This window comes from Manacus candei, unplaced genomic scaffold (assembly GCF_025592945.1).
Source record: "Manacus candei isolate 608988 ecotype Guabito, Panama unplaced genomic scaffold, ASM2559294v1 h1tg000038l, whole genome shotgun sequence".
Classification (NCBI taxonomy): domain Eukaryota; kingdom Metazoa; phylum Chordata; class Aves; order Passeriformes; family Pipridae; genus Manacus; species Manacus candei.
The window spans coordinates 48,059-550,000 of NW_026138086.1; the positions used below are offsets into that span (position 1 = coordinate 48,059).

The 501,942-nt window shown below is 52.6% G+C and overlaps 8 protein-coding genes across 20 annotated transcripts; 6 read left to right on the plus strand and 2 right to left on the minus strand.

Annotated features, from left to right (window-relative positions):
- Positions 1–105,062: 105,062 nt before the first annotated feature.
- On the plus strand, positions 105,063–350,318 carry CSMD2 (CUB and Sushi multiple domains 2). Its single transcript, XM_051794414.1, has 72 exons — positions 105,063–105,292; positions 106,207–106,472; positions 124,518–124,734; positions 137,165–137,277; positions 163,312–163,506; positions 168,850–169,057; positions 204,708–204,820; positions 211,529–211,606; positions 217,628–217,715; positions 218,732–218,856; positions 221,034–221,155; positions 226,082–226,185; positions 229,588–229,700; positions 236,797–236,979; positions 246,534–246,860; positions 248,904–249,098; positions 251,683–251,821; positions 252,451–252,638; positions 253,214–253,402; positions 253,580–253,696; positions 258,009–258,224; positions 261,038–261,226; positions 263,159–263,328; positions 264,608–264,764; positions 265,364–265,555; positions 266,732–266,858; positions 270,991–271,193; positions 273,638–273,829; positions 276,209–276,347; positions 276,805–276,992; positions 280,107–280,301; positions 281,086–281,202; positions 283,702–283,815; positions 283,939–284,034; positions 285,357–285,560; positions 286,372–286,496; positions 290,811–290,907; positions 291,692–291,796; positions 293,938–294,056; positions 294,144–294,213; positions 296,519–296,635; positions 297,028–297,237; positions 297,590–297,778; positions 300,368–300,545; positions 301,253–301,398; positions 303,758–303,838; positions 304,920–305,033; positions 306,893–307,081; positions 307,846–307,992; positions 309,128–309,316; positions 314,454–314,639; positions 315,375–315,569; positions 317,234–317,407; positions 317,939–318,112; positions 321,498–321,671; positions 322,761–322,949; positions 324,462–324,635; positions 327,198–327,380; positions 332,883–333,059; positions 334,424–334,603; positions 336,091–336,264; positions 337,265–337,438; positions 339,282–339,355; positions 340,096–340,207; positions 341,972–342,151; positions 342,641–342,706; positions 343,225–343,386; positions 343,518–343,630; positions 344,347–344,434; positions 345,184–345,322; positions 346,418–346,590; positions 347,433–350,318. The coding sequence occupies exons 1-71, from the start codon at positions 105,189–105,191 to the stop codon at positions 346,575–346,577; spliced, it is 11,007 nt and encodes a 3,668-aa protein (XP_051650374.1). The 5' UTR covers positions 105,063–105,188; the 3' UTR covers positions 346,578–346,590; positions 347,433–350,318.
- Positions 350,319–369,948: 19,630 nt separating this feature from the next.
- COL9A2 (collagen type IX alpha 2 chain) lies at positions 369,949–383,854 on the minus strand. The gene is made up of 32 exons (XM_051794415.1): positions 383,716–383,854; positions 381,765–381,839; positions 380,905–380,940; positions 380,751–380,813; positions 379,894–379,947; positions 379,645–379,680; positions 379,434–379,457; positions 379,237–379,290; positions 378,873–378,926; positions 378,659–378,709; positions 378,368–378,424; positions 377,858–377,911; positions 377,523–377,576; positions 376,846–376,899; positions 376,611–376,664; positions 376,478–376,531; positions 376,312–376,365; positions 376,019–376,072; positions 375,784–375,837; positions 375,591–375,635; positions 375,417–375,470; positions 375,008–375,061; positions 374,874–374,927; positions 374,197–374,268; positions 374,078–374,113; positions 373,863–373,907; positions 373,662–373,694; positions 372,978–373,124; positions 372,058–372,112; positions 371,293–371,481; positions 371,040–371,117; positions 369,949–370,385 (listed from the first exon to the last, which is right to left on the minus strand). Exons 1-32 carry the CDS (start codon positions 383,785–383,787, stop codon positions 370,180–370,182), a joined length of 2,076 nt encoding a protein of 691 aa, XP_051650375.1. The 5' UTR covers positions 383,788–383,854; the 3' UTR covers positions 369,949–370,179.
- Positions 383,855–385,532: 1,678 nt separating this feature from the next.
- On the plus strand, positions 385,533–404,175 carry SMAP2 (small ArfGAP2). The gene is made up of 10 exons (XM_051794416.1): positions 385,533–385,701; positions 396,408–396,541; positions 397,372–397,457; positions 398,520–398,598; positions 399,417–399,503; positions 399,982–400,060; positions 400,514–400,614; positions 400,955–401,120; positions 402,066–402,385; positions 403,072–404,175. Exons 1-10 carry the CDS (start codon positions 385,599–385,601, stop codon positions 403,195–403,197), a joined length of 1,281 nt encoding a protein of 426 aa, XP_051650376.1. The 5' UTR covers positions 385,533–385,598; the 3' UTR covers positions 403,198–404,175.
- Positions 404,176–412,752: 8,577 nt separating this feature from the next.
- Positions 412,753–426,680, minus strand: RIMS3 (regulating synaptic membrane exocytosis 3). 4 transcript variants are annotated; one of them, XM_051794427.1, is made up of 7 exons: positions 426,580–426,680; positions 415,817–416,157; positions 414,271–414,412; positions 414,051–414,163; positions 413,636–413,734; positions 413,401–413,540; positions 412,753–413,040 (listed from the first exon to the last, which is right to left on the minus strand). In XM_051794427.1, the coding sequence occupies exons 2-7, from the start codon at positions 416,106–416,108 to the stop codon at positions 412,828–412,830; spliced, it is 999 nt and encodes a 332-aa protein (XP_051650387.1). In that variant the 5' UTR covers positions 416,109–416,157; positions 426,580–426,680; the 3' UTR covers positions 412,753–412,827. The 4 variants fall into 4 exon arrangements, with proteins under 4 accessions (XP_051650387.1, XP_051650384.1, XP_051650386.1 ...); XM_051794424.1 differs by having other exon boundaries at positions 413,636–413,737; positions 426,580–426,677; XM_051794426.1 differs by lacking the exon at positions 426,580–426,680 and adding an exon at positions 425,409–425,429 and having other exon boundaries at positions 413,636–413,737.
- On the plus strand, positions 422,320–431,975 carry LOC127474050 (uncharacterized). 4 transcript variants are annotated; one of them, XM_051794428.1, is made up of 7 exons: positions 422,320–423,179; positions 423,301–423,920; positions 424,611–424,728; positions 427,499–427,594; positions 427,957–428,036; positions 428,828–428,884; positions 431,402–431,975. In XM_051794428.1, the coding sequence occupies exons 2-7, from the start codon at positions 423,631–423,633 to the stop codon at positions 431,424–431,426; spliced, it is 666 nt and encodes a 221-aa protein (XP_051650388.1). In that variant the 5' UTR covers positions 422,320–423,179; positions 423,301–423,630; the 3' UTR covers positions 431,427–431,975. The 4 variants fall into 4 exon arrangements, 3 of the variants coding, with proteins under 3 accessions (XP_051650388.1, XP_051650390.1, XP_051650389.1); XM_051794430.1 differs by having other exon boundaries at positions 422,320–423,920; XM_051794429.1 differs by lacking the exons at positions 422,320–423,179; positions 423,301–423,920 and having other exon boundaries at positions 424,466–424,728.
- A 128-nt stretch (positions 431,976–432,103) lies between these two features.
- Positions 432,104–463,727, plus strand: NFYC (nuclear transcription factor Y subunit gamma). Of its 6 annotated transcripts, none has more exons than XM_051794419.1 (11): positions 432,105–432,274; positions 442,798–442,959; positions 447,785–447,897; positions 451,395–451,466; positions 452,708–452,821; positions 453,470–453,565; positions 456,674–456,847; positions 457,802–457,960; positions 461,315–461,422; positions 462,082–462,141; positions 462,817–463,727. In XM_051794419.1, exons 3-11 carry the CDS (start codon positions 447,793–447,795, stop codon positions 462,934–462,936), a joined length of 1,008 nt encoding a protein of 335 aa, XP_051650379.1. In that variant the 5' UTR covers positions 432,105–432,274; positions 442,798–442,959; positions 447,785–447,792; the 3' UTR covers positions 462,937–463,727. The 6 variants fall into 6 exon arrangements, with proteins under 6 accessions (XP_051650382.1, XP_051650379.1, XP_051650380.1 ...); XM_051794420.1 differs by lacking the exon at positions 432,105–432,274 and adding an exon at positions 437,149–437,293 and having other exon boundaries at positions 442,821–442,959; XM_051794417.1 differs by lacking the exon at positions 432,105–432,274 and adding an exon at positions 437,163–437,293.
- Positions 463,728–468,211: 4,484 nt separating this feature from the next.
- On the plus strand, positions 468,212–487,238 carry KCNQ4 (potassium voltage-gated channel subfamily Q member 4). The gene is made up of 15 exons (XM_051794413.1): positions 468,212–468,228; positions 468,860–469,405; positions 477,571–477,661; positions 478,294–478,420; positions 479,213–479,388; positions 479,462–479,587; positions 479,699–479,809; positions 479,940–480,035; positions 480,262–480,350; positions 481,498–481,647; positions 484,222–484,439; positions 484,548–484,650; positions 484,777–484,908; positions 485,072–485,207; positions 485,336–487,238. Exons 1-15 carry the CDS (start codon positions 468,212–468,214, stop codon positions 485,552–485,554), a joined length of 2,337 nt encoding a protein of 778 aa, XP_051650373.1. The 3' UTR covers positions 485,555–487,238.
- Positions 487,239–490,052: 2,814 nt separating this feature from the next.
- On the plus strand, positions 490,053–498,422 carry TINAGL1 (tubulointerstitial nephritis antigen like 1). 2 transcript variants are annotated; one of them, XM_051794412.1, is made up of 12 exons: positions 490,053–490,074; positions 490,690–491,020; positions 491,764–491,827; positions 493,619–493,711; positions 493,806–493,920; positions 494,904–495,027; positions 495,146–495,296; positions 495,782–495,965; positions 496,243–496,288; positions 496,748–496,871; positions 497,300–497,345; positions 497,486–498,422. In XM_051794412.1, the coding sequence occupies exons 2-12, from the start codon at positions 490,708–490,710 to the stop codon at positions 497,624–497,626; spliced, it is 1,401 nt and encodes a 466-aa protein (XP_051650372.1). In that variant the 5' UTR covers positions 490,053–490,074; positions 490,690–490,707; the 3' UTR covers positions 497,627–498,422. The 2 variants fall into 2 exon arrangements, with proteins under 2 accessions (XP_051650372.1, XP_051650371.1); XM_051794411.1 differs by lacking the exon at positions 490,053–490,074 and adding an exon at positions 490,087–490,198.
- Positions 498,423–501,942: the final 3,520 nt, after the last annotated feature.

Here is a 501,942-nt window from a genome sequence, read left to right on the forward strand (position 1 = left end):
AAACTTCAACACCACAGCTCTGAAACGTGAGCAGTAAAACCAGCAGATGGAAGCCAGAGATCAAAGGGGCTGTGCTGGAGAGAGCTGCTTCCAGGAGAAGTTACTCAGCACCTTTGGCCGTGCAGAGCAGCTCCTTGTGGCAGAGGTGTTGGAGCAGAATCCCAGGATGGCTCAGGATGGGAGGGACCACAGTGGCTCAGCTGGTGCCACCTCCCTGCTCCTGCAGGGTCATGCCAGGGCACAGGACACAGGATTCTGGAATATCCCCAGGGAGGAGATTCCACCCCCTCTCTGGTCTCTGTTCAGGGCTCAATCACTGCCCAGCAAAGAAGTTCTTCCTCCTGTCCAGTGGAGCTTCCTGGGCACCAGTTCCTGCCCTGCTCCTGTGCCATTGCTGGGCCCCCCCAGCAGAGCCTGGTCCCTCCTGTGCCCCCTCCCTGCAGCCCCTGACACACCCTGGGGAGGGCCCCTCAGGGTCTGCTCTGGAGGCTGAACAGCCCCAGCTCCCTCAGCCTTTGCTGCTCCCAGAGATGCTCCAGCCCTTTGTACCCCTTCATCCCTCCCCTGTCTCTGCTGTGCTGAGGAGCCCAGACCTGGACACAGAGCCCCAAGGCCAGCACTGGCCAGGAGCTGGGACACTGCAGATGGAAATCCCAGGTGACCACCCCAGGGAGTTCAGCCCCTGCTGCTGTTCCCACTGCCCTCAGTCTTCCAGCCAACCCTGCTCCACCACAGGCAGCTCCTCCAGCCTCACTCACCCCTCCAGCCCCAGGCAGCAGCACCCAAACCAGGCTCCTGCCCACCCTGGAGAGGACAGCAGGGCTATTCATAGAAGAACTGATTGCATCTGGCTTTGTACCCCCCCTTCCCCGTGACATCACGTCTGGGGTTGATTTCAATCACAGCCCTATTTTCATGTACAGCCCCAGCTATTTTTAGGGCTAAGTAAGTAAATGGCTCATAAATAGCTCCTTGATTCCTACCAGTTTATATTGCCATTACATGCCCTGCTTCTCTCCCCTGAAACTTTTGTACCTGCCTGGTGTCAACGTGTCCCACCGAGCTGTGCCCTGAAGGGTTGTGTGAGGAGGGAAGGGGAGCTCAAGTGAGAGGGAGGGAGAAGAACCAGGTTCCTGTAACTGCCTCAGCAAACAGCCCAACATGCACTTAGACAGGAGCATTAGGGGTACTGTGTGACAGCCTAATTTCACACCAGTCATGATTAGACCTGGTAGGAAAATTGATTCCTCTCCCTGCGTTGCCCCCGTTCCAGCTCGGAACAAACCACCCAAACTTTTCACAGAGGAAAATTTATAGAGGGAAATTAATTTCCATTGACACAGCTTGGGTTTCCTTCAGTTAATCAAGAGCAGCCCCCTAATTAAAGCAGTATGTAAACAGGAGAGTGGAAATACAACTGCTGTCCTCTCTTGGTGCTTCCCACCTGGATGGATTTACTGCCCTGCTCAGCCTGGAGGAGGATGTTCTGCTCCATAAAAGGCTGTGGAATAACCTGCTGCAGGGTTCTGAGCAGAGAGCAGCACGGACAGGGGTGGGGGAAGGAAGGAGCTGTGTGACTTGTGCCCTTGAAAATGTGAATGAAAATCCCAAACCAACCCCTGGTGCCAGAGGTCGCCGTGAGGGCTGGCTGGGAACCACCACCCCTGGCACTGCACAGGTTTCCAGGAAAAAGGGACAAGCCCCTCCCAGCACCAACTTTCTAACCCAAGACCAAGAGCTCAGTGATCCCACTGCTTATTTTAAATCAACCTTCCCTAAAGAAATCCAGCCTGACCCCCAAAACAGGGCGAGAGCTGCCTCCTCCACCCTCGAGACCTTCAGGGGACCTGGAAAGCTTCAAACACTGCAAACCACCCCAAGCAGCAGCCAGGCCAGGAGCAGAGACTTATTAATAATGGTGACAGTAATAAACCTGCAGCATGATTGTGCTGCCACACGTTTGTCTGGAGTTAATCTTGTTTGCTTTCTGAGCGTTTCTCAGGCTTTCAATAAGTGGAACACGAAAGCAGTGACAGGTTCAGCAGGTGCCTCGTTCCAGCAGGGAAATCTTGGCCTGGAAAGAAGTGCTCAAACAGCAGGAATGTTTGGGGTAAACTCTCCAGCACGGGCTGTGCCCACCTCTGGAGGTGTTTTCATCCCATCCCTCACAGAGGGGTCCCTGGGGGTCACCTCGAGGTGCAGACAGGTGCTCTTAGAACTCATCTGAGCTCCCTGTCCCAGAAAAAGCCTATCAACAACTTTATTTGTATATTTATTCTTGAATACAGAGAGCTCTCCCAGAGAGGTGGCAAGTGACATTTGATGTGGCATCCTGCTTAAGCTGAGAAGGACTACTTGATGGTCTGCAACTTACTGTAGATGTTTGCTTGTCAGGGAGGGCTACAAACCTATTTTAATTAAAAGTGGAGCTGGGGACTGACGGCTCGGCTGAGCTGCTTTAAAAAGAAGTGCTTAGAAGAGTCTGGGGCGAGTTTTAAGTTTCTAAAATAGCCCCATGTTTTATATCAAAGGGAAAGAGGAACATCTTTCAATGGCATTTTACACAGTCACCGCAGGACAATGGGCTGAAAGCCGAGGGGTCAGGATAAGTCCCCTTGGAATTAACTCCCCCGGGATGTTTGTTTTATCAGGGAGGTGCTGAAGGCTCCTCACACTCACAAATCCCCTTCCTCCCCCCAACCTCCAGAACTGCAGTGCAGGGAGAGGCAGAAGAAAATCGGTTTGATTTGACACACTCAAACTGAATTTGGCACTTTAAGGAACAGCTGCTCTTTTCCATGGACAAGGGAAGCCCTGGGCTGCCCTGCACAGCATCCTGAGGGGGAAGGGAGGAATGTCACCCAGTGCTGCCCTTGCTGCACAACCCACTGACCCCCAAACCAGGGCTGTGGAGCACCCCCGACCCTGTGTCTGCCACAGCTTGGCCACAGCTGCTTCTACAAACCCATCTTGCACCAGCTCTCCAAGTCCCACCTAATTGAAACATAAAATCACACTTCAGGTTTTTTTTTATAGCATATACAAATACTGCTCCTCCTCCCGGAACAGCTGAACGCTCAGGAGGAGAGTGTGGATCAATAATTCTTCTATTAGATAATTGAAACATGCCTCCTGATTTACACTAATGCACTTGTTAAGCAATAAGTGAGCGGGGCTGTGGGCAGGTCTGCATTGCTGGGGCTGGGATTTGATTAATGGCCTGTGAGCAGGTGAGGGGCTGGCCCAGCTCAGCCCAGCTCTGGTTTTTGGGATGGCTTTACCCACCCCACAGCTGCCTGTACAGCAGGAGCCACCAGGGCTCCTCAGGGCAACAAGCCACTGGTACAACTGTTGGATTTAAGGGGTCATTCTCTCTATTTGATTTAGAAGCATCTCTTTGGAGCTCTGTCAGTGGCAGAGGACCCCAAAGGAGGCCCTTCAGGCAGCCCTGGTGCTGATCCCCCTTTCCCAGCTCCAGCTCTGCCTGCAGAGCAGGGCAGGTCCCACACTCAGTGGTGACACCTCAGCTCTGCAGCCCAGGAACCCCTGCCCGAGGTCCTCACCCAAAATCCAGAGCAGGACAGGGATTCCTGTGCCCAGCAGGAAGGAGAGCCCTGGGAAGATGCTCCCCTGCCACACACCAAGTGCTGCCAAGTCCCAGCGCCGAGCCAAGGAATTTGGTTCATCAAAGACAAACCCCTTGGCACTGATGGGAGGGGGACGAGGCTGGCAGTGCCAGGATCACCCCCACGTGTCCCCAGCTCTGCACCAGGGGACACTGCAGCACTGACTCTGTTCCAGCACAGCAGCTCAGCCCTGGCTCGGGGCTTGGGAGAGACCTCAGCGCAGTTCTCACTGACTGCATCACTCCTGGCTCCCACCCCACTGGAAAGTTCGGTTCAATTGTACTTTCTGGAAACTTAAAGCCATAATCGATGCATGAGCAGGCAGCCTGGTTGTGCTCCAGCACAGGCACGAGTCATTCCCCAGCGGGATGTGTCTGGCACTCATCAGCGCCTGACTCAGCTCCCCCGGGAGCAAACACCTCCCACAAACACCCCCAACACCTCGTGGGTCATCGCTGGGCAGAGCTGCCTGAAAAGTCACCCCCAGCGCCTCGGGGCGAGTCACAAACGCGGGACTTGTGCTGGCTGGAAGAGCTGCTCGGACACCTGATGCTCCCGGGGCTGCCCACCCCGGGGAACAAAACCTGCCAGCGAGGTCCCCCTGGAGCCCCCGGGGTGAATCACCCCCAGGGGAAGGGACCTGCACAGCCTGTGCCCAGAGGCAGGAACAGCTACACAAGGTTGTGAAGATCAGCTCCAAGAAGCCACTTGAGCCCTTTGCTTGGTTAACCTGCAGCTTCCCTGTCCTCAAATTGGGTAGTGGAGTAAATCCCTCCAGAGCACAGCCCCCAGCTCCTCCAGAGGACCCCAGCCCTGAATTCCCCCTGCACAGGGATGGCAGAGCACAGCTCAGTGCTGGGGGACAACGGGAGGACAATGACATTATTCTCCTGCCCTCTGACAACAAAGTGCAACGTGCTCAAGCATGAAGGTGAGCAGCCAGGGGAGGTGTAATTAATCCCTCGCTTATTAAAGCCTCTGGCACCTTAAAGACTGGCTCACAGCATTCCAGAAGCAGTCATTCCATGAGCATGAGTCACATCCCAGCCCCTCGTCACAGCTCACCCCATGGAGGAGGCACTGAAGTGTCTGAGCTGGGAGATTTTAATAAAAACAGGGTGGGTTTGGGACAGGTGGCAGAACTTTCATGTAACCCCAGCTCAGGGTCCATCCCTTCCACCTGAGAAAAAGGAATAAAAGCTGCATGCCTCAGATTTTTGGGCCCAGTCAGTAATTTGTGCCAGGCACAGGCTCCAGAGCCCGCTCTGCTCTCCCTGGGCCCCCATGCAGGAGTTCACAAAAACACCCCCAGGCATCCCACTTGCAGACAGAATTTGGTCTCCCTTTTTTTTTTTTTTCCTGGACTTCCCATGAGTGTCCCCTCCCTGTCACTTTGCTGGATCAGCTCCTGAAGTGATACTTACATGAGTTATCCATAAAATGAACAAGGGGTTTCGGAGTAGAACATGGAATTGCTTTTACCCACTGCTCCAAGTGACAGATCAGGCAGCAGCGTTGATGACTCCCTGTGAAAATCCACCTCTGGGAGGGCTCCACTAAGCTTCCTAATGCATTCAGGGAGAGCTGCTGAGAGGGAGGGAGGCAAGAGAGGGGTCAGGAAGAGCTGCCTGATCTCAAACATGCTCCAGAGCAAGTGTTCTCAGCTTGTTTGCTAATATCCCGTGACCGAGCGCTGAACCAAATCTCCCTTCCTGGACACAGAAGAAAGAAACAGAGAAGGGAAGGAAAAAACCAAAAAGGGCAACACTTCAGCAATAAATAGGATGTCAATTAAACACGGGAGCACAACCAGCTCAAGGAAGAGCCATTGATTCCTCCACCTGCCAGGCTGGACTCAATCAGCACACGCCTGGTTTGCTGTGATCCCCGGGGAGAGGAAGTGTCTGAAACCCTCAGCAAGCAAAGGACAGGTTTCACAGTGTGTGTGTGTGTGTGTGTGTCTCCTTTTAATTAATTATTTCTTATTATTCAGATAAATAAACAACGACTGTCACTGTGGCTTAAAAATGTGTTTGATGAGAAAAACCTGATGGGTGACTTAGTTAGAGACCAGATCCCAAACTTTGAGAGCTTTCCTAGGGGAGACTGGCAGAGCTTAAACGAAGACAAGGTGCTGGGCTGCAGACTGACTCTTGCTGGAACTGCCCAGAGTGACTGATGCCAGGCTCTGATCCGAGCTGTTGTTGTTGTTGCACCTTCATTCAGGACCAATAAAGCACTTTTGGGCAAGACTGTCCCTCCCTACGTGTCTGCAGCACTGAGCCCAGCACGTGTTGTCTCCCTGGGAGCACTGAGCTGACAGACAGGTGCTTGGTTAACATGCACGGATGGAAATTGGAGTCCTGGGCCAGTTCCAAAACACAGGTGGTGATTTCTGGACGCTGGATGTGTTATCTGCTGGAAAGCAGAAATTACAGTGATCAGGCAGAGAGGAGCATTATCATCCTTCCATCACCCCACCTCTGAAATTCTGAAGGGGTCAGCAACTCCCAGCCTGCCCTGAGCCAGCCCTGCAAACGCTGAAGAGGCTCCATGTCCCCCTCTGAGCCATTTGTCAAGTGCAGTGTGGCAGTTTTTAGTCCTTTTATTAGTTCTGCTAGTGAGAGAAATTCACTGGAAGCCAAAGCTTAACGCAGTGAGGCTGCAGTCCATATTTCTGTGGGAGACAGAGCTGTTAGCCAGCTGAGTGCAGGGGTGGGAAGGGGATTAACAAAGCCCTGAACTGGAAGAGAGAGGAACAGAGGGTGCCCCTTGCCTCATCCTGCTGTCCTGGACACACATTCCTTTCTGCTGCACTTCAGCCTCTGCCTGAAACCAGTAGAATTGGAGGAAAAAGAACTGTGGGTGTGTGGTGGAAGGAAACACAGAGTGAGGCCAGTGAGGCCAGCACAGCCTGTGTGAGCTGGACCTGCTGATTCATCCAGGAGAAATCCTGGAGGGAGAGAGAAGATACAAGGGTGCTGCCTAATGAGAGCCATGGGGCAGTGCCAGCAGAGTCACCTCAGTGAGCTGGATGCTGCACCCCAGGATGGGAGAGCCTCGGGCTCCAAGACCTCACAGACTGTCTATAATGAATCATCAAGGTTGGAAAAGATGTCCAGGATCATCAAGTCCAACCTCTGACCTAACACCACCATGCCCATATCAAACCACGGCATGAAGTGCCACGTCCCCCTGTCCCTGCAGTGTGGCTGTCCCCAGGGTTACACTCTAAACACAGTCCCAGAGCAGGAGCAGCTGTCCCCAAACCCCCTCTAACATGCTTCAGCCTGGAGAACTAAGGCACAGAGGGATGAAGAGAACTGCCCAGAGACCACACAGAGGAGTGCGTGTCAAATCTGGGAACCGAACTTCTATCTCCTGAAAACCTTTCTGGCTCAGTGACTTTGCACTGAGCCTTTTTCAGCTGCACAGCAGCTGCTGCAGGAGCCAGAGCTTTCCCCTGCCAGGCACTGCCACTGCAAAACCAGCACTTCCAGAACCCCCAAAATTGGTATTATTGGATGAATGGGGGGACAGGAGGAACCCAGGTGGGACACAGCCAGCCTGGGACTGCTCTCTGCTCCTTCCCCCTTTTCTGCTCTCATCATTTTCCAGCAAGGGCAGCTGTGTTTTCCTCTCTCTCTCTCTTGCCTGTCAGGACGAGCTGACATTTGAGTTGTGCTGATGAGACCTACCAGGGTGAGACACATGTTTGTGGTCGCTTTGGGCGAGCAGCTGCCAAGGCCTTTAACTGCTCTCTCTTGATCCCCCTCCAGTGCCAACCTCTGTTCCCTGGCAGTTTGAGTCACCCTGCCCCTGCTGCCTCCCAGGGATTTGTGCCTGAGCAGAGGCTGCTCCCACCTCAGCCAGGATTGTTCCCCTCTCAGCCAGGATTGTTCCCATCTCAGCCAGGATTGTTCCCATCTCAGCCAGGACTGTTCCCATCTCAGCCAGGATTGTTCCCATCTCAGCCAGGATTGTTCCCATCTCAGCCAGGACTGTTCCCATCTCAGCCAGGATTGTTCCCATCTCAGCCAGGATTGTTCCCACCTCAGCCAGGATTGTTCCCATCTCAGCCAGGATTGTTCCCATCTCAGCCAGGATTGTTCCCATCTCAGCCAGGACTGTTCCCATCTCAGCCAGGATTGTTCCCATCTCAGCCAGGATTGTTCCCATCTCAGCCAGGACTGTTCCCATCTCAGCCAGGATTGTTCCCATCTCAGCCAGGATTGTTCCCACCTCAGCCAGGATTGTTCCCATCTCAGCCAGGACTGTTCCCATCTCAGCCAGGATTGTTCCCACCTCAGCCAGGATTGTTCCCACCTCAGCCAGGATTGTTCCCACCTCAGCCAGGATTGTTCCCATCTCAGCCAGGACTGCTCCCACCTGGGAGAGGGGTGGCTGTGGGTGCCACTGCTCCGCTGGGTGACCTGCTGTCCTGCTGCACAGTGAATTTTTGGGAAGGACAGCCCAGCTCAGCTGGCTCTGGCCCAGCAGTCCCATCTCCAGCTGCGGAGCAATCCCGATTAACATCAGGCAGGGCTCTGGCCCCAAATCCCACTTTCTGACCTAAAGCACGGGAGAACATTGTCAGGATAAGCTCTGCACACAAAGCTGGGGCTGTGATGCCACTCCTGGGCACGAGGTCACTCCTCCACTCGCCCCAGCAGCACTTTCCCAGTGATGAACTGGCCGGTCCCGTGGGACTGCCCGGGCAGGGCAAAGGACACTGCACAGGAGCAAGGCTGCAAAAACCCCTGGCTCTGCTCCAGCACAGCCCTTGAACAGTGCTAGACATCAAACACTGTCTGAGCTGCCATCAATCACAAACCCCACAGCCCTTAAGCCACGTGTCCCACATCAGGGGAGTCGTGGTGGGGCTGCTGGGACAGGGATTCACAGCCACAAATGCTTTGGGCCTGGTTTAGTTCTGCTTTGCACATTCCCTGACAGTTTATATCAGTGCATAAATCAGAAATAAAGAAGAAATTCTCATTTAACTTTCATGCAAGTGTTTCATATTCATTTTGCAGGAGAATAAATGACAACACGGGGTGGAAGACGGAGGAAGTTTTATGAGAGTCCTTCAGGGAGAGATCCTGGATCATTTAATCCAGCAGACCCAGAGCCACTGTCTGTGCTGGAAGCATGACCAGGTGACATCTGTGTTGAAGGAAGGTCACAGACCTTGGGAGCCAAGAGAGAGGGGAATGTCCAAATGGAACAGATAAACCTCCAGCCTTTTGGGGAGCAGGAAGACCAGCAGCAGGCACACACCTAACACCCAGGGCACCCAAACCTTGCAGGGCTGACAGAGCTGGCAGCATCCAAAATGTTTGGAAACACACAGGATGTTCCCAGCCCAACCCTCTCCCCTGGCCAGCTCCAAAGCCCAGCACCCTCCACCTTCTGCCACCCCTTCCTCAGCTCATCCCTTCCCAGAGCTGGACAGAGCACCATCAACCCCCTGCTGTCGCCACAGAACATCCTCCTGATGTCCATCCAGCTCTGATATTCCCAGAAAATGCAAATAAATACAACAGTTACCCCCAGTGTGTGAACACTGAGTGTGTCACAGACTGAGGGCAGCTTCTTTCCCCCAACATAAAGCACCACTTGGAGCCTGTGAACGATTTCTGAACTGGAGTTGTTCTAATTAGGAGGAAACATTGAGGTCAATTAGAGCAGTGTGCTGGCTACTACAATTACTGTTATTAATTGTATTCGATTACACATTTGCAGCTATTAAATACAGTAGCTCTGGAGTACCTGTGTGGACTTTTAACTCAGCAGAAAACAAGGGGAAGTGTTTAACACAGAGGAGTGATGTGAGGCTAAATCCACCCCAGCCCTGAGCATCACTTATCTCCTCTCTGCGTGTGCCTGGCTGATCCAGCACATGAGACACTCAAAGGATTTGTTTTTCCTTCATCCTCTTTTCTCTCTGGTCCAAAGTCCTCTCTCCTCAGCTGTCCTGGACACGCTGAGGCTGCTCAGCTCCCCGTGCTCCCTGTTATCCCAGGCACATGGGCAGCCCCTCCAGAGGGCAGGACAGGGGGGATTATCCCTATCCCTGTGTCCAGAGAAGGAAAACGCTGCTTGGGGGAGGATCTGACCCCAGCCCCAAGGGCTCTTGCATCCCCTTCCCCACAGCCAGGGCTCTGCCACCACTTAAAAAAGAAATTCACTTTGAAGAAGTGTTTCTGTGTCCTACGATGTTAAACTGCTAATGGGAAAGGAAATGTATTCATGATTCACTGGCTGAGAGCAGCCTTGGAGGAATGCAGATTGTATTTTCCCCTCTGCAAACATTTGATCATCCCAATAAAAGAGCAGCCCCACCTTCTCCACCGGCTCCATAAATCACAGCAAATGGAAACAACAGGTTTATCGTTGTCATGATGGTCGTTACCCGAGGATTTTATGGTTCCTGGGGAGGGGGGGGGCCTGTTTATGGGCACAAGGTGCCTTCTGAAGGACTGAGGGACTCTCTAAAACTCAGCTTGCTGCTTAAGTCTCTGGTTTAAAATGGAAATGGTTCTTCTCCTGGCTCAGCCTCCCCCTCAGCTGTGATTGCATCCCCTGGGGCTCCAGCCCTCCCTTCCCTGCAGTCCTGCTCAGCCAGGCTGAGCCCATGGCAGGTCAGTGCCACCACTGCTGCACAGCCCTCCTGGCAACAATTCACCTGGTGAAGCACCTGCACACCTGAGCCACTCCACTGTGCAGCTCTGAGCTCTTTGTTGCCATTAATTAATTAACACCTTGGATCAGGACTGGGCTTCCAGCAAGGATCGAGCCCACGTTACACAACTGGTCATATTTAGAGTAGAAGGCAGCTGCAGTCCAGAAGTGGGTTTTATTCCCATGTGCCATTCCCTGGAGAGCTGGACAGTCATCTGCCATGGGCTCTGCATCCCAAGGAATCACAGAATGTCCTTAATTGAGAGGGACCCACCAGGATCATGGAAATCTAACCCCTGGGACCACCTGAGACACCAATAACCCTTTGGAAGGAGGTGACCTCTGAGCAGGCAGGTGCAGAGGGAGCTGGCAGTGCCCACCCCCTCACCTGTGCCTGCACATCCTGTGCCTGCAGTTCCCTCCCAGCTCCCAAACCTCCAGGGAGACACCGTCTGCTCCCCGGATTATAAATAGGGCCAGGAACTGCTGAGCCAGGACGTGTGGCAGGAATTCTGAGGGATGACTCTGAGGTCTAAATGCTCCTCCCAAAGCCTGGGCACCCCCTCAGACATCCTGACCCAACCCTGCCCACGGACAGCACCGGGGGGACGTGGCACAGGAGCATCTCTGGGATGAAGGAGCTCTGTGTTCCTCCACCAGAACAGCTTCTTCCCCTTCTCCACAGGGTTTCACCCTCTGGAATGGCTCTGTACAGTGAAATATCCGTATCTTCAACACTCGGAAATCATTTCATTTTATTGGAAGTCTCCTGGCTGTTTTATGGGCAGCTCTGCAGAGGAACTGACAATAAAGGAGGAGGAAGAGGAATGTTTGAGAGGTGCTGAGCAGCTCCATCTCCTGCCAACTCAGCTCTTCCCAAGGAAGCACTCAGCATCTGGCAGGATGGAGCTTTTGCATAATTTTTTTTTAAACTCTCCCCCTGCTTTCTTACAGTATAAATTAAGTTTAATAGCAGAGCCAGGGTGCAGTGCTGCTCAGGGCAGAGCGTGCTAATGAGCTGAGCATTGTGCTGCAGGAACAGCCTCCCTGTCCACATCTCCTCCTGCCTTTTTTTTGCATTTTAATACTTAATCTTTTCTAAAAATAGCCACAATTCTTAGTCCTTTTAATATGGACTTCATAAATAAAGTAGTTCTTAAAGATCTTTAAAAGCTTTGCTTTGGATTTAATAAGCTGCACAAAGTGGTCATCTCAGCAACTGGGGACAGAATCACCCAGCTCCTGGTGCAGGAGTGATCCCAGAGACTGAATTACAAACATGTCCTGGCTGCCTACAGGGTAATACCAAACACAGCTGCTTCAGTGAAATAATGAGGATAATAAATCAGGGGCCTATTTAGCACCTTTTTTCACAGTTGCTGTTCTCCATCTTCCACCAGAAAGGAAAGAAATAGGGGAGGAAAAATAAAAGACAGATGGAAGTTGAACTGGGACGGGGGAGCAGCGAAAACCACTTCAGCTCAAGGCATGTGAGGAGCTCTCTGCCTGCTCTCCCTGGGTTCAGCAGTGTCAGCTCTGCATTGGAAACGTGTTGCTGCACCTGAAATTTGGGGGCAAACACTACAACTGCTTCCTACGGGGTTTCAACCACAGCCAGGGGCCGTTCTGGGTTCTGTGACATTCCAGGCTGGGGAGATGTCCCAGGGCTGTTCCTGCTCCTGAGCCAGGATGCAGAATCAGGACAGGACCTGCCCCAAGCCCCTGCACTGTCCCTGAGCCCAGTTTAACAGCTCAGTGTTTGCAGGGGCTGTGTGTTCCTGCAGGTCACAAACCTGGAGCTGCAGGGGGAGCTCAGAGTGCCTGTGAGTGACTCAGACTCGTGGAAAGAAAGGCCTGGGAACAAAGGCTGGGAAAAGATTAATCTCTTTAACTTATCAGGAAGAAATTCAAAAGGTAATTTGATTATAGTGCACAAGCACTTTCACAGGAAGAAACTATCAGATACTGAGTGCTCTTTAATGTGGCAGAGATGAGCAGAGAGAGAATCTCTCAGTGGGAATTAAAGGCAGCCAAATTTGAATCCAAAACAATGTGTGGGGATTTTTTTAATGGGGTAATGAATCACTGAACAACCCAGGAGTGGCAGACTCTGTCAGCTGGTTTGGGGTCTCTTTGCAAGAGACTTTTTGTAGGGAGACACTCACAGCAATCAGAGCAGGGATCTCCAGTTGCCAACGGCAACAAGGAGGTCCTTCACCTATTTTGGACCCATCTGGTTCTATCTGGAGCAGATGAGATGTTCATACATTTATTTATGCTTGCAGAGCTGTGGGAAACTAATAAAGCTCAGGAATCTGCAGGCTGGGATGATGCTCATTCCAGAAGAGGAGAGAGAATGGAAAAAAAGGAGCCCACCCACCCAGCCCAGAGGTGACACATCATTCCAGGTGTCCTGTTAATGATGCTCCTACTTGGGAGGACCTGAGGCAGGAATGGAGGCACTTCAGAACCCATTCATTCTCTCCACAGCAAATTAGCAAGCCAGAGTTTGGATGTTCATTGACAGGAACATCTTCCCATCCTTTATGTACTCCCGGGTGGCCTCCCCTGAATCCAGATCTCACGGCATTTATTTAACTTAGAGAATAAAGTAATTAATACCAGGGAGTTCTGACTGCCTGGCAGGATATACTGTTACAGCTAACAAATTTTATGTCTTTAGGCTTCACAGCAGGATTTGATTTAATTTGTCCCAAGGTTAAGAAAGACGGGGAGGAAATTTGATGGCTCCAGATCACAAATTCACTGCAATTTATCACCTTCACCATGTGGCCTGGACAGACACCACTTCCAAGTCAAGATGGTGGAAGTTTACTCAATCATCTTTGCTTTAATCTTGCAGTCATCCATTATCTGACTCCACACATCCCAAACGTGCCCTGGCACAGGGAGCTGCATCCAGACACCCCCAGCACTGGCATCTTTCACACCTTTTAGGAAGAGGGTCCCCAGAATTTTGGAATTACCCAGTTCAGACAGACACAATCCCAAGGAAAGGTAGGGGAGCATCTTAACTACACTTTCCCCCTAAAAGTTCTGGTTTAATGGCTCTTTAAAAAGTCAGGAAATTCAACGGAATGTTTTGAACTATGGGGTGGTTTTTTTTTTTAGTTTGGGTGAAAGTGAGGAAAGGGAACATGTTGCACACGGGCTGTTCCTCATCCACATCCAGATTGCTGGGTAACACTTTTCTACGCTCGGGTTTCCTTCCTTAAATACCAAAAAAAAAAAAAAAAGGAATAATTTCTCTATTTCATTACAAGCTGATGTTTGCTATGCAGAAAATCCAGGCAGAGAGATGAGTTTCCCCCCAGTTCCCAGAGCCAGCACACCTCTGATCTCACCACAGCATCACCTTTAGGACCTGAACCTGCCCTTCCCTCCCTCAGCACTGCATTTGGCAGCAACAGGGCTTTTGGAGCCTCAAAGCCCAGCAGTGGCAGGATCTCCACCTGCCAGGATCTCCTGGAGCAAAGAGAAGGATCCAGGAGTTTTCCTCTCTGGGAGCTGCCCACCTGGCCAGGGGGTCATGCTCCATGTCCAGAGCAGGGGCTGCAACATCCCAGCAGCTTCCAGGGGGACGTGCACGAGGCTGTGGCTCGTGAGCAGCATCCCAGAGCAATTCTGGACCCAGAGAGCTCCCAGATGTGCAGGGAACGTGATAACAAAATGTCCCAGTTTATGGCATTTGCTCTCCCTCTCTCTCTCTCTCTCTTTTCTGTCATTGTCCTTTGGAAAGTGAACATGAGGAATAGAGTTCTAATTTTAGAAACTAGTCTAGGTCCAAAAAGCTGGAAAATTAGGCACAGAGATTTCCTGGGCATAAGGAGATCACACACTCCAGCCCAACTCAAGCCTCCCTGGTGGGACAGACCCACTCTCAGTGGGGCTGGGGCTGTTCCCATTGGAGCAGCACAGAGGTGAAATCCAGGGAAGTAAACAAGATGGGAATGAAGGCAGACCTTCCACAAGTTCACCTTCCCCTCTCCCTGGACTCTGAGAACCAAATTTGACTCTTATCTAGGTGACAAATGCCTAAATTAACCAAGTCACAGTGTCAGTCCTTCACAGAACACTTCCAAGGGTAGAAGGGACTTACTTGGGAGCTCTTCCTGAAGGTTAATCCCATTTTGAGGGCTGAGTTCTCCACTGGGTCTCCTCTGCAGTTTCCCCACACGTGAACCTCTGGGTCACACGGGGCATCTGTCAGTGCTCCAGGTCAGGAGGAAGCTGGGCAAGGAAACAAGAGGACACAACAGTCATATTTATGCCAAAGCCATGTGAAGTTGTCCAGGAAGAAGCTGGATTACAGAGATCACAGACTCTAATGGAAAATCCAGATTAATGTCACTACATCTTCTAAGACGTGGGGCTTCACTCCTGGAAAACTGTCTTGGACCACACCTGGATGCCCTCAGTGAGGAACCAAACCACCACAATTAAGTCCCCATCAGTCTTCTCCCAACCAGGCCACTCCAGATTTTCCAGCAGAAGAGTAAATTCCATGAGGAGGAGCAGCTCCTGACTCACAAAGCAGGCTGGAGCCAGCGAGGGCTCGTGTCCAGGATCTGACTCTAATTACTCACACTGCCCTGCTCAGGCAGCTCCTCACAGGATTCACCTTAAAGATGACACAAAATTATTAGTTCTGATCACTTAAAACAACTCTGGGAGCACCTGACAGGTTAAATCTAAGGGCACACAAGCGAGAGTGCAGGTCCTCAGTGAAACACAAGCCCCTGTTTGGTGGTTCTTTTGGCACACAATGGACCATTTGCTGGGGTTTCCTCCTTAAACCTTTGGGCAAGACTCCAGCAGGAACCTCTGTGCCACCTCCTGCATGCACAGGAACCTGCCCCAAACCTTGACTCATGTTTTTCCATCCCACACCAAGGCCAGTGCTCGTGGTGGCTGCTGGTGCTGTCCCCCATCAGCTCTTACACAAACCACCTCTCTGCTTCTTGGTCTTTTTATCTTACTTAGTTCTTGTCTCTCATAATATTTAGAGGCTCTTTGGGATACAAATAGAGTTGATTTGTATGTACAACCACCTGGAACAAGGAGGGCTCTGGTCCCCAGTCCAAATAATAAATAATAGTTAATATAGTTCAGACATGACTGGCCAGTTTCTACCTAAAAATGTCAATAAAGCAGGGCCATATTGATGCAAAGAGACATAAACTGTGAACTCCTTCAATACAGGCACTTATTTGTCTACGTTTGTGAGGCCAGGAAGGAAAGAGCTGTTAGCAGTGAATAGTATTTTATTAGCATCATAAACCCCAAGAGCAAAGTTTGTGTCACAGGGAACTGCACATGCATTTGAAGCCTTAATTTATGTGCCTGACTCCTCTTGGGTTTTTTCTTCTTTTTTTCTTCTCCAAACAGGGACATAATATAATTTAAAATAAAGACTGGTAGAGTCTGAAGACACCTTTGGGTGAAGGAAAACTAAACCAACATCCTATCGAAATCCTGTCAGAAAGAGTTCAGTGGAATTAGGACGTGAATCCGTTCTGCAGAGGCACATGGAAGCTTCAGAAAAAATACAGTTTCTTGAACATGAGGTTCTGAGCATCAGGAAAAGCCACAACCCCGGCAGGCAGAGCCCAGAGGGAAGAGCCAGATGGGGGTGAAGTGACTGGCTGAGGAGCTCCAACAAATCAGCAGTGGGGAAAAAAAGTGAGGGTGGAAAAGCAAGCGTGGATTTGCTGCCTTTCCATGAGCTGGAGCTCAGCAATAAGGCAGCAGATCTTCAGCTGGGGCAAAGCTGGCACACACTGAGCCCACCAGCTGCTGCCCCAGTGCCAAGACTCATCTCCACCAACACCAGCCAACACAGGGGGTTTAAAAACCCCTCCAGCTTCTGCTCGTTCTCCTGCACCTCTGAGAGCACCTTCCTTTCCTGTGGCCCCTCTGGAGCTGGGTCAGGATTCTGGTGATGCCTGGGATTCTGGTGGTGCCTGGGAGCAGATATTGCAACACAATCCCAACCAACCCCCCGTTAATCAGCAAATTACAGCTTTCCATACGTTCCAAAGATTTAACCACCAGCTGCTTCTCGTGGTGTATTTACACGGGAACGGTTCTGCAGAGCAAGTTCTGTGCCTATTACAGAGCTGTAAATATGGCTTTAATGACCACCAAGCATTTATTTCACATCCTGGAGGCCTGAAGGGAAATTAGACGTGGAAGTGAGTGCTGGAGGCACAGCACCAGAGCTTTTTATGACAAAAGAAATAGGCTGCACAAGCAGCTGTGAAAGAGCTGTTTGCAGGGCACAGGACAAAGGGAGCAGCGTGGGGCAGGTTTTTCCAGGAGGAAAGGGATTATTTGTGGCTCTGAACAGCAAGGTGAGGTAAATCTCATCTATGTCACGGCATAAACACAAAGGTTTGGGAGTTCAGGTAAAAATATTCCCATGCTCTTTGCTTGAGCAGGGTCTGTGAGCTCACCCACCACTCCAGCTCTGCATCCCAGGGGAGGGAGGGAGGGAAGGAAAGTGAGGAACGAGTCCTGTGGCAGTTCTGGGCCCCTCAACTCAGGAAGGACATGGAGGGGCTGGAGCATGTCCTGGGAAGGGGCTGGAGCAGCAGGAGGGGCTGAGGGAGCTGGGGGGGCTCAGCCTGGAGAAAAGGAGGCTCAGGGGGGACCTTCTGGCTCTGCAACCCCCTGACAGGAGGGGGGAGCCGGGGGGGGTCGGGCTCTGCTCCCAGGGAACAAGGGACAGGAGGAGAGGGAACGGCCTCAAGTTGTGCCAGAGGAGGGTCAAGTGGGACATCAGGAGGAATTTCTGCCTGGAAAGGGTGGTCAGGCCTTGGCAGGGGCTGCCCAGGGAGGTTTGGAGTGCCCAGCCCTGGAGGTGTCCCAGGAAGGGCTGGCTGTGGCACTGAGTGCTCTGGGCTGGGGGACAAGGTGGGGATGGATCACAGGGGGGATCCACGGGCTGGGAGGGCTTTTCCAACCTCAGGGATCCTGTGAACAAGATTTGGGGACTGACCCAACCCAACGTGACTGTCCTTGGGGTTTTCTAAGCACAGCCAAACCATCTACAGGGGCAAACCAACCCCCTGCACAACTGGCTGGAGCCCCTTCTAAGACTTCATGATATTCTTAATGACTTGCTTTGTGCTGGTGCCTTGGGAATCCCCTGCCCTTTCCATCAGGCTCCCAAATCCCACATGCTGGGCTGTTTGTGTACAGCCACCAGACAAACAGTGGCTGCTGCCAGGGGGATTTTGCTTTTTAGGGCAGCCCAGCCCACTTTCAAGACGTGATTTGCAGAACACCACAAAGGCCGATGGTTTATGTTTTCAAGGCACAGCAAGTCAAAGGATTTCCATGGCCACCAAGCCAGGCTGAAACAAAACCAGTGGGTTCACCAGTTCCCATCTGTCCTTCTGAAGGAGATAAGAGCAATTCCCTTGTCCTGGAATGGCTGCAGGAAAAGGAAATGAAAAAGGATCATTCCACTTGCCTTCCACCTTGAAACTGCAAATATTCCCCTGTATAAAACCACGCTGTAGAAAAGTATCTTTCTCCTGCCCCCTCTTTTTTCCAGTTTCAACTTTTTTTTTTTTTTTTCCTCTCTTTCACAGCTTTTAACCTTGCCCAGTTGTCCCTCTTAAACAATAATTAACTCCCTGCCTCAGCCTGGGAAGTGCTTTAAAGCTCCAGCAATTTTTATTTTCTATATGACACCGCGGGAGACGACGGGAGGGAAAAATTAAATCAGGGTTTCTCAAGAGTTGCCCCTCCAGAAGAACCATTAGTTGCCTCTCCCTGGTGGAAGGCGAGAGCTGCTGCCAGATCCGTGGAGCGATCTGACAGGAACCAGAAGTGTTTGCACAGTAATTAACTGGAAGACAGGGGGGAAGGAGTAAATAAACAAGCAGGCAAGGCTGTTGACTGCACTCTCCAAGAACTCCCTCTCCCAACAGAGCCATGCCTTGAGTTGTTGCTTCCACACAACAAAACGATGGCTGGCGCTGGGTGACCCAGAAAAATGAGCAGTAATGAGTTGCCTCCCTGGTGCTCTGGGGCTGGGCACGACCCAGGCAGCTCAGCAGCAGGACAGGGGTTGGCAAAACCCAAGAGCAAGTGAGACAGTGCTTATTTTAATTACAAACCGGACCCAATAAATTATAAATTCAATTACGGTGCCACTCGCCCGACGAGGAACTCAAAACACCCAGGCTATTAGTTGCACAAATTAACTGTAGGAGATAACAGGATTTGGGGGGAGCCACCCTGTGCCCTCGCTGTAATGGAAACATTGAGGTCTGAAGTGAGGCAGAGTGCTCTGGGTCCGGGCTGAGATGCTCCTCCTGCTCACTGAGCTCATGAGAACCAGCAAAACATTTATTCGGAGCGTTTTTCCCCATGGAAAGCTGCCCATTAAAACCCCTGGATTCTGGAAAAGGGAGACCTGCTCTATTTCTGTGGTCACAACAAGTATTGACAGCAAACAAAACAGCCACACCTTGAACAGCCCAGGAGCTGTGTCAGCACTCCAGGGAAGCTGGACCTGCCCAGTGACACAAACACATCCCCTGGGGATAAAAGGATGGCTCAGGTTGGGCAGGACTGAATTTAAGAGCGAGATCTGAGTTGCCCCTGGCTCCCAGCTCTCTGCCTGGGGGAGATAACCCCAGGAGCCACACATTATTAAACCTGCAGGGTCGATATCCCCCCATATCCCCCCTCTCCCTGCCCCAACCCAGCATGAATAATGCACCAGCTGCTGGGGGGGCAGTTGCTGGCTGGACCCCGGCCAGCCAAAGGGCTCCCTCTCAGCAGATCAAAAGCCAATCAAGTTCATTTCAATATTTATGTTTAATCCTTCCTTCTGAGACGATAAATATTTCATGCTATGCCCTGACAGGAAAGCAGAGCCCAGCAAAGCCCCGGTGCAGACAGACAGAGTCGTTGGTGCTCGTCCATGCCCAGGCAGCCACTGCTGCTCGTGTTCATTAAAACACCTCAATGAACAGGGATTAGTTAGTGGAGAGCCTGCAAGGACAGAGGGCAGAGCTGAGCAGCACGACAGGCACAGAGGCAGCTTTCACTCCTGGGGGCTCTTCACCCACGTTAAGTTTCCTGGCCCAGCACGAACGTCCTGGAGCAGTGTCGTGGCTCTGACAGTGCCCAAACCCCCTGAACCCCCCTCCTTCCCAGCCCTGGCCTCCCCCAGCTCCCCTCATCCCAACCCCCAGGCCCACCCAGCCCCTGGCTGTGCCCTCAGGTGGGAGGATTCCCAGCAGCTCCCTCCTGTCAGAGCCCTGCCACAGATTTCTGTGGCTTTGTAACTATTTGCCACCTTTCCACCTTCTTTGCTGATCATCCCCCCGGCCCCTGCCCGTTTTCCACACCCCTGAGGATGAGGGGTGGGAACGTGGATGCACAGGGATGCAGCCAACCATGGATGCACAGGGATGCAGCACCACAGGGCTGCACAGCCCTGTGGGTTTTTATTGGCAATCAAATCCTGCCTGCCTGGGAAGGAGAGGAGCAGAACACTGGATTAAAGGGATGGAAATGAGCTGAGGATGTGGGAGGCTGGACTGAAAGGTAACTGAGAGTTTTCTCAGAACCCACCTGCTGGCTTCCCTAATCAGGATTTGAAGACAGCACCCAAATCCTAACCAACAGTGTGAGGAACAAAGGCTTTTTGATGGGGATTCTGTTTTCCAGGGAGAACCATTTAATAAGTTTCACTCAGGAAGTCTCTGTTCCCAATAAAGACTTAACAAAGTTAATTAGACTAAACAGTAATTATCGTGTCTCTTCATTGTTCAATTATCTTGCTGAACTGGTGTTTCCTGATTAATTTTCTGATTAAAATGTATTAAATTGAAAAGCACTTGCAAACACGAGATGACAGGCCTCTCTCTCCCACACAGCAGGATTTCCGGAGGTCAGGAAGGCAGGGATGGGTGACACCACCCCCCAAAAACACCCAGACCCACACATTGCCCTGCCAGGACACAGCTCAGGGCACTCCTCACCACCACTCCTGCCCCAGGCTCTCCAGTTTGAGATCCACCTGCACATCACTGGTGAGTTCCTCCCCTTCCCATCTCCAGGTCACCTGTCCCAGCACTCCCTGCTCCTTCCCCTGGCACAGGCTGCCCAGAGAAGCTGTGGCTGCCCCATCCCTGGGAGTGCCCCAGCCCATGGCAGAGAGTGGGATGAGATGGGCTTTAAGGTCCCTTCCAACCCAAACCATTCTGGGATTCTGGAATTCTGGCATTCCTACTCCTCCCCCCTTTCACCTTTTCCCCGAGTTCCTTGTACACACACACAGTGCAACACAAGGAGTTACTGAGCATGAGCCCAGCTCTGCAGCACTGGAGGGAGGTCTCAGAGCCATGAAAGCCTGTTTCAAAGCCCAGTTCCTCCCTCCCAGTGGATCCCACAGTCTGGGCTCCCCAAGCACCCATCCAGCTCAGGCTGGTGCCTTCCATCTGCAGAGCACCACGGAGACACCCTCGGAGCTCTCCCACCTCCCACTCCTGACAGCAGCTGGCAGAGGAGGAATTCCCACAGCTTAGCTCACACATGGGATCTACCAAGCCAAGTTAACATCTTTGGGGCTGATCTTACACCTCCTGAGATGCTTCAAGCATCGTTCTGCACTTCTCTGGAGAGCTCAGCTCTCCTCTTACTCTCTTCAGCATCCCAGCCTAACCAAGGCCACCCCCTGCATCCCTCAGCCAAGTTCTTCTGGTGTGGGACCGATGTACATCCACAGGTGACCCCAGAACAAACTCCAGCCTGCAACATTTTTGCTGTCCAACAGCCAAGGCAGCTTCAGCAGTGGCCCCTGTGAGCCAGCACAGTACTGCTTTAATATTCACCCCCAGCAACCACGGGCATTCTGAGCAGCCCCCAGCACCATTTGCATATCTTTTTATAAGACAACTCAGAAAAGGGGATTAGTTTTCCTTTCTTCCCTTTAATATCACCTGTGGCGGGGAAGGAAACAAACCCCTGGCTCGGCTCCCTCCCCAAATCCCGCCGATTAGGTTATTGGAGCCCCAGACTTATTATAAATTATTGAAAGGACACAGCTGAGCCCAAATCCCACAGCGGGCTCTTTTTGTCTTCCATGAGGCTGGCAATTCCTGATTAACTCCCCATCCAGCACGAGGCAGGGAGGATGAGCAGCCTCTCAGACACTCCACGGTGAGTAACACCAGGGGCAGCTCCGCTCTGAGAGGGACTCACAGCTCCAGCAGGGCTGGGCAGGGAATCTGGGCTCCCAGCACACATCCTGGGAGCTACAAAGGAATTTTCTTCCCCTTCTGCTCGCCTTTTTGGAAATTCAGCACAAGCCTGGTGGCTGCTGCCGGGCCCAGCCCAGCACCCCAGAGGACGTGGGGGGCTGTGGGGGCTCTGAAAGGCAGAGAACAATGTCAGTTTGGATTCTCATCCCCACTTCCTCAGAGGAGCAGTCCATAGTTCCAGCTCCAGGAGAGTTGTTCCACACTCTCATCCATTCCATACTGCAATAACAGTGCTTCAGGTTTCTCCTTGTTTGGCTCTATTTTAAGTCCAACTGATAAGAGCAGAGCAGAGATTGAGATAAGGAGTTAACTTTGTTTGTGATGTACAGGAGCCTCCAAATGGAGCTGCAGCTCAGCTCAGAATAAGTCTCTATCTCCGAGCTGAGAGCTCACACCTCCAGATAAGATGCAGACAGAAACAGCATTTCCAACAGCTCCATCAAACACAGTTAAGCTGAACCTGTTCCTGCAAACATTTGTCACTGGTTTAGATTCATTCCAGAGGCCAAGACAAAAAAACCTGAACTCCAATAACCCGAGTAGTTCTGCTCTTTCTTTTATTTTTTTTTTCCCTGTAATAATCATACAATCATAAGCAGTGAATCAAAGTGCTTCCTGGCTCCTGAGCTATGATTTGGCCACAATTATAACCCCCAAAGCTAATGAGTGTTTTAGCATCACCCCGTGCTCGGAGCTCCCAGGAACCTTCTCCTGCACCAGGCTGAAAGGAGAAGTCTGTGGGGAGTTCGCTGTGAAACGTTTGATTTCAAAAGCCTGAGGCAAGTTGATTCATGTCTATTTAATTTTTCCAGGCAGTTTCACAGGAATGCTGTATATAAATCAAATCCAAGGCTAGCAGCAGAGCCGGACCAAGCTGTGGAAGTGCTGTATGATTTTAATTAAACTACACACACAAATCAGGCAGCAGTGAAGGTGGGAGAGGAGAGGGAGAGAGAATTCTATCACCAGGGATAAGCCAATATATTTGAGCAGGAAAACAAATAACCATTTACTGTGAAAAAGTCTGATTTCAAAAGCGGCGTTTTGTCATTGTGCTGATTCTCATAATCAATTTAAATCTGGAAGAAAGCAGGCTCGAGCACAGCAAACCACGAGCCCGAGCGGAAGTTAATTAGAGTGGATCAGCTCAGCCCTGCTCATCCCTTACTTACTGTCGAGCTTTATGGGCTCCATCAGGCAGAGCCTGCTGACAACCCTGCTGGAGAGGCAGCACAGGCAGCACATCCCTCAATCCCAGGATGGCTCAGGATGGGAGGGACCACAGTGGCTCAGCTGGTCCCACCTCCCTGCTCCTGCAGGGTCATGCCAGGGCACAGGACACAGGATTCTGGAATATCCCCAGGGAGGAGATTCCACCCCCTCTCTGGTCTCTGTTCAGGGCTCAATCACTGCCCAGCAAAGAAGTTCTTCCTCCTGTCCAGTGGAGCTTCCTGGGCACCAGTTCCTGCCCTGCTCCTGTGCCATTGCTGGGCCCCCCCAGCAGAGCCTGGTCCCTCCTGTGCCCCCTCCCTGCAGCCCCTGACACACCCTGGGGAGGGCCCCTCAGGCTCTGCTCTGGAGGCTGAACAGCCCCAGCTCCCTCAGCCTTTGCTGCTCCCAGAGATGCTCCATCCCTTTGTACCCCTTCATCCATCCTGTTCCTGCTGTGCTGAGATGCCCAGACCTGGAAAACTGAAGATCCCCCTTTGGAAAACTGATCCAGCCCCGGCCCCCTCTGCCTTTGGAGGCAGTCCCACTGCCCTTGGGGCAGCCAGGCTGGCAAATGGGAAAAGAACTGGGAAAAGAACAATGGGAAAAGAAATGGGAAAAGAAAGGCCATTCGGTGGCCCTTCTGAAGGGCTGGAGTTCTGGAAGGAAGCCCCAGGAAAGCTATTTCTTTTCTTTGTGGCCGTGGGACTGGCACCTCAGGATACAGTGATTCCAGACCAGGAGGAGGATGACCCAGGGACCAGAGGGCTCTGGAAGGAGCAGGAGTGTGGCTGCACCTTAAGCTCCTCATTGAGAAGCCCCTGAGCAGCCTCGGCAGTTCCTCTCCCCTCTCCCCACACCCTGCAAAGTGGAAAAACAACTGTGCTTAATAATCAATAGGCAGTGCAAGGGTAAACCCAGGAGGTACCGGGTTCTACCATAATGGAGCCTATAAATTCCCGGGATAGATAAGCAGGGAAACAGGAGAGTTGTCTGCTTTGAAAAACGAAGTGAAGCCCCAAACAGCATCCAGCAAGTGAATCATTGCCTTCAGCCGAGGAGCTGTGCTTGTACCGTGTCCCTGCTCAAACAGGTTACAACAATTCCTTTGTATTTCCACCCGAGTGTTGCAGAAAGCGCCGGGAGCAGAAATGTGTCAGGAAAACCCGTGTCCCACGGTGTGCAGGCAGCAGCCCCCACAGAACAGGAGCAAAGGGACGGCTGGTGTCACCTGGGGTCACACTGGAGCTCACTGGTGTCACCTGGGGTCACACTGGAGCTCTCTGGTGTCACCTGGGGGTCACACTTGGATCCCTCAGGGAATCGCAGCCATCCCACCCTCCACTCGAAAGACATCTCCTGAACAACAGGGACCCATTAGCTCCAATTAAAGCCGCGATATCCCCGCTCCCCGCGGGGGCTCTGTGGTGTTGAAGCAGTAATGAATTTTGCAGGGTTTTTCTCCTCCTTTCCCCACCTCAATCACTCTCAACTACAGGGCATGAATAATACAAAAAAAACCCGTGTTGCCTGGTGATTGCTGTTTGTGTTTTCCTTTACAAAACTCATCCAGGGGAGGAAGCAACCAGAAAGTGCCTGAAGGAACGGCTTGTTTAGAGACAGCTGCCAAGGGGCTCAAGTTGTGCAAACACAAGATGCTCCAGCTGCTGATTGCAGCCTGTCCCAGGAGTGAGTCCCTGTCCCAGGGCAGGACACTCTTCCCAACCCCAGGGCACGGCTCCCCCCGTCCTGCAGCCCTGGAGGGGAGCAGAGGGCTTGGCTGAGCCCAGCCTGTGGAGCTGTGCTGTGCCAGGTGCTGCCCCAGCTTCCACAGCAAAAACAAACAGGGCTGTAAAAAAGGAAGAGGCTCTCAGTAAAAAAACAACAGGATATTTGGAGCTGGAGGGCTGTTTTCCCGCTCCAGATGAAGCTCCCAGGAGGCTTCTAGATGGTGATATGGATGGGAATTGTGGTGTCAGGGGAGGGTTAGGTTGGGTATCAGGGACAGGTCCTTCCCCCAGAGGGTGGTTGGGCACTAAACAGGCCTTTAGATAATACAAATATCAGACCTAAACCCTCTCAGCAGGTGTTTACTCCTCCAGTTTACTCCTTCAAGGTGTTGAGTACCTGTTTGAGCATGATGGACTCAAATGTAGGTACTGGGACCCCCCTGAGCTGTGTGATCCTCCTGTGGGGAGGAAGGGAAAACCAGGACAAGCTGCACTAGTCCAGGTCCAGCCTGATCCCGAGCAGAGGAGTCATTAAGAACTGGAATACTTCAATAAAACCCAAAAACCTCAAGGCATAAATGTTCTGGGTGTGTTTAACGATGCACCAGCCTCCGGTGGATGTAAAGAGCAAGGCAATTAATAAGGTATATTTAGCATGCTAAGCTGAGGTGTGCAGCTCCCACAGCACTGAAATACAGCGATTTAAATTGCATTCCTCCTAAAGATCAGCCTGGCTGTGGCTGCAGCTGGGGAGGGATCTGCAGGCAGGCTGCTCTTCTCCCCCGGGGGCAGCTGGCACTGCTGGCACTTCCAGCTCAGGGCTCTGGTGGTGGCTGCAGCCCAGACAGGAGGGTTGAGGTGCTCTTGGGTCACTGAGACCTCCTGGGCCGTCACCTGGTTTGTGCAGAAAACAGGGAGGGAGCAGATGATGCTTTGCCCCCACTGCTCAGTCCCCAAAGAGAAGAGATGCCTTTTCAAAAGGAGAAGTCAGAGAAGAAGCAGAACTGAAGCTCTCCAGGCCTTAGGATGCCATGGAGGCAAAAGTTTGTGTGATCTCACAAATCAACTTGCTGAACTTGAGGCACAGAAGTCCTGCCAAGAACACAGACTGGATCCTAATTCAAGGCCAGGTACCTGGATAAAGGATAAAAAGCACAAAGCCCTTTGAGCAGCTGGGAAACACCCCCTTTAAATCCTTGTATTCCACACTAGCTGTGCCATGGCACCCCAGGAAACATCAGCCACCCTGCCCAGCAGACTGCTCTGGAATGCAAAGCTCTGCTCTCCAGTGGAATGTGACTTTTCAGAGCATAAATAATTTAAACGGTGTCGAATATTTGTGCAGAGAACAAGAACAGCCAGAGTTCAGATGAGACACGATATAAAAGTTTGGGATGGGACAGAAAACTCTGTATTTCAGTGATTAACAGGTGCTCTGATTGCAAAGGGGGAAAGCAAGACCTCCCTGAGTGAGTTACCCCCCCGCCCCTGAGCTGGGGTCAGGAGGGACACTCACATGAGCACCCTTCTCCCTGAAAAATCCCACTTTTTCCCTTGGAACAGCCATGCCAGTTGGCCCCCAGAGACAGAAAACACCCTGCTCTGAGTCAGGCAGAGATCCCACATCCATGGCATTCCCAGCACGTCCTGCCAGGGAGGGGACACAGCCACGCTCACCCCGAGCCACAGCCCTTCCAATGCTGTTTATGAACCACTGATTTTTTTTAACTTTTATTAATTAAATATCCTCAGTTTCTGTGATAGAAAACCCAGCAGCTGGGACTGCAGCTGGCTTTGAACAGATGAAATGGTTTTTACTGCCTTTGAACACGTTCACTGCCTATTCCCAGCCTGTGGCCACCCAGTTTGCCCCGAGGTGCCTGGCACTCGAGTCTCCAGGATAAAAGCAGCTGGTTAAGAATGAAATTAGTACCCTGCACTGAAGGCTCTGTTGGAAATGGAATCAAAGGAGGAAAGAAAGACCTGAGCTCAGCAAAATCCGTGGGCAGATAATTAGTTAAACTTCCAAGTCCTGACATTAAGCTTTCTGGAAGCAAAACATTTGGGAATCAAGCAGAGAGCCTGGCTCTGCAGCCAGACAGAGGTTTGGGAAACACTTCTGGTGTGGGGTTGTTTTATTACCATTTGAAAAGTGTCAGTGGACTGCAGGACCTTGGGTGGCACTGAGGGGTGACCTGTCCTTGGGTCAGCCCCTAAAGCGAAGGAGGGGGAGCTGCTCTTGATGGAGAAGGTGGAAATCTCCCAATATTCCTATTTTTCCTGCTGGCACCTGCACATCCCAGGGCTCCCAGCAGGCAGGGACTGGATCTGGTGAGCCTGGCGCCCAGTGACAGCCTCCAAACCACCACCCCCAGCGACCCAAAGGGAGCTGTGGTGCCACCAGCCAGTCTCTTTCTAAGAAACTTCTGGAAACAAACAGTTGTTGCTCTCAGGCTCCGTGAGCAGCCGACAGCAGGAGCTGCAGAGCCAGCCAGGTCCACAGCCAACACTCACAGAGGCTTCCCCCCAAGCCCTGGAAATGTTTTCCCAGCTCTCCCCTGCACTAACAAACAGTCCCTTTCCTCCTGATAAAATCAGTCCCCCAGCCCAGCTCCCTGCTGACCTCAGCCCTCTGCTCCCCAGGACCCCACAGAGCCAGGACAGCTCCTCAGAGTCTGCAGCAGAGCATCTGTTTCCTCTGGAGCAGCTGCCACTGGATGATCCAGCTGAGGCAGAGCTTTCCCGAGCGGAATGGGACCTGCCTGGGGACACTCAGCCTGTCCAGCCACGGCCAGAGGGACTCCTGGCACTGCCACAGCTCCTCACGGGACCTGCAGGCACCACAGAGCGGGAGTAGGTGCTGTCTGGAGTTGTGTGGGGCTGGGTTTCCCCTGGGAAGAGCCTGAGGATGCTCCAGGCTCCCTCTGGCACAGCTCAGTGCCACCCCAGGGTGGGGGGTGGTGGTGGCACCTCAGCAGGTGGATCCACCTCACTGCACCCCTTAATCCTGCTGCTCCCCAGATCCTGGGAGCCAGGCCCCAGCAGGATGTACCCCCTTCCCTGGAGGTGCCCTTGGAGCAACCTGGGCTGGTGGAAGGTGTCCCCACCCATGGCAGGGGCTGGAACAGATGATCTTTAGGATCCCTTCCAACCTAAACCATTCTGTGACTCTCTGTCCTCTCTGTGATGACTGATCAGCAGCAATGGGAGGGAGCAAAGAGACCATTTGGATTACAGGAATTAAAGTTTTAGAAAGGGGAAAGATAAGAAAAAGGAAAAAAAAAATTGAAAAGATATCGACTGGTCTAAAGCAAACAAAAGACTCCATAGATTAAACAAACAATGCATCCCAGACTCCTCTTTACAGTGCCCTGACAGATAAACAGCAGACTCAAATAATTAATTGTGTCCCACATGTGAGTGGTGACAAAACAACCTCTTTTTTGGGTGACAAATCGTGCAAATTGTCAACTCTGTCTAGAGCTGAGAACTGACACCTTTCACTCCTTCTCCTGCTCCCATAACAGAACTGACAGGCCTTGGGGGGACAGATCTGACAACATGGTCTGGAGCCACTGAAAATCCCTGGGACTGGCACAAACCTGGCAGGGCAGGACCTGCAGCAAGGACAGAACATCAGCCCAGCTCAATCCTTGTGCTGACCTTCTGATTCTTCACAGGCCTTGCATTTACTCATTTTCTTTTCCCTACAGATGTCCATTAATAACTGCACTTGAAATTGCTGGAGAAAAATGATAGAGCAAAGCCAAGGGAGCCTCCTGGAGATGGTCCAGCCTGGCAGAGCTGAGTTAAGATGCAAATGTAGAGTGACTCTTGTGGGGTTGGGCCAGACATAAATCCAGGATGGCTCTATTAAAGCTGCTCCTGGTTCACACCACAGGCAAGGGGATGTGCTCCAGTTCTGGGGCTGATCCTGAATTTTACCCAACTGAAGAGCAGACAGGCCCTTGGACAGCAGAGTCCTCCAAACCCTGGCACTCTGTCCCTTCCCACTCCCAGCCCTCCCCTCCTTTGCATTTTCCTTCCAAATGGAGGAAAACATCACTTGGGCAGCCAGTGATGCCCCTAAACCCCCGGGGTCCATCCCTCAGCCTCAGCCCAGGCAGGACCAGAGAGGAGGGAAGTGCTGGGGCTGGGAGGGTCCAGCTGCCCCCAGAGCCTCCTTGGCTGGAGGTGGTTTGGGGTCAGATGAACAGGCTGTCACTGTCCCCCAACGATCCCATCCACATTCCCAGGGCAGGTTTAATGGCCCCAGACTGTGATTCAGCAGTGCAGTCACTGTCTCTGTAATGAGTTCTTTCCAGCTCCCAGCCTCTTCCCTCCAGGAATCCCCCTCACACCTTTCCTTTCAAAGTGCCATAATCTGTTCTCCTTCTGCTGCCTCCTAAAGTTGATTTCCTCCTTGATGCTTTGCAGTTGTGACATTTTCCCTGCATTAGCTGTTCCCTTTGTTTGGTTCACTTTTGGATGAGGAGCCACAGGCCTCCACCTCTGCTCTGTTCCTCCCTCCCCTCAAGGTCCTTACATGGATTGCTTTCGAATTTTCTGCCTTTTCCCCAGCTCAAAGACACGGGAACTGCTGCCAGGGACTGGCACATTCCATCCATCCCAAGCATCATTGGAGTTTATGGCCTCACTGTACAAGAAGAAATTAGGTAATAATAAAAAATACACACCAAGAAGGCTCAGCTATAACAGAAATCGATGCTGCCCTATGGGAGATTTTAGTGCCTCATTATGGTCCCCAGACCTCACAGCAACGACTTCAACAGCAGCAGAATCTTTAAACAAACCAGTGGAGACTTACTGGCACCAGGACCAGGAATCCTGGTCTCCCCACCAACCTCCAGCCCAGTTCCCACACCATTCTAAGCAGCCCTTCCTTCTGCAAAAGGTGTTTCCCATCCCACAGGAACTCCCAAGATCAGGAAAACAAAATGTTTTCTTTGGTCCTTCTTTTGACAGGGTCAGGGAGAGGCTGACAGAAGGCAGAGCTGTGAATCCAGTGCAACTGGAAATGTTTAAACCTGATTTAGGAAGACAAAGGGATGGTTTCAGCTCCGGGAGGTGACGCAGTTTTATCCCGTTTGTTGTTAGTCCTTCCAGCCAGGTCACTCCAACCACAGCCCCTCTGGCACAGTCTCCTTGTCACATCTCTAAGGACAGTGTCTGCACAGGTAAAACATGAACTCTGGCTCTCCAGCCCTCCTCCCCAGCCCAGCTCCAGCTCCCCAGGCCTCTTGTTTGGCTCAGATAATCCGAGGTGCCCACTCCAGCTCTACACCTAACGTGGCATGTGTCTTCAGGAGATTATTTGAAGTGGTTATTTTTGTGCCTAGAACCTTCAAAGGCAGCGTTATTAAGTGTATTTAAAAGGAAGAACTGGTCCAGATAAAGCAGGGATGTAATTAGTTACAAGCTACTGTACTTTGATGACAAAGCAGCGTTGAGCTGTGGAGCAGCAGGCTCGGTGGGGTGTGCTAATTACTGATAGCAGTCACAGCCAGGGGAAGCCTGACACTCCTCTGATAAAGCAGAGCTGTCCAGAACACCACAGTTCGGGTTTAACTCTTGGTGTTTGACTCAGAGCCAGAGCTGGACTCTGGCACAAAGCTCCAAACAATTTGCGGCGAGTCCGAAAGCGCAGAGAGAGGAACGAACCCAAACTGGTCAAGTCGGTGGTGGGAGGGCAGTTTGCACCCCAAGTCGGTGGTGGGAGGGCAGTTTGCACCCCAGGATCCCTGAGGAGGCCCCCAAGATCATCAGAGGGATGGAACAACTCTCTTATGAGGAAACGCTGAGAGAATTGGGCTTGTTCAGCCTGGAGAAGAGAAGGCTCTGGGGTGACCTCATGGTGACCTTCCAGTGCCTCAAGGGAGATACAGGAAAAGTGGAGAGAGACTATTTCCAAGTGCCTGGAGTGACAGGACACAGGGAATGGCTTCCCACTGCCAGAGGGCAGGGTTAGATGGGATACTGGGAAGAAATCCTTCCCTGTTAGGGTGGGGAGGCCCTGGCACAGGTTGCCCAGAGAAGCTGTGGCTGCCCCATCCCTGGAAGTGTCCAAGGCCAGGTTGGAGCAACCTGGGATAGGGGAAAGTGTCCCTGCCCGTGGCAGGGGGATGGAATGAGATGAGCTTTAAGGCTCCTTCCAACCCAAACCATTGTGGGGTTCCCAAGGACCCTGCTCCTTTCCTGAGTGGCCCAGAGCAGTCCCCAGCTGAGCACTGCAGGGTCCCCACCAGCCCAGGAGTGACATCAGGGTTGACTCATCCTCCCTGATGGCAGGAAGAGGCTTTCAGAGACTTGAGATGGGTTTGGCTCTGTCCCCAAATCAAACCACGTTCCTTGGCCCACGAGAAGATCGATAATGAATCGTAGACAAGTGGGAAAGAGAGAAGGGCTGGATCTGTGAGGAGAGAGACGAGCTGCTGGCAGGAGGCACAGGAGGCTTTTGGGATGGGGGGAGGATTCACGAGCAAGCAATGAGGGTAATCTTTAAAAAAGGGTTTGGCTGACTGCAGAAGTGCTGGACAGCTGGGGACAGTGGGGTGGCTGGAGAGGGGAGCACGAGCTGAGAGCCACAGAGCAAAGGCAGTGACACCCTGGGGTGTCTCAGCTCTGCTCCTCCACCTCTGGGAAACACTGAAGGGAGCTGGGCAGCAGTGCCAGTGTCTGTCACCACGTCACCTGCCAGCCTGCAGCTCCCAGCAAAGGAACCCTCACCTTCCTCAGAGCCTTCCCAGCACAGGGCAGAGCCACCCCCAACCCTGGACCTGCAGGGGAGGCAGCACCAGCCAGAGACCCCAAAACCACAGGTGAGGTGACCCCAAGAAGGAAGAGAAGAACACACCCCCCTGAAGCCCTTTTGCTCACAGAGGGGCTGTGCAATCATCCCAAAATCCCGTGGGACAGAGCCACTGCTCACCCACAAGCCAGATGTGTGTGAGGTGGGAGGACAGCTGTGCCAGCTGCTTCAATGAAACAAGAAATAAAACCCCCCAAACTCCACTAAACCAAAAAATCAAACCAGCCCTGTCAGGACTGATGGGGTCACAGTGGCATCCCAGGCTCTATCTCTGCTCCCCGGGCCAATGACCCTGTGGTGATAAAATGAAATTATCTCTCTCTTCTGATGCTGGGGTGACTTTTAACACTTATCAAAGTGATGGGAATTCATTACATTTTTGATGGTTTGGACTTTGTTTGGTCCCTCTGGGAGGACCTGAGGGTCTGAGGCCTATCTTATAACTCAGTTTTATGTCTTCAGAGTGCACCTTCTTCCTGCCTTTCTCTCTCCAGGAGTTGCTCTCAATCTTAAGTCCAACCTCCAACACCAGCAGGCAGCATCTGGACAGACCTACCAGACTGGGAAAGTGATTTGCCCATAATGTCTTTTTGAGTTCCTTAAATCCAATTACCTCCTTCCAGACTCTGTTCCTAAAGATTCTGTATTGTTGCTACCACTGATGAATTAACTCACTGACCTGGAGAGGTGACCACAGATCCCTCCCATGGACAGGGCAGGATCTCTTCTTGCCACACCAGTGACGTGGTACCAGAACCCCCAATCTCAGCAGGGCCAGGGGAGACGAGGAACATGGAAACCATTTCCATATTTATTGACAAACTTAATTTACAATCTGGTTTCCACTTTGGGGAGAATACATATTTTCCCTGTGAATGTCTCAGTCTTTAGCAGTCACCCGGTGGTGATGATTCCTGTGCCTGCAGACACTTCTACACGGGGGACAGCGAATTTATATGTAACACTTTGGAAAGAAAATGCTATTAAAATTCCCCATTTAGGAGCAAGCTGTAAATTAGCTGTTAGGGAGCAGACAAGGGGGAGAAGCAAATGCTGTGTGTGTGTGTGTGTGGCTTCTCTGTGGTGCTGCTGGGCCAGCTGAGCCCCCTGTTCTCACTCAGAGCCTGACAAGCATTTGACTCACTCTCTCTCTCCTCGTGTTGAAGTGGGTGAGAAAAAAACAAGAGAGGAAGGTTCTAGCAGATTGCAGCTGACAATTTTAAGGCACTTGACAAACAGCAATTAATTCCAGGAAAACAGGAGTCGAGAGCAGCCCTGTGAACACACCAGTGCCCGGGGGGGGTTCCACCAACCCAGGTTGGGTCAGGGGGTGACAGACTGGGGGGAGAGGGAGAAGGGGCTGCCAGAGGAGTTCTCTCTGTGCCTTGTTCCCTAGGAAAATTTCTGCCCTGTGAGGGTGGGGAGGCCCTGGCACAGGTTGCCCAGAGGAGCTGTGGCTGCCCCATCCCTGGGAGTGCCCGAGGCCAGGTTGGAGCAACCTGAGGTAGTGGAAGGTGTCCCTGCCCGTGACCTGGATGAGCTTCAAGGTCCCTTCCAGCCCAAGGCATTCCATGAATCCACGAAAACACAACTCTGACCCTCGTGATGTGAAGCTTTTCCCAGAAAGCTTTTCCTCTCCACCTGCATTTGCACTCCCGAGGCAGAAAGTTTCTCTTGCCTTCGTGTTTACAAAGCAGACGTGGGAACAGAGCCCCTCAAGGCCAAAAAAAAATTAAAACAAAGGATCCCTTCGTTCATTTTAACTGCCTGGATGGTTGCTGGCCCCATGACTGCAGGACTGCTCTGCTGTGGGCTCGTTTTTTTTAATAGTTGGGCTGTGATGCCAACAAGGACACAGAACAAATGAGGTTTGTTTTTTTTTCTTAATATCATAGATGGGTCTTCGGCTGTATGAACTGGCACTGCTCCCCCGAGGCCTCAGAGCCAAATTACCCTTACTCAGGGGCTGGCCTTGGGACAAAAATATCTTTTTAATTTCCATCTTCCCTCGGGAAGAGCCTTAACAGTGCCCCTCTCTGCCCACACACCACAGCCCCAGCAGGACACCCACGGCCTCACTCCCAGCTCTGGCTGATGAGAGGTGGGGGCAGCACGGAGAATTTGGGGGTGAGCTGGAGAATTTGGGGGTATCCAGGGCACAACCAGGCCAAATGTGCCCTGCAGAAGCACAGCCTCTGTGACAGGAGGGCCATGGGGAACTGCTCATCTCCAGGCTCTGCACTCCCCTGGGGCTGGAGGGACCCACCCACGTGCCCAAACTGTTATTTCCTTTAACTGAGAGATCCAAACTGTTATTTCCTTTAACTGAGAGATGCATCATATACATTTTAGCAGGAAAACAATTATCAGGTAGCCCTGGAACCCACTATTTGTTGTGTCCCAGTGCTCATTTAGTTGTCGCTTTGATGACTGGCCATGCAGCAAATGGGAGAGGGGGAAACTTCAACCTACCAGGAGATTAATGGCAGGCTCCAGCAGAACAGATGTATATGAATAGCAAATTAGGCCACTGAAAGCTTCCCATAAAATGACAAGAGGCTTTTCTGCAGCAGGATGTACCGGCAGAGGCAGAAAGGCTGAGGGTTCCACCTCTGAGACCCTCGTCTCCATGTGGTGGGCTCTGCCCTGGAGCCAGCAAGGTTAAACAGGAGATCAGCTCCAAAATCTGCTGGAATCACAATCCCAGAACGGTTTGGGTTGGGAGGGAACTTAAAGATCATCTCATTCCAGGCGGGGACACCTTCCACTGGACCAGGTTGCTCCAAGCCCTGTCCAAACTTCCTCCCCAGCTCCAGCTCAGCCAGTGCAGCCCCTTCCTTGCTCCAGCCCAGGCCACCCTCGGGGCTGTCCCTGCAGGGCCATTCTCCAGCACCATCTGCTGGTTTCCTCGCTGTTCACAAGGCACTGACACCACGGCCACCCTTCCAGCCCATGCACAGGGGGCACGTGTGCCAACTGCACCAGCACCATGCAGGTGTTTTCCTGTGAAAAACAGCAGGTTTTTGTTAAATAAGACATTTTACCTGGGCCAATGTTGCTGCTTGCCTGTGTTTTTCCAGCGGGGGCTACTCCCATGTGAGAAGAAAATGTTAATTCTCACTGTATTTTTACTTTTGCTGCTGCTTGGGAGTTATAAGATGAATTATTTTTGTTATCTGGAAAAGCAGTAAAGGGAGAATTTTGTGTTTTCTGGTTTTTTTTTTTCCAGCAGAAACTGTTCGCTGAATCTGACCCAAATTCACAAACTGCTTTGCCTCCTCCACCAGAATCCGGGGAGTGAACTCTTTGTTACCCAAATTACCCAGGTCTGCTGCTGCCACTTTAACCACCCCCTTCAGGCAGGGCTCAGCCAGGCAAAACACAGGGTTTAATTTGGGATTAATTCCCTCGGAGCTGAGGGGGGGAGGAAGGGAAGGTTGCCTGCAGCTGAGCCTGGAGACAGACCTTGTGCTCCTTCCCCGAGGATCAGGGCTCTACCCCAGCCAAGGCACCACACAAACCCAGGTTCTCTCCCCTCAGCCCCTCTTAGTGGGTGAATCAAAACAAAAAGCCAGAATACAGCTGCTGAGCAGGAAGAGAAAATTCACTTTGCAGGTCAGTGGATGCTGCCAGAGGTGCCCCTGTGCCCAGGGTGCCCATCTCCAGTGGTTGGAGTGGAGGTAAAACACTGCAGCTGTCAGGATACTCAAGCACAGATATAAATCAGAGAGGAACAGCCCAGAGGCTGAGAATTGGGTAACAAACTCTCCCCACTTCTCTCCTGGGCAACATATTTTATTTACCATTTCGCCTTCACGTGGGCAGGTCCCACACTTTGCACAACAGGAGGGTTTTTAGGAATAGGTTAGACAGGGAACTATCCAGAATGACCTGTGATCTCTGGAGGAGCCTCCCTGGTCTGTGTCAGCCAGAGTTCCAGCTCTGAACCTCCACTCCCTGCCCAGGAACTGGAGCATCAATGTTTCACTCGCTCAGATGGCACTGAGCGACCAAGGGGACACCGAGGAGTAGGAAACCAGGTCAAGAGGCAGGACTCTGGACAAATAAAGTCACTCCATAGGAGGACACTTCAAAAGGAACCCTGGTGTGCTCTCACTGCAGGGCCCAGCCTCTCCAAGCACGGTGCCCATTCCTCCTCCCCTTTGTAGGGGCACAGGGAGCTCTGCCCAAAGAGAAGCCTCGCCTTTCATCTGAGGCCAAGCCAAGATCTTCACACAGCACAGGAGACTTCACGTACAATAGGGATGAACAAGGCACAAGAAAAAAGGAGATGGTCCTAAACAGATGGATTCTATATTGGCATTAAAAGTCAAACCTCGTTTTTCATCCAGTCCTCCCCGTAAAGCACTTCCGACAGAGCCCGTTAAACGGGAGCCGTTCCCGTTTTACCCAGGGTTAGTAAATCCTCCTTTGTGACAAGTGGAGATAGCAATCAGTAACCTCCCAGCTCCATTTTTCCTTCACAGACCACCTTTTTAGAGGGAATAAAGATGAGCTGGCAGGACCAGCAGAGAACTGGGTTGATGTATTTTGCCATTAAAGCGGAGCCCGGCTCGGGGTTCTGGCCAAAGCTGTTACCCAGGGAAAAGCACATCCCACTGCTCCATGTTTACAGCCACATCTCCCTGCTCCACACTTACAGCCACATCTCCCTACTCCACACTTACAGCCACATCTCCCTGCTCCACACTTACAGCCACATCTCACTGCCACATTTCCAACCACATCTCCCTACTCCACACTTACAGCCACATCTCACTGCTCCACACTTACAGCCACATCCCTCAACATCTCCCTGCTCCACACTTACAGCCACATCTCCCTGCTCCACGTTTACAGCCACATCTCCCTGCTCCATGTTTACAACCCCATTTCCCTGCTCCACATTTCCAGCCACATCTCCCTGCTCCACACTTACAGCCCCATCTCCCTGTTCCACATTTCCAGCCCCATCTCCCTGTTCCACATTTCCAGCCACATCTCCCTGCTCCACATTTCCAGCCCCATCTCCCTGTTCCTCATTTCCAGCCCCATCTCCCTGCTCCACGTTTCCAGCCCTGCCGGTGACGTGTCTCACGCCCGCTGAGTTGAAAAGTCAGAACAAGATTACCCTGTCCTAATTAATATTGATCACCTTACAAGGCCCTGTTTTAGAGTCCTTAATTAAACACAACACCCAACTTTGCCCGTTTCCCAGTAGAAGAGAATCGATATTTTATTGTTAATGCAGCAAAAAGCAAAGAGCCCCGTGAGCCGCTGCCGTAAACTGCCCTCCCTGGGCTGTGGCCCTGTGGCCTGTGATCCCCCTGTTCTCCAGGGGGTCTGACAAGCCTGGTGAGACCCAGACCCTGCTGTGCCACGGAGCTGGGCTTGCTCCAACCCAAGGAACAGCCCAAGGGCCACCACACGAGGCAGCTGCAGAGCCAGACCTGTGAGCGCCCGCTCTCGCCGCTGCACATTAATGAATCCCTCAGAGCTGCTCTGCTCAGCTCCCAGGGACACAGGGAGAAAGGCAGGCAGGCAGGGAGACTTTCCCAAAGCCCAGCCCTGCTCCTTCACTCCCAGAACAGGCCTGTGCAGTCACTTCACCCCCATTTGGTGGCTCTTTAGCCCCAGAAGGGATGCGGGGTCTGCCGGAGTGTTACAGGTGTTGTCATGGCAATGATTCATGCAGGAATTAGTCACTGCAGCACTTCTACAATAGACTGAAGAACAATAGGAAAAACCACACATTTCCAGGTTCCTGTGATACAGAGGCTCAGGGTTGGGGAAAAGAGATTAAATTCCTTTCACCCCCGTGATTCCGGCGGCGACATTTCAACAGCTCAGGGACAAGTCAGTGCCTGATGACAAGTGTTATTAATAACAATCTGACAATAACCCAAACTTCATATCAAACTCTGCAAGCAGTTGCAATTGTATATTCACTACTGGCCCATTTCTGAATTAGTCGGGGATTGAGTAACAACTGGAGCAGAGAAGGAATTATTACATTTGCATTGTTATATAATGAGGGAAGAATCAGAGTTTACTGGCAATGGGTGGTTTATCCCATGGGCCCCTCTGCTGTCAAAAGTTCTGCTGACTGTTTTAAGCCATGGAGCCATGGTGGGTTATATTAAGCTTCAGCAAAAGGCAAAAAAAAAAATAAAAAAATATCACCTAAAACTGTAAGAAAGAAAAAGGTTCAGAAAACAAGCACTCACAAGTTGGGAAACTCCAGTGCTGAATCTGAACCACTCAGTTCCCATTTTGCTCTCACTTATTAAAAGGATTTTTAATTGATGGATCACGTCCTGCTTCATCCAGATCTGAGTTTTGGCAAAGGCCTGGGGAAGGTCAAGCAGGGCTGTGACTTGGTTTCAATAAAAGGGAGAGCTTCTGCTTCTCACCATGATAAAGGGAATCATTCCTGTCTCCCATGTGCTGCTCCACCTCCATCCCCACCAGGGCTCCCTGAATTGCAGGGCAATTACCCTCATTGTTCCCATCTCCTCAGGATCAGCTCTGAGGCTGAACTGGCAGGGTCACAGCAGAACAAAACCTGATGAAAGAGATGAAAAGGTGATTTAGAGCCCAGTTTAAGTATCTGCACCTCCCAGGCTTTCTGGTCTCATTGTCTTGTCCTCTTAATACCTGGAGCCTCAAACACAGTTCTCCCATTCTCAGAGAAGCCCCTTTCCCTGGAAAATCTCCCATCTCCAGGCATTTCACACTTGCAAGAAGGGAAAAAAAAACATACAAACAACAAAACCAAAAGGATTTTGGAAGAAATATTTTGCTAGGTGGCACATGGAGATGTCAGCTTGGAAGAATTCAAAGCACTGAGCATCCCTGCATCCCACTGAGCATCCCTGCATCCATCACAGGCTTCTTGGACCTGGCACTTGGTTGGAATTTCCTATCAAACACATCTCTTGAGCATGTAAATTCTGCAGCTGCACCCAGCCTGCTGAGCTGTACAAACCCAGCACTGAGATCCCTGGGCAGCACCAAGGAATTCAGGAATTCCCGTTGGAGCTGGATTGGAGAACGACTCGTGCATTTAGCAGGGAAAATGTTCCTCCTCCAGCAAGGAACTGGAGCAGGCACTGCCATCCTGGGCAGCACCAGATGGGACTCCAGAGCTGGCAGCCAGAACCAGGAGCTCCCAGGCTTTCAGCAAGTGGAGCTGCTGGGCAGGAGCTCCGGCTCTGAAGCCGAACTGGGTAGGATAAAACTGCCAAGCAACTTGCCTTGGTTCCTCCAGAATCAAAATCCCACTGTTTCTGCAAACAAATTTGACAAATTGGCAAATTCTGAGGGAAAACAGAGCAAAGCTCCCTTGTCAGCCCAGGATCCAGCTGCTGTAACGACCCCACTCCAACCCCAAAGTCAAATTAGCAATCAAAACCCTGCAGGAAGAGCAGGCCAGGTTTCATTCAGTGGAAGGTCTAATTCTCCTGATGTCAGAAAAATGCTGTGCTGATTCCTGCCAGCTGAGATCCGACTGCCTGTGGTTTGCATTTTTTATGCACTTCATTTTGTCTCTGCATCCCAGCTTTTCCTGGCAGCACCTGCCTGCGAGCCCTGGGTGGGCAGAACTGCCAGCCTGACCCCGGGGGCAAACCTGTCTGGATGATCCTGGCATGGATCTGATGGGCCACACTAATTGCAGCTGATTGTCAGGCTGGATGTTCCCAGGTTTTCCCCTCCACTTGCTGTTTGACATCTTGCATTTGCTCTGGATGGGTTTTAGAATCACAGATTGGTTTGGGTTGGAAGGGAACTTAAAGACCATCCAGTTCCAACCTCCTGCCATGTGCAGGGACACTTAAATCCTAAGTAACTGCTTAAAGTAGTTACTTATGGAACGCTCTGGTTTGCTGCAGTTGTCATCCCTGCAGTCAGGATTTGTGGGAAAGGACTTTCTGAAGTCCCCCTGGCACAGAACAGCTTTTTGCTTGGCTGTGTCACTGCAAAGCCTGGCAGCCCAGGGGCTGGCTGATGGTCCACACCAGTACCAGTTCCATGCCCCAGCACAGCCCCTGCCCCAGTCCAGCCTTGCTCTGCCCTTCCTGCACTGCCCTGCCAGCTCTGTTCTGCACAGAGAAGGAAGCAGATGTTTGCTCCTGCATGTTCAGAGCCCTGTCTCGTGTGGCTGGACAGTTCCTCTCGTGACCTGCTCCAAAGTGTTTCCTGTTATGTTCCACTGATGGCTCTGCTCTTCCTCCTCTCCCTCTCCCAGACACTGTGACCTTTCCTTTATTGGAGTGGCTGCTGCCAGACCTGCAGGTCAAGGGCTTGTGTCAAGGTGCTCAGCACTCACTGATTGGCCATTTGCTCATCCAAACATCTTGGCTGGGTAGGTGAAGGATGAGCATCCAAGAAAAGTTCCCCAAATATTTGCCCAGAAATGAGGAACATGAAGACTTTAAAGTTAAGAAGTCTGGGCTATGGGTGTACGACTCCTGTTCTGAATCACTTCAGCACTCCTTCCCACTTCCCTTTTCCAAGAAAAATTATCTCTTTTTGCAGTTTATACCCTAACAAACAGTCCTTTTCCCCCCTCCACACACCCCCACTGACACAGCAATTGGCTGATGAGCTCCAAGCACAGCCCTCTGTGTTTCTCAGGAGGGAGCAAAGGCAGGATTTGCTCTCCCAGCCCAGTCCTGACCTTCCCAAAGCTGGCTCAGGCTGCAGGGCTGGCTCTGCCAGGGCACAGGGCACCATCTGACACACACAGCTGTGCCCAGCTGCAGCAGGGAGGGAGCTGCAGCTCTGCTTTCTGCCTCCTCCCGGTGCCCACGGAACCAGCTGTGCCAACATTTGTTCATCCACACGAACAACAAGGAGCCCAGCAGTGGGAAAGCAGCCTCTGGAAAGCAGGAGAAAAGCTTGGCTGGAAACCTTGCTGGCTGGCAGGGCTTTATCCTGAGCCTGGAAACCTGCAGTCCTGGACATGCCCGAGCACACAAAGGCAGCACGGCCGGCTGGGGAGACTCAGTGCACACAAATCAGGAGCTGGGAGCTTCTTTTTCCTGGGAATTTCGAGAGGAGGCTTTGTGGCAACATCTCCACGTGATAATGGTGATGAAAGAGGCAAAAGGAACTTGGCACAGAAACAGGATAAACTCAAATCCCTCAAAACAGGGAGCAGGGAGCTGCTGTCCCCTTCGCTTTGTCACTTGGACATTGTCATGCAGTGAGGATGTGACAGAGTGACAGCTGCAAAAAAGGGCAGCAGGAGAGCCCTCAGATGCAGTAATTTCCTGCTGGAGAGTGTGTCTCTGAATTACTGGTTAGTCAGAGCCAAAGTGACACGTGTCAAAGGCCAGGAGTGGCCAAAGGTTGTCCCCAGAGCTCAGGAGAGCTGGAGGTGTGGGCTCCTGCCTTGGGGGGTGAGTGACCTGGGGGTCACCCAGCACTGGGGAGTATCAAGTGCCACTCCTGGCCCTGCACAGGACACCCCCAGGATCCCCCCATGTGCCTGAGAGCGTTGTCCAAAAGCTCCTGGAGCTCAGCTGAGCCCCCCCAGGCTCACCATGCACTGGCACAGCACCCATGGCTGGTTCAGAGCTGGGGCTGGGACAGGGGGACACGAGGTCACCCTCCTGCCTCAGAGGGAAAGAAAAGCTGCTGGGGTGAAAAAACTGCATCTACTCCCAGGGGGGAAATGCATTTGCCTTTCCTTCTCCATGGGCAATGTCATCCAGGTAGGGGATTCCAAACTACACAGGCAATAAAGAGGTAATTACATCCCTACTAATGTCTTCAGCTTGGTCTGGCAACACATGTTGGCATCAGACCAGAGAGTTATAGCAGCAAGGTGATTAGGGACAGGTAACAGCTAAAAATATAGAGTGAGATTAATTAATAATTGATGGGGTAGGTAGAACACCGCTGAAAGTATAATTAATGCTGAACAAACTTGATATAACTCTGTCTTGTTAAAGGCCAATAAAATGTTTCAGTGCTCTTTGGGTTTTAAAAACTCCCGGGATCAGCCCATCCACTAATGGGAGTGACTGGAGTTGGCCAAAAGCAGCCTTTGGAATGAGAGAATCCGAGCCCTGAATCCTCACACGAGGGAGGAGCAGTCAGTGGCTGTAATTGCTGGATCCTGAGCAGCCAGAGCCTGTTCCCAGCCTCCTGCAGCAGCATTTGCAAACCTCACAGGGACCGAGGGGCACAAAAATTCTCCATTTGTCTGGGAACTTTCCAGGGCCAGGATTTCTCTTATCCCCGTGACACATCCAGGGCTGGTAATGCTGGTAACATCCTCAGCTGCAACAAATGCTACCTGAAAACAGCAGCAAAATCTAAGTCCCAGGAATCAGCATCATCCCATTTAGATCAAAGAGGCTGAGCTGTTTTCCAGGGATCACACAACGGAAGAAAAAAGACCATCTATGACTAACATCCAATATATGAAGTATTTATTCAACTACTAGACAAGGATTAAAACATTCAGGAGCTGCCACGATCAAGTAATAGCTGTGAAATATTCCCATTTCCATGTCCCACTCTGGTGGTGGAGAAGGTGACACAGAAGAACCAGGAGCAGAGAGATCCAGGCCACCCCCTCAACCCAGACAAGGAGCCTTCCCCTCCTGGTTTTAATTCTGTGATTGACTGATTGTCTGTGCCCAGGCTCCTTGCCTCCAAATCTTACTGAAAACAATTCCAGATCCCAAGTCTGGGCTTTTAAGAAGCTTCAAGGAAAGAGCCTGACAGGGCTATGAAGAGGCTTTAGAAAACTCAACAAACCAAGTTTCCAGCTCAGCCCCAGCCTGAGGCACAGGGTGGGACTGGGGGGGTGTGCAGGGCCAGGGGTTGGACTGGATGGTCCTGGTGGGTCCCTCCAAACTCAGGATGTGTCTGAGCTGATGACTCAGGGCTCTGCCTGGGGCTGTGAGCACTCCCTGACTCACTGCTGGACCCCAGAACACTGGCACACAGCACTCCTCAGTCCTCCCACTGATCTTGCTGTGCCCTTGAAGGGCACCAGTACCCCCCTCAGCCTGAGGATTAATGGGGTATTAGTTACAAAGTGCTTTGAACACGAAAACCTTGAGCTCCTGTGCCTGTTTACACATCTCTTAAGCACCGTAATACTGACCCTGGAGGGCTGACAGGAAGCTTATTTCTTTTTTGTTTGCAAAGCACTCCATGATCCTGGGTGAGAGAGGCTGCAGGAACATCGAGGGCTGTTGTTATTAGCCAGGCACACTCTAGAAACTTCTTGGCCAGCTGCAGATTCCGGGAATAAAGTGGGAACAAACCAAGGGCCAGCTGCTTTGTTCTGGCAGTGAGGAGGGAGTGAGGGATGAGCCTCGGTGCCAGGGGCTCTCTGATCCTCAGAGAAGGGTTCTCTTATCCTCAGAGAAGGGTTCTTTTATCCTTAGAGAAGGATTCCAGCCAATGGTGGCTGGGCATGGGATGGGTCACCTGGATGCCCTGGGATGGGTCACCCAGAAGCTGTAGCACCAAGGCTCTCTAAACCAGCCCCCACCCGTGTATTTTTTGCAGGGATCCCACCAAATAAAGCTTTTCTTTTTTTTTTTTTTTGATGGACATTCGTGGTAATTTCCTGCCTTATTTCCTGCACGAGAACCACGAGGCTTTATTTTAATCTAATGGATGTTCCAAGGTGTTTGCTTCCATCATGGGGCCCTGCCAGGTGCCTTCAAGCTCCCAAGGCAATCAGTGATGAAGGGAACGGCAGGAGGGCAGGGGCTGCCTCTTGTTCTTCCTCTGAAGAGAAAATGCATCTCCTTTCTGGAGGCATCTCCCCACCAAACCCTCCTGTGCTCAGCATAATGAGGGCATCACTCTTTGCAGGTAGTTTTTGAAGCAGCTAATTATGCTGTGCTGTGGGGAAGCTGCTGCACATTCCTCATGTTCTGGGTGATCCAAGAGAGTTTAACTAGGAATAATGGGACAGAAGTGTGCACAGAATATATTAAGCTGAGCATCAGGCAAAACCTCCAGCAGGGATGCAGATGCACGAGGTGGTGCCTGAGGAGGAACAGGGAAGGAACATTTTCTGCTGGGCAGCAGCAAGGGAACAGTCTCCCATGGGTGCAGGAGCTGTTACTGATCTCTTCTGGGACCTGATATGGGGACAGATCTTTCACTGAAGGAAAGCTGAGAGAATTAAGGAGACCTTCTTTACACCCCTAAAAATGTGCCCCCAGAGCACTGACCTGGGGGGAGGGAAAGGCAAACTGATCATGGAATGACAGCCTGGGATGGAAGAGCTTTAACCAGGCTTGGCCATGGAGGACAAGAAAGAGCCCACGTGTGAACTGAGCAAGGGCAGAGGATCAAGAAACAGCCTTTGCCTCCTCCTGCTCCAAAATCCCCAGAGGCAGAGGAGGAGCACATGGAAGAGCTTCTCCCAACTCTCCAGCTCGTGCTCCAGAGGGAGGGACCTCACTGAGAGGTCACAGGGCTCCTCTTCCCAATATGGGAAAGTCTTGCAACTGAGACTGACTGAGAACTGTGGGAAAGTGAGGGTAGTTTTTCCTGAAGACCTAACAATAACAAATAATTCTGAACAGGCTTTCTGGAATTCTCCCTCTTGCACAGACTTTTTGGAACATGGTTTTTCTGCCAAGCAGTTTTCAATGAATACCCTCAGTAAATAAAAAAGTTTATGTGTCGCGATATTTGGCCTTCCAAAGGATAAAATAAATTAAGCATCTTCCTTCTGAATAGAATGATTGTCCAGAGGTAACAACAACAACAGCAACAATGCAAATACAAATATTGATTCAAGGAGAATGTGTTACACAAAATTTCTGGGTTCTACATTCTGCCTTGAAACATTTTGGGACCCTCGATCAGTCTGGAACAAAAGATGTCACTTCAGCAAAGCAATATATGAGTAATAACATGCAAAAGACTGACCTACTTCTTGAAAAACTTGTGCAGAAAATTAAATCAACTGGGCTTGGAAAAGGCTCCAGAAGATCTTCACTTAAATCAAGAGCAAGTGAGGCAAACCCCCTGTCAGGTTACAGCAGGAGCAGACAGCAAAGGGTGCAGAGGAACCCAGGGGTTGGTGTGCAGGTTTTGTGCTGCACCCTCTGTCCACGGGCAGAATCACTGCACAACAAGGACAGAGGGAAAAGAACATTTATCTACCTGGTGCCATCTCTCTCCCATTCTCCAGATCATGTCTAGAAAGAAGAAATCCCTTTTATCCTGAACTTCCTTTCCCCCCTCCCACTGCATTTCACGGCACTTCTTTTATTCCTGTTTAAACACACAAAAGTGTCAGGAACACGTCAGTGTTTTAACTGCTAATAAACAGCAGCAAATATATTCTAACATAGCTGCTCTTTTCCCTTGCCTGCACTAACACTCCTGACAGGCTCTTTTACAACCTCTTAACACCACCCAGAGCAGAGCCAGGCTCAGACAGCTGACCTGGGCTTGTTTTCTGCAGGTCCTTCTGATCTGTGCTTGAATGCAAATGTATTTCAAGTCAGCCCTTCAAGTCTCAAAACACTGCAGTTCTCCAGGGGAGCCTACCAGATGCACTCTGATGGATTTTAGGATGAGATTCCAGCAGGGCTGGGTCTAATCAGCAAATCAGGGCTTTGCTTCCTGAGGCTTTTTGTTTGTCTGTTTGTTTAAGATGAAAGACAGAGCCAGCCCATTTGAATAACTCAGGATTAGCCAGGATGGACCTGACCAGCACATTTTAACAATCTCAGAGCCAGAAACCAGCATCAAAGCCTTGGTGAGCTCCAGGCAGGTGCTGCACCAGCAAAGCCTGGGGATTGCTGCCCATGGGCTGAGGATGCAGCAGGAAGAGGGATGGAGAAGCCCAAGAAAAAATGGGGAATCAGGATGGTTTGGGTTGGAAGGGACCTTAAAGCCCATCTTGTCCCACCCCCTGCCCTGGGCAGGGACACCTCCCACCAGCCCAGGGTGTTCCAAGCCCTGTCCAACCTGGGGAACCCTGGGCTCAGTTTGTACAGCTCCCCAGAGAGCTGTGCCACAGCAGTGCCCTGGCCCAGGGCCCCCCTCCCTGTGAGGCTGCTGTGCCCCCCAGGATTTGTGGCACCTGATCCCTTCACCACACTGGATGGTCCACAGGGGAAGGACACACTTCCAGGGTCACTCCAGCCCTGCTTCCCTTTGGAGCTGAGCTGAAGGCACGGGAGCACAGCCTGGAAAGTGCTCTGGGCAGTGGCCACTTCCCAAACCAGGCTCTGCCCCATCCCTTAAGAAACAACCCCAGCAGGAACAAAGACACAGCCCCAAAACCACTGAATCCCAGCACCCTGCAGCCCATGGGCCAGCTGGACCTGCTGGGTGGGAGCCCCCCCAGCCCTGCCCACCCATGAGGAGGGAGCTGTGAGGCTGTCAGGGAACACCAGAGGTTGTTTTCATGTTTGCTGTGTTGCAGGCTGTGCCTGAGGCACTCAGAGACAGCCTGCAAAGCTGTCTGCAGTCCCTGGGTGTTTGTCAGCAGCTGTCAGAGCCCGCTGAGTGGCAGTGGAATGAAGAGGAAGTGGAAGAGTGAATTCCAAAAACCCACCAAGCCCAACTGGGCAGGAAGGGTCCCAGCCCAGAGCTCACCCCACACAGGACTGGGCTTTGAACCCTCCTCCTCCTCCAGGGTGTCCTGGAGTGTCTGAGCCTGGGGAGGGGGGAAAAGGGGTCACAGGGGGCCCCAAAATATTCACACACCCCAAATACACCCCCCTGAACACGTCCTGGAGTGTTTGAAGCTGAAGAGTCACAGCCAGTCCCCTCTTCTCCAGCAGCCCCCAGATTTGCAAGAAGGCAGAAGTGTCAATTTTTGGCAGAGGAAGGATGAAGTAGGAGCCCTGCAGGTGCCTGCCCTCAGCTCTGCTGCCCACAGCCCCAGCTGCTCCCAGCAGGGAGAGGTCCCCTCTTAGACCAACAACTGCTGCAAGAGCAACGTGACTCCTCTGGAGAGGGAAAGAGCCACGTTTAACCCAGGAGAACAATCCCCCAGGACAGGGGCTTTGTCCTTGCCCTGTTAAATCCAACCACCCTGCTCTCTGGGGGGGGTTTCTGCTCCCAAAACCCTCCAGGGAAGGAGACAGCAGTGAACTGATCATCATCTTGTGTCACCTGAAGTGATATTTAGGTCCCCAAATGCCACCCCCAGGCTCATGCCATGCTCTGTGCCCACCGACCCCAGCCTTCACAGGCCCCTTTCCCAGAGGAATCTGAACCTGGGCACAGACCCCAACCCCAGGCTCTCCCTCCCCACGAGCCTCTGAGTGTGTTTCCAAGACACCACTTTGGATAAACTTCCTTGGACGAGACCGTAAATTCCACCCAAATAAAAATTAATGACACTAATAATGAAGAGAACCCACAAATCCTCGGTGAAGGCAGGGAGTATTTGGGGAGACAAATGACTCTGTTACTGAGGCTGTGGGAGAAGCCCTGAACCATGGCCACGGTGAGCACAAGGCAGTGCTGCTCCCTGGAGCCAGGGCATGGTGCCAGTTTGCTGCCCCAGAAGACCTGGTCCCTCTGGAGAGCTCCAAAAAAGCCCTTAATGGCTGTACATGGTCTGTGCTTGTCCCTGAGTCGTTATAAATAACAATAAGTAATCACCACCTTATCCCAGCCAAGGCTGGGTGATTTGCTTCGTACTGGACAATCAACAGGAGGAGGAAGGAAAAGGAAAAAACAAACAAACCCACGAAACCAAACTCAGAATTCAAACCTCCCCTGCAAGGCAGGTCTAGAGCTGGTCACCCCAACCCACCCCCTCGAGTCTCCACCAGGGACCAGGACCCTCACACAGCAACACCTTCCAGTCCAGCCCCACAACATCTGGCTGCAGCTGCAGGGGGTTGGAATGAGGGGATCTTTGGGTTCCCTTCCAACACAAACCACTCCACAATTCCATGGTCTCCATCAGGGAATGCACTGCAGCTCCAAGAGCCTCCTCTGCAGCGGGGGAAGGCAGAGGAAAGGAGAGGAGAGAGCAGGAGACATCCCCATCCCTTTCTCCTCCCTGCCCTAACTCTGCACCAGCTCACTGGGGTGACACATGGGACACAACAGCAATTGCCACCCTTACAGGTAAAATCTGCCCCTTCTGCAGTGTCCCAGTGAGTCAGTACATCAGGGGCCTCCCCTGCCTGCTTGAAATATTCCATGGAAATGGGGCTGTGGATACAGCCTGCCAGGCTCTGTTCCCTTCTGCCCAGAATGATGCAAAATAATGGCCTTTTGCAGAGACAGAGACCTGCCCCCCCTGGCTCCTGGCTGAGGTGAACCCTGGCTGTGCCACAGCTGCCAGGCTGGGGCCAGTGACTGCAGAGCCATTGAAGGCCTGTCCCCTCAGGGATGGAGGGATCAGGGAGCACCTCCAGCACCCTGAAGGGCTCTGCTGGCCAGCCTTCCCTCTCTCCCTGTCCGGGCACAGCCCCTCAGTGCCCAAAGAATTCTCACAGGAAGACAAGTGAAGAGCAAAACCCTGAAGCCTCATCACCCAGCAGGAGAGGGCAAGGAGCTCTCCCAGCATGGCAGAGCCAGGATGGGCTGTAAATGCACCACAGAATCCTCATGGAGTGGTCTGGGTTGGGAGGGACCTTAAGGATCATCCAGTGCCACCCCCTGCCATGGGCAGGGACACCTTCCACTGTCCCAGGCTGCTCCATCCTGGCCTTGGGCACTCCCAGGGATGGGGTAGCCCCAGCTGCTCTGGGCACACGTTATTTTCAGCAGGGGTTTGGCCACACTATTAAAAACATAAATGAAAATAACCCCTGAGCTCATCCCCTCCCAGCCCAGCTAATTTGTCCCCGAGGAGCGGCTGGAGGCGATGGGGGGAAGGGACCAGCACTCTCCTCCTGTTATAAAAATAACAAAAAGTGATGAATGACCCTCAGAGCTCAGGATGGGAAGCAGCAGCTTTTTTTCAGCCCGAGATAAATTACTCCTGTCAGCACAGGTAGAACAGTGATTTACCCACAATATACCCGGGCCAGTCCTCGGCGACCCGACCCTCCCAGCCCCGCTTATCTCATCTCCGAAGGTTTTGTCTTGTTTAAAATCAAAATGAGAGCAATTGGGGGACAAGAGGCGGGGCTGGATCCCCTCTGGATCATCCTGGCAGCCTCGGGCAGGACGGGCAGGGACGGCAGGAGATGCATGGGCAGCACCTCGTGCTTCTGGGAAGAACAAATGCGAGAGCTCATCAAAGAACGATGCTCGATGTTCGCCGCACACAAAGACGAGCGTCTCCATCACTCCCACGGAACCTGTTCCTGCCTCCGCGAATTCCCAAGCGCCATCTATTGGCATTTCTTCCCATTAACTTTCTCTAACCCGAACAACAGACAAGAAACATTCTCTTTACAGGCGCTAACGAGAAAACTGTGACTCAGATGGAAAAGCCAACGGCGCACAGGAGACAAGCCCAGCGCTCAGCAGAGGGCTGGCTGGGGTTTTATTCCCGGTTTTTTATGTGGAACACCCCTTATCTGCCAGGCATCTCACCCCCAGTTAATGGATTCATTTATTCAGGACGGGGAATTGATAGATTTAGTTTGATTTTCATTTCCTAAGCCTCCCTCCCCGAGCTACGTTTCTCTTTTCATTAATGTGCTGATGGAGGAATAAAGTTGAACTCCGAGGATCAGCCCTGTCAAACAGAATCTCCTCTTGCTGCCTGGGAAGGGAAGGGAGCTGGGCTGGAGGGGGCTCCCAGGCTGGCAGGTAACTTAGGAAAGGATGCTGAGCCCCATTCCCTTGGTTCTGCAGCCACATCTTCCATGGAAGTCTCAGACTCTCCTTTGCTGCCACATCAGAGCTGCCACATCCCTCCTGGGAGCAGGGATGTGTCCTGGGGGAGTGAGAGGACAGCCAGAGTGGGGAGAAAGGCATGGAAAAACAGAGATTCAGGCAAATAAATCCATGGGAGAGGAAAAGCCTGGGTCTGTGGGAAGAGAAATGGCAATGAAATTTAACTGAAGAGCTGCAAGTGGCTCTTCAGACACAGTTCATGGTTCCCCTGGACCTCTGAGCCTGCCCTCAGGAACTGGGCTCTGTCCCCACACCTTTGGGACTGGGTGAGCTTCCCTTGGGGCTTTTACACGTGAGCCACAAAAAGCAGAGTCCATATTCTCCCACTTTGCATAAAAGATAAAGAGTTTTCCCACTTTTATCCAACCACAGCCTCTGCTCGTGCAACATTCACTCCGCTTTCCTTCCAGTTTTCTCTGCATACCCACACACAGATCTGTGTTGTGCACACAGAACACATGGACACTGTTTCTAGACTCTTCTTACCCCAAACACACTTTGCAGATGAGGCACAAACCTACAGCTGATCTCTGAACTCGTTGCTCTCCCCCCTCTCTCTCCATCTTCCCCCAGGAGTCACCGCAGGAGTGAGAGATCCACAGCAAATCCCCCCTCAGCTCCCCCTGAGGACACAGCTCTTATCCCTCATCCCACTTTTTTGCTCCCCTTTCCCACCTTTAAGGCCAGATGATGAGCAGGGTGCAGGCAGGGGCCAGCCCAGCTCTGATCACCAGGATCAGACAGGAACAAAACCAGCCCTTTTTCTCTCTTCGGTTGAACTCTGGGCTTTCCCATGGCTGAGCTGGAAAGGGAAGGGATTCCAACCCCTCTCCTGAAGGACACAGGCTGGAGAGCACCTGCCACTGTAGTCTGGCTAATGAGAGCAGCACTGGGTTTATCCACACAGCCAGAAATCCCCCGAGAGTTTGGAGTTCAGTTCTGAGTCACAGCCACAAATCCAGGCAACTGATCCAAGGCTGAACCAAACTACTAAGAAAATGGGAATAAGTTGTGAGCTGGAGAGACTGTTCCTGCACAGGAGTTGTGAGACCCGAGGGGAGGAGGCAACAGAACTCCCCAGACCCTCAGGGAAGGACGAGCATGTGATTAAATCAATTTTCTTCTCTAGACAAATCCTTCTTAGCTGAGTGAAATGCGTGACAGCGAAGGTGTTAATTCCTCTGCAAATAGGGTGTGAAGTGCCACAACATCAGATGGGGTTTCTACTGCTTTGCTAATTATGTTCTCTGCTGATTTGCTCTTTATGTCACCTTTCCCTCTGCAGCACGAGGACAGGGCTCTGCTGCAGAAAGCAGCGCACACTTTTGAGATCCGAGTGGAAAATTTGCCAGAGAGCACGTTGTCAGAAGGGGGGAAAAAAAATATAACGTATGATCTACCACCATTACTGTAAGTAGTTATGTTTGTCACAGTCCTGAGTTATAAATCCCACTTGCAGCAATGAATTCCTTAACCTTCCCCACTGACTTCTGAGCCAGAACAGTCCCAGGAAGCAGGAGGGATGGGAGGATCCCACCTTTCCTGGCCCAGCCACCACAAAAAGCCTCGTCTGGAACTTCCCCAGCAGATCTCCTGCCCTTCCCAGGGCCTTCCAGGCTTCCCAAGGCAAGAGCTTTGTGTGCAGGGAGTAAATCTGCTCATTTAGAGGATGCTCTGCCCACCACAGCCCAGAGCCCTCTCTCCAGACTAAAGCCTGCCCAGACAAGAGCAGCCTGAGAAAATTATCTGAGCTTGATAGAAGAAGTTCTGCAGTCCCACAGAGTCCATTACAGTCCTTGGTCAGTCATTCTAGTCATTAATTACCCCCAGAAGCAAAAATATGGACCTCCCTTGGTTGGAATTTCTCTCAGCTGAGCTCCTTATCCCAGACTTGCTCCTGTTTTATCCCAGGAAAGCAGAAAGAAAATTAGCTTCATTGATTTACAGCAGGTTACTCTTCATTTATCCCAGGTATACACAAAGAGAAGCAGCCCCTCTGGAGCTACTGCTGATTTACAATAGGTGAGTAGGTACACAATTACTTGTGGTGATTTACAACCCAGTTACCTGGTATTTATTCCAGGTATTTAAGGGTATATCCACATGGGGGCCCTAAGGAAAATTAAACCAAATTAATTTTAAAGTAGATTAGTTAAACTGTGTGAGACCATGACACAAAACCCTCTTCCTCTGAATTAAAAGAGGCCTTTAATGCATTTTAGCTCATCTCAACTCCTTCCCCAGCCAGCAGCAGCTCAGCACACGACAGTCCAGCAACCCTGGGAAGGGATGGGATGGCCCAGGAAGGTCCCCTGCAGAAGGGATGAGGGACTTTGAGGATCAGCCTGACTGGTGCACCCAGATTTCCTGGTGGAGCCCTGTTCTCCAGGGAAAGGCCAGTCTCCCACTCCCATGCAGGAAAGGCAGTGCCACCCTAGGGATGGACTGAGGGATGAGACCTTAGGAGGGAGACCCTTCACTCCCAGCTGAGAGCCAGAACAGCACAGAGCTGCCCATGGAAAACCTTCATTCTCTTCCACCTTTCCCTTCCTCTTGCTCCCTCACTCCTTCTTGCTCCACATCCCCTCCCTCCCTCCTTTTCCCTCTCACCATGTTTTCTGTTTATCCCCCTCCTCCAGCTCAGCTCACACACTGTGCCAGGCAGTGAAATAATCTTTATTTCCCCTTCACTTGCTCCCTCTTCTCTCCCATCCCATCCTTCCTCCGTGACCTTTCCCTCCCCTCCTGCTCTCCCAGGCGTGTCCCCGGAGCCAGCCCAGCAGTGGGAAGAGTTTTCCAGCCAAAATACCTGCAATTCCCACCTGCAGAGCTGAGAGAGGGAGGGAGACAGGAATGCACAAACACAAACACCTCCCCAGCAAAACCAGTCACCACCAAACTGGGGAGGAACCTTTCCCAGAAGGAGGAGCAAAGTGTTTCTGGAAGCTTTTGGGATTTCTGAACTGCTCTATCAGTCACCAGGCTGGAGCTTGAGCCTGACTGGCTATTTACAGATGGCAAAAGCTTTCTCATGGCCTCTTCTTCCCTTGCTTTAATGAACAGGCACCTCCTGGACAAAGGGAGAAGGTTTCCTGCACTAATTCTGTCTGCAGGCACGTGAGCAGGGTGGCAAACTGGGCTGCACTGGGGCTACTGGTGATGGCCTGGTGTGCCCTACAAGAAGAGCCACCAGGGCTGGTCAGTCCTGATGGCCTGGGAGGGTCCCACAGACCCCCTGCAATGGGTTTGATAGTTTCAAAGGTGTGAATTCCAAATGCTCCCATACTAATTAAAATTTCCCCTTGGATTGCAGGGCAGGAATCTGGCAGGTCTGGGGAGGGAAGTGATGTGCCAAAGCCAGGGCAGCACCCACCTGTCTGAGCCAGACTCCACACTGCCCACCTGGCACAGGACTCAGGACAAAAAGAGGGGTTTAAAGACTGCAAGAGGGTTTTGCTGGTTGGTTTTTTTTTTGTTTCTCTTTGACAATAACCTGCAAGTGTGCATTCCTGTACATTCCTCACCAAGGGAGGGCAAGCCAAGCCCTGAGAGGTGTGTGGTTCTGAGGACACAGCAGTGCAACCTCTGCTGCAGATCAAAACCCATCAAGGCATTTTCCAGCTCTAACAGACTGTGCCAAGTTTGATCACATTAAATTCTTTCGCTTCCAGTTCCTGGCACAATGTTATTTTCTGAGACAGCCTTCAAAAGAAAAATTCTGCTTCCCATCCTCGGGCCTTTGAAGGGAGTCTTGGAAATGTGAGTCCAGTGTCAGTGCTCCAAATCCAGAGGGGGAGAGGAGAGGCCACAGGGGGAGGGAGCCTGACCTGCATTTAAAGGGTGCTGCTGCCTGGGACCAGCTCTAAACCTGAATTTAAGCTCAGCTCAAGCACTTGGGGTTCAAGGAGCTCCTCAGCTGCCCCCAAGTGCAGTTTGGGGTGTTTGGGAGTGGGACTGGATGAGCTTTGAGGTCCCTTCTAACCTAAAGCATTTTGTGACTCTGAGCAGACAAAAGGGATGCGTTGATGTTGCAAAGACCATGGAAAAAAGAAATAAGGGAAAATTGGACAAAACTTAGATTCTTGGTTGGCAGTGCTGAGCAGGGGGGAACTGCACCTTCAGTGAGTTACAGCAGAGCTGAACTGAGCTTTTTTTTTTTATTATTATTTAAAATACAAGCCAATTGCAGTGTAACTGCAGTGGAGCCCCGCAGCAGCAGAGCAGCCTGGCAGTCTCTCTCCACATTACCTGCTGGGTTATGAGCAGGGGAGATGTTTATTGCCCCATACATTCCTGGGATAATCACTTAACTGACTCATCCCATGCTCTGAACTTCCCAGATAATGGGCTGATGAGCCCAGAAGTACCTCGGGAGCAGCTCTGAGGCAGAGACAAGGAGTACATGGAGTCCTGCAGCCCCTCCATCCACAGGAGGAGGAAAAACTCCTTCCAGAGAAAGAATGCAAGGTTTTGCTTTTTTTTTTTTTTTCCAAGAGACACAAATGAGATTGGCAAGGCCCAGTTCCTGCTGGATTTTAATGAGACTTAAGCACTTAAGCTGCCAAGGAAATCCCTGCTGACAAGAAATGCACCGTGGGTTTCACATGTACCCAGTGGTTTGGATGGTTGGGAACCAGAAAAAGCAGCAGCTGCTCTGGCTCAACAAATCCTCTTTTCTCTCCCAGCCCAGTGTGCAGGCACCCAAAGGTCCTGGGGACTTGCTGAGTGCGACAGAAAGTTCCTGAGTCCCCACCAAAACTCCTGGATTTACCTTCTGCTCCATCCCCAGCCCGCCTGAGGTCTGGGTGAACCATTTTCACCACTCTAACCAGCTTTTTCCTTGAGGATGAACAGTCCAGTCCCCAAACCTGGCCACCCTCACGTGCCGTGTGAGCCTCCAAACCAGGCTCCTGCTCAGCTCTGCCTTCATCTCCCTGCCAGGGAAGGGGAGGCAGCCAGAACTGAGGGAAACAAGGATCTGTTTTCTCCAGAGTTTGCTGAGGGAACAAACCCTGTGAGAGGCCACAAGTGCTGCTGTTCCACCTGGGGCCGTCCCCCTGCTGTCACTGCCCTGGCAAAGCTGATGGCTCTTCAATGAAGAGAGCTCTGCTCTGCCACCACAATTGTTTATTTTCTCCAGGAGCTGAGTGATAAATCAGGCTGACACCTCCTCCCAGCCTCCACGAGGCCTCGGTGAGGTTCTGTCGGAGCTCTTGGATCGTTCCCAGCGTTTAACTCCCATTTGCAGCAGAGACCTGAGCCCGGGGAGATTGATGGGGGTGACAACACCAACATCTCCAGCCCCCTCCACAGCCACAGAGAGCCAGGAAATCCATCCTGAATCCAGCCTGGCTGTGCTGATCCAGCCCTCACACCACTTCTTCCAGGATCTCACCAATGCAAAATGGGTAATTTAGCTCTGAAATCCTGATTAAAAGTTTTTTGGGGAGTTTGGGTGACATTCCCAGAAGGGAAACTGCTCTGACTGGAGTCCAGAGAGAAATCCAGACCACTAAACCCCAGCTCCTGGTTCCTGCTTTGGCCAAGAGCTACGAGGGGACCACTCGTGCCCCACGAAGATAAAAGCAGAGCTCACACCAGGACACAAAGGCTGGCCAAGCTCTGGACCCTGCAACACCAGGAACTGCAGCTAAAAGGGTTTATCTACTTCATTTCTTATTGGATTTTCTTCCTTTAGAACATGGGAGGTGAAGTTAAAGCAGCCAGATTAATTTAAGCCACCCTAAATACACCCCGAGAACACAAAGAGACCAATCCACCCTTCAGAGCCCCAGAGATTATTTTGATGCCACTCCAAGAACCAAAAAGTTGTTGTATCATCATCACCCCTTGCTGAGACATCCCGAGTTCTCTCATTTTAAAATCTGGGACAGGCACAAGGTGGGAGTGTGTCCTCAGATAGGTGGTCCCACCTATGTGGTTCCATCTGTGGGCTTAAAAAGTACATATTTTCTCAGTAAATCAGCAGCTGAGTTTGCAGAATCCTTTAATCCCTGGGTGGAAGATCCCCATTATCTGCCCAGTACAAGACACATTATTAACGGATTACGGTTGCAGCAGGTAAAGGTCATTTTTAATGCTTTTAATGATTTAAAAATGGATTTTCCTTTCAGATTTACTATTTTTCAAGCAGCTTGGCTGTGAAAACCCTACCCAGCCAGTAACATGCTTTAAAAGGTAGGGATTCAACTTGTTCAGTTCTCCATAGCAGAGCCCAGAAGGGATGGATTGAAATGTGTGGTGGCCCAGTGGAGATTCAGGAGCCAGTCTGGGCAGAAAACACAGCCCAGATTTTCAAAGAACCTCCAGAATTAAAAGTTTACCTTGAAAAAGTGAGTTTATACCCGTTTGCTGTCCTCTGAGCGAGTAACAACTGGCTCTGGCTGGACAAACACCACCTTGGGCTGCACAAATGTCACAGGGGGTCAGTTATTTGGTCTCTTCTGCAGGAGCTTGGCTGTGAAGCACCAGCACCTCCCAGCCCAGCCTGGTGAGCTGGTACAGGGCTATTTGTTCATGCTGAGCCCAAGAGGTGGCTCTAAATAAAAGCAGAGGAGAGGCAATCACAGCTTTATTATCCTGCTCACGCAGCTCCCCCAAATCCCACTTGTTCTTTCAGGTGCCCCCAGTCCCTTCTCCCGCCCTGTGGAGCCTCCAGTGGGACAGCAGGATAATGAGGAGGAACCTCCTGCTCCTCAGGGATGCTGAGAAGCCAGGGAGGCCCAGGATGTGCAGCCAGACTGACCCAGCTCACCCTGACAAGGAACAACCACTTGTTCAGACTCGTAACACTGAGCTCTGTTCACCTCCTGTCACACCCACGCAGCAGAAACCTCTCAGCAGGGACTTGGTGCCTTCTGAGATCCAGCAATTCCCTCTTCCCAAGGAGTCAAAGCTTGCTGGGCCATCCCAGCCAGCCCTGGCACACCCAGAGCTCCAAACCCTGCCAGGAAATGCCACAGGCTGGGAGATCCTGCTCATCCATGGGGCTGCACACACACACACTTCCAGGCAAAGGCATTTTGGGAGGTCTCACTGATGCAAGGCACCGAGAAAAAACCCAGGGAAGCAACAGGTGTCTCCATGAAACTGGAAATGAGGGCTCAGCAAGCCCAGGAGCTCCAGGATTTCTGAGCTGGCACCCAGCTCTTCCCAGGACTGATCTGAGAGTTCACACCAAGAGAGCAACAACAGTTCCACTGATCCCTCCCCAGCTCTTGGAGCCTGAACAGGTGTAAGAATCACTGGTTTGGGGTGGGAGGAACCTGAACAGATCATCTTCAACAAGCCCCTGCCATGGACAGGGACACCTTCCACTATCCCTTCCCTTCCTCTCCCCTCCCCTCCCTTCTCCTTTCCCTTCTCCAACCTTCTCAAACCTTCCCTTCCTTCTGCCAGGGCTGCTCTGGGTCTGTCCATCTCAGTGTGTGCTTAACACAACCACTGCACCACCAATCCCTCCAGCCATTAATTCCATTAATTCCATTAATTCCAACCCCTTCCTAACAGCTCTGATAAGTGCTCTGGGATAAGGGAACTTCCAAAACATCAGCAAGTCCCATCTCACCGTTCACTTCTCATTTTCTGTTGCTCACAACAATCGCTGGGATTGGATGGAGCTGTGTGGTTTTTAAGTCAAAAGTGTTTTAAAGCAAGCAAAACCCTTCCATTTGTAATTTTTTCAAACAGCACATAAAAATATCATAATGCATCAGCTCTGCACAACTGTTCCATGGACTATTATGCACTTTAAACTACCCCTGAGATGAGGCATATTTAAACAAAAGGAGCTTTTAAAAATAAAATCATTTTTGCATCTAGATAACATCTTTCCCACTCTCCTGGTGCTTCACAAACTCGAATAACTTGCTGTAATCGTCCTTTTGATTGCCAAGTAAATGAAGAACGGGGGTTAATGACCACCAGGCTCGGGAGCACTGGGACTGTCTGCTGAGTGCAGCACAGCCAGGCAGGAAAATATTGCTCAAGAAGTTCTGAATTCCAAGCCAGGGACATCCACCTGCCCCGGGGCAGCCACACAGACACCTGGACAAGGTTCTCAAATAAAGCTGCTTTGGCCAAGAGCTACGAGGGGACCACTCGTGCCCCACGAAGATAAAAGCAGAGCTCACACCAGGACACAAAGGCTGGCCAAGCTCTGTGCCCTGCAACACCAGGAACTGCAGCTAACAGGGTTTATCTACTTCATTTCTTATTGGATTTTCTTCCTTTAGAACATGGGAGGTGAAGTCAAAGCAGCCAGATTAATTTAAGCCACCCTAAATACACCCCGAGAACACCAAGAGACCAATCCACCCTTCAGAGCCCCAGAGATTATTTTGATGCCACTCCAAGAACCAAAAAGTTGTTGTATCATCATCACCCCTTGCTGAGACATCCCGAGTTCTCTCATTTTAAAATCTGGGACAGGCACAAGGTGGGAGTGTGTCCTCAGATAGGTGGTCCCACCTCTGTGGTTCCATCTGTGAGCTGGGCAGAAGTTGGGTGTCTGTGGTGTTTGCAGCCAGAAATTCAGCCACAGGATGCAGAAATGACACCAAAAAGCCCCCAGTAATGCTGCTCAGAACCATTATCTGTCACTAATGAACGGGCCAGGGTGGTGGCTGCTCACACAGGTCCTAAGAGGACATTTGTGACTAATGCTGGTGGCTTTTCTGCCGTCCTGGCCCCGCAGCTCAGGGCATCACACACAGCAATTATTGAGCAGTTTGCTGGCACAATTTAACTTGTAATGGTAAATAAACATCAGCAGTGTTACAGGCCACATCAGAGTCACAGCTATTTACCCCCCAACCTCAGATTTCAGCCTCCTGAGTTTATTTACAGTGTCAACTGTGTCCTGGAACGAAGGAAAACCTCTCATTTCTGTGGGCACCTTCCCTGTCCCCAGTCCATTACTGCAGCCAGACAGCAGGAGTCAAAACCCATCACAGTCCCTGGCAAATGAAAAGTTACATAACAAAGTTTTTTATCCCCAACTCTGGCGTTTGGCAAACAAACCATCACTTTGTGGATCCCGGGAAAGGAGGGGAGAGGAGGGAGAGGGAGCCGAAGGGAGCTGAAAGGAAGATGGAGAGAGATTATTTGCAGGACAAGGGGAATGGCTTCTCCCTGCCAGAGGGCAGGGCTGGATGGGATACTGGGGAGAAATCCTCTCCCTCTGCTGTGCCAGTGCCACGACCCCTCCTGAAGGTGCCAGGATGATGTTCCTCTCCAATCCCACACCCCTGACACCACAAATCCTATTTTTACATTCCCTCCTGACTCGCAGAGGTGACTGTTTATCAAAGCCACGCGGGGAGATGAAATAATTTCATCATCTGCCTTTTGAAGAGCTGATTTTTTGAAGTTTTTTTGGGTTTTTTTTTGTCCTCCCCTCGAATCTCTCGGCAGTTTCCCACAGACTGCAAAATATTCTGTTGTTTCTGTCAAGTTTTGGAGGACAAACCTCTTGATTAACACCCCCCTCGAGCAATTCTCCCTCCTTTCTATTCCCACCCCCCCCTTTTATAGCATTTGCTGGAGGAAAGGCAAGTTATCAGTAACAGGGATTGCACATGATGGAACCTGATTGATAGGCTGTAATAAACGATATTCTAATTCAATGGCTCTGATAAGGTAATCTGATATATCACAGGTGCAAGACAGAGGAAATATCTGCACAAAATCGTTGTGGCTTTTGGCTCTATTGCTGTTTTCTTCCACACATCCAGCCCAGAGATGGGGCAGGGAACTGAGGGGTAAAGCTCTTCCAACCATCCATCACCCATCTGAGGGAGCTCAAGTGGTATTTTTAAGGAGATCCATCCCCACTGAGGTGAGAGCAGAGGCTGGAGGGCTCCTAAAGCTTGGGAAGGGGTGGGGATGCTCCCCAGCATCTGGGGGGCTGTTGAGGGGTCAGGGCACGGGGCTGTGCCAGGGTCACTCACTTTGGGGTGCAGCCCCTGGAGGAGGGATCCCCAACCACCTTTTTCTGCCAAAAAAAGCACAAATGAAAGCAAATCTCTCAGTGAACACACCTCAGCTGTAGTTCTCTGGGAGGTTTCTTGGGTGAATCTCCAAACCAAACAGCTCTGTACCCATGAATTCCCCTGCTGCTGTGGCTCTGCAAACAGAGCTCCCCTTCCAGGGAGCTGGATTTTCTCATCCTTTGATATTGTGCAGTCAAAGGCAGGGCTGGGCCATGGCTGCTGCTCCAGCACTCCCAGTTCCCTCCTCTCCCTGCAGTGCCAGGAGAATTTCACAGACAAACCCACCCCAACCCTTTGCAGGACCCCTGGAGCTCCATCAGGAGCCACCTTCTGGGAACAGACCAGGAGTGGCCTCGTTTTACAGGTGGAAAATGGGATATTTCCAAAGGGATTTTTGCCACATCCAACTCATAAATTCAGAAGTACATTAGAATTTAACCTGCTTTGAGCTGGACCACAAAGACACCTCAGTGAGATCCTTTCTGTGCTGGACACGAGGAGGAAGATGGGGCTGGATGTGTCTGAAGGATTCTGCTTCAAGCTGGGAGTCCATCTTCCCATGAGAGAATCCCATGGATGCTCTTATATACCTCAAATATGGGAAGGCAATAAATACCATGAGTGTTTCAAGGCTGGAGCCATCCAGGTCTGAACATTTGGGGTCACACTCAGGGTGTCCTGCAGTGCAGAATCCAACAGTGACAACCCAAAGGTGACAGTGCCAACAAGACCCAGGGCCAGCTGAGGAAACTCTCAGACCCTGAGAGGTTCTTCTGCTCATCTCTAGGAGAAAAAAAAGGAAGGTGAAAACTTGTGGCCCAGATGCAACATCTTAAAGAGAAAAATAGAGCTGTGCAGAACAGGATGGCAGCTCGAAAGACATCTGGTTTCTGAATGTGAAAAAGATCTTTATTTCTGCTTTAAAGTGCCCATAAAACCTTAAGGATCCATGAGAGGCTACAATAAATGCACCAGACCTTTCTATAGTGTGTGCAGAAAGATTTTCTTTTTAAAGTGCATTTTTAATTATTAAAGTCATGAAAGCAGCGTATTTATCACTGCAGCAGCATCCTCTCGCCCCAAGGATGTTTTTGGGGATGAAAAGGGGCCATTTTAGGTGCAACCTAATTTGATGAAGGTGTGTCCTTTCAATGAAAGGCAAGAAATTGCTCCAGTGAATCAGAGCTCTGTGGTGTGCAATTTAAAATGGGTTCCTGAGGGGTGAGTCAGGGCAGGGACAGACCCACACCAGCAACAACAGCAAAAAAAAACCCACCAGGCTTTTCCAGAAAAGGAAAAGGAGCCTTAAAGGAAGGGAGGGGAAATTACTGCCAGCACTCTGTGTCCCTGAGAAGGGACTGTGCAAGGACAAAGCAGCCCAGAGCACACCCAGTGCTGATGGAATTACTCAACTGGGGCTGGAGCCTCAATCAAAGGGAGCTGTTCCCAGCACAGAGGAAAAGCACAGCCTGTTTCTGCCTCATTTCCCCCAGTCCTCCCTCTGCAGGGACCACAGCTTACTGTCCAGGACACCTAAGCAAGCAAAACTCAGGGCTCTGGCTGGGCTGGGGCAGAGCTGGACACCCCTGGGGTCACCCCACTGGGCTGGGGTAGAGCTGGACACCCCTGGGGTCACCCCACTGGGCTGGGGTAGAGCTGGACACCCCTGGGGTCACCCCACTGGGCTGGAGCAGAGCTGGACACCCCTGGGTGCCACTGGTTCCACCCAGGCACAACTGTGCCAGGCCTGTGCCAGCTGAGAGTTGTTGCCTCTGCAACTTAATAAATCATTTCTCTCCAAACCAACAGTCCAGCTCTCTGTGACATGTGCTCAGACAGTGGCAAAGTCACCAAGAGGGTATTAAATGATCTTTAAGGTCTGCCCTGGGCTGGGAGGGGATGAGCACACACCTCCAGAGCAGGGACACATTCCTTGTTCTGCTCCTGTGACTCAGAGCCAAGTGCCAAATCAGTCCCAAAGCCAGGACAGGAGTCACAAGAGCCCTTCAGTTCTATTTCCTAGAACACACTTCCCTCCTCAGGGAGTTGTAACTGCTCAAACAAGGACAGTTATTTTTACATTTCCATTTGTCTTGGCACGTGTCTAAGCAAAGAAACACGAACAAAAGGAACCTGCCTTCAGCTGATCAGATTGCCATCAAATGAAAAGTTTGTGCTCTTTAAACAAGGCAGTGCCTGTCTCTGATGGAACATGGTTGGACAGGGAAATCTCGGAGCCTGTGAGCAGGAGGGGAGGTGGGAACCAGGGGCATCAAGAGGAGGGAAACAAGCAGCAAACTGATGAATGTGAAGGCTTTGACTTGGCTGAGTGGGCTGGGATTTGTCACCCTGCAAAGCATTGTTTTGGGATGGGAACAACGGGATGTTTCAAGGGTGCAGAGGTGCAGATCCCACCACCACTGACTGTGGGGTGCCACTGGACTCCTCAGGTGGCCACAAGAATTCCCTCTGGACTTGCTGACCTGTTCAACCTGTCCCTCAGCCAGCAAGAAGCACCACCAGCAAACTGCATCCCAAAGGCCTGGGAGAAGAGTGAGGAGGGAATAACTGTGGGAACAACTCAGTGCCTTGTCCTCACATGGGATCTCCCAACCACTGCTGGATGGGGCACCAGGCCCATCCTGGTTTGGGAACTGCTGAACCTCCCTGGCAGATGAGATGATCCTGCAGCTCATTCTGGCCCTAAAAAAAAAAATCTCAGACCCCCCCACCCCCTCAGATTCTTGCTTCCCAAAAATGCAGGTGCTAAAATTAGGCAAAAAAGGTGCTCTGACAGGAACTCACCCTCCAGGCAGGCTAATTTCAGAAACTGTAGCTACTTACTATGAAAACATTTTGAGGCTGGAAATCTTATGAGATTCCAAATGTCTTATGCATTTTGTTGCTGAATGGGCAAGAAATACAGACTTGTCCTTTTCATTTTATCAGCTCACGTTAAAAATGATGGAGAGCAGTGAGAGCTGTTGGCAGGGAGGCAGTTCCAGCTCTGCTGCAATTCTGGAAGTCTTGGGGTTCTCATCACTCCCCTGCCAGAGGTTTAAACCTGCTCTTATTTCAGCCCCACCAAGCTACACTTCTGCATTCCACAGTTCACTGGAATTGTGTCCCCTAATAAGAACAAGAGAAATAAATAAACCCAAGAGAGAGACACAAAATAAAAGTCACCTCAATGACGAGCACCCTTCCCTGGCAACAGCCTCATTTCCTCCTTCTCTCATTTATAAATTTTTTTTAATTGCAGCAGCACATTATAGAAGGGAAAATAAAAAGCTTTTTATGTTGCTGCTGAGCTCTGCTGCTGCCCACAGGGCTCCAAATTGAGAAAGAACCTGCAGATATCAGAACTGAGGGCACCAAGGACTCCCCCCAGCACATGGGGGGGTCACAGCAGCTCCTGCAGCTCTCTGGGCTCCCCAGAACCCAGGGACAGAAGGATTATGCCAATAAACCCCCAGGCTGGCTGGGGCTCTGTGCTCAGGTGATGCAAAACTGCAACGCCTGGAGAGGACTTTGAGACAGGACACGCCTCAAGTTGTGCCAGGGGAGGTTTAGATTGGATATTAGGGAGAAAAAATTTCCCAGAAGGGGTTGTAAAGCATTGGAAGGGGCTGCCCAGGGCAGTGGTGGAGTCACCACCCCTCGAGGTGCACAAAGAACACCCGGGTGTGGCACTTGAGGACTTGGCTTAGTGGTGAATGTGGTGCTGGTTGGACTTGGTGAACTCAGAGGTCTTTTCCAACCTTAACAATTCCCTGGTTTCATGCCCACTCTCCCAGGGTTTGCCAGGGCATCTCCCTGGAGCTCTTCTCCGGGAGAGCAACCCCCTGCCCACATCCCAGGGGGGAGAGCAGGGACACAGGGACTCCCACCCGTGTTCCCTGCCCAGCCCCCGGATCCAGGCTCCCAGCAGGAGCACAGCTCATTCCCAGGATACTCTGGAACTGGCCTGTCTCCCAGAGCAGTCCTGCTTCCTGCCTGCAACCCGAACGAGTTTGCTAAGAGGAAATGTGAGAAGAATTACCGGGGAGCATTCAGGAGAGATTTCCATCCCTAACGCACCTCTTTCACTCTCTGTCTGCCTCGTTAAGGAGCTTCAATGAGCTCCTTTCACAGCCGCAGCAGCACAAAAACAATGGAATGATTGCAGTTTGTGAGGCAGAGGGATGCAATCAGCCTCTGAACATCGGAACCTTCCCGCAGCTCCCCGAGCTCGGGGCTCTCTGTCTTTCTACATTCCTAAGGTTGGGGATTTTTGGAATTCTCTTCTAATTCCCACCCCTCAATTAAATCCAAGGTTCAGTCAACCAAAGACAGGTTGGGCAGGAGCTTGGAGCAAGCTGGGCTAGTGGGAGGTGTCCCTGCCCATGGCAGAGAATGGGACAAGATGAGCTTTAAGGTCCCTTCCAGCCCAAACCAATCTGAGATTCTGGGAAAAGCAGGAAAACTGTCCCAGGGAGTCATGCCAAGCAGCACAAACTCACCCTGGGTTATGCAGGATCACTGGCCACCACCCTGGGACACAGGGCACGGTGCAGGTACCAGCCAGAGCCCAGAGAGGTGAATAATAAATCATAACAGAGCCCCAGAACACTGTGCTCTGTCCAGCACAGAAACAGCTGATTGATTCTCCTGAAATGTGCTGGGGACAACAGCTCAGGGGGGGTTGATCTCCATTCCCTGGGACTGGCGACCTGCTGGGGCTGGCACAGAGGGGCTTTCCTGGGCAGGGGAGCGGGGACTGCACCCAGCCTGTCCCTGCAGCCCAGCCCCAATTATCCCCCAGCCTGTTATTTATCAGCTCATTAAAGAATCGATGGTTATCTTGTGAGGAGGTTCCTGTTTCCTCTCTCCATCTCATCCTGCACGATCCAAAGCAGGGGAGGACACTCCTTTTAGTCTCCTCTGGCACACGGGAAGCTTTAACTGGGGGCACAGCAGACTGAGATGCTGGGAAGTTAATAAACGTTTCCCTCCAGGCGCCCGCCTTCATTTCTCTGTTCTCTGCAAATTAAGAACATTTCTCCTGCCCTGCTCTCCACTTCCCCCGGTCCAGCCACTTAAGAGTCACTTAGATCCCCTCAGGTCAGGTTTAAACGTGGTGCAGCTACTCCCCCCCAGTGCCAGGACACGTTCCCTGTGGATTTACACGGGGATTTTAAAGCCAGTGTGGATTTACACGGGGATTTTAAAGCAAGTGCTTTACACACCTTCCCCCATCTCGAGAGCCCCCGTGTCCCACGAGCACAAACACCCACCACCATCCCATTTTGCTGTCAATAACTTCTCACTTCAGGCAAAGGAAACAACCCCCTTGCAGCCATCCAGCAGGTTTCAAATAAGGATTTTTTTTCGGTGTTAAAAACCACGGAGCTGAAACTCTAAAGCAACAATTCCGTTAATTAGCACCGGCAGCTAACACACACGGCTCTCACAAAGGCGAGCGGCTCCTCCTGCTCCCCGAGGGCTGCAGGGACAATCCACCTCGATGAGGAGGTGCTGAAAGCAATTCCAAGCCCACGCAGCCCTGAGGTGGCAGAGCTCTGGGTTCCAGCCTGGCACTGAGCTCACAACTGCTCCTGCTCTCAGCATCCCCAGCTCCTGCCCCTCTGGCTGCTGCTGGTGTTGGCACTGGCACCATCCTGGCCCAGCCCAAGGAGCCCCAGCAGTGCAACACCCTTAGAACAGGTACCAGGAGGTTTTCCAGGTGAACTTCCAGGGGGAGACGAGTCCTACAGCCACAGGAATGGGGGGTTCCCACGCTGTGCTGGGCTCCAGGGGCTCGGCTGTGACTGCCCTGAGTGACACCAGCTGAGGTGGTGCCCAGGGAAGGGCTGGCATCAGCCACATCTGCCACCCTGCCTCTGCACCGCTGCTGATGCCCAAAGCCCAACCTCCCTCGTGGAATTCCCACATTCCAGAGTGCAGGTCCCGTGTTAAAGGTGAGCACCCCCAGCTCACCTGAGCCAGGGGAGTGGCCACAGAACACGCTCCATGTTCTGGACATTTAGGAGAGACACGAGAAGTGACAGACACAGGGATGGATCCCACTTGGATCACGGCCCAGAGCCCAGCCAAGTGCAACAAAGAGCCCTCACACCCCAAAATAATCCATAATCCTCCACAGAACCAGGGCAAATATTCAGAATTCAGTTGTGGTTCTCTCCCTCCCTCCCCAAAGCCAATTCCAGAATTTGCCACGGGAGTTTCCTCGGAGCAAATCCCCCACTCCCAGCTTTTGGCACAGCCTTGGGATCACTGGCAGAGCAGGAGTTGTGGTGCTCCTGCCTTTGTGAGGCTTCTTTTATTGCTCTTTCTAAGCTCTGCTCTGGCAAAGAGCCAGCACTGTTTGCTTCTTGGGCAGAGGATATGGAATTACCGTAAATTATATTGAAAAATTAGATTTATTCACCGCTGTGATAATTGATCTCCCAATCTGTCTCCGAGAGTTAGCAGCTGGTAAGAAAATAAAATGCAATTTAAAATTTTTATTTATTTAAAAAAAAAAATACCCTCACTTTAATCCAACAAATCAGGGGGAGAGGAGAGAGCAAGCTGCTCATTTGCCAGTCCTGATATTAAATACTGGTGATAAGAAAGCAAAGCAAGAGGTGACTGCACAGGTATTTGAGGAATTCACAGCACACTGGCATTAAGCACCACGTGCACTGCAGGGGGGTTTTATACCCTTGCACATAATTGTGTGTAATTGCAGCTTTGTACAGGGGGATTATGGACAAGGACTGGAGCAGAATCTCTGCTGGGCTCACTCTGGTAGAGCTGCTGGCACTGAGGGTGGCAAAGCAGCATTCCAGGAGTGACTCCTGGAGTTCAGCTCCTCTGGCAGAGCCTCTAGAACTGGTCCCATCTCATTTTTGCCTGTGTTTGTTCAGCCCAGGCCCCTGGAGAGAAAGGAACCCACCCCAGAACCCAGCCCAGAACCTGCCCCTTGTTCTCACTGAGCCCCTCGTGTGTGAGCCCCTGCTCAGGTTCCATCCCACACCTTACAGATGGAGACAGCATTTGGATTTTTACACCCAGATTAGCTTTGAGGAAATGCATTTTTATCTGCTGGGAGCAGAGGGAAAGAACTCCATAACTCAGCACTAACCCAATCACTTACAGAGGGATCGGCCAGACGGGGGGTTGAAAAATCTCGTGCTGCCACGGGTAATAAAATAAGGCTGATAATCCTCCTCCCTGGATAAAGTGAACCAGCAGGAGCAAAGGAAAGGAGGCAGCAGCAGAAAGCCAAGCTAATGGTGCAAGGTGGATGGGAGGATGCTGGCTGGAGCCAGGCCAGTCTGGCAGCAGCATTTCAAAGCCACAGATGAGCACAGGGAGTTCCTGACAGCTCCCGACCCCTGAATCTGCAATGGGAGCATCTCTGACCTCATTTCAGAGTCACTGAGGTTGGAAAAGCCCTCCCAGCCCATGGAATCCACCTTGTCCCCCAGCCCAGGGCACTGAGTGCCACCTCCAGGGCTGGGGACCCCAAACCTCCCTGGGCAGCCCCTGCCAACCCCCCTCTGTCCCTCCTGGGAGGTTGGGGGCAATTTGGCACCCCAAGGAAGGTTTGGAAAGCTCCAGTTCTCCCCCCAGCACACAGAAGGCCTGACCCTGACCCTGAGCTCAGCAAGTCAGGCTGAAATATTGCCCCAATAACTCAGGGCTGTCTGGGGAGTACAACTCACCCTGGCTGCATCAGAGATCTGATCCATCATCAAACTAATTATTAGCTGGACTGGCCTTTTTTTTTTTTTTTTTCCTAATTGCAACAGCAAATGATATCATAGAAATAAAGAATACTGCAGGGAAACCCAACTGAGAGGTGTCATTAAAATCAAATGACAGCACAGGGTTTATCAGTCCCAGAATTCAAGATCATTTCCTTCTGTGCTGAGGCACTTGCACAGAATATCAGTGGGGTACAGCGACAAGAGCAGCTCACATTGCTTGTAAGATACATTATTTATATGTATTTATATATAAAATATATTAAAAAATAAAATACAATAAAATACAAGCACCCAGGCAGGCCAAGTGTATTTTTCTGCTCTCTACTAATTTTCACATCCCCCAGCTGCACTGCCACCTCCCTTGCATGATCTTCCCTCTCTGCCTCCAGCCTCGTTACTGCACTTGAGTAGGTTAAGAACACTTTTATTATTATTCCTTTTTATTATTATTATTCCCCCTATTTCTGATTTGATTTGCATGCTAATAGTTATCTGGGAGCTCAAATCTCAATTAGGAGCCCACACAGCCAAGAGATGCACAATTCATTGGGAGGTTGTAAATGTGGCAACGTTCTCAGACTCACAATGAAGGGCAACTCATCACATGGCACTAGATTTTAGTGTTATTAATTTGGTGTCATTCAAAGGCTTCATGGTGGTTGGTTAAGTTAATGCATGTTCCTGGGTACGTTCACTGCTTTTTATTGTTATGGATTTTATATTTCAAGCCCACAAAGTTGCCCAGGGCCCCGTAGTAGGGCCTTCTTCTCTTATGAAAACCAAGGAAAATTAAATAATGTTGGTCCATCAACACCTCTCCAACAAGGCTTTTCTTCACCATCACTTGGGATGGAACAAGCCCTGCAAAACTGCTCTGGAAAACTGAATTCATCGGGCCAGTCCTGGGCTAAATGGGAATTAATTACTGCCTGAACAGACTCACTCCCCCCTGCAACAACCCCAGCTCTCCACAGAAACCACACACCCCGAAAAGAAAGGGGAGTTTTCCCTGGGGAAGTACAGAACCAAGAGTGCAGCTGGTTCTGTCTGTTTATTTAATGTATTTTTTTTATTTTTTATTTATTTTATTTCTATTTATTTACTTTATTTATTTAATTTTATTTACTTAATTTATTTAATTTATCTTATTTAATTTATTTATTTATTTTATTTAATAAATTTAATAAATTTAATTAAATTTAATTAAATTTATTTTATTTAATTTTTATTTTATTTTTATTTTATTTATTTTTTATTTTTAATTTTTTTATTTCATCTATTTTTTATTTCATCTATTTTTTATTTTATTTTATTTTTATTTTATTTTTATTTTATTTTATTTTTATTTTATTTTTATTTTATTTTTATTTTATTTTTATTTTATTTTTATTTTATTTTATTTTTATTTTTATTTTATTTTATTTTTATTTTATTTTTATTTTATTTTATTTTATTTTTATTTTATTTTTATTTTATTTTATTTTTATTTTATTTTTATTTTATTTTTATTTTATTTTATTTTTATTTTATTTTATTTTTATTTTATTTTATTTTTATTTTATTTTTATTTTATTTTATTTTTATTTTATTTTTATTTTATTTTTATTTTATTTTATTTTTATTTTATTTTATTTATATTTTATTTTATTTTTATTTTATTTTTATTTTATTTTTATTTTATTTTTATTTTATTTATTTATTCTGCTTGTTTCATTAATGGTGTCGACAGGTTATTTGGCCACGATTTCAGTTCCCCCAGCACAGTGACACCTGAGCAGCATCTGACACACAGATTTCCCTCCCTCTCTCCCTGCACTCACAAGACCCTGCAGGTAATTACCCAGCAGGGTCAGAGCTCCAGGAGAATCCTTTCCTCCCTCTGTGGCTGCTGCGAGGCCCCGGGGTTAAACAAGTGATTCAACCTCCCCGGGAGCTCTTTTGCTCCTGTTTTTTCCCCTCGCAGACCCTCGAGGACGTTCGGGTTGTGTTTGGAAGGGGCTCGTTACACCCTGGGGAGCAATAAATTGGTGCCAGCACGAAGGCAGCTCCTTGTCGAGTGACAGAAGGGGGAGAGGTGGGGTAAGAAAGCTGTTAGAGGTGTGTCTGTAATAGTCACCGAGCAAAAAAAACAGGGTTTGGGTGAAATCACTGCAGTTTAACTCCAGGCTCCAACATGGGAAGAATTTAAACACCACTGTAACCTCCACAGGCACTGGAGTGAGTCCCACACCCAGGACAAGCTGGAAAACTCTGCTCTTTTCCACCAGGAACCTCTGAAGCACTTCAGAAATGCAGATTAACACCCCTGCACCCCCCGAGGGAAGCCAAGAGCAGGGACAGCTGGGCTGGGGCAGCAGAGCCACCCCAGAGCCACGGCTCCCCTGAGGGTTCTGGCTGCATTTTGGCACCTCCTGAGCTGTGAGCAAAGCAAACCCTGCCAGCACTGGGGTGCTCAGCAGCCCCTGCTGCTCATCAGCCCACGGTATTCAACGAGAGCTCCAAGAGGGGTTCTTTAATCATTGCTGATTACTATGGTAACACCAGGCAGGCAAAGGGAATTATTCAAGGTCCTGCCCGTGGCTGAGGGAGGGATCTCCTGCCACCGAGCACCTCCGAGCTCAACAGGCTCCCAGTGAGTCAGGGAGGGAGAGCAGAGGGGAAAATCCAGCCCTGGGGTTTGCCCATTAATTAGCGACTCGCCAATTAATATTGCAGAAGCACCTGGGAGCCCCTGGGTGCCACTGCCCCTGGGCCTGGCTCTGTCCAACCCCCAGGGCAGGGGGGGCAGCTGGAAACACAGCTGGGATTGCAAATCCAAAGGGTGAGGGGACTGGGAGTGCTCAGCCTGCAGAAGAACAGCTTTGGGGGGTCCTCACTGTGACCTTCCAGGACCTGAAGGGACCTCCAGGGAAGGGGGGGGTGGAAGGAGATGATCTCTGAGGTCCCTTCCAACCCAACCTGTTCTATCATTCTGTGATCACATCTTGCAGTTAAAAAAAACCAACCAACCAACCAACCAAATCAAAGTTTCTCATTCCTGCAATGAAAGAGAAGTTGCCCCAACCCCCCCATTTACACCTCTGGTTTCCACCCATGGAAACATTCCCTTCCAGCCCAGCCCTGGACAGGGCACTGGCCCTGGAGGGCACATTTGTGCCAGCACAGAATTGGGTCTAGTACTGGTATTTCTGGGCCTTGTTTCCACCACAGCTTCCAAACAGCACTTGTTGCATTACAGGGGGGGGAATAAAAATCCTTCTGCATCACTGCAAGAAAATGATTAGATAATTGCTCAGCAGCAAAGCAGAACATATAGGAAAGGGCTGTTCTCATCATCATTCCTTGAAGCATCTTGTCTATATTATTAGGAAATGATGTATTTGTGCCAGGCTAATTCATATGGATTGTAATTTCAGGACATAAATTACCCTGCCACGGGTACTCAGGATGGAGGAACAGCAGCAGAGGTGCTAAATGTTTAAACAATTTTTTTTTAACAGGCTTTTTGCCCCCCAATCTCCTGCCCCCCTTTTCAATCTGTTGCATCCCAAAGAGTTCCCAAGTGTGGCTATACATTTATATTTATTAGAAAGCTATGCCCTAAAACATTTGAGGTTACCCCTTGGAACTTAATCTGTCAGAGGCAGAATAGTTTAATGGGGCAAGAAATATGTGTATAAAAAGCTGTAGACATTCTGCTTTGCTGGTGACAGAGATTATGGTCCATCAAGTAAGTAAATTAATTTAGTGAGAGTGAAGGAGGACAGAAGCAAAGGAGAATTCCCCTTGTGAAGCTCAGTACCCAAGCACAAGCTCCTCTTTCCTTGCCTACCACCACTGTACAGCTTCCTAGAATTTCCCAGAGTGGCCAAAACATCCCCACCAAGTGTTCAGAAGGTTCTGGGAAGGATGGGACAGAACCTCTTCTCCCTCAAGAGAGGCAGAAGATGGTTTTTCTTCTTTTTCATGACCAACATGATTAACTGCAGGGACTTCTCCCCACACAAAAAAGACATCAGCTGCTGCATTCCTCCATCAGAACACTTCCCTCTCATGCCCTCAACACACAGGGAGGACAACCCTCCCTCTGAGCAGCCTTCTGGTGTCTTTGGAACGGGACACAACTTCCAAGAAGCACAGAGAGGGCAAAGAGGAGCATCTTTTAGCCAAACCCTGAGCAGTGACCCCGCTGCCTTTGGCATTTCTCAGCCCTGCTCTCCCTGTTAAACAGCAGCTCCTGGAACAGGGCATGACCATCAGTGGCTCTGCACAGCACAAACACCCTTTTACTCCAGCAGTGGGGGGAGGAATCTCTTTAGGAGAGCAGATAATCCACAAACCAGTGCTAATAAGTTATTGACTCTCCTACAGTTCCTGCAGCAGCAGCTGATGGTTCCCAGTAATCACTTCCCTTCCACCCTCCCAGGGTCCAGCTGTGCCTGCCCAGGAGCTCATTTATGGCAGCTTGTGAGAACGGGATATTTTAGCAATGTCAGCTTTTACACCAAGATATAAAAATCCACTGATTTATTGCCCCTTGCTCCCGGTGCAACAAAACAGGGAGAGACCCAGGAGGGTGGGAATGTGTCTCATCCAGCCCCTCTTCCCTGTCCTGCCTGTGCGGGTTGATCCCAAGCTCCCTGCCAGGTCAGGAGCAGTGTGAAAAGAGAGGACACACCTCCCAAACACAGCCCTGCTGACTGAGGCACATCCATCCCCACCCAGGAACTCCAGTCTCTTCCTGCCTTTGGTGCAGCTGATTTAGGAAAAAGACTTGTACATCAGTGCTCTCAATAAATTCTGACTAAATCACAGCTGGACCCTCCTGCCCTTAAAAGCTGGACATTTTCTGTGGTACAGAAGGAAGTTTCTTGATGTGCTGGTGGGAGGGAAAAGGGGGCAGGGGAGGTTTTCTGGGAGGAGAAAAGAAAAAAAATAAAAATCTGTATTTTTCCCCCTTAACTAAGGCAGCTTTTAGTGAAAAGCTGAAACACTGCAGGGCCTCCAGGGAACCAGATCCTGTCAGAGGTTTGCATTTCGTGGCTGATCTCTGAAAGGTGAGGGCAGCATTTGCTGGGAGATGGAATGATAACTTTGTCCTTCAGGCTGAAACAACAGAGCTGAACATATTTCCACTGAAACAAGAGCAGGATTTCCAGGATAAAGGGTAAGTGGGAGTGGATGTGTGTGCTGGAGGAGAAGCAGAACACAAAGTCCACGGAACAGCACTGGGAGGATCACAGGAGATTTTCTGTGCCCTGGGGAGGATGGGCTGTGTTTAACCTGCTGGGCTCCAAAAAGCTCCAGCAGGGAAGGGTGGAATTGGTTATCATGGAATAATCATGGAATAGAATGGGTTGGGTTGGAGGGACCTTAAATCTCATCCAGTTCCACCCCCTGCCATGGGCAGGGACACCTTCCACTAGCCCAGGTTGCTCCAAGCCCTGTCCAACCTGGCCTTGGACACTTCCAGGCTGGGACACTTTGAGAGCTGCAGTTCAGGGGAAGAGTGTCCAGAGTGTGCAGGAGAAGCTGGAGGAGGAGCTGATCTACCAAAAACCCTCCAGTCACTCCATCCCAGTGAGGAGAGCAGGGGAGGAATCAATAACCTGAGCAAGAAACTGTAATAACAACTGACATTTATACAGCATCAGCTATCCAGGTGTCCCCAAACACTTGACAGATATTACAGGGGCTGAACTGATTTACAAGCAGGGATCTGGCTCCTTGCAGAAATGTCCATTCCCACGCTGAGGCTTCTGTGGATTTTGTGGAAATCTCACACAATTTAGCACAGGAATTCCCCCCACCATGGACAGGGCAGCTCAGAGCCAGGGGAGGTGAATTTTAGTTTTGTATGGCCGGGCAAAAAGCATCTCAGTGTTGGGAGGGGAGGCTCAGGGGCACTGTGATAAATAATTGTGACTCGTGAAACAAACGGGTGATGACATCCAAACAAAACAAACGGATTGCAAGAGTTAATTACACCCCCATAAAGAAATAAAACAGACCCTTACAAGGTCAAGGGGCCCTAAAACCTCCCTACTATCCCAAGAATAAAATATGGCAGAACTTTAAATCTATTTGTCCAAGAATGACCAGGTGTAGAGATAACCATTTAGCTTTAGCTAAAAGAAAACCCATATATTAAATACTTAGCAAAAAACCTGTAAAATGTCTATGTATATGAGATAATTAATATGCACGAAGCAGCTAAGATAAATGCCAAATGTACACTGTAGTGTGTGTGCAGGTTTGGGAAACTTGTCCCCATTTCTGTCACCCAGCTGGCTGTGCTTGCTTTTACCAGATAATAAACTCCGATTCAAAAACTTCCACAGCACTCTGCTTTCCCTTAGTCAGGAAACTATTTCAGGCAGCCCCAGCCCCATCTTTGCCTTGGGCACAAGCAGCAGTGACACTGGGAACAAGGTGTTTCCTTGTCTCTGCCTCAGCTTTACATCTCCTTTACAAAGGGGAAGAAATGACAACAACGGGAGAGGAGAGAAGAGTGGCATTCAAAGGCTCAGCTACAGGGGAAACCAACCCCCAGCCTGGGAGCTGACAGGGAAAACACAGCTCTGATGGCTCTGGGAGCCCAAATTCCTGTCAGGCTCGAGGCTTTCAGCCCTGACAGCTCCACCTGGCACTGGTTGCCTGCAGCAGGGCAGCACTGGTCTGTGCTGGGTCCAACCAGGTCCAGCAACACCGAGGAAGGGCTAAACCCTTTGGAATTAGGTGTGAAGAGCAGGACAGAGCCAGGCTCAGTGGGAGGAGGAAAGGGCTGTTACTGAGGGGGCACATCTGCTTTGCATCTCACCTTGGGGGCCAATTCACCCCCCTGCAGGAGCTCAGAGGGCAGAGACACTGGGCCAGGGGCTGTTCCTCCACCCCAAGGAGCTCAGGGTGTGGAGCCCCAGGTCCCTCAGTCACTGCCTCCCCCCCTTCCCTCCCCTGCTCTGGAGAGGGACTTCAAAATCTGCCCCAGACACCCCACAGCCCCTCCTTCCCTTCAGTCCTGGAGCTGCTGCAACTGTTGGCTTCCAATAAACATATGGGGATTGATCATAATTATTATTAATTGAAAAGTCCCTGAGTTTTCCCTGTGTTCCCATCCCCTGTTTCCCTCCCCACACTGCACCACGGGCAGAGGAGGAAGCCAAGGAAGCTGCTTCCAGGAGCCAGCTGGGCTGTGAGTCCCAGAGTCACCCTCTGCTCTTGGGAACAGCACAGCTCTGCAACACAGTGAGGAAAAACACTCCTGGCTGCACCTTCTCCCTCCTCCTCCTGCCCCTGGATGGATCCAGGGCTGGATCCCCACGTTTGCCTCCCCCTCTGCCCCTGCAGACTCTGCCCAGCTGGAGCTGAAGTTGCCAGCTGTGGGGAGACTGAAAGAAAAGCAACATCACAACTTCTTCAAGGGCTTCCTGAATTCCCACTCCACGTTTCTCCCTCAGCACAGCAGTGCTGCTGCTTCTCTGCCACTCTGGGAGGTGTGACAGTCCCTCTGCTGTTTCCATGAGCCCTGGGAGAGGAGTGGAGGGTGGATTTGCATGGAACCACTGCAAAGTTTCTCAGCTCTCTCCTCAGCTTGAAATCACAAAAGAGAAGCTTGATGGGAAGTTGTTGAGATGGGTGAGAGAGAAAACACTCCTTTCAGGCAATAGATACCCTTCCAGGCCTTGGGTAGCTTCAAGGAAAGAGAAAACCTGTTCTAAACTCTTCAGGAATAGTTCCATCAGCACCAGTTCCAATCCATTAATCGATTTGTGTTTCCAGCTGCAACTCGCACAGTAAATCAAGACACTGGGAAAAAACCCCGAAGAAACAGGAGTAAGAAAATCCTCCTGCCAAGAAATCACCTCCCAGAGTGTTTGCATCTCACCCCCCAAAGCCTGAAGGAGATGAGAGTGAAGCTGCCCCAGCTCAGCTGATTGCTGCTCCTGTCCTTGCTGCACTTGAGCTCCTTCGGGACAAACAAACCTGGATTAAGTTTTCCAGTATCATAATCATAACTGGGGGAGGAAATTAAAACATCTCTGCTGTTTGTTCAGCGCTGCAGAAGTGCCTTTCTCAGGCCTAACGAGCCTCATTAGTTCCACTGAGAAGCTTTTTCAGTCCTGTGCAGGAACACTCAGGTCTTGGTTAAACACCTATGGAGAGGTTGTTTTTCCAGCTCAGATTTTTTGGCTGGGTGACTCAACAGGCTGTTCCCAATTTGCCAGTCACCAGTGGCAACCCTTAAACCCCCAAAAAGAGCACACAGGAGGATTTCTGGCAGCTGCCAGTACCTGGGGCAGGGTTGGGGTGAGGGCATGGGCTCTCCTCACATTAAAGGCTCTCAACACAGGGGATATTGTGAATTAAAAAAGCAAAGTGGAAGCTGAGGAGTGGCCAGAGGAGCTTGGATGGCAAGAATTACGTTCCAAAAGTTAATTTTATCAGTGTTGATTGCACGAGTCAGGGCTGAGGTGGTGTGTTTTGGCTGTTCCCACATCTGTGATGATGACTCAGTTCCTGGTACCCAAACCCAGGGCAGAACCTGCTCCCCTGTCCCTGTCCAAGGTCCTGTTTTAACAAGATTCCTTTTGGTACTTCCAATCTTCACCAGAAGCGTCCCCACAATCTCCCAAACACCTTTTGTTTCCCAAGCACATTTACACCTCATCCCTGTGCACAAGAGACCAGCTCTCCAAACTTAACACTGGCTCCAAATAACATCCTTCCTCCCTTTTCTCTCCCTGCTTTTCAATCCTCCCTTAACTCCACGCTAGGTTTCTTCCCTGCAAACACCCAATTTAGGCGGCATCAGGAGGTGCTAACAAAAAGTGCTTCGCTGTCTTGTCGGCAGATCACAGAAATCCAGCCTCATTCAAGTTTATCCAGTCGGAAACAGAAGTAATTGATGTGAACTTGAAAAAAAACATACGATTTGGAACAGGGGGGGTGGGGGAAGAAGCTTTTCCCGGCCCGGTTGTTCCAACCCAGCCCTCCCTCAGTCCATCACCCGGGGCTGGGTAATCACGAGCTCCATTATCACCTTCCCTGCCCGCCTTTCCCTCGGGCAGGAGGAGCTGAGATGAGGCCGAGGTGTGAATACACCCGTGCCCCGGGCTCCTTTGGCACCGGCGCCTGGAAATGAAGCTGCACTGAAGGGAAAACAGAGCCCTCCCTGAGGACAGGGGGATGGGGAGTGCTGGAGGGGATGGGATGCGGGTGGGGATGCAAGGGATGCAGGGAGGTCCCTGCTCCTCCTGCCCGGGGCACAGACCGACAGCCAGAGCTTCATTTCCAAAGGCAGGAGCAGCAGGGCAGCTGGATGTGCCACGGGCACCTCTGGTTAGGAATTGTTCGGGTTTAAAGGGACTTGAAGCTCATCCCATCCCACCCAGGACACCTCCCACTGTCCCAGGCTGCTCCAGCCTGGCTTGGAACATCCCCATTCCAGGGATGGGGCAGCCACAGCTTCTCTGGGCATCCTGTGCCAGGGCCTGCCCACCCTCCCAGGGAAGGATTTCTCCCCAACATCCAACCAAACCCTTCCCTCTCAGTTTAAAGCCATTCCCACCTGTCCTGCCATTCCAGGCACTTGTAAAAAGTTCAGGAGTGGTAAACTGAGACTCACCCCTGCCCCCTGATGCTCAGAGCTTGGAGCATTAAAAATAAAAATCTCTTTTTAGGGGTGTCCAGCCCCCAGCTCATCAAACATCCCAGGCAGAGATGGCACAAGAGGTCAAACACCGGGGTCCTGACATTCCCTGCAGGTCTCCCAGCTCAGACCCTGACTGAGCCACGGCAGCACAAGGGAGCACATTTGCTCAGGACACACCAGGTTCACACCCTGACACTGCCCTCGTGCAGCTACATGGGCTAATTAAACCCAAATTACTGCCCCATCCCCACTCCTCCCTCCACACAAACAACCAGCCCCAGCCCTCGAGGAGCAAAGCAAATCATTCCAAAGCAAATCATTCCAAAGCATCCTTTGAAGCCACTGTTATTTATATTTTGCACAGACCCCCCAGGTGAGAGTCCAGACAGAACAGGTGTTGCACACACTTTATTTCAATTAAATGCTGCAACAGGGAGACCAGCCCAAGGCTACAGGGAGCCAAATTAGAAAACTGCATGAAAAATACTAATAAAATACATCAGATTCAGTCAAGGGATGTTCACAGGAGCTTGGCTGGCTGGGCCTCTGGGCAGCTCTCTGTTTTTTAGGAATGAGGCAGCCTGTCCTCAGACACAGACCCTCCCACAGGGACATTCCCTGCTGCCACCATGGCCAGCCACGACCTTGGCTGGAGGGGAGGAACAAACCCTGGGGCTCTACCATCCCTCAAACCCTTGCAGGTTTGTCTGTGGCTGCAGAAGAGAACTGAATTCAAGTAGCTGCTCTTCAAGGAGAGGAATGTCCAAGTTGTCTGCCAGAGCAAACTGATGGGTCACACGGGGCCAGCAGCAGAAAGGCTTTGGCAGGGATATTTTCCCAGGAGATGATTAATTTTGGAGACTAAAAATGGACTAGACTAGAAGCTCTCTGCTGCCTGGCCAACACAACCACTGGACATGACCTTCCAAAGGCAGCTCACTTGGGAGTCCAGACAACCAGCCTCCTAAAACTCAGCAATAATTGGTTTTTTCCTCCCCTGCTCCACATTCTGGAGCATCAAATCAGATAAATAAAGCACCAAAACTCCACACTCACTCTGCCAATAAACTGGGATACTTTGCCTTGGGATGGAGCCATTCCAGAAGGGAAGCAGAAGCCACAAAAGATGACTCTGATTTCGGGAGAAATATATTTGGAACAGTGGAAGCAACACTAAAATCCACCTCTCCTTTCCTTTGGAATGAAAAACCCCACCACAACCCTTTCCTTCAGATTCCTCCCCCCCCCAAAGACAAAGCCAGTTTTTCAGTATCCCAATAAATATTCCAAAGCTCAGCGTTTCCTTAATTGGTGCCCATTATCACAGGATTAAAAGGTAAATGGAATTCCACCCTTTCCTTCTGTCACAGCTCTTCCACCTACCCACAAGCACCGGGATTTTTCCTTCAGGTCCCACCTCACTTCATGTTTTGCCTTTTCCTCATTGCAAGCAAAGCAAAGGCAGCCAGGAGAGCAGCCCTGGGCAGCTGCTGGGGCACTGCCCAGCCCAGGGGGGCACTGGCACCTCAGGCACTGGCACAGGGGGAGTTGGTGCTCAGCTCAAAGGCTCCCAGGGAATCCTGCGTGGCTGAAATGGGACTTTCTGCCCTTTCCATGGAGTAGGAAAACAAACCAAACCAGCTCCTGCCCGACCTTCCCACTTATTGCCACCCCCTCTAGCAGTGTGCTGGGAATGATTCCATGAATTGGGAAGGATTTCCTACCTCTGCCACCCCCTCTAGCAGTGTGCTGGGAATGATTCCATGAATTGGGAAGGATTTCCCACCTTTGCCCCCCCCTCTAGCAGTGTGCTGGGAATAATTCCATGAATTGGGAAGGATTTCCTACCTCTGCCACCCAGACTCGGGCGCTGAGTCCCTCAATGGGACTGTGGGTCTGTCCTGGGGTTGGCATCTCCTTTGGGAATGTTGGGAGTGCCCCCAGAGCTCACAATGAACACCCAGGTCTCTGAGCCAGGCCTGAGGGAGCTCCTGAAGTGATCCTGAGCTCAGCCCTCCCTCCCTCCCACACAGGGCTTTTGTTCTCTGGCTGTTTACAGCTTAAAATTATTGTCACCATAAACGTTGAATCATGAGGCTGGGACTGAAAGGAAGGATTCCTGCTTTGTTTGTGGCTCCCTCCTTTGTTGCACCCCCCTCTGCTTTGGTTGGGCACCTCATTCAGCTGATGTGACATGCTGAAAGTCTCAGAGGGGTGAGAGCTATGGCAACAGGAGTTGTGCATCTAATCCCTGCTGCAGAGTGCTCAAATCCTCTGTGCAGCAGCACCAGAACAGGAGGGGTTCCATTTGTGTTAAACTCAGGAAAAAAGTTACAGAAATTCAGAATAACAGGGGGAAACTCAGGGCAGCAGGTCCCAAGGGGTCAGGGCTGAAGCAGGTTCAAGGGGCAGGTGGAAATGGGGCTCTCCTGGAAGGAGGAACTGAGGCTGGAAACACAACAAGAAGTGGCAGAGCCTGTGGAAGGGTCTGGAAGTTGCTCCAGGACACTGCTCCTGCTTGTGGGCAGGGGTTGGTAACTCAGAATTGTTCACCTGCACAACACCAGCTAAACTTGAACACCTTCAGCTGGTCCCTGTCTGAGCAAGGAACTGCAGGGACAACCCCACAAACTGCTCCAGCTGGGGCTGGGACCCCCCCTGTTCCACAGCTCAGACCCAAGGGCTGGGTGGGCACTGACCCAGCCCCTCAGCACCACCAGGACAGGGCACAGACCCCACAGCCACTGGCACTGCTGGAAAACCTCTCTGCTCTCTTTCCACTTGCAAAGACACAAACAGTGGGGACCCTCCGTGCTGTGTTTGCTCCCCAGGACATCCAGGGGACACCCCAAAACACCCCAAACCCAGCCAACAGGGACCTGCTCTGACCAGGGCAGCCCAGCAGAAAACTAGGAATTTGAAGAGTGTTTAGAAATGCCTGAACACTGCACACACATCTCAGAAACCAAGGGAAGGAGCAGGGAAGCAAAACTCAGCCAACCCCTGGGAATGCAGCTAGGATTCCCAGCTCCCCAACATGGGCTGGAACCAGCTGCTTATGAACAAGGGTTTTTGCATCCTAAAAAACATATAAAGTCTCCTCCAGGACAAGTTCTACACAGGGACTATGTACAACAGCAGCAGAACCCAAAAAGAAGTGTAATGACTTACCTTTGCTGTCTTCTTCTGGAGGGGGAACATGAACAATCCCTGAGCTCCCAAAAATAAAGGACAGCCCCCCCCTTCCTGGGGGCCCTCCCCAGCCCCAGATAAAGGCTCTGGGGCCATCAGGATGATGCCAAACAGCTGTGGGGGTGCAGGACAGTTGGGGGGCTTCAGGTGCCCCTCGTTTGTAATCAGGGAGAGGTTGGGGCAGAGGGAACCAGAACTTGGAACAACCCCTAATTCACCTTCCAATTTACATTCCACAGTCTAGAGAGAGGGAGGGAAGGAAGGAAGGAAGGAAAGAAAGAAGGAAAGAAAGAAAGAAAGAAAAGCTTTTCTTTTTAAGGGCAAACAAAGCAAAGATCTGTGGAGGTCAATAAAGAGATTTGAGACTTTCCAATGGAAGCTGCAGCAAATCCCTGGAGGGGCCCCCTGAGGGTCCCTGCCCTGCCAGGGACCACCTCAGCTGAATTATGGACCACCTGAGCTGAATTATGGACACCTGAGCTGAATTATAGAACCTTGAGCTGAATTATGGCCCTGATGGGCTCCAGCTGGGCCAGGCAGGGGAAGGGGATGAAAAGGAAGGGGAGGGCCCCTCATTCCTTCCCTGGCAGGGGGGAGTCCAGAAGGTTCTAAGCTCTCCTGCAAGAAGCTGCAGCTCCTCTGAAGCCTCCAGGTCACCTCTTGGCTCTGGTTTTCCTGTGGGAGTTTGGTTTTTCCCCCTGGAGGAGCCACGTCTGCCCCGGTCCCAGGTAGGTGGATGTTTTAGGAAGGTTTTTTGGGGTGTGTGGGGGGTTTTCCTTGGAAATACAGTTGCTTAAGGATGGAAACTGTCTTTGTCTCGCAGTTGAATCTTTAAACTTTGGGTGTGCAGGGATGAATTTGGAGCTCCAGGAGCCAAGTGCTGCTGGGTGTGCTCAGCAGGTCCCTGTTCTCCAGGGGGACGTCCCTGGAGGTGCCTGTTTACCAGGCACATATCCCTGGAATGGCAGCTGTTTGCAGGCATGTGGCCCTGGAGAGTTGGGGTTTTCTCAGTATTATTTATTTTTTTTATCTTAACGTTATTTATATTTTTCTTAATATTTATATTTTTCTTAATATTTATATTTTTCTTAATATTTATATTTTTCTTAATATTTATATTTTTCTTAATATTTATATTTTTCTTAATATTTATATTTTTCTTAATATTTACATTTTTCTTAATATTTACATTTTTCTTAATATTTACTTTTCCCCTTAATATAACTTACTTTTTCTCTTAGCATTACTGTTTTCCCCCCTCTTAATATTATTTTTTCCTATTTTTATTTATCTTTCCTCTTAATTTAGTTTCTTCAACATTCTTATTTTATTATAACCTTTGAATTGGGATTGGCTTTGAAACAACTGCCTGGTGCTGAGTCTGCCTTTATAATTTTCTGCATTGAGATGTTGCTTTGCCTGAACTCCACTTCAGGCTGGAGAAGTGGAAGAGAAGGGAAGTTTTTCCACTTGAAATGGGAAATAAAGCAGTGCAGTTTGGCTTAATCTGCTGGTGGAGACTTGGGGGAAGGAAGGGGTGAGAGCACCTGAAAGAATCCCTAATGAGCCTCTGTTTGCAGGGAAGCATGTAAATAAGGTGGGTTTTGAAGCCAGATGGAGAATTTCCCTTTGTTCAAGCTGCACCTTGACATCTGCTGGGTACCTGTGCTGGCTGAAATCACCAGTATTGTGTTGTTTTTTTCAGTGTATTCTGAAATTGTGCTGCTCTGGCTGGGGATGGTTGTGCTGCTGTTTTTATTCCAGGAGCGTCTGTGGCTTAGAAATTAATAGAAAAAAATGCTAAAGATGGGGTGTGAGCATTGCAGGGGCACCTCAGGTGGGGTCGAGGAGGGTGAGGAGGGACAAGGCTCATCCTGAAATGAGGAATTATCTGGGCTTTGGAGTGGTCCCTTGCAGGGCCAGCTGGGTCCTGCCTGGCCCTTTGTCTCTGGGACAGGAACAGGGAGTTTTGCTTGTGCTGCTGCTGAACTTGGAGCTCTCCCTGCCCTCTCTTCCCCTGTCCCAGGATCTGTGTGAGCAGGGAAATGGTTTCTTGCAGGTGTTGCAAAGCAGGAGACTTTAGGGGGTTTGAGCTGAGCTTGAGCAGCACAGCTGGGGAGGGGTTTGGTTACTTCACCCCAGCCCCAAAAATGCCCAAGGTGCTCCCAGTGATGGCAAAAGGTCCTGGTGGTGCTTCAGACTGGAGTTGTTTGACAGCCTGTGTGTATTGGGAACCACTTTTCCTAAATTCTCAGGTGATGAGGAGGCTCTGCTGAGAAAAATTGCTTCCTTTCCCTGCTGGAACCTGTTGTTGGGTGGGGTCTGTCCCTGGCACTGAGGTGTCTGTGGCTCATACACTAAATACACTAAAGCATCTCTTCTTCCTGGGAGAATCCAGGCCAGGAAGCTTCACTGAGCACAAGAACCCCCAGCCAGTGTGCAGATCCCTCTGATGGAATAGTTCCAGCTAATGTAATGAGACACATTCAACCCAGAGAACAGAAACTAAATCCAGGCCTGGGAATTAACTGGGAGTATCTGAGGTAACTTAATTATTTACCTAATTCTTCGCCGTGGATGTACCTGAGGGCTCTGGCTGTTCCCCCAGCAGCAAAGAGCAGCTTTGAGCCTGCCCAGCATTTACTTTGGAGCTAAAAGAGAATAAATATAGCAGCAGAAGTCCAAATCCTCCTCAGGAGCAGGAGCAGGTGTGCTGGGCTCCTCTCTGCCACGCCACATTAACCTGCCCTGCAGCCACCACAGCTGCCCCTGCCAGAGCAGGGAAGCTTTGGAAGCACAAAAAGGTGCAGGAGCAGGAAGGTGTTTTCCCCTTGGAAGTTCTCAGTGTGTGTTTTTGGTTGTTTAGATGCAGCTTTCATTTGTTTAGAGGGGTTGCCAAGCAGTTTTACTCTGTGCCTTTTCTCTGTGTCCCGGAGGAGGGTGGGCAGGGATGGGCAGGAGCTGCAGCTTGGGGTGCCTTAGGGCTGCCCTTGCCAGCCCTGGGTGACACAGCAGGGTTTTTAAGTCTGTGTTTGGAGTGTCTGAGTGAATTCTCCTCAGGAAACCTCAGCCCAGCCATAACCCCTCTGTTGGGGCATGTCCTGACCTGGGAGGGCACTGCCCAGCCCTGCAGTCCCTGGTTCTGCTGCTCCCAGAGTGTAAAATCAGGAGAAAATGGCCAAAATACTCCAGTGCTGCTGGTGAGGGAATCAGGGCCAGTGGTGCTTGCAGGAAAAAGCAGATGCTGGAGGATGGTCTCCTCTCTTCTGGCAGCGACCAGAACTGCTGGCCAAAATAAAACCAAACAACACAGAGAGTTTAGTTTCAGATATATTTTAAGAAAGCATTTCCTGCTCCAAGGTGATCTGTTTAAGCTACAGTTTTGCACTGGCAAGAGGAGTTGGTGGTTTTTGGCTCTGCTTTTCCTGGCAGTGTCCATTATCTAAGCTGCTCAGTGAAAGAATTCCCTTTAATTCTCTGTTGCAGGTTATTCCTTATGTTTTAGCTCTTGGCATAGGCTTTCCTTCCTAAAGAGCATGAAGGTGCAAAAGGGCCTTTGGCTCTTGTGTGTGATGAGGAATCAGGGCAGGGAATGCCACGGGAAGGAGTTTCTTTGGAAGCAGTGAGGTGGGAGAAGCATTCCTGCCTCAGCCAGGGGGGTGAGGGAAGGGGGGAACCTCCTTTAAAGGCTCCTGAGCGAAGGTGATGGAGCTGAGCACTGAAAAGTTCAGCAGTGCCAGACTGGTGAAAAGTTGCCCTTGACTGCTCACAGGCATCATTTTAATTGAAATGTAATAAAAATAAAAAAAAAAAAAAACGAAAAGGGAAAATTAAGATGCGGGAGGCACTTGAAAAGCCTGTCTGAAGACATCTGCAAAATGGGTTTATTCCAAGCAAATATAAGAAAACTGTTTGGGTTTTTTATTGTCAAACAATAATAGTGCCTCCATTTATCCAGCGCTTTTTACAACCGAGTCTTTTTCACGGATTATTTCCAAAACAACCCCGAAGTTGATTTATTTTCCAGCCCTGTCCTCGGCTCCCTTTTCTCCTGGTGGCAGGGAGGGAGAGCTGAGGTTGTGCAGGGAGTGGGGGCTTGGCTGGGTCAGGGCAGAGCAGGGACCCCCCCTTTGCACATCAGCCCCTTTCCCTCGTGCCGAGCCCGGTGTGGAATCGTTTAACCCTCATTAAGGCTGAGGGGAGGTTTGTTCTGCTCTGGGTGCCCTTTATCTCACTGTGGGTTGTTCTTTTTCTCCACCCCCTCTCTTTTCCAGCTTTTTAATAGTCTTTTTTTTCCCAGCCCAGATTATGTTCAGGTGCCAATAAACGTGTTCACAGCTCTTTTATGATCATTTTAGCATAGGCAGGTCTGTAAATTCCACTTCACTTGACTTCCCTGTCGGGCCTGGAAACGAAGTGATCTGCTGGCAATAAAAACAATGACTGGAGGTGTTTCCCATGGCTGACCCTGTGAAAACCCCCCAGCCCTCTCCCAGGGATGAGGAATTCTCTGTGACACAGGTCACACACCCCCAGAGCTGGCAGTATCTCCCAGGGTAATCCAAAGATCACTGGGAATGGGGCATTGAGGTGCATGAGCTCTCTCTGAGCTGTGCAAATCCCTCTGGATTCAGCTGGGGATGGCACAGCTGTGCCCAGGATCCAGGGGTTTTTTGGGTGGGGTGAAGTGGCCACTGCTCTAATGAGCTGCATCTCTCCCTGCTCCCATGCCAGGAGGGTCAGAGCACTGGGAAATGAGGTTTTAACCTGTGTGTTTGGACATGTCTGATGGCAGGGAGGCAAAACAGTGCCAGAACCTGCAACTGGAAGCCCCAAAAATCCTGATTTAAGCTTTGTGCTTAGAAGGCAGGAACTGAACCTTTCCCTAGGTGAGGAACTTGAAGCCCTCAGCCAATTAATAACTGCTGTAAAATAGTGCTGTGGTCTAAAAATGCTGACAGAGAACTGGGTGCACCTTATGGAGGGCAGGGGGGGGTGTTACAGACTAATTAATTAAGTTTTGGAAAGTCTGTAATCCTTGGACAAAGGGCTCTGTAAATGCAATATGCAGCAGTTATTACTGCAGGCTGCTCTGGTTTCAGGTGGACTGGGGGCATGAGGTGCTTTTAAAAAGAGAATCACTGAGGTGACCAGGGCAGGTTGGATGGGGCTGGTGGAAGGTGTCCCTGCCCATGGCAGGGGGTGGCACTGGATGAGCTTTAAGGTCCCTTTCAACCCAAATCACTCCATGACTCTTTGAAAGGGAGATGCTGGCTCGTGATGGGGTCCAGCAGAGGACTCGAAGGTCTCTGTCTCCTGAGGTGTGGTTGAAATTTGGGCTTTTGTGCCTCTTCCCAGCTGCCTGGGGTGCTCAGGCTGCTCCAGCTGTCAGTGTGTGTGCCTGTGCAGCAGTTCTGGCCCCTGGTTCCCTGCCAGCTGCCTGGGGTGCAGCAGTCACCAGTGGGATCCCTTCGATCCCCCGGAGCAGCAGGGGCAGTGGAATTCAGCTGAAATTCAGCCCCTCATCCCTGCCTGTCCTCAGGCAGCTTTGTCACCTGCTGCCCTGCTGACAGGGATGGGATTGGAGTTAAAGGAGCCCTTGAGTGGCTGGAATTGCCCCCCAGGACAGGAGTTTGCAGGACTCAGGACAGTGAGGGTGTCGTGGACACTCAGGGCTGTGGAACCTCGTGCTGAGCCAGAGTGAGGGGCTGCTGAGGGGCTGCTTTGTCCCCAGGCAGGATGACTTGGGTCACCAGGACGTGCCTGGCAGTGCTGGTGTAACCAACCCAGGGGCTCAGGACCCCTCTGAGAGGAGCTCTGCTGTAACAGGAACATCAGTGCCCCCACTGCACATCCCATGGGCTGCTCTTCATCCTCCTCTTCCCTGGGGGCAATTCAATCCCATCCCTTCTCCCCAGCAGGGTGGTCTGTCCCAGCCCAGCCTGGCTGTCCTGCTGCCTGGCTCTGAGGGCAGCTGGCCCTGAGCATCACGTGCTCAACTCCAAGGGAATCCTCCCCACAGCCCGGAGAGACCCCACGGACCCGGAGCGTCCCATCCCCACTGGCAGGGACTTGGGAAAGCTGGAGAAATCCGGGGTGGCTGCATTCCTGTGTTCCCTGTGCTCCAGGGGGTTGGGGTTGGGAGCAGAAGGTGCCTCTTGGAGAGCAGTGGGGACTGACAGGACCTTGCAGAGCCCCTCGCTGGGGCCGGGCAGGAGCATCTGGCCCTGGCACGCTTGGGTTGACCCTGTCTGTTGTTGGAGTAATTGTTCATCTGGCTCCAAGCCATTCCCATTCACATGTTGAAAAGGAGCTGCTGGTGACACTTCCCAGGTTTCAGTCCTCTCCCCCCCCCCCACCACCTCCTTGCCGTCCTAATTAAATTTAACATTAAAGTAAAACATTAAAGACGTTATCGCAGAGCTTTCATCTGCCACACACACGAGCCTCTTCCCAATTTGTCAGGTCATTAGCGAGGCAAAATAAATAGAAAGGAGTGTGTGGAGGCTCCAAGGGTGGAGGAATGAGCTTTTTTTGAGAATGGGGCTGGTGGTTTCTGAGATGAGCACGTGCTGAGCTGGGCTTGGCAGCCTCGGGCTGTGTAAACCTGGCACTGAACAGCATCACAAAGTGCTGCCAAACCTGGACCTGGGTGAGCTCTGGGGGTTTGGTGCCAGCCCAAGAATGGGATCCCCTCTCCTTCCTGCAGCAGGACACTTGCAGCTGGGTTGTGGTTCTCTGAGTCTCCTCACATCTCTGCACTGGGAGGACTGGTGTGTCTTGTTCTGCTCAGTGTGTGATTCCAGGGGCTGGAACTCCTGGATAAATCACTCTGAGTGTTGCCTGGAAAGGTGCTGATGCTCTTAATGCCTGGTATGACTTGATTTGACTCAATGTCATCCCAATTACCTTGTGTATTAGAGCAAGGATAACTGAAGGTGCCCTCTATTTGAAGGGAATGTGCAGCATTCCTGCAGTCAGAACAGTTCTGAGGAATTGCAAACGAAGTCACTTCAGGCTTAATTTAAAAAAAAAAATCAGCTCTTGCTGTGGTTGTGCTGGCCTGGGGGATATTTTGGAGCAGAAGCTCAGTTGTGGTGACCTGGGTTCAGCAGAACTTTAAACAGGCTGGGGACCAGAGGGTTTAAGTCTGATGGTTAAGGAGAGGCTGAAAGATTTGGGTTCTGCATTTTGAAAGATTTTTTTTCTGTCCATACCAGAATCCAGAAGAGATGAAACAAGGAGGTTTTATATTGACTAGAGGTCATTCTTTAGCTCGGGTTGCAGTGATAATGTGGTGGAACTGAGCTGTGATGTTCACAGGGCAGCAGCAGCAGCAGAGAATCGAAAACACAGAGTTTGGGAAAGAAACAATGAACTATTTTGGGGGTGAATATTTGTTTCATCAGCCTCACTTACTCTGTTGTGCAGCCTTGACCATGCAGGAAACTCCAGGGCCTTTCCAGGCAAGGCAAGATTCTTTTATTAACATTTCTTCAGGAGCCACAAACTTGAGCAGTGAAGGAGGCATAAACTTGAGCAGTGCTTGTGCCTTTGCCTGATGAATCTGCCCAGAACATGTTCAAAGCTTGGAGGAATGAGTTCCTTAAGTGTGTTTGAAGGTTATGACAGACACCTGTAAACAGACAGATATTGATAAAAATGTCACTTGGAACCAGAGCTGTGCCTTTCCTGCAATCCAATTACTCCTGATGGCTCCCAGCCCAGCCCTGCAGCATTCCCCCAGCCCTGATGGCCAGGCTGCCCTCCCAGGAGTGGGAATGGGGCTCCTTTACCTCTGGCTTTGATGTAACTCTGGGAATTAATGGAGTGATTCGTGATTCACACCAGGGCTGGCTCCAGATGTGCATCCATGGGATCACTGTGGGCTTGGATCAGCTCAGGTGGGCTGAGATTGGCACTTGAGGGCTCCAGACTTGCCTGCTCCTGCAGTTGTCCAGCTGTGAGTCTTGCTCCAAAACAGTTTGCCACCCATGGGAGATCCCTTGGGTTCTGCTGCTCTGTAAGGCACAGAGAGAAGGAATTCCTGGAGCTGTTCCCAGGGAGGTTGTGGACTGCCTGTCCCTGGAAGTGTCCAAGGCCAGGTTGGACGGGGCTTGGAGCAACCTGGGCTGGTGGAAGGTGTCCCTGCCCATGGCAGGGGGTGGAATGAGATGGTTTTTAAGATCCCTCCCAACCCAAACCATCCTGTGATTCTATGATAAATATTTGGTTGAACAAGTAATGGCCACCTGAGACTGGATCTAAGTTCAGCTTCCTTTGGCATCTCATTTCAAGAGAAGGGACTGCTGGAATTTTAGGGAAAAACCATATCATACCTAGGGTCATGTTTTCCCTGCTTCCACAAAATGTGGGTGTCTTGTACAAGATCTTGCACACAGATATCTGTGTTTGATAACTAATACTAAATCTATGTCCTTTGAACTTCTGCAATCCCTCTTTGAACCTGCACTGGATGAGCTTTAAGGTCCCTCCCAACCCAAACCATTCCATGATTTTTCACCCTGCACACATGAAAAGAACTGTGGCTTCACCAGGGTGCTGCCTCCTTTGGGTGAAGGCAAACACAGGCAGATGTGGCCATGAAAAATTGATTTCTTTTGCTCTCCAAGCTCCCCTCAAAGCTCGTAAGTGGGATTGTTTTCTGCTGGGATGTGAATTGTTTGTGATTGCTTTGGTGTTTGGGTACACTGGAGTTACTAACAGAGCTTTTGATGGCAAACAGACACTGCCAGTCCCTCAAACCTCTGTTCCTCTCGAGCTCTTGGTGTTCTGAGAGGAAGTTCTCCCTCTGGTGATGTTCCTCCAAGCTGGAGAGTGAGTTAATCCAACTGGAAGTGGTTCTCTTGTACAGTTCTCCAGCAGGGCCGAGGTCCAGAACTGTCCCCAATGAAATGATTTGGTGGTAGTTTGAGCTTTCAGACAGGTGAAAACAAAAAAGCCAAGGTTAATGGAAGTTGCATTTCATCTGGATATTCTCTTTATTTCCCATTTTCCAAGCTCGTGTTCCATGCAGGTGCTTGGCTTATATCTTCACGCTGTCAATAAACCCAACGTGTTGGAGCAGACAGGATTAATGCAGATTTCAAGGGCTATATTTAGAAGTAATTTAGCTATCATCAGTCAGAAGGGTGGGGAGAGATGCGATGGTTATTCATCCTGATTGAATATTCTATTGATAGAGATACTTATTAACCCTAAACATGTCTTTCCCTGGTGTTTTCAGGTCTCAAACAAGGAGGGAAAAATAAAAAAAAAAGGAAATTCAGAGGGAGGGAGAGGCAGAATTGAAGAGGAGAAGTGGGTAGGGAGCTGGTTAATGGTGCCATTGGAGCTGGTTAATGGTGCCATTGGAGCTGGTTAATGGTGCCATTGGAGGGTTGATCGCTGGGGGGGGGGGTTGGCAGTGCCACCCGGGCTCTGTGATGTGACAGGCAGTGGAGGGAGGCAGCTGGGGATGGGTTTTTGTCCTGGCCCAGGTGCTGGGTGTGTTCAGAATCTGGGGGGGATGTGCTGGAACTTTCCTTCCCCAGCGGGCAGTGAATGGACTCAGCAAACTTGGTGTGTTTTATTGCCAAAGACAGGAGGGGGAGGGAAAATCTGGGAGGGAGGGGTTTGTGTCTTGGGAGCAGGATGGAGATGCTGCTGCTCCAAGTGATGCTGGTGCTGCTCAGGAGCTGCAGGGCAGGGACTGTCCATCTGTCCAGCACTGCTGAGGCACCTCCAGGGCTGTGCCCAGCTCTGGGTCCCCATGGCAAGAGAGACACGGAGGGGCTGGAGTGTGTCCAGGGAAGGGAATGGAGCTGGGAAAGGGTCTGGAAGAGCTTTTGTTGGTAAAAATATTCCCATGCTCTTTGCTTGAGCAGGGTCTGTGAGCTCACACACCACTCCAGCTCTGCATCCCAGGGGAGGGAGGGAAGGAAAGTGAGGAACGAGTCCTGTGGCAGTTCTGGGCCCCTCAACTCAGGAAGGACATGGAGGGGCTGGAGCATGTCCTGGGAAAGGAATGGAGCTGGGAAGGGGCTGGAGCAGCTGAGGGAGCTGGGGGGGCTCAGCCTGGAGAAAAGGAGGCTCATGGGGGACCTTCTGGCTCTGCAACCCCCTGACAGGAGGGGGAGCCGGGGGAGGTCGGGCTCTGCTCCCAGGGAACAAGGGACAGGAGGAGAGGGAACGGCCTCCAGCTGTGCCAGGGGAGGGTCAGGTTGGACATCAGGAGGAATTTCTCCATGGAAAGGGTGGTGAGGCCTTGGCAGGGGCTGCCCAGGGAGGTTTGGAGTGCCCAGCCCTGGAGGTGTCCCAGGAAGGGCTGGCTGTGGCACTGAGTGCTCTGGGCTGGGGACAAGGTGGGGATGGGGCACAGGGGGGATCCATGGGCTGGGAGGGCTTTTCCAACCTCAGCCACTCTGGGACTGAGCCCACTGAAGACCCAAGTGCTGGGCACAGTTTCTGAAGCCTCTGCCCTGCACTCTTTGCTCTCTCCTTGCCTTCCCCTGCACAGAGATTTCATTTCAGATAGTGCAGCCAGAGCTTCACACTTGCAGGAGCGTTTTATAAAATGGAATTACCAGAAATAATCGTGGTGATTAACATAGGGAGTTATAAAAAAAGCAAAAAAAAAAAAAAAAGGAAGATTAATTACAAAGCTGTAATTCATCTGCAAAATATAAAGCAGGAGGAAAGCTCGAGTAGGTTCCCAGCAGTGAGGGAATTGAGGAATTGGGGCTGTGCTGCTGCAGAGCCTGAGCTTAAGGGGAGAAGGAAACTGAGGCACAGAGGGGGAAAGTCACTGGTGTTTGTTATCCAGAAAATCAGGTGGGAATGGGACCCAAAAGCCCGGACTCTGCTCCTTGCAGAAACCCGTTTTCATTATGTTGAGGGAATTTTTCGGGGTTGCCCAGGAAATCAGTGGCACTGCTGAGAAGTGACTCTGTCTCCAGGCTGGTGAACAGCTCGGGGTGGTTTTGTGAAGGGAGGAGGGTCTGGAGGTGATGGGAGGCTGCACAACACTCTTCCTCCCAGGGCAAGGGTTTGGGGTTTATTACCGTGATCGTAGGGGAGGGCTGATTCCTACAACTAATTGCCTTTTTCTTTTCCTTTCTGAAGATGCAAGCAGTTGATAATGACAGTAATTAACGCTGTAGAAACAAGGTCAAACCCAAGAACATTACCCACTAAAAGTCACTTTCCCGAAAGTCATGTCAAATTCATTGCCTTGGAGTAGCTTAAAAAAAAAATAAAAAAAAAAAAAAAAGAGAGGAGGCAACTGCTGATGAGCCGTTTGAATTATGTAAATGCTCAGGTATCCACGGGGTTTGACCTTTTTGCAGATGTAATTTAGCATTCCAGACACTGTCATCTCGCTGCCAAAGTCAAATTAGATGCTTGCTACTGCAATTGATAGCTGATAGCTGATCTTCAGGAGCAGGCAGGAGCTGACTGCAGGGCTGGGAGGCTGCCTGTGGAAATCCAGAGTGCTCGGAGAGCTGGATCCATTTGGGTGGAGCAGTGTTGCCTTTGGAAAAACATGCACCTGGTGCTCGAGGTCGTTACAGCCCATTTTATGGATCTGCAGTCCTGGGAGATGCTTCAGGAGCTTCTCCAGGATTGTCTCACCTCGGGGTTGCTTTTCCCATCAGGATGGTTTGGAGCCAGAGCTGCTCCAAGCCATGGGAACAGGGAGGGTGGTTGGAAGGGCTGTGTTTCCAGGCAGCAGCTGCATGGGAGGAATTCTATCCCAAGTGAGAGATTTGTGGAGCAGTGAGGAGGTTGTGCAGCTCCAGCCCAGGTGCAGGAATGGTTCTGAGCCTGAAGTGATGCAGCTGAAGTGCTGAGCAACCCCAAATCCCTGTGGAGGGAGGGCTGCTGTCCCTGGCTATGGGTCACAGATCTGTGCCAGCCTGGCTGTCCCTCCTGGACCTGTGCCAGCCTGGCTGTCCCTGGCTGTGTGTCCCAGCCCTGTGCCAGCCTGGCTGTCCCCATTTGTCACCCCAGTGCCATCTGTGCTGGCAGTAAAATCCCCCCTCGTGCCGTGGCTGTTTGCCAGGGATTGCTCCTGTTCCCAGGTGCCTTCCCAGCAGGTTGGATCCAAGCAGCCCCCTGGCCTCCCTTCCCACCAGATCAGTGTCTGCTGTGCTGGACAGAAGTGGCTCTGGAGGAACCCCTGCTCTTTCCAGCCCTGCACACCCCACAGCACCTCAACCAGCCTCTGGGGCTGAGGGAGGGAGCTCCTGGGACTCCTGAGCTGCAGAGGCATTTTGGGGCAGTTGGAATGAGATGATCTTTGAGGTCCCTTCCATTCCAAACCAGTCTGAGATTCTATGATTGCTCTTTCTGTTAATACCAACAAGGCTCCCCTGAAGTTGTGGTTGCACAGGAACACTCCCTGGCTGGAGCTAAATTGTCTGAAGGCCTCTGATCCCCTCCTGGCTCCTGTGCAGCAGCTGAAGGTGTTTTGGGTTCAGCCAGAAACCTTCAGCCCAGGGAAGCTCTGCTGCTGGCACGAGGGCATGGACAGACAGGACAAGGGGAATGGCCTTCAAGCCCCCAAGGAGGGCAGGGTTAGATTAAATTTGAGGATGAAATCCTTCCCTGGGAGGGTCAGGAGGCCCTGGCACAGGTTGCCCAGAGGAGCTATGACTGCCCCTGGATCCCTGGAAGTGTCCAAGGCCAGCTTGGAGCAACCTGGGACAGTGGGAGGTGTCCCTGCCCATGGCAGAGGTGGCACTGACTGAGGTCCCTTCCCACCCAAACCACTCTAGGATTGAAAATTCCCTCACTGCTGTCTGCTGTGGGCCATGAAGGACACCAAGGTGCAGATCCTCCCCAGAGCAGTGCCAGTGGTTCCTGGGAGCCTGGAGAAGAGGAACGAGGCTCCCCATGGCTGGGCTGGGCTCAGGGAACGCTGCAGGCTCCTGCTTTTCCTCAGCATTAGCCCAGTGATTTCCCTGAAGTTGCTCTGTGCTTCCAGAGGAACAAATGAGAGCTCAAGCTGGCTCCTCATCCCTGCCTGTAATTGCTGCTCAGCTCTTGCCAAGAGTTAACTCTGGAGCTGGTGCAGGTCGTTGCTGCTCAAGTGCTTCCCACCTCGTGCCTTCAGCACAGCCTTTCCTGCTCCAGCCACACTGACTGCAGTGATTCATTACACCAACCCCTTTGCCCTTCCTGAAGGCTTGGTTTTGGGGGTGAGGGGGGTGCCCTGGCCTTGGTTTTTTTGTGGTTTTTTCCCCCAACTGTGCTTTGAATGTGAGCAAGAGCATTTCCCTGGCTCCAGCTGCGCCGCCTTTCCCGTTTAATGCTTCGCTTCCAATGCAGGGTTTGGATTTCATGCTTCATTATTTTTTTCTTCCCCGTTGCGTGGCCATTTGTAAACTGAAGGTGAATTACATGATGTTCCTGCCAGGCATGCAAAGAGCTCTGAGGGCTGGGGATGCTCTGCAAAACCTCCTTCTCCTCCTCTTTGATGTGTTGGGGATGCTGGAGTGGCTTTTCCAGCTCCAGCTCTGACATCTCCTGCAGTTGAGTTTGGGGACCTGCTCCCTGTTGTCCCTCTTTCAGTTTGAAAATCTGTCTGGGTTGTTTTGGTTTTTTTTGGAGTAAATGTTTGTGTTTTTCTTCAGTAACAGCTTCTGAGGCACTGTGTACCTCTCCAGCTGACTCGAAGCAGGATAGTGTAATAATCCTCATCAATATTTAACTATTAAAAAAGGGACTTTCATGTTAGGGAAGTGCTTTAAATCAGCCAGGTTTTAATGTGCAAACTGTTTTCACTTTTCACACGTTCTGGTGAGTTGTTTTCCATTCATTATGGATTTAAAGACTCATGTTCAAGCCTCTGTTTCCCCCCCACACCCCTCCCCTTTTCTCAGAGATCTGTTACAGAGTGAGCTGGATCTCAGCAAGTGCTTTCTCCAGGAGCACCAGGCTCCACGAGTAGTATTTTGGATAAAAGACTTTTTGGAATTTTTTGGAATTGGTATCTTTTTCCCCCCCTCCTTTTTTTACCAGATGCTTTTCTCTCGGTGAGTGGTTTGATTCCAGCTCACAAAACATAGAGAGGAAAAATATATTGAAGTCAATGAATTCTTCATTTGCACACAGTTTAGTCCCCAGTTGATAAGTGGCATCTTCTGACACTGAGATAAAGAATGGCAGTAGCAAGAAGTCCTTTAAAAAAAAAAACCAGACCACAAACAACCTTTCAAAAAGGAGCTGCTGTTTCCAGGGCTCTGCAGTGGTTAATAGTCATTCATGAAATCACACAATAAAATCTCAGCTGCACTGTCAGCTCTGTCAGAATGACATTGGAGTGCACAGGTAGTGTACAGCAGGTTCCCATTACACCCCGTGACTTCATATTTCAGCTAAAATTAGGCTTTTGTTTTCCTCTTTCGAAGAGGAGATGAAACTCAGGCTGAGGCAAAGTATTTTTTTTTTTTGAGCTGGAAAAGTCAAATGAATGAAGACTCTTAATCACTGTGATCCTTCCAGCAGAAGGATCTCCCCCAGTCAGGATTTATTTTATAAATTATATTTATATATTCTCTAATATATATATATAATATTTATAAATATATATATTATGTTTATAAATATATATTATATTTATAAATTATAAATCCCAGTCAGGATTTATTTTCCTGCTGTGAGCTGTGTCTCTGTTAGGCAGGTTCACTAATAAGTTGTTTCAGTAAACTGAACTCCCTCAAACCTGGAATTCAGATGTGTCCTAAGGCTGCAGGACACACTTGGGGGTTTGGAGCTGCTCTTTGTCCCTTGTTTTTGTGGGATTATTGTACTCAAAGTCACCATGAGTGGCTGTCCCTGAAGCAGTGTCACCAACTGGCCCCAAATTGGCTGCACACCCTTAAATGCTCATTTAATAACAGGGGCTGAGGAGAAAATGTTTCTTTCAGGTCTTTCTTGTACAAGGGTTTGGCCAAATAGCACTTCCAGGGAAGTGGGATCATGGAGAGTCCAGGGTTGGGAAAGGTTCATCAGAGTCCAGCTCCTTAATCCTTTAATCCAACTGAGTTTGAAGTGTCTCAGGGCAGGAATCCTGACCCCAAAGACTCCTGGATGGGTTTCACTTCTTGGCTTTGGCTTTCCTGGAGTTCTCAGCCCACTCCAAACCATTTCCACAGGGGCACTTTTGCAGAAGGGTATTGCAGTTTGTTCTTGCCATAATGTGTTTATTTTCCCCTTCCTTCCAACAGATGTTAAGCAATTAAGGGAACATGGCAGAGCAACATATTTATACAAATGAAAGGAAGTGAGGAATTAATGCTCTGAATGTTGTACTTCCTAATCAGATGAATTCAGGAGTGGACAAATGGGGAAGTGGGATTTTACCAGGGAGCTGTAACAGGCAGGATCTCTCAGTAATGTGGAGAAATAACTGCACCCCCAGCCTGTGGTCCCCATTTGAGGTCCTTTGGCAAAGAATGAGTGGGTAAGAAATTGTACAGAGTGTTTAGAATGAAGAGCTGCAGGGGTAGGAGCAGTTGAGCTGTTTTTCTGAGCTCACCATTCTGTGGCCTACAGGGAGATGCCTTTTTTTTTTGCTTGTAAAATCCCAGAATGGTTTGGGTTAGAAGGGATCTTAAAGGTGAACAGAACAAAAACACTCCCCCTCAAAAAAAAAGAAAAACCCAACAAAAAAACCCCCACCAAAACCAAAAAAACCCACAAAAAAAACAAAACCAAAAAAACCCCTCAAAACCCAAAAAAACCCCCAAACAACCCCCCCAAAACAACACAAACAAACAAACCCCCCCAAAAAATCCCAAAAACCAAAAAATCAAAAAACCCCCCAAAACAGAAAAACAACCAAAAAAACCCCCAAAACCAAAAAATCAAAAAAACCCCCCAAAACCAGAAAAAAACCCCAAAAAACCCTCAAAAACCAAAAAATCAAAAAAAAACCCCAAAACCGGAAAAAAACCCAAAAAAATCCGAAAACCAAAAAAAAACCCAAAAAACCCCCAAACCAAAAAAAAACCCCAAAAAACCTTAAAACAACAACAAAAAAACAAACAAAAAACCAACCCCTCCAAACCCAAACAATCAGAAAAAAAAAAAAACAACAAAAAAAACTCCAAACACAAAAAACCCCAACCTCCCCCAAAAAAACCCCAATTAAAATCCACCCAAAAAAATCAACAAAACAAACCCAAAACCCAGCTGATTCCCTGATTCCCTGATTTGCTATGGGATGTGTTTCCTGAGTGTGTTTTCTCCTCCCCTTGGGTGATTCCCAATCCCCATGTCCTGCCAGCTGGATTTCCCTGTCAAACAGGCTCGATGCCCCCCTGCACTGGCAGCTGGATTGATAAATCCAGGCTCTGCTCCCCCAGGAGATCCTGGCAGGACAATGGAATTACCCACATCTGCCTCTGCACCCCAGTGTGTGCAGGGCAATATTTAAAGCACAGCTGAGAGACTGGGGAGGAATTTTAAGATGCAGGAACTGGCTCCTGGCTCGTCAGCAGAACTGAGCCGCCTCAAACATGTAAGACTGACTGCTCCTGGCATTTTGGAGTGTCAGTTCTGAAGGGCCTGGGTTCAGGGTTTCGTGTTTGTTTGCTGTGCCAGACGTGGCACATCCTGAATCACAGCCCCGTCCCCCCAGAGGGAAGAACTCCAGTTCCTCAGCACTGTTTGGGTGGTTTCTTTGAAAGGTTTCCAGCCAGAGAGTGTGACTCAGTTTGCAGCCAGCAGGAGCTGGGATGGGTTGCTTATGAATCACAGAGAGAGACCTGGAGATGGAGAGGAAGCGGGAATGTGGGAGGGTAATGAAGGATGAGGTGGTGTTGGATCGTGGTGGGGCTGGGACTGGAGAGGGGGATGATTCATGGAATGACCTGGGTGGGAAGGGACAGTGAAGCCCATCCAGTTCCATCCCTTCCCATGGGCAGGGACACCTTCCACCAGCCCAGGTTGCTCCAACCTGGCCTTGGACACTTCCAGGGATGGGGCAGCCACAGCTTCTCTGGGCAACCTGTGCCAGGGCCTGCCCACCCTCCCAGGGAAGGATTCCTTCCCAATATCCCACCTAGCCCTGCCCTCTGGCAGTTTGGAGCCATTCCCCTCATTCCCAACCCTTGATAACACCTCTGCTGGGCTTTGGGCCAGGCTGGATCTTGGTGAAGGGCAGAAGTTTCTGGTTCCCTCCTCCTTTGGTCTCTCTGCTGACCTGGGACTTGCTCCTGCAGCCCCAACTCCTGGAGCATCCTCTGGATTTGGGTGCCAGGGTGGGTCCAGCCCCTGAGGGTGATGATGGAGCATCAGCAGAGCTTTCCCCCTCAGCCAGGCCTGCCTGGGTGAGCCCTGCTGTGTTTGCTGTCCTTCCTTAGCTGATGCTCTTCTGCTTTTGAGCTCAGAGACCATTTTTCATCTTGGCCCGACCCTCCCCTCCTCTCCCGTGGGCTCTGAGCTGCAGTAATCTCACATGTTAGCAAAAGAATCAACTTTTTAGCCTGGAATAATTGTATTCTCTATCAGCAACAGAATCTATTTGGGTTTTTTTTCCCCCTCCTTTAAGTGGCAATTTTATATGGTAGCAAACTTTTTAATTCTCTTCTGCAAGCTGCATCTAAAATATAACAGATAGGCAAAAATGTATTATTAAAGCTATCTATTTTTCTTGGCATTCCTGTAATTTAATAAACTGTTTGAGCTCTACTTCTGCAGTTTATGACATCACAAGAACAAACCCCCATCCTTTGATTAATAGCTGTTCAATCAATCCCCCCCCTCCCCACATTAGCTGAAGTTTAATGCACTTGGGAACCAGGGAAGGTAATTCTGTCTCAGTTTGGTTGGGGCAACTGGACTAAATGACTTTGGAAAAACTGCAGAGGTGGCAACACCAGCTGTGGGAGGGTTTTAGAGGAGAAGGGGAGGAGGCTGTTCCTTGGCTGGGGGTGAAGGTGTTTCTCTCTCCAGAATATTGCAGCTCCTGTGAAGTTCTTCTGCGTCCTCCCGTTCATTCTGGCTTTCCTGGAGCAGCAAGGGAAGGGGTTGGAGGCAGAGAGGGGAGATCTCCAGCAGGATTTGGGGTTGCTCAGGGAGCTGGGCAGGTCTGTTGGCTTTGAAAGGGGGAAGTTTTCTAAAGCCCAGAAGCTGCAGCGGTTTCCATCCTGGGCTGTGCTGCCCTGGGACACTCAAAGGCAGCAGAATTGATTATTTTTAACATTCATAACGAGCTTTGGGTTTAGTTTTGGTTGGTTGGCTGCCTGGGAAGGATCTGCTGTGCAGCCAAGCTTGGGCCAGCACAGGCTCTCCATCCCTTCTCCTCTGAGGTGCTGGGGGAAACCCGGAGCTTTTTGGGGATGTGTGGGAGAACAGCCCCACCAGGAACGTGCCTGGGAACGAATCTCTGCCTGGTGAAGCCAACAAGATGAAAATGGAGGTGACCCCTTGGCAGCAGGGCTGCTCTGCTGAGAGCCTGCTGTGGTACCCGGGGGCCGGGAGGGCACGGAGGGTCGGCAGCGACGCCGTGTCAGGGGTGACCTTCCTTCCCAACACGCTGCCTCTCGGGCACTGAGGGTTACCTGCAGTGCCCTCTCTGTAGGTGGGTTGTTAAGGGACCTCAAGGAGCTTGGAACAAATCCCCGGAGCCAAAGCATTGGGTTGGATTATTCAGTGAGAGAGCAGAGTGTGGAAAGGGAGGGGAATTTTGTGTCAGGAGCCAGCGTGGCTTTTCAGAGCAAAGGAGCAGCTCTGATCCCAGAATCACAAACAGCCTGGGCTGGAAGGGACCTCTGGACATCACCCAGTCCAACCCCTTGCCAAGGCAGGGTCACCTTGAGCAGGTGCCACAGGGGATGTGCCCAGGTGGGTTTGGAATGTCTCCAGAGATCCTTCTGTGTTCTCTTCCCAGATCTGCTGCAAACACTTGGCAGGTCAGAAGCACCTTTGGATTTGGGTTTCCTGGTTGAGGGCAGTGCTGGTTCTCTGCCAGGGTGTGGTGGTGCAGCTTCAGCTTCGTGTCTGGAAACTGGGGGGGGCAAGAAATGGGCCCCTGTTCCCACTGTCCCCACAGAGCCCTCGAGGTGTGGGAGGGACACAAACTTGGATCCTCTGGTGTGGACAAGAGAAAACGGCCTCAAGTTGTGCCAGGGGAGGTTTAGACTGGATAACAGGGATAAATTCTCCATGGAGTGGGTGGTCAGGCACAGGGTGGACTCCACAGGGCTTTTCCAGCCTCAGTGATCCTGGGATTCCCTGCCCTGATGTTGTGATGCTCCAGCTATCCAAGCATCTCCTGCTCTGTCGTGCCCTGATTCCCACAGTTCCTTTTCCTGCTGTTCCACCACTACAGTGAGGTAGAAATTGGGCTGCCCTGGGCCAAGCCTTACCTAAGTCACAGTAAAACTGTGACAGAAAAGCCCAGAACTTGGCTCAGCATCCCAATCTCTCCCCTGCTCCTGGTTTCCCTGTGTCCCAGCCTTTCTCCTTGCACTTATCGACCATGGGAGCCCTGGAGTGCTCCAGAAAATAACCAGCTGGTTCCTTAAGTGGATTTGGCCCATCCTTCAAGCTGACAGACGATTTTTATTATGTACTATTACTTAATGAAGTCTTTTGTGGCAAATGTAATTCAATCCAGATCCCGATTCCCAGTTTGTCATCAGTCCTTTTATGAAGGAAGAAAAATGGGAAAGGACTTGATGATTCCTTTATCTTGTTATGCTAATTGCATTAGGAATATTGGAGAAAAACAGCCCCTGGATTGAGCAGGAGAAAAATCCAAGCTTCTACTTAGAGAAAATGGGAATTTGCTGGGGCAGAACGTACCTGACTCGAGGCAAAGGAAATTTGTGCTCCAAGTTTAGGCTTTGAGAAACATAAGTAAGTAATTATTTTGTTCTGTAAAAACTCTTTTTGAAAGGAAGGCTGTAACAGAGGCTGTGCAAGAGGAACTTGGGGAAAACCTCAGGAGTGACTTATGGAAGAAATAAGGATTTGGCAGCAGAGCTGGAGCTGGGAGGTCGTTGTTGGGAATTTGGAGGGGATATTTGGGCCGTGGTTTGATTTCTCCTGCCTGCTTTGGTGTTCTTTTCCCAGCCTGTGTGATGTTCCCAACCCATCACCTTCCCCACAAGGCGAGGGGAGTGAAGGATGTTGATGCTCTGTGGAAACACTAGAGGTTCCTAATTGCTTGTCTAATTTATCTTAGTTGGAATTTTGGCTTCCAGAGGTGCGAGGATTAAAAAAAAAGGCTGCTGGGCACGTCTTGCCAAAGCACAGATTCCTCCTTATAAATCGTCCTGGAGCCCCTGAGCCATCTGGGTGACCCAAAATAGGTGTTGATGCAGTGTGGAAAGGGGAACAGTGAGGAGTAAAGTGGTTACAACGTGCAAAATGTCACCTGGAGAGTCGTGGTGGGGTTGTTTATCAGCCTTACAAGAGCAAACACACTCTGTGGGTTTTTTCCTGCCTCCAGCTGGCTCTGCACAACTAAGTTGTTTTATTTACATTAAAAGGGAAGGGATTTTTTTTAAAGTTACAAGAGGGAGGAGAGGAAAAAAAATGTGGTGTTTGTGTGTGGGGGGGGGGCTGTGTCTAAAATTTACTCAGGGAATCCCAGAATGGTTTGGGTTGGGAGGGACCTTAAAGATCTGACCACTCTCCTCCTGCCCCAGCCAAGGGGCTGGGAAGGAGCAGCAGAAGCTGCTTTCCAGGGCCAAAGGCTCCTTGGCAAAGTTCAGAGCCTTGAAATCCCCCCAGCTAAAACACCCCTGGGAGTGCAGTTAAGCAGATTCCTCATCCAGGCTTTATGGCTTGATCTTTAATAGTTAAAAGTCAGATTTGCCATCTGGATTAACATGAGTTTGAGGTAATAAGGCAGGAACGTGTCACACATGGAGCTGCACCTCCCAGCTCTTAAATGGGCTTGTGTTAGTCTGGCTTTGAACACCCAAATAAAGCTCCTGGCTCTGAAATCTGGGGCCAAGATGCTCTTCTGTCAACCCTCTTTATTGCCCTGACACTCAATTCTAAACAGCTCAGCCATTTGTCATAAATAACACATTTTTATTATTTGCCTCCATCTTCCAATACAAAAAAAAAAAGCAAACAAAAGGCCCTTCTTGTCCTGTCATCCTAAAAAACTTTACTTCAGGTGAATTGTCATCCAGCTGTTTCTTACCCCATAAATCAGAGGGGATTACTGGAGATGGAAATGTTCACTTTGGGGGGAAACATGAAGTCCTTGTAGGACTGAGATAAATAGCAGGTTTTTCTCTGAATACCAGGAGGGGAGGACTGGGTTCACTCAGAATTTCCCGTGGCTCTCACCAGGGAGGGAGTTGAGGTTTTGTCACTGCAGCTCCTGGGGGCAGAGCTGAAAACCTGAGCCAGGAATTCAGTCAAGCTCCAGGGGGTTGCATCCAGCTGCCAGATTCCTGCTTCCCCTTCCTGCTAACAGAGCTGAGGAGCCTTCAGCCATTTTTTGGTTTGTTTTTTTTTTTTTACATGATGTTTTTTTGGGAAGGAGATCCAGGGGGAAGGATTTGCTGTCCCTCCCTATCTCACTGAGCAGAACCTGCTGGAGCAGGACAGTGACCTGGTTTCTCCCTCTCCCCTACAAATCAGAAATCAGCTGCCAGAATATTCCCAGGTTGTGCCCCCAGTGCAGGCCTGGGGGTGTTCTACTCTCTCCTCACAAAATTTGGGTCTGTTTTGTTCCCTGAAGCTGTGGAAGGTTGGAATGGTTGGAAAAAAAAATGGAAGCTGGTGGGAAGCTCAGACTTGGCCACAATGTGGTAGAAAATCTGCAGTACCTGAACTATCTTTAATGGCTTTTTGTTTTCATTCAGTGTTGCAGTAGTTCCTGTTAGACAGAGCCAGGTTAAAGGCATTAATAAACAATTTCTTCCTTTCTTCCTTCCTTCTGACAGTTGCAGTCACAAGGACATGCTTTGCCTGTGAGCAGAATCTGTTTAAAATACCTGTTGCTTGTCCAGGCTGCAGTTCTGCAGTGCTCCAAACTTGGCAATTGGCAGCTAAATTCCCTGGCAGGGCCATTAAACTCTGACCCACAGGACCTGGAATTACCTGGGCTGCGAGAATGAATAAAACTGTGAGGAAAAAAACAAGAATCTTTGCCCAGAGTTCAGAACTCCCTGGGATAAGGATGTTGCAAAGGAGGAGAAGTTCCCTGTGTTTGACATCTGCAGACTGATAAATGTGGTCCAGGAACCTGAGCAGGAGTTCTGGATGTGCCCCTTGGTTCTGGCTGTTCCCAGATGCTTCAAGGACTGTTGGTGCCAGTTGTGGGATCCTGGAAGGGTTTGGGTTGGAAGGGAAGTTGAAGATCATCCAGTCCCACCCCCTTCCCCTATCCCAGGTTGCTCCAACCTGACCTTGGACACTCCCAGGGATGGGGCAGCCACAGCTTCTCTGGGCACCCTGTGCCAGGGTCTCCCCCCTCCCAGGGCAGGATTTCTCCCCAGTATCCCTCTGACCCTGCCCCCTGGCAGTTTGAAGCCATCCCCCTTGTCCTGTCACTCCAGACCCTTGGAGACAGAGTCTCTCTCCACCTTTCTTGTAGCTCCCTTCAGGTCCTGGAAGGTCACAATTAACCTTCCAGTGGGGTTGCTGTCAAAGCTGCCCCATTTGGTGCTCCTTTAGGGCAAACCTGTCATGCTCACCTGCTCCAAATCCCAGTTAGTGCCTGTTGTGTTCCCCTGTTCCAAACTCCCATTTCAATTCCAGTTTGCTCCTTCCACGTGCAATAATTAATGTATTATCAATTTTCTCTTCTTAGCTGGAGGGAATGGCTGGTGCTCTGTGCACACACTATGGATACATGTATGGTTCACAAACAGCTAAAATTAGGAAATTCTAAATTGTAAATGTAGCCAATTACCTCTAATCATAGGATCACTATAATTAGTAGGATGCTGCTTCCCCCCTGTTTTTAAGGAAGATAGATGTTCTCTTGAATAGACCCTCAACAGGTTTATACCATGGATGTGAAAATAGAGCATTGTTGGGCTATTTCTGAGGGCAGGAACAACTTTCTGCCCCGTTTTTCAGTGGGATTCCTGTCTCTGGTGGCTCCACAGGCTGTGCCTTCCCCTCCTGTTCCTCCCTGGTTTCTTCTGGAGAGCTGTCCATTCCCTCAGCCAGGAAATATTACTTTTTAAAGCCAAAATCTGTTTGCACTTTCCCATCCCAAGCAGGACAGGCCAGACCTGTGTGGATGTTTGTTGACTGTGAGCTGGATTTCTGAATTTTTCTATTTCAGGAGCACCCAGTCAATATTCTGCCATCAATCTCAAGAGCTTCCCTCTCTTCCCATTATTTGTCCTGCAAAACACGATTTGGCATAATTTTTTTTTTCCCCCTGTGCTAAATCCAGCTCTCCTTTGTGCAGATCAGCTGTTTACAGTAGCTTCCTTATAACACTTTAATTTTCAATTTTGCTCCTTTGACGCCGCTTTCGCTTCTTCCTGTAAATATTTTGATGTGTTGTTGGTTGCTTTTCTTTAAATGTTGTGGGGAAAGCGAATGCAGCAGCTGCTTGTGGTGCTTCAGAATTTGAAGTAGTCGGATTTCACGGGACACACTTTTTTTTTTTCTTTCCCAAAGAAAATCGGTTTTAGGGGGGAAAAAGCGGGAATGATTTGCCTCGTTGGGATACTCAGATGTGCCCTCAGGCTTTGTTCCAGCAGGTTACACCTGGGAAAGGTGATCACTGGATCCCACAGGGGTTGGGGTTGGAAGGGACATTAAAATCCATTTAATTCCAAGGGCAGGGACACCTCCTGCTATCCCAGGTTGTTCAGCAACATCCCTGGACACTCCCAGGGATGGGGCAGCCACAGCTTCTCTGGGCAACCTGTGCCAGGGCCTCACACCCTCCCAGGGAGGAATTCCTTCCTGATATCCAGAGATGTGACAGCTGGGACTCGGGGATGGAGGAATCACAAACAGCTCGGGTTTTGGTGAGGGACTCGGTGGTCAGTGGAGGGTGAAAAAGTGGGATCGAAGCCGCAGGAATGTGTCAGGCAGGGAATGCTGGAGGCAGCAGAGTCATCCCAGCCCGGCTCTGGCTGCGGGTGGCACTGCAGAGCAGGAGTTGTGTCCCGGTGGGTGTTCGCACGGGAGAACAGGAATTCTCGGTAGCCAAGAGGTGATTTTGGGCAAGGTGGGACGCGGAGTGAGCGCTCAGGGTCAGAAACGGGGCTGGGAAGCAGAGCCAGAGCCTTCCTTCAGGGATGCTGGGACCGCTGATGGTTGCAGGGATGGTTTGGGCTCTGCTCAGAATTGTCTGGTTTGTGAATAAAGGCAGGATTATTTTTTTTTTTTGGAGAGTTCCGCCTGAAATCTCGGTGGTTTAAGCGGAGGAAAACTTATTAGCGAGGAACCCCCGGATTTCTGAAATGGATACGATTTGATTCCTCGGGAATAAAGTGGGATTGTGCCTCCTCAGAGCCTTTATTATTATGCCTGTGGATCGTTCTCGGTGCGGGGCTGCCTCTGGCTCAGCCCCTGCAGCAACCGAGGCACATCTTCGGCTGCAGCCAAATTTGGGCTGGGGGGTCTCCGGGGGTGGGGGGGATCGCTGGCTGCGGGACAGCCCGTGGAGTGCGGTCCCCCTGCCCCGGGGGAGCCTTTTCTCCGCGGAGCTGTGCCTTCTGCACAATCGGGGCTGTTTGAATGGAAGCCGCAGCTCAAACAGACATAAAGCAACTCTTTCATGTGCCAGCCCTCGGTTGCCTCGGCTCTTGGCAGCGGCTCGCGATGTAGGCAGTGGAAGGATTGAAATGCGGAGGGGACGGAGGGAAAGGGAGAGAGAAGGAGGATTGAGCCGAGGGTGGAGGGACAGATTCGCGAGCCCTCGATATAATTTGGTTTTTAGCCGTCAAAATAAGCTCATTCAAGGCAGCCGGAACGAGAGCGAAGAAGGGGGTTTTTTTGCAGCAAGAAACTGCAGCAAATGCAAAAGCCGGAGCAGGGGGATGGGTGGCGAGCGGAGCCCCCGGTTTGGCCAGGGGAGAACCGGGGGAGGAGGGGAGAGAACGGCCCGAGCCCGGCGGGGGCACCGGCCCGGCCCCGCATCCCGGGGGAGAGAGGGGGAAACCCGGGGGCTGCAGGGCTGGCGAGGGGCATGTGGGGCTGGTAAACACCCCTGCCAGGGTTTGGGAGAGAGGCAGCTCCCAGCCTGTCGCCCAGGGAGCCGTGGAGCCGGCGCTGCCGAGGAGGGGGGAGGATGCTCGACTGTTCCAGAGCGTCTTTTTTTTTTTCTTGGTTATTTATTTATTTATTTTGAGCTCTGGTGTGGCGTTCGAGTCGTTCGCCTCGTCCCTCGATGTGAGAGCATCATTAGCACGATAATGAAGTTCCCGAATGTGGCGTTAACCGGTTGCATTCCTTCCTTCCTTCCTCCCTCCCTTCCCTCCCTCCCTTCCCCATCTTGCCTGCAGCTCCGGGCACCGAGGTACCGGGAGATGCTCAAACACAACCCAGGGGAGGTGGTGGTGGAGAGACACGGCTGTGCCAGCCCTGCCAGGGCAGCAGCACCGCAGCCCAGCCCGGCGGAGGGGGCACAGCCTTTCCCACCTCCAGGGTGCCCCTGGACCAGTCCCACCAGCATCAGCCGCTGGGAGGACAAGCCACAGGCTGGGAGGGGTCAGGGCTCTTTTGTGATCCGTTCCTAACAAAATTCGCCTCGTCCCCAAAATCGTGGCGATCTCCTCGAGTTGTTGGCGGGGGGTCCGTGCCCGCGGATGTCTCGGTGGCAGCGATGCTCTGGGGGGGTGGAGGGGGGTGTGTGCCAGACTCCGTGTGAAATGGGGGGCTGGGGGACCCGCTTCCTCGGCAAGAAACCTGTAGTACGTAAAAATAAACACGCCGCCGGAGCCTAATTTGTGGGCTCTGGTCCTGGTGGGGAGGATGGTGCTGGGTTTGGGGGGGATAGCACAGATCCCTTTGGCGGCCCCTCACCGCGACCCCCTCTCTTCTCCCCCCTCCCCAGCGTTTAGAAGAGGACAGAGCTGTGGGAACGATTAATCAAGTGGCTAATAAAGAAGTATAAATCCCCCGAGGAGCGTTGTGGTGCTGCTGCCGAGGAGCTGGCTCTGAGACAGCCACCGGGAGGGACGCGCCAGCCCCAGCCCTCCTCTCCTCTCCTTTCCTCGCCTCTCCTCTCCCCGAGCTGCTGCCACACTTGGTTCATTCCAGCTGCAGAAGCTCAGAGCCTTCCATGCGGTGGGATTTTTTTTTTTGCCTGGGCTGAAAAAATTAAGGAGAAAAAAAAAAAAAAGAAATCGCGAGCCTGACCTGCTTTTTTTTTTTTTTTTTTTTTTCCCCCCTCCACCCCCCCAACCTCTTTCCTTTCTCCTCTTCATCCAGCCGAGCCGAGGACTATCCCAATCGCCAAGGGGAAGGAAAAGGGGGGAAAACCCGGCAGCAAGAACCACCAACCCCCCAGCAGCACGCCCCATTCCTGCTGCCCTTTGACATGCAACCTTCCTGGGGATGGGAGCAGCCGGGATGCAGCTGCAGCTTCGGGAGGCACTGGGGGAAACTGGGAATCGTGGCTCTGATGCCGGTGGAGGTGAGCGCCTGGAGCCGGGTGCTGCTGCTCTCCGTGGGGCTCCTGGCTGGATCCGTGACGGGTAAGTGGCCACGGAGAAACCCGGCAACTTCGGGAGCTGGTTTTTACCCCCACCCCCCCCCCCGGCTCCTTGAATGAAAGGAGCGCTGTTTTGGGGGCACGGAGGGGGGGCTGGGGTGTGTGGCACTGTGTGCACACACTGCTGTGTCGGCACATGCTTCCCTGGCGCGTTCAGCGCCGAGGATATTTTCCTCAGCCCTTTGGACGATGTGGCTCCCTCGAGCATCCTCCGGGATTGGGGCGATGGGGCGATCAAAGGTGGCTTTGTGCGGTCTCGTCGCCCACCTCCCCGGTGGGTCGCGTTCGGGCACAGTTGCTGTGTGTGATGGGCACGATGACTGTGAGAAATGCCAGCACGGTTTTCCCCCCTCCGTCTTTCCCTCGCATCTTAATTCAGTATTTCCCTACCCTGATAAAACAGATTTTTGGATGCCTTGCATATGAAGATGGAAGCACTTTCCTCTTCTTCCTCCTGCCTTCCGAGTTGAATATCCCTTGCAGAGGAGCTTTTTGGCCTCGGCACGGTGGTTTTTAGGAAACAAGCACCTACTGACTGGAAGGAGAGCAGGAGAAGACTCGGATTCGGGGGCAGTTTGCTGCCGTCTCCCATCCCCTGTAGCAAAAGCGTGTGCAAGGGCTGAAGTTTTATTTCGGGTGTAAACAGCAAATATTTAGGGACTGTCCTTCTGGGTGTGTAGGAGGGGGAAGAGTGGGAGAGCCGAGTGTTTGGCAGCGCCTTCTCTCCACGCTGTGCAGTGCCCCGATTTTCCAAGAGTTTCCAAGGAACGTTGTCCCTTGTCTGCTGTATCCGAGGCTGGAGGAATGTGGGGCTGGTGGTGATGGGTACGAAAGCTCCCCGGGTTTTGAGGGGGGTGGTTTTTTTTTTTGGGGGGGGGGAAACTTTGTGTGTGGAATGCAACACTGGTTTTATTATGTAAGGCAGATCTCCTTCGAGGGGGATGGAGAACGAGGATTAACTGCTCCTCCCGAGCGCTCTTGCAGTGGAGCTGAACAGTTTTGCTGACTGGAAGCGTGTTAGGGAAGGGTTATAAACCCACCCAAACAACCTGCAAGTCCTTATTAAGGGTGCATATTTATCGTGGTGAATATTTTTCCTGTCTCCAGCACGAACCTGTGCACAGAGGAAAAGCATTCCAGCAGCTTCTGCTGTGCTTTTCTCACACGAGTACACTGATGTGGAGATACCTCAATTCCTGATTGACTCTCTTAGGGGTTTAGAGCTTCCTTTCTTCTTCTGAGCTGTCTGGAGCTTATTCAGGCTGGGTCTTCCACTCTGTACCTTGCAGAGGATGTAATCCTTTCTTCTCAGGCCCCTGGTCCCTTCTCTGTGCGTTTGGAGCCCTCTGTTCTGGATCCTTCACCCAGAGGTTGATGCTCTGTGTTGTTTTCTTTGTGAGCAGAAGATCTGCAAGACCTTTTTAGAGCTCAGATGTTTTTTTTTCCTGCATCAGAGCCAGAGGCACTGATCAATAGCTCTTCCTTTCCAATTCTGGCATCCCAGCAATGATCTTTTTGCCTGAGCAAGATGCCAACTTTGCAATCAGTGGCTCGGTGCTGGATGTACCCGGAGTGAAGGCACCCCCCCTTTTGCAGGTCTCTGGTGGGTTTTGGGGTGTAATCACTGCAAATCGGTTCAGTCTGGGCTGGGACTTCCAGCATCTTTGCTGAGCAAACCCTGGACCTCTGGAGAACAAAGTTCCAAGAGGCTCCATGTCCAACCTCTCCCGTTGCCCGGGGTTGTGTGGGAAGCAATAACCGGGAGTTCCATAGTGTGGCAGCAGAGCTGTGTGTGTACAACTGTCAATTAGTACTTCTGGCCGTCTTAAAAATAAAAAAGAGGAAGAAATCCTGCTCTCCCATCACATCAGCTGTGCCATGGGGGCACGTCCTGCTGCCCAAAAACGTCCCACAAAGCCTGTGCTTCCCTCAGGGGCTGCTGTGCCAAGGGGGGATAACGGAGCTGTTTGGGATAACGAGCTGGAGGGAATGTGGTGCCTGGGATTGGGAATTCATGGGGTCTGTGGGTGCTGGGGGCAGAGGAGGTGGGCTGTGTGGTTCCCCTCTCAGTTTGAGGGGTGCAGTGATGGTTTCACACTGGTGGGATGTGCACAGGGATTTACCTTTGCCTGAGAGTCGCTGGTGATCCGTGTGTGGCCTCTCGGAAATGAAACACGTGTGATAATCCTGAAATTCCATTTATTGCCTGGCAGTCAGGTGGGCACAGGAGTGCTTTCTGTCCCTGCAGGGTGGTTAGCAGTGCATCAGCAGCAGGAGGTGCATTTGGGGAGGGTGTTTTCTGTGTGTGTGTGTGGATGGACACGGATCAGATGTCTTTGGAAGGCCTGTTATAAAAGGGGCTCGATCCCTTTATTTACACACCCTGCCTTGTGCTAGGTTAAGGAAGGGTGCACCAGCTTGAAACATCATCTCCTCAGTTTAAACCCACTGCAGTTCTCCTTTTTCTTGATGGAAAACAGTTTTTGGCAGGCTCCTGGTGTGAGGAGTGGGGGAGCAGGAGGCTGGTCACGAGTTTTGGGTTGGCTCTGAGATGAGCTCAGGCAGGGGGGTTTGGTTGCAGAGATTTAACCAGCACTGATAATTCAGTGAGGGACCATAGTACAGGGTCACCTGAGGGACCACGAGGGGTTAAATAACATTCCCTGTGGTTTTAATGATGTGGGACCAGTGGGATAAATGGGAGCAGGGAGTTCAATAGGAGGTGGAGTTGGTAAATGTGATGGGTTTATATCAAACTTCAGTTAAAGACCTGAGCTGGCACCAGAGTTGGGGTCTGTCCAGAGTCACATTATGAACCCTGAATGGGATACAGTAAAACCAGAATTCCTGTTTAAATCAACAGGCTTGTTGGCTGTTCCTTTGCCATAGTTACAGCCATGTGTAAAGCTGCTCATACTGTGGTTCCCAGGGAGGCATCCAGTGAAAATGATGTTCCCTCTCCCTTTAAGGATGGAAATTGGTGATTGTAATTCTCCTCCTTGATGGTCTGTTGTGGCTTGTGGAAGGTGCTGGTGTGTGGTTGTGCTGCAGAGCCACAGAGGTGGGGCACAGGGACATCAGAGAGCACGTGGGCATCAATCCTGGTTGGGAGTCAGGAATTTTACTCCAAAAGTCCAGTAACTAAGGCATGATCCTGCTTGGGTTGTTACTCAGAGAGGGGAATAAAGTCTCGTGGCTGTTTGTTAGCAAACAGGAGCTTGTGAGGGAGCAGGAGAGGCTCAGACCAGCTCTGCCCAGGCACTGTTAATGCAGGGCTGAGGAGCATTCCTGAGCATTCCTGGTGTGATCCAGGCAGGATCTGCTGTAAATCAGCCCTTTATTTTGTTCTGTGGCCTTTAATCTCTGCTGTCCTCAGTGAAGAACATCCCCATGGAGCAGGTTTTCCCTGGGAAGTGTGTGCCCATGAGGAGGGGGAAGAGCAGCCCTTGCCTGGAAGGCTCCTGAGCAGGAACCAGGACTCTGCTGCCAGCTTGGGCTGTTTGCTCACAACTCATGGAACCACAGAATCATTTAGGTTGGAAAAGGCCTTTAAGATCACCCAGTCCAACCATGAACCAAGGCCCACCCCCTGCAGATGATTTCCCTTCTCCTCATTCCTTGGATACCTTTCAGGATGGGTGTGGGAATGTGATCCAGATGATCTGCCCTGGATCCCTGTGCATCCCCCCTTTGCCAGGGGGTTTTGGGGCTTAGGGAGAGGTTGAGCTGTTGCTCAGGCCCCATCTGTGCCCCAGAGAGGGCACTTCCCTGGGCAGGAGTGACTGTGCCTCGTTGTCCTTCACTCGTCCCCAAAAGTAGATTTAATTCCTGGCCCCCTGTTTGCTGTTAACCACTTCCACCAGTGCTCCAAGGCTTTCCAGTCATGGAATTACTGTGTGCTGCTTGTTGCCTTGCTCTGGCTCCTGAGAGGCCACTTGTTTGGGCAATGCCAAATTTCACAGCTGTGCTTGTGTTCCTGCTGGTGCCCCCCCCCTGCCCTGGATCTTGACCAGAGGAAATTGTTATGATAATGTGGAGGGTTAGTTTGGGGGCAAGGTCAGGCAGCCTTAACTCTCTTGGTGTCCACAGTGTTGCAAAAAAATTCCTACTGGCTCCATTTTTATCAGGAGTATCCCGAGACACAGGGCTGGAGTAATTTTTCCTGGGCTTTGGTGAAATTCTGACAAAGCTGTGCTCAGCTGAGCAGATTTTAAATAACACTTCTTTGCTCTCCTCCATGTTTTTGGGCACTGGGAAGGTTCAGGGATGCCATGGATGCTGCACTTTGCCTGCAATACACCTGATGTAGTGCAGTAACCTGCAAACTGTGCTGCTGCCATGCCCTGGGGTGGCACAGGGGGCTGAGGGGGGTTCGTGTGGGATTGGGAAAATCCCATGGATTAAAGAAATCAAATGAACTCTGTTCCAGTGACTTTGCAGCCAACAGGGATGGAGCCTGCAGGGAGCTTGGGATGGGAACTGTACCTCCCTTGCAGGAAAGTGGAAGACTTTTTGGGGTGTTTTCCTTCTTTTTTTTTAATGGGACTTCCCAGTGGGCAGTGTGGGGTTTGTCCTCTCTTCCCAGTGTCAGGTGCATTCCCTCATCCAACTCCTTCCAGTGATTCTTCTGTCCTCTCCCTGGAGTGATGAACTGCCTGGTTTTCTGTACTGGATGAAAAGGGAACTTTGGGGCTGTGTCAGAGTCCTGCTGAGGATTTCTGAGAGGTCCAGATAATCCTGGAGTGGGGAGATCTGGTGTTCTGTGGCTCTCACTGGAGGAGCAGGATCCGTAACCGTGAGGGCTGGAGCAGCTGTGGTTGCCAGGGAGATGTGTGAGAGGGGAGTAATTAAAAAATTAAATCCTTCCCCATTATTGACTGCAAAAACCTGCTGGAGAAATGATCTGGTGGCCTACATTTGGGGGAGCTGGAGGAAGTGGGACACGACTTGCAGAGCCATCCATGCGAGATGTGGCATCAGGGTGTTGGTGCAGTCAGCAAAGCTGGGCCTGGCCTGTGCAGAGAGGGGCAAACTCATGGAATTCCAGGATCACTGAGGTTGGAAAAGACCTCCAAAACCATGGAGTGCCCCCTGTGACCCACCCCCACCTTGTCCCCCAGCCCAGAGCACTGAGTGCCACCTCCAGCCCTTCCCTGGGCACCTCCAGGGCTGGGGACTCCAAACCTCCCTGGGCAGCCCCTGCCAATCCCTGACCACCCTTTCCACGGAGAAATTCCTGCTGGATACACCTGGAGTCAGCCCTTGCCTGGCAGAGTGAACAATCTCAGCTATCCACAAGTCCTGGATATAATCCTTGAGTGAAGGTGGGTGGAAACCACAACCCAGAGGGACTTTCTGCCCACCCAGCTGGAATTTGGCTTCTCGAGCCGGGCTTGGCCAAGGACAAGAGGCAAGAAAGGCCCCCAGTGTCCCCAGGACACAGCTCTGGACCTTCAGCAGCCGTGCAGGACCCGTGGGCTGGAGCTGCAGCCAAGATCTCACGGGAGAAACCCTCAGCCCTCGCTGCCCTTTGGAATTTGTCATTCCCGGTGTCCTCAGGAGGCAGCTCTTCCCCTCCAGCCAACCAGAAGGAATTCTACAGCGTCCTAGATCCTGCTGGGAATGATTTTTCCTCTTCCCTTCCTGGAAGAAGGCATTTCCTCCTCCTGCTGCAGCAGTCTGTGCCCAGAGATGATGTGCTGGACGGTGGGAGGCAGAGCCAGGTGTGGAAAGGCTCGGCCAGGGTCACCCAGCAGGGCCAGGAACGGAGCAGATCTCACTCCTGGGACTCCTTACACCCTGAATATCACCTCAGAAATGCCCCAGTGCTGCTCCTGAGGTGGTTTTGGAGCTGCTGCCTGGCTGGGATGAGGTTTGATGCCGAGTTGTTTGACTGTGGTTCCGCTGAAACAGAACAATTTCTCAATCCATTCATCAAAATGTCTGCAGTTCCCCTTTCAAGGCAGATAAAACAACAATGAATATCAAATAAAGGTGTCTTTATCTGGAACCTTTGAAAACCAAAGGAAGAGAAGATTTGTTCTTTTGGCCTCTGACTTGCACGAGGATGTGGAGTCTGCTCTGTCCTAATAAAATGGCTTTATTTGGGTTCCTCAGTGCCACCTGAATTTCTCTCAGTGTGGAGATTTTAAACCTTTTTCCAGCTGTCAGTTCAGTGCAGACCAAGAGACTTCCACCAGCCCATGGTCACAGCCTGATAATCCCAGAGCCAGTTGTCCTGGGAGGTGCAAGGAAAGATGAGTTAATCCCAGCTGGAGGATTAACCAGCCCGGGGGATTTTCTGGCTCAGTGCTCTCCTGTTATTTGCACACTCTCTGCACTTGCAGCAGTGCCTGGAGCCCAGGTCTTGCTGCTCCCCTTGGTTGTTGGCACCTGGAAACCCCTCAGGGTGGGAGTTTTGGGCCCCATGTCCCTTCTCCCCCTGGAATTTGCAAAATCCTCCACTGATTTACAGATTTATTCTGCAGAGAGAGAGAACTTGGGGTGTTTGTGAGGAGCTTTCAGCAGGTACAGATTGCACCACGTTGATGAGCTGCTCAGGTTTCCTGCTCTTGGGTCTCTGCCTTGATTGCATGGAGTGAATTCAACCATTTCATGCACAATTTGGGATTAATTGTGAGTGACATTTTGGAGCTGGAAGTTGTCTGTCTGCTGCTGAACTTCTTGTCAAAAAAGTCAGGAATAAAATCAAGTGCAGGGTTTGCAGGGGTTACTCTGCTCCTCTTGCAATTCATGTGGAATTGCCTTTACAGTTTTTATATGTTTATGTCCACTTTTATATGTTTATATCCACATTTTAGCCAAACCTGCAGATTGTAAAGCACAAAGTATTCAGTGGAGATGGGACAGTAGGAGATTTATACTAAGAATTCGCCAGAAGCACCAGGGGGTTGGATGCTGGTCTTTGGAAAAGCAGGATATTGGCAGAAAGGATGGTCTGGACCTTTTGAGTTTAACCTGCCCCAGACTCTGCCTTTGAAGCAGAGTTGTTTAAATTATGTGAACTTCAGCTTCTTGTCTACAGAGGGGAAAACCAGTACAGTCCTAATAGTATTATCTAGTTAATTATGAAGATGAATGGCTGTGGGATGGCAGAGATCAAATGGAGAACTTGTTTGCTTATTATAGTTCCTGTTATTTATCAGCAGTTTATGAATATATATTTTTTTTTTCAGTTAAAGCAGTGAAAGCAGAATTGGAAATAGGTTGTTTGTTTTTTTTTAATGGCATTTATGTCACTGGTGTTGGAGTCAGATGGTCTGAGGTGGAGAAAGAGCAGGATGAGTTGGCCTTCCTTCGTATCTGAGGAGGAGCTTTTCAGCATGGAATGATGGAAAAAATAGAAATAATGTGGTGTGATGGCTTGCATGGGATGTTCTGGGCCTCATCCTGGTCCCCAGTCCTGCCTCCTCTATGTCTTTAAATCCATTCCTGGCAGCAGGATTGTCCCCTCTCCTCTCTGCAGGGCAGGACCTGTTGGATGCTCGTCCATGGTGAGCAGTTCAGGCTGGAGGGACAGCAAATTGCAGCTCATTTCTGCTCTGACAAAGGCACCACTCCATGTCCCTTTTCCCTCTGAGCCACCAAGTAATAACACCAAGTTATTTGCTCCCAGAAAGGAGCTCTCCTTCCAGAGGATAATGGAGCTGGTGCTTTTCCAAAGCCGAGGCCGCTTCCGAAGGCAGTTCCACGTTGTTGATGTGCCTCTGTTGCTGCTTTGTCTCCTTCAGGGAAAGGTCAGACACTGCTCCTGACTCTGCACATCTGGCAGGAGCCAGCCCCAGATGTTCCATTAGAGTAAAGCACCACTTGGAGGAGGAGTCGGGCAGTTAAAATTAAAATTAAAACTAAAATAATAACGAGGGGTTTGAAGGATGGGCAGTTTGTCCCTGAGAGTGTGGGGACTTTGTTCCCAAGGTGGGGGCTTCGTTCCCAGAGTGGGGACTTGGTTCCCAGTTGGGTTTAACTGGGAGTTAAAGGCAGCAACCCTGGGCTGGCCACAGGGACAATCTGACCCCTCTGAGGGTTGTTCCCCCCTCTGAGGCTCCACTTCCCTTTCCTCAGGCTCTGCTGGCCTGTCCTGCACATCCTGTAGCTCCTCAAAGGCTGGGAAAACCCCTGGGTTGGAATTTCTGTTCTTTGCTTGGTTGCTTTGATGAAAATGCCTCAACACCCCCCTCTCCTTTTTTGCCCACTGAGGGCTCTCAGCTGAGAATTTTTCCCCCCTCCTTCTCCATGAGGGCAGTGAACAAATGAGACTTTTGACAAAAAAACACCCAATTTGAACCTCCAAGTCGATTCCATTCACCCCTTGTTAAGCCCTTGATTGAGAGCTCTGTAGATTGGAGAAGAAAGGTATCGATCTGCTTTGGGGGATTGAAAACTGAGATTAAGTGGAATATGTCTATGGGCCAAAATGAGCTTTTAAATGAATGGGGGAGGCAAAAGAAAAACATAAAATAGTACAGTCTGATGTTGGTAGAAATGAGCTGTGAGTTTCTTGCGTGTGGATGGAGGTCACAGGATGCAGGAACCCTGTGGGAATAATTTGGATTTTCACAGGGATCCTCCGAAGGAGTGGGAATATTTGTCACTGAAGATTAGAAAAATTCTCATGCTTGGTGTTAAATTGGATCAGAACAGGACAAAAATGAGTGTGGTTTTTGGAGCAGCAGAGCACCCAGCAGTTGCTGATAACTTTTCTGTGCACTCTCAACTTCAGGTGACTTTCCTTGATTGCTCAAGGTGACAGGGAGGCATCAGGCAATAAATATAAATATCAAGTGCTGCACCACTTAAAGGAAGCGAATCTGAAAGTGCTGTTAAGGGAATCAAGCAAAAATTGGATTTACATCCTAACAAAAATTCCCAGGAGAGATGGCTTTTTGTAATTCAAATACACAATAATACAAGTGTGAGCTGCTGGAATACAAGTGCCTGGCAAAAGGGTTTTGTTGGGAGATCTCAAAGCACTTGTAAACACACACTTTGTGGGGGGAATGAGAATTGTGGTGCAGGAGTGAAGAGCTTTTAGTGAGTGCTTGTTCTGAGTGGTGGTTTTAATTTATTTTCTATCTGGAGGTGCAAGATTGTGGTGATGGTGATTAACTGGAGTAGTTCCTTCTGTGTGGTTTTACACAGAATTTGTGTGTGTGTCCCTGTTCTGAGCCCTGGGTGCTGAAAAGGGACCTCCCTGCAGCTCCTAAAAGGGGATTTGTGTAACTCCTGAGCTTTCCATGGGGTAAAAAATGCGTGAAAATCCACCCAGATGGGTAAAAATACAAATTAGAACCTGAAACGTGGTGGGGAGGGGGGAAAAGAACCCTCTTGCAAGTCCCTCAGAGCAGGTTCTGAGGGAATGCCACAAAAATGTGAGCATTTTTATAGATATTTGGGCTGGGGGTGAGGAAAAATGAAATTTCCACTGAGTTCATCTTACAGATGCACAGGGAAAATAAGAGTAAAATTTGAAGAAGGTTTTGGATCATCCTGAACGTTTTCATTGAGGTTTGGGCTCCCAGGGCAAGATCTTCAAGGATATTTAGATGCTTAAATAAATGTAATTTGCCCAGTGAGGGTTATGAGGGGGATCTGTTCACTGCCCAGCTCAGGTGTGTTTGTGAGGGCTCCAGGCCATCTGTCTGGAGTTATAAAAGCTGTATATATATAATATGTATGGATATAAAACCCTGTCTGTGGGTTATAAAAAATATTTGTAAACCTGGTCGACTGAAGTTCCTTTTGAAAAGGGACTTGTGAACTCGAGTGAACTCACCTTGGGTTGGGGAAATGGGTCCCAAAGGTGCCTTTGAGCCCTTCCCACGGGTCCAGGGTCATTCCAGGTTCCACTTTAGTGCCTGAACCGTGTGTTGAACCCTCATTTTTGAGGGTAACTCTTGGTCTCCGAGGACAAAGTGCAGCAGTGGGGGGGGTGAAGCCCTTTCCTGATCCCAGAGCAGACACAGCATTCCCTGGCTCACCTGGAAACGGGACCCAGGGGGGGATCTCCCAGACAGGCTGTGGCTGCTCCATCCCTGGGAGTGTCCCAGGAGCAGCCTGGGATGGTCAGAGGGCTCTTTAATGTCCCTTCCAACCCAAACAATCTGATCCCTTGACTGAACCAAAGGATGTTGGAGGCACTGAGAGGCCACGAGGGGAAATCCCAGGAACAGCCAGCGAGGCTGTTGAGGCTGCTCCTCCCTCCAGAGGCAGCTCGGGGAGAAAATGCATTAATTGGTTAATGCTTGTGGAGTGCTCTGAAGATGGAAACAGCTCTGCTGAGTGCCTGGTGTCATTATTCTGCTGACAAGGGCTGTGCAGAGGAGTCCTGGCGCTGAGGGAACAGCCCAGATTGATTGAGAGACAATTTCCAACGAGGAAAGTTTGGAAGGAAGGAAGGAAATTATATCCCTGGAGGAGAGGCCGTTCTGGCTGAATGTTGGGATAACTGTGGTGCTTCTTGGAGCTGAGCAAATGATTTCAAGCACTGGGTTCCTGCTTAGCTGGGGGCCTCTGGCAGATAATTGCTGGTCTTTGGGGTGGTAAGGAGTGGCCTTGGAATTGTTGGAAGTCCATTTGTTTGGGAATGTGAAGGTCACAGAGTTTGAAAAGTCACTTGTGAAAAAATCCAAGGGCACTCAGAAAACTGGGCTGGAGGATTGGGATGGGAGGGACAGGAGAGATGTCCCCCTGCTTGTCCCCCTGCTTGTCCCCCTGCTGGGGAGTAATTAGGAATTTAAATTCCTCATCAGAATTGGCCAAGCAAAGTTGTCTTTGTTGTGCACATTGGAAATGTTTTCAGATGCCAGATCCATTGCCATCCCCTGCACTTTGGATCAGGTGCTGTGTGAAGCAGTTTATGTGCCTGTGTCTCTCCCAGCTTGAGCTACTGCAAATAAAATGCACTATTTTTGAAGATCACTGGCTATAAATAGCCAGGAAAATGTGTCATTAATGTGTCTTGATGAACACAGGCTTCCCTAATACTTCGGTGCCGCTCATATTAAAAATAATGTGTTACCAGGGATTTCCTAAATGCTTTTTATAACAACTCCAAAGTCATTTTTTTAATATCTTCTATTATTAGCCCTTGAGCCCTCCTGCCTCTGCTTCTGCCAGCGAAACAGGAGGGAATCCACCTCCCTTTCTTCTCCCCACGTGTGAGTCTTTACTCCTGAACACGTCCTGGTGTCTGGCTTTGGGTCTGTTGGCACTGTGAGCTTTGCAGGTGGTGCAGAAATCTGCAGGAGGGATTGGGAAGGATGCAGGAGCAGCTGGGGAAGGATACAGGAGCACCTGGGGGCAGGAGGGATTGGGAAGGATGCAGGAAGGACACCTGGAATGTCCAAGCCTCCCTTTCCTGTGCAGGTATTTGTGGATCCCAGCTGGGAGTGACTTGGTTGGAGCTTTTGCTGGGGAGCTCCAAGGTCAGCAGTGTGAGCAGGAATCCCAAACACTTGCAGGATAATCAGCATAACTGTCCAATAAAATCTTTGTGGTTGGGAAAGGAAGGGAGAGCTCATGGGAAAAACTAAATGAAGTCTTGGAGCATCTTTTGTTCCTCTCTTCTTCCCACTTGGGAAGCCCTTCAAATGGAATTGTTTAGCCAAGGCTGGACCAAAGCCTGAGTGTGAGAGCTCTGCAATAAGTCTGAGAGCCTGGGCAGCACTAACAGGGGCAAAGTGATGACAGAGTGAGAGTGAGAGGCTGGTGGATGGCAGGGAAGGGATGTCTGTCTCCCAGAGGACTGTGCTGCTCTCAGGAAGGATGTGTTTGATTTGCAGTATTTTGCCATCCTGCTGAAAACTCCCAGACTGCTGAGCTGGGCTTATAACTCTTCCTGCCTTGGCACTGGTGGCACGAGCTGAATTCAGATAAAATGCACTTTTTTTTTTTGCCCTTACATCCTGCACCCTGTGTTCAGAGAGGAGCAGGCCCAGGCTGTGTGAGATGGAAGGAAATCATCCCCTTGCTGATGCTCCTGGGGGCACTGGCCTTTGATGAAGTCGTGGTTAATGGAATGACTCTGCATTATTTATTACCCAGAAGGCTTTGATGGGAGACTGGAGGTGAAGTTCAGACTCTGAGCAGGTGACTATTTAGGGAAACAAGGGTCAGGTTTCTCAAGTGTGGAGGTGCTTTCCCTGTTTGTTCACTTAAATTGTGTGAGCAGGAGTCAGAGCTGGGCTGGGAGGAAACCACTCACTGTCTGGGGTTGGCTGTAATGAGCTTGTAAACCACCATGTGAGGAAGCCTAATTAGTGGCTGATAAATGATTCAAGCCAGTAAACATCGGGAAAAGGAATATTTAGATGGCAGATCAAACAATGTTTAAAAAAATCGGAGTGTCTGGGCTTGAGGAGCTGGATGCAGTGAAGGGGAATGGCTCTGGGGTAAGGAGAGAACACTGGGAATGTGCTGGTGGACAGGCAGGATTGCTGTTTGCTGGTATTTTGGGGCCAGGGTGGAATTGTGTTTGTGTGGCTGCAGGATATGGATTGCAGCTTTCTGGGGGAAAAGGTTTTTTCATGTCCATCTGTTTCATGGAACAACACGAAATAACATTTCTGCCTAAGCTCCAATAACTAAAGAAAATGGCAATCCCCCAAACTCTGCTGCATTAGGGGAGGAGACAGCCCCTGCTCCTGGATAAATTGGGCTGCTGAGAGCAAGCCCAGCGTGTGTGATGTGCTGTTTGTTCCTCCTGGGTTGTGCAGTGACCATGCATCAGCATTTGCTAAATTAGATTTCATTTCTGCCGAGGAACAAAGTGCATCAACTTACATTTCCCAAGCACTTCAGAAATAAATTCAGTTTTCCCTCTCCCTCAAGTGTTTCTTCCTTCAATATTAACGTGGTGTGAATGCACAGAGTGAAAATTCTCCCTGGCTTTACACCCCCCCTGCATCTGGCCTGGGAAGTCTCAGGAATTTGAAAGCAGGTGGAAGATGTTTTTTTGTACTTGTTTCCTTTGCACTTGTAATGTCAGGTTGTGCCTCTGTTTGTTATTTACCTTCTGACAACTCTAAGATTTGTAGTGACACAAGTTTGAATGTACAAGTTTATCTGAGTCTGGAGCTGCAGAAATTTTATACCCAGCAGGGGCTGGGGGGGGGGGTGCAGCAGCCAGGGCAGCTCCTCCTGGGTGTAAGTGTGGATAATTTGGAGGAAATGACCAAATTCTGTTGCTCTGAATGTGCTGCCTCCAGTCCTGGAGCTGGTACTGCCCAGAGAAGTCTGGGGGTTGGAGTAGGAGGATGTTCCTGCCTTCTTCTTTCGTGGCAAGAGGCTGATCAACGCCCAAAGCAAAGCTGGAGGGGTTTGCAACCCTCCTGCTGGAGCCAGAGCTGTGTTGAGCTGGTGTTTGGGTTGTGCTGAGGTGTCTGCTCATGCTCAGGGTTGCAGGGTGGGCACTGACTGGGTGTCAGGAGGTGCCCGTGGTCGGGATGCAGCTCTTCCATCATCTCCCTGTGCAGCAGCCCTGAGTGAAGCCCATCACTCTGGGGACACTGTTGAAGCAGTTCATTGCACAAAACAGCTGATGGAGGTGGAGACTGGTTAAGGCAACTTGTAAAAAAGAAAAAAAAACCTGAAAGAAATGAAGGATCATCAGTGAATTAATGTTGGAAAGGGGCCGTGTCCCAGATGGAGACGTTTCTCTGCAAAGCCTCGTGTGTGGGTCCCCTTAAAGGTTGGACTTGATCATCTGGGAGGTCTTTTGCCACCTGAATGACTCCTTGGGTTGTGTTTTTTCCCTCTGCTTTGGATGGTGATCCCTTTGGAGAAGGGCTCTGTGCCCTGGGCAGTAACTCCATCGTCCTTGGCTGGAAGCTGGAAGTGCTGCTGCACTAAACCCACCCTGCTGCACTCCTTGGAAGGTCCACTCTGCTGATAAAGCCCTCTCCTGATAAAGCCCTCTCCTCCTGAACCCCTCTCCAGAACTGGGAGCAGCAGGAGGCACTGGCAGAGTAGAGCTGGGCTCAGCTCTGTGCCCAGTCTGGGCATCTCCATCCCAAACTGGGACACGACAGGTGCCCACAAATCCAGCTCTGGGATGAGCCCCTGGGGGTGTTCCCCCTTCAGGAAGTGAGTCCACGGATAACAGTAGTAGAAGCTGGAATATCTGCATAAATACACCTGGAATGAGCCACCAGAGCTGAGATAAAGGGCAGGGCTGGGGGTGGCTGATGGGAGGGAAGCTGCAGAGTTCCCCTTTCCTGAGGTGCCTCCTGTGAGACTTCAGGGTTGGAGAGAATGTACCAGAAATTCTGGTCGAATGTTGTCTCCTCTGTCAAATAAAAATCCACCTGGAACTTTACAGCACAGGCACTGGCATTGCCCTTTCATATCTTCCCACTTATTCCTGCTCTTGGGCCAAAGGGATAAAGAGAATTGTTTTTGCAATCTGCAGAGGAGAGTTGAGTGTTTTCCTCCTCATGTATGTTAAATTTTAGATAAGGTTTTTGTCAGTCAAGCCTGAGCTGAACTAACTCAAAGCTGGCAGCAAATTACAGAGTGCAGGAATTCTCCCGGGCTCCCTGACTTCTTCCAGCAGTGTCCAATATAAATGAAGTTCCCTCCTATTACAGCTGATGGGGAAGAGATTATTTCCCAGTTTGTCAGCCCCTTCTCTGTTTGCAAGGAGCAGTTTTGTTTTATCTGAGCCCAGAGCACCTCTGGGTCGACGTGAACGTGCAAATATCTCAGTGGATTAATTTGAGAACCTCACAGAACTGGGACCTGTTTTCCTGTTACATTTTTGTTTTCCTGAGTTGGGTTTATGTCCATATTTCTGGCCTTCTGTGCAAGGGATGGTGTGAGTTTATGTTGATTTATTGGAGCTGGTTGCCTTCCCCATGACCTTGGAAGTGTTGGGAACGTGGTGCCTCTGACCTTGAATGTATTTTGTGGCCTTCCCACAGCCTTGGGAGCTTTGATCCCATCAGGAAACAGAGGGATGGAACCTCTTTAACTTCCCAATTTCCTCAAATTGCCCTGATGAATTTAGGATTCAAATAAGGACTGTGCAGGAGGGGCAGTTCCAGTTGCTCTGGTTGGAGGAAGGATGGTTTGGTGGGAATTTGAGACAACTGAGCTGGTGGAATTGTTTCACTGCATTTTCACTGTGGATTTGTTTCTGGACAAAGGAAAAAAAAGCATTTTGGGGGCTCAAATCTTTTGCATAATGAAAGGAATAAAGGAATAAAAAGGCCAGTCTGCAAATGTGAGAACAAAGTCTGTTGCCTGTGCCAGGCAGGCAGAGCCCATCAGGCATCCCATAAGAGAGGCCAAGGGTTCAGAACTGAGAAAAGAGGGGCTGAGCTGAGCCAGGTGACTGAAATGCCACCTCTGCTGGCAGCATTGGCAGGACAAAAGTTGGTTTGGGGTGAAAAATGCCCAGATAAAAAAGGAGTATTTCTGTCTTGGTGTGTACAGACACTTTTGTGTCCATGTCTAAGGGGGTACAGACACATTTCCAGGTTTTGCTGGAAGGAGGAAATCCTCTCTGAAGGACTACTCTGGTTTGGGAATGGATAGTCTGTGTCTTACCTTGAGGCAGTTCTGGAGCTGAGCAGACAAGTCACCATGAATAATAAAGTGTCTCCCCTGTTCCTGAGCTACTGGGGTTCATTCACCCCTCTGGGATCAACATCCCCAGCCCTGGGCAGCTTTTCTGGCACTCAGTTCATGTTCTTCTCAGTGAACTCCTCAGCTGAATGGAGCTGAGGTGGATCCCACTCCTGAGAGGGGCAGGTGCCACAGTGCTCTGGAAATGCAAAATGCTCTGGAAATGCAAAATACTCCCTCTGCCCTGGCTGAGGAATCCTGTGCCTGGCTCAGCCTTAATCCCAGGTGGATTGTGGGGCTGTCCTGGCTCTCATTGAGATAATAAACGTGCTACAAAAAAGATTCCCTGGGTAGTAAACACGGTGGACCCGTTTTAGATTCCTAAAGCTGTGAACTTCGTCTGGCAGAGAGAAGTTCCACCCAGCGGTTTTTTTTTTTCCGCACCAAAGTAGGTCAATCTAATTATAATTGGCTTTAATGAGCGCTACTCTGCAGTTCTTTACCTGTGGCTGGTTGGCACTCAGAAGTGCAAATGCCTTTGGAGCCTTTGAAAAAAAAAAAAGAAGGAGAAGAGAAATCAAAGAAGTAATTTCTACTCTAATTCATTTCAACTTGAAAGCCTCGGTTATCCACACAGAGGGGGGAGACAATCCTGCAGCAGTGGGAAAAGCCAGAGCAGGGATCAGCAGCCACAGGATGAGGGTGAAAATGCTTTTGGTTCCACGAGGTTTGCCCTGCGAGCTGCCTGGGATTTGGTTTTTGTGTGTGGAGGAGTCACTCCAGAAAAGCCAGCCAGGGTTGTACCAGTTTGGAGCCAAGTCTTTGTGCCTTTAAAGACACTCAGGGCATTAGTGCAGGGAGAGGAAAACACCAAAAAGGAGAATTTGTCATTTAGGCTGTTCCCAAAGCAACATTTATGTACCTGTTTTTCCCCAGAGAGAAGAAAATCTCGTATATCCAGAAATTGTACCTGGTGGCAGCTGATCTTTATCTTGGGGATGGAGCGTTCCCAGGCACTGCTTTGGGGAAGGAAAATGGGTTTGAGAGAGGTGTGGAGTGTTCAGGTGGTGCTGCAGGAGTGGGCTTTTGTTCTCAGAAGATGGAGCTCTTCAGAAATACTGATTGGAAGATGTTTGCTGTGTGCTGAGCCTGCACGAGGAGCAGAAACCTTTCAGGACTCCGTGAGAGGAATCAGCAGTCCCAGAAGGCTGGGGCTGGCCAAGGATTTCTGCCCTGTGTGCCCCCATCAGCTCTAACAGGGCATGGGGTGGTTCTGGTGAGGGCTTTTACTCCAGGTAACTGTTCACAGAGTCACAGAAGAGTTGGGGTTGGAAGGACCTTAAAGGATGGGTTGATGGGGCAGGGCTTGGACTGTGTCCTGCTCTTTTTGGAGCCAGGACAGGTTTAATTCCTGCTCTTCTGCCATTCAGTTTTCCTGCAGCCTTGCCCAGACAGGCTCAGTGGTGACTCAGCTCCTGGTTATGTATGAGGGCCATTCGGGATGCTCAAGGTGAGGGGGTCTCACTGTCTGCACACCGGGTTTGTCTCTCTCTTCAGGGTGACTGAGGGTGAAGGAGACCATCAGCTGTGCCTTTGGCATTGTGGCCTCGTGTTTGAGGCCCCCAGCCTTATGTTCAACCCCAAAATGCCCAGAGGATCATGAGGATATGTTGGATTTTGTTGTGGGCAGTGAAGGGGGTCTGAGGAAGCCTCTGTCCCCAGGAACAGGCAGAGTCCAGCTGTTGTTATCTGTGATAAATAATTGTGACTCATGAAACAAATGGGTGATGACATCCAAACAAAACAAACGGATTGCAAAACTTAATTACACCCCCATAAAGAAATAAAACAGACCCTTACAAAGTCAAGATGCCCTAAAACCTCCCTACTATCCCAAGAATAAAATATGGTAGAACTTTAAATCTGTTCATCCAAGAATAGGTGAATTATGACCGGTTGTAGAGATAACCATTTAGCTTTAGCTGTAAGAAAACCCATATATTAAATACTTAGCAAAAAACCCTGTAAAATGTCTATGTATATGAGATAATTAATATGCACGAAGTAGTTAAGATAAATACTAAATGTAGTAGGTGTGCAGATTTGGGAAGCTTGTCCCATTTCTGTCACCCACCTGGCTGTGCTTGCTTTTACCAGATAATAGACTCCTATTCAAAAACTTAGAGAGACAAGACTTTGTTTATCACAGATTTTGTTGTGGGCAGTGGAGGGGGTCTGAGGAAGCCCCTGCTCCCAGGAACAGGCTGCATCCAGCTGTTGTTATCCCAGTGGGAGCAGGGATGGGGGCCTGGGGAAGGACAAAGCTGCATCTTTGGGTTTTCCCTTCTCCTGGTCCCTCCCACCCTGTGTGTGCTGTGTTTGGGTGTTAAATACGTGTCTGCCACTGTCTGACTGTGCTTTCTGTGTTCTTTTTTGCCAGCCCAGAACTGCAGCCACACCTTGCAGGGCCCCAACGGGACGATCCAGAGCCCGGGCTTTCCCTACGGGTACCCCAATTATGCAAACTGCACGTGGACCATCAGTGCCGAGGAGCAGCACAGGATACAGCTGGTTTTCCACTCCTTTGCACTGGAGGAAGACTTTGATGTGCTCTCCATCTTCGATGGGCTGCCCCAGCAGGGCACTCTGAGAACGAGGTACCCTGTTAATGACAGAGATGTTCCCAAACATTCCCCTGCCTGGGATCCAGCCCGGGGTTGGATGTTTATGCTGCAGTTAAGCTGGGGGTGTTTTCTCCATGAGCAGCTCTTTACAGTTGTTTTGATTTCTTATCTCTGATAGGGTTTGAAATGTTGCTCCCAATGCCTGACAGGAATGATTTATCAGGAGTCATTCTGGGCATCCAGAGAAGTTAATTAGAAACTGGAGCAGCAGGAGGAGAGCAGAGCTGATGTGCAGCTTCCCTCAGTGCCAGCGAGATCCTCGGGGTGGGAGGAGGGTGCTGGGGCTCAGTTGCAGCTCTGCCAAGTGCTTTGAGAGTTTTCCCCCAAAATTTGGGCTGTTCCCAGCAGCTGGGCAGGGGGGATATCTTCTCACATCCAACCAAACTGTTGGATCTTCAGGAGCAAGCAGGTGTTGAATGGTGTGGTAGGAATAGTTTAGGAAGGAAAATCTCCAGGGGTTCTCATATGAGACTTTCAGGTATTAATAGAAAGTTTTATGAGGGGCTGATTTTGAAGAAAAAAATCGTGTGTTGCTTTGGGAGCAAATGTTTTATGAGCCATCAGACTCGTGCAGCCGAAGGAGTCGTGATCTCAGAGCTCCACATCTGAGGCACAGATGAAATCAGCTCTTGTTGTCTGATGTGGTGACTGATTTGCAGCTGAAGCCTGACAGTAACACATCCAAACCCTCACAGAAACAGGGGCAGCACCCGCTGTGAAAATCCTGACAGGAATTCTGGAGTCCTGGGAATCAAATTTGCTTCGAGCCACTTGAGTTCAGGACAAACCCACTGACCTCCAGGGCCTTGTCAAACCCCAGTGGAAAATCTGAGATCCACCCTGGTGAAAATCAGCCCTTTCCATAATGATTTCAGTTATGCAAATAAATCAGAGCTTCAGCTTGCAACTGTGCTCGAGAATCTCGTTAATTAGGGGACCTCATCATTTAATCAGGAGGCAGCAAAGTGCTTTGCTTTGGGTGTAATGGAAAGGGAGGAAAATCTGGTGTCAAATTGGGCTCAGGGAGCTTTGTGGTGAGAAGGTAACGCTGCTCTGAGCTCCTCATCAGCCTGGGCTGGTTGTGGGCAGAAGGAACACAAAGAGGCCACAAAACTGAGGTCCAGTGGGGTCCTGCCCTGGGAATTGGTGGCCCTGCACTGGGGGAAGGTGAGGGGACAGGTGAGGTGCTGCCTCTGCATCCCTGGGGACCTTCAGTGCAGTTGGGGACATGGATGTGAACTGTGGGGTGAAACCAGGAGCCAAAGCCATGGGAGAAGGTTTGATGTCCAAGGAGGAGCTGAGGTGCTCAGGAAATGTGTGTTTTGGTACAATACAGGAGAGGGAAATAAAGGGGGGAGATAAAAAGGTCCTGAGGAGGCTTGTGAGAGCACTTGGAGAGGACTTAGAGAAGCAAGACAGGTCTGGACTCTGCATGGTGGACTCTTCCTTTCTTCCCCTGGATGTTTCTGGATCAGCAACTTCAAAACCTGGGGTTTGCTCCCCCTGAGTTGTTTCTTTGCTCAGCTAAAATCAGTGTTGGGATGATGCTCTTGGGCACATGGTTGAGTTCTCGGGGTGTCCAGTGCAGGGCCAGCAGTTGGACTTGATGATCCTTGTGGGTCCCTCCCAGCTCAGGATATTCTGTGATCCTGTGATGGTTTTTTTGGTACATCAATCTCCCCTCATTAAACTCTGTAACTGTTGCCTAATGTTGTTTTTCTTTTTTTTTTTTTTTTTATTTTTTTTTTTTTTTTATTATTTTTTTTCCTTTCTCTCCCTTCTCCCCCTGACTATCAATTTTGCTTTTTTTTCCCCTGCCTGCTTTCCAAATGTAGCCAATCCATCACGGGAATGCAGCCCTGGAAGATGGATGGCCACGTGTCATTCATCAAAGCTCAGCTTGCCAGGAGGGGACCCAAAATGAGCTGTGAGCAAGGGCAGAACAAGGGAGAGAACTGCAGTGCTTTGTTTCTCCCCCTCCTGAACTCGTGTTTCTTTTGTTTTTGAGTAGCACTGATGTTTTTCAGCAGTTCATGGTTGTCTGTGAGCTCCTCTTGGGGGAAGAGGAGGATGGTGGTGGTGGGAACACTTTGAGCTGCCTCTCCCACTTCAGACTTGGATGTACAGGAATTTCCTGGATGTGCCACAGGGTCATTCCTGGGCTGCTGGGAGGTGTCCCAGCCCGTGGCAGGGGGTGCAATGAGCTGAGCTTTAAGGTCCCTCCCACCCCAAGCCCTTCTGGGTTTGTGAGAAGGGGTTAAAAACCATGTTCCTGGCAAACCCCCCCGTTGTGCTGCAGTGTAATGTGGTGTGAAGGTTCCCTAATAGAATAAGAGCAGGCCTAATGCAATGAGGCATTTGCTAATAAACAGCTTTACTGGATATTAGGGAATTTGCGTGGCGTGTCTGTGATGAGTTGGTGAATCTTAAATGTGGTTTGGAGGCTTAATTGAGACATCCAGGGCTGTTGTCACCGTTCAGCGCCGGGACTTTGCTTCGTTGGCTGAAATCAGAGCTGGTTTCCAAGTCTTTGCTCTCTCAGCTTCTCTCATGGGTTGGTTTTTAGAATCCCAGGCTGGTTTGGGTGGGAAGGGACCTTAAAGATCATCTCATTCCACCCCCTGCCATGGGCAGGGACACTTCCCACTAGCCCAGGTTGCTCCAACTCATCCTTGGACACTCCCAGGGATGGGGCAGCCACAGCTTCTCTGGGCAACCTGTGCCAGGGCCTGCCCACCCTCCCAGGGAGGGATTCCTTCCCTGTTGAAGAGGAGAGACACTACTGGCCTGAAAGTGAAAAGGATCTTTTCCTTCTTCCCTTCTGGACTTTTATTGGAGGGAAAAGAGATTTGATCCAATGTAAATATTGCTTTACCATAGGAGAGAGAGTTAGAATTGTGTCTATAATGCATTATAATATTTATTTGTGTAATAAGTGTAATATAATTCCCATTCCCCCATACTGAGTCTTGTTTTATGTCTGGAAAAAAACCCTCTCACACTGAAGCAATTGTGGGAGGGGGGGCTTGGACTTGGAAATTGGATTTTTGGGGGTCTCAAACTGTTATATACACCTGTATATAATCTAAATTTCCCCCCTGGCAGTTTGACCCCATCACTCCTTGACCTGACACTGCAATTTTTCCCAATTCCTTGGCTTTGAGAGAGGGATCAGTGGGAGAGACTTTGCTGGGAATGCTGAGAGCAGGGAGGGCAGTTTGTCCCTCCTTGGAGCAGGAGATGAGGTTTGTGACATCCCTCCAGTGCCTGGCCAGGACTTCCCCCTTCTCTTCAGCAGAGTTTGTGCTCCTTCCACCAGACCAGACTTTCCCAAAAGCTCATCCTTGAAGTTCCCACCTCCTTTGAACTGCTGTGGGGTCAGAAATGCAAGTGGAGACCTGATTTAACTCTGCACTTCCCCCAGAGCAGCTTTTCCCCTCCCCATTGTGCCTTGATTGTGTCATTGTTCCGGGGGGGGGGGCTCCAATCAGGTCCCTCCCTGATTGCCTTCCCTCTGGGCCAGGCTCACAAACCTGACTGAAATGGGAATATCTGCAGTTATTTCTGGATCCAGGATCGCTGTGGGATGTGGGAGCCCCTCTGCACCTTCCCTGTCCCTGTGACACAACCAGAGAGTTGCTGACAGGAACACCTCCTGCCTTCTTGGAGCTTTTTTCAGCTGCTGCTGATTTGCAGGACATTTTTAATGTGAGAACCTTAAATTGGTTGTGGAACCCCTTATTTGAAGTGTCAGGCTCGCACTCAGATCCAGGGAAAACACATTGTAAGTCAGTCCTTCCAGCTCCCTAATTCTGTTTTCCCAGTGGATTTACACAGCAAATGGAACTGGTCAACTTAGAAAATCAGATTATTTTTTTTTCCTTTCCAGAGATGTTTAAAATTACGTTTGAGAGCCCAAGGGACAGATTATGGGATGTTTTTCCTCACCTGTGAAGCTGCTGAGTGATGCTGGGGCGGCTCAGGGTGTTACAACCCCGTGGGCTTCCCTCCCAGGGAATTGTGTCGTCCTTGGCTGTTCAAACAAAACGTTTCGACGAGACTGAGTTTATTTGCCTAAGAAAATGTTTGGTTTAGCCTGTGGATCAGGGAAAACAAGTGTTCACTGCGGGCAGAGCCTCAGCAGTGCAGGTTGTCTTCCCGGGAGGTGAATATTTATTTACCCAGCTGTGAGGATCCTTCCTTCCCATCCCAGGGATTCCTGGGCAGACATTCCCGTGTCTGCAGCGTGTGCAGGGCTGTGGGAAACGTTTCCAAATCACTCCTGCAAAAAGCTTCACGTTCCCAGCAGAGCAATCCCAGCTGCTGGCACCGTGACCCCCTTGTCTCCCACCCCACATCCCTGTTCCAGATGTTGGTCCTTATTCCAGATGCTCGTCCCTCTTCCCTGACAGGGTGAAGAGGAGCTGCCCTCAGTGTGCTGTGTGTGCAGTTAAAACCCAGATATTTGGCCGCATTTAAGTGACTGAAAGATTTAAGTCTTTTGTTTGAGCTTGGACTGATGAGATGCTTGTGATAAAAGTGGAATTATCCTCTGGGGTGACCCGGTTGCAGCTACACCAGGAGAACCCGCGTCCTGCCTGCTCCTCCTTGATAACCTTTTAATTACTGCTGCAAAAATCAGCCCGGGTGACTTGTGGTTAATTACCAATCAAGAGCACGAAGCTTTTGATCTTAAAAACAGCAGAAGGGGAGGAGGAGGAGAGGGAGAGACAAAAGGAACAGGGAAGGAGAGAATTCCCCCCACCTTCCTCCCCCTGGCAGAGGTGCAAATTTGGGGTGAAAGAACAGGTACTGGGGCTCAAGTCTGTTCAAGAAATTCCTGGAAAACCAGCTGGGAACACACAGGACTGGTGTCAGGATTCTGTGTCCCTCTGAGGTGAGCACAGTTCCTTTTGCTGAGGATAAAGGTAAATAAAGCCCGGGGCTCCTTAAATCCTTTTGTCACCTTCAGTAAACTTCAGAATCCAGCCCCCCTTTCTCCCCTCAGCACAGCCCTTTGTCCTTCCCATTAACTGCCTGGGGAAAAAAAAACAAACCACAAAAACCCACTTAAATTTACAAAAAAACCACCACAAAAAACTCCACTTAAATTTACAAAAAAACCACCACAAAAAACTCCACTTAAATTTACAAAAAAACCACCACAAAAAACTCCACTTAAATTTACAAAAAAACCACCACAAAAAACTCCACTTAAATTTACAAAAAAACCACCACAAAAAACTCCACTTAAATTTAGGTTCTCTGCTTCGTAGAAAAAAAAAAATCCACTTTATTTTAATTTTTTTTTTTTCCCTGGGAAGAGACTCGTCTGAGCTGCTCCAGCAGCGTCGGGACCTTTTGCCCGTTGTTTTGTTCCGAGGAAGTGCTGAGTGCTTAAACTTCGTCTGCCGGGTAATTGCTGGAACTCGATCTGAAAGTCTGGGGCGAGGTAATGGAGTTAATGCAGCTGCAGCAGGGCCCTGCCATTTCCAGGGGCTCCATTCGATTTTGTTTTTTCCCATATTTATTTATTAGGAGAAGGGTGCATCGAGGATGAGTGATAAAAGCAAGATGATTAAATCTGAGGGGGAGCTTTTTTTTTTTCCCTGGCACCACGAGGAGTGTTGGGGGCTCAGGAGGAGGGTTGGCACTGCTGCTCTGGCATGAAGAGATGGGGAGGGGAGGGAGCTTTGCCCTCATTCAGGGGTTAAAGGCCCTGCTTTTCACCCCATTTCTCCAGGTGTGCCCCCCTCGCTGTGTTCAGGGGGTGTTGCTGTTCCTCAGGTAATAATATTTAGTTTCCAGGGTTGTTTCTGTTTTCCCTCAATCGTGCTTACAGGGAGAATTTCCCAACAAACCTGGACGGTGTGGGGTGTGAGTGTGACCCGTGTGTGGCCCCCCAGCCCCTGCCCACCCAGGTAAATCCCCCCTGGATGGGGAGATCTCAAACAGCTTCCATGGATCACTCCTTTTCCTGGCCAGAGATGCTCCTGATAAACTGGGGCTGCACTAATCCTGTCCTCTGGAGCTCTGTGTAAAGTTTATTATCTGGGTTTGAGTGGTTTAGAGTGATCCAGTCCCAGGCACCTCAGTTGTTCCAGACACAGCTGCCTTTATTCTTGGGCTGGAAGGACAATTTCCAGCCCCAGTGGGGGAGTTTTTGGGGTCAGACCGAGTGAGATTGGGTAATTTTTTAGCAGTGGAGGGAGGGAGGCACAGCCCCTGGGTGGTGGTTCTGATTTCCAGAGTCCATGAGGAGGAGCAGGTTGCTGCTGACCCTTCCCAGGAGCAGCAAGTCCTGCTCTGCTCCGGGGGCAAATCCCTTCTCCCAGCTTTCCCAGCTGCAGAATGACACAATCCCAGAGTCCCAGAATGCTCCTGGCCCGAGAACTTTGACATTTATTCCGCTTTTCTTGCATTTCCAGTTGTTCCCAAGGCCTCTCTCTGCTCCCAGGCTGCAGGACACTGGGTTTGCAGGGAGGGGCTGGTGTCCATCCCGGGGGTATTCCCAACACCTCCCCCATGGCAACACTTGTTGTTGTTCCCCACTTTGCTGTGTTCAGCAATAAATAAGCCTTGTGTGATTTCCAGGGGCTTCCAAGGACTTGTTTTTCCTGTTTACTCGATTTCACACCCCCGGGGACTTTTATTTTATTTTTATTTCTTTTTAAGGAAAGACAGAAATAACCCAAAAGTGCCAAGTCCTGAATTGAAGCCTCTGAGCCCTTCTTGGGCTGGATCCAAACCTGCCCAGTGGCAGCTCAGATTTGCCAGGGGGGGGTTACTGGAATTTGATGAACTTTTCCTGTTGAACTGGTGATTTTTCTTTTTTTTTGGTTTGTCACAACGGGACTGGGAACAGAAGTGCCAGAGCTGGTGGGATGTGGTGGAATCATGGAATGGTTTGGGTTGGAAGGGACCTTGAAGCTCATTCCACCCCCCCAGTGCTGCCTGAGAACCTCTTGGAAAAAGGAACATGGAAAGGACAGGATAAAAATAATAAATCACATCCAACTCCACGGGCTTCCCACTCTGTTCCACCGTGTGGAAAATCAAAATATATTGAAATCTGACACTTAGTACCTGCTCCCAGCTTGAGCCATGAAGACCTCATATATCTGAGCTGGCTGGGCTGGCTTCAGGCTCTATAAATTAACACTTTTCTAGTGGGAATTGACCCAAACCCCTCGTTTTAAACGAGTGAAGAAATCCAGGCAGGCTGGGATTTATGGGCTCTGTCACTGTCCCTCCAGCCTGGGCTGCTTGATGGGGTAAGCAAAGGGCTCCAGGGGTTTGATGGATTGTGCTTGGCTTGGAAAAGGCAGGGAATTGCACTTGATTCCCAAACCCTGGGACAGGGAACTGTTCCCAGAGCTCTGGAGAAAATTTATGGAAAAATGGAGGGGTGTGTGTCACTGGGAGAGCCCCAGGAACACAGAAAGAGGCTTATTTATGTTTTTCCCCTTCTGCTCGTTACTGCCTTGATAAGAGAAATACAGAATAACTGTGTCAGAGCCAATGGAGTCGATTATTTAGGAGCAACTTAATTATCCAGCAGAGGGGATGGTTGGGGTGGGAGAAAATGGGGAAACATGAACAGGGAATATTCAAGGAGTTCCTGGTGCCTCTGCAGGTGTTTGCTCAGTGTCTGGTCGTGGCTTTGCCTCCAAAACAAAAAGCAGTTTGGGCTTGAGGATAAATCAGCCCTGGAAGTTGAGCAGGGTTTGAGCTGATCCCGCTGTTCTTGTGTCACTGCTGTTCCTTTTGAGCTGGTTGAGATATTTCTGTGTTGGTTTTTTTGTTTGGTTTTGGTTTGGTTTTTTGTTGCTTTTGTTTTGGTTTTTTTTCTTTGTTTTTTTCTTGTTTTGTTTTTGTTTTGGGGGTTTTTTTTGCTTTGTTTTGGTTTTTTTGTGTTTTTTGTTTGCTTTTTTTTGCTTGGTTGGAGTTTTTTGTTAGTTTTTGTTTGGTTGGTTTTTGGTTTTTTGTTTGTCTTTTTGAGTTTTTTTTTGTGTTTGGGTTTTTTGTCTTTTTTGTTTGTTTGTTTTGGTTTTTTGTTTGGTTTTTTGGGGGGTTTTTTGTTGTTTGTTTTTTTTTTTGGTCCAGAGCATCCTTTCAGCCTTCCAGGGCTGCAGATTAAAGGCCAAGTGTCTCAGTGACACCAGCAAGCTCTGCCTCCAGGATACCACTGGCTTTTCATTGTGGGAGCTGGGAGAGCCCTCAGCTCATGCTCTGCTCACTTATTGATGATTAATGAGAGCCTTCACAGGACCACGTTAACGAGGTTAGGGGGGAAAAAAAAGCTGATATCTCGTTGTAATTGTGTTTTCCTTTAATAAAAGCAGAGAAAAAGGGAGGAAAAACCAACAGAACCACCCAGAAAAAAAGCTGTGCCCCTGCCAAGCCCGAGAATCACGGAATGAGTGAGGCTGGGAAGGAACCATCAGGAGCTGGACTTGCATGATCCTTGTGGGTCCCTCCCAGCTCAGGATGTTCTGTGGTTCTGTGGCCACAGTGGCCCCCCTGGTCCCACATCCCAGGGCACGTGGCCCAGGGTTGTGTCCAGATGGTTCTGGAGGCTGAACAGCCCCAGCTCCCTCAGCCTTTCCTGCTCCCAGAGATGCTCCAGCCCTTCAGCATCTTTCCATCCCTTAATCCATCCCCTGGCCCTGCTGCCCTGAGGAGCCCAGACCTGGAGCAGGCACTCCCCAGGGCTGAGCAGAGCACCAGGATCCCCCCCTGTGACCTGACCTGGCCTGGGGGTTGCCCTGGCATGGTGCAGAGGTGCCAGCCTGGCCCTTGGGGAGCTGTGTCATCTCAGCTGCACACAGCAAAGAGACAGAGAGGTTCATTTGATGGGAAATTTTCCTTAATAGGTGCCTTTAAATTACATGCAGGAAGAGCTCACTGAAGGATGGTGTGGTGTAATTTAATGCTGGGTTAAATGATACAATCCAATGCATTTTCATTAGATGTTCTGAGACACTTCTCCAGCATTTTATGCTTTAAAGGCTGTTGGATTGCCAGCTGCAATAACTATTTTGATTGCAGCCTGAGCTGATGGTGGGCATCCTACCAGAAAAATAATGTGCTGGGGGTTTAATTATGGCACCTGCACTCCAGAATGGGAGCCTGAGTCACTGTGTGTGGTACAGTTGTCCTGGATCCAGTGGGATGGGATAATGTGCAACAGATGGAGGGCAGAGCCAGGGAATGTTCTGTTTTAGGGCAAAAGAAGTGTCAGGTTGTGGGTTGAACCTGCTGAGCAGAGCGGGGTCGGGCTCTGCTCCCAGGGAACAAGGGACAGGAGGAGAGGGAACGGCCTCAGGCTGTGCCAGGGGAGGCTCAGGTTGGACACCAGGAGGAATTTCTGCCTGGAAAGGGTGGTCAGGCCTTGGCAGGGGCTGCCCAGGGAGGTTTGGAGTGCCCAACCCTGGGGGTGTCCCAGGAAGGGCTGGATGTGGCACTGAGTGCTCTGGGCTGAAGGGGGAGAAGGTGGGGATGGGGCACAGGGGGGATCCATGGGCTGGGAGGGCTTTTCCAACCCCAGTGATTCCAGGATTCTGTGAGTGCAGATCCCACCTGGAGCCTGGTCCAGGCTTGACCCTCGTGGCACTGCAGGTTTTTACCCCCCAAACCTGTCCTGACTCCCAGTTTGCTGTCCTGCTGCAGGGGGGGACCCAGACCCCCAAAACATTCCGGGGCCAACCCGAGGGGGAGGCAGGGGGGAGGCCACAAGGAGAGCAGAGGATTTCTGTGCTGCTTTGCTTGGGGGATATTGATTTTTGCAAGGACAAGCTCCTGGAGTGGCATTTCTGGTTTGGTTCCTCACAGCAGGAGGAGAATTAAGCCAATGAAAAACACATTGAAAATCTCACACACAATCAGTGTTGGCTCCAAGCACGTTAAGGGGATAATCACTCAATAATCCATTTGGCCAGAGGTACAGAAGGACTGGAATATGGTTATTGGTGCTGTTGTTACTGCCCTCACCTTCTTGTTATGGCCCTTCATAAAAACGAGGAACAGACTTTGCTGATTTTTTTTTTTCTGTCATGAGGGTGTATTTTTGGTTATTGCTCCCCTAAAGAAGTGATGTCAGAGTTGCTGTTTGGGGCATGAGGCCATTGGGGGATGATTCCATGTTCTCTCCCTCCCATGCTTTCATTTTGCCTGGATTTAGGAGTGTCCTGCCAAGCCTGGCTGTCCTGGGGCTCTGGAACAGGAGAGCTGAGCTTTTCCTGGGGTGGTTTTGAACATGGACAGGGGTAAATTATTGTTCCTTCGAGAGGATGTTGCCTGGGCTCTTCCATCAAAGGAGGAAAAAATGCCAGTTGTGTGTATTGGTTGGAGGCTTCAGAGGAGGAAGAACTTTTATTTTGACTTCCATGAGAAACAGGAGGAATTTCCTCTCCTTCCCAGCACAGGAGGAGACAGGGAGCTCTGTCCAGCACAGGGGAGGAGTTGCTATATAGATATTTTTCCCAATCAAAGCAATATTTCCTGCTTGCTTCTGAGTAAGTTTAGTTTTAGCACTGATGGGGGCACTTTGTGGGCAGAAGGGCTGTCTGATCTCGGGGGGAACACAGTGTTTGGTCCCCTTTTATGCTGCCAGGCAGCCCCTTTGCTGCTGGAGAGACACGAGTGACCCTCTGAGTTGGGTGCCTGGAGGGTTCAATAATTTCTGGAGGCTCAGGAAGCCTGGAAGTTCCCCTGGAAATTGTCTCTCCAGGCAGTGTGGGATCTGTAGCAAGAGTGAGAACAACCCTCAGTTACAATTTCATGCCCTTATGCACAGGCACTTTCTTTTAAGTAGAAAATAGGGGTTGGGTTGGTACAAACGCCCCAGGGCACTGCTGGTGCAGATCCCACTGAATTCCCAGTGATTCCCAGGGAACAGGAGCACTTCCTGACAGGTAAAGGACGTTTCTGCAGCCCTGAATTAAAAGCAACATGTGCAGAGAGTGGGATCCTCTCGGTGCAAAAGCTGCATCTGCTTGGGATGGGGGGAAAAACCCGGATCCATTCCCAAACTCCAAGGGATCAGCTGGGGTGATTAGAGGAGGATAAACTGAGCTGGTTCTGCTCTCCACTGGGGGCTTTTATTAAAGCTGGTCCAGGCATTTCCTGGATTTTGTGAATGTTCAGGAGGCCACTTTAATTAAACTGAGGAATTAATTAATATAAAAAGCAGTGTCACTTCAGTTCTGTGCACGGTGACAGCTGAATCCTTGATCCTGGAACCTTTTATTTGCAGCAGGCAGGAGGAATTGCTCCCCCAGCTTGCCCAGACAGTGGGTTTGATGCCCAGGGTGGGTCAGTGCTGCTTTGCTGGCGTTCAGCCTTGCCCTGGCATCGTGGGCATCAGGAGTGGGCATCAAGAGTGTGAGCTCTGCCAGCAGCTTTAATCAGGTTCTCAGGCAGAGCCCGTCAGATCCCATCAGTCAGAGCTCAATCTGTGGAAAATAATATTTAGGTTTGCTAAATCAGGGCCAGAGTGAGAGTTGGGAAGTTCCCTCACTGCCTCTGGGGCTGCTGATGGGGTTGAGGAGGAATTTCTTGGGCTGGCAGTAAAAATGGTCAGGGGGAGGATGGGGGGCCCCCCAAAATGAAAGATCTGATTTTGTTCTCTGGGTGCTTTTGTCAAATATGAGGAGAGCAAACACCCTGAATCAAAACCACACAGACATTCTTGAAGGTCCCAGTGCTTTGTATCCCAGGAGGTCCTTTGCCCTCCCTGGCAGAAAATCTGGCTCTGCACAACGATGTGGGATGAACCTCGGAGTGTAAGGGGCTTGAAACTTCCTTTTTTCCTGTTTGTCTCGTGCTGCTCTTGCCCCTGTGATCCAGCTTGAACACCCTGGATCTCCAGTGACACCGAGTTCCTGCAGTGCCTGCTGCCCCTGTGGTTTGTGGAAGTCTGGTTTGAGGGCAGAGCAGGGATTGCACCTGAATTTCTGGCCTTGGGAATGGCAGGATGATGAGGTTGCTTTAAAACAAATGTCCTGTCTGGAAACCTGCTCAGAAACCACCTTGGCCAGGGGTGAAGGGGAGGGTTTGTGAGTTATAGAAGGGGAGGGTTTGTGAGTTATAAAAGGGGAGGGGTTGTGAGTTATAAAAGCCCCAGGCAGGTGTTGGTGAGCAAAGTGTGAAGCAGAGAAGGTGGTTTGAGATACAATCAGTAAAGAACCCTATGAGTTCTGCTCAGCCAGAAGATGTTCAGAGCCCAGGCTGGGTTTGCCCAGGGTTTGTTGAACCCCCTTTGTCCCCCACTGTGGGGCTGTGGTGGCTCCAGGGCAGGGATGGGGAGGGGAGTGTGACCCTGCTCCTGTTTTTTTTCCAGGCTAACAGGGTTCCAGCTGCCTGGCACGGGGAGTGTGACCTTGCTGTTGTTTCCTTGCAGGTTGACAGGGTTCCAGCTGCCTGCCCCCGTGGTCAGCTCGGGGGCTCTGCTGTCCCTGTGGCTCGTCAGCGACTACGCCGTGAGCGCCCAAGGCTTCCAGGCCACCTACGAGGGTGAGTGTGCCCAGGGTGCCCAGGAACCACAGCTCTCTCTGCCCACATTTGCCTTGTGGGGATGTCAAACCAAGGGGGGAAGTCTCTGCCAGGATCTGTGCCCGTCCACACGCTCCATCCAGGGCAGGAGGGTCTCGTTCCTATTGAATTTAATGCCCCTTTTTTTCCCCAGATGTTCCTTCCGAGTGCTCAAAACATCCTTAAAAGCTTATTTAATTCCCTGGAATGTCAGGGAGGATGGGTGGTGTGGGTTGGCAGTGGGTTACAGCAGGAGCAGTGTCTGTGCAGCCACTGGGGTATCTCAATTCCTGCACTTTCCTTTCCTTTCTCTTCCCTTCTTTGTTATTTTGCTTTCCCCTGCTCTTTCCTCCCCAAGGACTTAAATTCCCCTCCTGTGTTTCTGGTCATGCAGAGTTTGGTGGTTGTGGGGGTGAAGAGCTGCATGTGCAGGCTTGAAAGCTTCAGGAAGCCCTGGACAGTGGAAGTCCCCAGATTATGGGGGAAAAAAACCTGTTTGTAGTAGAAGGCAGTTCATTTTTTCCTGGGTAAATGACAGATTAACCACGTTAAAATTGAAGTTACACTGATGTTGATTATTGAACCTACAATGCTGTTCATCTCCCCATAAATGTTTTTCTTTAGAGTCCTTAAAATCATCATTAATGCCGAGAACTTCTTGGTAATGAGTCCAAGCAGCCAATTACCCAAGACATTAAGCCAAGCAAATGCTCTCATTGACACGATTGTGGAGCCCTCAGCGTTTTGTGCACTTGATAATTAAATTCTGCTCGAACACCCTCTCATTTCTGATTCAAACCTCTGCTCCTGTGACACCAGGATGTTTCTGTTGGTCCTGATCAGTGTGGGCAGGGGCTCAGAGGGGTCAGCAGTGGTGGTGAAGCTCATCCCACCATCATCCCACTCATCCCAACATCATCCCACCATCATCCCACTCATCCCTGTGAAGTCAGGAACCAGCTCTGCTTATTCCCAGGGTCTGGGATTGCTGGGAATGCTGGTGGTGGGAGCTGGGACTGGTGAGCAGAGCAGGGTGAGGGGGATTCAGGTGTCAGGAAAGTCTCACTGGGGTAAGAAAAGGCAAATCCTGCTTCTCATTTCCCAAATCTCTGCCAGAACAGCTGCCAATCCCTGCCTTTAGCACTTGAGCACATCACTCCCAAATTCTGAGGGCACGTGGCTGCTTTGGCGCTTTCCTGACATTTGGAGTTCATTTTTTGGCATTTACACACAGTTACTTGTACACTCTGTGATGGTTTTTTATTGCAGCAGGTAATCTTGTACAAAGGCTCGGGCCAGGGCTGCCCTTTAGTCACATAGATTTTAAACCATCTGAAGTTTATTTGACTGGTGATTAGGAGGATTTAAAGGGTGTAACCGAGGCGGAAAATAAATGTATTTAAAACTTAACCGGAGCCGGAGTGACACGGGAGCACCAACGCGTTATTTTGAGGGAGGGACAGGGGTTCACCGGCTGAAAGTGCCACCCTGAGCCTGCCCCAAAACAGATGGTTTGGGTCGTTAAAACAGACTTTGGGTTGTTAACGAGGGCTGAAGGAGGTGATAAGTGTGGGTTTGATCCGAGGGCTGTGCTGCTGCTGTAATGCCGTTGCAGTTCGTTGTAATCTATGACTCGGTGAATGGCTTGTGATTCCATAATTCACGTTTAGAGGCAGAACAATGCTCGGAGTTCCTGCAGTAAATGGCTCCGTTCTGATCCCTATCAAAGCCCGCTCATTATTCTCCTCCTCCCTCGGAGCGATCGTCGGGAAACGGCACCAAAAGAAACGGAATTTTAAAATTGGAACGGAATTTTAAAATCGGAACGAAAGCTCTCGGGGACTTTTTTTTTAAAAAAAAAGAAAAGAAAAGGAGGACAGGAGGAAAGTGCCGTTGTTGGAGGCATCAAAGCGACACGAAGCCGTTGTTGCTCACACTGATGCCTGCGCTGCCCCGGCCCTCGGGGGATGCAGCAGTGGAGGTTGGTGTGCTCTGAGTGAACATCTCGGAGTGAACATCTTCCTGGCTCGAGTTAACACCATTCCTGCACGGTGACACCAAGCTGGGGGCAGTGTGGATCGGCTGGAGGGCAGGAGGGCTCTGCAGAGGGACCTGGATAGGTTGGATCCATGGGCTGATTCCAAGGGGATGAGGGTCAAGCAGGCCAAGTGCCGGGTCCTGCCCTTTGGCCACAACAACCCCTGGGGCCAGAGGGGCTGGAGAGCAGCCAGGCAGGGAGGGAGCTGGGATTTGGGATGGACAGGGAGCTGAACAGGAGCCAGAGTGTGCCCAGGGGGACAAGAGGGCCGATGGATCCTGGCCCGACCCCCCCCCCCCCCGGCTCCCCCCTCCTGTCAGGGGGTTGCAGAGCCAGAAGGTCCCCCCTGAGCCTCCTTTGCTCCAGGCTGAGCCCCCCCAGCTCCCTCAGCCCCTCCAGCTGCTCCATTCCCTTCTCCAGCCCCTCAAAGGACCTTTCCCACCTCCCCTCTGGACGTGCCCCCACCCCCCCCATGCCCCAAAGTCCCTCCCCAGTGGAAAACTGTCCCATCCTCCCCCTCCCAGAGGAGCTGAGCCCCCTCCTGTCAGGGGGTCGAGACCTTGGAGCTGCTGGGAGAACCCGAGGGAACAGAGGGGCTTTCCCCCAGTCCCCGGGGGGGTTTTCCAGCCCCAGGTGCCCGAGGTGGGATTTGAGGATCTGCTTCACTTTCCTCTTGGCCCTGTGGGGTTTTTTTTTGCCTTTATGACATTCTTGTGCTGGTGGATGTCCCTTAATCCTCTTTCCCTCATTGTCTGCCTCCCTCATCTTTCTTCATTTAGTGGCTGTGTGTTGCCAGCTTGTTCCTGTCTGCTCTCATTCCCCTGCTCCTCATGTTCTCCCATCGCTCCCTGTCTGCTGTGATTTTTCTCCAGATGCCAAATATCATTTCCCAGCTCAGTAAATAAGAGGAGTTTTCTCCTCATTCCTCCCCGGAAAGCAGCTTTAGGAGGAAACAGAGCAAGGAAAGGCTTCTCCTTGGCCAGGTGTGGCCGTGGTTGTACCTGAGGGGCTGCACATCTGGGGGTTCCGGGCACTGAAATAAAATTAAAGAGGTATAAATAAAATTAAAATATATAAATAAAATTAAAGAGGTATAAATAACATTAAAAAGGTATAAATAAAATTAAAGAGGTATAAATAAAATTTAAAAGGTATAAATAAAATTAGAGGTATAAATAAAGTTAAAAAGGTATAAATAAAATTAAAGAGGTATAAATAAAATTTAAAAGGTATAAATAAAATTAGAGGTATAAATAAAGTTAAAAAGGTATAAGTAAAATTAAAGAGGTATAAATAAAATTTAAAAGGTATAAATAAAATTAAAGAGGTATAAATAAAATTAAAAATATATCAATAAAATTAAAAAGGTGTAAACAAAATTAAAGAGGTATAAATAAAATTAAAGAGATATAAATAAAATTAAAGCAGGGCAGGAGGACTGGGAATGGGGAATTCCCAGCTTTTCCTGGAAGAACAGAGAGAATCTTATTCCCATTGCAAAATAATCCTTTGATATGAAGGTAATTTTTTGACTGAAGAGGTTCCTTTCACGAAACATCAGCAGTTCTTGTGAGGAAGCTCCATTTCGGAATGTTATAAGTTTGAAAATATTTAAATTAAACTTGACTGTCCCTTGAATTGAACATCATTTCCCAATTAGCCCCGTTCACCCTCAGACTGGGGGATTTTTCTCCTCCTTTTATGACTAAAACGATTCTCCAAAAAACCCCAAAGCAGCTGTGGAGTTTTTTTTGCATTTCAGCTGCAGGAGAATTTCCAAGCAGGCCCAGCTATAAATAATTTTCCCAGGACGGTCTCATCTCGTGACAAATCTGCCTAAAGATTGAAATGACCAAAAAATGAGCGATATTTCCATTTCTGGCAGATGTGTGGAGTTAATATTCAGGCACATGCCCAGACTGCAGTGGGGAATTAATTCCTCCCACCTGATGAATGCCCAGCAAATAAATTGGGCAAGTCTTTACCAGTAAGAGGAAAAGTGATATAAATTCCACCTGGTTCCCTCAATAATGCTAATAAAGGCTCCTGATGAAGAGCAGCTGGTTTTTCAGTTGACTAATGCAGGGAGAAAATCAGATTATGTTGTTGGTTTTTTTAAGCTGCTCTGGGAATGCAGAGATGGGGAGAAATAAAAAGGGGTTTAAGGAAAAGCAGAATTATTGAGGTTGGAACAAAACCTCCATCAGGTTTTGTTATACAGGATCATCACCTTGTATAAATTTATTTATTTAATTGTATAAATTAATTTATTTAATTTATATTGTATAAATTTATTTATTTATTTTATTTTATTGTATAAATTTATTTATTTTATTTATTTTGTTATACAGGATCATCACCTTGTATTTTCGTGGAGGTGTTTGTGTCCTGACAAGGACACAATTTATCCACATGTCTATAAAAGAAGGGGGATGTGACTGTATAAAAAAGGGATAGAAATAGGATATAGAAGGGTGTAAATATATTTATAAAGGGAGACAGAGGGCTGGGAATACATAGAAATATAAAATGACAAGTGGAAAGAAACATTTTAAGTGTGAATATATAAAAAGATAAACTGTAAGTAGAAATAAAATTAAAAAGATATAAATAAAATTAGAAATATAAATAAAATTAAAAGATATAAAAAAATTAACGAAATATAAATACAAGTAAAATATATAAATAAAATTAGAGATAAATAAAATTAAAGAGATATAAATAAAATTAAAAAGAGATAAATAAAATAAAAAAGAGATAAATAAAAAATTATAAATAAAATTAAAAAGAGATAAATAAAAATATATAAATAAAATTAAAGAGATATAAATAAAATATATATAAATAGATATAGTAGGTATCTATAATAGACATTAATTGTATATTTAATATATAATAGATATAAATAAAATGGAAAAGAAATATGAAAGAAATAAGTGTAAAAGACAAAGGATGCAATAATGTTGAATATTTTTTATTAAGGAATCCTGATCTGTGTAACTTTTTAGAGGTGTAATTTTGGGAGGGGATATTTTTTGGCTTTTCTCTTGCCCTCCAAGCCAAATTTCCTGGAGAAGCCCCCGGAGATCCCCGAGGGTTTCCCGGGAAAAGGGGGGAGGTTTTCCCTTCCCAGGCAGTTCTATTCCAGCTGCAGCAAATTCTCTGCAGACACTCGGGGCTGATTGAAAAGAGCCAATTCTGCTGCCAGAGCTGTGCTGATTTTAAGAAATTAGGAGCTTTAAACACCGAGGGAAACAGCCCCAAGGAAATGGCACTGAAAGCTCTGCTCCTGCTCAGCACAAACTGCTCCTCCTTGGCTGCCTTGTTGGGAGAGTTGGGCAAACACCGTTAGAAAATACAATTAAATATTGGGCCTGGCCCTCTTTTTTGGCTTAACCCAGAATTTCCTGGCTGGGGGATGTGTTGCCCCCCGTGCTGCTGCATTTCCCCCTTTTCCCACCTTTCCAGGGCAGACAAATGGATCAGTTTAAGTTCTTTCTGTCTTTGGAAACAGAGGTTTCAAGACTTTTGTTTTTTCTCCTAAAACCTGTCCAAATTAGGTTCTGATTTTGATGGAGCAGCGCTGTGCTTGGGGGAGGAAAAACCCAACTCCAAATTAAAAAGCCACAAAAGCAAAATAAAAACTAAAAGCTCAAAAAAAGCAAAACTAAAAGGCCACAAAACCAAAACTAAAAGGCCACAAAAGCAAAACAAAAACTAAAAAGGCACAAAAGCAAAACTAAAACTAAAAGGTCACAAAACTAAAACTAAAAGGCCACAAAAGCAAAACAAAAACTGAAACCTCAAAAAAACAAAACTAAAAAGCCACAAAACCAAAACAAAACCTAAAAAGCCACAAAAGCAAAACTAAAAGGCCACAAAAGCCAAACAAAAACTGAAACCTCAAAAAACCCCAAAACTAAAAAGCCACAAAACCAAAACTAAAACTAAAAAGCCACAAAACCAAAACAAAAACTAAAAAGCCACAAAACCAAAACAAAAACTAAAAAGCCACAAAACCAAAACAAAAACTAAAAAGCCACAAACCCAAAACAAAAACTAAAAAGCCACAAAACCAAAACTAAAAGGTAACAAAACCAAAACAAAACCTCAAAAGCCACAAACCCCAAACTAAAAAGCCACAAAAGCAAAACAAAAACTGAAACCTCAAAAAAACAAACAAAACTAAAAAGCCACAAAACTAAAACTAAAAGGTCACAAACCTAAAAGTAAAAAGCCAGGATTTTTGGAGCCAGGGTGGACAGTTGATGTTCTAATCTCGTTTATGGTGTAAAGTCCTAATTCTGTGTCCCTGAGGTGGGGACGGGCCCCAGGTGGGACTGGATGACCTTGGAGGGCTTTTCCAACCCTTGGAGGGATTTTGGGAAACCTGGAGAGGGGCAGAACGAGCTGGAGTTTTTCTGGGCAGGGTTAACACAGCCCTGGCAAACAGGGAGCAGGGAATGGTGCCCTGGGATGTGTGCAGGGAGCTGTTCACCCAGCACAGAGCATTTGATGTTCCCCTTGTCTGCAAGGAATCAGTGCCGGGCTGACATGAAAACCAGAGCAGGAGGAAGGCAGGGCAGGGTGTCAATAATACTGAGTGACGGGGTTGTTTTACACGGGGCAGCGGCTGGAAGGGAGGAAGGTTTATAATTAGATTTCAAGCATAGCCTGGGATTGATTCTGTCTCCAATTAAGTGGTTTTTTTTTTTTTTTTTCGACTTAATGTAAAATATTTGGTTGGCAACAGGTTTGCCTGTCATGTGGGTTCAGAGATTTCATGGCTCTTTGGAATTCTTCCATGGAGTCTCAGCTCTGTGTCCCTGTTTGTCAGCTCCTGCTGCATTCCATATGCATTCCAGGCTGGGAATGAGGGGGTTTGCACACTCAGCTGTTCACTCACGGGTGGGGAGGGGTGGCTGCAAAACCCAGGGAGAGGAATAACAGGCTTTATATCCCAAATGAACCTGAGCTCCTGGGAAAACTGGGAATCCGTACCTTGGTGTGTGTCAAAAAGCCCAAAACTGCTCCAGAACTCACTGGTGGGTTTGACCAGAGTGGTTGTTTTATGAACAATTTTTAAAGCACAAAAAGAGGAATCTAAAATCTGTTTTTTTCTGTTTCTTTCCACTTGTCTCTGTTTGATCCTTTTCGTTCCACAGAGGAAAAAAAAACTGTTCTGGTCACAGGCACATCCCAGTCCCTTGGAATGGGGATGGAACTGGCACACAGTGGTGGCTCCTCAGTTGTTTTTCCCAGCCTTTGGCAGGGAAAAACACACCCTGGGGCTCCCAGATCGTGGCCAATAAATGTTGAGATGTAAAAAAATGCAGCAACCAAAGCAGGTGTTTGCCCCTTGCAGTGTTTGTGAGCTCGGGGTCACATCAGACACCCCTAAACCAAACTCCCCCATTAGAAGGTGAGGCAATAAATGCCAATAACTGTGCTGGCTGCTGGGTTCTCCTGGGAACTGGGGGTTAGGGGTGTTGGGCTGGCACTTGATGTTCATGGATGGCACTTTTTTGGGTGGGGGTTCAGGTGCAAAGCCCTGCAGGGGCTCGGAGCAGGAAGAGGATTCTGCCCCTGAGGAGCAGGTTGGCTCTGGGTACCCAGAGCCTCAAGGTCAAGGTTTTGAGCTGGTGCTGCTTTGTTAAGCCCCTGCTCCAAGCCTGGGGCTCTGCTGACTTGCAGGAGCTGCATCTGAGGGAGGGAAAATCCCTTTAAAGCCCCACTTGAGTCAGTTCTGTGGTCTGTGCCAGGCTGTGCCCAGCACGGTGCCCAGGGGGGCTGGGCCAGACCCCGCTGGTGTTGGCTGAGTGATTCCAGTGGGTTTTCTTGGTGCAGGCACTTCATTCCAGAGTGCTGCTGGTGCTGCTGGGGTGGGATCTCACCTGGAGCACGTGGATTGGGGAGGAATCCCGTGGATCTGCTGCGGTGGGTGATGCCCAGGCTGCAGGAGATGATGCAGCTCCTCGTGGCCCTGCTCATTCCCAGAGGTTTGTGGGGTTGGCACCGGGAACCTGGGCTGCCCAGGGGGGTGTTTGGAGCTGTGCCAGCCTGGAATCACTGCTCTGGGAAATGTCAGGGCTGGGCACCAGGGCACGAGTTGGTGGCTGTGCTGCTCCCACCCCTCGTGCTGCCGTTCAGACGAGGGCAGAGGCAAAGCTCGCCCTAAAATCTGTGTATTTTTGGGATATCCTTCCCGTGCTTCCCCTCCAAATCCGGCTGTGTCTGTTGGCATTTCAGATTCCACCACCTCCCCCCGGGGATGGAGGAGCCAACCTCGCCGTCCCCCTGCTCTTTTAGCAAAACAAAAGATGCTTATTACTTAAACGAGCTCCCAGCAACTCTGCCTTAATACACCACTAATTGATTTTAGGGCTCGAAAGCAGCAGAGCTCATTAGCATCTGCTGACTCAGCACAGCAGAGGGTGGGGGGCAGGGACTGACCCAGCTCTAAATGAAGTCGGGGGAATATCAAGCGGCTCGTATCGATTTGCATATGCAAATGAGATCAATCAGTGCAGCCGCCGGAGAGCGGGAACGTTGATGATCTGCAAACAGGAGCCGGGATTGAGCCTTTGAGCAAACACCTCGATGGGGTTACAACACCAGGGAGGTGCCAAGGCCCTGCTCGGAGAAGGGAGAGGAAAAAGTAGCCCAGAAAACCCCGGAGAATTTATGAGACCTTCAGTTTTGCCTCTGTTTTGGTGCTGGTTTGTAGGGAACCAGACAGGTGTTCTGAGTCAGAGCCCCTGAAAGAGCAGCTCAGCCAAGAGGCCTCTGAGATAAGGCAGGAACCCACTAAAAGACCTTGGGAAGCCTGGGAAGGAGAGAAAAGAAGCTGCTAATTCCTGCAGAGGAATACCTGTTTGAGTACCTGCACTTCAAGATAAAAATAAGATAGAAAAACCTGCTTTAAGCTCACACCACTTATAGGATATACACTGGTATATATTTAGCAATAATAGCTTGTTATTAAAAGGTCTGAAAGAAGTGTGTGAGCTGAAAAAAATGGGTGTAACAGCATAAAAGGTAGATCCCTGTGTGCCTTCTCTTCTGCACCTTAGAAATCAATGCATAAGTGTGATAAAAGTATGTTAATGTGAGGATTGGAGGCCTTTTTCTGCCATTTATCTGGGGAGGACGAGGACGAAGAATAAAGCCTCAGACTTAGGATGCAGTCAGATTGTCCTTCTTAACGACTAAAAGAGGTACCAGGAAAGTGCAAAACTGCATCAGGAAAGTGTTTAGGTGTTGGCAGTGGTTGGCAGAGGAGGGCTCCTTGTGCCTGGGGTCGTGGAGTCGGAATATCCTGAGCTGGAAGGGACCATGAGGAACATCAAAGTGCAGCTCCTGGCCCTGCCCAGACACCCCAACAATCCCACCCTCAGAGTGCTGTCCAGGCACTTCTTGAACAACACCTTGGGGTTGCTCTGTGTGACTGGGAAGAGGTGTTGGAAAATCCCCCCTTGGATGTCCCCCAGCCCAGCTCTGTGAGGGCACCTCAGGAAGGGCTCTCACTGTGCTGCTGCTTTCCTAAAACTTTCATTTTCACCCCTTCTCACCCCTTTTTTTTGTGGCTTTGCTATAATAGAGAGGCCTTTCTTTTCAATCAGGGCTCTATTTGCAGTCCTTGGGTGCCTTTGGGTTCGTTTCAAGCTGCATTTCCAGAAAAAAAATCCCCACTAACGAGCTGGGTGAAAATTGCAGCCTGAGTGCCAAGGCAATTTTGGTTGAAAGGCTTGTCCTTCACTGCCACTCCATCCTCACCCAGGCCCTCCACATCCTCCACCCTCACAGCCAGGGGAGCTGGGAGGAGGAGGAGGATGCTGAGGGTGGGCTCTCACCTCTGGAAAAAAACCTTATTGCTCCTAAAATGTTCAGGATTCTTGCCCTGGCACTTCACCTTTTGGGTTTTTTTGGGGGGGGCTTTGCTCAGCCTGAGTGGGTCTATCTTAATTCCAATTAAATGAGGATTTAATTAACTTTATCTCCGCTTCCAGAAGGGAACACAGAGCCTGTGTGGTGATCTGGGGCTCTGATTTACCTGCAGTCTCACCTTGAGCAGGATTCAGGTGGAGGAAGCTCTGGGATTTGCTGTCAGGGAAGGAAAAAAGCCCCTTGTCCCTTGGTGGGGGTGTGTTCTTGACATTCTTCCTTTAATCTCTGTCATTCACTGAGCTTGGATGTCGTTGCTGAGCCCCCAGAGCAGAGTCAGACACAGACCAACCTGCCCAAACTCCAGATCCTGAAGGATGCTGGGCACTTCTTTGGGGTTCTGCCTCGAAAAGCTGCTCAGTCCCTGGGAGGTTTCCCCTCTGTTACACCAATTTTTCCATTCCTGGAGTCAAATCAAGGTGTTTTATCCTGCACAGGAGCTGTTGGGGCAGAGGGAGGCCCGTTCAGGTTGGCTCAGCTCCTGCAGCTGAACGAGGAGGGTGCAGTGGGCAAGAGGGTTTTTTTTCTCCTGCTTTAATCTCCCCTCTTGCCCCAGGTAACAACTGCTCTGACAATTCCAAACCTTCCCTCCCTCAGCTCAGACAACCTTCTCAGCTCTAGGCAGGATTTATGGCTTTAAAATGGCTCCTGAGTTTCAGGTGGATGCTCTGCTTTTCCTGGGCTGGAGCTTTGTTAGGCTGGACTGGCTGATGTTCTAGTGGAGCTTTATTAGGCTGGACTGGTTGACATTCTAGTGGAGCTTTGTTAGGCTGGACTGGCTGACATTCTAGTGGAGCTTTGTTAGGCTGGACTGGCTGACATTCTAGTGGAGCTTTATTAAGCTGGTTTGACATTCTAGTGGAGCTTTATTAGGCTGGACTGGCTGATGTTGTGCTGGAGCTTTGTTAGGCTGGACTGGTTGATGTTCTGCTGGAGCTTTGTTAGGCTGGACTGGCTGATGTTGTGCTGGAGCTCTGTTAGCTGTGCCTGAAAAGGTCCCCAGGAGACACTGGAGGCTGAGGAAAAGCAGAGGGGCCTCATTCCAGGCAGGAGCTGCTGCTGGGTGAGCATTTTGGGGAGGTGACAGGGAACAGCACCTGGAACACCACCAGCACCTCGGGAAAAAAATGTGCTTTTCCCACGTGCATCTGCTCTGCCCAGGTGTAAAACCAGCAATGAAATGCAGTTTGAAGGAAGGGGGAGAAGTTCTAATTCTGATTATTGTGGGCTGGAGTGGCTGGAGCATCATCTCACCGGGGCTGTGCTCAGCTGGGGAAGGTCACTGTGGCTCTGGAGTGTCCCCTGGAAACCCTCTGGTGTTATTAGGGAGGAAAAACAGCGATTATTCAAGCCCAGAAAGGCTCAGTGATATTATTATTATTCATAAGAACAGGGGCTGTCAATCAGCAGTGCCTGAAATGCAGAGCAAAATAAACATTTCACCTTGTGCAAGTGCTGATAGATGTGACCCCTGTTTCTTTGGGATGTGCCAAGCCTTGGAAAATGCTTTTTATTTATTTATTTTTTTTCCCTGAAGGTGATGGTGAAACCTGATGTTAAATAACAAGACAATGCAACCCTTCAGAATTAATAAAAATAGAAACCTGAAGTAAACATCCTTCAGATTGAACTGCTTGGGGAAGATTAGTCAATGCATTTCCTCTGCTGGGAGAGTGGTGCTTTTAGTGGAAAAGGGAAAAAAACCACAAAAATGGGTGAAATTGGCTGTAAACAACGTGCCCTCTCCAATTTTACAGGGAAAAAACTGCAACAGGTTCCAATTTGTTCCTGAAAATTGGCTTTTTGCACATTCTCTTTTCTGCTGGGAGTATTTAATCCCTAATGATTGCCTACTAATTCTTCATCTTTTTTTTTTTTTCCCTGCAAGAAGTTTAATTACTTAAGAGTGCTTAATTACTGATGGGTAGGTCTGATATGACCGATGGCCACTTGAAAGGGATAAAACTGAACCTCCCCTGAAAGAGAACTCAATCAGGTTCTCACGTGAAGTATCTGCAATCCTGAACCTTTTAACACCAAATTACTGCCCATCCAGCTCCCAGGAAAGAGGGAGGATTTTGGGAAACATTTGTATTTTCTGGGCAATGAAGGGTAATTATTCCAACTCCAGCTGCTCAAAAGGGATGATTGGGAGTTGAATCTTCCCCATTTGGCTCCTGACAGGCTCAGCCTGGTGCTGGATAAACGTCATTATCAGAGAAAAATCATTTAGTTTGGAAGAGTTAAGTGCCCGACCTTTAATTTATGCAAGAGATGGAAAGCAAAATGTGTTACTTAAAGGCATTAATTTCCTGAAGTGTAAATTTTTATTAGCTCTGTCTCTGAGTGGCCCTGTCATAAAATTCATCATGTTGGGTTGGAGATTGACTTCCAGAAGATGGGAGGGCTGGAATTCCAGCCTCTGTGTGTGTGGAGAGAGCCTTTTATAACCCAGTATTTCAGCTGAATTTAACAGGGATTAAGTGGTGGGAAAGGTGAATTGGTGCCCTGTGAGTTTTTCAGTCAAACCAGCAGCATTCACAACAAACCCAACCTCAGCCAGGGCCGGGGGGAAGGTGGAGCTTTTCTGACTAAAACACCTCGTTCTGATGGGATTCCATCCTGAGGTTTGACAGCAGGAGGGATAAGGAGCCTCCTCTTCTTTGGAAGAGAAGAAAACAACTTCAAAAAAACCCCAAATAACCCCCCAAATGAACACCAAACCCCACTGAAAAGCTCTTTGTGGTGATCTGTTTGTTCAGCAGCTCCATCCATTCCTGAACACGGAACAGAGACATTTTCCCTGGGGGTTCCTGGGCAAAATTTGAGTCCAAATCAAGGGGATCCCCCCGGGATGTGACCCCTGGAATGCTGACCAGGGAAAATGCTGTGCCCTCCTGGTGGTTCTGAGCCACCTGAGAGGTGCTTTTTAAATCTCTTTTCTCTGCCAGCCAAGCAAAGGAGCTGCAGAAGGACCAGAGAACATCCTGGATGTGCCTCCCAGGAGGTCCCTGCTTGCTTTGATCACCTCCTGGATGGGCTTTTCTCTCAGAAGTTCTGAGAGAAAATCCTAGAAAAGCTTGAAGGAGCCCTCTGAGATCCCCAAATCCAACCATCAGCCCAGCACCACCACCCTGGCCCCAAGTGCCACTTGGTTGTTGTTTTTTTTTAACATTTCCAGGGTCCAGGTGTGCTGATCTCCAGCCACAGGATCATTTAGGTTGGAGAAAAACATCCCCAGCTCCCTTATCCTTCCCTGGCCAAGCTCCAAAGGGTCCCTTGTCCCAAGATTTCTGAAGGAATTCATGGTTTGACCTGTGAAAAGTTGTTTTATGGCATCGCTGTAAATCCAGATGTTGGGCCAGACTCTCCCATCCAGGTGTTCCTGTGCTGGGAAGTGCTGGCTCCAGCTCATGGAATCACACACCAGCGTGGTTCAGAGCAGGGAAAATATGAGCTGGTTCCCTCAGAATAGATCCTGGTGCCAGAAGGGATATAAATACACATTTCTGCTTCCCCAGCATGGCCTCCACTCCTGATAATGAAGCCATTGAGAATGGAGGGTGGGGAATTTTGGCACTTGGGTTGTTATTCCACAAACAGGCGGGCTGGGATGGCTGGATATTTTCAGCTTTGCACAAAAAGCTGGGCAGGAGAAAGAGGGTGGGTATAAAAAGTGTCTAAAAAGCCTCAAAAAAACCCCAGGTTCCAGCTCCCCCCCTTGAGCCCAGAAGTGGCTGATTTCTGAGCACTTCTCCTCGTTATTTCTGAAGAAGAATTAGCCTCTAAAAACACTTATTTATATCTGAAATGTGACTGGTGTTCTTGTCTTCAGGGCTCAGGACTCCCCTCGGTGCCCTGGCTGAGCTGGGTTGGTGAAAACACATCCCCTTGTCTGAAGGACACTTTAATTCCCTGCTTCTTTTGCTCTGGCCTCGTGGAGGAGGGAAAAGCTGCAGGAATATCTTTTTTACTCTCGTTTTTCTTGCCGTTTATTCTGAATTTTGCACTCTGTAAATGCAGTTCTCTCCATGGCTGTGTCCTGAATGTTGGAGCATCTCCTGGCTTGGAGCCTCCTCCCAACCCCTCTGTTCCTTTCAGACCTTTTAAGTTTTGCTGCTGGAGCTTTCCCTTCCCGGTGCTGTGTCATTGAATTCCAGGGATTTTCACCTCCTGCAGACTAATCACTTTAGTGCTCCTGCCTTGGAGGTCTTGGCTTGGGCTCAGGAATGTCTGGATTTAATGGGCCTGGCTCCTGGATTTGATGCAACCTGGAGCTTTGGCATCCAGTGAATTCTTCTTTTGTATTAAAAAAAATTACATAAGCCCCACTCAGTGCAAGGAAAACAGACAGGGCTGGAAGCACAGGAGTTTTCATGGTCTTACTGGAAGTGACAGGAAGGTGATTCCAAGATTATCAGGGAAATGAGAGCAGTTTGTTCTGCAAATGTGTCAGAAGGGGTTGGATCTGTTTTCTTCAGAGTGGCCTGGACTGAGAGCCAGGTCCCAAACTCTCCTGGAATTCAACTTCCAGACATTTTGTTAGATATAGATATAGATATATATTTCTTTTTATTGCTGTAAATTAACAGAGAGAAACCTTTATGCTAATTAAAATTGGATCTGGTTTCTTCAGAGTGGTCTGGACTAAGAGCCAGGTCCCAGATTCTCCTGGAATTCAGCTTCCAGACATTTTATTAGATGTATACATACATACATACATATATATATATATACTTCTTTTTATTGCTGTAAACTAACAGAGAGAAACCTTTATGCTAATTAAAACTTCTTGCAGTCATTAATGTGGCTTTTACCCTCCCATTCCTATGAAATAAAACCAGGAGCATATAATGGCAGGGAAAATTTATATATATATATATATATATATATATCTCATATGGGAATCTCCTTAGCAGCTGTGTTTTGTTGTGAGTTCCTGACCAGGTTGTCTGTGCTTTCCTGGTATTTTTATTCCAAACCCTCTCCCAGCATCTTCTCCTGGTGTTGTTCCCGTGGTGGGATGTGTGTCCTCCTGAGCTGGTGGTGTCAGGGAGGGAACTCAGTGGGAACAAAACCCTCCTGGAAATCACCTTTCTTGTTCCACACATGTAGTTATGCATGAGCAGGTTCTCAGTGGGCAAACCCAGCTGTAATCTGGGTATTTTACAGGAAAATCCGTGTTCTGCTGCAAAGTGCATCGGACCAGAGCACAACAACAGAGCCTGCAGCAAGTTGTGTTTGCAGCAATGAGAGCCATTAAATTCTCCCTGGGAATTCCTGGGGCAGGCTCTGGAGTGTCCTGGGGGAAAGGAGGACTATCCCAGGCTTTTGTTCAGAAACCAAATTAAACCAGGAAGATTTTAGAGCCCGGGGAAGGGTCACGTTGTTGTGTTGAGCAGTGAAGGGGTCCAGGCTGGGCAGCCCCTGGCAGAGCTATTTGATGGCATTTCTGGGCTGTGCAGCCCCTAAACAGACCCATTTTCTGGCATTTCTGGGCTGTACAGCCCCTAAACAGACCCATTTTCTGGCATTTCTGGCCCAAGTGAAGGATCCATTCCCAGAAATCCCGTGAGAACCAACACTAAATAGATCCCCCAGCCTGGCTGCCCTGTCCCCAGGGTGCAGGTAGTGCCTAAATGCTGCTGTGAGCACATAAAATGTTATATAAAGCCACATGTTGTTAAGCTTTCTGGTGTGTGGCTGTCCTGGGGAATATTTCCAGTTCCACCTGGGTGCCTTTCCAGTGCCAGTAAACTTGGTCAGGGCTGAAATTGCCCCTGAAATGGGTCTGTAAAACCAGCCAGAGCCAAACTGACTGTTCCCCCTGGGCCTTGCCCCCTCCAGGGGGCTTTTTTCCCCCCCTGGACTCCGTAGTGTTTTAATCCATGTGTAGGTCTGTCAGTAAAAAAACAGGGAAGGAGATAACCTGTGCTCTGTCAGTGCTGCCACAGGCACTCCTTTCCCAAATTCCAGGGGGCTCAGAAGGGATGCAGAGCTTTTCCTTGGCTGGGAGTTGCCTGAGGGAGTTGGGAAGGACCAGAGCAGCTTCTTTCAGATCTTCCAACACGTGGTACTTGTTTCCTTCTGCTTTGTGCCACAATTCCCTGATTCCAGTCACACCTCTCAGCATTCCCAGGTGGGTGGATGTCTTTAAACATCACTAAAAGTTGCCCAGTATGTCTGTCAATAAAAAACCACAAAATAAGAAAACCTGAGCTCTATTAGTGCTGCCCCAGGCTGTAAACCGTGCTCCAGGCACTCCTTTCCCAAATTCCAGGGGGCTCAGAAGGGATGCAGAGCTTTGCCTTGGCTGGGAGTTGCCTGAGGGAGTTGGGAAGGACCAGAGCAGCTTCTTTCAGGTCTCCCAACACTAAAAACATCACTAAAATTGCCCTGTTTCCCCTCTGTGGGCGATGGGGACAGCACAGAACCTCTCCCATGGGCCCAGCCAGGGGGAATTCCTCATCCCAAGGCAGCTCAGGAGATGTTGGAGCCATCTGGGAGAAAGCTTCAAGTGTCCAGTGGCCCAAGCACTCCAGGGATGTTGCAGGGGAGGCCAGGGAAGAGGCTTTGCAGTGGGGAGTTGATCAGGAGAAGGTTCCTTACATAACTCCCTGCCTCCTTTGGGGGCTGCCTGCGACTTTTATCCAGTAAAATCATGGCCTGAAAGCCTTTCAGGGTGTCAGCAGGAGCCAGGGCTGAGAGCCCTCCCTCGCCCTGGATGTGTGGCAGTGCAGTCTGGCCGTTGCTTGGTGCTTTGTTGGCTTGGGAGGGTTCAGTCTGCCACCCACTCTGCTCCTGCTCTGATCTTCCCTTGCATAACCCACTCTGGCTGGGCTGCTTTGGAATCTATTTGATAGCTCAGTTGTTCAGACCTGATTAAAACCCTAATGAATGGAGGGAAGCAGTGAGAAGATGAGCAGCTCCTGAAGGGGTTTAGTCTAAAAATACCTGTTTTGGCTCAGCTGGTGTTAGAGAACCATAAAATGCCCTGAGCTGGAAGGGACCCACGAGGATCATCCCATGTGGTTTATCAGTCATGCCAGACCCTGTTTTTTGCTTCTCAAGCCACTGCTTTGCCTTCCTCTCATTTCCCCTCCAGAGGAAAGAGGTTTCCCTGTTTTCAGCTTAAATCACATGTCAAACAGGTGCTGTGGAAGTTCTCCTTTCCAGCATGAAGGGGTTGAACTTTCCTCTGTGCTTTGCCTTGGCTCTTTGAAGGGGTCAAGCCCTGCAGACTGTTCAGCTCATGCTCTGGTGTTTTCTTAACAGGAGATGTTCAAGGCATTAAACTGAAGTCTTTCAAGAAGTTGGGAATTGCTCCCTGTGCTGGGCAGAGGAAGGGAACAGTCTGGAATAAACAGGTTTTGTTCCTTTGGTGGCATCTGCAGTGGAGGGTGAAGGGTTGGGTGTCTTCCCTAATCCTTAGAGGGGGTAGATTTGTGCTGCTCATAATTTAAACTATTAAAGCATCAGGTAAAAATGGATGTGGATTTGGAAAGAGGAAGGGGAAATAGTTTGGAGCTGTTTCAGGTTGGATTCTCAGCAAAATGCACCTTTTTCCCTCCTTGGTGTCTGCATGTTGGAACTGAGCAGGATGTTTTTGCCTTTACATTTGAGCTCCTCCAAGGTGGTCTCAGTGTGGGGTTGTGTGGTGCAGGTTAAACATCCAGCTGGGATTCAGCTTTAATCTCTGCCATGGGAAATTTAAGCAGTTTTGCCCCAAAGTGGAACAAGATTCAGGCCAGTTCTGAGACCTGGAGGTCTCTTTTTCCAGGTTCAGTCCCAGCCCTTTCTCTTCCCATTTCTCTGTGTCCTTTAAAGCAGATCTGTCCTGTTTCCATGGCAATGTTTGTCCAATGGATGCCTCGGAGTGTGTGTATATGGATTTTTCATTTGTAACATGTCTCTGAATAAATTCCTGGTACATTTAAGGTCTCCTTGAGCCATTTGGACCATCACACTGTTCTAAATGACTATTTTTGGATAGACACAGCCCTGACATGTGAGTGCAGCTTCCCAGTGACTTGTCAGGGGGAGAGAAGAGGGAACGAGGTGATTTTTTCCCATTTTGCTGGTGAGTAAAATGGCAGGATGGGAACCCTGGTGTGGGAGGTGTCTCTCCAGGTTCCCCTGCATCCCTCCCCTGGTTTTCTTGGAGCAGCAGGGGGTTGGGGTGCCGGGGCTGTGCCCTCACCCCGATGCTCTCAGGTTTTCCATCAGAAGTGACAGGAGAGTCACCTCCCAGCTGGAATCCAGGATGGATTTCCTTCGAAGGAGAAGCTTAAAGGGACTGATAGAAGTGTGTAATATTGTATATATAATTGCTTTTAGCTTGTACAGTACATTTATTTGTGTAGAATGAATATTTATACTTCCCCTTTTCCCCTGTAGGAGTGCCTTGCCTGAAAGTTTCTCTTGGGTGCTGAGATAAAAATTGTGGGAAGGGGTGGAAATTGTGGGAAGCCTGGAAATTGGATTTTGGGTTTTTGTGGTGGCTCAAACCACCACAGGCACTCAGAGCAAAGCTCCCCTGCAGGATGCCACGTGTGGGATCCATCCACACCCCAAGCTCAGGGATGGCTCTGCCAGGAGCTGCTGGCTCTGCAAGCAGGAGATGCTGAGATGTTCTCCTGGTCACAGGAACAAGGGGAGCACAGGAGGGTGACCCTCAGAGCAGGGCTGTTGCCCCCCCCCCAGCCCAGCTCAGCTCTGCTTTGGCTGGATCTGGGAAGCTGCTTCCCTTGTGCTGGTGGATATTTTCTCGATGGGGATTTTTGGCTGTTGCTTTTCCTTTTTTCACTGGTCCCGTGGTCATCTCCCCTCTCCCCTCCCCTGCCTGCCTTAATCTTGTATAAATCCCCCTCTGATGTCCATGGAATAGGGTGGGAAGCACCCAAATCCACCCCTGCCTTCCAGTTGCAGAGGAGACATCAGGGCAAGGTCCTTGAAAGCAGAATAAGCTCCTGTTTGTGAACATTCAGGACTGGGAGATGGTTGCCCCACTGGCCCTGGGGAGATCCCACACTAAACCCTTGTTCTCCAGGTGAGCTCCTGCTCCTGCATCACTTCCAAAATGCTGCTTTTGTGGCAGATTCTGCCAGCTCAGCACCTGTGCCTGAGCAGCCAGGCCAGAGCCCTGACCGTGCCTTGGTGACATAATGAGATCACTTGAGCTTTGTATGAAATAATTACCATCTGGGGTTTTGTTTTTGATCACTTATGACCACAAATTAATAATGAATTTAGTGCTGGAAGCTAAATGGTGATGGAATTGCTGTGGCAGCTCCTTGAGCTCTTTGTGGCCCCATCCTTGGGGTGGGTTTGGCTCCTGGGTGTTGGTGGGAGGTGGCTGCTCTGTCAGCTCAGGGTTCCCCGAGGCTTTGACTATAAACTGCTCTGGTCAGTGGTGTAATATTTCACTTTTCCTGGTCCCAAGGGCACTGTGATCTCACTGCTTAATGTGGAAGGTTCATGCCCTGGTTAGTTTTCCCTCCAGTGTTGACCCTTCTGTTGGGCAGCCAGGCTTCCTAAGGAAGGTACAGAGAAGGGGAGTGTTCAGAGGGAATAAATTAGAAGGAATAAATTATGAAGGCAGTTGAAAAAGGAAAACAAACAAGTTTTTCCCCATGTCATTTGTGGGCGTGAGCCAGACCTTATGTAGTCTGAGAGGGAGCTGAAGCTACTGGAAGCTGTGAATTCCGGGGGTTTCTGGCCCCAGCAGTGGATTATTCACAGGGTGACCCTGGTGAGCTGTGAGCTGACTCAGCCTGGCTCACTGGGGAAGAGGAACCTGCTCAGTGGGATCCCAAAGGCTTTGGAAAGCCAGGACTGAGGGCTGGGGAATGGAAGGCACTGGGAGAAGGAGGGCTGGGCTGTGTGTGGTGCTCTGGGCTGGCTCAGCAGGGCTGTGCTGGGGCACAGGGATCACACAGGGCTGGAGGGGAGACCCTGAACCCCAACAGGTCCCAACCCTGCTGCCTCCAGAGGAGGGGCTGGAGAAAGCAGGGCTGAAGTGCTGTGGTGGGTGCCCTTCCTCTGCCCTGAAATATTTATTAAGACAGATGTAGCTGGCTACAGTTTCTGGTGCTGGGTAATGAGCCAACAGCTCGAGGAGATCAATGAGCAGACAAACAATGTGGGCTCTAAAGTTGGAAGTGGCTTTTTTTTTTTTACCAGAACAAAGAGCCTTCCCTGGCCAGGGCCCCTCTCCAGCAGAATGCAGAGCAGATCAACACTGGCACCCAGTGTCTAGATGGGATCAGTTCAAAGCTGGGTTTGCAGCCCTGACACCCTCTTTTCAGGCTGAGTCTTGGCTTTCAGTCCCCATGAGCACAAAAAGGGGCTGGAGGCCCCTGATGTGCCCTGGCAGCTCAGCTCCTGGAATTCTGCTTTCCCTTTGGTGCCTGCAGTTGTGTCCTGGTGCTGGTGACCAGCCCAGCACTGCTCTCCTTGCCTTGTCTTTTGTGCAGGTCTCTGTTTCCCTTGGAATGGTTCACCTGAGCTCAGGGAGGCAGAGAGAGAGATAAGGAGTGTAAACCCACCCTCTCCTCCCCGGGGGAAGTTTTTTCAGGTTCCTCTGCAGCTGTTAAATGCCAGTTCAATGAAGCCTTTAAACACACACTTAAGCTCATCCCATTCCAGTCTTCTACTAGCCCAGGTTGGAATGAGATGATCTTTAAAGTCCCTTCCAACCCAAACTCCTCTGGAGTTCTGTGATCTGCAGCAGCTTCCTCTGCTGTGCTCAGCAAGTGATGACATTTATTTGAAAGTATAAATAACGAGTGGCATGAAGTCCCAGCTGTTGAGGATCCCTCCTCCCCACACCCTCATTTGTTTCTGTGTCTCCTCTGATCCTGCTGCTTCCATGCTCTGAATATTTTGCTATTTCTGTATTTTGTGATGACTAAATCAGATCTAAACCACTCCTCCCTCAGCCTGCCTGGTAATGCTCTTGGAAGTTTGCACTGAAGTTGCTCTGAAGTAGCTCTGCAGCACATTCCAGAAAAGGTAAATTGAAAACTGGAAATGGATTTCCAGAAAAAAAAAGAAAAAGAAAAAAAAAGAAAAAGAAAAGCCCCAGAACTACCACCACAAAAAAGATGGATGAGGAACCATTTGGGTCTGTTATTATCCAAAAAGTAACGATCTGCCTGGTCTGTAGTTGAACAAAGAAATATTAGAGGGGAAAAAATAGTTCCCATTTAGCTTTATCTCTGGCTATACTGGAAACAAATCATGACATAAAAAAAGGATAAAGTGAAATGAAAAAGATAGCGTTTATTTCCTTTTGCTGTAGCACACTCTGGACAGTTATTGGGAAGATTAAAAGTCTTCTGAAGGAAAGCAGATTGTACTAAAGCACTGGTGAAGGATGGTGGAGAGTCAGGGTCCCTGTGGTCCTTGGCCCAAAAGTTATGGGTGAAGAGTGAAGGGAAGGGGTCTGGGTGGATCCCAGAGCTCACACCTTTTTTGGGGTGCCAAAGGTGCCCTGTCCGTGTCCCCCGGAGGGATCTCAGGGAATTTTTAAAACTGGGATGGAAATCTTAGGGATATTCTCCTTAAAAAATCTGGTTTCCCCCTGGAATTTCTAGGAAGAACATCCTTCTGCCCAGCATGGCTTTCCAGCACAGTCATGGAATCACTGGGGTTGGAAAAGCCCTCCCAGCCCATGGATCCCCCCTGGGCCCCATCCCCACCTTGTCCCCCAGCCCAGGGCACTCAGTGCCACATCCAGCCCTTCCTGGGACACCTCCAGGGCTGGGCACTCCAAACCTCCCTGGGCAGCCCCTGCCAAGGCCTGACCACCCTTTCCAGGCAGAAATTCCTCCTGATGTCCAAATCGTAGGATCCCTTTGGATGCCTTGACTTCCACACCCCCCCCCCTCCCCCAGGAAATGCAGGAAAATGCCAAGAAGGGTTAAAAAAAACAGCAGTGGAGCTGAATTTGGAGATGTGTGTTGCAGAGATGACTGAGCCAAGTAGTTTAGGTCAATGATTTTGTTATTTTGCTCGGTTTGTGCGGCGTCGTTTCATGGGATTTATGAATTATTGCTGCTGGAGGAGCTGCAGGGGGGGAGCTGGGAGGGCCTGCTCTGGCAGGGCTTGCTTGCTTTCCTTTCTCCTTTATTAGGAATGAAAATTAGTTGGGAATGAAGAGATATAATGCACAGCCTTCCTATCATAAAAGTTGCACTCCTCGATAAGATTTCAAGGTTAGAACAACGACAGCGTGGAAATCTCTCTCTCGTCAACTCCCCTGGATAATTCAGGCAATAAAAAACGCTTCTTTTAGCTCTGTAAACAGGGTAATAGACTGGAGAGCAGGAGCTGGATGGATTAAACAGTGGGGTTATTTTATATTCTGACAATACAAACAGAGAAAATGGAGCTGAGGATTAATTTGAATGGGAAACGGGGCCGGGGTTTGAGTTTGGTCTCAAATACCTGCAGCAGGTGAAGCAGCTGCAGGAAGAAAAGCATCCCTGCTCTTTTTCCCTCCCTTTTCTTTTCCTCCTGTCAATCCAGGAGGCTCTGGGGGCTTGGGAGGGGCTGATGGGGCCGGGCTGAGCTCGTCGTGGCGGTGGGAGCGGGGCCAGGGAAGCGTCGAGTCACATCTAATGACTCCAGAGCTGCTAATTAATTCCGAGTGAACTGGAACAGGGCTTGACGAGCACTGGGGGGTTTTGGAAGCTCCTGGTTGGGAAGGCTTGCAGAGGAGTGATCACTGGCAAGGGGAGGAGGAAGGTTGGGAGCAGAAAGAAATGAGGGTAAAAATGAAAGTCGGTGAACGGGACGAAGCTCCTGGTGCAGAGCGGCGGCTCCGGGAGCTCTGTGGCAGCTCAGGGGGTTGGGTGATGGGAACTTCTCGAGTCTGTGCTTCCCTTTTCCACTTTGTTGGGTTCATTTTCAACACACTGAAACCTGTGAGTCACCTGTTGGATGGGGCTCCTCCAAGGAGAGGCATAAAAGCTGCGTGGGGAGATCTCAGGTGGTGCTGCCGGGGCAGAATCACAGAGTCACAGGAGGGTTTGGGTGGGAAGGGCCCTCAAAGCTCCTCTGTTCCAAGCCCAGTGGGCAGGGACACCTTCCACCAGAACAGAGGAGTGGTTGGAGCACCTGCAGGTTCCAAAGGATGGGATAAAGGAGCTCGAACTGAAAGGCAGGAGAAAAGCAACAAAAGCAGAGAGTTTGGAGCTCAGAAGGGAGCTCAGCTGGGCAGGGGTTGGGCTGGTGCCCTCCAGGTTTCTTTCTGACAAATAAGTGGGTTTGAAGGATGGATTGAAACCTGCAGAGAGTGGGAGAGTTGCAGGTTTTGCTGGGTTTGTTCCTGAGTGTTTTCCATGTCCTGACACTTGATGTTTCTTGCTGGAAAGATGCCCTTTCTGCATCAGAACCTCCTGCCTCACATCCCCTCATGTGACAGTCCTTCTCACCTCACCTCCTCCCCAGAGCTTCTGCTCTGGCTCTGGTCGTGTCTGTGCTGCCAATTAACACCAGGATTGTGGTTCCTCTCTGTGTCACCTTGGGCAGGGAGGTCCCCAGGGACAAATAACTCCTGGGAGAGTGACATTTGAGGGATGTTGAGGAGCCCTCCAGGTGCAACTGCAATAGAATAATCCTATTTCCTTTCCTCTGTCATAAAATAAGATAACGCTTTGGCAGCTGCTCAAATCAAGACAAATAAAATAAACTGCTCTAAATTCATCATGGGCAGAAACAGACTTAGCTACAAAATGACTAACAGGACCTCCTATTCATCTGTACAAATCTGCTCTGTGGCTGCATTCATTTCCATACAATCACTGGAAAATATTATGTTGATTGCTGGGAACAAAGCTTTTTATGGGGAGGGGGGGGAAAAAAATCCATGCTACTAATCTACAGTGGAATTGGTAAATGGGTAAGACAAAGCTTTAATAATATTATTCTGTGCGACATCTGATGTAAATAATACAGTTCTATTAATCTCTGAGGCAATCAGAGAGTCTGGCTGTTAGAGGCAGCCAAGGATGAGCAATAATATTATCTCTGCTCAGGGATGTTGGAGTAGAATCACAAATCCAGGGCTGGCAAAGCAGGGGCTGCACCAGCTCAGGGAGTCACTCAGAGCTGAGCCCAGGGAACATTGGATGTCCTGGGGACTGGGCAGGGGGTTCCAAGACTGGGAAGGGGGTTCCAAAGGCACATTGGATGTCCTGGGGTTCCAAGGGCATCTCCAGGCCCTGCACCCTCCAAGCCCTCCTGGCACTGCTGGGGGATTTCTCAGGAAGGGACAGTGGAGCTGGGGAAGGTTCTGCAGCAGAAGTGTTGTTTGGAGCCACTGAGGGGGCTCAGCCTGGAGAAAAGGAGGCTCAGGGGGAACCTTCTCCCTCTTGAACTCCCTGGCAGGAGGGATCAGCCTCTTTTCCCAGGTGACAAGTGGCAGGAGATGGGCTCATGTCGTTCCAGGGGAGGCTTAAATTGGGTATTAGGGAAGAATTCTTCACTGGAAGAGTTGTCAGGAGCAGGGGGGGAGTCACCAACACGTGGATGTGGCAGCTGAGGACTGAGGACGTGTGGTGAAGGTGGTGGGGGTGCTGGGTTGGACTTGGGGGTCTTGGAGGTCTTTTCTTTACCAAGTCTGTGATTCCCTGGAGCACCAACGCTGCATCCTTTGGCTCTTCTCCCTCCCTCTGCAGGGGAAGGGATATTTTAGCAGGTGATGTTTGAGGGCTGAGCGAATTCCTCCTGCACAGCACTGCCCCCAGCCCCTTGGGAAGCAGCTCTGCCCCTCCAGGAGGCAGAGGTTTGGAGAGCTGCCTGTCCCCTGCAGGTGTGCACTGGGGTGTGTTGGGAAGAGCCGTCCCTGCTCCTGCTTTCCTGCAGGAACCCGGAGAGCACTGGAGGAGTTAATGCTGCCTCCCCCCAAAAAGCTCCTGTGTGCTCCCTCCTGGAGCCAGAGATTAGTGAAAGCAGCCAAATGAAGCAGAATTTTAATATGAGATCCTGGTTTTTCAAGTCTGATTTTTAAGATAGCGAGCAGGTCAGGGTTGTCTGATTCTTCACAGTTCATTAAGCAGAGAGCGGCTCGTGGTAGAGATTGACTTTTAAAAATGATAGATTTTTATTTATAGCATAAAGTTCTAGTCATTAATTTTAAAGGATGGAAACATAAAAGCAGGAATGGGTTCATTTAAAAAAAAAAAAAAAGTGACATTGGTAATTTAATTAAATTGGGGGTTTGAGTATCATTACAGCAAATGAAACATTAGTTCTGTGCTGGTTTTCCAGCCATCTGACGTGTTCCAGAGCATCCCAAAAACCTGCATGGTCGGGAATAAATTAGGTATATATATATTAGGGGTGTATATATATATTAGGTAGAAATATATATAAATTAGGTGTATATATTAGGTGTGTGTATATATATTAGGTAGAAATATATATAATATATACCTAATATATAATATATATATTAGGCATATATATTACGTGTGTATATATATATTAGGTAGAAATATATATTATATATATATAATATATAATATATATAAATTAGGTATATATATTAGGGGTGTGTATATATATATTAGGTAGAAATATATATAATATATATAAATGTATAATATATATAAATTAAGTATATATATTAGGTGTGTATATATATATACATTAGGTAGAAATATATATATAAATATATATAATATATATATAAATAAGGTATATATATTGGGGTATGTGTGTATATATATTAGGTAGAAATATATATATTATATATAAGTATATATAATATATAAAAATAAAATATATAAATATATATAATATTCTATTATTATATATATTATATTAGCTAGCAATAATCTTTAACTGTTGACTCTGAGTGGTCTAATGAATTCTGGAGCAATCCAACAGGTAAGTTTAGTGCATATTTAGCTCGGTTGCTTTATTTGAAGTGATGCATTTCCCTGGAGCCCCCCCTCCCTGTGGGCAGTGCCCCTGGCAGAGGTGGCACTGCCCTGTCCCTAACCAGGAGCCCCTTTCTTTGGCAGCTCTGCCCAGCCACACGTGTGGGAACCCGGGAAGGCTCCAGAACGGGATCCAGCAGGGAACCACCTTCAGCCTCGGGGACAGAGTGAGGTACAGCTGCAATCCAGGCTTTTTCTTGGAAGGCCATGCCCTGCTGACGTGCCAGGCCAGCTCCGAGAACTCTGCCTCCTGGGACTTCCCTCTCCCCGTCTGCAGAGGTACCAGCAGCCCCTCCCTCCCTCCCTCCCTCGGGAAAATGGGATTTTGGGAGCTCTCTGGGGGTGGGAAAACTCCCCGGAGTGTGAGGGGGGTTTAAAAGGCTTGAAAACTGAACGTGGTGTGGTTGATGTTGAGGTTCCTCTTTGCTGGGTTTTGTTGGGGTGAGGGGTTGGAAGGTGATGAAGGAAATGCTGCCCAGCTGCTTTAAGTGCCATTTCTTTGGATAAACTGGGGGGAAAAAAAAAACCAAACAACTTTACGAAGGTGTGAAGTGACAGGCCAAGGGGAAATGGCTTTAAAATGGAAGTGAGTAAGTTTGGATTAGTTATTAGGATGAAATCCTTCCCTGGGAGGGTGGGCAGGCCCTGGCACAGGGTGCCCAGAGGAGCTGTGGCTGCCCCATCCCTGGAAGTGTCCAAGGGCAGTTTGGAGCAACCTGGGACAGTGGGAGGTGTCCCTGCCCATGGCAGGGGGTGGCACTGGATGGGCTTTAAGGTCCCTTCCAACCCAAATCCTTCTGGAATTCTGTGACTGTCCATAAGACCCAGCACCTACCCAGGACCAGGGAGGTTTTCCTGGTCAAATCCTGCCTGGATTTCCTGCTCTCTGTTGGATTTTTCTCGTGGCCCATTCCCTGGTGACTGTGGGGCTGTGCTGTGGGTTGGGGGCATTGGGGCTGAGAGGTAAAACCCGACCTTCCCTTGGAAAATCCTCCCTTCTCCCTGCAAGTTCGGGGCAGGGAAACTTCAATCCCTCTCAGTGCAGGGAGTGTGTTGCTAATTCGAGTCCCACGAGGGACTGGAGAGTCTGTAAATACACAAGTGCCTGTGTTGTTCTACCAGAAACATTTGCTGCTGCTTTTGAAGTCCTTTTCCCCTCAATTCCTTGTGTACTTCAGCAGAGCATCTTCTATTGATTCTCTTTATTGACTCTGCCTGTGCAATCAATCAGCACTTCTAAGCTGCAGCAGTAAATCTGGAATTTAAAGTGAGCAAATATGGTTTGCTTGGGATGTTTTCAATGCTTGCCTGGGTTGGTTACACAGAGCTAAGAGGGGTATTAATGCTGCTCTAGTGGGTTTTTTTGGTGCACTCACCTGCTGGGTTGGGGCCAAGGGCATTCAGAGCATTGGAGGGGGGGGTTCAAACAGCCAAAGTGTTGCTGGAGAGGAAGGGAGGGAGGTTCAGCTCTTCCATCAGTGCTCTGGGAATGGTTCTGCTGGCAAGTGCTGGTTCCTGGAGCAGCCACTTCTTTTCCAACACTCTTGGTCCTGATCCTGCCAGGCTTTGCCTCGGAGCTTTTACACGAAGTATTTTTCTGGGAGGCAGGAACCAGAAATATTCCCATTTTTGTAGCAGTTCTATCTCGTTCCAGGGAAGTAGAAAAGCAGCAGAGACAGCCTGCAAATTGACTTGCTGGATTTGGAAACCTGCTGCCCTCCTTCCACCCTCAGGAGGCTCCCAGGAGCCAGACAGTTGTGCTTGGCTGATAAACTGGTGTGATACAGGCTCTGGTTGTTGCAAGGGGCAGAAGGATTTGCATTCTGACAAACAGGTTTACACCTTCTTCTGCTGGGAAAAGAATGTTTTCAAAGCTGCTGCCTGAAGGAGAGTAAATATATATATATATATATATATATTTCCTTGAGAGCAAAAAGATCTTAGTGGCCTGAATGGCTTATAATTAATTCTGTTAATATTGGTTTATGGGTCACTGTCACCTGGAAGTTTGTTGAATGGGTTTGTAGCTGTTATTTTTTTAATCTGAGCTGGAGATGGGATTCCAACAAAACAAGATATTTCACCTCGATTTGTTGGAATCCCACCTCCAGCTCAGATTAAAAAAGGTGCTCTCTGGGTGAGCAGGGGGTAAAACCTGGGAGCTGCTGCCTTGGGAATAATTTGTCTGATGCCACTGTAAAGGCCATTGTTGGGTTGAGGGCTCTTCCCTCTGGGATAACTCCAGAGGTGGGACCCAGGGGCAGGGTTGGCCCCCACAGTGCTCTTTGCTCTGTGTTTGTCCCCTGCTGTGGAACATTCTTGTCTCTGCACTGGGATCTTTGTTCTGGTCCTGATGCTTTGAAAGAATTGAAGATGCACAAAAATTCCAGGTGGAAAAGAACCACCAGTGGTGGGGGGGTGTGAGGGGATGTGCTGGGCCAGGAGGGTCCTGAGGAGTGCTGGGGCTCAGGGAGGAATTCTCTGCACTCCCCTGGCCCAGCTCACTCTGGGATTGCTGGTGTTCTTCTAAAGGACAACTGTGATCCCAAAGAGAAGAAAATCAGAGGGAATTCCAGGTGAATTGGAGAGGGGCTGGTGCTGCAGTCCAAACTGATCCCTGAGGGAACAGCCCTGACCTGGGCCAGCAAACCCCAAATCCAGCAAAATGCTGCTTGGGAAGCACCAAGAGAGGATCCCAAAACATCTGAACGTGCTGGAAAGCTCTTCCATCCGTGCAGGGAGAGAAGCTTTGCCCAGATTGTTTGCTGAGTTTGAGTAGAACTGATGGGTTTATGGTTCTGGGAGTAAAAACTCGGGAAGGCAGGGGAAGAGTTGGGAACATTTGTGAAGCTCCATTTTAAGCATATCAAATATGCATAATCTCATTAAAAGTGGTCTGTTCTTACTATAACTCAAGCAGCTGCTTAGGCTGTGCTGTGCCCAAAATAATTGAAGGGCTGTTCCAGAAGATTTTAGAAGATTTGTAGGATATGTTTGAGCAATAACAACCTCTACAAACTGAGGGAGTGTGTGTGTGTTTAGAGGTGGATGGGAAGGGAATGTGTTTTCCCTTAAATACCTTTGGCAGTGAAGTTTTTTTCAAGGGATTTGAATTAAAAACTTCCCTTTTAATAATAATAATAATAATAGTAGTTATAAAAAAGCCAACTGTGCCTTAGGCTGGATCTTCAGCTGCTGCAAGTTTGCACAGTCCAATAAAACAAATTTAGTCTCCTTGTTTAAGAACTTGAATCCAGAATTGAGTCAAAACTCTTTAGCATCTTCCTCATCCCCTCCTGTGCTCCTTCTAGTACAAGGAGATGGTTTGGAATCAGCCCTTTATTCTTTTTGCATGGAGCTTTGGAAGTCCCACTGTGAATCCTGTGCGTGATGCACTGAGTTTTGAAGGATTTTTTTTTGGGGGGGCTTGGAGTAGATGAGAGACTTTCCAGCCTGAATTTCTTGATGATTTGAACTGCACCCCAGTGTCTGTGAATACCTTCAGTTCCCTGGCAGTACAGCAAATAGAAACTTTGAGAGGTGGAATAGGAGAGGGAGGGCTGGGGGGGCTTCACCTGGAGAAGAGAAGGCTTTGGGGAGACTCTGGAGCCCCTTCCAGTGCTTAAAGGGGCTCCAGGAGAGCTGGAGAGGGACTGGGGACAAGGGTTGGAGTGACAGGACAACAGGGAATGGCTTCCCACTGCCAGAGGGGAGGGATAGATGGGATATTCGAAGGAATTGTTGGCTGGGAGGGTGGGGAGGCCCTGGCACAGGTTGCCCAGAGAAGCTGTGGCTGCCCCTGGATCCCTGGAATTGTCCAAGGCCAGGTTGGAGCAACCTCTCCAGTGCCTCCTGCTCTCCTCCCCAGTTCCTCCTGCTCTCCTCTCCAGTTCCTCCTGCTCTCCAGTTCCTCCTGCTCTCCTCTCCTCTCCAGTTCCTCCTGCTCTCCTCTCCTCCCCAGTTCCCCCTGCTCTTCAGTTCCTCCTGTGCCTGGCACTGGCACAGCAGATGGGCTGTGAGGAGGGGGCTGGCACAGCCCGTGTGTGCCACGCTCTGTCTTTCAAGTTTCATTAGTTGGAGGCTGCTCAAGACCCAGCTCTGCTGGCAGCTCCTGCTGATGGCACAGGACAGGAGCTCCTGGGAAGGGCTGAGATCCTCCCTGAGCAGCCCCGTGGGACGGCCCTGCCCTGCCTGGCCCGCCGTGTTTAACACATGTTCTCAGCTCTGTTAAACTGCAGCTTGGGAGGCTTTGGCTTAAAATAGCCTGTAATGGAAATCAGTGTTTGTCATGTAAAGCCTGGAGCTCCTTGACTAAAGCATCTGAAATGCAGCTCTGCTACACGTTGTAAAGTTAACAGGCTTTGCTTTGTGCTGTTCCAAATAATGCTGAGCTGATGCTCGGAGCTGCCCTGTGCTCCTCCACTTAATTCCTTCTTCCCTTTTACCTTCCAGACCAGATTCTCTTTAGATCCTCCCCCTTTAGTTGCTCTGATACCTCCTCAAAAAATTCAGGCTGTAAAAAAGGAGAGGACCTGTAGCAGGAGATGCAGTGCAGGATTGTCACTGCTGGATTTCTGGACGAGGGGTTTAAGTTTTTACCACATAAATTTCCTTAAGAAATCAGAGCAAGCAAAGACATGTAAGGCAGGTGTGTGGGATGCTCCAATCCTTTTACTGTCAGATTTCTGTGAAATGCAGTATTTGTGCTCCCAAGCCCTGTTGTCCCAACCCCTGGGGGTGGTTCTCTGGCTCAGGAAGGTGCTGAGATCTGTGTGAGCTGGAAACCAACCCCTCCCCACGGGTCTGAAACTCTTCCCAGCCACTGAATTTTCCTGGGGGTTTGTCCTCCTCCTGGACTGGCTACAGGCACGGGAGGAAAGTTGCAGGAAAAGCCTCAGAGGATCCTAGTCAGGGATAAGGGATGGTTGGACATCAGGAGGGATTTCTCTGTGGAAAGGGTGGTCAGGAATTGGAACTGCCCAGGGAGGTTTGGGGTCCCCATCCCTGGGGGTGTCCCAGGAAGGGGCACAGGGTGGATCCATGGGCTGGGAGGGCTTTTCCAACCTCAGTGCTCTGGGCTGGGGGACAAGGTGGGCATCGGGCACGGGGTGGGTTTGATGATCTAGGAGGGCTTTTCCAACCTCAGTGACTCTGGGATGGAACAGCAAATTCCTGGGCAAGAACAAGTGGGGGAAACAGTGTCCTGAGAGGGGGATGTGCTGTTCTCCTGGAGAACAGGCCCCCAGGAGAGGGGGGAGCAGCTCTGTCCCTTGGGGGGGTTTAAAATGGGAGTAAAGCAAATGTGTGGTGGGGAAGGAGCTGGGATGTGCCAGGAAAACCTGGCTGGGCCTGGAGGATCCCCCAGGATGGGGGCTCAAAACACACCTGGGCAACCCCAGCCCTACAACGACTTCATGACTGTGTGGTGGGTCCAGCCCAGCTTTGGGGGGCTCCTGGAGCCACTCCAGGGGCTCCATCTGGGCAAGGTGCCCTTGGATTTCCGTGGGAACTGGGATCTCCGCTGGAGATGGGCTCAGCTCTGCTGCAGTCACTTGCCTTTGAGCTGGGGCTGGGTTTGTTGCTCTGGGGGTTCCCAGCCCTGACCACTGTGTCCCGTTGCAGCTGATGATGCCTGTGGGGGGACCCTGCGGGGCCAGAGCGGGATCATCTCCAGCCCCCACTTCCCCCTGGAGTACGGCAACAACGCCGACTGCACCTGGACCATCCTGGCCGAGCCCGGCGACACCATCGCCCTGGTGTTCATGGACTTCCAGCTGGAAGATGGATATGATGTTCTGGAAGTGGCTGGGACAGAGGGATCCTCGCTCTGGTAGGTGACTCCTGGCCTTTCTTCCTCGGAGCCCCCGTTGTTGTGGTGTGTGCCCAGAGGGGAGGGGATGAAGGGGGGCAATTCCCAGTTATTGCCATATTGTTATCATGGAACTCCCTGGGATGCTTTTGGTTTGCTTGGTGAACTCTGGAGGGACTGTTGGCTCCTTTAAATCCTGTTCTCTGCAAGGAGGTTTCGTGGCAGAATTAAAACCCAACCAACCCAAACACCCAGCACGTGGACGGCCCCCTCAAACCTTGTGATGTTCAAGCCTGGCTTTTGCTGCATTTTTTTTCTGATTGCTGCTAAATCTGCTGCTTTACTGCTGATGAACCAGTGGCAAGTGTTTCACCAGATCACTTTGTCTGTGGATAGAATTCCAGTCCCCCTCTCATCCCAGGGGCTGGGTGAGCAGTGCTCTCAGAAATATTGCATTTATTCAGAATAAAGGCCATGGGGATGTTTTCCAATATACAAGAGCTACCCCAGTGAGCAGGGCCAGGAGGTTGGGAGGGAGAAGGAATTGCAGGAGGAATTTGGGAAGGAATTGCAGGAGGAATTTGGGAAGGAATTGCAGGAGGAATTTGGGAGGGAATTGCAGGAGGAATTTGGGAAGGAATTGCAGGAGGAATTTGGGAAGGAATTGCAGGAGGAATTTGGGAAGGAATTGCAGGAGGAATTTGGCATGTTCCTGGTGTTGTTTTTATGGCAAAGGACGACTGTGTTGACCCAAACACAGTGATCAACTCAGCAAATGGTTAAAACCCCTGACCAGCAGCAAGTGGAAGGTCTGGGATGTTTGATCCCTTCCCTGGAAGGGAAGAATTAAGTGTTTGCAATATTGAAGTGTTGCCTGGGATTATCAGCAGGAGGGGAAATTGTGATTATTTATGAGGGTTCTGTCACAAATCCCGTTCACTGGAGTAATTTCCCCTTGCTGGCAGTTCTGGGGGAAGGGGATTTGAATGTTGAGGAGGGATTGATGTGAGAGAAGTTGCCATTTCCCCGTGGACCAATTGTTTACCATTCCCAGGACTCTTTGGAAAATTAGATGTTGCTGTCTCATGAAGTAAAAAAAAACCCTCCCTGGTTTGATTAGATGCTAAAAACTGTTAGTTTTTAGCCATTCTGGGCTGCAGTGAGGATCAGTCACCTGTGGGGTGTGGGAAAAGATGGATGGAGCTGGTTAAGAAACATTATTCAAGCCCGGAGGTGTTGCCAGTGCAAGGCTGTGTCTTGTCACATCAGAAGAGCAAACAAAGCCTGTCAGAGTGAGCCTGCTGGGAAAAATAAATAAATAAATTAATAAACCACCCCTAAGTGCAGCGGGGAAGAACTTTTTTTTAATAAAAATGGCCCTGAGTGAAACTCTGCCCGTCCCCAGCAGCACTTCCACCCAGGGCTGGGGGGGAGAAGGAGCTGCTCCTGCCTTTGGAGGTCCATCTCTCATTTTTGTGGTGCCCCAGGGGTGACATCAACCCCCCAGTCCAATCCACTGAATGTTCCTGAAGGAAACTTGGCGGTCCCACAAGCGGAATTACGGAGAGCCTGATTTGGAATCTCATTTTTCAGAGCCTGATAATTAAATTCAGATGACTCATTTCTCAAATAATTTTTTTTTTTTGCCCTTAGGGGAAAAATAAAAAAAAACCCCAAACCTGGCACTCCTATCTCCTCTTTAAACATGTTGATATGATTCAGCATGAAAATAGAGCTGAAACCCTTTTTTTTTTCTCCCCCCCTTCTGTCTGTGAAAACCTGGTTTTAATTATTGGTAATATGGCAGATAGACTTGCAGCCAAATCAACCCCCCCTGTTGAAGTATCTCCCAGCCAAATATTTCATTTCCTAAGCATTAGGAGCAGTTTTAGTCGTGTCCAGAGCTGTGCACAAATAAACAGAATTAAATTTCAGCTGGGGGATAATTCCTATGTACTTCCAAGCTATGGAATGTGATCTAATGGTGGCATTTATGAGACCATTAACTCAGCACTTCCAGTAACCTTGACTTGACCTGCACTTATAAAAATCTGCATTATCATTATTATTCATCCTCCCCTCTTTAAAAATGGATGTTTTGTGGGTTTTTTTTTATGAGCCAGGTTGATTTAAGTGCCTTCAGTGCCACGTGTTGATTCCCCCTCCCTGGAGAATCCTCGTGTGAGCCTCTCTGGCTCCCCAACCTGTTGGATGTGGATCCTGCAATGAGCATTCCAAGGGAAAGGAGGTTGCAGGTCTGAGCAGAGCAGTGGAGGCTGATGGGGCTGCTCGAGCCATATTAATAAAATAACACATTTACAGCTCTTTTAACTGCTCCCTCAGCTTCTGTCAGGGGGCTTTGGGGCTGGATTGCCTTGACAGGTGAGAAAGGAAATTCTGCTGCTGAGGAGAGAAGAGGAGGGGGAGGAAGGAGCAGGGTGAGGATGAGCCTGTCAGGTTGGGAAGGGCCAGGAGGGGGGGCCAGGCTGGAAGGAAAAATTGGAAGGATGGCAGGGTCTGACCATCCCAGTGCCCAGCCTGGATGGGGTCCTCATCCTGACCATCCCTGGATGAGTTTTAAGGTCCCTTCCACCCAGCCCAGTGTGGGATCCTCTCACATCCTCACCCCCAGACTCTTTATTATCTTCAAGACTCGGGGTTCTCTTCCCCAGCACTTTGTCCTGGCTGAGAGATCCAAAAGGATCAAGGACATTTTCCCCTCTAAACATGTGAAAAAGCAGAAAATCCCCCAAAAAGCAGCTTGGGCTGGAGGCCTGAGCTGTGCTCAGCTTTGTGCCAGCTCAGCTCAGAGCTTGGCAAATCCCTCAGGGATATCTGCCCTTTAGGGCTGCTTGGGGCACCTGCCTGAAGCTCCCCCTTCCCTGCTTAATGCCAAAATATTTCAAACTGAGCCCCTAAACCATCCCCAGCCCCTCTTTGAGGACGTGCAGCCCCCCCAGGCTGGTCCTGGTGGCACTGATCCTGCCCTGGGGCACACCTGTGCCAGCCTGCTCTGCCCTCAGGGGCTGCTCTGAAGCTTTGGGGAGGTTTGACTTGATTTAAAGCACTGCCTTTGACCTCCTGCTTGTTCTCCTGTGAGCCCTGAGATCAGTTGCTGGGGGATGTCTGGGGTGATGGGATGGAAAACTCCCTTGGGGGGGTGGCAGGAATCTGAGTCCTGCAGCTCAGCAGGGGTGGCTGCAGCTCTGGGTCCCTCCTGATCCCTGTGTCCCACCTGGATCCCTGTGTCCCTCCTGATCCCTGCATCCCACCTGGATCCCTCTGTCCCACCTGGATGCTTCTGTCCCTCCTGATCCCTGTGTCCCACCTGGATCTCTCTGTCCCTCCTGATCTCTGTGTCCCACCTGACCCCTCTGTCCCACCTGGATCCCTCTGTCCTTCCTGACCCCTGTGTCCCTCTTGACCCCTCTCGCACCTGATCCCTGTGTCCCACCTGGATCCCTCTCCCACCTAGATCCCTGTGTCCTACCTGGATTCCTCTGTTCCACCTGATCCCTGCATCCCTCCTGACCCCTCTCCTACCTCACCCCTCTGTCCCTCCTGACCCCTGTGTCCCACCTCACCCCTGTGTCCCACCTGGATCTCTCTGCCCCTGCTGACCCCTCTCCCACCTCCCCATGGATGTGTCCCCTCAAGGACTGGGGGGATCAGGGCTGTGCTGGGCAGCCCCTGCTTGGCTCACAGTGACTTTAGGGGAGGTTTTTGCTTTGCCTGTGGAGGAGGAGGAGCTCTGGGTTCCCTTTGTGCAGTCTGAACAGTGACAATGTGGTTTTGTGTCTGCTGCACTTGTGCCTGTCAGCTGCTGAGATCTCCTCCAGCTCGTCTGGGCTCTGTGTCTGATCTCAGACACAATACTGGTGCTGCTGCCAGCCGAGGTGGTGCTGCAGGAAATGACTAATAATCCAATTTTCGGCGTGTTTACAGCCACTCACTCAGCTCAGGTGTGTGTTTTTGCTGGGTACAACCAGGTGGTTCAGCAGGGAAGGTTCCTCCAGCCCATTCCACTGTAGCTGGAGGTAAAAGGTGTTTGTGCAGAGCCAAATTTCCTCCAGGGCAGAGAATTTCAGTTTAATGTTTGCCATAGAAAGTTTGTTTTGTGCTGCTGGGTTGGAGAACAGGAGGGAGGGAGGGGAGGCAGTGCCAGCTCCTGCCTGCCCTGCTGAGCCAGGTGAGCAGCTGCCACAACCTCCTCCCCCAGAACAGCATTTGGCTGTTTTGTTCCACCAGTGGAAGCGTTTTAGAAGCCTCTGCTCCTGCCAAATGAACGAGTTCCACGAGCTCAGACTAACGAGCTCCTGCTCTGCCTGCCCGGGACAGAGTTTGGCTGGCGAGGCTTGGAAGGTTCCTGAGCTGTTTCTAATTCTGAGATGAGAAAATTCTCTCTGAGATGTGGATGGTTTCTTTAATTATGAGGCTTTTTAGATCTTTCAGAGCTCGTGTTGTGTTTTGCAGCTGCCTGTGGTGGATGATGAGGATCCAATTTGTGGGAGGGACTGGGATTTCAGCTGGGAAGGTGCTGCTGTCGTGGGATTCAGGTCAAAAATGCTCAGAGGCCCTTTGGGTTGTGTGTTTTGGAGGGGTTGCATCACCTCTCACATTACCCCAACTGCCCTCCCACTCTCTGAGTCTTCCCTTGTCATTCCCCCCTGGGAACCATTTCCTTTTCCCTTGATTTGGTGTCAGTAATCCCATCCTGAGGGAATGCAGGGGGGCTGCAGGTGGGGAGCTGCCAAATCCATGGAGTTTATTCCTGTCTGGATTCAGTTCCTCCCCTTCAGTGTCTCACCTCCATTTTGCCTTTCCAGCCTTGGAGCTCTATTTTCCTCCCTTGCACAAACACTTTCTTTTCCTCCCCCTGAGGGCTGTTTTCCCACTTGATTTGTGTGGAATTCAGTTTAACTTCCTCCCCTGATTTCCTGGATAAAGGAACCTGCCCTGACATGTCCATGTGTATTATTTTGCATTACTTCTCCAGCACAGCTGTGCCAGATGTGAAGGCCTCTTGCTCTGCCCCAGAGGTGCTTTGTGCAGATGTTGTTGAGCAATGGGTGAAAACAAAAAGGAGCAGGGACCAGGGGGAGAGCTGAGGACCTTTGCATTTCAAGTTCCTCTGGTGAATTCTGTGTCTTCCTTTCTGGAGCTGGAGACCCCTTTGAGCCACCAGCCCTTTCTGGAAAAGCATTTCAGAAGTTCCCTCTTGCTCTGTGTTCCTGCAGAGAGCTGAGCTTGGGGGAAGAGAGGTTGGAAGACTCATCAGGGTTTGAGCAGCTCCTCTTTGTTTCCTTCCTTGTCATTACCTACAGGTGACCCTTCCCTCCCCACCCCTCTCCTCTGTCTCTGAGTGGTTTCTAACAGTCATTAGAGTTCTCCAGGGCAGGATCTGCTCTGTGATTCCCTCCTGGAGCTGCTCATTCCCCACCCCTGCCCATCCTCATCCCCCTGCACGTCGTGGTGTGCTCTCAGAGTTCCTGGAGGTCACTGCTTCACATGATGGGCTTGGGGGGTGAAAAACTCTCCTCCCTGTGTGGGCTTCTAATGAACCAGCCTATTTTCTTTCTATCAAAGCAGCCTCTGATCCTTGGGGAGCTGCCTGAGAGCTTTCAGGGCGTGTTTTCATCTCGGAGCTCAGTCAGTGTCTGTGATGTCCATGGAAAGGCTTTGGCTCCAAAGGGTTTGGGAACCAGGATTTAGTGTTTTGTCACTTGCTAAACGTGTTCCTCTTGCTGCTGAAGCTCTGAGTCTGCATCTGATGCTGCTGCTCCCTTCAGTGGGAGAGCCTTGGAGGAGCCCTGCAGGCTTTTCCCTTCCCTTCCCTTCCCTTCCCTTCCCTTCCCTTCCCTTCCCTTCCCTTCCCTTCCCTTCCCTTCCCTTCCCTTCCCTTCCCTTCCCTTCCCAAACCTTCCCTTCCCTTCCCTTCCCTTCCCAAACCTTCCCAAACCTTCCCAAACCTTCCCAAACCTTCCCTTCCCTTCCCTTCCCAAACCTTCCCTTCCCAAACCTTCCCTTCCCAAACCTTCCCTTCCCAAACCTTCCCAAACCTTCCCTTCCCTTCCCAAACCTTCCCTTCCCTTCCCTTCCCTTCCCTTCCCTTCCCTTCCCTTCCCTTCCCTTCCCTTCCCTTCCCTTCCCTTCCCTTCCCTTCCCTTCCCTTCCCTTCCCTTCCCTTCCCTTCCCTTCCCTTCCCTTCCCTTCCCTTCCCTTCCCTTCCCTTCCCTTCCCTTCCCTTCCCTTCCCAAACCTTCCCTTCCCTTCCCAAACCTTCCCTTCCCAAACCTTCCCTTCCCTTCCCTTCCCTTCCCAAACCTTCCCAAACCTTCCCAAACCTTCCCAAACCTTCCCTTCCCAAACCTTCCCAAACCTTCCCTTCCCAAACCTTCCCAAACCTTCCCTTCCCTTCCCAAACCTTCCCTTCCCTTCCCTTCCCTTCCCAAACCTTCCCATGCCCTCATCCCATGGTGGATGGTCCCTGTCCCCGGAGCCTCCCCAGCAGCTGCTGTTCCTTGCAGGGACTCTGGGACACAAACTGCCTTCAGATGATTCCCATCTCACACTTACCACTCTCTTTTTGAATTTCTCCACTCAGTAATTGCTTTTATTTGCACCTTGACAAGCATTATCCTGCCCTGGTGCTGCACGAGGCTGGCAGGGCATTGTGTGGCTTGAAAGAACTTGTTTTTCATTGCTGCTTAAAGCCCAGATAATGCAAGTGGGGAGGCTTTCTTTTCCTTGCCTTCCTTATTGTAGGAGTTAATTAACTCTTGGATGCTTTATCTGTAATATTCAGATGTTTTTCTTCCACGGCCCATGTTTTCCATAGGGCTGGGAGTGAATAAAAAAAACCTGTGTGAAGTGGCTTTTGAAATCCCTGTTTAAATGGCAGTTACATCTTCATTGGGATCTGGAAAACAGACTTATTGAATTTTATCTTTTTTTTCCCCTTCCGAAGCCATTTATAGTCCTTTTAATTGGAAACCAATTCTCCAAAGGCTTTAAGGCTGTAAAACTTTCCTTTGGTGGGAAAGAGTCTTCCTGCAAAATCCTCTTTTCTCTTGGAAGGCAGAGAACATTTTGGAAGGGTTTGTGAGAAACCAGAGCATCCTGTTCAGGCAGGAACTCCTGCAGCCCCTGGCAATGGGGGGGTCCCACGGTGGGACCTCCAGGCCTTCCATGAATATGGATTTTTCCCCGGGAAGAGCAGGAATTTGTAGCTCAGGGAGCTGTTTCTCCCTGCTGGGAGGGCAGCTGGCAGTGCTGGAGAACCCCTGGATTCCTGATTGCTTCCCCAGGGGATGCAAATCATCCCTGAGCATCCCTGGGAAGTTCCAGGAGGGATAATCCTTTGCACAAAGTAGCTCCTGCACCTTGTCCTGGGCTGTGGCACTGCAGGGATAACTGGGAATTGCTGGAAGAAAAGGTTAGATGGGGCAGGAAGGTTTATATCCCATCAGGGTTTTTTTTCCATAGTTGAGCATCTCTTCCTGGTGGGGAATGGGAGGTTCCAGCTGAGCAGGGAGGCAGCAGAGCCCACCTTTCCTTGCTCCTGGCTGCCCATCCTTCTCCTGGGAAGCTCCAGGCTCCTGAAACCCTGCCCTGGAACGTGGCAGGGAGAGACAAAGAGTGGCAGGTTCCAGTGCAAGGGCCCTGTGACCTCTCCCACTCATGTTTCATTCAGTAAAACATGATTAGATTCCGTTTACTGCTCTCTACCTTAATCTTATTGTTCCGTGCATTAATATGATTAATTCTATTTGCTGCACAGTACAGAGCATTTAATGAATATTCAGGCTTTGTAAGCCAGGGAAGAAGATGCTCTTAGGCTGAAAATTACCCTGCTCATGGTTTAATTGTCCTTTTTATCGCTGTTTGTCCTTCTTTTTTTTTTTTTGTTTGGGCACCTCTGGGGCAGAGAACCCCGTGTGGAGGCCACTGGTGTGTGCTCTGCACCCCAAGGGATGAGGTGCAGCAAGGCCTGTGGTGTGTGTGTGTGTGGGGGGGAAAACCAACCCTGAAGGTCACAAAATATTAATTTCTAATTGTGTTTGTCCTGCAAACACGTGTTGGCAGAATAAAAGACAGGTTTGTTTGCAGGAACACTCGGTACCTGTGATCCGAGGGGGGTTTTTTGAGAGGCTTGAGCTTGTGCAAATGAGCATAAAACAAGTGGCTGGAACTGAGAGAAGGGCTGGAATCTCAAGAGGACCTTCAGGATGGGACCCAAAATACAGGTGGCCACAGAGATTGGATGATGGTGGATAACACCTTTATTTGGCAGGAGAAGGAGATTTTATATAAGTCAGATGATGTCACAGGTTGGAAAAAGTTGGATATTTGGGGTCCCCTTTGGAACACCATCTGTCTGCCTCATGGGGACACTGATTTTTCCCAGTTTGAGCAAGGATTTGGATGGATGTTGGTGGCAAAGATCCCTGACTTCACTTAAAGGTGCTTCCAGGAGGTGTCTCTGCCTTCCCACTGTGTTTTTCCCCTGTTCAGAACCCACCTCCTGTGCCAGGGGCTGAGGCTGTGCCCGTGCAGGGAGAGCCCTCCCTTTGCTCAGGAATTCACCACGGTGAGGGAGCTGCTGTTTTCATGTCAGGATGTGTCTGCCAGAGCTGATAATAGTCATGTTTTACACTGCTCACCCTTATCTGCAGCTTCAAAGGGAGCAGCACAGACACCTCGGGTGCCTTCAAAGCCCTCTCTCTGCTGGGCTTTCTGTGGGGGCCCATCCAGGAAGGTTTTCCTTCTATTTACAGGTTGTTCAAACCATGTAAGCCCTTGGTTTCCAGATGTCAGCTGCTTCACAAAATGTGTTTTAAACGATCTCTGCCTGCTGGGTTTTCTTCCCTGGCTCCTCTGCAGCTGCTCCCCGTGTGACAGCACGAGCTGCCTCCCCTGGCTTGGGTTCCCACAGCTCTCCTTGAAGTGCCAGAGGTGGAAGTCACAGCTGATAGATCCACTTCGGTGCTGAATTCATCTCTCTGGTGTTAAAATGATTTTTTTGGGGGGATGTCTGGGCCTCAGCAGAGGAAAATCTCAGTGTTTCAAAGATGAGGGAAGCACTGATGTGTGTTGTTGCAGTTCCTCTCTCCACCAGAGAGATGAAATAAAGTGTTGCCACAGCCAGAGAGAACTGAGAACTCTTCAAGTTACGAATCAGAATTGTGTTTTCAAAGCCAGGCCGTGGTATTTGTTCATCTTGGCATGCACAGATATCTGTGACCCTGCATGTCTTGGCAAATGTGATGGAGCACAAAAACACACGTGTATATATTTATTTAGATCGCCAAACTCCTCCATTTTCCAGCTCTGGTGCAGCCCTGGAGGCCTCTTGTCCTTGACTAACAACCTTCCAGTTAATGTGGAAAACACTGACTTCGGTCCCTGTTGTTTTCTTGCTGCTGCTTTAAAAGCTAAAGGTGGATCAGTGGATGAACAGGGGAGTGCAGAGACTGTTTCCCATTCTGGATCCAGGAGCTGTTCCCAGGGGAGCTCCCAGGTCCCCACACAGACAGGGAATTGCCCTGGAGCAGTTGGAATGTGCTGGCACAGCCTCACCTGCACGAGCTCTGGGTGGTGGAACCCAACCTGAGCATCCTCAGGGGAAGCTTTTCCTTCCAAGGCCTGAAGTTCCTTGAAGGAACTTTGTCCAGACCCTGGTTCTGAGCTCAGGGAGCAAGGAGGGGCTGTCAGGCAGGAATGTGAGTGATTTCTGTTGTGGGGAGGATAATAATGAATAATAATGAATAATTAATAATGACTAATAGTGAATAACACTGAATAATAATGAATTCCACCAGCTCTCTTATCAGTGCTTCCAAATCCAGTGTTTTTCCTCCTGCTGCCACTGCTGGCTCTTGGCACAGCCACCCTTTTGTCTCACGTGCTGCTGGGCTCAGGCTGGGAGCTGATGGAGATCTGGGAACTAATAATCAGTTATTACATGCAGACACTTCATCTAAATATCTAAAACACACACTGATGTGAGCAGAGCCCAGATGGAAGGAGCTCGTGGCTCTGGATTCCCAGGGGAATGGGGGGAATGCTACTCCTGGCAGGTCAGGATCTCTTCAGCCCCTGCTGGGTTTGGCTTTGACACCTTTGGCTGCTTCACAGTGTGGATGTTTTGATTCTTCTGCTCTCAGGGACCTTTCTGGTGGCTGGATTTGTGGTGGAGCTCAGGCAGGAGCCCAGGCCATCAGTAAATATTGGATGAGAGGCAAAATGTGTTGACAGTTTGTGCCTGTTGCCTGTTTTCCTGGCCACAATAAGCTGGAATTCTCACAGAATCATGGAATGCTTTGGGTTGTTCCACTCTCCCAGGTTGCTCCAACCTGCCCTTGGACACTTCCAGGGATGGATCAGCCACAGCTTCCCTGGGCAACCTGTGAACAGCAGTGACCTGAACACTTGCCCAGCCCTCTCCCTGCTTTTCCAGCAGTCCCCTTGATTTGAGAATTCCCACTTGGAGCACAGGGGAAAGACCCATCTGGTCCTGCTTTCCTTTATCCCTTTGTCTTCCTCCTCTACTCTCTAAATTAATTTTGTAGTCATCTTTTAAATGATGGAGCGGTTCAAATTAGCTCTTTTAGTCAGAATTACCTGCATTAAAAGATCTCCCTTTAAAAAAGAAAGGCATAAAAGTAATTAATTGCTTCAATTATTATAATGTGGCTTAGCTTGTGGTTTTCTGGTGGAAAAACCCAGGTTTTGATAAGTCAGCTGTTCTTAAAAGGGGGGAAAAAAAATAGAAGTGCTTCAGGCTGGGAGTTGGCACGAAGGCAGTTTGAAATAAGGTTGTTCTCTGTGTAATGTAAGAGAATAAATTAACACCATTGATCCTGGAGCAGTGCCCTGTGCTCCAAACAGCCTGATGGGAAGAGGAGTGTTCAGAGAGGAGGGGGTTTTTTTTGGTTTGTTTGTTTGTTTTCTTTTTTTCCTGCCCAGTCACAGATGCTTTGTTTAAAATTTAAAAACCAAAGGATATTTGCTCAAAGCCACTCTGGAATTTCTGGAGCCTGGAAAAAAAAAAAAAATCAAAGGGAAGGGGGGAAAACTAAAGGAAAAGCTTGAAGGAGGTTTCTGAGCCGACCTGGGGCAGAGGGGTGGTGGATGTTGTGTGAGAGGTGCAGGACCCAGAGTGGTGGTGGGAGGGGAGACAGGTCAGCTTCCAATGATTCCATGATCTCTCTGGTCATATTCTCTTAAAAACCAGGAAATGCTGGAGCAGGAGGGTCTGGGAATTGCCCCCAGGGAACTCCAAAGCAGAAAGACCTCAAGTGGTCGTCGTTTAGAAAATATTGATTTTTTTTTCCCCCCTCTCGGGCCTCTTCAGGAACTATGGATTTTTAGGATGAAATTAATATATTGGCATTTCTGTGGGCAGAATAAAATCCTCATTAAATTTTGCAAGCCTGGAAGATGTCTAAAACAGCTTGCAATTAAAATTCATTTCGAAGCAAGTTAGCAGAAGTTTTGTTAACGTTTAACATCTTTATGGGTGTCATTCATTGTAAATTTGAACTAATTGAGTCCAAAGGGACAAAATAATAGATTCTACATTTGCTGGGCATGCCAGGGCTTGCTTTGCTTTTGGCACTTTCCCCCTTTTCTTTGTGCGAGTTCTGATTTTAGGGAGTTGCCAGGAAAGTGACTGTTTTTGCTTTCGATGCCAAATTACCAAGACTCCATCTTCCCAAATCTCTGAGGGGCTGAAGCAAATCTCAGGGAAAAAGACTCGCTGGTTTTCTCCACCGAGCCCGAGGGGTTTGCTGGTTTGAGCTGGGGAGGTTTCAAATTGGGGTTTTTAAATTTTTCCTCCTAAAGTTGAGTCAACTTGAGCTGTGAAAGTCTTTGGTTGGAGTGGAGGTTGTACCTTGGTGTTTCCTCGACTGAAACGTAAACCAGTCTGAAATGTTTGGGATTGTGTGTTTCCTGTTTCTTATACTCTCCCTAAATATTTTTCCTGGGATCTTTGAGCAGTTTATGGGAAGCAGCGGGAAATATTTGTGAGTGTGTGGCCCAGAGCAGAACCTGAGCTCAGCAGGGCTTTTAAAACTTGCTGGGAGGTGTCAGAGTTTGCAGAGGTAGTGCTTTGCAAAATTCTTCCCAGCAAAGCGCCGTTGAACCAAAATTTAATCCAATCAAGGGAGAATTTCTGGCAGAGGCTCCGACCCTGCAACGCTGTGAACGAGGCAGGGCTGGGAATCGACTCTTAATGGCACTTTATTGATTGAGGGGGTAGAAAGTTCATCTAAACTGTGGGTAATTCTGGTCATTTCCTTGCAGCTCTGACTGCTGGGAGGCCGTAATTGCTGCACCAAGCTTTGACTTATAAACAGCAGCACTAATAACCCCGTTGATGTGTGGCTGCTCTCGCTGCAGGATCTCACGTGTCACACCCCTTGGCTCGAGTTTGGCACTGAGGTCCTGCCAGGGAGATGCTCAGATCCCTCTAAAACTGGTGGGATTTGTGGAATTCCAGCCTGGCAGCAGCCCAGGTGTTGTCTGGGTGCTCGTGCAGGTCCTGCCCGGGTCACTGGGACACCCCGGTGTCACCCCTCCCCTGGGGCAGGGCTTTGTTTCCCTCAGAACTTGGTTTCTCCAGCCTGCTGAGGTCCCCCAGGATGGCAACGTGCCCACCTGGTCCTTGAGCTGCTCCCAGAGCTCTGTGTTGCCTGCAGAACTCTGTCCCATCACCCGGATCATCGAGGAAGGTGCCAAACCCTGTTGGCCCCACGTGACCTGTGGTGTAAAATGGGATTTCTTTTCCCCACCAGGAATTGGGCTCAGTGTCTGCTGCCTTTCCCAGAATTCTGTCACAGTCTGCTTCGTTTCAGACTGGAACAAGTGTTTCAGGTTTTTTTATCCACTCAGACCATGGGGAATATGGGATGCTAGGGAAGAGAGGAGCAGTTGGCTCCGGTGACAGGATCACATCAGCTGAAGAGACTGAGCTGAAAAGGTGCAGATTGATCTGCTCTGAGGATCTGAGAGAGGAAGAGGAACTTAGAGCAGCAAAGGGCAGGTTTAAAAAGTAGGAAATAATAAAGTAAACCCCACTGGCAGCGCTTTCAGGAAGTCAAGAGCTTCTGCAGCTGGAAAGGCTTCACGTCGTGTTGAGGTCGCCCACAGAGGCTCCTTAAAAGGGACGTTTTGCCCTTGTGCAGTTCTTATTCTGCTGTCTTGGCAACTCTGATGTGTGCACTGAGGTGTTGGAGAGCTCTTCATCTTCCCGAGGAGTAACAAACACTGCCCGTGCTGGTCACTGCAGGGAGGGAGCGGCCCCGGGGCCTGCCGAGCTCAGCCCTGGGATGCTCAGCCCGGGGATGCTCAGCCCGGGGATGCTCAGCCCGGGGATGCTCAACCCTGGGATGCTCAGCCCGGGGATGCTCAGCCCTGGGATGCTCAGCCCGGGGATGCTCAGCCCGGGGATGCTCAGCCCTGGGATGCTCAGCCCCTGCCAAGCCCTGGCAGAGCTTTGGCACTGCTGAAGCTGCTCTGGGGGGCAGGGAGGGAGGATTCATGGGTTTGTTTTGTCCTGGCTGCCGGGCTGTGTTTCATTCAGCACCAGGGCTGAGTCAGGCAGTGAACTCGGGGTCGTGCCAGGAGGGGTTTTGCCCCCCCGAGGATGTAAAACCTGGTGGTGTGTCCTCCTCACACACGAGGAACAGCGTCCTCTGACCCCCTCAGGCACAGGGGGGTTGTTGGGGGGGTCTCTGGGCAGGGCCAGGAGCTGCACTTGGGTTGTGGGGCCCTTCCAAGTCGGAGGATTCTATGATTTCACAGTGGGCTCGTTGGGGGGGGGGGGGGGGGGGGAGGAATTTGGGTTGGAGCATCCCCATCCCGGGGCTCTGCCGGGCAGGGAATGAGTTTGTTAATGAGTTTGTTCCCGGGGGGATTTGTGATGTAAATCAGAGTTAACAAGGGGGGCAGGACGTGCTGCCTCTCTGCAGTCTGTGCAGATGGGGGGAGTGCTCTGGAATGCTCAATCTGTGCCTTCCTCCTGCAGGATGGACTTAAAAGGCTCAAGCTGTTGCTCTCCCCACCACAGCCCTGGTGGCTTTTAGCGTCGGTAGCGTTGGTGTCTTTTTGGTCACGTTAAAAATCAAGCTGTGAACAAAAGCAGGTTATTGATTCTTTGAAACAGAAGGGTTCTTTGGCAGGCAGTTAATGAGCTCAGAACACTTCCAGTTTCTGATTTTTCGAAGGGTGTTGGAAGTTGTAACATCTCAGTTAACGCATGACAGGGAGCCTGCAAAGCCTCAAAGTCCTGGGGAATTAATCTGTTCCTGGCTGAGTGGGGTTTGGGGTGAGATCTCTGCCAGGTTTGGCTGCCCTGGATTTTCCCCAGAACCTTTTGGGGTGGCCATGAGCTGCTGGGAGCGAGAAGAGAGAAGAGGGTCTCCCTCCAACAGACATTTCTTGCTGTTGGGCTCGGGCAGGATTTCCTGGGGTGACCAGGAAACCAGCACCAAACCAGCACCTTCAAAGGCTCAGCTCCTCAGTGCAGCATCTAGAAAGGATGGCAGTGGTCTGCTGGTGGCTTTGCTTTTGTTTTAGTCCCAGCCTGTGGCAGTGACCTGTAAACACAGCTCCTCGTGGAGCAGCAGCACTGCAGGGAAAGGGCTGTTCAATAAATCTGCTGCTCCCAAGTGCTCCAGGGCTTCCTCCACTCCTGCTGGAGAACAGGAGCACCTTCTGCACACCCAGAGGGGAATTGCTGGGGTGAGGAGGGTGGAGCTGGGTGAGGGAGGTGGGATGAAGTGCCCTTGTTCCCGTGTTAACAAGAGGAAATATCTGCAGGTACAGTTCTCTGGATACCAGGAGGAGTGGGAGTGTAACATCACTGATGCTTCGTGCTTTTGGGCTCGGATTGCAGCTTTTATTTAGGATGGGGGGGGGGGAGTATGTGAAATTTTGGCTTTGGGGTTGGTTTGTTTATCCAGACTTTGTGTGTGGTGACAGGGGTGCGTTTGTGCCCCTGCTCAGAGCCCAGAGAAGGGGATTTCTGAAGGCTCTGGGTGAAGTTCTGTCAATCCTGGCTGTTCTTTTCCACCCCCTTTGAAGCCCCCACACGGAGAGGCAGGGACAGCAAAGCCCCCCTGTGACAGCTCTCCAGGAGGGGACTGAGGGGAAGGTTGTCCAGCTCATTTACAAGGTGTTCCTGACTCATCTCTCCCTTGGCAGAGAGAACACAGGCAGCATTACAATAAAAATTACATTACTAGATCCGTAGCAATGTCATTAATATCAGTTTTGAGCCCATGAGAAGGGGGCAGAGGCTCTCAGTGAGCTGAAATGGTTCCAGTACTGAGAGAAACCTTATCCTGCAGCTCCAGTTCATTGCATTCTTTAACTACAGTATGGAAAGCAGAGGAAGGAACCAACCCCAGGCCCCCAAGATACGTTCCCCCCATAATATCCATATTTATCATGTATCTCCCTTCACCATCAGCTCTTCAAAGATCATTATTTCTTCACTGCTGCTGGAAGGCAGCTCCCAAACTGTTATTTTTCATTGTTAATGCTTTGCTCTAACAGTTCTTTTCATCTCTGGTCTGTGCACCATTAGTGTGAACACAGATCCAGGTGGATAACTACCAATTTCAAGTGCACTGCTTCGCAGCCCCTTCTGTTTCCTCTCACTGAAAGATTTTCCTGCTGCAGATAACTGGAATTTTATCGTGTGTTCAGGGCTGGCAGAGTTGTCCTCCAGCCTCTCAGGTTGTGTTTTCAGCTGAAGAGGCTGCTGGAAAGGGCCAGCCTGGGAGTTCTCTGGGGTGTGTGTGCTTGCAGAAGGTGCATGTTTGGAGGCAGTGCCACAGGAACTCGGGGCCATCACTCCTGGGCAGGCTGTGTGATGTGCTAAATTGAGTGGAACCCGTGTTCCAGCTTCCCCCAGCGTGGTCTTGCCTGAATGCCACTTGTTTATGAAGTTTGCAAGTTGAGGAGTGGAAGACACAAAGATTCTGTTAAAAATATAATTGGACAGGTAATATCTCGGGCCTTTTTGATGCCTCTTTAAGCACTTCAGATTTGTAATGTGCCAAAAATAGCAGTGCAGGCTGCTGTGGCCACTGCTGTGCAGCTGGGAATAGATTTTAATTGATGGCTCCTGTCAAGCCGTGCAGGCAGGAGAACCATTAAAGTGAGATTTCGTGTCCCTGCTCAGTTAAACACTCTGCTACCAAGTCAGAGCTGAGCTTTATTTTTAACTTAATATCATCAGCATTTGTGCCAGGAGGTTCCTAGGGCCATATCCTGGGATTCTGGGGTCTCCAGCAGTGAGTGCTGCTGAGCACTGGCTCCGTCTGCTGGTTCAGTAGATGGTGCTCAGGCCCTGCCAGAATCCCATGTGTGGAATAAGGGGCAAGGCCAGCTTTGGAGTCCAGTTTATGGAGACTTTGTGAGCTGCAGAGTTGCCCTTGGAGCGTGGAGAGAAGGTGGCACTGACCTGGGGCACTGGGATGTGGGAATGGGCTGGGACTGTTCCCAAAGGGACCTGTGAGAGGGCTGTGGGCAGGAGGAGAAGCCTCTCTGGTGGAGTCTGGGTGCAGGTTCCTGTGGCAGTTTGGGATCTGAGCTTGGGGACCTTCCCAAGGCTTTTTCCAGGGAGTAGGATACTGTGTTTCCTGCACCCTCCTCCTGGGTTTGGAGCTGGAGCTGCCCACCAGTGCAGGGCAGCAGCAGGATTAGGTCTGTCCTCCCTTCCCTGTCTCCTCCAAGGCACGTCAGGCCAAGCAGGTCACCAGCCAAAGAGCCCTGGCAGAGGGGGAGCTCCTTCTGTTTCCCCCGAGGCACGTCTGCGTTCCCTGTCACCTCTCCAGCTCCAGGACCTGCTGTCAGAGGAGACCAGAATTCCTCCTTTGCAGCAGGAGCACATTTTAACTCATGCTTTGGAGAAGAGGCAGAGAATCAGAGAATCCCAGAATCAGCTGGGTTGGAAGGGACCTCCGAGATCATCAAGTCCAACCCTTGATCCAACCCCGCTGTGGTTCCCAGCCCATGGCACTGATGCCACATCCAGTCCCATCTTAAAAACCTCCAGGGATGGAGAATCCACCCCTTCCCTGGGCAGCCCATTCCAATGGCTGAGCACCCTCTCTGGAAAGAAATTCTTCCTGATCTCCAACCTAACCCTCCCCTGGCACAGCTGCAGACCCAGCCCTCTTGTCTTGCTGATGGTTGCCTGGGAAAAGAGACCAACCCCCCCCGGCTCCCCCCTCCTGTCAGGGAGTTGCAGAGAGTGAGGAGGTCTCCCCTGAGCCTCCTCTTCTCCAGGCTGAACAGCCCCAGCTCCCTCAGCCTCTCCTCACGGGGCTCATTGCTGTGGGTGTTCAGGAACACCCCTCCCAGCGTGGACCCAACCCCACTAAACCCGAACGGAACCCGAATCCCGGGACACGGCCCCGCGTAAAGAACCACCAGCCACCCGGATTTGCTGCTGAATGAACTTGGGGAGCTTTTATTGAAACTTCTGCTTCGGCGGGGAGGGAAGTGCAGTCACAGGTGGGAAGTGCAGTCACAGGCAGGAGGTGCAGTCACAGGCAGGAGGTGCAGTCACAGGCGGGAGGTGCAGTCACAGGTAGGACATGAGGAAGTTGCGCAGGCTGGCGGCCTTGGTGGTGAAGCAAACCACCAGGTCCTTCTTGCCCTGGCCCTTCCTGCCCATGGGCCTGCGGGCCATGGCCCTGCCGCGGTACGTGCCCCGGCCGCTCTTCATGCGATCCGCCTGGTCCATGTACCTCTCCCTCTCCCTCTGGGGAAGCTTGTGCCACATCTTGCCCATCCTCTTGGCCATCTGCACGACGGTCCATCTGGGGTTGGAGGCCTGGAGCGACTTGCGGTGCTGGGCCATGAAGAGGAAGAAGGCGGGCAGCGGGCGGGACCTGCCGGAGAAGCGGACGCTCTTCCTGCCGCGCTGGGGGCGTCCATAGCCTCGGCCTTTCCCTCCCGCGCTGGCGACGGCGATGGGTTTGCCGCCGGGCCCGGCCCTGCCGATGAAGATGCGGAACAGCAGCTGGGCGCTCGGGGCCTTCCTCCCGCGCCCCCGGGGTGGGCGCGCCATGGCTGGGCTGGGCTGGGCTGGGCTAGGCCGGGCTCAGCTGGGCTCGCTGGGGTGGCTGTGGCTCTCTCCGGGCTGGGGGCCCTGCTCTGGAGCGGCGTGGGAGCGGCAGGAGGCGGTGCTGGCGGTGCTGCCTGTGCACATGGGCCGCCGCAGCGCTCTGAGCCGGCCCGGGGGGGACGCCGGGGGTGACACCCGGCGCCATTGTGACACGCGGCGCCCCCGGCCAATCAGGGCGGGGCAGGGCCGCTCCCCGACGCCCCATTGGCTGAGGGGCCGGGGTGACGTCACAGCTGTGGTGGTGGAACACCCTGGCGTTGACCTGGGGACGGGGAGCTGGACGGACACGGTTCCATATGGAACGCCGGGGTGGGCACGGGGGGTGATGTCACTGTGCCAGGGGACCCACAGCACCCAGGGCCCGTCAACGGGGCCCAAATTGCCTTCCTGTAACGCCATTGGCCGACGGGCTGTGCTGATGTCACAGTGTCGTGTTGACATGGGGGCTCAGGGCTGGATGGACACGGTTCCACACGGAACACGGGGGGGGCAGTGCCACGGAACACGGCTCCCAGGGCCCGTCAGGATAACCCAAATCTGCTTCCCGGAGCTCTGCTGGCTCAGGGCTTGTGCTGCTATCACGGGGATGGGGATGGAATATCCCCTTGTTGGCTTGGGAAGGCAGTGCCCGGTGGAAGACTGGGCTGTGTGGTGGTGTCACTGTGCCACCCTGGCACACGGCTCCAGGGCCGGTCACCAGGGGCCACATTTCCTTCCCGTAACTCTGCTGGCTGAAGGGTTGTGCTGATGTCACGGCCGTGGTGGTGGAGCAGCTCTTTGACTTGGGGATGTGCTGCCAGCTGGATCACTGGGACGTGCAGAGGATGGTGGCACTGTGCCATCCTGGCTCCCAGAGCCCAGCAGTGTGAGCCAAACCTGCTCTCACCCTGCTGCCTGAAGGCTCGTGGTGATGTCATTGCTGAGGAGATGTCATGGCCGTGGTGATGTCATTGCTGTGGTGATGTCATGGCTGTGGTGATGTCATGGTTGTGGTGATGTCATGGCTGTGGTGATGTCATGGTTGTGGTGATGTCATGGCTGTGCTGATGTCATGGCTGTGGTGATATCATGATCATGGTGATGTCATGGCTATGGTGATGTCATGGCTGTGGTGATGTCATTGCTGTGGTGATGTCATGGCTGTGGTGATGTCATTGCTGTGGTGATGTCACTGTTGTGGTGATGTCACTGCTGTGATGATGTCACGGCTCTGGTGATATCATGATCATGGTGATGTCATGGCTGTGGTGATGTCCTGGCCCTGTTCCTCCCCCAGCACTGGGGCTCAGCTCCATTTCTCACACCTTTATCCCCACCCCAACCCTGTAACCCCCAAGGAGGGAAGTGGCTGCCTCTGGTTTTTTGTCACGGTGAAATGTGGAGCCGCCGTTGGCTGCTGAGAGGTGGCAGCTCATAATGTGAGAATGGTTTAGTAGCAGCCCTAAAAATAATTGTATGTGGCAGCTGTTTCTTGGTTCCTGTCAGGATAACTGCTGGTAGTTAAATCCACAGCCCTTGGACTACATGGCTAATTTATTTGGGTGGACTTTTCATTAATTTGAAAGGTTCTGGGGGCTTGAAAGCTTTCACTAATTACATTTTAGGCGATGAAAATGTGAAAAGGTTCTGCAGGTTTGTCTGGGAATAAAAGAAATTCCCTGTGTTTTGTTTGCTTGTTTTTAAGAGGTGAAATCAGTCGTTCCCAGGAAAAGGGTGAGCTTGGCTGTCCCTGTCAGAATTCTTGTGACTGAGAACAGGACTATGAATAAAACAAATTGAAATTTTGACCACTCATTCTAAGTACAAGGTGATTTATTGAAGTTCCCAGCAGTGTTAAATATTCATATGTAGCGGGTTGCATAAGTATTAAATTATGAAACAGCCCCTACTTCTGGAGAACTCTCCTCTCTCTGAAAGGTAAAGGATGGGAGAACAGAAGCCTTGGAAGTAGGGAGTCATCCCTGTATTGCACATGGATAACTTTTTAATGGCATCATTCCAAATTCCAGTGCAATCAGGACCTGTGGCATTGCTGGGCTGGCTCATGGTGGCCCAGAGGGGCAGTGGCTCATCAGGCTGGGCAAAAGCTCATGGACAGAACGTGCTGGTGTTTTCCTGCTCCCCTCTCCCCCTCTCCTGTTTACTCTGGGTGGTTTTGCAGTGCCCTCACACTGGGAAATAAAAGTGGAGCAGCCCCAGCCCTGTGCAGAACCAGGGGCTCCCTCCTTTCAGAGGCTCATTTGCATTCCATTTCTCTCTCCCACTCTCCCTTCCCTTGTTTCTTTTGCTCTCCAAAGAGAACCTGCACCGGTGATTATTCTGGGGCAATGAAATAATTTCATTACAGCAGTCAGAGGTCTCTTCAGCAGGTGCTTTATTATCTCAATAATTCAGCCTAAGAGACTTTTCAGACTCCCCAATTCCCAGAGTTCAGGGGAGCTACACACAGAACTCTTTTCACTCTTACCCTGATTTGTTTTATTTAGCCTCGTTTTTTCCTCGTGTTCTTTCCAGATCTTCCCCAGGAATTGTATTTAAATGTGGAATTGATGATGTTCAGTCAAATTGCCTGGAGGAGTGCATTGTGTTAAAATGCACATAAAGCCGGCGCGTGTCCCACTTGGGTTGGGTCATTTATAAAATTCACTTTGAATTGAGGCCATTTATCTGAGCTCAGCACAATGTTTGCTCATGTCCCTGAATTACCTACATATTTCATCAAAATAGGTCAACTGGGTTCAGGTAAATCTGGGATAGAAGAGCTGGAATAAACACAGGTCAGTGCTGGGGTGGGGACACAGCCATCGATCTTGTCCCAGCACGGGGAGGGTTTAACAGCCCTCCACCTCCGTGGGGCTCTGCAGGCAGATACACCACGAGAAAGCAGCTTTATTACTCCAACTTCCTCTCCAGCAGAGGATTTTCACGTGGAACAACATGAATTGTTAAGGACAAATCATTTGTGGGGAGCAGAGACCGAGTTCAGACACGCCAAGAGCAGGCAAAGCTCTTCCTGTGGCTGCTCATCCTCTCTCTGGTGTTTGGTTTATCATGTGAATGTATATAAAGTCATCCTGAAATTGTTCATTGAAGGGGATTTTTGTCTATTTTTCTAATTGAGATCCTTCTCAATGTCATCACCTTGTCTGGGCAAATGTGTCCTGAGGCTGCAAAGACCTGACTGTGAGGGAAAGATTTTTGCAACAGGAGATAATTTGTGGACCTGTTTGGGTTTCCAGGGAAAAGTGGAATCTCTAAATATTATATTTCTAGTATTTGACTTTTTTTTTTAAAAAAATTCAGCCTGTTATTGAGGGGGTCACCAAGTAATCTCTGCAGCATTTGAAACGGGGAGTTTTTATTGTTTCTTTAAAAAACTGAGAGTGAAAACAGCCCCTTGACAGAAGCATCAAGACACACATATACAAAAAAAAAAAAAAAGAGCAGGAAGATGAGAAAAATGTCACTGCTCGTAATGATGTTAATTAGAAGGTAAATGAGTGTTGGCATTTGTCAGCTGAGCTGAAGGGATCAGTGTGAAGGTGTGTGGGATCTGTGTGGAATCTCCTGGAGGGAGAAGTTATGGAATGTCTGAGAGCTTCAGAGGGAAGGAAGGAGGTGTTTTCTGTCCCTGTTGGTTCCCATAATTATACACTGTGAGTCCAGAGATACTTCTAAAAGCTGCATCTCTTGGACTCTTCCTTGGCCTGATTTGGGATCACAGGAAAAGGTCTCAACACGCTGATGGGACCTTAAAAATCACCAGGTAAATAGGATATATTGCCTTTTCTAACCTGTGGTGAATATTTGGCATTTGTTACAGACAGAGGGACTCTCAGGTGCCCAGAGCTGAGGTTTGGGATGAGAACTGCTCCCTTTTTGGCCGAGGGGTGAACGTGGGTCCTTTTGGCCAAATGCTGGTGCCTGAGCTGGTTTTGTGGTGGCAGATGTTGGTGCCTTCCTTGTGCACAGAAGTGAGCAAAGCAAATGGGAATAAAACCATGGAACCATGGGATGGTTTGGGCTGGAAGACCTGGAAAATCTCAGGACACGTTCTTGCCACTTCTGTTGTTTCCTTGCTTTGTTAAGTTGAGGTGCTTTGCTTTCCCTCCCTTCCTTGAGAGCATCAGCCATCCTCATCTTCCTGCAATTCCAGAGCCTGGGAGACTGGAGTTTTGGCTTTTGGAAGCTGGAGTGAGGAGTGCTTACCCTCAGCAGTGAAATCATGCCCTGCCATCCCTGCCTTGGCTCATCCCCGTTTGGTTTTCCCAGGGAAAACTTTATTCCTATTTTTTTTTCCCCAGTCTCCTTTTTCCTGCCATGGAGTCAGGGCTCAGGCTCAGGGCTCAGGGCTCAGGGAGGGCTCCTTGCAGCTGCAGAGGGGCTGTCCAGCCAGGGGGGAAGGGGGTTAAACAGCTTTAGGACCTCAGGCTGCCAGGCTCTCCAGGGGCAGAGTGCCAGGGCTGCTGCAATGCACCAGCTCCTGGTGCAGGAAAATCCTCCCTCTGGAGGTGCCTTGTCCTTGACCCACAAACCCCTCACAGAAACCCCTTTGCAAGCCCTGGGAAGTTGGTGCTTCCAATCCCTTGTCCTTTTCCCCCTTTATTGTCCCAGCTGGAAGGTGCCCAGGAGGGGAATGGTCTCTCCTGTGCCCAAAGGTGCCAGGTCTTCAGCTGCCTGTCAGAAACTCTTCCCTGTCCCTACAATTCACACCGTGTTGCCTTTTATTTCTGACCCTTTTTAATATGAGTAGTTACTCCTGTTTTCCCCTTTAATGCAATTATCCCATACTTTGCCTGTTCTATATTCCAGGCAGCTGACAAGCCTGTTCAGCCATTACATGGCATTAAATGAAGTAATTGCAATATTAGGTTCTTTCTCCCCGTGCCATAAAAAAATGCTATTACAGAGTAAGTGCAGGAAACCGCCTGGAGAATTGGGTTTTTAGGCTGAAAGCTCTGCAGGCACATTTTATAGTTATTGACCACCCTGGGGTGACTGGGACAAGGGAGCAAGGGCATTCCTGGGATTTTTGGGGGGGACTGAAGGCAGGAGTGGCTTCACGTGGAGTGGGGGGGAGTTGTTGACTTCAGTGAGAATGAAACATCCAGTTCTCAGCCCTGGAGAACTGGGGGCACATCTGGAGTGCTGTGTCCAGATGTGGAGCTCCTGGAGCGGGTCCAGGGGATGGATGAAGGGGTACAAAGGGCTGGAGCATCTCTGGGAGCAGCAAAGGCTGAGGGAGCTGGGGCTGTTCAGCCTCCAGAGCAGAGCCTGAGAGGGGCCCTCCCCAGGGTGTGTCAGGGGCTGCAGGGAGGGGGCAGAGGAGGGACCAGGCTCTGCTGGGGGGGCCCAGCAATGGCACAGGAGCAGGGCAGGAACTGGTGCCCAGGAAGCTCCACTGGACAGGAGGAAGAACTTCTTTGCTGGGCAGTGATTGAGCCCTGAACAGAGACCAGAGAGGGGGTGGAATCTCCTCCCTGGGGATATTCCAGAATCCTGTGTCCTGTGCCCTGGCATGACCCTGCTGGAGCAGGGAGGTGGCACCAGCTGAGCCACTGTGGTCCCTCCCATCCTGACCCATCCTGGGATTCTGTGATTCCTCTCCCCCACGTGGGTATATTTGGCTGATCCCCACGTGAAGGTTTTATAAAGCTCTTTCCCCTTTCTCCCCTGGGGTCACTCCTGGGAAGATCCTTTTCCTGCATTCCCTCAGTGGAATCATCTCACCAGGTTATCGTGGTTTTAAACAGCTCAGGGCTGTCCCCTGTTCTCTCTTGGGGCTGGGAATATAAAAAACTGCTAAAATTTGTTGGGATAATGCAAAGTGATGGTTTGAGTGCCATCATGGCATCGTGGCCCTTGGGCTGTCTGGGCTCACACCACTTGTCCCTCGTCACCAGGGTTTGACTGCTTTAACTCGAGCCACTCCTCCTGTGGGGGGCACAGCTCTGGGGGGCTGCAAAAATCAAAAACCAGGCTGGCAAGCCCTGTGTGAGTGAGGGGAAGGGCTCTGGGGGACCTGCAGAGCAGTTTGTTCTGGGGGGATCACTGGGAATGCTGTGTGGAAGTGCTGAAGTGCTGCCAGGCCCCAGATAAGACTCCAGTGGGTGAGATAACAAAGGTTCAAGGAGGGCTGATCTCGGGGATGTTTCTTGACAGCAGCTGTGCTGGGATTGAATGTGCTGCCTGTTTTTCCTTGATAGTGAGGTCACCTGCCTCTCCCTCCCCCCTGTGGGCTGTGCTTTGTACTTTGGTCGTGTTTGTCAACGGGGCAGACAAAAATGCCACCTTGATTTTGGGTTTGTCACGGGGGTTTTCATGAGAGCGTCCTCCAGGGGGGTGTAATTGAATCTCCTGCCTGGAAAAATCCATTCCTGCTCGTCCTGATTGATAATTTGAACTGTGACACAGCAAATAGGAAATGACTCAGCTGCACTTTATGATGGAGTTAGCATAATGAAGGGTGAGAGATGCCAACAGGTAGAGGAAGCTGCTCAGGCTTTTTGCAGCTGATGAACAACTGTGACAGTATTTTGTGATTTTCTTATGCTGATTTTCTCCCAGATCTTAACAGGATTAATTCATGAGAACTGCCCTCTCTGTAGGGCCTTCACCTCCAGTTGGCCAGGGCTCCACAAAATGATGCCATTTTTTGTTTTAACAAAAGAAAAGCTGCCTAGAGGAGGAAGGCCTGCAGCAGGTCAGGTTTGGGACAGGAATTTGTAGGGCAGAGCAGGGTCTTCTGTAAAATGAACATCCTCGTGGGCTTGGGGCACTGTTTCAGGAGTACAGATGAAATCTTTGGGTACAGAAGGAGACGTGGGATTGTTGATTGCAGGAAAAGAACCGAAATTCTCACTTGGAAGGCAAGCAAAGCTGTCAGTCTCTGCTGGGTTTGTCTGGCACGGCGATAGCTCGGTACCTGGGGAAATCACTGCCTTGGGTCCCTGTCTGGGAGGGCGTGTTTGTGCAGCTGAAAATAGACAGTGAGGGGTTTGGTGGATGGGGGAATTGCTGCCTGGAGTCTGGCTGTGCCTGGGGTGTGCAGGGGCTCAGAAATCCAGGCATGGGCTGAGCTGGATCTTCCCAGGCTCCCCAGTAACCCACCCTGATCTCCCCATCCCAGGGGGCAGTGCCACAGCCCAGCTGCCCCCAGAGCTCCCTGGGGGATGTTTGGGGGTAACTCCTGCAGGAATTCCTGTTGGAATGTGCCACCTGCTCATCCTTCCCCTCCCTCCCTCCCGTGGGACCTGGGTGGGTCTCTGGGTGGGCTGGTTTCGCTGGGATTCAGGACAGAGCTGAGCTGTTGGTTGGCACAAAGGAGTATTTCTGCAAGCTGTGGCTGCTGTCCCTGGGCTGTCCAGGCAGGTCCCAGGCAGGAGAAGGTGCTGCACCCCTGGATTCTCTGGGGGTGCCACGTTGTCGTGCTCCTGGCAGAAGGTCTCTGCTCTCTGCAGTCAGAGCCTCAGCAGCATCCCCAGCACAGGCTCTGTGCACTCTCAGTCCAGTCCTTCTCCCCCCCACATCCCTGGGAACACTGGTTTCCCTGGGGAATTACCCCGGAGGGCTCGAGGGCAGCCAGGTCTTTTCAGAACTAATAATTTTTAATTCTCATTACGGGTGACGGGATTAATTCAGACATAAGGCAACGTTTAGTCAACCTTGGCACGTGTCCTGTGGAGCTCTCAGCCATTCCCAGGAGTCAGAGAATCATGGAATGGTTTGGGTTGGAAGGGACATTAAGGCCCATCCAGTCCCACCCCCTGCCATGGATGGAGACACCTCCCACTATTCCAGGTTGCTCCAACCTGGCCTTGGGCACTTCCAGGGATCCAGGGGCAGTCACAGCTTCTCTGGGAAATTTGTGCTCTGTGCTCTGGGAATGTCCTGGAGGAAGAGGCAAAGTGAGGAGTGTGGAAGCAGCTGGGGGAGACTTTTGTCCCTGCTTTGCCCTGGGTTGTCCTGTTCATTCCCAGTGATTCCTGGTGCTCATTCCCAACAATTACTGGTGCTCATTCCCATTGATTCCTGGTGCTCATTCCTAATGATTACTGGTGCTCATTCCCAACAATTACTGGTGCTCAGGCAAGTTTCCAGAAGGTTCTACTCCTGTCCATGGAGCAGGGTGGTTCACCCATTCCCTGGAGGAGCACCCCACAGCCACATCCCAGGGGAGGGTCCCTCTCCAAAGCCTCTTTCCCTGCTGTCCCTGGGTGTGTTTTATCCTGGGACTCTCTGTCAGGTAAGAAATGCATCCCCCAGGGTTTGGAGTCTTTTATGTCCTGGTGCTGTAAGACTTTGGGAAAAAGAATGGCTGTTCTCCCAGACAGACAGCAGCTGTTCCTGGCAGAGCCTGCCCTGGGATTTGTGCCAATTAAAGCTCTGTTACTCCCTCTGTCCAACTCCACAACAGGCACCAGCTCAATCCATTGATATTAAGCAGACAGCATGAAACAACCTAAATTAACAAATCCTCCTCCCTCCCCCCCAAACTCGGGGCTGAGCAAAGTGTTTTATGAACATTGAGCTGCTTTCCCAGGCCCTGCAGGGCTGGGCTGGATATTCTGTACATTAAAAGCCTCCTGGGATTTATTGGGTTTCTCCCACTCCACACTCTGCTCCGATCCATTTGTGTGACCTTGACTGATTCCCTGCCTCCTTCCCTGGGCTCTTCAGTGGGAGATGGAAGTTTTTGGGGATGTGTCACTGCCTGAGCTCACTGTGCTGAGGGGAACCTGCCACCAGATCCTCAGAAACAGCAGTTCTAGAATCAAACAGGGCTTTGGCTTGGGAGGGACCTTAAAGCCCACCCAGTGCCACCCCCTGCCATGGGCAGGGACACCTCCCACTATCCCAGATTGCTCCATCCTGGCCTTGGACATACAATTTATTTACTTGCATCAAATTCCGGGAATTCTCTCAAGAACAAACCGTTTTGTTGCAGCAGCCCCTTGAAAATGGATTTTTGTGACTAATTCACCACAGGTGATAAGGACAGGCTCGTTCTGTGCTCCTCTGCTCCAATGATTCAGTTGCATGATAAGTAAATATGATCTTGCAAACATCTTTTCAGAATGGTTTCCTTAACAGGAGGAGCCAAAGCCATTAATGTTGGGCTGGGAAAAGCTGTGTTGGGGTGAAAAAAGGCTTTATTTCTCCTGTAGCTTCATTGTCTGGATGTTCCTGAAGGTCCTTTCTTGTCTCTGCTGCTGGTTACAGTCAAGTTCTGGTGTAGTTTATCAGGAAATGAAATCTCAGAGCTTTCTGTGCAATTTAAGCAGGTGATTCCTTTCCTTTTCCTTTTCTTTTTCCTTTTCTTTTTCCTTTTCCTTTTCCAAAGAGTCAGTGAGGACAAGGTGGAATTCAGGGCAGAGCTGAGCCTCTTGCAGTGCAATGTGTTGCTTTAGCTGGGAGCTGGCACCTCTCAGGGGGTTTGATATCCTGGCACAATCAGTATTTGGTGCTTTGCAGTCGTGTAAAATGACAGTGTCAGAGCAAGTTAAGGATCTGCTTCGTTAGGAGACATTTCCCTGCCATAATCCCATATATTCTCCTTCTGGAGACACCTCAGGAATTGCCAGGGGGACCATTGTGCACAAACTGCTGCTCCTTCAACATCAGCATTATGGAATCTTTGCTCCCTCATGAAAATTCCTCTCGGTGATCCCACAGCTGAGCTGGGTTTGCTGCCTGTTTTTTATTTATTAGCACAAGTCAGCAGCAGCATCACTGCCCTTCCTCCAGCAGGAGGAGGGAGCTCTGGGCAACCTGGAAAGGTGTCCCTGCCTGTGGCAGGGGGTGGAACGAGATCTTCAAGGTCCTTTTCAACCCAAACCACTCTGGGATTCTGCAAAAAAACTTGATTTTGGTGAGGGCAGATTGGTGGACTTGTGGGAGAAGGGAGGAAGGACTGGGATGAGAGGAGGGATGAGAGAAGGGAGGAAGGATTGGGATGAGAAAAGGGATGAGAGAAGGGAGGAAGGATTGGGATGAGAAAAGGGATGAGAGAAGGGAGGAAGGACTGGGATGAGAAAAGGGATGAGAGAAGGGAGGAAGGACTGGGATGAGAGAAGGGATGAGAGAAGGGAGGAAGGATTGGGATGAGAGAAGGGATGAGAGAAGGGAGGAAGGATTGGGATGAGAGAAGGGAGGAAGGATTGGGATGAGAGAAGGGATGAGAGAAGGGAGGAAGGACTGGGATGAGAAAAGGGATGAGAGAAGGGAGGAAGGATTGGGATGAGAGAAGGGAGGAAGGACTGGGATGAGAGAAGCCTTCGTGCCTGGTGCTCTCTGCAGCTGAGCTGGGTCACTGATGCCCTGACAGGGCTGCTGCACTTGCTGGCTTTGATAAACTCCTGAAATGCTCAGCTTTAACACCCTGCACTGCTCTACCCCCCAGTCCTGCTCTCTGGGTTGGTGCAGTTCTGGACCTGGGAAAAAAAAAGGGCACAGAAATATTTTCCATCCCATCTGAAGCACAAGAACAAATAACTCAGCGTGTGGGGATGGTTTTTGCAGGACAAGGTCTCACCCCAGGCCTGTCTGGACTTGTGAGCAGATTGCAGAGGAGAGCAGAGCCCTGGGCTGGGGCTATGGGGCTCCTTGGCTCACCTTGGGGAGAATTCTGGGGAATTCTGGGCTGACCTGCTCCGTGTGGAACAGGAGATTTCCCGAGGGGCTGCCTGGGAAGATGCACTGCTCCCAGCCTGGGCTTCTGGGAACTCTGCCTGGCTTTGGTTCCACTTCTGCCCCATCCCAAGCACCTTGATCAGAGCAGAGGAGTATCAGGAATTAGCAAGGTAAACATGCTCCAATCCTGATCTGGATCTTTTTCTCCTCCAATTCTGCTCCTTTTTGAATTTGAGCCAATATTTGACTCAACACTGGATTTCCTGCCTTTTGTAGCTCCCACTCAGAGCCCTAATAATGTTTGATCTCTCTCTCTTTTCTCTGAAGTTCAATGCACAGGACATGGATTTTTCAGTGTGATGAATCTTCAGGGAGGCCTCATTTACTGACGCTGCTGAAATGACCTTGGAGAGTCGTTTCATTATTTTTTTTTGGCCTCCCACTGCCCCTGTGCAGCAATTAATTATTAATGATTTGTGCTGGAGACAGAGGCTTTTGCACTTTTTACAGGAAGGGGAAGCAGGGATTCCTGGAAGACACAGGGCTGCTGTGGGCTGGGTTCTGCTGGTGCTGTGCCCCAGGGATGTGTGGATTTAGTTCCATCTGCTGTTGTTAATCGTGGTTCTTGCCATACCTGTGTTGTTGCCCTCTCAGGTTGGAGTTCAGGGACAAAGCAGCTTCTGGGACTTGGCTCAAAGCCACCTCAGGAACAAGCTGTGAACAGTCCTGGGCTGTGAGGGCAGAGCCCAGAGGAGGAGACAGGACAGTCTGAGCCCGGGTCTGGTGGGAACGTGGTGCAGCTCCAGCCTGGCCCCCAATTGTCACCTCAGCTGAGGGTCCTGCATTATTAATGTGACATTGGCCAGGCAGGGGGAGGCAGGATCAGTTCAGTTCCTTCTGTGCAGGCAGAGCAGAGCTGAGGTGACCTGACTGTGCTCCACTTCCCAGAGGGAGCGACTCGTGTGCCCGGTGAGCTGGAAAACAGGGAGGCTGCAGCTCCAGTTTGTCTCTCCCGGCTCCTTGGGCTCCCCCTGCAGAATTCTGAGCCTTGTGGGAACATCCCCCAGCCTAATTTATTTATTAATTGCCTAATCTGGCAATAAAAAGTCCCGAGTTTGATGGAACTTCAGTGCATTGTTAGGCTGACAAAGCCTGTCTGTGCAGGGAGGGATGGGGGTTATTTATCTGCTAATAAATACAGGCTGTCCTGTCATAAATACAGTTATCAGCACATCTACCTCTGCCTGCTCGGGGAAAACAATCTCTGTGGCACTGATAGGGAGGCAGGAAGGGTTCAGAGGAAATGATAATAGAGCTGTAGCCCAGATCTGGGGGGGAGATTTGCCAGGCAGCATCAGGGAGCTCCAACTGCATTAATTGCATTAAACATTCTTCTGTTGGCTTCAATTAGGGTTTGTTTGCTCTTGAATGGAATAAATATAATCACATTTGTTACCTTTTTGTTTGGAGCCAAATACTATTTCCACTGTAAAAGTACATTCTTAAAAGCAAAGTATTTGCCTCCACACGAGCTCTTTGCTCCTTCTGTATCCAACATATTGCATATGTGTGTATATGTGGGTAGTGCCCTGTCTGTGTGCATTAAAGAGAAGAAGAAATCATCTCTTTTGGGTGGGTGTGTGCCTAAATAACTGTTAAATGGGAAAAGAATTCCTCAGAGTCCTTTTTTTACCTGTTGAATTGCTCGGTTGTGACAGTCTCAGAAATGCCTGTGGACTTGTTGAATCACTTTTCATTAAAGTGACTGTGATTAATCCAGGATAGGGATCCAAGAAAATTCAGACTGAAGTAATTTTGAAACGTTTCAAAGGTTAAGGAAAACAGCAGAGAAATTACTTTGTCAGGTCCCCTGTACAGTGGAAATTAGTTTGGCTTTGTCTCCATTTGAGCTTCATTGCCCCAAATCAGCCAAGGATTTGGTTTATGCTCCTTTAAGGATGAGCTGGGGGAAATGTCACATAAAAAATGAAGAATTAAGAACTTCAGTGTAAAGGTTCCTGCTAGGAGGAAAAAAAAAACCAGGGTATTGATTTGGTTCTAGCCAGCAAATTCATCTGGGAGAGTAATTAAATTTGATGTCAATGACTGAAGTTTTGCTGCTGCGTGGAAACACTTTCATGTTTTGATGGAATGCAGGAAAAAAAAAAAGAAGGAAAAGGGAGAGAGAAAGCAAACTGTGAGTGATGAATGAATGTGATTTCCCTTCCAGCACCAGGTTCTGGAAGGAGCAGAGAGAGGGATCCCTGGAACTGGGAGGCTCTGGGAGGGATTTGTTGAGGTCTGTTATTAACAGATGAGTGAAGTGCACTGAGAGGAAACAAGAAGGTGCCTTGGAGGCCAAAGGGGCTGTGCCCACCTGGCACCAGGAGAGGGATTTACCCTGAAACCTCAGCCTGGGATTAAGGCTGAGATAAAGCCCAAAGCAGCAGAGTTGTTTCATTGTCAGCTCTGGTGGCACCTGCTGGGTTTTGAGCAGAGCTCTCCTGTTCTGGCACTTCCAGGGACCAGGAGCTGCTCTGCTTTCACCCCATTCCCTGGAATCTGCAGGGTGGTGGGATGAACACACACCAAGAAGTTTTCCCACACTTGCATTTCTAAAATAACTCATCCTCTTAAGGACATTTTTATCCCTTTTGGGAGATGAGGAGTTCCCTGCTCCTCCTCCTGCAGGAAACCAGCTGCTGGGAACCTGTCCCAGGAGCCCCACTGGGGGGATCTGAAAAATGTGGTGCTGAAGGAAGGCACCTGGAAGCTCCTTGTCATTGTTCAGTGTTTTTCCCAGGATTCTCCACAGTCAGGAATCCCTGGGGATTCACACATCACACCCCAATGCCTTCCAAGGGGTGATGTGGGATCTCCCTCTGCATTTCCTGAGTGAATTCCAGCCCCTGGCCCAGAGTTAAGATGCAGGTGTGTTCTTTCCATCCCTACAGCATTAAAAGGGGGAACAATAACTTTAATCTAATTATTCATTTCCCTTGTAAGAGTCCATTGTGATGAGATGTCTCTGGCGACCGAAAAATGAGGTCTAGAGGTGCTTAAGTGTATTTTGTTTAAGAGAGTAAGACAAGCTCAAATAAGATGTTCAGAATTAATGGTACAGCTCTCCTGATAATTCGAGGAGAGGTTTGGATGAAAAAAGTTAAAAATACAGGTGAAGTGAATCCTAATAGGTGGAGATATAAAAGAGCTGCTGCAATCTGTCCCTGAGATGCACTGAAAGGGAAATTAAGCTCTGAATAGTTGGGCTGGTTCAGGGCAATAAAGGCTGGGAGGGAATGGGAGGCTCTGGCAGGGGTTGGGTGAGCTGAGCAGCTCCAGGCTGTGTCTCAGGGAGTCAGGGGTGGCTTGGGTTAGAAGGGGAGTTGAAGATCACCCAGTGCCACCCCCTGCCAGGGGCAGGGACACCTTCCACAGGCCCAGGTTGCTCCAAGCCCACCCAACCTGGCCTTGGGCACTCCCAGGGGTGGGTGATCCTGGTTCTCTTGTTCTGCCAAGGCTCCAGGAGGGATTTGCTCCTCAAATCTCCTGCTGGCTGGCCCTGACAGGGACCAGGGGGCTTTCCCCTCTCCTGGAATCTCTCCTCCTCCTCTCCCACTCACTGCAGAGGGTCTCCTTTCCAGCCAGAGCAGGAGGAGGAGGAGCTGAGCTCTGGGAAGCTGCAGGATCAGAGAGGTTCACCCTAAATGTGTGTTGAAGGCTCCAGAGCATGTCCCAGCCTGGGGGGAGTGATGAGCAGCAGTTGGAGATCCCTGTGCCACAGGGATGCTGAGAGAGAGATTCAGTGAACAGAGGGATTAAATTGAACAAACAAGATTAGTTCAGGGGGCAAAAAAAGATCAAATGTGCCCAGTGATGATCTTCATCTCTTATTTGGGCTCACTGGGGCTGGTGTTCAGCTGCAGCCCAGCTCTGGGCAGCTCCAGGGCACAGAAATGCCTCCAGCTTTGTGCTTAAATCCATCATCCCCACTTGATATAATGGGATTTCAGGTGGAATTCCCACCTTGAGTTGACTCCCTGCTCTCCTGCATCCACCCCAGGAACTGCTCCTTGGATTTGGGGCCTTGGAGAAGCAGCACAGCCAAATTCCAGGGTGGTTCAAATTGGATCTTGTGTCTGCAAACACCTCCTTCCTCTCTTCCAGTGCTTCCAGCTCACTTTGTGACATTTTATTGATTTTTTTTCCCTCCCCCTCTTTCTTGCTCTCCACAAATTAAAGCAGGAATTGGGATTGTAAATAGATAATGGGATGTGAATGCAGAGCAATCAGTGCCATCCATGTACAGAAATACTAATTGTGCCAGGGGAGGGATGGCTGAGTGAATGGGATAAATATTTCATGCCTGCCTTCCATGGGAAATACAAGGGCAAGAAAAGAAATTAAGAAAAATAGTTGTGAAAGCCACACTTGGGTGCTTTTCCTCAAAAGAGGAGTTTTGATGCCATTAACCTCTCTGTGTTCTGCAATAAAGGAGCTGGAGGAGCTGTGTTTAATGGGGAGGCTTCAAAAAATAAACCCTCAACACCTCAGTGCTCTGATTAAAAACACAGCTGGGAAGGATTTGGGATAAAATCAGTTGTTTGAGAGATGCATTTTTTTCCCCAGCAGTGCTCAGGGGGGGAGTTGGGGACAGGAGGTGACAGCAAAGTCCAACTCTTGGAGGGGCAAGAGCAGAGTTTTGAACTCCTGCTGGTCAGTGAGGTTGGAAAAGACCTCCAAGATCATCAAGAGTGAGATAAAGAGCTTTAACTCCCTTCCAGCCCAAACCCACACCAGGCTGGGGGGCTGTGCTGGTCCCACGTGTCCTGGGGATGGACAAGGGGACAGATGGACACAGAGGGGCTGGAAGAGTTTTTCAGGTTGTTAATGGACTTTAAAAAAACAAGAAAGTAAAAATAAAAGCCTGGAATCCTGAGGAATCCAAGGTAAAAGGGTGGATTACTGATCCTCAGGCTGCTGAATCCACCTCTCAAGGATGTGGATATTAAAAAAAAAAACCCCAAAACAAAACTAGGGATGGAGGACAGGAGAAGTTCTGCCTCATCCAGGCAGGTTTAGTTTATTGTTCTCTTATTTTTTTTTATATCACTCAATCGAATTATTTGTCTCTCCACGGTTATGAAAGTTAAAATTTGGCTCTGCATACCCAGAGATTGTTTTATGAGGAGTTGTGACTGTTGATTCAGAATGAATAATAAAATGGCCTTTGGGGGGCTGAGAGGATGAAGTTTTAAGCCTGTTGTCATAACAACCAGCCACAGGAACTTCCTCACAATTGGGTTTTTTGGCATCCCCGTGTTTGATCCAGGCCCCAAATCTGTTGGTTTGAAGTTCAGTTATTTGAGAAAAGTTTCCAATTCAGTCGGTCCAGCTGTCTTTTGAGTCCTCCCAAGGATGGCAAAAAGCCACAGAGAACCCATTTCTGGAACACCTCGTGCTTCCAAAAGGGCTGAAAAATGGAAATAATCGATAGAGAAATGATGGAGAACAACCTTAAAAGAGATTTTTGGAGTGTAAAGGATGTTTCCAGTCACGCTGCTCACTGGGCAGGACTCAGGCAGTGGATAATCCAGGGTTTAGTCTGTACTGTAGGTGGCAGAGATGCATTAGTTATGCACAGTAATCAGCCCTGCAAGTTCATTAACAGAGTTGCAGTCCCTCTGCCATTAATAAATCCTCTGCCAAGGGACACCCTGGATCCCCCTGTTTGCCAGAGGTCACCTCTGGAAGGGCTGGTTGGGCTCTAAAAATGCCTCCTGGGTGTCAGGTCTGCTGTTAAAAATGTGTGTCACCAGCTCTGAGTGACCCTTGGGGATGATGGAGATTTCCAGGGTCCTTTTGCCTTCATCTAAAAAAAAAAAAAGCATTGGAATGTCAACAGTTTTTAAATAAATGAGAGCTGATTGTTAAAATAATTTGGAATTGCCATGGGCAATGTCCCCTTTATGTGGCTCAGTCCAAGTGCTGTGATTGGAATGTTGTCCCAGACAAAGACAACTCAGCCAGGAATGATGAGCTGGAGCTTACTAAAGCAAAACCAGCATTGTATTTTAAGAGAAAATACAAATATAAAGAGGTCTGAAGGGCTGGGGAGCTTTCCACCTTGTTTGATGGCTCTGATCTCACCCAGGTCGGGGTGGATCATAAATCACTTCTCCTTGCTGGCAATTTAGAGGGAAAAATCAAATGGTTCTTGCACTCCTTCCTGCTCCTCAGTGGAGACAAACAGACTTTTTTGGAGTGGGTTGAGCCAAACAGAAAGGCAGGAGCTGAATGAACTTGGGGGAATCCTTTGGCTGGAAACAGCATCATATTTTAAGAGAAAATACAAATCTAAAGAGGTCTGAAGGGCTGGGGAGTTTCCCACCTTGTTTGCTGGCTGTGCTCTCACCCAGGTCGGGGTGGATCATAAATCACTTCTCTTTGCTGGCAATTTACCCCAATCCAGAAATCTTTTTTACCCCAGTCCCAAAATCTTTTTACATCCCAGTCCTAAAATCTTTTTATCCCAGTCCCCAAATCTTTTTTACCCCAATCCAGAAATCTTTTTTACCCCAGTCCAGAAATCTTTTTTACCCCAGTCCCAAAATCCTCTGGCAATGTAGAGGAAAAAATCAGATGGTTCTTGCACTCCTTCCTGCTCCTCAGTGAGACAAACAGACTTTTTTGGAGTGGGTTGAGCAAGCAGAAAGGCAGGAGCTGAATAAGCTTGGGGGGATCCTGTGGCTGGAAGCCCCTGGGGGGTGGAGGTGCTTTGCTGGGCACCCCTGAGGGTTTCCTGGATCAGTGTGGGAGCAGGAAAACCTGCAAAGGTGAGTGTTGGGGGTGATTCCCACCCACTAATGGGGTTTTTTGCTTCTCTTGCAGGTTCACTGGGATGAATTTACCTGCCCCTGTGATCAGCAGCAAGAACTGGCTGAGGCTCCACTTCACCTCTGATGGCAACCACAGGCAGAAGGGCTTCAGTGCCCAGTACCAAGGTACCCACTCCTGCTGCTCCCACCACCCCCCACGCTGCTTTCCTGGGAATCCACAGCTCCATGAGCCCTCTGTGTCCTGCTGGTGTTCATTTTCCAGCTGGAATCCCGGGAAGTGTGGATTTGATGGAATCCCCCAGTGGTTTGGGTTGGGAGGGAACTTAAAGAGCATTTAATTCCACCCCCTGCCACGGGCAGGGACACATCCCACTGTCCCAGGAGGCTCCAGCCTGGCCTTGGAAAGATTTTGAGACTGGGATGTAAAAAAAGATTTTGGGACTGGGATAAAAAGATTTTAGGATTGGGAGGTAAAAAAGATTTTGGGACTGGGGTAAAAAAACGATTTCAGGACTGGGGTGAAAAAAGATTTTGGGACTGGGATGTAAAAAAGATTTCTGGATTGGGGTAAAAAAAGATTTCTGGATTGGGGTAAAAAAAAGATTTTGGGACTGCAGTAAAAAAAATTTTGGGACTGAGGTAAAAAAAGATTTCAGGACTGGGTTAAAAAAGATCTGTGGATTGGGGTAAAAAAGATTTGTGGATTAGGGTAAAAAAGATTTCTGGACTGGGATCCCAAGGTGCTGTTGAGGGCCAGGAAATGTCCTGGCAGGTGGCTCAAGCACAGGGAAGCTGCTGCCCTGGGGTTGGGGGCAGCCCTGGCCTGGGGCAGCTCCTGGGGGGGACCAGGGGGTCACTAAAATTGGGATTTTGGAAGGAATTCCTTGGAGCTGTTTGCAGCATTCCCTGGGATGGCTCTGGAGGACGTTGTGGCTCTGGGGGCAGGATGAAGGAGAGGGAAAAGGAAGCAGGGAAGGAGCAGGAATGACATCCAGGGGGGTTAGTGCAGCTCAGCACTTTTCCTCCCAGGGAACTGAGGAATTTGAGGGAAAGTGCCACAGCTCAGGAACAGGAGCAGAATGAAAGGGAGAGGATTTTCCTTGGATAACCTGCCCATTTGGGATGTTCCCTGGCTGTTCAGCCTTAGCAATGTTGTTTAGCTTTGCTTTCTGAACCACCATGGTTATTTAACCCTCTTGGCTTTCCTGGAACATATAAATTACTTCAAATTATAAGGAAACCACCCCCCTTTTGTTTTCCCTGTGCAGCTGATGCCTTTTGGTAGGACACCTTCCCTCTGCTGTCAGCAGTGCTGCTTTCTATTAAAACACCTGCCTGAGTCATCCTTTCTCCTTAAATAGAAAAGTAAAGATTAATGTTATAATTTCCCCTGATTAGATAAATGTCAGGGGGTTCTAATCTCACACCCTGGGTTGTCAGACAGAATGAACTGTGCTCTTGTGTGTTGAGTGTTTAAAGGATGAGCTGAATGACTGTTCTTGAGGTGCCATTGAAGCAGGGCCTTGGTCTGCCTGGCAGGGGGGACTTGCCACTCGTTTTTCTCCCCTTGCTGGTTTTTGTGGAGTTTGTCAGGTTCCTCCTGTCTGTTAGGGAAGGTTTCAGTACTTTATTTTCAATAATTTTGTAGAATCAGAGAATCAGCTGGGTTGGAAGGGACCTCTGAGATCATCAATCCAACCCTTGATCCAACCCCGCTGTGTTTCCCAGCCCATGGCACTGATGCCACATCCAGTCTGTCCTTAAACACCTCCAGGGATGGAGAATCCACCCCAGGGATGGAGAATCCACCCCTTCCCTGGGCAGCCCATTCCAATGGCTGAGCACCCTCTCTGTAAAGAAATTCTTCCTAATCTCCAACCTAACCCTCCCCTGGCACAGCTGCAGACCCAGCAGGACCCGGCCCTTGGCCTGGTTGAACCTCATCCCCTTGGAATCAGCCCCTGGATCCAGCCTGGCCAGGTCCCTCTGCAGAGCCCTCCTGCCTTCCAGCTGATCCACACTCCCCCCAGCTTGGTGTTGTCTGCAAATTTGCTGATGATGGACTCAATCCCCTCATCTAAATCATCCATAAAGATATTAAACAGGACTGGGGCCAGCACTGATCCCTGGGGACACCACTGGTGACAGATCCCACCTGGATGCAGCTCCATCCCCACCACTCTCAGCCAGGCCCTCCAGCCAGTCCCTGACCCAGCCCAGAGTGCCCCTGGCCAGGCCTTGGGCTGCAGCTTTCCCAGGAGTGTGCTGTGGGAGACAAACAAGAAGCCAGGCAGCAAAACCTCCCAGACCCGAGGGCAGGATGTTTGCAGGCAGTGGGATCTGTGGCTGGAGAACACGAGGGGCCCAAGCACAACCTCCAACAAAACCCAGTGTGACCCTTTCCTTGGGAGCATCACCTTGCCTGGACCCAAATATCCCAATGGAGAGAAACACCTGCAGAACAGGCCATGTGATGCCATAGAAAGGAGAGCAACTCCACTGCATTTTTCATCAGGAGAGATGAATCAGAGCCCAGGCTGGTCCAGGAGAAGGGAGAGGAAGGGTGAGGGGGAATCTAATTTGTTGTCTGTTTTCCGAGGACGTGTAAATACATCATTTATTAACACCCCGTGTCCTCTGAGACGGGGTCTGGCTTTGCTGATAATCTATAAGAAAACAATTTCCCTTCCAGCTTGTTTAAATTGATCCTCAGTTTTTTGCAGAACACCCTCGTTGCCTGTTCCCTCTCAGCTCCTCCTAATCCGTGGCCTGGTTTGGAAATCACTGTGTGAATGTAAAAGCAAGGTTAGATACAATCAGCCTGGGCAGAGGGTTGTTTTTTTGTTTAATTCAGCACATTTTTCCCTTCCTGGCAGAGTTAAATATTTTCCCCTTTTCCCTTTTGTTGAGGTGAATCTTGTGCTCCTGCAAACACTTTTCCCCCCCAACACCCCGTGAGAGCAAAATGGAAGGGACTGGAGAGAAAGGTTTTTTCCTTCCTCCCTCCCTCCCCTTCTGCCATCTCCCAGAGGTGCCCTGTGCCTGCAGGGGTAAGGACATGAGCTAGAAGTGCCTGTCAGGTGAGGTGGCAGCACAGCCAGGTGTCCCCTGTCCCCCCCTGGCAGCTGGAAGTGCAGGGATGGAGAAGCTGCTGAGTTGGGAATGGTGCTGGGGAGGTGTGGGTGATGCTCTGGCTGCTGCTCTCCCTCCCTGCACGTGTTTTCTTGCAGGAGTTGGACCCCAAAGTACTTTTTAGGTGATTGTTACCAACACAAAATTGCCCATCCCCTTCCCCTCCTGTCCTGCCCCTCCAGGAGATGGGTGGGGTGAGCTCCAGCCCGGGGCAGGGGGCAGATCCCAGCAGAGCTGTCACCTTTACAGGGGCTGGTGGACTCTCTGTCCTACCTGTGCACCACAGAAATGGCTTTTTGAGGCTCTCACAGAACCATGGAATGGTTCAGGTTGGAAGGGACCTCAAAGCTCGTCCCATCCCACCCCCTTCCACACCTCCCACAGGTTGGTGCCAGCCCCACCCAGCTGGGTATGGACCAGTTAGGGATTTATGGGCTTCATTTTTGGCACATCTTCCACTCTTCACCTCGGATCACACCTCTGTGTGATCCCCACAGGGCTTCTGGCTCTCCTTGGACAACCTGTGGAGCCTCCCCTGGGCAATCCCGTGGCAGGGACAGGGAAAATCCTGGTGCTTGTGCAGGTTCTGATTCCTGGAGAGCCATTCCATAGGTTGGCTAAAAGAAGATTCTCCAAACAGTTGATTTGAGGGTGATTTTCTTCACCCCCAATGTAAGGACCCCTGTGAACAAGCTGTCTATTTTTTAGTATCCCAGGTGATGGTAAAACATCCCAGGGGGAGGAGGAGAAACTCAGGCAGACCTGTATTTAACAGCAATCCCCCAGCAAGGAGAACAGAGATTCCTGGAATAGATTTTTTTTGTTGTTGTTATTATTATTTTTTTTTTGCTGAAATGCTGTTTTCCAAAATTAAAAATAAATAAACATGTTCTTAAATTCTCATTTAGAGCAACATGAAACGCTTTAAAAGAAACCCCCCCTGACTGGCTGCTCGCTGGAAAAAGCTTTGTAATGTCATCTCTCAAGTTTGACAAGGATGCTGAGTATTCCATTAGATCTTATTGGATGTGTGTGAGCAGCAAAACCCTGCAGAAAACAGAAGTTTCTGTTCATCCAATTATCCTGACACAGCCCTTTGTAGTACTGCTCCACATTCTGACTTATAAACAAAACAGATTTTCAAATACCAGATTTTTTGAGGACAGAGAGCAGGAGAACTGCTCTTATTTATTTATTTATTTTTTCCCCTAAAGCGAGTGCTGCTGGCTTGTGCCTTGTTTAATCTAAATTTTGAGTCATTTGTGAAGCTTGGCTTTCATCATGCTGCAAACAAAATGAAGGATTAAGGGGAGAGGGTGCAGAGATCTCTCTTGATCAGTTGGATTTGGAAGGGACACAATGCAATTAGGGGAGAATTAGGGTGCTGCAGTCCTGGGCTCTGGATTTGGGATTGTGCTTGGTAATGAGTGTCTGGTGTGTGCTGCTCCTTTTCATTAGTGCTGGAATTTGGGAGCCAGGCTTTGCCTTAGGCCCAGCTTTGGAGGGGGGTGTTTGTCACCTGGCAGGGCAGTTTTGGTTGTCAGGTGTGTCAGAGCCAGGAACTCTCCATGCCATGGAGCCATGGGATGGTGGGAGTTCAGAGTGACCTCAGGGACCACCTTGTTCCACCCCCTTCTGCTGGATTTGGGATGTTCAGCACTGGGGAAATTCTGGAGTTGAGCAGTTGGGGTGTCCTGAGCCTGGAAGGGACCTCAAGGACCATCTTGTTCCAGCCCCTTCTGCTGGATTTGGGATGTTGAGCACTAGGGAAATGCTGGAGTTGGGCAGTTGGGGTGTCTTGACTCTGGAAGGGACCCCAAGGACCATCTTGTTCCACCCCTTTCTCCTGGATTTGGGATGTTCAGCTGAGCAGTTGGGGTGTCCTGAGCCTGGAAGGGACCTCAAGGACCATCTTGTTCCACCCCCTTTTGCTGGATTTGGGATGTTCAGCACTAGGAGTTGGGCAGTTGGGGTGTCCTGACCCTGCCAGGGCTGTGTTACCCCCCCTCAGCCCCAGCCCCAGCCCTGGGGGGGGGCACCAGTGCTTGGCATCTTTGCCTGTCCCCTGAGGCTGCAGGTCCCCTCCATCAGACCCTGTGCTGTGCCAAGGGTGGGTTGGCACAAACATTCCTCTGGACAAAGGGACTTGGCAGTGGGAAGTTGTGGAGGATGTAAAAATGGGGGTTATTTTTGGAAAGCTGCTCCCCCACTGCTCGTGCCCCAAAGCAGTGGATTAGACCCTGTAAAATCACCCCAGCACATCCTACAGCAGCTCAGATTTAGCCTTGGGTGCTCAGACTTGGCTGGGTTTTATTGGCTGGAACTGCAGGGTTGTCCCTGTGCTTGCTTGGAAAGGACTGCACTGTTCTGCAGGATAACCTGGTTGAGGCAGAAATAGGGGGTTTTGCCCCAGAAATGTGAGTTTTGGCAGCCCCCTGTCCTTTCTGTGGCCCCTTGATGGCAGATTTGTTAAAAACCTCGAGGTCAGGCTGCAAACACCCCATGACCTGCAGGACTCTGGGGATCTCTGGGGTATCCTGAGACCTTCTACTCCCCTCCTGCTGCATTTGCAGGTGGATTTAGAGTCAAAAGAAACAAGTGTTAGATTCCCTTTGATAGTGGCCTGCTGTTAATTAGTGTTCTCCTCTTAAATTAAAAATCAGACAACCCCCCCTGCACAGTCTGAACATACCAATGCTGGTAAGAAAGATGTGACTTTTCCTCATGAATATTTTTTTAAGCTGGTGCAGGGGGCTGAGTTTGAAGTTCTCCCTGCTTTATTTAAAGAGAAAGCAAAAAGCTGTGAGCAAATGATGAATGAAAAGCTCCCATCCAGCCTCTCTCTCTCTCTCTCTCAAAGCACTGCCCCAGGTGAGCTTCAAGGAGTGACAATCCACAGCTCCCTGTCTGAAGCTCCCTGTGAACAGATGTTCCAAACAGGCTGGTTTTTAAGCAAAAAAAAAATAATAAAATGGCATGATTAAAAAAAAACCCCTTGTTAGTGACAGGGGTAATTCTTCCTGACAGCTTTGTCTCTGGAATGTGCTAATTTAGGGATGAAAGGATGACAAGAGGAAGATAAAGAGGGGAGAGCAGTTTGAAGTGGGAGATGGGCTGGTTTGCTCCAGGAAAAGGCTCCTGGAAGGGATTTTGGATGTTGTGCTTCCTGCTGGGAGGTTGTTCCCGTTGGACCTTGGGCACAGTCACCATCCAGCTCTTCCTGTGGCTGTTCATGGTGGATTTACCCTTCTCTTTGCCAATAATATGGTTTTTTGGGGTTTTTTTCCTGCTGTTTTACTGCCTTTTTGAGCCTAACACCCCCCCAGGCCATATTTAGAGTTCATGGAAGCAGAGAGTGGCTTTGCTGTGTGATGTATCCATGGAAAACTGGGTGGAACTCACTGAGCATTTCCCTCTCAGGATCCCTGAAGTTTCTCAGGGCTTCCCTTTTGCCTCTCTCCCATCTGTGGTGTGTTAATGGTGTGCTTGCAGAGGGATGGGGGGGTCAGCCCCTGTTTTTATCTTCAAATAAAAGCTCTCCAAGGCCACCAATCCAGCCCTAACACGGTGAATGAAAGGGTCCCTCCTGGTTTGGGGGGTCAGGGTGAGTTGTCTCAGCCAAGGGAAGGATGCAGGGGGTGGGTGATGTACAAGTGTCTCCTCATTTTCTTTTTAACTAATCCCTGCTGCTCAGCTAAACCTTTTCCTTGTCTTTCCTCTGTTTTCCATCTGTCCCTGCAGTCAAAAAGCAAATGGAGCTCAAGTCCAGGGGAGTGAAGCTCATGCCCAGCAAGGACAACAACCAGAAGACATCAGTGTGTAAGTTTTTTGGCTCTTCCTTCTCTGTCTTTTCGTATAAATGATCTCCTTGAACATTTCATTTGACTTCCAGTAATCTCTAAAACTTTGTCGTGGTGCTTCTCCCTCTCTTCCCTCCCCATTACTGCATCACTTCCTCCCAGTGCTCTGCTCACAAGCATTTACTAACTCCTCAGAGTGGCCTGGAGGGGACTGGGGGGTGTGTGTGGAATATTTATATGGAATATATACTGTATTCTGCTGATCAATGACAGCCTTTTAGTGTGGAAAGTGTCCAGCTGGAAAGAACTTGGAAAACTGAGTTAATGTTGCTGTAAAATTAGGAGTAGGGATAAGGAACAGCACCAAGAAGACCTTTCAGCAAGCCTGCAGAGGTGGCAGCAGGCTCTTTCTCTTTCTATTTGAATTTTATTCAGTTGTCCCTGCAGAAAAATCGTGACATTGCTGGGCTTGTACCACTGATTTTTGGGTCTCTGTTTTGGTGGCTGTGTTTAGGGTGGTGTGTCAGTGTGTCCCCCTGGCAGGAGGGGGATCCTTTAGGTCCATCCATCTTTCCATCAGGTTCTTCTCAAAGCAGAAGCAAAACTCAGAGTTTCTTCCCGTGTGTGACTCTGGACGGACCTTCGGGCTCCTGAGGGGACCCTGAGGTGGAACAGGAGGGATCTGAATTAATTAATAAAGTTAATATTTTATATGAATTCGAATGGGAGCAGAGTGGAACATGTTTTTCCCTCAGTTTTTAGGGGAGAGGGTGGAGTTGCTCGTGTTGTTGCACAGTCCATGGCATTTCACTGGGTTGGATTTTGGACACAAAAACCTGAGTTAAGAAACTACGAGCTGGGTTTGGAACGTGCTTTGCTGTCTGTCTGCAGTGAGAGTGGCTCACCTGAGAGTGCTTTTAGTCTCTGGTTTTTCCAGGAGCAAGGCCCAACAAGGCAAATAATAACAGGAGGCTGTGAATTGCCCAAAATCTCCAGAGCAGAAAATGTTGGGGGCTGTTTAGAGGGAGTGGATTCGATTTTTAAAGAAAAACTCAGTGTGCAAGATGTTCCTGGCTGGGTGATTTATGCTTTGCCAAGAAGAGTTTAATTGTAATGAACATTCCAGTTCACTTAAACTGAGTATGATATTCAGTTGGAAAACACCACTGGCTCTGTGTGGAGACAGAGGGATGTGTTTGGAGTGGGGGGTCTGATGTCTTGGACGTGGGGAATGTGGGGAAGGGGATGACAAATGTCAGCCTGGCTTCGAGTCTTTAGTTGATAGAATTACTCTGGTGTTAAGAATATGTAGGATTCCCATTTCTCTTTCCCAGGAATGCTCAGCTGCTTCCCTGGAGCAGTTTTTACCCGTTTCTAACTCGCTGTGTGGGCTCTGGGAATGGTGCTGAGGTGGAGCAAGAGACAGCAGTGAACCCTCTGTCCCAGTCCTGCCTCTGCCCAGCTCACTCTCACCTGCCAGAGCAGCTCCAGAGCTGCCAGCTCAGCATCCTGTGAGTGCTGATCCCATCCTGGGGATCAACCCCAGAGCTGGGAGGCACCTCAGCATCCTGTCAGTGCTGATCCCATCCTGGAGATCAACCCCAGAGCTGCCAGCTCAGCATCCTGTGCAGAGCTGATCCCATCCTGGGGGGATCAACCCCAGAGCAGCTCCAGAACTGCCAGCTCAGCATCCTGTGAATGCTGATCCCATCCTGGGGGGATCAACCCCAGCTCAGCATCCTGTGAGTGCTGATCCCATCCTGGGGATCAACCCCAGCTCAGCATCCTGTGAGTGCTGATCCCATCCTGGGGGGATCAACCCCAGCTCAGCATCCTGTGAGTGCTGATCCCATCCTGGGGATCAACCCCAGAGCAGGGAGGCACCTCAGCCCCAGAGCTGCCAAGCTGTCCTGGTGTAGATGGTGCCAGTGGCCCAGACTCTGCCCATCCCCACCCCCCTGGTGCCTCCAGCCCCCTCCCTGTGCCCCTGGATTGCCAGCCCTGATTAACCTCTATCTCCCACAGCCTCCTGCTCTCCCCTGCTCCCACAGGGGATGTTCCAGCTGCAGGAGTGCTGATTCCAGGGAAGATGCCGCCAGGAAATGGTGCTTTTTTCTCTCAGCAGAAGGAGCCCAGAGTGTTATCTGCTTCTTTCCCCTGCTGGCTCTGATTTGCATGGTTGGCTGTGCCACTTCCACGAGGCTGCCTCCCAGAGAACTGTGCAGGTGGGACGGGCTGATAAAGGTCACTGAGGGTTGCTGGAGTTGCTCTGGCTCAAATACAAGAAATTTAGGAATGCCTGTGTCTCTTGGTGACAGCTCTGCCAGGGAATCACAGAGTCATTAAGGCTGGAAAAGAAAAGATCTCTGGGATCTCATCAAGTCCAACCTCCAAGTCTGGGCTTTACTCTCAGTTATTCCCTTTGCATATGCCCCAAAATCCTGCCTGGCAGAGCCTCTTCTTAAAACCCTGCAGGTCTCACAGAGGGTTTGGGTTTGGCTGGGTGGACACTGGGGTTGGGGTCACCTGGCCAGGGTAAACCCTTGTGTTTTGTGGGTCTGAATGGAGGCAAAACTCAGTCACATCACAAGTGCTGGTGCTGTTTGAGGGGTAAAAACCCCACATAAAACTCTGGAATTTTGGGGGGAGGCACTTCCTGTGTTCAGCTGTAGTCAAATGTGTTTATTTGGGATTGTGATCAAGTGCCTTGTGCTGTTCACCACCCCTGAAATTATTTGGACATCTCCCTTTAACCACTTTTATAGAGGCAAAATAACACAGCTCTGGAGGCTGAGAGAGAAGAAATAGTTTTCAGTTTTAGGTCGTGTTTTGGAGGTTGTTTCTGTTCCTGTTTCTGTTCCTGCACACGGGGTGTAAATGGGGACACTCCAGTGGGAAAAACGTGGCATTTGTTCTTAAAAAACAGCACCAAAGTTGCTTTGGTGACCTTTGAGGTGCTTTTGTGACCTCTGAGGGAGGCCCCCCCTGAACAGGCACTGCTGGGGGGGACTGGGAGGGCTGGGATGGAGGAGTGAAAGTTCTGTGCACCTTCAGATCGGTCAAAATCCGTTTTAAATGTGCATTTGGGAGGGGTTGGAGCAGTTTTAGGTCTCAGCCAAGTGTGTGAAGTTCTGGGTCGTTGCAGCAAGGCTGCTTTGGCATCAGGTGGCGGGGGGTAGTTCATGTTTTATATTCCTAAATTCAGTAAAAACTTGTCCCTTAGGGGTGTTTCAGTGAACTTGGTTAACCTGGGGAGATATCAGAGAACCAAGGAAGGTTCTGAGTTCCTTTAAAACAGATTTTTAAGAGTAAATTCCTGTGGCAAAAGAAAAGAACAATCAGGAACTGGCTGTCGTCGAATTCACGGTGGGAAAAGCTGCTGGAAAAAAATCAGGAGGAGAACCAAGGGGTGGAAAACGAGTTCCATGGTTTGGGGGAGAGAAAATCCTGGAGTTTATTATGTAGAAATGGAACAGTTCATCCCAGCTGGTGAGAGCCATTGTTTTTCCAGTGACCTTGAAGGATTCCTGTGCTGGGAACAGCCCAGCAGGGATCAGTCAGAGCTCGAGGAAGGTGAACACAGGGCTGACAGTTCTCAGCATGACAAATCTGCTTCCTAACCCCTGAGTTAGTTGTGTGGCTGAAACAAAAGGGAGAGAACAAAAGTTTCCTCTGAGTGACCATCTAATCCATCTTCTTTCCTTTCTCTTTCCTTCACACTAGCAAGGAGAATCCCATGATATGGAGATATCTTTCCTTTCCCCCTTGCTCAGCTTTTATCTTATCTGTTCTCTGCTTTATCTACAAGTGTTCTGGAGGTGTTAATAAATCTCCAGCTAACAAGAGATTAACTGGTTTTAGCCTTCAGAAGTGTGACTGGCAGCTGACAACCTGTTTTTGCTGGTCATCTGCAGCTCTGGGTCCTCCCAGGGCTCTGAGTGAGAGGTTATCAAATATGGGAATTAATAACTGGCTGTGAGAGTGCAGAGTAACCCACCCAGTGGGGTGGGAGGGGTTGTCTGGGGGGGTTTGTTGACCACAGGAGGAAGGATTTGCTGTGGGCAGGGGGTTTGTTGTGCCAGGAGAGCACCCAGAGCTCACTGCAGGGTGTTTGTGTGTGTTCCAGGGGGGGATTCTTCGGGAGGGTTTTTCACTCTGGGCAAGGTACAGGAGGAAGATGAGAAGTCTCAGCACTTCCACGTGGCCTTGTGGTGTCCAGCCTTAGCCTGGAGGGTTGGTTTGGCTGGGTTTGTGCCCAGGGGTCACATTGGGGGGTGTGGGTGTGGGCAGAGACTGAAGACACCCCGTGGAAGTCGGTGCCACCCGAGGACTTTGCTGAGCTGACCTTTCGTTTTCAGGAGCTGCTGAAAATGTGGGTGTTTGAAGGCAGAGGCTGCTGCTTTCCTTCAGCCTTTGGGGGCCATTCAGAGGTGGCAGCAGTCAGAGGGTTGTGCTGGTTTCATGCTCCCCCCTCCCCACCTGACTGAGCTTAACATGAGGTCATGAACATGCAGAGGAGGGAAAACAGTCTCTGAGGAGCCTGGTTTCCATGAATCCACGTTTCTGCTCCCTTTGTGCCCTCAAACACCCAGAGGAGAGCACAGAGCACCAAGGTGGGGACACCAGGGTGGGAACACCAGAGTGGGAACACAAGGGACAGCTCCATCCCTGCTCCAGCACAGGGTGGGAAGGGAGGGCAGGAGCTAAAGAAGGCCCTTTGAGAACTAAAGGGCACAACATGAGATGTCAGTGCTGAGGAGGAGGCCAGGGGCTGGGATGGTTTTGGCCCAGCAGCAGCAGTTGGGTGCAGACAGAAGCCCTGTCCCAGCGCTCCTCCCCTCCTTGCAGGAACACTTCCATCTCCCAGCTGCAGTCCCTGGCTACTCCAGGTGTAATTACCCACTGGATAATTACATATCTGATGGTCTTGGCTTTCTGTGTGTCCCCCCTGTGCAGTCTGTGCAGACACCCCTCGTGCTTTCTCTCTCTCTCTCTCTCCCCCCTCCTCTGTCCCTGTTCTCCATCTCCTGCCAGGCTCCAGCTCTGGAGCCCACGTGTGTGTCGTGAGGAACGTGCTTTTGTCACTGCTCCATCACCCATCTGGCCCTGGCCTTGGGGGCACTGTGCTGATGCAGCCTGTTGGGAATCAGGATTGGGCTTCCCCCTCGAATCCAGGGATAGGCAGAGGCAGGATGGAAATCGGGGTGTTAGAGATTCACACCAAGGAGTGGTGTGCTTTCCTCGGGTCCTCCCCTTGGTGCCATCAAACTCTGCAGCTTCTGTGGCAAAATGCCCTCTTTGTCCCTTTGGGAGCTGCTGGAATTCCAGGTGGAACTGAGGGTTTTGCCCCCACCCCGAACGCTCGGTCGCGCCTGGGACAGGGCTGGGAACGGGGAGGTGGAGAGTGGAGCTGGAAGGTCTCTCACCCCATGATTTCCATGGTTTCATGGAAACTCCATGGCTCTCGTGGTCCTTGGCAGTTACTCTGAGGTCGCTCCATAAGGTTTTCCACGCTCAGACTTAAGTGACTCGCTCTGAACCCCTCGACTGGCATCTCCCCCCCTCCTTTCTGCCTTTTGTTCCGTGCCCGGGTTTTTTTCCCCCCTGGTATCACACACCTGCCTTCCCATGGAGCTGTTTCCTTCCCCTGGCACCGCTGGCTCGGGTGTAGGATGTCACCTGGATGGGTCACAGGTGGCTCTTTTAAATGGGCTGGTTAATTGGGGGTAATTTCGCAGAATATGGGGGAAAAAAAACCCAAACCAACTCTTTTCAGAGGTACTTCTGTAATGGAAAAGAGGGAAAACCGTGTCCCTAGCTGTGGTTTCCTAGAAAACACTTTGCTGTACGAGCTGAGCTGAAATGATTCCAGGGTGTTTGTTTCCAAAGCTGTTTTTTTTTTCCCTCACAAAATGGAACACGTTCAGGTTTTTCGAGCTGCCGGTTGCCATTTTTTCTCTCCACATCCACCAAAGACAGTTGATGAAAGAATGTTTCTTTTGCTATTCTGTCTCTGTATGTGCTGTTTTTTGCTTTGTAGTAACTCAGGTTGGTGTGTCCCAGGGACATAATATGTGTCCAGACCCTGGGATTCCAGAGAGAGGCAAAAGAATAGGCAACGATTTTAGGTAAGAACCTTTTCCCTCTGTGGTTTTTTTTTTGCATGCTGACAAAGCTCCTGTTCTGTGCCATGTTTGTGCTCCTTGGCATTCTGGAGTCTGTTTTCTGAGACCATCTGCCCACCTCTAATGTGTCCTCTCTGAAAATCCCTGCCCACGTTAGGGAGGAGGAGAATAAATGTGAATAAATGTGTGTCCCACCTGAGCATCCGGGGTGATCCCTCTGAGTATTTATCCTCTGACAACCCAGGTGTTTAGCCAGCTTGTACAATCCATGTGTGTTGTCATTCCCCCTCTGGTTAAGTGCAGGAAAACTCTCTTGAACAGCCAAAAAAAAAATCACTTTTTAAGCCCTGCCCCGAGAGAGTTTGAGGTGACTGATACAGTTCCTTGTCAGTGAGTGGCTGTGGGGCGAGTTAATTGGGTTTTTTTTATAAAGTTTCAAACAATGCTGTTATTCCCTTCCAGTTGCAAATGTTCCTTTCCAGTGGGTAGGAGTGACCCAGCCTGTGGTCAGCAATGGGGGATGGATATTTCAGCTTATTTTGCTGCTGGTGGCTCTTTTGGTCACAAAAAGTGCCATTTGGTTGAACTCGAGTTCTACCAAATTCTCCTGAAATCCAGCAAGTTGGTGAGGGTGGAGAAAAGGGAATTCCCAGCAGTCCCTAAATGCCCCAGGATAAAGTCTCCCAGCTGGATTGTGTCTCCTGGGGGAATAAGGAGGGAATAAGGGTGAAAAAGGCAGTGAAGGGGCTGGACCCAAACCCACAGAACCAAGAACGAACCTCTCAGCAGCAGATAAAGGACATTTTTTTCCCACTTTTTCACATGAGGATGCTGAGCATGTCACCTCCTGGGGCTGTGTGTGTGCTGCCACACGGGATGGCGTTCCCAGGAAGGCTGGGATGTGCTGCTGGAGCTCAGCCCCCGGGGCTGTTCCTGCAGAATTCCCAGGAACGGGGTGGGGCAGAGGGGGCAGAGCTGGGCCAGGAGCTCTGGGAATTCATGTCCTGCTCCCCTGCCAGGTTGGGCTCCAGCATCCAGTTCTCCTGCAACGAGGGCTACGACCTGCAGGGCTCCAGGAGCATCACCTGCAAGAGGGTGAGCGACCTCATCGTGGCCTGGAGCGACCACAGGCCCGTCTGCAGAGGTGAGGAGGCACAAAACTTCCCTGGATTACTGGGATGGGTGGGAAAACCCCTCCCCTCAGGGTCCCCTGGGTGCATCAGCCCAGGTTTGGAGTCCCTGGGTAAGGTTGGGGAAGCCCTGGATGGTTTGGGTTGGGAGGGACCTCAAAGGCCACCTCGTTCCAAGGGCAGGGACACCTCCCACTAGCCCAGGTTGTCCAACCTGCCCTTGGAGCCTTCCAGGGATGGAGCAGCCACAGCTTCTCTGGGCAACCCATGCCAGGGCCTCCCCACCCTCCCTTTCCCATTATCCAAGGGTCATCTCTCTATTCCAGGTATTGCCTTTTAGGGGACAAGGAGGAGAGGGGAGAAAGGGTGAAAGCCTGGAATAAAATCTGGAAAAGCAGAGATGGAGGGAGATTTTTTTTTTTTTGAACTGGAACTTGCTGCTCTTGGGCATCCACATGGGATTTTTGGGCTGTGGTTCCTCAGTAGCATCATCCCAATGGTCCTGTGCCATGAGCCATCCCCCAGGGGAGTTTTCTTTCAGTGGAGGAGTTTTCTTTCAATGGAAAACACACTGATGCCCATTTTGCCCTTGGCCATTTTGTTTTCATTCCTTCTCCAAAGGAGTTCCATGCATAATGTGATATTTGTAATGCTAATAATGAACAACTTGTAATATTTTTAATGAAATCCCTTTAAAGCTCTTAAAGTCATAAATAGGTATTTTTTTTCAGTTCTTTTTTTTTTTTTTCTTTAATTTCATCTGCAGATTTTTTTCAAGGCTTTGGAATCCCATCTAATTCTTGAAACAAGCCTGGAATAAATTGAATCAGTGTAAGAGGATATTTGGCATAAATATATGACACTATAAAGGAAATTTATGGTGTCCTCTTGCAAGAGATAAGAAAGGATTTGCCTCTGTTATTGTGTCTCTTTGAATCAACTTAATTTTTTTAACTGCTAATTTTGTGTTGTGCTTTTTTTCCTGTTTGAAAAGTTTTCCATTTGCTCTTTATTTCAGTTCCATTTTCCCTTTGGGTTTCTCTCCAGTTGGGAAATCCCAGTGAACAGGTTTTAACCCCCCTGGGCTGGGAGAATTTCTGATCCCCAGGGATCAAACTTTGGGCCACTGATGGGAGACTTTTTTCAGCTCCCCCATCTACAGCAGGTTCCCTCTGGGTCCTGGGAACACCACTTAAAAAATGGGAATAATGGGATTTACCTTTTTTTTTTGTTGAGATCAGCTGGGACAGCTCCAGGGTTAGGCAGGAGGGATGTGATTTAGCACCATGGAGAGATGCCCTCAGCTCCTTCCCAACCTGCTCTTGCTTTTCCACATGTTCCCCTGTGTCCCAGCCTGGCCAGGAGATGGTTTTCCGTGTTTTCCTGCAATTTGGAGTGGTGGGAGGAAAAAAAAGCCTTGCAGATGCCACGTATGCAAATACTTCTCCTTTGAGATTTGAAATAAATTTGAATTTTGAGGCTCCGTCCCGAGAGCAGAGGCAGCTCCAGAGCCAGGATGCTGCTCTCCCCATTTCCTGGTGAAATATTCCAGCTAAATATTGCATCAAAGGGATACCACAGGCCAAAATTTCCCTGTTTAAGCACTTTCCAGCTCCTCCTTTACCTGAGATGTTTTTAAGATGCAAAGCTGAGTTGCCATCTCAGTTCTGAGCCCACGGTCGTGTCTGAACGAAACCAGCCTGATAAATACTTAATAATTACATCATAAATTCTTGCCATGCAGTATTTTTTGCTTTTTCTTTTTTTTTGATCTGCAAGAAGAAAGGAAAGATGGCTTTTTTTTTTTTTTGAGGGGGGGGACATGAAAAAGGAGCTGCATCTCAGCCAGAATCTTCCCCGTGGTCGGTTGCAAAACGATTTTCGCGAGGGCTTTAGAAAGAAAAAAAAGAAAGATGAATAAAATAAGAATGATGAATCAAATGGTCTCCAATAAAGTTGGAGAGTGTGAATAAAGTCAGTCTTTATTCATGGTCTCCAGCAAGGTTGGAGAGTGGGCTGTTGTTGGTTGGTTGAAGAGCCCCACAGACAAACCCTCCGACAGACAAATCCTCCATCTCTGCTGCACGAGGGGGGAAAAAAGGGGAGTTTTGCCAACAGGGGGTGGTGATTTTGGGGGTTTTGGCTGCCAGCCCAGAGCGCAGAGGTCTCACTGTGCTGTCTGTGTCCCCAGCCAGGATGTGTGACACGTACCTGAGGGGGCCCAGCGGGGTCATCACGTCCCCCAACTACCCGGTGCAGTACGACAACAACGCCTACTGCGTGTGGGTCATCACCGCCCTCAACCCCGCCAAGGTGGGTCCTGGGGGGCCTCCTGGGGTGCCCTAGCCAGGGGCAAAAAGGCTCTGCTGCAGGCCCTGGACCAGCAGCATCTCAGCCCCCAAAGGGCAGAGGGTGGGGTGAGGAGGGGGAGCTGTGGGTTCGTCTCCCACTGTTCGTGCAGTGTTGTTAATTTATGAGCAAGTCCTCTCTGGGGGTGATTCCAGGCTGGAGAGAGCAAGGTCTGACTGCCTTGGCCTGGGAAGGATCAATTCCTTCCCATTTTCCAATGGAATTGCAGTTGAGGGCAGTGTTGGTGGCTCAGCTCTTTCCAGCCCTTCAGTCTCAGCCCGTGTCCCTCCTCCAGATCTGGGTGGGAGCACAAGAACGAAAATGACTTTGCTGTGTGGCTCAAAACACACTTCCCGAGGTGTTATTCCCTGTTATTCCCTGTATTTGCTCTCAGGAGGTGACAGGTCTCATTCCTCTCAGTCCCTGGGTTCCCACCAGCACCACCCTTGTTGGCTCCAGAGGGAATCCTGCAGCCCAGGGCTCTGAGCATCCCAAAGGAGGGAATCCTGCAGCCCAGGGCTCTGAGCATCCCAAAGGAGGGAATCCTGCAGCCCAGGGCTCTGAGCATCCCAAAGGAGGGAATCCTGCAGCCCAGGGCTCTGAGCATCCCTGGTTATTCCCAAAGGAGGGAATCCTGCAGCCCAGGGCTCTGAGCTCCCAGGGTTATTCCCAAAGGAAGGAATCCTGCAGCCCAGGGCTCTGAGCATCCCTGGTTATTCCCAAAGGAGGGAATCCTGCAGCCCAGGGCTCTGAGCATCCCAAAGGAGGGAATCCTGCAGCCCAGAGCTCTGAGCTCCCGGGGTTATTCCCTCAGGGATGCCTTGGACCTGCTGCTGAGCCAAGCAGGGCATTTCCCAGACATTTTGCCACCCCAGGACCTTGTCTTTTTTCCTGGGAATTGTTGGGAATTGCTGGCAGTGCCCTGCTGTCACCTCCCCCCGAGCTCGTGGCTGAAGAACCTGTTGAGTTCCCTCTCAGCTCAAGCCTTTAACAAGCCCAGATCCCTGGTGGATCCTGGTTTTTGTGAGGAACAACCCCCCCTTCCAGCTGCCAGGGAGGTTGGAGCCCAGGCTGGCATTACCCAGCCGTGGTTTGGCTGCCCAGGAGTGCAGGAATGACCCGGATTCTGGGAAAGGGGAGCTTGGAATCAGGATGTTCTTCAGTGCTGGCTCATTAGCAGTGATTTGGTGGTTAATGAGCCCCGGGGGGGGGATGTGCAGTGGAGGACAGGCCACAGCAGCTCTTCCTGCTCAGGTGTCAGCTGTGCTTCCACCCCATGGCTCCTGGGTATCCATTCCCAGGTTATGGAATACCCACCAGCTTGGGCTGGGGAATGTGTGTTTTACTTTATATGTCATTTTTTCTGTGTGTTTGACTTCAAAAATCAGCAACATCCAGTTCTTGTGTGCATAAACCAGACCTCTGGGTTTGGGAAGAAGTCGTGGGGAGCTGGATGTGGATGTGGGATACACTTCCAGCTGGGATTCCTGTCACAGACTATGAAGGAGGAGGTGGAAATCATCATCAAAATCCACCCATGGGCCATGTCCAGTGTTTCACTGACCCTTCAGTGGGTTGTTTTGTGTTGAATATTCAAGTCTAACCCTCAGCTCTGTTCCTTTGCTGTTGTGCCAGTCTTGGGCCCAAAGTTTTCCAGCTTTTCCATCAGCACTGTGGTGGGATGAGCTTCTCCTCTAAGCTTCCTGGGCTTAGATTGTCTCCTTTCTCAATGGAATTTCTCCTCAGGGAAAGCTCCCCTTCCCACATTTGGTTTCTTCTTCAGCTTTTAACCCTGGGTAATAATGAACTGTTAATTAGGAAACAGAATCTGCAGGTCCTGATCCTTTCACAGAGGGGGAGGAAATTGGGAAAATCCATTCATTTTGGTACTTCTCCACCCAGAGCAGAGATTTAACAGCAGCAGGACTGCAGTTTGTGCTCCCTGGGCTGCACATCATAGATTTTAACAGTGAAATATGGCTGGATTGGTTAAACCAACAGCTTTTATGAGCTGTGTGAAGAGACTCCCTTTTCTGCAAAGTGATAACTAGTTAATTAATAATAGCAGTTTTAGAAAGGTTTATAAATTTATAAGTTTATAAAATTTTCTGGTGGTTTTTTTTTTTTTTTTTTCATCCTGGAAGTGGAATTTGCAGGTGGGGAAAAACCTCTCTGTGCCTCTGCAGCAGGGAGGGGTGAGAAGGAAGGGGTTTGGGAAGGCCAAAAGGATAATTCCAGTGTGGATCCCCCATTTCCCAGTGTGGATAAGGGAGGGATTGGGGCTGAATTCACTGAAATGCCTGTAAAATACTTGGAATATGAGAAGCCTCGTGTGGCTGAGCAGGATCCTGCTGAATTCAGTGTAATCCTTTTATTGACTCCAGTGGTCCTTGGATCAGGTCCTGTTACAAGGAGCTTTTAACCTGAGCCTGGAAAACCAGGGGAGCTGAATTTGGAGCTCATTTGCAAGTCCTCTGGTCTATATTTGGAAAAGAACCCTCAGCCAGATTCCCTGAGCCCCATAATCCCCTCCAAGTTTTGCTCAGAATCCTCCCCCAGCAGCTCTGAGGGCAGAGAGCTCCTCACTGACAACCTGCAATTATTCCCCAGCCAGAGGGTGACATCAAACCCATTTTGGGGGATGTTTTCAGGCTATTGGGATTTTTTTTTTGCTGGTCCTTGGTGCCATGGGAATGAATTTCCACCACAGTGGGAAAAATAAATCACCAGGGAGCTGAGAAATGAATATGATAATTGGGGGATTTGCATAAAAACGATTTCTGGACCTTTTTTTTTTTGCCATAATGGATGTTCCTGGTTGATGTTTCTCCCGGGGTTGTTCTCACCTGGGCTCTCATGAACCAAATAAATGAAGCTCTGTCCAAGGTTTTTTGTGCTGGAGGGAGATGGGCCCCTCCAGGGGAGGATTCATCCCAAATTAAGAGAAATGCTGGAGCCTGGGGAGAAGGGGGAGATGAGTAACGTGCTTGTAAAGCATTTCAATGTAACTGCAAGAGGTGTTTCATGGAGGGAATTATTGGGTTTTTTTCCCCTCTGAATGTGACTGCACTTCAAATCACTTTGTGCCACAAAGCTTTAGGATCAGGTGTCACATTCCAGCCCGATTTTCTTGGCTTTGCTAATTGCTTCCTGTCACTTCAGCAGCTTAAAAACGGAGCTTTTTGTGTCACCCCCGTGTGTTTGTGTGTGCTGGGAGGGCTCTCGTTGGTTTAATGAATCATTAAATAATTTTCAGCTTTCGGAGCCAAAAAAAAAAAAAAAAGAAAAAAAAAAGAAAAAAAAAAGAAAATGGGGAAATGGATAAATAAATATTGTATTCAGCATCCAGTTCCTGTGCCACGAGGTTACAGTCTTGAGTGTGCTAGAATGTAATTAGTTGTTTAATTAGGGTCAGGCTCCTCAGAATGCAGCTCACTTGAGTGGGTGATTGAACTAACGATGTGTGCAGCGTTACAGCTTTGTATTAATTACATTATTCCATCATTACAGGCTTTAATACCGACCTGCACAGGTTAATATTTGGGTGCTGCCACTCCAGTTAATGGTTCCACAGTTGTCTGAAGGATCTCACACGAGAGCTCCTGTTTCACCATCCCAGGGCTTGGGGGAAAACTCTGATTTTTCAGGAGGTCGTGGCTCAAATCCCTCATTTCTGGGCTTTTGAGAAATATTGTGTTTATGTGTAGGAGGGGGTGGCACAGGACAGCGCAGCCTCAGCTGTAGAAACACCATTATTTTTGTGCTTTTGGTTTGAACTTTGGGACTCTTATGTGCTCAAGGGTTTGTAGGAGGTGCTGCTTTTTTAATAGGTAAGAAATGAGAGAGAGCAGGATTTTGGTTTCCCTGTGCCTTTGGTCCTGGCCCTAAGATGGGCCCTGAGATGCCCTGGGGTGGCATCAGGTGCCTGTGGGCCTTGGCACCAACGTGGCTCCTCCTGCTGAATTCCTTTTGATAATTCTGTCTTGTCTAAAATAGCCCAAGGGGGCCTGGACTCAGGTTTGGTGATTTAATCTGTTAAAAGCGAGGAAATGCAGTGTGTTTACAGGCACCTGCACAAAGGTCTGATGATCCAAGTGCTTTCCTGGCTCAGGTCACTGAAAGAGCTCCAGGAACCCAAAGCTCCATTGATTGTTCTGGAAAACACTTCTGGAAATGAAGTTCTCTTCCTTTTCTGTTTGTTCAGCCTGGATTAAGGACCTTTGTCCCCTAAATCATGTTGTATTTGAAAACAGGAGGTTTCCAAAGCAGCTGAAAGGTTTTGGGACCCAAACCTCTTGGTGTCCATGGGGTTTGTGCTCCGTGGGGGCTGGAAAAGTGGAGTGGGGGTGGAAATTTGGGTGGAACAGGAGGGAAAACACAGGACACAAAGAGCTGTGGACAGATGTGATGATGATGATTGTGTTTGCAGACAGCCTGAGACCATTTCCCAGTGGTAATTCATATAAATCCTCTCTTGGTCTGACCAGAAACCAGGAGAATTTTGGGAGGAACTCAAAGCAAAAGAAAGACTCTCCACTTGCACCTGCACAGACAGGATTTCAGGGCTGGCAAGGAAAGGGCAGAGGAACCTGGTGAAAGAGAAAAGGAGCCTGCTGGAGTCCCAGCACACACATTTTTATCAATAAAGTCATGTGGGAAATGGATGGATAAGGCAGAGAAATCCCAGGGGTGGTTTCGGGAGGAGCTCAGTCTGCCTGCAGGGAGGAGCTCCAGGGCTGGGAAGAGCCAGGACAGTCACCTTTGGGGATGTCCTGGAGATGTTCTGGATGCTCCTGGAAGCTGCAGAGCCCAGCAGATGGCCAGGCAGGGCAGGGGCTGGCTGTGGCTCCGGGGTGGGGGGTCCCTGTTAACCTGCTGCCTCTTTGCCAGGTCATCAAACTCACCTTCGAGGAGTTCGAGCTGGAGAGGGGATATGACACCCTGACAGTGGGGGATGGAGGCCAAGTGGGAGACCAGAAAACTGTGCTTTATGTGTAAGTAGCATTTCCTGAGGCCCCTGGGGGAGGGAAAGCCAGCCCTGGGCTTTGCCTGAGGGGTTGGGATGGGGGAGCCCCCCCTGCTCCCTGTCCCTGGGGAGGGGGAATTATGTGCTGCTTGTTGTTTTTGGGGGCTGTTCTGGTGTGTTCTTCCCTCTGCACCTCATTTCTCCTGAGCTGCCTTTGGGGAGCCCTCAGGGAGGGGCTGAGGGTGTCCAGGGAGCTGAGGGAAGAGGATAAAAGCTGGGATATGAGAGGATCTGCAGCTCAGGCAGGGTCCAAGGGCTGTTTTCTCTCTCTCTCTCTCTCTCTCTCTCTCTCTCCTGGGCTCTCCTTCTGTGCCATCCTGGTTACCTGTGCAAGGTGTAAATCCATTACCTCTGGGTGAGACACCCTAGGGTGCATTGGGGTAAATGATGCCCCCTCAAGTCTGGGATTTGTCCCCCTCAATTTGCATCCTTTGGGCTGCACATGTGATGTTCTGGGGGGGTTTCTTCAGCGTTGGAGACACAGAAATGGTCCTGCTTTCCTTCCAGGCCTCTCCAAAACTCCTCCAGCCAAGCTGTTGTGCTCTTGCCAACTGTTGGGAGGGTGTTATATTGTGGGGTTTTTTTTCATTCTTCCTCTTCTCTTGTTTTTCCCACACAGATCAGCCTCCCACCCCATCTCCACTCACATTCCTGTTTCCTTGTCTTGCCCAAACCTTTGTTTTCCCTGAGGTTCCTTTTCTTCCAAGTTTCTTCCCAGCCCATGAGCCTTTGGTCAGGAGCTCCAGGAATGGGCAGGCTGACTATTGCCCGAGTGTTTGTAACTGAAGTGTTCCAGAACATTTCACAGCTGGCTGGTCAAAATGTGCAAATCACTGCCAGGGGAGCAGTTTGTAAGAACCTGCTGAAATGATTCCTCCTTCCTCCCCTTTGGCCTTGCCTGAAGCCCAAGGAAGATTTTCCTGGGTTTGGTTGTCGTCATTCCATGTTTTTCTCACTCTGCATTAGCCCCCCAACCCCTGGCTAATGCAAATGTGGAATAGCTGGGACTGGGAAAGGTGCAATGTCTGGAATCTTTACCCAGTGCAGGAGAACTTTCAAGCAAATTCCTGATGCTGATCCTAACAGGGAAGTTTCTTTCTTTCTTTATTTATTTATCATCTGCAAGGATAAGTTGAAAGGTAATTAAATATGAGAGAGGTGTGAAGAGCACAGAAATATTCCAGCTGTAACTGGTGTGCACTTCTCCCACTGTCACCTGGATCCAGGTAGATCCACTGGGCACGAGCTGTGGGGTTTTTTGAGGAATCAAAACACAGAAACCTGATCCTGTCAGAGACAGGAGATCCAATTTTCTTGCTGCTCTTCCTTCTTCTTGGCTGTTGGGAGAGGAGCTCAGCTCCTGCTGCCTTTCAGATGAAGGGACCCTCTGGAATCAGCTTGCACAGCACAGCCACCATCCCAAAACGGAGCCAGGAAGGACCATTTGTCTCCAGCCTCTCCCTCACCCCTGTAAAATGCAGCTCAGGGAACAGAACAGATTGTTAGGCTGAGCTTTTCTGACTTGCAGAGAGGATTTTATTCCCTAAAGTAACAAGCACCCAAATCAATCACTGGGCTTGTTAAAGTGGAATAGCAAAGAATGAGGGAAGCTTTGAAGCCCCCTTTTTTTCCTGAAGGTTTTTCTCTTGCTGTGCTCCTCCTTCCTGCCTCTCTGCTGCTTCAGTACCTGGAGAATCAACAATAACACCCCTGCACTCTGCAGCAAACTCTTGGGGTGCAAAACAGGCATTAAAACAAGATCAGTTCCTCATTTCCCAGCGCCCTGGGATCAGTAAAATTCCTGGTGCAGGTGCAAAAGGTGGGGGCAGAGCTGGGAGGGCTCTGATGGGCTTGAGAGAGGTGGTTGTGATTCCAGGGAAAAGCCCCCTCTGGAGCAGGGGCTGGGGGCAGGTCTGACCCTGGTGGGGCTGGGGAGGGGCTCTGGGATGGGGAGGAGAGTTCTGTGCCTGGCCAGGCAGGTCCTGCTCACCTCAGATACCTGAACTGGAGAGAACCTTCCACTCCCAGGGAGCTGCTGGGAATGTCCTGGAAGCTGAGGAAGCAGCTCAACCCTTGGAGCAGCCACAGCATCCCAGGCTGGTTTGGGTGGGAAGGGATCTTAAAGCTCACCCAGTGCCAGCTTCTCTGGGCAACCTGTGCCAGGGCCTCCCCACCCTGGCCCACCCAGCCCCTGCACTACAGAATAAAAAAAAAACCCAAACCCTCCTCTCTCCCCTTGCAGGAGCTGCACTTTAATTTCTAAATTCATCCCAGATAATACCTGAGCAGAAATAGTGCAATAACAACATTAAACACTGCCACTGAGACAGGCAACACAACAATCCTGCTGCTGGAATAATGATCCTTCCCACACACTGCTCCCGTGTGTGCAGGGAAGGGAAGGGAGCTGGAGCCCTGGAAGGTGCTCCTGGGGGTGGGGGATAAAGCTCTAAAGCTCTGTTGAACCACAACGAGGGGATTAATCCCGGGGCTGAACGAGCCACATAAACAGGGATGGATTGGTGACATCTCCCTAAATCCCCTCAGCTCCCCTGGGAGGATCCTGGAGGGAAGGAAACCTCCTGATCCCTGGGATTAGCAGCACTTCTCCAGGGCTCACAGGGTGCTCAGCACATTCGAGGCTCCTGCCTTGGCTTCCAGGTGGTTTTTTTTGTTTGTTTGTTTGTTTTGATTGGTTTTGTTCGTTTGTTTTTTTAGGGCTTTTTTTGTTTGGTTTGGGTTTTGTTGTTGTTTTGGTTTCGGTTTTGTTTTATTATTTTTGTTGGGTTTTTTGTTTGTTTTTATTTTTATTATTATTATTTTGTTGTTGTTTCAGTTTTTTTGTTTTGTGGGGTTTTTTTGTCTTTTTTTTTTTTTTTCCTAGAACCTCTTAGAAACTTTTCTCTCAGGGTGGAAGCTTTGCAGAGAACGTGTGGGGAAGCCAATTTTTCCTAATGCTAGAAAACACTGTCAAGGCAGTTCAGGGGCTTCACTCACCGGTTTTTGGGTTCTGGGAATTTTATTTGTTTGCTCGTGGTTTCGCTTGGGCGAGAAAGAAAATGATTCCTTTTGTTGCTGGATAATATATTGCAATAATGGCACCAAATTGTAATTATTATGGTGGTGATGATGATAATCTGCAGGCCCTCAAGCTGTGGTAAAAGCCTCCCAGTGCAGGTAGAATGCAGAACAGACAAGGAAGCGTTTTCCAGACAGTCTGGAAAATGCAGCAGGTTTTTGGGCAGTGTCCTGGTTTGGGGTGATTCTTCATTGGTTTGGCTGTTTTGTGGTCCTACAGAGGCATCTCTGCCCTTTGTTCTGTTGGCTCTGGGAGGCAAACAGGCTGATTTGTGCTGCTTTCCCTTTGCAGCCTGACGGGCACCACCGTCCCCGACCTCATCGTCAGCACCCACCACCAGATGTGGCTCCTCTTCCAGACAGACAGTGTCAGCAACCTGCTGGGCTTCAAAGCAACCTATGAAGGTGAGCCAGCCCCTCTCTCAGAATCCCTCTGGGTTGAAAGGATCAGGGCTGGGATGAGTGCAGAAAAAGGAGGAAGAAGCTTCTCTATTTATATATTGAAACTCTGTAGATTTTTTTTTTCCCCCTTAAGAGCGAAGCTTTGCTGCTCTAAGAACAGCTTTGCTGGGTTCTTTTCCATCAGGGCTGGCTGGGTGGGGACTGTCTGGTTGCCATTTCATCTGCTTTGTTGGAAAGGAGCTGGTGAGGCTCAGCTGATGGTGACAGATTGTGTCTGGGGGAGGAAATGAGGAGATGGAGTAATCAGTGGTTCCAGTGGATCAGGGGTGTCAACTGCTTTACACTCGGGTAGTCTGGAGTGTTACAAATGAAAGGAAAGTTAATACAGGGATTTTTTCAAAGGAATGCATCAGGATGTGACTGCTGGGCTCTGGCATGAACTTGTGTGTTTGCTGTTTGTCACAGGTGTGAGAAAGTGGGATGGAAAAGTGTCTCTGTCAGCTCCGGGAACATTTCAGCCTGGCTCTTCCCAGGGCCCTCATTCATTTTTCCAAGGGTTTCTCTTGGATTTGCCGTGTTTCAGGGAATTGTCACCTTGTGTTTGGGGCCCAGGGTGGTGCTGGTGGATGTGAGGGAACAGAATTAGGGGCCTGAGGGACCTGAGCCACCAGAAAACTGAGCTGGCCCCAGTGCCAGCAAGTCCAGGGAGGCTGGGCAGGACCTCAGGGGGAATGAGGGTGATGCTGGAATATTTACAGGATGGCAGGGCCCAGGTCAGCAGGAAGAGTCCTGGAGGAACATAAACGAGGGAATTGAGAGAAGGAAAAGGCAAATCCTGATTGTCCAGGGAGCATCTCCACGGTGCCATTTCGGTGCCAGCAGCTGGGACTGCCCAGCCTGGTGGCTCCGGGCTCTCATCCTGCCCACCTTGGTGTGCAGCTGGTTTTTGGCAGCCTGGCAGAGCTGCTGCCCCCAGAGCTGCCCTTGGAGGGGGCACTGCAGCTCTGCTGGGAGTGATCCCTGCTCCCAGACCTGCCTGCTTTGCTGATCTCACCCCGAGGGCACTGTGACACATTCCCTGTGTCTCCTGATAAATCTGGTGTTGCAGAGCCCGTGATGGAGGGATTTCTCCCCCTGTTGTTCATCTTGGGTGAACTTTGGGGCCACAAGGAGCCCGAGTTTTCCCTCCTCTACCTTGTTTGATGTTGTTGGTACCTTGATCTATGGCCAGGCCGAGCTGCTCTCACTCCCTGTGACCTCCCCAGTCCATCACCAGTCGTGTCCTGGACTCCTGGGGAGCTCCCAGTGCCAAACTCTCACAGTTCTTGCAAGAGCTTCGAGTTCCAAAGGAAGAGGCACCTGAGGGAGAGGCAACTGCCAATTGCCAAATACATTGTGAAGCTATGTCCAACTTCTTAACAAGTTTCAAGATCAGTTTTATGGCCCCACTTCCCCCTGTTTGTGAGCAGAAAATTACAGCTGATGGAGCTGTGTAAAGTCAGGACCCAAAAATCTGCCTGGGAGAAGGGCAGGGATTGCTTGGAGGGTGTGTTTAAATAACCATCCATCCTCAAAGGTGGAAGTTTCAGTGTTCATTGGAAGGGGAATGTGATCCCAGAGCCTGTTGCTGTGCTGGAACACTCACACCCAGGAGGTTTATCCATGCACAGCTCCAAGGACCTGTTGGAAAAATGTGCTGAAGAGGGAAGAAAAAAAGAAAAAAAAGAAAATAGGGAAATGGATAAATAAATATTGTATTCAGCATCCAGTTCCTGTGCCATCAGGTTTTTACTGATGGGTTCTGAGGAAAGGAGGGAACCAGTCAGGTCCTTTTTCTTCACTGGTGAATAAGAGAAAGCCCATTTGCAGCAGGAAGAGTGTGGAGAACACCAGGGATGTGGATTGGGGTTTTCCAGATCTGCACATGAAGATGGGATGAGTTCAACAGAAATGTTAAAACTAAAAAAAAAAACACAACAGGAGAAACCCAAATTTTAATGCTGTGATATATTTTGTAGTTTATGGTTTTTAATATGAAGGAAGAATTTAAAATGAAAGCTGGAATTATAGACACACACACGCTAATGTAATTTGGGTTTCTGTTGGAATTGGGTTAGTTTGGGTAGAGCTGAGTAAAGTCTGTGCTCCTGAACCACCAGGGGATGATTAAACAATATTTATTGTGTGGAAATGCTGAGTAAGTGTTTGGCTCTGGCTTGCTCAGCTCCACGCTGGAGTTCAGCCCCTGGTGCTAAGAGGCTTAGGAGCTCTGCAGGGCTGGAGTTTGGAGATTTCCTCTCCTCAACTTCCTGGCTTTAATCAAATTGCTGCAGCCCCAACCTGCTCAGAGGAGCTGCTGCTTTGTGCAGCCCTTTTTTACATTCATTTTAGGCCTAAATACAGTCTTGTGTTGAGACTTTTTTTGGTTCAGCATCACCTGAGCCTCACTCTTGTGGCTGGGGGGGGTGAAGGATTTCTGTCTTTGCCATTAAACGTATTGACTCGTGTCCTAAAGCTGAAATAGTGCTGAGCCAACACCAGGGAGGCTTTTTAGCTGATGATGTTCTGCTCTGAGCTGCTCTCAGGGTCGGGGAACTTGGATTTCAGTCTGGTCTGAGCCTCCTGGCAGCGATTTGATGGGAGGCCAGGGGGCTCTGGGAGCCAGCTGGATTCAGCTGCTGCAGTTGCTCTGCAGTGCTGCTGGTAGATGTGGCAAAAAGATCCTTTTCAGTTTGTCCCCTCCTCATTGGGTTTCCTCTCTAGACCCCTTTTTTCCTCGTTCATACAGTGGTTTGGGTTGGAAGGGACGTTCAGGCTCCTCTCATTCCAAACCCCTTCCATGGGCAGGGACACCTTCCCCTCCAAGGTGGTTTCAGAGCTGGGTGGTCCTTCTGCTTGGAGCTGGATGGTCCCTTTTTTTGTCCCTGTTGTGGTTTGAGACCCCCAAAAAAATCCAATTTTCAAGCCCCCCACAATTTGTTTCAGCGAGAGAGTTTTCAGACAAAACACCTCTACCAGCACAGAGAAATTATATCCAAATTTATTACTGACCCAATAAATATTATAATACATTACAATGCTCCCTGACACCATTAACTCCAATGAGTTTAAACCAAGTTATTCCAATTTTCAAGCCCCCCCCCAATTTGTCTCAGTGTGAGAGGGTTTTCAGGCAAAACACCTCTACTAGCAGGGGGAAATTATATCCAAATTTATTACTGACCCAATAAATATTATAATACATTATAGTGCTCCCTGACACCATTAACTCCAATGAGTTTAAACCAAGTTATTCCAATTTTCAAGCCCCCCCCCAGTTTGTCTCAGCGTGAGAGGGTTTTCAGGCAAAACACCTCTACTAGCAGGGGGAAATTATATCCAAATTTATTACTGACCCAACAAATATGATAATACATTATAAACAACAATTCTAACTGTCTCTCCTATGGTAAAGCAATCTATTTCCATTAGATCAAATCCCTCCTTTCCCTTGGAATCCCAAAGAACGAGCCCATAAGAACACCCTGGGCCTGGTTCCTTCCAGTTCCTCCCTGGCACCATTAACTCCAATGAGTTTAAACTGAATTATTCCAAGTACAAAACTCCAAGTTTGAAGTGTTTTCTTGGCTCTGTTCTGGCTGGGGGTGACATTTGTGTGATTTCCTCAGGCCTGGCCCCCAAAGAGCTCCCAAATCCTTCATCCCGTGGCCGTTCCTTCCAGAAACTGGAAGAGTTTTGCTTCCTTGCAGCTCAAACTGCCTCCTTTTCCTCCACAGCTGAGTCAGGCAGGAGCAGAAAACTCCCACAGAACTCCAGGAAAAAGAGTGGCCTGGCTTTCAGGTGCCTGCAGGGTTTGTGGTGGAGGAGCAGGGAGGGTTTTGCTCTCCTCAGTCCCTGGTTCCCTCCTCTGCACAAGGGCCCCCAGTTACCCCACCCACCACCAGGAGACAAACAGCATAAAGAGCTGCTGCAGAATTCCTGCTGAAACATTTGCTGGGGAGAAAAAAAAAAAATGCTGTTTTGTCAAAATTTTGTCTGTATGAATAATATTTGATGGAGAAGTTTTGAAAGATTCATGTCGACTTGTTTCGTTTCAATAATGTCAAAACATTTGATTTGGATGTTCTTGTTTAGTTTTGACTTTTATTATTCTAATGTGGAAGTGATTTTTGCTTTAAACATTCATCAGGAGAAATGGTTCAACCTCATTGAAGTAACATGTTTTGATATTTCCAAATCACTCCCTTTTTTTTTTTTCTTTTTTTTTTTCTCTCTTTTTTTCTTTTCTTTTTTTGGGAACTTCTAAATATTTCACAGATTTTACCCTGCTAAATATTTCACAGATTTTACTACCTCTGAAAAAAAAAGAAATGCAGGAACCAGGGGGATTTTTTTTCAATCAGGTCAGAAAATGGGTTTAATTTGTGCCTGGGCATGAGATTACAATTTATAATATTGCTTGTCCAATCCCAAGTGTTTCCACCCCCTGGTCCACCTCCATCCCTCCCCCTTGGAATTGGGGCTGGGGGGCTTTTCTTCATCATCTTCATCTTCTTCAGAGCACAGAAGGGTGCAGGGTCACCCAGTTCTTGGCTGTCCTTTTGTGGTCCAGGCCAGGATTAGATGCCCTCAAATAGAAGAGGCCCTGCCTTGACAAGAGACTCTAAACATTTTCTCCTGGAATTCAGGGGGTGGATATGGGAGCATGGAATGGGGTAGGTAGGGGTTGAGGAGTGTGTAAACTGCTGTGCTAAAGGGGAAAGAAATAAGGGCTGCTGCTTCTAAAATCTACTTTTGCTACTTAGCTACTTATAAAGCTTATAAAAATCAGAAAAGAAAACCCAAAAAACTAGAAGAATCTTAAGGCATCAGCAGGAGCACCTTCCCCCAGCCCAGGTTGCCTCAAGACTCCAAGGTGTGGGAAGGGAAGGAATAACAAAAGTGGATTTTTGAGGCGTTTGACTCGCAGCAGTCTCAGTTTCCTGCATCTCTGTCAGACACAACGATGAATGTTTAAAATCACCTTATTCCCATTCGATCTCGTTACTGCTTCGTGAGTTTTAAAGCTGAATTTTCATTTCCTGGTAGGTGCCATTGCATTTTTTTTTTTTTTTTGGAGAGGAATTGTGGTGGTTTGAGACCTCCAAAAATCCAATTTCCCAGTCCAAGCCCCCCCTCCCACAACTCACCCCAGTGTGAGAGGGGTTTGTCCAGACACAACACAAGACTCAATATGGGGAGAAGGGAATTATATTACACTTATTACACAAATAAATATTATAATGCATTACATACACAATTCTAACTCTCCTGTGGTAAAGCAATATTTACATTGGATCAAATCTCTTTTCTCTCCCATAAAAGTTCAGAAGGGAAGAAGGAAAGATCCTTTCCACTTTCAGGGCAGCAGTGTCTCTCCTCTTCCATGCAGCAGCTGTAGCTGGAGTTGTTGTAGCTGGAATCTCTCTCCATCACAGGAATTTAAAGTTCAGTCCTGCTGGAACATCCCAGCTGGTTTATTTTTCATCCCCTCCCGTGCCAGTGCAAAAACCTTAAAAACACTGGGATTTTCAAAGTCTGCAGGAAGAGACATAAATCCTGACAAAGTGCTTTTCGCTGAGGAACCTACTTTCCACGAGAAGCTTTAATATTAATTTATGTTAAATTGTTTTTGGGGATGCTTCATTACCTGGCAGTGACTTTTCAGCTCAAGGTGCAGAGAGCAGGAGCCGACGTGCCTTGGTGGCTCATGCTCTAAAATACACCTGGATCCTGAGTTGCCTTGGAGTCAGAATAACAATGAGCTGCTTGTTGTTATTCAAAGCAAATTGGAATATCAGATGGAGCCGTGCAGATCTCAGATCCCCCCGTTCCCCTCCGCCAAGGGAAAAAATGTCATCAAAAGAGATTTCCAATTTGGCGCAAGGAATTGGAACCGGGGAGGGAGAGACAGCGAGGCTGATGGGAGATGATGGGGATAAAACCTGCAGGCAGGGGGAGATGAGTGGGAGGCAGATAAATAATGTGGGAACACTGAGGAGGCTGGGAAGGAATGAAGTGTTGGAGCTAATAGTGATCCAGGGCAGGGGGGCCCTTTGGAAATGGGATTGGACAGGGAAGGAGATAACGGGAAATTGTGTCTGGGGTTTCTTGGCTGGCACGAAGCCCACGGGATTAGCTGGGTCTGGGCAGGGAGGGGAGGAGAGGTGACAGTCCAGCAAACTGGGGTCAAGGTCTGTTGGCTTCAGTGTCCTGGAAGCAGAAGAAGAGCAGGGAATACTTGGGGTTGCTGTATTTTTCATTTAGCTGGGATCATCATCGAGCACAAGTGCTGTGAGGAGAGGCTGAGGGAGCTGGGGGGGCTCAGCCTGGAGAAGAGGAGGCTCAGGGGAGACCTCCTCACTCTCTGCAACTCCCTGACAGGAGGGGGGAGCCAGGGGGGGGTTGGTCTCTTTTCCCAGGCAACCATCAGCAAGACAAGAGGGCTGGGTCTTCAGCTGTGCCAGGGGAGGGTTAGGTTGGAGATTAGGAAGAATTTCTTTCCAGAGAGGGTGCTCAGCCATTGGAATGGGCTGCCCAGGGAGGGGGTGGATTCTCCATCCCTGGAGGTGTTTAAGGACAGACTGGATGTGGCATCAGTGCCATGGGCTGGGAACCACAGCGGGGTTGGATCAAGGGTTGGACTTGATGATCTCGGAGGTCCCTTCCAACCCAGCTGATTCTGGGATTCTATGATTCTGTGATCATGGAATCACAGCCTGGTTTGGGTTGGAAAGGACCTTAAAGCCCATCCCATCCCATCCCACCCCTGCCATGGGCTGGGACACCTTCCACTAGCCCAGGTTGCTCCAACCTGGCCTTGGGCACTTCCAGGGATGGGGCAGCCACAGCTTTTCTGGGCAACCTCCCCCCCAGGGAAGCATTTCTTCCCAACCCCCAACCTAAACCTCCCCTCCTTCTCCCCAGAGCCATCACTCCAAGGCTCAGGGAGCAGTCAGGAGGTGGTGCCAGGGCTCCATCTCCTCTGGAGAGCAGCTCCCTGCCCAGCAGGCTCTGCCCCAGCCCCTTCCCCAGCCCGACCCCGTGTTCTGTCTTGCAGAGATCGACCAGGGCAGCTGTGGCGATCCCGGCATCCCGGCCTACGGACGCAGAGAGGGCTCCACCTTCCGCCACGGGGACAGCCTGACCTTCGAGTGCCAGCCTGCCTTCGAGCTGAAGGGCCAGAGAACCATTACCTGCCAAAAGAGCAGCCAGTGGTCTGCTCAGAAACCTGTGTGTGTGTGTAAGTGAGGGAGGAGGCGGCTCCGGAGCATCGCCCGGGGGTGTGAGAGCTGCTGCTGGGGCCAGGGGTGCTCTGGGCTCCCTGCCGGGGGCACAGCTGGCACCAAGGGGCATCTTCACCCCGCTGAAGCCTTGGGGAGAGCTTGGCTGGGCTCTTTCCTGGGCAGAGGAGGGATGAGGAGCAAGGAGCAGTGGCTGGGGGGAGATCCAGGCTGTGCTGGGACCGTGTGCTCTCCCTGCCCTGCCTCGGGTCCCTTCCAGGTGCCTTCCCTTCTCCAGCTGGAGATTTGGGCTGTGCTGGGACCATGTGTTCCCCCTGCCCTGTCTCAGGTCCCTTCCTTTCTCCAGCTGGAGATTTGAGCTGTCCCAGAACCATGTATTCCCCCTGCTCTGCCTTGGGTCCCTTCCAGAGAGAAATCTGGGCTTTGGTGTCCGAGGCAGGACACACAGACACAACCAAAACCACAATTTAAACCCCAACTCTGGTTTTGCCATTGAGATTTCCTTCCTTGTCTGACTGCACCCAGGCTCCCACTGCTGGCCCTGGGGCTGGGATTTGTTGCCTGAGCAGAGCTGGGATGTTGTTCTCTCCACAGTGACTCAGGGGGTAACATTTTGGGATGTAAATGGGAGTTGCTGCACAGTCCCTGGTGGGTTTTAATGGTCCCACTGTCCTTTGAAGATGTGTTGGGCAATCTGCTTTATTGCCCTGACAGAACCTTCACACACTCACACAGTGTGGGGTTTGGACACTGCCAAAACTCACTGAAGTGTCTTTGTTTTCCCCAGCTGGTCACAAGCAAAGCCTTCCTTTTGTCTCATCTCTAATTAGGGGAATATGTTCCAATCTGTGCCTTTGAGCAGGTTCTGTGGTGCAGGGGAGGGAGAGTGAGCTGAGCAGAAAAAAAACAGGAGAGGAAAATGCAGCTGGGGGAAAGGGAGAGAGAGAGAAAGCAGAAATGTTGCTTTTTAGCAGTGTGAAAGGTAAATAAATCTGTTTACTGTGCAAGTAAATAGATGTGCTGGGATAGAGCCCAGGGAAAATGCTCCTTTGGAGCGTGGCAGGAGCAGAGATGACAGAGCTGGGGGAGCAAACCTGGCTCCTGAAGAGCTCAACTGAGGTCTTGGAGAGCTGTGGGAGAATGGGAGGTCGTGGAAAAAAGGGGAAAACTGGTTCCAAGGAAGTGCCTTTCTTTCCAAACACTAATTTAAACGTCTGCTTGGGCAAAGGAAGCAATTCCTGTGTGAGTTCTGCCTTTTCCAGGTGCTGCTTGGTTTGCTCTGTAAGCAAATCAGGCTGAAGATGCTGGAGAGGAAATTGGGAGTTTTTCCTGGTTGACTGTGAAGTGGGAAGGGTCAGACTGTTCCTGTGCTTAGATCAGGAGTCACTGGCTTTTCCTTTTCTTTTCCTGGACTTTCAGGTGACTTTGAACAGCTCATGGTTTGGTTGAGGCTCGTGCTGATAGTTTGTAGTGGGAATAAACCTGTAGTTTGTGCCCAAGATGAAACAACTGGGTTATGTTAGTACAGAAGGGAGACTCTCCAGTAAAATAGGATTATTTTTGTCAGGAGATACTGATCAGGGGCATCAAATCAACCCCCATGCAAAGCATGAATGTTTCAGTTCAAATGATTCCAGTGTGGTCTGTTCTCTGTGGCTCTCCAGCTCGGGATGTTTGTAAATCAGTGACCCCCAGAAGGTGCAGTGCTGGGTGGGGGGTGTCTGTGCTGAGCCTGGGGGTGACTCTGGGCAGTGCCTGGCTCTTTGCTCCTGGGTGGGATGTGGCTGATGGCTGGACACTCCAAACCTGGACACTCCAAACCTGGACACTCCAAACCATCTCACAGTGCTCAGATCAGCTTCGCAGTGGCCATTTTTGGCTCTAAAAATGAGATTTCCAGCACCAGAGGAGGGGGGGGGAGTGTCTCAGGCCAGGGTGGGTCTCACCCCCAGCACCCCCCAGCTGTTGTTTTCCTACAGAGCTCGTTCCCTTTTCTCTCTTGACACCACAATGTGCTGGGGGGGGGGATGTCACTGAAGGAAAACTGTGCTGACTCAGGGGAGGTTTGTGGGATGTGACATTCCAGCTGAAATCTGCACTGACCTGTGGCTGAGGAGATCATAAAGCTCATAAATGGGGCAGCAGCCCCATAAGTGCAGCTCTAGAGTGGCTCAACCCCTGTGGGGAGTGCTGGTGGGAGGATGGGCAGATGTGGCTGGGGGCAGGGGTGTTTTAGGGGGGCCATAATTCCAGGTACTGGGTGGGAATTGCTGGTTAAACATCCTATGTACAGTAGGCATGGGCTCATTATCTGATTTTATGGGAAGCAGGGCAGGGGAGGGCCCTGCTACAAAACATTTATGACCAGGATTTGTTCCAAAATTTGTGTTTCCTTGCCAAGGAGAGGGAGATGCTCTCACAGGGTTTCTGCAGCAGTTCAGTGAGGCTTAAAAGGTTCTTTGCTCTTCTTCCCCAGCAGTTTCCCTTCCTTTCTGCTCCTCCTGCTGCCTGTCCCTGGGGATCTGTGTCCTGCAGCTCCTGAGCTTTCAGTCCTGCCCCTTTCCCAGGGGGTTGACTCGTGCCAAGCAGTGCTGGCATTGTACATGATGGAGGGTTGTGGCATAAACTGTGACACTGAATGGCACTGGGAGCACCTCACTGGAGCCAGGCAAACTCTTGGCCCTGGTTTAGCTGTTGCTCTGGGGGGGTCATTCCAGAAAACACCTGATTTTCTGGTGCCTGTTTAGTTGATGCACCTCAGGCCTGTGAACTCCAAGGTTTCTGGACCCGTCGTGTTCCCCAGGGAAACAAACCCTGGGGAGACAAAACAACTTAAAACTCTGTGTTTTGTGAGCCCAAACAAGAGGGGTGGAGGTTCCTGCCCCAAGTTTGGTGTTGCTGGGGATGGGGATAAACTCGTGTTTGTGCCTGTGTGTGTTTGACTGGAGGGGCCTGAATTTGGGCTGGGCTGTTCCAGGGCACTTCTGGACTCCTCCAGGCTCTGCTCTTGCTCTTGCTCTGCTCTTGCTTTAGGATTTTCATTAGTTTCCAGTGGTTTTCCTTTGGTTGTGTTCCTGTGAACTCTGTGTATTTACTGCTTAGAGCAGTGCTCGTGCCTGATATTCCCCTGAACAGAACAGAAGGCATTTCCCAAAGCATTTCCAATTGGAATTATGTTAAATTGTGTGCTTTCTTCCCCTGGCCCTGGAGCAGATGTTGTGCTTTCTTCCCCTCTTGTTCACTTGAAATCCTCAGCCACAGCCCATTTCTCCTCACAGATCTGCTCATGTTGCTTTCCAGTCTTTTAATATCTGATTTGCCTTAACAGCAGTGTAAAATCTCTCTTCTCCTTAGTCATAACTACTCCTTTTTTTTTTTTTTATTAATCCCATACTGGCCTGTTAGACCTGCTGAATAACCTGAACTCCCCTTTGTAAGGACTGCAGCCTTCAGTGTAGAGCTGAGCTCTGCCTTCTGGGAGCCCTGGCTGGGCCAAACCATCAGGGTTGGGACCTGGAAATGCAAAGTGCAGTGGCTGTTTGCCCCAGGAATGTGCTGAACAGAACTGTGTCATTCATATCACTTGACAAGGTTGTCATTTAGCTCTAAATTGAATTGGCAATTGGTCTTTATTTTCTGCCTTTCTCCCTCTCTCTTTATTCTTCTCCTTTATCCCCTTTCCTCCTTCTCCCTTTCCCTTCTCCCTTTCCCTTCTCCCTTTCATATCATTCCTTTTACTCCCTCCTCGTGCAGAGCTGATGGAACAGTTCATATTAACTCCCCAAATGTTTCTCCCTCCTGCTGTAAATGGTTTCTTTCTCCTTTTGCCACTGGACTCATTTACCTGTCTGTTGATGCTGCTGCTTTTAGTGGGTTTTTGGAAGAAGTGCAGGAATTCTGGTCCTTGTTATTCCAGGCTGTTTTGTCATGTGTTTTTTGGGTTTTTTTTTAGTTGTGACTGATGCTTTCCTGGAGCACCCTGCTCCCATTTCCCTGGTGTAATGGCAGGGACACCCTGGGATTATCTCTGCCACCCAGACTGGGACAGGGGATGGGGACTGACCTTACCCTGCCCAAACATGTCACCTCTGGGCACAGGGCAGGGCACAGGTCACATCCCAGTCACATCCCAGCTGGAACCATTCCCAGGACACAGGTTTGTCACCTGCTGAGCCCAGTTCCTGGCTTGGATGGTTTCTGCAGTTGTTCATCAGCTGTAAATCCACGAGGACCCACCAGCACCTTCCCCCTGCCCTGGACCCGAGGGGTTCAGAGCAGCAAAGGGCTGGGAAATGCTCCTTATCCAGCCTGTTCCCCTGAGCCAGAGACCCAGGGTGTCCCTGCAGTGAGGGAAGCAAATTAAATGAAGGCAGGATTACCCTGATCTCTGTTTCCATGGGGGATTTGTAGCTTTTGTTAACAACCTTGTTTCACGCTTGCAGCCATGTAAGACCGTTCCCTTCCTGATTTTAAGCAGGGCACTCTCTCTCAGAGCCCTTGTTCTGCAGCCCTGGTTTATAAAGGGCTGAGATTTAAATGTTTGCTTAAGCAGACAGACGTGCTCAAGTGCTGTGCTGGGCAGGAATCACTTCAGCTCCTTCTTAATGATGAGGAAACAGGTTGTAATTGTTCCCCCATGAGCTCCTCAGGCTTTTTTTTTTGGTGTAACCTCACTGGAGCCAGGCAAACTCTTGGCCCTGGTTTAGCTGTTGCTCTGGGGGGGTCATTCCAGAAAACACCTGATTTTCTGGTGCCTGTTCAGTTGATGCACCTCAGGCCTGTGAACTCCAAGGTTTCTGGACCCGTCGTGTTCCCCAGGGAAACAAACCCCGGGGAGATAAACCAACTAAAACTCTGTGTTTTGTGAGCACAAACAAGTCCCTTTCCCTCTGTGGGACTGTGAGAGGGCCGTGGAACCAGTCCCTGCTGCTCCTCCTTGGGGCTTGTCCCAAATAAGCTGCACATCCTCCAGATAAGCTGCACATCCCTCTTGCCGGGTGAGTTGGGAAGTGCCCCCCGTGTCTGTGTCTGAGGAGAGCTGGCACTCCCCTGGCTCAAACCAGAGCCTGCTTTCTCCTCAGTGTTCCTTTGCCAGAGAGTTCTCCCTGGCAGTTGCAGAGCCACAAGCTGCTCTGGGAGCTGTGATGAATTTTGGGGGTTTTGGGGTCCTCAGCAGAGAGAGCTGGGCTGGGGGGTGTCCCCTCTGTGCCCACCCTCCCCTGGGTGCTGCCAGCTGCCCTCTCAGCCCTCAGCAGCAGGATGCAGTTCCTTGGGTTGTCTCCACGCTGTTATTTCCCTGATTGAACCGGTGGAACTGCTCCCCTGGGGGGGATTTGTGCTGCTCCAGAAGAGCTGTCCTGTGCCAGGGCAGCTGTCCCTGTTCCTGGCAGCAATTGCTCTGCAGGGTGGCTCTGATGGGCTGCTCCTCTTCTCATCTGAACTGGCACTTCCCTGGCTTTGTCAGGAGAGGAGGTTGTCCCTGTCCCCTTCCCTGTGTCCAGGAGGTGGGATGTGGGGCTGTGTTGTGTTGCCATCCCCGATCTGGGCTGCAGAGGAGCCCCCTTGTTTAATCCAACCCTCTCCACGTGGGGTTGGGGTTTGAGGAGGCTGCAGTGGGACCCTCCCAGCTCCCATGGGATGGAGCTGTTGGGTGGGAGTTTGTCTTTCACACTTTGGGGGGTGTAACCCTTTTTAGGGTCACAGCACTCACCCCTCATCCCTCTGGGGTGTCAGGACACTGTGGGGACAGTCCCATGCCAGGCTGTTCCCTGCTCCAGCCTGCAGCACTTGGCACAGGGCTCCAAACCCTGCAGCACAGGAGGGATGAGCTGCCAGAGCAGCACAGCAAAGGCACAGAAACCACTGGGCTCATTTGGAGCTTTTGCCAAAACCCAGCAATTAAAGCTCCATCTTCCTGGGGCCACTGCACCCATTCCCAAGGAGTTGCAGGGAGGGGGAGAGTTCTGTTCCCAATCCACAGGCACACAGGAGAGGATCTTCCTGCAGGACCTTGGAGCACCTCCTGGGCACAGATGGCTGCAGGATCCCTGGCAGACACAGCCCAGCCCTGTCCTGCTGTGGATCAGCAGCTCCCTGGAAGTTTAAGAAACTTTGAGTTGCTCCCAGGTGCTGTTTGAGTGGGTTTGGAACCTGCTCAGAGGCTCCTGCACAGCCTGGTTTAAATCAGTGATATTTTCCTCGAGTTTTGGTGCCCAAAACCTGCCTGCTTTTCATCCTTCTCGACTTCCTGCTGTCCCAGCCCAGTTCAGCCATTCCACCAGAGTGAAATGAGGAGTTTGTTGCTCTGAAATCCAAGAACTCCTGGTTAATATTTGCTCCAAACTCCTTCCCTCACCTCCCACTTGCCGGAGGGTTTGGAGGAGGGAAATGCACCCTGGTGCAGATGTGTTTCTGCAGACACAGAAAGAGGAAAGTGCAAAATATAAAGCACTTTGCTTCCCAGCTGGAGCAGTGCCCTGGGCTTCCAGCACTGTCAGCTCTTTGGGATGTGTGCTTCCCAAGTGAGGAATGCCTCTGATTAACCAGGCTCCTGCTGAGCCCCCGTTTTTCCACTCCATCACCAAGCTGTGCCTAGAGCAGGGATCTTCTTCAAAAGGGAAGGCAAGGAGAAAACCCACTCCTGTCTCCAAGCTCTCTCCCAAGTGGTCACAGTCTGTGGGAACAATATCTAAAAAAACTGAGAGAGAAGTCAGGAGTTTTTATTGTTTCCATGGAGACTGCAATTATTCTTACAGTGGTTTCCTGCTGGGTTTTCCAGCCCCTGTTCCCACGGTGTGACCTCTCCCTGGGGTCAGCCCTGGATCCTCACATGCAGGATGAGCAGGGCTGGAGTGTCTGGGGACACCAGGTGTGGCCTCACGGGAGGAGGGAGGTGGTTTGTGGAGGAGCTGGATCTTTGGAAGGCAGAATAAAACTTGGGAGAGAGAAGATTTGGGTGAGACAACTGCAGGAATTGCTCCTGATGGAGGTGCTGGTGGAGAGCTCTTGGGTTCCCCTGCGTTCAGCCCAGCCTCAGGCATCACCCCCAGGGACATGGGACAGTGTCCCTGTGCCACATCCACCTGTCCCTCTCGACTTCCTGAGCTGTTCCTTCCCTGTTTTCCTGCTCTGAATCAAGGCAGAACCCGGATGATGGTTGTGATGACTTGAACAAATCCCTCGTGCTGGGCCCTTCCTGCCTGTGCTCTCTGCTCTGTCCCTGCTGGCTTCTGCTGGGATTTATTCTGCTGCATTTAATGAAGGGATTTTTCTTATTGCCTTTGCAGTGCTTGGTCAGTAAGAACAATTATTGACAAAGATCAGTGCGGGCTTCATGAACGGGACCCTGTGCCGTGCTCGTAATGAAATGTCCTTTTCTAACATTTAAGAACAAGGGTAATAAATATTAATTCCAGGCTCTGAGGTCTCAGGGCTGTTCCCAGCTCAGGGATCCTGATGGACAGGCTGCAGGCAGCAGGGCTGACCCCTGTCATGTTGGGAATCACTGCTGGCTCCTCGGGGGCTTTTTGCTCCTCGCTGTCTCAGCAGCACAAACAGCACGAGCCAGGCAGTGCTGGGCTGTCTCCCACCTTCCCTGGCTCCAATCCTCCCTCTGACAGCTCTTCTCCCTGCCTGTGCCATGTTGTCAAACAGCTCCTGCCTGGATCCTGGTGGCCAGCACTGCAGAGGGGTGCTGTGGATCCCAGCCCTGCCCAGTGCAGCCCCGGAGCTGAAACGTCTCCTCATGGGGAAGAAAAAGCCCCTCAACTTAAAAAGAGGAAGGAAATTTGTCCTATCACAGGCACCAGGATCTCAGTGAGGATCCCTCTGGACCAGAAGAACTTGGACCTGGTTCTTGGCCTTAGTCCTGCAGCCCCAACTTGCCTTTCTGCTCACTGACCTTATGGCAACTCCAAATCCTCATTTGCTCCTCTGCAGTGGAGACTTTTGGAGTTGTTTTTTTTTTATCAGCTCCTTTTTAATCTGTCACTTTGTTTTATCTAGCAAAGGTTAATTTTATATTCTTCCCTCACCCTGCCTCTGCCTTCCCTTTGTCAGCAAGTTCTTTGTTGTTGGTATTTTGTGAGCTGAGCTGTGCTGCACCTCTCTCTGCCTGGCTGGTGGGATGCTGGAGGTCCTCTGGCTGAATGCTAATTTACCACTTGGGGTTTAAAAATTTATAGGAGACACCTCGTTCCTGGGAGGGGTTTCTGCCACTCAGCTGTTTCCCTGGGTGTGAATGCAATATTTCTTAGGCAGATTATACCCTGCTTATGCTGACAGAATTATTTGACAGCATCCCCTGATATTTCAGCAGCTTGTAAAGAGCCCAAATCCTGAGGATATTTTGCAGTTTGTTTTCTCTCTAATCTGTTCCCTTTGTTGCTGAGAGCAGGGAATGGATGGTGTGGCCTTGATAACGTCATGGTAACCTCCATTTCTTGGATCCCAACCCATCCAGTGTTGAAGGGAAGGCAGAGGGAAAATAACAGAGGGAGGGCTGAGCAGTGATCCAAATAATTGTATAAATGCCAAACTCAACCCAGGCTCATCCTCTGCTCAATGTCCCTTTGCCAGGAATTAGGGAGATGTATGTTCCCAGTAATGGGTTTTACCAAGGGTGATGGGGGGGAAAAAAGGATGAGCAGAGCATCCATACATAAAATATCCCAAACTCTGGGCAGGTACCACTTGAGAGGCAGCCTTGCTTTTCCAGGTTAATGGGCCTTGTCAGCTGCAATACAGTATATATTGAAAACCCTGGAGGGCTGAAGGGTTTTTTCCTACACACTCTTCCCCTCAACTCCACTTAAAGGAGGTTTGATTGTTTTCCTGGGAATTGCAGCCTGGCTGGAGGCCTCTTTTTGGGAACATGCTGTCCCAGCAGAAGTCAGTGATTTATTTGTGATGGGAGGAGGAGTTTCCCCCTCCCCCTGGGGGAATTGTCCCAACCCCCTGGTGCTGGGGGGGAAACTTGGGAATATTCTTGGGCTGCTCCTCCAAGCCTTCATTTCTCAGTGCTCACACAGGCCCAGAGAGCTGCCCAAGGACATAAATTGCCTCATGGCTCCTTCTCAAAGGACTCAGCAGTTTATTGCTGGACCCCAGAAATATTTAATGCGGGATGGGCACGGTCTGGGTGGAAGGAGGTGTGTGAGTGCAGTGGGGTCACACCTGGTGAGGAGCACGGGGGAAAAACTCATTTAGCAATGGGAAGGTCACCTGAAAGGGCAGGGGTTATTTTTTTAAGCAAATCCTGAGAATTCTGCACTGCCCTCAGAATTATCTGCAGTTGGCCCAGCAGTTTAAATCTGAAAGCTTGGCCATGGGCAGCAGCAGAGGAGAGGCTGGAGCTGTGCATGGAGTAAGGGCTGAGTCGGTTCCTTCCTCCAGGTTCTCGTGCCACAACAGAAGACCTTGCTGCAGACCCCAACTTTGATTTTATTTCGGTTTTATTTCGATTCCATCCCCTTGGAATCAGCCCAGCCCTCCAACCCCTCCAGGTCCCTCTGCTGCCTGGTTGACGGGTTGGGTTTTGTTTTTTTTCTTGCAGTCTCCTGCTTTTTCAACTTCACCAGCCCGGCGGGGATCGTGCTGTCCCCCAACTACCCCGAGGAGTACGGCAGCAGCCTGCACTGCGTGTGGCTCATCATCGCCAAGCCCGAGAGCAGGATCCACTTGGCCTTCAACGACTTCGACGTGGAGCCCCAGTTTGATTTCCTGGCCGTGAAGGACGGCGGCACCGCTGAGTCCCCGGTGCTGGGCACTTTCTCAGGGAGCCAGATCCCCTCCTCCCTGACCAGCAGCGGCCACGTGGCCAGGCTGGAGTTCCAGACCGACCACTCCATGGAGAAGAGAGGCTTCAACATCACCTTCACCAGTGAGTTTGGCCCCCCTTTTTTAAAATTAAGTTGTTTTTCCTCGTAACTTTTAATAGCTGCTTCCGAGCTACACAATTTGCATTTGAGCTGGCATGAAGGCAGCACACCCTGCCAGCAGTGTCCTCTGTGTGGTGTGAAGGAATCCCAACCACACACCAGGTCAAAAAAAGGTTGTTTCTTCTCTCTGAGGCCTCAGGAACACCCTCAATGCAGAGAAAGGTAATGGCTGTGAAAATATGGAAATCTTACAGTGTAAGTAAGAGATAAACAAGTTTTAATCTCTCTCAAGCTAAAGCAGCAGAAAAATGAATCTACCTAGCACAGGAGTCTTGATGGACAGTCAAGGATGATATCAGAGAATATGCTGAGATGGAAGGGACCCCTGAGGATCATCAAGTCCATCTCCTGGCCCTGCACAGGACATGCTGACAGCTGTCTTGTTTAGGACCTAAATGCTGAAATGTCCCCTGCAAACCCTCCTGGTTTGCATTTCACACTCTGAATTCTTGCTGGGAACTGGTGGGTCAGAGACTGAGCTCAGTAAAGCTGTTGGGATTCCAGAGGAAATCTGGAAAAGTGGGGATTACCTCAGATTTGCAGTTGGGTAAACTGGGGATTGGTGGCAAGCTTAGAGCTGGTGGCACAAGTTCTTGTCCAGGAATAAAAACCCAATGTGGCCCTGGGTTATGTGTCCCTGGAGCAGCCAGGATTTGTGTTCTCCCATCAGGAGATGTGTCCATGGCTTTACAAGAAGGCTGGAGAGGGACTTTGGGCAAGGGTGGGTAGTGACAGGACAAGGGGAAGGGCCTTAAGCTGAAGGAGAGCAGGTTTAGATTGGATATGGGAAAGAAATCCTTCCCTGGGAGGGTGGGGAGGCCCTGGCACAGGTTGCCCAGAGGAGCTGTGGCTGCCCCATCCCTGGAAGTGTCCAAGGCCAGGTTGGAGCAACCTGTGCTAGTGGAAGGAGATAACCCCTCCAAGCCAAAGCAGGCTGTGACTCTGGGATTCTCTGGGCTCCCTGCTCTGCCTCTGGGGTTGAGGGCAGCTCTGTGGGCAGCTCTGGGCTGGTTGTGTTCATCAGCCAACACCCCCCTCCTCTGCTGAGAGCTAAGAGAGATGCAAGGCTTTGAAGATGAAGGCAAACATGTAGCACTGCCTTATATAACATAAAGCCCTGAAATTTCCACAGATGGATTTGGCTCCACGTTAAGTCCAGTCTTCAAATCTCCAGTGAATGCCACGGCAATTTTACCCTCATATTGTCCTGTAATTTTCTAAAGAGCATTATTAAACCTACTCAGCAGAACTGATAAATGGCTTTGTTATAATGGCCTTTCGTGGCACAGCTAAATTAATAGCCTTTCTAGCCATGATTGCAAAGCCTTTATTTAAAAAAAAAAAAAAAAAAAGGGAAAAATCAGAGGGCTTAAGAAAACATTTGCCAAACTTCAGCAGGCTGGAGGCTCCTCAGGTGAAGGGGTTTGTGTGAGGGGGTATCAGAGCCAGGATTGAGCCCCAGATCCTGTCAGGAGGGTGACACCTCACCCAGGAACTGGTGGTGCCCTCCCTGTGCATCTCCCATCCATCACCCACCCCTGGTGTATAAAGACATTTTAAAACAATTTTTACTGGTGTAAATGGGCTTTCAAGTGCAGAGGAATTAATTTGTTCTGACTGCTTGAAGTTCTGAACTGAGCCCTATCTCTATTTTGAGTATTTATAAATACATATATGTGTATTTTCATATTTGGAGATGTCTGAGGAGGTGACTTGGTCCTGCAGGCTCTTCTCTGGCCCTGTCACTGCTGGATCTCAGCCCCTCTTGGGTCATCATCATCATCATCATCATGGCCAAGCTTCGGGAACAAGATTTGGGGGGGGCTCAACTGGTTTTAACCTCGTCCCTCCCCTCAGGCTGCAAAGAAAACACTTGGGAACTGAGAAAAACAAAGTTTGATGTTCAGCCAGCTTGGTTTTGGGGCAGGGGTGGAGGGAAACGAGACGCTGACCCTTCCCTTGCCTCCCTTTCCCCCCTCCCTCAGCGTTCCGGCACAACGAGTGCCCCGACCCCGGCGTGCCGGTCAACGGGAAGCGTTTTGGGGACAGCCTGCAGCTGGGCAGCTCCGTGTCCTTCCTGTGTGACGAGGGCTTCATCCGCACCCACGGCTCCGAGACCGTCACCTGCGTCCTGCAGGAGGGCAACGTGGTGTGGAACCACCCCGTGCTCAGGTGTGAAGGTCAGTCCTGCTGCTCGGAGGGTCTTGGGGTGGTTTGGGCTGGGAGGGAGCTCAGAGAGCGTCCAGTGCCACCCCCTGCCCTGGGCAGGGACACCTTCCACTGTCCCAGGTTGCTCCAAGCTGGCCTTGGATGCTCCCAGGGCTGGGGCAGCCACAGCTTCTCTGGGCAACCTGTGCCAGGGCCTGCCCACCCTCCCAGGGGAGAGTATCTCCTCAGCATCCCCTCAAATCACAGAATCCCAGAATCAGCTGGGTTGGAAGGGACCTCCCAGATCATCAAGTCCAACCCTTGATCCAACCCCGCTGTGGTTCCCAGCCCATGGCACTGATGCCACATCCAGTCCCATCTTAAAAACCTCCAGGGATGGAGAATCCACCACTTCCCTGGGCAGCCCATTCCAATGGCTGAGCACCCTCTCTGCAAAGAAATTCTTCCTAATCTCCAACCTAACCCTCCCCTGGCACAGCTGAAGACCCAGCCTGGAGGACGAGGATTTCCCCTGGCTCTGGAGGGTGTTGTCTCTGCACAGCAGAGTTTCCTCAGCAGGAAGTGCCAGTCCAATAATAACAAACCCCTGGTTTGTTTTCCAGGTTTTTTTTTTTTTGGGGGGGGGGGAAGTGAATGCTGGGGGTTTTCTTTTATTGCTCAGTTCTTGTTACAACAGGTGTTTTTTTCTAATAACAGGAATAAAAGGTTGTGATTTAGGGATAGCTGAAAGCTCCCCTGCTGCTCTTGTCAGGAGGGAATTAAACAACAGGCAATGGAAGATCCGTGGTGCTGTTTTTCTGTCCTGATTTTTTGAGATGTAAAATGTAGGATGTTTATATAATGAAGTCCTGTCAATGGACTTTGGTGGTTAAGAGCTTGAAATTTTGCATTTACATCTCCTGGCCACCACAGCCAACCCAGATGTGGGGGAGATGGGCTGAATTAAAGGCCCATATACAGATTTCAAAGCTTTTTTTTAGTCCTTTAAAGCTTCTACTCTGGAAAAAGAGAAGGGAAGAAAGAGCTCATTAGGAGTGGAAAGTCTTCCTCTGCCCTCTGTTCTCAGGGAAGTGATGCCCTGCACTGGTGTTTTCAGCAATTTGAGTAACAAGTGCTGTGCTCTTGAGAAATAGTCCTGGAATATTGAGCAATAATTTCAGTAATTGTCATGTGTTGCTCGAGTGGATGAGCAGCAGAAATTGCACAATCTTGCCCATTGTGTTTGAGGTGGAAAGAAGAAGGTGTCAATTGTGTTCAACAAGTTTTATATAATAAGAAAACCGGACTTTTTATGTTCTTATATAATTTTTCTTCAGCTGACAGAAGGTAGATTTAATTCAGGGTTCCCTTTACTTTCAAAGCACGAGCCTTTAAGTTTTTTGTATTTTTAAATATAGGCAGGAAACATACATTAAATAATACACTTTTAATCAACTTTTCTCTTTGGAAGCTTTGATAACCTTGTGCCATCAACTCGTGCCTTTTCCTCTTGATCACAGTGGTGAGTTCTTTGACTCGCCCTTCAGTCTGCACTGGATAAGTGGACATTTTAATTACCCTTTTTAAACAAGGAGGAAGCACAGAGATCTAAAGTACTGTTTAGCACTTGAAAAAAATTTAATGGGAAAGAAAGAGACCTAGAAAAAAAGGAGTTGAAAGATGGGGAGAAGCCCTGACAGGAGATGATGTGGCTTTGGGGCAGAAAGGAGCCTCTCATTCAAAAATAATTGCTTTGGATCCAGTTGAGATCAAATGACTTTCATCTGCCTCCTTCCCATCAGCAGGGGGGGGTTTAGGCCCAGACTGACATATTTTAGGTCACTCCCAGGGTGACATTGGGTGGCCCTTGGGCTGGCCCTGGGTCGGTGCTTCAGCAGCTGCTCCTTAGAGCTGGTCCCACAGGCCCCAAGGACAAGACCTGGCAGTTTTTTGAGGGCTGTGGGATTTTTCCACCTCTGATCCATCAGCTCCAGTGTCTTTTCTTTTTTTTTCCCCCCCAGAAAATATAATAATAATATACCTTCAGCTTCTGCTGGTGGCACGAGGGACCACGGTGTGGAATAAATGCCGTGGTCTGGTGATGTCCCTCGTGGTAGAAAAGCCACGACTCAATTACCACAGGCAGGAAAGGATTTCTGGCACCTGCAGCTGCTGAAATGCAAACTGACCTTGCAGATTCCTCTGCTTTTATGTCTAACAATTATTATTACACCCTGTCCCCTCGGAGCCACTGCTCAAGGTCAGGCTGCTGGCTCCCCCAGGGACAGGAGCAGATTACTGTGTCTTCATTCTAAACTGAAAAGGCAATTTCTTACCAGTTCCTGTTGGTGTTTCTGATTATTTTTAACAGGTGGGAGACAGCAGTGCATGAAAGCTTTGCATGGCAGGATGGCCCTGCCTTGGCAGGGAGGGAGCATCTGATGGTGCTGCAGCTTCTGTGCTGCTCTTCACCCAAATTTAAACACGTGCAGACGTGGCACTGAGGGACATGGTTTAGTGGGGGACTTGGCAGCGTTAGACTTGATAATATTAGGAGGCTTTTTCCAGCCTCTGTGGTGGCTGATTGTGTGAATTGTGCCATTTCCTTGTCCCCAGCACCCTGTGGTGGCCACCTGACGTCGCCCAGTGGCACCATCCTGTCCCCTGGCTGGCCTGGCTTCTACAAGGACTCGCTGAGCTGTGCCTGGGTCATCGAGGCCCAGCCTGGCTACCCCATCAAGATCACCTTTGACAGGTGCTGCTCCAAACTCCCTCTCTGGGGGTGTTCTGGGTGGTTCCTGGGGGGTTGAGGTGCAGCCCAGGCGAGGAACGAGCTGCTCCGTGCGTGTCTGGCACTGAGGTTCTCTCCTCCCCTTTTTTATTTATCAACTGACAAGGCATTAAAATTCACCTGACATTCAAGTAGAAAAGATGGGAAATAGTGATTTTTTTCCCCTGTTTTGACTCACTCCTGCTCCTCTGCAGTGTTATTTTAGGCACGGGCAGGACACGTTTTTGGAGGCTGAGCCTCCCCCGCGTTCCTGGGGGAGCAGCAGCAGGGAGGATCTGCTCCAGGCTTGGGAATGCTGAGTCTCTTGGCTTCCCCTGGATTGCACAGCTGGAGGAGGGGCTGTGCTCTCCTGACTCCTGTGTCTGGGAGGGGATTGTTGCTGCAAGGGCTGCTCGGTGTCAGCAGATGAGGGAGGTGAGGGGTCAGCAAGAAACACGGGGCTGACGGGCTCCAGGGAGATGCTCAGGCAGGAGGAAGGCCCCCACCTCTCCCCCCGTGGCCTGTGCTGCCTCCTGGTTGTTCCAGCTCCCTCAGGGCTGCAGTTCAGCAAACTGAGCCACGTGGGGTGCTCAGTTCCCCCGTGGCCCTTCCAGGTTCAAGACGGAGGTGAACTACGACACGCTGGAAGTGCGGGACGGCCGCTCCTACTCCTCCCCCCTGATCGGGGTCTACGACGGGACCCAGGTGCCCCAGTTCCTCATCAGCACCAGCAACTACCTCTACCTCCTGTTCACCACTGACAAAAGCCACTCTGACATTGGCTTTCAGATCCGATACGAAAGTGAGTGCGGGGTCTCGGGGTCATTCCGTGTCATCCCGTGTTCTCCAGCAGCACAGTGGCCTCGGTCTGGGGCCCCTTGGATCTCCTTTTCCCTGTGCCAGGCAGTTCTCACTGCTCAGGGGCTGGGGAGGGAGAAGCTGCACTGCTTTGTGCCAGTGGAGGAGCAGTTTCTGCCTTTTCTGGAATCCTGGAATGGTTTGGGTGGGAAGGGACCTCAAAGCTCACCTTGTTCTAACCCCTCGCTGTGGGCAAGGGGCACCTTCCACTGGACCAGGTTGCTCAGAGCCCCTTCCAGCCTGGCCTTGGCCACTTCCAGGGACGGGGAGTCCACAACCATCGACCAGCTTGGCTGTTTATATAGAGTTTTTCAGTTTTTATTTTAGGAGGCAGGGGTGAGTTCCCAGAGTCCCAGAACATCCTGCCGTAGATCCCACACGGATCGCAAATCCAGCTCCCGGCCCCAAGAATCCCAGCAGTTCCTCTCTCTATTCCACCTCTCACTTCGGGGGTAACCTGCAGGGTTTGGGGTGAGCTCTGGGAGGGGCTGAGCAGTGACTGAGGCTTTGTTGGCACAGCTGTGAAGCTCCAGTCCGACCACTGCCTGGACCCCGGGATCCCGGTGAACGGGCAGCGCCACGGCAACGATTTCTACGTGGGAGCCCTGGTGACCTTCAGCTGTGACTCAGGATACACCCTGAGTGACAGCGAGGCCCTGGAGTGTGAGCCCAACTTCCAGTGGAGCCGCCCCCTGCCCAGCTGTGAGGGTAAGGGCACATCTGCAGGGGGGGCAAACCCCGCCCTGGCACATCTGGGAATCTCCCAGTGACATCTGATCCGTGGGTTTTCTTTGATTTTGGGGGGCTGGGCTTTGTTTTGCCTCCTGGAAGAGCTGATGGCCCTCATTAGGGGGTTGTCTGAGTGGTTTTGTTCTCCCTCTGCAGCTCTCTGTGGAGGTTACATCCGTGGCTCCAGTGGTACCATCCTGTCCCCAGGCTTCCCCGATTTCTATCCCAACAACTTGAACTGCACGTGGACAATAGAAACATCCCATGGAAAAGGTGAGGAGCCTCCAGCTTGGAGCAGTTTGGGAGGCCTGAAGGATGGTGGTGAGTGGGAGAGAAGCTGCTCCCTGTGTAAACCAGGAATTTCTCTCAGTAGTGGTGGTGCTCACGGGCTTGGCCAGTTCTGCCACCACCCAAACCTTGTCTCTGGATAAGATGCAGAGGATTTTGGTGTCAGAACTAGTCACCCTTTCAAAGTGGAGAGGATTAAGAGGGGAAGGTGGTTCTCTGTCAACCACAACCTGTGGCAGGTGTTGTGTCCTGTTTCAGACCTTTGTGGCAGTATCCTGAAAATCAGGAAAGAGAGAGAAAGAGATCTGTAGATCCAAATATCCTGAAATGCAGCGTTTGGATGCCTGGTAATGGCAGGAATGTCCCACAGAGGAGGGAGGAGCTGCCACTGCCACCCCTGCAGGAATGTTTGGTGGCCCTTTCAGGCTGGGTCACTGTCTGGGGAACATTTTACAGCTGGAGAAGTGGGAGCACGTAGGAAATCATTCCCAGACATGGGATAGGACCTGGGCTCTCAGTTCCCAGCTCTGCCTCTCCCCTTTTCCCACTACCCAGGAGTATTTCCAGTGCAAATATGTTCAGGCCAGGCTCCTGTGCAGGCCAAGCTCTTGCCTATTGGAGGAAAAGTCGAGGAAAAGTATCACTGATGATCAGAGAGCAGGTTTGATGAGGGGAGGGGGGTAATTCCTCACGATCCAGCAGCAGCTCCTGGGCTCACACAGAGGATACAAAGCCTTTAGATGACTTTCTCACTCTTCCATAACTCTCCTGCCGTACCCGATACCGGCACGGCGGGAGGGCTCATGAGCCAATTTGCCAAATTCCATTTGTATTACAGCAAATAAACTTGTCAATGAACAGCACAGTGCATTAAGGGAACCATCACATGCTGGGAAAAGTGTTCTGTGGAGTGGCTGCAATCCACTCTCCAATTAATCCACTCTGCCTGGGCTCCAGCTCTCCGGTGAGACGTTGTGTTATCCCGGAGCCCAGCTCGGCCCAGGGCACCAAACTGGCTCTGTTTGACATGAGAAAGTGCAGCTCTGATGGCCTGGCTGCTTTTATGTCAACATCAGAGGGAATTCTTCAGGCCAAGGCTGGAAAAAACCACGGGTTTTTTTTTGGCTGGCAGGGATTTGTCTGTAAATCCAGGGGTGTTTGTTCTCTGGGCTCTGGGAGATGCTGCTGGGGCCAGTTCAGGGCAGAGGGAACAGCCCAGCCCTGCCAGCAGGGCACTGTGGGCACTCCTGGACCATCCCAACAACTCAGCCTTGGCTCTGAGCATCCCTGTGGACTGCTTTCCACAGCATCACATTATAACTGAATATTCCATTTATCCTTCCCTCTATCCAAGTGCTTGTTGAAGGTTTGCTGGTCACATGGAAGCGTTTCCTTCCAAGAAATGGAGGTCAGAGAGGCTGGAGACCAACACAAAGCCTCTCCCATGGAACTGGGAAGCAGGAGGGCTCACAGGGACATCCCAGCTTTATCCCTGTGCAGCAGCTCATTGCTCCTTGATCACCTTCCCTGTCCCAGGCAGAAGGATTTGAATGACCCAAAGCAAAAGGGCTCCTCTTGACTTTGACAATTCCTTCTTTATACCCAAGTAAATATTAAATGGAGCCTGACAGAACATTTTTGGTTCCACTGGTGCCCCTGCAAAATTCCAGAGAGGCAGGAAGCTTCCAATAGTTTCCAAGTGTTTATTGCTCCTACCAGTCAGCTGAAAATAGATCTGACCTGTGAGTGACATGTGGGGAGGGCAAAATGTCTTTAATTCTCCCTGTTTATCATCTGAGAGGAAATTCGTGCCCTCAGTTTTACCCAGCCCAACCTAAGGAACAGAAATAATATCACCCCACAAAAATCAACCCAACACAAGGGCAGTTCAGTCCCCAGAGCTGGAGGACTGCAGGTTTTTTAAGGTAAAACCTCCAAGCACACGAGGAGAGCCAGTTAAGGGCTGTGGAACTGTTGCCATAAGGGCTAATTATAAACTCATTTTAAAGGATTTGTGACCGATTAAACCTTTGCTCTGGTCTGAAATTTACTGTGGCACAGAATGTCTCTGCAAACACAAGGTTGGTGTTTTGTTTTGGTTTTTTTTTTTCCTTCCCATTCTCTGCAGAAGAAACAGCAAAACAAATTATAGGGAGAAGAAATCACTTTGAAGCTCTCAGATTAAAAATAATAGTCTCCCTTTAAGCATTTAAATACCTTTAAAATTAAGCTGCTTTTAAACTCAAATTGTAGAGCTTGTGAGGCCATAAAGTAACTCAGTGTCTGCAGTGACATAAAAATAACTGTTGGAACAGCCAAGCTGGGGCAATTAAGGAACTTGTGTGCTGGCCACGTGTGGGATGTTCCCAAAGACCTGGGAGGGAAGAACCTGGGAGAGGCCAAAACTTCCTCCCAAGGGGCAGTGGAGGGGCAGGAGCTGATCTGTGAGCAGGGACAGGACAGAAGGGGCTTTGGGAAAAGGAAAACCACAGCAAGGAAAATCAGAGAGTGCTTGAGTTGTGTAAATGTGTTCCCTGCTGGCAGCAGAACTGTTCAGACTGCTGGTGGAGGGATGTGTGGGATGTGCAGGGATGTGTGGGATGTGCAGGATGTGCCAGATGTGTGGGATGTGTAAGATGTGTGGGATGTTTAGGGGTGTGTGGGATGTGTGGGATTTGTAGGATGTGCAGCATGTACAAGATATGTGGGATGTGCAGGATGTGTAGGATGCATTGTAGGGATGTTTAGAGATGTGTGGGATGTTTAGGGATGTTTAGGGATGTGCAGAGTGTGCAAGATGTGTGGGATATGTAGGATGTGCAAGATGTGTGGGATGTGTAGGATGTTTAGGGATGTGTGGGATGTGTGGGATTTGTAGGATGTGCAGGATGTACAAGATATGTGGGATGTGCAGGATGTGTAGGATGCGTTGTAGGGATGTGTGGGATGTGTTGTAGGGATGTTTAGAGATGTGTGGGATGTTTAGGGATGTGTGGGATGTGCAAGATGTGTAGGATATGTAGGATGTGTAGGATGTGTGGGATGTGTGGGATGTGAGGGCTGTGTCTCTCCAGATGGATTCTGAGGAGGGTGAATCCCAATCCTACGCAATCAGGGGCTCAGGAGCCCTGCCCTGGGCACTCAGAAACCGAGCTGAGATATTGGGCTGAAAAAAAGCCATATAAATGCAAAGAGGCTTTTTATTGCTCGCCGTGGCTTTGCCTTGTTAACTCGCTGTGACGAGGATGTGACAGGGGTTCTGATCTCAGGTCCTGCCTGCCTTTGCTCCCTCCAAGCTGTTGCTGCCATTTTTTGTTGGTTTTTATTTATTTTTTTTATTTTTTCCCCTTCAAAGATGGAATTATTTTCCACACAATAAGTGTTTCTAATGGCGTTTGAATTCCAGCATGAAAAAAAAATCACCCCGCTGGAGGCTCCTGCAAAACCCTGAAGTGCTTCCCATTCTGTGTCTGGAGGTGTGAAGGATGCTTTAAGTAATCCATTACTCCTTTCTAGCTCATTTCCAAAATGCAGCAAGGTCACAGCCTTCTCCCAAAAAAATGTTTCAAATTGTTGAAATCGAATTTGGGAGACGAGACAAAATACTTGTCCCGTGTTTGGCTGTTCCTTCTGTGGCTGGATCTGTTGTGGGGTTTGTTTTTGGCAGTGTAATGTGAATAAAAGTGTAGGATTTTCTTGGAGCAACCTGCACTAGTGGGAGGTGTCCCTGCCCATGGCAGGGGGGTGGGATTAGACAGTCTTGAAAGTCCCTTCCTACCCCAACCATTGCATGATTTTGTGATTCAGTCCCATCACGGGAAGGCAGGGAAGGTCCCTGCAGTTCCACCACTGACACTCTTCATCTTCTGGAAGAGCCTCTCTGACCTTGATACTTGGCATAAGTCCTATTTTTCCAGGTATGAATTCCTTCTGGAACATGCTTGTTTTCAAGTCCTCACAGCTACAGCTCTTGCTGCTCTTGCTCTCTATTTAAAGGTCAACACTGTTCTAATAAAACACCTCTCAGAGCTGCCAGGCTGCTCCTGCTGCTGCTGCTGCTCCTGCTGCTGTTCCCACATTCCCGAGGCACAGGAGTCCCACATCCCCACTGCCTGGCCCTGTGCTGGGCCTTGTCCCACACCCTGGGTTCAGGGGTTTTATCTGTTTTGTTTCTAACACGGTTTTCCCTGGGATGTCCCCCCTCACTGAGCTGCTCCTGGGGGGGATCGGGGCGGGCTCGGGGAGAGCCGTGGGGACCCTGGGAGTGAAACCACCTCTGCTCCTCCCTCCCCTGCAGGCGTGTTCTTCACCTTCCACACCTTTCACCTGGAGAATGGGCACGACTACCTCCTGATCACCGAGAACAGCAGCTTTGCCCAGCCCCTGCAGCAGCTGACGGGGTCCCGCCTGCCGGCCCCGCTCAGCGCGGGGCTCTTCGGCAACTTCTCGGCCCAGATCCGCTTCATCTCCGACTTCTCCATGTCCTACGAGGGCTTCAACATCACCTTCTCAGGTAAGAGCAGTGCTGGGGGAAGAGTTGATCCTTTCCCTTCCTGCTTTGCTGCAAATCACAGGACGGGTTGGGTCGGGAGGGATCTTAAAGGTTCTCCTCTTCCCACCCGGCCTTGGAGCCTTCCAGGGATGGAGCAGCCACAGCTTCTCTGGGCAACCTGTGCCAGGGCCTCCCCACCCTCCTTTTCCCATTATCCAAGGGTCATCTCTCTATTCCAGGTATTGCCTTTTAGGGGACAAGGAGGAGAGGGGAGAAAGGGTGAAAGCCTGGGATAAAATCTGGAAAAGCAGAGATGGAGGGAGATTTTTTTTGAACTGGAACTTGCTGCTCTTGGGCATCCACATGGGATTATTGGGCTGTGGTTCCTCAGTGGCATCATCCCGATGGTCCTGTGCCATGAGCCATCCCCCAGGGGAGTTTTCTTTCAGTGGAGGAGTTTTCTTTCAGTGGAAAACACACTGATGCCCATTTTGCCCTTGGCCATTTTGTTTTCATTCCCTCTCCGAAGAGTTCCATGAATAATGTGATATTTGTTCTCTGCTTCCAGCCTGGCCTTGGACCCTTCCAGGGATGGGGCAGCCACAGCTTCTCTGGGCAACCCATGCCAGGGCCTCCCCACCCTCACAGGAAAGGATTCCTTCCTGATATCCCACCCAAATTTCCCCTTTTCCAATATGAATCCATTCCCACTTGTGCTGTCCCTCCAGGCTCTTGTCCAAAGTCCCCTTCAGGCACTGGAAAGGGCTCCAGGGTCTCTCTGGAGCATCTCTTCTCCAGGCTGGACACTCCCAGCCCTCCCAGCCTGGCTCTGGGGCAGAGGCACATCCAGGACAGGCTGCAGAGGTTGGTCACTGGCTGAGCATCCAAGTGGAGCGACAAACCAGAGGCACAGAGAGAGACCAGACGGGTGATGGGAGTGACTCTGCCCTGCTCCTTGGCCAAGAAGTCCAGATTGCTCAGCACAGCCCTCCAAAAGCTCCCATCTGTCCCAGCTTGCCCTGCTGGAGAGGCTGTACCTGCTGCAATGATTTTCCTCGGATAACCAGAGCAGGCTTGGGGGGAAAGAGGGACAGTGCTGCCCATGGGGCTGGAACTGTGTCCAGAAACAGAGAGAGGAGGAGGAGGGGGAGGAGGGAGAAAGCAGTGAACATACCTACAGGGATTTAATTCCAGAGGGTTCAGTCCTGTCACCCCCTTGTAAGCACTCCCTGTGTGGTGATCTCTGGCTGAAGGGCACCTGCTGCTTGACTGTGTCCTCCAACCTGGAGTCCTGCAGAGGACTCTCAAGCATTTGCCTGTGCACACATTCCAGGGAATGTCAATCTTTGCTGCCTGAGTGCCCTGACAAGCCATTCCCCAAAAACAATCAGTTAAGGGACACAAGTTTATTGCCTGGGTGCTGTTCTTTAATGCATCTCCGTGTCCTTCCGAGTCCTGAGGCCACAGCTGCGAATTCAGCACTTGGGGCTGGAAGAGAAATGCCCATTTTTATTGTGGGAGCTTCGGTGCTGACACACTCACTGAGGGACAGAGCTGTTGCCATAGATGCAGATAAAACCTGGTTTCCAGTGCCTTTGTTCTGGCCTCTGAAGTTCAGGGATTTGCATGTGATACTCTGTGGAAACCAGTCAGAGAATTTCCAATTAACTTTCGTTTTGATGAGGGGGAAAATGGCTTTTTGCCTTTCAAAAGCTCGCCTCTAATTATAACTCTGATTTTCCATGTATTTGGAGGCCGCTTTCCTCTCTTGGAAAGCAAAGCTGGGAGCCAGTTATATTTTTAGCTCCCTTTACATGCATATATATATATATATATATATATATATATTTATGTGCAGACTTTATACTTTGCAGGTCTGTTATTTTTTCAAAAAAAACAACCCTCCAGAGAGGTTTGCTCTGACGTGTTTTGTGGTCAAAGACCCAGTTCTGGCTCTCAGCCGAGATCCTACGTGACCTTTCTTTCAGCAGCAGCTCAAGTGTTTTCTCCTGCACTCCCCAAACAAGATGCTGCATCCATTCATTTCCAGGATTAGTAATGGAGAGGCAGCAGGAATCCCACCGGGATCAATCCATCTCCGTCTGCCTGAAGCAGAGGGGGAATGACAAATCTCCATCGTGCTTTGTCACCCCTGGTGTCACCTGGCTGGTTGTGTGACAGCAGGGACAGGGAATGGGACTTGTTGTGTTTTGAATCAAGGGGCTGAGACCCCCAAAAATCCAATTTCCCAGTCCAAACCCCCCCTCCCACAACTCACCCCAGTGTGAGAGGGGTTTGTCCAGACACAACACAAGACTCAATATGGGGAGAAGGGAATTATATTCCAATTATTACACAACTAAATATTATAATGCATTATAGACACAATCTTAACTCTCTCTCCTGTGGTGAAGCAATATTTACATTGGATCAAATCTCTTTTCCCTCCAATAAAAGTCCAGAAGGGAAGAAGGAAAGATCCTTTCCACTTTCAGAGCAGCAGTGTCTCTCCTCTTCCATGCAGCAGTTGTGGCTGGAGTTGTAGCTGGATCTCCCTCTCCATTACACAGGGACAGGGAATGGAACCTGGGGTGGTTTTGGGGGTTTGAATCGAGGTGATGTCCCTGGGGGGGTTGAACGTAGAGAGACCTGAGATCCAGGTGGGTCTTCATGGCTCAAACAGGTCATCCATCCTCATGGATCCTGAGGTTCACAAAGCTCTGGAATCAGAACTTCCCTGCAGGTGGAACCAACACTGGGAGCTCCCTCCTCATCCTCGGGGGGAGGATGGAACGTGAGGCATCACCCCATAACCGTCTGTCTGTCCCTTCCAGAGTACGACTTGGAGCCCTGTGACGAGCCAGAGGTGCCAGCCTACAGCATCAGGAAGGGGCTGCAGTTCGGGGTGGGGGACGTGCTCACCTTCTCCTGCTTCCCGGGGTACCGGCTGGAAGGAGCCCCCCGGCTCACCTGCCTCGGGGGGAGGCGGCGGGTGTGGAGTTCGCCTCTGCCAAGGTGTGTTGGTAGGTGGTCATGTGCTTTCATTTTGCTTGGTTGGTCCCGCTGTGCTGGCTGGTTGTAGGTGGGCAGGGATGGGGGGGTGTCCCTCGGGGTGGGGGGTGTCCCTCGGGATGGGGGATGTCCCTTGGGATGGGGGATGTCCCCCCGGGATGGGCGATGTCCCCCCGGGATGTGGTCGCTCCGCTCATGGGGGGGTCGGTGCAGGGATGGGGAGAGGGAGCTGGGATGAGCTGGGATGAGCTTTCAGCCCTGCAAGTCCTTTTTGAGCCCCTCCAGCCGTTAGTTACACAACAAATAAATAAATCTGAGGCCGGAGGAGAGGGAGGATTCCTCTGCAGCACTGAGCTGGCTCCTGGCTGTCCTCCCTGGGGGCAGATGGGGGGCAGAGACCCTTCCCTGGCAGGGCTGGGGAGCACCCCCTGCCCAGCCCACGGCACCTGGTAAAGGAACAGAGGTCCAACTTGTACTGCAGAAAGGCAGGAGGATGCTCCAGGCCTTGGCAAAAAGATGGAACCCATTTTTTTGTCGTACAGTTGAAGCAGGAGGTTGTTCAGAGCTCTGGTGCTGCCCAGAGCCAGGAGGGATTTATCCAGAGCAGGCAGGGCAGGTCTCTCACCTGTTTGCAGCGTGGCAGAGCCTGCCAGGGCCATTGTCCTGATCTGTGGGTGACCTTTGAGGGCCCTTGCAGAGCAGACATCCCCCCCAGAGCCAGCCTGGTCTCTCCTCTCATCCCGCGGTGCCGAATGCGTTTCCCGGCACTGCGGAATGCTGAGGTCACAGGGCTGCATCATCCTGCTGTGCCAGGCAGCTCTTCAGGGCATGAATAATAACCAGGCTGCAGATAAAGCTAATCAGGGGAACGGGAATCAAACAGAATCATTTACAAAGCTTTTCAAGCCGATCCTCAGAGCTCAGCCCTGCGTGGACACGGTGGCTGCCATTTCCCTGCTGCAGCTGGCTCAGAAGGGTTTGTGGTGACAGGTCGGGCTCTGTGCTGATGGCCCAGAGCTCTGGGCAGGGTGACAGCCCTGTCACAGCATCCCCAGCTCGTGTCACAGCAGCCCCAGCTCAGATCTCTGTGCTCACCCCGGGTGGAGATGGAAACTGGAGACTTGCTCGTTAAGATCACAGGAGATTTAATTGCTTTTCCAGGCACTCTGTATTCAGGTCCTGTTCTAGAGATGGTGAGGAGAGAACTGAGGGTGTTTTGTTCCTTTGTCCAGCCCCGCTGTCCAGGGCAGGAACTCTCCACACCAGCTGCTGCTTCCAGCAGATCCCGGGTGCTGATGTGTCCAGCACCATCCCTGGGGAATCTGTGCCAAAGTGAGGGCCCTGCTTTTGGTACATGGCAAGAGAGGAGGAGAAAGTCCCCCCCAAAGTGCCTCCTCTGGGTGTATCTGCTGCTACTGCTTTGACCCTTCCTTAGGGGAGCAGCAGAGGCAGTGCAGGTTCCCTGTGGGGAGGTTGTGAGGCAGAGATTGTGTCCTCAAAGCTTGTAATTAAAATATGAAATACAGAGGTGAGGGGTGGTTATTTTCCAGCAGCATTAAATTGTCATCTCCTGACATCCAGGACAGGTTTGAGCTTCCAAAGCTGCCACCTCTTCCTTCTCTAAATGGCATCATTCTACCCAGTTTTGAGTCCCACAAACCTTCTGACTTCAAATTTGGCTCCAAGTCAGATGGTGTTTACAGTGCTCAGAGTAGAGGAGGAGGCAGGTCTGGAGAAGGAGGGGAGAAGTCTGAGCAGGAAAATGTGATGGAGCAGGGACAGACTGCAGGTTGTAGGGAACAACAGCAGGGAAAAGCCTCTTTCCTTCTTCCTGAGTGCAGGAAGGAGTGAGGAACTGTGGCCTTTGGAGGAATCACGTGCATGTGTGGCATGGCCAGAAGGTCCACGTGGTTATTAAAATGTGCTTTTGTGTCTTGGTGCAGCTGAATGTGGCTCCTCTGTCACTGGAACCCAGGGTGTGCTGCTGTCCCCCAACTACCCACTCAACTACAACAACAACCACGAGTGCATCTACTCCATCCAGACCCAGCCAGGGAAGGGGATCCAGCTGAAAGCCAGGACCTTTGAGCTGGAGGCAGGAGATGTCCTCAAGGTAAGTCAGTGAAGCTGCCCCTGAGAGCAAGGTCTGAAAGGGAAGGGATGTTCTATTTAATGGAATTAGGTGGGACTGACCTGGAAGATGCCACCCAGGCCCAGACAGGGTGATGATCCCTGGGACAGACTCATAGCAGGACTGCTGACAGGCAGTCACTGCTGTGACATGAAGTGATTGCCACAGCACTCTGCAAGACAGCAGCAAAATCCCCAGGGACCCTGTAAACTTCAGTTCCTCCCTGCATAATTGCACAGGAAAAACTGGTAACACATGGGGAAGCTGGAGGGTTTTAGCTTTATTTTAGTACTTTTAAGAATCAAGGCTGATTTGTCCCGAAAAGGGGGTTATTTAAATGCAGAGCTCCAGACTCTTCAGCGTTGCCATAATCAGATTAATCTGCATTTACAAGCTTCAGGACTCTATGGAGGAGGAGACAAATCCAGGCTGAGTTTCTATTAAGCACAAAGCAATGGGTTTGAAGGAGGCATTAATATCACTGATGCTGAGCCATCTTCCAGGAACGCCTCTGTCCTTACTGAAGTGCCATATTCCTGCACTCCAAGAGAGCTGTAATCCACATATTTTCAGCTCACAGATGACTGGAAAGAGAGAAAGATTTCCAGTTAATGCAGAGACTATACTCGTTGTCAAAGGAATTATGTTCCCTCGCCAGGTTTGTCATCAACTTCTCATCTGCTTCCCGGGAAGGTTCCCATCGATCTCCACGAGCGAGGAGCTGCTCTTTGTCCTCACAGAGAATCCTGCTGTCTGAAAGAAAGGAAAAACCCCATTTGGGCTTTTTCTTAACTAATAAATAGCAGGTTCAAGGCTCATCTGTGAGTCAGTCTGGGGAGAAAATGTTTTTTCTCAGGAGCTGATTCTTTGCAAAGAGGGATGAATTCAGGAGACACAGCCCTGAGAGCAGAGTGAGCTCCGTGTGAGGAGGAGGAGGTGGATCCTCCAGGGTGTAAATCCTGCTCCTCAGCTGAGCAGCACCGTGGAGTCTCATCAGGACAGACTCTTTATTTCACTTCAGAGGCTTTGTCCCTGTTTGCACTTGTGGATCATGGATTGGTTCGGGTTGGAAAGGACCTTAAAACCAACTTTTTCCACCCCCTGCCCTGGGCAGGGACACCTTCCACCATCCCAGTCTGCTCCAACCTGCCCTTGGACACTTCCAGGGCTGGGGCAGCCACATTCTCTGGGCAGTGCTGGTTTGGTCCCTGAAGCAGTGATTAAACCCAGGTTCTCAGTCCGTGTTTCTGGTCCCTCCCAGGTCTATGATGGCACCAACAGCTCTGCCCGGCTGCTGGGCACCTTCAGCCGCTCGGACATGCTGGGCACCAGCATCAACAGCACCTCCAGCTCCATGTGGCTGGAGTTCATCACCAACTCTGCCAACACCAGCAAAGGCTTTGAGCTGCAGTTTTCCAGTGAGTTTTAAGCCCATGTGCTCGTGTGGGGGGGTGAAGGGGTGTTTCTGTGCCACAGTTGCATGACCGGGGCAAAGAGCCCTTTCCGTAAAGATCTTATACCCTAAGAGGAATTGGAGTGTGGGAGATCACAGAATCCCAGGATCACTGAGGCTGGAAAAGCCCTCCCAGCCCCTGGATCCACCCTGTGCCCCATCCCCACCCTGTCCCCCAGCCCAGAGCACTCAGTGCCACAACCAGTCCTTCCTTGGACATCTCCAGGGCTGGGGACTCCAAACCTCCCTGGGCAGCCCCTTCCAAGGCCTGACCACCCTTTTCATGAGGAAATTCGTCCTGGTGTCCAACCTGACCCTTGCACAACTGGAGGCCCTTCCCTCTCCTCCTGTCCCTTGTTCCCTGGGAGATGATTGAACCTTTTCTGCTGTGGCCACACAGAAATTCGGATTTAAAGCCGAGCCACCAGATTTCTGGGACCTCACTCAAAACATTAATTAAAAAAACCCACTGATTTTCAATATGCTGCCTTTGGGGCTGTGTTAACATGTCCTGGCTGGGAAATACCTGATGCAGACAAACAGCTGCCCTTCCTCTCCCTGCAGGTTTCGAGCTCATCAAGTGCGAGGACCCCGGAGTGCCCCAGTTCGGGTACAAGGTGCACGACGAGGGGCACTTTGCTGGCAGCTCCGTGTCCTTCAGCTGTGACCCCGGGTACACCCTGAGGGGCAGCAGGGTCCTGGGCTGCCTGACTGGCGAGAGGAGAGCGTGGGACCAGCCCCTGCCAACCTGTGTAGGTGAGACACCTCTGGCTCTTCAAACTGGGCATCACCTCGATGCCCACCAGGGCCCTTTGGCCCTGCTTTGCTAACACATGTGTCATTACCTCTGATATTAATGCATTCATTAGAGGATCTTGTGTAAGATCCTCTTACACAAGGCTGAGAGCACTCCAAGCAGTTTTAACATGAAACATTCCTTTTTTGGTTTTGTTTTTGTTTTTTCCCACTCCTTGTCCTTTCACTTGGACACGTTAAACTTGAGGGCACCTTCTGATAATGCCAGGCATCAACGTGTGTCCAGGCATCTGCCAGCTCAGAGTCAGGCCTGTTTGAGAGCTGCTTGGCATCTGATCCCACCCTCAGACATTTTAATTAACCCCCCTCATCCTTCCTAAGCCAAATCCTGAGTTCCCTTTTACCTGGAGATCTTCTTGCTTGGAAAATTGTGGTATTATTGGGTGTCCAAATGAAGGGCTGTTGGGCTGGGACTTTACAGCTCCATCATTAGCTGTGTCCAGGACATGGGGAGGTTCTTGCACTCTCTCCAACCAACTCCACAACTGCCCTCGTGGTTGTGATGTGCCAGACACTGCCACTCTGTCCTCCCCTGAGTCAGGACCACTCCTGCAGTAACTCTTTGCTGAATTTTTTGCTGATTATTGAGGTAAAAAGACAAAATTCTGTGATTTGTGTGCCTTCTTAACCTTCACCCTGTTTGCTCTGCATTTATTGTGTATGAGGCCGTGCCTGAGTTTCTTAAGAAAACCTTAAGAACTGAAAGTTAAAGAATTTTAATGGCTATGTTACAGAAATTACTCAAAATCCTCACATTCTTTTGGAGTTCATTCACACAGACACATGTTGGGCTTCTTTGTTTTCCCACACTGATGAATACAGGCAGAAGATTTGAGCTGTCTCGCCCCCCATGAGTAGACTGGGGGAACAGGATGCTCCCCACAGTCAGAAAGATGGAGGGAAGCTTTGACAGCCCATCAGATCTGCCCAGAAATGCAGAATTATTCTGCCAACTCAACCTTTTCGCTGAATTAAATTCCCTTTATCTTTGCTCTGGGGGCTTTAAGAATCCCTGGGAAGGGCAGGAAATACTCCCAGTTGTATTTGTAGGAGGAGATTTGTGTTGTTGCCGAGTGAGAACCTGAATCTGCCCCCTGCCCCCTGTGTGTGTTCCAGCTGAGTGTGGAGGGACCATCAGAGGAGAGGCCTCGGGGCGGATCCTGTCCCCGGGTTACCCGACCCCCTACGACCACAACCTCAACTGCATCTGGACCATCGAGGCAGAGCCTGGCTGCACCATAGGGTGAGTGGGGCTTGGCTCTCTTGGCACATCCAGCTGATTTTTCCAGAGCCACAGTTCCATAAAGAACGTCCCGTGGCTCGGAGGGAAGGGTCGAGCCCTGGTGCAGCTCCTGCCAGGCTGGGCAGAGTCAGGGGTGGTTTGGGTTGGAAGTGACCTTAAAAATCATCCAGTTCCAAACAGGGACACCTCCCACCAGCCCAGGTTGCTCAGAGGCCAGAGTGGCATCACTGCTCCTTTCTTTTCCCAGTTCCAGGCAGGGACACCTCCCACCAGCCCAGGTTGCTCAGAGGCCCTGAGTGGCATCACTGCTCCTTTCTTTTCCCAGCTGTGGTGTCCTGGATGGTGCCACAGCTCCATGTGCTGCTGCTGCCTGTGGTGTTACCAGGTCCAAACAACACCCCAGAGCTCCTGTGTGCACCTACAGTGAGAGCTTCCCACCCCTCTCCTCATGGGATGTACTGAGAGTCACACCTTTCCCACCACGTTGGTGTGGAATGTCCCAGCAGTGACACGATCCTGAAGTGAGGATGTGTGCAGGAAGTTGCAGGGAATCATCCCAGGAGAGGTTCAGGGGAGGTAATTCTGGGTGTGCTTCATCTCCCTGCAGGGGATGAGCTCTGCCCTGCTGTGTCTGGGAGAGGGAATGTTCAGGTGTGAGGGTGCCCAGGGGTGGGTGGGCAGCTGGAAAACTGAGGCCCCAGGGCTCAGCCTTCATCTCCTCCCTGCATTGTTGATTGTTTTAATAACACAGAGAGCACACACAAAGCCATTATCCTCCTGAAGGATGACTTGAGGTTGTTTCTAAACATCTGCTCGGTGCAGAGACCCGAGACTGTTCCCTCCTCCTGCTCCTCTGACTTCTCTTACCACCTCGTTGCCACTTCCCTGTTGGAAATGAGTTGGAAATGGAATTTGTTCATGAGTTATGTGGCTCTGGGTGAGGATGGGATTGAGAACATTTGGCTGGTGAGGTTGGTGCAGTCCCCAGCAGAACCCAGGCAGTTCCTGCTCCGTGATCCTTCATCTCTGATCCTGCTGCTTCCCCACACGGATGTTTCCCAGCCCTGCTCTGTGTGTGCCCACATATTTCAGCCCAGCTAAAGCCATTTGAGACAGAAAACTGGAATGTTTGGGCAAGTAAAGCTTTCACCAAGTGGTGGGGCTTGAGGGGGAGAGAAATGGAGCTTCAAAGTTCTGTTTAAAATAATCCTCTTCTCCCACTGTCCTCCCACTGCAGTTCCTGGTGCTGTGACCTGTGCCAGCCCCATTTCAGGGGCTGTTCCACCCTGCATTCCTTCACTCTCAATCCCATTTTATCTCCCAGTTTGTCTTCCTTGCTGCATCACCCCCATCCTCCCTTCAGTGGAGCCTGTTAATCGGGTTGAGCTCTGTGGTGCTTTTAGTCGATGGGTTTCTGCTGGAGATAGATTTGGTCCAGTATTTTCATTTTTATTTAATGCAGAAATTCCCTCCATTAGCTCTGCCCTTTGGAATGGCTCAGTAATGGATGGTTGCTGGGGTGAGCAGCCAATGCAGCTGAATTGCAACTTCCAGTTGAAATCTCCTTTATTTTTATTCTCCTGTAAAAAGATTCTGAAGATTTTTGTAGGACAAAGCAGACACGAGACCCTCCTTTCCCCCCATCCAATGGCTGCCTCAGGCTTGGCTCATGTCATCCCTAAAATCAGGGAGCACAGGAGAGATTTTGGATCAGCCAAAGGCTTGGAAGGGGCCAAGGCTGAGGTGAAAAATGCTGGGTGGTATCACAGCAACACACCTGGTGACCCTTCCTTTCCTTAGAGGTGAGAGCTCCCTTCTCCTGCCCCTTTTATTTGCCAGCTCAGACAGAACAGATGATCTCTGGGGAGTCGAGGGAGCACATTTTCAGCAACTTCATTTTTATGGTAATCCATTGGAAAAATAATCCTCTTCACGCATGGTACAATTGTATAAAGCTCTCATTTATAACTTACATGAAAATTAATCACCAGAGCTTTTTGAATAAAGCTGTATCTGCACACAGCACGAGGGGAAGGGGAGAGGGAGGCGAGACAGAGAGAAAAATGAGTCTGCACTTTATTGCCATGAAAGTTAAAGGGTTGCACTCGGAGAGGGGATTAATTTTGTGCCTGTGCAAACACCCTCGTGCATAAACATCACAGGGGAAGGGACTGGGTTTGTCTGGGAGACTTTGGGGAGGGGGGGAGAAGGAGGGGAGGGGAGGAGGAGGATGCCAGGATGGTCCTGAGGAGCTCCAGGTGGGATCCCAGCCCTTTGCTGGGATGGGGAATGGCAGCAGAAAGCCCCCCCAGGTGGGTCAGTGGGGTTGGGGGGTGCTTTGGGAAGAGCTGGGGCTAAAAGGGCTCCCCAGGGGTTATTCAGGGCAGAGCTGGGCTCTCCTCTCTGTTCCTTGCTGAGCTGGCAGAGCTTTCCCTCCATCACACAAATATATATGGATATATGTTCCCAATTTCTGATTTGCTTTTTGCTGCATTTTCATGCATGTAATTGGGATTGTCAGAGCACAGGGATAAAGCTCTCCTCCTCTCCACTGCCTGCTAAGCCAGTGTCTCTGCCTTGTCCCTGCTGGGAACAGAGTCAGGCTGAGAGAAAACTCACAAGTGGCTGTTGAATAGATGGATTTGCTCCAGAGAACACCAGTTTTCTCCATAAAATCTGATATTCTAACGGTTTGCTGGACCAACTGGTGCTGAGTAACCTGTCCCTGGCTCACCTGGACATGGTGCTGTGCTCTCCACCCAACAGAGCTTTGCCTAAAGTTGGTTCTTCCAAACTGAATGAGGGGGGTGAGATTCTTCAGGCAGCCCTGGCCCCACAGGCTCCAGGCTGTCCCCCCAGCCCAGGTCACCCCCTGGCAGCATCTCTCTGGCTCCAGTGACTCCAGCCCTGGGTTTTTCCAGCAGTTCTGGCTCCTTGGGCCCCCTCTGCCTGAGCACAAACGTCACCAGGCCGAGGCAGCCGTGGAGAACAGCTCTGCACCATCCATCCTGATTTTCTCTCCAGTCTGCCTTTGCCTTTCTCTTTGCTCAAGGTCTCTGCTGGGTGGATTTATGAGTCAGCTCTTCAGGTTTCTCCCAGCTTTCTGTGGGCATCATTTTGTTGCAGTGGGGGCTTTTTACCCCCCCTCCCCTTTTTATGGTTCTCCCTGATTTATTTATGTTTGCCCCGGATAAATGGGAAAGCAGCCAAGTGAATTCTTCCTCGTTTCCCTCTGTGGACTGTCAGGGGTTTAAGCACAGTACCTGCTGGTTTTATTTTGTGTAGATTTTTTCCCTTTATAGGTTTCTGTCCCCATTTCACGCTGGGGTGGCTCAAGTTGCCTGGTTTTGTTGTGTCAGAGAGTCTTTCCCCCAGTGCTGACAGGGCAATCACAAACAGGGGCAATTCAATGCCTCCTCTTCACTTGGCATTTGAAGTGCAGGAGTGGAAGGGACTGATCCCTGATCCATCACCTGCCTCCCCAGGGAGGTGATCGTGGCCCCAAACCTGCCAGAAATCAAGGAGTGTTTGGACAAGGCTCCCAGTGACAGGGTGGGATTGTTGGGGTGTCTGTGCAGGGCCAGGATTTGGACTTGGATGATCCTCGTGGGTCCCTTGCAGCTCAGAACATTCCATGATTCCGTGATTCCAGCCTTTAGCTGGTGGCTCCCTCAGCCTTTCATGTGTGGCAGCTGCTCATTGCAATGGCTGAGCCCCTTTGGTTGTAAAACCAACAGTCTGTTCTGGCCAGGGACATTTTCACTGCCCACAACGGGCTTTTGGACCTTTACCTCGTTCCTGAAAACACTTTTAGGAGAGATCAGTGATTCTGTTTGCTCAGGAGAGGACCCACTTCCAGGGCTGCTCAGGATTCTCAGAAGGAAGGTTTCTCAGAACCTGGTTTCCCAGAAGACATTACTGTTCCTGCCTGGGCTGGTTTTGGTCCATGGATGTGATTTATCAGGGAGGAACTGGGGTTGGGTGAAGGACCGACACAGTCATTCCAGGCTGAGCTGTAGGTGAGGGAACACATTCCCTGTGGGCCAAACCACCTCAGGTTGGTACCCAGCACATTCCTGATCCTTCCAGAGCTGTCTGTGGTCTGACTTGCAGTTGGGTTTGCCCCCCCCAGGCTCCACTTCATGGTTTTCCACACCGAGGAGTTCCACGACGTGCTGCGGATCTGGGACGGGCCGGTGGAGAAGGGGATCCTGCTGAGGGAGCTCAGCGGGTCGGGGCTCCCTGGGGACGTGCACAGCACCTTCAACTCCCTCATCCTGCAGTTCAACACCGACTTCTTCACCAGCAAGCAGGGCTTTGCCATCCAGTTCTCAGGTGGGCAGGGGAAGGGCCTGGGTTTGGAGCCGGGGGAGGACACTGAGGGCACTTGGGGTGTTCAGCTGGGGAAGAGGAGGCTGAGGGGAGACCTCAGTGCAGTTCCAACTGCCTGGGCAGGGGCAGAGGAGGGGCAGGGACTGAGCTCTGCTCTGGGGGAGCAGGGACAGCAGCCAGGGAATGGCTGGAGCTGTGTCAGGGCAGGCTCAGGTTGGATCTCAGGCAAAGGTTCTTCCCCCAGAGGCTGGTTGGGCACTGCCCAGGCTCCCCAGGGCAGTGGGCACAGCCCCAAGGCTGCCAGAGCTGCAGGAGGGTTTGGCTGATCCTCTGGGGCACAGGGGGTGACTCTTGGGGATGGTCCTGTGCAGGGCCAGGGTTGGACAGGATGATCCTTGAGGGTCCCTTCCAATTCTGTGCTTCTGTGATCATCCTCCAGCCCTTTTACCCTGTGAGGGGGCACCTGAGGGGCTCCGAGCTGGAGAAGCCCCCCTGGTACAGAGGGAGGTTGTGGAGGGCTGGAAATCCCCATGTCTGAGCCACCCAGCCTCCTGCACCTTGATCAGCACTGGCAGGGAGTGAAGCTCTGGGCTGGCAAGAGGAGAACTGGGCCTGTGCAGGGCTGAGGGTTGGACTGGATGCTCCTTGGGGGTCCCTCCCAGCTCAGCCTATTCTGGGATTCTGTGATTCCCTCATCATATCCAGCCCCAGCTTTGCTGAGCAGAGGTTTCAGTCCCCCCAGAGTCGTGCTGGGGGTGACATTGCAGTGAGCAGTGACAGGCACTGTGTGTCCTCCAGCTCTGCCAGTGGAGTGCAGACTCTGCAAATCGAGTTCAAACTGCAGTATTTTGTCCTGGCAGGTGATGCCTTGCTCCCCCCTGCTCCAGTTACCTCCACAGTGCTGACTTGGCAGGGGTGGAAGACACAAGAAGGAATTACAGCTCTTTTCCACCCCATTGCCCCAGAGCTCTGGCTGCCACCCCTGCTGCTCTGAGAGCTGCTGGGCAGTGGGCTCTGAAAACCAAGCCTGGTTAAAAGCCCCCAAATTGGCTCCCCTGAGATGAGAGGCAGGTCACAATCAGCTCTGTTGGCTGGGGGGGGGTGCTGCAGTCTGGCTCTGCCTGAGCTCAGCCCTGCAAACACATTAATTCCAATTATATTGGGGTGACACATTCCAGCCTTCACAGGGGGTTCCACGTTGCACCTTGTCCAGTAACCAACCTGCAGGTGCTGATTTTGGAGCTGGTAATAAACAGGGAGGTGGGTTTGGTGACTGATGGTCTGACCTTCCTGGCACTCAGGCACATCCAAGCATTATCCTGCCTCTCCCAAGTTTTTCTCCATAGCTTTCTGTCCAGTCTGCCTTGCGTGGCTGGGGGAGCCAGACAGCAATTTGGGGAGAATTTCTCCTGGATTTTAGGCCTTCTGGGATGACCAAAGCAGAGGGAGAGCTCTGTGTCACCCAGCACAGCTGGGCCATCCCCTTTTTTTTTTATTTTGCCAGGCTTGTGTCTCATCCTGCTGGGCAGGACCAGCCTGGGCTGTGAACTTGCTTATCTTCAGCTGCACAGAAAGAGAGGGGATTTCCTCTGGCTCTTTTGAGAGCAGCTTTCTCTAAACTGCCTGGGTGTAATGGACTCTCATCAACTTAGCAGGAAATAAGCTCTGCTCTGCTGCCTGATCTGGAGCTGGGCTTTATTGACCGCTCCTGCTCAAAGCCTTTGTTCACCAGGTGTGACTAAGTAGCCAGCCCTAAGCCCAGGAGTGAACAGTTTTTGGGATCTTATGAACTTTAATGAGGTAGAGAAGCTTGCAAAACTTCTTTACTCCAGGACTTTGCCCTGCTGGGCAGCAGCTGAGGTGCTGAGCTCAGGGAGCAGTGAAGTTGTGCTGCCTGTCCCTGGCTGGGAAGGAGCCCAGGGGGGACATCTCAGACCTCAAAGAGATGCAGCAGCAAGTCTGGGAGGGAAGCACGTGCCTTCCTGAAAGGTCAGGCTTGATGCTTCACAGGTTTTGAGGCTGCATTTCCTCACCACTCAGGGGAAGTGAGAAGTGCTGGTGGATGAGTTGCTTTTGCAGCCCATGCCTGACACAGAATCCTACAGAACTGCCACGGGAGATCAGTGGGTGTGTGGATCACTGAGTGAACAGCAAACCTGCCCTCTGTGCAGGGCAGAACTTGCTGCTCCCCAGAGCCTCTTCCAGCTACAGTGGCAGATGCTCAGAGCAAAGGAAAAGCCAGTTTTTGTGTGTGGGGAAACTCTGTGGGATACTGGAGGAGGAGGAGGAGGAGGAGGAGGAGGGATGGAGGACAAGTCATGGCTTGGGTGTGTGTGTGAGGGCAGAGACTGGGTCCAGCTGCTGTAGGAAATAAATAGAGATATATTTATGTGCTCTAAGCCTTGCAGCAGATAAAGGTGTGTAATATATATTGATTTACTCCTCAGTTTCCACTGCCACGTCCTGCAACGACCCGGGAATTCCCCAGAACGGGAGCCGGAGCGGGGACAGCAAGGAGGCAGGAGATTCCATCACCTTCCAGTGCAACCCGGGCTATGCCCTGCAAGGGGAGGCCCAAATCACCTGTGTGCAGGTGGAGAACAGGTTTTTCTGGCAGCCAGACCCTCCCTCCTGCACAGGTAAGGACACTCAGCCACCCCCCACCGACCTCCCTGCCCCTTCCCCTTCCCAGGCTCCTGGACCTGGAGGTCCCACCTGGTCCCAAGAGGTGCATTTCCAGGTGTGCCTGTCCCACAGAACTGTTTTGGGTTGATCCCTGGAGTGTCTGGGACAAGGAGGATCTAGTTCATGCTGGGAGCTCCCAGGACACGGTGCAGTGGAAGGGATGATATTTAACCTGACAAGGCCAAATTAGAGGCTCCTTTAAAACTCAGGTTGGTGGAGAGGATTGGGGCCGTGGGTGAATCATTTCTGCATGAGGAGACAGCAAACTCTGCCACGAGAAAGGGCTTTCTGACATTTTCTTTGGGCTCATAAAGGAATAAAAGAAGCTCCTAAAAGGGATTCTTTTTAACACATCCAAAACCCAGTCATGCCAAGCACTCCAGAGCAATAAACACCAAATTTGCTGGCCAATTAAATGCCAACCACAAATGACTTTACCTGTAATCTTCATTGCTGCTTGGGCACTGTTACCCCAAGCAAGAAAAACCAATTAATTCACTTTCTAACATCACACTTCATGCCCAGGGTCTGTGCAGCAGGAGGACTTGGGTTCTGAATGACTCTGGATTGAGTGTGGCACCTCCTCAGCCTCCCAGAGACAGTTCTTTTAATCTTCCCAGGGCTGTAACTAAATCATGGTGTTGGATGTCATGCCCATCTCTTCATTTTCCCGTGGAGTTTTCCCACCAGGAGCTGAACTCTGAGTCCTTTGCAGAGAAAAGCAGCCAGTGCCTTTATCTTGGAGTGAGATGAGTTCCCACAGGTCACCTCCTGTTTGACCTGGAGTCATAAACTCCCTGAAGAAGCTGCAAACAACATCCTGCTCCTTCCCTTCTCCAGTGACAAAGGGTTTGGAGGAACAATCAGTGGCCAAATACCAGTTTCACAGGAACTGGGGGGGACAGGCTGCCTGGTTGGAGCTTGAGCTGGGGAAGGGTGTTAAATTGAAAGCTTGGATTTTACATATTTAGCATTTCAAATGGATTTTCACATCTTTGCACGACTTCCTCGGTCCCTGAACGAACGACGTGGGCTGAGCAGGAACCTCGGCTGAGACAGCCCCAGGAGCTTTGGGGTATTTGAAGTTTGTATCCTGGCCAGCTCCAAACAGCAGTGGCTGAGATCATTTGCTGCTTTAAATCCTTTGGAGAGCAGGGGGTGGGATTTTCAAAGGAATCGTCTCCCTCGGGCTTTTCAAACACTGAGTCCTCACACTTTGGTTTCTTCTGGATTTTCCCCTGAGTGGAAGGGGAAAGCACCCTTGGGGTTCAGATGAAGGTGAATGGACACAGAACAGGTGCTTGTGGTTCTTCCAAGGTGTTTGTGGGCGACCCTCAACCAAATTCTTTCGTGTCTGTGCTGTGATTTCCTTGTCTATCCCAGAGGGATAACAGCCCTCCTGTGGCTGGACTTGGGGCCTTGGGGGAAAGTCTCTGGTTTAATCTCCACTGTGACCTTTTTAGACCAGCCCCACTGTGTTTTACCCAATGTCTGGAGATTCTTGTGTGTTTACAGGCTTTAGGAAAGCCCACAGGATAAAAATAGAAAAATACCAAAGCCCACACGTGCTCACTCCTTCGTGGAACATCCCTCCCTGGATTTGTTCAACCACTTTTGCCCCATCCCAGCTCATTTCCCACCCCTTTGCTGCCTTAGGCTGGTGTCAGACCCCCGAGTTTAACACAGACTGTCCTCCCCTCCCTCTCCCCCCATCCCAAATCTGGGAGGATTGATCTGAGCACCAGGGGAATCTCAGAGCATCGACCCTCCCGAGGAGGCTGCAGAAAGGCTGACAGCAGAAAATCACTCCTGTTTGCCACGGTGGAAACACAAGCAGGCACTTCCAGCCTTAAAAAAGTAATAATTGATTTTTCAATCAGCTTGCCATTTAATGTGTTGGTAACTGGAATAAACACGAATGAGCCATCAGGCCCAGACAACATGTTTGCACTTGGTTAGCAACAGACTGGGGCTGGGAGCTGCCTGAAGGAATGCAACAGAAAAGCATAAAATAACTCTCTGTCCCTCTGGTTGCTCACTTACAGATCTCAGGAGGGTTGTGGTGGCATCCCTGGCTCTGTGTGTGTGTGTGTCACCTCTGGAATGACCTCTGGGAGAGCCACCACAACCTCCTGTAACACAGGACTGGGACTCCAACACTCCCGTGGGTCCCTTCCAGCTCAGGATATTCCAGGATATCTCAGTGTCAGCTGCCTCCCTGACACCTCACCTACCCACAGCTCCCTGCTTTGCCTTCCCTGCACCTCACCTGCTGGTTTTTCAGTCTCTGTGACACAACCCCTGCCCCCTTTGCCTGTTCTTTGTGTTTGCAGCTCCCTGTGGAGGGATCCTGACGGGCCCCTCAGGGGTGATCCTGTCCCCCCAGTACCCCGAGCCCTACCCCCCTGGCAAGGAGTGTGACTGGAAGCTCACGGTGTCTCCAGACTATGTCATTGCCCTGGTGTTCAACATGTGAGTACCCAAGGGGTTGGGCACCCTCTGGGGCTGTCCCTGGGCACGGGGAGGGGGCACCAGGGGCTGCAAGTCCCTGTGAAGGAGCCAAACCAAACCTGGTGGGATGGTCCCATATCCTGGGCAACCAGGATATTATATCCCAGGCATTAATCTGGGAACATCAGATTAACATCATATCTCAGCTGCAGCTCCTCTTTGACATGCACAGTTTTTGCACAGTGTTTGTGTGCCAGAAGCATCCCCTCAGATCAGCTGCTTTAACAGAACATAATTCTGCCAAATATTGTTTTGGTCACAAAAAAAACCCTGGGAGGAAACACGCTGAGTAGTTTTAATTCTGAAATACCTTGCTGAGAGGGCTTATTTAAATTTAACTGTGGTGCAGCACGTGCATCTGTGGAATGTCCTGTACATCAGGAGTTCTCCTGCTCCAAGCACTCCTTTGGTTTTGCAGCTTCAGCCTGGAGCCTGGCTATGATTTCCTTCACATCTACGATGGCCCTGACTCCCTGAGCCCCCTGATTGGGAGCTTTTATGGCTCCCAGCTCCCCGAGAGGATCGAGAGCAGCAGCAACAGCCTGTTCCTGGCGTTCCGCAGCGACGCCTCCGTCAGCAACACCGGCTTTGTCATCGAGTACACAGGTGAGGGTGGGCACCTGGGCACACCTGGGCACACCTGGGCACGCCTGGGCACGCCTGGCCTGGCTCACTCAGCAAACACTGGCACCTTCCCTGTGCTCTAATCAGGTTAAAGCAAAGCTGGACCGAGTGGGAGAGGCTCGAGGCGCCAGGGGAGCCTCTCTCTGGGAGTCATCCCGAGGTTCTGCCACGACCAAAACACATTTAAGAGGCATGTAGGGAAAATGGGGAATTCTGGAGGCTGGAGAAAGAGCCAGGGTGCATAGGTAACATGAACACAGCTAAGACAGCAGCAGAAAAGGGCTGTGGGATCTGTCACGAGTGGCTGCTTTTTTGTGGGACTTTTGTGAACAGAGAAGAAAGTCTTTACTTTTTTTTCTTTCAAGAAAATCAAGGGAGATTCCCAGAAAACATCCCTTTACTGTCCAGGCTGTATTGTGTATAATATTTCTTGCTCCACACTGAAATCAAATAGTTCTGTCTCTGGTGAGCAGAAGATGCCACTTCACAGACTGACAGAGTGGTTTGGGCTGGGAGGGACCTTAAAACTCCTCCAGCATGAGATCCCCCTTGAGCCTCCTCTTCTCCAGGCTGAGCCCCCCCAGCTCCTTGTGCTCCTGGTGCTCCAGCCCCTTCCCCAGCTCCATTCCCAGCTCTGGACACGCTCCAGCTCCTCAAAGGAGGCAAAGGAAGGAGGGAGGCAGTAAAACAGTGTGGTGGCCTCAGCTGTGGTGGTTGGAGAGATCCCCGGGTGTTTTTAGCTCTGGAACGAGCTGGGAAGTGACAGACCTGGCACTGCTGGTGGGGAGAGGGGGAAGAAGAAGGCGGCTTTGGCAGGTGCACCCCTTGTTTGTGCCTGGAGTAGGTGGAAGAAGGGAGTTGTTACGAGCTGGAGTAAAAATCTGCTCTGCAGAAGCGGGATCTGACGAGTCAGAGCAGGGAGAAGGAGCAAAAACTGGGGGATGGAAGCAGAGCTGGAAAGAAACGATTCCTCCAGCCTGCTCTGGGCTGCAGGGACTGGTTTGGGGTGTGGGGAGAACAGCTCCAGGTGTTCTGTGGAACTGGGCTTGGCCTCTCGTGCTGGAGAGGTGAGGGGTGACCTCAGGAGCACGTGGGGGTTTGGATGAAGGGCACAGGAAGGAGTTTCCAGGCTGGGAGCTCCAAAGTGGGAGATTTCCTCATGCTTTTTAGTAACTCCTCTTTCTCTTATGGGCCAGAAGTGAAGAGGCATGAAATGGAAAGCAAATGAAGCAAAGCTGATTACTTTTCACCCTTCCAAAGGAATGGAAAAAAAAACCCCAAAACAAACCATCCCCAGCCCAATTTGAAATTCGTGATTATTTTGCCAGAACTGTTTTGCCCATCCTGAGCTTATAAACATCCACTCAGCATTATTTATGGGTTATTTAAGGTGGAAACTCCCCACAGGAACGCTGTGCTGTAAAATTCCTTGCAAGGCAGGCTGTTTAACAACACCCAGCACTGCTTGAAAACAGTCAGAACTGGGTGATGCTGTTTGAAAATCAGCTCTGTGTCCTTATGGAAAAGGTGATCCATGGACTTGGGAGGAGTTTTGGAGTGTGCTGGGCTCCTGGTGAGCTGGTGTGGATGCCCAGAGAAGCTGGGGCTGCCCCAGCCCTGGGAACATTCCAGGCCAGGTTGGTGGTGGAGGGAAAACCAGTGGCCTCGTGGCTGCTGTTCCTGGTGGAAACATTTCACATCCCTTTGTTCCCTGTTCACCTGGATCCCCAGTGGTGAAGGAATCCTTGGAGCTGATCCCATTTTTCACTGCAGAAAAACAAAAGCAAGGTCTGGGGGCTTTGCTGTTCTCTGTTTCTCCCTCCACACCTTCCCCAAGTACTGAAAGGCCATGATTTAATGCTTAAACACATTCTAATTGTTCACAGAGCCACTGCTCTCAGGAAAGCCCTCAGCTTTAATGAGCAATTTCCAAATGACAAAAGAGCAGGATTAATCAAAGCCCCTAATTATATTTCAGGCAGGGGGAAAAAAAAAGGAAAAAAAAAAAAAGAAAAAAAGGGGAAAAAAAAAAACCTTAGAAGAAGAGGGAAAGAAGTATCCAAGACCTGACAGCTCCGTGGTCTTTACTGGAATTTTCATATGTAAATGGAGTTTTTAACTCTGCAGGGCAGAGTGAACAGGGAGAAAAATGTCTTCATTTTGTTTAAGTGCTTGTAATCATTTTGGCATAATTGCAGCCGTGCTGCACATCTGGAGAGTCACCCAGCTCACACATGGCACTGAATTTCCACGGTGAGAGCAGAGACAGCTCTTGGATCCAGGAGTGTGGGGTGCCAGGAGATGATGGGAACAGATGTGGCACGTCTGAAATCCGCTCCATGTTCAGTCTGGGGTTGTGTGTCCTGGTTTGCAAAGTTCCTCCCAGCCTGTTCCTGTGCAAGGAGAGGGAGTGGGGAAAGTTAAATGGAGCAGCTGAGGGAGCTGGGGGGGCTCAGCCTGGAGAAAAGGAGGCTCAAGGGGGACCTTCTGGCTCTGCAACCCCCTGACAGGAGGGGGGAGCCAGGGGGGGTCGGGCTCTGCTCCCAGGGAACAAGGGACAGGAGGAGAGGGAACGGCCTCAGGCTGTGCCAGGGGAGGGTCAGGTTGGACATCAGGAGGAATTTCTGCCTGGAAAGGGTGGTCAGGCCTTGGCAGGGGCTGCCCAGGGAGGTTTGGAGTGCCCAGCCCTGGAGGTGCCCAAGGAAGGGCTGGAGGTGGCACTGAGTGCTCTGGGCTGGGGGACAAGGTGGGGATGGGGCCCAGGTGGAAGTCCCTGGACTGGGAGGGCTTTTCCAACCTCAGGGATTCTGGGAAATCAAGACTTTGCCTCGTTGAGTGGATATTGGGTACCTGTAAATATGTGAGTGAACTGGCACCTTCCTCCTTCCAGTGCTGGTTCTGGGCATCCCAGGAAGGTCTGGGCCAGCACGAGGGAGCTGAGCCCTGAGCCCTGCACGTGCTCCTGCCCTTCGTGATGTGCTTCAGCGACATCCCCAGATGAAAAAAAGCAAAAAAAACACCCCCAAAACGTAACTGACCAAAATTTTAGGGTGATTTTACGAGACCAGTGAAGCTCTTGGGAATTGTCTCCCCCAGAAAACCCCCGGGAGTCGTGCTTCGACCCGGGCTCCATCAGGAACGGCACCCGCGTGGGCTCGGACCTCAAGCTGGGATCCACCATCACCTACTACTGTGACGGGGGCTACGACATCCAGGGGGTCTCCACCCTCACCTGCATCATGGGAGGGGATGGAAAACCCACCTGGAACAAACCCCGCCCCACCTGCACAGGTAATTCCCTGTGGGAACAACCTGCCCGGTGCCGAACCTTTCGTTGTCACAGTCGCCAACCTGGTGTTGCTTTTTGCAGAGAGAGGGGGATTCTCAGCCTTTTGTCATTTTTTCAGGCTTTTTAAAGTGTTAAAATCAGGGGGAGCTGATTTATATGAGTTTATAAGAGGTTTCTTGAACCTTCTTTGGGGTGAGAGGGAACTGGCCACAGAGATCCTGTGCCCCTGGTGCAGGGCAGGACTCAGGAAGCCACTTAAACATTTGCTAAAACCTGAGCCTTGCTAATCAAAACCCTTTCCTGAGCAGGGTCAGAGTTTAGGGAGAAAACAAGATGTGTTATTTTCTTAAGGGTTCTGTGGTTCTTCTGTTTTGTTTTCTGACTTAATGGTTTAAATGATGGGTTTGCAGTCAGAGTTTAATGTGAGAAGGGAATCCAGAGGTAGCTGTCGGTCTGTGCTGAGGGGGAAGAAGGAAATCCCTGATTTTGGAAAGGGAGGGTGAAAAAAAAGCAGGGACTCATCCTGCCAGGCCCTGAGCTGTGAGCCAGGTGGGGAGCAGTTATCCCACATTATCCTGCACCACTCCCATCCCTTCCCCAGCACGGCTGGATAATGAAAGGTGAAGTCGGGATGATTTCGGGGCCTGGTTTTCCTTAATGGGAACTCCCAGGGATCACCTGGAGCAGGGGGTGGATCGTGGCTGGGGGCACTGACAGGGTCCAGCACTCTGGGAGCAGCTGGTGTTGCAGGCCCTGGGAATGACCCCTTGTTGCTGTCCCTTGCAGCTCCCTGTGGGGGTCAGTACACGGGCTCCGACGGCGTCGTCCTGTCTCCGAATTACCCCCAAAACTACACCACTGGCCAGGCCTGCTTGTACTTCATCGTGGTGCCCAAGGACTATGGTATTGTATCTGGGTGTTTTTGGAACTCTGTCCTGCTCTGCAGCTCTTGCTTGCTTTGTTTGGCTTGAGCAAAGCAGTGAAACAAGTGCATCTGGACACGGGGACAAGGGAGGCTGGAAAACAAGTGGTGCTGTTGGATGCTGTTTGTTGTGGGTGGGTTTGTGGATGTGACTTAAGGGTCATTTTTTATTTCTAAGTAACATGGAAAAAGCATGGAATGGTTTGGGTTGGAAGGGACCCTAAAGATCCTCTCATTCCAACCCGTTGCCATGGGTAGGGGCATGTAAATTAAATTCTAAAACTGGGTACAAACCAAAGCCAGATCCATTTATAAGGATCATTGTTCTTTTTCTAGGCTTTGGTGCTCCTTAGGTTGGGTCAGAGCTTGAATACAAGAGTTAAGAATGTTCTAGAAGCTGCTGGGGGTTGGTAGTGGTTGATTTTCCTGTTTGAAGGGAATTTGAAGTCCTTAAAGAGCTCTGGCAGGTGAGGGGCTCTAAATGCTCTTCTTTGGTGCTGCTCTCAGAGCATTGTATTGATCCCCTCAGTCCCCACGGCCCTTCCAGCTGCTTGGGATTCCCTGTGCCAGGATGGCAGAGTGGGAAATGAGGATTCTGTGTCCAGAACTCAGTTAGAAACACTCAAATTCCCTGGAAGTGTGTCAGGCCAGGTTGGAGCAGCCTGGTCCAGTGGAAGGTGTCCCTGCCCATGGAATGAGATGGGCTTTAAGGTCCCTCCCAACCCAAACCAGCCTGGGATTCCATGAATTCCTGTGTGTATCCAGGATCCATCTGAGTTCCTGATGAAGTACCAACACTGCTCTTACAGCTCCTGGATCTCTTTTACTTGAGCTGGTCTTGGTGTTGTCTTAAAAAACAAAGAGTACCAAGAAGGCCAGGCAGTCTGATCCCAGGGTGGAAATGAGTTCCTCTTCTCCCCCTGCTCCCTTTCAATATCCTCAGTAAAAAGGAGCAGGAAAATCATTAGCAGGGGATGTTCTGCATTTGCCAGCCCTGCCCTGCTCAGGTTCTGTGCAGCAGGACTCTTGGGGTGGAGGGGGTGGTGCTACTGTCACTTTTCCAGTGTTCCTGACATCAGAGCTGGGCTGGAATGTTGCCTGGATGTGCAGGGAACAAATGTGGTGGCCTGGTGGATGATGGATTTCACAGCAAGAGACCTCTCAGCTTGTGAATCTGCACTTAAGAGCTTGAAAAGGCAAAGCCAGGAGAGGAGACAAAGGGAGAGAAAAAAAAAAGCTTCTAAGTGCAGATTTGTGTCAGGAAAAAAAACAACACCCTGTTGTTATCCTGTGAAAAATAAAGATAAATAACTGAAGCCTCTTTGCTTCAGCTAAAAAAAATGCTCTGATCATTTCATTATTGTTATTTTCTCCCTTGTATGAGCTCTGCCTGCTCCTGGCTATTTACTGTATGCAGGGAGAATAATAATAATAGTAATAATAATGATAACAACAACAACAACACAACAGTGATAGCAACAACAATAATCATTTTTAAAAATCATGTGCTTTCCTCAGCAGGGTCAGAGTTCAGTGAAGGGTTTTTTTTTCTCAGGGGTTCTGTGGTTATTTTGTTTTGCTTTCTGTCTCAGTGGTTTAAATGACGGGTTTGCAGTCAGAGCTTAATTTGAGAAGGGAATCCAGAGGTAGCTGTCAGTCTGTGGTGATGGGAAGAATGAAATCCCTTAAAGTGTAATAATAATGATGATCATAACGTGTAATAATAGTAGTAATAACAGTGATAATAATAATGAGGGTAATAATAATAATAAATAAATAAAAACACATCTACTGTATGCAGTGAGACCAGAGCACCCTCATTAGCAGGCTCTGTAAGCAGGTTCAGGACTGAATATCAATAAAATCATGAATATCCTCTCTCCCAACCATCCACCCCGAGCAGAGAGATCCCACCTGGAAATCAAGTTCCTCAAGACAGGGATTATTTTGTCCAGGTTTTGTGCAATGCTTGACCCAAGGGGAGCCAGTTCCCTGACAGAGGCTCAATACAGACAATAAATAACAATTATGGCTCGGTGGAATTACAAAGCCCGTGTGGTGCAGGCAGGGAGGGGATGAGTCACAGATTCCCTCTTGGATGATGAATCAGTGGGAAGGAGCCCTGGCAGGAACACGGGGGAGGCTGGGGCTGCCTCTGTTGGGCCCACTCTGGGGCTAAATAAAGGGTTCCCATCTTCCCAGGCTGTCAGTCAGGCCCTGTTTGTCTCTGCCTGGAATAAAAGCAGCTGAAACAGGAGCCCAAACAGCTCAGTGTGTGCTGGGACAATACATGGCATCATTGGGAGCAGGGGGATTGTTGGGATGTCCCAGGACTGGGCTGGGCTGATCCTTCCAGCTCAGGGTGTTCCTGATTCCATGGCCCTGTAAAACACCTCCTGGCTGTGTGGGGTGGTGCTGGGGGTGGCACAGCAGAGGGACAGCAGTGTGGCTCATGCCCCCTCCACTCCCTCTCTCCTCAGTGGTCTTCGGGCAGTTTGCCTTCTTCCAAACCGCGCTCAACGACGTCGTGGAGGTCCATGATGGCCCCAACCAGCACTCCAGGCTCCTCAGCTCCCTCTCAGGCTCTCACACAGGTAGGAAGCACGTCCCTGTTGCTGCTGGGAAGAGCAGGTTCAAACCCCAGCCTGCTCTGTGTGTCCCACTGCCGTGGCTCTTGCTTGCATCTCCATCTCCTGTTTGCCTTTCTCCCCACCCAGGTGAATCCTTGCCCTTAGCTACCACCAATCAGATCCTCATCAAATTTAGCTCCAAGGGTCAATCCACAGCCAAAGGTTTTCATTTTGTCTACCAAGGTGAGTACAGTTGTGTTCTGGAGGCATCCTCAGGTCGGTCCCGAGATAAGGGTCAAAAATACGGGGATGTCCCAAAGAGTCCCGAGCTGCTTTTGGTGTCTGTGGGTCCCGAACAGGAAATATCCCAAGGGATTAATGTTATTTCGGGAGCAGTGATCTGGCAGGGCTGTCTGGCTGCTGTAGGTAGTTTATATTCAGACCTTTCATCCCCACTCAGCCTCAGCCCTCGCTGGTCCCAGGATTAGTATCAGAACCATCTCACTGAGTCATGCCCTGAGTTACACAGGGAATTTGGAGATTTATCCCCTGGCAATTTTGCCCAGTGGCATTTTAGCACATTTCGGGGTGTAAGCAGCTGAAATCTTGTCTGGCAGCTCTGAAATCCTCCCTCTCTGCGTGTCACAAGCTTAGGTCTCCTGCTGTCAAACTCTTGCCCCTTGATCCCCTCAGTAACAGCTTGTGTTGCACTGGGAGGGCCCCACTGAGGGATTTTATGGGAGTAAATAGACAGTGATGCACAGAACAGTGGGAAAACAGGAGGGATTTCTCACCCACGTGCTCTCTGGAGTTGTGTGTGGTAACCAAGCTTTTGCTGCAAAGTGGGGACAGACAACAGAGTGACCTGTGCCTTCCCTGGGGGCGAAGTGAAACATGGTTTGGAGAGTATCCAGAGATCTGTTCTCTCCAATTTCTGCCTAATTATTGTCAAACAACTGTAGTTCTGACTGTGATCTTCAAAGAGTTCAGCAAAGCAGAGGTTCTGATGAAACTCTCCGAGGGACAGGGAGGGATTGTTGGGGTGTCTGTGCAGGGCCAGAGGTTGGACTGGGTGGTCCTTGTGTTCCCTCCCCACTCAGGATATTCCATGATGCTGTTAGTGCTTTCTGTCCTCAATGGTCACGTTTGGGCTCAGTTTGGGCTCAGTTTGGACTCAATTTGGGCTCAGTTTGGACTCAGTTTGGGCTCGGTTTGGACTCGGTTTGGGCTCGGTTTGGACTCGGTTTGGGCTCGGTTTGGACTCGGTTTGGGCTCGGTTTGGGCTCGATTTCAGCTCAGCCTGGACTCAGTTTCAGCTCAGCCTGGACTCAGTTTCAGCCTGGGCTCAGTTTGGACTCAGTTTGGGCTGTCTGGGCTCTTTTGGGCTCCATTTGGACTCAGTGTGGGCTCGGTTTGGGCTCAGCCCCTTCGCACTTTGGGTACAACCGGATTTCCGCGCCGCCTTTGACAGATCTTTGATTTAACCCTCAATATTTCCAACGTGCGTGCTCTGACCGTGTTTCATCCCTCTCTCTCCTTGCCCCCTGGTCCCTGCTGCCCCCCAGCCGTGCCCAGGACCAGTGCCACTCAGTGCAGCTCCGTGCCGGAGCCGCGCCACGGCCGCCGCCTGGGCAGCGACTTCGCCGTGGGCGCCGTGGTGAGGTTCGAGTGCAGCCCCGGCTACGCCCTGCACGGCTCCCCCACCATCGAGTGCCTCACCATGCCCGGGGCCCTGGCACAGTGGAACGTGTCTGTGCCCACCTGTGTGGGTAGGTGACCTCGGGGGGAGATGAGACAGAGCAGTTTGTCCTTTGACGTGGTGGGATTTTCGGGCTTGTCCTGGGAAAGGCCGGGGGTTGGACTTTGTGGGTCCCTCCCGGCTCGGGGTGTCCCGTGATTCTATGAAAAAAAACATCCACAGCAAAACAAACCACTGGTGGAACTTGAAAAACCTCTTTCATGCCTCTTACAACCTGCCCAGGGAGTTGTGGCTGCCCCGTCCCTGCAAGTGTCCAAGGCCAGGTTGGACGGGGCTTGGAGCAACCTGGGCTGGTGGAAGGTGTCCCTGCCCGTGGTGAGGGGTTGGAGTTGGATGGGCTTTAAGGTCCCTCCCAACCCAAACCATTCTGGGATTCTCTGTTACATAAAGAAGCCCAACCTGCCTCTGAGCAAGAGCAGCTGAACCTCAGATTCCAGGGAACGGACCTTTTGATCCAGCAGTTGTTGTGAGATCTGGGACAGCACTTGGAATGAACCAGATCTGTCTGAAAGCTGCTTTCTCCTCCTCTGGAGAAGAGCAATTCCTGAAGCATCAGTCTCCTGGCTGATGTGTTCCCCACACCTGAGGGCTGGGCACTGCCCTGTCAGAAGCTACGGGAGAGATTCACTGAAAAGGGGTTATTTATACAAATCTTGATTTGGGTTTATTTATACTATCCTTTATTTATTGGGGTTACTTATACTATCCTTTAATCATGAGCCAGTTCTTGCTTTTCTGTCCGTGGATGGGTGTTTGCAAGGTGTTTTCAGCATAAAGCCAATTGCAAATTCCACTTTCCAACAGTGGTTTCCTCCTTCCAGTGCCGTGCGGTGGGAATTTGACGGAGCGCAAGGGAACCATCCTGTCCCCGGGGTTCCCCGAGCCCTACCTGAACAGCCTCAACTGTGTGTGGAAGATCACAGTCCCTGAAGGAGCAGGGATCCAGGTACAGTGTCAGAGACAGGAGGAAACAGTGTCTGGGGCTCTTAGAGAGGCCACGTGTTGTGAATCTCTGCCTGTCCCAGGAAAGAAGGTGGAATTCTCTGGGATCAAATATTCACTTACCCTGCGACTGCCAGGGTGGGCAGGGACTGAGCTCTGCTCTGGGGGAGCAGGGACAGGACCCAGGGAACGGCCTGAAGTTGTGTTAGGATGGATCTCAGGGAAAGGTTCTTCCCCCAGAGGGTGGTTGGGCACTGCCCAGGCTCCCCAGGGTCTGGGCACAGCCCCAAGGCTGCCAGAGCTCCAGGAGGGTTTGGATGATCCTCTCAGGGACAGGGTGGGATTGTTGGGATGTCTGTGCAGGGCCAGGGGTTGGACTGGATGATCCTTGTGGGTCCTTTCCCAATTCTGCTGGAGCTGAAGAGTTTTAAGGAGATCTAAAAAGGGAGCAGACTTTGATTCCTGACTGCTCAATAGACACGAGGTGCTCAGAGACCTGAGAGCTTTAAACTGGTGGTGTTTATTTATGGTTGCTCTGCTTTGGTTTATTTATGACAGCAGAGTCTGGAATTAACAGCCTCAAGCTGGAGGAGGACTGGTTAAATGGGATATTGGGAAGAAATCCTTTACTGTAAGGGGTGGTACCTGGCACAGGTTGCTGTGAGGAAAGGCTGGGAAAATTGGGATTGTTCAGCCTGGACAAGAGAAGGCTTTGGGGTGACCTGATTGTGACCTTCCAGTGCCTGAAGGGAGCTGAGGGACACTGAGGGACAGGGTGGGATTGTTGGGGTGTCAGTGCAGGGCCAGGAGCTGGACTGGATGGTCCTCGTGGGTCCCTCCCAGCTCAGGATAAGATTCCAATGGATTTTTGCCTCCTGGGGCAAAAAAACAGCTGGGGCTGTGTGGCTGTGCTGAGGAATGTTTTGGATATTTGGATATTTTGGGTGTAGATCTTTGCAGTGCTGTAATTCTGGGATGGTGGGAGCGTGGCTGTGCAGAGGTGCAGCAGTGTGGCTGTACAATCCCAGCCCTGCTGCTCCCTGTCTCCAGGTAAATGAGCTCTCTCTCCAGATCCTTTCTGTGGGCTCTTATCATTCCTCTGCAGGAATGGCCCCGTGAGCAGGAGGATGTGGAGAATTAAACCCAACAGCAGAGACCAAAGCTGAGACAAAGGGCCCCCTGAGGTGCCCTCCCTGAGCCTGGCACGGGGTGACACACAGGGGGTGGATTCTTGGCCAGGCCCATTCATCCCACATCTCCTTATCTGAGGGTTTCTTCCCCTCCTCTTTGCACCACTTCACGGGGTGTTTTGTTCATTAAGTGCTTTTGTTTCTCTGCCCTGTGTTTGCTGATGGGTTTGCAGCTCCCAGCTCTTGGCTCAGGGTTTATTGGAACAGCAGCTCAGCTCTCCCGGGCTGGAGTTTTTTTACCTGGGAATTGTGACCTGGTGCCACCACATCACAACCCAGAACCACACCTGACCTTGGCTCTGGGGTGGGCAGAGCTGGGGGGGGAGCAGCACTGGGGGCATCACAGAGAAACAGCACCAGCCTGGGGGGATCTTCTGAACCCTCTGCCAGGCTTTTGCTGTGCCCAGTCCAGCAAATTCTGGGATTTTAGCCATTTTTTAACCTCCCACAAGTGCCAGGAGGATCCATTTAGCCCAGCCAAACTTCTCAAGGGTTGAGGCAGTGTGCAGGTTGCTGGAGATTCCTGGGGTGGGGAGGTGATAACTCAGTGAATTTTTAAAGCTTTGTAAATACCTGCCTGTGTTCTGCACCCCCATGTTTGGAGGGTGAGCCCTCAGTGCCCCTTCCAGCCCCTTGGAGCTGTTCCTGCCCATCAGCTGAGCCCAGAGGGAAGCAGGAATTGCAGCAGGATGTTAAGCCTGGCTTTACTCATAAGAGATTTGGTTTTTTCTCACCTCTGGGGTTGTGCAGACACAGCTCTCATGTAAAACTGGGAAATGGAATGGCTTAATGGTTTAAAAGTTTGGGGGGTTTGGTTTTTTGGGGGTTGTTTTTTTTATTTTTCATTGTTTTATTTTTTTTTATCCCTTTCCTGCTGGGTGGGATTTTTTTGCAGGGGATATTTTGGGGTCTGACACAGAATGCAGGCAAACAAAAAAAATGTGTGTTTTGTGGTTGTGCTCTGCCAGTGCCAAGCTGGAAGTCCAGTTGGCAGGTCTGGGGTGGGAGGGTTTTGGTGGAGAGCAGGACCCTGGTCCTTCAGTGTGACCCCCTTCCCCTGGGACAGCTTGAAAGAGGGGAAGTTTAGATGAGATATTAGGAAGAAATATTTTACTGGGAGGGTGATGAGACCCTGGAGACACCTGAGGAAGGTGATGGTCACAGAGCTGGACCCACCACAGAACCTGCCCCCTTCCCTGGTCCCTGCTTTTGTTTATTAGATGCTAATTTAAGCATCAGTTTACCCTGGTTTTGTGCAACAATTAAAGGTTAAACAACTGTAAATCAGGGGGGGAGGTGAAATTAAAGCTTTCTTGGTAGCAGGACTCACTTGCAGGATTTTTATGTAATCAGGGTACTTCTGGCATGAATTATTCATCCCCATAGCAAACCTTCCTGAGTGAATTAATTTATATACATGGCAGTAAATAGATGCAGATCCCTTGTGAATCCACATGTCAGACTAGAATTAGGACCTTAAAAATGTTTATTCCGTTAAGTTGGGGGTTGGGGGGGAGGATGGAGAGGAGAATAAATAATTTAGGAAATGTAAGAGCAAACAAAATGCTCCTTCTCAATCCACTTTCAATAATGGAAATCACAATAGGGGTGTAATGAGGCAGGAAGGGAGGGATTGGCTTGGTCAGTGTGAGCAGTGATGGCTCTGTGGGGGTCACTGCAATTCCTGCCAGATGAACTCCACTTACTTTCTGCTAAAAAAATCCTTTGGAGGAACTTTAGAGCCTGTTCTATTGTGGAGAAGAAATCAAGGAGGAAGAAAGGTTAAAGTGGCCGAAATAATGGGGTTTGATTTGATTTTTTTTATTATTTAAATGGGTGTGTTGCATTTGCTGTTTAGAGGGGCAGAGGCAAGTGGGGGTTTGGGGTGGATGGAATAAGACTGGGGGGGAAAAGGGAGTTTTTTCCATGGAAAAAAACATGGAATAATAAGACTGTGGGGAAAGAAACAGGGAGGGTGTTCCCAGGGTTGTGTCCCACATGTGTGGAGCTGAGGTTTGAGGGCACTGAGCTCCCCTCCCTGCTCTGTGCTGCCAGGATCCAGCTGAATTCCATTGGGATTGGTAGGAATTCTTCACCCAGAGAGATCTGAAAGAGCTGAGGCTCTGCAGAAGAGGGAAATCTCACCCAAATGACCAAAGTTCCAGCATCCTCCTTGTCTGCAGCCGAGTTGTACAAGTCATTTATGCTCCTGGTTTGTCTTTTTTTAGGGTTTTGGTCTCCCAGTTTGATTTGAGGTGCCCAGTGTTTGAAAATCTCATCAAGAGCTCACAGATTAAAGCTGGTTTCTCCCAAACACCTTTGGCTTCCTCTCAGCTCTGCTGCCCTCACTCCCTCAGCCAGTTCCCCAAACTTGATTTTGTGTTTTTAGTGGGACACTGAATGCTTTGAACCCCCTGTATTTAAGGAATAAAGACAAAATCCCTTTTAATGGTAATCGTGGCAGACAAATCCGGGCCATTACACGGAGCTCTTTGCCCCGGGGATGAGCTGCTTTTGGGTGTAAATGCAGATTTCTCAGCTCGTTTGAGGATCGTGTTGATGTTCTCACTAATGGAGTCAAGTGACTTCCTAAAGCCTCCAAACCTTATGGGCCGTGGCAGGGAAAGGTGAAATTTGAAAATGCAGCTCGAGTGATTCAACTAAAAGCAAACGAGGCAAAGGCAGAAACTTGATTGGATTTAAAAAAAAAAAAAAATCCCGTTGTTTAATGTGGGTTTTTTTGTTTGTTTCCTTTTAGCTCGTGGGTTGCTGGTGGTTGCTTTGGTTTGAAAGGGTTGGAAGTCTTCAGGGATTTCTCAAAACAAGGCGGGGGGGGGGGGAAAGGGATTCTCAGCAGCTGTAAATGAGCTGTGCAGTTGCAGGAGCTCTCTCTTTGTGGGAGCAGCAGAAAACAGCATTCCTGACACAGAGTCTGGAGTTGGAGGGGAAAAAATAGCTGGATAAGCCCAGATAAGGCAGGAGGCCTCCAAGTTAAATAGGATAAATAAGGGTGTGTGGCAACTTGATTAGTGACCCTTTAACCAGATTAATTTAATTTATTACCATTAGTGCAAGAACTGGCCTGTTATTTTTTGGGGGTTTTTTTTTTGTCTTTTCTTTCCCTGCAGATCCAGGTGATCAGTTTTGTCACTGAGCAGAACTGGGATTCCCTGGAAGTGTTTGATGGAGGGGATAACACGGCCACCATGCTGGGGAGTTTCTCTGGTAGGTGCTCAGCACCCCCCTGGGCCCAGCCCAGCATTTCACCTCCTAAAACTCAGCTTGTGCTTTAAGTGCTTCAAAAACCCAGCACAGGTTTAAGGCTGGGTCCGTTGGGTTGGGAGTTGGGACTGTCTTCCTGTGGGAAACACTGACAGGGAGCCTCCAACACAATCCCAGTGGGGTTTGTTCCACAGCCTGGGATTGGGAATTCCCACAGTGCTGGTGGGTTGTGTGGGGTGAGCTCAGACACCTCACCTGCACCAAAAGGTGGGAAGGGCTACTCTGGTTTTTTGCCTCTCCGTGGGGAACTGTGGCTTTTGGCAGAGCAGGGAGGAGCCAGAGCTTTGGGAAGCTTTCAGATGCAGAACAACGAGCCCAGTTCTTGCTGGTTTGAGACCCAAATGTGCTCCAGGTGCTTTGGGGTGGGGAGGAGAAGGGAGGCTGGGGTAGAGCTTCCAGGGGATGAGGCAGGAGAAGGAGTGTGGGCTTCCCTGAGCTCCTCCCACGCTGTTCCTCATCCCCCCTTCCCTTCTTGATGCTTTTTGCCTGCCCCGTGGTGAGACTTCACAGGCCAAAATTCAGCAGCTGATGTTGGAAAGGCCATTGCAGAGGGGCCCTGGGTATTCCTCACTTGGCCTCATTAGAACCTGATCAAAACCAGGGGAGCTTGTTAAGTTTAAAGGACTTTTCTGTTCTCAGCCTCTCCTGCCTCAAATCTCCGAGGACACGGAGGAGGAGGAGGAGAAAAATCCTCTTCACTGTCTTTGTGCCCCTCTTGTTTTCCCAGGGACTACAGTGCCTGCTCTGCTCAACAGCACTTCAAACCAGCTCTATCTGCATTTCTACTCGGATATCAGTGTCTCTGCTGCCGGCTTCCACCTGGAATACAAAAGTAAGAGCAGCTCAGCCTTGATCTCCCAGTTCCTCTGAGTGCTGGGGAGACAATTACGGAGCTGCTGCTGCCACCTCCAAGCTGGGGAAGGGGCTGCTGGGGCTCCCCTGCTCTCCAGCTGCAGGGAGGGGGGTGTTAAACAGAGAACAGATGCAGCAGAGGAGATGTGGGGTCACAGGCTGACCCTGATGCTCTTGGTAGCCCTGTTTGTTGCTGTGTGGGAGCACAGGAGGAGATGTGGAGGTAGAAGTATTAAAAATTCATGGAGAGTTGGTGTGTCCAGCACAGGGCTGTGATCTTTGCTTGGGAGGTGCCTGAAAAGCCAGAGGCTGGGAATGCCTGCCTGCTCTTTGCATTCAGTGTTGGTCACTGCTGGAAAGAATGTGCAGGGCTGGACATGTCCTCTCCCGAAAATCCTGGGTGGGAGGGCCCTCAGAGGTCATGGAAGGTGTCCCTGCCCATGGCAGGGGGATAATGGGATGAGCTTTAAGGTCCCTCCCAACCCAAACCAGTCTGGGATGCTGTGAATGTCACAGCTGAGCCTGTGCTTTAGAGGCCAGCAAGTACTGACTCTACCAGCTTTTACAGGCTTTGCAGATTGAAACCTTGTCAATTATTGAACCCAGCAAGATTACAGCAACCAGCAAGGCTGGGGACTGGGAGCTGCACAAATGGATGTTGGGTCAGACATTCCCTTGTTCCCTCTCCATCTCCCTTCCAATCAATAAGTTCTCTGAGCACCGAATTCCCCCCCTGCAACAATCCTGGGCAGGTTTTTTCATCAGGCTGGGGGATTATCAGGCTTGCTCGTTTCCTTGGCTGAGGAAATGAATAGGTGTTGATTTTTGGGGCAGCTGGAAATGACATGGTTTTCTTGGCAGAATTTCAGAGCCCCCGAGCCCCAGGTTTTGCCTCTGCAAGGAAGTTTGGAGAGATGAGCTAAAACACCAGAGTTTTCCTCCCTTTTCTCCCTCACTGGGTTGCTGGAGCAAAGCTCTTATCTCCACATGCTCCACAGGCCAGAGCAGAGCAAGAACAATTTAGGGCTGAGTGGAACTCGGTGCCCACTGATCTGAAGGGGAAGTTATTTAAAGCCATTTTCTCTCTCCTGCCTCTCTGAAGGTCGAGCAGTACATCCATGTGCGGGGAGGGAACACATGTTTCCTTGCTGGGAAGCGTGACTGGGCTTTCAGGAGGAGACTCAGCCTCTCTCCCTCTCTCCTTTCTCTTTTATTTCCCCTCTGCTGTGGCTCGGTGGGGTTGGAGCAGAGCATCAGCCCTTGCAGTGATGCAGAAGGTTATCTTGTAGTGGCAGCTGCCAGCACAGAGAGCGAGGGAGGTGCTGGAAGCGGGTGTGAGGTGCCTTCAGGCTTCATTTTATCTCCCTTTGGTGTTTGGGAGGGAAGGGGAGATGAGGGAAGGAGAGACGTGTAAAGGAGAGACGTGTAAAGGAGAGCTCAGGGGCTGTTAATTGGGTTTGCAGCAGGATATTCCCAGTTGTAAATGTAGCTGGGATGGAAGTGGGATTGAATGAAATCTCGTAGGCTGTTCTGCAGGCACCAGCAAGGACCAGCCCTGCTTGTGGCTCCTGGTAAATTCAGGCTGTGATGGGAAACGGGAGGGAAAGGGTCGGAGATGGGAACCGAGCGGCTTCTGCCCAGGAAGGGGCAAATGACAACACATTCCGTGTGCCCCTGATCTCCTGCATCCTCTCCCATCCCTCTCAGGTGCTGCCTGGCTGCCAGAGGCACACACAGTTCCAGGTGTGGTGGGTGTTTGATTTCAGGTTGTCCCTGGTCCAGCTCCTCCATCACCGGCGTTCACTCGGGATGGGTTTGGCCACGAATCACCAAGGGATTGGTGATACATTTGTGCAGGAAAAGAAATGTGTGTTCCAGGGAATGAATACCTGTGGATCCTGGATGTGCCCTGTGACATGGGAATGCTGCACAGCCAGGGCTGTCCATGGAGAATCCAAAGGCCACGGGACTTTGGGGAGAATCCAACCCCCCCCCCCCCGCCGGTGGCGGTTGGTAACCAGGGGAAGGGGGTGAAACGGAGACGTGTGTTCCCATTGCTCCTGCCTCCAGCACAGATGCCATCCCTGCTCCCAGGAGCACTCATCCCTCTTCCCTCCACAGCTGTGGGTCTGTCCAGCTGCCCAGAGCCCCCCGTTCCTGGGAACGGCCTGAAGATCGGGGAGCGCTACTTGGTGAACGACGTCGTGTCCTTCCAGTGCGAGCCGGGCTACGCCCTGCAGGTATGGCCAGTGCCCAGCCAAAGGGTGCCCACAAACACCTGGAACAGTGGGAGATCCAACCCTGTGTCCTGTTTTCCTCCCCTGCAGGGTCACTCCCACATTTCCTGCATGCCGGGCACCGTCCGCCGCTGGAATTACCCTCCGCCGCTCTGCATCGGTAGGGCTCGTGTCCTCTCTACCTGACATATTTATAGCACTTTCCTTAAAAAAAAATACAAGTGAAAGGGGCTGATTTAGAGAAATTCAGGTTTGTTCTGAGTGTGGAAAAATCCTCATTTGTTGCCAGGGAAATTGCAACCCAGAAGTCCCCGGGGGCTGCCCGGAGTGCTTTGTTTTGAATGTTTAAAATGTGGCCGTAGCAGAAGATGGGAAATAACAAAATAATCTTCCTCAACACACAAAACCGTTCAAAAGGGGAAACCTAAAATTCCTTTGAGCTGGAAGCAGGTTGGTTTTCACGGGTTGAGGATTTTTTTTTTCCCATCTGAAGACCGTGGTCTGTTTTTTTATGAAGTGCATCTTGATGCCACTAAAGCTGCTTCTTTCCCTGGAGCCTGTTATCTCCCAGTATCCCAACTGCACCTCGGGTGCCTTGTTCCCACCCTGGAGTCCAGCAGGTCCTGTGTGACCATTTGTGACCACAGGTCACTTGTCAAGGTGGATGTTTGCCCCTGACACTGTTGAGAAGAGAAAAGGGCTGGGCAGTCCCTTTCCACCATGGAACAAGTGATCCCAAAGAGAAGAGGGACAGAGGTGCAGGGAACTTGCTGGAGCTTTTTTGATTATTTTCAGTCTTTTGCTTTTAGCAAATCTAGATGTTTAATATTCATGTTGCACATTTTGCAGCTCTGAGAGAGACATTTATGCATTTAATAGCTTTAGTTAACAGTTATTTCAGGCTCCTGCTGTTCTAGCTTACATCATTTTGCTTTAAAGTAATTATAAGAGCTAACAGTTCTTTTATCTGATGATCTGCAGGCCAGGAATAAATAGAGAGACATTTACAGGAGAATGACTGAGCTAAAGGACCCACACCCTTGGGAGCTGCTCTGAAAGAAATCAGAAGCCCTTCGGCTCAGCTCTAGAGCTGGGAGATCCCAGCATGGAGGAGGATCCAAATATTCCCATCTGGCTGAGGAACTACAAGTTTTCTTCTCTTAATCAGCACCAGTCCCTCAGTTCAGCAGGAATTTTTGCCTGCTTGGGCTGTGCCTCCGAGGCACTGTTGGGGTCTTCAGCTGTGCCAGGGGAGGGTTAGGTTGGATATCAGGAAGAATTTCTTTGCAGAGAGGGTGCTCAGCCATTGGAATGGGCTGCCCAGGGAAGGGGTGGATTCTCCATCCCTGGAGGTGTTTAAGGACAGACTGGATGTGGCATCAGTGCCATGGGCTGGGAACCACGGCGGGGTTGGATCAAGGGTTGGACTGGATGATCTCGGAGGTCCCTTCCAACCCAGCTGATTCTGGGATTCTGTGATTCTATGATCCTCAGTGCCCATCATCCCCTCTGGGATGTCCCAGCACCCTGTGCTGACCATCCTGGGGCTCTTTGCCCTGTGCCCATCACGGGTCTGAGCCCTGCCCAGAGCCCTGGCCGTGGCTGTGCCCCTGCTCAGAGCACAACCCTCTTCCCCAGCCAGAGTGTGCTGATTTTCTCCTGGTCTACTTCGCCCAGATGCTCGACTTCTAAATAATTCAGAAGTAGTTCTATTAAAGAGCCATTAAGAAGAAAAAGAAAGAGAAATCTTCTGGGAGAAACCTTGTTAGTAGCAAGTACACACGTAATGAGATATTGGACAAAGCCTGTCCCCTGCTGTCAGAACGTGTTAGGGGAACATCCACCTGGGTGGATCCAGCTGGCTGGTGCTGCTGTAGCCAGGCAGAGGTCACCCAGATAAGCATGAGAAGATGCTATCTGTGTGCTTAAATTTCATGTGATGCCTTTTGTAAACATATTTTTGGGCTGTCATCTGCAGATCTCTCCTTGGGAGGGGATGGACTGCAGCGGGTGTGCAAACACCCTGTTCTATATTTGGTGGTAATTGCCCAGGGATTGGCAGGTGGAGCAGGTAACAAGGAAAAGAAGTGGCTGTAGCTGGAGTCAAAATTAGGATCACTCTGTTTCTCCACAGTAATTTTTCAGTTGGTTAAAAATTCAAGCAAGTGCTGGTGCATGACATGCACTGACACAATGTCTGGCTCCATTCTTGCTGTTCAGGTCTGGCTTTCCCTCCGTGGTTGCCAAAACTGGGTCTCTGGGCCCAGGCTTTAATCTCCAGAGGGCAGGAAAAAAAGACACCTGCATCAGTAATGTGCTTGGCCAGCTTTGTGTTGGTTCCATAGCAGGATTTCCTATTTCTCTTCTCAAGTGTTTCATTTCTTCATTTCCCACACAGCTGGCCATGACCATCCTCCAGAGAGACCTGTGAGGGATACTGACCATTAACCCTGTTGGTTTTACAGCCCAGTGTGGAGGAACAGCAGAAGAGATGGAAGGAGTGCTCCTGAGCCCAGGCTTCCCAGGAAATTACCCCAGCAACCTGGACTGCACGTGGAGGATATTGCTGCCAGTGGGGTTTGGTGAGACAGCTGGGTTTGAGACACAAGAGGTGGTGGGAAGATCATAGAATCATGGAATGGTTTGGGTTGGGAGGGGCATTAAAGCCCATCCAGTCCCAGGGCAGGGACTAGCCCATCCACTAGCCCAGGTTGCTCCAACCTGGCCTTGGACACTTCCAGGGATGGGGCAGCCACAGCTTCTCTGGGCAAGCTGTGCCAGGGCTTCCCCACCCTCCCAGGGAGGAATTTCTTCCTAATCTCCCATCTGAACCTGCTCTCAGTGTGTGCCCACCCTCTGTCCCCCCATGGTGAATGCCCTGCTGGCTGCCCAGGGCCCCACGGGCGAGCAGCGCCGCTGAAGGTGCTGCTGGAGGTGGAGCTTTAGGTGCAGACTGTTCCTTCCTGCTCTCCAGGTGCTCACATCCAGTTCCTGAACTTCTCCACCGAGCCAAACCATGACTTCGTGGAGATCAGGAACGGGCCCTACGACACCAGCACCGTCATCGGGCGCTTCAGCGGCGCCGAACTGCCCGGCTCCCTCCTGTCCACCTCCCACGAAACCACCGTGTACCTGCACAGCGACCACTCCGAGAACAAGCCAGGCTTCAAGCTGGAGTATCAAGGTGAGGAGGGCATGGGTGGAGCAGCAGTGGGACAGTCACAGAATCAGAGAATCAGCTGGGTTGGAAGGGACCTCCGAGATCATCAAGTCCAACCCTTGATCCAACCCCGCTGTGGTTCCCAGCCCATGGCACTGATGCCACATCCAGTCCCATCTTAAAAACCTCCAGGGATGGAGAAGCCACCCCTTCCCTGGGCAGCCCATTCCAAGGGCTGAGCACCCTCTCTGCAAAGAAATTCTTCCTAATATCCAACCTGACCCTCCCCTGGCGCAGCTTGAGGCCATTCCCTCTCCTCCTGTCCCTCATTCCCTGAAAAGTGAAGGATAAACCATTTTCCCTTGGTTTTCCCCAGCCTACGAGCTGCAGGAGTGCCCCGACCCGGAGCCTTTTGCCAACGGGGTGGTGCGAGGGGCCGGGTACAACGTTGGCCAGTCCATCTCCTTCGAGTGCCTCCCCGGCTTCCAGCTGATCGGCCACCCCGTGCTGACCTGCCAGCACGGCACCAACAGGAACTGGGACCACCCCCTGCCCCGCTGTGAAGGTACTGGGGGGCACCCCTGGGGGTGTCCCTGGGCACTGGGAAGGTTCCAGCTCTGTGCTGGCCTCCTGTGAGTCCTCGTGTTGCCACTGGGCTGGAAGTGACTCCGCCGAGCAAAGCGTGGCTGGAGGTGGGCTGGGAATCATAGAATCATGGAATCATAGAATCATAGAAACAAAGAATCAAAGAATCACAGAATCCCAGAATCAGCTGGGTTGGAAGGGACCTCTGAGATCATCAAGTCCAACCCTTGATCCAACCCCGCTGTGGTTCCCAGCCCATGGCACTGATGCCACATCCAGTCCCATCTTAAAAACCTCCAGGGATGGAGAATCCACCCCTTCCCTGGGCAGTCCAGGGCCCTTGTAGGAATAATTACATTTTGCTTTATTTCTTCCACAGCATTGAGCTTCTCTTGATTTAGCACTGGGAAATCCACTTAGTCCCTGGGCAGAGATCCTTGCAGCTCTGGGACTCTCAGTTGGGAAGGTGGTGTCCCTGCCCTGGTCTCCTTAGTGTGGCATCTCCAAAATGACCCAGGAACTTTCCATGCTCTCCTTTCTGCAGACCAGTGTGCCAGGAGGCCCCTGCAGGCTGAGGGAGTGGAGATCTGTATTCCAGGCATCAAAACTCCAGTGTCCAAATTCTCTTTCCCCCCCCACAGCGTGGCTGTTTCAGCCTGTCATCCACGGGGCCAGTGGCCTGAGTTCTGTGGGATTGACTTCAGAAGCTTTGCAAGTGAAGCTTTGAGAAGTTCAGCTCTGCTTATTGAAGATTTCCCCCCACCTTTCCCAGGAGCACTGACCTTTCTCCCAGCCTCTTACAGCCCTTGGTCTGCAAGAAGTGCAGGGAGGTAGAGAGAGAGGTGATATTTTCCCTCTTTTAAGTCCTTGAACCCCAGAGAACACAGAGCACAAAGAACCAAATCCTCAGCTGCTCTTTCCAAGTCCAGCACCGTGTCAGTGGGAGCCTGTCCTGTGCCCAGAGGGTGCTGGGAGCAGGATTGTGCCCTCACCTACCTCGGGCACCAGCTCTGCCAGCTGCAGCCCTCCCTGTTATTGTGTTTTTAAGTAGTTTGCTGGCTCTGCAGCACTCTGAGAGCAGAGAGGTGAGGGTGAGGGACGTTTTGGCCCATTTGCTGCTGCTCTCTGTGCACATCTGCTGGGCTCTTCCTGCTGGTAAAGCAATACAGAACTTGCCTTTTCTTGCTCTTTTCCCTTAAATGGTCCATTTTTTGCATAGCAGCAGGCAGGGAGGACGTGCTGCCTTAGGCAAAGCACCTCACCTTTTTCCCTGGCAGGTCAGTGCTGAAAGGTCCTTTAATTAAAAGAGAAGCTGTTAATTCCGAAATAAAAGGCACAGAGGTTTTTCCAGCACCGCTCCAGGGAGGTTTTGCAGGGATCAGCAGCCTTCCTGCTGCTCTGCAGGGCAGGAGGGAGCTTGGCCCCTGAGGCTTCCTGGGTGTGTGTTTGAGAAAAGGAGCGTGGGGAGTTCTGTAAATACACGTGCTCTTCCCAGAGCAGGGCCAGGCAGGGAACACGTGCAGTTTGGCTCTCAGCTGGCTCAGGGAGGTCTGGGGAGCTGCTCCTGCATGGAAAGCAGAGGGTGTGAGACCCTGAGCCTGGACCCAGGAGCTGTGTGAGGAGGGAGAACCGTGGAATCGTTGAGGGTGGAGAAGAACTTTGAAGGTCACCAAAGTCCAACCATCAACCCAGCTCACCACTAACCCAGGTCCTCAGAAGCCACATCCCATGATTTTTGAACGCTTCCCAGGGTGGTGACTCCAGCAGTGCCCTGGGCAGCCTGTTCCCATGCCAGGATTGGGTTGATGCAGCTCCTTGGCCTTGGGGCAGAGCTGGCTCAGGCAGGGGACACTGAGCTGTGCCAGTGCCTGCAGGAGGGCAGGAGCACCTGCAGGTGCTGTCAGCATTCCCATTTCCATGCCAGGGCAGTGCAGAGGCTGCTGCTTGTACCTGAGCCACCCAGAGCTGTGTCCCTGCAGCAGGAGGTCACCCTCCTGTCCCCCCAGGGCCCTGCCCAGGCTGTCTCCAGTTGCCTCTCTTTAGTTTGTGAGTCCCTTTGGAGCTGGAGGGCTCCTGGTGCAGTGGAACTGTCCTGGTGATTAATGGCTTGGACGCTGCTGCCACACAAATCCTCATTTCCCCCCTGCTGGCCCAGCCCCTGCTGCAGGAACAAGGGCATGGATTTGCCCACTGGTGTGATCCCAGCAGGAGCTCTGTTTTCCTTGCAGACAGCTGGTGGAGCCCAGGGACTCTTAGCAGGGCATGAGAGACAATTTGTTTGCACACCTGGCTGTCACATCTGGACAAAACGCCCTGGCAGGCTCCTCTCAGCTCTGGAGCACTTCATAAATTCACTGTAATGGGATGAAGTTAAAAAGGTTTGACGTGCTCGTGGCAGGTGGAGGTTGTTTGAGGCGAGTCAGGCCAAGATCTGGGTCTTCCTGCATCCAGAATTGACATCTTGTTATGGTAAAAAATGAGAGAAAAATGGGAAATGGGGGATTTTTAAGAGTTATGTTTGGGGGGGTATTTCTTCATCAGGTCTGTGTTTCTCTCTGATTCCTTGCAGTGCCTTGTGGGGGGAATGTCACCACCCAGAATGGGACAGTTTACTCCCCTGGCTTCCCCAACCAGTACCCCAATTCCCAGGACTGCACTTGGCTCCTGACGGTGCCCGTGGGATATGGGATCCACCTCAACTTCACCCTGCTGCAGACAGAGCCCTACAACGACTTCATCACTGTGTGGTGGGTACAGCCCAGCTCTGGGGGGCTCCTGGAGCCACTCCAGGGGCTCCATCTGGGAAAGGTGCCCTTGGCTTTTCCATGGGAACTGGGATCTCTGCTGGAGATGGGCTCAGCTCTGCTGCAGTGACACTGCTTTCTTCACCCCAGGGGCTTTCCAGGCTGGGAGCTTCCTTTTCTACTTGTAGGAGGGAAGAGAAATCATTATTTTTGCATTATTTCTTTTAATAGAAATAGATGGAAATATTATTTATGCACAGTGCTGCACATTATCAGCTTCAGGCAGCCAAGGGAGCACATGTAGCTGCTCTGCTTAAAGAGCTTGGGGCCGAATTCTTGGGCTTGTAGCACTCAATAAATGGTCTTCAGAATATCCCAGTGCCTGCTCTGCAAACAGGGAGCGACATTCCTTTGGAAAACCAGTCCTAGCTCTTCAGGTTCTGAGGTTAAAAGTGAAGTTCGTGGTTGTAGTTGTCCACTGGGTGAGCACTGTGAGCCAGAAGAGATGATTCTGGTTCTCCTGGAAGCAGGGAGAGGGACTGGGGGGTCCAGGTCACTGCCCAGGGAGCTGCTGGGAAATGAAAAACAGATCTGGGAAAGGGAGGGCGAGGAAGGAAGAGCAGGGAGGAGTGGAGGAGTGGAGGAGGAGGGTTGTTTTCTGAGGTTAAAACCATGTACTGATGCTCTTCTCCCGTGTTTCTGCCACGCAGGGATGGAGCCCAGCAAACAGCCCCCCAGCTGGGTGTGTTCACTGGCAACTCTGCCAAGAAATCAGCCCAGAGCTCCTCCAACCAGGTCCTGCTGAAGTTCCACAGCGACGCAGCCAACGGGGGCATTTTTGCCATTTATTTCTATGGTCTGTATGGCTCTGTCCCGGGGGGTGGGGGGCACAGGGAGCAGCTGGGAGGCAGGAACAGTGCTGGGAAAGATGGGAACAAACACTCTTGTTGACCTGGAGTCTTCCCCACAGGGGCAGTTTTCCAGCCTGGAGGCTGAAGGTCTCTTATGCTGCCTGTCAATCCCCTCCTCTCCCTGGCATATCCCTCATGGACAGCCCTGCTTTGTTTGCCTAAAACTCCCCTTCCCTGCAGTTTGTGGATGCAGGATTCCCTTTTCCAGTGCTCTGCTAAACCAACTGGATCATCCTGGGGGCCTGTTTTCAATGATCCAGCAGAGACACAACTCCATTCCTCCGGGGAGGAGAAGGATTCCTGTAAATCCCTGGATTACTCAGGGATTCTTTGGTGTGAGGGCAGCAAAATCTTGGGTATTACATTAAATGAGAGCATTTGCTTGGTGGCACTAAACAAGAGCCTGACTGGAAATCGGATTAGCTGACAAGTTCCTGCAGCAAGTGCTGGGATTTGGGAAAGTGCAAATGGAGAACTTGCTCTTGCTTCAGGAATGTGAATTCCATGAATCCCATGCTGAGCCCCTGCAGAAGGGCTGGAGCTCAGCTCTGAAGGGTGGGTGTTCCAGGGACAGGCTGAATTTAAGGGATTGCTGAGCTCCAGAAGGAGCTGATCTCCTGCTGCTCTAAGATTAACATCCCCAAACAATGGAAGAGCTCTGCAGGAAAGGATGGTTTGGGCAGTTTGGCTCAGGAAGGAGGCAGAGGGTGGCCAGTGCTGCATTCCCACCCTTTGTGGTGGGAATGGGAGCCCCTCAGAGCCCACAAGGCCATTCCCTAATCCTGAGGGGGTTTTATATGGAGGTGTAAAGTCTGGGATTGGGGCTGGAAGGGATCAGGGGTGGTTTAACAGTCATTTATAACCTGTAGCCACTCTGGCAACTGCTTGGCCTGTTATGAAAGTCTCATTTATAGAACCATGGGATGCTTTGGGTTGGGAGGGACCCTGAAGATCGCCCAGTTCCTGCCATGGGCAGGGACACCTCCCACCAGCCCCGGGGGCTCAGGATCCCCCCAGTGTCATGTGCTGGTGTTTTCCTCCCCTTGCACACCCAGGACAGGTGAGCCCATCCCTCAAATTGAAGAGAAGCCCTTGTGTTCTCTCCAAACACCCTGCTCTCCCACAGACCTTTGGAAAAGTATTATCCTGCCACACCTTGTGGAGTAAGGAGATCAGGGCAAGACAAAAGGGCATTTTACCACCATCATCACCTCATTAAGGTGCTGCCAGGCCTGCCAGCCCTCCTGTGGGTGTGGAGAGTTCAACATCCATCCTGGGGTTGGCAGGAATTGATATTCAGGGGCAGCCCGAGCTCCAGCCTCTCCTAAATGAAAAGGCTGATCTGAATTTCAGGGGGAAGTTCTGCCTGTCTGGGGTCAGGTGCAGGGGGAGCAGAGAATGCAGGGAAGTGCTGAGCAAATAGCAGAAAATGTCTGGCATTAATATTCATTTGGTTGCTGGGACCAATATATCCAATTTACCCCTGCTCAGAGCTCTGGGGTGTTTGTTTTTGTGAGCACCCCCCTTCTCCTGAGCACCTGCTTTCCTTTTGCTCACTGTGAGCTGGGATTTAATTTTTGGTGGAGAATTTGCCCTAAAAAAATTAATTTCTGCTCCTCAACTGCATTTCTTCCTGTTGAGCCACATGGTACCCCCAGAAAAACACCTAATGAGGCAAAGAGTAGAAATTTTGCCCTGTTTTGCCTTCTGTGAGCACTGACACTGACCTTGCACAGGTCACTCTGTGAACTCCAAGGAGGATCTGCAGTTGGAAGTGCAGTTGGAAGCACCAGCACTCCTGGAATTCTTTCTGGAAGAAATTAATAACTCTTGAGTTAAAAAGAAATCAGTGAATTCTGAGATCCCTGTTGAAGGACAGGCATTAAGGATGGAATTCCCTGAGTTGGGAATTGGGGGGGGGGTTCTCCCTCCTCTGTGACTGCCCAGATCCCACTGAGGTCCCCAAGATCTTCCCTCAGTATCCCAAAAAGGTGCTGGTGGACGTTGCCTCACCCTTGGTCACCATTCAGTGTCCTCCAAAGGGACTGACACTGTGCAGGCACCTCCACCTCCCCTGACCTGCCCCAGAACCTCCCCTGGACTGACCCAAACCTGTTTCCCACCGGGAGTGAGAAACTTTGGGGGACACAAATTCCCAGATCCATCTCCAAGGGGTTTGGAGGCCTTGGCTGCATTTTGCCAATTCCTCCTCCTCGTGGAGAGGGAGGAGGCTTTTCCCTGAGTCCATCCTGGGGCTTTTCACCCCCAAATGAACATCTGCTGCTCTTTTTTTCACCCTCCCAGCCTACCAGCTGTTCCGGTGCCAGCCTCCCACCATGGTCCCCAACGCCGAGATCATCACTGAGAACGAGGAGTTCAACATAGGTGACCTCTCCCCACCCTCCCATCCCTCCTTCCCCCCTCTCCAGCTGCTGGGAATGCCCTTGGGAACCCCCCTTTCCCCCCCCATCAGGAGCTGTGCCCGACCCTGCCCAACACCAGCACCAAACTGGGGTCAAACTCGTTGTCCCGAGGCTTTTGGGGCTTTTCCTGTCCCTCTCAGCACAGAAGTGCTTTGGCTTTTGGGAGAGTGTTTGGGAACACCCAGGAATCTTTGGGTGTTTCTCACAGAGCCTCGTGTGGAAGCTCACAGGCCTTTATTCCTTTATTTGCTGAGAACCTTTTCAGCCCCATCCACGGTGCTCTCTGTGGGTTTTTTTGGCTGTTGCTCACGGTTCCAGCCACGTTTTAAGGGTCTGCAGCCACTGGAGTAGCCAAGATTTTTCTTAAAGGGAAGGGATTTTTCTTGGAGGGAAGTCTCCACCTGAAATAACTTCACAAAGTCGTGACACTCACGACAGCAGCTCATCCCAGTGGGATTCCAGCATGCCTTTCCATGCCTCTTATTTCTGTATTTACACCCTTTATTTCAGTATTTACACCTTTTATTTCTGTAATTACACCTTTTATTTCTGTATTTACACCTTTTGTTTCTGTATTTACACCTTTTATTTCTGTATTTACACCCTTTATTTCTGTAATTACACCCTTTATTTCTGTAATTACACCTTTTATTTCTTTGTTTACACCTTTTACTTTTGTATTTACACCTTTTATTTCTCTGTTTACACCATTTGTTTCTATGTTTACACCGTTTATTTCTATGTTTACACCTTTAATTCCTGTGTTTACACCTTTTATTTCTGTGTTTACACCCTTTCTTTCTGTGTTTACACCCTTTGTTTCTGCCTGTTCTCAGTGGCAGAGGCACAGCCAAGAGGTTCCCCCATCCCAGGGCACGGTTCTGGATGAATTCCGTGCTCTTTCCCTTGGGCTGAGGTGGTTTTTGGCCCTGTCTGCAGGTGACACAGTGAGGTACCAAAGAGCTGAGGTGGTTTTTGCCCCTGTCTGCAGGTGACTCAGTGAGGTACCAAAGAGCTGAGGTGGTTTTTGCCCCTGTCTGCAGGTGACTCAGTGAGGTACCGGTGCCTGCCCGGCTTCACCTTGATTGGAAATGAAATCCTGACCTGCAAACTCGGCACTCACCTGCAGTTTGAGGGGCCTCCCCCCACGTGTGAAGGTAAAGCTGGGGGTGCCCGGGGTGCTGGTCCCACAGTCCCTGCACTTCCCTGCCCAGGGGTCGTTCCCAGATGGCTGAGGGAGGGAGCTGGGGGAGGGTTTCTTGCACATTCTGCATCTTTGGGGGGAATCCTCCCCATCCCCAGGGTCCCAGGAGTGCCAAACCTCCCATCAGGACCTTGTGAGGAGGGAGGTGAGACCGTCCCTGGGCAGGGCAGGGCAGTGCCAGGGCTGAGCTCCTTGGCTGGGCTCCCACAGCACCCAGTGAGCAGCAGGGAGAGGGGGACTGGGGAATTGGGGCAGATAAACCATGAGGGAAGGTTCAGAGAACCACAGAACATCCTGAGCTGGAAGGACCCCCAAGGACCATCCAGTCCAAGCCCCGGCCCTGCCCAGACACCCCAAAAATCCCCCCCTGTCCCTGAGAGGATCATCCAAACCCTCCTGGAGCTCTGGAAGCCTTGGGGCTGTGACCAAACCCCAGGGAACCTGTTCAGTGCCCAACCAGTTCCAGTTCCTGTTCCTCCACCCCTTGCTGGCTCCAGGGATTCTCTGGGATCTCCACATGGTCTGGGGGGGTTGCCTCATGTCGGGTACCCCTGGACTGTACCCCAAGTGTTCAGGGAGCCCCTTGGAGCTTGTCCTTCCCCAGGCAGTGCTGGGACACTGCTGCACCCTCCAGGCCACTGGAGATGTCCTTCCCTTGGGAAGGGGAGGAGTGCTGGGCTGCCAGAGCCACAGGGGCAGCCAGAGGAGGAGCAGGCAGACAGTCTGCAGGAACAGCTCCTCTGTTAGTGCCACGGAATGTCTGACACAGGAGAGGAATGAAAGGCCCAGCATGCTGGTTGCACACCTTGCTGCTGCTCAGGAGGGATCCCAGAGATGCTTCCCTGCTCCCACGTTCCTTTTTTTTATCCTCTGCCTTCCTGCTGGGGCTTTTGTTCACTCCAGCAGCGATTATTTCATCTCCTTCATTCCCTCCTATCTGGACATTTTTACCATATAATGGGATATTTTTCTATGGCTTTATTCTCTCTCAAAAAGCACGAGCTGAAGGAGAGAAAGGGAGGTCATTCAGTTATTTACTGGTGGTTGTTAGCCTGGGGGTAAAGGGACTGCTTAAATTACATCTGGCCACCAATTTCTAGAGGTCAAAAAATCACTGATGGGATTAAGGATTTGGAAAGAATACACTGTTCTTTCTGGGTACTTCTGGCTATTTTCTATTCATACAAGCCCAGCGTTTGCACTGGGGTTTAGTGGCAATTATGGATAAATAAAGATCCCTTTCTTTATGCTTTCTGCTCCCTCTGTGTGTGTTTGCCCCCTCTTTTGGGGTATTTTCGTTGGCCTTTTTTTCTGTAGTGCTTTCAGCTGGGTTTTGTATTTCCAGGAGCTGAATGGGGTGTAGTGATTAGAGGAAGGAGTTGGAGTTCTTATGTCCCAGATAACAACTCTGTGGGTGACCTGAGATAAACCTGTAGTTCCACACTTCGTTCTAACCCAGGAGTTAGAGTTTCCAGGGATTCCTGGGGAGCCTTTTGTCCCTCAGGGACAGTTGTTTGCTTGTGGGGCTGCTCATTTTGAAAGGGATGTGAAATCACCCCGAGGCTGTTGAAAAGCTTTGTTTGCACTGTTGCTTTTTGCCCCTTTCTTTGTTGGGATTTGTGGGACCACAGCCCAAATCAGGCTCTGGGGGTTCTCCATGAGCCCCAGGGGCCAAGGTGTGCAGAGCTGTGCTCTGCCTCAGCCTGGCTCATCAAGACAGACCTTCTTGGCCACAGTATCTCGTGTTTTCATCCTCCCTCTGACAAACAGGGAAATTCCCTTTGTGTTGTCTCTCCTCCACCTTTCCTGCAGTTCACTGCCCCATGAACCAGGTGATGACAGACTCCACTGGTGTGATCCTCAGCCAGAGCTTCCTGGGGAGTTACCCCCACTTCCAGACCTGTTCCTGGGTGGTGAAGGTCGAACCTGGGTACAACATCTCCCTCACCATCGAGTACTTCCTCAGTGAGAAGCAGTACGATGAGTTTGAGATCTTTGATGGTAAGAGATCCACCCCCTGGACCTGGGGGGGTTGCAACTGGGTGATCTTTAAGGTCCCTTCCAGCCCAAATCACCCCATGATTCTGTAATTCCGTGACTTTGTGGCAGTCAAGGGGGAAGGAAAGGAATGGCAGAGGTTTGTTAGTGGTCATCCCTGTTCCCAGAGCGCTCCAAAGTCAGCTTCCCACTGCACTGCCTGTAACCTTCTGCTGAACTTGGAGCTCCTCCTAAGCCTCATCGATTCTCTGCATAAGAAAACATCAGTGGTTTGATTTTTGGATGGATCTAAAGTGTTTTTCGAAGGGGCAGGAGTTAGCGAGCTCCCGGGAGAAATGGGAGCAGAGATTGCTGCCAGGGATGAGCTGGGGAGGTGGGAATTCTCATCCCTGAAGACCAGGCAGCCCAGATTCTCTAGGCCCACGAGTTCCCAGGATTGGAGAGGGATCTCAGGCCCGGAGAGGGGGGGTCTGTCAGCATTCCCAGGGAAGCAGCTCCGTGACCAGTGCAGAACACGAGTGCTGTGCTGGTGCTCCTGGAGCTGCCTGCTGGGACCTGAGCCCGAGGCATCTTGCCTGGAGCAAATCCTGGTCTTCCTGTGATCAGCTGGGCTTCATTTGCCGTGGGGTTCCCAGGAGCCAGTGCCAGCCCTGCCAGACTCGTGTTCCCGGGATCACAGCGACGGCTCCTCAACGCTCCCGTTCCAAAGGACCACGAGTGACTCTGTGTCAGCCCTGACTTTTCCCTGTTCCCTCCTTTCCCCCCAGGTCCCTCTGGCCAGAGTCCCCTGCTCCTGTCTCTGAGTGGGAACTACTCAGCCCCTCTGACCGTGACCAGCAGCGGGAACAACGTCTTCCTCCGCTGGTCCTCGGATCACGCCTACAACAGGAAAGGCTTCAAAATCCGCTACTCTGGTGAGCTCCCAGCAGGGCTGAGGGGGCTCCTCCTCAGCCAGGGGTCTCCACAAAGTTCCTGCAGAGGGACACAGACCATCTGTGAGGGCAGAAGCTGCCAAGGAAAGGCGGGTTGTGCCCAGGAGAAACCTCGAAGCCTTGGCTGGTTTCTCCACCACTCTGAAGAATCAGAACCAGGGTTACAGAGTCATGACCAGGAGAAAGTCCAGAAAGAGACCTTGCAGCTTTGGTTGGCTTCTCAACCACTCCTCAGAGTCAGAACCAGGATGTAGAGAGCCATTGATTCCAGGGGGAGTTGGATTGGATATTAGGAAAGGCTTCTTGATGAGGGAGTGGTCAGGCACTGGAACAGGCTGCCCAGGGAAGTGGTGGAGTCACAGCCCTTGGAAGTGTTCAAAAAATGTGTAGATGTGGTGCCTGGGGACGTGGTGTGGTGGTGGGTTAATGGTTGGACCTGATGCCCTTTGAGGTGTTCTCCAACCTTAATGATTCCATGATTGTATAGATGAGGTGGCTCTGGGTCTGGATGAAGGAAACCCATCCCAAAGATTGCTGTGTTCCTGAATTACTGTGTGCTCTCATTGTGACATGTTGGAAGATGAACATCCCAAAACATCAGCATTGTGTCAGGAGCTGCACGAGGCACAACTTCCCTGTGGCTGATGGTGTCACACGTGGTTAAACACGCTGTGCTCCTGCTCAGGTGTTCTCCTCCAGCTCCTGGGAGCAGGACCAGGGGCTCTTGGTTGCTCACTCAGCACAAACCCACTGCTGAAGAGCGAATGTTTGCTGGGAACTCCTTCAAATGAGTTATTGTGTTTCAGAACTTGGCAAATCCTTATTAATGGAAGTTATAGAGCCGGGTTGAGAACTCACCAGTATGTCCTAAATAAATAATGACTTTACTTAGTAAATGCATTAAGTAATATTTAATTATCAGAAATTAGTCTTTATTTCCAGAGCTGAGTGAAACTTGGACTGGAGCCCCTTTGCCTTTCCCCCTTTGACTTTGTGTTTATCCATCACAGATCCGGCGCGGCCTCAGGTCGGGGTGTAAGTCCCGAAAATGGGAAGGGAATTCCCTTGCTGCTACCCCATCCAGGGGTTGATTTCTTTTTCTCCTGCCCCTCTCCAGCTCCTTACTGCAGCCTCCCCCAGCCCCCAGCCCACGGGATGATCCTGAGCCACACCGGGCTGAGCCCCGGCAGCTCCGTCCGCTTCGGCTGCGACTCCGGGTACCGCCTGGCCGGGCACAGCACCAGCACCTGCACCCAGCACCCCCAGGGCTACTTCCACTGGAGGGAGGCCACCCCTCTGTGCCAAGGTGAGAGCACTGATGGGCTTTTATAAAGATCCAGCAGCGACGGGGAGGATGGAGGAGAAGGAGGTCAAATTACAAAAATATCCGAATTCCTGTAATTCCCCGTTGAGTCGGGCATGCAGGTGGGCACTGAGGGGTGATCCTCGTGTGCAGGTCCTTGGGAGTAGATGGGCAAAGAGGGAAGGGAGCAAGTGTTTGGGGGCATTGAGAATGGGTGGTTAAAAAATCATCTGTGTGAAAGCTCCCAGGGCAGAAGTGTTTGAACCCTCGGTGACCACACAGCCAGGCCTTGGTTGAGAGTGGGAGAAGCTATTGCTTGGGAGGGTCTGGAAAGGCTTGGGAGGATCTGGAAAGGCTTGGAAGAATCTTGAAAGGCTGCCAGGAGTAGGGGTCCTGCTCTGTTTTAGTGGCTGGAATTTCCTTCAGTAATTCTGGAAGTGCCCTCTTAGGTCTGTTTGTGTCAACGGGGGGCGAGAAATTACTGAGGGTTCACGTGGTTCCTGTTGGCTTCATCTGAGATTTAGGCATGTGGTTGTTCTTTCCACGTTTCCTCCTAATTAACCATAATCTCTGTGACATGTCATACCCAGCATGGAGCAAATTCCAGGCAGGGGAGGGAGGGGGGACAGGGCACTGTGCCCCAGTGGGGTTTTGCTTCTGTTCCGTCCCGTTCTCTCTCTGTTCATTTTCTGATTGCACCTTTTTCTGCACCCGCCAATCATCCCAGTTCCTTTGTGCTGCTAAAAGGCCCATCTTTATTCTGATGAAGCCTTTCAGTGTCTTTGAACATTCATCCATGTTCCAAGGGGACCGAGCGCTGGGGATTAATATTGCATCAACTTCCCTGGAAACCAGCCAGGGAACAGAGACAGCACAGGCACCACCAGCTCACTGCAGTGTCTGCACTGCTGGCCAGGCCAGGCTGGAGGGAAAAGTGGGATTGTTTAGTGTGGGAGGTACCAAGAAACCCTGAAAAAAATCCTTTCTGTGCTCCTGAATCCCTCGGGCCCTTCGGGAGTGTCACCTCGGAAGGGTGGCTTTGTGCCGGGGCTGCTCGTTTCCCTTTGCAGTTGATTTAGAGGTGAGTGGAAAGCAGTAAATCAAGATCCTGCCGCCCCATCCCGCTGGCAAGGGGGAACTGGGAAGCTGGGCACGGGCTCAGGTAGGGATTCAGCCTCCCTGAAAACAGGATGGGGCAAAGCCAAGTGCTGGAAGGAGCAGCTGAACAGCACAGCGAGGGCTGTCATGGCAACTGTGCCTCCCTTAGCCCAGGGCAAGGCATCCCTCTGATTTACTGCATCTTTTTTTTGAAGGAGAATCATGTAATCCAGAACAGGTACAAGTGCTGCTCAGCTTCACTGCCCTGCAGTGCTGCTGGAGTGTCACCTGAGCCTCGTGTGCAGCTCCAAAAGCTGGATTTACTTCCAGAGGGGTACTGGTGTGTGGGGACTGGGTTTTAAAGGGGAAGGAGGGGAGGAGATCCAGGGGGGATGTGGGTGGAGGTTGGGAGAGGCTGTGCCAGGATGGGGTGACCCTGACAGCCAGGGTTCAAAGCAGAAACAAGCCCCTGAGCAGCAGTTCCCAGGTCAGCAGGGAGGGACTCGGAGCCAGACCATCCATGGCTTGTCCCTACCAGGCCTGGAAATGTTGGGAAGCTCCTGTGGTGTTGCTGAGCACCCCAGATCTGCACTGTGGGCAGGGATTTCCCTGGGAGCTGCACTGGGAGCACCAAACCCATCCTGCACCTTCAGCTGAAGGTGTGACATGTCAGGAGCCTGATGGGCACAATCCACAGTGCCACTCCATGGCAGAGAAAGAATTTGGGGGCTGATTCCCAGCATTTCAGGTGGGCTCCTGATTCAGTTTCCCCTTGGGAGGGGTGTGTGTCCCCACTGACCAAACAAAGAGCAGCTTGGTCAGGATCTTGGTGCTGGATGTCCCTCTGGAAGAGCCTGTCTTCCTCCAGCAAGGAGAACTTGCTGGGCATGTTAGATCCTGAGGCTGAAAGAAGCCCTTGGGGCAAGTCACCCTTTGTGTTTCCTTGGATTTCTATCAGGAATCTTAACCCTGGCCAGTGCCTTGGGATGAGTGCAGGCTGCAGGAGGGGAGTGAGCAGCAGTGAGCCAGAGCTGGAAGAGAATTGGTGGAGGAGCAGCTCCCCCCCAAGGCCTGGAACAGTGGCCAGGGCTGGCTCTACTTTTCCTCCAGCTACATAAAATCCAACATCCTTTTTTTTTTTCCCCCAGATTGCTCTCTCAAAGCCAACTGGCAGTCTCTTGTTTTGGGCTGTGCTCAAATCCTCATCCTTTCAGGTGGCCGGGACCTCCCGGCGGAGGTTTGGGAACGGCATAAATTGCCCCCCAGTCAGTCGTGGCAGCAGGAGGGGAACTGGTGTGCCCATAAACACTTGGTCTAGTTAACAAGTGCCATTTCCCAAAGCTCCTTTCTGCCAGCTCATAATCCTCTCCCCCTTCCCCATCCCCTCTGAATAATCTTTACTACGTGCTCCGTCCTCGCTGACATTTCTGGAGGCAGCAGAGAATATTCTGCAGGGAACAATCCTGCCTTGGCACAGAGGGGAGAACACTCCATGATCTAATACCGCCTTCTCTGTCTCTGCTGCCTATTTTTAAGCAGCTTTGTTTTTGGAATCCCAGCTGCAGCCTTGCTTTCCCAGCCTCTGTCCCTTCTCCCAGCAGAGTTCCTGCACCTCCGAGCCCCCAGAGCTGCCCCTTCTCCTTTCGCCCTGGATCCTGCTCTCTGTGGGTGACTCTGAGCCAAACACTGCTTTGATTTGCCCTGGAAGAACCTCTGCCATCCCTGGTTTTGGGGGATCCTGCCCACAGCTTGAGCCTCTGGAGCAGGGGGCAGGTTTATGGCCACCCCAAAAATCAAACATCTCTGCTTCGTGTGGGGCTCTGTAAATAAAAACTTATTAATGTTTGCAGAGTGACAGAGGGTAGGTTTAAGTTGGATATTGGGAAGAAATCCTTCCCTGGGAGGGTGGGGAGGCCCTGGCACAGGTTGCCCAGAGAAGCTGTGGCTGCCCCATCCCTGGAAGTGTCCCAGGCCAGGTTGAACAGGGCTTGGAGCAACCTGGGATAGTGGGAGGTGTCCCTGCCCATGGCAGGGGGTGGGACTGGATGGGCTTTAAGGTCCCTTCCAACACAACCCACCCTGGGATTGTATGAAATGAAGGCAAGAGGCAGCTCAGCCTCTCTGAGCTGGAGCACAGCTGGCCCTGGGCTCCCTTCCCTCCCTAGGCCTCAGCTTCCTGGGGGCAAAGAGAGGGGATGAGTTCTGGGGAAGCCTCAGGCTGCAGAAGAGAATGGAAGGGAGAGGGGAGGAGGTTTTGGTGGGGGTGGTGACGTGGGAAGGGCTCAGCTTCCCCCCCAGCCCCCGTGGCCGGATACAGTGGAAAGGAATAACAGAGCTGCGGGGTGGAAGGGAAAAGGTTGGACTTCCCAGGTCCCCTCTTTTCCCTGGGAATGAAATTGGTATTCAGTGTGGCTGCTTGTCTAGACACCCAGCCTTGGAGAGAGCTCCTGAGCCCGCCGGAGTGACATCCCTGTGATTATCAGCCCAGCCAGGGATGTGCCTGATCCTGCAGAATTGCTCACACCTCTGAGCAACACCAGCCCCTGCCAGCGCTGGGGGATCCTGCTCCAGCATCCCCAGGAGGAGCAGGAGTGGGATAAAAGCTGCTTGGACCTTGGGGGAGTGGTGGGAAGCTCTGGGGCTGTGCTGCTGCTGCTGCACACACTCCTTTGGTGTCTCTTCTCCAGCTCAGTGGGGTCCCTGTCACCAGAGGGTCACTTCTCTAAGGTTGCTGGTTTTCCAGCCCTGGTTGTTGTGCAGAGGGAATAACAGGAAGGTGAATGTGCTGGAGTGTCAGCACAAGGGTCAGGAGACCAGGCTCAGCCTCCACCTCCTGCACGAGGAGCAGGAGCAGCTCCGGCTCCTCCGGGAGGGGATGGATGTCCCTCAGAGCAGTTTGGAAATGCAGAGAGGGGTGGGTTTGGGCTTGGCCTGCAGGGCTGTGCTCTGTGGCAGCTCCTGCTCCTCTCAGAGTCCCACAGAGGCATTGGCAGCCCACTGGCTGGTGGTCTCCCAGTGGAGCTTCCCCTTGGCCATCCCGTCCCGTCCAGACGGGTTGGCTGGTCACCTCCAGCTCCAGCAAGATGGGCTTCCCCAGGGCCAAGGCTTGGAGAGGGATGGGGACCAACAGGAAGGTTTTGGAGGCAGGTCTGGATTTGGCTTCCCAGCTCCTTTGAATGCCAAGAGAGAAGAGCAGCTGTGAGTGAGGGGCTCCCAGCACTGGCATTCCCAGGGGAGGGAAGGAGGGTGACTGGGCTGCTCGTGTCCTGCAGCAGAAGCGAATGTGGCTCTTCTCTGTCCCTCTCTGGGGCCTGCCTGTCCCCTCCCTGCCCTGTTTGGGGCTCCCCTGGCTGCAGAGCCCAGGGTTTCAGCAGGAGTGGTGCAGAGCCTCCTCTCCCAAGCACTGCCATCTCCAGCAGCCACTTGGCTCGGTGCCCGTTTATCTATTTTTCCCCTGAACACCCCCCCCTTTACCTCCTCAGCCGTAACTCTAAATTTAGCCTTCCTTCTGCCACAACATAATTACACAATTTGCTGCCTTATGTAATCCAGAAGTGCTCTTGGAGAGGGGTTTGGGGTTGTTGCTGCTGTGGGATGTAAATACAAAGCGTTCTCGCTATCGAATCCGTTATCTCTGTGTGAAAACTTTGGAGTGCTGCACTGATGCATTTTGTGTTACAGATATTATGGAAAGTACAGCCAGAGTTCTCTTCCAGGAGAAATTGGAATTCAGTGTTGGCTTTGCTGTTACCGTGCTGATAGGGTTGAAAATATGATCCTCTGTGGAAGTGGACATTCTCTGGAGCTGTTGTGAGAGTTCAGGGATGTTTGGATGATACTCTCAGGCACAGGGTGTGACTTTTGGGGATGGTCCTGTGCAGGGCTGAGGGTTGGACTCCATGATCCTTGTGGGTCCCTTCCAACTCAGCACATTCTGTGATCCTGTGAGTAGGAGGGTTTGGGAGCTGCACTTTTGGCTCGCCACAAATCCGGGATAAAACGGGAAGCTGACTGATTTCTGAGCCGTGGTTTTTTTCCCCAGCTCTGTCCTGTGGAGTTCCCAGAGCCCCCAGGAACGGGGTTGTCTTTGGCAAGGAGTACACAGTGGGCACAAAGGCCGTGTACCACTGCAACCAGGGCTTCCAGCTGCAGCCAGGATCAGAGCCCAGCACCGAGTGCCTGCAGTCGGGGCAGTGGAGCAACGGGAACCAGCCCCCCCAGTGCGTGGGTGAGTGTGGGAACAGCCCATCCCACCGGGAATTCGGGCTGTCCAGTCAGGGCTGTCTCACACCTGTGGCATGGATGGCTTTGCCCTGTGGGTGTGGTGGTCAGGACAGTGTGTTTGTGATCCTGAACAACTGGATAAATGTCCCCTCTGGGGGGGTTTTGGTTTCCCACCTGTCCAGGTGGTGTCTCCTCACTGAAAACCCCCCACACTCACAGAGTCACAGAGCCTGCTGAGCTGGGAGGGACCCTCAAGGACCATCCTGTCCAACCCCTGGCCCTGCACAGGCCCAGCCCCAAGAGTCACCCCCTGTGCCCCAGAGGATCAGCCAAACCCTCCTGGAGCTCTGGCAGCCTTGGGGCTGTGCCCACTGCCCTGGGGAGCCTGGGCAGTGCCCAACCAGCCTCTGGGGGAAGAACCTTTGCCTGAGATCCAACCTGAGCCTGCCCTGACACAGCTCCAGCCGTTCCCTGGCTGCTGTCCCTGCTCCCCCAGAGCAAAGCTCAGTCCCTGCCCCTCCTCTGCCCCTGCCCAGGCAGTTGGAACTGCACTGAGGTCTCCCCTCAGTCTCCTCTTCCCCAGCTGAACACACCAAGTGCCCTCAGTGTCCTCCCACGGCTTCAAACCAAGTCCCTTCCCATCCTCGTTGCCTCCTTTGGACACTGTAACAATCAAACACCCCAATAACACCTTTTCCTGTCCCCTTTTCCCCCCTGGCCCTGCCCCCCCCGTGTCCAGCCGTGGCCTGTCCCGACATCGGCAGCATCGCGGTGGAGCACGGCCGCTGGAGGCTCACCTACGAGATCCAGTACCACTACAGCGCCCAGCTCATGCTCATCTGCGACCCTGGCTACTACTACACGGGCCAGAGGGTCATCAGGTGCCAGGCCAACGGCAAGTGGAGCATAGGGGAGCCCATGCCCACCTGTAAAAGTAAGAGCACTCGGGGCAGGGCGGTCTCGCAGGGGGTGGGGGGCCTTTGCTTTCCCTTTGGTGGGTGCAGCCACCCCACAGCCCTGGCTGCTCTTGGCAGCACCTGAGGTGGAGGCACCAGAACTCTCTGCTAGAAGAGGGTTTGGATGCAGGGAGAGGTCACGTCCTGATGTGGTTCTTGGTTTGATCTGAGCAGCTCTGGGTGAGCTCAAGCGCTCTGAGCTGTCGGGTCCCAGCAGCTTTGCTGTCACCGCTGCCAGATGCTCTGAAGTTTGCTTTTAAGAAGGGAAAAATAAAACCTGCTGGTGTAAAACCTCCCCTCTTCCCTCTCCATGCAAACAGCAGGTTTACAAGGGTAGCAGTGTCACCCGTAAATCAAAACCACTCTGGGCAAACAAGCAGCTCTCAGTTGTTCTGCCACGACTGCTGTGCTTTGGATCTTCCCTCTTGTCAAAGGTGGAGGTTTTTTCCCTCTCTAAGTGCAGACAGAGACAGAAGAACCTCTCCTTCCCTCCTGCCTGCCTTTGTTTGTGGAGATGTGACTGCGGGGTGGGTGACAGATGTACTTTTCCCCCCTGCCAGCTCTTCCGCCAGATCCGGGAGCAGGAGCCTGACCTCCTTTTATTCCCTCAGCCTTATTGCCACCTAAACTCAAATGACAGGATCTTGGCAGAGCACCGAGGTCACGAGCACCCAGCGTGAGTCCCTTGGCTGAGGGCAGGAGCTCCGGAGGGTTTGCAGATCTTTGAGGCAGAGAAAATAAAGATTAAAAAAGGAGGAGCTGAAGTGTGTGGCTGGGAGCTGTGGCTGCAGGGCTCCAGCTGCTGCAAACCCACCTGGGTGTCCTCTGGGGGTCTCATCTTCAGGTGCCAGCTCTGTCCTGGAGGTCACAGGGTGAGGGAAAAGCTGGGTGTCACTTCTCATTGGAAATTTTGTGCCATTTCAAGGGCTTGGGAGAATTGGGATTGTTCAGCCTGGACAAGAGAAAGCTTTGGGGTGACCTGCTTGTGACCTTCCAGTGCCTGAGGGGAGCTGAGAGGAAGGATGGAGGGAGACTATTTACAAGGGCCTGGAGGGACAGGACAAGGGGGAATGGCTTTAAGCTGGAAAAGGGGAGATTTGGGTGGGATATTGGGAAGGAATCCTTCCCTGGGAGGGTGGGGAGGCCCTGGCACAGCTTGCCCAGAGAAGCTGCCCCATCCCTGGAAGTGTCCCAGGCCAGCTTGGAGCAACCTGGGCTAGTGGAAGGTGTCCCTGCCCGTGGCAGGGGGTGGAACAGGATGAACTTTAAGGTCCCTTCCCACCCAAACCATTCTGGGATCGTGTGATGTTGTGGAATTCCTACAAGTCAAGTTTCCCACTGCACCTGACAATGGGTTAATGGCAGAAACATTCCTGTGTGAGAAACTTTCCGTGTGAAAAGCTCCTTTAGTTTCTTCCTGGCCTGTCTTTAGCACTCCCCTCGTGTCCTGAACATAAATATTAACGGCACTTGTATTTGTCACATTGTCTGACACGGCTCTGAATTGTTATTATCCTTGTAACTACTTAATAATCTTTCCCACTCATTCCTTGCTCCAGTAAGGAGTGACTGAGGGAGGTTCTTCCCAAACCAGCTGCTCCCAGCCTGGTTTTGCTGACGGTGCTTTTGGGGTCTGTCCTAGTTATCTCCTGCGGGGACCTGCCGACGCCTCCCAACGGGAACAAGATCGGGACCCTGACCAGCTACGGGGCCACAGCCATCTTCTCCTGCAACACTGGCTACACCCTGGTGGGCTCCCGGGTCAGGGAGTGCATGGCCAACGGGCTCTGGAGCGGGGCAGAGGTCAGATGTCTGGGTAGGTGTGGGGTTTGTTGGGAAAGAGCCCCGGTGGCAGCGTCCACGGTGTGTTAGAAAGAGTCCTGATGGTGTTTTGGGAGGGAACTGGGGGGTTTTTTCTACTTACTGCAAGCAAGGACTCAGGGCAGGGTGAGGTTGGATGTTAGAAAATGGTTCTTCCCCCAGAGGGTGGTTGGGCACTGCCCAGGCTCCCCAGGGCAGTGGGCACAGCCCCAAGGCTGCCAGAGCTCCAGGAGGGTTTGGATGATCCTCTCAAGGACAGGGTGGGATTGTTGGGGTGTCTGTGCAGGGCCAGCTGTGGCTGCCCCATCCCTGGGAGTGTCCAAGGCCAGCCTGGAGCAACCTGGGCTAGTGGGGGGTGTCCCTGGGTTGAAACGAGATGATCTTTAAGGTCCCTCCCAAGCCCAACCATTCTGGGATTCTCCAATTCCCCAGAGAGGTTCGGGGATGGGCGATGCCCTCCGGGGGCATCCGCGGTGATTCCCGTGGTGATTCCCGGTAATTCCCAGTGACTGTCCTTCCCCCCCAGCCGGGCACTGTGGCGTCCCCAGCCCCATTGTGAACGGGCAGATCAACGGGGAGAACTACAACTACCGGGGCAGCGTGGTGTACCAGTGCAGCCCCGGGTTCCGCCTCATCGGCATGTCCGTGCGCATCTGCCAGCAGGACCACCGCTGGTCTGGCAAGACCCCTGTCTGTGTGCGTAAGTATGTGGGCACCTCGGCACCTCCCTCCGGCCCTGGGGGCGGCCAGAGGGCAGGAGGAGGGGTGGGGGCCACCCCCAGACACCCCCTGGGTACCCCCAAACTCCTGTACCCCCCCAGAGACCCCCCAGAGCCCTCCCCACCCCAACAGGCAGTTGCTGGAGGAACAGTCGTCCTGGCACGTGCAGTGCTGGGGGGAAGGAGGCACAGGGTGGGTTAAGGGCACCACCAGTAACCCCCAGGCACCCCCAAACACTCTAGAGACCCCCAAACCCCTGCACAACCCCCAGAGACCCCGCCAGGCACCCCCAGACCCCCCTGCACCCCTCAGAGATCCCCAGACCTCCCCTGCCGACAGAGGCAGTTGCTGGAGGAACAGTCGTCCTGGCACGTGCAGTGCTGGTGGGGGGAACCCAGGGGGGTTAAGGGCACCCCCAGAGACCCCAGGGCTCACACAGGGGGCTGGGGGGGTTGCTGTGCACACACACACACACCCCAAGGGTGCTGACCCTCGGAGAGAGGGGCGGGGGGTGTCGGGATCTGCTGCTTTTGTGCTTCCGTCTGCTTTGAAAATCCCACTGTGGGCCCAGATGTGTCCTGGCTGAGCCCAGGTGAAGGGAGAGACCCTGTTTTTGGGTTTCTGTTTGGCACAACCCTGCCAACCCTCCTGGAGACCCGCCCTCCGTGCTCCACTGCCACTCTCACTCCTCTGCTCCACACCCACAGGTCACCTTGGACAACCCACTCGTTTATCTTTCCAGGAACTAAGCTAATTAACCAAGTCTCTGGAGCTCTAAGGTGTTAATAAGTTTAAGCATCCCCTTATCAATGGGCAGTGCAATCCATGTGTTTCATATCCCGGTTCTCCAGGTGTTTGTTCCAATCCCTCCTGTCTGGTTTGGAGCTTTGTGTGCTGAGGCACAGCAATAGCAAGATGTGAAGTAAGGAATGACCTGTCTGTGAATATGCAGATTCCAGCCTGAAAACAAACAAACAAACAAAAGGATTAAGTTGTCAAGGTTAGCAGTGGCTCCAAAATTTGGGGGATATCTGAGGTTCTGGAGCCACCTCTGCTGTGAAGAAAGGCTTGGGAGAATTGGGATTGTTCAACCTGGAGAAGAGAAGGCTTTGAGGAGACCTAATTGTGGCCTTGCAGTGCCTGAAAGGGCTGAAGAGAAACGTGAAGAGAGAGACTGTTTACAAGAGCATTTAGTGACAGGACAAAGGGAATGGCTTCCCACTGCCAGAAGGCAGGGATAAATGGAATATTGGGAAGAAACTGTTCCCTGTGAGGGTTGTGAGGCCCTGGCACAGGTTGCCCAGAGAAGCTGTGGCTGCCCCATCCCTGGAAGTGCCCAAGACCAGCTTGGAGCAACCTGGGCTAGTGGAAGGTGTTGGAATGAGATGAGTTTCAATGTCCCTTCCAACCCAGGCCATCCCATGACTCGGAGCTGTCACACAGCGTTAGGCCTCGTGGATAACAGGAATTTCAGGCTGTTAAGCAGAGCTCTGGTGGGCTCTGGAAGGAGCTTTATTGGTGTGACACAGCTCAGGGCACGCTGTGTGTGAGCAAACTCTCATCTCCCACTGCCCTGGTGTGTTCTCTTCAAACCTGCTGCAGTTGCCTCCTCTGTGGGAATGGCTCTCTTTGATCCAGGCAACTGTGGGAAGCCTTTTTTTTTATTATTTTTTTCCCCAGGACAGAATCCCTCACCTGTTTCAAAACACATATAACCATGTTCAGAAGCACCTCAGAGCACCTGACACCTGCAGCACTGCAGGTCTCTCTGCCTTCACATTTTCCAGCCCTGTCCTGCCATCAGCTTGCATAAGGAATAAATTGCCATCCCTGTGGTACAGTCCAGCCTTGGCAGCCAAATGTGTTATGGATCTTTTGTGGGGATTTCATCTTCCCCTCAAGCTTCTCCTGGCACTGGCAGCTGCACAGCAAAGCTGTACTGATGGGCCATTACCCCTTTTCAGCATGACAATAATCAATATGGCTTTGTCCTCAGCTGTCACAGGGTGTCACATCCCTTAAGCAGCCAAAAAACTCTTTATGGTTTATCCTGACTTTTCTTTTGTGCAGTGGAACTTGCTGCTGGGCTGGAATCAGGGGCTGTGTCCTCCCTGTGTCACCTGCCTCTGTGCCAGCACAGTGGTCCAGGCACTTTCCAAAAGCACTTGGAATTTTGGAATCTGCTGTGCTTCCTGCTGCTCCAGCCTTTGCCTCTCCCCTTCCCTGGCTGTTGCCAGAGCAGCTCAGACAGGACCCTGCACCCTTCCACCTCAAACCAACAGCAGCCCCAGGAAGAAGAACTACACAAACCCCCACATTTCAGGGCTTTGGAAATTGAGGTTTTCCCCCAAAGTTTCTCCCACTTCGAGCAGGCAGATTTAACCTTTCCAGGCCATATGCTAGAAAACTGATTTTTCTCATATTTTCCCCTCTCTTTTAACTCTCCCTCCAGGTGTAACTTTTTACTGCAGTGAGCAGAAACCTGACTGGCAGCAGAGAGAGGGGGGAGCAGCAGGTTTTGTGATGGTGTATGATGCCCAGAGTGATGGGAGGCAGTAGATGAAGAGCAGGAGCTGGGATTTTTGAAGAGGAGCTCTGGGGATTTATGGTGTCAGTCAGTAGGGTACTGGCACTCAGTGCTCAGAGAGTGATGCAGAGAATCCCTCCTGCCAGTCAAATGAACAAAGACCCTGTGCTCTCCACTTGAGTCACTATTTCAGCAGAGCTGGGCCCAAACCTTTGAAGGCAGTGCAGGTTTCAGGATTGATGGGGGTGGGTTTTTTTTATGCTCTCTGACCTCGAGGACTTTTTCCAACATGTGATAAACAAAATCTCGAGTTCCTCTAAGTTTTTGAATCGGAGTTTATTATCTGGTAAAAGCAAGCACAGCCGGCTGGGTGACAGAAATGGGGACAGGTTTCCCAAATCTGCACACACACTACAGTGTACATTTGACATTTATCTTAGCTACTTCATGCATATTAATTATCTCATATACATAGACATTTTACAGTTTTTTGCTAAGTATTTAATATAGGGGTTTTCTTACAGCTGAAGCTAAATGGTTATCTCTACAACTGGTCACAATTCATGCATTCTTGGACAAATAGATTTAAAGTTCTACCATATTTTATTCTTGGGATAGTAGGGAGGTTTCAGGGCCCCTTGGCCTTGTAAGGGTCTGTTTTATTTCTTTATGGGGGTGTAATTAAGTTTTGCAATCCGTTAGTTTTGTTTGGATGTCACCACCCGTTTGTTTCACGAATCACAATTATTCATCACAAACGGATGATCTGCCTTCTTCCAGGGGAGAAAAAAAAATAAAATAAAAAAATATAGGTAATATCTCCACTTTCTGCTTGTAGCCATCACCTGTGGGCACCCTGGCAACCCTGCCAACGGCCTGACCCAGGGCACTCAGTTCAACCTCAACGACGTGGCCAAGTTCGTGTGCAACCCCGGCTTCCGCCTGGAAGGGGCATCCCAATCCCAGTGCCTGGCCAACGGCCAGTGGAGCAGCACCCTGCCCTCCTGCCGTGGTGAGTGCTCCAGGAGAACTGGGGAGGGCAGGGCTGGGCCTTCCTCCCTGGCTTCTCTGAGTTCCTAAACCCCAGAAATTCCTGGTGGTTCCTCGGGAGCGTCCGAGCGGCGCCTGAGCTCCGAGGGCCGGGGGGAACCTCATGGAACAAAGCTGGTTTTACCCCGGGGCTTTTCTCTGACCCTGCATCCTCCAAGGCTTTGAGGGGTGGGTGGCACACCAGGAAATCCCAGCTCAGCCCTGGTGACCCCAGAGCAGTTTTACTCCAACCCCCCAGTTTTGTGCAGAGCCCTTTTTCCTTCTGGGCTGCCCAACTTCCCCTGGGATCAGCACTGAGGTTCACTTATCAAATTCCCTCCCCTCCCTGCACTCCCTCCCTCTGTACTCCCTGAATCCAGTATCTCTGTCGATGCTGTTGCTGTGTTGGTCAAAGAATTGGTTATTCCCAACTGGAGAATGTATATCCCAGTTTGGGATCACTTATTCCTAATTGGGTACTGTACATCCCAGTTTGGGATCACTTACTCTTAATTGGAGAATGTATGTCCCAGTTTGGGATCACTTATTCCTAATTGGAGAATATATGTCCCATTTTGGGATCACCTATTCCTAATTGGGTAATGCACATCCCAGTTTGGGATCATTTATTCCTAATTGGGTAATGCACATCCCAGTTTGGGATCACTTAGTCCTAATTGGAGAATGTATGTCCCAGTTTGGGATCACTTATTCCTAATTGGGTAATGCACATCCCAGTTTAGGATCATTTATTCCCAACTGGATAATGTGTGTCCCCATTTGGGACCAGAGATCCAGGCTCTGCTGCTGAGCCTTGCATGGCCAGATGAGCCCCTGCAGCATTGCCTTGACTCTCTTTTTCCTTGAAATAATCATCTTTTTTTTTCCTATTTCCACCCTAAAGAATCTCAAAACAAAACAAAAGACCAGGAGGGGAAAAAAAAACCCCTTTAACTCGCTGCATGTGTGATTTGCAGTTTTCCCCCCATCTCCCTGCTCTTTCCTGGAGAACCCTCTGCTCTGTCACCCCCTTTGGTTTGTGCTATGATGGTTTTTTGTTGTTTGTTTGCAGTTGTAAACTGTACTGACCCCGGGCACCTGGAAAACAGCGTCCGGCAAGTGCAGCCCAGCGGGCCCCACAGATTCAGCTTTGGAACAACTGTGTCCTATCAGTGCAGCCATGGATATTACCTGTTGGGGACACACGTCCTCACCTGTCAGGGGGATGGCACTTGGGACCGTGCCCTCCCACAGTGTCTTTGTAAGTGCTCCAGAACGATCCAGAACAATCCCACCCACCCCGGGGCTGCAGCCCGGGGAGTTCCTTCTTGCTCAGCTCAGTGTCAAAACTTTGGGAATCCATGGGAATCCTTCTGTCAGTAGGCTCCAGGTCCTGCCCATGGAGGGGAAGGTGGTGGTGTGAGGAGAGAGATCCCCTTGGAGGTGGGTTCCATCTGCAGGGGAAGGCAGAGCCCGGTGGGTGTTCCTGGTTCTGAGCAGCTCCAGCCAAAACAGGGCAGGGGGAGAAGGGCAAAAGCACCTCTGGAGCAAAAACCTGCCTGGGAAGGAACCTGCAGCTCACCTGGGTGGGGACACACCCCTGAGTGACACCCCTGAGTGAGGTGACACCCCTCAGGTGACACCTGAGTGGGGTCACACTCCCACTCATCCCCAGGGCTTTCGGGGAGGGAGATGACACCGAAGGAAATACAGAATGAATTCCTTCTGCTGCAGAGCAGGTGCTGAAGAGCATTTGCTTCCTCACCCTTGCTCTGGTTTTATCCCCTTTTTTTTTTTTTCCCCTGGGATCCTGGCCCTTTCTGCCACCAGGGTTGGGACTGGGAGGTTCTGGGTGATGGTTTGGCTTTGTGGAAAGGCACAGAATCCTCCCAGTGGTCTCGTGGAACACCCAGGCCAGGAGGTCTCCGTGGACTGTGGGAGGATGTCAGTGGTGATGTCCCCATGTCCCCTTTCCTACACTGGGAGAAATCAGGATCCAAACTGTATCCTAGTTGCCCAGTGAGCTGGTGGTGCAGGCAGGACCCACCCCCCCAGCACAGCCAGTTTGTCCCTTTGGACACAAAACCAGCTGCAGTCCCATTCCCTGGATAAGGAATGGCCATGGAGCTCCTGGAGTCTGAACTGGCTGAAGCTGTTCCAAAGCCATGGCTGATCCTTTTTTTTTCCCCCTGTATTATCCCTCCACACCCAGCCATGCAAAGGAGTTTTGGGCACATTTTCCTTTCCTCCTGTGAGCAGCATGTCCCGTCCTCACCCTGCAGACCCTGCACAGGCCCTGGGGAATTCAGAAGTGACATCCCCCCTGGTACCACAGCTGGGGGGGCTCCAAGGGGGGATTTACCTGTTAAAAACCTGGAGCCTGATATCCCTCAGCCCCCAGCCTGCCAGCTGAGTGCCAGGGATCTCCTGCCTTAAAATGCTGAGCGTGGCTTGGAGGATTTGTGGGCGCTCTCAAAGCTTTGGAAGCTCGGGTTGGTTTTACAACCGAACATGTGGGTTTGTGGGGTTAAAAAAAAACCCAGAGATTTTTGCATGTCTTTGTTTTCTGCGCATTGAGCTTTTCTCTGAGGGCACTGAGGCCCTGGCACAGGTGGCCCAGAGAAGCTGGGAGTGTCCCAGGCCAGGTTGGAGCAGCCTGGCCCGATGGAAGGTGTCCCTGCCCGCGGCGGGGGTTGGAGTGAGCTGGTCCTTGAGGTGCCTCCCAACCCACCCCACGCTGTGGGGCTGAAGCTGTGGCCTGTGTCTCCTGCAGTGGTGTCCTGTGGCCACCCCGGGTCCCCTCCCCACGCCCAGCTCTCGGGGGACAAGCACACCGTGGGCTCCGTGGTCCGGTACAGCTGCCTCGGGAAGCGGACGCTGGTCGGGAATTCCACGCGGATGTGCCAGCTGGACGGGCGCTGGAGCGGGGCCCTGCCCCACTGCTCAGGTCAGGGGCTGGCCAGGGAGGGCGGGGGGCACTCCCAGCACAGAGGAGGGAAGACATTGAGCCAGTGGAGAGGGTCCAAGGGAGGGCAACGAGTTTGGGAAGGGCCTGGGTTTGGAGCCGGGGGAGGACACTGAGGGCACTTGGGGTGTTCAGCTGGGGAAGAGGAGACTGAGGGGAGACCTCAGTGCAGTTCCAACTGCCTGGGCAGGGGCAGAGGAGGGGCAGGGACTGAGCTCTGCTCTGGGGGGACCAGGGACAGCAGCCAGGGAAGGGCTGGAGCTGTGTCAGGGCAGGCTCAGGTTGGATCTCAGGCAAAGGTTCTTCCCCCAGAAGAACTTTGGTTGGGCACTGCCCAGGCTCCCCAGGGCAGTGGGCACAGCCCCAAAGCTGCCAGAGCTCCAGGAGGGTTTGGCTGATCCTCTGGGGCACAGGGGGTGACTTTTGGGGATGGTCCTGTGCAGGGCCAGGGTTGGACTGGATGATCCTTGTGGGTCCCTTCCAATTCTGTGCTTCTGTGATCATCCTCCAGCCCTTTTACCCTGTGAGGGGGCACCTGAGGGGCTCTGAGCTGGAGAAGCCCCCCTGGTACAGAGGGAGGGTGTGGAGGGCTGGAAATCCTCGTGTCTGAGCCACCCAGCCTCCTGCACCTTGATCAGCACTGGCAGGGAGTGAAGCTCTGGGCTGGCAGGAGGAGAAATAAATCCCTGCAGCACATGGCTGGGCTGGGAGGGAGCTGCAGCTGCTGCTCAGGAGTTCTCCCTGCAGAGCCCGGGCAGGAGGAACGTGTGGGATGCAAAACTGGGTCCTTGCACCCTGTCTGCACCATCTGACCCTCTTCCCTGTGCTCTCCAATAAAAGGAGCTCTTTCCAGGACCTGACATCTGCTGTTCCAGCCCCACAGCAGCCCCAGGCCTGCACCAGGCAGGTGGAAGCTGCTACAATGAGTTTCCACATCATCAGCATCTCCACAGAGAGGGGTTTGGCAGCAGAAGTCCTTCCCCACTCCTGGGTGGGAAAGGTCTTGCCCTGAGGACATCCTAATACGCAGAAAAAGTCCCTGGTGGAACAGATTTGGGTCAAGATCCTGGGGGATGCAGTGAGATGTGCTGACACAGGGGGGTCTGGTGGCCTCCAGCAGAGGGAAGGGTGCTGGGTGACTGGGTGGGGTGCTGTGCAAAGCCCTCCCCAAGCCATCCCATCCTTTGTTCCTTGGACAACACACGGGATGTGACATAATGAGCAAAGCACTCGGGACAAGTGTTAATTTTTAATAATGCCACTTAGATTCAGCAGCACCACTTGACCAAGTTTAACCTCTGATTTGGAAGGGGAAGGGAAATTAAGTGGAGTCATCCTGGTGTTCAGCAGCCATGTCTGCAGAGTTCCTGCTCTGGAGCTGCTCAGGAGGGTTTTCTGCTCCAGTTCATGCCTTCTCCCCATGTAGTTCTTCCTCACTCTCTCCTGTCATCTCTGTGGGTGGATTTTTGGGAACACTCAGATTTGTTCTGCCTAGTTCCTACTGACACCTGCTGTGTTTGCTGAATGACTTCTTGGAGGCTGATGGCCCTCAGGGGGGTGCTGGGTGGATGCCCAGGATCCCAGAACCATCATTTGCACCCCAAGGCTTGGAGAAAGGCTCCTCCTTCCCACCAGACTCAGGTGGAGCAGTTAGAGGAGCAGGGAGGAGGCAGAGCAGAGCCCGGGGCTCCTGCCAGAGGCTGGGTGTGGAGGATCCCCACGGTGTGACAGCACTTTTTGCCAGATGAAAGAAAAGACCTGGGCACGAGTCATTATGTGAAAGGAAATGTTGGACCTGGAGCATTCTGCCCCTTCTGTGCCCAGGGAAGTTCATTCCCCACATGATGGATGTGCTCATTATGTTCTGTGTCACACGGAGCAGGGGCTGGACCTGCAGCGAGAGGGCCCAGAACTGGGCACTTCATCACCAGCTGCCACAGGGAAATGGGCTCTCCTGCCCTGGGAGGGGATGTGTTCACACAGATTGGTGGGGGAGCAAGCCAGGAACACGGTGCAGGCAGCAGGGAGGTGGGCATCCCTCCAGCCTGCTCCAGGGCACCCCTGCCAGCTGCTCCCCAATTCCAGCTCCGAGTGCTCCCAGCCTGCAGGAGTGGATGTTTCTCCCCCTCCGTGCTCCAAACCCCACAGCTCCTGTTCTGTGAATACAGTGGGGTGTGCTGGGGGGGCTTGGAGCACACTGGAGTTCTTGCTTGGAGGGAAAGCAACCCCGGAATCACGGAATGTGACCCCCAGGGCTCATGGAGTCCAGCTGCAGGCCCTGCACAGGACTGTCCCCAGGAGTCACAGAGTGCCTCAGAGTGTCCACATGATTGATGCTGGAGCAGCTGCCACCAGAAGCAGCTGCAGCTGGTGGAAGCTCCATCCTGGCATTCAGGAGTCATGGCCATGGTTTGCAACAAGCTTCAAACCAGGAGTGTGTGTGGGGGGGTTCCATCTGGAATTCCTGCAGCCAGTCAGAGTTAAATTCCCCTCGGAGGGGGGAAGAAGGTCCAAACTCATCACAGGCTTGCTCTCTCCGTGCAGGGGGCAGCCAGGGCGTGTGTGGTGACCCGGGGATCCCCTCCCATGGCATCGGGCTGGGGGACACCTTCGACGTGGGCAGCGTGGTGCGGTTCAGCTGCGAGCCCGGCTACGCCCTGCGCGGCTCCTCCGACAGGACCTGCCAGGCCAACGGCTCCTGGAGCGGCACCCAGCCCGAGTGTGAAGGTACTGGCACCTCCCCAGCCCCCTGGCTGTCCCCAGAATCACCCCAGAATCACCCCAGCATCACCCCAGAATCACCCCAGAATCACCCCAGCATCACCCCAGCCCGGCCCCTCTGCCAGCGGCCGTTTGGTGCTGGAACAGTGTGGAACAGTGTGCCCAGGGGGACAAGAGGGCTGATGGATCCTGGCCTGGCTCAGGAACAGGGTGGCCAACAGGTCCAGGGAAGTGATTCTGCCCCTGCACTCAGCACTGGTGAGGCCACCCCTGGAGTGCTGTGTCCAGTTCTGGGCCCTCAGCTCAGGAAGGACATGGAGGGGCTGGAGCAGGTCCAGAGAAGGGCAACGAGGCTGGGGAAGGGACTGGAGCACAAGTGCTGTGAGGAGAGGCTGAGGGAGCTGGGGGGGCTCAGCCTGGAGAGGAGGAGGCTCAGGGGAGACCTCCTCACTCTCTGCAACTCCCTGACAGGAGGGGGGAGCCAGGGGGGGTTGGTCTCTTTTCCCAGGCAACCATCAGCAAGACAAGAGGGCTGGGTCTTCAGCTGTGCCAGGGGAGGGTTAGGTTGGAGATCAGGAAGAATTTCTTTGCAGAGAGGGTGCTCAGCCATTGGAATGGGCTGCCCAGGGAAGGGGTGGATTCTCCATCCCTGGAGGTTTTTAAGATGGGACTGGATGTGGCATCAGTGCCATGGGCTGGGAACCACAGCAGGGTTGGATCAAGGGTTGGACTTGATGATCTCGGAGGTCCCTTCCAACCCAGCTGATTCTGGGATTCTGTGAAATCAGAGAGAGAGGATTCTCTTGCTTGTCACCTCCTCCAAACACTGAGGAGGAAATATGTGCCCAGGAGCCTCCTCCTCCTGGGTTCTCCTCCTCCTCCTCCCAGCCATCCGTGGGTCACACCCCACAGGAGGGGTTTTGGAGCATCACTTCTCTGCAGCCCCAGCTGGGTTCTGCTCCAGCAGAAGGGGTTTGGGATACTCAGGTCAGTGCCAACATCTGGGTGGAGGTGTAGGGCAGGAAGAGCCTTTGGGATCTGGTCCTTATTTCCTGCCATCCCCCCCCCCAGACCATTGTTCAGGAATCACTGGGGTCCCCTGATCCTCCTGATCAGAAACAGCCTTTTTTTGGTGTCAGAACTCTGGGTGCCACTAATTCCTTGTTGCCTTGTGGGGGAAATTCAGCAGAATGAGAAACACCAGCAGATTCCACCCTCCCTCAGAGCTGGAACTGGCACAAGCAAGAGTCATTTCCATTAAGCAGAAATGCAAAATGCAAATTATAATCCAGTAAGCACATTTTTTGTGTTTGAAAGCCCCAAACCCCCTGATTTTTCCATTTGAAGGAATCAAGTAAGACCCTATAATCCAATAAATAATCCCCTCACTGGATTCTCTGGGCTCTGCTGCTCCCTGCTACTGTTTTAGACAAGTGTTTAAAAACCAGCTGGGGTAAGAACAAAAGCCAAAAATGAGGCAGGAGACCAAGTGCAAGGAGACCTGGGCAAGTGCTTCTCTCCAGCTGTTTCAAAAGCCAAAAGCTTAGAGAGAGTTTGTAAATGAATTGGAAATTTATTCCAAATTGATGGTGCTCTTGATTGAAAAGACACTGAATCATGTTATTAATACACTCAGATCTCGGGAGGTTCTTTTTTCCCCTCTCTGTTTTTTTCCATCAGTGGGAAGGCTCTGTTCATTAATCTCAGGATAAATAACCCATCAGGTTCCAGAGGCACCAAAATCCAGATCCCTGGCAGATTTTTTTTCCCATACTTTATGAATAATAATAACATTATGCCTCTAATGTAGTCACTTAATGTTAAGTGCTGACTGGCCAGTGTAGGAGAGTGATGCCCAGGGATGAGCTGGTCCCTGTCATTTGTATTCACCACGAGTCCCAAGTTCTCTGGCTGCACTTTGAGTGGTGTGTTCAGCCCTCTGGAACAGGTATTTATAGGAGAGGGAGAGGGGAGTTGACTTTGGGGTGAATTCCTGGCAGTTGGAGGGGAAGGCTGAGTGCCCAGGGGGGTCCTTGGGAGGAATGGGCACCTCGGTGGTGCATTAACCAGGACTCAGCTGTGGGTTTGCTGCTCCCAGCTCCCAAAATGGAGCAAAATCAAGGCTGATGGTGCTTCACACGTCACCAGGGAGCTCATGGAAGTTGCTGCCCAGATCAGCTGCTGGGTGGGCACAGAGGGGCTCAGCCCGAGGAGCAGGAGATGGGGACCCACAGCACAGGGACGTGGAAGTGCCTGTGGACACAGTGCAAATCCAACAGCAGGAATAGGAGGGAAGGAGAGAAAAGCCCTTATCTGCATTTCAGAGAGGGTAAGATGCTCTAACAGGTTCAGTTCCAAAGGATCTGCCTGACTTAGGGGTCAGGGAGCTGATGTTGCACCATCGTGTCCTCCTGCACCGGGACCAGTCCAGGGGGTGTGGGGTCACCTTGGAACTCCTCAGCTCTGGATCTCATACCTTTTACCCACTAAAACATCTTCTAAGGGAACCAAGGGAACAGGGAGGCAGGAAGAAGTCCCAGCTGCTTTTCCCAGAATGGACAAATGGTTTGGAGTGAACTGAGATGAGTTGCAGGGGCTCTGCCTGAGCCTCCTGCTTCACTCGGGTTTGTGGAGCTCTGCTTTTGTTGTGCTCAGTAAGAGCAGCTTTCCAAAATGGCAGATTTCAGGCCTCATTTAGCTTTAATTTCCAGCAAATTTTAAAGTGTAAATGTAATTTTAGATGTTTGGGGCTTTTTTTTCCTCCTTTCTCCTCCTTCCTGATGCCCTGTCTGTGTTCGCCGAGGAGCGATGCGGGAAGGGGCTCACAGTTGTACTCTACACTCCCTCCCCCTCTTAAAAGCTGAGCAGAATATTTGCTTTTATAGTGTTTGTTGTTTCTCCGAGGGAATTAAAGCTGCATCCAAAATGAGTCAGGGCTCTGGCTGCTCTTTGGCAGTTTCAGTAGAGAGAAATGATTTATTTTAAGCGATAACAGTGGGAAAAGGAGCAGAGTTTTGTCTGCTGCTCATTTGACTGCTGAGGACATGGGAGGTGGCAGGGCTGGGATTCGGGTCTAGACTGTTTTATTCTTCCTCTCTCTGCATAGTTGGGTGGGTTATGGGTTACTGGTTAAATTAAACAGCCTGGAAATTACCAGCCCTGAAGGAAAGGCTTTGAGACTCCACAAGCCCTGAGCTGTCCCTTCTTCCAGCAGGAGGTCCTGCTGATGTGTCAGACATCATTAGGAGAGTGTTTGGGATGGGAGCAGAGCCTGAAAGAAGAACTGGGGGTTATGAGGAGCAGCTCAGAGGAGGGGGGACATGCAAAGGACACAAGCTCACATGTAACCTCAGTGACAGGCACCGCTGGCGCCTCATGCCTGAGAGAGGGGCTGGCTGCTCCTCACACCCCTCTCACTGTGTCCAGGGGGGGGTTTCTGGGCAGAGTGAGGAGAAATTAAATGTTTCATGAGTACCAGCACTTGCTCCTTGCCCTGCTCAGGGTGCTGGGGGGGCAGCTCAGTGGCCTCGTCTGAGCATCGTCTGAACGTGCCCGATCAGGACCCAGAGAAATTCCCTCCTCCCAGCAGCTTCTCGCTGTAAAACTCACAGGAAGCAGCAAAGGAAGGCAAAGGGAAACCTGAAAGCTTTTCAGAAAATGGATGTGTGTGGATTGGAACCCGATTAATTATTGCTGAGCTCTGGAGCACCTCTGAGCTGGGATGTTTTCTGTAGCAGAGGCACTTTGTAAGAGGCAGGAGCTTCCCAGATTCCCCCTGCAGGGATGGGATCGTGGGGATCAGCTCTGGTTGTTGTCAGGGGTCCCACTGTCCCTGTTTGCAGGCCCCCCCCAGTGGCCTCAGAAACCATTTTTTTCGTGTTCCTAATTCATTTTACACCTCCCACTGCAGCCAGAGGGAATTATTTGCCCCCTTACTGCTCTCTTGCATGATTAGATCCTACTGATATTTAAATTGCTGTTTCAGACATTCAATCCTTTCATCCTTATATTTATGACTTCTCTTGTGTCTGGCCCATGCAGGTCCCAGCTGATCCACTCTGCCATTAAACCATTCCCACGAGTCCCCTCCTAATCCCAAAAGTAATAATTTGGGGGTCGTCCGTGTGTGTGTTTTTGGCCACATGAAGAAGTGGAGGAGGGTGGGCAGGAGGGAACTGATGGACGGGCAGGCAGTGAAATGGTAATTCAGAGCTTTTTTCTGAGGTGATGGAATCTGACTTTTATCCCAGCATCTCTGGGAAATGACACTGGAATCTGTAATGAGCTCCACCTCGGGAGCCACGAGGAGTTGTGTGCACACAGCCCAGAGCAGTTATTAGTTTCCTCCTGTCAGACAGATCTGCCTCCAAGCAGCTCCTGTGTTAACAGGCTGTCAGCAAACCAAGCAGCAAGAGGGGAAGGCTCCTCTCCTCGCCTTGGTGGGCTGTGCTTGTTGCATTCCTGCTGGAGTTTGTGCTTCCCCGTGGAGAACAACTGGAAAAACTGGAGTGTGTGGTGCAGGGAGGGCCCAGGATGGGTCACCGTGGGTCCCTGCTCTCACAGAGCTTTTGGGGTGTTGCTGGGGAAGGGGGGCAGCCAGGAGTGTTCTGGGATTTGTGGCTGAAGCCTTTCCTTGATTCCTGTGATTTTCTTTTGGGTGCTGTAATTTCGGAGTCAGTGAGGGGCTGGGGGCAATTACTGCAGGTGCTTATTTTGTCCTGGCAGGGCTCTGTGCTCCACCATCCCCAGGCCTTTTGGTTCCAGGGGTGCTGAGGCACTTCAGACATAAAACTTGGGCACTGACAAGCCTGTAATTGTATTCCCAGGATATTCTCCCTCCTCTGAAGGGATAATTGGCTATGGCTGGGCAGTGAGCAGTGCCACAGTGGGAGGGCAGCAAGCTCCCTTACTGTTCTCCTTCCTCTCAATGCTGCACAGTTGTTGACATCCCAACATTAGGACTTGGCCTCTGATCCTCGTGGGTCCCTTCCAACTCAGGATATTTTAGGATCCCAAAGGCAAAGTGACACACTCAGCTCCAGGCTCCCAAACTCCTGGAATGTGGAGGGACTCCAGGCTTGGCACCACTGCTTTGTTAAGCTGTGGGACCACGAGGCTGATTATTGCAGGATAAGGCCCTGCAGTAAATGGACACAAGTCCATCAGGCAGGGGGGATTCTCCCAGGATGTGCCTGGGAGAGCAGCAGGGCTGGAGCTTCAGTGGATGCAGGGACAGAGTGTTTTCCAGTCCCCTGAGAGAGATGCAGATCCTTGGAAGGGCAGAGCCCTGCTCTGAGCTGGGGAGTGGTCTGGGGATCCTGCTGCGTTGATGCAGCTGCTTTTCCATGGAACAGCCCCTTCCCTCTGAGCTGATCCAGCAGCTCTGCAGCACATCTTGCTTTCACTGAGAACAGTTCACTGCAGGAGGAAAGCCTCGTTTTTTGGGGGGGTCGTTTGTGTTTCGTGGTGGTTTGGTTTTTTTTTTAACTGTGCCATTTTGCTTTCCAGTGATATCCTGTGGGAACCCAGGAACCCCCAGCAATGCCAGGGTCATCTTCAACGACGGCCTGGTCTTCTCCAGCTCCATCATTTACCAGTGCAGGGAGGGCTATTACTCCACAGGGGTGCTGAGCAGGCACTGCACCGTGAACGGGACGTGGACTGGGACCAGTCCAGAGTGCACAGGTGAGCACTGGGATAGATCCCTGGGGGATGAGGGCCCTGGGGACGGGGTGTCTGGGCTCATTGTAGCCTGTGTCACCCTGAGAAACTGTGCTGAGCTGTGTCCTGGCAGCAGCAGAGGCTCAGCCCGTGCTCTCTACCGGTGCCTAATGGAAAAGTCTTGCTTGGAGTTTGTTTTCTTCCAGCTGGATGAAGGGAGCCATGTAATAATTCCGTGATTAGATGTTGGCCAGCCTCGGGGGGCTCTCTGGGGCTGCTCCTGAACGTGAGAGTTCCTGGGAGGAGCCTGAGCAGGGCCCCTGCTCAGAAAAGCCTCAGGGAAGGGGTTGTGCTTCCTGCAGAGGAACGTGGACGGGGCCAAACGTGGCCTTACATAAGAGGCAGTAACTGGGCTGAAGAGGGGGGGACCTGCCTTCCCCCAGCCAGGACCTGACCTGGGTTTGCTTTAATGTTTAATGTGTGTTAATACAGCTTCTTGCAAAGTCTTAATGTGCCATTAAGGTCCCAGCTCACTCCACTGAGGACAGGCACAGCCAGCACATGAGCCAGCAGTGTGGCCAAGAAGGCCAATGGATCCTGGCCTGGCTCAGGAACAGGGTGGCCAACAGGTCCAGGGAAGTGATTCTGCCCCTGCACTCAGCACTGGTGAGCCCACCCCTGGAGTGCTGTGTCCAGTTCTGGGCCCTCAGCTCAGGAAGGACATGGAGGGGCTGGAGCAGGTGCAGGGAAGAGCAACGAGGCTGGGGAAGGGACTGGAGCACAAGTGCTGTGAGGAGAGGCTGAGGGAGCTGGGGGGGCTCAGCCTGGAGAAGAGGAGGCTCAGGGGAGACCTCCTCACTCTCTGCAACTCCCTGACAGGAGGGGGGAGCCGGGGGGGGTTGGTCTCTTTTCCCAGGCAACTCTCAGCAAGACAAGAGGGCTGGGTCTTCAGCTGTGCCAGGGGAGGGTTAGGTTGGATATTAGGAAGAATTTCTTTGCAGAGAGGGTGCTCGGCCATTGGAATGGGCTGCCCAGGGAAGGGGTGGATTCTCCATCCCTGGAGGTGTTTAAGGACAGACTGGATGTGGCATCAGTGCCATGGGCTGGGAACCACAGCGGGGTTGGATCAAGGGTTGGACTTGATGATCTCAGAGGTCCCTTCCAACCCAGCTGATTCTGGGATTCTATGATTCTATGATTCTATGATTCTCCACGTGCCCAGCCCGGCTCCCTCTACGTGCCGTGTGCTCCAAACCCTCCCTTGCCCATGGCCCTCTGACCTGCCTGCCCAAAGCGCTGGGGACCATCAGGTATCTCATTCAGGCAGATCCAGAGGTGTGAGAGGAGGGCTGGGCAGCCAGAAATGCTCCTCCCCTTGCCTTTGGCAGTGATCAACTGCGGCGACCCCGGCGTGCCGGCCAACGGCGTCCGCCTGGGCTCCGACTTCACCTACAACCAGTCCGTGGTGTTCCAGTGCACCCCCGGCTACATGATGGAGTCAGACAGGGCCTCCTCCCTCACCTGCACCAAGGACCGCACCTGGAACGGCACCAAACCCGCCTGCAAGGGTAAGGAGGGGTCCCCAGGCCACCAAAGTTTTTGGGACGAGGTGAAAAGTAGCGGCGACTTGTGCGTCGTGCCCGGAGCCCCCCTGGGTGCTTCTCTGGGCTCTGTCCTTCCATCTCTCCCCTGTTTATGGCTCTTACACCATCTATCACATTTTACAGCACGAACACCCTGCTATCTTTAAGTCCATCAATCACCACACTGTGCCTGGGAGGGAGACAGCTGCTCTTACCTGTGTGGTAGAGAGGGAAGAGCGAAGCCCAGGGAGCAAAGTGACTCCTTCCTCTTCACAAAAGCTCAGATCAAACTCCACTGAAATATTGTGTTTTGCAAGCACACGCTTCTTGGCATCGTCTGGAATCATCTGAAAAATGTTTCCTCTGAGCCTTTTCATTATTCCTCTGTTCTGAGATTGCTCCTGTGGTTCAGAGATAGAAAAAGGAAATAATAAAGCAGTTGCTGGGCAGGCTGGATCTCTTCTGTGAGTGTTTTACTCACCCACCAAGTGCAGATAAGACTTGTAGCAGCATCTGTGCACTTCTTTAGCAATCTGGAAAATTCACCTGTCATCATGCTGATACAAATACAGACCACAGAGGAACTTTATAATGCACTGCAGCTCCTTCAGAGGCTGTAAAGAGCAATTCTTATGCTGCTCTTTCATTCTCTGCACTGAGCTAATGCTGCAGGAATAATCCAGAATGTGGCCAAGAGTCATGTTTGGAGGCCAGGCTGATCTGCACAGGTTTAGCATCTCTCCCAATGCTCCCCTGAGCTGAAAAGCAAAGCACTGCAAAAATGTCATATTAAACCACCCCAGAGTGGATGAAATACCGACAGGTTGTTGCTTTAGCTGCTGATCTGAAGCTCAGCCAGGTTGTCCAAAACGTATCAATCTCCCAGGGAATCCAAGATGAGTTTTCACACCAAGTCAGGGCAGGTTCTTCCCTTCAGCTGGAAATGAAGTGACTCTGATTTGGAGAGAGATCAGGGAAAATGGTTCTTCCCCCAGAGGGTGGTTGGGCACTGCCCAGGCTCCCCAGGGCAGTGGGCACAGCCCCAAGGCTGCCAGAGCTCCAGGAGGGTTTGGCTGATCCTCTGAGGGACAGGGTGGGATTGTTGGGGTGTCTGTGCAGGGCCAGGGGTTGGGCTGGTGATGCTTGGGGGTCAGCATTTTCTATGGTTTGGTTAACTCCAGACTTCAAAGTAAAATCCTGGAGTTTTCACCCCCGTCTGTGCCATGTATATACTTCCCCTTTTCCCCTATAGAAGTCTCTTGCCTGAAAGTTTCTCTTGGCTGTTGAGATAAAATTATGGGAAAGGGTGGGGGAAGCCTGGAAATCAGATTTTAGATTTTTGTGGTGGCTCAAACCACCACACCAGGAGATGCCCTTAGAGGGCAGACCGTGGCTTTGACCCTACACGACCGTGCCCTTCGTGGAGAAGCGACGGAACTGAGCCTGCTTTTGTCTTTTGTCTCCCCCCACAGCCATCACCTGCAGAGCCCCCCAGGCCATTCCCAATGGGAAGGTGGTGGGCACGGATTTCAGCTGGGGGGCCAGTGTGAGCTATGCCTGCCTGGAGGGGTACCAGCTGTCCCTGCCCGCCGTGCTGACCTGCGAGGGCAACGGCACCTGGAGCGGGGACGTCCCCCAGTGCTTCCGTGAGTAGGAGCCCAGCCAGGGGCCGGGAGGATCCTGCCCCAAAACCCGCTGGTTTGATGCCCTTTCCATCACCTCTGCTCCCAGTGGGGCTGGTTTTAGTGGCTGGTTTTAGTGGCTGGTTTCAGTGGCTGGTTTCGGTGGCCCTGCTGTGCCTCCTGCCCCGAGCCCAGGGGAAGTCGGGCATGAGCTGAAGCCAGTGGGGATTTTTCTTGCTGTGATGATGCCTGAAGTGCCTCTGCCCCAAGGTCTGAACGCTCTGCCCACCTCCCACAGCAGCCAGATTGCTGGGGCACTGGTTTGCCACCTGTAAGGGGGTGGCCCTGGGGACACTGTTGGCAATAGAGATGTGAGGTCACACTTGGAACAAACCTGAGGATTTTCCTCCAAACTGGGTGCTTGTCCAGTGTCTCCCCAGTGGCTGGATCTGCTGCAGTCAGGGCTCCTGGAACTGCCAAAGGCCGTGGGGAAAAAGCCTTTGGCCAAGAGCTCTGTGTCTCTGTGACAGCAGGAGTTGGGAATGTTTTGTGAGGGCAGAGTGGGGCTGGGTGGAAACCTGTGTGCCTGATACAGGAACTGATGCCAAAAACTACCAGTTCAATGTCTCCTAATGCCAAAGGCAGCTCTGAGTTCCTTTTCCAGTGGCTGGCAGCTGCACAATAGCCATTTTCATATTAAATCACACAAAGCCCTCCCCGTGTTCCTTGCACCTTTCCCTGGATCCTGGATAATTAGTGTGACACAGAACCAGGTAGCAAAGTGACATGGTGCAATTAGGGAGACATTTGGAAGCTAAGCCTGCTTTTAGGGGGGAAAAAGAGAGGAAAAAAGGGAAAAGATGGGGGAGAAGGTGCAAGTTAATTACCAGGATTACAAGGAGAGCAGGCAGTCATGGAGTTGGTGGCAGAGTTTGGGCCGTTCACAGACCAGTCTGTAGCTTATTAACACTCCTTTCTCCTGAGGCGGTTCATGGCCATCCTGTTGTCCCTTTGCCCGTTCCAGCTGTGTTCTGTGGTGACCCAGGGACCCCAGCCCAGGGCAGGAGGGAGGACAGAGGCTTCACCTACCGCTCCTCCGTGTCCTTCTCCTGCCTGGCCCCGCTCGTGCTGGTGGGCTCAGCCCGGAGGTTCTGCCAGTCTGACGGGACGTGGAGTGGGACCCAGCCCAGCTGCATAGGTAAGGGAAGAGCTCTGGGCCCTCACCCAGCTCCCCTGGTTTTCTTTTGGTTCTTTTCTTTTTGGTTTTCTCTTCTGAGTTTGCAGAAACGAGAAAGTGGGGACGTGAAGGGATGCTTTTGGTTTGTGGGCACTGGCTGATAAACAACCCCTCTCCTTCTCCTCACTGCTTAGATTCCCATCCCTGGCAGTGTCCAAGGCCAGGCTGGAGCAACCTGGTCTAGTGCAAGGTGTCCCTGCCCATGGCAGGGGGGTGGAACTGGATGATTTTTAAGCTCCCTTCCAACCCAAACCTTCCTGGGGCTCAGTGTGTGGACAGAAACCAAACTCCCCCAGCTTGCCTTGCTGAGCTGCAGCCTTGGGATTCAGGCTGACATTTCCACACCTTCCTCAGGTGCTCATCTTGAACCCTGTGACACCTCTGGGAGGTCTGTAACCAGAACTACTCCCAGCATTCTTGGCCTGTTTGAAGCCCTGGCTGCACTCCTGAGCTGCAGGACTCCTGTGATAAAGGGCATCACCACCATCCCCCCACATGGGCAATGGGGAGAAACACATCCATGGGGCTGTTCCCCGTGGATTTCAGTCCTTCTGGTTCCATCCTGAATGCACCACCAACTACAGCAATGCCAAAAGAGTCACGGCCTGAACCTCCAATTGGTTTCACCAGGAGCTTTCTCACATCCAGGGGGCTGAGAGCACCTGCTCCTGTGCTGGAAATGTTGGATTGGAATGCTTCAGTGCTTCCTTGCAGATCCTTGTCTGGGATCCTGTTGGACATGTGTGGGACCCACCTCTCAGAGGGCTGAACCAGCCAACCCTGCTCCTGCTGCTGAGGGAATGTGCTGAGGGTCTGTCTGCCCAAAGCAAACCACGAGGAGGGAGATTGGATATTAGGGAAAATTTCTTCGTGGGAAGGGTTGCCAAGCCCTGGAAGAGACTGCCTTGGGGGGGGGATTTAAAACCCAAAATGTAGGTGTGGCATTTAGGGACTTGGTTTAATGCCAGTGCTGGGGGAATGGTTGGACTCAATGATCTTCAAGGTCTTTTTCCAACCTTAATGGTTTATTGATCCTGTGAAAGGAAGAGAATTGTGTGTCTGCAAAACCTCACCCCAGGATGGCAGTTTGTGACCCAAACAGCTGTACCCCAAGTGCTGTATTTATTCAGATCTCACCCATTTTTGGATACTTTGAGCTTCCAGCACCCAGACCTTGCCCAGGCACAGCCAGGAGGCCGAGGCTCTGCCCTCATCCATCACCCTGTGCCTCCCCCAGCCAGGGGGCTCTTTCTCTCTTTATTTTCCAGGCAGTGATTTATCAGGGGGCTCCCATGGAAACTGCAGCAGTGACAAATGACAGCAGCTTCAGCAGAGCCAAAGGATGGGAGATGAATTAGCCCCAAATCAGCCACGTTCTGTGGCCCTTGTTTAGTCACTCCCCACATCCCCAGGGCCTGGAGACAGCGCCGTGGCCGTGGGAAGGGACTGATGAGTCACATCCTGAGGAATAAAGGCCTAAAAATAAACAGTGGAAGCACAGAAGTTGTGCTCTGCTCTCCTCTGGCTGCAGGCTGGGGGCAGCCACTCCTGCCCCACTGTTGGCTTTGGGGGGACTTAGTTTATTCCTTGCCTTCCACAGTCCTGTTAATGGGGATATTTCGAGAGGTGTTTGCGGTGAGCGAGTGGAAGAAGGAAGGCTGGGAATCCTGGGATGCTCCAGCTCCCTGCTCCCCCAGCCAGGCCCTGGAGCATCCCAGCACTGCAGCTGAGCAGAGGCACAGCAGGGTGTGTGTGCAGAGCTCTGGGGTGGCCCCTCCTTTACCCCCTCTCCCTGTTTTTGCAGACCCCAGCCTCACCACGTGTGCGGACCCCGGCGTGCCTCTCTTTGGGATGCAGAACAATTCCCAGGGATACCAGGTACTGCCAGGGCAGTGGGATCCCCCCAACCTGCTGTGCTCAGCCCCTGCCTGAGCCCTGGCACAGATCTGTGAGTCCTCCTGGGATGGTGTGATCCCAGTGTCAGACCCCGGGCTGTGTTTGTGCAGGATTAACCAGCACTGCATTGTACATGATATTAATTGCAGTGCTAATTAGTAGTTATTGGTGTAATTACTCCTCACATTTCCATTAATTTTCAGTCCAAATTCCACAGGTGTTTCCCTTTATCTCAGCTCCCATGCAGCAGGAAATCTGTGGAATGGAGGGAGAGAACCCAAAGGGATGCCCTGAGGTGCTCCCTCTCCTGCTGTCCCTGTGGGTGCCCATTCCCTGTTGGGAGAGTTGATTCCATGTGGTTACCCCATGCCAAGTGGATCCTGCAGTTTTGCTGCTAATTAGTTATCTTAATCCTGGGGGTTAATGAACTAATTTTAGGTTTTAATTAATACTGAGACACTACAAGTCTGACTTTTGTCTGAGCTGGCAGTCGGGAGCTGGCACTGGAGTGGAGCTCCCTCTGGAGCTGCTGGGGGGGCTGGGGCAGAGTGTGACAGGGAAATGCTCCTTAAAGGGGCTCCAGGAGAGCTGGAGAGGGACTTGGGACAAGGGCCTGGAGTGACAGGACGAGGGGGGAATGGTGAACATGGAAAATTCTAGAAGCGCCTTTTTCTCCCGGCGTGGCACTGGGGGAGTTCAGTGTTTCCCTGCCCTTGGAACAGGTGGGAAGCATCATCTTTTTCAAGTGCCAGAAGGGGTACCTGCTGCAGGGCTCCACCACCAGGACCTGCCTCCCCAACCTGACGTGGAGCGGCGTCCAGCCCGACTGTGTCCGTAAGTCCTGGGCATGGCACAGGGAGCCAGAGCCTGGAGCCAGGCTGGGGTTGGTACTGGCTCAGGAGAGCTGGGAATTCAGGAGGGAGCTGGGAGAAAACACATTCTTGGAGGAAATATATCAGATTTTAGGAAGGTTGGGAGATGAGGAAGAAGTTCTCCCCTGGGAGGGTGGGGAGGGCCTGGCACAGGTTGCCCAGAGAAGCTGTGGCTGCCCCATCCCCAGAAGTGTCCAAGGCCAGCTTGGAGCAACCTGGGCTAGTGGAAGGTGGAACTGGATAATTTTTGAGCTCCCTTCCAACCCAAACCCCTCTGTGACTCTCCAACACTCTGTGATAAAAGGGAGCTCACTCCATCCCTTCTCTCCTGACGTTGCACCAGCAGCCACTTGTGATTTCAGATGAGATTTTCATTGCCTGTCCCTTCCTCAGAGACACAGTTGTCAGGTGAAATGTTGTTTTGTGCTCCTGAAAGCCCATTTGGTGGCAGAGCTGTGAGCTGGCCCTGGGGAGCAGGTTAACATTTAACCAGGAGGGCTCTCCAGCAGAGCAGAGCTTCTCCTCCTCCTCTTTGGGAACGTGCTGCTCTTCCCTTTAAGCTGTCCATCATCTCCCTGCTACAGCAGGAGGAGTTTATTTTAATGTGTTTAAGTGGTGATACCCATCCTGCCCTCTGGGTCATGAGTATTAAAAAGCTCTTTCCTCTCCCTCGTGAGGTGGTTTACTGGGGAGATATTTTTCCACTAACAAGCCCTGTGGATGCTTGTTCTGTGAACAGAACAACTGGGACACCCAGCTTTAAATGCTCTGACATGTGGCATCAGGGGACAGGGGGTGGCTGCTCTGGAAGGAGCTAATGAGTGCTGGGGCTCCCAAACCATATGAGTTCAGGTCACTCTTCCAGCTCTCTGGGGTTTATATTTCCTCCTCTGTGAAAGGAGGGCGATGCTGGTACCTCCTGAGGGCTGCCAAGGGTTTGTTTTCAATTAGGAGCAGTTGGAGAGCTGCAGGAAGGACAAAGCTGTGAGCCTGTGAATCTGCAGGGAGAGGGAGAGGGAGCTTCCCTGCTTTGGGATTTACTGGTTTGGAGTCGTAACATCTCAGGGAAGGGGGTGACACATTTGCAGGAGCTGCTGGAGCAGTGTTGGAACGTGCTCTGGGGACAGGGAGCTGGACAAGCTCTCATTCAGCCTCTGTGGCCAAATCCTGAGAGTTATTGAGCAGTTACAGGGATTTCTGACCACTGCACACCTCGCTGGGTGATGCTGTGGGCAGCTGGGAGCACGTGATTAGTAGGTCCCATGAAGAGAGGTGGTATAAAAGCCCTCACTGGAATCACTGGCTTAATTTACCAGCTCTTGGTGTCCTGCAAAGGCAGTTTCCAGTCTGCAGATACACCTGGGGCTCAGTTCTGGGCTCAGAGCTCAAAGGAAGGTGCTTTAACATCCTTTGGTTTTGGCTTTTTCCCTTAAAAGTAGGGGATGCCCACTTTTTGGGCAGAGCCAAATTTTCAGTTCATAGAGCTGAGTGAAGGGTCCTCTGAGAGCTTTATCCAGCAAGAGCAATCCCAGCCATGGGAATCTTCTCATTAATTCACCTGGCTGGGAAGAATCCAGGCATGGCATTTCTCAGGGAGCAGGGAAAGCTGTTGGGTAGAAGCTCTTCCAGGAGGTTTCTGTCCCTGCTGACACCCTGGTGTCCCTCTCTGGCCTCCCTGTGTCCCATGGGTGATGTCCCTCAGCCCTGTTTCCCTTGTCCCTTCCAGCTCACCACTGTAAGCAGCCGGAGACACCTTCCCATGCCAACGTGGGAGCTCTGGATTTGCCATCCCTGGGCTACACCTTGATCTACTCCTGCCAGAGCGGGTTCTACCTCACCGGAGGCTCCGAGCACAGGACCTGCAAAGCCGACGGCAGCTGGACAGGAAAACCCCCCATCTGCCTGGGTAAAGCCCTGGGCAGGGGGTGCCAATGGGGCTGTGTGTGCCCAGGGGACACTGCAGCCCTCAGCCCCCCACCAGAGCCCTGTGTTTGTCTCCTGGTTGTGGAGCCCACAGGCCTTTGATGTCCCGCAAAGGCAGTTTTCGGTCTGTGGATAAAGACCCAGGGACTCAGTTTTGGGGTCAGGGTTCAGAGGTGTCCAGAGCATCATTTGGGTTTGGCATTTTTTGCCCTCGGAAGGGGAGGAAAATCAGAGCCTGGTTTTCAGTTGGTGGGAGCTGGAGCCAAGGGAAGGGTCTCTCCAGCCAGAGGATCCCCCAGAGCCACCTGAGGGGCTTCACACGGGTGGTTTGGGTCTGGAAGCACCTTCTTTGTCCTTCACCTCACCCAGCTTTTACCTGCCACAGAGGAGCAGTCATGGTCTAACCTTGACACAGAGCTGTTTGGCTCTCCTGGGGGGTGGGAGCTCACCCTGGATCTTCCCTCTCTTGCAGCCGACGTCCGTCCCAGCGGGAGGCCCGTGGGCACCGCGCGGGACCCGCCGCTCGCCAAGCTCTCAGGTACACAGTGGGATCATTCCCGTGGGACACAGCAGTGACCTTGGCACATCCAGCCCTGCCCAGCCCTTCTCAAACCCAGATCCTTGCTGGGAGCAGCCCATGTGCCCCACCCTGTCCGTGCTTCCCTGGAGAAGTCGTGCATCAGCACCCGCTGCCCTCCCCGGGGCATTCCAGAGATTCCAGGGTTGGACACTCAACCCTTTTTTTTTTTTTTTAAATAGGTTGTGTTAGCTTTTCCTAATAAATTATTTTGGGGGTGGGGTTCTTTTTAAAGCTTTCACGCTGATTTTTTGTCAGAACGACCAAATTAAGGTCACGGGGTCGTTCATTCTCCTCTCCTTGGCTTCATCCTCAGCAGTGATGGCACAGGGAGAGGGTGGGATTTGAGACATTTAATTATGTATCTGTGACTTGAAAGAAAGAAAGAACTTCTCCTCTATTTTGATTCCTGAAAAAACCCCTGGAAATCCATGGCAATGCTGCTGTTCTGGTGCATTCCCAACCGCTGTGCTTTCCAGTGCCTGCGGACGTGTTCGCGAGGAACTCCCTGTGGAAAGGCTCCTACGAGTACCTGGGCAAGAAGCAGCCTGCCATGCTGTCTGTCACCAGCTTCGACCCTGCCACCAGTAAAGTCAATGCCACCCTGATAGACCACAGTGGTGTGGAGCTCCAGGTGTCTGGTGAGGACACGAGGTGGCCTCTCGTGGGGATTGACGCTCGTCCCGGGGTTGGTTGGTCCCCCCCTGAGGTGACGAGGGGGGTTTCTCTGCCCCCTCAGGCAGAAAGTCAGTGACTTCCACTTCTTTGGCAGGCATTTACAAGAAGGAAGACGTGCACCTGCTCCTCCAGGTTTACCAGATCATGGGGCCGGTGGAGATCTTCGTCAACAAGTTCAAGAACGATAAATGGGCTCTGGATGGACACGTAAGCGCAGGGGCACCTCGGGCACGAGATCCACCCCCACAATTCCTCCTGCTGCTGTCACAGCCTGGCTTTTCTCTCCCTGGAGCTGAGGGATAACTCCCTGAGCTGGTGGCAGCATGAGGCTGCTCCAGTGACCAGTCCTTGAGGGGGACACGGGGCGCTTTTCCAGCCCGGGATGTAACGCGGCGTGACAGCTCCTCGTGCTCCCTCGCAGCTGTGCGTGGCTTTATTGCCCCGTGGCTTGAAATCTCTGCGTCTCCCAGACAGCACTTGAGGAGAAGACAACGTGATTAATTCCATTTTAACGTTTTATGTCTGCTAAACATCAAGCAAAAAGAGCTAATGGAGCCAAGTCCTCACCCCCCCTGCGAGCTTCCCGTGCCCTTCAGAGATCCACTGGAGCTTGGCAGAAATGTGCATCTGCTTGACCCGTGGCCAGTGGTGGCCCAGAGCCTTTGTTCCCCCTCTGGGATCAGCAGTGTCTGGTGGAGTTTATTGCAAACAGGATTTTTTTGTTGTTGTTTTCCCTCCTCCGAGCCGTGAGGGCCTCGAGCTGTCGGGCACCGAGAGGCCTCCCGGAGCACCGCGGTTTTCCGGGGAATTAAATCAAATTAACTCCATGCCTGAGCTTGCAAAGGGCTGTGCTGTGAGATGGGTGTGAAAGCCCGGGGAGGTGCTGGGCAGACGGGCTGATCTCCCCTCTCCTGTCACTGCAGGTCTCGTCGGAGTCTTCGAGCGGCACCTTCGTGTACCAGGGCTTCGTGAGGGGCAAAGGCTTCGGGCAGTTTGGTCTCCAGAGACTCGGTAAAATTCCTCAGATTGGGGCTTTTTCCCCTGGATTCTGCCCTGGTGGTGGTGGAGGGTTTCAAACAGGGAGTGTTTCTCCTGTCCTTGAATTTTCAGCCCTTCTGCTGAACCCGCCCTGGGCGGGAGATTGTGGGAGGCAAAACAGCACAACAACGAAATTTGTGATGTGAAGCCTGTAAACAGGCTGCTGCTCCAAGACAGAAAGGGGTTTTGGAGCCACAAAAAGCACCTGGACAAAAAAAAACCCAAACCCATAGTTTTTCTCTACATTGCCAAATTCTGACAGGCCCAAGCCCTGTTTCTGCCACAGAAAGTGTCTCTGTCGCCCTTTCAGAAATCCCAGAGGCTCCTGAGGGCTTAAAACAGACAAAGTTTAAGCCCCTAAATATCTCTTAAAATGTGCTTTGAGCTTTTAATCTCTTTCTTGGGATTTTTGGGATGTTCTCACCTTTATGGAGAATTAGGTTGCTCATTATTGCATTTCAAAGTCTCCCCTTAAAGCCCAGCTTTATGCGTCCAGGTTGGAACATTTTGGCAAGATAAATCTATTTACATCTCCCTTTAATTGCAGCCCTAAATAAATGATGCTGTCTAAGCTGGGCTGGATCTCCAGGCCGTCCTTCATCTGCAGCTCAGCAGCTTTCCATTGCCTTTTCCAGCACCACTTCCAGTTGCTGGAAGCCCCCAGCAAAGCCCATTTTCTTGCAGTGCTGGTTTGAAATGTGTTCTTTTCTGCTGCGTTTCAGACCTCAGCATGATGGAAACGGATCCTGAATCCATAGGACACCACTTTGCATCCAACAGCAGCTCCGTGGCAGCCGCCATCCTCGTGCCTTTCATCGCCCTGATTATTGCAGGGTTTGTGCTTTATCTCTACAAACACAGGTGGGTTTTGGGGGGCAGGAGACAAATTTGGGGGGGCCTCTCACAAACGTTGAGCTGGACTTAAAATCCCACCCCCTTAGACCTCTTTTAATTCAGAAGGTGAAAAAGTAACGAAGCAGAGCCCCGTGGAGGGGTGAGGGCTTGGGAGGAGAGAGCAGTGAGAGGGTTTCTGACCATTAATAAGATTTGTGGCCACTTTAAGGAGGATGGAGCGAAGTAAATTCCACGCTCCAGTGTTCAAGCTGGCCTTGCATGTGTTGTAAATTAGTATTTTCTCCTGATCAGGGTGTTGCTGTGGGAGCTCTGCAGAGGGAGGGTGCCCAGGGTTGCAGCAGCACCCACGAGCTGCTCTGCTGCAAATCCACAGTCAGATTTATCTGCCTCATCCCCAGGGGTTTGCCTTCCTCAAAAGCAGCTCTTTCTTTTTCTTTCTCTTCTTTTTCTCTTTCTTTTTCTTTCTCTTTCTTTTTCTTTCTCTTTCTTTCTTTCCTTCTTTCTTTTCTTCCTCTCTCTTTCTCTTTCTCTTTCTCTTTCTCTTTCTCTTTCTCTTTCTCTTTCTCTTTCTCTTTCTCTTTCTCTTTCTCTTTCTCTTTCTCTTTCTCTTTCTCTTTCTCTTTCTCTTTCTCTCTTTCTCTCTCCCTTTCTCCCCTTCTTTCTTCTCTCTTTCTCTCTCCCTTTCTCCCTTTCTTTCCTTCCCTCCTTCCTTCCATCCTGTCTCCCCTCTCTCCCAAGGCCAGGTGGGATGGGGCTCTGAGCAACCTGGTCTAGTGGAAGGTGTCCCTGCCCATGGCAGGGGGTGGAACTGCAGGAATGGCCTGGAGCTGTGTCAGGAATGTTTAGGTGGGATTTTAGAAAAAGGTTCTTCCCCCAGAGGCTGGTTGGGCACTGCCCAGGCTCCCCAGGGCAGTGGGCACAGCCCCAAGGCTGCCAGAGCTCCAGGAGGGTTTGGCTGATCCTCTGGGGCACAGGGGGTGACTTTTGGGGCTGAGCCCGTGCAGGGCTGAGAGTTGGACTGGATGCTCCTTGTGGGTCCCTTCCCACTCAGGACTCTCTGTGACTGTGTGACCTCTGTGGGTTTGCTCTCCCCTGCTGCAGGAGAAGACCAAAAGTCCCGTTCAATGGCTATGCTGGCCACGAGAACACCAACGTGAGGGCCACCTTCGAGAACCCCATGTACGACCGGAACCTGCAGCCCACGGACATCATGGCCAGCGAGGCCGAGTTCACAGTGAGCACGGTGTGCACGGCAGTATAGCACCCACCCCCTGGTGAGTGAGCTGGGGCACTGCTGGGCCCCCCTCTGGCACCCCAAAACCACGGCACCGTGGCCTGCTTGGCTTGGAAGGGATCATAAGGGTCGTGTCACCCCATCACCCTTCTGCCGCTGCTAGCCCAGGTTGCTCCAACCCAGCCTTGGACACTCCCAGGGGTGGGGCAGCCACAGCTTCTCTGGGCAGTCCATTCTAGCCCCCCCCCACCCTCACAGAGAGGATTTTCTTCCCAGTGTCCCACCTAACCCTGCCCTCTGGCAGTTTTGAAGCCGTGGGTCAGAGGAGCCCCTGGAGCTGTTCAGATGGCCCAAAAGACTTTGTGGTTCTTCCTGGGCCAGGAGCTGGACTCAGTCCTTGTGGGATTGAGCTCAGGATATTCTGATTCTAAGAGATCATCTCAACACAGGGCCAAACCCAGAATCCCAGAATCCCAGACTATGCCAGGCTGGAAGGGACCCACAAGGATCACTGAGTCCAACTCCTGGCCCTGCATGGGACCATGTGCTGGCTGCTGGTTGGGAACCTCTTGGAGACCAGTGGCCAAGCAAGTGCCTGTAAAGCTGTGGTGAGAACAGTCCAAAGGGGAAGGAAGAGTCGGGTCTGTAAGAGGGAGCATTCCCTGGGTGAATCCTGACGGGATTTTGCTCAGTGATCAGGGATTTCAAAGTTTTACTGCAGAGAGACATCACTTCGTGTCATAATCAAAAGCACCCTGTGGCCTGTAGAGCCCTTCCAGACTGGAATGTTCTCAGTTTAGGATAAGGAAGCCATTGCAGGCTCTCCCAGCATTTCTGTGTGTTAATAACAGGCTGTTTGCTTTTCCTTTCCCCCCATCCCAGATCGCTCCGGGGTCGGCGTCTGGTGGATGATTGTGTTTCACCTCACTAGTCTCCATCCATCCCCTGCCCATCTCCCTCCTCCCAACCTTTTGCTGAGGCTGTGGAGAAGCTGCTGCACCTCGTTGGACTTTGTGTGACCTCCTGAGGGACCGCTGGGTTTGTCCCCTGCCGTCCTTCCCCGCTCTCCATCCTGGATCACGAAGCCAACCAAAGGTCTGCTCCTGCTCAGCTCCTCCCTCCCCACCCTGCCAGGGGGGCTCAGCCCAACTTCCCTGGGCAAGGGGAGCACCTGGGAAGGCTTTTCCAACCTGCTGCTGGTGGTGTGTTCCCAGAGGGAGCCGTGGGATGTGTGGGGGGCCCCACCAGCTGCCCCCCAACTCTGGGAAGAGCTTGGGCAACAAAGGGGTTGTGCACAAGGTGCTGACTGGATTTATGGACAACACCAGGATGGGAAAGGATGAGCTCTTGTTCTGTCTGTGTTTGGGCTTGTGGGATATTTGTTTGTGGTTTTTTCTACCCCCCCAGGGCTCTGGCAGAGGAAGGGTTTTCAAATGGGACCCTCCCGATGGGAAAAGCGAAACTTTGGAAGCTTTTTCCCCTCTTCCCCGTTTCTTTTTCCTTTGGGCATTCTTGCTGGGGTTTTTTCTGCCCTGTGTTCGTTCCTGCAGCTCTCAGGACTGGGGAGGAAACACTCCCCCTCTCCCTGGCTGCTGATCTGAGCTGTGTCCAAACCCCCTGACCAGGAAACCGCTGACAGACACCGAGGGACAAAAACCTCTTTAAAAAGAACTCTTAACAAATCCTGATTTTCCCCCCCAAAAAGCCTTTGCCCTTTTCATATTGATCCTCCAAAATGGCAACTCCAAATGAGAGTTTTAATTTCTCTCCAGAGCTGCTCCCTTTATTTCCCAGGGGCACAGAGGTTGCCTTGGCTTTCAGGGGAGCAGATAAGGCAGCTTGACATTTCTCCTGCCTTAGAAGACAACGAGGCTTTGGCGAGTTTGGCCTCCTCTGATGAGGAGCAGAGCTGCTCTTGTTGATCCAGGCTTTGAGGCTGTTTGCTCTGAGGGCCCCTTTTTGGAGCCAGGGGAGGCAGCAGTGGCATTTCCCAGGTGAGAAGTGAAATCCTGTGTCACCGAGGCAGCTTCCTCCTGCAGGAGACTCCAAGGGAAATCAGCATTAAACCTCGAGGGTGGTGTTTACATCCATGCTCACACATCCAAGCACTAGTTTTTTTCCCCTCCCTGATGTCAGCTAAGGTTCTGCCTAATGAAAACCACAGGGTAGGTTTGTTTTTTTATTTTTCCCTGGTTTGTTTATTCTTTTACTCTGTGTGTGTGTGTGCGTGTGCGTGTGTATATGTATATAAATATATATTATTTTTTTTACTTCTGTCTCTTATTCAGTGCTCTTAGAGTAAAGCAGCATTCTCCAGCCTCGTGGCTGGACAGCCAGCCTGCCAAAAAAAATGCCACCTCCGCTGCCCAAAGCAGGAAAAGGTGCTGGGATTCCTCCCTGAGGGGTGGGAGAAGGAGCCAGAGCCCTGATCCTACGTGGGCAGGGGTCAGTGGGCAGGGGTCAGGGAGGTGCTGCCCACGTGGGGCTGGGCACACAGGGAGCCCAGGGCAGGCTGAGCCGTGTCCTGCAGCAGGGAGTGCTCCCAAAAACCCAGGGAGAGGCTTCCAGGCCTGAATTCCATGGGCAGCCAGGCTGGGCTGTCCCTCTGGGGGCTCCCCCAGCTCGCAGGACAAGGACCCCAGAAGGGTCAGGGCCAGAGGGGACCCAGCTGGGCTGGGGGGACACTCAGCTGTGGGGCCAAGGTCTGTCCCCCCTCAGTTTATCAGCCGGGCAACCCCAGGGAGGGCAGAGCTGGGAGATTCCCGTGGATCCTGCAGGGAAGCAGCTGCTTCCTGCCTCCAGCTGGGCTCTCCTGGCCCACCCTTGACCCCCAGGTCCCTTCCAACCTAAATTATCCCGGGATTCGTGCCCCTGGCCAAAGCCACCCCCTGCTCTGTCCCTGCTGCTCCGGCACCCGCCGTGTCCCAGCTCCTCTCCCAGTTCCCAAAATCCCAACCCCTCCGTGGCAGCAGAGCTTGGAGCCCTCCAGGTTCCTGTCCCTGAGCTCCAGAAAAGCCTCTCCAGGCTGGGAAGGTGCCAAACCCCCCGAGGGTGCTCTGTGTGGAGAGCAGGGATGGCCACACATAACGCACACGTTGGCTCTCCAGACCTTCCCGTGGAATAACCAGGAGAAACTCGAGTCAAGGTGTGTAAAAATAACCCCAAATTATTTAAACACCCATGCAGGGGGAGAGGGGAAGCTCTGCCTAAACAAGACTTGCTGCTTTTGACCCATTTAAGTACCTTTTTCTGCTGTTGCCCAAGTAGCAAAGGAAGTGGAAGGGGGTTTATCCCGATTTTTTTGCAAGCTGGCTGGGACCTGATGCGTGACATTTCTCCATCCTTGTGCCCAGAGGACTTGCATTATGTTAAAAAAAAAAAAAAAAAAAAGAAATGAAAAAGGTAAAAAAATAAACAAAAAAGAAAAAAAAAAAAAAGTAAAAAAAAAAACACAAAAGGAAGAAAAACTAACAAAAAAAAAGAAAAAAAATCCCTCTTTTGTACAGAGATATATTTTTATGAATCAGAAGTTTGTACAGTTAAAAAAACCCAATGTAAATGTTTTTTTCATTATTGTAGTAAACAGTAGTGGAAGATCAGCTTTTTTTTGTAAATGTAATAAAATGTATAAATCTGGTTTACATAAAAGTGTACATATGTAATCTATACATACACCTGGCTTGTCTGCAGTATATACAATTTAATTTATCTGTCTCTGTATATGAGGCTTTTCCTTGTGTTCAGGCATCCTTTGCTGAATTTGAAAGCTATTTTAAATTTTTGACTTCAAAATAAAATATAAATTTTTGCATTGCTTTTCTTACATTTCCTGCTGCCTTTTTCGTGGAGCTGCCAAAGCCTTTTATTTTCCCCAGGATCCTCTGGATTCTCACACAAACACACACACACGTGAGGTTCCTGATGTTCCAGCTGCTTGGAAGCACATCCCAAGGAGGAAAATTGGGAAGGTTCAGGCAAGACCAACCCTTTTCCCCATCACCAGTGGGAATTCCAGGGGAATTCAGCCTGGATGTGGTCCCTGCTCTGTGGAGGCAGCAGCTCATCCGTAGGGAATGAGACCAACCCAACATCTGCCCTCCCTCTCCCTGCCCTCCCTCCCTTCCCAGCTCTCTGCACTGATGGGATGTGATGTTATTCCAGCTGGGATGTGATTTAATTCCAGCTGTGCTCCCCCCTCCAGCCAGGAATGGATGCTCAGGCTCTTGGCAGCTCCTGCCTCTCTGTCAGGGCACATCAGCAGAGCCCCTTCTGAAATCAGGAGCTCAAAGGTCCTCCAGGAAACAAAGGGAAAACCCTGAAATGGGGATTTAGTTCAGAGCCCAACTGCCCTGAGTGGGTGATGTCCCTCTTAATCCAGGGCTGGGGCTGAATTCACGTGGAAAATTAAATTGGCAGGGAATTTTCTGGTTGGAAAAGGACATTACAAATGTGCCTCCCATCAGGAATTGTGAGGGGACCCGAGCTGGCTGAATTTTTTTGGTGTTGAACAGGTACATTGTCACTCCTGGATCCCTCAGTGGGGTTTGGGCTGTGGTTTTGCTCTGGGCTGCACTAAAACCTCAGCACAGGGGTCTCCCATGGGTGCTCCTGTGACACTGGCTCACCTGTAACACCTAAGGAGGCGTTATTAGTTAATTAATTAATAAGTTACCCCTGCAGGGCAGGGCAGGAATCACCTCTGATGATGACTTTTTTTTCCAGGACACAGAATAATCCCCCCTCTGCTGGGGCTGCAGCCACAGGGATGGAGCTCCCAGTCCCTGTGGGATGGCTGCTGTAAATCAGCTTTTCCCCTCCTCCCCTGTTCCCTTGCAGGGTGAGGTGACCTTGGCTGTCAGAGATGCATTAAAAGCAGGTGATGCTGCTCCACCAGCACAGCCAGAGCTCAGCCAAGTGTTTTAACTCTTTGGAGCTGTGGGATTTGGCTCTCTGGGACATCAGGTCTTTGTTTAGGACCTGCCCTGGCCAGGCCAGGAGGTCTGAGCCTGGTTTTAACACCCTGGAGAGCTCTCTGAGGTCCTGTAGCCACCTTGGATTTTGCATTTGGACTTTCCAGGTGCTCCTGGCCATGGAAAAACAGGGTGCAAAGAGCCTCGAGGGCATCATCTGGGGGGTCACTAAGGCACTTAAAGCCCCTTAGGAAAGTTGCCACGAGTTCTTTGGGAAGCTGGGAAAGCGAGGGACGTGCAGAAGGGATGCAGAGAGCTGGGAGCAAAGCAGAAGTGGTTCCCAGGATTTGAGCTGTGCTGGATTATTCTGCATCTCCTTGAGCCCCACTGGGGACAAACACGCTCGGTTTTACCTCCTGGGAAGGTGATAAATTCCTCCCATCCTCCTCTGAGCAGGTGAGTGACAGAAAATCCACCCCAAGGACAGGTGAATGAGCAGCACCCACAGGAAACCTGCCCCAAAATGAGCCCCCAAGTAGGACATGGGTTTGTGTTATTCAGCTGGGATCTTGCAGCTCTGCAGGAGGAGGGAACTTCCCGGAACTTCAGAAACTGTTCCAAGCACTAAGAGGAGAATTTATAGTTCAGTGCTAGGGGGGAAAATGCATAATTCATTCTCCAGGCTTTGGAAGAGCTAAGAAAAAAAAAAAAAGTGGGGTAAAAACTTAAAGAAAAAAAGTGGCATTTGATTTCTGCTGGTGGTGGGAGCTGCAGAGGAGGGCTCAGGGGGCATTCACCTGTCAGGGAGTTCAGCACCCCTGGGGAGCAGAATGGGGTTTACTTGTGGCTGTGGGAATTCAGCACAGGAAAATCCCAGGGAAAGGGTTAAAAGCAAGGGCTGGGAGCAGGCCTGGCTCTCCCTGCTGATCCCAGGGGGATGTGCAGCCAGCCCTGGCCGTGTCCTCATTAGCCAAACTGCTGCAAAGGGCCTGGATTTAGGAAATGTGTGACAATGAAGTGCTATTAGTGTGGGAAAGGAGCTGCTTTAGTTATTTCAGCCCGGAGAAAATTAGTCCTCTGGCAGACAGGTGAGATAATTAATCATGATCATCCTCCCAGCACATTTAATATTCCAGGGTGGGCAGGCACTGGTGCCTTTGGCAGCAGCCACCCCCTCTGCCAGCCTTGTATTCCCCTTGGCACTCCTGGCACACCAGGGGCTTTTCCAAGCCCAGTTTTCCAGCAGGTTTGTCCAGCTGCTGGAAGAAAGTGGCAGAAACCCTCTGTCCACTTGCTCTTCTTCCCCAAACCTCTGCCAGTCTTGCTCTGACATTTACATTTCACCCTCGAATTACTGAATAATTCTTATTAGGGTATAAGCTAACAAAAAACCCACCAAGCCATCAGGGGACAATAAGGATAAGCTTGGAAAAATGGGATTCAGGGGCAGGAACCAGCAAGCTGGAGGTGCTGTGGCTCCCTGGGTGCTGGGACCCCCCTCAAACCAGCCTGAAATCCTCCTGGAAATGCTCTGGGATGTAGGACTGTTAGAGCAGAACAGGTTTGCTGAGCTGAAGACACTTTACTTTTCCCTCAAGCTACTTTATATTCTTATTTCTGTATTGACACATCTTTCTCCCCCACTCCAATCCAGCCTTAATTTCCAACTGTTAATCAGGCAAAGCACCGTGGCACGATGGTCTGTAATTAAAGAATTAAAGCCACACCTGAAGAATGCAGATGTGAAGGCAAAATTGAATTATTTAAATAAAGCCAGGCCATTAATTATGCATGTCCTTCAATCTTTCATCTCTTGATAAGCTCCAGCAGCTTTGGAAGGGGGCAAAAGAAGAAGTTTCAGAGCCTGTGTGAATTAATGAAGTGTTGAGAAAGCTGGTTTGGGGTACTGGGGGCTGCAGAGCAAGGCTGAGGGAGCTGGGGGGGCTCAGCCTGGAGACTTATCACTCTCCAAAATTCCCTGGGAGGAGGTTGGAGCCGGGCGGGGGTCGGGCTCTGCTCCCAGGGAACAAGGGGCAGGATGAGGGGAAACGGCCTCAGGTTGCACCAGAGGAGGTTTAAGTTGGACACCAGGGAAAACTTCTTCACTGAGAGGGCTTGTCAAGCACTGGAATGGGCTGGAAGGGCTCCAAAAACGTGGAGATGTGGTGCCTGGGGACGTGGTTTCGTGGTGGCCTTGGCAGTGCTGGGTTAATGGTTGGACTCTGATCTTGGAGGGCTTTTCCAGCTCCATGGTTTGGTGATTCCTTGAAAACAGCAGCCAAAGCCCACATCTCCCGGGGATGTGGCTGAAATAAATGAGAGGGGAATCTCAGCCCAGTGTGGGACATCCCACATCCCTCCCAAGGGATGGCAACCCTCCCATCTGCCTCAGCCTCTCCTTAAAATCACCCTCCCATTAGTCCAGGAGGATCTGGGAATTGCTGCTGGGGACGGGGAGGAGGATCCTATCCCAGATTCCCATCATTGGCACCAGCAGGGCAGTAGATCAGTGGTTGCACTGGTCCAGTGGAGCACAGCCCCCTTTTCCCTGGGCTGCTGTGCTTGGCTTCCCTCCCTTTTCCCACTGCCTGCCCCGTGTTCCAGCCCTGCCAGCCATAAATCCATCAATACCCCTGTGAAATCATCGGGTCATGATGCCTTTGGATTGGCTTTATGGAGGGAGATGATTGGAAATATTTATGTGTGATAACTGGGCTGGGAGGGGAAAAAAAAAAAAGAGTACTAGAATGGCAGGAGGTTATTAATGTTTGCTGAGCAGATTTACTGGATGTAATCAAATCACAACATATGCTCGGGTAGGGGGGAAAATCAACAGTGTTAACCAATTGTAGCTCAGGCCTGGCTTGGAGGAGCCAAATCCTGAGTTCTGCAGCAGTCTCTGCTGAAAAACAACATTTGTGGTTATCCCATTGTGGAATTGGGTGATGCTGGTTTGGTAACAGGCACCAGAATTGCCTCTGCTCTGCTCAGGGGCTTGTGGTTTTGGACAGAAGGGTTGGTGGTTTGTGTTGGTTTGAGAGCAGGATTTGGGGTTTGGGACCAGGCAGGCTCAGCCCTGGGGCCTGTCAGGGTGGGAATAGGTGGGATATTGGGAAGGGATCCTTCCCTGGGAGGGTGGGGAGGCCCTGGCACAGGGTGCCCAGAGGAGCTGTGGCTGCCCCATCCCTGGGTCAGGTCATCCTGCCCCATCCAAGGTCAGGTTGGAGCAACCTGGGATAGTGGAAGGTGTCCCTGCCCATGGAAAAGGGGTTGGAATTAAATGATCTTTAAGGTCCCTCCCCACCCAACCCATTCTGTGACTGTATTTCACACTCAGAGTCCATCCCCTGAGCCTCCTCTCTCCTCCCCTCTTCCCAAGTGTGTGTGGTCACAAACCCAAACTTTCCAAGGAAAAATAATTATTGCAGAGCCAAACTTTTTCCAGGAGTAACTGCGGGAGCCGGGACAGCCACGGGGAGCGGGAGAGGCACACGAGGCTGGAAAAATCAGACAAACCAGGTTTTTTCCAGGCTCTGGGTGTCAAAATTCCTCGTCCCTGAGCCCCCAGCCCCCCAGTCCCATCGATGCTGAAGGCTGGAAAAATCCCCCCCTCCACAAAAGGCGCTTTTTGGACACTCCTGAGCCCGAGCTGAGTTCCAAGAGCCCCAGGAGGCGGATGAAGGACTAAACCAGGAGCATCCCATGGGATCCCCGGCCCCTGACTTATATTTTTCCCCGAAAGAGCCCCTGAATTAAGCAGGGACTTGGGCAGTGCCCCCAGTAAAGGCACTGGGGAGGTCCCTGCCCTGCCGTCAGTAACTGGCTCGTTCCAAACCTTCGCGAGGTATTTTTAATTAGAATTTTCATATTTTAAACTAACCCCCCCCCCTTCCTCCTTCCCCCCAGCTACAACTTATTCAGAAAACAACCATCTGCCATCCTAAAATAATCCAAGCTCCAGCGAAAGCAAGCCCAGGAAAACTCCCTGAGCGTTGCCTGAGTGCAGGAGGAAAGGAAAAGGCTGAATTGGTGGTTTCTCCCACCTGTGATTTACTACTGCGCTTTTTATAAATTAAATATAACCCTAAATTAGCCCCTGCAGCCCGAGGACGGGGAGCTGAGGGTGTGCGAGGCAGGGACGGGAATTACTCCCAGGAAATATTGCTCGGGTTGCCCTTTTTAACCAGTGATTTCAGCTCGTTAGGAGCGCGCCGGGGGGGCTGGGGAATCCTTCACCTCTTCTGCAGCCGCCCTTGGCCTCCGTCCTGTTCCAAGAGCCCGGAGCACTTCAGAGGGTGATTAAATTAAGCCGCCAAATTGGAGGGGCGTGTTTGCACCTTTCAGAGACAAATGAGGTCGGGGAAGGTGAAGTGGCAGAGGGCAGCGGAGGGGAGTGCCCTGTGCTCCGGGCAAACCCCGGGGCAGCTCGAAGAGCATCTTCTGCCATTCCTTAGATCCCAGAAACCTCCCGTGCCCCCTCTCTCAGAGGGTTGGGAGTCCAGGGAACGCGATGTTTGCCCTGCAGCTGCAGCTTTTATTTGGGAAAAGGGACGGTGACAAAGCCACCGGGGACATTCCCGTCCCCTGCCCTCTCCTGCTGCCCCAGCTCCCGAAATGCCAGGCAGCCTCACGGGAAGGGATGTCCTTTGGGGGATGGGTGGGCTCTGCTCCATTCCCGGGATGGATTGTCCTCATGGAAATTGGGAGCAGTGCAGATTCCCTGGCTCTCCAGAGCTGGGGGGGAACAGCCAGAGGGGTGAAACCACCATCCAGCCCCGTGGATGTGGGGGGATCATTGCACAAAATCCCAGGATCATCAGGCACGGGGTGGGCTCTGTGGGCTGGGAGGGCTTTTCCAAACTTAAATGTTTCTGTAATTCCTGGGAGGAGCGAGGCACCACCATCTGCTGCAGCTCGGCTGAAGATTTAGACCCGAACTTCCCTGTGAGTTGGTAAATCTCCAGCTTTCCTGCCCATAATCTTCCTGCTGCTCCCTCCATCCTGGCACTGCTCTGGGAGCCGAGGTGGGAGCAGCTTTGCTCTCACTCTGACTGCAGCTCTGCACATTTAATCAGATTTTTTTTTTTTTTTGTCATTTTTGGGTTTTTTTTTTCCCCCAGATTTGCTTTTTAAAGCCTCAGAAGTTCAGTGAGGCTTTTCCACACGGAACCTCTCCCCGCTCAGACTCTGAATTGTTTCTGGCCAACTGAAAACCTTCTGCTCCATGAAGTAATTCCGTGTTTTTTGAAGCACGATCGAGCCAATGGGATGGTAGCTATTGATTTTTTTTTTTCCCCTGCTTCTACCACTTATTCAGTGGCTGGAAAACGTTGTTGGAGCAAATGATAGTCACTCCAGGGCAGCCCTGTAATTGCAGGAGCTCAGCAGACAATGTCCCTGCGTGTTAGCTCGGTGTCCTACCAGCAAATCCTTCCCAGAATTGAAAGGAACTATTTAAAATCTCCCTTCCCACACCACAGAAGAGCCCAGTGCCACGCTCTGCTCGGTGCTGGGCAGGTCAAGAGTGGTGGAAGGTGCTTTAACCTGGAGTGCTCAGACATGGGATCAGCTCAGAGGGGCTTCTTAAACTCCCCAGTCGGCTCTCCCATGGGATGGGCTTGGGAACACGCCCCATGTCCCACCTGGGCGGTGCAAAACGGGCCAAGACACCTGGAATTGGACACAGATGCAGGAATTCACTGCTCTGGGTCCCCCTGCCTGGAGCTGGAGCACCTGGGGATGGGCAGCCTTGAAAAGTGCTGCACCCTCAGCCCGGCCCTGAACCTCCCCATCCTGCTGGGAGCAGCTCCTGCTGCTGGCACGGCCACATCCCCAGGGATTGGCTTCCAAAGGCCACTTTCTGCTGGGCTTGGCCAGGTTTTTCCCCTCCATTCCCTCCCTGGGGCACATCTGGCAGCAGCACAGAGCCTTCCACCAGGGACCACTGGGAGGAAAGAGGGAGCAGCTGCATCCCAAGACACCAGCTCTTGGGATCCTCCACCAGATCCTCCACGATCCCAAGTGCTGGTGCAGGGGGAGCACAGCCCATAACCTGTGGCTGCCCCATCCCTGGAAGTGTTCAGGGAGCAACCTGGGCTAGTGGAAGGTGTCCCTGCCCATGGCAAGGGGTGGGACTGGATGATCCATAAGGTCCCTCCCGACCCAAACCATCCTGGGATTCTGGGATTCTGATGCTGCCACGCCAAAGGAACGGAGAGAGGGGTTTTTTTGGAGCTGCCAAGCCAGAGCTGGGATGTGCTGAGCTCCTTTGGAAACCCCCCTGGTAAACAGATGGGAGCACAGTTCTGTTGGCAGCAGAGTGTGGTTTGAAGATGTCACAGCCAAACGTTGTCTGCAGCCCAGGGAGTGACCCCAGCCAGTGCCAGAGCTGCCAGGATTGGAGGTCAGGGCAGGGGAAACGACCACAGGAATCCTACACCCTGGGAATGGGGGGGTTTTGGGAGCCCCTCCACGGTGCCGGAGCCTCCTGTGCCCCCTCACTGCTGCCTGGCTGGGACTGACCCCCCTCCCAGCATCTGCCAAGGCTGGGGAGCTAATTAGCTCCACGGCAAACCATCATTAAGAGCCCCAATCAACATTATTTCATTTAGAACGGGAAGCAGCTGTCCCTGCTCTGCATCCAGGGATAATTGTCCCAGGCATTAACCCCTCCCTGCACGGCTGCCCGGGGGGGGGGGGGGGGTGTGTCTGTCCTGTAAATCCAGGTGGGTTTGCCTTGGGCCCACTGAGTGTTCCAAGAGCAGGACATGGATATGGGATGGATCTGTGCATCACCTGCCTGGATCCATGTGCTTGCAGTGGGATTCACCCCGTCTGGGGGGGACACAGAGGACCTTCCCCAGCTCTGTGTCCCCAGAGGAGGGTCCCAGAGCTGAGGACACCTCCAAGGTGGGTGTTTTTATCCCTTGGAAACACCTCTGGGTCGTGTTTGGAGGGACCCTTCAGGGTGGGGGTGCTGGGGGGGAGGCAGATAATGGGATTTTACAGCTGGGTCAGAGCAGATGGGACTGACCCTGCTCTGGAGCCATCCTGGAGTTAACTCCAGCAGGCAGGAGCAGCAGAGGAGGCACAGCCAGGCCATCCATCACTGTCCCCAGCAATTTGTCCCCCATCTCAGAGCTGTCACAGCCCAGTCCCCCACGTGCTGCTGCCGCCTGCCAAGCACCAAGGACATCAGGAACAAACCTGCCACCACCTCCCAGGTGCCCCAGGAGGGCAAAGAGCCAGGTTTTCTTTGCCCACCTTTGGCATCGGGGCTGATTTTTGCCTTAATTTGGGTGGGAAACCTCTCCTGTGCTGCTGCCCCGAGCCCACCCAGAGGGGGAGGGAGCTGGCTGGATGTCCTGGGAGCAGCCTTGGAGCTGCCTGGGTGGAAAGCTGGCAGCCAGGTGCCACCTGGAGAATGCTGTGGCTGCTCAGACACCCTCCTCTGCAGCGCCAGCACCTCCCTGAGGGCGGGGAAGGTGAGACTCGCAGAGGGGAGGTGGCTGGAACGTGGCATTTTGCCTCCTAAAGGAAGGGAAGGGGTTGTTTTCTTCCACCTCCAAAGCTTCTCCAGCCTCCTCAGAGCCTGATTTTCCAGCAGGGAGGAATTGGCTCCATCCCTCTCCTGCCTGGAGTAGGGGATGGTGGCATGGAGAGGAACCAGCTGGATAAAGGGGAGGAGGAATGGGGAGGGGATGGAGGGATTGGGAGCCCCTCAGCCCCTGGAGATGCTGGGCTGGACCTTGGCAGGGGGGAATTGGATCCAAGGGGGGTGCTGATGGTTTTGGGAAGGACCACAAGGAGAGAAAAAGGAGAGAACAACCCGGGGGAAACTGAGACAAGGAAATAAAGCAGCTCCACACTGGTTGTGAGTTATATTTTTCCCCAAAGAGCCCCCCCCAGTGCTGGCTGTGATTTTTGTGGGTCTTCAGCACCACTGAGAAACAGCAAAATAACAACAACTATCAAAGGCAACGATTTGCTGAGTTATGGGTTAATTCTCACCCACAAACAAACAATTATTCCCAGGATGTAAAACACTTTAATTATATTAACGGTGAAAAGGAAGCAGTGGCTCTTTTATCAGGGTTTTTTTTTGATTTAGTTCCATTAATACTTTGCTCAATTGATGCATATTCAAATGGCCTAAGTGGGGCCCTCACTGTTTCAATTAGCATTAATGCACAATTATTTTGCTTCCATATTTATGCTGCTCTTGCAGGGCTTGGGTTTGGGTTGTTGGGGTGGGATTTTTTTTTAACATTTGTCTGTTCATTCAGCATTTAAAATGTCCTTCTCCCCAAAGTGTGATAAAATATAATGAGAGAGGGAGAGGGATTTGAGGTTAAACACCAGAGGAAGGAAAGGGCTCTGCCTATCAAAGAGGGGATAAATCCTGGCTTTTAGCAGATTATGAGATATAATTGTGTCTGAGGCGGAGATTGAACCTTTCTTTTTTCTTTTATTCCCCCTTAAATACACCAAAATTTCTCTATTATTTTAAAAATTTCTCTATTATTTTAAAAATTTCTCTATTATTTTAAAAATTTCTCTATTATTTTAAAAATTTCTCATTATTTTAAAAATTTCTCATTATTTTAAAAATTTCTCTATTATTTTAAAAATTTCTCTATTATTTTAAAAATTTCTTTATTATTTTAAAAATTTCTTTATTATTTTAAAAATGTCTTTATTCTCTCCCTGATATCTCTCCCTGTGGACCAGGTTTGTGGGGGCACATCCTGGGAAGGAGGAGGATGTCTGGGTGGCCTCGTGCCCTTGGGACGAGCCTGACGAGCCGTGGCTGGGAAATAATGACAAAAATTACATTCTATAATAAATAACGATATAAAATAGAGCTAATATAGAGTATTAGTAACGACATGATTATAAAATCATGAATTATAATTATAAAATGACACTTTTCTGGCAGGCATTCGGGGCTGGTGAGGAACAGGGGGACGTGGAGGGGGGGACGCCCCATCCTTCCCCCCTGGTTATTGAGTCTGGCTCTGGTGGCTCCAGCTCTCTCTGCTGGTGGCCAGGGTGGGTAAAAACCAGAGCCAGGATTCCCAGAGGAAGGTGCCAGCACTGGGATTCAGCACAGGAATGCTGAGTCCTGCTCCTGCCCTTGGCCTCGGGCCAATCCTTCGGCAGCCGGGAAGGAGACGGAGGATTTAAGACCTAATTTCCCATTAAATATCTGCAAGCTAAAAAGGGGCCAAGGGGATTTTTCCAGCGCCAAAGGACATCTGCAACTGCGAGGTGAGCAGTTAGGGACAGGAGGTATTTATGGAGTCATTTATTTGGGCTCCTTTTGGGGAGCTTCAGAGGCATCTCCTGCTCGAGCAGCCCCCAGGGAGCAAACACAGAGGTTTTCACCCCACCCTCTCCTGCCCTCGGTCCCAACAACCAGCATTTCCCCTGGAACTGCTCATTTTTCCCTTCCCAGGAGCCAGGTGATGATGTTATTCCTTGGGGCAAACAGCAGGAGCTTGTGGCTCGAGGGTCAAGCCTCATCTTTGCCTCATTTAAAGTCCCTGAAGCAGAAGAGATTTGAATTTTGGGACCCTACTGTTCCAGGCTTACAAGGAGGTGGATATTAATGCTTCCCTTATTCCCTAACCTGCCATTAGGAGCCCCATCAGCTCAGGTTGATTTCCTTACACCTCCTGTTCTGGCAGGGAGTAAAATCCACCCCAGGGGGAGCGTGGGCAGTGCCAGGGACGAGGCACAAGGGCAGGTCACGAGCAAGGGGATGGTTTGAAAGCAAACCTGAAAATACAGTGATTTTAGGAAGGAGCTGAGGATCCTGAATGAAAGATGCCCTCGGGAGTGTTGTTCTGGTTCTGAATTTTGCCATCACTTGGGAAGGATCCCGACAACAAGACCTTGCAGGCTCCCAGTTTCGTAGCTTGGGGTGTTGGAAAAAAGGAGGGGGGGGGTTTGTAAAGAGCAGGAAATGGTTTAAAACACCTCAGAGGACCTTTTCCTGTGTGTCCACACAATCAGAATAACCAGCAGATTTTGGCCTCTCACACTGATGTGGGTGCTGTGGACTCATTTATTTTATTGTGAAGGAAAGCTGGAAGTGAGAAGATCTGCTTTCCTGGGGGTGCAAAAAATATTTGCACCCCACCTGACCTGCCACAACCCAATCTAAATTTGGTTGCCAACTGAAAATACTCCATTTTATCTCTTTTTTTCCCCTCGCCCCAACCTCAGAACTCTTTACAAAGTCAGGGGGTGGCTTTCTTACAGTGGGGGTCGAGATCTGCTCCCAGGGAACAAGGGACAGGACAAGAGGAAAGGGCCCCAAACTGTGCCAGGGGAGGGGCAGGTTGGACATGGGGAGGAGTTTCTCCATGGAAGGGTTGGTTGAACATTGGAAGGGGCTGCCCAGGAAGGTTTGGAGGTGTCCAGGGAAGGCCTGGCCGTGGCACTCAGTGCTCTGGGCTGGGGGACAAGGTGGGCATGGGGCACAGGGTGGGCTTGATGATCTTGGAGCCTTTTCCAATCTTAATGATCCTGTCACTCTGCAGCCCCTGGTCCTGGGATGTGCAGTCCTGGTGGGACAACCAGAGCTGGCTCAGCACAGCACCAGGAGGAAATGCAGCCCTGCAGGGGCAGGGCTGGCACCTGAGCCAGCACAAAGCTGTCACACACATAGAGCCCCTCAGAGCTGCCTGAGCAAACAGGAACCAGCCCAGGGGATTTATCCTGGGTCTGTCCCAGAGCCACGGAGGGGTTTTATCCCATGGGAGAAGCCCCAGAGCGAGGTTTGCAGTGCCAGGAAACCCCGTCCTGCTCTCTGGAGACAGGGAGCCAGCTCATCCCAGGAGGAACAGGGCACCTTTCAACCCATCCCTGTGGAAAGATGGATTTTTGTGGGGACTGTTGTATTCCTCCTGTCTCCCAGTGCTGTTGACACAGTTTGTTCCGGTGTTGACTCGCCGCAGACACGAGCCGGGATTTATGGAAATCCAGCTCCACTTTGAGCCAAATCCTTAAAAAAAAACCCCCTCCTGGGTCCCCTCCCAAGCACCTCTGGCCATTGTGTGGCTGAAATACGAGCCTGGTGGCTGACACGGGGAGATTTAATGCTCTGCGGGGCTGTAAATAAATAAATAAGGAGGAGGAAATGGGATTTAATGCCAAACGTTTGTGTTTTCTCGAGCTACAAAGGGAAAAATATTGACTCGAAATAAGCAGGAGCTGGACTTGGGAGCAGAGCTGGGAGAGCAGGGTGGTTTGGTGTCGTTGAAGATGCTCTTTGCCAAGAGGTTCAGGGACCTCCAGGAAGGAACTGGGCGGCCCAAAAGGAGGTGAAGAAATGGGTGCAACCAGGGAAACAGGGAAAAAGAAGGAAACAGGGGAAAAAACAGGGAAAAACAGGAAAAAACAGGAAAAAAACAGGGGAAAACCACGAGCAAACAGGGAAAAAACAAGGAGAGGCATCCCTTAGGTTGGGCTTCCTTAATATTTTGTGCCTCTTGTTTTGACCACTTCTCCTTGTCCTCACCTCTGTATCCCCTTTCCCCCAAAATTCCGTGCCTGGGCACACAAACTGCCTCCTCCAGCCCGGCTGGTGCTGAGGAGAGAGAGGAGAAATTTCGAGCTGTGATTAAATCCTGCAAAGAGACATCTTGGGTTCATTTCAGCCCGTGATCCACAGGGTACCTGAGCATGACAGGCACCCGGCTGAATTGCCTGGGACCTTGTTTATTCAGGAATCACATGGAAACAGTTTGTTGTATTGATTTGCTCGTGCTCCACACGACTCTATAAAGCAGCAAATCAGCTGGGGATTTTCTCTCCTTTTTTTTCCCTGCAAGACAGGAAAGAAAAGGACGAAAGGGAAAAAGGAAAGGCATTTTTGGGCGGGTTACAAAACTGGATCTGACACCAGGCTGCCTCCTGATGGGAGCAAAGTTATTGCAATGGGAATTATCTTTTGGGAGAGACACAAACAGAGCTCGGAGCAGTGACTGGGGTGAGGCAGCGCCTTCCTGGGCTCCCCTGCCTCCCACTCCACCCCAACAGCAGCTTTTTCACCTTCTCCTCCACTTTTCCCCCATTTAACACCTTCCTGACTCCAGGAAAGCAGATCCTGCACGGAGTTATGTGCAGTGAATCCCTTGGGATCAGGGAAAAGCCGCAGCTCCAGCAGCAGCAGCATCCCTGGCACAGCCACGTGGGCACTCTGCCCAGTGGCACTGGGGGGTGGGAGGGTGAGATCCCACTCCCCCCACTGCAGTGAGGTGGGATTCAGCAGTCAAGCTGTGTTTCCAGGGGTTTTTCCCCATGCCATGCAAGGCCTCATCCCAGGAGCATCAGGCTGGGGCAAGGACATGGGGATGAGCCAAAAATTCTTGGGCTCCATGGGAGGACAGGTGTGGGAAGGTGGGACTTGATGACCTGGGAGGTCTTTTCCAGCCTTAATGATTCCAGGAAAAGCCCACCAGTTAATGAAGATGGGCCTGGAAGCAATTGTTTGGGGTGATGGGTTGTCCTGTGGCACCTGCCCAGGTGGGCAGCACCCCCTGCTCCTCCCCTCCAAGCTGTGGGCACGGCCAGCACAGCCTGCTCTGAGCACCCACAGCACCTTCATTCCAAGTTTCCAGGAGTTTGGTGCCTGGAAAGTCCAAGCTTGGAGCTGAGGCTGTGGTTCCTGCAGGGAGGGGAAGGATCCTGTGGAAGCAGCAGCACAGAGGGGCACGGAGGATGCAGGTGAGCAGCCAGAGACCACCTGAGCACCGATTTCCAGGGCAGGAGGGGAGGGAAAGCAGGGGAGGGGGGTGTTTTTCCTGCTCTTGGCTCAGCTGGAGCCCGGGCAGTCCGGGGGCCAAGGGAGAGGTGGAAAGTGGAAGTGCCAATTCCTCATCCGGGAGGAGAACGAGCTTGAAAATTAATCCTGCTAATGAGATGTCAGGATTGGTTTGTCTGTCCTTGTCACCAGGGCAGGGTGACAGCCTGTGAGAGGTGCTGAAGGGTCCCTGAGGCAGCAGCTGCTTGATTTTTCCTGGGAGGAACCCAAAGTGCTCCCGGGCTGGGAGGCACCGCTGGGCTCGTCCTGGAGGGCTCCCAGGGATGGGGGAGCTGGGAATGCAGGACCTTCACCCCCCAACAGCAGGGACCCCCTCACTTTGCCTGCCAGGCCCCAGGGCATGTCCTGGGATTGCATGTGAGGGGGGGATCAGCATCCCAAATCCACCCACCCCTCCGTGGGGCTGTCCCATGACCCCCCCAGGCACCCCCAAAACCCCGTTCCCATCTGCTCAAACCCAGCAAACCTCTGGGTTTTTTCTTTGCTGAACGGAGGCTCCTGAGCTTTTAGAGAGCCCTGGGCAGGAGGCTGGTGCCCCGTGTGTGTTGGCAGCTCCAGGGGGCTGAGTTTAAACACTGGACAAGAGGCATCAAACCCAGGAAAGAAAAGCCTGGGAGCTCTGGGGGTCGGGTGCAGTTGGTGGCACTCCACGGGCAGCAAGAGCTTTCTGTCCTGGCACCTTTTGTATGGGAGGAATCTTGGTCTGTGGCAGAGCAAGGGAAGGACTGAGGTGCTGATCCTGCCCCTGGCTGGGTTCTGGCTGAGGCCAAGCACCTGAAAAAGGAGCTGAGGGGCCCCTTCTTTGCAGGGTGCCCCAGCTCTGCCCTCTGGAGCCGCTGCCCCATTCCAGCCCTGCAGTTGCTCTAGATCAGCACGAAGTAATTAAGTTCATAAGGCATCAGACAATCAGCAGCAGCCCACAAGACGTTGTGTTTAATCATGTGCTAATGGCATGTTCTTGGCAATAATTACAAGATAACAGTGTTTGCAGGCTGTAATCAGAACAATTCTAGTAATTAAATCAGCCTTTTTGTCAGCAGCTCCTTCCCCCTTTGCCGGGTGTGGGAGCACCGTGGCAGGACCCCGGGGAGGAGGGGACAGGACTCTCTGTGCCCGTGGCCTGGTGCCACCACTGTCACTGTTGGCACCACTAATTGGGCTCAGGGAGGAACAGGAGCTCCTTGCACAGCATCTGGCTCGGGGAGACTTCCCAGAGGAGCTGCCCCACCCCTGGAAGTGTCCCAGGTCAGGGTGGACAGGGCTTGGAGCAAGCTGGGCTAGTGGAAGGTGTCCCTGCCCATGGAAGGGGATGATCTTCGAGGTCCCTTCTGGCCCCAGAAATATCCTGTGCTTCTGGAATTTGCGTCTGGTGGTTGGAAAACTGAGTTAGGGAGGGCAAAGTGAGGCTGTGCCTTCAAACTGGTGTCATTTACCCTGTGTGTCCCTGCTGACCCAGCTCCTACAGCCACAACAGCAGAACAAGCCATTTAAAAAAAAAAACTCCCTCTCCAAAAGAGCCCCCACCCCCCCAAAAAAAAAATCAAACAATAATGCAAGAATTAAAAAGAAGCAGTTTTCTGGCTCCTCCAATAATTAACTCAGTTCTCAGCCGTTAATTTACGTACCCAAAGTCCTCTGTTTAATATTCTAATTTGTGGTTAATCATCTATCTGAGAGAGAACAAACGGTGATTAGCTCATCTTTACCTCCTCGAGGGTGAGGGAGGCAATTTGGTCTAATCAATGCATCAGCTCAAGGAAACTTTGATGTCATTCCTGAATTATTCATGTGCCAGCCTTGCCCTGGGGGCACATTCGGTGGCCCCTGTGCCAGGGAAGTGTCACCTGGGGTGGGATGTGAGGATGATGCTGGTGGGTGACAACCAAGGAGGAGACAGTGGGGTCTGAGGGTGGTCCCTGAGATGGTTTATGTTAAATATTGGGAAGGAATCCTTCCCTGGGAGGGTGGGGAGGCCCTGGCACAGTTTCCCAGAGAAGCTGTGGCTGCCCCTGGATCCCTGGAAGTGTCCAAGGCCAGGTTGGAGCAACCTGAGACAGTGGAAGGACTCCAGGCCACAGAAATCAAACTGCTTCTTCCTTTTCTCTTTTTCCCACGGCTTTCAAAGGAGGTGGGAAGGGAAACAAAGCCCTTGCAGGAGCCTCAGCACTTTGTGCAAACCCAAAGGGGTCTGTCTTGATTCCCTTTCACTTTTTCCTTTTGTCTTTCCCATCCCTGAAAACCAGAGCTGGTGCTGGACTCCAAACCTTCGTGTTCCCAGAGCCTTTGTAGCTGCAGGGATCAATGTGGGAGCAGGTTCTTGAAGCCCTGGTGAGAATGTTAAAAGATTCCACACAGTCTTTGCTTTGAAAACAGGTTGGAACAACTGGGAACAGGGACTGGCTGAGGTGACAAGGACCTGGGCTGGCTCCCAGCAGCCTCAAAAGGCACGAGCAGATGGGAGAGAAAAGAGCAAGGGCCCCAGACAGCTCTTCCTTGGCATTCTAATTAAATCCTGCTCTTCTTAATCCTCCCAGGCAGTGGCTTTGCCAGGCTCTGATGGCTCAGCACCCAGTGCTGGCTGTGCTGGTGCCATGGCATGTGCTGGGGAGTCTCTGGAAGGTCAAAGCTGCCCCTTGCCAGGGCAGAGCTCGTTCACCACTGCACTCAGCACTTTTTGGGAGGGTTTGCTGGCTCCAGAGGCCACGGGATCAGCTGGATCAGCATCCTGGCCCTCGGCCAGCCCTGCCTGGGGTGTGCACTTTGGGTGCAAGACTGAGCACCCCCCAGGTTTCTGGGGGATTCTGCATCCTCCTGGGCTGCCCAGGACACTCTGCAGGCACAGCAGAGGCTTTGCAGCCTCCCCAGCCCTTGGTCTGTCCTGGGAATTGGTGTTTTCCTGCTCCAGGGCCACAGCTCAGCTTCCCTCCTGGAAGTGGCTTTTCCCTGCTCCAGGGCCACAGCTCTCAGCCCCTCTGTGTCCCTGCAGGAAACCTCTGGGCCCGAGTTTCCCTTCTCCCGGTGCCTTCCCATCCCAGAGGTGGGAAGAGGTCGAACGAAAGGGGTTCACCCTTTCTCCCCCATCCCAAAGCAGCCCTGGCAGGATCCTCCAGCCCTTTCCAGGGGGGAAACCTGAGTTTATCGGGAATATCGCCGCCGTGGGCTGGCTGGAAGAGGGAATTCCACGGGCTGGCAGCTCCCTCTCGTGGGGAAAACGGCAGCGAAGAGCTGGACTGGGCTGCGCGGGCGGTCCCAGATGTGCAGCACAGCTGGAGCACATTCCCGGAGGGCTTGGGCAACCTGGATTCCTCCCGGCATGGAACCGGGATGAATCCCCCCAGAAACGGAGGCAAATGCTCAGCCGGGCTGTTCCTTCCCCTCTCCCAGCAGCGGGGTTTTTTTATGGGATTTGGGACGGGGTTGGATGTTTTCCGGTGGTTTTGGGTTTCGGTCTCTCTTGTCTCTGTGGTGGCACCGATCTGCTGTTTAGGGGATGAATATTTATGAGGGCTCTGATGGAGAGGCAGGTTTGGATTTGCCACTCAACAACCAGAGCCCGGCCCCTAATTAATCCACGGCATCTTTAATTCCTTGATTGAATTCCTGGTTGCAAATAGAACATTTGCAATTCGCTCCCAAATTTTTTCAGGTTTTGTTTTAGTGAAGGACAGTCCCCTTGGAGTGAGCTGATTGGATTTGGGTGTGGAAAGGGCACAGGGAATTTAAATGGGGAGTGAGGACAGGACACTTGGAGAATCATGGAATGGGTTGAGTTGGAAGGGATATTAAGGATCATCTCATTCCACCCCCTGCCATGGGCAGGGACACCTTCCACTGTCCCAGGTTGCTCCAGCCTGGCCTTGGACACTCCCAGGGATCCAGGGGCAGCCACAGCTTCTCTGGGCAACCTGTGCCAGGGCCTCCCCACCCTCCCAGGGAGGGATTTTTTCCCAAGATCCCACCTAAACCTAATTTTTTTCCAGTTTGAATCCATTCCCCCTTTCCCTGTCGAGGAGATAAGGATCCATATGGCAAAATGCTTGGCTGGGCAGCAAAGGGGAGGGAGGAGAACGCTGTGCTGGGTCTCCCTGGGGTGGGATTTGACCCTTGCCAGGATGACCCCCCACCTCCCGAGCCCCCTTTTGCCTCCTGCTGCCCCCTGTGCCTGTTCTCCCCTCCAACCCTTCCCACCGCAGTGCCCTGGGATTTGTTCCCCTGCCGAGCCCTACATGCTTTGCTAATAAACAGGAATCGATTTTTATTTATCTCGCTGCTGCGGGGCTTTAACCCCGCCTGCTGTCGATGGCAGGAGCGAGAGGGACACCCGCGGGGCCCGGCGGAGCCACAGCCCCCCCTGCAGCTGTTCAGGGGATCGATACCCTCCTGCAGCCTCGCTAATCGCTGTCTGGCCCCTTCGGCTGCCGGGGGACCTGCTTTGACCCGGCCTCACTCGCTGGGAATTTGCTCCGACGTGGGATGCTCGGGGTGGGAAATTCCTCCGGGAATTTGCTCCGTGGGATGCTCAGGGTGGGAAAATCCTCTGGGAATTTGCTCTGATGTGGGATGCTTGGGATGGGAAATTCCCCCGGGAATTTGCTCTGATGTGGGATGCTTGGGGTGGGATATTCCTCTGGGAATTTGCTCCGTGGGATGCTCGGGGTGGGAAATTCCACTCGGGGTGGGAAATTCCTCCTCGTGTTTCCAGCGGTGCCAGAGGGAAGGGAGAAAGGACTTTTTTTGCTCAGCAGACTTATGGAGAGGCTGGAATTGTCCCCAAGGGTGTGACTGAGCCATTGAGACGCCCAATAAAGGGCTTGAAATAACAGAAAAAACAATTTCAGCCCTCCAATAATTCCCCCCCCCCCCGTGTACTCTTGGTTTGATTCAAAGAAATCAACACATTTCAGTTCTTAACCATCCATCTTGTTTTTTTTATTGTCCGTTTTTAGTAAAAAAGTTGGTGGTTTTCTACTCACAGTTCATAAAATAATCATATTTTACAAAGATTTACAGCTCTGTGAGTGCCCGGCGCTGAACGAGGCCTGGATGTGGGAAGTGCCTTAAATGACCAAACCACAATTTGGAAAAGGGAGGGGGGGAGGGCTTTAAAAATTAAAATTTAAAAATTTAAAAATTTGAATTTAAATTTTTTTTTAAATTTAAAAAAAAATTTAAAAATTTTAAAAAATTAAAAAATTTAAATTTAAAATGTTTTAAACAATTTAAATTTTAAAAATTTTTTAAAATTTAAATTTAAAATTTTTTTAAAAATTAAATTAAAAAATTAAATTAAAAAAATTTTAAATTTAAAAAATTTTTAAAAATTTGAATTTAAAAAAATTTTAAAAATTTAAATTTAAAAAAATTTTAAAAATTTAAATTTAAAAAAATTTTAAAAATTTGAATTTAAAAAATTTTTAAAAATTTGAATTTAAAAAAATTTTAAAAATTTGAACTTAAAAAAATTTAAAAAATTTGAATTTAAAAAAATTTAAAAAATTTGAATTTAAAAAAATAAAAAAAATTAAATTTAAGAAATTAATTTCAAAAATTAAATTTAAAATTTTTTTAAAAAATTTAAAAAAAGGAAAGTACAAAAAAAAAAAGGAAATTTCAATGAGCCCATTCAGCACCAAGCAGGACATAACAGAGCGAGAGGGTTTGTATAAAAGACAATTTATTTCTTTGGGGAGGGGGCACAGGGAACGAACCCCGAGGGTGGCACTGGAGGCGACTCTTTATCCTCCACCGCCCCCGAGCCGTGGGATTGGGGTTCTTCCCAGCCCGGATCGAATTCCCAGGGATGTGCTTCCCACTCTGGCTGCTGGTGGGAGGGGCGGGGGGTCTCCCTGGGGGTTTGCAGTGTCGTGGTCTCTCCTGGTGCTGCCCCTCAGTACAGGGGGCCCTTGACGGTGCCCGGCTCTGCCAGGCGGGCAGCGGCGTAGGCCGAGGCCCCCAGGCAGGCAGCTGGCTCACAGAAGCCGGGCAGGCCCGTGGGACCGGGCAGTCCTGGCTTGCCAGCCTCCCCCGGCGCGCCCGGCAGGCCCCGCTCGCCCGCTTTGCCGTCCAGGGCGTGGCCGGGAATGCCGGGGAGACCTGGAATGGGAACGGGGTTTGGGGGCTTGGGGGTTTGGGGGTGCTGGAATTGGGGAAACGCTGCAGGGAGGGTGGGGGGGTGTTGGCAGAGCAAGAGGGGGGACAGGAAAGGGGTGGGGGGAGGACACTTGGAGAATCGTGGAATGGCTTGGGTTGGAAGGGATATTGAGGATCATCTCGTTCCACCCCCACACCTTCCACTATCCCAGGTTGCTCCAAGCTGGCCCTGGACACTGCCAGGGATGGGGCAGCCACAGCTTCTCTGGGCAACCTGTGCCAGGGCCTCACACCCTCCCAGGGAGGGATTTTTTCCCAAGATCCCACCTAAACCTAATTTTTTTCCAGTTTGAATCCATTCCCCCTTTTCCTGTCGAGGAGATAAGGATCCATATGGCAAAATGCTTTGCTGGGCAGCAGAGGGGAGGGAGGAGAACGCTGTGCTGGGTCTCCCTGGGGTGGGATTTGGCCCTTGCCAGGATGACCCCACAAATGGAGTGAGGAGGGAGAAAAGGGTGCTGCAGGGAGGAGGTTTAGGGGATGAGCCTGGGCTGGTTTTGCAGGATGGACCACAAGGTTCAGAGCCACTCCTGGGCTCAGCATCCCACCAGCAAAGGGGCATCCAGCCCTGCCCGTGCTGGGCACAGAGGGTCTCACCTGGGATCCCGGGGGGACCCGGCATTCCTGGGTGGCCACGGCCGACTTCTCCCCGCTCGCCCTTCTCTCCTCGCTTCCCTGTGGAAAGGGACAGGGAGGGAGGGAATTGATGGAGCCACGGGAATACCAGGCAGTGGATGGGATGGGATGGGATGGGATGGGATGGGATGGGATGGGATGGGATGGGATGGGAGGGATGGGGGGCTGCCCCTGCTCAGGGCTGGAGGGGGCAGAGGAGGAGTTTTGGACCCACCTTTAGGTCCCGCGTTGCCGATCTGCCCGGCAGCTCCCAGGAGCCCGGGGACACCTCGGGGGCCCATGGGGCCATGTGGGCCCTGCTCACCAGGAGGCCCTGGGGGCCCAGGGGGGCCAGGGGGGCCCATGGCACCAACTCCCCCCAGGGCAGCTCTCTTGGCACTGACGGCGACCTCCGCCAGCTGCTCTGTGGGGCAGAGGGAGGCCAGTGTGGGGTGGGATGGGGTGGGTGGGGTGGGATGGATGGGATGGGAAGGGAAAGGATGGGTGGGATGGGATGGGGTAGGGTGGGATGGATGGGATGGGAAGGGAAGGGAAAGGAAAGGATGGGTGGGATGGGATGGGGTGGGGTGGGATGGATGGGAAGGGAAAGGATGAGTGGGATGGGATGGGATGGATGGGATGGGAAGGGAAGGGAAAGGAAAGGATGGGTGGGATGGGATGGGGTGGGGTGGGATGGATGGGAAGGGAAAGGATGGATGGGATGGGATGGGATGGGATGGGATGGGATGGGATGGGAAGGGAAGGGAAAGGATGGGTGGGATGGGATGGGGTGGGATGGGAAGGGAAAGGAAAGGATGGGTGGGATGGGATGGGATGGAGTGGGATGGGAAGGGAAAGGAAAGGATGGGTGGGATGGGGTGGGGTGGGGTGGGTGGAGTGGGAGGGATGGGAAGGGAAAGGATGGGTGGGATGGCATGGGATGGGATGGGTGGGACAGGCTGGCTGCCACCTGCCTGGCAGTGCCCTGCTCCCCCCTCACCTTGCAGCATCTTCAGCACCACGTCGACGATGTGCTGGTCCCCGGCGTCCCGGCCCTGGCGGGCACAGGAGGGACAGGCCATGAAGGGACATGGCTCCCTCTGTCCCCACCTGCTCCCACAGAGCCATTCCCAGCCCCATCCCTGATCCTGAGCACCCCCTGCACCCACCAGCACCCTCCCACCCTTCTCTTTCCCATCCTGTCCCAGTCCAAGTGCTCCAGGCTCAGCTCACACTGTGCCCGCTGCTCGTGGCATTAACTTCCTGAACCTAAAATGAGGTTTATATGGAAAAATCCCGACCCCAGGAAGGCTGCAAAGGCCACGTTGGAGCTAAACCCGCTGCTGGATGGTTTATATATATTTATATATATTATTAATATATTTATATATATTATTAATATATTATATATTTTATATATAATTATGATTATGATAGTGGTAATATATTTATATTATAAACACATCAATATTTATTTTGCATTATAAGTATTATAAATATTATATTATTTTATTATGAATATTGTAAATATTTATAATAATATATAATATATTATAATATATAATATACAATATATAATAATTATATATTATATAAAATAGATAATATACAGTAATTATATATAATTATATAATTATATATAGAATAATTATATGTAATATATACTTATATATTATGTAATAATATATAATATATAATTATATATAATATGTATAATTATATATGATAATACTATAAATATTATAGTATTTTATATTATAACTATATCAATATATCAATCAGGCAGCCCCTGAGTGGAACAGCAGCCACTTCCCAGAGGAATTGGGTGGGAAGAAGAGGTTCAGAGGCCAATTCCCCTGCGGGACTGGAGGAGCTGGTGGTGGCAGGAGGTGAGGGGGGTGTGGGGCAGGGGGTACTCACCGCCAGGCCCCTCTGACCGGGCATCCCTGGCACTCCACGCTCCCCCAGCAGCCCCCGTGGGCCGGGGGGGCCGGGGTAGCCCCTCACCCCCGGTGCTCCTGCGTCCCCCGAGGGGCCAGGGAAGCCCAGGTCGCCCTGGATGCCTTGCTGCAAGGGAGGGAGAGGAGCCTCAGGAGCTCAGCCCTGTCCTGGGTACAGGGGCTGCACCCTGAGACCCCAAAGATCCCCCATATCAAGCCCTGCAGGCAGGGTTGAGCCCCGATCCAGGGCTGAGCGTGGTCACTGCAGCTCAGTCCAGGGAAAATACTCCCTCAGGCCCCCCGTGTGCAGCACGAGGCAGCTCCAGGGAGCAGCAGGAGGGTCAGCTGGGGCTGAGGGTCCCTCCGAGCCCCCCTGGCCCCAAACCCCCCCAGGACTCACCTGTCCCTTTGGCCCCCAAACCCCCCCCCCTGGGACTCACCTGTCCCTTCGGTCCCCAAACCCCCCCCCAGGACTCACCTGTCCCTTTGGTCCCCAAACCCCCCCCTGGGACTCACCTGTCCCTTTGGTCCCCAAACCCCCCCCCCCGGGACTCACCTGTCCCTTTGGTCCCCAAACCCCCCCAGGACTCACCTGTCCCTTTGGTGCCCAAACCCCCCCAGGACTCACCTGTCCCTTTGGTGCCCAAACCCCCCCAGGACTCACCTGTCCCTTCGGCCCCGGCTCTCCGGATTCACCCTGTGGGGACAGAGGACACAGGAAAGGCGCTGGGGAGGGAGCAGGACCCTGGAGAGGCAGCTTGGGGGGATGCACGTGGACCCCCCTGGGGTGTGCTGCTGTGGGATCATGCTGGGCAGGAGACCCCACAGGAACAGGGACCCACGTCCACCCCATGCCAGGACCCACCTTCTCTCCCTTCAGCCCAGCGAGGCCGTGGACACCGGGGTCTCCCTAGAGGAAAAGCGACAGGAGGGATGAACCTTCCCCCCCAGGAGCCACCCCCTCTGCAGGAGAACCCCCCTTTGGGCACGGTGAGTTCCGTGGGGACGTGAGGGAATTGTGGAGAAGGTGCTTGGAGCCAGCCCTGTCAGACACAGCCCGGGCAGGGGGGATGTACTCACAACGCTGCCTTTGGGGCCAGTTTTCCCTGGGGAGCCCTGGAGAAAGGAGAGGGGGCTCAGCCCAGCTCAGGGCACGTTCCCTGAGCCCCAGCTCTGCCCTGAGCAGGCAGAGCACTCACCTTGTCTCCTTTGACTCCTGGCAAGCCTTGGGGTCCCGGGATCCCTGGATGGCCCTGCTCGCCCTTCGGCCCCTGGGAATCAAGGGAACGTGGGGAAAAAGGGAAAAATGAGTGAGAAGAGGCAAAGGAAGGACCTTCCTCCTCTATCAGAGCATCCTCCCCAAGGCCATGGGTTGCATGAGCAGCTCCCAATTCCCTCCAGCAGCTCTGGCTGCTCCCCCAGCATCCCAACCTCCCCTGAATCCAGGTTCTGAGGGGGAGTGGGGCAGAGAATGACCCAGGCTGTGCCAAGAGGGAGAATCATCCAGGGATGGGATCCTGTCCCCAGGAAAAGGGACAAAGGTCATTTTGGGGCTATTTTTCCATCCCGGGAAAGCCTCCCAGAGCAGCCTCTCCCCCCCCCTTGCTGGGCTGGGAGGAAATTCCTGTCCCTGCTGGGGCTGCAAACCCAGCGTGGTCCCAGCACCACTAATCCCTGAGCTGTTTGCCCCGGGTTAATCCCTCCCCCTGGGGCAGCCAGACCCAGCGGGATGGGCACGGGATTGAGCCCGGGCTGGATCAAAGGCGAGCTCCAGCTGTGTCCCACTGACCCCTCAGGGCTCAGCATCCATGGCAGAGCCCCCAGACCCCCGGGCTGAGCCCCCCCAGTGCCCAGCCCTGCCGTGGGCACAACTCACCACTCTGCCCTGCTCCCCCGGGGGCCCCACGAGGCCACGCTCACCCCGGTCGCCCTGTGGACACCCAGGAGAAGGGCACAGTCAGGGGCAGCTCCTGGCACAGCCAGAGCCCCCCCCCAGTGCCCCCCACTCACCTTCAGCCCAGGGACACCCTCTGGGCCCTGCTCGCCCCGAGGGCCGGGCTCCCCCTGAAACAGAGACACAAACACCCAGGGCACTCCTCGGGCATCCCTGGGCATCACATCCTTCCCCAGGGCATCCCTGGGCATCACATCCTTCCCCAGGGCATCCCTGGGCATCACATCCTTCCCCAGGGCCGTGTCCGTGTCCCCTGCAGCCACTGGTGGCCGAGGAGGTGATGGACACAGGGCTGGAGCAGTGACCCCGTGAGGGGCAGAGGGGGGCTAAAACTGCCCAGTAATGTTTTTGGTTTGACAGGAAACAGGGAAAAGAGAGAGAGGGAGAGAAAAAGAGGGAGAAAAAGAGAGAGGGAGCAGCCCTCAGGCTGTGCCCGGGGGGGCCACGGTGACATTCTGTACTTACAAGCTGCCCTGGGGCACCGGTGACACCGGGCTGGCCACGGGCACCCACTTCACCCTGTGGGGAGACAGAGGTGGCTCAGGGACAGCAGGAGTGGGGAGGGGACAGCGTGGGGCCAAGGCTGAGGGCACAGCAGCTGGGGGGTCACAGGGTGGGTGCTGGGGGGGGGTCACCCACCTTGTCTCCTGGGCCACCTTTGCTTCCCGGCTGACCTGGCAAGCCCTGGGGAAACCAAGCTGGGCTCAAACCCTGGGCACAGCACTGCCAGCAGCGTCCCTGCTGGGCACTGGCCCTGGCACCACTTGGGATAGGGGTGTCACCCCACGGGTGAGGGGGTGCCAGCCCAGTTTGGGGGTCCCCCAACACTCACAGCTTGTCCCCGGTGTCCCGGCGTTCCCGGGCGTCCGGCCTGTCCCACACTGCCCTGGGAGGGCACAGAGGGTGTCACGGGTGGGGCAAAGGGGGGGCACTGCCACTCTCCACCAGCCAGCAGTGGAGCCAGGGGCTGGGAGCTTATCCCACCTGCCATCCCTGTCATTCCCAGCACGAGGAACAGGGTGTGTCCGTGCCCTGTGCCAGCACAGGCAGCCCCTGCCCCTGCTCACCTTCACCCCCGGGATACCCGGGGTGCCATCCTTGCCATCGATGCCCGGCAGACCCTGCGACAGGGGGGAGAGTCACTTGGTCACCTCTGTCCCACCTGAAAGGCTCGTGGGGGAACAAAAAGAGGTGGGAAGGGAAGGGAAGGTTTGGGAAGGTTTGGGAAGGGAATGGAAGGGAAGGGAAGGCTTCAGCCCTGCCAGGGTGCAAGGACACAGCGTGGGACACAGAGGGATCTTCTCCTTGCCAGAAGAGGCTCGTTCCCAGCCCTGGCACGGGTGCCACCAGCTGAACTCACATTCTCCCCCTTGGGGCCGATGTCTCCCTGGGGTCCCCTGATGCCACGGCCACCCTGGAGCAGGAGAGGGCAAGTGTCAGGTCAGTGTGCCCCTGGGGCAGAGGGAGGAGATGCCCGTGGAGGACACCCTGGGCACAGGGACACTGGCACTGGGGGGGTCACCTACCAGCTCTCCCTTCTCACCAGGGTCCCCGGGTTGTCCCTTGGGCCCTTCCCTGCCCTGCAGAGGAGAAAGGCAAGAGCTGAGCAGGGAACTGGGGGGTCCCTGAGCCCCTGGGGGTGGATGGGGGGGCACTCACCGGCCGCCCAGCTGCTCCAACAGACCCCACCATGCCCTTGTACCCAGCAGGGCCCTGCAAAGAGAGCACGGGGGGGGTCAATGCCTGGCACCCCGACCCCCAGCCCCACCCAGCAGGAGGCAGGTCCAGCTCCCCAGGGCAGCCCAACGTGTTGGTGACGGTCCCAGGAAGCGCCTCCAGCCTGGGAATCGCTGCCATGGGGTCTGGGCCCCCCGAGCCCCCCAGCAGCACTCACCGTCTCGCCCTTGGGTCCTGCCATCCCGGGGTACCCCCTGGGGCCCTGAGGTCCCTGTGGGGAAGGGAAGCACAGTGCCAGTTTAGCTGGGAAGCCCCCCTGGAGCAGCCCAGGGGGAGGCTGCGATTCCAGCAGCCCCCGGGGTTGGGAATCAGCCCGTTTGGCCAAACACGGGGGGTTCCAGCCCCTCCTAATCCTGCAGCCCCCCAGCAGGTGCTTTTCCAGCTGTCGATTCCATCACAGCAACGGGCCCAAACTGGAGTCTCTTGCCCTGCCAAAGCTCTGCTTCAAAGCAGTTCTGCCCTTCCCTGGACCCAGGGCTCAGCCCATTAATTGCTTTTCATCTTCAAAGTGCTCAGGGAGCTCCTGCAGCTTTAATCCCCCCCTGGCCCTGCCGTGAGCTGGGGGCTGCACCCCCCCTTCAGGTGGGGTGAGGGGCACAGGAGAGCTTTGTCCTGGCCCAGGAGTTATCCCTGGTAGCAGTCTCTGTTGGGAGAGATGGTGACACCCTGGGAGGAGGAGGGAGATGGGTGGGAGGAAGGCTTTGCTGCAGCCCCAGGGCTGTGTGGGACACACTGGTGTCACCTCCCCGGTGTCTGGGGCCGAGCACAACGTGGGCACCCCCAGTTTTTGGGGCCCTGGGGGGGTGGAGGAGCAGAGAGGGGGGAGTGTGTTACCGGCGGGCCGGGGACTCCTTGTTCTCCAGAGGCACCGACGTCGCCCTTGGGGCCCTGGGCAGGGAGAGAACTGAGTGTTGGGGGGCAGTGGGGGTACAGACTGCCCTGGGGACACAAGACCCCCTCCCTTGGGACCCAGCAGGCAATGGGGAAGGTGTCCCTGCCTGGGAAACCACCTTGGGAAGACCACCCTGTCCCCGTCCCTCTCCCAGCCCTGGATTTCCCGCCTTCCTCTCCCACCTCTTTTCTTCCTTCTTTTCCCCCCTTTCTCCCCCTGGGTCCATCCCCTGCTCCTCCAGAGGCCCCAGGGACACCTGGATGTGCTGGGAACTCACCTGCCCCCCCTGCCTGCCGGGCTCCCCGAGGGCACCGGGGCGGCCTCTGTGTCCCTGCGGGGGAACAAGAAGATCATGAGCACCCCTGGCAGAGCAGCAGGGCTGTGGCAGCGTCCTGAGAGCCCCCCTGCCCACCTCAGCCCACCCTGGGGTGCCCACTGGAGCTTCCTGAGGCAGTGGCAGGGCTGGGACTGGGGCTTTGGTACGGGGTCCCACGCCCAGGAAAGGGTTGGTGGGAGCTGGGAAGCCACTCGAGGCCTCTCCCACCGCACCTTTGGCTCCAGGGCTCTCTGTGCACGTGTGTCCTGGTGCTCCCAGGGGAGCAGGGCAGTTCCTGAGCTCCCTGTGGCTCCAGGGCTCTCTGTGCACGTGTGTCCTGGTGCTCCCAGGGGAGCAGGGCAGTTCCTGAGCTCCCTGTGGCTCCAGAGCGAGGATGGATCCTCCACTCTGCCACATCCTGCTGGAGGTGACGGTCCCTGTTCCACCCCAGCAGCTCCAGGGCTCCCTTACCTTCAGTCCCTGCAGTCCCTGGGGGCCCTTGGGACCTGGGGGGCAGCTGGTCGGGCACTGGGGGGAAGAAGAAGCACAGGATGAGTTGGGGAAGGACCTGGAGGCTGTGGAGAAGCCGTGCTGGGAAGGACGGGCTCCTGTGCCACGTAGGAGTGGTGACACAGGGGACCCCCTGCTCACACCCCAGCTGTGCTGGGGACCCTGCTCCTCCCCAGGGACAGAATTCCAGGGAGGGCTGCGTTCCAGGGCCCTGCAGAGCCCTGCTGGAGGGATGAGACCGTGGCAGCTCACCAGGATATCAGCGCTGCCTTCCTCCAGTCCTTGGATGTGTCCTGGGAGGCCCTGGAGGGAAGGAGACCATCAGCATCCCTGGGTTGGCATCAGGATGATTTCCCAGGAGGGAGGGGTGTGCCAGAGCCCAGGTCCTGGCCCCAGAGCCAGGGCTGAGCCTGAGGGAAGCTTCTCCCTCGTGCAGAAGGTGTTGGTGGCTGGGGTTTTTACTCACGGGTTTCCCTGGAGGGCCTGGGGGGCCCCGGGGGCCGTCGGGTCCAGGGTCACCCTGGGAAAGAACAGACCCAGGAAAGGAGATTCAGGGCTGGGGAGGTGGCAGGTGCTTCCAGAGCTGGGGTGGAGAGGGGTGATGGAGACCTGGAGAGCCAGGATGTCACAGCAGGAACGGGGACATCCCCGGGGTGGATGGCACCAGGGGACCCGGCTGGTGGCACGGAACTGCCACCCCTCCAGCCCCATTGTCCCACCCTCCCACATTCCAGGATCATCCCTGTTTGTCCCAGGAGCCCTGAAGTGCAGAGGGGCAGACCCTGGGGTAGGGAGGGGAGGTTTTCCCATGTCCCCTCCTGACTCCTCACCTTGGGTCCCAGCACCCCGATCTCTCCAGGAAGCCCCACTTGGCCTGGAAGCCCCTTAAGGAGAAGACAAACATTCTTTGAGTGAGAGAGGTCACACTCCCAGGCCTCCCTTTGGGCATGCTGGGATTTGAGCTCTCCCAGCACAATTCCAGGCAGGATCCCTGGCCATCCCCCCACCCCCCCAGTGTGGCACTCACGGGTGGTCCTGGCAGAGAAGGGCCCTGCAAGAGGGAGAAAGAGGGTTGGTCTGAATTCCCCAACCCCCCAGACCCTGCAGGATCCGTGTCCCCAGCAGGGTGATGCCACAGCACCAGCTGGGGGGGCTGGGGACAGTCCTGCTCTGCCCCCACCCCCCGTGTGACAGCAGTGGGTGCATCCCCTGCACCCATGGGAGCAGCAGATACTCACAGGGAGCCCTGGAGGCCCTGGAAGTCCAGGCTGGCCCTGCCAAGGCAGAGGAGGAGAGTCAGGAGCAGAAACAGGTGGGTCTGCTCTGGCAGCTGCTAAAATCCCCCCTCCCTCCCCCAGCCCCGGTGCCCCCTCACTGCCAGAACCTCCATCACCAGCTCCTGGTCCCTGCTGGCCCCGAGAGGGGAAGGTGGAAGCCAAGGAAAGTGGGAGCCTGGAGAAGCTGCCCCAGAGCAGCCCCTCACTCACTTTAATTCCTGGTGCTCCGATGGGTCCTGGCTCCCCTTTTGCTCCTGTCAGGCCCTGCAAGAGGAGAGATCCCAGAGGTTATTCCCAGCCCCTGGGGTTGTTCCCATGGAAGGAGCTGAATCCCTTTGCAGGCAGATCCAGCTGGATGAATAATCCATGCTCCCAGTGACAGTTATCTCTCTATTCATTGATTATTGAAGAATAACTAAACCCCCAAAGATTCATGAAGGGCCATCAGAGGCACAGAAGAGGACCCTGCAGTTCGGGTTTCCCTCTGATCAGGAGGTAAGTCCCTGGCACTGAGCTGGGCATGGGGCAGGAGCCCACCCAGCCCTCCCTGGGCACCCATCACACACCCCTGAGACTCAACCCAGGGGACCTGACCCATCACACAGCCAGGCAGGGGGAGGTGACAGCTCTGTCCCCTTTCTGCCACCACTCCTGTGGTGACTCTGCTTGTGCCAGGGAGGGGACAGTGGTGGGGTCACCAATGCCACCTCATGGGTGCTGGGGGGGGACATGGGATTGCTCCAGGTTTGTTCTGGAGGAAACAAGAGCTCAGTGAGGGCACAGGGCAGCAGCAGCAGCAAAGGACAAGGAAAAGCCTTTCCATGCCCAAGGTGTCCGTGCTCCCCTGGCACAGCTCTGCCCTGCCTGGGGTGCAGGGGGGTGTGCTTTTGGGTGCCCAGGCAGTGGGAGGGGGTGGCACCAGCCCTGCCCGGGCTCTGCTGTGATTCCAAAGCTGCTTCCAGCTCCCGCAGGAAGGGATTTTGGCCTGTTCTGATGTGGGACAGACACGATAAGAGGAGTTTGCTGCAGGCAGGGACCCCACGGGGGGGCAGGGGGTGGGTACTCACGTCGATGCCCGGCTTCCCTGGGGGTCCATCGGGGCCGGGGGCTCCGGGGTCCCCCTTGACACCCTTGAAGAGAGAAGAGGAGGGGGCAGGATGGAAGGAGCTCCTCTGGGAGGAGGGGGAGCAGCGGGGAGCTGGGGGGAGGGCGGGTACTCACCGGGGAGCCCGGGGCTCCAGCAGGGCCTTTGTCACCCTGGGGAGAGGAAGGAGGTTCTAAAAGGGACCTGTCACCCCCCAGGGTGGGGGGCTCAGCATCCTTGTCCCCCTCCTCAAGCCAGAGGGGGGCTCAATCCAGCCGGGATGCTGGATTCCACAGCCAGGTGGGGAGTTGGGATGGGGCTGGGGTTGTGTTGGGGTTTTGGGAGGGCTGTGCTGGGTTGGGGGGGCAGGTTGTGGCTGTTCTGGGTATAAATAGCACTAAAATAACACCTGGGGGCACATCCCAGAGAAAGGGCACGTTCTGCTGGCTCACAGATCTCCCCTCTGTTCGGGCCCCCACTCCATGGCCCGGGGAGGATCTGGAGCCACAGCCCCCCCAGCACAGCCCTTGGCCACATCACCGCTCTGAGGGCACCCCACTGGGGTGTCCTGCTCCCCACCAGCCCCCCTGCCCTCCCCCCTCACTGGGCACCTCTGGGCTGACCCTGCAGCCACCCCCCCCCCGAGCATCCTCTGCTACCCAGACAGAGGAACACCCAAACCCCCTCAAAAACCACTTCAGCCCCCAATTTCCAAGGTGCTCGGGAGGCCACGGGCAGCCGTGGCTGGAGATGGAGCCCTCAGTGCCCGAGCTGTGCTCCCTGTGCCCCCTTTGCTGCCCGGGGCTGCAGGAGAAGCCGGGGATGCTCCGTGTGCCGCAGCCCCGGAGCAGCGGGACTCGCACGGAGCAGGAATCCCACGGCACCGGCATCCCCTGCCCTGGCCGAGCCTCCGCCCCGCACAATGTCCCTCTTTGTCCCGCGGCTCCCCTCCCTCCCTCCCTGCCTCCCTGCCTCCCTCAGGTTCCCGGTTACTCACGTCAATCCCGTCCGCTCCCGGCACTCCTGGGGGACCGGGGGGCCCTCTCGGGCCGGGCTGGCCCGGTGGCCCTCTCTAGGAGGGAAGAGGGATGGGATCCACATCAGGACGGAGCAGAGGCACCCCGGGACATGCTGGGGGACAGTGGGAGCCTCTGGTGTGTGCTGGGGACCCACCGGGATGGAGGGAGCCCCCCAGGCTGGCCCAGCTCTGCGGGATCCTCACTGTGCCCCCCGGCCAGGGCAGGGATGGGGAAATCCAGGGCATCTCCCCCACTCTGGCACCACCAGGTCCCCCTGCCCTGCTCATTTCCTACCCCTTTTCTTCCCCCTCCTGCCCTGGTTCCATGGGACTCCTTCCCCAACGGAGCAGGATGTCCATGAGGTGATGGCAGCATTTCTACCCCACTTCTGCCCCCTCCTTCCCTGGCACCACCAGGGGCTCCTGCCCCAATGGGGTGGGATCTCCATGGGTTGATGGCAGCATTTCTACCCCATTTCTGCCCCTTCCTTCCCTGGCACCCTCAGGGGCTCCTGCCCAGACGGAGGGTGGTCTCCACGGGGTGATGACATCACTTGCCAAGGCCCCCCCTTGGCTCAGAGCGGGATTTCTGGGAGCACTGGCAGGATTTGGGGGCCGGCAGCCCCGGGGTGAGGTGGGGACCCCCGGCCCTCGGCGGGAGCCGTCCCCGTGCCGGGCTGGCTCGGTGCCCGCGCCCCGCAGCCCCGCTCCCGGCTCCGCACAAAAGCTCCATTGAGGAGCGGCGGGGAAGCTCCCGGGCCCGGGCCCGGCCCGCAGGTTTGCAGAGGACTCTGCAAAGAAACCTCTGTTATCCTAACGGGGAGTTTGGGGGGAAGAGATTCCAGTCCTGGAGACGGAACCCGCGGCGTTCCTGGAAATGGGAACCAGACGTGGCTGGGCTGCAACTCCTGCGGCTCCTCCGGCCCCCCCAGGGTGGGTTATTTTAAATATAAATATAAATATATAGGGGTGAGGGGAGCTGCTGGTTTGTGCACGGAACAGGAGAGCCCTGGGTCAAACCCTGCGGTCGGGGAGGGAGCGAGTCCCGATCCCTGCGAGAGCCCCTGAAAGGCACCTTTGTCCTGCCCGAGTGATTTCCAAATGGTTCCTTGTTCCCGCAGGTCCCACATCCCCCAGCCCGCTCCCCTGGCCAGCCCCTGGCACCACGAGCCCACGGGCATCCCGGGGGGCTGTTCTAGGAGGGAGCTGCCCCCCAAACTGTGCCGACAGGAGCCGCGTGGAAAGATTTTCCAAAATCTTTTCTAAAAATCTGGTAAAAAACCAGATTTTACCCCCATCCCTGCGAGGCAGGGGGAGTTTTCCCAGGTGGGCTCCCAGGAGGAACTCTGCCTCTTCCTCTGCACTGCTCACCCCGAGGAGCGGGGGGACACTTTTCCTTCTTCCTGATCCGTTTTTTCCTGCCCCTGGGTGAGTTTGGAGTGTCCACCGGGACCCCCAGGACCCCCGCTGCTGGTGTTTTCCCCCCCGGGGCAGCCCTGGGAGGGTCTGACCCCCCTCAGCCCCCTCAGTCCGGAGCCGCAGCACATCCCGGGAAAGGAGAAGGACGTTTTCCCAGGTGATGGGAAGCAGATCCAGCGGCTGCTGGGGAGGGAAAGGGCGGAGGGGGAAAATAAAACTGAGCTTGTCCAGCCAACAAGTCCCAGATTTCCAAGCCCCCTCTTTCCCGCGGGGCTTTTGGCACGGAGAGGTCCCGGGTGGGTCTGGGCGGTGGGTCCCGGCTGGGGGCTGTTCCCAACCCCCCCATTCCTGGGAAAAGCAAGGGAAAGGTGCCGGGAAAAGAAGGCAAAAGTCGCGGGGGCGCTCAGCACTGCGACGGGGGAGACGGGGACCGTCCCCTCTCCATCCAGCCCCTCTCCATCCCTTCTCCAGCCCCATCCCAGCCCGGAGCGGGATCGAGCCCAGGACTTACGAGCTGGGCCAGGCAGAGGCAGGAGGTTTGGAGCACGAGCCAGAGCTGGAACACCGAGGGACCCCCGGCCATGGCGAGGGCGGCCGGAGCCGAGCGCGGGTGGGCTCGTGTCGCTGAGCTCGGGTTCGGCACCGCCGGACACCGGGAGGGACGGCGGGAGGAGGAGGAGGAGGAGGAGGAGGAAGGGGCTCATTAATATGGAGCAGTGGGATGAGGGCAGGCGGCAGCCCCGACCCCCGCCCCCCTCCAGGTGAGCTCGGGGCTATTTTGGGCTCCTCCGCGGCTGGATGGTGACAGGGGGGTTGGCACGACGGTGACGGGGGGGTTGGCACGATGGTGGCGAGGATTTGGCACAGACACGGGGCTGGGAGAGGAGCGGGATGAGCCGAGGAGCTGCAGCCGGAGCTGCCCTGGGAGATCCCGACCAGGAGGTGTGTGGGGGCACCCCCCGGCCAGGAGGTGTGTGTGTGGGCACCCCCCGGCCAGGAGGTGTGTGTGGGCACCCCCCGGCCAGGAGGTGTGTGGGGGCACCCCCAGGGTGTCCCTGCGCTGTCCCCATCACGATGCCACACAAGGCCTGGGTGCAGCACTGGGAGCCGGTTCCTGCCGGGATTTCTGACCCCTGGGAGGGTGCTGGGGGGGGTTCTGTCCCAAATTCTCCTCTGGGAGCCCCGTGCAGCCCTTGGGACTGCCCCCAGCAATGCCCCCAGTGTGGCACTGGGAGGGGAAGGGGGGCTGTGCCGGGGGGGTCACCCCGCTGTCCCCCACAGCCCTGGCAGTGCACGAGGGCGGTGTCCATGGGGGGTGGGTGCCCCACGCACCCCCCTCCATGCCCAGCTCCCCCCCCAGCTCCTGCCTGTGCCGGCAGCCGCCCCCCAGCTCCCGGGAACACGGGATGATTCATCCCGGCGAGTTCTTCCTCCTCCTCCTCCTCCTCCTTCTCCTCCCGGAGCTCGAAGGCTCCGCAATGAGCCGCTAATTCATCGGGTTTAGGGGGCCTCAAGGGCCCCCAGGAACGGGTCAGGGGTGGCAGAGCAGTGCTGGGCATGTTCCCCAGTGGGCACGGCACCATCCCAGCACACGGGACTCCAGGCTGGGATCTCCTCTCCTGGTCTTTCTTCCCGTGTCCCAGCCCCGCACGCAGACCCCCAAAATTCCCTATACCCCCATAGCCAGCAACCCTGTACCCCTCCACCCAGCACTCCTGCACCCCTCAGCCCCCCAAAACCTCCCACCCAGCACCCCTTGTAGCCCCCCGCCCCTCCTCAGCCCTCCCAAATCAGCCAGGACCCCTGCACTCCTCAGCTTCTCAAAATCTGCCCCTGAACCCCTGAACCCCCCAAATTCCCCCCATTCCCCCAGATTCCTCTCATTCCCCCCAGATTCCCCTCATTCCCCCCAAATTCCTCCCATTCTCCCCAAATTCCTTCCATTCCCCCCAAGTTCTCCCCATTCCCCACAAATTCTCCAAATTCCCCACAACCCCCCCAAACTCCCCCCATTCCCCCCAAGTTTCCCCCATTCCCCCTAAATTCCTCCCATTCCCTCCAAATTCCCCCCATTCCCGAAACCCCCCAAATTCTCCCCATTCCTCCCAAATTTCCCCCATTCACCCCAAATTCTCCCCCCCCCCCAAATTCCCCTCACACGTGACCTGCCCATTCATCCCTCCGTGGCCCCGCCCCTCGCCCTCTCCCATTGGCTCCCGCGGCCGCGCCGCCAACCAATCCCCGGCGGGCGGGCCGGCGGCGCGCGCGGTGGGGGCGGTGCCTCGGGGGCGCGGGCGGCGATTGGCTCCTCCCCGCGGCGAAGCCCCGCCCCCGGGCGGAAGCCGGAAGCGGCGGCGCCGGCCGTGACCCGCGGGCGGCAGCGCCGGCCCCGCCATGACGGGCAAGTCGGTGCGGGACGTGGAGCGGTACCAGGCGGTGCTGGCCGGGCTGCTGGCCGAGGACGAGAACAAGTTCTGCGCCGACTGCCAGGCCAAAGGTAGCGCGGGGCGACCGCTGGCACCGCCCCCGGTGTCACACCCCCCCACCCCAGGTGTCACCCCCCTGGGTGCCCCCCCAGCCCCGCCGCGGTCGCTTCTCGGGGCTTCTCCGGTGTCTCCTCGGGGACACCCCCGGCGAGGGCCCCGAGCTCGAGCCCGACCCCGCCGGGCCGGTGCGGTCACAACGGTGCTGCCCCGGCGGTTTGGGGGTGGTTTGGGGGGGGGGGGTGGGGCTGGACCGGGGCGGTGGGGTTTGGGGGGAGCACGGTGGTTTTGGGGAAGAACACGCTGGTTTTGGGGGGAAGAGTGGTGTTTTTGGGGAAAGAACACGCTGGTTTTGGGGGGAGGACCCCTGTGGTTTTGGGGGAAGAACACGCTGGTTTTGGGGGGAAGAGTGCGGTGGTTTAGGGTTAAAAAAAAACCCGAATGGGGCAGGTTTGGCCGCAGCGGGGTCGGGCTCTCTGTGAGTCCCAGCGGGATGTGCCTCTGGAAGCGGCTCCCAGTGCCTCTGGAACCCGCCGGTGCCCCGAGCCCGGGGTGGGAATGGGGAGGGAACAGCCCGGGAGCTCCCCGTGGGAATTGAGCGGCTCCCGGGATGTGGGGGCCTCTCCTCGGGGTGGAGACAGACCTGGAAAGGCGCTGTTGTGTAACTGGGGAGGGAATTCCAGCTGGGGAGTCACATCCTGTCACCCGGGGCTGGTCCTGACCCGACAGGGGTTCAAAGGGACGCTGGGTGAGGAAAGAGGAGTTGTGGCATCACCCTGGAATGATGGACCACGGCAGGAATGCCAAGGTTTTGTCCTCTGCTTCCTTTTCCACTGGATTCTCCCCTGGGAGGGTGGGGAGGCCCTGGCACAGGTTGCCCAGAGAAGCTGTGGCTGCCCCATCCCTGGAGGTGTCCAAGGCCAGCTTGGAGCAACGTGGTCTAGTGGAAAGTGTCCCTGCCCTGGGGGAGGAACTGGATGAGCTTTAAGATCCCTCCCAGCCCAAACCATCCCGTGTCTCTGTGATTTCAAGGCCTGTTGTGATCCTGACCTGTCTGAGAAAGGAGTGGGAGGGGGTAAGAGAGGAACTGGTATCTAAATGTTTGAATTCCAGGAGACAAAACAAAGGAATGAAACTATTTACTTGTCCCCTGGTGATGCACATTCTGTTCTGCACTTACTACTGGGAAATGCTTGTTTTCCTGTAGCAAAAGAGTTGAGGTTGCCTAAAATCCTGTTTTAATGAGCCATTTTAATCACTTGGAGATCTGGACTTGAGCCTTTTTTTCCCAAGAGCTGCTGGAAATGAACTTGGAGGAGGGACTGCCTTTAAATCCATCTGTAAACAGGAGACTTGGCCACCTCAGTGTGACCCCCTAAAAACTGCAGAGCACCTCTGAGCAACACGGAAAAATTATAATGCTGGGGTTTGTTTTCAACCCTGCTCTTAAAAACCCCAAACCCGCAGTAACCTCATCCCAAGAACCTGTTTTATCTCAGAGATGGGTTTCCTGCTCCACACCTGGGTTGGCAGAGGGCAGATGTTCCCCTCATGTGCCAGTCCTTTATCTCTTGGCACCTCGAGCCAGCACTGAGGGCAAAAATAGCTGCTTTATCTTGTGTTGTGGGGCACGAGGCAGCAACAGCCCCAAAAGGGGAACAAATTCCCACCCCCCAGCTCCAGGGGGCATGTGATGGGGGAGCTGCTCCCGCTCCTGGGACATCCTGGAAGTGCAGAATGCCAGTTAATTGTCGTTATTATTGTAATTAAGTCAAGGTTCAGGGGTTCAGCCCTGCCACCAAAGCTGGAAGCAGCTCCTGGCTGGTTGGAGGGATTGCATCAGTCCTGGGGTTGTCCTGAGTTATCTGATCCAATAATTATCCACTGAGTTATCCGACCCCACAATTAGCCACTGCACTAATGAGATTCCTGGAGGTGGGAAATCCCCTCCTGGAGGGGGGGTGTGGCCAGGGGAGGTGTCTCTGCCAACAGCTCTGGGCAGTTCCTGCCACTCAGGGCATCTTTTGGGGCAGTTTTGGGGGTTGTGGTGAGTGTGGTGCTCTCCCAGGGACGCTCTGAGGAGCAATGATGGCAAGAAAGGCCTGATGTTCCTCCTGGAATAACAGCAAGGTTCCCCTTTGGACGTGGGAATGAGCCCCAGGTGGGCCTGTGCAGGGTGAAGAGAACACTTTATTTGATCTACATTTCTGAAATTTCCTTTCCCAGTAAGGAAAGCTGTGCTGGGGGGAGGCCATGTGGGATTTGCTGGCTCCAGATGGTCCCTCTCAGCACTTCCAGGGATACCTGGAAGCAAAGCTGCTCATCTGCACGGGTGACTGAAGTGTCCCAGGCCAGGTTGGAGCAACCTGGGCTGGTGGAAGGTGTCCCTGCCCATGGCAGAGGGTGGCACTGGACGAGCTTTAAGGTCCCTCCCAACCCATTCTGGGAAATCTCAGGGTGTTTTTGCTTCTGCAGCAACAAACCCTGCAGTGCTGCTTGTTTGGGAGGAAGTGGGGTGAGATCTCTCTGCTGCTGCTTCCTCTTTTCTTTGCAAACCTCCTGCCTGGGGGAACTGGGGGAGGACTGGGGGGGCTGAGCAGGAGTGGGTGCACAGGGGGGGAGTTCCCCCTGGGTCAGAGCAGAGCAGGGGGAGCTGAGTTGTCATAACCCTCTTGCTGAAGGCCTTTGCTGTTTGAACCCCTTGAAGGAATACCTGCTGCTCCCCCATGTGGGATCTCTCCTCCCAGAGCCTTTCCCGTGGAAAGGTCCCTTCCCAGGACACTCTTGTTGCTGCTGTGGTTCCATGTGTGTGTCCTGCAGATAACAGGGCTGTTGAGCAGCCTGTGTGGAGCATCTGGGAGCAGATTCACTGCTGAGCCCTGGAGGCTGAGGGGGCAGAGGAGATGGGGACGTGACCTTGAGCTGGGAGCGTCCCGATGTCCTGCAGGGATCACAGGATGCCTGTGTTGAGTGGCACTAACTGGATTCTGCTGCATTTCTGACTCTCCAGCTGGTCTGCTGAACCCTACAGCTAATTCTGTTTGATTCTCTCCTTCTCCCAAACTCTCCCCCCCTCTGCTCTCCAGTCCCATCCACCCCACAGGCTCCTTGGATCCCGTTGTGGACGTCGGAGCTGCAGGTCCCTCCCCAGGGAGCACCACGAGGATTTCTGTGTGTGGCCAGCGGTTAAGGTTGCCCTGTGCTCCTCCTGGTTTGTCTGACTCTTCCCTTCATCCCTTGTCTTGTGAGACCTGGGGGTTCTGTGCCGAAATCCACCCCTTCTAACTTGGTTAGATGGGAAAACTGTCGCCGAGCACAACCCAAACCCTGATTTAATTCTTTAGTCTTGGCCAAAAAAAAAACCAGGTAGAGCTGTGAAAATCCCTGGCCAGAGGTGGTTAAATGTGGGGATGGGAAGGAGGAAAAGCAGGATGGAGAGCTTGTGGCTAAACAGGTGGTTAAGGAAGGATGACTTCCAGTGGAATGAGGGAATTAGCTCGTGGGGGGGGGGAGTTGGCTTAGTCCAGCCAAAGTAATATTAATATAAACCATGTTTTCACCAAAAATCTGTGTGACTCAGCTCCTCCCTCAGCAGCCTCTTGAGTCGCAGCTGAATTTCCTTTTCAGTCAAAGCAGTTCAAGGAGTAACTTTTTAAATAGCTGTGGAACAGCTGCATGTGAGGGGGGAGGATGGTTCTGGGAGCAGTGCAGGCTGTGCCTGCAACGGGCTCCAAAAACCACAGTGGTGGCACTAAAACTGCTCAGCTTGGCTCAGGGAATCTTGTGTGAGGGGAAGGCTCAGCCTTATGTAAGGGAAGCTGCCAGAGGGATGCACGTGGGCTTGTACACTCATTTCAGTCCTGAGCTGCTGGGTGATCCTCCAGGATTCGGCTTTGGAGCTGTCCTGCTCTTCCAAAGGCAGGTCTGAAAGGAGAGTCTTGGGGTGTAAAAAAAGTATTGATTTCAGTTGGGTTGAGTGCAAATGTTCAGAACTGGACTTTAGCCTTTGGTGAGCTCCATCTGAGCAGTGATTCCGAGTGTGAGGCTCCGGGAGGGATCACACCTCTGTCCACCCCGACCCTACAAACCCCCCCCTGAAGCTGTAACTCACCATTCCAGCAAGGCAAAAAGCACCAGGAGGGGGGTTTTTTGTGGAATTAGTGTTGAAGTTGTAACTCACCATTCCAGCAAGGCAAAAAGCACCAGGGTTTTTTTGTGGAATTAGTGTTGAGGTTGTAACTCACCATTCCAGCAAGGCAAAAAGCACCAGGGGGGGGTTTTTTGTGGAATTAGTGTTGAGGTTGTAACTCACCATTCCAGCAAGGCAAAAAGCACCAGGAGGGGTTTATTGTGGAATTAGTGTGTGCTGGGGAGAGCTGTGGGAAGATCCCCTTTAAGAACAGCCCCGCAGAGCTGTGAGTCACCCGTGGATTTGTGTCCCCACAGCTGCCAGGAATAGGTGACAGGGCTAATCCCCCCTGGCACAGGCACCTGGCTCTGTCCTCACCCACCTGGGCACTGCAGGGTGGCACAGGGTGGAAATCAAGGCTCCAAAAATGCCAGGCTGCAACTTTAGGGGAAGTTTGTTCCTATAGTAACTGCGGGGAGTTACATAAGGAATCCCACAGCTCCCGTGCCAGGCTCTGCAGTGCAAAGGGAGCTCAGCCTCCAGAATGCAGGGAGCTTTTCAAACCAGGAAAATCTTTGGTCTCCTCTTGGTTGATCCCCAGTAGTGATCATTCCATGTGTCCCAGGAAATCCAGGACTGGAGCTCTGAAGAGAAATGGAGTGTGGAGCTGGACTTACCTGTGCTGGGACTGGACATTCAGTGCTTTAATGAATTCTTTACCTCTGTTTTTGCCACTCCTTGCTGGCCAGGTTGTGCCCTTTCCTCAGGAATGTCAAGAGAGAGTGAAAAGCAGTTCATGTTCAGCTCCAGATATTGAAGAGGTTATCCAGATTATCAATCAAACAAAAAGTGACCCAGGACCTGCCACTCCTTCCTCTTTTAGGAGGTATTTTAAGGACTTAACGGCTTCTGAAAGCTCCCCAACTCAAAGGAGATTGGAAAACAGGGTCTAAATATTTTTAGAGTGAAGTGATGAATTGAAAAAACATCTTGGAAGGGATTGAATGGCAGCAAAATTCAACTCAGTGCAGTGATGGGAGAGCTCCCATCCTGCTGCTGTTCACAGGTGCTTTTGGACACAGAGCTGGTGTTTACCCACCACCTGAATTTTTTTTTGTAATTCATGGGAATTCAGGCCCCCTTGAAACCTGCAGCTTCCAGGATTGGCTGGTGTGTGGTTTTGGTTAAAAATGGTACAGGAAGGACATGGCTTGATTTATAAACGTATATATATTTTCAGGCTGTGTCATCATCAATATTGGTGATGTCACCCAGTCCCCTTGCCTGGATTGCTGTCGTGTCACTGCTCAAAATTGTTCCCTTTCACGGCTGATTGGCTCAAGTGCAAACCTCACTTTCTGCAGCAGCAGGAAGGCCCCACCCTGCTGTTCACAGCATCTTTTTTCCTCTCCTCCACCTCCCTCCTCTGTGCTGCTCTCACCACAGCTCAGGGATGGTACCAGAGATAAGCCCTGCACTGAAATGCTGCCTCCAAAGCCCTCAAATATTGGGTGTTTGTGGAAGATTTCAAGCCTGTTCTGAGAGGAAACAGCCAGAAGCAGCTTGGTGGGACTTGGCCAGCGAGGTACCCCATGGCTTTGGGGAAGAGTGTCCTGGTTGCCAATAGACCAAGAAGATTTTTAAGGCAGAGCTGGAAGCTGTTGGAGGGAATATTCTCAACCTTGTAGTTGCTTCTGGCTCTTCCTGCAAATGGTGGTTAATATATATATTTTTTCCTATATACATTTTTTCCTATATATATTTTTCCTATATATATTTTTCCTATATATATATTTTTCCTATATATATATTTTTCCTATATATATTTTTTTCCTATATATATATTTTTCCTATATATATATTTTTCCTATATATATATTTTTCCTATATATATATTTTTCCTATATATATATTTTCCTATATATATATTTTTCCTATATATATATTTTTCCTATATATATATTTTTCCTATATATATATTTTTCCTATATATATATTTTTCCTATATATATATTTTTCCTATATATATATTTTTCCTATATATATATTTTTCCTATATATATTTTTCCTATATATATTTTTTCCTATATATATTTTTCCTATATATATTTTTCCTATATATATTTTTCCTATATATATTTTTCCTATATATATTTTTTTCTCCTATATATATATTTTTCCTAAATATATATATTTTTCCTAAATATATATATTTTTCCTAAATATATATATTTTTCCTAAATATATATATTTTTCCTAAATATATATATTTTTCCTAAATATATATATTTTTTCCTATATATATATTTTTCCTAAATATATATATTTTTTCCTAAATATATTTTTCCTATATATATATTTTTCCTATATATATTTTTTTCTATATATATATTTTTCTATATATATTTTTTCCTATATATTTTTTCCTATATATATTTTTTGCTATATATATTTTTTCTCCTATATATATTTTTTTCCTACATATATTTTTTTCCTATGTATTTTTTCCTATGTATATTTGCAATTAATCCGTGTTAATGACTGAACCCACCTGGTCAGAGGCTGGTGCTGGTGAACACCAAGGGTTTGATCCCTGCATGAGCCATCCCTGGCACAGCTGGGCCTTGATGAGCCTCGGGGGTCCCTTCCACCCCAGAATATCCTGTGCCACAGCAGAATTTTGAGCTTTTGGGATTTTTTTAGGGTTCCCCCAGGCTCTGGAGCACTGAGCTGCACAACAGACCTTCCAGCAAAGGGCAGAGGAAGTTGTTTTGCAAGACAGGCTTTGTCACAGCGTCACCAAGTCCTTAAGCAACCTTCTGGAGCAAGGAAACCACGGGGCAAAGGAAGCTCCTGGGTCCTTGGGTGGTTCCTCATTTGCCTTTGGAAAAAGTGGGACTTCCCAGCTCGGGCTGGACCAGGAACCTCCATGCCCAGCGTGAGGGAGGCTGGAACAGTCACCTCCCAGGGCTTATCCCGCTCCCTCCTCTCCCTGGGGCTGCTCCAGGGATGGCTGGATGGTGCTGTATCCCCACCATGTCAGTGGGATCCATGGGAATGTTTCCCTGGATGCTCCCAGGCAGGGGTTGTCTGCACTGGGAATATTTCATCAGGCTCTGAGCAGTGATGTTCTCTCCTCCCTGCCCATGAAAGCAGCTATTTTTTTCCTGACCCTCCTTCTCAAAAGAGCAGTGGCTTTTGCAGCCAACTCCTGTTTTATTTTTAAATGCCTTCTGGAGGGTTATTGCTGCAGAAAGTTGCAGGGGGGAGCTTCAGCCAAAATCTGGGGCCTGAATAAAGGGTGAGGAGTGAATCCCCTCGGGATTTCTCATTTAAAACCACTCAGGGGGGTGAACTCAGAGCGAGTGACTCACTTGAAGTGGACTCCTCAGGCTGTGCTGGGGTTTTGGAGGGGATTGGGAGCCTTTTCAGTAATTCAGAGCACTCAGCAGCCCTTGCAGCATTGATGACTTGTGGCTTAGCTGGGAGCTGGTGTGTGACCAGCTTGGTATGTGGTGTTTATTTTGACAGGCTGGGATGTAAAACAGGCTGTGGAAGTGTCTCCTGGAGCACTGGCTGGGCAGCTGAGCCTCTGGCTGGTGCATCCTCCCCCAGGAATCCATTCAAGTGTTCAGTGCAGCTTTGTAAAGTCAGGGCTGGCTGAGCAGGGGATGCTTTTGGAGCTCCTGATCTTCCTGCAGGCACTGCCAGGCTGGGAACGTCCCCCAGGGTGGTCTGGTCTGACCTAAGTGTGGTGCCAGGGCTGAGGGATAGCTGGGCTCTGGAATCTCCCTGGATTCTTGCTCACAAGTGTGGGGTTGTTGGATCCAGGAGGGATTTGTGCAGGTGTGAGCTGAGGCACGGGGGCAGCACAGCAGGACAGGCTTTGCCCAGCTGGGTTGGTGCCAGAGCCTTCCTTTTCCCTGGGTGTTAAAATCAGCCCTGATGCTGAAACACAGCACCAGGAGTGGCTGATCCTGGTTGTCACTGGGGCAAACTCCCAGTTTTCCATGTGGGAAGGGAGGTTCCATCTCACCCTCCAGCTCTGGTGGCTCCAAGGATGCTCAGCCTCGAGGGGACTGTTTTTATAACATTAACCAGAGTTAATTCACGGGAGGAACAACTTCTTTAATGGTTCTTTCTAGTGGTTTAACTGTTTTCAAACCTCCTGGAGATAAATCCATGATTCCCTGTGAGTGTCAGGGTGTGCCCAAAGGCTGCAAGGGGTGATAGTGCCCCAGGGCAGCTCCAGCAACGCTGATGAACGCTGCTCTGTCCTTATTTACTGATAAAAACCCATTTTTCTCTGAAAAACTTTCCCCTCTGCTCCAACCAGGGTGTTTCCCCCCCCCTCAGTCACTGGATTTTCTGCACAGTTTCATTTTTTGGGGAGTCAAATGCTGCAGCATGTGATGGAACTCCCATCTGCAAAAACCACCTGGGGATTTTTTTTTCAGGTCTGTCACCTTGAAACCAGATGTGGAACCCTGGGGAAATTTCCCCAGAGCCCTGCCCAGCCCAGTCTGAGCTGGGGGGATATTTTAGTGGCAGATCCACAGATTTGAAGCCTTTCTTGTAGCACCTCCTGGCTCAGCAAGGACACCCAGAATATCAGCAGCTCGGAGCTCCCCCCTGTTGTATAATGTATTTATACAACCCAATAATGTATTTATACAGCCCAACCACCTGCTGGGAGGATTTTTAAAAGCCTGTGTATTATTTTTTTTTTAAATATTCCCTGGCATAACGAGGCTTCTCCATCCTGGGGTCACCCAGAGCTGGGATTTAGCAGTGCAGCTGTCAGTCCTGCACTCAGTCCTTGCTGTCCCAGCCCCTGAAGTGCCACTGAAGTGACACTTTGCACCCCTGAGTCATGTTGGTGGTGGCAGGTTGTGGTGGCTCCATGTGACAACAGTGAGCTGATTACTCCAGCCCCGCTGGAGTATCTGCCTATTAATCCTTTTAGTCCTATAAAGGCTAAATATATCCAGAGTTTAAATCTAACCTTGACTCTCAGGCTTAATCCTGCCTGCAGTCTCACGTTATGGTGTGGCTGGGAGAGAATTCCCTGTGGGAGCCCAGGGAGGGATCCTGGCTGACCCTGAGCGAGGCTTTTATTCCAGGTCCTTACTGTTTAACATGCTAAATTTATGGATTCTGCTGTGATGGAGTCAATCCCAGGTTCTGGTGGGTATAATAAATGAACAAGGGTGTGCTTTTAATCAGGTCTTCACCAAGAGCTGTTCCTAAACTGGGAACTGAATTCATCAGCTCTGTTAAATTAATATCGTTCTCAAGGGCCACTCTTGAGGGAAAAAGCAGCCAGTGATGGCAGGAAAGGCCAGAAGACTTAATAAAAGCTTTTTTTTTTAAATCATGAGTTCCCTGGAACAGGTACTGGAGGTAAGTTAGAGGTTATCCTGGAAAGGGTTTGCATTAACAGCCCCAAAGCCCTCAGGATGCTCCAGACTTTCCCCATAAATAGGAATGAAACTGTTCCCAGCATATCCAGAGCCTCAAACACAGCACTGCTTTTTTAGGGTTTTGAAATTACACTTTCCCCCCTCCCACCTCACTCTCATTAGCTTTAGGCTTTGCTATTTTAGCAGGATAACTCTTCCTCTGCAGCAATGCCTGGAAAAAGGGGCTGGCACAGTTGGTTGGAGGCTTTCAGGTCCCTCATTCAGGCTTTGGCCCCTTCCCTGTGCAAGGTGGTGAGGGCTGGACACCCCAACTGGGGCTGGCTGCAAACTCCAGCCAGGGGGGGTAGTTTTTTTTTTAAATAAAATGAGTTTTAAAGCAGGACTGAGGGCTGGGAGAGGGGCTGGGAGGGGTGGGAGGACCTGTGGACTCTGCCCAGCCCTGGGTGATGCCCTGCTGGGTTTCCTGGGTGCAGGGGGGTTGCAAATCTAAGCCTGTTAATAATCTTTCCCTTGTGGTGTTTTTTTTATCCCTGGCATGATGTGTCCTCCCACACCCTGGAGCTCTCCTGCCTGCCCCAGCTGCATGCCAACCTGGGATCAGGGTGGAACTTGGAATTCCCACCTGGGGGCTGTGGAAACTGTGGAGTGAACTGACCAAGTGCTGGGATTGCAACCTGGGGCTCCACGTTTTTTTGGGGGGGCCAAATCCTGGGCTTGGTGCTGCTCTCCTGGCTGGGCTGGGCCCTCCTGCCTGAGGCTGGTGGTGCAATTCCCACGCTGAGGAATTCTTGCTGCTGTTCCTACAGCAGCAAAGGAACGTTCTGGAGCTGATTGCACTGCAGGGAGGTTACCTGAGAAAGAAGGAAAAAAAAGCAGGAGCACAAACTTGAGTTGACATGGCTGCTACTTCTGGCTGAGCAGAGCTCGGGGGGTTGTGGGTGTTTTCTTCCTTCTTCCTCTAAGAGCTGCTTGTTTTGCGTGGATGGAAGAGGGAGGCAAGAAAACCCTCCAAATATAACAATTTAAACATCCTGCTGCTGCCTAATTCCGCTTTCTGACGTGGGGGAGAACGCAGACACCTCAGTCCCAGTTCACTTGGTAGTTTCTGAGCTGCTCGAGGCCACCACAGGGGTGGGAGTTGGGGTGAACCCCTCGTGTCTCTTTGCAGGGCCACGATGGGCCTCCTGGAATCTCGGGGTGTTCATCTGCATCCGCTGTGCTGGCATCCACAGGAACCTGGGAGTTCACATCTCCAGGGTCAAATCCGTCAACCTCGACCAGTGGACACAGGAGCAGATCCAGGTAATGAGGGTGGAATGAATAAATACAGGGTTTGCTAGGGGGGCTCCATAAAATTGGGAGTAGCCAGAGCCTGAGTAGCCCGAAAATGTGGGAAGAGCAGCAAGAAGATGATGTTGGGATGGGAAAATGTCATCATTTCAGAGGGTAAAGACAAATGAGCTGCAAGTGCTGTTTGTTAAACTGCCAAAGGCTGCTGCTGCCTGGAGCTGCTGCCCCCACCTCCTCTCCCTGAGGTTTCCAGGAGCCAAATCCTGGATTTCCAGAGGGACTTGGGGCTGCTAATGTGATATTTGTCTTGTCTCTGACTAAATATTGGGCCGTGGTGCTTAGGAGTGGGTAATTGTACAGGAGGCACTGGGTGGGGAAAAGTGGGAATTCTGGGGGGATTGGGGGAAAAGGGACTGGAGGAGGAGGAGAATCTGGGTCCAGGAGGAAAAGTGGGAATTCTGGAGGGATTGGAGGAAAAGGGGCTGGAGGAGGAGGAGAATCTGGATCCAGGAGGAAAGGTGGGAATGCTGGAGGGATTGGAGGAAAAGGGGCTGGAGGAGGAGGAGAATCTGGATCCTGGAATAAAAGTGGGAATGCTGGAGGGATTGGGGGAAAAGGGGCTGGAGGAGGAGGAGAATCTGGGTCCAGGAGGAAAAGTGGGAATGCTGGAGGGATTGGGGGTAGCAGCTGCACCAGGATTCCCCTGACAGGTGAAGAGTGATTTTTGGGTCCAGGCAGGGCTCAGAAATCCACCCCTGCCTGGAATCCTCAGGGCTGCACTTGGGAGAGCTTTGATGTCTGGGAATGCACCAGTTCAAGGGCTCTCTGGGTTTTTTTTCCAGTGTGTGCAGGAGATGGGAAATGGCAAAGCAAACCGGCTCTACGAAGCCTTCCTGCCCGAGAACTTCAGGAGACCTCAGACAGACCAGCATCCTTTCTCCAGGGGAAAACAGGGAGCCAGAGCTTTGGAGCTGCACCCCTGGCAGGAGCTGAGCAAGAGTTTTGACTCCCCTGAGCTTCCCCCAAGCCTGAGGAGGGGGGGGAAGGATTGAGGATTGGTGCTGAGCTCTGGGGGAGGAGAACTGGGACACCAAAGTCACCCCAGGGAGCTGTTCCACACCTGGGAGCTGTGGGAAGTGGGAGGGTGGGCCTTTCCAAAGGGCTGAGTGTTTCCAAAGCTCACTGGAGACCTCACTGTGGCCTTCAGTGCCTGAGGGAGCTGCAGGAAAGGTGGGGAGGGACTGTTTCCAAGGGCACAGGGAATGGCTTCCCACTGCCAGAGGGCAGGGTTGGATGGGATATTAGGGAGAAGTTCTTCCCTGTGAGGAATGGATTTCCCAGATTAGCTGTGGCTGCTCCATCCCTGGAAGTGTCCAAGGCCAGTTTGGAGCAACCTGGGCTAGTGGAAGGTGTCCCTGCCTGTGGCAGGGGTTGGAATTAGGTGATCCTTAAGGTCCCTTCCAACCCAAAGCATTCCATGATTCCATGATAAAAAGATTTAATGCTCCTGAAAACTTAAGAGCTGTAGCTTTGACCTTCCAGGAGGGTTTCTGGTTGCTGAGTGAACAGGGGGACAGTGACATGAACCCAAAAAACCCCCACAGGAGCACCTCTCCACCCTCATTTTTTGTGTCTTAAGCTGGTGCCTGAGGTGCTTTTTTATGTGCAGGATCCAGTGCTGGCCACTGTAATCTGTGCTGATGACAAGGAGTGAGTCTAAAACAGTGAAGAAAACACTCTGAGAATCTAAGCCCTGATTTAATGCACCTTTTATAGCACTGTCATGCTTGGAATAACCCAAGGGCAAAAAATCGAGCAGCTAAAGGGGGGGTTTGGATCCAGCACTAAATTATTTTAAGAAAGTTACTGCTGGAAATGCTCTTTAAGCAGTCATTAGTTTAGTTACAGCCTGTACCTTGTACCTACTTGTCAAATAATACCACGTAAGGCTTCTATTTTGGATTCCTTTGTCCTTAACGAGCTGCTGAAGAGCTGTGGAGAGTTTCATCCGGGATAAATACGAGAAGAAGAAATACATGGACAGGAGCATCGACATCAGTGCATTCAGGGTCAGTCTCTGGGCACTCCTGAGCCTACAGGGGTGGATGTGAGTCTGTCCTGGGAGTGCCTGGGTGAAAATACAGCTCCAGTGTTTCCTGGAGCAGTGATTAATCCCTCCTCCAGGGCTGCTTGCAGCCAGTCAGGGAGGGAGAATTTAAATTGGAGGAGATCATTGAGGGGTCTTGTCCAGTTCCTTGCTCAGAGCAGGACAGATAAATCTGTGCCTAAAACCAGATCAGATTTTAGGTACCTGATCAAATCAGATCAGGTTTTCATTTCAGTGCCAGCATCATGTATGAACTTTGTCCTGGTGTGATGGTCAGTTATGAAAAACCAGTTTAAATAATTCCTGTATCAGTGACTAATCCCTCCTCCAGGGCTGCTTGCAGCCAGTCAGGGAGGAAGAATTTAAATTGGGGATCTTTGAGGAGTCTTGTCCAGTTCCTTGCTCAGAGCAGGACAAATCTGTGCCTAAAATCTGAGGGTTTTCAGATCAGTACCAGCATCATGTATGAACTTTGCCTTGGTGTGATGGTCAGTTTTGTTATGAAAAACCAGTTTAAATAATTCCTGTATCAGTGGCTAATCCCTCCTCCAGGGCTGGTTGCAGCCAGTCAGGGAGGAAGAATTTAAATTGGAGGAGATCTTTGAGGGGTCTTGTCCAGTTCCTTGCTCAGAGCAGGACAGATAAAAAAAATCTGGAGCTCAAATACAGCCCTTTAGCTGCATCTGAGGGTTTTCAGGTCAGTGACAGCATCATGTGTGAGCTTCCTCCTGGTGTGATGCTGAGCTCTGCCCCCTCACCTCAGTGTGTGTTCCCTGACAGAAAGAAAAAGATGACAAATGGAAAAGGAGCAACGAGCCCATATCAGAAAGAAAACTGGAACCCATCATCTTTGAGAAGGTGAAAATGGTAAGAGCAGAGGGGATGGTGGTGGGTCAGTGGTGGAGGCCCCTCCAGCCTGCTCTGGGAGCATTTTTTCTGCCCTCAGTCATAGCAGTGGGTGCTTTGAGTCACTCTGCTGGTGGGAGCTTGTTTTCCTCTGCTCACCCAGATATTAAGCAGATGCTCTCTGCCTTGCACTGCAGAGCAGATTGGAATCCAGCTATTCCCTGCTCAGTTTTCCAGCCTGAGCAGCTCCTTTTCCCTAGTTTTAGAGCCTGCTTGGATTTGACAGTGGGCTCCAACCTGTTGGGGCAATAAGACAGCTCAGTAACATTCGCTCTGAAATTCTCTTTTTGGCAGAGCAAAGAGAATTCCACTTTCATTTTCCACTTCTTTCACTTACATCCAAAAAGGATTTCAAGGGTTAATCTCATTAAAGCCTCAGACACAACAAAGTAAACCCCAAATCTGAGCAAGACTTGTGGTGTTCTTTCCCTCCCTCCAGCCTCAAAAGAAAGAAGAAATGCAGCAGTCTAGAAAAAGTTCTCCTAAATCTGAGCCAGTAATGGACTTGCTGGGACTTGGTAAGAGCCTTTCCAGCCCTTTTGCCCTGGTTTGAGTGACTTTATAAACCCATCTGGTGAATTTGATGAGCTTTTAGTGGTGATTTTCCCTGTCAGGTGAACAATAGGAAGACTGGAGTGTTCTGCTTGAACTGCTCCAGTGCAGCCCAAGCCCAGCCCTCAGTGCTGCAACAGGAGCATTTTTCCTGGTGTTTTCCTTTATGCTGGAGCAGTTTTGTGCCTGGAGTGTTGCAGGAGCAGCTCTGTGGTCAGCACACACTGCAGCTCTGGGGTTAACAGCTCACACAGGACACTTCCTGAGTCCTGCTCCAGTTCCTCCCATGGCCCAGAAGGATGAGGGAGGTGCTGGCAGTGTGGATCAGGTCACTGGGTGGGGTGGCACCTTGGCAGGGAGGGCAAGGAGGTGTCCCCCAGCCCGTGTGGGGACAGCCAGCACAGCTCTGTCTCTCCCAGATGCTCCTGTGACAACCCCTGTCACCAATGGCAGGCCCAGCAGCCTGGAGAAGGACCTGGACCTCTTTGCATCAGTGGGATCAAGCTCAGACTCCAGGAGGGTGAGCAGGGAGTGCTGGTGCTCAGCAAGGCCTGGTTGGGTCATGGAACCACGGGATAATTTGGGGGGGAAGGGCCCCTAAAGGTCATCTCATCCTTTCAGTGAACAGGGACACCTTCCACTAGGCCAGGTTGCTCCAAACCCTGTTCGACCTGGCCTTGAGCGCTTCCAGGGGTGGGAATTCATTCCTAAAATACCCTCCTTCAGCTAAATTTGCCCTCTTTGACGTGAGCCCTTGTCCTGCCACGTGTCCCTGCACAGAGCAGGGCTGAGGGGCCGATCCCTGGTGCCCTCCCTGGGGCTGGGGGCACGTGCTGCCCCAATCCCTGTCCCTGTCTCAGGTCCTTGGCTCGATGCCGACCTCTGGGAGCGCCGGTTCTGTTCCCGAAAACCTGAACCTCTTCCCTGAGCCCGGAGGCAAAGGGGAGGAAGTGGGGAAGAAGCAGCTCTCCAAGGACTCCATCCTGTCCCTGTATGGCTCCCAGACCCCCCAGCTGCCTGCCCAAGGTACCTCAGGGCTGAGCTGCTCGTGGACAGCACTGGTTTGGGGTGGGAGGGGTGTCCTGGCAGCTGACAGGGATGTGGGAATGTGGGTGGTCCTTGAGAATCCCACAATGGTTTGGGTGGGAAGGGACCTTAAAGCTCATCCAGTCCCACCCCTGCCATGGGCAGGGACACCTCCCACTAGCTCAGGTTGCTCCAAGCTGGCCTTGGACACTCCCAGGGATGGGGCAGCTACAGCTTCTCTGGGCAACCTGTGCCAGGGCCTCCCCACCCTACAGGGAAGGATTCCTTCCCAATCTCCCATCCAACCCTGCCCTCTGGCAGTGGGAAGCCATTCCCTGTGTCCTGTCACCACACATCCCTGTCCAGAGCCCCTCTCCCCTCTCTTGGGAACACAAGGAGCAGCTGAGTGTGGGGTTGGGGTTGAAAGGGGTTGGGGTTGAAAGGGGTTGGGATTGGAAGGGGTTGGGATTGGAAGGGGTTGGGATTGGAAGGGGTTGGGTTGGGGTTGGAAGGGGTTGGGTTGGGATTGGAAGGGGTTGGGTTGGGATTGGAAGGGGTTGGGTTGGGATTGGAAGGGGTTGGGGTTGGAAGGGGTTGGGTTGGGGTTGGAAGGGGTTGGGTTGGGATTGGAAGGGGTTGGGTTGGGATTGGAAGGGGTTGGGTTGGGATTGGAAGGGGTTGGGTTGGGATTGGAAGGGGTTGGGTTGGGATTGGAAGGGGTTGGGGTTGGAAGGGGTTGGGGTTGGAAGGGGTTGGGGTTGGAAGGGGTTGGGATTGGAAGGGGTTGGGGTTGGAAGGGGTTGGGGTTGGAAGGGGTTGGGATTGGAAGGGGTTGGGATTGGAAGGGGTTGGGTTGGGGTTGGAAGGGGTTGGGTTGGGGTTGGAAGGGGTTGGGGTTGGAAGGTCAATGAACTCCCTCCCTGCTCCCCCCCTGCCTGTCCCCAGGAGCGATGTTCATGGCCCCTGCTCAGATCCCGTATCCCGCCGCCTATCCCAGTTTTCCGGGCGTGACCCCGTCGGGCAGCATGATGGGGGGTCTGCTGGCCCCCTCGGTGGGCATGGTGGCCCAGCCCGGGCCCGGGGGCATGGTGGCCCCCCTGGCCATCCCAGCTGGCTACGTGGGCAGCGTGCAGGCGGCCGTGCTGGGCGTCCCCAACGGCGTCATGGGCGCCCAGCAGGGCGGGTACGTGGCCGGGGTGGCGGCGGTGCCACCGCCCGTCTACGGGGTCCAGCCCACCCAGCAGCTGCAGTGGAACATTGCCCAGGTCAGGGGGCACTGCTGGGAACAGGGGGAGGGCAGGGAGGGAGCTGGGATGGGCCGTGGAGGCTCCCTGGGGTGGGCAGGGTTGGTGTGGAGGGAGAGGGGGGGTCACACGGGGGTTTGTGCTTGGGGGAGAGCAAATATCTGTGGGACAACAGCTCAGATTGTGGGGAGGGGAGTCCCAGAGGCACTGAGGTTGGAAAAGCCCTCCCAGCCCATGGAGTCCACTCTGTGCCCCAGCCCAGAGCACTGAGGGTCACATCCAGTTATTCCTTGGACACCCCCAGGGATGGGGAGTCCCAGGGTCACTGAGGTTGGAAAAGCCCTCCCAGCCCATGGATCCACCCTGTGCCCCATCCCCACCTTGTCCCCCAGCCCAGAGCACTGAGGATCACATCCAGTTATTCCTTGGACACCTCCAGGGATGGGGACTCCAAACCTCCCTGGGCAGCCCCTTCCAATGCTTAACAACCCTTCCAGGAAGAAATCCCTCCTGATGTCCAACCTAAAGCTTCCCTGACACAGCCTAATCCCAATCCCATGTCCTCTCATGCCTGGGAGCCCCAGAGCTGCTCACCTTAACTCTTCAGAAGAACTTCTGCTCCAACCTGGAATGTGCTGTGGAGCCCGAGTTTGGGCTGGATCCAGGACACCTCCTGACCTCCCTCCTCTCCCCTCTCCCCTCTGCAGGTGACCCAGCAGATGGCTGGGATGAACTTCTATGGAGCCAACGGGATGATGGGCTATGGCCAGTCCATGGGAGGAGGGGGAGCCCAGGGCAGCAATCAGTCCCTCAGCTCCCCGATGTGGAAATGAGCCCTCGCGTTGTGACCATTTTTGCCTTCTGTTCTGTTCTTCAAACCTGCTCTCCATGAGACATTCAGGGTTTTTCCTTTTTGGGGCTGCCCAGCCCCAGACCCTTCCACCTCCCCCAGAGCCCCATCTCTGCCTTGTCACTGTCACACAGGGTGACACCTCCTCGGTGAGCAGCCCATGAGCTCCCCCGTCCCCAGCACAGTCAATGCACAGTCAGGGGGGATCCCCCTCCTTGCACAAACCTCCTCTGGGTAGCACTTGATGTCCTGCTGGGCAAAGGTGGGACTGACAGAATCTCTCCTTCGTTCTGCCTGCTGAAGCCAGGCCTTGTCACTTCAAACTCCAGTGTTAGTAGGTTTGGGGTTAGTTAGAGGGGTGGGAAACCTCGTTTGGTGCTGAGGAACTGGATTTCCCCTGAGCCCAGGGGCAAGCAAGCCTTGCTACCTCCTCCCTTGAGCGAGTTCTCAGCTCTCTGCCCCTCATTGGAACCAAAGTCCTTGGGAAGCCCCCCCGTCCCTCCCCCCCTGAGCCAGCAGGATTCTCGCCCGGTGTGGGGGCAAAGCCCATGGAATGTGAAACTTGCACTTCAGAGTGGCTTTTTCTGTCTGATTGTTGGCATTTGATGTATTTAAACTTTTAACAATCTTAACTGAGAGTTAACTTATCCGGGGCTCAGAGCCCACTGCGAGTTTTCTTACACTTTTAAAAATGACTATGACATCCTAATTTATACTTTTTTCATATATTTTTTTGTTTGTTTTCTTTTTGGTTGTTGTTGTTTTTCCTGTGTAATCCTGGTCCCCTTTTCCTGGCTCGCTTTTTGGACATTTTTGAATCTTAGGCAGGTTTTCTTTTCTCATCTCCAGTAGAACACACAAACTGCTTCAAAGTCATCAGCCCTGAGCAAGAGGTCAGACTGTGGTCTGCTTTCTCCTGTGGATATGTAAATTCCCAAATAAAACATTGCAGTGAAATCTCCCCCTTGGCTCTGTGGGATTTTTAACCAGCAGGTGTTTCAGTGGTGGGGTCAGGGTGAGTTGCTCATTCCAGGTGTGGGGATTTTGGGGGGTTCCAGCCCAAATTCCAAGGCCGTGTCCCAAATGCCAAGGAGCTGAGGGGCTGCCAGCACTCCCAAGAACTGGGCTCAGCCAGGCACAGTCAGGTCAGTGGATGCTTTTATATAGAAGAGTTTGGGGTGGGGGACTTGAATTATTCAGCTTTTACACCCATTTTTTCAACAGAACCTGAGCAAGGCTCAGCCAAAAGGTGCATTTTAAGGTTGCACAAAAAGTTAAAAATGATAAAATTAGGGAATAGAATGGGTTTGGGTTGGGAGGGAGCTGAAGGATCATCCAATCCCACGAATCCATGGGCAGGGACACCTCCCACTATCCCAGGTTGCTCCAACCTGGCCTTGGACACTCCCAGGGATGGGGCAGCCACAGCTTCTCTGGGCACCCTGTGCCAGGGCCTCCTCACCCTCCCAGGGAAGGATTCCCTCCCAGTCTCCCATCCAACCCTGCCCTCTGGCAGTGGGAAGCCATTCCCTGTGTCCTGTCCCTCCAGGCCCTTGTCCCAAAGTCCCTCCCCACCCTCAGGGAAGGTTGGCTGGGATTTGGGAGTCACCTGAAGCACAGCCAGGGAGGTTTGGGGGTGGCTGTGCAGCTGCAGGGAGAGCTCAGAGATCCTTGTGGGGGCCTTGAGCTGATGGTACTCTGCTTGTTAATGATGGTATTTCTTTCCTCAAGTCAAAACCTGCTTTTTCCAGCAAAAAAAAAAAAAAAAAAAAGGAGTTTCTCCTTTTCCCTTCCTCCCCAGTGTGTCTGATGGGTGACTTGTTTGGGCTGCATGTTTTGAAAAGCTCGACTCAAGCACAGAAGAAAGTTTTCAAGCTGGCTTTAATCATCTTCACTTGCTGCCCCAATACTGTACATGCAGGTACAAGCCAATGAAAATGTGAATAATTCAGGTTTTCCCCTCTTTTTTTTTTTTTTGGGGGGGGAGGTGGGGGGAAAACTGGCTAAGGAATATTTTACAAAAACAGCGTGCACCCTCACAGCCATCAGTCCTGCTGCATATAGAAACCACAAAAATACAAGAGTTTGACATTTAAGAAAGACCACACACATAGAAAACAGGTACAGAACACAGGTAGAAAATTGCCATTTGCTTGTTGGAAATCCATTCCCGCTCTCAAGGATCCATCACAAGCCCATCCCCTCGTCTTGGACGTGGAACTGGGGGCTCAAAGGACCCTCCAGTCCCCCCCTCTGGGGTGATTCTTTAGGGGGGGAGTTGTCAAATAGAAGGAATCTGTCATCAAACCAAGTTTATCCCGGAACAGGAGCAGGGGGTTCACTGGCTGCTTCCACCCTGGCTCCCCAAATCCAAAGGTATCCAAGGTGAGTGTGTCAGTCCTGGGAGTTCTCCTGCCTCTCCTGTTCCCTGGGGGGTGATGGTGACACACCTGGCACCTTTTCATTCAGCACCAATTAACTCCTGGCTAATTGGGTTCTGGCACTTCCCAACCCCACGGGGCTCTCCTGGGTCAGCTCATCCTTCTTAATGCAATTTTTTTTGGGGGGATGGGGGGGATTTTAGGCTGGAAAATGTGAAGAACTGTGTGTCCTTGTGTGGTTGTGTCACTCTGAGCTGCAACCCTTGTCACAGAAACCCCTTTCAGCTCCAGCTGCCACGGGAAGGGCTGGGATTGGGAATGACAGGCTGAGCCCTGGGTGCATCTCATTGCCTTCAGTGATCTCATCAATCCCACCTCAAGCAATTTTGGACCCTTTTATGCCCCCTCAGACTTTTTTTAGGGGGGTTGACACAGTTTGAAGGCATAGGCTGTGTTTAAAGATTTGTTAGTTATGGACAAAACCCCTCAACTGGGAATATAAATTTGGAAATTATTTTTTTTTTGACAGGATGAACGTTTCCAAACTGCACTTTGGGTGCTTTTAAAACCTCCTTGGTGCTTTTCCCCCTGTGCTCGTGTGGGTTTGATTTCCCTGCTGCTGTCAAGAACCAAATTCAGGGATGAACTTCCAGCTTGGAGCTGCTGCTTCCCCCCGGAGCTGTCCCTAAGCTGCTGCTTTTTCTCTTTGAGGTATAAACTTTGGGGATTAATGACAGATTCTTGAGTCCTGGATCGTTTCTTACACGATCCAGGAGCTTGTTCTTAGCGTGGATTTGGAGGTGGGGAGTGGGATGACACGATGGAGGGGGTGGCAGGGGGGCGGGAGGGGGGGGATAATTCCATTTAAACTGCACGAAAAAAATCAAGCCCTTTAAGAAAAACAAGGCCACCAACTTCAAAGTGCTCTAAACATTCACGAGGCACCCGCTGCCAGGGGGCCCTCCCTGGCCAGTGGGGACGGGGAGCTGCTCCTTCCACACGGCAGGAATTGCTTCACACGGGCAGGACAAAATTCCCTTTTTTTTTTTTTTTTTTTTAGCAGGACAAAATTCCCCCCCTTTTTTTTTTTTTTTCCGGGATCTGGGTATTTACACACAGCCCTCCTCTGGGGGATGGGGATCAGGGCTCCAGCCCTGCCTGCTCCCCGGGCTCCCTCTCCATCCCTGCCTCGGGCAGGAGCTTTGGGAGGGATTCGGGAGCAGGGTGGTGGCACCGAGCCCCCGGGAGGGTGTTGGGGGGGCTGTTTAACAGCAGAGATGACAGGAGGGCACGGAGGGGGCCCCTCCAAACCCTCCCTCCCCCCAGAGGACCCCCTGGGCTCGTGCTCCCCTCGCCTGGAGCTCAGCATTCCATGGGGCCAAAGGGAGCAGAGGGTGGGAGCTGCACAGCCCGGGGCTGGGATTGCTCTTCATTGCACAGGTACAACAAAACAGGACCCGAATGGGGGCGAGTGCACAAGCTCTGGGTCTGAAAGAACAAAAAAATAGGGGGGGGAAGGAGGGGGACAAATGAAAGGATGAGGTATCACAACAACCGGAGCTCCTGCGGGCACGGGGGGCACGGCAGCTCCTGGCCTGGGGGGCAGCTGTGGGACCACGCTGGGTCCTCCTGGGTTCCTGGGGTCTGTGTCCCATCCTGGGGTCTGTGCCCTGTCCTGGTGTCCGTGTCCCATCCTGGTGTCCGTGTCCCATCCTGGTGTCCGTGTCCCATCCTGGTGTCCGTGCCTGAGGTGGGTGGTCTGGCTCCAGCACTGTGGCAGCTCCTCAGACAGCAGGACAAACCCTTTGCTGAACATTTTTCTGGGTCTGTTTTCAACCCTAAAAATCTTCCCCAGGTGGGTTCTGGTGAGCAGGATTGTCTTCACCCCAAAATTCCAACCGTGCTGCTGCAGATGCTTTTATTTTTTTTTCCCCCTAACAAGCTTTTCCTGCAGCTTTTCAACCTTCTTTTCAGCTCCTAAACACAACTTTTGCACCTCTAACAACCAGCCAGGGGTTGGGGGGTTTTCTCTGTGAGAAAGAAACCCTGCCCCAGCCCTGGAAGTGTCCAAAGCCAGGTTGGACAGGGCTTGGAGAAACCTGGGATTATGAAAGGTGTCCCTGCCCGTGGAACAGGGGGTGGAACGAGATGACCTTTTTGGTCCCTTCCAAACCAAACCATCCTGGGATTCCATGGAGCAGAAGGCAGATTTCCAGATGAAGCAGCTTTGCTGGAGGATCATTGGAAGGGCCCTCATGCCTTTGGATGCAAACCCTGCTGTTCCTGCAGGCGACTCTCCAGATCCATCTGCAGGCACGAAATCCCGAAGGAAAGCAGGGAGAGCTCTTCCCATGTTTTTCCATGCATGATGCAAACCACACTTGGGCTTTGGATTGAGCCAGTGAGACAAACAGTGCTGGAACACTGTTCCCTGACCTGCACAGTGCTGTTGTTTTCCAAACCAGTGGCCAATCCCACACCTTTGGGAAGGTGGCAGACGTGGAGTGTCCGAGTGTGTCCTGTCAGTCCGGAGCGAAGCCCCTGAATCAACCAGAAGAAAACAGGAGATGGATTCTTTCCACCTGGAAAAAACATCCCTGGTGCTGATTTTGGAAGTAATTTTGGAGCAGGAAGGACCCCAGTGCTGGGGGTTTGTGAGCCCAGGAAAACCAGGCAAGGGATGGAATGTGGCTGCTCCTCTCCCAAACACCCAGGCTGCTCTTCCCAAATCTCGGCTCTGCCCGAGCTGTGGTGCCACAGAAGAGATTCCCTGACAGCAAAGGGGAATCCTGATCCCACTCCCAAGGAATTCCTGCTCTTGGATTTGTAACCAAGAGCTGCACCTGTAACTGCTTCTGGAGAAAAAAGCTGGCAAGAGCTGGAAAAGCTGGATGTGGAGGGAATGCTTCCCACCGGCTCCGCTGCTCTGTGGCAGCAGGTTCAGTTCCCTGATTCCTGGGAATTGTTTTGGTATCTCACTGGACTTCCAGAGAACTACATTGAAGCATCCTCCCCCCCTGCTTCCAACATGCCATGATGACACAGGAGCTGATTTCTGGGCCCAGCTCCTGCTGCCCTCGAAACTTTTCACTCCACTTTGGCAAATTCAGCCCATTCCAGGCCGGGAGAAAACACAGGGATAACTCAGGCCTGGAATCACCGAGTGCTTTCAGTGCTTTGCTGCGTGGCTGTGACTTCTATTAGCATTTAGGGGATGTTTAAGTACCATTTCAAGGCTATTTTGGTCAAATCCAGCCTTGTGACTCCAGCTGGGGGTTTGGTTCCAGCCCCGGCAGCGCCGTTCAGAGAGGTCTGTGTCAGGTGGGTGCTGCTCCTCACTGCTGGGGGCTGGGTGTAAAACAGCCTGCAAAGCTGATGTCATTTCGTATTAATTATTCTTTCTGGGGGAAAAAAATATCTGCCAAATCAAGTGGTTTGACTTTCCTTCCGTGAAGGGAGGTAGAGGAAATAATCTGACCCATAACACCGAGGCAGCCACCTTCTGCAAGTCATATTGCACGTGGAAAAAAATGCCCTTGGCAATAAAACATTCCCCCAGGAAAGGGAAGAACCCTGGAGTGCAGGAGCTTCTGGTTTGTCCTGGGATGGGGTGAATTTTCTCAGTTGCTGAGTTTTGGATTTCTGGGGTGTCCCGTAGAAAGCAATGGGGTGTCTTGGCTCCGTTGTTCTCGTTGCTGGAGGAGGGAAAACACCTGACACGGGGGCTCAGGGGCTGAGAAAGGAGGAGGAGCTGATGTTTCAGTGTGACTGTGGCACAATTCCCCCAGTTTAGTTTGCCCACACCTGTGCAAGGCGGGTCCTGACCCAGGTGCTCCCCCAAGGGCAGTGAGTGGCACCTCCTGAGAGGGGGGGAAGAAGGGAAGGTCTTGTTGGATTTTGGTCATTTGAAGTCACTGCATGGTGGCTCCACCTTGCCAGTGTCCAGGAGCAGGAGGGATCAGCCCCGTGAGGCAGCAAACACAAACCCAGCACGGAGGGGGAACTGGGGAGCAGTTTGTTCAGTCCCCCCCAGTGCATCCTCAGCGTGGCAGGGACCAGAAAGAAGCAAAAATCTTCGGGTTTCCCTTGTTCCCTGGAGCACCCAGGCTGTGCCTTCCAGGTGCTGGTTCTTTCCTCTGGGTTTTTCCAGCGGGGGTTTGGTAACTGGGGCAGGAGCAGCGAGGTTGTTGCCGGACCCCGGGCGCGTGGTCGGGATGTTCTGCTGCTCCTCACCCGCCTCTGTTCTCTGTCAGAGCTCAGGCGTGTGATGTTCCTGGCAGGGAGAGGAGCAGGGAAAAGAAGCTCTGCTGGAGGAATGCAGAGCTGGGAAGGGAGGGGGTGGGATGCTGTGTGCCCACAGCAGCGAGCACAACGTCCCTGCAGAGCTCCCTGCTCTGCCCACGCCGCGGCCCTGCGGACGTTCCGTGCTCCCACCACGGGCAGGTTTGGCATTTTCCCATCGAAACAGGGCTGGTAAAGCCAAAAGTAAATAGTGTCAGCTCGGAGGAGAGGAAAGCTTTTCCTCTCAGGATGCTTCCCCTGATGTGCAGTCAGAAATCCAGCGCCGGGCAGGGGAAGCTCGGCCTCGTCCAGGAGCTGCTCCGTGCTCTGCAGGGAACATCACGTTCCAACCAGTGTTAGCTCCTGTTTCAGGAAGTGAAAGGATGAACCTTTCCCCATCCCAGGTCAGCAGCACCTGGGCCTCCTCTTTCCTCAAAGGTCTGCAGCGATTTTGGGTTGGCAAAGTCGAGACAGCAGCTGAAAGTCCTTGTCACGATGTCACTTCAATTTGGTGCTGTTTGGCAAAGCAGCCACTGCACAGTGGAGTCCTGCTGACCCCCAGACGTGGGTTTGTGGACCCCAAGGTTTGGGTTTGTGAACCCCTGGGTTTGGGTTTGGGTTTGTGGACCACCAGGTTTAGGTTTGGGGACTCCAAGATTGGGGTTTGTGAACCCTCAGGTTTGGGGTTTTGAACTCCAAGGTTTGGGGACCCCAAAGTTTGGGGTTTGTGGGCCCCCAGGTTTGGGGGTTTAGGGACCCCCAGGTTGGGGGTTGTGGAGGGAACAGCTTCATCCCAACAGTCCTTTTTCCTTCAGGTTTGGTTTTGTTCCGTGGTGGCTGAGCTGGTTCGTCGTTCCCGGTGTCACCAGGAGAACCTCGGTTGGTTTGTTGTGCTCTGTGCATTGTGGAATTCCGTGTTTCGCCAAGAAATAATTGTATAAAAATCCCAGCTGTGCTGTGGGTTGGTTTGTGGTGAACACTGAAGGTCAGAGCCAGCTGGTTGGCAAAAATTCCCCATTAACCTCTTGTCCTCTTCCAGTCTCCAAACTGCTCATCTTTTGGTGTGTTGGGTTTGTTGTTGGTTTTTTTTTTTCTCCTCTCTTTTTGGGAACTGATCCTTCAGGACAGTCATTGGATTAGGTTCATTTTACGAAGAAACCAGAGTTTCTAGTGGTGTCTCCCCTGAGTATTTTTCAGCAAATTTCATTTAGGCACCTTCAAAAAAAGCTTCCGTTAATTCTCGGGTTTGCTACAAGAACTGGGTCCCTCGGAGGGAACCAAAAATGCTGCTTTTAAAAACAAACAAAACAAGACAAACAAAAACCCCCAAAACACTCAATCCTGACGAGAAACTCAACCCAGAGAGTCCCCTTGGCCGTCCCCTCTCTCCGGCACCCGAATTCCAGAGCAGCACAAGGTGCTTGTTGAGATGTTCCCCTGTAGCAAATCAGCGAGTCCAGAGCTTGGAGAACAGGGCTGGGCAAACCCTCCGCTCCTGCTTGGAATTCAAGTATCCAGGAGGGCATCCCAGACCTCAAGGAGGGCATCCCAGAGCTCGGGAAGGGCATCCCAACCCCTGAGGAGAACATCCCAGACCTCGGGAAGGGCATCCCAACCCCTGAGGAGAACATCCCAGACCTCAGGGAGAGCATCCCAGAACCTCAAGGAAAGCATCCCAACATGCAGGTGGGCATTCCCAAACCTCGAGGAGGGCATCCCAGCTTCAAGGTGGGCACTCCTGGACCTCGAGGAGAGCATTCCAGACCTCGAGGAGGGTAACCCAGCATCAAGGTGGGCATTCCTGACCTCGAGGAGGGCATCCCAAGTCCTCAAGGAGAGCATCCTGGACCCCGAGGAGGCACCCAGACCTTAAGAAGGACATCCCAGCTCCAGGGAGGGCATCCCAGCCCTCCAGCTGGCCCTCACGGGAGGAAAGGGCCGGGAGGCAGATGATCAACCAGATGATCCTGGTATTCCTGCTCTGTTGGGCCGCCTTCTCCCGGCTGGAATTTCCCCGTGAGGCATCCCAGAGTTCATCTTCTGGGTCTCGTCGTGGCCGGACGAGCCCCCGGTCAGTGGCTGGGACAGGAGCAGAAGAACCAGCTGAGGGGAGGGGAGTGCCCCCTTCCCTGCCCTCTCTTGCTTTGGCAATGGCACTGCTCACAGGCTACATGCTACCGGGAAAACAAAAACAAAAAACAAAACGGGGGGGGAAAAAAAAAAGGGAAAAAATGGCCCCCAAAAGTGCTGGGAAAAATGAACAAACGGGACGTGAGTGGCAGATGTTCCCGGCCCATCCGGAGTCTCTTGGATATTGCAGTGAGTGTGTTGTTAGCACGTGGCAAAGCTACATAAGAGAAGATGCTACATTCCTTGGAAAACAAAAGTAGTGCTGAGTTGGATTTTTTTTTTTTTCTGAGTGTTTTTTTTTGTTGTTGTTGTTGTTGGTTTTTTTTTTCTTTCCCCTTGGAAAGCTCCCTTTTTTTTCCCTCGGAGGCAAGGAAAGGGAAATGGAAGGGAAGGAACCTCGTCGTCACGCTGCTGAACCAGGGGTCAGGAGAGAACTGGGCTCCTCGAGGCCTTCCAGGTGCTGGGACGAGGCGTGGGAACAGTTCTGGGATCATCACCGGCAGGTGCAGCCCTCGGGGGGGGGTTTGTTTTGCTCCTCCTTCCCCCCCTGCCTCACACACGGCCCTTTCATCCCTCTCCCACATCCCCTCCAGGTGCCCGGGACACGAGCGTGGGGAGGGGGGCGTGTCCAGGGGCAGGTTTTTTTGGTTGGGGAAGGAGAATTTTCCAAATAAAAATTTAAAAAAAAGAAAAAAAAAAAAAAGGAACCCAAAAAAAAAAAAAAAAAAAAAAAAAAGGAAGGATATTTACAGCTCTCCACGCCCAGTTTGGGTAGGTCAGGGCGTCTCCTTCCCCCTCCCCTCTCCCACTGATCTGCCCCCCTACGGGCAGGAGGGGCTGGTGGAGCTCTCCAGGGAGGACTGGGAGAGGCGGCGGGTCAGAGGTCCGATGCTGGAGTCGGCCAGCGAGGACGTGGGGAAGAGTTTGTACCAGCCCGCCACGGTGCTGGAGAGATCCAGCTCCTCCAGGATGATCTGCGCCATCCCCATGAAGCACTTGTGGTCCATGCGCCCGTAATCGCCCCAGACGATCACCTGCGGGCACAGACGGGGGATTTACGGAGCTGCCAGGTGGGAATTCCGGGGAAAACACGGCGAACTCAGCGCGCCTGGAGGGAGGGGACCCACTGTGAACGGGGAGGGAAGGTCTGGAGGGCAGCAGGGTGGGCACTGGGGCTCCGTGCCCTGTGCTGGCTCCCCTCACCCTGGGAGGGTGGCACAGTTTCCCAGAGAAGCTGTGGCTGCCCCTGGATCCCTGGGAGCGTCCAAGGCCAGCCTGGAGCAACGCGGGACAGCGGGAGGTGTCCCTGCCCGTGGCAGGGGGTGGGACTGGATGGGCTTTAAGATCCCTCCCAACCGATCCCTCCGAGCCCCGGAGCGCCAGGGGATCGTCACCTGCAGGACTTTGCCCTGGGGACTCTCCTCGAAGAGCAGAGGCTGCTGGTACGACGGGTCACAGCTTTTCTTCACCACCTTGGTCTTCTTCTTGGCCAGGCAGACGCCGTTCTCCAGCAGGTAAACCTTCACGTAGGTGGCTGCCCAGGGAAACGGGAGGGAAACAGTGACCCGAGGCAGGATCCTGGGATGATCCCGGCACGGTGTCCATCCCCCTCCCTCCCCAGCCACCTACCGGGGATGCACTTGGAGCCCATCTTTGGGATAAGTCCCCGTGCCTGGATCACATCCACCTCCAGCTGCCCGTTCCGGTCGGTCATGCCCACGTGGACATCTCCTGGATCCCCGGGCGGGATTTAAAAAGGGAGAAATGGAACAAGAGGCGGTTGCTGCGGTTCCCCTTCGCAGCGGGATGCTCGGAGGGGCAGAGGAAGCCTCGGGAAAGGGCAGAGCCGCCGTGCCCTGCCCTGAGCCCTGCAGGCGGGGCCGGCCGGGAAGGGGCCGAGCATCCCCCGGGATGTGCCGGGATGGAGCCCGTGCCCGGTGCCCCGCGGAGAAGCGCAGGGGCACTTTCCCCCCGCAGCCCCGTCCCTCCGGCCGGAGCGCTGCCCCTGCCCCGGTGGGGACCCCCCCCGTGCCCGGGCACTCACCCATCGGGGGGGTTGCCAGCGTCTGCCGCCCCACCAGCTGCCCCGGCCCCAGCCCGTCCAGGAAGTCGCTGAACTGGCTCTCGGCGCCGAACCGGGTCGTGGGGAAGATGAACCTGCAAAGGACTTGGATGGAGCATCGTCCGGCTGCCGGTCCCCAGCGAGCCCCGGCGCCCCGGGAGGGTGCCCAGCCCCTCTCCCCTCGCCCCCCCCGGTGCCTTACGTGCCGTCGGAGCTGTTGCTGTTGGTGCTGCCGTCGGTGGATTCCCGGCTGCCCTGCCGGGTCACCCTGGTCCTCATCTCCACGGCGATGCCGGTCTCGGTGCTCCTCCGGATGGTGCTGCGCAGCTTTTTGGGGCCCCCCTCTGGAAGGGGAGGCAGGAGGTGAGCCCTGGCACCTGCCCCTCCCTGCCTTCCTTCTGCACATCACCCACGGGCAGTTCTGTGCCTTTCCCTGGGCACGAGTTCCCACAGGACCCCCACACGTCCTGGTGCTGGAGAGCCACGGGCTGCCCGTGACCCCGTGTCCCAAATCCATCTCCCACAGCCCTCAGCACCGACATCACCAGGGCTTTGTATGGCTGAGAACACCCCCTGCACCCCAGGTACCCCCCTGGGCCCCAGACCCCCCCCTTGCACCTCAACCACCTCCCCCCTGCACCCCAGACATCCCCCCTCTGCTGAGACCTGCCGAGCTTAAGTGCTGGCACCATCCCAGACCACTGCCTTGACCTCCAAAATCCCCATGTGCCCATGTCCCAGTGCCAGAGGGGACAGGAACCCCCAGTGCCACAAGTGGGCACAGCCCTGACTGACCTCAATGTCCCCCTTTCTCCACACTCCCCGTGTCCCAGGCGGTGGCAGATGGCAGGAGGAGGAGGGTGGCACGAGCAGCCACCCCTGGCATTGCCCCTGGCTCCTGCTGTGTGACCATGTGTGTGCTGGCACCGCTCTGGAGGAGCCAGGTTTGTCCTGCTGACTCCGGGCTGTCCCCATGGAAGGGTTTGCCTGGTCCTGGCAGCTCCCCCCGGGCACTGGCAGCCCGAGGGTCCCGTCCTGCCATCCCCCGTTCCGTGGCCCCCACACTTTTTGCTTGGCTTTTGGGGATAATTAAACCCACTTCGGATGGCTGGAGGGCTCTGCATTAACTTACAGAGCATTTCCCAGATCATGGGATGCCAACAAGCAGCAGGATAAAGAAGCAGTAACTAGAGGAAAAGCCTGCACTAAAATGAGCTTTGTGCTTCCCCCGCCCCTCAAACAGCTATTTTAAGCCATTTCAATATTTCCCAGAGCCAGGGCGTTTGACAAGTCCTTTCTCCAAGCTCCCTCCCTGCCCACAGCCAGGGCTGGGTGTAACTGGGGAGGGGGACACTCAGGCCAGGACCCCCAGCACGGGCAGAGCTCCCCCCAGCACCCCAGGTACCCCCCTGGGCCCCAGATACCCCCCCTTGCACTTCAACCATCTCCCCCCTGCACCCCAGCCGTGTTCCCCCCCGCACCCCAGGCACCCCCCCCTCTGCTGAGACCTGCCAAGCTCAAGTGCTGGCCCTGTCCCAGACCACTGCCTTGACCTCCAAAATCCCCCAAATCCCCACCTGGGGTTTGCCAACGGGTTCAGCACCGGGAGAAGCGCCGGGGGTTGGGTGGGGGGGTTAAAAAGGGCTTTTTTTTGGGGCGGCTTTTTTAGGGGTCTCGTCACCCACGGGGCAGCCAGAGCTGGGGGGGGGGGGGTGAAAACAAAGCAGGCAGGGGGGCTGAGCCCTCACCAGTCTGGTTGAGCTGCAGGGTGCTCTTGCTCCACTGGGACAGCCCCACGATCGCCACCATCTTGGCGCCCAGGCTGGAGCGTCTCTTCTTGCTGGCGGTGACGGAGACGGAGTCGGCGCTGCCCCGCGCGCTCTTCTCCAGGCTGTACATCTCCCCGCTGATGCTGGAGCTGCGCACCACATTCCTGGCCGCCGAGGAGCCGGCGATGGAGCCGGAGATGGGGCTGGAGATGGAGCCGGAGATGGAGCCGGTGATGGAGCCGGTGATGGAGCTGGCATCCCCGTTGAACATGGTCAGCCGCTGCGCGCCCGCCGGCCCCGGCCCCGCTCCGTGGGATCAGCTGCGGGGGCAAGGCAAGGGAGGTGTCAGGGATGGCGGCACAGGGGTGGTGGCACCAGTGCTGTCACACCCAGAGCAGCCCCGAGGGGGTGGGTGGGCCCCCGAGGCACTCGCAGATCCACGGAGTTCAGGTGGCACAGCCCACTGAGTCCCTGGACCTCAGGGAAAGGTTCTTCCCCCAGAGGCTGTTTGGGCACTGCCCAGGCTCCCCAGGGCAGTGGGCACGGCACCAAGGCTGCCAGAGCTCCAGGAATGCTTGGACAACGCTCTCAAGGACAGGGTGGGATTGTTGGGGTGTCTGGGCAGGGCCAGGGGTTGGACTGGATGGTCCTGGTGGGTCCCTCCAGCTCAGTGTGTTCTATTTTCCCCACCCGTGGAGCAGGGGCTGGCACAGGAAGGGGTGCAGGACCCCCATGCAGCTGGATCACACCAGCCCTTCCCCAGCATCCCACAGGACCTGGACACTCCCAACACCCAGAAGAGACCTGGATGAGCAGAAGGCTCAGAGTGTCACCAACCCGCCTGGGCTGGGACAAGGGGACCCTTGGACACAGCCCCGTCCACCCTGAGAGTGCCCAAAACTGCGCCCAGCCGAGTTCTTCCTGCACATCTCCCTCTCCAAACCACGGCTGCAGCTTCCCCATGTGCTGCTCCAGGTGAGCCTGCTCCAGGTGAGCCTGCTCCACCCCGGGATGGGAATCCCTGGAGCAGCCAGAGGCTGGAGGTGCCGGGGGCACCAGAGCTTTGCGGGTGGCAGAGGCTGTGCCAGAGCTCCTGCACGGCCCTGCTGCCTTCCCTTCCCTTCCCCATGAATATTTAAGCTCCAATGGCGTGGAGCATCCATCTTCCAAGGAAAGGTGAATTATTAACTGCAGGCCAAGTGAAGCCACTTTATGATAATGGATGGAGGCAGAGCCTGGGAAAATATTTCCCTTTGGAGAGAGATAAAGGGACACGAGTGCAGGGGAGCTGGGGCTGGGCAGGGGCCTCTGCTGCCCACTGCCAGAGCAGGAAGGGGCTTCACAGGGGGCAAGCTTGGGATGAGACCTGAAGGGAGGCCTGGATTCAGGGTATGGTTGGGATGAGACCTGGCAGGAGCCACGGGCGCAGCTCCAGCCCCGCTGAACTCCTGGATTTATCAATTACAGGGGCAAGTGGGCGATTAGTCATTAATATCATTAACGAGCTCCCAGAGCACCCTCCTGGCTGGGCTGTTTTCCTGCCCAGGCTCCCTTGGGGGAGCACATGGCACCGACCCACGGCCCTCACCCCCCACACTCCCTGTGCCCAGTGGGGTCATGGCCGAGCGGGACCCTGGCACAGCCCCTGCCCTGGGCAAGATCTGGGGTTCAGCACAGCATCAGCCTCCCCTCGGGTACCCATGGGCACGGGGGATTGTCTGTCTGTGCTGCTGAACTGACACTTGCACAGGGGCTGGAGCCCCTCGGATAAAGGTGTCCATGTGGAGTGAGCCCCAGCTCCAGAGGGATGGAGCCCTTTGGATAAAGGTGACAGTGTGGGGTGAGCCCCAGCTCCAGAGGGATGGAACCCTTTGGATAAAGGTGTCCATGTGGGGTGAGCCCCAGCTCCAGAGGGATGGAGCCCTTTGGATAAAGGTGACAGTGTGGGGTGAGCCCCAGCTCCAGGGGGATGGAGCCCTTTGGATAAAGGTGTGGGTGTGGGGTGAGCCCCAGCTCTGGAGCCGCCCCAGCACAGCCATGTGCTGATGGTAGCCAAGCTGGGAGAGAGCAGCCAGCAGGTCCTGTCCTAGGAAGAGTCAGGGCTGAGCCACTGCCTTTGGGACATTTGGGATGAACACCTTCCAACGCCCCCCGCTGCTCTCCAGGCACGCTCCAGCCCCACACTCGCTGCCACCACCGAGCTTTCTCTCAGGCAGCACCTGCCACCGGGAATGGATCCCAACCACCCCCCAGCAGGCCCACACCACTTCCCCGGGCCTCAGTTTCCCCACTGGCAAACCTGGCAGCAGGCTGTGCCCAAGCAAACACAGGTCCCTGTGCACAGGGCTCAGACCAGCCCAGGCCCCTCCAGGGGCAAGAAATCCCCTGGTGCGAGCGAGCCCCGTCCTCTGCAGGGCCAGGGGAGCACAAAAGGCTCCTTCCTGCTGCTGTTTCCCACCCCAGCAGCCCCGGAGAGCACCAGGCTCTGGTGGGAGCAAATTAGATCAGGAGAGCAGAGCGCTAATGGGATCATTTCCAATGCAACACACCCGGGGATAATCCGCCCGCCAGGGAAGCAGAGCGAGCTCCTCAGCCCGGGGGAAGGATTTTCTTCACCCTTCCCCGTGGTTTTACCCCTCATCTCCTTGCACAGTCTGCTCCTGCACAGAGCAGGGGCTGGGTGGGGGGTAAAGGGGGTGCTTGGTGCTGGGCTGGGGGCAGTGTTTGAGCAACAGAGCCTGTGGCTCCCACTGCTGAGCCAGCCTTGGCACAGCCACGGGATCCTTGGCACGGCCACAGCATCCTCAGCATGGCCACAGCATCCCTGGTACCACCACAGCATCCTTGGCACGGCTACAGCATCCTCAGCATGGCCACAGCATCCCTGGTACCCCCACAGCATCCTTGGCACTGGCACAGCATCCTCAGCATGGCCACAGCATCCTGGGTACCACCACAGCATCCCTGGTACCACCACAGCATCCTTGGTACCACCACAGCATCCCTGGTACCACCACAGCATCCTTGGTACCACCACAGCATCCCTGGTACCACCACAGCATCCCGGGTACCACCACAGCATCCTTGGTACCCCCACAGCATCCCTGGTACCCCCACAGCATCCTCAGCCTGCTGATGAACACGCAGCCCTGCTGCTGCCTCAGCTCCAGCTCCCTTTCCCCAGAAACGTGCAGGGATTCAGGGAATGGCCCCAGGTTTCCCTTCACACACTAACTCCCCCCCCCCTTCCCCCATCCATGCATTTATTCCCTATGTCACAAAACGCCGGGATTCTCGGAGCAAACAACCGCGACGCCGCACCCGAGCCCCCTCCTCCCCCGCCGTGGGAACACGTTCCCGAGCTCCCGGGGTGGGAGCAGCCCTTACCGCCACCACGCACCGTCCTTGCGGGAAACCACCACCGCCGCCAGCGCCGGGAAGTTCTCCAGCGAGCCAGCCCCCGGCTCCCCCCGCGGCTGGGACGGCTGCGGGATGCGCGGAGCCCCCGGGAGCCGGTGGAGCCCCCCGGGAGAGGCGTCCTGGCTGTAGCATCCCCCGGACACGCAGCACAGGGCAGGGAGAAGCACAGCCAGCAGGAAAACCGGCTCCCTGTTGCGTTTGGATCGCGGCTGCGGCGCAGGAACCCCGGCGAGGCTCGGCCCTCCCCGCTCATGGCACCCCAAAAAAAAACCAAAAAGGAAGAGGAGATGGGGGCATCTTACCGCCCTGCGCCCCGAGGAGGCTCAGCTCAGCTTCCCAGCCCCATCCCGGCCGGACACGGCCGGTGCCAGGGCTGGGGAATCTTTCCAGGGTTCTGGAGAGCCGGGGCTGTGCTGGCGCCGCTTCAGCATCTCCCTCAGCATCTCCATGGTTACACGGCTGACCCAGTTCTCCTGCCAGCCCCGAGCAGGGGCACAGTGGTCCAGCGGGGTGGGATGTGCCCTGGCGGGGCTGGGGGCATCTCCCCGTGCCAGGTTTTGGGTGTCTGGTGATCCCACTGAATCCCTGAAGACAGATGTCATGGAGCTGCTGGGGATGGCCGGGCCGGGAGAAGTGGGGATGGAGGCAGCACAGAGGGGGGGTGTCAGAGGTGACCCCAGGAGTGGATGGATCCCAGTGACCCCACAGTGCCAGGTGTGGAAAGGAACAACCTGGGGCTGGGAGAGAGCCCTGGCCCCAAATATTCCACGGGAATAGAAACGAGGGGCAAAATATTGACGGGGGAAATTGGTGCTTTGGAAAAGGCTCTGGAGAAGGGGGGAGGAGCCCAGCAGGTGCCCCCACACAGGTGGGAAAGGGCTCCTGACAGGGGGTGGGGAGAGGAGGAGGAGGAGGAGGGTGGTAAATGAGGGCAGTGGGGGTGGCTGGGATGCTGCCTTGCCAGGGAAGGAGGCAGAGGGATTTTGGGGGCTGTCTCCTCCCTTGGGGTGGGTGTTCCCAGGGAGATTTGGGGTTGGAAACCCCTGGCAGTGGGGCAGCAGGTTCTTCTTTCCCCCCAGACCCCTGTGCTGGGGCTGCCTCGAGCCTGGAGGGAGAGCACTGAAAAGTGCTGATGACTGGAGCAGGTAGGTCCTAAAATCAGCGTTTTTAGGGGAAAAAAAAAATCTTGCTAGAGCTTCCACTTTGAGTCCCTGCCAGTCCTGAGCAGGCACAACACATCAGGGCAAGCCCTAGCAGCACAGCTCACATGGACATGCTCCTGCTTGTTTTTTGGGAATAAGGCAAGGGCTTATTTCCCCTAAAAGTACTTAATTCTAATTAATTGCTTCAGCTCTGAAAGGCAGCTGCTCATATAAATTTAATTGCCCAACAAGGGGTATAATTGGGTGCCTGTGAGCTGAGAACCTGGAAGTAACTCCAGGTACTGGAATTAAGCATCTCACAGCTCAGGCAGGATATAAAAGTTATATCCTGGCTGGAACACCAGCTCCATGGGAAACAGAAACCTGGAAATGAAAGGATGGGTCCAAATGTGCTCCAGCTGTAGGACAAGTGGAGGGGAGAGGTTTGGATGGGGCTGTGCTCAGGGGTCCCACGGGAGCAGCTCCTGCTCCTGGAAAAGGCCTGGCTGTTGGATGAGAGAGGTTTAGTGAGTCTGTGCTTGGCAGGAAGAAGAGGAGGGAGGCCACAGGGGAAATCCCACAGCGTGTTCCAGTCTGGATGATTCCCCAAAAGGCAGGTGCTTGGGTGGGAGCAGGTCTGACTGCAGCAGCCGGAGGTTTTCCGTCGGGATGGGAAGTGCTGGAGGTCGTGGTGTGGGTGGAGAGGTGCTTTCAGGGAGATCAGCTCTGCCAGGACCCAGGCAATGCATCACATCTCTTCTGGGATAACCGGCGGGATGGTATTCCTGGATGGAGCTGGGTCTGCTCCAGGTGCTCTCTTCCGTGCTGCTCCTGCACAGGGATGGACTGGGAACACCAGTGGGACCCAGAGCCAGAGGGAACCGGAGCCACAGCCCCGTGTGGGGCTGCGTTTCTCCTGTCCAAGGAGAAATGACCCCGGAAAACCGACTGTCCCGAGTCTTCCTCAGTGCCAGCACGTCCAAATGCATCTCAGCCACAGTGATTCACTTCCCAGCCCCATCCCTGAAGCTCGTGTCCACCTCCAGCCAGCCTGGCTGCCACAGCTCCAGCAGAAGTGACGCTCCTGGAAGATGGGATCCATCCAGGAGCACCAGGACACGGAACCAAGTATTTTCCAGTGGGACAGGCAGGAACACAGAATCTTCCCCCACCCACCTCGTGGCCACCTTTCACTGGAGGGGTGGGACAGGTGAGGAATTCAGGGCCATCCATGTCTGACCCTGCCTGGTGGCCGGATTTGGGGCAGAGCCCCCTCCTGAGGCAGCAGCAGCCCTGACCACTGCTGTCCTTTTTCCCCCCTGTCCCTGTGTGACGTCTTCTGCCCGGGCAAATCAGATCCCTGCTGCATCCCATCGTTTCCTTGGCAACAGGAAGGAATCCGAGGAGCAAAAGCCACCCGGCAGGGCTGAGGCTGGGGGACAGCCAGGTCCTGCTGGGCCCACCTGGCCCGGAGAGCCCCGGGGGTTCCTGGCACTGCCCTGAGCACTGGGCATCCCTGGTGGGCTGGGCTCATCCCACAGTGGTCCAGGATGCCAAGGCTGAGCTCGGGACCCCTGCACTGGCTGCACCCTGGTGCTGGTGGTGGCCACGATGGGAGGCTCGGGACGGAGCAGGGACACGAGCCCAGCAGCCACGTGGCCCCAAAATCTGGGACAGCTCCATGGGGAGGCAACTGGGACGTGAGAAACCAGCCCAGGGTCTTTGGTGGCCCCCGGAGATGGGGTTGGGAATGGGATCACCTTGCTCAGATCCCAACTCCCCCCTCGCCTGGCGCTCGGGCACCGAGGGCTGGCACTGCCCTGCCGGGGCCGATCTCCTCCGGCAGGGAGGGGATGTGGGAAGGAGGGGATGTGGGAAGGAGGGGATGTGGGAAGGAGGGGATGTGGGAAGGAGCTTTTCCCGTTACCCAGCTGCCGCTGCCTTTCCGGCTGCACGGCTCCCAGCTCTGCAATGCAGCTCACACAGCTCGTCTGCCGTGTGTGAATCCCATCAATATTTCATGGAGCTGCTTCCTCCAGGGGAAGGGCTGCTATCAGCCCTGGCTTTCTGCTGCTCCTACCAGCGCTCTGCTCCTCGCACACAACATCTGATTTCCTTCCCTCGGTGGCCAGCACCCAGCAGCCCCCCCCTTCCCTCCCTGTTCTGCACTGGTGAATATCCCTCTGCCTTCCAGGGGCTTCATATCCCACGGGGGCCAAGAGCTCTGGAGTCCCCTCAGGTTCGAATCCAAGCACTGACCAGATTCCACCCCTGGTTGCCCGTGCCCGCTCACTGCAGCGATGCCCAACGTGTCCCCAGGGCCAAACCAGCAGCTCCAGGATGGGTGACCAAACCCACCCACACCCTCCATTGCCCCCCCAATTCCATATCCAGCAGCAGGACCTGCCAACAGCCCCGACCCTGCCTGCCTGGATCCTATTTTCCCTGCCCAGCCGCATCCAGCCCGCAGGTCCCAGCTCGCTCCCGAGCCCAGCAGGAGCCGGCGGGGGGGAGCAGGTTTGTTTGCAGAAAAAGTTGCTCTTTTTAAATGCTAAGACTGCACTATTATTCCAAAGCTTCTTCAGGGATCAGCAGAAAACTTGCTTGCCACAGGAAGAGTTCCGAGAGCCGGAGCGGTGCCAGGAGGCAGCGGGAGCCTGCGGCAAACACCCATCACTCTGCCACCTCTGCAGCCGGCCTGGCACGAGGAGCTGGGGCAGAACCCTGGGGTGCCAGCAGCACCTGTATCCCTGGAGGACGATGGAGCTGATCCCAGCGAGGTGCCACACGTGCCACGGCCGGGGAGGAGGGCGATGCACAACGTGCCCGAAGATGAGGCCAAAAGCTCTCGCGTTGCTCCGCCACCCAACAACCAAAATCGGTGCAATTCCCAATTTTCAGGCTGAGACCTCCAGCTCCAGGAGCCCCTTCTTCTGTGGGGAGGATGAGGAGCCTGGAGAGGCTCCCACCACCACCCAACACAGCATCCCGGGGCAGGAAAGGAGCCCCTCAGGCAGCGAACTCGGAGTGTCAGCAGGGCTGTCAATTGGAGCCAAATCACTTCACAATAATTCCTTAACGAGGCTGTTTTCCTGCTCTTTGAGAAGCTGTGACAAAACATTTTCGGCGCGTTGACAGGGATGCAGGGAGCTGGTGCCGCACGGCTTGGGTTTTAACAAGCAGGAAAATTAGGGATTTTCATCACCTTAAACTGCATCTTGTATCCGTGGGATGCTTCCCGGAGGGCTGTGCTGCAGCCAGAGCCCACGGAGCCTGGGGGGGTGGACTGGGGGGGGGTGTGTGGAGGGGAAGCTGGAGGGGATTTTCCCCCTGAACTGGGGTGAAAGGGGCCAAGCAAAGGTCAGACCAAGACGCCAGAATCTCACCCTCTGTCCCTGTCCCACAAAGGCTGTGCTGCGAGGCCGGGGCTGGAACGAGGACGAAGAAGCAGGAACTCGGAGTGCTGGGCCATGGGAGGTGGCAGGAGTTTGCCCTCACCAAGGGATGTCGTGTCGGAGAAGGTACACGGGGAGAGAAGTGCGAGCACAGCAGGAGTGGCTCCGGGGAGGTGTTGGTGGTGTTGGTGCAGAGAGAAACGGGCACACGCCGAACTGGGGCTGGAGCTGAAGGTGCAGAGCAGCCACGGGGCCGCCAGGGAAGGGGCTGGGGACGGGCTGGGCAGGTGGTCCCACACCCCTTGGCAGAGGGAGGACCCTGGGGCTGCTGTGCCTGGCAGCAAAGCCTGGCTTTGGCCTGCAAGCCAAGCCCAGCCCTGCGCCCCTGGCTCGGGGGGATCCGCAGCCTCCCACTCTCAGCAGCGCAGCCCGTGGGATGCTCCCTGGGCACCAAGCGATGGGATTGAGCCTCGGGAGCCCCCATGCCGTGCTTCCCAGACCCCCAGGAGTGGGCACTGACCAGCACAGAGCCCATCACAGCCATCACCTCCTGTGGGGACCCGTGAGCTCCCCCCCGGTGGCCCTGGGGACCGTTTTGAGGCGCAGAGCAGGAGGGGGACGTGGTGGGGACATGGTGGCTGCCAGGCCCGTGCCCGTTGGGGTGCCAGGGGATGAGTGATGCCCACGCTGCCCTCGGGCTTCTCCCCACTCAGTGTCACCCCGGTCAGAGCAAGAGGGAGCAGTGCAGGGGTCTCTGCCCATCCCGGGGCACCGTTTCCCTCTCCCTCACCAGCTCCTTCACACATTTCCCTACAGAACCGACCGGGGCACCTGCCCCAAACCCCACGGGGGGCGGAACAGACTCCCGGGACGGAGCAAGAGGCAAACCAATACCCGAAGCCCAGGCTGGAGGCGCCGGGAATCCCGGGACGAGGTGAGCCCTGGCCGCACACGAGCCGCTCGGGGCGAGGACGGTGCCCGGGGGCAGAGCCTCGGCAGGACCCTCCCGGCTGTCCCGGGTCCCTCTCCCCGTTTTCCCGGCCGTGGGGACCGGCGGGCACGGGACGGGCTTGACGTCAACGGGCTTTCAGCGGCGATGATGGATGGCACGGGAGAGCGCTCCCGTTGCCGAGCCGCCGGCCGGGAAGCGCTGCCCGCCCCGCACCGGGGAGGGCTCCGGTTCACCGGAGCTCTCCGGGTTGGGACGGAGGGCAGCGCGGCCGCAGCCCCCCCGCTTCAGGCGCAGCGATGTTTTTGGGGTGTTCACATCCCCGCTCAGCGCCTGGGCGATGTTTTAGGGGTGCCTCGCCGGCAGCCGCGGGGTGCGGGCTGGGAAGCACCGGGTTTCTCCCCACGGCGGTCGGGACCCCTCTTCCCACCTCCTCCCCCCTCCCGGAGCGCCCATCCCGCTGCTCCCCCGGCACCGCATCCGCGACGGGCATCCTCCCCCCCATCCCGCCTTCCCCCCCAAAAAAAACCCCACCACCACCGCTCCCGCTTCCCGGCCGCGGGCGGGGGATGCTGCGGGGCAGGTGCGGCCCCGGTGGCCGCGGGGACCGGCGCCGCCGCGGTGCCGGGCGCCCGGAGCACCGCACCCCGCGGGCACTCACTCACCGCTGCCGCCGCCGCCGCCGCCCGTGCCCGCTCCTCCCCTCGGCCCCGGCGGGCTGCTGGGAGCGGCGGGCGGGGGAGCCCCGGGCCCGGCCCCGACGGCCCGGGCGGCGCGGAGAGGGGCCGGTACCCACCGAGGGGTCGGCCGGGGGCTGCCCGGTGCCCCCCCGGAAGATGCGCGGGGAGAGTTGTCGGCCGGACCCCGAAAGGCGGCGGTGGGACCCTGCATCCATCAGGTGGAGCCTGAGGGCGGACGGGAGCATCCTGCACCTGCCAGCCGGACCCCGGGAGGATCCAGCCGGACCCTGTACCCATAAACTGGACTGTGCAGCCATGAATTGGACCCCAGGAGCCTCCAGCTGTGCCCTACACACGCCAACTGGACTCTTGACCCATTAACTGGACTCTAGACCCTTAACTGGACCCTACATGCATCAATTGGACTCTAGATGCATTAACCGGACCCTACACACATCAATTGGACCCCAAGAGCCTCCAGCTGGACCCTACACCTATTAACTGGGCTCTAGACTCATTAACCAGAGCTCAAGGACCACCAGCTGGATCCTACACCCATCGAGTGAACCCCAAGAGCCAGCAGGTGGAACCTGCACCCATCAGTCGGACCCTGCACCCATCAAACAAACCCCACGAGCCTCCAGCTGGACCCTGCACCCATTGAACATACCCTGCACCCATTGAACATACCCTGCACCCATAGAACAGACCTTACACCCATCAAAGGGATCCCAAAAACCTCCAGCTGGACCCTACGCCCACCAGTTGGACTCCAGGGCTGCCACCTGACCCTTCTCTCTCAGCTGGACCCCAAGAGCTGCTGGCCACCCCCCCTGCTGTCACCCTGACCCCGAGCATCCCCACCCTCACCCCGAGCATCCCCACCCAGACCCCAGACCCCTGAGCCAGCCCTCAGTGCCCACAGGACCCCGGGAGGCTCCGGGCAGACCTGCAGCGCTGCCAGCCCGTCCCGCTCAGCCCGGGTGGCCGCGGGGCTCCTTTGGGAATACACAAATCTCCTCGGCTGCCGCTGGAGCACGAGCGTGGCCCTCCCAGGGGGACAGGGACCGAGGGGGCACTGCCGGTGCCCGGGTTCCCTCTGAAGGAGGGGTTTGGAGCGGGGAGGCAGCGATTCCCGCGCTGCCCTTGGACTCACCTTGGCTCCCTGGATGCAAACACTAATTTCCCTCTGAGCAGCGTCTCTCTCTCTACTCCTGGTAAATTCCTCCAGTGCTTTTCCCTGCGTTGCCTCTGCCGGCTGCGCACCGCGGCTGACATGGAGCCACGTGCCGGGAGGAAACCCTCCTTCCCCTCCTTTAACTCTGTCCCTCCCTCAAATCCTCAAACACTGCCAGGCTCGGCTTTCCCGGGGGGAAAGGCTTCCCATCTCCACCCTGCCGGGGGTCCTGGGACCACCTCCAGCACCTGGGGCTGGGGGAAACCACCCGGCCCTCGCTGAGATCCTGATATTGGGATCGGGGTGTGGGGAGTGATTTGGGACCGTGTGCCCAGGGTGAGTACGGCGCTCAATCCATCCGTGCAGGGAGGATGGGGGGGAAATTCCCCCCTGTGGCAGCTGCTGGAGGGGAAGGACAGGGAAAACTGGGATGTGGCGGGTTGTGCACGGGAAAGCTGGTGAAGGAACAGGAATAGCTGAAAGAACTAAATATGGAAACTTGGATAAAACAGCGCTGAAGTAGGGAGATGCTTTCCTAACAGGGTTCAAAGCGTATAAACAAACTCAGGGAGGAGAGAGGTTGTCCAGAGGGGCCTTTGTGAGGAGTAGTCAGGAAAACCAGCCGAAAATCTCTCCACAGGGGAGCGTGTTCCATCAAAGCAAACTTCCAGCTTTGTGGAGAAAGTGTCAGCCCTGGGAACATACTGTCTGGGGGGAAGAGATAGTGAAAACACCTGCCTCAGCCAGCGAAAAGATTCTCCTTACATTTTTTTCCCAGCTGGCACATTTCCATGGTAAAACAGGAAGTTTCACGGCAACGGTAAAATAATAACGACGAAGTTTTCTGTCCCACTGGAAGTTTTTTGCCTGACCCTGCTTTTCTGCTTCCCTTTGGCAGGTGGCTCCGGGATCACCAACCTCACACCGGGTGGTTTGTTCCTGCAGATTCGAGGCTGTGGCACCAACCCCTTGGGAAGTGCCTCCCTGGAGCGGGGTGGGGATCCCATCAGAGCTCTCCCATCTCTCATGTCTCTTAATTCCTTAAGGAGCTCAGCTCTCTGCCCTCTTTGCCGGCTCCTCACCACCTTCTCCTTTACCTTTTGGGTTTGTGCCGGCGAAAAGGGGGTGGTTTAATGCGATTATTCCGGTAAAACCCCCGTAAGAGGATTCCCAGGGCTTGGCTTCACAGCCCTGCAGGGGTTATGGGCAGCATGTGGATGGGGATGAGCTGGATGTGGGATAGTGGGAAGCCCGGGAGAGGCTTTGTAAGCTGAGCCAAACCGTGGTGTCCCTGGGAGGGTGACCCCAGGATCTGCAGCCCCTGGGGGTGCCACGTGCTGCCTTTCCCTGGGACAGGGTGGACATTTCCCGTGGTGTGGATCCTGCTCATCCTGGACAGAGGTGGATGGAATGGGCAGCAGAAACACAGAGAAGAGGTGGGAATTTCGGGGGTCTTGGGGCTGTCTGGAGGGTCTTGGAGCTGCTCTTGGGCATCCAGGAGCTTCCCAGGGGACTCTCTGTCTTCCCAGAGGGGTCCTGGGGCTGCTCCAGGGCATTCTGGAGCTTCCCAGGGGACTCTGAGGTTGCCCAGAAGGTCCTGGAGCTGCCCCAGGGCCGGGCATTTGGGGAGGGAGAAGCTGCACCTCGTGATGGGTTATGGGGAGAGGATGGTTTAGGCCGGGACTGGGCAAACCCAGTGTGTATTCCCAGGAATAACCATGCCCTGGGAGGTTGCCAGGCTGTGGGATGAGCCTGGGTGGGCACCGGGGCTCCTCCCCTTGGCCCTGCTGGGCATTCCCACTGGGATGAGCTGCGGGTGCTGTGTCAGCTCTGCAGCTCGTCCCACTTCCCGCAGGAGAAGGAGCCGTGGGGAGAGGCTGGAAAAGCTCCTCTGCCCTCCTGCAGGAGCAGGGGGGTCACGTGTGCTCACCAGTGGGGTACTGGGAGAGCCAGAGGGGTGGGCCAGGCAAGAGACACCCGGGCACCATCTGCTTCTCCCTGGGATGCTGCAGGCACCGGGAAAGTCACTGGGATCCAATCCCAGCTCCGAGCTGGGAGCTGTGTCCTCTCCCCACTGCCAGCACTGAACTGGGAATACTGGGAATGGGGCCTCCCAGTTAGTGCTGGGCTGAGCACCTCAGCTCAGAGTGGCTCATCTGCAGCTCTGGAAGTTCAGAGGTTTCCTGACTCTGAGGGGTTTTGCTGATTTCTGTCGTCTCTTCCCCAGGGATGGAGGGCTGGGAGAGCAGGATTCGTCCGGGAGCTCCCCTCTGGATGAGAAAAGGTAAAAGCACCTCTGTCCTGGGTTCAAACCTCAAACTACCTGAGTGTAAAAGGTGACCCACAACCCCAGGGCTGGCACTGGATCATCCCTCTCATCCCTCAGGCCTTTTGGTTTCCCAAGGAATCCTCTGGCAACACCCAAACCATCATCTCTCCTGAGTCAAATTATCTTTCCGGGGTTTAATTTCAGAGACAAGGTTTCTACAGGGGCTTCAAAAATCTGTGTCCAGGCAGCTAAATACTCTTATTAAATATCCTTAAATTTATCATAGGGATGTTCCCCAGCTAGAAGAGGCCCCAGGTGGGATGTGGCACAAAGGGTCAGGAAAAATGGGCCCCAAAATCTGGCCCTAAATAGCCTCCTTTTCCCTAAAAATCTACAAGGCAGCGTGTCCATATCCATAAATAATTTAAATCCAGGTTTTCCTTTGCTCGTGGATCATTGCCCCAGAGCAACAGCCCGTTTGGGATGAGTCCAGAGCCCCGCTGGAACGGGAGTCCCGGGGGATGGCGGGGGCTGAGCTGGGAAGGGCCAGGCCTGTCCCTGCTGCTCTGAGAGACGGTTTTCCTCCGTGTCAAACAAATCCAGCCCTCCCAAATCCGGCCCTGGGGTGCAGTTGGAGCAGCACAGCCCCTCGGGGAGCGTGGGAGGGATCAGCTGAGCAGGTGGCAGGTGCTGGGGAAGCGCAAACTCAACGAACCACCACCAGATTTATGCGAGCGCCGATAAAGCCGAGTGGAAAAGCGCTTTCTTCTTTCCTTTTTTTTTTTTTTTTTTCCCCTCTTTCTTGTTTTCCTTGGCTCCTCCACATTCTGGGCAGGCTGACAGGGAGCTCTGTGTTTGCTGGGATCCTTCTGGGGAAGCTGAGCAGCTCCAGACAATGGATCCGTTGCTGCCGAGGGAGCAGGTGGGGAGGAAACGGAGCGCTACAGGCATGAAAGGATCCAGAGGGAGGAGGAGGAGGAGGAGGATTGTCCAGAAATCCCTGGAGTGGGGCTGGATCCTGGCAGGAGGAACAGCTGGGTGTTTTGGCAGCTGGGCCTGGCAGCACTGGCAGCAGCAGGGCTGGTTAATTGATCTATAAACGAGGCATTTTGAAGGGGAGTGCTGGGATTGTCACCCCCCACGCCGCAATAGGAGGTTGGCTCAGAAATTAGGGAATTAAAAAAAAAAACCCAAACAGTAGCAGCCATTAGGGTGGGGAGGGGCTGGAATGAATTTCCCAGAGAAGCTGAGGCTGCCCCATCCCTGGAATTGTCCAAGGCCGGGCTGGATGGGGCTTGGAGCAACCTGGGCTGGTGGAAGGTGTCCCTGCCCAGGGCAGGGGGTGGAACGGGATGATCCTTAACGTCCCTTCCAACCCAAAGCACTCCGTGATTCTACGACTTTTATTTCTCTTGGCTGCCTTGCCAGTGCCCTGAGTTGCAAGACTTCCAATAAAACTGCAGGAATTTGCTGCAAGACGTTTCCCACTCCAGTGCCAGCACGGAGCCTCCGGGGCAGCCGAGCTCTGAGACCACGGCGGCCGCAGAACTTGGTCCCATTTCCTACATTTGGGCAAAAGTCACGGGACAGAAACCACAGATCCCAAATCCCTGTGTCCGTGGGATGCAGGGATTGCAAGGATGCAGGAGGGATTTCATCCTCTTGCACAGGGAGCACAGCAAACCACTGTGCCAGAAACTGCCCCGGCGGTTTTGGGAAGGGTGACTGGAAGTGCAGCAGCCATGTGGGACCCGACTTTCCTTTCCCATCTCAAATGATGTAAACGCTGATTTTATATCATGAAAAACTAGATTTAAGAATGACATGAAAAAGAAACCTTTCTAGATGCCAATTTGGGCACAGGAAAGACAATAAGGAGGCAAAGATGGAGTCGCTTCTAAGGAAAAGTGATTTTTTTTTCCTGGGAAAAATCCCGAAGCAGGATGAGTCACCCCTCAGTGTGCCATGTCCTGGAGCCAGCAAAGCCATCCCTGGGAATGGGAGAGCTGCCTGTCCCTGGGAATGGGAGAGCTGGCTGGAGCAGAGCACAGACTTTTGCTTGAACCGGCTCCAGGGTGGCAGGAGAAAGTCATCCTGTGCTGATGGATCCGAGCCCTTGGCCAGCTCGGCCAGGTTGAACTTGGCCAGCTCTCAGGGCTGGGACAGCAGGGCTGGAAACGGCCCTGGATGAGCCCAAAAGGCTCAGGGAGGGCAGGGCTGAGGAGCTTTGTTGCCAGGGACATGCTGGTTAAGCAGAGCTGCTGTTACACGTCTGTACAGGGAGGCAAAAAAACTATGAAAATGGAAAAAAAAAAAAAGACTACTAGGAAACTGCTATTTTCCTGCTGTATTAATTAAAACAACTAATCTGTTAGAGGTATGGAGAATTCTAGTGATTTCTGGGACTTCCTGCTCCTTCTCCCTTTTTGGTTCTGTTTCTGTTTGGGTTTCTGTTTCTGAAGAGCAGCTGCCTTGACTCTCTGCTCAAAAGAGAGGGAAAGGATCTCTAATTACTTTCTCTATTTATTTCAGTAACATTTCCCCCCCAAGGACGTGAACAACCAGAACTCCGTGGTGCACCAGACACGTACAATGACACGAGTTATTTTCCTTTTGTGTGCATATACAGTTAAACTATATAACAGGATTCACTGAGTCAGTCCAGTTACTACCTATTTAATGGCATTATTAATATACTATTCCAAATTATTATCATAATAAAAATCCAAACATTATTATTATTATTATTATTATTATTATTATTATTATTATTATTCCATTCCGAAAAACCCTTTAAAATTCCCCAGAATACGCCAAATTCCGGCCTGGAGAACGTTTTATTGAGGGTCATCACTCTCTTTATCCAACATCTTTAATGGATTTATCCACCACTCAATTTATTACGAGCACACTTCACAGCGAAACACCACAGGCTTTCCTGCTCGTTTTACAAAGGAAAAACCTGGAAGCTGGCCTTGGCAGAGGCCTAACGCCTCGGAGCCGCGGCCCGCAGGGGTGTAGGACAGGACAGACTTGTCCCAGAGGGAGGGTCCGGCCGTCCCTCGAGGCTCGGCCGCTCCCCGTTCCCCTCACGCCGGGCCCGGTCCTTCCCCTCACCCGCCATTGCCCCTCCCGCCCCCGCCGCTCTCGCGAGATCTCCGCCGGGTCACGCGCCCGCCGCGGCCCGTGGAGGCGGGGGGGGGGGGGGAAGAGGGCGGAGCCTCCGCCCCGCCGCCTCACGGCCCCGCCGCCATCTTGTTTCTCGGCCGCCGGGCGCTCACTCCGCTCCGGTCGCCCCCCCTCACCCCCCGCCTCTTTCCCCTCCCGCCTCCCGCCGCCGAGCCGCGCCGGAGGCAGCGCGGGCGCCGCGCGGAGCAGCGGGAGGTCGCGGCGCGGGCCGCCCCGGTGAGTGCGCGGGGAGGGCGGCGCGGGGAAGCCCGTGAGGGGGCGCGGGGCGGGGGCGGCCCGTGAGAGGGGTCGTTGCGGGCTCTTCACCCCCCCCCCCATCCCCTCCACCCCAACGGCCGCGCGCGGCGATTGGCCGGGGCGCGGCGCGCGCGCTGATTGGCCCGCGCGGGGGAGGCGGGCGGGGAGGGCCGGGCGCTGATTGGGCCGCGCGGTGCGGACCGGGGAGAGGACTGGGAACGGACCGTTGTCCCGCGCGCGCCCGGCCGGGGGGGTCGGACCGGGCCGGGGGGAACCGGGGCCGGATCGGGACCCCCGGGATGGGGATGGGGATGGGGATGGGGATGGGGATGGGGATGGGGATGGGGAGGGACCGGCACAGGTTGCCCAGAGAAGCTGTGGTTTCCCCATCCCGGGAAGTGTCCAAGGGCAGGTTGGATTCGGCCTTGAGCGACCTGGGGCGGTGGAAGGTGTCCCTGCCCGTGGCAGGGGGTGGGACTGGATGGGCCTTAAGGCCCTTCCCAATCCAAACCATTTTGGGATTCTGTGGTTCCAAGGCCTGTTGTGATCCTGACCTGTCTTGAGAAGAGGGTGGGAAGGGGTAGAGAGGAACTCGGATGTTTGGATTTAGATTAGAGATTGGGAGGGAATCCTTCCCTGTGAGGGACGTGAGGCCCTGGCACAGGGTGCCCAGAGAAGCTGTGGCTGCCCCATCCCTGGGAGTGTCCAAGGCCAGCCTGGAGCAACCTGGGATAGAGGAAGGTGTCCCTGCCCATGGCAGGGGTGAAGCTGGGTGATCTTCAAATTCCCTTCCAACCCAAACCATTCCATGATTCTCTGATTCTGTTTTACCAAACTTCGGGGTTTTTTTGCCCCACAAGCCTTAAGGAGCTGCTCCAGACTCTGCCACAGTGCTTGGCAGAAAGAGGGGGAGAGGCAGCTGTGGTGTCTCTGGTAATACCCGAGGGGTTGTTTAATCTGTGTTTAAAACCTAAAAGCACCGAGAGCTGTGAAGACACTTGCACATAAATATGGTCTCCCTAAATCCTGCTTTTTCCTGAGCTGAGGGAATAAAAGAAATGCCCCATACACTGTAAGCAGTGTGGGTGTGGCCTGGATCAAAGGGAATTCTTTTGGCCTGGTGGGATTTCACTCAGGTCGGTTCCTTCTCCAGCTGCAGCATTCCCTGGGCAGGTGTTTGGGGGATCAGGGCTGGTGGGGGGTGCAGGACAATGGGGGTGACAGTGTTGGCTTTTGTGGTGGCTGAGCTGTGTCCCAGGGCCAGCTCCAGGACCTGGAGCTCTGGCAGACTTTGGGTTTTCACAGAAGAAACGACAGTGCCTTCTTTTGGAATGTGACTCTTTATAGCACCCTTTGAGACCCTTGTCTTGTGGAGTGACATGTTCTCCATGTATTTAGGAAGAAATCGGATTTTTAGGAAGAAATTGTCTCCATTGCAGGCTGAGCATGGGTGATTAAAAACCTCGTCTGGCTGCAGCAAATGACCCATGAGCTTTTGGTTCCCTTTCCCTCCAGTCCTACAAAACTTCCCTCCTGGGCCATCCCACATCCCTGCCTGCTGTTGCCCTTGGCAACATCCCTTCTCTTTTCTTAGGTTTATCCCTGCCCTCCTTAAATTAGGTGCTGTTTTTGGACTGGGCTATTCCTGCTGGGTCTGTTTGTCCTCAGGTGATCTGGGCTCTCTTCCAGCCTCCACTTTACCTGGGCCCAGGTACCGTCCCTGGGGTGTTGTGGTGACACCCTGGGGTGGGATGTCACACCAGGCTCTGTCATAACCAGGGACAGGACCCAGGGAACGCCTGGAGCTGTGTTTAGGTTGGATCTCAGGGAAAGGTTCTTCCCCCAGAGGCTGGTTGGGCACTGCCCAGGCTCCCCAGGGCAGTGGGCACAGCCCCAAGGCTGCCAGAGCTCCAGGAGGGTTTGGACAACACTCTGAGGGACAGGGTGGGATTGTTGGGGTGTCTGTGCAGGGCCAGGGGTTGGATGGATGATCCCTGGGGGTCCCTTCAACTCAGGATATTCTGTGATTCTACATTTTGGGGTGAACACGGGGTTTTTGGTCAAGGCACAAAGTGGTGCCTTGAGTCAGCCCTTGGAGCTCCTGGTTCTGGGTGGGAATGAGGTGAGATCCCGCCGGTTCCCCGGGAGCTGTGGTTGCCTGGGGACCTGGGGCTGGGTCATTCCCCCTGCCTGGCTGTTCTGGGCCTCCTTATTTTGTCCTTTCCCAAGATAAGCCGTGTTTGTCCCTGCACGTTCTCCTGCCCCACGGGGATAATGTGCAGGGACACGTTCCTTGGAAAGGCACAGCCTGCAAAGGGCAGGGACAGGTGAGGGAGTTCAGGACGTTCCTTTCTCCTTGTTTTTCCAGTAGCTTTAGTTCACAGAATCCTAGAGTGGTTTGGGTTGGAAGGGACCTTAAAGATCTCCAGTCCCACCCCTGCCATGGCCAGGGACACCTCCCACTCTCCCAGGTTGCTCCAAGCTGGCCTTGGACACTTCCAGGGATGGGGCAGCCACAGCTTCTCTGGGAAATCCATTCCAGCCCCTCCCCACCCTCCCAGGGAAGGATTCCTTCCCAGTCTCCCATCTACCCCTGCCCTCTGGCAGTGGGAAGCCATTCCCCCTTGTCCTGTCACTCCAGGTCTCTCCATCCTTTTTGTCCCTTCCCTTTAGATCCTGGTTAAATCTTTCCAGGAGGATTTCAGCAATTCCCAGGTGTCACCTCAGCCCTTTGTGGTTCCAGAGCAAGAACAGCTGCAATGACTGAAATAAACCCTTTACAGTAGGGCCTCCCAAAAATTATTTTAGTGGGGTCTTCCCCACAAATAAACCCTTTACTTTGGGACTTCCCAAAATTAAGTTAGGTGGGGTTTTTCCCCCTCTTTACTAATCCCAAAATTGATGAGTTTTCACTGTCATGTAGAATTATGAAATACTCTGTGAGCAGCAGCTCAGTGGCTGTGCTGGGTTGTTCCCGGGGCTGTTCCTGAAATTCCTGTGAGCAGGAGAGTGACGGGGGGTCCCTTGGGATGTGACAGAGCACACGGGAATGTGTTTGGGCAGTCGGAATTCCAACCAGGCATTCCTGTGCTCTGCAGGAAGGGTGCTGGGGCTGCTGGGGTTTGTTTTTCATACCACCAAAAGTACCTCACATACCTCCAATAGTCAGAATTCCGCAGCTTCCAGGCCCAGGCTTTTATCTGAGGAATGACACAGGAAGAGAACGGAGTGTATTTATTTATTTTAAAGTCATGTTTTAACCACTTGTATTGACCAAACCACCGGGAAGGTCTATTTTTAAATTAATCTCCCCTTGCTATCAGATTCAAACTGATTTAATCTGCAGGACTAGTCGAGCCTTGGCTGTGCTTCCCAATATTTTTTCCTCTGGATAATCCCGTCAGCACGGTCTTTCCGAGCAGCAAATTACGGATTGGAATGCTGGAAATCCCTTGGGGTGTTGTTGATAACCTGCTGGGAATTGTGTGTGTCCCTGGGATAAAACACCACCCTGTCCTTTGGGAGCACGACATTCCCAGCTTTCCAAAGGGGTGTTGGAGGCTCGGGGAGGGTGAGGCTGGAGTGTGGTTAAGGCTGTGCAGGGAATTGTTGGTGTTTGGGGGTGGGAATGCCGGGAATGTCGGAGGGATCACCTGCCGAACCAGGGAGTTGGGAAAGAAACCTGTGGGGTTTTTTTTCTCATCCCGTGGGTTGTTTGTTGGTCTCTGGAGACACGTGGGAGTGTCAGTGTGTGATCCGGGGTGGTTCCCGTGGAGGAGTCCTTCCCGTGGGGATAACAGCCAGGGAATATGTGCCTGTTCCCACCGGGAGCACCGGGAGGTCTCAGCGGGTCGGGGAAGGATCCTGCCCCTCTGCTCCGCCCTGGGGAGGCACATCCAGAGCTGTGTCCAGGTCTGGGCTCCTCAGGATGAGAAAGACCAGGAGCTGCTGGGGAGGGTCCAGCAGAGGCCACAGAGATGATTTGGGGTCTGGAGCATCTCTGGGATGAGCAGAGACTGGGGGAGCTGGGCCTGGTCAGTCTGGAGAGGGGAAGGCTGAGAGGGGATCCATCAATCCCTACAAATATCTCCTCAATCCATGTAAATGTCTCACCAATCCATACAATAACTCCAGGGGGTGTCAGAGGATGGTCCCAGGCTCTGTTCAGTGGTGCCCAGTGACAGGACAAGGAGCAATGGCCATAAACTAAAACCCAGCCAAGTTCCACCTCAACCTGAGGCAGAACTCATTCCTTTCCATGGAGGTGGCAGAGCCTGGAACAGCTGCCCAGGGAGGGCTTGGAGTCTCTGGAGACATCCCAGACCCACCTGGACACGTCCCTGTGTCACCTGCTCCAGGTGCCCCTGCCTGGGCAGGGGGGTTGGACTGGGTGATCTCCAGAGACCCCTCCCAGCCCCAAATCCTCCGGGATTCCCTGATTCCCGGCCCCGCGCGCGCTCCCGCCGCCCTCGCGCGCGCGCCGCCCCCGTGACCCGCTGGTGGGCGGGGTGGGTGGGAGGAACCCTCCGGGAGAGTGACGGGCGCGCGGACCAATCAGAGGTCTCCCCAACGCGTTTGAACGGCAGGGGGCGGGGGAACAGCCAATGGGGGCGCGGCGGCGGGGGGGCGGGGCCAGCGCTGACCCCTGCGGCCGCCGCTCAAGGTAACTTTAAAAGCAGGAAGCGGCCGGCGAGGCTGCGCCGCGGCGGCGGCCAATGGGAGCGGGTTTTGAGAGGGGAGGGCCGAGAGATCAGCCAATAGGCGCGCGGGGAGCCGCCGCGGCGGCCAATGGGCGCGGGGGGGCCGCGGGGCGCGCAGCCAATGGGCGCGGGCGCGGGGCGGGCCGGGCGCGCGCAGCGGGGCGCGCGGGGCCGCCGCCGTTAAAGGGGCCGCGGGCACGGCCCGGCCCGGCCCTTGTGGGGAGGGGGGACCCCCGGCCCCGGCCCCGCGGGGGCACCGCCGCACGCAGGGGGCATGGCCGCCGCCCCCCGCCCGCCGGTGAGTGCCCGGGGGGCGCCGCGCGGCGCTGCGGGGGCGGACAGGCCGCGGGTGCCGCGGGGGATGCTCGTCCCGGTGTTGCGTGTCCTCGGGGGGCGGGGGGGCGAGGGGCGCGTAGAACCGCGGGGTGACCCCCCCCGGTGGTCCCCGCGGCGCGGGGGGGTGCGGGAAGGGGGGTAAAAGCAGCGGGTTGCCTTCCCCGCCGTGCCCCCAGCGCGGGGGGGCCACCCCGCTGCCCTTGACCCGGGGAGGGGGGGGGGGGGCAGCGGGACCCCCGCACCCCGAAACCCCCGGCGGGCCCGACCCACCCTTTGTTACCGTTCTGATCGCCAGCACCCCCCCGCACCCCCCGAAGGTCACGGGCGGCGCTGACAGCGGGGGGGGCAGCGATTAACGGGGGGGGTTCGCAGCCCAAAGGGGCTCCGGGACCCCCCCCGGGACCCCCCCCGGGACCCCTCCCGGGGACCCCCCGGCCGCCGCCGCCGCCGCAGCACAACTTGGAGCGGGGCCTGCACGAGTGACCTTGAAATGCCAGAGCTCGGAGCCGCCGCGGTGAAGGACAAAGTTTGTTCGCGGCACTTTGGACCGAGGGGGGGAGAAAAGATAAAACGACAAAAAAAAAACCCGCGAGGTGGGGGGAAAAAAAACCGGAGCCGGTCCCGCCGGACACCGGGGCAGAGCCGGGAGATCCCGATTAAAGTTAGTTTTCGGCCGGGGAGGTGAATCACGTTGCAGGCATTCCTTGGGGGAGATGCTGGGAGCTGCTGCTCTGTCCTGTCCTCCCGCGGTGACACAGCTCCGTGTGCCCTCGCCCTTCTCCCCCCTCCCTCCTTGCTCGTTGTGGCCTTAAAAGTGGTGTTTTGGCAAAATTTCCCTGGGAAGCTTATTTTTGTCGGGATTTTAGGAAGTGGGTCCAGGCCCAGGAACCTGCTCTGGTGCCTCCTCTCAGGATTCCCACAGGCTTGGGCTTCACCCCGAGTTGTCCCCAGCCCCAAAGTGTTATTTGGGGGTTGTTTTAATTTAAACCTGTCATTTGAATTTAAATTAAGGCAGCGCCTCTCATCTCTGCTTATTGAACTTCTTGGCCTGTCACAGTTTTGAGTGTGAGAAAGAGAAATGTCACCACGAGTCACCTCAACAAGGAGAGATGTTTAAGGAACTCCTGGAGCAGAACTGGGGGGGTTCACCCCGAGTATGAAGGTCACTGTGAGCATCTTGAAGCAAAAATGAATTGCTTTAATTTATTTGCCTCCAAAGTGGGGCATGTTCAGCTGCAATTTGCTTTTAGGTGTTGGCAGAACACGAGGGAACCTGCAGCCACCATAAATTAGAATAAAACCCCTGCAGAAGTCTTGGTTGCACCCAATATTTGTCACATATTTCGTGGCTCCAGCTCGCAGGAGGCTGGGGAAGAAGAGGTGCTGCTTGATCTTTCTAGGTCAAGAGCAGCAGGAAGAACCTGGGAACTCTGTAAATGGATTTATTAACAAATTACACCAGTTCCTGACTTTTTTTTTTTTCCCAGCACCATAAGGGGCAGGAAGGTCCTCGAGGTCCCATTTCAATCAGTGAAGTTTGTGTGTCCCCTGGCTTTTCCTGGGAGGTGTTTTTTTATTTCCTTTGTCTAGAAGTTTTCTAGCTGTTGTGTGGGGTTTTTTTCCCTAGGAGGTTTTATTTTTTAGCTTTATTTTCTAAGAGGGTGGTTTTTTTTTTTAGTTTTCTTCCTAAAGTTTTAACCTGGAAGAGAAATCAGCCTCATCTTTTTATTTTAATGACTTTTCCACGCTTGTTTTTTTGTCCCAGCCGAGGCAGTGAAGGTGTAAAGGACATTTTAGAAAGTCCCAAGTTGGGCACCTCAGTGAGGAGGAGGAAGAGGGTTCATGTGAGGTGCTGGGTGCCCTCAGGAGGTCACCTTTCCAGCCAGTGTATTTGGGGTTTATTTTATTTAATCGGACTAATATCTTGCATTTATATAATGGGGGTGACATCTGTATTTTAATAGAGTTGGCACATGAAGTGCTTTCTTCATTTCAGGGCTTATTGCTCTGCCCATGCTGTAAGTGAATTAAAACGTGGAGATTTGTGGCCCTAAACTCTTGAGTTGTTACATTCTGCTAAAGGAGACAGTTTATCTTGTGTTTCAGAGTGATTAAAGTCAGTTTATCTTCTCCTTCAGAAGGGCAGAAAATCCAGCAGCTGTTACAAAGGGGCACTGACAGCAAGAACAAACTTCAGGACACCTGCCAAAGCTTCCTGGGAGTTTGTTTTTTTAAAAAAAGTGGGTTTTTTTTGTTTTGTTCTCAAAAGCTTCAGTGCTGAGATCTCACTGAGGGGATTTTCTTCCCTTGGCTGTTTATTTGGTCACTTCCTGCTAAATCAGAGCAGGTCACTTGGAGCTGGGGCTGTTCTTGCACTGAAGGTGGAGATTTGCAGGTTTATAATAAAGTAAAAAAAATTAAAATAAAATATGTAACCCCCCTGATTGAACCATCCTGGCTGCCTGTTCAGCAGCTCAGGTCCTGCTCGAGTGAAGGAAGATCTGCTGATCTCAGGGAGGGGAAAGACTCGGGGCTGTTCCTGTGAAAAATAATTAATTTGAACTTTTGCAAGATGCCATTTGATAATGGAACTTGCCCAAGTAATAGGAACACTGACTGCTCTGTAGAAAATAGAAGCAGAGGGATATTTTTATACAGAAAAAAAAAATAAATAGAACTATATGTAAGTACAGAACAGTAACCTTGCAGCCCTTAAAATCATCCCATTTATTCGACTTTTCCACCCAAAATGACAAAGCTCACGGGAAGCACAGGCTGGTGCAGCCTTTCCCTCTTCCTTAAAGTCACAAATTCTTGGGAATAACTCGTATTTTATGGCATTCAGTTCGTGTTTTGTGGCATTCAGCTCATATTTTATGTCGTTCAGGGTGTTCTAGGTTGTCTCAGGGCTGTAATTCCTTAATGAAGTGGGAACAGGGAAGTTTATCCAGCCAAATCCTGCTTGGCACAGCTGAAGGTGAGGTGGTTTTCCTGGCCAGTGGAGAGGGATCAGCTCCCTCCTGCTGTCAGTGGGAAGTGGAGAGGCAGCTCTTATCCCAAAGGCAGCTGCTGAGTGTCCTGGGAGAAGGGAGGAGCAGAATTCCTGAAGGGTGGAGAGGGGCAAGGCTGGGATCCAGCACAACATCCATGGCAGGTGAGCCCTGGGAGGGGTGCAGAGCTGGCCCTGGAGCAGCTGCTGGCACCAAACTTCCCTTCTTTAAGGAGTTGTCTCTTCTTGGAATTGGAAATCCAGGTGCCTCTCGCTGACTTTGTGGCTGATCCAGGCTTAAATCAAAGCCTGTGCCTGGGAGGAGTGGAAGCAGAGGGAATAAATAGAGTTTTTAGGGAGCTGATGTTCCACAGGTGGAATAACCTGCTAAATATTCCAAGGAAAAATGGCTGGAAGGCCCCTGAAGTGGTCATTGGTTTATTTTTCCTGCCCTAAGGCAAGATCAGCACAACTTAAACACAGTTTTTCAACCTGCTCTCAAGAGCCTTTAGCAAGAAGTGCTCAGTATCCTCTGTGGGTAGTTTACTGCAGCCTTTCACCCCTGAAATAACCTTTTAGCTACTTAAAACCTTGGTTTAAAATGTCTAAAAACTTGGGGTTTGATGTTTTCATGGAGAGCAGAACTTCAGACTTCCCAGAGTTCGTGTTCATCCCCTGAAAGGCTGACTGGGACTTTATAGAACTGGAAGGGAGCCCCTGTATCTTTTGGATAAATAAATCCAGTGTTAAATCTGATTTTGGCCTGTCTTTTAGCTGTAATTTTATTCTTAATTTGTTGCCTGTCCATAATGATGGAAGTTTTCATGCTTTAATAACCCCGGGGTCGTTAGTGCAGCGATGTGCTGAAATAATTGGGTTGTGAATGTGCTGCTGTGGATTGTAGAGCCAATTATGTCTCATTTTACAAGTGTTCCTGCTTCCTTTTTTATTAGGATAACTTTGGAAGCTGGAGAGGGACTTTGGACGAGAGCCTGGAGTGACAGGAAAAAGGGGAATGGCTTCCCACTTCCAGAGGGCAGAGTCAGATGGGATATTGGGAGAAATCCTTCCCTGGGAGGGTGGGGAGGGGCTGGAATGGATTTCCCAGAGAAGCTGTGGCTGCCCCATCCCTGGAAGTGTCCAAGGCCATCTTGGAGCAACCTGGGCTGGTGGAAGGTGTCAGCAAATATCAGTTTGTGGTGCCAACACGGCTCAAGGAGCTGCACTGCATTATTGATTTAATAATTCTATGTCATTGAGCAGGCAAGGCCTGAAGGTTGAGGTGGAAGGAGAAACCATTGATAACAAACCCAATTAACTGTTCTTACCACCTCCCAAAGCAACTAAAAGTAATTTAGGGTGGTTTTTGTGGCACCTTTGAGTTCCCAGCCCCGCTGGGCACTGGTGCTGCTCGGCCTCCATGGAATGAACATGGAAATAAATCTGATGGGATTTCCTGAAAGGAATTCTCTCTCTTGACTTGAGTAGATCTCAAAGCAGAGAGAATTCACAGTGAATTTTGTTATGGGAGGCACGAGATCTCCGTGGGAGCAATTTCAGCCCATTTAACCACGACTTCTCCAAGGTTTGGTTTGAAATCAAACAGGGGCAGAATCTTGTGCTGTGGGGCTGCAGCCTTTCAGAATTCCTCCAGTGCTCGAGATTGCTCTCACAGTCCACTTCAGACTCTGGGTTTGTTCTCCATTTGATACTTTGATGCTGCAAATTGCTCTGATTTCAGGAGGAGCAGCAGCTGGTGGAGGTGCTCTCTCCTACATCAAAGCCTTTGCTCCCATTTAAAGGGATGTGTTACTAAATTCACATCAAACTGCATTTGTTCTTCTCAGGGAAGCAGTTGTGGGTTGCTGGATTGTTCCTCCTGCTCCTGGCAGGATCAGGTGTCTGGCACTTGGTGCTCCCCAGAGCTCATTCTTTAGACATTCAAGTGCATTTTACTTTTAAATCGAGGACAGGCTCCCAAAACACACAGTGTGGGGAGTTCCTGCAGCACACTGGAAGGATCATGGAATGCTGGGATTAGTATTGAATCTAAACACTCACTTTTGGCCTCTATTTTTTATTCTTCAGGCTTCCAGGGTGGGTTTTTTTTGGGTGCTGTGGTGTCGGGTTTTGGTTTTTTTCCTGGTAAAAATAGTGTGTTTAAAACGCAGAAAAGGAGAGAACAAGCCATGAATTTCCTCTTTTTCTTTAATGCTGCTTCTTAATGATTAACTTGTGACTTTGGGGGCCATTGGTGGTTGTGAAACCACTTCAGAAGAGTTTGGGGAGGGTTTTTTTGGAGGGGTGGGAGCCTTTAAACACCGTCGGCGTGGAGGTGGTAAATGTGTGTTTGTCTCAGGGTAGGATCTGGTGGAGGGGATTCGTTTCCAGAAATATTTGTGTGTTCTCCTTATTTGTAGCTGTAATTTAAGGACTTTAAGGCAAAACACTTGAGCCTGTGTCTCGTTTCTTTTTAGCTTCTCTTGTGCTTCGGTTTCAGCCATTTTTTGAGACACTTGGATGGAATGTGCTGCTTTTGCCACGGAACACAAGGGGCTCTTTCCCATAACCTAAATCCTGGGAGTGTGGCTGTTTTGTATGCAAAGAACCTGCCACTTCTGACAGCACCAGGACCTGTGGTACGTGATGCTGCTGCCGAGCCCTTCCCTCCTTCAGGAAGAGCCCCGGGGTTCTCAATGACTTCCCTCTGGCTGTTTGCATATCCCTTGGGATATTTGGATAAATTTCATTTAGACCTGCTCCCCACCCTGTTTGGTTGATTCCTCAGTCAGGCCCAGCTTGGGAGAAGCTTGTCAGAAGCTGTGACATGACCCTCCCTGGATGGGGATGTTGTCCTTCTGTTCCCATTCCCGAACTCGTGTGCTGAGGCCTGGAATGGCTGTGGCTGGCTCTGGTGGGCTGCTCCTGGCTGGTGTTTTTCCAGACAAATACCTGCTCTGGGTGGAATTGCAAGCTCAGAGATGCTGGGTTTGTTAGTGATTTTCCTGTGGGTTGTGTTTTCCATCTCAGTTCCTGCTGAAGTGGCGGGTTGTCCGGGGGGAGGCGGCTCCGTTTGGCTGCTTCCCCCTTCCCAGGGCACCCAGGAAAGAGCACAAACCAGCAGCTGGTTATAAAAATAGTCACAACCAAACCCCCAAAACCCCAGCCACGGACACCAGAGGTGTGTTCATGCTTCCCTTGCCCTCCTGTGAAGTGAAGCTGTTCCACATTTGTCAGCTGCACCAGGATTTGGGAAGTTCAGTGTTTGTCCAAGGTGTCGTGCTCGGGTGAGCAGAACAGCTCTAATTGCTGAGTGCTGCTGGTGGAGCTGTTGGGATGTGCCTGTTAATGTGCTCTGTAATCACCCCTGGGCACTTTTCTGCCCAGGCCTCAGCTTTTTTTGGCCTGTAGTTTCTCTTTCCCTGAGTCTGGAAGCAAGATGTTTGTGTTGATGGAGCATATTCCGGGCTGTGTGGGTGGGTTGGCTGGTGGGAAGCAGGTGTATCCCAGCCTTCCTTGTTGTTACAGAATCACAGGATGGGTTGGGTTGGGAGGAGCCTTAAAGATTTCTCTATTTCCCACCCCTCTGCCATGGGCAGGGACACTTTCCACTATCCCAGGTTGCTCCAGCCTGGCCTTGGACACTTCCAGGGATGGGATATCCACAACCTCTCTGGGCAACTTATTCCCTTGTTTCTTGCTCTGTGTGGTTTGTTATTTTGGGGGGAGTGTTGTTTTCTTGCTGCTCTTTCCCTCAGTGAGGTGTCCCTGCTCTCAGTCTGGGTGTGGGAACCTCCTCCCCGAGATTCTCCTGCAGGAGCACCTCACAGCCTGGTTTTTGGGTTGCAGCTCCTGGGGCTCAGCCTGGGAGTTCAGCTCAGCCAAGGTCACCATAGCACACCTGGAATATCCTGAGCTGGAAGGGACTCACAAGGACCATCCATCCAACTCCAGGCCCTGCACAGACACCCCAACAATCCCACCCTGGCCCTCAGAGTGTTGTCCAAACCCTCCTGGAGCTCTGGCAGCCTTGGGGCTGTGCCCACTGTCCTGGGCAGTGCCCAACCAGCCTCTGGGGGAAGGACCTTTCCCTGAAATCCAACCTGACACCCCTGGCACATCTCCAGCTGTTCCCTGGGTGCTGTCCCTGCTCACCCAGAGGTCAGAGCTGCCCCTCTGAGGAGCTGCAGCCCCTGCTGGGCTCTGCCCTCAGCCCCCTCTGCTCCAGCTGGGCACACCAAGTGCCCTCAGTGCTCCTCAGGTGGCCCCTCCAGCCCCTCCAGCACCTCCCCAGCCCTTGTCCCTTGGTCCCCAGGCCAGGAGGAGCTCTGGAGAGGTGGCAGCTCCTGTGCAGTGAGTGCTGGGGGGAGCAGGGCCATGTCCAGCTCTCAGGGGACTTTCCCAGTGTGTGTGTGTGGGGTCAGCACCTCCTCTCTGGCTCTGGTTACTCTTGGTGGCACCCAAAGCTGGACTCCAGCTTCTGTTCTCCAGCCCAGTTTGGTGTTGGAGGAGCCAGTTTGCTCCTAAAGCCCTGGAGCCTGCCTTGGCTGAGCTCAGGGATGCTCCAGCAGGAAGGAAATCAGGGATGGATGGAGCAGAAGGAAGCTGTAGCATTTCCCTGCAGGCTCCTTAGCAAAAAACCAAACAGGTTTAGACACAGGTGTGTGAAATCCAAGGATCCTCCTCCCTTGGCTGAGCTTATCCAGGGTGTGCTTGGGGAGCTTTTTGCTGCCACTAATCCTGTTGGGAGGATTTCTGCAAGAGGAGAGAGCTCAGGCTTCTCCCTGGCTGAAGGAATTACCTAATTGCCCAGGAATGGTTTCACTGCTGAGCTGGAGGTTTGTGTGACACTTTGGGTTTTTTTACCTTGACAATCCTCCTCTGATGCTTTCAGGCACCTCCAAACCATTTCTGTTTTAATGAGGAGAAATTCCTGTACTCGTGTTCTGAGCAGTTTTAACCTGCTTAGGCTTTTATATAGTGATTTTTTTTTTTCTGGAAGTTTTTAGGAAAATCAGCTTGTTGGTGACTCTTGTTTCTACTCTCACTCAATTTGTCACAAAATGATCCTAAGCAGTCACATAAAGTAGCTGAGAATCCTTCTGAAATCAGTCCTGTGTTATAACATAGGAATTCTTTAGTGTTCATCAAGAGGACCTTTTTAAATTATAGATGACCTGAGCAAACCATTTCTGGCTGAACACACAGATATTTAGTGCAAGAAATTTCGTGGTGCTGAAATTTTCTTCCTCTTTCCTCCTTTACAGTTTTTCCTTTTGTTTTAACCTGTTGTTTCGTTGGGTTGTGTGCAGCATTATTTCCCAGTGCAGCACTTAAGTGGGTTAAATGCAATGGTAATTTATATTTTGAAAGCCTTGAGAAGTGATCTGCCCTGTCCCCAAGATGAATTGCATCCCCACAGGCACCCAAGACTCTGTCTAGTGTTGAAATATTGCCAGGCTGGAGCAGGTTTTCAAGGATTAGCTTTTATTTATGTGCCTAAACTATTTTTTGTCTGCATTTGACAAAGATCAAGGTGAGGGAGAGCCAATTTAACACTCATTGGAATATTTATATCTTTGTATCTTCTTATAAATACTTGAAATACCTCACTTTGTAGGCAGGCTGTATTATAATGCAAATAGTTGTTGAAGAGTCAGCAGGTAACTTGTCAGTCACTTATTTCCATAGTTTCCTTACCTGGAATTCTTCCTGTCTTGCTTTGAGACTGAAAATACAACCTCCTGACGTCCTCCCTGTCACTCCCTGTCAGATTCCCACACCCTGGAATTAAAATCCAGCAGCTCATTCTCTGCCTTGGGAAGTGGAGGCTGCAGGAGGTGCCGAGCTGATTGTCTGCCATCCGTGCCTTTGAGCCCTTAGGAACGTGTGAGAGATGCTCATTGCCTTGGAATGGCAGATTTGGGGATTCCTGGTGTCTCTGTGGATTGGTGGTGATTCCCTGTGGATTGGTGGTGATTCCCTGTGGATCGAGGGAGGGCTGGAATAAACCTTTATGTGGAATAGGATCAGGAGCAGAGGGTTGTGCCTTTGTTGGGGCTGAAGCTGCTCAGTGGAAAAAGACACACAAATATCCACATGTAGCTGGAAATCTTTCCCTGTGGGAATTGTGGCACCTTCCCCTCTGCTGTGGGAGACACAGGGATTTACTGTCTGTCCAGGGGCTCTGTGTGTCATTCCTGAGCTGCTCTGGGTGCCCCTGGGGGCTCTCCTGGCGTTCCCAAGCTGCTCTCAGTGCCTGGGAATCACCGAGTCCCATCCTCTTGGGATGTGTCTCAGCAGGCCCTGTGCTTTTGGCACCTGTCCCCCATCCTTCCAGGCTGCCATCCCATTGGGAATGCTGCCGGAGCCACGTGCTGCTGTCACACAGGCACAGCCAGCAGAGCTGGCCTTGGTGTTCCAAGGGATTCCCGTGCTGTGTGTCTGCCTTGATGCTGATGTTAACTGGAACTGCTTTAAGAGTTCCTCGTCAAAAAGGCACAGCTTGATCTAGGAATTCCTGGGGAGGAAGGAATTGTGTCAGCTGGAACTTGACCCACCCCTGCAGAGTGTCACTGGGTCACCTGAGCACGATGTCCCCACCACCCACCATCCCAGCCTGGATGGAGGGAGAGTCTGAGCCCAGTTATTATCCCTTTGTTTTCTCCCTGTTCACTGCTGGTGCACCCTGCAAATCAAGCTGTTTGCAGGGATGCAAATCTTGATGAATGCCCAGGCTTCCTCGGGGATAAATGGAATAATAAGCACGCTCGGAACACCCTGCAGTCGCAGAGAGCCCCGTGCCTTGGCTTTGGTTCCAATTAAAAGATTTGAATGTTAAAATCTTTGTGCTTTGGATATTATTCCACACTGTGCAGAGTGTTCATTTCTCCTGTTGATTATACCTGAGGAAAAGAGGGATTTTAAAACTGGTGTAAAGCCCCAAAAGGTGACACTTTCAGACAGGCACGGAAGCGACTGTCTGTTACACTTCTTAAATGTTCTTTTTCAATCTTTGGAAAAATAAATTAAAATTGAAAAAAAAACCCAAATCATTGGTTCTGTTGTAGCTTATTTGGACAGTTTTCCAGAGGGATTAGCCAGGCTGGCCCTTTTTACTGAATTCTTGGGGCTTGGAATCACAGAATCGCAGAACACTTTGGGTTGGAACCCAAAGACCTTTGAAGATCATCTTGTTCCAGCCCCTTCCATGGGCAGGGACACTTTCTGCTATCCCAGATTGCTCAGAGCCCCATCCTTGGGCACTTCCAGGGATGGAGCAGCCACAGCTTCCCTGGGCAACCTGTGCCAGGGCCTTGCCACCCTCCCAGGGAGGAATTGCTTCCCAATATCCCGTCTGACCCTGCTCCCTGGCAAGGTGAAGCCATTCCCCTTTGTCCTGTGGGTGGGATCCTTTGCCTCCTGCCCTCCCTCGTTGCTCACTCCTGGTTTTGTCTCCCCCAGGTCCCAGGATGTCCACGGATGGGGGGTTTGGCACAGCTGGGAACAGCGATGCCCAGCAGAGCCTGCAGTCCTTCTGGCCTCGGGTGATGGAGGAGATCAGGAACCTCACCGTGGTGAGTGGCCCCAGGACTGGCAATTCCTGGACAACTGCCAGGGAAAAGGACCTGGGAGCAAAATAAACCTCAGCTTGGACATAAGTCCTGCTGCTCTGGGATCCTGTAAAACTGTTTACACTGGACAAGAGGGCCTTAGGAGCTGATAAATCATCACCCAGGAGGGGCTGTGGGCTCCAAATCCCCCAAAAATGGAGATACCAGCAACATCATGGCATGGTTTGGGTTGGAAGGGACCTTAAAGGGACACCTTCCACCATCCCAGGTTGCTCCAAACCAAGTCCAACGTGGCCTTGGACACTTGCAGGGCTGGGGAGTCACAACCTCTGTGGCATCAGCAGTCAAACCTTCAGCTCCTCCTGGGCTGAATGAGAGGACAAAGGGATTGAAAGGTTGGTTGAACAGGCTCAGTGGTGGCTGTGGCTGTGCCCTGGAGAATCCCAGGGGGAATTCTGCTTGTGAGGGGAAAAGAGAAGGGAATCTAAAATAGCCCCAGGTAGAAGTGGAGTTGCCAGAGGCTGTTTTAGCTGGCAGGAGGGATTTGAGGATACACCCCCCATGATGTTCCTGTTCACATCCTGGACTATAAACGTGTGAGCAGCATCTCAGGCATCCCTTGGCCACACCAAAGGACAGGCCCTGGGGAGCTCACTGTTCAAAATCCAACTTCCCCCCCTCCGTAATTCACCTTTGAATCCCAATTTTGTGAGTGGATTTTGGGCTTTAGACTTCTCTGCCCTATTCCAGAACCATCTCCTTTGACAAGCTTGAAATGCTGAGAATCTTGAATGCCAAGTGTGTCCTTACCAGGTGCTTTATTAATTTAAAGATGCTCGATTAAGGGAAAAAAAAATCCTGTATAGGCTGAGAATAAGAACTGGACTAAGTAGCTTCTATTTTTTTCCATCCCCAGAAGAGATGTGGGAACAAGGGCATATAATAAAAATGACTTTTCAAGGGAGATTGATACATTCCTGTGATCCAGTGGGCCTGAAATCACTCTCCTGGGCCTGAAAACAAAAGAACTCCAGTCCAAGACAGGCTCTTCAAAGTAAAACCCCCTCCCCAATCCACTAGTCTGAAGATAAGCTGCTTTTTTTCAGCCTGTGTGCAGATAGTTGATTAAAGAAACAGATGTAGAAATTTGTATGCATAACCAGAATTAATTACTTTCCTCTTTCAGCACAGTGAATTCTTGTGTTCAGGAGCTGGAGTTTGGCTTCATCTCCACATGAAAGGGGTTTATTATGCAGCTTATCAAGCATGGGCAGCTTAATTTTTAACTGTCCTAGGATCTATTTATTGCACTGCAAGTTAGGAATTCATTGGGAATGTTAACTGAGGGCAGTGGAGTTGGGGGGGAGAAAAAAGGGATCACGGGAAAACATCCCAGTGCTGTGCCCCTTAATGAAATCCTGGAATTTATTGGGTGTATTGTTGAGTGGATGTGGGTGCCAGTGAGCTGGCAGGGGGTGAAAGCTGTTGGGCACCTGCTTTTTGGGGGCTGGTTTTGTGCTTCTGAGCTGAAATTCAGGGGAAATCCCCAAGGGAGTTTGGAGGGAATGGGAAGGAGTGGAGCCCAGCCTTGGGGAAATAAAAACCAGGCTTAGGCTGAGCTTAACATTTCAGCTGCACAGGGACTTACAGGAGGCCTGTGGAAACATCCAGCCCTAATTTGGAGAAAAGAAAAGAGGAGGAATTGGTGTCTGAGGCTTGTCCTGCTGGGTGGGGGCCAGTCCTGCTCGGGCTTCCCTTCCCCTCCTGCTCCTTTTGATTTATGTGTCGTGGCCTTAAAGGAATAAAAGAGCTTTAGTTTTTACAATTTCTCCCACTCTCTCTCGAAATCTATAAAGATTTTAATGGTGTTGTACCTGGGCACAGTCATCTCTCCCCAGCAGGATGTGTTAAGGAAACAAGAGAGGGGGGAAAAAATGCTGAAAATGGTGTTTTCTGCTCCAAATTTCTGTCCTAAATTTCTTTCTGGTGAAGGAAAAATTCAGAGGCTTGCCCGTTCACAGAAATTGATATTAAAACTGTTACAAGTGTCACAAATCAGAAGTTTTCTCCTCTAGTCTCAAAAGTCACGAGGCCCTTTAAAAAGGAAAGAGCTTAAGGAAAAATAAACCAGAAAAAAAACCCAAAACAATAAAACCCCACTCAGAAAAACCCTTTGAGATGTTTTTCCACGTCTTAGCAACCCCTTAACTTGTTTGTGTGCTGGTTGCAAAGGCCACCCTGAGTGTGTTGTGTGTTCCAAGAGCAGGTCCCAACCTTCTTATTGCCCCAAAATCCCTCCAAAATCCTTCCAAAATGCCACTTTGCTCATCAGGATGGGACAGTCCTGAGCCCTCCTTGCAAGGACACCCCCACCCCAAATTAATCCTGATTTTCAGCACGTTGCAGGAGCACCACATTCAGCTTTCTCTGCAGAATGAGGCACAGAAAGCTTTTTTTAATATATCTACACACAGAAAATAATGTATCTAAATATACATAAAAATGTTATATATGAATTAAATAAAATGCCCCTGCTGGAGTCCTGCCTGGGCCAGGCACAACATCCATATTTTTCTTCAACAGAAAGAAATTTAGAAGAGAAATTTAGACTGGAAAACAGCATTTTCAGCATTTTTTCCCCCCTTTTGTTTCCCCAACACGTCCTGCAGTGCTTTTTCCCTGGAGAAATGACTTTCCTATTATTTTTCTGTGACATTTTTGTTAAGAAGATGATTTTTTTGGTTGTTTTTTAGAAGCCCTTTGTGAGCAGGAATTCTGCATTCCTGATGCAGTGGGATGTAACCTCAGCCTTTCTCCCTTTTTAAGAGGTTCCTGGCAGCAACACATGGGATTGATGGATTTATTTTAATTCCCCTTTTTATCCTTCAGGAATGGGAGAAGCTTCACTGAAGCTCAGTGGTTTGCCTGACCCAAGGAACACATTGGTGCCTCCCCTCATGCAAAGTTTGGCTCCTAAACCACCATTATTTCCTGGAAAATAGGGAGAAATCCACCTAAAAAAACATATTCATGCAAGGTTTTTAACCCCAAAATTAGGATTGGGCAGCAGGGAAGTACAAACAAAGCAAAGTTTTCATCCAGCTCTCGTTTGGTTTCATTTTCTTCTCGTGACTTTTTGGGAGTTCCAGTGTTTTGTGGGGCCCAGGAAACTTCATTGGATTTGTTGTTTCAGATATAAATAGGTGGAGGAAGGGGTGATATTATATTAGAAACATTCTGCTGTGCAGAACCACTTCAGCTTGGGGGTGAAACAGGAAATCCAAGCATCTGCCAGAAGGTTGGAGTGGAATTAAATCAGTGTAAAACACAGGCAGGAGAGTTCTCAGCCCCGAGGAGGAGCTGCCACACCTGAAAGAAAACAAATTGATGTTACCCAGGGTAATTCTAGGCAATGCAGACTGGTTTTAGCATTTTTTTTTACCTTTATTTTCAGTGAAATGTCAGTTAAGAGTCTCTCAAATGTGAATATCTCTCTGCAGAAAGACTTCAGGGTTCAGGAGCTGCCCTTGGCTCGCATCAAGAAGATCATGAAACTGGATGAAGATGTGAAGGTACACTCAGGGGGTTTTTTTCCCCTAAAATATTCCTGACCCTTTTGATGGATATTGTAGCTGTAATTCCTTGAGCTTCATTATTCTTATCAGCATTATTATGATTTTTAAAGGGTTTTTTAGCAGCTGTCCTGAATGCAAACTTACCTGGCCTTGGGTAATTAAAGCTGGGAAGCAAAACCATATCTGGGGTTTTGGTGAAGGCTTTTTTGCAGTTTTGTTTTCTTGTGGTGAATACCACAAATTTCACAAAGCTTTAGGGTGTTCAGTGGACTGCCTGTGTCAGTTTTTATGGAAAAATCAGCAATAATTGAGGTGGACAAGCTGGGTTTGATACCAGTATTTGAGCTGAGCCCTGGCCATGACACAGGAATTGGCTGAATGAAAACTCCCTGACACAGAAGGAAGGAAAAAGGAGTCACCTGCACCTTGTGCTGCTCCAGCATTCCCTGTTTTTTGAGCTGGAAAACTATCACTTAATTCCTGAGAGAAAAAAAAAGGAATGGATTGTGCTTTCTTCTTGGTTTTCTCAGTGTTAAACTGTCAGGACAACCTTTAATATTTCAGTGAGATCCTGAAAAGTGTGTGTTGTGTTCCTGTGCAAGGAAGCTTCTCATAATCCCTGGAAAAGGATGACCCCAGGCCTCCCAGGGCCCAGCTCAGTGTCTGAACTAAACAAGTGCCAAATTTTTGATGATAAAAGGGAAGGTGAGATTTTTTTAGGGCAGGGAAAGTCTCTGGCCTGCTTGGAATGTTATTTAATAACATTAAAAGGCTGTAGCTTAATAATGAAACAGCTTAATTTTAGTAAGACTTAATTTGAGTGAAAAATCCTAAATGCTCTTTAAGGAAAAGGAATTTGGGGAGGCCAAGCCTTTCCTCAGGGCCCCCAAACCTGCTTTGCCATTTCAAATGATTTCAGTGTGTCAACTATAATCGATACGTTAATTATAAATTATCACTGCTAATTCACAATTATCAGTGTCAAATAAGGGCCAGGTTTTTAAACTGGACCTGCCATCTGACTGGGCCCAGAGGAAGCAGCTTTTCCAGCCCAGTCTGAGATGCCAAACCCTGGGAATTCTGGGGACTCTGCCCTGTCAGACCCACGGATGGGAAAACTCCCCCAAATCCACGTTGAACGCTCGGATTTTATAGATTTTTACCAACGTGCTGAAGTTCCTCTTTGCAGTGTTAGAGCACTGATGGGAAGCCTTAAATAAACTGTATTTTCCTTGCAGATGATCAGTGCAGAGGCCCCTGTGCTGTTTGCCAAGGCTGCTCAGATCTTTATAACAGAGCTCACCCTGCGAGCCTGGATCCACACCGAGGACAACAAACGCAGGACTCTGCAGGTAAAGGACCTGCTCCTGCTCCAGCTGCTCCAAAATCTGCTCCCCAAACCCCTTTGGAAATGTTTCCACAACAGGAGGCATGTTTTGGACATAAGAACTTGAGTACTTGTGTTTGCCACTACAAAGCATGGTGTGCAGTGTAACTGGGCAGCTGAAAGGCTTTTTTATTTCATTTAATTTAGAAAAAAACCAAACCAAAATACTAATCTACAGCTGTCAGATTGTGCCTATGTTGATTAGGAATACAGGGAATGCAGGGATAGCCATCTTCAAAGCTGTTTGTGCCTATATTGATTAGGAATACAGGGAATGCAGGGATAGTCATCTTTCTGCAAAGCTGTTTCGCAGATGTATTTGGGATTTTTAAGTCATTTTTAGAAGAATTCCCCCAAAAAGGCTTGTGGTGGTTGCCATGAGCCCTCTGTGGTGGGAAGCCTGATCTGGTGGGTGAATAAATGACTGCAAAAGCCCCTTATTTCACATTTTGGAGGCTTTGCTCAGCACAAGAAAGTGGTGTTGCTACCAAAACCTGGGACCTGGGAGAGGACATTCCCCCTTGACTCAGGTATAAACAGCTCTAACTTCATTTGTCCAGTGACAGAAGAGACTCCTGAAGCTGAGAGGAATGTTTTCTCCTTGTTGTTGCAGAGGAATGACATTGCCATGGCAATCACAAAGTTTGATCAGTTTGATTTCCTGATCGATATCGTTCCAAGGGATGAGCTGAAGCCTCCGAAGCGACAGGTGAGACATGAAAATGAGCCAGTTCTTGTCCTTTCCCTGCTGTGATTTCAGTCTCTGGTTAAAACAGAGCAGTACAGAATCAGAGGTTTATACCTCTCTTTTTTAGCTGTTAATTTCCTGTAGTTTTCAGGTTCTTAAATTGGTTTTTTTATGGAAATTGAGCTTGAGTGGACATTTACAGAAGCCTGACTTTGGGGGGGGTTACTTAACACCAACAAACCACTGAACAGTTCTGATACCAAATGTGAAAAAATTGATGTTTGGAGTTGCATCCTTTGGCTTGTAAAGGGAGAAACAGGTTTGCTGGCTTGGAAATCCCCCTCCTGCATCCTTTGGGGCAGCCAGTGCTCCTGTAAACATCCTTGACTGGAAGCTGGAAGGTGCTGGAAGGAGCTTTCAGTCGGATGTTTACAGCAGCAGGCTGCTGCTCTCAGCTCAGCACGAGGGCTGGGGGCCACTTCAGTGAGGGCTCATCCCTTTTCCTGGTTAAAAAGTCTGGGAATACCATCAGGGCACCTCTTGCAGGGAACAGCTTTGTTTGGATGATGCTGCTCCTCGGTCAGCAGCTCCTGGAAGCATCATCCAGCAATTAAAAAAATGTAACAAAAAAAGTTATAACAGCTCCCTTCAGCTGCTTTTCTGATAGTTCTGAAGCTTTGCAGTGTGTTGTGCTTTGAAAAAATCCAAGGTGGTCCTTAAAAGAGCCTCCCTGGGGAGTTTGGTGTGACGTGAAACATCTTCTGGCAAGTGTTTGACTTGGAAGTTTGTCTTTGGCATGTTTTTTTTTTGTATTCCAACATAAATCTTGGATAACTTGCAGAATTGTATCTGCTCTGAGTGTAGAGAGCAGCATTTCCACTGTGCACCTGGATTTTGGAGGCTGCTCTTTTCCCTTCCCCCTTGAAGTCCTCGTGGTGCTGCTGAAGTGATGGGCAGAGGGAGGGAATTCACACCTCATCCTTTGGGATGGGGCCCTGAAAAGTTGAGTTTAACCTCACTTTCTGCTTTCCAGAAGCAGGATGAGTGTCTGGTAAATAAGGAAAACCACCTTTCCATGTCACAAATATGCAGGAGAGCCCATCCTGCTGCTTCAGGTTAAAATCAGCAGCACCCCAAGGCTTCATTCCAGGTGTGCTGGGAAGTGCATTCTGCTGATTTATCCAAAACTCCTCAGTTTGGTATGAAATAAAAGACAAAGCAGCCTGTACAGCTGCTCCTGATGCTTTGCTTAGTGGGGGAAGGCAACCTGAAGGTGCTTTTTAAGCTGAAATAATTGACAGGTTCATCCTGGCATTATAAATTCACTTCTTGCTCCTTGAGGTGCCCCACTCACTTTGCTGTTTTTAGAAGTTTTTAGATTTCTTCTAAAGAAGAAATCTTCCTGTGTTTTTTTTTTTGGCTGGGGGTACAACCTGTGTTTTATCTCTACCACAGAAAAGGCTGTTTGACAAGTCAGTGTTGGTTCTGTGGAAGAGCTGGGAGGGGAACCCTGATGTTGTGTTGGTCTGGGAGCTCCAGCTGTGGCTGGAAAATAAAAGATGGAAAACGATGGGACAGAGCGTTAGTTCAAGCAGATTTGGATTTAAAACCATTCCTGCCTGTGGCAAATGCAACTGAACCTGGAGTAGATACTTAGAGAAGTACTCAGTTGCCATAATTATTTCAGGATTCAGCCAGGAATTGAGGATTGGAGCACTCCAGAAATAACCTGCCTAAGGACTGGGCTTAGAACTGCCCCAGCTCCTGAGTGCATGTGGTTTTGTGGTTCACTGGAGACATGCCCTGGTGAAAATTTGAGTTTGGTATTAATCCCTCCCTCAAAGGAATTAATGAAGTGAGGAGGAGTGAACTGCAGGAGCAGGAAGTGCTGGGTTTGGTTGTGGTGGTTTGCAGCACTGTGGGATCACACTGCTGAGAGCCAGGCTGAGAAAGTTGTTCCTGTTCCCAGCCAGCTGGGATCAGTTCAATCTTTGGGGGGTGATTTTCTGATGAAAAATCTCCCAGGAATAAACCTTGAGTTACTCTCCCTCTGAAAAACCAGCATCTGAGTGAACAGGCTCTCCACTGGAGCCCAATACCCACCCAGACATCATCCACTGCTCTCATTTAATGGGAATTTTCCTTTTCCTGCCCAGTTGGATCTGCTGAAGGGAATCCAGGAGCAAGGCTCAGCTAAAGCAGGGTTGTCCAGCAGGCTGTGGAAGTGGGACTGTGCCATGTTGTAGCACGTGTAAACATCCTACACTCTCAGCTGTGAACTCGAGGTGGCTGGGAGAGGATTGTTTACGCCTTCTGCCATGGAGTGAACGTCTGGGAGCTGCATCTTCCCCTGGGGGCCACATCCAGCTGCTCTGGGGAGCTTAGGAATTCTGATTCCTGAGGGTTAACAACTCACCACTCGTTGTAATCTCTGAAAATCCACTTCTTTGCCTGAAATATCGTGAGTCACCGGCGATTTTTGTCTCCTGAGATAAAACAAAGCAGCAGTGAGTTAGAGCACAGCCTTTGGTTCTTCACTCCAGCAGAATCAGCTGGGAAACCCACAGCAGGAAACAGTTCTCAGCCTGGAAAAGCTGGATTTAAATAACTAACCAAAGGCACAGCAGTTGACATCAAATCCATGACTTTTATTCCCAGGGGTTTGACAGCAGAGCTGGATTGAGGTGTGTGCTGGGGCATGGAGCTGAGGAGGGGGTTTGGTGGCACATGAGGCTCTGTAAATCTTCCTGGTTGCAGTCCCTGGTGCATTTGCAGTTCTTCCTGTATTGAGATAACAGGTGATGATGGAATTTCCTGGTGAGGAATTGCATGGATTTCTGCTGTGGTGATTTTTTTATTCATTTCCTTCTCACGGTGACGACGTCATCTCACTGGTGACTCCATGATTAGCCACAGTTCACTGGGAATGGCTTTGATTTCCATGCAGCTGAATAAACGAGGGTCCTGTTTGGCTTTATCACTTCAGATTTACTGAGTTAAACTGTTCCAGGCGAGGTGTTAAATGTTCCTTTGCCACGGGGCACGTTCAGGGGGGATGTCTGGGCTGTGGGGTGGGAGGGCTTGGATGCTGCTGTGTTCCCACTTCCCGGTGTTTTCCCTGTGCTGCAGGAGGAGGTTCGCCAGGCAGTGACCCCAGCTGAGCCTGTGCAGTATTATTTCACCCTGGCCCAGCAGCCTGCAGCAGTGCAGGTGCAGGGGCAGCAGCAGGGCCAGCAGACCACCACGTCCACCACCACCATCCAGCCAGGACAGATCATCATCGCCCAGCCTCAGCAGGGCCAGGTGAGCCAGGAGCTCTGGGAAACCCTGGGGGTGATGGAGTGCTCAGAACAGTCAGTAGCAGCCTGGAAATCATGGAACAGTGTGGCCAACAGGGCCAGGGAAGTGATTCTGCCCCTGGACTCAGCACTGGTGAGGCCACCCCTGGAGTGCTGTGTCCAGTTCTGGGCCCTCAGCTCAGGAAGGACATGGAGGGGCTGGAGCAGGTCCAGAGAAGGGCAACGAGGCTGGGGAAGGGACTGGAGCACAAGTGCTGTGAGGAGAGGCTGAGGGAGCTGGGGGGGCTCAGCCTGGAGAAGAGGAGGCTCAGGGGAGACCTCCTCACTCTCTGCAACTCCCTGACAGGAGGGGGGAGCCAGGGGGGGGTTGGTCTCTTTTCCCAGGCAACCATCAGCAAGACAAGAGGGCTGGGTCTGAAGCTGTGCCAGGGGAGGTTTAGGTTGGATATTGGGAAGAATTTCTTTCCAGAGAGGGTGCTCAGCCATTGGAATGGGCTGCCCAGGGAAGGGGTGGATTCTCCATCCCTGGAGGTTTTTAAGATGGGACTGGATGTGGCATCAGTGCCATGGGCTGGGAACCACAGCAGGGTTGGATCAAGGGTTGGACTTGATGATCTCAGAGGTCCCTTCCAACCCAGCTGATTCTGTGATTCTGTGATTCTATGAATGGGTTTGCCTGGGAGGGACCTTAAAGCTCATCTTGTTCCACAGGCAGGGACACCTTCCACTAGCCCAGGTTGCTCCAGCGTGGCCTTGGACACTTCAGTGGGGCAGCCACAGCTTCTGTGGGCCAAAGGTGGTTCGTGGTGGTGCCCAGGAGTTCAGACCCTCATGTCCTGAGTTCCCCCTGTGTGGTTCCAGCCTCCCCAGGCCTCAGTGGGGGCAGGGGACGCTCCGTCTGTCCCAGCCCCGCTGTTCCAGCCCCGTTTGTGGCTCCTCATCCCTGTTTCTTTTGCAGAGCACCCCGGTGACCATGCAGGTGGGAGAGGGGCAGCAGGTGCAGATAGTGCAGGCCCAGCCCCAGGGCCAGAGCCAGCAGGCTCAGAGCGGGACGGGGCAGACCATGCAGGTCATGCAGCAGATCATCACCAACACGGGGGAGATCCAGCAGATCCCGGTAAGATTTTGCCACCAGGAATGTTGGAAGGGCCCTGTGAGCAAACTGTGAGCTGGTGTTCTGGCATGAGGCTGGCTATGTCTGCTTTTTTTAACTGGGAGAGGAAGTTTGGATTGAGTGGTGTGTTTTTCCTGCACTTAAGAGAGGAAAACTAACCAGGTGTGACATGAAGGGGGATATAAATCCAACCCATCCAGTGTGGACTCATTGCCCACCCCAAACACCTTCCCCTGAGGGAAATAGTCACGATTAGGAAGCAATAAATACAATATTTCCTGGCCAAACCTTAGTTCTTTACCACAGCCTGGTTTCAATAAACCAGAATTCGCTTCTTTTGCCTTTACTTGGTTCTGCCTCTGCAATCTGAAGTCATGACCTGGCAGGCTCAGTGGGAAAGGTGCCATCTGGGAGTTATTAATAAACTTTGATGTTCTAAGAAATATTTCTACAAGTGCTTAGAGCTGGTTGGCTTTGCAGAACCAGAAGAAATCTTCTGGCTTTCACGTCAGCACAGACCTGCCGTGGCTTAAAAATGGGATTTTGGGTACCCAGCATCAGCAGTAACATCCTGACATGTCCTAGGGAAACACAGGGATCAAAAAAAAGTCCTTTTCTCCCCCTCTCTGTAACTCACAACCCCACAAAGCTGAGTCTTTTTGCTTCCCATCTGGAAAATTTCACACCTCTTACAGAAAAAAAGCAAAAGAGTGTTTACAGAACCCAGAGGTCACCCCAGTGACAGAGGCAAGCATTTCACTTGGATTTCTGTTGTGAAGTGTCCCCACAGCTGTGGCAAAACTGAGCTTTTCACACAGGTTTTGCCTTTCAAGGTTGGCTGAGCTTGCCTCTGCACGTCTGGCAAACGCTGGGGCTGTGCCAGAGCATCTGGAAAAGGGGGTGCATCGGAGGACTTGCCAGATTTTTCCAGCTTAAAAGTTCTTTTCATCTCTTTAAGTCTTCAGCTGGTCCCTGCTGCCCTAAGGTGTTGGTCAGAAAGGAGTTGCCAAAAAGGCTGTTTGACTACAAGAAGCTTTTTTTCTCCTCTGCATTTTCCATTACTCTCTTAGACACTCTTTTTTTCTTTTGCTTCTGAAAGTCTGTCCCAGAGACTTGTTCCTCAAAGGGATCTCCAGCTTAAGTGAATCCATTATTCCACCAGCCCTGAATGTTGGATCAGCAGCAGTAGAACAGTTCAAACTTGTTCCCAGTTGTCTCCAGTGGCTGCTGTAACTACAAAAAGGGGCTTGGACCTCTGTTAGGAGAAGGAATTCTTTATGAAATAGCTCTGAGGAAGCCAAAAGCTTCTTGAGGTGAATCCTGTGGGAAGTGCTCCCGTGTTTTCAGGCTGAGGCTGGAGGTTCAGTAATTAGGGTGTGATTTGGAGCAAGAACATGCTTCTGCCTCCCTCTTTCCTGGAAGTACAAAAGAACAGGGAGCTGTGAATGGTCCTCAGAAGCTTCTTGTGCTGCAGATGAGAGACAGAAGCTTCCAAGGCCCAGAGTGTGGCATCTTTGGGAACACTTGGAGCTCTGAGAACTGTCAGGCTGCAGAACAGCCACACTGGAGCAACATTGGATGGAACAGTCACAACTCACAGTTCTCTGGCCAGCAGAGATCCTGTTTTAACTGTAATTAAGAGGATTCTTCTTAACCACGACCGGTCAGAGAACCACAGTTGGTGCTGAAGGAGCTTCCAGCAAGTGAAATAAAATCAAACATGGAGCCACATGTGAGAGCTTTTTTCCCCAGCCTGGAAATCACTTTGGTTTCACACAATTCCAGTCCTTGCTCTCCAGTCTGTTCTGCTCTTCCTGCTGTGCTTTTCTTATTTTCCCCTTATTTCCTCTCTCTCTTGGCGTAGTTAGTGCCATCTTCTGATAGTTCCTCTTCACTCTGGTGTCTGTGAGGGTTCAGCAAAGAATCTTTCATCACCCAAGTTTGAAACTCTCTCATAAAACTGGAAGTGCCTCTGGAGTGCTGGGGAGAACCTTCCTCATGGACTCTGCTGGTTTTCCACGTGCTCCTGGTACCATTTCCTCCAGGACCACAGCTTGCCTGTGGAAAGGTGACTTCTATTTTTCAATACACTTCCTTCCGTTTTGTCTCAGTTTGTCCATCCATTAAATCATAATCACTTGTTTGTCCACGTTAATTTTGTGTTTAATTCAATCTGTGTCTTGGCCAGACCTCTTTAGGCAGATTCCTTGGAGCTTCCTCTCATTTCTGGAAGAACTCTTCCCAAATCTCTTTCACCCATCCAGCTGTGGGGTTAAAATCCAAGCCCCCAGCGTGGAAAACGTGATCTCCCAGGAGACCTCGGTGCAGGAACAAATTCTTTATTGAAATGTTGCTCATGGGGAGTTTATTTGCTCTGGAAATAATATTGGAGCTTTTAGTCACAGCTGGTGGAGTCAGTGGCATTTGTGGGAATGCCAAGACCACGTTCCAGGCACTTGAGCCTTTATCAGTCAGCAGTTTTTAAAGTGTTCTCTGTGCTCTTTTTCCCTTTCTTAAAGAGAAGGAAACTCAAAGCATTTTTTTGTATGTAATTAACCTTAAGACAGTGAATCTAAATGTAGAGGTGAATTAACACAGAATGAAAAATCCAGCAGGAATAACAGTCATAGTGGGACCTTTTTATTGCTCTCAGGTGTGAATTAACAGTGTTACCTGTTTGTATCACCACTTGTGATAATATTATCTTCATATCCCCCCCAAACAGCCAGCCAGCCTTGTGAGATCAGGGTTGTAGGGAGTGAATTTGGGTTTGAATCTTACACGTGGAACACTGACCCAGAAAGGCTCAGCCTTTGCCAGGTGGGGGTTGACACATGTTGGCAGAGAGTTGCACTGAAAGCTTCCAAAGGGTTTTGTCATCTCTGCTTGCTTTATTTATGTGAAAAAAAAAAAAAATCCCATATATTCTTTAATATTTTTGGCAGGATATGACAGGAGTGTCATGTGCAGTAACAGTTTCCTTTGTGTGAAAGGAGACATCAAAGGAGAAACTCGACTCTCTCTCGTAACCAAAACGAAAAACAAGTGTCCTCAGAGCTCTGAGAAATGGAGCAATTAGCGTGTTTTAGCTCCTAACTGACCACTCCCATCCCGGAGAAAGGAGGAATGTGGTGCTTCAGGGCCGTGCAGGAGCTCTGTGCCCTCGGTGCCTGCCTTGGCAGGGCTCTGTGCCGGTTCCTCCTGGGAACTGTCAATCACCTGAGGCTCGGGGGCGGGGGGGGGATCATCCATTGCTCCAGCTTCTGTTGTGGAAACGAGCAGGCAAGTTTGTTGTGTGTCGAGGTTACCCAGTTATCTGTTTAATTTTCTTTCCCTGCCCCCTCCACTTGTCTCCAGGTTCAGTTGAATGCTGGCCAGCTGCAGTATATCCGCTTAGCCCAACCCGTGTCAGGCACCCAGGTAGTCCAGGGGCAGATCCAGACGCTTGCAACCAATGCACAGCAGGTATGCACTCCACAGCAGGGCTCACCTAACTGCTGAAAGGGTTGTTCCCTAGCTCCAGGGGAATTTGAGCCACTCTTGGGCCAGGATTCCTGCCTTTTTCTTTCCTTCCTGTTCCTTCTGTCAGAGTTAAAATAAACCCAAAAGCGAGGAGGCCGCCCCGTGCAAGGTGCATGCAAACTGTGTGTGTGTGTGTCTCTGGACAAAGCTCACGCTGCTTCTGAGCTGCTGGCAGGTAACACTTTGGGTTCATCAACCTTCTCTTCACTTCTGCTCCTTCTGCCTGGGCGAGGGAGGAGCTGTGCAGCCTCTCAGGAGAGGTGGAACACGAGGACCGGCGGTGCTGCCAGCGGGTTGTCTCTCCTGGTCTTGTTGAGGCTGAGGGGGTTCTTCTCTCTGCCTTCCTGCTGCTTTTCGGGCTCCTGGAGGCCACATTCTCCTCGGGAAAGTCAGAGAGGACGTGGTTGTGTTTGGTTTGGAAGGACTGAACCCCCGTGTCCTCTGTTCTTGAGCACCAGCCTGGCCGTGTCGTGCCAGTGGTGGGGTGATGGAGTTTGGAAGAGCCTAAAAAAGCTCTCGAAAGGCAGCAGCAGAATATTGTTAGTGGGGTTGTGACCCTCTGGGAGGGGCTGTCAGTGATCAAACTGCTCTTGTCCCTGTAGATAACGCAGACAGAGGTCCAGCAAGGGCAGCAGCAGTTCAGCCAGTTCACAGATGGACAGGTAAGAGCTTGGGGTTCCTTGGTGCTGCATCTCAGAGGCCAAGGGGCAGGAACACTGTCCTAAACCTGCATGTTCCAGCAAATCAGCTCCTCCCCAGAAAGCACTGCTGCTGCTCCCAAACCCTGAGCTGGAACAGGATAAGGGAATGTTGTGCCAGTCTTAATTCATGTGGATTCTCTGTGTTCTGCTGCCTTTGCTCCCAGTTAATTAATCCTTCACACTCTGTGTGGGACCCATTTTAGTCTTAACCAGTTCAGGATGTCTAACATCAAGCTGTTGCCTGTTTCAGAAGTATCATGGAATGGTTTGGGTTGGGGGGGACCTTGAAGACCATCCAGTGCCACCCCCTGCCATGGGCAGGGACACCTCCCACTGTCCCAGGTTGCTCCAAGCTGGCCCTGGACACTTCCAGGGATGGGGCAGCCACAGCTTCTCTGGGCACCCTGTGTCAGGGCCTGCCCACCCTCCCAGGGAAGGATTGGCCTGATCTCAGTCTGAGTATCAGAATTCACAGAATCCCTCTGTAATGACTGAGCAGCAAATCTCTGGTGGCAACTCCTGGTGTGGGTCTGGATTTTTTGGGCCACCTGCGAGGTGCTTTGAGAGCCCTCCAAAGGTGGGGTGGGTGTGACGAGCACTGACAGTCGTTCCTCTCCCCACATGCTGTGTCTGCAGCAGCTGTACCAGATCCAGCAGGTGACAATGCCAGCAGGCCAGGACATCACCCAGCCCATGTTCATCCAGTCCACCAACCAGAGCTCGGACGCCCAGGCCACGCAGGTGACGGGGGACTGAGCAGGGACACGAGTCCCCTCCGTGTGGGAACCAACACAAACCACCTCAACATTTGCCAAACCAGCCTGGTCTGCTGAACACACCTGCTCTGTGTTACCTGCACCTGGGAGTAAGCCTATAGTAGGCTGCCATCTCCAGTGCACTCTTACACCTTCCTCTGGTGGGTATGAGAATATCCAACAGACTCTCGACAAGAATGCAATATTTTTATTTTTAAACCAATATTTCAGTGTATGCAGCTGCTTGTTCAAACCCAGAGAACTGAGACAGAACTGATCAAAAGGAATTTGTAGCATCTCGTCAAACAACCTGTAAAATGTTTTTTTATTTCTAGTAAGATTTGAGGGTACTGCTCCTGGTTTGTGTCAGAGCTCTATTCCTGCTGTTCTGTTTGTATTTTTTTTTTTTTTTTTTACTCTGGATAGAGCTAGATTTGGTCCTCCCATCTCAGTGGGCTTTAGGGGTGTTTGGGGGGAGTGTGTGTGTGTGTGTGTGTGTGTGTGTGTGTTAGATTTTCCTCTCCTGCCTCCTCTTTTGGAGCATTGTATACAAGGAGTAGGGGAGGAGTGATTAACAACAAAAAAACATGTGAAAACAACAACAAAAAAAAAACATTCCTTGTATTATGATTGTATTTTCTAAGGGCAAAAGATTCTTGAATTTGGCCTCTTTATTCCAGAAAAACTGATGGAATGTGGACAAACCCCAGCCCTGCTGTTACCTGTTGTACTGGCTTGGGTCAATGCATGTAAAATAAGCTTCAGAAAAGAAAATAAATTGCTTTTGTCAGATCCTGTGCCTGCTGTCTGTGGGATCCAGAGCCCAGCAAGGAGCATCCCGAATCCCTGGAAATATTTCACCTGGAGTGGTGAAACAAGCCCCAGGGTTTAAGGGTTGCCTGGACAAGGGGTTGGACGAGGGCTCAGGTGGTGGGAGTGGGGTTGGGTTGTGTGTGGAATTTGGCAGAAAATCCCCCCCTCTGTTCCAGCTGGTCCCGAGATCAGAGGGTTTGGGGGGCTCAAAACCTGGCCAAGGGGGTGTCCCCCCTTGGGAGGACAGACAGGAGAGTCACCTGCCCACTGTCTCCAAGTCCTTTTGGATCTTCCTCCCAGCCAGGTGGAATTTCTGCCCTCACAATAATCAAGGTTGGAAAAGCCCTCCCAGCCCCTGGATCCCCCCCTGTGCCCCATCCCCACCTTGTCCCCCAGCCCAGAGCACTCAGTGCCACATCCAGCCCTTCCTGGGACACCTCCAGGGCTGGGCACTCCAAACCTCCCTGGGCAGCCCCTTCCAAGGCCTGACCACCCTTTCCATGAGGAAATTCCTCCTGGTGTCCAACCTGACCCTCCCCTGGTGCAACTTGAGGCCGTTCCCTCTCCTCCTGTCCCTTGTTCCCTGGGAGAAAAGGCCAACCCCACCTGGCTACTCTACCTCCTCCTCCTCCTTCACAGGGTGCAGAGTCATGTATGTGGCAGCATGTCCTTCATTAACCTCATTAGCATATGCAGGCTGTGTTTTGATGCCAAAATCACCCTTAATCGGGCCAAAAGTTAACTTTTTGGTCGCGACGTCCCTCAAAGTTCGGGTTCTGCGCCTTCGTCTCGTTCTTCAGCACCAAACCAGGACCATCCTCCGTCCACGGGACCCCCCTTGGGCCAACTCAGCCTTTCCTGGTGTCACCTCTGCAGGTCTCCATCCCCCAGAGGTAAGTCAGGAGGTGTGCTGGGGAGGGCTGTGGGGCAGCCCTGGCACTGGTGCCCACTGGCACAAACACCCCTTGGCTGCGGTTTCACAGTGGGGAGAAGAGGCTGTGACACGTGGGGTGTCACCTGTGCCCAGGTGAAGGCAGCTCTGGCCCCCGTGGGTGATTCCCTGGCACTGCCAAGCCCAAAAGTGCAGGGGGAGCAGCTCACCCCGGCTCGGGTGCCCCCCTTGCCAAGAGCTGCAGCTGCTGGGGAAGGAAAACTCCACCTCAGCATTTGGCTGCTGCCAACTGCGGGATGTGGGCCGGGTTGTGCCAGCCCGGCACAGCATTCCCTGCGCCTCCCGGGCTTCGTAAAACCTCAATTCCCCGATGTTGGAAGTTTTCCCGTTCCCGGGGGCCGGCGGCGCGGGGAGGGATGTGCGGGCAGAGCCGGGATGCGCCCGGAGCATCCCCTGAGCACGGAAGAGGTGAAATGGGAGAGGAAAAAAAAGGACCTCGCGGGAAAGGTCCGTGAGTGGGATCGGCCACGAGAGGGCCCCCGTGGGAAGGGCTGGAGCGGGATGGGGCTGCCGGGATGGGGGAGCTGGGATGGGGGCTCGGGGGTCCCTTCCCCGGAGTTGGGGGCTCGCAGATCGCTTTCCTCGGAATTGGGGCCTCCCATGTCCCTTCTCCCGGCAGCCACATCCTCTCTGTCTCCACTCCAAGCTGCCGCGGGAAGGGCTGGAGCAGGGCTGGGAGAACAGGGCAGGGGCACGGAGGTCTCTCCTCCCGGAGCTGGGGACTCGGAGATCAATTCTTCTCGAGTAGGGAACTTGGAGGTCCCTTTTCCCGGAGCTGGGGGCTTGGGGGGTCCCTTCTCCCGAACCTGAGGGCTCAGAGGTCCCTTCTCCCAGCAGCGACATCCTCTGTCTCCTCTCCAGCTGCCACCGATCCCAACAGCTCATCCCACCCGAGGGAAGGGGCCGGGCTGGTGCTGCCCCACCGCCCTCCACGCAGCCAGAGGAGAGGAGTCCCCTCCACCGCCTCCCAAATATCTCTGGCAAAGCGTCCCTTTGGCTTCTGCCAGGGAGCAGAGCCGGGAATCCGCTCGTCAGGATGGAGAGAGACCTGGAAAGGAAGAGCAGGACGGCTGAACAGGCACTGCCTTATCAGCCCCAGGCAGAGGTGGCCGGCGAGGCTCTGCTGAAGGAAAGCTCTTTACCCAAAGCAGTTGGGTTTGCTTGAAATAGGTTAAATTTGAATGGGAATAAATTGCTTAAAGGACAGGAAACGGGAGGCAGACGCTGCTCCTGAAAGGAGTTTCCAGCTGTTGCATTAAGTGAATGAAATTTGGCTGAAAATAAACCCTGTTGTGTCCCAAGGGATCAGAGGGGCTGGGGGTGGCTGGGCTGAATCCCTGGTTATATCTAATCAGGCACAAGAAATCTGGTCGTGTTCAATAAGAACCTTCTCGATCACAGATTCACAAATATGGGGTTTGCTGAAGGAACAAAAACACGGACTCAGAATGGCCCAGTCCTCTCCTCCTCCTCCTTCTTTATGTATAGCACAGTCTGGGGGGAGAGCTGAGTAGTGGAACCGTGCATGTGGCAGCAGGTACCTCATTAAGCTGATTAGGGGGTGTGTTTTGCTATTGAGATCAACCCGGGCAAAAGTTATTTTCTGGCCTTCGAAGTTCCAGTCCTCTGATTTCGTTTTGCAGAGCTGGTCACACCTCCAGGGACCCAGGGGATGGAGGCTGAAGAGGAGGAGGAGGAGGAGGAGGAGGAAGGGGCAGCACTTCTCTCCCAATATCCCGTTTCTCCGGGGGGTGATGAGCTCAGCACTGCCCTGGGTGGGACAGTGGTGGCACTCGGGCACTGCCAACTCGGTGTCCTGCAGGGTTGGCTGCTGGCAGCTGCCCTTCCCCACCCCATTCCAAGGAAAACTCCCTGTGCTGAAGGTCACACTGCCACCCTGGGGACCAGGTCCCAGAGGGCCACCAGGTGTGAGAGGCAGGGAAAGGCACCGTCCTGTCACGGGCTCTGGGTCACCACCTGCAGCCAGCGCTGGAAAACTGTTCCCTCGGGGATCAGCTCTGGCTCTTCTCCCCCACGGGACTCAGATCCATCTTCCCAGGGACCTGCTGCCACCAGAGGGAAGTGGCTGTGAACTGGAGAGCCCAGGGGTGCAGGGCTCTCTTGGAGTCCCCATCCATTTTTCCTCCCTCACCTTTGGAGATGGGAAGAGGAGCCGAGTCCCTGCCCTGTCCCACCCCCCCGTTGCAGCAGAGTGGGGTGGGATCATCTCTGTTCCTCCTGTGGGGCTGCTCTGGGATGTGCCCCCGCTCCTGGTGACACTGGCACTGCTCCCAGCTTGGGGCCAGGGCAGTGAGATCTGGGATGGCCCCACAGCAGCGCCAGGACCTGGACTGGGGGCTCCCCCTGGTTTTGGGGCAGAGCAGCCCCCAGCCCAGAGGGCAGTAGGAAGAAGGGAGCAGAGGGAGGCCTGGGTGTCCCAGACACTTTGTCAGAGCGTGGTGAGCACCGATGCCAGGAGCTCAGTGCCCTGGGATGAGGCCAAGCCTCCCGGGAAGCAGGTGCTCCACAGCCCTTCCCAGTCCCCCACCACTGTCCCTGGACAGTGCCATCCCTGGGACCCCTGGAGCCCCCAGCTCTGCCCATCTGCTCACTCAAGTCAGGCTCCCTCACACACAAGGACTGGGTGCCTCCTCCCCTCTGCAGTGTCACCCCCAGGACCCCCCAGCACCCCCAAATCTGGGGGGCCAGGCAGGGCTTTTCTCCCATCCCTGTCCCCCCATGAGGGGTCCCAACTGCCCCAGTCCCACCGGTCCTTCTCCCCACCCCGCTGCTCTGCAGCTGCATTCCAGGCCTGCAAAACTTACTGGAAATCCTGTAGATGCAAATCCTGGCCTCCAATCCGTGCCAGGAACTTGAGCTGCAATCCCGAGAGGGCAGCAGGCTCCGAGCGCTCGGGCCTCCCCCTCACTTCCCCCGGCCTCGGGAATCCTCCTTAAAGCCTCCCCAGAGTGGGGAACACCAGTGGCTCTGTGGGACCCCCACAGCTGGGGGCGAGTGGGGGGCAAAGCCAGCAAATCCTGGGATGGCTTCCCAAAACCTCTGCTCGTTCTGACAGCTGGTGCTGTGTTGATTCAGACTCCCTGGCTCCCCTCCAAAACCTCCCAGCTCCAGGCTCCATGGAAGTTCCCAGCGTTTGGGCAGGTGGGGAGGTGTGGATGGGACCTGCCCACTGCGTGCAGAGACCCACAGCCCTGGGAACAAAGCACCTCCCACCCGCCCTGGGTCACCTCCAGCGAGTGCCCACCTTGGTCCAGAGTCCTTTCCAGGTCACCTTAACCCTCCACAGCCCCGAGGCTTTAATCAATCCCAGGTGAAACCTAAACCTCCTCCCGAGGGGAATATGCTGAACAGAACGCGGCAGGATGAAGGTCAGGAGCGTCTGCTGGGGGGTGAGACGAGCTGGGGGGATGCTCAGGGCACTGTGTCCCCTCGGGGAGCACGTTTTGGGGGGGCTGCAGGGGTTAGGGTTGGAGGGGAGCACAGAGGAGACATGTGGGTTCTCCAAAGGTGTGAGAGCACATGGACGCTGCCAGGATGGGGCATTTGCCTCCAGCTTACTTGGAAAGGGAATTCCCAGCAGCCTGCCTGGTTTCCCTGCTGTTGGTGGGAGGTTGTGTGGAGCCAAGGGGAATGAGGTGGGAGAGCCAAGGGCTGTGGGTGTTGGCTGGGAGAACTCGGAGCCTGGCTCAAGGCTGAGTCTGCAGAGGGTGGGTGGGTGTGGATGTGGGATGCTCCACTGCCTCCAGAGGTGCTCCATCTCCTCCAGGGATGCTCCAACCTGCGTGGGTTGGGCACTCTCACTCTGGGATGTGTTTGGAATGTGGTGTGGGATGTGGTTTGAGATGTGAATCGGTTTGAGATGTGGTTTAGGATGCGATGTGGGATGCAGTTTGGGATGTGGTTTGGATATGATTCTGTTTAGATTGCAGTTTGGGATGCAGCTGGGATGTGATTTGGTTTAGGTTGCAGTTTGGGATGTGATTTTGGATGCAATACTGTTTGGGATGCAGTTTGGGATGTGGTTTGGGATGCGATTCGGTCTGGGTTGCAGTTTGGGATGCAGCTGGGATGTGGTGTGCGCTGCCCACTCCCGGGATGCTCCACACCCCGCACGCAGCAGGACACCCCCTGTCCCCAGAGACCCCGCGGGGTCCCCTCACCGGACCGGGGGGTGCCCAAGGCTCATCCACCCCCGGGGGGTGCCGCCGCCTCTCCCGCATCCCCGCATCCCCCTCCCGGCGCCCGCCCCGTCCCGCGGAGCCCCGGGGGCGGGGGCCAGGTACGGCGGGGCGGGCCGGGCGGGCGGGGGAGGTGGCGGGGGAGGGCCCGGCGGCGGCGGCGGGCAGCTAAAGGCAGGTGGCCCCGGGAGCGGCCCCGGGCTGGCTCGGGGGTCCCGCGCTGGCCGGGGCCATGCTGCGGGCGGCGGCCTGAGCGGGGCGGCCATGGCCGGGGAGCGGCGGCCGGCGCTGACGGCGGTGCGGACCGAGGGCGCGGGGACCCCCGCGGGCGGGACCCCCCCGCCGCCACCCCCGCCCCGCCGCCGGGGGCTGCTGGCGGGGCCGCGCCCCGGAGCCGCCCCCCGCCCCGCCGGGGCCCCGCGCTGCTGCCGCCGCCGCCTCCAGAACTGCCTCTACAACGTGCTGGAGCGGCCCCGAGGGTGGGCTTTCATCTACCACGTCTTCATGTGAGTACCGGGGCTGGGGGGGGTGCTCGGGGGGTCCCCGGTGCCGGCGGGGCGGCGGGAGCGGGCGCTGCCGGGGGAAGGAGCGCCCGGAGCACCGGGAGCACCGCGGGGCAGCCGCCGCTCCCCGCGAGCCCCCCCGGGCTCCGCCGGAGAAGTTTCTCCACCGGGAGCGTCCGGCGGGGGGGACGCGCCGGTTCCCGGTGCCGCTCCCGGTGCGATGGGAGCAGCGCGATGGGGGATCCGCCACCCGGGGGGACCCCGGGCGGGGCGAGTCCTGCGGCGGGTCCGGTGCGAGGAGCTGAGCTTGTCCCCGGGGATGGGACTCGGTCCCCGGGGATGGGATTCGGTCCCCTCGGTGACCCGGAGCCCCTTCCCGGGGGCACAGCAGGGAACCGGGTCACCGTCCTGCTCTGCCGCTGTCCCAGCCCGGGGTCTCTGAGCCTGGGAAGACCCTCAAAGGCAGGAGCCCCCCGAGGGCTCCAGCAGGTCTGGGTGGGAGCAGGGACCCTGTCCTGTCGTGCGTTGGGACAAGGCAGAAGTGCCAGCCCAGCACCCCCAGACCCGAGTCCGGGTGGGATGGGGGGCAGTGGGAGTGTTCTTGTCCCTGCTGTACCCCGGGAGCTGTGCCCGTTCCGGGGTCACTGTTGGTCCCCAGCACTGGAACATCCCTCTCCAGAGCCGGAGCCCGGGATGCTCCCAGGAGCACACCTGCTCCCTGCCCTGCTCGGTGTGTTTTCCCAGGCACTGTGATGCTGCTCCAGCTTTCCTTGCTGGATTTGAGCATCCAAAGGCTCTTGCCAAGCAGAAGCTTCTCCAAGACAAGCAGGCTCAGCTCAGGGCTGGGGAACAGCTTCAGCCCCTCGGGGGTGTTTCCTCAGAGGGGCTGCAGAGTTGGGGTGTCCATACCCCACTGGGAGGCCGTGGGGAGAGAGGGAGGCTCCGTGCTGGGGGGTTATTTTGGATTTCCCAACCTGGGACCCTCCCGCTCTGCTCCGGTGGCACTGCTGGGACACCGAGGGGACACTGCCAGGACACCACTGCCCCGGCCACGGGGAAGGAGGTGTTTTCCCTCTTTGCCTGGTGTGTGCCAGGCGTGTTCATGGTGCTGTGGGCTCGGCCCCTCTCTGAGAACGTGAGCCCAAGTGTTGCCTCCTTCCCTCTGCCCCCGGAGCGGTGCCGCCTCGTTCCCGGGGTGTGCGTGAGCTGGAGCTCGTTAAGAGGCAGGAAAATGGGTCTTGCCTAAGTTAGCACATCGAGCTGGCAGGATGAATTTGTCACTGGATAAAAGGGCACCTGAGCTCCCCGGGGAGCCGCCAGAGGAGCCCGGGGCCCATTTGTAACGCCTGCGACACCTCCGCAGTGGGCTCCCGCCAGAATTCCTGCGTGGAAAATACCACCCTTGGAAGAGCTTCTCCTGCAAGGAATTAGAGATGGCAGCCAAAGCCCCTGCCAGGGGAGGCAATCAGACTCTCTGGCGTAGGTGCTCACGGGCTGTGGAACAGAGATGCTCCCGCTCGTCTCGCAGCGGGGCCCTGCGTGTCCTTCACCGCTTCGCCCTCGTGATTCGAGCGTGTTTTGCCCCAGAAACAACCCAGCAGCTCCTCTTGCAGGGCCCACCAAGCCCCTCCAGACCCTGCTGGGCCTGGCCCCAGCTCTTGGGTGATGGGCTTTGTCCCACAAGACCGTGCAGCCATCGAGAGCAGGAGCAAAGCACCTTCAGCCTTCGCTGGGGAGGGTTTGTGTTCACTTGCTCACTTCATTTTAGGGCCGAGGCAGCTGCAGGGCAGAGTCCTGCCAGGGACCCCCCGAAGCCTGTGGGAAGACGCCACAGTGGGTGCAAGGTGTGGACATCTGTTCTGTGAAAGCCTTCCCTGTAACTGCTGCTCATTTCTGGCTCCTTCCAAGTTGTGTTGTGGGGTTTTTTTTCCTCTCCCGCAGCAGATGGGAGCTGCTAAGCTGTTGCAGTGGTGTTGAAGTTCTCAGGGATGATTTGTGTGCCTCGATACCTTTGTCTTTTTTTTTTTCCTACAAAAGAGGAAGAAGGTGTTGCCCCCACCCGGGGGGTAGCTGAGGCAGGGGGGGATGGAGCCCCCGGCCCGAGGTCGAGGCAGTGCTGGGGGCAGAGCCGTCCCCTGAGTGGCGGCTGCGCTGCCTCCCCCGGGCAGTCTTGGCTCCGAGGCAGGGCTGGGAACTGCTAAAATGGAAATACCCGCTGAGAAGTGACGCGCTTCCCTCCCCGGAGCAGCTCAGGGCTGGGAGCAGGAGCCGGGCTGAGCCCATCCCGTTTATTGACCGACTTCAGCCTCTTTCTGTCGGCAAATTGATCCCGAACGACTCCTTGAACCAGCGCCTGCTCCGGGCTGGGTGGTTTGGTGGCTGCACCATCTCTGCAGCCCCTGAGCCTGCTGCCAGCTCTGCCTGGGGGTGGTGTGGGCAGGGGTGCCCGTGCAGGTGGAAAGCCAAGGTTCTGAGGTGTGTGGAGTTGGCTGACCCCCTCCAGCCCCGCACTGACCATGGCACAGCCGCGCTCGCCGGGCTCACAAAGCTGCGTTTTGCTTGGAATGAGACTTTCGAGCCCCAGAGCTTATGGAGGAAATCCAGGAGCGAGCCCAGAGCATTAACCGAAAGGCTTTAGAGCCAGAAGGCAAAATATCAACTTCCTTTTCCAATCTCCTCCTCTTCAGCAAGCGGGAAGGCTGTTCCCTGCTCCCGGCAGAGCTGCCGTGGGCTCCTGCCCTTGGCACGGGCACGGCTGCGTGTCCCATCAGTGGGGGCTGCCCTGCCAAGGGGTCTCCTGCAGCCTGGAGCTGCACCACCCAGCTGTCCAGGTGTCCAGTTCCAGCTGTTCCTGCTGCCCACTGTGGCTTGTCCCTGCAGCAACCCCTCCTCACCCACCAGGCCCCCCCAGAGCGGCTCTCGGTGCCATCCGGGGTCTGGGAGCTTGTGTTGGTGGTTATGAAACTGCTCCTGGGTGCACCAGGAGCTCAGCTCAGCACTTTTCCCGTTCCTAGAGGAACATTTTCATACAGAACAGTTTAACCTGGAGCAAATTAGGGAAGACTGAGCCAGCAGCACCAGTAACAACCGCAATCCCCTGCCTGGAGCAGTGTCCCCCCTGCCAGGCCCGGTCCCCTGCCTGTGCCATTGGTGGCACCTTGCCTGGGTTTTATTTGCCTTGTGGAAGTGTCACCCTGTGCCTGGGGCAGGAGGGGACAGGAGCACAGAGCTCCATCCTTGTCCTTGCTGCGTGTTTGGTGCCGTTGGATCCCCATGGACGTCGTGGGGACAGAAGGGTGGCAGGTCCTGTCAGAGCCCCGGTGCCATCTGGCACTGGCTGGGTGATGCCAGGCAGGGCTCTCCTCGGCTCAGGGCTGGCCAGGCACCTTGGGGCCGTGGGAAATCCCAGCTGGCTCAGGGCAGCAGGACAGAGGGGGTGGGATGTGTCCCCTGTGCTCTGGGCAGGGACCAGGGTGCTGGCAGCTCGTCTGTGCCAGAGCATCCCTGTGCTCGGATCCTGTTATGGCAGAGGGCTGAGGTGGGCAGAGGGTCTGTCACCCCCACTTTTGTGTCCTCTGCCTCGTCACACCCCTCCACCATTGCTTGCAGAGTAGGAAAGCCCTTCCCTGCCATGCCGGGGGTGGCACTGTGGTCACTGCCCGCAGCAGCCCCAAATCCCAGCCCTTGCCATCCCACCCAGGACTGTTCAGAGGGCTGGAGCCGTGGCTGGTTTGCAGGGAAGCTGCTCCATCCCTGCTCAACGCTGACCCTCCAGCGCCTGCTCAGAAAAACCTCATTTCAAACTCCAGGCGTTTAACTTGTCCCCCCCAGGGCTGAGGGGGTGCCACAACCAGAGGGGCTGGAGGCTGTGCCCCCTGTGCCCTCTGAGGGCTGGCCCTGCTCGCCTTTCCTGGGTTTGAAAGGGGAGCTGGTTTGGGGGCGATGCCAGCGGGGAGAGGAGCAGGCACAGCACTTTCCCGGGCCCGGCGCGGTGTCACCGGGGCATAAAATTAAGCGGCTTCGGCGCAACATGAAACTGGGCATTGATTTTCCTTCCTGGCTTTTTCCCTTTTCCCGTTTTGCTGCTCCTGTCGGACCCCCCCAGCCCAGCACGGGAGGTGCCAGTTTTGAGGATGGGGTTGAGCCCCATTGCCAGGGGGTGCTTCACTGCCAGGGGGTGCAGGGGTGGTGCTGAGTCACCCTGGAGAGCTTTTGGATCTTTGTGTCCCCCCCCCCCCCGACAGCAACCCCCGGGGTGAGGCCCTAAACCTGCCCCCTCTGCCTGTGGGTGCTGCTGCCCTCCCTGCTTTGGGGGTCCCATCCTGCCTGGACTTCTCTGGGCCGTTCATGTTGCTGCACCCCAAATGTCCCCATCCCATCCCTTCCCCGGGCGCTGGAGGAGGGTGCCAGCCCCGATCCCTCCCCAGGGGTGCAAGGCCCAGCGGGCACAGGAGGTGCACTGGAAAACACTCTGGTTTCTTCCCCCCCCCTCCAGCCCAGCTCTTTGCCAGATGATTCAAGAGCAAAACTATCTCGGCTGCTCCGTGTGAGTGTCTTGGCACCATCCACAGGAGCCTTGTGACCGTGCTCCCCGTGGGGACCGCAGGGCCGGGGGGCTGGGGGTGGCACTGGGGTGCAGACACGTGCCCTGCCAGCGTGATGGACAATGCCATCAGCGGGATCTGGCTCCCAAAGAACAAAGGTGTTGGGGCCACGGGCTCGTGTGTGCTGTGGGACGTCATCTGGACGTCACCCTGCTGCTGTGGGTGCCGCCGGGTCCCTGCCGTGGGATGCAGCCTGAAGACAGGCTCTGCATCCCAGCTCTGCATCCCAGCTCTGCTTCCAGCCTCTGTCAGGGCACTGGGAACACCCCACCCTGCCTCACCCCTGGCTGTGGGGGTGAGGAGGGCTCTGGGAGCAGTGCCCTTCCTCTGCTGCTGCTGCTAACAGGGCCGGCTCTGAGCGTGTGCTGGGGTTTGTGGTGTTGGAGCTGCAGCGGGGCTGGACGGCTCCCGACTCCAGCTCTGGTTTCCCTGACCGTGGGGAAACACTCGGAGCTTTTCTGCTTCTCTTCTGTGCGGCGTGGGACGGACCCTGCCATGGTTACGGGCGCAAACAGGGCCGCTACACCCCGGTTATTTATATCCCCTGGAGCAGACAGGCCTCCTGCTCCACCTCTCCTGGAGGGCTGCTGGGGCGAGGGATGGGGATTTATGGGACACGCTGTTTATACAGCTGCAGAGGGTGCTCGGGGAGCTGGACCTCGCGGGATGGGGAGCCCGGAGGGTGAAACACCATCCCCATCCTCATCCCCACCAGAGCCGGGCTCGGGCGGTTTTGCTCTAAACAGGCGGTTCCAGCGGTGGCACAGCTGTGGGTACGGCCCGGGGCACCGTGAGGGGGCCAGGCTTGGCCGGGGAAGGGAGTCGTGCCGTTCCCGGAGCCTGCCTGCTCGCTCATCCCATGGCTGGGCTGTTTATCCTGCGGCGCGTGGTGTTTTCCTTCCGCTGAGTTATCACCCGGCACTGCCTGTGCCCCCGGTTCGGGGCTTCCCTGCAGGGCAGGGCAAAGCGGGGGCCGGGCCAGCCCTGCCGGGGCACGGGGCACCCAATGTCACCCCCGTCCCCGTGCTGGGGGCTGGGGGGCACAGCTGGGCGGGCTGTTCCAGCCCCATCCCGCCGCACAGGCTCCGAGGATCGCGGCTCGTCCCCGGCTATACCGGGGTGCAGCCGGGTGGGCACTGGGGGCCAACCGGTGCCCCCTTGCCCAGCACAGCTCTTCACCATCCGGGGCAGACTTGGCCCTGCTTCCCCTGAGCTCAGCAGCTTTCCCAGCTCACCTGTTCCTCCGCCGGCTCGGGAAGCAGCATATGGCAGAGTCCACCCTAATGAAGATTAATGGGAGGAGATTCACCTGCTCCGAGCCGGGCCCCTGCCGCGTTTTAATTATTATTTTGGGGAGGAGTGTTGCTGCAGACGGGCTCTGCTCCTGCTGGGTGACGGCAGCCGGAGGGGCCCGTCCCTGTGCCCAGGCTGCTGGTGGCACATCCCGTGGTACATCGCCTCCCGTGCTGGCAGGGAGGGGTGTGGGACTCTGCGGGGAGGGGGCTGGAGATGGGAAGTTTATTGGGGAGAGGTGAAACAGTGGCTCAGCTACAGCAGCATCTGCTCTCTCCATTCCCCAGGATGCTGGAGCAGGGGAACGGGGAGACAGCGAGGCTCCTGCCGGGTTCTATCCCACTGTCTCTGCCCTCTCCCCATTTCCCTGGCGGTGTTCCTTGTTTTTTCAGCCCCCTTGGTAGGTGGGAAGAGCAGTGAATTGGGGTGGGGATCCTGGTGCTGCCGGCACACCGTGGTCTTTGACGGAGGGGTCGGTGTGGGACACCCCCCTTGTAGTGGGGTGGAGCTGCTGAGAGCAGCATTCCTGCCCCGGAGGAAAGGGGGAATGCTGATTCCCGGCTTCCCGCGCCGCCTTCAGGCATCTGACCCTTCCCTAAGCCGCTTAGGCGCTGCCGGCGGCCGGGCCGGGGCGTTTGCCCAGGCTTTGCGAGTTAATTCCTAGCAGGTGATGCGTTCCCAGGAAGTTTCTTTCCCAGCCGGCCCCGTGGGGCCTCTCATGCCTGTATCCTTCCCCAAATCCCGTGGGATGCCGAGGGGGCCGGGTGGGAGGCATCCCCACCGCGGCGGGGCAGGTTTCCAACCCGGTGGGTGACGTGTGGGGCTCCGGCTCGGTACCAGAGCCAGGGCCACCCACAGCAGGTCCCCGTGGGATCAGCGTGTGCCCGGGGCCCGGAGACCCCCCCCAGCACCGCTCCCTGGATGAGGAGGGAGGCACAAATCTTTGCAGGCTGGGAGATTTCTGCCTTCTCTTCTGCTTTGTGCCTCGCTGCCCGTGTAATTGCCTGCGAAATCCTGCCTGGATAATCTTTATTGCTGATGATGCACAAAGCTGAGAGCTCTACCCTGGGCTGTGTTTCCCTCCTCAGCCCGGTGCCCAGTGCTCCCTGCCCACAGCACGGGGGCACCGCTGTGCCCGCAGGGGTTAATTCCAGAACTGCTGCGCCGGAGGAAAGAGCCCCAATTAATAATTCAGAGGGAGAAGGAACTGGCTCCAACCTTCTGCCTTGCGGGTGGGGAGTGCCCGGGAGAGGAGCATCATCCTCTGCAGCGAGGGCAGGGGGGTGACAAGGCTGTGACACCCCGGGCCCCTTCGTGCCTGTTGGTGTGTGGCTCCAGCTCTCCCTCCTCCATGCTCTGCATCCAGCACTTCTCCCATTCCCTGTGGTTTCTCTGCTGTCAGTCCCATCTCCAGCAGCACTTTTGGGGGAAGGGGGACCCACCTGTCTCCTTTAGGCTGGGCACTGAGTTTCGGGTGCTACTCCCCAGCCCTACTGTGGGGTGACGGTGCTGGAGGGGGGGAGATGGGTGCCCCCCAGCTCGGGGACAGGGTGCCAGGGCCACTGCCAGCCTCAGCCAAGCCATCCCAGTGCTGCCCAGTGGGACATGGGTTCCCGGAGCCGGCTCTGACGGAGCAGTGGCCCTTTGCCGTCACGTGGGCCCGTGGCACAAGCCCTCCACTTTCCTTTTTTAGAATAGCTGGATCAGGGGAAAAAAAATGTATTTTTGGAGTTTCATTTGCTTCAGCTTCAGAGTCTACTTCTTTCCCCCCCCCCTCCTTACTTTAAATGGGCCAAAGCCCCTGTTTCCTGAGCCCAGCGCTCGGGGATGAACAGCCCCGGAGCAGCTCCCTGGGGACCCTTCCCCTGGGTCGGCTGTTCCCAGGTGGTCCCCGTGGCCCTGGCAGGTCCCCACGGTGGCAGTGGTGCTGGGGACAGTCTGGAGAAGCTCTGGTCCCCTTTCTGCAGCAGCAAAACTCTCCACGGTGTGGGACCCCTCATCTCCCTCCCTGCCTTTAATTAAGAGCCGAGGCAGGGCCGAGGTGGAGCCTGGCACCGAGCCCCACGGCTGCTCCCGGGCTCCCCAGTGGCTCCATGCCACCATCTAGGGGCAAACTGTGGCTCTGGTGGCTCAGCCACGGCCGTGGAGGTCTTGGCTGGGGGGCTCAGGCTGCGAGTGGGGGGCAGCACTGTGGGCTGGGCTCCCCTGGCTGCCCCAGTGCTCGGGTCCCCCGACCACCCTGGTGCCCTCACTGACACTCTGCCCTTCCAGATTCCTCCTCGTCTTCAGCTGCCTGGTGCTGTCGGTCTTCTCCACCATCCAGGAGCACCAGAAACTGGCCAACGAGTGCCTCTTCATCCTGGTAAGTGATGCAGGAGCAGGGCTGGGGCTTGAATTCCCCCTCCCCACATTGCACCCTGAAAGACTCGGTCAAGATCACGGACAAAACTCCTCCGACCCTCTCCCAGCCCGGCCGTCCCCGATGATCCAAGGATGGCAGCCTCTCTGGCACGCTGGGGTGGAGCTGGGGGTGGCCTTGCTGGGGGTGTCCCCACGGCTCAGGGGGGGTCCATCCCGCCCCAGTCCCTCTGTGCTGCAGAGAGGCATCAACCGCTGGAAAAGGCAGGGCAGGAGGGGCTAAAAAAGGCAACTTTCCCCCAAACTGTCAGAAAGAGCTGACGCGGGACTTCTCCCGAGTGATGGAGACTAAATTGGGAAGGTCCTTGTGACTTTCCTGCGAGTAAGCAGAACGGGGGCTTGTTCGTGCGAGAGGTAGGAGGACAATGCTGACGGTGGAGGAAAAGGACCCAGCTCAGAGCGAGGCAGGAGAGCCGGGACGCTCAGACAGCCCCGACGGCTGCGGCTCCCGTCTCACTGCCCCCGTTCCCCCGGGGCGGCTCCCGTGGCCTTGGGGGGACACCATAGCACTATTTCAGGTTTTGCCCCCCCAAGCTGAGTCCCCCTGCCCCCCCCTCACCCCTCTCTGCCCCTCAGGAGTTCGTCATGATCGTGGTGTTTGGCATGGAGTACATCATCCGCGTCTGGTCCGCCGGCTGCTGCTGCCGCTACCGGGGCTGGCGGGGCCGGTTCCGCTTCGCCAGGAAACCCTTCTGCGTTATAGGTATGGGGTTGTGCTGGTTTAAAGGTAAGCCAGCAGGGGAAACGAACCCAGCTCAAAAGAGAGATTGCAAGTCAGAATAACAATTCAATGAAATAATACAATAAGTACGATTATACGGGCAAACAATTGGTTTTAACCCACAAACCCCAAATGTATAACCCAGCGCCCTGGGGCGTGAACAGAGTGGTGTTCGTTGGGCCCCCTGAGTCCAAAGTAAAAGGAGAGGGGAAAACACCTGTTGGTGAGAGTGGTGGTGCAGTCTGGTCAAGAGTGGTGGTCTCAGTCTGGTCGAGAGTGGTGGTCTCAGTCTGGTCGAGAGTGGTGGTCTCAGTCTGGTCGAGAGTGGTGGTTTCAGTCTGGTTGAGAGTAGTGGTCTGTAGTCTGGTTGAGAGTGGTGGTCTGCAGTTTTCCTCTGGATCCCACAAGTGGTTAAAAAAGTCCCAAGACCCCAAGCTTATATATCCTCCAGTTCAGGCAGGAATGCCCAGTGCCTCCCTCAGGGTGGGGAGTTCCACACTGGGTGTGAGGACAGGAGCATCCTCCTATCTTGCAGGCCTCTTAACACCCAGTTTATGGCCTGAGGAGTCAGGGCTGCTCTGGGCAGAGGGTGTAAATGGTCTATTGATAACAGTTCCTGGGCAATGGCATGGAGGGCTATGGAATACACAGATTTGGGTTACACCCACACAGCGATGAACTGGTCCCAGCTGTTCTAACTAAGCCACGGGTTTTGGGGGGATGGCAGCGTTTGGGAAAAGCCCCACGCCCCTGACCTTGGTTTCCCCCTGCCAGATTTCATCGTCTTCGTGGCCTCGGTGGCCATCATCGCCGCCGGCACCCAGGGCAACATCTTCGCCACGTCCGCGCTGCGGAGCATGCGCTTCCTGCAGATCCTGCGCATGGTGCGCATGGACCGCCGCGGCGGCACCTGGAAGCTGCTGGGCTCCGTCGTCTACGCCCACAGCAAGGTGAGGAGGCCCCGTCCCTCACCGCGCCCCCCATCCTGTGCCCCCCCTCACCCCTCGTGCCCCTTCCCCCCAGGAGCTCATCACCGCCTGGTACATCGGCTTCCTCGTGCTCATCTTCGCCTCCTTCCTCGTCTACCTGGCCGAGAAAGACGCCAACGTGCAGTTCGCCACCTACGCCGACTCGCTGTGGTGGGGCACGGTAAGCTGGGCTGCCACGGCCCCCCGGCCCCGGGAGGGGGACGAGGAGGGTGGGATGGGGCCGCGTGGGGAGAGCTCCCTCCAGGCCTCGCCCTGCTCCGCCCCCGGGCAGGTGACGCTCACCACCATCGGCTACGGGGACAAGGCACCGCAGACGTGGCTGGGCCGGATGCTGGCTGCCGGCTTCGCCCTGCTCGGCATCTCCTTCTTCGCCCTGCCCGCCGTGAGTAGGGCTGGGAGGGGGGTCCCTGCGCCTCGTGCCCCGCAGGAATCGCAGGAAAAGGGGCAAACCCACCCCTGTGCGGGTGCCAGCCTCTGCCAGCACCCACAGCCCCGTCCCCTCCCGTCCCCAGGGGATCCTGGGCTCCGGCTTCGCCCTCAAAGTGCAGGAGCAGCACCGGCAGAAGCACTTCGAGAAGAGGAGGACTCCGGCGGCAAACCTGATCCAGGTAGTGCAGGGCTGGCGTGTCCTGCCCCGTCCCTTCCCAGGAATGCTCTGCTGTGCCCCCTCTCCTCCTCCGCCTGCCCCTGCCTGCTGCAGGGAGCACCCAGACCCCGTGTCCAACACTTGGCTCCTTTGGGCTGGGCTCTGTGGTGGCCGGGGGGATGGAGGGGTCAGTGCGGGGTGTCTCACCCCCCGACTGATCCCGATTCCCGTGGTCTCTCTCCCCGCAGGCTGCCTGGCGCCTGTACTCCACCGACATCAGCCGGGCGTACCTGACGGCCACGTGGTGTTACTACGACAGCCTGCTGCCCACCTTCAGGTAGGCAGGGCAGGGGGCAAGGGCTGAGGGGCTCCTGGGGGGTCTCTGTGGGGATGAGCAGCCCAGGAGGGACCATGTGGAGCCGCCGAGGGCTCGGTGGGGTCAAGCAGCACGGACACTTTCCTCAGCCCTGGATCGCTGGAGCACAGCATCTGCTGGAGTGTCCAGCAGCCTCCTCCACCCTCATCATCCTCACAGCACCCAGCACTCATCCCACCCTCTCGCCCCATCCATTGCCTTCCTCCAGCACCACCGTGGGGAACAGGACGGTGTCACCCGGCACAGGGAGCCCCTGGCTGGGGACATGGAGCTGCAGCTGGATGGGAGCCGGCTCCGAGTGTGGACCCAGATGGACATGGTGGGATCCAGTGGGAGCCCCATGGCCCATCCCTGCAGAGTTCTCCCTCCCATGGCCCCTGGGATGTAGTTGGGTGGATCAAAGAACCTCCAAAGCTTTTCCAGACTCTCTGTGTGTCCCCATCACCCCGAGCTCACCAGGGTTTGCCACCCCTGTGCCTCATCCCTGCCTGTGCATCCTGCCCTGTTCCACCCTTGTGTTCCTTTGCAGGGACAAATTTGTTCTTCTTCTGTTCCACCTTTTGTTTTTCCAAAGACAGGGCTCTTAACAGCCCCAACAGCGAGTCCCTCTGGTCCCTGACCGAGGAGATGCAGCTTCCCGAGCATCACCACCTGAGATCATGGGGGGCTTCACCTGCTGGGCCAGGAGCCACTTCCCCTGCAGTGGGGAGCTGAGATAGAGCCAGACTCAATCCCTGTTGGATCTGAGCTTTTCCCTCATGGCTACTCCAGCTGTGCCCAGACCCCTGGATCTGATGGTGGCAGGTTCCCCTGTCCCCATCCAAGGCGTGTCCTGCCTGTCCCTGCCTGACCCATCCCTCTCAGCACAGGTCCAACCCCTCCTCTCTGTGGGACCCTATCCCAGCTCCCCCTCCCCATCCCCCCCAAATTCCTCAACCTGCTACTAAGAACCTATCTTTTGAACAAAAATGTTGATTTTTTTTTTTTTTTCTTCTTGTTTTACCCCGGTTTTGCTTTGGTTTGTGCTCAGGAGGACCCGGCGCTGCTCGGCCTTGGTTTGCTTTGGAAAATTTAATTTCTCCTTGTTTTTATTTCGCCCCGACCTCAGAGAGCTGGTACTTATGTTTGAGCACTTGCACCGAGTTCGCAACGGAGGATTTAGGAACTCAGAGGTGAAAAAATTGCCCGACAGAGCCCCACCAACTTACCTCTCCTTCACCCCTGCCCAGAAAAGCCTGGCCACGTGTTCAGGGGAAAGGTAGGAGGGGGCAGCCCCCGTGTTCTCCCTCCTCTCTGCTCTGTCTCTTCTGCTCCTCTGTGTCCTCCTGCGATGCCACCGCGGTGCCATCACTGCCAGACTGGACCCCAGCAGTGCCCACCACCCCAAACTGACCCTGCTCCCTGCTCAGGGCCCTGCTGGAGTCCATCCTGCTCCTGGCACTGCTTCCAGCACTGTTCCCCGCTCCAGAGTGGGCATGTTTGGTCCTCAAGGACAAACTCTGGGCTGTTGTATCTTTGTGAAGCCCCTTTTTTATGTGGCTCTGGCACGGGGACTTGGCACGGGGGAACCAACCGTGGCAGAAAACACCCTGGCAGAGGCAGCACTGCCATGTTGTGGGGATGGGGCCGTGTGGCCTCGTTGCAGAGCCAGGCAAGGAGCAAAGCCCAGAGCCTGTGGTGTGAGAAGGGCTGCCCCTGCCCCTGGCAGTGGGAGCAGCGATGCTGAGCTGCCCCAGTGCCCACCAGGAGAGGCAAGAGGGGGTCAGGGCTGCCGTGCTGCTGGTGGTGGCTGCTCTGCCCCGTGTCCCCGGTCCCCTTGGCTGAAGAGCATCCTGGAGACCCCGGTGTGCCACCGTGGCTGCTGGCCAACCCCCCACAGCACTGGCACATTGGCACAGGGCCCTGGGCCAGCAGCAGGGTGAGGTGGGGGGAGGCACCGTGCCTCTGTGTCCCCTGTGCTGCCAGATGTGGCACAGCGTGGGTGAGTTTGGGCTCAGGGGGCTCCCTTGCAGCAGCACCAGCCTGGGCTCGGTGTCCTGGTGACCAGGGGAAGGACTGCACCCCCTCTCCGGGGGGCCCGAGCCCCCCCATCTCCTCCGCGAGCATCACCTTTCATAACATCTCATCTTCTCTCTCTCCTCCCCTCTCCTGCTCACCCCCCTCCTCTCCATCCCTCCAACCTCCCCCCCCAAACCTCCCGTGCCCCCCCCAAGCTGGAAGGAGGAGGACGTGCAGCCCCACAAGTGTTTGCGGCTCAGGTAACGCTCGGCCCCGGCGGAGGGCGGGGACCGGGGGCCGCGGAGCCCCCGCGGGGTTCGGGGGGTCACCCACGCCCCGTCCCAGCGCTCGGCACCGCGTCCCGTCACCGAACCCTCCCGGCAGAGCCGCGGAACCGGAACAGGCGCCGCGTTTATGCAGGACCTACACAAACAATGCCGCCTCCCCCGGCAGAGGCGGTACCGCGGGGCTGGAGCCGCGGGAGATGCTCAGCGGTGGCACCTCGGCACCCCGCGCCCACGGGCCCGGGGGGTCGGGAATGTGGCCCGGGATGCTGCGTTTTCCACCCCCGGCCGCGGCTGACTCTCTTTTCTCCTGTGTCTCTGCCCTGACCCTCCAGCCCCATCTTTAGTGGTAAGAGGAGGCTCTTGCAGACGTGGGGCACGTGGAGACGGAGGTACCGTGTCCTTGCTGCCTGCCCGCGCTGGCTGCCTGCCCGTCCCGGCGGAGAGTGGGACCGGGAAGGGCGGGATGCATGGTGCTCCGTACCTGGATGCCTGCTGACTGCGGCGTGGGGAGGGCTGGGGAGTGAGGCAGAGCAGGGGGAGGCTGAAGGGGGGGTCCTTCTGCAAGGCAGGGGGGTGTCTGTGCATGGCCTGGGCCCAGCGGTCTCTCCCCACTGTCCCCCACCGGCTCCCACAGCAGCCCTGCCTCAGTTTCCCCATCGTGCATCGTGGATGGGAATGCCAAATCCAACCAGCTGATGCACCCGGATTGACCCCATCCCACCCCTGTCCCGCAGCCTGGTCTCTCAGGACACAGCCATTCCCATCCTCCGGACCAGCAGCCTGCATGGGGAAGGGCTCTACCCCTGCCTCCACCCTGCCTGTACCCCTGCCTTGCCCTGTGACTCCTGGCCCAGGAAATCCAGGAGTCTCCCCAGACGCTGGGATTCCACGGATCCTGTCCTGCAGCATGGGTGGGATTTGCTCCTTGTCCTCCCTGGCTTTGGAGTCCTGCCCCGTGCATCCACTTGGCCTCCCGAGGCTCAAGCTGTGCTTGGGGTCCCAGATCATGCAAAAGGCAGCATTCAGGGGGTGTTTTTGTGTAGGTCCTACATAAATGATGCCTGGTGTTTCCCCCCAGTCCAGTGGAGTGGCTGGTTTTGGGAGCAGAGCTCGTGTTAGGGCAGGAGCAGAGCCTGGATTAGGTGGTGCAGCCTGGAGGAGGAGGAGGAGGGTGCCCGGGGTGCCCTGTGCCAGAGGGGATGGAGTAGGAGCAGGGCTGCTCCCACCAGCCTCTGTCAGTGGCTCTGCCACATGTCCCCCACTGCCACACCTGTCTGTCCCCACTCTCCCTGTCTGTCTGTCACCTCCTTTCTCTGCTCTTGGCACAAAAGAAAAAAAGGTGTTCAGAGGAGTTAAACCCCAGAGCTGCCCCCGCCGTGGTACCGCCTGCTCCTGGCCTGGCTCGTGCCTGCCGCGTGCCAGGGGGGCTCTCCATGAGCTCAGCACGGCCACCCCCGCCACGGTGGGCACCACATGTGCCCGCTGTCCCCTTCCCCACCCCCCCGGTGACGCCACCTCCCTCCCCCCACCCCACTGTCCCCCCACAGCAACAAGATGGGGCTCAAGGAGCGGATCTGGCTGAGCAGCTCCCAGCGCCAGGGCAGCCGCGGCCGCCAGCAGCTGGGGCCCCCCCTGCACCGCTCCCCCAGCACCGAGGACGTGCCCGAGGCCACCAGCCCCACCAAGGTGCAGAAGAGCTGGAGCTTCAACGACCGCACCCGCTTCCGCGCCTCCCTGAGGCTCAAACCGCGGACCCCGGTTGAGGGTGAGCCCTGGGACTGCTGGTGCGGTCTGGGACACGCTGGGGGGGCTGCAGGTGTTCTGGGGGGGCAGCCCTGGGTCTCTGCCATCCACCTGCTCTTGGCACCCGCAGCCGACTGCCCTCAGGAGGACAGCGGCGAGGAGAAGGGCTCCCACTGCGACCTGACCTTCGAGGACATCATGCCAGCGGTGAAGACCCTCATCCGGGCTGTCAGGTGAGACTGTCCCCTCCCACACCCCCCGGGCACCTCCCTGTCAGATGAGACCGTCCCCTCCCGCACCCCCCGGGCACCTCCCTGTCCCTCCCCAGTGCCCCGCAGCCAGCCCGGGTGTCCCTGCAGGACCCTGAAGTTCCTGGTGGCCAAGAGGAAGTTCAAGGAGACGCTGCGTCCCTACGACGTCAAGGACGTCATCGAGCAGTACTCGGCCGGGCACCTGGACATGCTGGGCAGGATCAAGAGCCTGCAGACACGGTGAGGTGCCCTGGAGCTGGTGGGGTTCCCTGGGTCTCCCCCCACGAGATGAGGTGCTGGCCCATTGCTGTGGGTGGGACATGTTCCCAGAGCCCTCTCCCCATCCCCTGTGGCCTCACACACCCTCGAGAGTGACGGGCTCTGTCCTTTCCTTCCCTGCCAGCGTGGACCAGATCATGGGCAGGGGGGCCCTGGCTGTGGACAAGAAGGTGAGGGAGAAGGGGGAGAAGCCGGCGCTGGAGATGGAGCTGGTGGACGAGCTCAGCATGATGGGGCGCGTGGTCAAGGTGGAGCGGCAGGTCAGGAGGGGACACCCCCAGGGAATGTGCCCCCGTCCCTTTGGCACCCGCGGGATGGGGGAACTGAGATTCCCGTGTCCCCTCCCGCGGGGGGGGACCGGCTCAGCCCCACCCTGCCCACCCTGCAGGTGCAATCCATCGAGCACAAGCTGGACCTGCTGCTCGGCCTCTACTCCCAGTGCCTCCGCAAGGGCTCCACGAACTCCTTCAGCCTGGCAGCCGTGCGGGTGCCGCCCTGCGAGCCCGACATCACCTCCGACTACCACAGCCCTGTGGACCACGAGGACATCTCGGCCTCCGCCCAGACCCTCAGCATCTCCAGGTCGGCCAGCGCCAACATGGACTGAGCGGGAGGCAGCGGGATGGATCCTGCCCACGTGGGATGGGGTGCTGGGAATGCTGTGGCACCACCGGCCCTGCCCAGCCCCGGCCCTCACCGTGTCACTTGAGCCAAGTCTTCCTCTGCGGGGGCACAGCTGCAATGGGGTGCCCGCTCTGGGGGCGCAGTGGGAGCCCATGGCATGGCCAGACCACGCTCTTGGGATGCTCCTGCCCTTCCTGGGGCATGAAACACCCCCCCCCAGCTCCTGAGGCCCTGAGTGCTCCCCAGCCAAGGCGGGGAATGCTCCAAGCTGGCCCAGTCTCCTGGGGTTTGGCTCGTACCCCAGTCCCAGCTCTCAGGACATGTCCAGCTCCCCAGTGGGGTCCTGCCTGGTCCCCCCCGGAACTGAGCTGGGATCACCACCAGCTATGCAAGGTCCCACCTCCCTTCTGCTGCCGGTGCCGGGCGGGGCTGTGGGGGCACAGCCCAGTGTGGTTTGACCTGCATCGCTCGGGGTCAGGGCAGCAGCAGGGCCCCCCCTGTTTGGGGAGTGGGGGTCTGTCCCCCCCTCACCGGGCTGCACCTCTCTAGAAGCACAGCAGAGCCTTCTGCCTGCCCGTGCATGCTCCCAGGGCAATATATATATAGAAGATATATATATATATATATATATATATTTATGCAATAATGTCTTAATATGCAACACCCCCGGGAAGAGCAACCTGAGGGGACATAGGCAATAAGCAACCCCCCTGCCAGCTCACAGGGCTGGATCCTGCTGCCTGTGGGGACCCTGGAGGTCCTGGGGGCTTGGGGCCAGGTGAAAAACCTTCCCCCAAGGGTGGCCCTGGAGCTGTGAAGCTGGGCAGGGGCTGTGGAGGAGGCAGGGATGCAGGCACAGGTACTGTCCCCAAGGAGCATCCCTCCCTCTCCTGCTCTTGCTTAGAGGATTCCCTCCCTGCCAGGTCCTGCGGTGCTCAGTTTGTCCCTCCCCGTGTCCCTGTCCCCTCCGTGGTCCGGGGAGCATGGGCCGGGCCTGGGGGGGTGACTGCCTGGTGGGGACAGGGGGATCTCCTTGCATGTCACCTGCAGCAGAGCCACAGCAGCTGCTGTGCTGCTCCAGTCCCGTTCCCAGGCTGGTTTCCAGTCCGGCAGCGCTGGGCTGAGCCAGGCTGGAAGCGATTGTGGTCGTGCCAAAGTTTGCCAGGCTGGAGCTGGCGGCAGCTCCTGCCCAGCCGGGGGTCCTGGGGGGGTGACACCCGCGGTGAGGGATCTGCCCTGGGCTGGCAGGATCCCATCGATCCCCTCACTGCCAGTGCAGCCCCTCTCTGGGATTCAGACCTTTGCATCCTCGCCCGGCCGTGCCTCTGCTCCTGAGAGTGGGGACCTCCTGCCCTGCTCCTTTTCCAGCCTCCTTAGTGCATGTGGCCAGCACGGGCCGTGCCAGAGCTGCTTGCAGCCCCCCCAACTTGCTCCTGCACCGCCCTTGACCCCTCCCCTCGCCCCGGGGGTGGGACACGAGGGGAGGGTGGGGTGTCGGGGATGGGCGGGAGGTGGGTGGGTGCCGGGGAGGGTGCCCGGCCGCGGGGCGAGGGTGCATGTGACAGCTTTGCCCGCAGCCACACGCAGGAACTAACTCGTAGGACCCTCCCCCGGGGCTGGCTGGTCCCCGCAGACCTCCCGAGCCAGCGGTAGTTACCTCACTTGATTAACTTATTAACTTATTTGTTTCATTAAAATTTGGAGTAGAGGCTGCCTTGCCTGCTGCCGACTCTCTCCCGGCTCTCCCGAGAGGTGGCACTCCAGCCCCGCCGCCGAGCCGTGGTCGGGGGACAGGAGCGTCCTGCCAGGGGACACGGGCGCCCGGCCAGGGAACAGAGGCATCCGGCCGCCTCCCTGACCCCCCTGGGGCTCCCCGTGAGCTGCACCAGCCCCCCCCCCAGTGGGATCGGGGCCCCGGCTCCAGCTCCATCGCCCTCCTCAGCTCCGTCACACCGCGTGCCTGGGGGGTGCGGGCCTGATGCCACCGCAGAGGGGGCCCGTGCCCTGCTTTTGGCACCTCGTGGGGTCGCTGTGCCCCCATCTGCCTCTTTGGAAGTATCACAGTGTGCCCCCTCCTCAAAGGGCATGACTCTGTGATGTCCCCAAAGCCATTCCAGGGAGGTGAGGGTGTGAGCCCCCTTCCCCAGGAGACCCCAGTAATCCGGGGACAGTGAAGCCTTGGCCCCATCCCTGTGTGCTGGCACCCTGCAGAAAACAAGTCCCCCAGCCTGCAATGTCAGGGGGCTGGGGAGGCCCCTTCCCGTGCCTCTGGCTGGGGAGGAAGCTGGGGCTGGCTGCAGGTCAGTCCCTGCCTTTCCTGGCTGCTTCTTGCCAAGAAATTTGCTCCTGGATCGTCTTGGAGCACGGCAGTGGGCCGAGCACTGCAGAGGCCAGCACCTCCCTGCCCCAACCATGCTGGCCCCACTGCCCCCAGAGCTGCCCCAGCCTGCTGGGACGGGGGTCTCAGGGTTGTTCCAGCACCTGGATTCCATGGACTGCCCTGTGTGTGGGGCACAGTCCCTGGGGTTTGCCTTTGAGGGGGATCCAGGATGTGACAGCACCCTGAAAGCCACGGTGGCACTTCACCAGCCTCTCCCGTCATTCCCAGCCAGCTGAGTGGCTTTCCCGGGTGGGTTTGGAGGGAGGCATCCCTCCAACGGTGGGATCAACACCCTGCCATGGGCTGTGCATCGCTGGGTGCTTCCCACGGGAGTGGCAGTGGGTGCAGCTCAGCAGAGCCTGTGTGTGTCTGTGCTGCTCCGTGGGGACAGCCCACCTGGGCGTGGGGCTTTTCCACGGCTCTGTGGGGTGGGGATGGGGTCCTGGGACCTGCTCCCTCCCCCGGCGTGGCTGGAGGTGGTGGCAAAGGCAGGGTGGGCGGGCGTGCCAGCCCCTGGCACTCGGCTCTGCCTCCCGCGATCACATGGGCCCAAGGTGCCCTGGCAGGACTTTGTCCCCCTCCACTGGGTCTGCCCCGCGTGTGCCAGAGGCTGCCACTCCCCGGAGAGGGGACACACGTGAGGGAGGACGCCAGCGCCAGAGGGACCCGGGGAGCCGTGCCCCCGCGGTGCCAGCTGGCTGCATCCCGCCGGGGCGACGCTTGGCAGGCGGAGCAAAGCCCCGGGAAGGGGGTGAGGGGTTGCTCCAAACACTTGGACTTGTCGCCGCTCCCGCCTCCGCACACCAGCTCTTATCAGCTGGCGGGGGGGCAGCGCTGTCACGGGGATGGGAAGGGGCCAGCTGTTCCCGCAGCGCCCCACGGCGTCCTGCGGGCTGTGCCAGGGGGCTGGCGGGGGAGCAAGGACGGGTAGCGGCGGGCTGGGATGTCCTTTGTGCCAGTGGCTCTGCTTTGTTCCCGAGGGTCTTGGGGAATTTGTGAGTCACTGCGGATTCCTCTCTGTCCAGTCACGGAGCAAGTGTGCTTGGAGACAGCCGGACTCTGGGCTGGACGCAGTTCCTTCCTGCGGCGCTCCAGCCCCAGCGCTGCCCAAGGACACATTTACAGGAAAAGGCCCTTCCAGGAGCTCTGGCCGCGCAGCCGGGGCGGGGGGGGGATGTCCCTGAGGACGGGGCTCCTGCAGGACCCTCGTTCGGGCACCCAGCGCTCCCTGGGGTCCCGGGGAGCAGGCGGCCCTCGTTCCCAGTGGGATTTGGTGCTCCCCGTGCGTGGATACATGGGGTGAAGCGCACCCTGAGCACAGCACCCGCCCCAGGGCTCAGCCAGGAGCCCTCCAGCCACGGCCACGCAGGGAACCCCGCTCCCCCCGCGGTGCTCCCGTCCTGGCTGCCATGAGGCATCTTCGAGGAATCCCTTGGCAGCGCCGGGAGGTGCTCCCGGCGGGGCAGGGACAGCAGGAGCCCCGGCGTGGGCGGCTGGAGCCCCGCAGCAGGTGCTGGTGCTCCGGAGGGAACCAAAGCCTGGGGGGGTGGCCAAGACCCCCCGTCCTCGGTCCCCGAGCACAGGGCTGGGTGCTGGCAGCGGGGACAGGGGGCTGGCTCCGAGTGACACCGACTCCGTGCCCTGGGCTGTGACGGGGTGTCCCTGTCTCGCTCGTATCCAGCTTCCCGCTGGAAGGGGAAGGCACGCAGCTTCCTCCTCTCTCTTCCCCTTCTCTCCACACACCTTGCCCCGGAATGGGGAAATCCCCCACGATGGATCCCCGGGAACCCCCTGGACGGAGCAGGGAGCGCTGGAAGGGCAGCCGGGACCCCCCATTTTGCGAGGGCACCGGCGGGGAGTGGGGGGCACGGGGATCAGGATCCGGGGAGACCCCGGCCCCGCGGGCAGAGAGGTATCGTCGGGGACCCCGGGCGGGGGGGCGACCAGTCCGGGGCTCTGTCGCCCGTCCCGCCGGGAGCCCCGGGCCCGACCCCCGCCCCGCTGCGCTCCGCCCCGGCCGGTCGCGGCTGCCCCGGCGCCTCCCCCGGCGCCCCCCCGGCCGGGGCGCGGTTATAAAGGAGCGGCGGGGCCGCGGCGGCGGAGCGGAGCGGCGGGCGCGGCAGGTACGGGACCGGGAGGGAGAGGGTGGGGAGAGGAGAGGGGGGTCCTGCCCCGTAAGATCCCTGCGAGACCCTCGGATCGGATCCCCCACCCCTCTCGGGGGACCCCCCGCGTCGGGCGCGGCAGGTACGGCCGGGGGACGGAGCGGGACGGGCCCGGGCGGGAGGGGGGGTCCTTCCCAGTGCCGGACTGCCCTCCTCCCGCCTCTTTCAGGGTCCTCGTCGCCCCCCTCGGCCCCGCGGGCTGAGACCTGGGAGCTCATCGCACTGCCCGCGATGGGAGCTGGGATTGGGGTTGGGAACGGGACCCGGGCACCCCCCCCGGGGGTCCTGAGGAGCCCCATCCCGCGGGATTTTTGCTCTTGGAGCAGGTGGTTAAGGTGTGGGTGGGCAGGGGGCCCCTCAGATGCCCAGGAGTGGGCACCTGAGGGCAGATGGTGTTTTGGGGGTTGAGGGAACCCTGAGCTGCGTGGTCTCAAGGGGAGTTACAAAACCTGAATGTTTTGAGCGTCCTGGGGGAGGGCAGGGCGGGGACTCGGGGGGGGTGGGCTGTGACCCAGCGGGACGGGTGGGTGCGGAGTTCAGGACCCCCGTGCCCTCAGTGCCCTCCCTCCGCAGCGGTGCCGGCGTGGGGACATGCCCGGGGACATGCGCCCGCTGCGGGCCCTGCTGTGCCTCTGGCTGGTGGCCCGGGCAGCCCTGGGCTCCCGGGTCCGCACCCGCCGGGAGCTGGGCCCCGGCTTGTACCAGAACGGGGTCTACGACGCCGGGGGGTCCTACTGCCAGCGGGGGGACGTCTGCTGCCGCGGCCGCGACGACGGCTGCACGGTGCCCTACCACGACACCCTCTGCTACTGCGACCTCTTCTGCAACCGCACCGTCTCCGACTGCTGCCCCGACTTCTGGGAATACTGCCTGGGCATCCCGGCCCCCTTCCCCAAAGCTCAAGGTGAGGCGTGCCCAGCCCAGCCGGGCAGGGGTCTGTGGGTGCCGGGGGGCGGCCCTGGGGTGCCCCATGTGCTGCGCGATGCTGCCGGTGCTCCGTGGAGTGATGGAAGCGGCACCTCATGGTCCTGATCCTGCTGGGAAGCCGCTCCAGACCCCTCGGAGCTGCAGGAACTGACACGAAGTGTCCGGGATGGGGATGGGCTCGGAGAAAAACAGGGCGGGGAGCAGGCTGTGACCCGGCAGCCTGTTCCCACAGCAGGACGTGCCTGTGGGGCAGAGCGTGGAGGTGAGGGGGACTCTATCCCAGCTTGCCCGGTCATGTCTGGGGCAGGCGGATGCTGGCCCTGACTTAACCCTCCCTGCAGCTGGGGCAGGCAGGGCGGCCGGTGGCAAGAAGGGGGCACAGGCAGCCCCCCCACACACAGCACAAGGCTCTCTCAGAAGTCCCTGCAGAGCAGAGCCAGCTCCCGGGTACAACCAGCCCCTTTATCCCTGTCCCACCAGGCTGTGCACAGTTAACCCTCCCGGCACCGAGCCAGCCCTGCTCCCACCCTGCTCCGTGGGGCACGAGCTGACCCCCACCACAGCTTTGGGGGTGCCAAGGTGCCGCCTGGCACCTGCCTGGCTTCAAGAACCACGCTTATTTTCCCCTTGGTACGTACCCCCTGGAACATGGGGGTGCTGGCACAACCCCTGGCACAGCCAGGCACTCACTGGGGCTCTCTCCTCTCCTCTCCCACCCAGGCTGTGCCCGTGCTGGACTCAACTATCCCACCGGAGCTACGTACCAGGAGAACTGCAACCTGTGGTGAGTGAGTGGCTCTGGCTTCCCGTGCCATGCGGGCACCTGTGGCGTGCCACCTGCCTGGAGGAAGGTGCCAGAATCCCGTGGGCACCTCTGGCACGGCATGGGCACTCTTCCTGCTCGGAGGAAGGCGCTGGGGTCCCGTGGGGTCCTGCAGTCAGCGGGGCTCGGCGGAGCGCGGGGCCCGAGCTGGGTGGTGGGAGCTGGTGCCAAATGCCTTTGTTCTGGCATTTTCGGAGCCAAGAGCCCAGGGCCTTGAGCCGCTCCCAAGTTCCAGCGCATGCCTGCGTGGGAGCCCTCGCTCCTCTCCGCTGGGGTAACGCACGGCCGGGCCGGCTGCGGGCTCCTGGTGTGCTGCCGGGGGGGTTTTGGCCACGCTGGTCCGAGCTCGACTTGCCCAAGCCTGACGGGACGCGCCGGCAGCCGCGGCCGTGCCGTGCCAGCGGCCAGAGTCCGGCTCTGCCGCCTTCTCGGGAGCCCCAGGAGCTCGCTGCTCGAGCAGCGGGGGGTTTATCTGGGAACGCTGGAATTACTGGCATCCGGAGGTGGGGGATAGGGGAACCTGCAGGCGCAGAGCTGCCGGAGACAGGGAGCGAGCCCGGCGGGGCGATGCGGCAGATAAGGGCAATCAAAGGCTGCGTCTGGGGCGTGTGCAGGGCAGGAGCACGTGTGTGAGCATGTGTGTGCAGGCGTGTGCTGGGCTGCAGGTGAAAAGCCAGCCCGACCCTCCCCGAAGCTCTGGTGCTGCCTGGTGTTTCTTTGGGATCGTGGTGTGGCGGGACGTGGGGCTGGAGGGGCCCCCTGAGCCCCAGGGGAAGGCCAACGTGGTCCTCAGTCCATGCATTTGGATGGGTGGTCCCAGCTGCTGGGGGGGCATCTCTGACCCATCAGTGCTCAGGGGGAATGAGGATCTTCTTCCAAACCCTCTTCCCCCGCAGCTGGCGCCCGGAGAGCAGGAATTTCTGCAGCACTTCACCCCAGCCCCTCTCCCTGCCTGGGTCCCTCGGAGTCTGGGGGTGCTGGCAGGGGGCAAACCCCGTGCCAGGGGGAAGCAGAGGGGGCTGCAGTGGGCACCCAGCTGGTGGCACCCTGAGGTGCTCCCGTGGGAGTTCCCAAGGGTCACCACCCAGCCCCAGGAGCGCTCGGGGATGGGGATGGAGGCAGAGCTGGGGTACAGGTGCTGCAGGCAGGATTGGGATTGGGGTGTCTGGCGGGACAGGGCTCCGGCCTCGCACAGCTCCATAAAAGGGAAGAGTGAGCCGGGATCTGGGCAGGAGGGAGCATGCCAAGCATTGCTCACTGCACGGGGGGAGCACAGCCCGGGGCTCCCCAGGGGACCCAGCACACCCCCCAGCCCGCCCATCCCGGGGCTCCCCATGGGTGCCACAGGGCAAACCTGGCCACAGTGTCTCACTCAGGGGGGCATCCAGCCCTGACTCCCCTCCCTGGGCTGGCGTCCAAGCCCCTCTCTGATGTCTGGAGCCCTGGCAGCTTTTCAGCTGATTTTCTGTCCCATGCCCTGTCTGCCCTCTGGGCTCCAGTGGGGGCTGGGGCAGCGGGGAACAGCCCCCAGGGTCACCCAGAGGGCTGCCCACACCTCCTGGCCCAGTCTCACCCTGCTCTGAGGTGCCAAGCTGTGCTGACCCCAGCTCTTGGTGCAGAAGTAGCCCTGGCCCCTCGCTGGCTGCCCACGATGGCAGGGGGTCCCCAGCTTGGCAGGGGCAGCACCCACCCGGGGTCCCCCTGGTCACCCTGAAGACACTGTCCCTCACGTGCTGACTGTCCCCTCTGCAGCACCTGCGGCCCTGGTGGGCAGTGGCAGTGTGAGGACCACGCCTGCCTGATGGATGGGGAGCTGATCGATGCCGTCAACAGGGGCAATTATGGGTAAGGACCCGGCCCTGGGAGGATGGGGAAGGGGCACTCCACCCCTCGGTGCTTTCTGGGGTACCCTTGACCTGTGCCCTCTCCTCCCACTCAGCTGGAGAGCCACCAACTACAGCCAGTTCTGGGGCATGACCCTGGAGGACGGGATCCGGCACCGCCTGGGCACCTTCCGTCCCTCTGCCACCGTCATGAACATGAACGAGATGCACGTGAGTCCTCGGGTGGGAAACTGGGGCACAGCCCTGCCCATCCCACGGCTGGGCCCGGTGATTCCCCATCCCCTTGGCTGGTGATGTCCCCGCAGCGTCCCCACCCCTGGGCAGGGGCTGTGCACCCGGGGGGGTGGCAGGGAAGGGGCCGTGGCGGGTGGGTGCCCCGGGCAGCCCTCGTGTTTGGAGACAGCAGCTCAGCAAATTCCCCGGGACAATCCCCGGGCTGCCAGTGTTGTTTTTAACCCCTCTCCTCCGTGCCGGTTTCCCATCGGAAAGCCGGCCCTGGAGCTGCTGAGTCGGCAGAGCCGGCTGCGCCAGCACTTAGCCAGTGAGGTGCCTCTGCCTGCACCCAAAACTCGGGGTGGGCATCACCCGGGGGTGCTGGGGGAGCGGTCATCACCCGCAGTGCACACCCAGCACCGCAGTCTCGAGCCTGAGTTTAATTTTAGAGGCGCTTCCTGCGCTGGATGAGCCGGCTGCCGTGGCCGGGTCCTCCCCAGGAAGGCTGAGCCGAGCTCGGCCGGGGCGGGGGCACCGTCCCCCCCTCCGGAGCGGAAAGGCCGGGGGGGAGTCAGCGGCCAGAGGCCACAATGAGGGGCTGAGTCACCCAGGGCTGTGCATTTGTGGTGGGCACCGCGGCCCTCACTGGGGTCTGAGACACTTGGTGAGGACACTCGGTGCTGCTGTTCTACGAGGAGCTGCTGGGACAGAGAAGCCCTAATTTAGGGAAAATTGTGGGATCTGGCTCCTCTGGGACAAGGAGGCACCCAAATCCTGGTCGGCCTTGGCCAGGGTGATGTCCCTGTCCTGAGTGTGGGGTTGGTGTCCTTAGTGTCCGCAGTGGGGCTGGGGTGGGGGACACTGATGCTGGTTGGGGATCCCTGCTCAGAGGATGCCCTGGGAGGTGCTGGGAGGGCTGGGATGGCAGGGGGAGGAGTGGGGGACCCTTGGGCTGAGCCCCCCTCGGCCGTGCCCCGCAGATGAACATGGACTCCAACGAGGTGCTGCCGCGACACTTCGATGCCGCCGCGAAGTGGCCCGGGATGATCCACGGGCCCCTGGACCAGGGGAACTGCGCCGGGTCCTGGGCCTTCTCCACGGCGGGTGAGGGGGACGGGGAGGGATGGGGGGTATGGCAGGGATGGGGACTAAACCTGCTGCTGGGGAGCAGAGCAGGGCCCGGGGAGCAGCTGCCTCACCCTGTCCCCACGCTCGCTCCCAGCCGTGGCCTCGGATCGAATCTCCATCCACTCCATGGGACACATGACCCCCGCCCTGTCCCCACAAAACCTGCTCTCCTGTGACACCCGAAACCAGCGGGGCTGCAGCGGGGGGAGGCTGGATGGGGCCTGGTGGTACCTCCGCAGGAGAGGGTGAGTGGGGATGGGGTGGGGTGGGATGAGATGGAGGGCAGAGGGTGTTGTGAAAATGCTGTTGTGGGGATCCACTCATGCAGGGGTGGGATAAGGGGGTTTGAGGCTCTGGTTTCCTGGGGAGAGCCCAAGAGATCCCCATGGGGATCATGACTGTGGGAGAGGGACGGAAGGAGCCCAGGTGGGATGGAGAGTGGGGTTTGGGATGGGGATGGGAGTGGGGTTTGGGATGGGGATGGAAGTAGGGATTGGGATGGGGATGGGAGTGGGGATTGGGATGGGGATGGAAGTAGGGATTGGGATGGGGATGGAAGTAGGGATTGGGATGGGGGTGGGAGTGGGGTTTGGGGTGGGATAGGAGTGGGGTTTGGGTTTGGGGTGGGAGTGGGGATCAGAGTGGGGATGGGATTGGGTTTCGGGATGGGGATAGGAGTGGGGGTCAGGGTGAGGGTGGACCCGTCCTCATGCCCTCGTCCCTGTCCCAGGGTGGTGACAGACGAGTGCTACCCCTTCACGAGCCAGCAGAGCGAGCCGGGCCCGCAGCCCTGCATGATGCACAGCCGCTCCACGGGCCGGGGCAAGCGGCAGGCGACGGCGCGGTGCCCCAACCCCCGCACCCGCTCCAACGAGATCTACCAGTCCACCCCCCCCTACCGCCTCTCCTCCAGCGTGAGTGCCCCGGGCCGCCGGGGCGGGGCAGGAGCCCTTTGCTGTGGGGAGCGGGAAGGGGCTGGGCTCGGGGCGGTTTACCTGGGAAGGCCAACTTTGGGAAGTTTGAAGCTGGGAAAACCCCGCCGCTGAGCCCCCGGGGGAGCGGCTCCTCCGCCCGCCGCCTCCCCAACACCCACCCGTGGGTGCTGGAGCGCCTCTGCCTGCGCTCCCCGGGGGTGGGGAGGGCCGTGCCGGGGGGTCCCGGCCCCGGTGCCACCCGGCTCTGTGCTTGCAGGAGAAGGAGATCATGAAGGAGCTGCTGGAGAACGGCCCCGTGCAAGGTGAGGGGGTACCCCACCTGCGCACCCCAAAACTGGGAGCTGCATTGGTTGGAGGGGATGAGATGGGGGGGAAAAGCCGCTCTGCCTGGGGTGGGGGGCTGGTGTGGGAGCCGGGACCCCCCTCAGCTCTCTCCCTGCCCCGTGCTCAGCCGTGCCCGGGCACTGCCGTGATCTCCCAGCCCCTGTGCCCGTCACGCTGCCCACCCCAGCGGGCACTGGTTGCTCATTAACTCCTGAGATTTAATCACCGTCTGGGCGGTTGGTTTTGTTTAACTTTACTTTTTCGTTTTAAACCACCTCTGAGCCCTTACGTGTCCCAGGGGAGGATCTGGCTGCTGCCTTCCCTCGTGCCCCCGGTGGTGCCTCTGTCCTTCGCCCTGGGGGATGTGGAGCCTCGGGAGCTGAGCTCATCCTTTGGGCCAGGGACAATGTCCCCAGACCCTCTCTCCCTTCCCACAGCCATCCTGGAGGTGCACGAGGATTTCTTCATGTACAAGAGTGGGATTTATCGGCACACACCAGTGGCTGAGGGGAAGGGGCCAAAGCACCAGAGACACGGGACCCACTCAGTCAAAATCACTGGGTAGGTGGGGGTGGCTCAGAGAGGGGACTAAAGGGGTGCAAAGAGGTTCAGTCTGGGTGGGAGGAGTGTCCTCTTTTGGTGTCCCCTTCCCTGGTGCAGGGTGAGGAAGCAGAGGAGGGAAGGAGGGTGCCACAGGTGACATGGGTTTGGGGTGCTCAGCACCCTCAAAGGAGGTTGGAGGTGCAGACCCCGAGGCAGGGAGCGGGGCCGGTTGCCCTGTGCCGGCATTTCCTTCCTCCTGCCGTGGCTAAATATACCTGCCTGCATTCCGGGAGAGGATGGAAGTGCCTCGGCCTGGCCCTGGGGACCTACCGGGGTCAGGAAACGAGCAGGGTCAACGCAGCAACCTGCTACCACAGGGCTGGGAGGGGGGATCCCACAGTCTGGGGGCGCCTGGGGACCCCCGTCACCATCCTCTTCTGCTGCAGGTGGGGAGAAGAGCAGCTGCCCGATGGCCAGACCCAAAAATACTGGGTGAGTGTTCCACGTGAGTTTGGAGGGTGGGGGACGGACTCAGTCGTGGGGTGCCGCTGCTTCCCCGTGCACAAGTGGGATCCAGCTTGGGAATGAGGGGGCTTCGGTGGGCTGAGACACCCCCCGTGCCCCCTGTGCAGACGGCGGCCAACTCGTGGGGCACGGCGTGGGGCGAGGACGGCCATTTCCGCATCGCCCGCGGCGTCAACGAGTGCGAGGTGGAGACCTTCGTGGTGGGGGTCTGGGGCCGCGTCAGCACCGAGGACATGCCCCACAAGTGAGCCCCCCGCTGCCCACGGCCCTCCCGCCCCCGGGGCCCCCCAGCCCCGCGCCCGTGTCCTCGTCCCCAGCACCGCAGCCCCTCCGTCCCCTCCTGGGGGCAATGGGTGGGACTCCCCGTCCCAGGCCGGGCAGGGGGCTGGCGCTGCCCCCCGGGTCCCCTTGGCGTGCTGACACAGCGGCTGGGTGCAGCGGGGCGTGCGTGGGGGGTGCCCCCGGGGGCTGCTCCCGGATCCCACGGGATTTACCCGCTAATCCCCCCACCCCGGGCTCGGCTGGGCTGCGGTGGTGGCGGGGGGCTCTTCAAAGGCAGCTGCACCCCCCCCCCGGCTGGCGCTGGTGGCTTCCCCCCCTTCTCCCAGTGGATGGGGAGCGCCGCAGCGGGACCCCCACGCTCCTGCCCCTCCATCCCTCCCCCTGCCCAGGCTCAGCCCTGGCAGGGAGGTGTGGAATAACCCAGTGGAGCTTGGAGGGGGGGATCCTCTGAGCCCCCAGGGCTGGCTGTTGCCAGGTTGGGGTCCCCCCCGTCCCCCCCAGCCCGTCCCTATGGTGCTATGGCCCCTGCCACCCCCCTGGGGACAGCGGGCACAGGGGAGGGCTCAGCCCCGCCGTGTCCCCGTCCTGGTGGGGCCACAACTGGGGGCCACGCAGCAGCACAGCCCGTGACCACCCCCCACACCCCGTCCCATCCCCCCTCCCAACACAAGGGCTGTACTTTTAAGATTTTTTTTTTTTTTTTTTTTTTTTTGGTATTTATTTTGCTTTTTATTATTTGTAAATAAACTTAACGCCTCAGAAGCCAGGGCGTGGGCTCGGTGCTCGGGGAAGGGGACACGTGGCCCCGCTCCCCCCCAGTGGCCCCATCCCTGGGGGGGGCCCAGGGTGGCCCCGGGAAGGGCTGTGGGGTGAGATAAGGCCCCGCTCATTGTGCTCCTTCCTGCCTCGAGGCCCCGCCGGCCGCGGCCAGCGCTGGACACGCCGCGGGCACGCGCAGCCACTCGGGCCACCGAGCTGCCACCACGGCCAGGGGGTCACCACGGCCAGGGGGTCACCACGGCCAGGGGGTCACCACGGCCAGCTGGGCCACCAGGGCCAGAGGGTCACCACGGCCAGGGGGTCACCACGACCAGAGGGTCACCATGGCCAGGGGGTCACCACGGCCAGAGGGTCACCATGGCCAGGGGGTCACCACGGCCAGCTGGGCCACCAGGGCAAGGGGTGGCACGACAGACAGGGGTGACACCACGGACAGAGGTGACACCACAGACAGGGGTGACACCACGGACAGGGGTGACACCACAGACAGGGGTGACACCACGAACAGAGGTGACACCACAGGCAGGGGTGACACCATGAACAGGGGTGACACCACAGACAGGGGTGACACCAAAGACAGGGGTGACACCACAGGCAGGTGTAACACCAAAGACAGGGGTGACACCACGGACAGGGGTGACACCACAGACAGGGGTGACACCACGGACAGGGGTGACACCACGGACAGGGGTGACACCAAAGACAGGGGTGACACCACGAACAGGGGTGACACCACGGACAGGGGTGACACCACAGACAGGGGTGACACCACAGACAGGGGTGACACCATGAACAGGGGTGACACCATGAACAGGGGTGACACCACAGACAAGGGTGACACCACAGACAGGGGTGACACCACGGACAGGGGTGACACCACAGACAGGGGTGACACCACGGACAGAAGTGACACCACAAACAGGGGTGACACCGCAGCTGCCAAGGGGTGCCAGGAGTGCCACCACATCCAGGGGGTGCCACCAAAACCGGATCTGCCACCACAGCCCAAGTGTGTCACCACGGGCAGACGAGTGGCTGGGGCCACCTGTGCCAGCACAGCCAGGTGTGCCACCACAGTGACATGTGCCACCACAGGCAGAGGCATCACTAAATGTGTGTGTTTATGTGTGTATAGGCATGGGATGCCTGTTTGTGTGCATATATACACGTGTAGATACACAAACGCATATAAATATATATATTTTTATATATACAGGGATGCCTGTTACTCTGTGTGTGTACATATAGACACACCTGCATATATTTATATGTGTGTGTGTTTATATTTGTGTATATACATGTGGGGTGCCTGTTTGTGTGCACATATGCATGTGTAGATACACACACACGTATAAATATATATATTTTTATATACACGGGGTGCCTGTTGCTCTGTGTGTGTGTACATATGGACAGACACCTGTATATATTTATATATTTATGTGTGTATATATGTGTATATAGACATGGGGTGCCTCTGTGTGTGCACATATACATGTATAGGTACGCACACACATATATAAATATATATAAATATATATAAATATATAAAAATATATATCAATATATATCAATATATATCAATATATATCAATATATAAATTATTTATATTATAAATAATTATAAATATTATATATTATATAATATATGTTATATATTAAATAATATACATTAATATACATTATATAATATACATTATATAATATATTTTTTAAAGATTTATATATATATACATGGACACATACAGAAATATATATATTTACAGTTATATATACATGCACATAGAAATATATATATTTTTATAGATTTTTATATATATATATATATACACACATACATGCATCTAGAAATATATATTTTTAGAGATTTATATATAAACACATAGACACCTATAGAAATATATATTTTATAGTTATATATACACGCATATAGAAATATAGAAATATTGTATATTATATAATATATAAAATGATATAATATATAATTATATAATATATAATTATATAATATATAAATATGTATAAATATAAATATTATTAATTAAGTAACAATAATAATATAAATATGTATTAATATATAAATATATAACATATAAATAATATTATAAATAATAAGTAATTATTTATACATAATTATATTAATATTTATAAATATTATATATTATATATTTATATTATATATATTTATATATAATATATATAATTTATATATTTATATATATATATATAAAAATATATATATACCTATATATATATATGTTTATATCCACAGGGGTGCCTGTTGCTCTGTGCATGCACACACCTGTATATATTTATGTATTTATGTGTATATATTCATACACAGCGTGGAGTGCGGAGCCACCTGGTGTGGACCTCCTGTAACTGCACCAACACCGACGTTACACGTACCTGGGGCTGTATAAATATATATATACATGTATATATATGTATATATATATTTTTTTAATAGATTTATGTACACACACATAAACGCACATAGAAATATATATATTTTTAAATAGATTTTTATATATATATAGACACATACACGCATATAGAAATATATTTTTAGAGATTTTTATATATATACATATACATATAGAAATATATATTTTTATAGTTATATATACACATATAGAAATATATATATTTTTAGAGATTTATATATATATACATACATGCAATATAGAAATATGTATTTTTAGAGATTTATATATATATACATATAGAAATATGTATTTTTAGAGATTTATATATATATACATAGACACATATAGAAATATATATTTTTATAATTATATATACACAGAAATATATATATTTTTAGATATTTTTATATATATGTATACACACATACACGCACATAGAAAAATGTATTTTTAGAGATTTATATATATATACATATAGAAATATATATTTGTATAGTTATATATACACACATATAGAAATATATATATTTTTATAGATTTTTATATATATATGCATACACACATACACACATATAGAAATATATGTTTTTAGAGATTTATATATATATAAATATAGAAACAAATATTTTTAGAAATTTATATATATACGTAGACACATATAGAAGTATGTAGTTTTAGAGATTTATAGACACATATAGAAATATATATTTTTAGAGATTTTTATATATACACATACACACATACACGCATACAGAAATATGTATTTTTAGAGATTTATATATATGGACATATAGAAAAATATTTTTAGATGTTTATATATATATACACATAGAAATATATATTTTTATAGTTATATATACACCCATATAGAAACAGATAGATTTTTATAGATTTTTATATATATACATACACAGAAATATAGAAATATAATTTTTTAGAGATTTATATATATGTACATATAGAAATATTTTTTTTAATGATTTATATATATACATGGACACATACAGAAATATATATTTTTATAGTTATATATACACGCATATAGAAATAGATATATTTTTAGAGATTTATAT

What these genes read in the sequence shown, in the direction of transcription:
- KCNQ4 (XM_051794413.1), top strand. An exon ending in ATCAAGAGCCTGCAGACACG is followed by an intron (nt 484,909 to 485,071) that starts GTGAGGTGCCCT and finishes CTTCCCTGCCAG; the next exon opens with CGTGGACCAGATCATGGGCA. An exon ending in TGGTCAAGGTGGAGCGGCAG is followed by an intron (nt 485,208 to 485,335) that starts GTCAGGAGGGGA and finishes CCCACCCTGCAG; the next exon opens with GTGCAATCCATCGAGCACAA.
- LOC127474050 (XM_051794428.1), top strand. Translation starts at nt 423,631, where the DNA reads ATGCTTCCCGGAGGGCTGTGCTGCAGCCAGAGCCCACGGAGCCTGGGG. An exon ending in GGGATGTCGTGTCGGAGAAG is followed by an intron (nt 423,921 to 424,610) that starts GTACACGGGGAG and finishes ATTTCCCTACAG; the next exon opens with AACCGACCGGGGCACCTGCC. An exon ending in GCCGGGAATCCCGGGACGAG is followed by an intron (nt 424,729 to 427,498) that starts GTGAGCCCTGGC and finishes TCCCTTTGGCAG; the next exon opens with GTGGCTCCGGGATCACCAAC.
- RIMS3 (XM_051794424.1), bottom strand. Translation starts at nt 416,108, where the DNA reads ATGTTCAACGGGGATGCCAGCTCCATCACCGGCTCCATCACCGGCTCC. An exon ending in GCTGGCAACCCCCCCGATGG is followed by an intron (nt 413,738 to 414,050) that starts GTGAGTGCCCGG and finishes CCGGGGATCCAG; the next exon opens with GAGATGTCCACGTGGGCATG. An exon ending in CCCAGGGCAAAGTCCTGCAG is followed by an intron (nt 413,041 to 413,400) that starts GTGACGATCCCC and finishes CTGTGCCCGCAG; the next exon opens with GTGATCGTCTGGGGCGATTA.
- SMAP2 (XM_051794416.1), top strand. Translation starts at nt 385,599, where the DNA reads ATGACGGGCAAGTCGGTGCGGGACGTGGAGCGGTACCAGGCGGTGCTG. An exon ending in CAAGCTCAGACTCCAGGAGG is followed by an intron (nt 400,615 to 400,954) that starts GTGAGCAGGGAG and finishes TCCCTGTCTCAG; the next exon opens with GTCCTTGGCTCGATGCCGAC. An exon ending in CCCCCAGCTGCCTGCCCAAG is followed by an intron (nt 401,121 to 402,065) that starts GTACCTCAGGGC and finishes GCCTGTCCCCAG; the next exon opens with GAGCGATGTTCATGGCCCCT.
- NFYC (XM_051794422.1), top strand. Translation starts at nt 447,793, where the DNA reads ATGTCCACGGATGGGGGGTTTGGCACAGCTGGGAACAGCGATGCCCAG. An exon ending in AGATCAGGAACCTCACCGTG is followed by an intron (nt 447,898 to 451,394) that starts GTGAGTGGCCCC and finishes ATCTCTCTGCAG; the next exon opens with AAAGACTTCAGGGTTCAGGA. An exon ending in TTGCAACCAATGCACAGCAG is followed by an intron (nt 461,423 to 462,081) that starts GTATGCACTCCA and finishes TTGTCCCTGTAG; the next exon opens with ATAACGCAGACAGAGGTCCA.
- TINAGL1 (XM_051794412.1), top strand. Translation starts at nt 490,708, where the DNA reads ATGCCCGGGGACATGCGCCCGCTGCGGGCCCTGCTGTGCCTCTGGCTG. An exon ending in CCTACCGCCTCTCCTCCAGC is followed by an intron (nt 495,966 to 496,242) that starts GTGAGTGCCCCG and finishes CTGTGCTTGCAG; the next exon opens with GAGAAGGAGATCATGAAGGA. An exon ending in GCCAGACCCAAAAATACTGG is followed by an intron (nt 497,346 to 497,485) that starts GTGAGTGTTCCA and finishes CCCCCTGTGCAG; the next exon opens with ACGGCGGCCAACTCGTGGGG.
- CSMD2 (XM_051794414.1), top strand. Translation starts at nt 105,189, where the DNA reads ATGAAGTTCCCGAATGTGGCGTTAACCGGTTGCATTCCTTCCTTCCTT. An exon ending in AGCCGGGCTACGCCCTGCAG is followed by an intron (nt 294,057 to 294,143) that starts GTATGGCCAGTG and finishes CCTCCCCTGCAG; the next exon opens with GGTCACTCCCACATTTCCTG. An exon ending in CTTCAAGCTGGAGTATCAAG is followed by an intron (nt 297,238 to 297,589) that starts GTGAGGAGGGCA and finishes GGTTTTCCCCAG; the next exon opens with CCTACGAGCTGCAGGAGTGC.
- COL9A2 (XM_051794415.1), bottom strand. Translation starts at nt 383,787, where the DNA reads ATGGCCGGGGGTCCCTCGGTGTTCCAGCTCTGGCTCGTGCTCCAAACC. An exon ending in AAGGTGGCCCAGGAGACAAG is followed by an intron (nt 375,471 to 375,590) that starts GTGGGTGACCCC and finishes GTCTCCCCACAG; the next exon opens with GGTGAAGTGGGTGCCCGTGG. An exon ending in CTGGCCCCAAAGGCAGCGTT is followed by an intron (nt 373,908 to 374,077) that starts GTGAGTACATCC and finishes CTTTTCCTCTAG; the next exon opens with GGAGACCCCGGTGTCCACGG.